This window comes from Rhamphochromis longiceps, linkage group LG9 (assembly GCF_057381845.1).
Source record: "Rhamphochromis longiceps isolate RC_006_pf linkage group LG9, R_longiceps_female_GT1.1, whole genome shotgun sequence".
In the NCBI taxonomy this organism is placed as follows: Eukaryota; Metazoa; Chordata; class Actinopteri; order Cichliformes; family Cichlidae; genus Rhamphochromis; species Rhamphochromis longiceps.
Genome location: NC_140565.1, coordinates 17,337,009 through 17,911,051, shown reverse-complemented (window position 1 = coordinate 17,911,051; position 574,043 = coordinate 17,337,009). Strand labels below are relative to the sequence as shown.

The following is a 574,043-nucleotide window of genomic DNA, read 5'->3' as shown; positions in this document are numbered from 1 at the left end:
GTAAACAAGATGTTACCAGATGAAGCACAAGGAAATAGTATACTTTAAAGCGTGCGGGTCTAATCTGTTTTCTTGGTTATATCCCAGCATCACATCCTATTTAGTAGGGGGGAAGTAGTATCAGGTAAATGTTAAGCGGTAGGAACGTTTCTGCTGGGTTGTTGTGGGGGGGGGATGAAAAATAATAAAGGACACTCATTGGAGTAATGGCGCGTCTCGTGTATCTGTGAGTTATGCCTCCAGTCAAATAACATCCATAACCTCAAATAACGGAACAGAAGCAAGCCATTTTTTCTCCTGTTTTTTCTGTGCTTTTGTGTGTTTGATACTTTTGCCATGTTTATGGGAACAGCCAGCATCATATATGCGATCGACCCTTAAAGTCTTCTTCTGGCACAGATATAATATTTGTGCGTGTACTGGAATATTGCCAAAGTATTATTCTGCATTATGCAACAGGGCACAGAGGATCATTATGCACTAATTGCAAGCATAAAAATCTCTGAATTATTTCATTGCCTTTATAGCGGGTCTTAAATCATTGATTCTTCATTAAAACCCACAGGTCAGCTTTCACCCGTTTTGTTTGTTCGGAGGCAGGAGATAGATATTTATAAGTTCAGCTGCGTTGCCCCCTCCATGACCAAAGCCCGGCTGAAATTTAAATTAGATCACTAAATAGGCCACCGGGGTGTTCCAAGGTTCAGGTGTTTGAGTGAAAGGTATTTTATTTGGCTATCACTGCGTATCTGCCCTCCCATCTCATCTTCTTCATTGCTCAAAGGAGTACATAATTTGCTGCCTCTGATCTGCATGCTATATGATACGAGAGCAACTCACACAGGATGAGATTTGGTCTATCAGTTCAGGCCAGGTCGGACCCCAAGGTAACTACTAATACCACAGAACTGCCCCTCGGTGCTACACGGCAAGCCGGAAAATCTGCGTAGTATTTTACCCAACTTCTCCTCCTGATGCTTCACTTCTTCACTTATCCTGTTAGGCTGTAACTTAACTGGTAAGTCAGTGCAAAAATATCCCATATACCCACTCTCTTTAATGTATGCTTCACTTTTTTTTATATTTCCATGTTGCTATTTAACTGTGTTCCATCCCTGCTAGTAGAAACTAAGAAAATCTCTCATGATAAACATGGCAGAGACGTGGGGGGTGTTTGTCAGCAGCAGGAAAGCAGATCAAACCTCCAGGTGCGCAGCAAGTCACATGAAGAAATGAGACATACTGCTGGTTCATGGCACGCAGAGTCAGGTGGAGCAATTTTCCTTGCCGCCTTGCCACTAACATACCTTTATAACAAGTATCTTCAAAAGTTTGCTTTGACAGATAGATCTTAAAGTGATTGATGAGCGCCTGCAACTTTTTACACGATTCTGCTGCTTAAAGAAGCAGGTGAAGCAGGGAAAGACGATGCCAAAATCTGGGCTCCATATGAGGATCATAGATTATTTAGCTGTGCACAGAGGGCCCCTAAACTGTCGCAATTCGGAGTGCTCGAAATATCAGCAAAACCAAGAAAAAGAAAACGGGCTTTTCTCTTGCACTGCATGCAACAAAGCACAAGCCTCCTCTCTCTCCTCAGAGTTTGCACTGTTAGACGCAACAACAATTGCATTATATGATCCCACTGGGACAAAACGACAACCTGAGGGACGCTCTGTCAGCACTGAGGAGGACAGGCTCGATGTTCACTCCAATTAAATCAGAAACAAAGAGAGAGTAAAGGCCTTGATAAGGACAGTCACTGTCTTCACAACGTATTGTTTTAAAAGAAGCGCTTTGCATTTTTATACGATGACTTGAAGGTGGTAGGTTTCGCAGATCTCCCAAACTGCTTTGCAAAGTATGCATAGTGATGCTGTGCCATCTCTAGAACTCTGGTATTCAGTCTGAATAATAAAACATACAATTTTGGCAGCTTTTCTTTTCTTTTTTTTGACCTTTTGAGATTTCATTGTGGCAAGATATTATGCTTTTACTATCTAACTGCATCCTTTTCACGACAATTCACTGCACAACTGGTGTCATATTCAGCTTTTTGCCTCCAGCTTTCCTATCCAGCTTCCTCTGAGGTTTGCAGGAAATATTGCCAGCCCTCAAACATCTAATTCACTCGCCCCTTTCTTAGAAGAAGGTTCATGTGCTTGCATGCACGCGAGAGATATCTGTCAAAGAGGGTGATTTATCACAGAACCAACACCGGTCTGCAGATAAACAGCAAAATTTAGGCTTCAGCAGTTGTCTGAAGGTTTTGTGTGTGTGTGTGTGTGTGTGTGTGTGTGTGTGTGTGTGTGTGTGTGTGTGTGTGTGTGTGTGTGTGTGTGTGTGTGTGAGAAAGAGAGAGAGCTCATAGCATGCAAACATGCATACATAAGCATGTGGCTTAGCTCTCGAGGGAAATATATTGCAGACTCATAGAGCAGATGACTTTTCATTATTGCGATTACATTTTTTAAGGACGGTAGGAAGACCAGCCTTTTCAATTTATTAGTTTTGATGAAATACTCCACAGCGAAGACAAACTGGAGCATTGACCTTGGCTTCGCAGTCCTCACAGCCCACATTATTCAGGCTATCTGATTATGGACCGAGTTACACCTGCAAACCCAGGTGATTGTAATTAACTGCAATTAACTAGCTGGCAGAACGGGAAAATCAGCAGCGCTCTGGGTGAGCGACCATGAATTAAAACCAGTGGATTGGACAGAACAAGTAATAACTGCAATAAACCGAAGCAGCAATGTGTGATGATACCATGTTGCAAGTGCAAGAACCCAACAGAAACAAGTGGGCTGAGAGCAAAGCCACAGCAAGTGATCTGTTTGTGCGGAGACATTGTTGCTGCTAAGAAGTAGTCGCTTCCGGCCATACCGACTTGTGAAATCAGTCATTTTGATAGGGTGGATATTGCAACTCTCACATGGATGCATTCAAGTTTGACCCAAATGTATCATCACTATGCTGCTTGTTGTGCTATGCCAGAACAACCTATACCTCTATGATTCTTTTTACAGCAGACTTTTTGACTTCTTGTAGGAGGAGAAGCGAAGAAGTGTTTCTTAGAAATGTAAAGTAGCCATGTAATGAAACGTAACATTACGCTTTTATACAAATAAGTTAAAAGTACAGGTTTTTGGTACAACTTGGTCAACTTCATACTTTTCAAGAAAAAGGAAAATAGTTTTAAGCAGTGAAACCTACACCCAGGACTTCCACCTTCCTATCCACCTTTCGTGTCCCAGACCAGCATTTGCTCAGTGATAAATGCACATAATTGGGCAAAGAGATAAAGAGATCAACTCTAGAGTCCATGGACCAAATCCCATGGCTAAGGAGGAAAATTACTTAGTTATTTCAGGTATACAAGTAAATACAGTTGTCTGTACTAATTTGCTGATAAATGATTAATCTTGAACACAATAATAGCCTATTTTTAATATGAAAAATCAACCCCAGCCTTTTTACTCATCCAAGAATTCAAAAGAATCATCTTGTAGACGTGTTGATCTTGTAACACAGGCTCAATAATCTTAAAAACACACTTTGCTATTGACATAACTCATCTAAGTTTATTGCCAGTAAAACAACAAATGTGGCCTTAGAACAAGACCCATAGGTGATTGGTGTGTGTATCAAGTATCACTAAAATCTGACCATTACTACAGGAAGGGGAGACAGCTGACACCTCACCATGGCATGAGCTCACTGGCCCTTCAGCCAGATGACCTAAAACTGAAAAGAAAGCAGTATTTGGACTTGAGACTGTCACTGCAACATTATTCTTTCTTTTTGGCAAGGAAATTAATCAACAACTTGTATAAAATATCTACAAAATATCTACAACTAAGGAACATAATAAGGACTGGTGGATATTATTTGAAAGGCTGATTGTTCTCCAAAGGAATAAAATAATTTTCTTTCTCTATTTCTGCACTTGAGTTTTCTTTACAAGCTTTTATTTGCACTTGACCTAAACAACGACCACATGGTAGATCCACTGATTCTTGAATTCAAAGACTAGCAGACACACAGACACACACAGACACACACACACACACACACACACACACACACATTCAAGACTTTGTCCTTCATTGATATTAAAGAAACCACATTTTGCATATCAGTATTTACGTCATCATTATAAGTTTGCACAAAAACATACTACATTACCACATTAATGACCTACGACAAGTAAAATAGACACATTTTAGGGAAAATCCACTTTTGTACAATCTTAACTTGCCCTTAATTTCACATTTCCAGTTTATGGACCAAACACTGACTCATATCCTGTGTTGGACACTGCACTTGACTTTTCTGGGGCAACAACTGGCTTGAAGCCACGGGTTGGTCATGTGACGCAGGGTACAAGTCCAAATAGTTGATCTGACAATAATGTTCTCTCTGTGTCCAAAAACAGCCACTGCAATTTGGATCTGTTTTTACACCACAGCAAATCTAACTACAAAAATTACAATTTCTTTAAACATAACGATGGATTTCAGTCATTAATGTTGAATGCGTCTCTGAGATGTTGGGTGATAATGGAGTACAGTTTCTAGCGTTATTCACAGCACTCGGTTAAGGTTAAAGAAAGATTGTGGACATTTGTTGTTATTATGACACTATGAGAAAAAAATTACATTAAGGTATAATCAAGCCAACAATTTAATTGCACTTAAACATAACTGGGAAAGCAATTTAGCCGGTTAGAAACTTCATTTCAACAAGAAGGCGTTGAATTAAACAAGAATAACAACAGTAAGGACTCTGTTGCTTTTGTGTGTGTGTGTGCACTGTGGAAAAGCTCATACAAAAAAACAACAACAAAAAAGAAAGACAAAAGTTGCCTTGGAGCTTTAACCTCAGCAGAGGGCAAATGAGCCAAAATCTCTGTGAGCATGCACCAAACCTTTTTCAGGGCACACATTTTGTCTTGACATGAGAGGAAAAGTGCAGGTGAAACAAATTCAGTTCAGTTCTATTAAGTGTTCCAGTACTAACAACAAGCCAGCATGCCCCATACCAGGACCTGGCTCATCTAAATGGAGCCATTCTAACTAATAGACATTTTGTAGCTATGAAATGCCAAAACATCTGCTGTGCAACACTCGTCTAATTATCTGGACAATGTAAGCAACTTTATTAGCAGTTCAAAGCTTGTGCGAGTTAATCGGATCAATACTTTATCATCACGACGTTCTTGCGTTAATTGGATGTTTTTACCAAACCACCACCTCCACATAAAAAAATCCTTTGTTTCTCACTAAAACTCAACATTCAAATCATTAAGGGGAAAGACTGCTTCATTTGAAAAGAGCGCGACAAACTGTTAAATTCTTTTTGTGAAAACTATCTCGGCAGTATCATTATTGATCACCTCTGTGAAACACAATAGGCTTAATCCAGACCCATTCTAGTGCAGACAAAGAGTGATTACATGTGGCTGCAGATCAAACACATTAATCTGTCGCCTGTCGACAGTTACTGATAACCTCATTTCCCCGAAGAAGACACAAATGAAATATAAAAAACAGAATCCACGGAGCTAAATATGAAGTCTTTTTCTAGTTATAAAGATTTCTCCCCCCTTTTTTAGAGGGGGAGCTTTGGAAGACGTTTTCCATTTCACAGAAATACAAATTATGCTCGGACTCCTTTTAGCTGCCTTTATTTTGGATTCCTGGTATTGCGGATTGCAGCTCACGGCTTACTGGGGCACCATCAAAAACAAGAAAAGAAAGTGTGTGTGGGGGGGAGCTAAAAAGAAGAACATGGTCAATAAAGTACCAGAAAAATGATGGCCAAAGATGGCAAAGAGGTATGTTTTATCTCTGATTGGTCTAAAGTTTGTAGCTACATCGGTTAAAACTGCATTTGTACTAGTTTGTTTGCTTTTTTTCTGATCAACAACTTCATCATTAATACCAGTGTTTGAATGGCACGAACAGAGCGGTGTTAATAGATTTATTAGCTCTGATTTTGTGGTGCGTTTTCTATACTTCAGACTGTTACATTTTGGAGCAGCTGTTTTTAACAATTAAACATTGCTGAATATGTAGTGAAAATGAATTATGTTCAAATGTTTTTCACCGCATCACATAAAAAGGAATCAAAGCTTTTCGCAAGCTGGCAAAAGGACGCGATCAAATCGTTAGATCATCACCGCAACCGGATGAGCGTGTCTTCTGTATTGTCCTATAGTTCATCTGTTTTATTTATCTGCTGTAATGAAAACTTTACTCCGGAGCTACAAGCGTAACTTAATGTGGAGTGCTTGCGGGGAAGGCCCTTCCTGTCCTCCTTCATCGTTACTGTCATCGAAACAACGTGAGAGTTGTGTCGTTGCCACTACTTTAAAAGGAAGATGTGTTGACTGCCAGAAATAAAGCCTTCTCTATTATTAGTGCAAAAATGAAAAGATCAGTTGCTGTAGCAGTTACTTAGCAACAGCCGCGGCAGTGCATTGTAGTACCATCACAGCTCCCAAAGAAAAGTGTCGCGTTTAAGCTGTTTTTAATCACTGGCTCTGGATCAAACTCCAGTTTAATGGTTTTTGGAAGAACTTCGACCCTTCGCTGAATGTGTGTCTCAGCTCAATTGTTTGTAGCCCTTTGATATAATGCATTCTGTAATATGTCTGCATGAAAGTTTCTCCAGTAGTGCTTCAATAAGAAGCTCGCATGAACAGTTTAAGTTTCATCATCTGCACATTTAGTGCGCTTTTATATATTTTGTGTTCTTAAACTCCTTCTGATAACCAGTAGATTGGATTAAGATTACATTTAAACTGCACCAAAAACAGTTTCTTGCATTAAAAAATGACTAAAATAACAAATTCACAATGAAGGAGGCAGATGGGGAGGCGACAGACAGGGCGGAGAAAGGAAAAGTTAATAAAAAATAACCCAAAAGAAAACAAACAAAGAAGCTTTCATTGTGCCTTAATTGTTTAAAGAAGCTTATCTATTTTGGTGGGTTAAGATTATATTAAAGCTGCACTGACATAATGGTTTTTTATCAGTATTTCAGTAAGGAATGAGTTATTTCGAAACTTTCAAACTAAAGAAGACAGAGGCAGTCAAGAAAAAAAATTAAATACACTTTAACAAGAAGCTGAATAAAACTTACATGAGTCTAAGTAAACACAAAATCCAAGGACGCAGTTTCAGCAAAGGTAGTGCTTAATCAGAAAGCTGAAGAAAGTCAAGGAACATGGGGAAAAACATTAGTAATGCATACAAGAAAGCAAAAAGATGGACTCACAAACAACACAGGAGAAGTAAAGAGTTGCCAACATGTAGAGAAATTACAAATACAAGCATTGAAATCAATAGAAACACAAGAGCTTGTTGTATTTTAAGAATAAAATATTAACAACAACTGTCAGCTACCCCCTGAGCCTCCAAGTAGACACACCTATGATATTACATTAAGCAAGTTATCACATTCTCAAGATTTTCAGAAAACTTGAACTCTAACTTTGACCTTGAGGTCAGCACAGGGTAAAAACTCAAACACTTTAAAACACATACTAACAACAGTCTTGTGTAATAGAATAGAACAGCCCTTTATTATCACAACGAAAAGGAGCAGCACAGTGGAGGATCACCTGATTGTCACAGTATAGCACAGTGAAAGGTTGCCCTGTCGGAGGACCTGCCAGTGCTGGTGTTCTCTGGAAAAAGCCAATCAAGCTGCACAGCACTGGTCTGTGAGAAGAAGTCTCATTAAACGTCCTTGTTGCCATCCTCACGTAGTCTGTTTCTGACAGTCTGGTAAAAAAAACATGCACATATTTTTCTGGGTTGTCTTGTCACCGGTGCACCTGTTGTCACTTTAATTTGCAGCAAACACATGCACTTTCATTCGCTGGAGGTCACTCTGTCGTGGTCTGGCAGTGCTCATCCTGTTCTTCCTCGTACAAAGGAGCAGATACTGGTCCTGCTGCTGGGTTGATGCCCTCCCGTGGCCCTGTCCAGCTCTCCTCACATAACAGCCTGTCTCCCGGTATCTCCTCCTCACTGTTGAAACTGTGCCGGGAGACACAGCAAACCTTCTCGTGACGGCACCTATGGATGTGCCATCCTGAAGGAGCTGGACTACCTGTGCAACCTGAATGTGCAGGTGCTGTCTCACGGTATCAGCGGTGACGGGAACAAAAGTAGCAGAAAAATCAGCCGGGAGATATAAAGAGAAATAGCGATGGCCTGTGGTTACCACCTGCATAACCATTTCCTTTTCCTGGGCTGTCTTGTTGCCTCTCCAGTGCACCTGTTGATACTTTCATTTGCACCAAAGCAGGTGAAAAAAAAACAAAGGTTTCTGTTTCCTAGCTGGACCGATATCCCTGAGGTTTAACTGACTTTGTGTTATACAATAATGGTCAAGTGTTCCCTTCTTCTTTTAGAGCAGTGCATTTATGTTAAGTATATTCATTCTATCCTTGTGTTTTACAACCCTGGATTTATTGTTTTGAATTACTCTCACTGCCCCTGTTAAGCTCTCCCCACAGTGAAAAGCTCCAAATATCAGACAAATTCAGCAGCTTAGTGTTGAGCACAGTGGAACATTTAGCAGCTAAGAATTTGGTAATTTATCCCCAGGGTTGGTGGAGACCCAAACAGAGGTAAAAGTGTCCAATACTATGTTCAAAGGCCACAAGTGGTTATTCAAGTGTGTTTACTTCCATTCCATTTAATCTACATAGTGCCAAATCACAACAACAGTCATCTCAACAATCAAACAATGCCCTACGAGAATGCATTTGGAGACTTTGGGAAGAAAAAACTCCCTTTTAATAGGAAGAAACCTCCCGCAGAACCATTTAAAAAACAAACAAACAAACATACTTTTATACCTCTATATTAGCCTAAAGCTGGAAGAATGAAAGCTTGTATCACCAGAAGTTTCTTTGCTAAAATACTACATGCTGTTTTATTAAAAAAGAAAGGTAAAATAATGGAGTTGCCCATACTAGCCATATGGTTAAAAACTTTTATCCTTTAAATGCACTTAAAGTCTGTTTTTGAAAATTACTTTTTCCTTCCAGTAGTTTGTTTACCCTGTTTTTAATCTCCATTCTTAATACGTGTGCATATCTTCGCATATCAAATCCATTTAATGCCCAATCTCTCAAATGGGCAGAAAACATTATTCCTGCACTGATGCATGATTTGCCTTGAACACTGATAAACTGCACTACAAACAGTTTATGTTGTAACCTTCGTAATTGCTCTTCCGTATGTACAGATTTTTCAATAAAACCGTAATTACGCAGCAAAATCCCAGACGTCCCATTACATGCACACAGGCTGTCACTTTGTGGGACGATGATTAATCACACAAGTAGTTGCCCGTTTTTAAATGCATCCTTAATGCTTTCTTTTGCCTCGGGGGCTATATTTCACTTCTTTTCCACGTTATGAGTTTTGATGAAGGTATAAACTTTTTACGTGGCTCTTGGACCCTGGATACGAGGACAGCCAGTTTGTGGTGTATTATTTATTAATGTGCTAAAGTGTGCGTGTGTGTTTGTGCTGTGGGATGACTCTGTGCCCATCTCTACAGGAGTCAAACCCAAAAAAAAGGTTCAGGTGTTGTTGTAACTCAACCTGCTTCCCCTCCCACTGCACAGAAAGCACACTAATAGATTCAGGATCAGGCACCTCTAACATTTTCCCGTCGCACTTCTACCTGTTGTCCATTTTATCTTCACCATCTTTATCTGCCCATCCTTATCCTCTCAGAGGAAAATTGATTTTGAATGCCTCTCTCGGTCTCCGCTCTCTTTCTATAGTTTAGCCCAATTTCCAGGCTTTTATGGTTAGTCTTTCCCTCTTAACTGTGTCATTCTACTTTCAGCCTCACTTTGTTCATCCCTTTCACAGCACGGTGCGGGGAGTACAGCTGGGCATTAATCTGCCACTGATGAGCCCCACTCACCAGACAGCTCATGCCTGCTTATCAGGCGTTGGGTGATATTAGGACAGTTGCCAGTGCCACAGTAGAATAGCAAAAGTACAAGGCGAAGGCTTTGGATAAAAACATTGTCACTGCAGAGAAGCTTTTTAAAACTGCACACAAAAACTGATATGACAGTGTTTTGAATTCAGAGTGGACACGTTAGCTAAACTAGTCTGAAAACAGCAGTACATTACAATTTCCTGTTTGAGAGCTGAGAGGACATGAACAGGTTTGAGGGGGAAGAGCATCAAAAGTGGTTAAAGAATAAAAATGGATAGGAAATAATGACAAAAATGGTGAAAGCAAAACATGCAAGAGCCAAAAAAGTGAAAAGTATGCATAAGTAAATTAATTATTTACCTTTTTATCCTATAAGACAGTTAATGTAGCTAGCTAAAATTCCAAATACCGGTAAGTAGTTATTGTTAGCTAAAACTAGGGCAGCCGCTGAAATTATTAGCTAACAGTATGGATTAACAGTTATGGATAAACTACTGAGCGCGCTAACTAAACAGTGGATAGCTATCAGAGGTTTTAATGGCAAAAGTAGCGATCGATTGGTACAAATAGTAAGCTAACAATTATCCCTGAAGCTAGATACAAGTCTCACAACTTAGAGAGTATAGGTATGCATGTTGTTCAAGATTTACCTGCCATGTTGGATGTAATACAATCACTGCTTGCTTTGGGGAAATGTATATTCTCCAATTAGTTGGCAGTGGAGGTTGTTGGCTTTCGTCAGGGAAAACTGTCTACAAAGATGTTGCACCAAAAACCTCCTAGTGACTGCTTTGGTTGCAAGCAGATTGCCAGTGTTACCTGTTCTTTTTATCTGCAAGTACTTGCTAACTACTAGCCGAGCAGCAGCAAAAGTGCAGAAGGTTCACCTTCAAAGTAAAAGTTGTGCCTCTGTGCTGCAGCCAACATGTTTCAACAGGTGTAACTTTTACTTTGAAGTAAAACTCACACCTGTTGCACTTTTGACAGTTTCCCTAAAACTCTGAGAGTAGCAAGATAATGTTCATAGCCACTTCTGTCACTTCTATTCAAATGACAACCACAGCAATCTGCCAGGTTTTGTCAACCAGCTGGGAAATATACAAGAAACAGGTGGGTTGCTAGAGAAAAATGGGGGTCGCTGACTGGTCTGTAGTATGTGTGTGACTGGGACTTCAGCAATCATTTACCCAGTGACTGCAATCAACCTCCAGCAAACACTTGCACCCAGTCAGGGAATAGATCATTTTCCCCTTCTGACCAGTGGCTGCTGCTCTTAAACCATGTCTAACTGGGGCCGTATTCACTTGATCCGGCATCGCCATCATGACGCGTCCAAAATGGCCTGGAAGTTAACGTGATCATAGTTAGTTAGTCTGCAAATCTCAATAAAAGATGGATGTAGCTACCTTGACATCATCTTTTCTTTTGTGAAGTCCCTCTAGTCCCTCTTGCTCGTTGAGCAATATCTAATGAGCATTCACCAGATAAGCCTCTCTCTTTGTGACACATAGAATCCCCCAAATTTAGAAAATTGTCTTATTTTATTTTGAATGACCCGAAATCAGTGACTGAGATTATAAACTAATCAGCGTTTACAGAGACAGAGCCACAGCTGTCTCTTTAGTTCCTACTGGGCTAACTGACTTCAACACAAAAAGTTTATCTCAAGGACAGAGAGCTGGTGGTTGTTATAGTCAGACATGTTCAGTTTACCATGCAACCAATTAGTCAAAATGTAATTTATAGAAAAAAAATGTAAAAATGTGTTAATAGCCACATGCTAATCAGATTAGCTGCTGACATGTGAGACACGTGAATCTAATTGCCTCACTGCAATAATCTCATCTATACTTCTCACTTTGTTAGAATTGTATTCTACATGGAAACACTGACAGCATCTTATGATTCATTTTTTTTTTTTTTTTGCAGTTGTGCCATGATCCGTTTTGACCAGGGACATGACTTCAGGGCTTCAGCTACATTTCCAGGTTTTTTGAAGCCATGCAGGTTTAAGAATCTTCCCTGTCTGCTTTACTTTACAGACCAGGATGTCCAGCTATCATGCTTTCTGTTGTAATATTTAAAAAACACTTACCTAAATTAATGGGGAGAGAGCTAGTCAGTGGTCCCAGAAGAAGTGCTTAAAAAGTTTGCCTTCACTTCGGACATTTACATTTACAGAAAGTTATCCTTCTGCTAGATGTGTGCAAAGTTAACACTGAGCTTTATTAACTAAGAGCAGTGAACAAAATGTCATGTAAATTTATGCTACAGGTACAGTAAGCCAAGGCTAACAATACATAGGCTCCAGGCTCCAGCTGAAAGTGTAGTGAAGCTCTACTGTGTACAACAGCACAATTGGTTCCTGTAATTCCCAGCTCAGCTTTTGATTGGCTCTTTGGGACAGAATTTCTCCTATAGATTTATGACCAGACTTCTTTTGGGTGCAGTGAGTCCCTTTTAAACTGTCTCCACTACAACTGAAAAATGCCATTCATCCATCTGGGTCGCAGAGGTCTAAGCAGTCCCTCACCTCCTCCATCTCCCTGCCACCCCCTTCAGCTCTTCTGGGCTAAGCCAGTCAAAAGATGTAACCTCTCCAGCTTTTCCTGGGTTTGGCCCGGGGCCTCCTCCCAGCATAACATACCCAGAACATCGAACCTCAACTCCTTTCAGGCTCCATGTAATTGCTAAAGTGGTCCATATCTAGTTTGAAATGAGTTTAAATAAGAGGTGGTGTTGCTGAAGGGGTTTTGAGTCTATCTGACAGGGTTGTGGGGGTCAGATCCCAACCATCTGGCTGTCTAAACTCTTAAAACTTTATTATCGTCTTTTAGTCACAGAGCAAATATATCACTGTGAGATCAAGCTAAACATGAAGTGGCACTTTTCACCCACGGTATCTGTTAGATTTTTCAATTCATTTAATCAAGTGCATTTTTAGATATCTCCAGACGTTAATTGCGCTACATAGCAACACAAGCTCGCCGTATCCCGCTTGACAAATAAAGACGTCTGTTGGGCAAATGTCAAGCGGTCACAGTTTACCCTTCCATCTGCATTTTCCTCCACCTTTCCATCCATCCTGGGTGGTACGTGCATGTTTTTGCTGAACTGCCTCATCTCAGCACTTAACCTCCAATTTGCATAAGTCATTATGGCTGTCAGGACAGAGGAGACCATAAATTCTGCTAAGTGTTCATCTGTCGTTGTAAGTTTAAAAATGCCCAACCAATTTTTACATTTCTTTGACTAATGGAGACAGAAAGCACATCCATCGCTGAAACATCATTAATACATTTGATGAGCCAAGCACTTTCTGCTTAATTCATTTGGACACACAGTACCTGAGTGGTATGGAAAAATGCTTCCCACACAGGTCACATGTAAATGTCCGCGAGTATATGTTTTAAATTTATTCTGACGCTTCTCACAGAGCGCTCGCTGTAGCTATTTGAATCCATTCCAGTAGGAGAACAATACTTTCTTATTGAGCACTTCCTCCTCCTGCCAGTATCAATTACAGCAAATGTTTGTTCTGCCAAATCAGAAGCAGGGGTATCTCTCGCGGTGCATCAATAAACAGAGACCAGAACAACACTGGTATCTCACAGTGAAAACAGGAAACTCAATAGAAGCGCTGCAGCCTCTTCAGGAAAACATAGATTTTTCTCCAGCAATGACAGATGCTGACGTTAAAGTGTGTGTGCGCAAGCTGGGATGCAGCTGGGATGCTGAAGCGCAGGCTGACTCATACATGCGTGTGTGTTCACAGGGCTGCCATCGATGCCACGTGACAGGAATGACTTTACATTCCTGAGTCACTGATGGCAGACAGAGCTGATGGCTAAACACAATTAAGGACAAGTTATTGGAACTTTAAGGAGACATATTTTCTCTGCTTGTGTCAGTGGAAGGATTCTCACTAGCTTTCAGCCTAAATCAAGGCCTCAACCTTCACAGAAAATACACCATGTGCACAAGTATTATGCACATGAGTGTTTTTGACCATATTTTCATCTTTATGCACATTTTCCAACTCCACTCTATAAAGTTGAAAGCTTATTGGATTTAAGAATAAGTGCATAATTATTAGGCAATTGCTGCTGTTGTTGTCCAGGTAAAATGGGCCAAAAAAGATGTTTAACTGACTGGGGAAAAGTGAAAATGGAATGCAATATTCTTGAAATTGCTAAGATGTTGGGCTGTAATCACAGACCCACCAAAAAAACTCTAAAAAGGGGGGGGGGGGGGGGGGGGGGATGCAAATTAACTGCAGAAGGTTTGAGAAGAATCAAGTGTAAAGCTTGCAGCTCCAATGCTGTCATATTTAAGAACATGACCACTACTGAACAAGACACATAAGTCAAAATGTCAACACTACGCCAAGAAATATCTGGATCAGTAACGGAAATAGAGCTCCACTTCTAATGATGCCAGCAAGGTGGAGTTGGGGTCCTGGTGTTATTAACGATGAGCTAGTTGGACCTTTTCAGGTTGAAAATGAACTCAAAATGAACTCAGAAATCTACCGCCTGCTTTTAGAAAACACTTTATTCACGCAGTGATGCAAGAAGGTTATAACAATGCTCCATCGCATCCACTAGCCAGCAAAGACCTTAATTTTTTACCCCTTGAAAGTCTACTGGGAGTAACCCTTGAAGCTCTTTTCTGAACTGAGTTTGTGTCATATTTCAGGCCTGCTTACAGATTCCTGCCCTCAGAAAAACTCAAAAACTATTCTAAAGGTTGCAAAACCAGGTCTTTATTGATACCTACTGAGTTATCAGAACTCATCATTTCGGGTGCAGGAGATCATCTTTATGGGGCAAAGAGTTCAACAAATGAAAATAATCCAGGTAGTGAAATTGTTTGTCATGTAGTCGCATCATAATTCTGCACTCTTAATTTTGCACACACAGACGTTCTCCTACAAAAGCCTAAACCTCAATTTTACTGTTATTAAATAGTCAGCTTTGACTTAAATTTACATTTTGGATTGACCAAACGCACTTTAAAAAAATTGAGCCATTCAGGGCAACTATCAGTTTTAGCTAAAGCAAACACACACTACCCATTTCCTGCATGCACACGCACACACACACACACACTGCATCTGAAAACGAAATCTTCCATAGGGTCAAAACTTGCGGTTTACTTTCAAAACTCCCACCGTTGTTTGAGCGTTAGTCATATTGTCTGAGGACCTTTGCCAAATGAATTGGACATACTGTCACTTGCCTAATTAAGGAGCCATCCTAGCAGACCTCAGGGAGGGAGCGTGTGGGAGGTCCAGTGACTCTCCCCCTCATCATCATCATCGCTACTTGTACTTTCTGCACCGAGGAGTCGAATGTTAAGCAGGTCTTCTCAAAAATTCTCAGAGCTCATTGACATAAAGTGCATCTCCCCACTTGGCTCACTCAACACTTCCATAATAAGAGTCATTATCTTCAGCACACATCTTTCTGCTTCATTTAAGCCATTCTTAACAAGGAGCATCGATCACGGAGGTGCTACTGTTCTGCGGTCGCGCTGACCTCCAGCACTCTGATTTATTCCTGACCGTCTCCTCGGCTCCGTCTTTCACTCGCGCTGCAGGACAAAACTGCCACTGTGAGCCTTTTTAATTATCAACACATAATTTAATACTTCATCAGTCGTAGGTGGTCGCTGGACAGGGTGACATAAGCAGCCGTCAGGCTCTACGCTGGGATCATTTTTTATAAATGGAGATGAGGGCATGTTAATAGAGCAGGTAAATAAGGGCAGAGCGATTACAGTCACGTCACTTTGATTAAACTTTGTTTCTTGTTGCAATTTGTGTACCGGCATTTAATCTCTGCAGCATCAGATTGCAGCTTTGAACTCGACAGAGGCCACGCACCACGCGCGTGTGTGTATGCATATGAGTGCGAGATGAGATTGGTGACGCCGTTAGATTTAACACAGGATCATTATTTTGATTTCGTCCTCCTCTGCTTCGGTGACTTGGTGAAGCAGCGGGACGGTGAGAGATGAGAGTGAGGAGGTGCAGCCAGCTGCGCCTGGACAAACACAAGGACAGCTCCACCTTTGATGACACTGTATTAAACCAATTATTCACTATCAGGGATTGTTTCCTGCCAAAGTAAATGTTGTGTTTTGTGGTTGGAAAAAAAAAAAAGAAAATTTAAAAAAAAAAAAGTAGCGAATAAGTTGTCATCTAAAGCTCAGGCAGTGGTGAAGATTGTAAACATGTTTTTCTTCCCCCCCCCCCTCCTACAAGAGGATAAATAAAGAAGACCGCTGTTAGAAGATTTAATTCTGAGAAGCCTCTCTCTGGGGTTCTGCGCTGCACTAAGAAGCCTATTGTGAAAAGTCTTCAATTAGCAGAGCAAGCCTTCATCTTCTGACCAAAGTCACCTTGAACAATCAAATTATCTTTAAATTTAAATAAAACAATCGCTCCCAATCAATCGGAGTTCATTAGCGCCATATAATTCCCATTGCCTCTCAAACGCCCCTCCTTTTCATGCACTTCAAACGTACGCGTGTAAGGTCATCTACAAACACACCTGTGGGTGCGCAGCAGAGAGAAACGCGAGACAACAAAGGTTTACTGTGAAATGTCTTTTATTTCCCGATCACACAAAGCACAGATGTGTTTGTTTTACCCACAGTTTGAGAGGTTTTAGTCGGTTTTTCGGGACTTAGAAAAGTTTGCAGTTCGCTGCCTCCAAAGCTGGCACTCTGCTGGGTGTGTGGGGGCAGACAGGCACAAACAAAGTCAGTTAGATAAATTGCTCTAGTCGGGCCTTTGCATTATCATTGAGAATCACGCCCTCTGTGCTTGAGTCTTGACACGCGGTAATGATAAATGACTGAAAATCCTCCCTCATCTCCATGGAGTTAAATTATACAGCTGTCAATCAGCCCTTTTTTAGGATCGCATACATTAAAACCTGCATTTGAAATTTGAGACTTAAGGTAAAATGAAGAAGGCGTAGTAGTTTTGCAAAGAGCAGCCGAACTTTTATACCTGAATGATCATAAACCATTTCCCGTGTGTGTTTTGTTTAACAGCTACAGATTGCTGAGTTGTTTCCATCTACGCAGGAGCGATATCCCGCTCTCGACCCCATCGAAATCACTCCATCACAGCCAACGGAAGTAAATGCCTCTTTTTTTTCCCCAGGCAAGGACAAACGGAGGAGGCTTGTCTACACTAAAAGCATTTCCACACTGCAGGACTAATCTGCAGCACCACTGCCCTGACCAAGGTCATTTCTGTTCAAAAAGCAAAGCCAAAGATGGTGTAGTGAACCGATATCCCCGGGTCAGTGTGGTGCATTCCTTCTTGGCAGCACTGAATTGTGTAAACTATCTCCAGGCTTCAGCACGACAATTTTATGGTTCTCTGGGTCACAGCTGAGGATGCTGGTTTTTTTTTTTTTAAAGAAGGTTTAAGAAAGCCCCGTGAATCCTGCAAAGTGCCCTTATCTAATCATCAACTGTCAGCCCCAGATGTCCTGTAAGTAGCGCTTCTCTTCTCTAAGCCCTGCCAGTCTTTTCATGGCGTCCAGTTGGTCCACCTGCAGCTCCGTTTTAATTATTTCCACCAAGGTCTCATTCACGTCTTTAGCCATGTTTTTAGCATCCCTGCAGAAAGGAGAAAAAAAACAACAGTCATTTTAGGCAAAAGAGCAATATAATCAAGCGACAGGATTTTTATACGTCTATACGCTGCGGCAAGCAATCTTTTAGAAAACCACTGAGCACAGCCGATGCTGGAGTCTATCCTGGAAGGAAATAACTGAAATATCCATCTTGCTGTAGCAGTCGTATTGGGGGAGATTCATCATCCAACTGAGATATTTTCTGACTCTAAAAAATTCCCACACGCCTGACGTTTCAAAAGTCATCTACTCCAAGGTGGGGAAGGGTGAAACATGAGAAAAGGAATGTGGTATGTAGCTACATCATGCATTTATGAGTTGGCATGTTGGTTTTGCGCATGCAATATAAATGATAACATAATGCTCCATTTGAGTGAAGGCAACTGTTGCAAAGATGTCAGAAAAATGATTTTATGTTCTGTTTAAACAAAAAGAAAAAAGAAGACAGACAGTTATCTTTCTTATTAACAAGCCACGTCTATCACTCAGAAAAAAACCTCGTTGTACTTTCATGTCAAAGCAATTCAAAACTAAATTATTAGATTTTCTTGTAGGGTGCTTTATTTGATCCATCGGTGAGCTCATGATGAAGCACCCAAACATTACAGTCGCACTCAAAAGAAATATCTTCAAAGTTAAGAGGAGTAAGAAGTCCTGCGACAGATGGTATTGCTCCCTCAGCGCCCTGATCTCACCATCATCAACCGAGTTTGGGATTACACGAAGAGACAACATGAAACAACTGAAACCTCTTCACAGAGCATGTTCAAGATGGGAATATTGCACCTTTATTTTGCCTGCAGCTTTCTGCATAAAAGGTACAAAGGCAGAATGGGAAGGCTTTCTTGTTGCTCCTTCAAGCCAGCAGCAGAGGCAAGTGATTGAGCCGAATCGTAGCCTGTGTAAAAGTCAGAGCCGCCGTAGCGGGAAGCCGCCGCCGCCGTGTTAGATGTAACGCCTCTCTGATTCCACAACGTTGCCATACCTTGTAGAAATCACACGTCGGGGTGGTGTGGTTTAGTCTAAACAAGCCAACGTGTCATAAACAGGGGTCTTCTTAAACGCATTAAGGCAGAATTGGTTTAAAAAGAGCTCCTGATTGTAAACTCACATTAGAATCGTGGCAAATTCTCCAGCAGGAGTGAAACAACGTACCTGCCAAACACCTGCGAGTGTTTGCCGTTTACAAGCCAAAAGGTGGTCATATAAAATACAAAGCTTCATTACTTTTTAGTGTGTACATTTTTCTAGATCACTGCATGCTGAGTGGATAAACAAAAAGGACGATTCATATGTGCTTTATGGATTTTATGCTCATTCGCTGCACACTTGCTATCGACCACTCTGAAAGCACCAGATCGAGCTGGATTGTCTTCAGTGACTCAGGAGTCCTTGGCAAAACTGACGAGAAGCCTGCATGCTAACTCAGAAAGCCTGACTCAAATCTTCTGCCTTGTGTTCTGTGTGCGCTGGCACATAGTCAGCCTAACAGAGTTACAGCCTAGATCCCAAATGTTGCCCATATTTCAAAGTTACCCAAAAATTCATTCTGCGAGAAATGATGAACTTGATTATGGTGTTATACGCCACAGTAACTACAGGAACTTTATTTGGAAGCACTGGCTTTATACACAATAAACCACATTCAGAATATATTTCACCACGACTACAACTAAAATGTAACTTATAGTTTCACAAATGTGTCGGTCTGCGCACACATTTCCTTTTGGACAGAGAGGGCTTCTCACCAAATATCCCAGCTGCACATCGCTGGAAGCGGATGACATATACATCTGCTGATTGCTGATTGGACAACAAGTGGGCCGGAATAAGTGAGGGATCGACAGCACCACAAACCACAAAAAAACCATCAAAGATCAAAAACACTGCACGAAAAGCGCAGAGTGTGGCGTCACATTCTTTGTTACACTTTTTCACTTCAGCTCTCTGTATGTTATAACTGGCTGAAGGACTGACAACAGCAAAAGCCTTGTATTTTGTACAATGCTTGAACACTGCCTCCATCTGACAACAGTTCTCTGCAGGTAGACGGGACACCCCCGAACTGGCAGACTGTGAACCCTCGCTCTCTCCTGAACCACCCAAACAGTCTAGCTCTCATCGAGCTTTCTCTTACATTAAAAAGTTGAAGTTTCATATGTGCAATTATCCAGTGAGCCAAAAGTTTGGCTTCACAGGATTCACACCTCCGGCTGTGAGCACAGCAGCCTCAGTGACCTTCTTACCAACCTTCTGTTTGTGTGGGTCAGCTTATCAGGAGAAAGCCAGCTTAATGGGAAAGGAGCAGAAATGTCTTGTTTCAGACACTGGCTGCACAAAGGCCTAAAATACAATATTTAAGAAACATTTTGAACTGGAAATAAGCTACTCTAAAATAAAAATACAAAACTGGAAATGTGAAATTTATGAACATCAAACGTGAGCATTGAAAGGAATCTATACTGCAAGGCAAAGCAATGTGACAAAACCAGGCCTAAGTGTTAGAAAGAGGAGCTGTGAGTGAGATGCAGGCTGTGATAAACTTAATAGAAGCGCAGCCGTAACATGATAAAGCCGAACAAGGTGGACGTCAAACAAAACAAAAAACAAAGAAAAGAAAAGAACAACCATCACTCAACACGAATTAAGGGTGAAATAAGATCCAGTGTGCCACTCTTACCCGCAGACATAGAGGTAACCGTTTTGTTTGAGCAGGACGTCAGTCATGTGCTGGCTGTTAAGCAGCAGATTGTGTTGGACATATCTGGGACGTGCGGCTGAGGTGGCGGCGTCCTCGTGCTCCCCGTGGTCCCTGGAGAAACACACCATGAGGTGGCTCAGGATACCTCTGGACACAAAGCCCTCGAGTTCCTCTCTGGGACAAGACAAATTGCAAGCAGAGGTTATTAAAGTTATTCCTGTAATCTTGGACAGTCTGTTCCTCATTTTGTGATGATTAGACTTGTCAAAAGCAGTCGGGAGGCCTCAGTTTTAGCTGCTGGTGCAGAGCGAAGATCAGGCGATACGTGAATGGGAGCAACTGTGAGAGACAGCACTTTTATGTGCTTTTTACAAGAAAAAAAAACCCCAATTTAATTTAACATTTTTTCATTGGCTGTTTATTCTTTCACATCCAACACTCCCGTGGGATATTTAGCAATGGTTCGCACCATCTCACAAGATCGGAACTACAAACATTTCCTATGAACCAAAAAAAATAAAAATAAAAATACTGTCAAGCTCAACACCGAACACTGATGGACAAAAGGTCTGAGCAAAAATGTGCCAGACAACCACTTTGTCTTCTTTAACAAGAGAAGTTTGAAAAAAAAAAATGGATTTCATAAGCAAGGTCGAGTCACTGTTATAAGCATCTTTTTACAATCAATCCTCCCAGTCTGGCAGTGGGGTGTAACCTTGCTCTCTATCTGTGTTTTGCTTGCCAACTACTTCTTCTTCTGCCTCAGTGTTTTTACAGGGCCTGGGGTGCTATTGGAAGGGAAGGCAGGAGGAAGGTGGTGAGGGAGTAAGGTTTATTGTGGCTCAGAGCATCTTGTTTAAAGTTAAGCAGTCGGAATGAGCAGAAACACACACGCAGACACACGCACACAGTCATAACAGCCCCAGCTCCGAGATCAGGGGTGAAGGTCATTGCCTCGGGGGGGGTCTGTGTTTTGCAGTAACCCCTAGACTAAAATAAGGCATTTTTTGATAACACAGAGACGCTGTGGTGTGAATACTAAAGGGAGAGGCGAGCGCTGTTGCCCTTTGTTCTATTTGAAATGTCCAGAATTGTTAGTTCTTCTGCAGCGTGTTTACCATCTAACCTTCATTTAGAGATATCATTAAATTAAAAAGAAAAAAAAATTCCTTCGAGGAAAAAATCTTTTGACCAAGATATGTGATTACAAAGTCTGTTTGAACACAGGAGCGACCAGATGAATAACAAGGAGAAGGATTGCCGAGTTTGTTTGTTTGACGTCTGAATATAAATCATCACAGATTGATAACCGTGCGAGCAGAAACCGGCAGATGATAAATGACAGTTGACTTCTTAGAAACACACAACAACCCGGGGTTTTATGAGAGCCAAAACCTGCCAGATTCCTCTGTGTGCTTCGACACGTAACAGCCTGTGGCAATTTCCCGGACCCTGACGTGAACCCAGCGGGCCTTCCAGTCGTGTTTTCCCTACAGCGTGAAATCACACGCCATAAAGAGGCTGAGGCGTCGCAGGGAGGGCGGGGGGAGAGGATAAGTGCGGCAGAGGCGAAAGGGGAGGACAGGTTTGATGTGGCATGCAGGCAGATGAGCATGAATCTCTCGCAGGGATGTTAAGTGCTGCGGCTGATTGAGGCGTGTCACGAGCCTCGTTTGTCTTCTGCATTCAGAGCACGACCGGAGGGGTTGGTCACATCCTACCTTTACATTCTTCTTAATATTTATAAGCATTAAAAGCAGTATATGCTTCAGTTTAAATTTAGACCTGTGATTCTGACAGAGGCAGCTGAACTTTTCTTTTAAAATCTGGGACATTATACAAAAAAAGGAAAAACATTACATTACATACTATGCTAAGAAGGTTTTTGCATTCCAGGGCAATGCCAGACATCAAATTGCACTTAATTGAAGAGAAATCCAGCAGGGATGAATGCAGGCAGTCAATTCAACTGCAGGCATGTTGTTCTCATTCTGTTAACCTATTTAAATTAAGTACAACGCTTCATGGGTGGCTCATAAAACACAGACTAATCATATTGGTCAACACTGTGGGGGTATTCATCAGAGAAGCCCACACTGTGAGCAAACACTGCCTTCTACCTGGCTGCGAGTTCATATTTAACTATGAGATAGAGGAAACAAAAGCGAACAAACAACATCCTCTGTGATCTATCCTTGTTTGAGTAAGGATGCTAATCCTTTCATGCTTTTTAATCCTGCAAAAGAACTCGATCAGCGCACCGGTGTTGAGCACACGCTCACTGCTGGTACTACCAAGAGCTGATCAATTAGTATGGAGTCAGGAGAGAGAAAAGCCAAAACAAACTAATCAGAGCAAAGATCTCCTCTGAGGCTGATGTCAGCTCAGAAATCAAGAGCGGTGGTTTAATATTTAGTACAGTTTAAATGGATCAAACTTAAGGTAACTTAAGATTGGCGTTAAAATACAACCTAGTGCCTGTGTTGAGATGTTCTCAGTGTTTCTACTACCAGTGCCTTCTGGGACCTCCCCTCCTCCAAGGGACTGCTCTCTTCCCACCCAAAAGAAAAAGAAGGTAAAAAGAAACTGAAGGCTTTTTATGTGAAACTGTTTGATTTCAGCACTGTGTCAGAGTCTGTTCTGTCATTTACAGTTGAGCTAGTAACACTCGCCTCCTCTGCTCCCTGTTACCGTGTGTGTGTCCATTTCATTGTTTGCTCCAGTCCAACTCTCCTCACACAACCAAGATAATGTTACTTGAGATGAACAAAGCTCATTACAGGGAGCGGGGGGGCGGTCCTTCAGATCTTAATTTTTTTTAAAGAAAATAAAGGGCGAGAGAGAAGGGGGGGAGGGGGGGGGACACAAAAAACAACCCCTTCTTCAGTTAAAAAAACAAAAACAAAAACAGAGCCGGGCTGTGATTGAGTAGAACCATTCATTGAGTCTAAATCCATTAGCAAATATTGAATCTGTTTAGGTTTGGCTGTCGACATTTAAAGCCGCTATGGCTAACATAACTGTTGCATTTGGAGGTCTGGGCAGCAGACAAATTAAAGTCTAATACATTTACTTTATTTATCTATTTTTAGCTGTGAATCCTGCACCGTATTTGTTGTGGAAAATATTTAGTATTAAGCTATTAAATGCTTTACCACCACCACATGCTAACTTGCTAACTACATGCTTTTTAAAGCTTTTTACAGCTTTTAAGGCTGTTGAATATAAAAGTGAACCAAAACAGTCAGAATTAGATTTATAGGCTAAAACAATGAATTAAGAGAAGCTAAAAGTGATCCTAATGCTACAGACCCCCTGAGGGAAAACAGTGGATGTTGCCTTTGAAATGGCATTGGAGGGGGAGGGGGGGGGGGGGGGGGGGGGGGGGGCAAATTGGCAATAACCTGGAGTCTTCCACTAAAGGTTGGATTTCAGTGTAACATGACATTGGTTGTATTTATAACCAGAATACAACCAGTTGAGTGAGTTCTGAGTAGACTTGCTGGGACTGACTGTGTTCACAATCCATTTGCGTTCATAAATTAAATGGTAATTATCCCTAAAACCAACATTAACCACACTATAGATCCCATGTTTTTATAAAATATACCTTTAGTGGAGCTTTAATATTACATATTTTAATGCTTTAATTTTTAAAATATTATTTGGATATTCTAGGAATTTCCAGATAACAGCTATATAAACCAAACCATGTTAAAAGGTCAGAGGATCTTGCAACATTAAGTAAAGTATCTGCTTATGCATGTTAGTTTTCTTCCCAAACACCCTAGAACATACCCTGAGCATTTAATATACAGATATAGATATATAGAAGTGAATAATAAAACTCACACATTGTACATTCAGACTGCAGTCTTCATTATGCAGGTCACAGATTTTAATACATGGAGAAGTGCAGCAGCAAGGTAAAGAGGGTTATGGAGAGGACTAAATCTTAATCACAAAAGGTATGTGGGTCTGAATGACGACTGAACTGAAAGGAAAAATACACTTTACCGAAACAGGTAGTCTCGGTCTCTGTGGCGGCATCCAAAGAACAGCCAGGTCTCTCCAAATATGGCCTCGGGGTTCGTCTGTCTCTCCTCCTCTCTGAAAGTCAAACAACAGATGTTAGTGGTCAATCAATACAAACAGACACAGGCCCGATGGAGGAGAGTCCTTAGTCACAGCAAAAGGCTAAAGAAGAGATGTGACGCTGTTGAGCACTGTCTGTAATGACAGGAGTGGCACGTGCACAGAGACGACCTGTGTGTTTAAGGAAGGACATTATATGCATTATTAAATTCCACCCGAGCACAGGTTCCATCACAATAAGCAGCTGCTGAAAATGAAACTAGGGCTCAGTGTGTGAGTGTGTACAAGTTTTACTCCTACATTTATGTGTGTCTGTTATTCGGTGCAACAACATAAAAAAAAAACCTGCTCCTGAAAAAGTGATTTCTCTTGTGGCTTTGGAGTTTGGCAAATCTCCCAGAGTCCTTTGCAGGCAACAGCAATGCAGAAACACAAAGCGGCTCTGAGGATGCCGTTATCTGTGCCACACACCTGCCGCAAAGGTGACAGCTCTCTCCCAGATAACAGTTGACCTCCAACCTTTCATGATGCCATCAGTCAGTTGACTGTCTAAAGAGACCGGCATTATCTGTTACCCTAGCTGTGGGTGGGTGATTTGGGGAGGGGCTAGCTGAAGTGACCAACCATGACAAGGGGCTGAGAAATACCACAGAGAGACACTGAGACTGGGCTCTTTGTGCTGCACCGCTGCGCTCCGAGGATACGGTGCCTGTTTCCCTAAATCCCATCCTTTGCTGTTCACAGACAGACTGAATCCTGCTGTGTTTTCCAGCTATCACAAAATGAAAATAGCAGCCAGCTCCTGAGACTAATGGAGGGATATTGTGCTTAAAGAGGTGATAATACTTTTAAATCTGTGCTAATAAGTAATCTAATAAGTATTTCAGCACAAAAAATAAATGACTAACCTCAAAATTAAGACAAAATGAACTACATTTATTGAAATATTTTTAAATGATCTGAATGTTTTGCAAATTTTCACCTACTGGAGACAGTCTGAGTCATCTCACATCTACATCTAAAACTGCAAGATGAGCAGAGACGAAGACTCAGGATGTGGATAAGAAAATCTCCAGGCAAAAGATATTTTTGCATGGAGTTGGAGGCAGTTTTGTGGGCAAGACCTCCATTGAAGGCACAGGTTAGAACTGGACTGGACTGGATATGTTTCATGAGGGAACAATAAATAATCTAGATTGCTTTTGCACAACAACAGCTAATAAGACTCAGGTAACCAAGACGGTTCAAACAGCATGATTCAAACAGCACGATGCAGATGACATAAACAAGGTGGAAACATCTTTGATTGGAAAGGCGAGATGAAATATTCGATATCCACTGCACAAAAACAAAGGTTTAAGTCAAAGCCAGGAAGAATCTAAATTTAGCAGAAGACTGACTGGATTTTATTGTCACTATGCTATTGGATGACAGGTCGCTGAATTGGTTTAAAAAGGTAGAGGACACTTGTATCTGTTTTTTAAAAGATTTGTACTGTTTTAATATAAATTTGAACTCGGCAACACAAAGAAGTCACTTTGGCCTGTAGACCACAAAGAACTCTTAATTACAGTGTTTCCAAACAACACTATGTAAACTGTACATAAAGGTCAGAATCTATGAGTTGCAGGTCTATTAGCCCTCATATTTAATTACAGATTGCATAAAGACAACATAGTGAACACTGAAACTCTGACGTTTTGTTTTTCCTTTTAGAAAACATGCTCATTTTGAATGTGATGCCAGTAATAAATCTCATTAAAAACTCTATTTAGTTATGTTTACCACATTGCAGAAAAGTAACTAAATTTAACACTCTCCAACTGTTTTTTTTACTAAGAAGGCACGCTGCTGAAAAAACATGAAAACCATGGTTCAGCACTTGCTTTGTTAAAATAATTAAAGTATTCCCGAAAAAGTAAAGTGTCTGGATGACAGCATATGCTGCTCCAAAACTTAACTTAGCATTAATGGCGCGCTCACAGATGTGCAAGTTTATAAAGCCATGTGCAATAATGCCCTCCCCCCATACAATCAAAGATGCTCGCATTGAACTGAGTGCCATTAACAAGCCAGATGGTTCGTCTGCTCTTTAGCCTGAAGGACGTGGCGTCCACGATTACCAAAAACAATTTAAGATATTGACTGGCGAGACCACAGGACACTTTTCCACTTCCCCTCAGTCTGTCTTAAATTGACTTGGGTCAATTTCGAAATCTTGTTTATGTATGGATTTCCCTTGGAAGGCACAGATCTAACTTGCAATCCTGGATTCCGTGATAAACTGACACTGAAAAAAGTCTTGTTGGGCCCACGTGGTGATTTTCACAACAGAGATGTGTCTTCAAAGCTGTTCCTGAAGAACAGAAAAATCATGACTGATTGCTCCCTGTATACTGTGATTTTACTGATATGATGTACCACAGATGATGGAGTTCCCAGATTCTACATAACAATACATTTTTTTATCCTGAAATTGCTGAATTATTTGCCCACAAAGTCTTCCAAAGAGCAGTCATACCCTCCTTCTCTTTACTTTGGGAAAAGCAAAATCAATAAATAAACATCTCCATAGGAGTTTCTATTCATTGCCACTCATTTAACTAAAGTGTTGCCAGTTTCTCATTGAGGAATGAAATGTTTATGAAGTGTCTATTTAGGATAACACATCTCTGAATTTCATTTCCTCCATCTCATGTTTTGAAGCATGTTGCTGGCATCTGTGCAGTCTCTGCAGTACACTGAACCAAATAAAGGTTTAAATGACTTGCAAATCATTGCTTTCTGTTTTTATTTACATTTAACACAGCATCCCAGGTTATTCTGGAAATGAGGTTGTATTTTCTGACATTTTCTGACTGGATTACCAGATTCATTACATTTTTTTTTTTAAAATAATGAAGAGAGTAATCAACTGTTTTGTTGTAGCGCTACAGTAATTAGCAATAGGCAAAAACAAATCAATGCGCAAGTGTGACTGCGAATACTAAAAACAAAGCTTAGCTCTCATTAATTAAATGTAAAGTTGACCAGTAAGTAAGAAAGATTCAGGGAATACATTTGTTTGAACTTTGCGACTGAGACTGGGTAACAGAGCTGTCTGGCTGACTTCATCTGAACGCTCAGATCCCGTCCATTAGCATCCTGGACGAGATTCTTCTGATCTGCAAACAGCCTCAAGTAAACTCATTTTAGTGGGCTCATCTCTCCTCTCGCCGCCTGCCCTAAAGGGATCAATACCAATATGAAAAACCTGGATTCCATTCTGAGTAGACCACACCGGCGCCTTTCCTTGAATACAAATCACATCACACCACATACCCACACTATAACAGCCTGCAATAAAATCCCAGGGGAATGCAGCATCTACAGAGCACTCCATTTGGGGTCGAAATCAGAGGCGGTTGCCTTTCAGCGCCATTCAGTTGATCAGCAGGAGGGGAAACTGCAAGGGAAGCTGAGGTTAAGGTCTGGTAAACATCACAATTATCTCATATCTTTCATTTTCATCTTTGCAGCTCAATGCGAGTGGCATTGAGTGCATTTTTACATTCTAAAAATACAAAAGAGCCAAAAAAACAACAACAGCTTGAGACTTAATCACTGACATTGCATTGCAGAATTACAATATACATCCAAAGTGATGAATTCAAAATGTTTTCATAATACGGAAGCAAGATGCTTAAGCTGCCTAATTGTAGTCAGCTTTCTGTTTGAACTGATAAATGGAAGCTAAATATTTGCTCACACAAAAACACAAACTTTAATACAAATTGTTGTATTGAATGTACCAAATATGCCTACTGGTGCACCTAAAACTGAGGAAAAAAGATTCTTTTTTTTCCACTCCAAAAGAAAAACTTGTTATGTTATGGCTTCTAAGAGGATTAAGGCAAACCACTCACTTAAAATACAATATTTGTTTAACTGTCACTGCTCCCAGCTAAACTGAAAGACGCTGAAAATCACATTCTCCATAAAATCCTTCCACGAACACAACAGCAATCAATACCAGACTACTGGAGGCCCTTATTAAAATCTCCTGGTACCACCAAGTGAGCCTCTGACCTTTAGAGACTCTTCTTCTACTTGTTACCAGTGCTACAAACCCGTACAAAGTACTTTTGAAAACAGCCATCGATTAACAGTGGGGGCGAACGAGGGGAGAGGTAGGAAGATCGAAGTGTCCCCGTGTTGTTTTGTTGCTAACAGGGCCCTTCTCGGGCCTCGAGGCAGATACGGCGTCCCGTTGACAAACTGGTGATTGTTATCTCCTATCAGAGTGCAGCGTCAGCCGCCGAGGCTTTGTTTGGAATCTCAAGATAGGTTGTGCACAATGCCGCGCACCGCGACAGGTTTTTACAATCCTCGAGCAGAATACGCAGCTGGCAGGGGAGAAGATGAGAGACGCAGACGAGGAGAAGCGACTGTCGAGACAGCTGGGATGAATTGATTCACGTGGGCTTATGCTGGAACAGTCAAGAGCTGCGTGATATAAAAAAAAGAAAAGAAAAAAAACAAAAAAAAAAAAACAAACAAGTCTTTAAACTGAACTTTAAGGACATATTTGATTAGGAGGCTGAGCGTTATGAACACGCAGCCTTGTAAAAATCAATCAAAATCCTCGTCCGCTGCTGTAATAAAACACTCGAATGTGCTTTTTTTAGAGATTTACATTTTGGAGAGCAATATTTGGCCTCTGCTGTAAGGATGAAAGTAAGACTAATATGTTCATATCAGTGCCTTACATCAGAGCACTGTCCCTCTGGCTGAGCCTTTATCATTAAGAAGAAGAGCCTGCCTGTGAGTGCTGCGACCAGGTCAGTCAGAAAATGTGCTATCTTCATCGCTCCATCCCACAGGCACTAGCAAAGCATCACCCGAGATGACCACTCAAGTTTCCCCGAATCTTTGCGGCAGACAATCCACCGCTGCCATCACTTCAGCCGGTCACCTCTCAGAGCAATCACACGCGGACACCACCCGCCACTACAGAGCAGACATCTGGGGGATTTAGAGACAATTGGAGTTGACTGGGGCACAACCTCATTTACACAAAGCCACCCAAGAGTTAGACATGTCAGTCTGACTAAAAAGGCTTACTGCGCTTTCTGACAATTCATGGTGGCTATAAGCCTGGTTCAACACACAGCCATCAGCCCGGATCACATTAAATCCTTCTGACAGGTCATCTTCTCGCAATCTCGATTTAGCCATCAATTCAGACAATTAAACAAAATGTCACGTCTTCCTCTAATTGAGAGCACTCTTCAATCACAGACGTACAACGCAGCGATGGTTTAACTAGCTGGAGAGAACTACTGCCTACTAAGCTAACAGTCAATATCCTCCAATCACCTCTTTGGCAATTACAAGCAATGATTTGCTCCAACATGACCACCACCTACTGGAGAATTTACTTTGAAATCAATATCACTCCACGTGCTGCTTTAACTCTTGGCCCTTTATTACAGAAGTCATAAATTTGTGCATCAGAGAAAGTGTAATTTATTCCTGGAGAGATAAGTAAAGCACCTGACATAATCCCTGACGTGATCGCAGCCCTCGCTGCGAGATTTATTATGGCTTATGTGATGTACATGACGTGGTCTTTTTACCGGCTTTGAGAAGGGTCTCATTTAATTGTCTCTGCAGATTACTAGAAAATATGCACAGATGATGAGCACTTAACATCACTTCAACATTGTGAATATTCATTAAAGGCTGCGTAATTTCAGCTGGAAATGTGTGTGCGACACTTCGCACAAATCAGCACATAACCCGATGCTTGACACGGACATTTCGCTGACCCGCTTCAGCTGCGATTTTTGGCGCCGATTCAAGTGCATTATTACATGTACTTGAATCCTCTTGACGGAAACATTTCCAAAATGGGAGATCTCAAAATATGCAATGAGCCTCTTATTTGGGGAAAAAAGTCACTTGTGTTGCAAGCTGATATTCTATTGTGCGCTTAAAAAAAACACATAAGCGTACCTTTGCTGGAGGAAGCCGATGAATGGAGCGACTCCGGTGCCTGGGCCAACCATGATGAAGGGCACTGATGGATCAGGGGGAAGCCGAAAAGACGCGTTGGGTTTCAAACTCACATGGATCTAGCATCAAAGGACATTAGAGCGCATTTACAATAATTAGAGTAATTACAACAATGCCAAGGAGCCGCTGTGGGCTTGCCAATCGATTCATTGATGTACTTCTTACTCTAAGATATACTAATGAGAAAACTCATGAGCTGCAATTGAAATCCATAGGGTATGTGGTAGGGAAGACTGCTTCCTCTAAGTTAAACTACTTTACTTTAATTAACCACACACAACTGGCTCAAAGCTCACTCTCTTTACATGTCTGAGCTAGTAAAGCCGAGTTTTCAGAGGGACATAAAACACGTAGTGGAAGCTGTCTGAATCCCTAACGCCCAGCACAGCACAATTTCAAGCCGTTTCAACTCTTGCTTCCCACCCCTTCTAGTACCTCTTGAACTGTAATACTAGAAGGAGAATGGGGCAGTCAACCTCTTTTGCTATTTTACTGGAAAAATCGAAACAAAGACAAAGTAAGGCCCAGTAAAGTGTAGCAAGATTTCAACCTAGCCAGAAGGGTACATCTATTTTTTCTCACCCTATGAGCGTTTTCTTGCAACTCCTACAGCGCTTGTACCAGCAAATATGAGCACTTAGAAATTTATCAGCCAAGACCACAAATGTGCACAATCTACTTTCAGCTTTTTTTACCCCAGTCTACTCATTACCTTTGGCAGTGCTGGGCTGCTGGACGAATCAGCCTTCCCAGGGAAAACTAGGCCAGGATTGATGAGGTCAAACAGCCAGCCAGTACACAAGCCTCGCCTCCCCGCGGGCCGGCCGGAGCATGCTGGGATCTCTACCACGTTGAAGACAAAATGAAGCTTTCCTGGGTGTCTAAGACGAGAGCTACAGAGATGGCACCACAGATGGTTTGAGATGGAAAAAGGCAGAGACAGGGGGGAAACATCAGCATGTGAGAGTGTGTGTGCAAGGCATACAGACAGTGACAAGCAGGGAGGAAGTGAAAACAGAGTGAAACACAGAGCGGCACAGGGAGAGCAGAAAATTGGGAAAGATTATTTTAGGCCAATTACTTCAGCATGGCCGTTACTTACAGCTACCCATTTCGAACAATTTCAGCTGTTTAGTGATATCTCAGGCACAACAAGTGGTAAAATGACTCAGTTTGGAGGAAGCCTCACAGAGCTTTCACCCACTGTATCTAGTAGTGTTTTTTTGGATCCTACGCTTGAGATTGACATCATACTGTGTATTAGCCTCCTAATAAACACGTATGTGTACATATTTTCTTAAAATCAAACCAGAATGTGATTTCTGCTTCTCGAAGAATAAAAGCTTCTGTCTTATTTGCCTCGATAAAGATGCCTCTCTATTCACTGTCGGCTAGAGCACTCTCGCACACTCTTATCCTTCGCTCTCTGGTTCCTGTGGGCCACTGGAGACCTCTATTGACCACAGCATCAATAATGCAGGTCTCTAATGTCTCTGCACCATCTGATAAACTACAGCCACTCTCTCCTGTCCATTTCCCATCTCTCTTCGCGCGTGCACACACACACACACACAAGCAGCTAAGGGAGAGACTAATGAGAGGAGCGGAGACGTTTTGACATTGCGTTAGATGTTGCTGTTCAACATGAGTCTCAAAGCAAACCTAATGGGCACTAGCTTAAAAGGGAGCGCAAATCAATGACTAGCTAAGTGAGGAAAAAAGAAGGAACACTTGGCCTATTTAAACTAAGCACAGCTAGCTAAAGTCTATGCAATATTTAAAGTCCGTTCATTTATGCAGTTTCTTCCTATCAATGAAATCTACAAACAGCCATTCAAACGAATGTATACCACATAATGTGCACGTCTGGCAAAAGGAGTCCAAAACAAGCTTCACACAGATACGAAAAACTTACATAAAGTGTCTTACTAAAGTGTCACGCTGCCAATTGCCACCAGAAGAGCTTCGCTGTGCCATGGCACGAATTCTCTGAAACTCTACTGGAGAGATGAAACACACTTCTTCCAAAGATACTCCCACATTTGGTGATGGAGACTGCATCTAACACGCTGAACCCAAAATCTTCCAAAAGGTGTATATCTGGCTTGAAATATTGCAGCTACAAAGGCCACACCATATGATTCATATAATTTTCATGCTCTATGTCCCCTTGTGCCCCAAGGAGGAGAGACTGTCATGCTGCAAGAAACAACCCATACCAGGTAAGAAATATTTCTTCACTAGAGGTGGTCACTCATAGCCAACACAATGCCCTGCACACAACATAGCACGCCCCTGGACGCCCTTGCTGTAGGTATAAATGTTCAGGTTTTTCCTTTAATTTGTCACCCTACACAATTCAAATGACTATTACTTTTTAAAGTTCTTTCTAAGTACCTCAACAAATCTGATTTTATATTAATGCCAGATTTTATTAAGTTAACAGAGCTTCTCTCTCATGTTATTAACTCCCACTCCCTCTCCTTAACGCTCTTAATGTCCGATAATTTGAAAGCTCAATCCACCCCGTGAAGGGATTGGCAAAATAGCAGATTTCCAGTGGATGCTGTTGCATTTCCCAGCTGCCAACAGAGCAAAATCAATATTTTATCATGCAAACCCAAACTCTCTTGTCCAGCGGTGCCTAATAAACAAACCTGGGCATTCAGTGATATATCATGATGCATGCGTAGGAATAAAACAGCAACAAGACTTTCAAAACAAAGTTAGGCAGCTATGAGACCAAACAACACACACACACAAATGGATTTCTATTATACTTGTGTAACGCAGTATTCATGCACAGCCATGTAAAATGTATATGAAATCACGATACCATATTTACTTGACGCACCACCACCACCACACACACCCCACCCCCCAACGAAACTGTTCAGCATTAATCCAGCCCCAAACCAAACAGGATAGTTCTGTTGTGCAGAAAGAAAACACCAGCTAGCGTTTAAAGATTTAGTCTTCCAAGACCACTGAGAATAAAACAGACATACTTGGGTGATAAAGCACACTTGTGCAGCTCTACAGTACAAAGCGTATTCTTCAGTGTAATTTTCTGTCACCTTACCTGGCTGCTGAATAAGGCCGGGGTTGCAGTTTTGGCAAATGCTCTGAAAGGCAAGCACAAATGTCAATCACCGCGCTGTCTTGCTAAGATTTGGTTACGCAGTCAATCACCACAGAGAGGAGACGAATTATGTGAAAGTCATTTCGGTCCATTGAAACGTCCTACCTACCAATCTATCCTCAGTAACCCCCCACCCAGGTTACAGTCTTGTTTCTAGGACACACTTCTATATTTATGAAATTACAAACTCAGGGTTATAGAATCCCAAGTGTCCAGATGTGGCGCCAGTAGGAAACAGATTGCTTATGCAGACCTTATTTCAATGCCAGCCATGAAGGTGCCCTCTTTTGGGTAATATGTCGCACACATTGTATATGCGAGGAGGTGTCAGTTACATCGAGAAAACTTTTTTTTAAGAGTTTGAGATAACTTTTTTACCTGACAGCAACAAGATATGCCATTCTCTATCCAGTGCCCAGCACCACTGATTAGACGCTGGCAAAGAGAGAGATTGAGAGTTGTGCGACGTGCTTGCTGTGCACTCGCTACATTTTATTTGTATCTCGGTGATAGATGAAGCCGGACAAGTAAAGCACCACCATATGTACCAGCTGAGGCTGTACAATAACACATTTTTCTGCTAAATTGCCAGAGAAACAAACAGCTGGTCTAAATCTGCTCTCTCCTCTCTTTCTGGATTTCTCTGACATCTAAACAGCTCAGAGGTTTCAGAGAGACAGCTCCGCACTTTGACGTCCATTTCATCTCTTTGCGCTGAGATATTTTAAACAAACGCAAAGGCTTTGCTGAAACAGCAGTTAGCTACTAATAATTTATCCACATACCCTCAGACACTGAAAAGACCAACAAAACTGAAAAATAAAAACAGGGCCAGGGGCTAACATCAGTTTTAGACAGTAAAGAACAGTCGGCTAATAAAATAAACTAAATAAAAGCAATGCACATGTTTTTTAATACATTTCCTAAGAAAATAAAGATATTTAATGCTTGGTTGCGATTGGGTTTTTAACCACTTTAAGTACAGTGAGTACAGTGAAGTCGTTGTCATGTTTGGGAGCCCAGTTTGGGATGATTTGAGTTTGTAACATTGTGTTATCCTGCTGGAGCAACAATAAGAAGATGGGTACACTGTGTTCATAAAGGGACAGACATGTTCAGCAACAATACTCAGGTAGGCTGTGCTGTTCAAACAATGCTCAGTTGGTGCTTAGGGGTCCAAAGTGTGCCAAGAAAATATCCCCCACACCACTACAACACCTCCAGTAGGGTAACCAGCACCCCAAAGGCAAGATGGATCTATACTTTCATGTCGTTTACACTAAATTAAATCCGAATGCTGCAGCAGAAATTAAGATTCATCAAACCAGGCAATGTTTTTTCAATTTTCATTGCCCAATTTTGGGGAGCCTGAAAACCGCACCCTCAGTTTCTTGTTCTTAGCTCCCAGAAGTGGCAGCCAGTGTGGTCTTCTGCCGCTATAGCCCATCTGTATTGTAACTGTTTCATGACCTGCCATCTTAGTGAAGCATTGAATTATTTCCACTATCACAGAAAATCAGATGTGTAAAGAAAACCTGGAAGATTAGGTTAAAAAGAGTATTTTATGGGGAAAACATATTCTTTTCTTTGATGTAAATTTAACTGAAAGGGCAGTTTTGCATGTCAGTATTTGAAAAGCTGCATAAATATACTCAATAAAGAGATTCCTTGTTATATATTTGAAGTCGGAGAAATAGCAGTGTCTTGTATTTCTCTTTGAGATGCCTCCAATATCCAGCACGACTCATAATATTAAAACTAGCCGGAGCAAAGAGGACTTATATTCTGAAAGAAGTCCAAATGTTTCAGACTTAGAGGCTTAAAATGTATTAACGTATCACAAGGTGAGCCAAGATTACAGGACGGCCTTGTTTAGTTGTAATCAATGTGCATGTACTGGAGATACAACCCACAGTGAATCATCTGTAAATAAATCTTTAGAGATAATTAGAGTAGCTCTAATTATTTATTATTTATTTATTTATTCAGCGTAGCGCTGCACCAGAATGGATAAATAAATCGTTCCTGTTTTTAAAGTTTCTCAAAAACCAACAGTGAGTTGCTGCTTAATGGGACAAATCCTCACATACAAAATATCTGAAGATCCTTTCAGTCGGTGCAAGTGTACACCTCTCCATCAGAGGGTGTATCGTGTATGTTAGCGCTATCCTCCACAGCTGTGCAGAGCTTGAGTTGCTGCCTTTCTATCACAGAGTGACAGCACATGTCTGAATCAGAGGACAATCAATCCATCATCTCGCATCACTGCGCTGCAATGATACTGGTGGTAGATACAGAGGATGGATCACTTTTAAAACCCTCTGAATGCAAAGCTTTTTTGTCGCAGTCAGTGGCTTGAAGATACATTTTTAAATATGTAATCCAAAAAAGGCTTAAGAAAAGAAAAAAAAAAAAGCACAGTCCCAAGATCCCCACTATGTTTTCAGCGGTATCATCGATCATAGTGCACAACAATATAATCTATTTCATCTCAAAAGTCTCTGTGCTGCAATTTATATGCAGAGGTACCATTTTAGTAGAATAAATGAGATAGAAATGTGGTTGCACATAAAAGTATATACTTCTCGAGATTTATGGAGAGTTTCTTTGGCTGTGCATGGAATTAGAGAAGTTGTTAGCATTAAGGCGTTAAGTGAAATTCTCCTCAGGAAGGTTTTTGCAGCTTTTAATAGCCTGCAAATGCTAATTTCAAGTTATTTCTGAACGAAGGACCTGCTAGCTCATGGTTTTCCGAAACCATTTAAACATTTTCTGTGGCGTTTTTATTGCGACTTAAGTGAATAAAGTGGGAATAGAAGTGATAAGCAATCAGTTCTCTGTGGCCAAGAAATTTCATTTTAAATTTAATGCTTTTCCTCAAAACAGAAGGGCCAATAACCTCTTGGGATACAGACATATTCCCTTTACTTTACTTTAGTGAGGATTATTTTGTTCTGCAAGTTTAAGTCCAGCAAAAAAGTAAAAGAATAGAAAAGAAAACTGCACCTTGGTACGATTTCATTTGAGGTCTGCTGTAAAGTAATTGAAAAAGATGCTCATGGACAGCATTCAGTTCCCAGGGGCTTTGACCCCAAAGTTTTTATCTAACACTCTGTACGAATCAATGAACTATCAACACGACATCTGGCTCTGAAAAGTGGGCATCTTTCTCAATTTAGACCCAGCATCTACTTTTGTAACCAGCCTGCACTTGGCCAAAGACATGTGGGTCCAGAGACATCTCTCCTCATTATTTACACTTAGTGTAAATCAGCCTAAACCCTAATCAGCAAATGCCTCCCCTTCAGTTGAGGTAATGAACCAAGAACTCTGCAAAAATACAGCAGTGTACTTTAACAGCGACACCCTGAGTCAGAGTTTACCATTAACCTATGATCCAAACTGACCCTGTGCATTCGTGTCCTTGCAAAGCTCAGTGGTTTACCAGTATACCAAATAACAGCTGCTGCCCTGAGGGGTCTGCAACGCCGCATTCTTCACGAGGGCACGGTTGTCCCCGTTGCCAATTTCTGCATCAGTTCACCAGAGTAAAAGGTGCTGTGGTTGGCAAGTAGGCCTAAAATAGCTGACATTGGGGTAGGCCAGGAGCTGTGACACAGCTGTTTTAGAGGACAGCTCAACTTGTATATGAAGCTGTAGCCAACTAATTTCACTGTCTGCTAAGTTTCAGTCAAAGCTTATTAGATCTATACTGAATGAATGACCAGCCAACTATCTTAATGAGCTGAAAGGAAAATGTTAGTTTCTTACCAACAGTTCACACCAAGGGTCAAAAAAAAGGAGACGATAGGTGGCAGACAGCAGGGGAAAAAAAATCATCAATATTATTAGCACAATGCGAGATCATGGATAAACTTCAAAATATATATCTTGACTTGATATATATCGTTATATTTACAAAAAACTGGAAACAAAACAATATTGGAGCTGCAGATTTTAAAATGAGACGAGGAAGTGAGCGTTGACCCTTTGGGGAGCCTCTTGATGCCCTCTCTCTGACTGTTAGGTATAATTAAATGCTCTGACCAAATCAACCATGAGCCTGTGCTCACAGAACAGGGCTTTACTAAGGCTACAGTGACCCCTACTGGATGAAAATGATCCAGTCAGACAAACTGAATCACAAAAGACAGAAGGCAGGCGCGACAATAACACGAGGTGTTATTAAAAGTGAAATAAATAGTTCTCAAACAAATAATTCCACTGACACTTAGTGCGGGTGCAGTCAAAATCCCACTCTCACGTCAATCACTGTAATTCTCCTTCTCTTTAAAGCAAATTGAAAACTTGTTTTAATTAAACATGCAAGTTTGAAAAAAAATGCAATGATTTTTTTGAAGACACTGGAAAAATCCAAAACATAAAATACACTTATCTATGATAATAGGTCAAAATTATGACTAAAACTGATTTTTATCACACTGTGTATTTTAGAGAGACTTTCAGAATCCCCATTAAAACCTGGAAAAGATCACTTTATCAATGATGATTATACGCTCTGTTAGTCGGTGGAAAAAAACAGAAATTTTCTGTCTGAATGAGCTAAGAGGTGGGAGTCTGACCTATAAGGAGGCTGAGAGGAGGTGAGCAGGATGGGAAGGCTGTAAGAAGCTCCAAAACGCTGAGGCTCGGGTCTCTCACATACAGGTTGTAGTCTGCAGCACCTTGTTTACTGCAGAGCTCCTGCAGTCTCCTCCTCTGCACGCTGTCCCCTGTATGCTCCACCAGAGCTCGCAGAAACGCCTGACAGAGACACAGAAATCAGATGCGCTGTCACCCGAAGCTGTTCTGCACCTCCGTCAGCCACAATTGTCGTGACTTTTACAAAAAGGAGAGCCAGCCACACTGTACACAAAGTCTGAAATCTAAACAGGTAGACCCTGACTCCAACCCCATTATGTAGTACAGCTATTTTAATATGCACAAAGCCATTTCTTCCACTACAAAATTATAATTTTCTTTTTTATATAAAAAAGAGAAAAAAAGGCCTTTAAGACGACTGAGAAACTAGCAGAGGCGAAGAAGCAATCTTTTAATTCTCAAACAAAGTCCTAAAAATCGATTAATGCAATCAATTACCCAGTTACATTTGCAGAGGACATGCTGCGGTTTAATCGGCATTTCATTCGTTTCATTAGCAACTGCTTGTTATTTTTATTGTAGGCAGCAATTAAAATAAAAAGATTAAAGGGATCACAAAGAAACATTAAAACGCTTCTGCTTAAAATTTAGTCTGCAACTAGAGCAGGGCGATATGGCCAAAAATATTTATCACGATATATATTTGAAAATTTGCAATAACGATATAACCGACGATATAATTGATGCGAGACAAAATACAACTCCACAACATTACTAGCGCAAAAAGACAACCTTCCATTTATTTTCCCTTAAACAAGAAGCTGGTTTTTATGTACATTAAAGCTTTATAAAAATGTAACAGTGCAAATGCAAATTCCTTGCTGAAAGTTTAACCAAAAGGCATTTCCAGTAGAAATGGGCTGACATATCCTGAGCATAACCATGTATAATATCCACTGAAGTTAAAAAGAGGTGCTTTGCAACATTAAACTGCAGTGTGCAGTACGCATTTTTCGGACCATAAGGTGCACAGGATTATAAGGCACATTAAGCGAAACAAAGCAGTCAGATAAATCAAACTTGATTAAACTCATTCTTCTTGCTTCCTCCACTTCTGTACCATTGATTCATTAATGTTGAATTCTCTGGCAGCTGCTCTATTCCCATGTTGCAGTATATTAATGACTAACCTCGTATTGTGGATGGATTATCTCAGTTGTTCTCCTGACTGAAGTTTGGTCCGTTTACAGCATCCTGCCATGCGATTGCATTTGTCTCTAACCATGAAGAACCTTAACGTTAACTTTTATAAGTGGAAAAGTGTTAGTGTTCGTCCTCCAGCTTCACTGTTTATGTTATGCTAACATAGCTGTGTCGCTAGCGATCACGTAGCACATCATTATATACCAGCTAGCCCAACTTCAGTAACCCTACAAACGTCACTGCTGTTTAGTTTCCTGTCTTCATTTATGTTGGAAGTGATAGCAGAGCTGTACGTTTGATTTTTTTCAGAAATCTCTCAGTCAGAACATGCAATATCATGCTTAGGTAACTAGCAAAACTAGCGAGCTAACTTCCGCTAGCTTCCTGCTAACTTCTAACTCCGTTAAATGTAATAACTTTTGTTTTCATGGATGCCTGGAAGTTAAACTTTATAGTTACACCTGGTAAAGCAGCAATGCTGATTGTGCTGCCCCTTTAAGGCAGGCATGATCATTTGGGTGTGTGTTTTTTGTACCAGCAGACTTGCCGTAGTACCTCACCAGTGAAAAACAGTCCTTTAGACAAACTGTCGTCTATTCCACTTTTTGTTCACTTTTTCTTGCTGAGCCTGAGAGAGCACATGCCTGTAAGTAGTTGCTATCTGTTTTGTAAGCTTTCCCGCGATAGTTTTGTGTAGCAGTTTAGAGGTTTGTGTGGAAAACTTTCTTTTGTGAGGAAAAACGGCCGCGATGCTAACACGTTAGCCTGTCTATGAGATTTCCCATGTAATGTTAGCATTAAGCTAATCGCTAAATGCGTGAGCCTGATAACCAGTGAAAGGGTTTGGATAAGTTTGTGTTTATGTGTTATATACATCGTAGTGCATGGCTTAATGTTTGATGTTGTAAAGAAAATACAATTACAGCAGAAATGTAATATTTTATTTTTGTTTCTGTACCAGTTTTACAGTGCTTCAACAGTAAACATCTAAAACGTATCCGCTGACTCCTGGATGTTTATTGTGGACCTGTTAGCTATCTGCCAAGCTAGAAACCAGCTTTACACCCTAGTGAGGGCAGAATAGTAAAAAGGCATCGTCCCAACACGGCTACCTACAGAAAAGTGGATCTGCGTGGAACACAGTTTCTTCTGTTTCTTCTAAGCTACAATGGATAGTAACGACGACACGCTTGAGACGCGGTCAATATGCTCCAACACCTCACGTGCCAGTCAGCGCTCTTCAGCCAGTGCCATTGCAGCCAGAGCACGGGCAAAAGCAGAGGCTGCACGTGCTCAAGCACTATTTGCACAAAAAGAGGCAGATATGTTAAAAGCACAAGCATATATTGAGGAAGATCAACAAAAAGCAGCAGCTGAGGCTGCTAGGAAGAAAGCAGAGCTGCAAGCCAGTTTGCATACCTTGAGGCTTGAGAGCGCGGCTGCAGCTGCCATTGCTGAAGCGAATGTTCTTGAAGCAGCCGTTGAAAACGAATTTGGGGAGTTAGATCGGGTTAGCCTAAAAAATGAATACGTTGAGCGTAATCCAAGTCCTGAACCTCACCAAAACTCACAGCTACCAGAACTCATACCAACTCTGATGCACCAACTACCAGTCGACAGTGATGAGATCAGCAAATACGACTTGCCTGTTCAGAGAACATCCAAATTGAGTCAAGATGCCACTCCCTTTTACCCTCGTACTCAAAGCCCCTGCAGGACAGCCCCGTTCAAGCAAGAACATTCACACAGCTTAAATCCATCCAGGGATACCTACAGACACCAGACACAGTCACATGATATGAGACAATACAGCAGTAGCTACCAACCGCCTCAGTCTCATACAGGTGCTGCCAGGACTGACGAGCCCACTTCATCATCGACCACAGACTTGGCCAAGTATCTAATACGGCGAGAGATGATAAGCTCTGGGCTGTTAAGGTTCGACGATCAGCCAGAAAATTATTGGGCCTGGAAGCAATCTTTCCATGGTTCTACAGAGGACTTAAAACTGACGTCAAGAGAGGAGCTTGATCTGCTATGTAAATGGCTGGGACCAAAGTCATCAGAGCATGCTAAGAGGATACGAGCAGTCCACATACACGATGCAGCTGCAGGTGTAAGAATGGTATGGCAAAGGTTGGAAGACTGCTATGGATCGCCAGAAGCAATTGAAGAAGCTCTCCTAAAGAAACTGGATGATTTTCCAAGAATCTCAAATCGAGAAAATCAAAAGCTGAGAGAGCTGGGAGACATTCTCTTGGAGCTTGAAGCCGCCAGAGCCAATGGGTTCCTACCAGGCCTCAGTTACCTGGACACATCTCGGGGCATCACTCCAATCATCCAAAAGTTGCCATACTCCCTGCATGACAAGTGGGTCTCTTTAGCATCTCGTTACAAAGAAAATCATCAAGCGTCTTACCCACCGTTCTCCTTCTTCGCAAAGTTTGTTTGTGATCAAGCCAAAACGCTCAATGATCCAAGCTTTGCCCTTCTTACAAGTGGTTGGAGGACGGGGAAGCCAGAACACCCCTTCAAATCAAACATGAAAATACCCATTTCTGTCAAAAAGACAGAAGTCTCCTCAAACTCTAAAAGCATGCAAGCCAGCCCCTCAGGGAAGAGGAGGGCCGAACCAGATGAACAATGCCCACTCCATAACAAACCACACCCCCTCAGAAACTGTCGTGGGTTTAGGAGTAAATCTTTGGATGAAAGGAAAGCTTATCTTAGAGAGAATAATATTTGCTTTAAGTGCTGTGCTTCGTTCACTCATCTAGCGAAAGACTGCCACAAAAACGTTCAGTGCAGAGAGTGCAAGAGTGAGAACCACCCTACTGCGCTACACCCAGGGCCGGCCCCCTGGATATCAGAGACTCCTGTAACCGCAAGAGAGCAAGGCGGGGAGCAAGGAGAAGAAGCTCCTCAAGCTGTCACAGCAAAATGCACAGACATTTGTGGGTCTACCGTCAGAGCAAAGTCATGCTCCAAAATCTGTCTTGTCAGAGTTTATCCAGCTGGCCAGAGGGAGAAAGCTGTTAAGGCGTACGTTGTTCTCGACGAGCAAAGCAATAAGTCTTTGGCAAGAACAGAGTTTTTTTGAGCTTTTTGGAGTTACAGAGGGCGCAGCAGCATACACCTTGAAGACCTGCTCAGGAGTTATGGAAACAACAGGGCGCCGAGCTAACAATTTCATCATGGAGTCATTAGATGGTAAGACTCACATTCCACTCCCCACCTTAATCGAATGTGACATGCTTCCTGACGATAAGTCTGAAATCCCCACACCTGAGATCGCCAGACATTATCCACATTTCAAGCGGGTTGTGGATAAAATCCCGGCTATAGATCCATCAGCAAGCATCCTGATCTTGCTCGGTCGAGATGTACCACAGGCACACAAGGTTCGAGAGCGATGCAATGGGCCCCACGATGCCCCCTACGCCCAGCGTCTCGACTTGGGATGGGTGATTGTGGGAGAGGTTTGTCTCGGAAGAGCTCACAAACCAGAGTTTGTAAACGTCTATCGGTGCAACGTGCTGAGTAACGGTCGTACATCTCTGTTCGACCCTTGCACTAACAGTCTCCACATCAAAGAGAAGCTTGACACTCCAGAGCAGCATCATCAGTTTCTAGGAGCTAACGCATCCGAAATCCTGTTTGATGGGAAAGATGGCCTTGGTGAAGGGGTCTTCCGGCAAACGCCACACGACAACAAACCTGCTATGTCTGTGGAAGACAAACTCTTTCTGGAAATAATGGACAACGAGGTCTTCATAGATGACTCGAATAGTTGGGTGGCACCACTACCCTTCAGGCAACCAAGGCACAAACTCCCTAACAACCGAGCCCAAGCAGTCAAGCATCTTTTGACATTACAGCACATGCTGGAGAAGAAGCCAGATATGAAAGAACACATGATTGCCTTCATGCAGAAGATCTTTGAGGCAGGTCATGCTGAACCAGTACCACCACCCACTGGTGAACAGGAGTGCTGGTATTTACCAATCTTCGGAGTGTATCATCCGCGAAAACCAGGTCAGGTACGGGCAGTGTTCGACTCCAGCGCTAAGCAGGATGGTGTCTCACTGAATGACATCCTGCTGAGTGGCCCTGACTTGAATAATTCACTTTTAGGAGTGCTCATCCGCTTCCGCAAGGAACCTGTAGCGGTGGCAGCAGACATAGAACAAATGTTCTATTGCTTCAAAGTTCGCCACGATCACCGAGACTTCCTACGTTTCCTCTGGTTCGAGGACAATGACCCCACCAAGCGCATCACAGAGTATAGGATGGCCGTGCACGTATTTGGCAACAGCCCCTCTCCTGCTGTTGCCATATACGGCTTGAGAAGAGCAGCTTTGCAAGGACAGGAAGACCAGAGTGCAGAAGCAAAGCAGTTTGTTCTAAAGAACTTCTACGTGGACGATGGTCTTGCTTCCTTCCCCACCGATGACAATGCCATCCGAGTGCTGAAAGAAACCAAGGAGATGTTGGCTGATTCCAACATACGGCTACATAAGATAGCCTCCAACCACGACGTAGTAGTGGAGGCGTTTCCACCTGAGGAACGTGCTAAAGAGCTGAAAGACCTAGAGCTAGGTGTGGATCCGTTACCTATGCAGAGAAGCTTAGGTCTCAACTGGCACCTTCAAACCGACAGCTTTACCTTTCTTGTCTCCCAGGAGGAGAAGCCCTTTACCCGTAGAGGTATTCTCTCCACAGTTAACAGCATATTCGACCCGTTGGGGTTTGCAGGTCCTATAGTAGTCCAGGGCAAGGCTATAGTCAGAGAGTTATGCGCTGAGCATTGCGATTGGGACACCCCGATACCTGCTGAAAAAGTGGCACAGTGGAAGTCTTGGAGAGACTCACTGAAGGCACTCGAGCAACTTCACATACCAAGGCCATACCTACCTGTTTCTCTGCTTTCCACACGGCACAGGGAGTTATGTGTCTTTTGCGACGCGTCCACCATGGCCATCTCTGCAGTTGCCTACCTCAGGGCAGTTGATGATGAAGGACACTGTCTTGTAGGATTCTGCATGGGGAAATCTAAATTAGCACCCCGGCATTCCCATACTGTGCCCCGTCTAGAGCTTTGTGCGGCTGTACTAGCAGTTGAGCTGGCTGATATCTTGAGGGATGAGCTAGATGTCGAAATCCACACAGTGAGGTTTTACACCGACTCCAGAGTTGTGCTGGGCTACATCTACAACGCCAACCGGAGGTTTTATGTGTATGTTGCTAACAGAGTAGCACGCATCCGGAAGTCTTCACAGCCTGAACAGTGGCACTTTGTCAGTTCAGAACACAATCCTGCTGACCATGGTACCAGACCAGTTCCAGCTGCACTGTTGAGAGATACAAACTGGTTTTCTGGGCCATCATTTCTTGAAAACGACGAGCGAGTTGCACTTACCCCACCAGAGTTCTTTGAGCTCGTTGAACCAGACGGGGATGCAGATGTGCGTCCACTGATAGCAACCTTTGCTACAGGAGCTTCTGAAAGACAGCTTGGTTCACACAGGTTCGAGCGCTTTTCCAGCTGGAAGACACTTGTATGTGGGATAGCAAAGCTCATCCGGAAAGTCAGATCCTGTGCTAAGATCCTGGAGGGAGATTTGACAAAGGTAGATGAGCGTACACAGGCAAGAACAGTAATTGTACAGATTGTACAGCACGAGGCCTTCAAAGAAGAACTCAAGAGCCTGTTCAAAGGAGAACTTGTCTCAAAACGCAGTCCTCTCAGGAAACTTGACCCTTTCTTGGATTCAGATGGTGTACTGAGAGTTGGTGGCCGCACGTCATTATCCGCAATCTCATGGGAAGAGAAACATCCCATAATCATTCCCAAAAGCAACCACATTGCTACCTTGTTGGTGCGGTATTATCATGAGCAAGTAGTACACCAAGGTAGGCACTTCACGGAAGGGGCCATCAGATCCGCTGGACTGTGGATTCTGGGAGGAAAAAGACTTGTATCAAGTATCATACACAAGTGTGTCATCTGTAGGCGGTTGAGAGGAAGTCTGGAAAAACAAAAAATGTCCAACTTACCTGCTGATCGGTTGACCCAATCTCCTCCTTTCACCCAAGTTGGATTAGATGTTTTTGGACCATGGACGGTTTGTGCCCGTCGCACGAGGGGAGGCCTTGCAGAGAGTAAGCGCTGGGCTGTTATGTTTACTTGTTTAGTAACAAGGGCAGTTCACCTGGAGGTGATAGAATCTCTGTCTACGTCAAGCTTCATAAATGCGCTTAGGCGATTCACTGCCATCAGAGGTCCAGCAAAGCTCTTTCGTTCAGACCGAGGCACAAACTTTGTCGGTGCATGTAAAGAACTTGGTATAACCCCAGAAGATGCAACACTTCATTCTTACCTCAGAGACCAAGGCTGCACGTGGGACTTCAATCTTCCACACTCCTCCCACATGGGGGGAGCATGGGAAAGAATGATAGGGATGGCTCGCCGCATTTTGGATAGCATCTTACTCAAGATGCATTCCCCTAGTCTTTCACACGAAGTGCTCACCACGTTGATGGCAGAGGTCGCAGCCATCATGAATGCCCGGCCAATAGTCCCTGTGTCGTCAGATCCAGACATGCCGACCATACTCACCCCTGCTATGCTTTTAACACAAAAGGTGGACTCCGTGTCTGCTCCCTTGGAAGACATCGACCTCAAGGATCTTTACCGAAGTCAGTGGAAGCAAGTTCAAAGTCTTGCGGATTCATTCTGGAAAAGATGGCGTCAAGAGTACCTAACGACACTCCAGCCAAGAAGGAAATGGCAAGCAGAACAAGCCAACCTGCAAGTTGGAGATGTTGTGCTCCTAAAGGACAAGGAGACTAAACGAAATCAATGGCCCACAGGACTTGTGGTAAATACCTTTCCGGGTCAAGACAGCAGGGTCCGGAAAGTGGAGGTGAGAGTTGTTCAAGGAGGCACCCCCAGGGTGTATTCGAGACCCGCCACTGAAGTTGTGTTGTTACTCAGAGGGACATAGTGGTATAGTACTCTATACCAGGCGGGGAGTGTGCTGCCCCTTTAAGGCAGGCATGATCATTTGGGTGTGTGTTTTTTGTACCAGCAGACTTGCCGTAGTACCTCACCAGTGAAAAACAGTCCTTTAGACAAACTGTCGTCTATTCCACTTTTTGTTCACTTTTTCTTGCTGAGCCTGAGAGAGCACATGCCTGTAAGTAGTTGCTATCTGTTTTGTAAGCTTTCCCGCGATAGTTTTGTGTAGCAGTTTAGAGGTTTGTGTGGAAAACTTTCTTTTGTGAGGAAAAACGGCCGCGATGCTAACACGTTAGCCTGTCTATGGGATTTCCCATGTAATGTTAGCATTAAGCTAATCGCTAAATGCGTGAGCCTGATAACCAGTGAAAGGGTTTGGATAAGTTTGTGTTTATGTGTTATATACATCGTAGTGCATGGCTTAATGTTTGATGTTGTAAAGAAAATACAATTACAGCAGAAATGTAATATTTTATTTTTGTTTCTGTACCAGTTTTACAGTGCTTCAACAGTAAACATCTAAAACGTATCCGCTGACTCCTGGATGTTTATTGTGGACCTGTTAGCTATCTGCCAAGCTAGAAACCAGCTTTACACCCTAGTGAGGGCAGAATACTGATCGTTTTATTAAAGATGAAAGAATTTAGACAGTTTTTAACGCTCAGTGATGCTGCAGTGTTGTTTGACCTGAAGCATACGGAGTTTAGGACCCAGATTACTCCCAGATTTAAGAGCATCTTAGTCCGACAAATACGACAATAACGACGGCCGCTTGCATGTTCTGCAAAAAAATGTGCTTTGTCGTGTATCTGACGGACAAACACCAAATAAGTTCCACATCACTGAAGTTGCACCATTTTTACAAACCAATTCTGGTTCATCTGTTTCACTCAACAATCGGCCATGTGCGTATGAAAACAAAGGCACTGCGCATGCGCGTTTTACTCCCATTCTATCGCGATATTTCATTTTCCTATCGTTGCCTAACATTATACCGGTATTACCGTGAACGGTATAATATGGCCCAGCCCTATCTGCAACCATGAATCAATCAGATGCTGTAATCTGAACTTTAGGTATTTGTCAAGAAGTGCTCTGTATAATCTCAGTGATTCATTACAGCTTTGACTGCATGTATGCAAAGATTTGTGGCACGTTCTTCACTGCACTGGATCGAGTGTAACATTTTTCTCAGCAGAATTGGAGAATCGGGATGTACAGCTATATCTCCCTGTGTTTGATGCTGCTACACATAAGACTGGGAAGTCTCATTGCCAAAGAACCAGAGGTTATTATCTTTCCCGATCCTAAAAAAAAAAGTGAAGCTTAAAAATTGCTGGCTTTAGTGAAACAGCTGAAGTGCATTACACAGGCAGGTGTTGTAAAATAAAACATTTACTGTCTTGTAAGTCTTTAAACAACACAGTGGCAGGGGAAAAAAATCTATTTCTGTGCAGGAATTTAATAGAGGAAGCTGTGAACAAAACGTCTATAAAGACTTCTGAGGGAACTGAACTGAGTGAAGCCGTTAACGTTTAGATGTTCTACATCTTTCTGACACTTTATCAATTTTTTGGGTGCAGTTCAAAAAGAGTCTTTAAATAAAATCCAAGCAGAATTCAATATATAATGGCTCGCTAACTTAATTCATGATTATGACAAAGCAACTTTTTATTGCACAGGGTTTTATAAGCGTGTCAGATATTTTGAAATGCTTAACGAGAAAAAGGAACCCATCCATCTTTTTTCTTCCACTTATCCTATTCTGGGTTGCAAGATGGAGCAGTGGAGCCTATGCCAGATATCAAAAGGAAGAGGCGGGGCTGCTAGTTGCCAGTCTGTTGCAGGGCTAACACATAACACCTACAGTCAGTTTAGAATCATCAGATAACCTAAAATCTCTTTAGATGCCTTTAGACTGTGGGAGGAAGCTGGAGTACCTGGAGAGCGAGCATGCAAACTCAGACCCAAGACCTTCTTGCTGTGAGGTGACAATACCAACCACTGCTACTCCCAGAAAATGTAACCTTTTTAAATAAATGCAAACCTGTAGTGTGCGTGTATCATTAAATATAAATTGTGTTTTAAATGTTGTGCGATTTAAGGGTTTCAAAGGGAATCGAGCACTGGATTCAGACCAGTATTTACAATGACGTGCTTATCAGAGCTTTAGGGTTATTACCATATACTGTCATGTTTTCTGCAAGTGTGTAGTGAAGAGTAAATAACTGATACAGCTCATGCCAGATGGAATTTTCTTTTCACTTTTTCTCTTTGTTTTTCATTAAATAATCACTTAAGCTCTCTAATTAAAAAAACAACAAAAAACAATCAAAATAACAAGATGATGTGAAAATAATAACTTCACCATTAACAGTTTCTAATGAATCACATCTAAGGAATCAGAGGAAACTACCGCAGGCCACATCGCCAGCCAAAGCTCACAAACTGACGAAAGCTCAACACTTGGGCAATTTGACATTTTCACGCACCAAATGTGAACTTAATTTTAACGTTTCAACAGAGGGATCACGGAGGTTAAATGATTATTTCAGCTTTGGACCAGGACTTAGTAAATCCAGCCTTGCCTGAGCGTATTAAACCAAACTATACAAACACCTGCAAATCTTCTGGGTCCAGACCCGCTGCTGACTCACACTACTCGACACATTTTTCTCCCAGCTTTGACACAACAAATAAAAACAACGTGCAGGTAGCGGTGTCAGAAAGACACATTCCCTTTATTATGCTAAGACAGTAAAATAACAAGCAGATTGTCACATGAAAAAGTGACTTTGTTTATGCAGCAAGTAGCTGCAAAGCAATATAGGGAAAATGGTACCTTCTTAGGAACACTTCTGATCTCCAGACACCATGTGAGCAAAAACAGGAGAGAAACATTCTGTGGGATGTAGGGTGGCACCTGGGCACCTTTAAGAGGGGAAGAAGGAAAATTAAAAGGATGAGCTTAATGGGGTCCATATTGTGTGTTATTTTCAAGAATGTACCAGTTGTAGTATTACCTTTTTTCTTAGTGTCTTTTTGCAGAGAAATATTGACATGGTGGTTCCTTTGGCTGTGAAGGCCCAGCCTGTGGAGCATGTGGTCCACGTCTGCGGCCCTGTTTGGGCAGAACACATCAAAGGAATCCCCTGGTTGATAAGCCAACACTGGGTAAGCCTGAGAATGGAAAAAAAGAAACTTACAACACTGAACTTGCAATCTAAATCTTTACTGGGGATTAATTAAAGCTTCATTTAAATGAGCATCTTTTCTCATGCTTACAGAGATCTCCAGTTCCAGGAGAAGTGCTGTCTTGACTGCATCTCCACTGGTCAGTTGAACTGCCTTGGATATAGGCACCTGATGAAGAGCCTCTTTGTTTAATGGCCCCACAATCTAAAAATATATATAAATAAAAAATTAGTGGCCAGTGAAGGAGGAAACATGGGCTAAATCCAAGTTCTAGCAGCAAGAACATCCATCACCTCTTCCATAGTGTCCGCCTCCTGAAGAGAAACATCTAGATAGGTAGGAGGCAGAGCAGGAACATTGAGCGAGGACTCAGACAGGGGTGGCATGGAGCATGACAGTGAATGTGCCAGTGCAACGTGGGGAACTCCAGTTTCCTCTGTGTGTGTTTTTGATGCTGATGTGGAAACACTGGCAGCGTCACCAGACTGGGATGCCAACCCAGGGCTCCCCGCAGGAGAAGCTGGCTTGAGATCAGAAGCGGCAGAAACTGAAGATGAAGCAACAGATGCAAATTTGGAGTCCGCGGGTACAGATGCTCTGACTGACTCGCAGTTCTGCTGGTCAGCGATGCTTAAGAGGTTCAGTTGGACATCTGGAACTGATGAATCTGGAGTTTCTTTGGTTGAATCCTCTGGGCTCTCTTTCAAGTGAGCTGTCCCAACAGAAGCCATTTTTGATAAGGATTCTTTGATAGCTTTCCACAGTCCCCCAAGCCAGGGATCCACAACCAACTCCAGCCTAGAGAGAACAAAGTTCACAAATGACAGCAGCATAAACAAAAGAAAACAAATATGGGTTTAATGTGTCTGCATGTGCTCTTAAAGATGGATGTTTACATTTTCTTTCTCTGCAAAACTTACCCTATACCATCATCTGCATAACCCGTAGCATAGAATTGCTTGGCTCCGAGTTCTTGTAGACGGCGCTCAATGGTCTTGCCACAGTTGCAGAAATTTGCATAATTTGTGTCTCCTAAAGCTGGAGCAGACAGAGGGAAACAGATTGAGACTCTCCAGCAACTGTTCAGAAAGTAAACAGCGCAATGCTCTGCATCGTGATGATATATACAAACATGTTTTTCAAATTAAACTCCCATACGGACAGATGAGCTACAAGGAGCGCTACCACAGACCCTTATAAAAGAATTTACCTAAAAGTGCATAAGAAAGGTGCTTATAGTGGTCAGTGGAGAGGGTCTTCCTCTTGATGCGCTTTACAAATTTTAAGGCATTATCCGGCGGTTCCCCATCTCCAGTAGTAGAAACAACAAAGACCACTGGGGCACTCTCCTTCTCCAAATTGTACTGGAACCAGTTATGTGAATGACGAGAGAAACACAACCATCAGTCAGCATCATATTTATTAAAATGTTGTTGATGTGTTGTTTGGTATCATTTTTCTTATATTAAACTTTTTTAAACTATCGCTGAACTGAGGGCGACTTGGTAAATATTTTACTTTATACAGATATGTACTTCACCTAAAGTGATTGTATTTGTTTTATTGACATATTTATGTTGTTAATTGTTGTTGATATTTATGCTTTTATGGTGTTAGAGCCTTCATGTGTTAATCTTTTTCTACCATTCCCAAACTGGTGCCTTTATGGTAAAAACTCCCTTTATACAGATGCTAATAAAGCAAAGAAGAAAGGGACAATATCTTCATTATTTGGGAAAAGTACATCACAACACACGACTAAGATCGCTACATAAATGAAAACTAGAATGTACCTTCTCGTTTTCATTCAAGCAACTGAGATCAGCAACCAGCCCGTGCTCCTCCGCCTCCTCGGCTATCCCTTCTGCTATGGACTGGGCTTGGCCCTTCTGAGACCCATACAGGACCACAAACCGAGGCTTCACTTCACAGGGCATGCTAGAAAATCCATACAGAAACGAGGTCATTTGTGCAGTGTGTTTATAACTACATGACATTTTATAATTAACAATTTTCACAGTAGACCATGGCTGCTCTGATCGTGTGTCTCAGCAAGGACTTAGTGCACACAACCAGGAGGCTAATGCTGATTCATTTTTATGTTTACAAACTTGCTATGTCCACTCGGGTGTGAAGGGTTGTCAGCGCAAGCATGATGCCAAAATTATGTAAAACAAAGATCAAGCAACAGATGCAAATATATCATTACTCATACCTAGTACTAAGAAGTCGATTTGCTACCTATGCTTACCTATGTTACCACAGCGTACAAAGGAAATCAAAGGAAGTGTTTGTAGACCGGCTCTAACTGCATATCTAGCGTATTAATGTAGTTCTGATCACAAACATTTGTGCTTGTAATCTGTGGTAAACATACAGAGGCGCATACAGTAATTTCAAAGATACATCAACACATAGATGGACTTAGTGGACATGACAGTGACCGTAATATTTTATTTTTTCTAAAGGTAAGGAAAGAAAAACAGGTCGTCTTTACAGGTGTTTTGGCTTACCAACATCCGTGAACATTTGACAGGTGACAGACAGACTGCCACAGAACAACCTTCGTAGCTTTCGCAGCCCTGGACACCACCATCAAGTAACCGGACGTTACGTCATTTCTTGACGTTTAGAGAAGTTACCATAATAGTGCACGTGGGTATTAGCGTGCTGTTTCATACGTTTCATGCATTTCCGTGAAAAGCAGCGGATTTACATTGATAGCAAAGTTACAAGTTTCGCTAAAAGTTAGTTAGAGGCGACAGCTAACAACTTAATTCTGACACATCGCATTTAGGTCACGTTGTCAAAGTATAAGTCCCGTCTTTAAAACACGAATCTTTGTGAAATATGCTTATATGGAATTAAAATCAGATATATCTAGTGTATTCAGTTCTCTGTGGGTGTTTACCTTTACAAAAGTGCGGTGAAAATCATACAGTAATATGTCCTGCCCTTCCCATGGAATTTTATAATATTGTCACTGCAATTCACGCGAGACCAGGTCACAGACTGAGATTGAACGAGATCGGGCGAAACCATATTGTAAAAAAGTGTCTTTTTACTTTAATTCTTACAATATTCTAAGTGCGATGAGGCGATAATTTTTTTTTAGAATATGTATAAACTTTTTAAATTTCTTAATGCTATCTTATAAAGAAAGAGATTACAACTATGTTATAGGATACACTGAGCAGTACTTGGTTCCGCCCTCTCCGCCCGCGGAGCCTTCCAGAAGTCGCCGGCGGACCCGTGCGGCTCACAGCTTAGTCACACTCCAGATTTCTATTATTAAAACTCATTATTTCATTCTTTATATACTTAATACGTGACCCAATCCCTCCGTCAACATGTCCACTTTGGGGACACTGGCTTTCGATGAGTATGGAAGGCCTTTTATCATCATTAAAGACCAGGATAAGAAGACACGGTTAACGGGAATTGACGCATTGAAGGTACAATGGGCTAGCAAGCGCTACACAGCTTTTCGTTAGAAAGCTGCTGTTTTACAGTTAATTTAATGAGTTGGGTACACAGATCTCGTATGACAGGTGGATTGCGATTACTAAGCACAGGTTCATCATGTAATCTTAAGTTGTTTGTGCAAGAGCATCTCTATAGCATTAGCCAAATAACTAGCCAGTCATGCTAATGGTGGGGCCCATGTGCTTTCTGTAATGCGTTTAGCTGGTAGGAGCTGCTGACAGGGCTGTGCCCACTTCTCTCATCGGTGATGCACAGAATTTTAGGTTTGGGGTTTTTCAGGCACAGGGAAGTTATACCTATCTTTGGAATAAAATAAAGACGTGTGCATGACTCGGAAATGTTTCTATTTTGCAGTCTCATATTATGGCAGCCAAGGCAGTCGCGTCAACGCTTAAAACGTCTTTGGGACCAAATGGTAAGTCTGAACCAGTGTAGTGTTGTCATACCAAACTGTCCAAACGGTTTGTTATTTTGAAAGTGAAGCATTTGTGTTTGAAACTATATGTCATTATTGCTTTTCGTGAATTAGAGTTGGCCGTTAGAATACCGATTTTTAACACTTATTTCTCCTGTGCCTTTTTTTTTTCTTTTTACTTTTTCCATGCAGGTCTTGATAAAATGATGGTTGACAGAGATGGAGAGGTAACTGTCACCAACGATGGCGCCACCATTCTCAGCATGATGGATGTGGACCACCAGATTGCCAAGCTTATGGTGGAGCTGTCAAAGTCCCAAGATGATGAGATTGGTGATGGAACCACTGGAGTTGTAGGTATGGAAAAGGAAGATGAGGATGTTTTTGTTTTTTTTTTAATAAAAAAAGAAATACAGACTTGGGACTACTTGGGAGAAGTTCTGATGCTCTCAATATAGACTGTTCCATCGTATGAGGGAACTTTTATCTAAACTATGGTTGTAGATTAATTAGCTTTTGCATTTGCATCTTCTCTGTTGCCCTCAGTTCTGGCCGGAGCTCTGCTGGAACAGGCTGAGCAGCTGCTGGACCGTGGAATCCATCCCATCAGGATCTCTGACGGTTACGACCAGGCCGCACGTATCGCCACCGAGCAGTTGGACAAAATTGCTGAAACCTTCCCCTACGATCCCAACAATACAGAACCTCTCGTTCAAACAGCCATGACAACACTGGGATCCAAAGTGTAAGTCCCCCATACAAAATATTGTTGGGTTATTTCTTTTTGTTTATTAGTGTTATTTTTACTATTATGTTATAAGTAATACAATTAACAGTAATTATTTTTGGACTAGTTTCCTCTGCTTGTCTACATTTCCAAATGCTCTTTTGACCTAGCTGGCACGTCTTTTTCTACATTGTCATAGAGCAGATAATAACAACTGTCAGTAGAGAAATTTCCTGATTATTATTCTGTTTTTGAGTTAAGGAAGGGAAAAGATGTTTCAATACATTTTGTTTAACAAAATCTCTAAAGTTCTTCCAGCATGGATGCAGAAATATTTTTGTTCATTTTAAATGAACCTGCACTTGTGTTTCTGTCAGAACTGACACAGACTTATCATCATGCAACAAATGCAAAACCTTTTTTCAGTGATTTTGCAATAGCATTGTTACCACGCTTTATCTAAAGTTCTGTTTGTCTTTCAGCATCAACCGGTGCCACAGACAGATGGCAGAGATTGCAGTGAATGCCATCCTCACTGTGGCTGATATGGAGAGGAAGGATGTCGACTTCGAGCTCATCAAGATGGAAGGCAAGGTCGGAGGAAAGCTGGAGGACACACAGCTCATCAAGGGAGTCATAGTCGACAAAGAGTTCAGCCACCCCCAGATGCCCAAGGTATGATCGATGGGAATTTGTAACACGATGTCATTGGCTGTCTGGTGTTTGATCAAAAAGAATCAAATCAGTTGAAAGTTTCTGGGGCAAAATAAATGTTTCTGTTCTGACCTCCATCTGTAAAATTTGATTAACAGCTTGTCCTTTGTTATTTCACAGGTTCTGAAAGATGTTAAAATTGCCATTCTTACCTGCCCGTTTGAGCCTCCTAAGCCCAAGACCAAGCATAAGCTGGATGTGACTTCTGTGGAAGACTACAAAGCTCTCCAGAAATATGAAAAAGAGAAATTTGAGGAGATGATCCAACAGGTTGGTACCCTCAGAGTCTGTTAACAACTGATGTTTAACCATTTCATTTATTGACTGATTAACATAGAAATCGCAGCCGCAAATAAGTATACACATATCGGCACACATGCTTATGGACACGTTTATTTTAGGTCAAAAGTAATGGGGCTAACTTGGCCATCTGCCAGTGGGGCTTTGATGATGAAGCCAACCATCTTCTGCTGCAAAATGACCTGCCTGCTGTGCGTTGGGTTGGAGGGCCTGAGATTGAGGTAAGACGAGATGCAAAATTACTCTTTAATCAAACACTTTTTTTGTCCTTTGTCACTTTGATCAGTCAGGTATTTGCAACTTTTTGCCATATGTTACATCAAGTACAAAATATAAAGTGGAGTTTATGTTGAAGTGTCGATATCAATTGTTTGTCTGCAGTTGATAGCAATAGCTACAGGAGGCCGCATTGTCCCGAGGTTCTGTGAGCTGACACCGGAGAAGCTCGGCACAGCTGGTTTGGTGAAGGAGATCTCCTTCGGCACTACCAAGGATCACATGTTGGTTATCATGGAGTGCAAAAACACCAGAGCTGTGACCATTTTCATCCGTGGAGGCAACAAGATGGTGAGCCCAAAAGCAAATTCATAATTACATGTTTTTTGTTTTGTTTTTTTCCAATTATTATTCCAGTTTTGATTAAGTGTCATCTTTCTTGATAGATCATCGAGGAGGCTAAGCGTGCTCTCCATGATGCTCTGTGCGTAATCCGCAATTTGGTCAAGGACAACAGAGTCGTGTACGGAGGTGGTGCTTCAGAGATCGCATGTGCCCTAGCTGTCAACCAGGCTGCAGACAAAGTAAGAGAAATTGCATCAGAGACTTTCTGACCTTAGCATTTACGATAAACATGATTGTGTTCCTGCTCGACTCTCATTGACATCTGTCAATTTCCTTTTCAGTGCCCGTCATTGGAACAGTATGCCATGAGGGCTTTTGCTGATGCTTTAGAGGTAATCCCAATGGCCCTGGCTGAGAACAGCGGGCTGAACCCCATCCAGACCATGACAGAGGTCAGAGCCAAACAAGTCAGAGAGAACAACCCATTCCTGGGCATTGACTGTTTACACAAAAACACCAATGGTAAGCAACCACCTGCTCTGCACATAATACACTGCAGTAGATACTGAACTAAACATGGCTTCAGTCTGGATTACCACCTTTGGAGATGACATCACTGCACTTCAATGTTAAAGCACAATGATTTATTGAATTCTTTTTTTTTTTTCCCTCCCTTCTTTCCCCCTGTAGACATGAAGCAACAGCATGTGATCGAGACCCTGATTGGCAAGAAGCAGCAGATCCTGCTCGCTACTCAGGTAGTCAAGATGATCCTGAAGATAGACGACATCCGAAGCCCCGGGGAGACCGAGGACTGAAGCCCTCCTGAACACGAGAAAGGCTCGGGCGCCCTCTTAAACAAATGCCGTTCTAGAGGTTTTCAGCACTTCCCCGAGCATCGTGTCCAAGCTGCACCACGAATCGCTATTTATAGTTGGATACAACATGTTCAAGCTGTTGTAGTACCAGAGTCACCATTAAAATGTTGGTCTGTTGAAATTTCCACACTTTTGCTTTCAAGTTCTTTCTTTCTTTTTTTATTCAAGAAGATATAATTATGTAATGAATCCATGCACTCTTGAAATAGTTCATATTTATTGTTTATGATCTGAGATTAACAAAACAGTATACATATAGTTTTGATATAAATTCTTATTTCACTAACAATAATATCATAATTTCCTAAACCCCTAAGATAACATGGAAGCTTTTTTCTGCTATGGCTTGGGGGAGGGGGGCTTTTTGCCTATATAAGTCAAAATTTTGGTTCAATATATCAAAATTTTTAGTTAATACCTTTGAAGGTCTTTATTGTCAATATGGAGTTAGTAAGTTTCAAACCAAATTTGCAGTCAGATATACAATAACCTGAAATTTTGATTTACGGATGGCAAAAAACAGTTGCTGATACAAGCTTCCATAAGACACAGGCATCAATATTCAGACAAAACCAACAGAAAGACTCATTACGAGCACCTCTTACAGATCGTCTTATAATGTTCTGATTAATTATTGTGGATATGATTATATAAAGCAGAGTTTTAAGGTGTTTCCTGGCATTCATATTTACATGTACGTGTTGAGCCAGTTGAGCAGGTCTTTTCTGGCCTCCTGGATGTAGGGTTTGTCAGCGGGGTTGATGTCCTCTCGCTTGCGGTGGACAAATCCGTGAGTCTGACCAGGAAATATCTTCACCTGGTAGTCCACTTTGCATTTCTCCTTCAAGTTGGCTTCAAGAGCACTCACCTGATGGGCAAAAATGATGTCAGCGCACATGTCATGGCAGAAATTCTGAGATTTTTAAGTTAACATTGTCTGCATACAAAAGTTGCTGCTAAAACTAATCGGTCCACAACTCACACTAACCTGGTCCAAAGGGATAACGCTGTCATTCTCTGCAAAGACGAACAGTGTTGGACTCTTCAGCTCATACCTGTCCTCTCTCTCTCTAACTATTCCTGCACAGGATCACATAAAACCATAACAAAAACATTTTCCGTATACCATGCCTCGTGTTCTGCTGTAACAATGGCATACCATAAACAGACACTCCAGCTTTAATCTCTGGATACAGTAAGGCCAGGTAATGTGTGGCAACCCCTCCCCAGCAAAAGCCTACTACTCCGATATGTTTGGCTCCGCATTGATTCTTCAGGAACTTCAGCACTGCATCCACCTCTCTGAGAAGGAAAAGTTCAATGAGTGTGCGCTATCACACAAGGTCAGAAAGCTATCAAAGCTATGAGTAGCTGCTGCATTACGTAGTTCACGCGTTTGTTTACTTGTTAATAGCTGTCGGCTTCTTGTCCTGAAGCCACTCTTGAAAGTTGGACCAGTCTTTTGTTGGACTCCAAGGTTCCTTTCCAACAAAGAAGTCTGGACAAATGGCTCTGCTCACAATAAAACAACAGAAAAAGGAGGAATCAAAATCTCACAAAATCACTGATTCTAGAAATCCTACATTCGCCTCAGGAATCTCAATCCAGTCTATCAATGAGTCAGTCACATAAACGCACATGTATCCATTAGCAGCAAGCATGTCAGCCATGTATCTGGTGTTGGGAAGCTGCCAACCGAATATGTCTTGAATGACAACAATAGCTTTGTCGGATGCAGTGGATGGTTTTACTACATAAGCTTTAAAGTGCTCCATCTGGACCTCCTGGCCGAGCGCTCCATACTCCATGCGATCACCAATATCGCAGGGACACGGCTTGGCTTCGTTTGCCATCTGCTGGCAGAGATGAAAACAGAAGCACAGAAAGTATTGGTAAAAAAAGGAGACAGCAAAACTGGGATGTATTAAAATTAAAAAAAAGAATAATGTCCCGTGTGCACACCTGGACTCACTTGTGACATTTGCGCAACAAAGCATGACAAAGCAAAATACTTCGACATGCTTTGCTGCACAACTCTTTTCAGTTAAACGATTCCACCCCTTCTATATTTTTTCCATGTAAACTAATGAAATCCAACACTGGACAGAAAAATCCGTTTGCAAAGACGACGTGAGAAACATACCTTGCTGGTTTGCGAGTTTCTGCGTAGCTGCCTGGCTGAAAGTCAAAATCTTGATCTGCGTATAAAGAGGGGAGAGAGCTAGCAGTTGGACAAAGTTGAAATTCCTTTCCACTCCCACTTTCAAAATTAAAGTGATAACACTTTTATGACTTTCTCCATCCTTTCTTTCTTTCTTTCTTTCTTTCTTTCTTTCTTTCTTTCTTTCTTTCTTTCTTTCTTTCTTTCTTTCTTTCTTTCTTTCTTTCTTTCTTTCATGCATGGTTACAGGGAATATTTTTATGCTGCAAACTGTACGCGTCCTATTTTTGAATGAAATCAGTTGAATTTAAACTGTATTTAATCTTTAAACAGGTGAGAAGTGACTATCTGAGGACAAACCTGGTATTGTTTTCATAGTATGTGTGTCTGTAACTGCAAGTCATGCTGACTGATATTTTTTCTTTCCTATCTCTGGCTTGCTTAAATGGGATAGGGTTTTGTTGTTTAGTGTTATTAATTGATAACGTATGTATGCAGGGAGTGTCAAACATAAGAATAGCATAGAATGGCATAGGATAGAAACATGAGCCCAGAATAACCCCGGAAACGACTCCAATCGGGCTGGTTTTGCATAGATTTGGGACTTTTTTCCTTGTTTTTTTGTTTGGGGTTTTTTTGTTGTTGTTTTTTAACAAGAGACCCACATTAACACAAAAATAAATGAACGAATGAATTTTTTTGATGTAAAATGATGAAAATGTTCACTTTTGTAATATGAGTTAATGATCTACTCTAACGTCTGTATTTTTACAGATTTATTTATTAATTCTGGAAAATTTCTTTCATTTCATTATTTTTAGCAGCAGGATGTGCTCATCACATTGAAAAACATAGACATATTGATCTTTATCTTATGTTAATAAGATTAAACGTGTAGTAGTTCGGCCGTTTAAGATTAAAGTGGACCAAGAAGTCAAATTAATTTGACGACCCTTTGCAAAAAGGCACCGCTGGGATTCGAACCCAGGATCTCCTGTTTACTAGACAGGCGCTTTAACCAACTAAGCCACGGCGCCGGTGCGTGGCAGAGCGCGTATTGCTGTAGTGGCTCATTGACTGGTGTCGAGACTTAACATTTTAATTTTGTTATTGTTATTCTTGCTCTTTATTTGATACGTGTACTTTTCTAATACAGAATATTGGTTTATAAGTACAGAAACATATAAAGAGAGCGAAATAAAGTTCCAAGATAAATGCTGAAGCTCATTTTTGAGTGTACAAGTATCAGTGTACAAGTATTGTGATGACAAGTTTGACCACATATTTATACTTAAGTACAGCTCTTATCTGTTCGGAAAAACCTCCCAATAAAAATGTTTGTTCCTGTTGTTCCTGCAGAATTTAATATTTAATAGTGACGTCTACTTGACACTTTTAGTTCTTATTTTCGAAATATTGCAGGTGCTCTTTCTCTCTCATTGTATGTAACTTTAAATTTTGCGTCTATCTTTTTTTTATTTCATTGCATTTTTATTATTTAGTTTTATTTGAGTAAAATATTACACGAAATACAATCACGTGACGGTTGTTATGGTCGTTTCCCTGCCGTAAAACTCGAACCTCTGTAGGGAAGTAAAACTGTTATGACAGGAGCCAGAAGTGTCGTTGGCGCATGCGTTAGCAGGTTAAGCTAGCCATTTGTCTCCCAGGTTTAAACTGTCGTATGATCAACACCCTGAGATGTAGCGTTCCCCCCTGGTTTCTTGTGTTACATTAGACATACACAGTGAATTAGAAACCTTTGTGTACTGGCGAACATATACTGGACGCGAGAAAACACAGCGGAGCGAAGATTTACGTTTTAATCTGTGGGGAAACCATTTTATGATTGTCAATGCAATTGACCCATAAGGATATTGTCGTCTCGCTAGCTTAACTGAGCTAGCTAAACGATACTGTCCGTGTCGTGGATGGGTTCACGGTACAAATTAGTCGAATAACAGACGGTGACCGGTGCTTAGCGAGCAACATGGATACTGCTGAAGAAGGTAAATAAAAAAAAATGCCTCTAGTAGCTTCTTTCTCATCAATAGCTAGCATTAGCTTCACAAGTGCATCGCCTCGCCGACCGCTGAGCTGGCCTGCTAATGGTTAAACTTAGCTGGCTGGATGTAGCCAGCTAAGACGGGAGAAAACGGTGTTTTAAAGCACACGATGTTAGCATGTGGGGATAGTGCAATAAGTAGCGGGGAGCGTAGAAAGGACCAGAATTTACCAGTGATGTCATCAGTTTCCTGCTGTGTGCTCTGTTTACATAAGCCACGCTGCTGGTGCAAATATTTTTCTAAATGTTGCTTTTAACTAAATATCCTCTATTACTGTGCATATATTTGTATATATGACACCACATACACACCCTGTGACACTTGCTCTCGCGTCTGTTTTGCTAACCCTTTGCGAAGAGGATCAGACATTCATTGAAATTGTTGTGTGTTTTTGTTTGTGTGTAGCGGATATTTGTCGCGTGTGCCGCTCTGAGGGGACCCCAGACAAACCCCTGTACCACCCTTGTGTCTGCACTGGCAGTATCAAGTTCATCCACCAGGAATGGTAAGTGTGTTAGGCTGTCTCTTCCTCTTTCTGTCAGCTTTCATTGTGACCTTGTGAAGAAGTAGTTCTCAGATCCTCCCAAGGAAAACTTTCTCTTTTTTATGTTAAACATTTAAAAGAAAAAAAAAATCATACAAACAGCACGGTAACCATGGTGTAACTAATTAGATTCAGAATGTTCACAGATGCTGCCTTAGTTACTGCAAGACAGTCATTTATTCTTACTTTTCCCATAACTTCCCTAGCCAAGGATGTCAAACATAAGGCCCGGGCCCCAGAATTGACCTGGCAAAGACTCTAATCCGGCCCACTAAAAGGCTTTGGAAACTGTGATTGAGTGCATAACTAGGAATTACTGTTGGATTGCCCTTCTTTTCTTCATATAAAGACTTCTCAGGGTTTGAACGTGTACCTAAATATTTCACATTAATAGAAAGGGGAGTTTCGCTGGTCTGGCCCACTTAAGATTAAAGTGCACTGTATGTGGCCCATGGTGTAAAATGATTTTGACATCTTGGTTTTAAGCTAGGAAGTCTGCTGACTCACAACGTAAACAAGCGGTTGTGAAAGCTTCATTCAACCCAGTGTTGCTAAATCAATGTATTGCACATGATATAGCATTGTTCTTTCATCATTTTGTTCTTGTGTCAATATTAAATAGTTTTCAAAAGGCAGTTTTGTAATCAGATCATTCCAATATGGTGCGCACATTTGCCCTTGATTTGAAAATCAAAGTAATCTAGAAAATGAAATTTCCTTCCTTAGTTTAGGTTGTGTTTCTTGAGAACTTCCTGAAGCACAGGTTAGGCCCTCTCTGTAGTGGTAACAATATTGTATGGCAGTATACCATATTACAGGTCTTAGGTGAGAAATTTGCATTGTGAAAATTAAAGATGAAGGTATTTTGAAGTTTGTGAGTGTGTAGAAGAGCAAAGCAAAGACCAGACCTGGATTGTTTTGCGTTTTTTGAAAGGTTTGCTTAGATAATGTTATTCTTAATGTTGTTGTACTGTAGGAATCGACTGATGGTAACTCCCTTTCATGACCCATATGCATATTAATAATAATGCTACATTTCAGTGTCCCACTAAGCTGGAATGGTGTTATTATAGACAACATACTATACTATACAAACACAGATTGTTGTTAATTAGTGTGGATTTTACAATGAAATATTTTTATTACCCCACAGCTGTAAAAGACTGATATTGTCAGTCTGATACTGAAGTATATTAATACTGGGTATTGTTACTGTAAAAGCGCTTGAAATTGATACCTTGGATTTATTTACTAAAAAAAATGGAAGATTTCAGCCACAAGGTCTAATAGGGCTGTGCGAAATGACCAAAATCTCATATCCCGATATAAGACATCTATCGCCCCGATAACGATATAAATCACAAAAATTTACCATTTTCTCTAAATTCTGTGAATTTCGGGGAGCTCCACAGCTCGAAGTGTTTCCAGCTGGGCGTCGTGTATCTGGAGTCGAGTGTTTTAACCGATGCATGAAACTATACATTTGTAGACATAAGTTGTAACGGTCGCCGTTTTCTTTGTGAGTATTTATTACACGACGTGCTGCGGGGAAAAGCCTGTTCTAACGTTTGAGTCTTAAGGTTTATTTTTTAGCACCTGGCGGCTCTTTGTTGCTTTTCATCCGTAAATACTCTGCATACTCTTTCACGTGATTCAGTTTATTTTGAAAAGTCTCAACGGGATCTTGAGCTTTATTGTAAAACGTTTATATGGAAAATAAACAAGCGGACACATTGATGTTTTACTGTCGTTGTTGCTAACGACAACGCATAAAAACAGTCGCTTGTCCGTCCATCGTGTGGTTATATTAAATATAAGAGAAAGAGAGAGCTTTAAGACATTAATATAGCCACTACAGTGACCATCAAAACGATGAAAAAATATTGCCGTAAACAGTTTATTTTACGACACCACGAAACAAACGATAGCGTAAAATGAAACGATAGATGGTTTTATATCGTCATCCGATATATATCATTATGTCGAACAGCCCTAAAGTCTAAGGTCAAATTTTTCTGAAAATCTTGTGAATGCAATAACTCAAGAACAAAGTGACATTCAAAGTGATTTTATATTTGCATCTACTAAAAATCCTGGTTGAGTTTAAATCTAGTTGACCATGATCTCAAGCTGAGAGTAAGTTTTCTGAAAATCTTGTGCATGTCATAACTTGAGACCAAAGCAATGTAGGGTTTTGAAATTTATACCAGGTGTGTCTATAAGGAGTCTGAGAGGTAGCAAGTCTCACAGTGACGGATTCAGTAGTCCCAGCTGCGCTTACATTTTCATTGCATCATATTGGTGGCAGTGTTACTACTATTGTAGCCATGGCAGTGGTATCATGAAAAGGTTATGTTGGGTCAACACTTCAGACCTTTGGAAGTGTCTGGACTTGGACTGTTCTTTAAATCTGCACCGTTGCAATCCTTTCTATTGGCAATTGAATTTATCTAACTTAATCCAAATATCTCAAACTGACCAAATCTGAAGACACCAATTAAAAAAATGATTTTTTTTAATGGATTATTTCAGGCTTAAAATGTCTTAAATGGGATTTGAAAGGACTTCCTAAAAAATCATGCCACTTTTTGGAACCAAAAATTGGCATGATTTACACTAGGCATTTCAGGCCCTGAAGGTTAAATAATACACATTTTCACAGTGGGAAAAATGTCTTATATTGGGACACACATAATACATTGGATGTAACACATGAATATGTGTATGAAGCTGTTTTTCAATCCAGTCATTATTCATGTGCTCAAAATGTGAAAATAGAGCACAAATATTACATAGTTTTCATCAGTTTTCTTCATTCTTTAAATGTCATTTTACAGTTTGGTCCAGTGGCTGAAGCACAGCAGGAAGGAGTACTGTGAATTATGCAAGCACAGATTTGCTTTCACACCAAGTAAGTCCTTGTGACATTAACAGATAATCCATTAAAATGCATTTTGTAGCCGCAAGCCTCCAATTTAGCCTTACGGAGGGGGCCATATAAATTGTTTGTTTGTTTTTCTGCATGTGATTATTCATTAGTTGGTGCTGTTTTCATTTAGTGTTACAGAATAATCTAAATAGCTGCTATCAGCGAAAAAAAGAAAATGACCAAGCACAAAAGATAATTTGACTCTGGTTCACTCTTTCCCATCTGTCCTCTTCAGTCTACTCCCCAGACATGCCCTCACGTCTGCCCATCCAGGACATTTGTGCCGGCCTTCTTACCAGTGTGGGCACTGCCATTCGCTACTGGTTCCATTACACACTGGTGGCCTTTGCATGGCTTGGTGTTGTTCCTCTCACTGCATGTAAGTATCCACAGACATGAATACAAGGAGAAATTATCTTTAAAACCCCTTTAAAAAGAAAAAAATTGTCTAACATGTATAAGTTATTTATGAAATCATATTTTTGTTTTAGCTTTTAGAAGTACTGTTATTTTAGTGTTGATGACCAACTTATTTAATAGATTTGGGAGCAAATATTCTTTATAGGGTGACCCTCTAAATGTTTTTCCTCATCTGCTGTATGTGGAAATGTCTGTGCACTTACACGCATTTACAAATTTCCCCTTTCTGGGGTGTTAAATACAGTCAAAGTAACATATAAGGTGTTCATGTTAGCTAATGTTAAAGAGCATTATAGGTTTAGTGTCACTACATACATAACAAGAAAGTGTGTTCTTTGTTCCAAAACATGTAAATCCCTCTCAGTACTTAATGTAAAAATGTAAGCCTGAACTATACAAATTTTCATACAATAGAAACGGGTAGATTTTAAATATGTTTTTTTTCCCCAGGTCGCATCTATAAGTGTCTTTTTACCGGCTCTGTGAGCTCTCTTTTGACACTGCCGCTGGACATGCTCTCTACGTGAGTGATAATGCTTTTTTTATCATCAACTGTAGCACAAAATATGCAAAACCTGATAGAGATCAAGATTGTTAGCTTGTTTATTTTCTTTACTGGACAGCAGATGAGTAACAGAGGATCATTTTTATTGAATATGTGCTATTGTTTTTATTCCTACAGGGAGAACCTGCTTGCAGATTGTCTACAGGGTTGCTTTGTGGTTACCTGCACCCTATGTGCATTTATTAGTCTGGTATGGCTCAGAGAACAGATAGTCCACGGTGGAGCCCCCCAGTGGTTAGAACAGCACCAGCCACCACAGCCCAATGCTGCCGGACAAGCCAATGAGGTACTTTGCTGGACTGATTACTAAATTAGATTCTTAACTGGATGGTATAATTGTGTTTCATTGAGGTTTAAAATGACACAGTAAAAAAATCTGATTTATGTAATTCACTTAACTGCAAATTAAAAACATGAGCTATTTAAATGCTAACCAGAATAACATGCTGCATGCACCTTACACATTTATGACAATGTGTGTAATTACCATACCACATCCTGCTGTAGCAACTGAATCTTCTGCTAATTATCCAACTCATAATCAACTTAAATTATAGTGGTGGGACAGTTCATTGAAAGTAAATAGAAGCAAATGAGTAAATGTTTTTACTGTGTTTGGATGGGTTTTTTTAAACCCCCAGCTGTAAAAGGTTGATGGGATATTGTCGTCACCCTGTTGTCACATGTGGGTGAGTGTTTTGGAAACCCAAGTTTGTGATTACAATAAGTTGAGTACTAGATGACATAGGATTTGGAAATTCATATCATAAGTGCAGCTACTAAAAATCTCAACCTCAACATCAGGGGTCAAGTTTTAAAAAACATTTGTGAATCCAATAACTGGACAAGAAAGTGAACTAGCATTTTCAAATACCCTATCTTAGATGCATCCACTAAAAACCTCAGGATGAATTTGACTCCTGGGCCCTATTTCAGGAAGCCGGTTTAGTGCAAACTCTGAGTAAGTATACCCTGAGTTAACGAAAACTCTGGGTTTTCGGTTTCACAAAGCGAGTTTAGATTAATTCTGAGTGAGTTACTATGACGACACACTCCGTGACGCTAACCTGCCCCCTAGCAGGTTTACTTCAACTAACCCTGACCTTCTCCGCCTCTTTGTCGTAAACCTGACTGTAGGAAGTGTCAGACATGGCGTGCTCCTTCCTTGAAGAGCCAGTAGATCGTGAAGCCCAAATTCTCCGCAGAGCTCTCCGCTGGGAGAGAGTGATTAGAGCGCGTTCGGACATTTTATCATTTCCTGATGATTTCCTGTGTGAACGTTACCGTTTTTCAGCACAATCTATAATTTATTTGAATAACATCCTCAGGCCTAATATTGCTCATGTGACACATCGCGGACATTCTCTCAGTTCTGTACATATTATTTGTATTGCACTTCGGTTTTTTGCAAACGGGAGCTTTCTGTATAATATTGGTGACGCTGAGCACGTTTCCAAGGCTACCGTCTGTCGGGCAGTCAGGAATGTTACAGTTGCACTGAAACGTCTCCTGTACTCGTTTGTGGTGTTCCCCGGTCACAGACCCACAAGATTTATCAAAGAGGGATGCCACAAAATTGCAGGTATCAGGATGAACGAAACTTAATTCATGATGTGGTGATACTTGAACTACTACTTAAATTTTACATTTATTTTCACGGTTCCCAGGCGTGATTGGCTGTATAGATGGTACTCACATTCCAATCATTGCTCCTTCAGTAAATGAAGGAGACCATGTGAACAGGAAGTCTTTCCACAGCATTAATGTACAGGTACATAGTTCCCTGTAGCATTTCAAACTAACAAATTATTTCATTATAGTAATGGATGCTAATTTGTGTTCTCTGCACTGTGAAGATCATATGTGATGCTGCCAACATTATCACAAATGTGGAAGCCAAGTGGCCAGGCTCTGTGAGTGGTGGTGGTGGAGGACCTCCACCTGTTTTTCAGGCCTCCGCTTTTTTTTCTGTTGGCTATAACGGGCCACATTTGAGCATACAGAGTAAGCAAATATGTACTTGTATTGTGCTCAGATAATTTCAATAAGTGCTTACAGAAAGAAAATTAATGTAGCCTCTAACTGCAATTGATTTACATCGGACAAACAGACCGAGCACTATGGCTCATAATACAATTACACCTTACCTGTTTGGACTATATTTTTATATTTCATTTTTACTTGCTGCCAGGAACGTTTGGGGCCTGTTGGGTTGCACCTGCGCTCACATCACAAAATAAAATGTATAAAATACAAAATAAAATAAAATATAATAAAATAACGTGTTAAATGGGTGGAAATCCCTAGATCAATGTTTAAATTAACACTCACGCATTGACTCTGTCGGCTATGTTTTGCCATGCATGCTCCCTTTCTTTTGCAGCTGAGGCTGTGTTACTTTTTTCCCGCAGAATCTGCATGTTATCGGCATATGCTGCCATCAGAATTTCGGCCTCAAGCGCTGTAAAATACATTGACCGCGCCTTCTTTCCCTCCGTCTCCATGGTGACTCGCTTAATCTGTGCTCCACTAATCAGGGCTTTATGTATCCTCGTGCGCACGCTTCACTTGGGGTTAAAGCAACTCCGCGTTGACTGAACTAATTGTTATCAGCCTTTCTGAAACCGAATATTCCGAGTTGGACAGTTCGGGGTTACTCAACCCTGAGTATCGTTTTTAACTCTGAGTTTTCTAAACCGGCTTCCTGAAATAGGGCCCAGGTGTCAAGGTCAAGTTATCTGAATATCCTGGTAATGCAGCAGGTTGAGAACAAGGAGACGTAGGATTTTGAAATTCAAACCATAGGTGCAAATATCAACATCTCAAAAAAAGTTCAAGTCCGGTGACCTTGAACTCAAGGTCAGAGGTTGAGAATCACCTAGAATTGTCAAATTTATATGATGGGTACATTTACTAGTAGGTGGAGGGGTGGCACTGGCAGCTGCTAGTATTTTTATTTTCCTTCAGTTACACACATTGTGGTTGATTGTGTTATAGATAATTAATATACTAGACAACATATCGTGATTTCATTACATGATAAGTTACTCTGTTTTTTGAAGTTATGCCCCTTGTTCCCTCTCCCCCAGGCACAAGCTGCAGGTCAGGCAGCAGCTGGTGATCCCCCTGCGGCCCAGCCAGCACCTGCTGATCCTCTAGCCCAGAATGAGGCAGAGCCCGAGCCTCCTGACGTCCCCCAAGAGCAAGGCGATGATCCAGAGCTGGAAGAGGAGGCAGCAGCTGCTGAAGATGCAGACCCCAACAATGGTGCACAAGGTGGGACTTTATTATTTCTTTACTTAACTTAAGATGTATGCATTTTTTTCAGCTAATTAAAATTATATATTGCAAAAAGTGATTCTTTGTTAAGGTAGATTTCACTGTCAGATACATCAGTTCTTAAGTTGTAAAGTTTCATGAATGCAAAATACAAATAATTTCAAAAATGAAAATAGAAATCCTCTCCGACAGCCCGACAACCAAAAGCATGTTTAGTAATGGAGTAAGAGGTTTTTGCATTTTTCAAACAGCAGGTTTATGGAAATGCCACGAAACAAACCCAAGAGCAGGAGCACTGCCATTACAGCATACAAATGGGTCCCAAAGTGGCCTCATTTGTTTGCCGGTTTGCCAAAGCATCACAGTTGATTTGGGAACAATATAACACTATGTCAAATTTTTGCCCCATAGCCTTGAAATCACACTCATTTGTTCAGCTTTGTTAATGGACTGATTTTTGCATCAAGCTAAGAAGAAATGCTGAAAATAAATTGCTATTGTATTATACATTACTCTAGCTGTTGGCTGTCACTACAGCTAAATAAATTGCACAGAAAAAGCCTGACAGTTGCACAATGTTCATGTCAAACTAACAGATTTTCCCAGAGCAACATCAATAATGTAACAATAACTGTTTCAGCAGAGCGGGGAAAACATTGCTTTTCGTTTACTATTTGCAACAAAAGCAGGACAACAAGAAAAAATGTACCACCGCAGAATGATTTGCCTGAGTTAACACATGATTTTGTTATTCTGTGACTATGTCTGACATGTAGGGAGATAAACTGATTGTTTTTATATCGATTATGTTTCAAGTTGGTGACTGTTTTTTATTAGTCTACAAGGCGTTTTTTGTCTTTATCTGTCTGTGTAGATGACATGAATTGGAATGCTTTGGAGTGGGACAGAGCAGCAGAGGAGCTCACCTGGGAAAGGGTAACTGCTGCATAACATTCACAATCTCCAGGCACCTATTTATTAGTATGTAGCTGTTGTCTTCTCTCTTTTCATATTTATACACAAACTATTTCAATTTTCCAAACAGATGCTTGGCCTGGATGGTTCACTGGTATTTTTGGTAAGTCCTAATCTAAATAGATTTCTCTAAATAAATCTTACCTTCTGAAACTCAAGTAAAGATCGGTGTCTTTGTCTTGTAGGAGCACGTGTTTTGGGTGGTGTCTCTCAACACACTGTTCATCCTGGTCTTTGGTGAGTAAACTGAAACAATGATGCAGCATAACCATGATCATAATAGTCCTTTTTCTGACATCAAAATGAATCCACCGTATAACTAATACAGTAATAAAGATGTCTTCTTTTTTCCCTTTCATTTAGCATTTTGTCCGTATCACATCGGCCACTTCTCTGTTGTTGGTCTTGGCTTCGAAGAATATGTGAGAAAATGCTTCAGTCACTTTATAATACAATTGCATGTCCCTTGATAATATCTTTAATTTTCTGATTACAACTTTGTTTTGGGGGTTTTTTTTAGGTCCAGGCTTCTCATTTTGAGGGCTTAATCACAACAATCGTTGGCTACATACTGCTAGCAATGACTCTCATCCTGTGTCATGTATCCTTCCATCGAAGTTCATTAAAAGCCCTGATGATGCCTAATCCAAACCTAATCTATCAGTCTGGTGCATGCAGGCTGTAAAATAAAATAAAAATAAAAGTATGAGAAAGGGAACATGAGGTAATTCAGGTCTGTGCAAATAAGAATATATGTGCAGTATTGATCCTTAATGGCCGTTTTAGGGACTGGCTGCTCTGGTCAGTTTCCAGCGCTCCCGGCGTCTCCTTGGAGTCTGCTACATTGTTGTCAAGGTAACATTGACTGCATTTTTTTTTTCTTTGTGTTAGTCATGTTGATACTGGCGTTTTCACTCTCTTATTATCTAAGATTTTGTTTGCAATCATACAATAAAGATAGCTCTAGCCATTGAATAGGTCCCTGGATTGTTATAATATACAAGTACAGAACTTCTGTGTTAAGTATTTCATGTATCACTACTTGTCACAGAGGTTTTTAGTCTTTTTTGTGTTTACATTTAATGTTAACTGATACTGACAGCAGCCTTTTCTATCCTCACAGGTCTCTCTGCTGGTTGTTGTGGAGATAGGTGTTTTTCCATTGATCTGCGGATGGTGGCTTGACATCTGCTCTTTAGTAAGAGACAAATTCTTTTCATCACGTTTTCACTACATCTCTGTTGCTCTTGGACTTTTTGTTTTAATTAAACTGATTGAGTATTTTAGCCTGGGGGTCCATACTCTAATTAACGTACTTGGCAGATGTGATCGTTAAGTCTGATGTTTTATAGGGATAAATGCGTAAGTTTTCTTCTATCTAAAAGCGTTTTCCGAGCACCAGTGACTGAATATCTCTTGTTCCCTGTGAAATTTCAGTGAATACTCCTATTTTATTCCATTTTCATACATTTTGCCAAATGAGAGGGATGGCTAATACCCCGCAGAGGCTCTGTCACAACACCTTTAAAGTGGCTTTCAGCAGGCCTGCTCAGCACACAGACAAAGCCAGATGCTTTAGCTCACCCAGTTCATACATTCATCAGTGCACACAAAAACAGAGAACAGACTGGTTTGGAGGACTGGGGAGTGAGAGAGTACCAAACGCCTCTATGCTGTGGCTGTCACTCTCTTTGTTTGTCAGAGAGTTTGTTTGTGCTAACACTTACTAGAACAAAGTCTCTCTCTACCACAACATTGGCTTGCATAGTACTTATCCAAATCATAACACGGCAGTTAATATATATATATATATTTTTTTTCCTGATCCTGTTTTCCAAAGCCAAACAACCTTCCTCACAACAGGTGGTGCAGCTTACACAGCAGAAGGGAACCGTGTCTCATCTGCTCTGCAGCTGTTCGCCTGTGAAACAAATTAATTAACCCTGAAAATGGCCAGTGTGGTGTAAGCAGCTCTTATTGCTTTGCAGTCAAAAGAAAGTTTCACATTTTGTATTTACAAGCAAATTTGGTTTCCGTTTCAATGCAGTTTATCTGCAGTGTATATATCTACATCTAAACTATTTGTCCTATGTTAGCCTAAAACGTAAACATTATGGTTCAGTGCAAACATGCAAAAAAATCTTTCTTAGCTTTATATAGCAGAGGGTGAATCCTTTAAAGTATTTACATTTAGAAAAACATGAAGTTTAGAGCAGCTTTTGAGCAAAAACAGGTGATCAAAGCATCATCTTAGACCCTGCTTTTATTTGATTCATCCTGCAGGAGATGTTTGATGCCTCGCTGAAAGACAGAGAAATGAGCTTCAAATCAGCACCTGGTACTACCATGTTCCTGCACTGGCTGGTGGGAATGGTCTATGTCTTCTACTTTGCATCTTTCATCCTCCTGCTGAGAGAGGTAAGAAAAACAGACTCTCAAATGCATTCAGTTAGGGAAACAAGGACTGTGAGTGCTTCAGGTTAATTTTTCAGATGATAGTAAAGAGGAAAAAAGTCTTCGGCGCTCTAAATCATTCCACCTTCTGCCTCCATTAGGTGCTGAGACCTGGAGTGCTCTGGTTTCTGAGGAACCTCAATGATCCAGATTTTAACCCAGTGCAGGAGATGATTCACTTGCCCATCTACAGACACCTGCGGCGGTTCATCCTGTCTGTGGTTGTGTTCGGCTCAATTGTCTTGCTCATGCTGTGGCTTCCCATCAAGCTCATTAAACTATTGCTGCCCACCTTCCTTCCCTACAATGTCATGCTCTATAGGTAAGCAGCGTACATAACAAAGATATAGTTTACTTATTAATAAACTGTGTGAAACCTGCTGGCCTGAAATGATCTGAGAAACCACTTCCTGTTCATACCAAAGTGGAAGTATCACCACATGTGAAAAAGCAAGATTTGCAGTTACAAATCCACTTGAGTTTATGCTGTTTGACACTTAAAGTAATAGAAAATGTTTAGTCTGGTGTTTGTTAGATAAATGTCTGTGTCTTTGTCACTTCTTTCCTCTCAGTGACGCTCCTGTCAGTGAGCTGTCTTTGGAGCTGTTACTGCTTCAGGTTGTGCTTCCAGCTCTACTGGAGCAGGGACACACTCGCCAGTGGCTCAAAGGCCTGGTCAGAGCCTGGACAGTCAGCGCAGGATATTTACTGTAAGCCAAGTTTGAATACACACCCAAGGCAATGATATTTCCTGACCGTCTGTAACTGTGTCACCACTTTGTGTTGTCTCCAGAGACCTCCACTCCTACCTCCTTGGCGAACAAGAGGACAATGAAGCCAACCAGCCCGTGAACAACAACAACAATAACAACCCTCCGCATGTTCATCACAACAACAATAACAACCCGGCACCAGCTGTTGGTGAAGGGTTACATGCAGCCCATCAGGCCATCCTGCAGCAAGGGGGACCAGTGGGTTTCCAGCCCTACCACCGACCTCTTCGCTTCCCTTTAAGGGTGAGAAAGGCTTTTTTCATATATGTCTTTAAGGAGTGCACTTTACAGATAGATGTGTAGGGAAGACCAGGATACTGTGGTTCTGAAACTAAACAGCTTTTAGAGATATGAATGGACAGCCATCTTTGACCATGTCTTTGAGTGTAGTCTGTAGTGCTCTAGCATGTCTTTTAGTTTCACTGACAAAGTTGACTGACGTCCAGGTTTCTTCTCATGCATGAATGTGATATAATAATTGAAGGGCTCTTTGTGACTTTCCAGTGGGTCCCCCCCCCCCCCCCCCCCCCCAGATTTCTGATGTTTGCGCCGTTTTAGTGACCACAATAATGCAGAACTATTGCCAGCTGCCAAAGCATCTGTGTTTTTTTCCCTTGCTCTTATTTGTATCGCACACACAGACATGTTCATTTGAAATAAAGAAAAAAGGTTGTCTTTAACACTGGAACCCTGAGAGGTTGTTAGTTTTTATTCAAATTGCAAGTAAGATTTGACAAAGCAAACCCCTAAACATGCAAGATGTAGTTTTACATATGATTTATATTATTTAATTAAGGGTCATAGTCCTCCACGCTTTAGAACAAAGATAGAGGCTGTTTTTACAGATAAAACAAGTCTTAAAATAAAGATGTGTCTCCTGTAATTTGCGGTTTCTGAGTCAAATTTTGAAATCAGCCAACGCCCTAGCAACCATTTACTGCCCATCTGAGCCTGCACAACTCTGTCATTATGATCTTCATCTTTCATGTTAAACACCCTAATCTCTGAGATCCTGTTTATACTAGCCTTAGCTTATGCAACCGGAGTCTGTAAAATAGAGCTTTGACTTTGCAGCATGTCCCATCTTGTAGCTTTTAAACTGAAATGTGTCCCCTTTTCCCCCAGATTGTGCTGCTTATAGCTTTCATGTGCATCACTCTGCTGGTGGCTAGTTTGGTGTGCTTAACCCTACCAGGTGAGATGTGGTACTTTTCATATACACAAACACATCATTTAAAAAGTACAGTTCTTTTTACGGGCAAACATAAGAGTTGCTGTGGTCAACTTTGTTTCCTCACAGTTTTGTTTTGTTTGTTTTTTTACAGTATTCACTGGCCGCTGGCTGATGTCTTTCTGGACAGGAAATTCCAAAATCCACGAGCTGTACACAGCAGCATGTGGTCTGTATGTCTGCTGGCTTTCTATCCGCGGGGTCACTGTTCTGCTGGCGTGGATGCCACAGGGACGCACTGTTATTGTACACAAAGTCCAGGAGTGGACACTCATGGTGAGCATCAGTGAGCTGACTGGGTTGTTGGCAAACTTCGAAGTTGGGCAGCAGAGGGTTGTGCTAATTGGTTGCTCCCTTTCCAGCTTTGACACTGTGTTTTTGTTAAATGGATGTAACTGAGAATGAGCTCTCATTAGCTGTTATCCTAAATTACCAACTTGTTCATTGAAGTAGCATTCCCAGCAGATTAACCTTTATAGTGCCGTATATGTTTCCTTATCTGCAAGTGGCATCTCCTAATGATTTTTTTTTTTCAATACCCTAATTTGCTTCTGTAGATCCTGAAGACCCTTGTTGTGGCTCTGCTGGTCGCTGGAGTCATTCCTTTGCTACTGGGCCTGCTGTTTGAATTAGTCATCGTGGCTCCGCTCAGGGTACCCTTAGACCAAACACCCCTTTTCTATCCCTGGCAGGTAAGGATTGTATGCATTTGTGTTTCTTTTCCCTAATGGGATCTTGGAGGTTACTAAATAGAGCTTAAGGAGTTCTCACACTTATGTTCATCCATTGAACTTGTCTGCAGGATTGGGCTCTCGGGGTTCTTCATGCCAAAATTATTGCTGCCATCACTCTCATGGGCCCTCAGTGGTGGCTGAAGACTGTTATTGAGCAGGTTGGTACTGGACACACCAAATATCCAACTGATACACTGTAAACATTTTTACAAACTATCAGACTCTTGACTACATAACTTTGAAAGGGTTTTATTCTGTTGACTCACAGTGTGTAGTTTGCTAGTCTGTCTTCCCTATCTCTGTCATGTCTGTTTCTTGGAGATGAATTAAATTAACTGTTTAGTACATTATAAAGTGTAAACTCTTTCTCTAGGTTTATGCAAATGGAATTCGCAACATTGATCTCCAGTTCATCATCCGTAAACTGGCAGCTCCTGTCATTTCAGTCCTGCTGTTGTCTTTATGTGTGCCATATGTGATTGCTGCCGGGGTGGTACCGGCTGTAGGTGAGTATCTCTCTGCATATGGATCTTAAGGCGTCACTTGAAGAGTTTCCTAACCAAAGTAGGACTTTCTCATTGACAATATACAACACATTGCAGTCTTAGTGGCAAAAGAAATGGAAATTACTAACGGTTTCCTCTAGATTTAAGCTTTTTGTGAGTTCAGCAATAAACCAGAGGGGGAAAAATGTTTTAAAGGATGAAATTATAACCTCCGCACTCTGTCTCACTTCCCATTATTTTCTAAAATCACAATATTTCGGTCCAACCGACCATCATCAGTTACAAAAAACGATGTGTACAGTCGTGGCCAAAAGGTTTTGTCAATGACACAAATATTAGTTTTTGCAAAGTTTGCTGCTTCAGTGTTTTTGTGACGTATTGAAGTATAATTGCAAGCACTTCATAAGTTTCAAAGGCTTTTATTGACAATTACATCACGTTTATGCAAAGAGTCAATATTTGTAGTATTGGCCCTTCTTTTTCAAGACCTCTGCAATTTGTCCTGGCGTGTTGTCAATCAACTTCTGGGCCAAGGCCGACGATGGAAACCCATTCTTTCATAATCAATGCTTGGAGTTCGTTTGTCCACCCGCCTCTTGAGGATTGACCACAAATTCTCAATTGGATTAAGGTCTGGGGAGTTTCCTGGCAATGGACCCAAAATTTCAGTGTTTTGTTCCCAGCACCATTTAGTTATCACTTTGGCCTCACTTTGTTCTTCACCAAACTGTCCTTGGATAGTTGGAAGAAATTGCTGTCGGAGGATGTTTTGGTTTGGCGAAATTGTGAGTGACCCCACTCTCTTGAATGAGAAGCAGCCCCACAGATGAATGGTCTCAGGACATGGTAGCCTCACTTTTTTCTTCTCCAGGCTTTTTTGCAGAATATCAGTCTGTCCCCCATTAGGGACAGACTGAAGCCTTAATAGCAACAACATCCTTGCCTGTGAAGCCCTTTATATGCAACACAATGATGGCTGCATGGGTTTTTTTGTTTTGTTTCTGTTTTCTTTTTTGCAGGTAACCAAGGTTAACAGGAAGAACAATGATTTCAAGCATCACCCTCCTCTTAACACATCCAGTCTGCTATTCTAACTTAATAGTCAAGACATAAAGATCTCAAGTTCTGTGCTCATCAACATTCTCACCTGAGTTAACTAGAAGATTGAAATGATCTCTGCAGGGCCTTTTATGGTAGCAATGAAATGCAGTGGAAATGTTTTTGGGGGTTAAGTTTGTTTTCATGGCAAAGAAGAACTTTTCATAACATTCAGAGTATATGGAAACTGCTGTCATAAAAACGGAAGGAGCAAACTTTGTGAAACCCATTACTTGTGTCATTCTCAAAACGTATGGCCACGACTGTACACAATCACTCACACACAATAATATGTTCTCTCCCATTCATCAAGTAGAATTCAATCATCCAATCAGGGAACACTTTACACATTTTTACACATGGATGCTATTAATTAGATAATGAAACTAATAAATACACTGCTTTTGTAATAAAAGCCTCCCCCAAAAAAGTGGCAGATTGTGACCTACCTTCTGATTTGTTTGGGCACTGAACTGGTGATAAATCTGCCACTTGGACTTGTTATTGGAGATGTACCGTCACTAGGTAATAATTCTAATATAGTTATCACCTAATTTAACATAACTGGTGTCCCCAAAATATCACATTTCTTCTCATCTTGATGGAGTTAATGATAGGAATAATGGGAACTCTTGAAAAATCATATAACTGAGTACAATTATGCTTTGTTTTTGCAGGCGTTACCCCAGAGATGGAGATTCTAATGCAGAGGAGAATCTACCCCTTCCTCTTGATGGTCGTCTCACTTATCGGCATCCTCTCCTTTCAGATCCGACAGTTTAAACGTCTTTATGAACACATCAAGAACGACAAGTACGAAACTTTCAGCACTCATCAGTCTGGAGAAAGCAGCATGTTTTTTTTGTTTTGTTTGTTTGTTTTTTTTTAATTAAGTTTGTCTTATATTGACAACCTCCCCCCCCCCCCCCCCCCCCCCCCCCCCCCCTTTTTCTTATGTATCATTCGGTGCATCATTATAAAAACAAACTGCAGCTTTAATATAGAAGGTTAAACACATTGTTCAGACTTTTTGCTCTAGTTGGATATTTTTGGATTATTGTTTCATACTGTGTGTGTAGCCTTCAGTTAAGTGCATAAAAATGAATAGTAATAATGCTGTAATAATCTGTCTTTGCAGGTACCTGGTCGGCCAGAGGCTTGTCAACTACGAACGCAAAGCTGGCAGAGGAAGCTCAATCCCACCCTCCAACCCTGTCGTAGAATAAATATTTGTGTCACATGATGCCATGTTTGTTTTTTTTGAACCCATGACCCTGCGCACATCTCGTCCAGCCCATGGCCTGTCTATTTTTTTTGTTTTTTGTTTTTTTGGGGGGGTGGGGGGTTCAGCTCAACCCTCAGACTGTAATCCTTGAAATCACCTGTGATTATTGCTGGACTTTATGGGTGTTATTCAAATTCATTTCATCAAAGTCAGGATGGGAAAACTTAGTGTAATAACTGGACAGCTGAGTAATCCCCTCAAACAAACAGAATAGGCAGGAGCATTAAAGTTTTCATTTGAAGCCCAACATCTGTATTGAAATTCATGCCTTGCTTTATAAAGTGCTGCCTGATTTAAATGTACATGTGTAAATACTTTGGAAGGGGACTTTGTCTTAAAGGACCGATGTGGATTAATGCAATGACCATTGTACATCTTAAAAGTGTATGTATAATTTATTAAATCAGAATGACAGTTTATTTTCTGTTGCATCTTTTCTCACGGCAGATCAGTGTCTGCGATTGATTAACAAGTACATCTGGGTTTTAACAGAGGTAGAGACTTTTCTAACTTAAAGGTTAAAATAATGTATAAATTGCTTTGCTCAGACCTCAGTGATTAGATGGATTTAAAAACAAAAGCCATTGGCCCTAATCTTAAGAGTATTCATACATTTTGTTGTTATGGAGCCATAAGAGGTATGAATTTATCCCATATAACTGTGCGTATGTTTAATATGTGATTAGAGGTGGTGTGATTTTCTCATCCTTTGCTATGAGCGTGGAATTAAGTGCAATTCCAAATTTTTCCTTTAGAACACCAGGAATCTCTTCATCTTTAAGTTCTGTGATGGTTTCCACCACATGCCTGTTCTCTTCTGTTGGGAATGTGGTGGTGATCAATCTGTGGCCTATATAGGTGAGCCTCCCGCCAGGTCTCAGAACAGTGCAGAGGGACTTGCAGAAGAAGATGGAGCTGGGGGAGGTCTGGTGGTATTGGCACATCTCAGTGAAGTCCTCCTTACTCCGACGTTTAAGGGTGAACTTGTAGATCTCCTTCCAGTCTCCATCTACTCCTCTGTTTTCTTCCTCTTGCCACTCCACAAAGTGCATCTCCAGGTCCTTCCTGATCCGGTACACTCGGTGGCTCTGCTCCTGGGGGTCTTCAGTGTCCAGTGACAGCGGGACACTGAAACCGGGAACCCCGAACCCGACGTCACACAGCCATCGCCGGCCCTCAAGTTCAACCAGTAGGATGAAATGGTCGAAAGGTGGCCCGTAGCAACCCGTGAACCTGTTCTTCACCTGGCCTGAGAGTATAGTCACCTGGAAGCCCAGTTCGGTCAGCAGCCAGCGAAAGAGGCTGTTGTTCTCATAGCAGAAGCCTCCTCGGCGATGGTTCACGATCTTGTCGTACAGAAGGGGGAGGTCGAGCTGGACTCGACCCCCGCTGTGCACCGTGAGGTCCTCAAACGGCACCGACAGGAGGTGGCAGGTGTGCAACGTCCGCATCACCTCCAGGCTGGGCTCCGCGGGGCCCGTAAACCCGATGCGAGCTAAATATTTCCCCAAGTCCATTTCCACGGAAGTCATTTTCGCTTCTGGTTATGGCGTTTCTATATACTTAAAGCAGGTTTATTCCCGTGTTTCACTTTGTGTTTCTGTCCGGCTGTGAGCAATATGGCGTATTCAAGGAAGTTCAAAGAACAATGCCTACTTTAAAAAAAAAAAAAAAACTTACGAAAAACTTAGTAAAATCCAACCTAAATAAAACTCACTGCTTTTTATTTCAAAATGCATTTGAAAAAAAAAAAACCCACACCAATGGATCAGAAATGTGTTAGTGTTATGAAGCAAAGTGCGATTAAACGATTAAAAGATTTAATGTTTTTTTAAAAGTATGTCGAGTATTTAGTTTTTTTTTTTTAAGAATTACGGGTAAATAAATAGTATAATTACAATTAAACCGATTTATTATTGCCAACATATTCATCTTAAGGTTTATTTTTCTATATTATTTAAAATCCATAATTCTTTATACAGAGATACATTTGGACACGTAGACAGCAGGAAATATATCAATTTAGTCTACATTACTAGGGTTTGCCGTGCTACATGTTATACAACTGTGATAACCTAGCTGGGCTTGGTGCCTTTGTTGTATTTTATGTTTTATACTGAAGCACTATACTTGGTTTCCTGGTCGTATATCATCGCTCGGCTCACCTCCCTGTTTCACATTTTTTATTATCGTGACGTCACCCGTCGACACTCCCTTCTCCACAGTAGAGGGGGAAAGATGGCGCCCACACACGTACTGAGATGCTGTCAACGGGGCTTAGCATGGATACCTGTGATTTTTATCGCGCTCGTCGTCTGCTGGTCGTACTACGCTTACGTGGTGGAGCTTTGTATATGTAAGTAGAGACCTCGCCGTCGTCTGTCGCTTCTTTCAAGGCCTTTAAAAGCCGGTGCTAACCATATTTCCTGACAACACACACAAACACAGCGGCGGCTGCTGGCCAGCAGGAAGTAAATGAACTGCAGCCCAACAAAGGTGTTGGCAAACCCGTCCAAATCTAGATCCAGCTAATTTTCTGTTGGTTGCCATCGCCTGGGTTGCCATATATTCAAAAGAGGACGGTTTTAGTCAAAGAAAAACTAGCACTGTGCTGTCTTTTTTATGTTAAAGCTACCCGTCTCGTCTCTGTGGTTTTATGTGAAATTAAATGAGTGTGGATGGAGAAATAAACGGTATTTGACTGGCTGACATATAAATACCACACAACATGTCTCTTTTAGTTAAACTGGCTTAAGGCAATAGTTGCGGATTGTCTCCCCCCCCCCCAAAAAAAATAAATACATAAATTCATGTAAGGTTATGTCTAAGTGCTGTAATTCAGCTGTGAAAAATTCAACATGTGTATTTTTATTAGTCAGCTCCTAATACTTAATCTTTGTTAACTATTTGGAAGTGGAAAAAAGGTACACTTAACAACAGCAAGGTGGACTAATTAAATTGTCTTGACATTGTGTAGGAGATTAATGGGGCAATAGAAAAGATTGCATGGCTGCTGTGCTCCTGAGGTGTGACTATGTATTTATTTATTTTTCTTCCCGCCCCATTTTTAGGCTTTATTTATTTATTATTAGATAAACCACTAGGTGAAAGTTTCTACTGGTTTTCTTTTGGTTTTTATCAGATATGTTGGCGTAAATATGGGAACTGGTTACATGCATAGGGGAAAACTTTTTTTCTTAATTAAGGGGGCAGGGGGCTGTAGTTAATTAATTTCTGATATGGATAACTGTAAAACATGCCAACCCTTTAATTAATTCGTTACTCATGTACAGTATCAGTATTTTGAAAATTTTTGTAGAAGTGAATACAGTGTGGATAAATGATATGGTTGTTTCCACCATAATGTATAAAAGTTTATCAGTATATATAATATCTGACATATATTGTCTATGTTTTCTCTTTGCAGTCACCATCCCCAGCATAGGAGAGCAGAGTAAGTGTCCCAGGACATCAAACAATGTTTGTTTAATAAATCGTAAATGGAATTTTACTGAGCTAAGAGTTTTTTATTGGCATAATCTTACTTAAGTTTCTGGAAAAGTACTCTGTAGACTTGGCTTTTTAAAGAAAAGGCTGGCACAGAAATTGTGTTTCCTCTCAAAGTGCTGAGGTTGGCCTGCTTATAGCCCAGCAGCTCCTCCTCATCCAGCATAAACTATTAGCTTTCCTCTCTAATTAATTAACAGCGTAGGTTTTTTTTTTTTGCTCTTAGGCCATGTTTTGCGTTACAGTGGCATTTCCTTATATAACCCACATATCAGTGCGTATGTCCTTGATCCTGATGCTCAGTTTCCCCCCTCCAGTTGTCTACCTGATCTTCTTCCACCTCTCATTCGTCATGTTTGTGTGGTCTTACTGGAAGACCATCTTCACCAAGCCTGCTAACCCTTCCAAAGAGGTATAACACTAATCCAATCCTCCAAAACAAAACAAGCCTGCTCTGTCTGCCTGTGTGTAATCCCCTGCTGCAGTAAATGGCAGCTTAAAAAAGGTATTTTGCTCCCTTCCCTCCAGTTTTGCCTCCCCAAGGCTGAAAAGGAACGCTATGAGAAGGAGGAGAGGCCAGAGTCCCAGCAAGAGATCCTGTGGAGAGCTGCCAGCAGCCTCCCTCTGTACACCCGCACAGGCGCTGGCGGTACGTCTGTGTCACTGAATGTAAATGAGAATGAATCTGTTCTGTTTGGAATTGAGTTATCATGATGATTGTTGTGCTAATTTATTGCAGCGATCCGCTACTGTGACCGCTGTCAAGTTATCAAGCCAGACAGATGTCATCACTGCTCAGCATGTGACATGTAAGGGAATTTTCTTCTTTCCTTAAAATTTTTCTCTTACTCTTCAGTTTTTTAAAGTTAATCTTTTGTTTTTATTATTATTTTTTGGCAGGTGTGTGCTAAAGATGGATCATCACTGTCCCTGGTATGTAAGAGCCACATCCTGTTGGTGCATTGAGTTAGTTAACCAAGAATAAAGTGCTTTCTAGACAGAAGTTCATTTTACTTTGTTCTCACGCTTTATAACTAACATACCTTAAATTACGACACGTTGCTACACCTTTTCAGAAACTGCTTGATAATGCCATTTGTTTGGTGCTACCTCACCAGTAGCCTCCACCTTTTGCAAACTTTGATAAGGTTTCTGCACTGGAAAAGAAACTGCATCCAAATGTGGTGTTTGTGTGTCTGCAGGGTGAACAACTGTGTGGGATTCTCCAACTACAAGTTTTTCATCCTCTTCCTGGCCTACTCGCTGGTGTACTGTTTGTTCATTGCAGCCACTGTCCTGCAGTATTTCATTAAATTCTGGACAGTGAGTAACGACGCACCGACACGCTATGCCCACTCGCCCCACAGCATGGAGTGAATGTGTGACACAGATGCAGAATCGGGTGGCACGTCGTAGCCAGGATGAGCATCTCTTGAGTTGGCTGTGCATGGCGCTGACCTCTCCTGTGCTCCGCTGTGCCGCTCCTCTGTTTTCTCTGTCCTCTCTCACCCTTCACCCTCTGACCGGCCCCCGCCCTACCCCTCTGTTTCCCCTTTCTTTTATCCCCAGTTCTCGCACACTGGCTCATTGTTCTCGGATCTTTTCTCTTTTTCTGCCTCCCTTTCCACTATCGGAGCCATCAGTCACACCACTCATGTGCCCGCAAACACCTCCTTTCTCTCTCTCTCGTAGCTGTTTCACTTCAATTTTCTCTCATCTCTTCCTCTTTTATCCCTTTGTTTCTTGCCAGTCCGGGCACAGTTTTCTTTCAACCCACTCTCTTTCATTCACCTCCCCCGCAGCTCCCCACTTTTCCACCCAACTTGGCCTTGACTTCTATTTGCCTCCTGATTTCTAAGTGCTCCCCCCTCCCGTCTGTTCTCTCCTGGTGTTGCTAACCACTCTTGTTTCTGTTTGTACTAAAGCTTTGCCGCAGGAAATCGGCAGAAAACTGCCCAAAGGTAACACAGCCATCCTCCGATGCCTCCCCCCTCCCCCACCGTCCTCACCGTTGTTGTTTTCGTGATGTGCATGCAAGTGAAGTGGCTCACATGAGACTTTTTTAAAAGTCATTTCTCTGCCTTTTTTTTTTCTTTTTGTTTATATCAGCTCTCTGTCATTGCTCTTGCATTTCCAGAAATATCTCCGATGTGAATTTGTTATTGATGGCTGCCTGACTCTCCTCTTCTCCCGTCTCTCCCCCTAGAATGAGCTGACAGACACGCCTGCCAAATTCCACGTCTTGTTTCTTTTTTTTGTGGCCGCCATGTTCTGCATCAGTATTTTGTCCCTCTTCAGCTACCACCTTTGGCTTGTAGGGAAGAACAGGTCGACAATAGGTATCGTTTTCCTTGTATTTAATATCTAGCAGTGATTTCAAATATTCTAACAGTTTGTCAAGTTGAATGTCATTTTTTTGTCATCATTATCACTGGAATAACTTTGTTGCTAGGGACGGAGTTTTGTTCCCCTCCTTTAGTGTTTGTCTAACAGTTCTCTTTCCCTTCTGTCTGCCTCTTCTCTTTTCATTTTCCTCTTACCCTGCAGAGGCATTCAGAGCACCAGTCTTTAGGACAGGCTCTGATAAAAATGGTTTCTCTCTGGGTTTCCGAAAGAATATTGCTCAGGTCTTTGGTGACCAGAAGAAGTACTGGCTGCTGCCCGTCTTCACAAGGTAAAAAAAAAAAAAAGAGAGAGAGAAAAACTTTCACAGAGAGAGAGAGACAGACATTAAAGGGAGTGTTGTGGTTTGCCGTACACAGAAAAGATTCCCGGGAGGAGACAAAACCCAAGCCTCTGAAGGTAACAAGCTAGTGGATTCCTAGCGCAGATCCCAAGCCCAGATAAATGAGTTGCATCAGAAAGGGTATCCAGTGTAAAGTGTGTGCCAAATCATGTGTACTTCCATCTGCCGTGCCGACCGCTTGAGAAATAAGGGAAATATCCAGGAGTACCTTTCAGACAGAGGAGATCTAAAGCCCCTTTTCCATTAGTACTTAATCAGATCGACTCACCACAGTGTGCCCCGATTTTCAGAGTTTTCCATTAGGTCATAGTACCAGGTACTAAAATAGTACCTGCTCAGCCGAGGTTCTAAACAAAAAGAGCAGGTACTAAAATGTGACGTTGTCAGACTGGATGCCACCGATTGGCTGGTCAATGGCGTCAAAAGATGAGTCATGAGTGTATTGTTACCAAAAACTGAAACCGACATTTTTGAAACCTGGCAAAGTTGTTGCATACTAATTAAGTCACAGGACCCTTGGCCACGTTGCTATGACAACAACCACACACATTTAGTGGTACTTGATTGTAATGGAAAAACCAGTCTGAGTCGTGGTGAGTCGATCTGAGTAGGTACTAACGGAAAAGATGCACAACCGAACCAGGAAGACCAGGATTTCTGTGTTAAATAAACAAAACCTGAAGAATCTGGTATAATTGTTTAAATACTGAAGTAAAAGCTAAAGCTGTGATGTTATTCTTTTAAATATAAGCCTAACTTTGTTGCAGCATAGACTATATGGGTTCGAAAAGTGAATCTAGAGTGTCTTAAACCTGCATTCTTTGTAATGGGCAGCAAGGGGCAGCAACTCAAGTTGCTTGTTGTTGTTTTTTTTGTTTTTTAATAGAAGTCTGTAACAAAATGTCTAAGTGTTTTCCAGATTAAATTATGGCTACACGTGCTAATTTCAAGCCATATTTAATATAAAATAATGCTTTTTTGTATTAAATACTTTCACATTAGAGTACGAAAATAAAATAAAGCAGGCTCCACCTATCACTTGTTGCATCGGGTTTATAAAGTACAAGTGCCAGATGCTAAAGTCGAGCCTTTAAAACAGCAGTCTGCAGAACAGTTTGTAACATTATGGTGTGTCCATCTTTTATATACAGTCTGTGGCTGCAGCAGCTCCTGAGGAAGTTCAGCTTCACGGTTTTTGGGGGTTTTTCTAATCAGTTGACAGCTCTTAATCTTTAGATTCTCTGCTTGCTTACTGCAGCCAGGGAGATGGTCTGACGTTCCCCACCCGACTGGTCAACACCGACGTGGAGCAGGCCACAGTGACACTGCAGTCAGAGCCCAGTAAAAGGTGCTAAATCCCGGTGCAATAGTAGAAGCTTCTGATAGGGCTTTTATTTTGAGAAAAATGGTGCTAATGGCAGCTAATTTTTCCAGCGCTGCTGACATCACCGTGAGTCCACTCAGCGAGTCTCAGAATCGCCTCCTGAGCAACGAGCAGCATGCTAATAACATCGGAGACCATCTGGCAAATGACACCCTCAAATCAGGTGAGTCCCAGCAGGGGTGTTATTATTACATAGAAAGGCTGAGCTGTTGATGTAAATTCTATCACGTATTCTGTTCTGCTTGTCTTCACAGCTGAAAGCGAAACCATTACAATCTCAATGGAGAGCGAGTCCTAACCAGGTAATTGCAGTCAGCCACCTCTCAGCGAGTCTGTAGCTCTGGCTTAATGGTCAGTCTGACTTTTCCAGATAGAACTGCTTTGTGTAAGTAATAAATATATGTATGTATATATAATTCTTTTTCTTTTTGTTCTTTCCTGCCACAGGAGAAGCACCTCAGTCATCTACTTCGATGCCTTAAGCAAAGCTAGAGTTCAGTTTCTCAGCAGTCTGCCAGCAGATGCCCATTTAAATCCATTCACAGTAACTATGGAAATGCAGTCATTATCACAGTCATGTATTCCGTGGCATTAGCATTTCCACATGCAGTGTCATGAACGCATCTCACACCTCTCTTCGTAAGACATGAGACAAGGTTGTTTGCAGTTATGCGCATAAACATACACACACATACTAACAGTATACTGTATTCATATTTCTGTTGCTTTTTTTTTTTTAACCTCTCACAATTGAAGTATTTATTGACGAGGACCGCATTAAAGTGAATCAGTGCTACTGCTGAAAGCCTCCCAGGTCCACCAAGACTTGGAGATACAAAGCTGCAGTGAGGAGAGCCTGGAACAGCTTTTTTTGGTTTGTTTTTGGTTTTTTAGAGAGGCAGTACACGATGTGGAGATGCATCGATTTACCCTTGAGTCTCATGTTGTCTCATTTTTTTAACGAGTATACGCGTAACAATGATCGACACCTCTTGAGATGGATGCTTCCCAACAAACCTGGACTATCTTACAGAAGACTCCACCACACGGTGAATCCGTGCACAAGGAAACTCTAACCAGGTTTTGGGTAGACTTTTTGGTTTTTTTTTTTTTTTTTTTTTTTTTAATCCATCAGAGCACAAGATGGCGCATTTGCACTTTGTAGATTATCCATCAAAGAAAAAAGTGCTGCTTTTTTTTATTTTATTTTTTTTAATTTAAACAAAAAAAAGTTTTAAAAAAAAGGTGTTATGGATGTTGCTCGATCATTTAATTTTTTTTCTCCTTTTTTTTTATATAATGTATTGTGTGTGTGTGTCCGTGTGAGAAAGAGAGAGATTGTGTGTAACAGTTGAAGTGGCAGTAAGTTTTCTTCTTTCCTACTAACAGACTAAAAGAATCAGCTTTATATGTGTTTTTTTATGGCCCACTTGTGTCAAAGGAAAAAAAACAAAACCTGCTGCTTCGACTGGACGGTTTAACTTTGGAGATGAAGCTTGCTCACTATTTGTTCTTTAAGAGGCTGATCCATGATTTTTAGCCCGCAATGTGCACAGCCTGTTTTTCTACAACTCAGTGCTTCAACCTTTACAAAGAACACCAACACTCTGCCAAATAAGGGCTGGCCTGTCAGGAGCTCTGACCTCCGAACCTGAAGTGTTTACAGCATATTAGCTTTATCCTAACCTCACTGGTCAATCTCATCATAACCAAATTGAATTCAACAGTAGTCGTGGCGCAATATTTTGTACATTTGTCGCTCCGACCTGCTGAGGGTCATGATGTCCGTGCAATACCAGTGCTGGCCAGCAGGTGGAGACAAGAGTCCTGTTTGTCCACTCATTCAGCTAAATGTCTTTTCTTTTGTGTGTGTGTGTGTCTTTGTCTTTTTGATATCACTACATCACTTCCTCGGGGCTCACTTCACTTTCAGGTTAAATCGCTTTCTTAATATCCTTTAATATGCATTAAATTCCTGTAATAACTCATCTGGATTTAATTTGAAAGTGAATTGAACCCCCTCTGATAGAGCTACAGCCTCTGCTCACCTTGTTGCTGTAGACATGTGTGGATGTCTGTATTTTGGAATCGGCTCATTGTTGTGATCTTGAGCGTGAGCTTGTTTAATTCCTGTGCCGTGTCAGTGTGTAACATCTGGGAATTTACTCACGGGGTCTGCGGAAATCTGTAAGGAAAGTGTATTTAATACCCAGAAGACAGTGTTGCTCACATTTGTCAGCATGACCAAATAACAATTGTTCAGGAGTGAGTTCCTTTTCCAAGAAATGTTATTGTTTAAGTGCAGCATTGTAAGGCGATGCAGCAAATTCCTGATGTCTGCCATTCCTCACATCCCGGAGTGTTGCTGGAAAAGCCTCCTGCTGAATATATCCAACCAGACACTGGTGGTGTACAAGTTTACAGCTGTTTCTATCATGTACAGCGTGTTAGTGTTATCGTAACATGTGCTGAATGTATCACAGACGGGACAGTAAAGGTATGAGTGTTTTAAAAAAAACAACAAAACAGCCTGATCTTTAAACTTCTTGTTTACTTCTTGAATCCTCCAATCATCTTTGACCTTTTGAGCCCAAGTATATTTATAATAACTTTTTGCAGAGCAGTTATTGGAGAATATTCACTATTGTATAATGACACTGTGGTTGAATCAAAACAAACAAAAAAAGGTAGCAGGTTAAATTAATTTCTAAGATCATGATCCAAGCCAAGGTTATGTTCTGATTATATGTAGATCTTTTCTAAAAATTGCACTCAAAAATTTCAAGAAATTAAACTTTAGAAATAAGAAGACATTTTTGTATCGTGTATAAGGAGCTCTGCTAATTCCACTTATCATTTACAGCCACTGATTCTAAAAGTGTGGACTTGTCCTATTGTTTTAAAAATGCCTGTATTCTCTCTGGGCTGTTTGTCCTTGAGACTAAAGTGCGCCTGTGTGTGTGTGTTTTGTAATGCTTAAGTGAGTGTTCTTTTGTAATATTGTGGTCTCGGACAGAAGCTTCTGTGCAGCGATGAGATGATACCTGATTAATGCTCAAAAGCATGGCGCCTAACTTCTGTAAAGATGTTTTACCATGATAACGGGGTTTATGGTGTTATAAAAGTCACTGTTTTTGTTTGTTTTTTAACTATAGCTAGCTGTGTCATTTCAACTCTATAAATAAAGCCATAAAAACTCCTTTGACAATGAAAGAAGGATCTGAAAACCTCAGTCTAATATCAGCTTTTCTTTTCTTTTTTGTTTTTAGACTGACAACACGTTACATCTGTGTTCATGGTGCAGTGCAGATGTAGCCATCATAACTTGCTTTTTGCTACATTCTGGATTCTTTTTTGTTACAATGTCCTATTTTACAATGTATGTATATATATATATATATTGATAATGTAAGAAAACAGAAGACAGCATATATTTTTCTTGTCTGATTAATTTTACTGTTCCTATTTTGTGAATGAAGTACATGCCTCTACACAATTAACGTGAAAATAACAATAAATGTTTTTCTAAAAAGCTCAAAGCATTATACTTTTTTTTTTCTGAGAACTTAAAGCACTTTTTACTACGTGGTTCATTCACCCAGTCATGCCCACATCACTGCAATCTAACACTCGTTCACACACTCACACTCTGATGGATGCATTGGGAGCAACTCTGGACTCAGTAGCTTGCCCACAGACCTTCCGATTGGTAGATGACAAGTTCTACGTTGAAGTTTCCCATCAATGTAGGATTGAAAATCCTGGAAATCTGTTCAGCATAATCAGGAATGCTGGAAGTCACCTCCTCACGTCTGCTTGGGTGTTAAAAGGAAAGCTGCAGAGTTCCAGGGAATTCGCATCATACTAAGCCTGTGTTTCGTTTTCCAACATAAGGTCTCAAGTGATATCACTTGAAAAGAATTTATTACTTTGTGCATCTGTTTTTCATTTTTCATATGGAGCATGTTTATGTAGGTTCTCAGTCATCCAGGTCATGGTCGTCTTATGAGCTTGAGTTGAAGGCAGATAGACTTCTATATTTGATTCTTAAAGATGTTCAGCCTCTGATCTAAAATGGAATCCCAGGTGTGAAACATCTAGTGGGGTTGTCACCTTGTTGGGGGGTCCTGAGTTGTTGACCCACCCTATCAGCACATGACTTGCAAGGGTCACATGGTCCCAAGCTTGGCTTATTTGTGAGGTAAGTAGGTAATTTATTGATCCTACGAGGGAAATTATTTGTGTTACACTACACTATCATCATAGTTGAAATAAAAATGCCACAGGCTCTTAGTGATGGCATTATACTGTGCAAGATATAAATATATAATCAACAGTGATAAAAAAAAAATTAAGTTAAAGAAGAGTAAAAACAAAACAGATTGTGCAAGAGACGGGTGCAAATCGGATTAATACATTTTAAATGCGCATTCAATCTAGGAACCAGCTGCAAGATGGTTTAATAACAGACCGTGCGTGTGGAATCTAATGCCTCACAGGGGTGCTCGTGCGAGTTATTGTACAGTTTGATAGAGACAGGTATGATTCATTTCCTGAATAACTTCCTCACTCCCCCTGCTGTACAAACTGAGGCCACTCTGACAGATAGTCAGCAATCCAGGAGACATTGGAAATAGTGACAACCAATGCTGCAGGACTCTAAGACTAATGCGATCGGGTCCTGCAGCCTTGCTTTGGTGTTGCTGTTCAAGTGTTTCACTCGTCTCCTCAGCTGGCCACTGGATACTCCTCACTGGACTGTGCAGCATTGCTTAGCTCATGTTTGGGTCTTTTGTCCCTGAGATTATCCAATTTTTCTGATGTTGTTGCTGGGTCTAAAGTGCATCAGGATATTATGGTTGGAGAAAAGTCTCTTCAATGTCATAGGTTCCTTTCTATTCTATTTTATTCACTGACTTAACGAAGTTTGGATAGTAGATAGCCACATTTTAAAGGCTTTCATTGTGTGTGTGTGTGTGTGTGTGTGTGTGTGTGTGTGTGTGTGTGTGTGTGTGTGTGTGTGTGTGTGTGTGCGCGCGCGCGCGCGTTTAGGAGGGAACCTTCTATGCCTAGTGGTGTAAGGCCCTGATAACGTTATTTGTGTTTCAGTAAGTAGGGGAGTCAAAGAAGAGGCGTGTCTGTGTAGGCCAGGAAAGGTATACTCCATGGAGAGCAAGATGTTTCTGTGCACTGAGATGATGTGTTTGATGAAACCCTGTGCTTCTTAGGTTTTAAATTTCACTGTGTTGTCATTGACATACCTGCACTTCCAAATTAGTGATCACAACTAACTGTTGTTCCCTCGCATTTGTTGGGTTGACAGAAACTCTGAACAATGCGATAGTCCAAAAATAATAGATCTTAGTGAAGAAACACGCTGGGAAGATCTCTTAGAGCCTTTTCCAAAAAACTGCAGATTCCAATATTATCAAACAATTCCATGTAATTACAAGTTATTCTGATGTGTCACCACTTTGCCATGGTCAGGAAGAAGACCCAAACTGTTACCCTCAGATGAGAGGAAATTGGTAAGGATGTTCAGAAACCACAAAGGCTCAAGCCTGCCATGAACTGGAAACTCCTGGAATGCCAGCGTCACAGTTCATAGCGACGAGACTTTTACATCACCTTGGAGAGGGTGAGAGGGTGCTAACCAAAAAAGATGCCCCTGCTCCAAAATCAACTCCTTCAAGCTCGACTGAAATTTGCAGCTGCCCACATGGACAAGCCGAATGTCTTCTTGACAAAAGTTTCTAAATTCTTCTAAATTCCTTAGCTTTGACTCAAATCAACAGCTACGCAGATGAAACTTTGAGTTGGGCAGGACAATGATCCCAAACACTCATCAAAACTGGAATGGGTAATGCTGGCTAACATTAAGCTCCTAGAATGGTCTCCCCAATGCCCTGACCTCAACCCTGTTGAAAAAGTTAAGATATGAGTCTGTATGCATACAACTGACCCCCGTTGGAGAAAATCCAAAATAAATTCAAACTCTTGCACACAGTCTATAGAGATGTGTGCTGTAAAACCATCCCACCCTGGAAAAAGGTCAGTTCAAAGAAAGCATTAAGAGCACAAAATTAGCATGACATCAATGCCCATAACAAGTGCATGTATGCATTAGGGGTGCAACGATACACAAAATTCACAGTTCGGTTCGGTTCGATACTTTGGTGTCACGGTTCGATATTTTTTCAATACAAAAAAATGTTCATGCTTTTTTAATTTGTCATTTATTAAAATTATAAATATATATTTTAACTCAAAAGTACAGTTTTTAAATTGAATGTTGCTGAAACAACAAAGTAATAAAAAAATAAATCTATCTGATTGAGAAATCACTCATCTTTGGAAAAGAGAGTTTATTACAGAGAAATGGCTCTTTCCAAAATAAAAGCTATACTGTCAAAATCAAGACACAAGAAGTGGAATCCTTCACTGCACACATTAACTCTGTGGATAAAAACATCAAGTTCACCAGGGAAGACACAAAGGACAACTGTTTGCCTTTCCTGGACTGCGCTGTGCACATTGAAGAGAACGGCAACCTCAACATCGAAGTTTACCGGAAGCCCACACACACGGACCAGTACCTCCTGTTCGACTCCCATCACCCTCTGGAACACAAACTTGGAGTAATTAGGACCCTACACCACCGGGCAGAACATGTTCCCTCTAAGCCTGAAGGAAAAAAGAAGGAACACACACATGTAAAGGAAGCACTCAAAACGTGTATCAGAAAAACTCAGGAGAGTTTTCTCCAAGCATGACATCCCAGTGTATTTCAGACCCAGCAACACGCTCAGACAAAAACTGGTTCACCCCAAAGACAAAACGCCAAAACACAGACTTAACAACGTGGTGTATGCTGTACAGTGCAGCGAGGAATGCCCAGACCTCTACATTGGAGAGACCAAACAGCCACTTCACAAGCGCATGGCACAACACAGAAGAGCCACCTCCACAGGACAAGACTCAGCAGTCCATCTGTATCTTAAGGATAAAGGACACTCTTTCGAGGATGCCAATGTTCACATTTTGGACAGAGAGGACAGATGGTTTGAAAGAGGAGTGAAAGAAGCCATCTATGTCCACTGTGAGCGACCATCTTTGAACAGAGGCGGGGGTTTACGACACCAACTCTCTGCCATCTATAATCCAGTTTTGAGATCCCTTCCCAGATGCCTTAACGCCCACTCACATCCTGGGCCATCTGATCTCAGGAATTCGCATGATAAGGTGGGGCCAGGTTTCACAATGAACACACCCGAAACTCTGGCTTATTGGGACCCACACCCAGTTTCACACCTTGGCTCAGGCGATTAGAGGATCGTCGGACCCCCTGATGATCCTCTAATCGCCTGTCCCTCTGTGGGGGGTTACTCCCACTAGGTTTATATCTGGGACTCTCCACCATTTGACCTTATCTGAAGAAGCTTCTCGGATGAGAGGTGAAACGTCTTCAAGTAACTTAAAGAAGTCCAGACGCTTTTCTTTGCAAGCTCCTTTGACTACGATGACCTGGATGACTGAGAACCTTCACAGGCTATACTATACGCTTCTTCTGGGCTATATTCTCAGCAGCATATTAAACATATCAGGTCCCCATAAGGAGAATCATGTGCTAACGGCTGTCTAAATGACTCGGCTAAAGTTTGTAGCATGCATGCTTGTTGTTTTTGTCTGCTTCCACTTGTCTCTGCACTAGGATGATGTCGGCGTAAATGTGCAGTCATATTCATTTTGTTCCCACTAGTGCTGTCAGCGTTAATCTGAAATGACGTTAACGCCACAACACGGCAAATCTCCGTTAACGAGCTACCGCGGATCGCCCGTGCGTGGGGCTGGACAGCCAACACGTTAACGAGCAAACTGTGCTAACGCACTAGTTCCCACCCATGTAATTGAGCATTGCGTGGCACATCCGACATATTGTTTTACTTTTGTCCATGACGCGCTTACCTTCAGGGTCCTACTTCACATGAAGACCAAAATAGTTCCAAAGGCCAGATCTGAATGAGGGTGGGGGAGGTTCAATTTGCCATGTTGCAAGGAGCTTAGCTTCTGTCTTGCTAGCTTGAACTGCGCTCAGTGGATCTGCGCTCGACAGTGCAGCCTAGGCGGAGTAGTCGAACGCAGATCCACTGAGCGCTCAACACAGACAGCATCGTCAGAAGAAAAGTTGATAAAATAAATTAAAAATTTTGTATTGTTCATACATATGCGTACCGAACCGAAAGCACTGTATCGAACGGTTCAATATCGATCGTTGTACCCCTAGTAAACATCTGACCGCAAGTGTATGCACTAGTGTGTAAAACCCAGCAGAGTTGCCCTTTAACAAATTCAAATGAGGAGATTATTAAACGTGACATTTTTATTTGCAGTGTTACTCAAAATGGGCCGGACTCCAAACAGCAGCTTTAGCTTTAGATTACAAAAGAATGCTGCATTAGAACCACTGGAACTGATCTCCAGTGAAGCTAAAGCAAAACAGGTATTCAGGTACAACATACAAACACAGGCAGACTGGCGTAAAGCACATAGACGATAAAGCAAACATAGATGTTACAGTTTCTATACTCAGTATCATCTCCTCATAGTAGTTTTGACACTTTGATGGTGAAAATTAGTTGTGAAATCGAATGTCTTGTCGCACCAGCTGTGATCATCAGGTAAGCAGTGCTTGCAAAACATCTTTTCTGGAAACACACTCCAGCATCTGCAAAGAATCAGAATCAGAATCAGAATGGGGTTTATTGCCAAATGTTGAGCAGGTTTACAACATTAGGAAATTGCTGCGGTGCTTCAGTGCAAACATAGTGTCATAAATAGCACTTAAATAGACATGGAAAAAAATAAAAGTAGGGATAAGAATTAAAAGTGCTACGTGGAAAGATATGTGCATGAGATATACATGAGATATATACATGAGAATAAGAATTAAGAGTGCTACGTTGAAAGATATATACATGAGTGCAGGTGGTGATCAGTGCCAAACATGGAATGATGCAGTGACACAGCGTAGGGTCATGTGTTAGTGGTGGGAACAGTCATATGGTTATTGTTCATGTGTCCAACAGCAGAGGGGAAGAAACTGTTCTTATGGCGAGAGGTTCTGGTGCGAATGGACCGGAGCCTCCTGCCTGAGGGGAGCAGGTCAAACAGACTGTGTCCAGGGTGAGAAGGGTCAGCTGAGATCCGAGCTGCACGCCGCAATGTCCTGGAGGTGTACAGGTCCTGCAGAGATGGGAGTCTGCAGCCAATCACCTTCTCAGCAGAGCGCACAACACGCTGCAGTCTCTGTTTGTCCCTGATAGTGGCTCCAGCGTACCACACGGTGATGGAGGAGGTGAGGATGGACTCGATGATTGCAGTGTAGAACTGCATCATCGTCCGTGTTGGCAGGTTGAATTTCTTCAGCTGCCTCAGGAAGTACATCCTCTGCTGGGCTTTCTTGATGACGGAGGTGATGGTGGGCTCCCACTTCAGGTCCTGGGTGATGGTGATACCCAGGAAGCGGAATGAGTCCACAGAGGTGATGGGGGTGTCAGTCAGGATGATGGGAGGGAGTGGGGCCGTGTGCTTCCTGAAGTCCACAATAATCTCCACTGTCTTCTGGGCATTCAGCACCAGGTTGTTGTGGCTGCACCAGGACACCAGACGTTCAACCTCCCTCCTGTAGGCAGACTCATCCCCGTCAGAGATTAGCCCAATAACGGTGGTGTCATCTGCAAACTTGATTAGCTTGACAGACTGGTGGGTGGAGGTGCAGCAGTTGGTGTACAGGGAGAAGAGCAGAGGAGAAAGAACACAGCCCTGAGGGGAGCCGGTGCTGATGGTCCGGGAGTCCGAGACATTCTTTCCCAGCCTCACATGCTGCTTCCTGTCCGTCAGGAAGTCAGTGATCCACCGGCAGATGGGATCAGGCACATTCATCTGGGAAAGCTTGTCTCGGAGATGGTCTGGAAGGATGGTGTTGAAGGCAGAGCTGAAGTCCACAAACAGGATCCTGGCGTAGGTTCCTGGGGAGTCCAGATGCTGCAGGATGAAGTGTAGGGCCATGTTGATGGCGTCGTCTACAGACCTGTTGGCTCTATATGCAAACTGCAGGGGGTCCAGGAGGGGGGCCGTGAGGGTCCTGAGATGGGAGAGAACTAGGCGCTCAAAAGACTTCATGACCACAGATGTCAGAGCCACGGGTCTGTAGTCATTTAGTCCAGTGATCCTAGGTTTCTTGGGGACAGGGATTATGGTGGAGGACTTGAAGCAGGCAGGCACATGACATGCCTGCAGTGAGGAGTTGAAAATGCCAGAAAACACTGGGGCTGGCTCGTTTGCACAGTGTCTGAGGGTGGCAGGAGACACGCCGTCTGGGCCGGGAGCTTTTCGAGCATTCAGGTTCTTAAACTGCTTCCTCACATCTGCTTCATGAATATGAAGAGTTGTGGTGGGAGGAGGTGGTGTGAAATCCTCTTTTGTGTGGGGTGAGGAGGGGGTGTTGTAGGTGAACGGTTTGAAGGTGGTGATGGCTCTATGGAGGGGGGAGAGGTGGGGGAATTAGTGTCCAAAGTGTCTCTATTGTTGGGGCCGTTGGAGGTGTGAAGGCTGCCTGATGGCTCGTCAAAACGGCAGTAGAAGTCGTTAAGGGTGTTGGCTAAGAGCAAGTCATCAGTGGAGTGGGGGGTTTTAGGCTTGTAGTTTGTGATATTCCTAAAACCTTTCCACACAGAGGCCGAGTCATTCTCTGAGATCTGCTGCTGCATCTTCTCAGAGTGCTGATGTTTAGCAATGTCCACTTCTTTAGTGAACCTGTACTTGGCCTCTCTGTAGCAGTCCCTGTCTCCGCTTCTGAACGCCTTTCTCTTTTCCAGCCACAGCTTTTTGAGTTTAGGAGTAAACCAGGGTTTGTCATTGTTATAACTCACCCTGGTGCGTGATGGCACAATGCTGTCCTCACAGAAGTGGATATAGGAGGTGACAGTGTCCGTAAACTCGTCCAAGCTGTTAGAAGCAGCCTTCAATGTGTCCCAGTCTGTGGTCTCCAAACACGTGCGAAGCTCCTCCACAGCCTCGTTGCTCCACAGTTTTTTAGTCCTCACGACAGGTTTGGAGAGCTTCAGCCTCTGTCTGTACGCGGGGATTAGGTGGATCATGACGTGGTCAGAAAGTCCGAGTGAAGCGCGGGGCACCGCACGATAGGCCCCGCTGATCGTGCTGTAACAGTGGTCTAATGTCCTCTCCTCTCTGGTCGGGCATTTAATATACTGCTTATATATTAAACATGCACTATGCATGTATATAGTGTTGTACTTATGTTGCTTTTCCTCTGTGTATATTGATTTCTGTACTTTTGCACTTTTGTGGTCTTGCTAATATCGCTGTGCAAGCAACTGTACAATGACAAAAAAAGTTCTAAGTTTTTCTATCAAAGCTACAGTGTGCACATTGAATGGGTATCTGTGTTTAGCCATGTGCTGTCAGAAGTGATTAGAAAGAGTAAACACTCGTTGTGGACTTAGATTCAGGAACCCTGTTGAGCATTGACCTTTGCTATCTCTGTGACACCCAGGCCCTTCACCTCTGGTGATGAGGTTGTTGTTTGCTCATTCTCGTGTCTTTCACGGACACTTTCTCTGTAAAATTGCTTGCTGCGCTTGTCCGCAAATCAAAGCGTTGGCACACGAAGACAGAAGAGCGTGTGTCTATTTCACGGGTCAGTTTAAGCAGCTACTGGAGCAAAATGTAGTAAAAAAGAAAAAAACGTAAACAAAATCCAAACAGTTCAAAAAAGAGGAAAAGAAAGAATTTCAACACAATAAAAACAGAAGAACTTTTGGTTTTCGCCCGTTTTCTACTCTCATCTGTAATGTGAGTGTTTGAGCTAATGTTGAGCCACCTAAGATAATAAAGTCTGAGTCACTTTTCCAGGGAAAGAAAACAGTATTTGCTTGTAAAAGAGGGGGAAAAAAGTATGAAAAGCAAAGGCAGCCACAGTTTCACTAAAGACCACTGTGTGGCTTATCCATTCAAGGGAAAGGCATTAAACAGTGATGGTGTTGACTGGATGGTGACATCAGGCTCTACAAACAAAGCCAGCCAGCAGGAAATTAGATGCAACCAATTGACAGTTTTATTTGAAATTTATCAGCTAAATTTAAGGTTGAACCCAAATGAACTTTAACCTAAATTTCTGGCTTCTAGATGCGAAATTGCTCAAATCAGTGATTTTTCGCCTATTTTGTGAATCACTGGCTGTAACAAGATTGCAGGTGTGAAGAGAAATCTGTTCAAACCTGTAAAACTGTGTCAGGGTTGAAGGCTGTAGAGTGTTGACATTTTCGATCAATTACCCAAATGCAGGCTAGTCAGGGCAAATCAGTTCTAAAGAGTCAGTCTGTAGCAAACAAGGTGAGCCTTGAGAGCCAAGAGAGTTGCACAGGCTTGGTTAAAATGACTCAGTGTTAACTCATTCACTGCCAGCCATTGGCAGTGAATGAGTTAAACCCATTAACTCATTCACTGCCATTGACGGCTATAGACGTCAATGGCAGTGAATGAGTTAATATGAGGTCAGAAAATGATGTGTTATATCATCCTTTTTTTGTACAGTGAAAGATGTGTACTTGTGTAAATCATCTGATGTGAGATGTGTCCCTGTTTTTGTGCCCCTCAGCCATCTCTGTTAATCATTCCTGTGACGGGTCTGTACATGAAACTCAAGGATAAAGGGGTTTAGTCTTGGTGTAAACAAAAAGAAAGGATCCAACCTCGCGAAAAGACAAGGTTTACCTGAACCAAAAAACAAACAAACCAGATATCCAGTGAGGCGTCCTATCATTGTAGTTGTATTTGGTGCTGTTCAGATGCTGTAAACCCACCTGGGTGGTCTCAAATATTTAACAGCCTTTTGAGTGCTGCTCAAAAGTATTGCAAAAAAAGTGAAAGCAGAAAGATGTGTGTGCTTTGTAGGCGCCTCAGTCCAAAGAAATCCCAAAGAAATCCACCACCGACACCACATACACATGCAGCCCTGATGTTGTCAAACTGCCCCTCCTCCTCCGTCCTAAACTCTACTGCCTTGGTACTGTTTTGTAGTAAATTATAAAAGATGTTCCCACTTAGCTCAAATCCTCATCTGTGAAGAGTTGACAGTAACAGTGAAGTGAGTATAGCTAACCCTCTATCAGATTCCACCTTATATATGTGAGTGTGTCATAATGAACAGGAGAGGAGAACGGCTGCTTTTGCGTTCAACGACGCAGGACAAGTTTAAAGTGAGCAGCATTTACAAAAGGGGTCACAAACTACCACTATCCAAATCAGAATATGTTAACCAGATTGCCACCTGATTCTAACGAGTGGCACTAACAGGAATCACATATCAGCTCAGTGTTATCTAAACGGTGAGCAAATCAATATTGCACCAATTCAAAGGAAGCAAGAGTCTCTTAATGAGGGACTACTTTAAAGTCATCCTTTGTGCGTAAGTTCCCCGTCAGATGCAGACAGCTCACCCTTGTCGGTTATTCAAAGGAGGCGGGGTCCAGTTGCACTGACTGAGTGTTGCAGGGTATCTGAGAAGCAGATATGCCCTTTTAAAAAGTTTGAGGAGACTCTCAGGAGAAGCCACTTCGGACTTTTACGCATCGAGCGTCCATGGATGGAAAGGGGACCGAGAAGGCACCGACAGGAGCCAACATGAGCAATAGATCCTTCCCTATCTCTGACCCGATATGTCAAACGGAGGACGCTCCTTTCGCCATGGATGTCATCCGCAGTGAGTAAAGCGGGTTCCGCACGGCAGATTTGCCCGTTTTCACGGTTCCCCCCCAAGAGCTCCCTACGAGCAGCAAGAGTAGATCCACGGGAATTTTAATTGGTGGGAGGGTTTTTGTGCACCACTGGGTCGCAGTGCCCTGGCAACGGTGGCGGAGCAGAGAAACTAAACTGCTGGTTGTACTTCATTAGGACTTAATGGGATTCCTGGAAGTCTTTGAACCACACTGGGGAACGAAAGACTGAAGTTGTGCTATGTTGCTGCCCCTTTGCAGCACGATGGTCACTACTTTGAAGTGAGGATTTTTCAGACATATGAAATAAAACAAAATATAATATAATATAATATAATATAATATAATATAATATAATATAATATAATATAATATAATATAATATATAGATTTGGCGAGAATTACATATTAATACTGTGTTGGAATACACAGACGATAACATATACGTGTTTTATGGTATCTTGCTCGTGCCCCCCTCCCAGCAAACTATTTAAGCTCAGTTTGACGCTGTCTCAGAGCCAGGCGTGTGCCAACATCTGCTCGGTTTTTTCCCTACCACTGAAGTGTACAGCAAGTGATCTTTTAGTACAGTTACAGACTCCCCCTCATTCGCTTTACATTACTGTAACCCATCTGCGAACAATTAGACAAACCGCACAGCAAAGGTAAACTGTATTCCCCCTAAAACTTTCTACAGATGTGGAGTTAATATTGTTATTGTAATAACAATATCCCAATAATAAGAGCGTGAAAGTGTGAGCCATGTTTACACTTTCAGTTTTATTCTGTGGATGGCTTCCATTTGGCCCGAGGGCGTTTTTTTTCTTTTCTTTTCTTTTTCTTGATTTTTAAAAAAAAAATTTCTTTTTTGAAAAACGTGTTTATTATTTTAATGTGTTTAATGTCTGTTTTGGATCATGCGCACTGCTACACATGATCAGCAACGAGACACACTAAAATAAACAATATTTTGCCCAAATTTCTGACTTTAACTAAATATTTACGTGTAAATCTTCTTTGTGGTTTGCTTACATAAGAACAGTGTTAACTATTACATTTAATGGGATCTAGTTACATTTAAATTTACCTGATATATATTCAGTTTATACTAAGCGCATTTTCCTTAATTATTTTTATGAATTAACCTTCGATTCTACGCTAAATTATTGCTGCATCCTTTTTGTTGAAACTTCAAATTTTTATTTTTTGTAGCGCTGAGATAAATGTCCTTCAGACTGCATGTCTCAGTCAGCAAATGTGCTACAAAGATGTGTAATATTACGTTAGAAAATGAAACCAGATGATTGGCCAGTGGGTAATGTTGTTGTTGTTGTTGTTGTTGTTGTTGTTGTTGTTGTTGTTGTTGTTGTTGTTGTTGTTGTTGTTGTTGTTGTTGTTTAACCCTTGTGTTGTCCATGGGTCATTTTTGTCCTCTAAAGAAATCTTTTGCTATCAAAAATGTATTTGTTATTCATCAAATGGGCTGAAAATAACAGAAGTTATTCATTACTATACTATGAATGATTGGAATAAGTTTCAAGTAATTTGATTTATTTATGTGGTTTTTATTGAATTTTATAACGTTGTTGGCAGGGGCGGAGCGGGGGGGTGGCTTACGGGGCTTAAGCCCGGGTTGTTTTGTCAGAAGCCCGGGGTATTTTGGAGTGTAATTTTTTCATAGTTAGATGCCTGGCTGACAACTGTATAAAACAAAAAGTACACACAATATTCGAAGCACATAGTGCACACTGTGGGAATTTACGACTGTGCGTGAATCCCCCCCTGATATTGGTATGATCCAAGCTCAGGCACTAAGCGACTGAGCGAGGGGGCGGGGGGAGCTGCTCCCCGTGAGTGCGCTGTTGGAGAGATGGAGCCAGCCATACTAAGGAGAGCTTAAGTTTGAGCAGGTACCAAAGCAAATCATTCGTACCGTACAAATAATGTAAATATGACGGTGCATCACGAAAGATTGATATGAAACTGATCACTTGACCAATATTATTTTACTTGCTCTTCAAGTGAATCAACAAATGGCGAAATGAAAAGCCGAACAAATGCTATTTTTTAGAGAGTCTTAGCTTACGCGTGTTTATTTCATATTTTCAGTTCTTACCCTCCCCGACTAATTCGGTTTCAGTTATGTACTGAAATATAAGAATGGACATTAGAGGCTTCTTTCAAAGAAAAAACTCAGGTAAATGTTATTTTATATATTATGCTTTGTATGTTGTTCAGTATATTTCTATGCAAAACAAGAGGGATTTCAGTACACAGCAGGATATTCACATTTGTAACCAGATATTTACATACACTTTAGGGAGAAAACATAAAACATTTTTACTGTACAACATCAATTTAGAGTAAACTTTTGTTTTAGATAAATATTGAAATATATTTTGAATTAGTTAAATGTCAGAATAAAGAGAGACAGAGCTGTCTATTTTTTATCACTTTCATTAAATTTAGGAGTACATGTACATTAAGTTTATTGTTAATTAATAAGAAAACTCCAGACGATTCCATTCTGAGCTGAAGAAGCTTCTGATAGGTTAGTAGAGTCCATGTGAGTAAATTGGTGGCACAGCTGTGGATGCATATAAGGCAAAACACAGAGCCTGTTTCTTTGACATGGGAAAATCAAGAGATGTCAACCAAAACACCAGGAAAAGAATCGTGGAGCTCCATAAGTGTGGCTCAGTTTGAATACAATTTGGTGCCATTTGCAATTAAAAAACACAGACAGTTTCTCTCTTTACTCTTAAAGTTAACAAATATGTTTTTATATTTATCAATCTAAAAAAATAAACATTTAGTCTGATTTGATGTTACAATTAAAAAAGTGTTTGTGTTTTGATCTGAAGAGTTTGTAAATATCTGGTTTCAACTGTATATTTGATGATTGTCAGCACAAAGAGGGAGAGAGAGGAGCAGAGATTGAGATGGAGAATGAGGACAGAACAGAGATGAACAAGAGCAGGTGAGACACACATGTTAGTCAAATGGTTGCTTACTAAAAGTATCACTGTATCATAGGTACTCATGTATCTCGTACCTAGTGTTTCTTTTTAGGTTTGCTATTTTTCAAATTCTATATTTATTAAGTTCTGCAGGCTTGTTTGCACAACAAGGCTAAATAATTATGTAAACTTTTCTCAATCTAAATATTGTACTTTGGTAGAATTAAATAAGTGTAGTGCAGGTCTATGATGATTTTTAGTGCTACTATAATCTAGTTCTGATTGTGGTTATGTCTTGGTTAAGTCCTCAGTAGTCCTGCTTTTGAACTGTTGTAGTCCTGTTTTAATTCTGGATCAGTTCTGCGTCTGGTTGAATTGGGGTTTAGTCCCTGTGTCTTGATACAGCCCCGACTTCGTTCTGTCTTGCTGCTCAATTAAAAAACTAGTTTAAGGTGTCCTGCATGTGTGATATATACATTTCCCTATATGAAGTCATTCTTTTTTGAACAAAACTCAAAACAGAGCCTATTAATCTTTCAGTCATTTCTACACCCCCCCCTCAAAAAAAAAAAAAAATCCCACATGCATACTACCCTTTAGGGCTAAGCCCCGGGTGTTTCAAATGTCTGGCTCCTCCTCTGGTTGTTGGTCCTCGTGGACAAAAATGACCCCAAAGTACAAAGTGTTGCAAAGAGCCGTATTTTCACACCATACTGTTTTCAAACATCTTTGATCTTGGATCACTGATGTGTGGGGTCAAGCACTGGTCATAACAACCACAACAGGCAGCACAATGAGGAGGCAGGTGCTCTATATTCAATGAAATTTTATTTATACAGCGCCAAATCACAACAACAGCCGCATCAAAGTGTTTCGTATTGTAAGGTAGACTCTACAATAATACATACACAGAAAGTATCCTCAAAAGCCTCCATTGCACTGGAGATTTGCATACTTTGATGAGCATACTTTTTTTTACCATGTTGTGCAAAGCAATGACCAGTAGGACAAAGCACATATTGTCCTCTAGTATAATGAGGAGGGAGAATCAATGTTCAGGAAGATCCAGGGTTAGAAGATATAGAAAATATTGTCAATATTTAGAGCACATGCTACCCTTTCTCTGAAAAAGCACATCAGCCACCTGCAGAAGTGGAAGAAGGCTATGAAGTGAAGAAAAGTGATGAAGAATCTGAACTATGTTCAAGTAGGTTCTCAGGCATCCAGGACATGGTAGTCTGAGGAGCTTGGAGAGAAAGTGACTGGGCTTCTTGAAGTTTCTTGAATTTTCAGAATGTGAAACTGAAATAGATGTGTCAGAGGACTACACATCATCCATTTCAATTATGATGAAGACAAAGAATCAAGCAGGAAAGAGGAATCAGCTGAGACAGAGGAATATTTGCAGTAACGTGAGGAAACACTGATCTGGTCTTCTAACCTTCCCAGTGACAGACGATGCATGACTCTCTCATGTGCCTCAGAGAAAGATGATCTACCACAGTCCAAGCACATGTGCCAGGTCCCATACTCCTTCAGTGGCTTTTCTACTCGAGTACTGAAAGCATTATACACAGTGTATTCTGCTTGTATTCTGCTTTTTAACGTTCACATGCCAATGGATGCATCAGAGACCAAGTTGGGGTTCAGTAACTTGCCCAAGGACACCTTGGTAAGAACTCCAGACTAGAGCACACAGAGATTGAACCAACAACCATCCAATTAGCAGATGACCTGCTCTACAGCCAACTCAATGATGAACAAGGAGGGACAACAAGAGAGGAAGAAAAATGGACCGAATGCAGCTGTAGGCATATGTGGGTGTGTTGATTCTTACTGCCGTGCATCCAGTAGAGTCGCTACGGCCAGTTTATGACATCCTGAGTCTGGTAGAGAAGTTTTCATGCTGACACAAGATTAATCATAGAAGCACAAAAAGGACATAATTTCTTGATAAAGACACAATAGATGATCGTCGTTCATGACACAAACGTGCTCCCATTTGAGGTGTATGATGTGTGTTGATGTTGACTTGACTTGAAACACAAGTGGGTGTTCCTCCTGCTGTGATGTAAGATCCTGGTACTGATGTGACTGTATGAGCACCAAGTCCCCTTCAGAGGACTCTGTCCCCTCCAACAGAACATCCAAGTAAACCAGGGAACTTTGAGACAAAAACATGGGCAGCATGTGATGCAGGTCCAGCTGTACATGGAACATGCTCGTGTGCGATGGCAAACCGTCTGTCCTGCAGTCAGGACACGAGTTGTCCCTAACATTGCAGGTTTCCAAAAGAAAACAATCACCTGTAACAGCTTGTTTACTGTATATGCCCCTTGGCCTGCAACTGCAGAAAGAATGCTGTCCATGATGGGACCAGTGCAGAGGAATAAACCTGAGCTTCCTCCTGCACTTGGGTCAAATATGGACACGCCTTTGTCCTCATGAAAGTTTGCCTTCACTCAGACTCATGCCCTCCTACCATGCCAAAATATAGAAAACTGTCAGGCAATGAGTTGGAATAAAGTTGAATAAAACCTTGAAACACAGAGATGGATGATATTTTATACTTGTTGCTTCAAAGCAAACGGGGTCATTTTTGAGCCCTGAGGACCACAGGTGTGATTATGTGCTGCCATTTAAAATTTATAAATGGTTCAAAAAAAGAATTCTCACTAAAGTTCAACATACAGCACTCTGTATGTTGAACTTTAGTGAGAATTTAAAAAAAATTTTTTTTTTTTAAATATTTAATTTAATTAAATATTTAATTTTCTTGTTTTATTTTCGCTAAAAAACAGGGTTTATTTTTTGTAAAGAAGGTCTGGTGGCCCTAAAATGTAAAATGTTGAGTAAATTTTGTTTTAATGTGTTGGTCTTAAGTAAAACTAAGGTGTAACACTGAATTGATTGACAATTTATACTTTTTACTTTAAAAAACAGTCAAATGAAGTGGGGACATTTTTGACCCCTGAGGACCACCAGTGTGATTATTTGCTGCCATTAAAAATTTATAAACGCTTGAAAAAAAAAATTCTCACTAAAGTTCAACATACAGCACTCTCTAGTTATTCAGATAGTCAAAATTATCTAAACAATTAAATATTTAATTTTCTCAATTTGTTTTCGCTAAAAAAACAGGGTTTATTTTTTGTAAAGAAGGTCTGGTGGCCCTAAAATGTAAAATGTTGAGTAAATTTTGTGTTAATGTGTTGGTCTTAAGTAAAACTAAGGTGTAACACTGAATTGATTGACAATTTATACTTTATACTTTAAAAAACAGTCAAATGAAGTGGGGACACTTTTGACCCCTGATGGCTCACATTGTATGCAAATCGGGAGGACATCACAAGGGTTAAATTAATTCTCAAAAATCAGCCCCAAAAATCAAGGATTGATTATCCACTGCAGGAGAGCGTAAAACCGTGTGGCCTCGTCACCACTTTGCTGAATTACCCAGACGGTGCCACATGCATATCTGGCTCATCGTATGGTAGCTTGAGTGGTCAAAGAGAACACTTAAAATACCGCTAGAATTTGTGATTTATAGGCTCCAGATTTCAGTCACTGTCTGCCTCATCGCAAACAAATAAACGAACGAATGTCTCTTGTCTATCCTGTGCGCTCAAAACCATGAACAGAGAAGAAATGACACATATTACGAGAATCGTCTTAATTATATCAGCATGCCGGAACTTTTACTCAGCCCTTCCTCCCATTCTTGTTCAGACACAAACCGGATTGCAGATTTCTTATCACACACTGTTCTTTCTGTGAAAAAACAGTTTGAACAATTCAGCCGTAATTACACTTTCTAGCTGCTGGTTTCCAGCTGCTGTGGATGTTTCTGCAACTTACACTTTGCCCCGCATTGCTACTTTCCACTGTGCGTAATCCTGCCCACATGCATGGCACCTTGTTTCAGAATCATTAACCAACTTACAAGAAGCTTACCTACTGCTGTTTCATTTTACGTCTGTGATGGCACTTATGTTTATTGACTACAAAGTAAGTTCTGCTAGCACAAAGATGAATATCAACAGCCTAACAGTGGGCAAAGCCACAGGAGCTTGGTTTGGTCTGGCAGTATTTGGCTTTAGTTTATTTGAATGGTTGTTGAATCATTTTAACAGAAGCCCACAAATATATTAACCTAGTAATACACTCCCCCATTAAACCCCCCATTGCCAGGATTTAACTAAGCAAACAGATAAGAGCCTTCCACTGGACAGTTACTGCAGCAATGATTCACCTCACAACAGCTGAATTCAGCACTGAGTTCTCATTTCTTCAACATCTGTGTCAGTAGGCATATCCTGTGGTCGCGGTAAAAGATGTTTATCATTTTCAGAAGAGTCAAAATGTTGGCCTGTGTCAAGCAAAGAAAACGCCCAAGATTGCTGAAACTACTAAAACTGGGTTAACTCTCTGACACACTATTAAAACTAGGAAAGATAGCGGTGACCAAACATCTAGAAATCAACTGTAGAGCTCACATTTGAGCTCACATTTATGAAAATGAGAGCATTTCAATATACAATATGAAGAAAACTCAACAAACTGGGATTAAACAGCTGTGAGCCTTAAGAAAAGTACTTATCAGTGAGGCTTGAAAAAAAAAGCCTTACTGAGCATAAAGGTTGGCATCTGGAGTGATGTGAGAAGATCATGTAGTCTGATAAAGATTAAAGTGATGGGAGCATCAGTGTCAGAGGAGAGCTGATGAAGCAATACTCAGCTGTCATGCCTGGTGTCTACCGAACAAGCCTGAGCAGTGCAGTGGGTGATGCTGTGATCTGGGGCTGCGTCAGCTGGTCGGGTCTTGGTTCATCGGTGTAATAAGGCCAAAAAACTGAGCTCAGTTGACAATATGAATATACTGAATCAAACAGGCACAGGCATATTTAGATTCAGACAAAGCCAGAGTTCACTGGGCTCAAATTGTGCAAGAGTGATTCAGGGAACATGAAATATCACGTTTCTCTTCGGCCCACTGAGAACCTTTGGGACATCCTGGAGGAGACTTTGGGCAGCAGTCACACTTGACTGATCTCTTTGACATCAGAGGGCTCTTGTGGTTTACAGGATCAAACCTAATTGGACTTTTTCCTCTAAACAGCATGCGAGCACTTAGCTTCTCATGTTGCCATATCAGGGTAACACTTTGCTGGCTCTGCACTTTGACATAACATTTTCAGCTGCAGGTAGTATTTTGAGCAAATGGTAAAAATATATCAGCAACAATACCCATGAGGAGAATCAAGTTTACATTTTATTCGCCACATGCAGTGACAGGTTGCCCTGCAGTGGAACGAACCCGTCCCCCGACCTTACGCACACAACACAGACATCACACGGGGATATAAGTGAGTGCTTATCAGTGTGTGCGTGTCCATAGTTCAGCTGACGAAGATCACATCGACCATCTCAGATTTAATGAAAGCAAATTTATTTTCCTTTTCCTTTGTTAATTTCAGGGTTTGGTCTCTTTGACTACATCCTGTATGGCATCTTGACCTTCATGGCAACAGTTTCTTTGCTGGTCTTCTTAGAGGAATGTATCTACATCTATAGGAAAGTACCTGCCAATAAGAAGAGTCTCATCATCTGGGTGAATGGAGCAGCACCGGTGAGAACAGTTTGCAGAAAAGAAACAGATGACACAAACGTATACCTGGATCTTTAATTGACGCTTGTCTCATTTTTTCAGGCGATTGGCACCATGTCATGTCTGGGGATGTGGTTCCCCAGAGCTACCCTGTTTACTGATATGTTCTCTGGCTGGTGGGTTTTTATTTCTTTTCCCCACTCGTCCCTTCTCTTTTACTCACCCTCCGTTTCCCACTGTGCTGTGTGTCTCTCTGACCAGCAGAGTCCTGCTGTGAAAGATAATAGTGAAACCTGAACCTCAGAACCTACAGAAAAACTGAAAACAGGAGTGCTGTTAAGTACTGTGTGACGTGTCATTTACTTTTCTACTACTCTTCCTGAGCCCTCCTCCAAAAACCTCTTTCTCTTATTCTTCCTACATTCCTAGATTTCATTCCCATGTTCCTTGTTTCCATTTACCTGCCTCTCTTTCACCGTAGTTACTTTGCCATCGTGGTGTTCAAGTTCCTGATCCTGATGGTGGAAGAGTTGGGTGGCGACGAGGCGTTTCTGAAGCGTGCAGGAAAATATAAACTGAAGATCAGCACGGGGCCTTGTTGCTGTTGCTGCTGTTGCCTGCCAGAGGTGGCCATCACACGGTAAATCCACAAGTGACACCGTCACTTTTCTGCTTTAGTTTTCTGTCGTGTAAGCTGAAAGCAAATCTACTTGTTTTTTAAAACGCAAATGACTAACTTCTGGAGAGCACTCAGCAGATGCATATCTTCAGAATAGTCACTAAAGCTGATGATGATGATGATGATGGACGTCTTCCGATCTTGGTTTTTTGTTATTCTTGGCAAAAGAGCCTTTTTCTTTGGTAGATTTTTTTCCTCCTTGGTAGGTAGGGGCGGAGGGGGCTTTAAGGCTATAAACACCAGATTAAATAAACTAGATTAAACCTCATGGCTAAGTTTGGCTTTTAAAGGAGCATGTCAACATCCGCAAAAGTTCTCTGAAAGCAGTCAGAGAGATCTGAAAGCAATTTTGCCAGTGCAATCAAGCATGAGCTCTCGTGTTTGCTTGTAGTCCAGGCTTATTTTATTGAAGTTTTACGTATAAGGAAGAATAGCCTTGAAATGGCGCGTTCACCTGCGCCGTAGTTTCTATTTATTTACTGTCCACATTTAATAGTTCCAGCGAAGGGTGGTCAGTTTCCAAATATGTTTCCACCGATGCTTTGATATTGGGCAATTGCTCGAGAACAGGCAGATGGCAACAACCTGGAATGCTAATGAAGCACAGACCATGGCGGGTGGCTTTGAAGTAGTTTGCACCCCCGTTCAAACATTACACAAACACAGAGCCTCTTTGCATAGAGCATTGAATTCACACTAGAGCTTCAGTCTGGTTCTCAGAATCCAGGTTGCACTACTGGTCATTCAACTTGTTCGGGGTGGGGCAGCATTTACAGAACAGACATATCACCCCCCTGTTTTGCAGAAAAAAGCCAAGTGGCACCATGTGTTGCAATGGACTTTCTGATTTGGCCATTTTAATCAGATACAGGAGTCGCACACTGGTTTGTCTGTCTGTCTGCAGAATGCATTATCTGAACAGAGCTGACCTGGCGTCCCAGTTCAGTTTCATCCCTTAGAGAAGTGCCGATCTATGAACGCATTACTTTTGAAGCCTAAAGATGATGACCAGACAGAACAGCCGCTGCAATTAAAGTTCACAGTTAATGGCGATAGAAATGTTCGCTCCCAGTTCTGCTAATATGAACTTGATTGTAGTTTCAGTGTATAGAAAGGATAGATTCCAGGCCAAAGATCAAAAAGACCAAGGGGTCTAAACAAATAAGAAAAAGGGTGAACATGCCACATATTTGGCCACACAAGCATTATCTTCTTCCCACGTAGTTTCTTGGAATGAGGCCACACTGTTGCCAGGCAGTGACAGGCAAATGTGCAAAGTTAACAAAAAATCCTTTTAAAGCCTTCATTCTGCATTGCAAGATGATGACAATCAAGCCAGGACATGCTCAGCTACTTATACTGTGCCCCGTTTTTATGTTTAAAAACCCCCCACTAATGCACCTCAGAAGCACAATGTTGTTTTGGTTGCGTAACCGCAGTCAAATCTTGACATGCCAGCAGCACACAGAGATGTGTCCAGATCCACTCTTTATTGCTCCAGACATCCTGAAGTAATGTTCGAGGGCAGGTACAGTGGAACTGCACAATGAACTTTTTGTGTTTTTTACTGTAAATCAGAGGTTAGATTATTCCGGGTCATCAGCAGATAATGAAATGGTTTCCTCTGTTTCGTCTCCAGACGCTCTCTCTTCCTGCTCAAACTTGGCTCCATCCAGTTTGCCGTCCTGAAGACTGCCTTCACCATCTTTTCCATTGTTCTCTACACCAACGACAACTACCATGTGAAGGATGTGAGTTGAAAGCACAGAAATGTAAACAACTATCTCTCCAAATACAAACCCAATTCTGAAACAGTTGGGGTGCTGTGTAAAGATTTTAAAATCTCACAAACAAATTTAATATTCACAATAGAATATTTTTAAAAGACATCAAATTTCTTAACCGTACCATTTTAGAAAAAAAAAATCATCTCATTTTGAATGTGGTGGCAGCAACACGTCTCCAACAATTTGGGACAGAGGCAACAAAAGGCTGGAAAATTCAAGTGGTTTTTTTTGGGGGGGGAAATATAGACGCCACATTCTCTGGACTAAAGAGGAGAGGAACCATCCAGCTTGTTATCAGTGTTCAGTTCAAATTCCTTCATCCCTGATAGGATGGGGTTACATTAGTGCCTGTAGAATTGGCAACTTGCACATCTGGTAAGGCGCCAGCAGTGCTGAAAAACATATAAAGGTTTTAAAGACACATATACTCTCATCCAGATGTATTTTTCAGGGAAGGCTTTGAATATTTCAGCAAGATACTGCATACTGCAGCTATTACAACAGATGGCTTTATAATAAAAAAGTCCAGGTGTTGAACTGGCCTGTCTGCAGGCCCAAACCTTTCACTAACGGAAAACATCTGGCACATCATGAAATAGAAAATACAGGAAAGAAAGACTGTTGGGCAACTAGAATCCTATATGGTGTAGAGCAGGGCTGCGTTAACGGTTCATTAAAATTTGGCGTCTGAAACAGAAATAGAAGCAATCAAATTATTACCCCATCAGGGACATAATTCAAAGACACCATTAAAAAAATTATGCATCAGATTTCCCACAAATTTTAAAGCAACAACTTAATATGGTACTCAGTTGTCTGAATGGCCCCCACGAGTTTGTATACATGCCTGAACATCTAGTTTAGATTTTTGGATTTTTGTTTTAATTGGGGCATGCTCCTAATGAGATGAAAGATGGTGCTCTGGAGAATCTACTTCCTAAATCTGGACCAGAGTATCACTGAGCTCCTGCACAGCTTCAGCTGGGACCTGGAGGCGTCGTTTAGACCGAAACATAATGTACTATTGCTACATAAGGCCAGGCATTGTCGTACACCAGGAGGAATCCAGGACCCACTGCACCAGCTTAGGGTCTGACAGTGGGTCCAAGGATTTCACTCCGATAATGGACGTTAGGGGGCCGTTGTCTAACCTGTAGAGATCTGTGCGTCCCTCCATGGATATGCTTTTGCAGACCATCACTGACCCACTGCCAAACCGATCATGCTGAACGATGTTACAGGCACCATAACGTTCTCCATAACTTCTCCAAACTCTTTCACATCTGTCACATGTGCTCAGGGTAACCCTGCTCTCATCTGTGAAAAGCACAGGGCAACAGAGATGGACCTGCCAATTCTCTTATTCTATTGCAAACTCAATCAGGCTCAATGGCGCTGGGCAGTGAGCACAGGGCCCAAAGGACATCCTGTCCACGGGCCACCCTCATGAAGTCTGCTACTGATTTTTTGGTCATAGACAATTACGACAATGGCCTGACGGAGGTCATCTTGTAGGGCTCTGGCAGTGCTCATCTTGCTCCTCTTTGCAGAAAGGAGCACATACCAGTCCTGCTGATGGGACTTTCTTTGACCCTGCAAAATTACTTTAGGAGAGATGTACATGTAAATTCCAGGAGCACGCTGTTGAAACATAGCAAACCTTCTGCTACATGCTGATGTGCTCTCCTGGAGGACTTGGACTACCTGTGCAACCTATGCAGTGTCCAGGTATACCCTCATACTGACCCTAGCCAAATGCAAAATCTAGTGAAAATCTTTCAGTGGTCGCCATCTGTAAAAGTAGTCCTGTCTTGGTGGTTGTCTCATTGTTTCATCTCTTGTGCACCTGCTGTTACTGTCATTTCATGAACACCAAAGCAGCCAAAACTGCTACATAAACGATCAGATCAGTGTCCCAGTATTTTAACTGACTTAATGCTATCCTCTGATTAAAAATAGTTCATTTAATTCTTTTAAGCCGTGTGTAAACTCAAGTTACTCATGTCCATTTATACTCATGCACAGCCCTCAACACGCTCCTGGAAACATTCCTGTGAGATTTTTGCCCATATCCACATGATTCTATCACAGTTAGCATCTGCAGATTTGTTGGCTGCACGTCCATGATATCAATCTACCGTTCCACTGCATCTCAAAGATGCTCTGTTGCATTAAGATCTGGTGATTGTGGAGGGTGTTTGAGGACAGCAAACTCATTGTTGTGTCCAAAAAAGCAGTTTCAGATGATTTGAGCTTTGTGGCATGGTGTGTTATCTTGCTGAAAGCAGCCGTTACAGGATGGGTACACTGGTCATAAAGGGATGGACACAGTCAGCAACAATACTCAGATAGGCTGTGGTGTTTAAACAATACTCAATTTAGTAGAATTTAGTACAAAGAGGCCCAAAGACAGCCATGAAAACATCTCCCACACCATTACACCAGCAGCCTGAACTGGGTGAATCCAGTCTTTCATACCAAATTCTGACCCTACTGTCCAAATCTCAGAGCAGAATTGAGACTTATCAGACCAAAGAGCATATTTCCAATCTTCTATTGTCCAATTTTGGTGAGCCTGTGTGAATTACAAAAGTATCACTTTTGAATTACTGATGCCTTTCTTTCCATTCAAAGCAATTCACTACCAAACCTAGGCATCAACCAGGCATTTTAACCCAGGGAACAGACAAGATATTATTCTTTATAAACCCTAGTGTGAGAAAATCCCAGAAGATCAGCAGTTTCAGATCAGGGCGTCTGGCACCAACAACCATGCCACATTCAAAGTTATGCAAATCGTCTTTTTTCCTCACTCTGATGCTCGAACTTCAGTAGGTCATCTGGTCCATGTCTACATGCCTAGGTGCAATAGCAGTTGAGTTGCTGCGATGTAATTGGCCAATTAAACATTTGTGTTTAGGAACATCCCCATAATTATTATTAGTCCTTATACACCTCATCCCCCATCACACTGAACACTGGTGCTCCACAGGGGTGTGTACTGAGCCCTCTCCTGTACTCACTCTACACCTACGACTGCACAGCCACTAACAGCTCCAACATCATTGTGAAGTTTGCGGACGACACTACAGTGGTGGGTCTTATCACCAACGGTGATGAGACGGCTTACAGGGAGGAGGTCAGCGCCCTGACCCACTGGTGTCAAGACAACCATCTCACCCTCAACGTCGCAAGGACAAAGGAGTTGATAGTGGACTTCCGGAGGTGCAGAGAAGTACACACCCCCATCACCATCAACGGCGCTGCTGTGGAGAGAGTGAGCAGCTTCCGGTTCCTTGGCGTACACCTGGCTGAGGATCTTACGTGGTCAGTACACACAAACAAAACAGTGAAGAAGGCGCAGCAGCGCCTCTTCTTTCTCAGGAGACTGAAAAGATTCGGCATGAGCCCCCGCATCCTCAGGACCTTCTATCGCTGTGCCATTGAGAGCATCCTCACTGGATGCATCACCACCTGGTATGGCAACAGCACCGCCTACAACTGCAAAGCTCTCCAGCGAGTAGTGCGGTGCTCTGAACGGATAATTGGAGGTGAGCTTCCCTCCCTCCAAGACATCTACAGGAAGCGCTACCTGAGGAAAGCGGGGAGGATCATCAAGGACTCCAGTCACCCCAGCCATAAACTGTTCAGACTGCTTCCATCAGGAAGGAGGTTCTGCAGCATCCGGTCCCGTACCAGCAGACTGAGAGACAGCTTCTTCCATCAGGCCATCAGACTGCTGAACACTTCATAGACACCTCAGCTTCACTACTGGAACTTCAACATTATGCACTCCACACTGTATATAAATGCCACTTGTTTTGCACATATTCAACTCTGTATATTTTATATATTTTATTATTATTATTATTATTATTATTATTTTATTTTATTTTTTTACTATTTAATTTGTAAAAATGTGTATACACACACACACACACACACACACACACACACACACACACACACACACACGTAGGAAAATATTTAGTATACACATCCAGAAATGCATACACTATTATATATTGTACATATATTTATTAGTGTCAGGTTGGCCATTCTTGTATTTTGCTCGTTTGTGTTGTTGTGTTTGCACATCTCTGTTGCTTGTGGGGCTCGCACACAAGAATTTCACTCGCATGTGCTGTGCCAGTGTGCCTGCACATGTGATGTGACAATAAAAAGTGATTTGATTTGATTTGATTTACAATATAATATGTATATTATAGCTCATTATGGCTGTAGCTCAGGTGGCAGAGCAGGTCAGCCACTAATCAGAAGATCGGTGGTTCGATCCCAGGCTGCCTCCTCGCTGCATGCCAAATATCCTTGGGCAAGATACTAACCCCATGTTTGCCTACTGGTGGTGGTCAGAGGGCCCGGTGGCCTCGCCTCTGTCAGTGCGCCCCAGGGCAGCTGTGGCTACAACGTAGCTTGCCATCACCAGTGTGTGAATGTTTGTGTGAATGGGTGAATGACTGAATGTAGTGTAAAGCGCTTTGGGGTCCTTAGGGACTGAGTAAAGTGCTATACAAATGCAGACCATTTACCATAATATCCTGTACAGACATGTGAAAAATATACAATAACAAATGAAGTAAGAGCGACATTAAAAACAATCACACTAACTAAAAGAATTATTCTCTCGTTCCATTAAGATGGATTTAAACTCTCCCAACGTAACCAGTTGAACTGGTATTCCTAATAAAGTGCCCAGTGACAGTAAAATGTAATTGAAACTACCCTGAAATCCTGATAAAGCCGTTTTCATTTCTGTATTTTTTTTGTTAGTTTCTATTAAACCCTGATTCTTTTGTCCCCATGATAGAACAGAGAAAACCGATTCATAGTGTGTTAAAACATTTATATTTCTTTTTATTCAATCATCTTCCGGAAGAGAGAGACCCCTGCGCAGCCCAAACGCCAGTTGCAGGATCTCTCACATTAGAATCATAAACTGTGTCTCATATAGGTATTATTATGGTACTTTACACTTCACAGTTTCAATACAACCATTGCTTATATGGCAAAGTTCCTCTTTTCTGTCTGGTTTCCTGTATTTATTAATATACTGTACAGCTCTACACTTCCTGTTTTCAGTCTGGCTGAGCACTTAGTTTATGAGTCAAAAGTGGTCTTGCTCTACAAACTTTCATTATTAAAGTACATAAAACAATATAATAAGAAAATAAGGATACTAAGGATATATTAATTACATGACATTTCTCATGTCAGCTGACAAAGCTCTGCTTATAGTACTGTTAAACCAATATTATAACTCCAATTTTGTATGAAAAAGATAAATCACCATATTCATATGTTAAAGACAATGGCCAAGCTCTGTTTTGACCATTTTTATATAAAATGTGTGTGTGTGTGTGTGTGTGTGTGTGTGTGTGTGTGTGTGTGTGTGTGTGTGTGTGTGTGTGTGTGTGTGTGTGTGTTGTTGTTGCAGGTAAGTGCTACAGGAGATGCAATATGGATCAACTGTTTTGTAGGCGTCTTGACAATCACAGGTTTGTGGCCTGTTGGCATCACGTTTATACACCTGAAGAACACCCTGCGAACAATAAAGATCGTCCCGAAATACGCCATGTATCAGGTAAGACACTGATCAAGCACATGTGCACACTTTTTGGATAAAGACTAATAACAGATTTGAAAGACTGTTTTACCAGGATAACACAAGCTGCAACTACAATTAGTCCTTATATGTTTTCATTTGTGTCGTTAGCTGCTCCTGATTCTTACCCAGCTGCAGACAGCTATTATCAACATCTTGGGCAGGAATGGCATCATCGCCTGCTCTCCACCTTTCCCCTCATCTATCAGAGGATACAGTGAGTTTACATCCATCTATCCAGTCAGACCAATCATCCACATATTTACAGTTCCATATATATTTGGACACTGACACAAGTTTTATTTTTGTATGTGTTTACTGAAACACATTTTGATCATAGTTAAATAATATACTTGGACATAATGTGTAAACTCCTTTCATTTGCGGGTATCCACATTCAAACTGGAGGTAGGGTTTAGGTATTCCAGCTCCTTAGCATATGCCATCTTCTTTTTAAAGCGACCAAATGTAATTGGACTATTAATTCAAAGGCTATTTATTGGGGCAGGTGTGGGCAATTCTTGAATATGTCATTATCAGTTAAGCAGATAAAAGAACTTGAGTTGATTTAAGGTGTGGTTCTTGCATTTGAAAGATTTTGCTGTGAACAGACAAAATGTGGTCAAAGGAGCTCTCCATGCAGGTGAAATAAGCCATCCTTAAGCTGCAAAAACAGAAGAAAAAAAACATCTGAGAAATTGCTGCAATATTTGGAGTTGCAAAATGTACATACAGTTTGGTGCATCCTGAGAAAGAAAGAACGCACTGGTGAACTCAACAATGTAAAAAGACCTGGACGTCCAAAGAAGACAACAGTGGTGGATGATCAGAGTCATTTCCACGGTGAAGAGAAATCTCTTCACAACAGCCAACCAAGTAAACAACACTCTCCAGGATGTAGGCGCATCGATATCCAAGTGTACTATAAAGAGAAGACTGCATGAAAGTAAATACAGAGGGTTCACTGCGAGCTGCAAGCCACTCATAAGCCTCAAGAATAGAAAGGCTAGATTTGGGTTTTGCTAAAAAATAAAATTAAATTAAAAAAACATCTCAAAAAGCCAGCACAGTTCTGGAAAAACATTCTTTAGACAGATGAAACCACAATCAACCTCTACCAGAATGATGGCAAGAAAAAAGCAAGGAGAAGCGTAAAACGCCTCATGTCTCTGAATCCAAAGCAAACAATATCTATAACACACGGCGGAGGCAAGTGTGATGGCTTGGTCGTGCATGGCTGCCAGTGGCACTGAGACACTAGTGTTTATTGATGACGTGACACAGGACAGAAGCAGCATAAGTTCTGAAGTGTTCAGAGGCATACTGTCTGCTCAAATCCAGCTCAATGCAGTAAAATTGATTGGGCGGCATTTCAAAATACAGATGGAGAATAACCCAAAACTCGCCAAAGGAACTCAGGAGTTTTATTAAAGCAAATAAGTAGAGTATTCTTGAATGGCCAAGTCAGTCAGCTGATCTTAACTCGGTTGAGCATCCATTTCACTTGTCGAAGACTAAACTTTGGACAGAAAGGCTCACAAACACACAGCAACTGAAAGCCACTGCAGTAAAGGCCTAGTAGAGCATAAAAAGGAGGAAATCTGGTGATGTCCATGAGCTCAAGACTTCAGGCTGTCATTGTCAGCAAAACCATTAAAAATAAACATTTTATTTTCACTTATTTAATTTGTACAATTACTTTAGAGCCCCTGGTATGAAGGTATTGTGTTAAAAAATACTCTAGTTGCTCACATTTTTAGGCAATCTTTTTGTTCCCCCACTGAATTAAAGCTGAAATTCTGCACCTCAACTGCATCTGAGTTGTTTCATCTAAAGTCACTGTGGGTAATTTACAGAACCAAAATAAGAGAAAAAAAGCAGTCCCAATCTAACTGTATCATATTTAGCATGCATCAGTATCCTTATTTTTTACCAGTAACCCTGTGACAGCTGAGCTTCGTTGTGCCCCTTATTCTGCTTTCGCAGTGATGAGCCAGCAGCTGCTGATCATGGAGATGTTCATCATGACGATGGTGACACGGCTGCTCTATAGACGACAGTACGATCCTTTACCTGAAGAGCAGGATGCGAATGAAAACACCAGGATGACTGACTTAACACAGTCTCCATGAGAGCTAAATTGTGTTAATGTGTGTGTGTGTGTGTGTGTGTGTGTGTGTGTGTGTGTGTGTGTGTGTGTGTGTGTGTGTGTGTGTGTGTGTGTGTGTGTGTTTGATTCATATTTTCTTTCTAGTATTTGATTAAGACATTGCATATATTCAAAATAACAAATATGAATTATATGTAAATGGGTCGTGTAGCTACTCACTAAGGTTACCGGGCTGCGAGTCCGCTACAAAGTGTTGATTGACAGGATACTCAGGTCATGTACAGGCATGTAAAATTAATAAGAACATCCCGTGGAAATGGACTGACTCTCTTTGAAAACCTGCATTTTTTTTTCATACACAGTAAGTGGGACTAAAAAACAAAACAGTTGAAAGAACATTTTGCAGAGTATCTGGTTATCTGGCAACAGATCAGCAAAATTACTGCAAATAAAAAGAGCATCTTAGAGAGGCAGAGTTTCTCAGAAGTAAAAAATTGGCAGAGGTTCACCAATCTGCAAAAAAATCAAAAATCAGAATGATGTTCCTCAATGTAAAATTGCAAAGACTTTGACTATCTCAGCATCTACGGTGCCTGATGTCATCCAACGATTCAGAGAACCTGGAGAAATCTCCGTGCACAAGTGACAAGACCAAAAATCGATATGGATGCATGCGATATTCAGGTTGTAAAACGACACTGCATTAAAAACAGGTGTCATTCTATCATGGAAATATCTGCACAGGCTCAGGAACACTTCCAGAAATCACTGTCTGTGAATACAGTTCACTGTACTGTACACAAAAACAGGTACAGGCAATAGCTTGAAGAGTTCAAATACAGCTTTACTAAAGACTCCGACATTGGACTTGTTTTGTCCTAGAGCTCTTAGTGCTACATTTGACACCACATTCTCACATTTTCGAGGTCATTTTTTGTGTAATAACACTTGTATACACCCTTTCCCCCCCCAGAAGAACCCTTTAGTTTTCCTCCAAAACATAATCTGCATTGAGACACAGAACCACATCTGACTGCCAGAAAACATGTTCTTAATTAAGTGGTATCAGGGGGGTTGTTTTAGGAGATGTTTTATTTTACAAATATGGGATTTCCCCATAATTTACCAGAGATGTTGCTGAAAGAAATATGTAGGCTAATTTGATACCATTTGAGTAATGGCTTGTAAAGTACACAAGTGAAAGAAAGCCTTTGTCTGTGGAGATTTCAATGCATGATTTCCTTACGCTTGCGAAACAGATAAAGGAAAAAAGCTGGAACAGCATCATAAATCCTCACTGATGGATGCTGGTTCTCATCTACTTGAGGTCATTGCAATGGTGCTCAGTTACAAGAAGACAACACTACAGAAAAATAAAGCAAAGCAAATGTTTTAAAAAATCACCAAAGTTCAGATGAGTGAAGTATCAAGTACTGTGCAAAAGTCTTGAGTTAGCCTCACTAACTCAAGACATGAAGCAATATTCGATCTACACATAACAAACTTAAAAAGAGGCTTTTGTTACTAGCAGACAGTTCCCAAAACATATCATTTGTTTGCATTTCTTTAGGTGATTCGATAAAAAATGTTAAACTTAAAGTGTGACAGGCATAAAACGGTATTTTCTTCCTCCACTTGTCTAGTTTTCTCTATTTTTAGGACACACTGCCCTTAGATACGCCAAGTCTTCGACTATGTACAGCAAATGAACAGTATTTAAAAGTCGTGTTCTTAAGAAACAGGAAGAAAAAAATCAAAGACCTGACACGTGCATCTTCTGAGCCATCTGCTGTTGACAGAAATGGTCTCAGTGGATGTTTGGCTCTGAAAAAGCTGTACTTAAATATTTCAGATTATCAAAAATGGACTTAAAATTAGTGATGGCAGGTTTTATGACAGTAAATAAATGTAATATTTTTTTCTTGAATCGTCGTCAATAAATGTGGAAGAAGTCTGGCGAGATGGTCAACATTGAATGTCTTCAGCTATCTCTGTCATGATTTGGAGATGCGGTGTTGCGGATCTTCTCAAAACGGACGGATTACACGTGCATAAAAGGTCATATTTTGATTCATTATACCACAACCGTGAGTACCATGATTGGCAATAACTTTCTTTTTCAGCATGACAATGATCCCAAACACTCTGCCACTGGCACCAAGTTTACAATGAGCTTTAAATGCTATTTGAGAGAACTGAAGACTGCTTTAAAAGTAATGACAAGAAAGCTTGGCTAACGGAATTTAAGCTGTATTGAAGAATATAGGTGGTCATACCAAGCACTAACAGTAAAGCTTGTTACAGCTGTACTTCCAGTACATTTGCTTATATTTCAGTGTACACGTTGAACCTATTAATCACTTTAGTAACAAAATACAAAGAAATGAGGAGTGGCTTTAGACGTTTGTGCAGTACTGTATTTTAATATTCATTTATTATTAAAAAAAATTTGTCCATTACATGCTGACATTTTACAGTTTAACATCAGCGTACCTGCAATCCTCCGACTCCCTGGGTTACAAAGAGAATTGGAAATAACTAGCAGGCCAATTTTAAAGTCTTTCTAAAAAGTTGAATTAGCATTAAATTTAAAAAAGGTGATTGTTTTTTGTTTTGTTTTGGGTTTTTTTTGGAAAACTATAGGTGCCCAAATAGAGTATTATTAAATGCATATAATGCACATATGTATGCATGAATGTATGATATGTTGGCCTACTTTAACTATTCACATGTGGTTATTTTAAACAGGTAATGTTCTAACAGTTCTCCGCTGTGGTGTTTGCTCTCTGGTCCAATACAGTCATTGCTCTGGCCACTGTAGATTTTTAAAATATTGCCTCGCTAGGGGGCAGTAAAAACAACAAAAACAGTAAGGGCCTTGTTTTTCGTTTCAAAAGAACCACAATCTGTTTACATCGTGTTAAAAATGGTGCCCAAGCCTGTTCTTCACCCACAATCTAACGTTCTGTACCCCCCAATTCTAACATCCACTGCCCGCTGACTGCGCATGAACAGATAAACAGGTATGTAGACGTTAATGACGTTGACTGACAAGCCTCTGACCAATAACATTGTCGAATTTGTCGCTCCTCTCTTGGAGCCAATCGCGGCTGTGAATCCACAAGCCTGCACCAAGTGCGGTTGAGTCGACGTTTTCGAAGGTACGTGCTGTCCACAAACGTCAATGGAAATCAATTGCACCGGATGTTTATAGATCAGCTCTTCAAATTAAAAGCTTTTGCCTCTACGCAGGGATACATTTAACTACACCTAAAAGTATTTCATTTATGAATTGGTTTACGGTGTTATTATTTATTTTTAATGCGAAAACACAAAAAGGAAACCTGTTGCAAGACAAAAAAATAATAATTTTACCTAAAAAAAAATAATAATTTTTTTAATACGAACTTCATACAACCTTCAACAAGGATATGTCCAAAGACATTTGCTTTGGGTTTACATTTATAATGTCATTGTAATTTTAAACGAGTGATAAGTGACCCTTATAGACCACGTATACACCAGTAATTAAGTAAATTCCTTTTTTAAAAAGCATGGTGTTTCTGTTAAGCGACAGAATTTGTGTATAAATGCAAGTCATGGGTCGGGAGGGAGACTTTAAATAATAATCCCAAGTATAAGAACATAATGTTTTATCCGTTAAAATGAATAAACCATTTAAGTTTAACTCTTTATTGTCCTTGCACGGTCATACTTTGCACAACAGTACACCAAAATTGTTGTATTGACCCACATCAGTGCTAAAGAAATACATGCAAAACACAATAGATAAATAAGTACCATATATACAGAATTAAATATATACAGTATGTGCAGAAAATGAAATATGCAATATGCTAATTGATTTAATAAATATTAATCATTTTATTTGATTATATAAAACTAATAAATGTTGTTGCCAGGTTTTCCAATTTACACCTCCTTGCAGCTTGCAGTGTTGCCCTATAGATGGTATAAAATATTACGAAATATACTGCGCATTCTTTCTTTACTTTGAAAAGTATGGCATGAAGTCGTCACGTCACTGCGAGGGGATTTGCAGAGCTGAGCGTGCAGCAATGTAGATCCAGGAAGCCGTTCCTGTCGCTTGTATCCTATCCTGTAACCTTATGGAGCTGGCTCTGTCGCGTCGCATCGTCTCCTCCGCCGTGGCTGGTGGAAATGTGGCCGCCCCTGGGAGAAACGCACCGTCCGAGCATCTGTCCGCCTTCTCCTAATTTCTTCTCTCTCACATCATCGCTAAAACTTTCAATATGAGGATCTTCTGGTCTTTGCTGAAAAACAGCAACCCCAAAATCGAGTATTACTCCAGATTTTCACCGTCCCCGCTCTCCATCAAGCAGTTTTTGGATTTCGGTGAGTAAAGGCATCGCCTGGCACCTTTAGAGGACTTTAATGACTTGTAGAGGGTGGAGGATTTGGTGGAAGGCCCTTTTGTGTGTTTTTGTCATCTCATCAGTCGCAGCTGTGGACCTGAAGAGTCACACGCAAGCCCCGGCTCGTTATTAATAGAAGGGAACATTAGACTTTCTTACGGTCAGGTGTGTTAAACGTAGAGATCGCCTGCAGTGAAGCAGCCACATATAAACAGAGGACGGTCCTCTGTCCTGTGCGGATTTGTTTACGTTGTAAACAAGTATTGACAGGCACCCTAACGCATGCAGGTATTCTCAGTCAGACTGGCACAGCAGCACGTATGCAGTGGAGGGGCCAGCAGCCCTGCTCCTGTTGCCAAGATGCTCAGGAAGCCTTTAGTCATTTTATTTATTTTCACTTGTGTCTTAGTGAGGTCGCTCTAGAGCATGAGTCATTGCAGATTGATGTTTTTTTAAACGTATTTCTGGTTAATACCCCCCGATTTCAGTTCCCCTCTATTGCACCAAGACATGTAGAAATCACACCAGTCGCAATGTGTGCCACAAGACGACGGTTATTAATGATGCAGAAGCACTCAAGGCTTTCCTTAATCCGCCTCTTGATTAAACGCTGGCATGTCTGTTGCGTAATTTGTTCTCGCAGCTGTGGATGTAGAATGGTTACTGTGTGCAAACAAGTGTGCCGCACTTGTTTGCTTTAAGGAGAACCCCTGCTTGGCACCAAGAGAGCCAAAACATATCGGTGTCTGTGTTTCACTCTGGAGCACGTTAGACGTCATCCAGGGATAGTCGCCACGGGCTTCCGTGTTCTCACGCACAAGCTTCCTCATTCTGCATTTCACAAGATTTCCCCCTTTAAACTGCTGAGTCTGGCCCAGCTTTTCCCTCGTTTCCTCTTGCGTGATCATCCCAAGTTCTAACACTGGACGTCATGATCGTCTCTTCTGTGTTGAGAGTTTTGAGGTCGTCCCCAGGGCAGCACTGTCCACACTCTAGAAGGCTCTACTTTATGTTAAGTTCCCCCACAACAGATCTAAAACGCCAGTCCCTCTAATGTCTCCCTGACCACCCGTCCCTCTTTCCAGGCAAATTTTCCTGCGTGAACTTTTCGAGCTAATGTTGGCACGCACGTGGATACAGCTGCAGTCAAATGGCAAAGTTTAAGATATCAGGTTAAAGGTTGGATATTGAAACCGAGTGCTCTTCTTAGATGAGTTCAGCACACTTGCTTTTTAAGCAGCTTCTTATATGAAGCTTTGTCTTTCATTTGACCTTGATCCCAGTGAGCCGGGAGCCTCTCTGATTGCCAAAGCAAGCAAAGAACTCTAATCACGGTATTTTATTGATGGCAATAAACAGGATTGTGAAAGTGTAAGAAAGCTGATATTTATTAGCAAGAGAAAACTAAACTGGAAGATGCACATATGCGGTTAAGTTTATAAGTATTTGGACAAAGACACCATTTTTTATTATCTTTGCCTTTTTTACACCACCACAATGGATCAAGCAGTTAATATGGTTCAAGTCTAGGCTGTCAGCTACAATTCAAAGGGTTCTAACTGAAGTTCTGCATTAACCACGAGGTGCAAACCACAGGTTAAGAACAGAAGGGTCAGATTAAACTTTACTGGAGTATAATCTAGTTACTGGAGACCAAGCTGAGGGCAGAAAGACTCAAGAAGAAGCAGCAACTGAAGCATCTTGAGGGAGGAAACGCAGCCTTAGGTGATCTCCAGGGGTTCTAGACTTCAGGCAGTCACTGACTGCAAAGGATTTTAATCTTAGTATTTAAAACAGTCCTTATATTTCATTTTGATATTGACTTGCTTAGATGTGGTAAAGTAGTTTTCCATAACCGTGGAAATAATTTTGCGATCGTCCACTTTAGTTGACTTCTGTGGTCTTTCAGGTTTTTCAGTGTTGCTGAATGCTTGCAGTGCATTTGTTCTTTTTAAGGTGGCCCAAATTATTAATTTGGTCATTGATTGATTGCTAAAGTTATTCCTATCTAAAAGGTTTATTTTGGTTTGGTGGTTTATTCATAAGAAAACCCGCAAAACCTGTTATTCATAAATGGCTAATGCAAAACTTTGACTAAATTAAAGCTGAAACTCTGTATTTCAGTCTCATATGGATTGTTCGATTTAAAAAAATCTGCTGTCAGCGTTCAAATATTCCTGGCTTTATCTGTGCCTCTCACTTCTGCTTCCCTCAGGCCGGGACAATGCATGTGAGAAAACGTCCTTCATGTTCCTGCGTAAGGAGCTGCCCGTACGGCTGGCCAACACCATGAGAGAGGTCAACCTTCTCCCCGATAAACTGCTTAGCCAGCCCTCTGTCAAACTCGTGCAAAAATGGTAAGACACTCCCTCCAGAAATGTTCTTTGTGCGCCTGCCAAAGGGCAGCCTTTATGGCAGCAGGACTTGTTTTAAGGTTTATTGCCATATTGTTAGTAAGCATGTGTAAAAGTTGCCTTTTGACCTCTGTCTGTTTGATCAGGTACATGCAGAGCTTTGTGGAGCTGCTCGATTACGAGAACAGAAAGCCAGAGGACCCTCATACTCTGAACGAGTGAGTGGATGTTAGCTGTATGAAAAATTAATAAGCACGCTGTATGTACAGTAAATAAAGCTTTACAACACCCAGCTGTTCTATACTTATGTCATTAAGATTAGAGTCCCTCTAACACTGCTAATCCTCTTAGTGCACATAGATCTCTGCTGACTGCTCAGGTAACACTGTATTTATACAAAAACAATGCCCGTCTGTTAAACAGCCATGTGTCACTGATAAACGCAGACAGGAATGTGCTTGGGTCTTTCTGTTTAGAGAACATGTTTCCAACAATTGTTCAGGGAGAATGAAATAACAATGCAGATCCTCATTCTTGTGCTGCGTTGTGCAGAGAAATCATGGTCACATTTAAAGTTCTGGCTTGTTCTTTGTGCACATATAAAATATGTTTCTTCTTTCATGTGATTTTTATTTTGGTTTGTTTTTTGTTTTTTAGTTTCCTGGAGCTTTTGATTGAGATCCGCAACCGCCACAACGATGTAGTTCCCACCATGGCTCAGGGGGTCATCGAGTACAAGGAGAAGTTCGGCTTTGACCCGTTCATCAGCAGCAACGTCCAGTATTTCCTGGACCGCTTTTACACCAACCGCATCTCGTTCCGCATGCTCATCAACCAGCACAGTGAGTCGCCGAAAATCCCCCAAAACATTTATGTCGTTTAGCCGTTGGGATCCGTCTGTGCAGCTGAAGTTTATATATCCACACGTCTGTGTTTCAGCACTCCTTTTTGGTAACGATACCAACCCAGCACATCCCAAACACATAGGCAGCATTGATCCGAACTGCAACGTAGCAGAAGTCGTCAATGGTAAGTTTGGGAGTTATTTAACATGACCGATTTAACCTGGTTTACTAAAAAGACAAATATTCTTCACCCTCAATAAACATGAAGCAATAATTTTGAGTAAAATGCAGCTGAAATATATAAAATTCAAGGTTTATTTGGTGAGATCCTGAGTCGTTATTAAGGAAAACTTGGTATGAACTGATTGTATACCAGTCCAGTAAAGTTTGTTAGGCCAGATTTCATAAAATGTTATATTTTGCACTGTAATTATGTAACAAAATGACACCGAAGCTTTACATGTAATCAAATTAGAGGCAGCATTTTGGGCATACAATTTGTTTTGTGTCTTCATCCTCCTAATGCTGTAATTCCTCATGATCATGCTCACTCAAGTCAGAGGGAATATTTTTCTATCTATGTTTGACTTATTTTGTTATACTGAGCAAATGTATTCATTCTTCTCACAGGAAGCGGGGATTAGCTATGTTTTATATCACATCGGCCGCTCTCTGCAGTGACACAAATCAAACAAAAGAGTATCAATCTTTGCTGAGCGGGGTGTTTACATAATGATAGTTTTAAAGGAATTCAGCAGCGTGGGTCTGGCGCTGCACTTTCAGTGACTCAGGAAGGGACAGAAGATGCATTAGTGACCTGTGAGCAGAAATGTGTGCCGTTCTGTGGTCTGACTTATGTTGTTTTGCCTCTTCCATCAGATGCTTACGACACCGCCAAGATGCTGTGCGAGAAGTACTACTCGGCCGCTCCCGAGCTCAAGATTGAGGAGTTTAACAGTAAGAATGCTTTGTGCTTTTGTGCATTTATGCAGTTTAAGCAATCTCCTCTGCAATTAGTCACAGCACTGCAAAAACTACAACCATGTTACCCGGTCTTTTTAGAGCTTGTGGGCACAGATTGGGGCCAGATTTAGTCCTGTATTGATCCACCACCTCATTTACTTCAAAAGAAGCTGCTTTTTAGTGTGTGTTTAGTTTTCATGCTCCTTTTCTTTGCAGTGAAGGCTCCCAAAAGGCCCATCCAAGTGGTGTATGTGCCCTCTCATCTATTCCACATGTTATTTGAGCTCTTTAAGGTAGGCAGGCCAGTGTCAGTGCTCCTAACCTAACTGGCCCGGGTCTAATTAAATGCAATTAATCCGTAACAGGACTATAATTCTGTAAGGGCTGCTGCTGAGCTGAGTTAATAAACTCTTGGGGTGTTTGCAGAACTCCATGAGAGCCACAGTGGAGCTTCATGAGAACAGTAAAGAGGGATTACCACCAGTAAAGACAAAAGTCACTCTGGGTAAAGAGGATCTCTCGATAAAGGTAAATTTGACACACATTTGCATCATTAAAGTATTATTTAGAGGTGTTTTAGCTTTTATTGTCTTTAAGCTGTTCCATTTGTCCATTGTCCTTATCCTTTTGGTGTCTAGATCAGCGACAGAGGAGGAGGAGTCCCTCTCAGGAAGATAGACCGTCTTTTCAACTATATGTACTCCACTGCCCCGACACCGAGCCTGGAGCCAGGAGCTGTCCCACTGGTACCTGCAACCATATAATCGCATCAATATCGACCCTTGTGATCAAAAGCATCTTTTGGCTCCTGCGGGGTTTTTTTGGGTTTTTTTTATATGGTATGACTTTACATTAATTTTCTTTTTACTTTACAGGCTGGTTTTGGCTACGGTTTACCAATTTCCAGGCTGTATGCCCGATATTTCCAAGGGGATTTGAAGCTGTACTCTATGGAAGGAGTTGGCACGGATGCAGTCATCTATCTGAAGGTGAGCTATTCAAATTTGAGTGTTGCAAAGATCTGTAAGGCATGACACAGATTGGTGATGAATTAAAGGGAAAAAATGAACCCTTGACCTCTACAATGCCTCAGTTGTGCTGGTTGGGATTGAGTTGGCACAGTTTGGGATTATTTCCGCCCCTCCTGCTGTTCAAACTTTCCTATTCCAGGATTTTTCCCTACTATTATTTCATGCATCACTTGTGTGATCATCTTATGGTTATTTGAACGGCACCTGAGATAGATTACTGGGGAAAAATGATACTCGGTGTTGTGTGCCGCATTTTGGTGTCTTGGGTTGTAACCTGCCATCAGTAAGAGCTGACAGCAAAGAGATGGAACTGGTTATGGTAAAAATAGGCGAAGCAAAAGTGAAATTAGAGTTGATGTCAGTCAGTGCCAGTAAGAGTTCTTTCTCTTATTTTTTTGGGACTGGGTTCATTAATCAGGCATGAAGCTGTCAAAAGAGTATGCAGAGACTTATAGGCTGGGATTTTAGCTTGAAGTTCAAGTCACGGGCTTTGCATCCAGGCAGCCATATACACAGCCAATCAGGTCATCACGAGTTCTACTAAATCTGTCAGGAGAATTGTAATTTCGATTGTGGATTCTGCCACAAAAGGTGATGTTCTGGGCAGATGGCCGAACTGTACTGTGGGGTTTTTGTGTGAGATGATTTCTTTGATGACTTTTAAATCGATACCATAGAAAAAGTCTTGAATGAGTTTACTGCAGCCAACTGCAGTCTCTGGCTTCAGTTTAGTCTTTAATAACTGACCGTTATGCTGTGCTGGGTTGAGGTCAGGTGTCTGACTTGGCTATTAAAGAATAGCTCACTTTTTTTGCCTTGAGAAACTCTTGGGTTGCTTTTGCAGTTTGCTTTGATTCATTTACTCCATGAAACGAAGCTCCGTCAGCATTGAGCTGAATCTGAGCAGAGTATAGCCCCGTACACTTCACAGGTCATCCCAACACTCGTACCAGCAGTCACATTGTCAATAAACACCAGTGGCTGGCCCTGAACTACGGTGAGCCTCATGAACTTTTTCTTTTCTTCTTCCTTTTCTCTTCCCATCATTCTGGTACAAGCTTTTCTTGATTTCATCTGTCCAAAGATTTGTTGTTTCCAGATCTGTGCAGGTTGTTTAACCCAGCCCTCCTGTTCTTGAGTGCAGAGGTTTACATTTAGTTGCAACAACCTCTGTATTCAAGGCGCCTGTTGATTGTAGACTGTGATAATGATACGTCTACCTCCTCGAGTGCTCTTGACTTGGTTAGATGTTGCAAAGTTGTTTTTCTTACTCATGGAAATAATTCTGTTGTCATCCATGTCAGCTGTCTTCTGTGGTCTTTCAGGCCTTTTGATGATGACCAATGAATTTCTTCTGTTTAAGAATGTATCAGATTGTTGTACAACTGATTGTGGATGTTTGTCATGGAGTAACAAGAGAACAGGCTTCACCTGAAAACTACCTGCCTGTCAAATGTCCAGTTATTTTTAAGACTGAAAATTTGGTGCTGTGGTTCCTCATCAGTAAATGCAATACTTTGGTTAAATCCATTGAACTAAAGCTGAAAGTCTTCATTTCAATCAGTCAAATACTGTAAAAATATCTGGTATATAGCTTGATACCTATGAACTAGGGGTGCAACGATTCATTCACGGTTCGGTTCGATACTTTGGTGTCACGGTTCGATATTTTTTCGATGCAAAAAATGTTCATGCCTTTTTAATTTGTCATTTATTAAAATTATAAATGTATATTTTAACTCAAAAGTACGGTTTTTAAATGTAATGTTGCTGAAACAACAAAATAAAAAATCTATCTGATCGAGAAATCACTCATCTTTGGAAAAGAGAGTTTATTACAGAGAAATGGTTCTTTCCAAAATAAATGCTTGTTGTTTTTGTCTGCTTCCACTTGTCTTTGCACTAGGATGATGTCGGTGTAAATGTGCAGTGATATTCGTTGTGTTCCCACTAGTGCTGTCAGCGTTAATTTCGTTAAAATGACGTTAACGCCATAACGCAGCAAATCGCCGTTAATGAGTGTTGGACGGCCTCAACACGTTAACAAGCTAACTGCGCTAATGCACTAGTTCCCACCAATTGAGCGTTGCGTGGCACATCCGACATACTGTTTTACTTTTGTCCATGACGAGCTTACCATCAGGGTCATGCTTCACATGAAGATCAAAATAGTTCCAAAGGCCAGATCTGAATGAGGGTGGGGGAGGCTCAATTTGCCATGTTGCAACGAGCTTAGCTTCTGTCTTGCTAGCTTGCGCTGCGCTCAGTGGATTTGCACTCGAAAGTGCAGCCTAGGCGGAGTAGTCGAACGCAGATTCACTGAGCGCTCAACACAGACAGCATCGTCAGAAGAAAAGTTGATAAAATAAATAAAAAATGTTGTATTGGTCGATACATATGCGTACCAAACCGAAAGCACTGTATCGAACGGTTCAATATCGATACGAGCATTGTTGCACCCCTACTATGAACATCAAGGTGCTAATGAAAAAATCAACCTAGTAGTTCACGTTTCAGTATACTCGCTGGCCTATGCTGGTACTGCAAGCTGGTATTTGACTGTGATGGAGTAAATGTGGTGTTAATTGCGAGCGGTGTGTTAACTGTGGACAGATTGAGGCTGACTTGACCGATTTTAACTACATGCTGTATGTATGTATGTAGGCTGATGTTCTGCAAAATATGTGTATCTGTAACCTAGGCACCCCCCCCAAATAAAAAGTGTGATGATTAAGCCAGAAGATGAGTAGCTTAGTTAAGCATAAAACTTTAAGCAGTGTAAACACCTTGCATATCACTTTTCAAATATTAAGATTTCTTAGACTCATCACTTTATTACCTACAAAACTGTATAGAAGCTGGAAGCCACCAGAAACAGTGTTCAAAGTCTTCATGCTGAGCTAAGCTAATCATCTCCAGCTTCACGGTTATTTAGACCCATCCAACTCTTGGCAAGTAATAAAAACAATGATAATAACTCCTCTAATAAAGATAAGTCAAAGTTGCTTTTCCTTGACTTGGATGTCTTGTTTCTTTATTTAAAGGCTCTGTCCAGTGAGTCCTTTGAGCGTCTGCCTGTCTTCAACAAGTCGGCGTGGAGGCATTATAAGACGAGCCCCGAGGCGGACGATTGGAGCAACCCCAGCAAAGAGCCACGTGATGCCAGCAAGTCCAAATACAAAGCCAACAGATAACTCTGCCCAGCTCGCTAGCAAAGCCTTCCCCAGGGAGCCAAAATGCCGGCACTCTGCATAGAGCATGCACGATGAAATGTTGCCCTTGGGTAAAACGCCTGGGTTAGGATTAGACCTGCTTTCACATTCCAGTCGCTAAAGGTTCTGAAAGGATGGATGTCCTCCACTCATATCGGTACCCAATGGCAATGGCCTTCATCAGCGTAGCTTTCACTGTCGTGGCTTCACCACTGGCTGTAAGACGAGGTTTAAAAGACCCCCAGTGTCCGACCCCTTTAAAAATATCTGGTTACTCTCGTGAACCTTTACAAAGATGAACTTCATTTCTTCAAGTTTACTTTCTAGCAGTACTGCCATCTCTTCCTGTGTCTCACTCACATTGGCCTGCTGCTGACTAGGCTACTGCTCTGTGCAGCTGAATAAGCTCCCCTCCCCCTGCTGATTGAGTGTCTTTCTCAGTAAACGCTCGTGTTCTGTTTCTTTCTCGCCACACACAGGCAGAGTCAGGAGAAAGGGGTTAGTTTGAGTGCAAGTTAGAATAGGAGGAGGTTTTACTTCCTTCCTTTCGGATACACTCTTCACTGAACGCACAATTAGGTCGGTGTGCCCTTGGCATAGAGACTTGTTTTGGCTGCCCTGCGTTTTTAGCTTGGGAAATAGGAACCAATGGATGAAGCATACACTTTATTCTTAAAGCTTCTAAAAGTCATGTTTTTATTTAATGAAAAAGACAGCGAGCCTTACTTCTGGTAACGTATGGCATATTTATTGTTTTTAAAAAGCCCGCCTTTGAAGGCTGGAACTTGAAGAGCATTTAAAAGGGACGATGTTAGAAGTGAAAAGTTGAGTGTTTTTTTACTCAACTTTGTTTAGCTTTACGCTTAGAGGATAACCAGCCACCTGCAGACCATTAACAAATGGTACTAACCCTCATCAAATATATTTGCTCTTTGTCCTGATTTAACAACTACTAACAGACAAATGGAGCATCTCTCGGATGCTTAGGAAATGAGTTGTGTATTCACTGTGATTCAAATGATAGTAGCATCATCATTATTACTTTTTTATCTTTTCCAATGATCATAAGAGACTTTGCTTGAGTAGCCACGATGCACTCGCATAATCTGAATTGCTCATCAATAAATCGTAATTAAGTTTTTTGGGGTTTTTTTTAGTCAGTTTGTCCTCTCAGCAAAACACCGGATGGAGGAAAACGCAGGGTTGCAGTAGGAGTACTGCAGTCGTGTCATTTTTCAGCCACACCAGCACCATGTATTGCTTAGAAAAAAAAACCCTTGCTAAATGCGATGGATCTGCTGGGATCACACTTGGACTATTTAAAAAAAAAAAAAAAAAAAAAAAAAAAAGTGGGATTACAGCTTTTATTTCGACACTTCCTATTTCGTCCTGCCAGCACGCCACGGTGGATAAGCAACTTGCTCGCATCTTTGCCCTTTTTTATTCCTAACAATGCTTCATCGGGTCAGCGTGTATCTATTTTGTGGTACTACTAATCCTCATAGTCTTCTGAGTTTGAACAAAGTTTTGCTTTTTTTATGTGCTTTTGCTTTTTTTAACTTTAGTGAAAATAACTGAATTAGAAGCTAAATGTAAGAGAAGATACTTGACAGGCTTTTAGTTTATTTGTACAATTGTGCACAATTTCCCTTGGCTTTTTTTTGTCTTTTGGCACTGACACGTGATTGCTTTTAATTCATCTTTTAGTGATTTGTAAGTTTTTAACTTGATTTTCTTTCCTTATTTATACAATAGGAAGTCATGTGGCACACACAGTTGAGGGTTTGGATAAGTCGGCAGAGGAAAATGTGGTCAAAGAAGCAGAGTCTCCAGGTCACTGAAAGTTGTGCATCAATCCATCCACTTTTTTTTTTCTCTTTTTTTGGCACATGGATCATATTCAGGAACCTGTTTTTGTGCACTTTACTAATCCTAAGTCTATTTTTTTAACCTCGTGTAGTTTTCATGCAATCACCCCAGACCTCTATGAAGGAGCTAATTAAATCGGATTGGATCCCAGGTCAGGATTTACTAATAGTGATGCAATTTTTTTTTTTTTTTTTTTTTTTTTTTTTTGAGGCTGCTGAAAAAGACCAAAACTTAAATGAGTCATGGCTCAAACCTGGATTTATTTAAAGCAAATGTTGGGAGATTTTCGCAAATACGAAGAGACTTATTTTTCTCATGTCATTTAGCTTCACCTGACGTGTAAAGAGAGAAACTCGGTGTGGAAACCGACATATTAACCATCAGATTTCATCACTGCCAATTCCTTTGTGACCTGCAAGTGTGGCTGATACCCTGTGAATAACCTACCTTAGAGGATGAGCTGCATTATAGGTTAGTGGTTGATGTGTAGGCCAGTGTGGTCCTGTTGTTGACCAGTCACCTAAAAACCACATCTTGATCAAAGTTATACTTCCAGTTTCCATCATTTATTGAAATGAAGATCTTCTACTTGTAGTAGTTTACTGTTTAAAGACCTTCTATGTGGTAAGAGTATTTTAGAAAATCATAAGCATGTATGTATGCATGCATGTATATACTGTACATGCAGCCAGTGTGGAGTGATGAGTGTATTTTCCAGCCTACTGTACATCCAGCTTAAATACTGCATTTGGAGTCTCCTGGATAAGAGGTGGCCGTGCAACATCAACTTGAGTACACCAAAAAAAAAAGTTTTACAATGGTCTTATAATGTGATTCAGCATGAGATGAACTTCCAATACCAACTGTCAAACATTACAATAAAAGAGATTTGCTGTTGTGTGTAATCGCTGTGTTCAGTTTTTATCCACGCTGTGACCAGATCGGGGGTTTTTTCCACAGTGTTGAAACATTCTGGTCCACACCACATACGGCGCAATTATGCATGATTACATTAAACAGTTCATATCCTGCAACAGTATTTCAATCAGTTTGTGATCTGGACTTTGACTTATTCTTTTCGTTTTCAGCCATTCTGTTGTAGAATTGCTGCTGTGCTTGAGATTGTTATCCTGTAGCATGACCCAGTTAGAGTCCAGCTTTAACTGACTGAAAGTTGACCTCACATTTGACTCTATAATAGTTTGGTTTACAGATGAATTCATGGTCTGCTTAGTGACTGGAAGGTGTCCTGGTCCTGTGGCTGTAAAATAAGCCCTAATCATTACCGCACCACCACCGTGCTGACAGCTGTGTTTGGGTTTCTCTGCTTATTATGGGAAAAATCCAGAGGTCTTGTGGTTTGTTCAAATGCAGCTTTGCAAGCCTGAGCTGTGCGGTGTTCTTTATATAGAGAAAACCCCTCCAGACCAAAAAAACTGCTGAAACCTCTGCTTTCACACTTACTTATCCTTCTAATTGTTGTGGAAGGTGGAAATAATGATACAGTCTAATAGGTTGTATCTTGTTTCACATACGTAATTTTTTAAAACAGCTAAGGATTGGATTATTTTTATGTCCTGATATTTGAAAAAGTAGAAGTGAAAGACTCCATACCTTCTTTTTCACATGACCACTACCTACACCAGTTTCCATATATGTGTGCTATTGGGGTTTTATATTGTTTTTAATATCAAACTAAAGTGTAACAGTGTAGGAAATACCACACAGACCGTCACTGGAGTTTAACAGTGTTCTTTGCACATTTCCCACTAATTCAACTCTTTATTTGCACAAAGTTGAGTCAGCTATTGAACTAAAGTCATTCCCCCCCCAGTCTCTATTGACCTTTAACTTTTTAGCGTCAATTAAAAAGTCTAAAAGTCTGCTTCATATTCTGTTATACATTTTTTTTCTTTTATTCACATTTTGATTCATTTGAACATTAAAATAAATAATAAAAAAAAGACACACATTCCCAAATTTTGTTCATATAGTGCAGATTAACATGTAGTGCGTACAGGACATTAAGATCTCTACGTTGCATTATAGGGTACTTACTGTGTTGTTGGGGTGGAAGAGAGGTCTGCTCAGATGTGAGCAACGTACATTTCTAATCATCGCAGCGAGAACAGCGCTATGTTCAAGCCTGACGATTCACCCGCTGAGCTTTAATATTTTTGAGATATTTCAAGTATCGTCAGAGTTTGTCAGGTTTTTGTGGACGGCTGACATCAGATCCCAAAGAGCCAAAGAAATCTCTGCTAAACATGAAAAAAGACTTAAAAAATGACATGGCTTTTTTTTTTAATGGTGAAAATCCACAAGTGCTTCCTTTAACAGGTGAGACGCAACCTTTTATATGGCTAGATGTGAGAGTGATAACATTACCTCTTTGTGGAGTCTAAAAAATGCAATTTACATTCAAGAGGTTAATAAACAAAGGCTCTATTTTTTCTATTTCATCAAACTATTTGTTGCATGAAGCCTCAAGGATTGGATTTTGTGTCTCTTTTACAATCAGCAAAAAAAAAACCAAAAATGTGATCTTTAAAAGTTGTGTTTATGTCTTTTTTTCTGTATCTTGATGGGTTTTGCTTAGGATTTTTTGCACATATCATCTGCATTTCAGAAACTTGACAATATACGTTCTTCTTCTGGGCTCCTGCAGAGAATTTCATATGAATATCTTAGAAGTAACTTGTGATTAGTGAATTTCAATGTGATCGCTTTTGTGAACACGGTCTAAAACAGCAAAGGCCGTGCGTTATCCAAGCATCGCCTCAGCTACTCTTAGGGTTCGCAGGGGTCTGTCGTTTAAATTCTGTTTAACTAGCACAAAATTACACAAAATGAATGAAACCAGTTTCAGTGTAGACGATATGTAGAACTGAATGTAAGACGAGGTGTTTCTGTAAGTCTGTGCCTACTCACGCATAGCTATCACACCGGTTACAAGAAAACTAGGCATCGTGAAGAGAAAATGATAATCTCACATAATAAGACAAAAAAACAAAACTGATGATATTATAAGCAAGCTGTTTGACAGTCTCTATCAGTGCTGGACAGTCAAAGATGCTGCACGGGATTTCTGTCCTTACAAAATCTGACACTGTGTCCTCATCTTCTTCCTTCCTCTTCCTCCTGTCTGCTTGGTTGCCCAGAAACAACAGAGACAGTGATGGCTTCTTAGCTCTGCAGCTCAGATTCCCCATGATCACCGTCTGCATTGCATATTTGCAACATCCTTGAGGGTAACTGTTTTTCAGTTTGTCAGCCAGTGTTTGGAGGAGTGTGTGCATGTGTTTGTGAGTGAGGTGTGCTTGCGTGTGAGTGTGCGCGTGCGCGGGTTGGTGTGACCGTCTACTTCTCGTCTTCATCCCCTTCGCTCATGCTGCTTAGAGAGGCAGACGCTCCTTTTGGGGAGGTGGGGGGCGAGGGCCGCGCGTTGTGCCAGCGGGCGGGGGGAGACGGGGGAGAGGGTGAGCGCAGGGGGGAAAGTTCGCGGGGAGGGCTATTGCTGGGCGACTCTCTGGGAGACAGAGCGTAGGAGAGCATTCGACCACTGCGCTCCTGAAACACTTGTTTCTGCACAGAGAGGGGAAAGAAGATTGAAATGTTAGGAAATCAGATCACCTGAGAAAACTGAATGTGACGGGGCGCGCTCTGTGGCGCCGCTGCGGGGAGGCTGACACACCAGAGCTGCATCGGCTCATCACGCCTCCCCTGCAGCGGCGCCACAGACTGGGCCCAACCACACTGGACTTGTTATCACATCAAAGTACAAGCGACAGGGAATAAAACTTGAAAATGTGTCAAAGACATTCCAGTGACCAAACGATATTAAGTATTTTAAAGTTTTTTCTATATTTAGTAAGCGTTGACATTGCATTGCATAGTTACTTACCCATGTCCCATCAGGTCCAAATAATTCTAGGAAGTTTCCGATGAATTCTCTGGATTTTTCTTCCCATTTCTGAATCAGGTCGTGACTCTTCTCCTCCACGCGGTAAACAAAATGCTTGCTCTTTTCCTCAACTGTGCGAACTTTCTCCTTCATCCGATCCACTTGGTTCTGTAGCCGGTACTTCTTCTCCTGAAGGCACAAAATATTGCGGATAATTGCCACGTTTTTGGAGAACCAGAACCTAAATCAAAAATTGTGAATGTTGTAAATAGGAAGCATATGTCTGAGGTCAGTTTTCAACACCGCAGCTTTGTAGTCACATCGCAAATTAAGCTCCATACAACTGTGATGCACAATATCCAAAGACCTGTTACTTTCTCAAAAGAAGAAAATCAGCTTTTTTTTCACATTAATCTGTGCTAAGCTGATGTTTAGAAATACAACACAGTGCAGTAAAATGTTCTCACATTGATGTAGCTGACATTAAGCTCCTTGGCCGTGTAGCCACGTTGAAGGTTGCGTCGGGCGTAGACGTCATAGTCTCTGACAATTCTCGTAATCAGGTCAGAGGTGGAGATTCCTTCTGTGCGTTGCGTGGGTACAAACATCCCTAATATACACACACACACAGCAGGTATGTTTTATGGTGGAAAACACAGTTATTTTATGTCCTTTTAATCATCAGACACTGACCTGCCTCCTTGATGTGTTTGTAAACGTCCTCACTTCCTGCTGAGGAGTATGGAATATCATCATGAGCCACAAAATCGATCTGAGGAACAATCAAAGGACACGCACTGTTGGCACACACAAAAGTGAACGTGCAGCAGAGGTCTTTCAAGGGCAAAATATGCATGCTTAAAGTTAGACATGGCATGGTTATGAACACATCATTGCACACAGAATTTCAGGGTGATAGTCACAAGCGTTTCATCATTAGAGGTCTCCTAAATAGTAAAGAAAATTTCCTTACAGCATAGCATCCTCCTCAAATACTTTACTCACTAGCTACAGGTATTAGGTCACAGGTGACAGGTTTGTATAAGTGGATGTGTGCAATACATATAGTAAATTTACTAATACTTCTACTCGAAGCACTCGAGCTTCATTCACCCGTTTACACACATTCACATAGCGCGTTTGTTCTCTTCCTCTAAGCATTTCATTCGTACACTCTGACAGATGCACTGATGGGGAGTTGGGGTTCAGTATTTGCTCCCTGGGGATCAAACTACTGATCTTCTGATAAGTGAATGACCAGCTCTACCTGTATATCAAAGCACAGCAGCATTAAAGGAGCTAAACTAGATTAGACTAGATCTGAGTGAAATATAATTGAATTTAATAGCAAAACTAAACTAAAATAAACTTAATTGCTAACACTGCCTGCACCATTGACTGAATGTGAGCAGGTAAGTTTCTTTCAGGTAACTTCACCCTGAAACCACAAACTTTAAAGCCCAAGGAACTGTCAAGATCCTAATTTTGAGCAACAAGTGTCTCAAAACTTAGCCGATTAGTGAACAAAATATTTCATCCAGTTTAAAGCTTATATAGTTCAAACCCCCGCCTCCCACACACACACACACACACACACACCTTGTGTTTCTCAAGGAACTCAGGCGTGAGAGTCCAGGGTGCATCTCTCAAGACCTCATCGACATAGCGGCAGTGTCTCAGCGCCTCGTAACGTTCGTGCTCCGTCATGACCGTGAAGCCCTTGTACTTGTGGGTTAGTTCATCACTGCACACTGTTTTAAGAGCACAGCAGCGACATACATAAAACTCGTGTGAGGTGTGGTGATTAAATAACAAATCTGGACAGGTGAAACCGTACCAGTGTGGTCTGTCTTACCTCCTACTATGAGGTAGGTGTTTGGAAAGAGATTCTTGGCCTGCATGAGAGCACGAGCGTGTCCAGAGTGGAATAGGTCAAAGATGCCATCTGCGTAGACTCTGACTGGCCGGTCCACTGAAAATACAGAAACACAAAAACAGTACAACATCACGGGAACAGGTAAGCATAAGTGAAGTGGTGTGCTGTTAGAGTAACAGTGGATATAGCCTCGAGTCAAACACAGAAACAGAGAATACTTACAGTACTTTTGCACAGCTTCATCTGGAGCCACAGAGACTCATTTAAACATTTTTAAATGTTTCCGAGCATGATCAAATTGGCAGTGCTTTTGGAGTCAAAGGATTTTTTTCCTCTTTATCGTTTTCTGACTGTTTTTCACCAGCTTTGGATTCGACTAGGGTCAGCATCACTGCTGGTAGCATGAGCCAACACCTGGACCCAACAGCGGTTGCACAGGTTGTCCAACTCCTCCAGGATTGCACATCAGTGGGTGCCATTGTCAGAAGGTTTGGTGTCTCCCAGCACGGCCTCAATAGCACGCAGGAGATACCAGGAGACAGACAGTTATTCTAGAAGAGCTGGACAGGGCTCGGTATCTGCTCCTTAGTGCAGAAGGAACAGGATGAGCACTGACCCAAAGAAATGACCTCCAGCAGGCCACTGGTGTGAGTACAAGCTACTGAGTACCATAGTGAGTTGGTGCAATTAAACTTCAGCAAAATTGACTAGCCTCCTGCTTTCATTCCTAAACCATTACACAGTCCACATCAATGTAGATATCCAGCATGATTTTTTCTAATGTGTTTTCAAAGCGTTACAATAATTTGTTTGAGCAGTTTATAGCCATACCTTTTTAAATAACATGCTAACAGACAGAAAGACAAAGACAAAAGAAAGAAAGAGACTCTTTTGTGGAAGTAATGAGTGTAGTTGAACTGCCAGCAAGTTACTGCAATATGTAGTTAAACCCCTACATTAATTACAAGTTCAGTCGTCCCCAGCAGTGGTGGTGACATGAAAAGGACCAGTAATGACTTGCCCATTTCAGTCCAATTATCTTGTAAAAACACATGCTATTATCTCACATACTATAATTAATGTAGCAGTGCAAGTACAAGAATACATGGGAAGTGGCAGCTGTAAAAATGGCAACAGCAGACAACAACACATTTAGTGGAAGGAGTTAGCACAGAACTAGTGGTGGTAATGACATCAGGGGTAAGAGTGTAGTAGCTGCTCTGAGAGTTCATAGTACAAACACTTGGAACAGAACCATTAGTTGCAAGAGCAATAGGAGCTGTAGCAGTGGTGGTAGTAGTAGTAGAAAAAGAAGTGATTGTGATAGAGTAGTGCAGTAGGAGATGTTGCAGATGAATGCTGTAAATGGAAAACATCAAAGCTGGGAGAAGACTGTGCGCAAGACAGGAGGATACCAAACAGCAGGAGGTCTACCTGGGGTGCCTTTGCAGGCCTGAGCAATGGTGAGCTTCTCATGAGGCGCGCGACAGTCACAGCTGGTCTCATTGGCAAAGATGGCAGGCTCCGTGAGAGTCTGGGACAGAGAGTGACCAGGTTAAACAGAGAATGAACGAGGGAGACTGATGATAGTTACTTCAGCATCCAAAAGCATTGCAGAGAAACACACTCATCTATCACTTCAGCTATGCACAGCATGCCTCCTTTTTCACGCCCTTCCCCACTTACTGTAACCTCCATTAAGTTATTGATCATAGCTGATGTCTGCGCTCTATTGGGACAGCAGCGCATGAAACAGACAGCGCTGCACTCAGTGTTATCGATCAGTCAGTGTGTGCGGGCAGACATTTACCTTTTCGCAAACCTGTGTGTGCATTGACATGACGGCACAGATAGATAAAGAGTAGAGCTACTGATTCAAAAACCTCCCAGGAAAAATGCAAAACAAGAAGAGCACTTGTGCAGCAAACTCAACAAGGTGAGGAGAGTTATCACTAGGAAAGGAAGCACAGGTGAGATATGGGTGCCTGTTAGCGTGTGTCAAAGCTACATCAAGGTTAAAGTGTTGCAGCACGCCTGAAAATGTGTCTTTTCGTGCCATCTGTTAACTGCAGGAGAAACGCTGAATCTCATTCACACAGATAAAAGGGACCTGGAGTCAGCACAGAACAGAAAGCCGTGGGAGTGTGAGAGGAGGAAGAAAGGATGGAGACAGATTCAGCCTCTTTGGAATAAACAGGCACCTGACGTCAACATGTATCCTCCAGGAGCAGCAACCGGCCTGGCATGGAGACAAACCAGTAAACGTGACACAGAGAAGGTGAGTCGGAGGGGGTTTTAAAAAGGTAAATAGATTTTTAAAAAAAAGAAAACACAGAGCTAGAGGGCAGATTCTATTTGCATATATGTATGCATCAGTAGTCCATTATAATGAAGGGAAAAATGATGCCAAATATTTTATATTGACCTTAAAACAGTACCTCACTGCCATAAATCAAAAAAGAAACATGCCGCTATTGTTTACTGAATTTTTATTACCAACCTCGAATTTGAGTAACAAATCAAGACCCACCTCGGTATCCTTATGAACCTTTCTCACTATACCCTTTAACAGACAGCTTATAAACTCTTGTGCCACTTAATGCATTGGTCAAAATTTCCAGTTAGGTATCTCAAAACTTTGATTGCTTAGAAGTCAGTAAGTTGACATTTTGAGACACCTGACTCAAAATGTCAACATTTATCCCTGCTGACTGATAGTGACCAGAAAGGTGGAACCAAAGACAGAATGCAGGAGAGAGTTCATGAACTGCAAAAGCAAGCTTTAGTGGCAGCTATCCAAGTTCAAAACACAAGAAACTAAAATAAGCAAACAGATGATGTGATAAAAGATGAAAGAAAGACAGAAAACTGACAAATAATGAGAAACAGGGGGAGAGGCACACAGGGGAACACAGTCAGCAACAGGTAAAAATCATTAGGGAAGGCAGACAGGAAGCAAAACAAAAGAAAACAATTTTCAAAGTAAAAGCCGGTAATGATTTAAAGAGGCTGAGAGATACCAACAGTAACACTTAGCAAGATGACAGAGAGAAGGGAGCGGAGAGGGACCAAGGCATAAACACAGAAATGCAACAGAGAGAAGCACAAAAAGAAACACCAGAAATGTGCTAATAAACCAATAATAGAACCAAAACAACTTCTATTAAAAACTCTAAGACAGGGGTAAGCAACTCCAGGCCTCGAGTGCCGGTGTCCTGCAGGTTTTAGATGTATCCTTGATTCAACACAACTGATTTAATGGCTAAATTACCTCCTCAACATGTCTTGAAGTTCTCCAAAGGCCTGGTAATGAACTAAGCATTTGATTCAGGTGAGTTGCCTACCCCTGCTCTAAGATGATAAAATAAAATAAAACAGCTACACACTTAACACCACCACAACTAAGACTTGTAATATCCTAGAATTATAAAAGAAACAAACAGAACCTCGAACTTAAACACATTAAGTAAAGAACTCAAAACAAGTATCGAAGGCAAACAGTAGACAGTTAGATCCTGACTGGTCCTGTCTCAGTATTAGAGATAAGTAAGTAATTTTGCCACCTTTGTGCCACATGAATGCATGCTTGTACTTCTCTAACTTTGGAAATGCACATGGCTGGATCATAGATGAATATTTGTTTTCCCAAAAAGGAGTTCAAATTGCACATGTATAAGCTGCACATTGTAGCCTGCCTATGTGCAACAGCTGTGCTTTGTGGTCATTTCTTTTGTCCTGTCTTCCTCCCCTCAGAGGTTTCTTCCTGTTAAATATACGTTTTTCCTTCCCACTGCCACCAAGTGCTTCCTCATAGAGGGTCATCTGATTGTTGGGTTTTCTCTGTATTATTGTAGGCTCTTTACATTACAATATAAAGCATCTTGAGGCGACTGTTGTTGTGATTTGGTGCTATACAAATAAAACTGAGCTGAATTGAATTTCTGTATTATGTGAGCTTCATCAAATGATTACATTGAGTTTAAGGAAAGAAGGAAAGGTTTCCAATACATACTGTGTCAACAAAAACTAAAGTTTTCCTTGGACATTTTGGCACAATATGAATGAATTTACGCAGGTAATACATTAAATCACAGTGTGGACTAGCCCCTCAAAGTACTTTTTCCATCCTTTATCATCCCTTCACTCATAAGTACCTTTCCATCTCTATCCTTGAGCTTCCTAACCTGCTGCACATCCTTTCCAGCTTGATCTCTCTGCTTAGCCAATCAATACAAGTCCTTTTCCTTCCTTAGTGTCCAGCCTCACATAGAACTCACTACAAGCCTTTTCCTTTGCCTCTTCTATTATCTACACATAGCCTCCCAGTAGTCCTGCCTACTGTCTTCATCAATCTGACAATCTAACTTTTGCTTTGCTAACCTCTTCCTTTAAATGCTTTCCTATACTTCCTCATTCCACTGCACTTACAGACAACACTACAGCCAGGAGGTGTTGGTTAAAAGTGTTTATTAGAGCTTAAAAGTGAATACATGCATAACTCCTAATATGCACTATGATCCAGAAAGCATTAAGTTTAAAAGGTTTATCACAATGTGCTCTTTCTGTACTAGATTGCAATTTTTTTTAAGATAAAGCAAAAGAGGACCAACCTGCATGCACAATCTTACCCTAATGAACATTTTGCTGTTCGTCATGTTAAACAATCCTACCTGTCATAAACTGACCCACCAATTTCCAATTCAAGGACATTAGAGTTAAATCAGGGCTGCAACAGAACTGGAGGAGCAACCTCATCACCTGTGATTCACCTATGGCCCAGGAAGAACAGAGCTCCACCATCTGAACACAGCAGATGGTAAAGACTGAAAACCAAGTGACCAGAGGTACAGGCACCTGACCTATCAGAGCAGGCGCTCAGTAATGCCCACTCTGGCACAAGCAAAGAACATCTGGCATAAGAAGGATTAAGGCTGGGGGGAAAGAGAGAGCCACAGGGACATGGGACATGAGACTAACAATGAGATTGGCTCTCAAGAAGAAAAAATGGCTTGATGGAGTGGAGACAGAGGTGAGGAAAAGGCAAAATGGAGAGTTTTTAGGAGCATTAAAGCCAGAAATCACACCAGGGTGAGCAATCATCAAAAAGATAGAAGAGATAAGAAAGAGTATCCTAAAATAGGAGGCTCTGTAATCCTCGCTGCAGCATTTTCGCCCTCAGCAGGACGTTCATGCTATGTTGGCTACCGTACGGACCCCTTCCCTCCTTTGGCAACACACTCAGAAACACCCACACACACACTGTCCACTCAGCACTCTAAGCATATCCCACAGCCACATGCTGAGGGGATCTGTTTCATAACAGGACCCTTTGTCTCCCTCTCTGTCACACACACTCTGTGCGCAATGGAAGACGAGAAAACGCACACAGGCGCGGATGCCCTACCGTTCGGGGATGAGGGCAGGTGTGTTCAAGCTCCTCCATTATTCCCAAAGACTCATGGGATGCAGCTGTGGTCCCTCTGATATGTGACTCAGCATCAGTGAAACGATGCCTTATCCTCACCACTCTGTCTCCTTCCTCTGTTCCCCCGCCCACTCTCCGCTCTGCCTCTCTGTCTGTCCTCTCCTCCTCATCTGATCCTCTCTGCTGCAGAGACGCAGACTCATGGCAGAGGCCTCACTCTGACTATTTTTTGGAATAAAAAAATCTGCCTTCCGCGTTTTAATAGCAATTTAAAAAGCGCCAAGCGCCGTCTGTTAAAACACAGTTATATTCCCGTTAGTCTTGCGCCATATTAAAGCTTTAACATAAAACACTTCTCCGAGTTAAAAGGCTTTTAACCCTGTCTGCTCAGGGGTGCCCCTTTAGGGTATACGGGGAAACACCAGAGCACTCTTCTTTTGATTGCTTGACTCTATGTTGAAATCCTCACATGGGAAAACATATTTGGCACGACCTGTCTGTTTATTACTGTGTACTAACAAATGAGCACAGATTCAACCCAAAACAGTGAGGAGATGAATTAAGAGATCACACTGGCATCTTTTCACGAGCCGCGAGTGAATCTGTGTCTGCGTAAACGATCTCTGCGCGCTGAGGAGCTTTCTCCATGGCGACGGAAAAGAGGAGAGAGAGCTCCATGAGGTAGCCAATGAGAGAGGACCGCCAGTATACCCGGTGAGGATTGGTTGAGCAGGCCATAGCACCATCAGTGAAAAATGGCACTGAGTGGCACCGTTATCCGCCAAACACTGATTTAAATAGATGTATGTGGGTTTTCACGTGTCTAGTGTATGTGCTTATCTTTGTGTGAGATTTGTAAACAAACACGATTGTGGGAAAGAAGAAGCTAAATAAAACTGTGCTGACTAGTTTAGTATCCCTCATTGCATAACTTAAGGTAGACCAAGCACCTATAAAGTACAGCAGTGCATTTCACTGTAATATGACCGTCGTATTTTAATATTTGGAGCATTTTCTTTAGGGTTAGATTCCGACCACTCACAAAAGTTTACCCTCCAAGCTAACGGGCAAAACTTACCCCCGCAAATCCTCACCAAAAAGAAGAAGAAAAAAAGTCAACAAATGGAATAGGCATATAAATTGCGCATAAAGGAACAATTATTTTAATGTCTATATAGGGATGTCTTACCTTTAGAGATCCTCTTCTGCGACAAAAAGGCGCGACAGGTGCGCAAGAGGAATGCGCTCTGACGCGTCGTTGTTTCACCATGGCGGAACAAACAAAATATCACAATCAGACTCACTTTTTCTCTGCTTTGCTCTTTATAAAGTGAGTGAGCTGCGCAGCGGCAAAAGTGCAGCAGAGCAACAGCAAGCTGTTTGTCTACTCTGACCAAAGGACGCATCAGCTGCTCAGCGCTGATGAGCAGCGACAACTGTGGGCCATAGTCGATATAGCAGAGCTTACGGTAGACTTCCTCAGATTTGTACCTCAGCAAACGGCCTAATTCATGCAATCTGCAACTTCTTACCCTAATGAGAACAAGTGGAAAAAGCGTAATGTTGTAAAGACAAAAATAAGATGAATACTACAAAGAGCGTTTCTAACCTGGAGTGTACTGTGCAGTCCTCCGGAACCTGGCGGAGTAATCACTGTCTTTTAATGTATAGAAAGCCAAAATAAGCTGTGTGAATGAAGGACAAAACACGCTTTGTGTTCTCATTATTGGACGCACTGTGTCTCTGTGGCCCCAATCTGGGACAGGAATCTATTGTCCTCTCCATGGACCGGTTTGGTTGCTGTGGAAACCAGCTTCACTGGGGTAGCCAGGCTTTGAAAAACAGGGCAAAATAATGGCCCCAGTTCTAAAAATCCCCGGATTTATAGAATGGTTTAAAAGTTTTTTGTTTTATAAATTTATATTGTTCTTGTTTTGTTTCTTTTAGTCAAATTGCGATGCAATTTTATTAAATAAAAAGAAATAAAAAGTCACTATAAACTCGTTTGAACCTCATACAATATTTAGGCTAATATCATATAAATTGACTTTTTGAGACCACTTTTGACAAATTTTTTGCTCAGAAACTTTCTCTGATTTGCATTTTAAACTTCTTTAAGTTACATAAACGTGGTTTCTGTGTAAATTCTGAAAACGGTCGAAATTGTGAATATATTTTCAGCGCATGCTCTGTTTGCCACATCGCGCCAGACCTCAGTAATCACACACACTTACCTGCCAGATAAATGTAATCAGGTAAAAAGGGGAGAAGATAGGGCGCAGCCCGTAGGGATTGTACAACACTGCCACCTTGCGGACAGAGGTGAGATAGCGTGCCAGTTTATTGGTTGGGCGCTCTGTCGTCACTTCCGACATATGACTTTCCCCGGGAAGACGATTTGGCGCGAGCTGTTCTGTTGTTGTGTTGACCTGCCATAACCGTACGAATAAATAAGACAAAACCCCCACTTCTCCCCATGGCTCCAGTGTCAAACCCTGAGAAAGACATGGACGCTCCGGACGGCGGTGAGTTTTGGACCTCGCACTTCTGTTTTTGTTGACTTTTGGCGACATTGCGGTGGCAAAGCGAAGAAGCTAGCTGACACGTTAGCTAGTTCAGATTATGTTAATACGCCTGCTATCAGGCTTCGCTCATTAACACCCAAAGTGCCCACCGTTGTCTGCTTGCCAGCGTTTTCCACTGTAAAAGGAGTATTATTAAGGTTCAAGCAGGAGGACATGAAGGTAGCTACCAGAAGAGCGTTGATCCAAAGGTCTGTTAACTTCTGTGGCGCTTCGAGAACGACAAAAATCTATATAATGACCACCAGTAAGTCTGCAGACGTTTAAATTGAATGGTAAAAGAAACAGGGGTCAGGTCGATCTGGCATGTGTGTATTATATGTTTGAAGAAACGAGTCAAATGGCCCTTCCTCATACTGCGTTGTCTTGACCCTCTCCTCAGACGATGGAAGTGAAGCCTGTGGTTTGGCGAAGACTCGCTCCAGACGGGAGAAACGGGAGAAGGTGGGGAGGAAGTCCGCACTGGAACAGCTCAAAAAGGCTAAGATGGGAGAGAAGATCAAGTATGAGGTATGAAAGGCAGCCATATCACTGGTTCCTGGTTTAAGGTGTGTGAAGAATGTGTTAAATTGCATCAAACACCTGTTTTAACTGTGGCTTAATAAACAAAGCTGGTTAAGTCTCTCCATACTTCCTTTTACAGCATCTGTTTTTCACTCATTAAAATGATTCATGCTTTTCTCTATCCTAGGATGCTGTATGCAGGTGTCATTTCACAGTAGTACACCTGTGTTTTAACCAGTGTTGTGTTTTTCAGGTGAAGGAGTTCAGCAGTGTGTATGAGGAGGTGGACGAGGATGAGTACTCAAAGATGGTACGAGAGAGGCAAGAGGATGACTGGATTATTGATGATGGTTAGTGTCAGTTACCTCAGCCTGCTGTAGGAATATTTATACTGTGCCAACGTCACAATTGTTTTATTACCTCTCCTTTTTTTTTCTTTTTCTTTTTTTGCCAGATGGAACAGGATACGTGGAGGATGGACGAGAAATCTTTGACGATGATTTGGATGATGATGTAGTGGAAGACAAAAGGGGTAAACACAAGGAGTTGATTACATTTTCTGGAGTAAGTTGTCCAGATCAGGTGCATGAATAGGTTTTGTTTGTTTTATCAGGAAAAGGAGGCGCCAAAGGAGCTGACTCAAGGAAGAATGTGAAGAAATCTGTCGTAGCCAAACCCAACAGCATTAAGAGCCTATTCATGAACAGCAACGTCAAGAGGCCTGCTGAGGTATGTGTTTGTTAGCATCTTTGATTTGCTTCTGTGAAAAATGCCCCGTGCAGTCTACATGTAATGATTTCTGTGCCTGCATGGTGCTTTGGATATTCCAGTCAATGTAAAGCTTAACAACATCCAGCTTTTTTATTTTTATTTTTTATTTTTATTTTTTGTCGTTATGCATTTGTCAGATGTTTTTGTACTTTTGTCTCTTACAGAAAGATGTGGATCTGTCCAAAGATGACCTGTTAGGGGATATCTTACAGGACCTGCACTCTGAGGTTGGTAATTCTTCATTTAAACATGTGACAGTAGTCTGTAGCAAGGCGTTTTCATCTATTAACCACACTTGTGATTACACATACTATTCTAAAATCTGCAATGTTTTATTATGTTTCTTTTCTCACCATTTTTTTACTTTTCTCCTGTTTGGGCATGATGACATATTCCCTTCTACTTTTTTTTTCTTTTAAAGGCTGTAATTTCTTTCTTTTGGTGTCTTAGCCTTTGTTAATATGGCTTTAAAATATGCTCCGTCTTTCCAGAAACCAGCTCTTCTGACCCCGCCACCTGTGGTGACTCTAAAGAAAAAGAAATCTGTGGGATCACCCATGAATCCCTTCTCTATCAAACCTCAGTTGCCAAAGGTAACTCACTCCACCCTCCTAATCAAAGCATATTGATTAGCTCTTTAGACATGTTTATAAAGTGGCTTACCTGAAATTATAACGAATCATCATCCCTTTGATAGCAGGACTCACCCTCAGCTGCTGGGGTAAAGGCAAAAGTGATTCGAACGCCACCATCACACTCTGCCCCCAGGTCATCAGTCCGTCCTCCTTCGTCCACATCTGCTTCTCTTGTGGCAAAGCAGAAGGTAAAAGTGGAAGAGCTGAATGAAGAAGACAAGAACGAAGAAGAAGGTAATGAAGATAGTTTCTAATCTCTTGCCTTTTTTTTTTTTTTTTTTTTTGCTTTGTGAAAAGTTTATGCACTAACTTTACATTTTAACATGTTCCTCAGTGAATGATGCCATGGCATTTGATGAGATGGACTTTGATGAACCGATGGAGGTTGGCCTTGAGGAGGAGGCCCCTGTAGTGAAAGACGATGCGGAGTCTAAACATGAAGTAGCAGCAGTGACTGCAGTCAAAGTTGAGGCCAAAGCTGAACCTCAGGATCCAGTCCTCATGTGAGTTTTTCATGCCTTTAGTTCAGCCTCATTTTATTTCCCATAGTTGTAGTTCTATGGGTTGTGCTAAAATTGCTGTCTTTCAGTCCCGAGGAAACGAAGCAAGGACAAGGAAAATATAAAATGCATATAGCAAAATTAACCCGGTGCTTATGTGAGTCAATTTAAATGCCATTTAAACAGGTGTTTACTCCTGTGGCATCTGTTCCTCCCGTGTTTTACCTGCACATGCCGGTGTTTCTAAAGGAATTCGAAAAGCTAAATGCGATGGCTGATTATTGCATTGGGCTATTATGAAAATGACTGCAATTCAGTTCACTTCAGTGGTTCACAAATGTATCTGGGTCAAACAGCAGGGCTCCATACATTAAAGAAGAAGACAAAACATGTCACTCTTCTGTGTCACACCTGCAGTCAATCCCCCACAAAACATTGCTGGACTCATTAAGGTCTGAAATGATTGTAGCTTTGAGTAACTCCAGATTAAAAATAAAGATCTAAGCCGTCTTGTTGTGTTGTTAACTTGCAGGAAGTCAAAAATGAATTCCCCAGCAAGTGAGCAGCATTTAAAGTTGTTCACACTTTCTTTTAAAAACGTGGGAGTCTTGTGTTGCCTGATTATATATTGACTGCGTTGTGCAGTCAGTTTGATGATTGCAGGTGCAGTTAGCATGACCCACAGAACTAATTATGTTCTTAAACTGGAATAGTTCACATATGAGCAGATGGGTTTTTAGCAGTTTCTTTGCTGTGTTCCTTGTCAAGGTCCAGCAGAATTGGAAGCTCTTGGGGACAAGAGGAGGAGGGCGGAGGTAACGACGCTCCGGCCGAGGTGCAGGTCGATTCCAGCCAACTTCCTCTGGTGGAGGGCCCGGACGGGGAGCAGGTTTTCCGCTTTTATTGGTTGGATGCTTTCGAAGACCCATACAACCAACCAGGTGGGTCCCATTTTCACCCACTGTGAGGATAAAATACAATGCGGTTACGTTTACTGTTTTTTAAAAAATCATGAATTGTGAATTTAAATGAAAGGTGTGGTGTACCTGTTTGGAAAAGTGTGGATTGAGTCTGCAAAGTCTCATGTCAGCTGCTGTGTTAGCATCAAGAACATTGAGCGGACCATGTACCTCCTACCTCGCGAATATGTAAGTTTCATCTGTCGAAAAATGAATTACCTGTGAAAGTAGAAAGCTATGTGATTGTGTTGTTTAACTATGATTGAGTTAAGTAGTATTTATATTTGTTTTCCACTACACAATATTAGCAATTGAATATATGGAACTATATTTGTTGGAATCTAAAAAGTGAGATGTAAGTTTTATACAGAAATATCTACTGATTAAAAGTCTAATTAGTGTTTGTATTGCATTTAACAGAAGACAAACCCCAGGACCGGGGAGGTGTCCAACACTCCAGTAGGGATGATGGATGTGTACCAAGAGTTCAACGAGCTCTCTGAGAAGTTTAAGATCATGAAGTTCAAGTCCAAGGTCTGATTAGACTGTAAAGTGTGAATGTAGTCATGTTTTTAGCTTGTTTGATTTCTTTTTCTTGTCCTACAGAAAGTGGAGAAGAACTATGCGTTTGAAATTCCTGACGTGCCCACTCAGTGCGAGTACCTGGAAGTCAGATATTCTGTGAGCAGACTTGTATATATGCTATTCCCTCATTGTCCTCGCTTTATCCAGCTCTTTATGTTTAGATAAGCTTTAATCCTTTGGGAAATATTGTTTCGCAGGCTGAGTTCCCCTCGCTGCCTTCTGACCTCAAGGGGGCGACCTTTTCCCACATTTTTGGAACCAACACATCCAGTCTGGAGCACTTTCTCCTCAGCAGGAAGATTAAAGGCCCTTGCTGGTTGGATATCAAGTCACCACGTGAGTAGGAGATGTAGACTTTTACTAAGTTTAACTTTATCTGTTGGAATTTTGCAAAAAAATTCAGATGACATGTTAAACTTAGTCTCTAAACTTCACTGTGTCAATGTTAGAGCTAATGAACCAGCCGGTCAGCTGGTGTAAGGTGGAGGCGCTCTCTCTGAGGAGTGATTTAATCACAGTCGTCAAAGATCTCCCACCTCCACCACTCACTGTCATGTCCATCAGTCTCAAGACTGTCCAGAACCCTAAAACTCACCAAAATGAGGTCAGAACACACACGATCAAATATCCTGCCGGATACTGCGATTTTATGCTTTTTGCAAACAGACTGAAATACTAAAGAAGTGAGGACTCAATGCAGTCATTTTCCCCTGCAGATTGTGTCTCTAGCTGCGCTTATACACTATCGCTTCCACATGGATAAATCTCCTCCTCAGCCTCCGTACCAGACTCATTTCTGCGGTGAGTTTTTTCATGGCGTCGCACATGAGAATGTAGTCTTTGTATGCATAGTTATTTATTGCTGTTTATTTTAACAATCCCCAGCCTTAACGTGTAAAACAAAATGTCATTTAAGAAGTAAAACCAAAGACTAAATGAGTGGGCTTGTCATTTTATTATTTGTCTTCTCAGTTATCAGTAGACCAGCTGACTGCATCTTTCCTTATGATTTCAACGAGGCTGTGAGAAAGAAGGTGAGCGCGTATCCAGATGTAAACCTCAGCGTGTTGGCACTCATTCATAAACTGCAGCTTTAAACATGCATACTAACGTTTAGTGCACAAATCTGGGATTCATCATCTTCTGGATGTTGTCCGTACTCTGCCTGTGGGACATTCCTGTCTATTTTTCCTCTGTTAATATACAGTACAGGTCACTTCGGACGAATATTTGCACAACTGGGTGCAACATGCTTCTTTTTTGTCCAGCATGTTAACAGTTTTCCTTTTGTTAATCACCATGTTCATTGGACACTTACGGATGTCTTAGTTGATTTTGACAATTCATATTAGCAAGCATTGGAGTTCCTCTTGTTTTTGCTCCATTCATCATACTGGACTTTACTAGAACAAGCTTCACCTTCTGCTGTGCCAGTTATTTGTTTTAATTTTTTATTTTTCTATCGATGGTCTGTTATCAGTAGCGCATCGCTGCTATTGAGCGCGTTTAGGAAATTTCATTCTGCACAATGCAGGGAACAGCTGTGACTGGCAAACACAAGCGTATCCGTGGTTATTTAGGGAGCGCTTGATTTGCTTTTTGTTTTATTTGTGTAGCACGCATTTCCAGTATCACTCATTGAAGTCTGGGAAGCCAAAATAGTGAATGTGATTAAAATTCAGTTAATTTTGCTGCTTTACATGGAACTTGAATAGAAGAAGCAGGGTGCTGTATTTTAGTGAAGACACTGACGGTGTGACTCTCTCTGTTAGAATGGGAAGGTGGAGATCGCTTCTACAGAGAGGACTCTGCTCGGCTTCTTCCTGGCCAAGATGCACAAGATTGACCCTGATGTGCTGGTGGTGAGTAGGAGACGTTGAGATTATGATAATGATTTTTAATTGGGTTTAAAGTTATTGTTTTGTCTCTGGCTAAAAACACTGTACATGTTTGTTTTCTGTAGGGTCATGACATCTTTGGATTTGACTTGGAAGTTCTTCTCCAGCGCATCAATGTGTGTAAGGTTCCCCATTGGTCAAAAATTGGACGCCTCAGGAGGTCCAATATGCCCAAATTAGGGGTAAGGAAACAAATTTGCTGAGAATGTTTTCTTCAAATGTACTAGAAAGAAAGAAAAAAGAAAAAAAGAAGCTTTATGTTCTGTCGTGCTGGTGCTTTTGAATCCGCAGGGTCGTAGTGCCTTTGCAGAGAAGAACGCCACCTGTGGCCGTCTGGTTTGTGACGTGGAGATCTCAGCCAAAGAGCTGATTCGCTGTAAAAGTTATCATCTGACTGAACTCACTGCTCAGGTGCTGAAGACGGAAAGAATCACAGTCCCACAAGAAGACATTAAAAACCTCTACAGGTAAATACATGTAAAGGGTAATTTCACCAAAAACACAGGATAAGAAGTACAAGTCATTTCTTTTGTATTATTCATCTATAAAGTTTCTACATGTTATTTCTTCGCTCACAAATCAATGTGGGAAATAATATGTGTACATTAATATATATATATATATATATGAATATGTGTGTCAGTGACTCTCCTCACCTCCTGTACCTGTTGGAGTTGACATGGACAGACGCCAAGTTGATCCTCCTGATCATGTGTGAGCTCAACGTGCTGCCACTCGCCCTGCAGATCACCAGTATTGCTGGAAACGTCATGGTAATGCCGACAATGCTGCTCTTTCTTTAACATAATTTAACATGCACAATGATCTTATAGTTTGGCTGAGCCACAAAACTCAAATTGACAGTTTGCAGCATACCAGAGTATTAACAGTCAATTAGTCACATACTTATAATTATTTATTTATTATTTTATTTATTCATATAGCACAGGGGTGGCCAACCAGTCAGAGACCAAGAGCCACTTTTTTTTTACTGTGTTACCGCAAAGAGCCACATCATACGCATGGGCACACATGAACATCACCCATCCTTTCCTCCCTCTCTCTCTCTCTCTCTCTCTCACACACACACACACACACACACACACACACACACACACACACACACACACATCTCTGCTCAGCCAGATTTATTGTAAATGTCACACACCAACATGATAATGACAGAAATGGACTCCTACAGTACTAAAACCACAGGCCAGTCATTTTCAACAATGAACATTGTGTGCACTGTCTCACACACACAAACTCTCAGTTCAACCAAGTCCACAAACAAGAATATAATAATCTACAATAGCATTTACTTTTGCTTTCGTGCAAGTTTTCAATCAGCGTTGCATATCTGGCTCTTTGCTTACTCAGGGCAGCACTGGCGACTTGCCCGCTGGCTTTTAGCAGAGTGGGAAAATGCGTTAAATCTCCCTTTTGAATATGTGTCTTGAACAGCTTCAGTTTGTTGACAAACGCAAACACACTTTGCACTAGGTCAGGGAGCATTTTTAACTTACCCTGCAGGGTCAGGTTCAGTCTGTCCAGTGGAAATTCCAAAAGTCAGGAATAGTTTGGTCAGCTTTGCACAGCCCCACAAGCCCGTTCACAGATCCCATCATGGCTGGTGCTCCATCCGTGGCTATTGCAGTTAATTTCGTTATGGGCAGATTTGCTTTTTCAAATGCAGCCATCATGGTTTCTTTCACATCTATGCCACGGGTTCTGTCTTTTAATGGCACAATATCCAGGAGTTCTTCTTTGATCACACAATCGTTTGAAACAGACCGTGCAAATATTGCCAACTGAGGCTTGTCTTGTATATCACAACTCTCATCCAATGCGACACTAAAATACTCACATGCTTGAAGGTCAGAGTGCAACTGTGATTCAATAGCCGTGTTAATGTCCGATATTCTGTGTTCAACAGTGTGGCGGGACAGTTGGACGTCTGATACCATGCGTTTTAATTTGTCGTTTTCAGGAGACAAGATTTCAACAACATCACTGAGGCATTTTTTAACGAACTCCCCTTCATTGTATGGCTTTTTAGCCCGTGCAATGTTCCAAGCCAGCTGATAGGATGCGAGCGTTATGGTCTCTGACCGCTTCGTAAATTTTTGGAAAAACTGTATCTGCTTTTCTGCCTGACTTTTCAAAGTGGCCAACTCGTGCTTGCGAAGTTCAGTCCCTTTTGGAAATTCCTGGTCGATGTTAGCATGGAGTGAGCTGAAGTGGCGCTGAAGATTTGAAGCTTTGAAATGCGCTAATGACGTCTGACATATAAGGCAGAATGGCTTACCATTGCGTTCAACAAAAAAATATAAACTCTCCCACTCTGTTAAAAACGTCCTGTGTTCATCTTCATATTTTCTTTTTGCTGTGCATTTTTTTCCTGCCATTTTAAGGGCGAACTTGCTCCTACTGGGAAACTTTGCGGTATTTTCATCTCACACACATGCGCATTTGATGAAAATACCGTATTGAACTCAAGCGAAGCGAACGCGCACATTTTAAAACAACAACATAAAAAAAAATCAAAACACAAACATATACTTTGATATGAACGTAAGAGCCGCATGAAACCAGGCAAAGAGCCGCGGGTTGGCCACCCCTGATATAGCACATTTAATTATAACAGGAACATTGACCAAAGTGCTGTACAAGAATACAAAATACCTATTAAAATAACCTATAATATTGATACCAAACATCAAATATGAATTAACAAATAACTCTCATGCTGTATTAAAAGCCAGTAAATAAAAAAGTTTTTTAAGATAAGATTGAAAAAGATTGACAGCAGGAGCCTGTCTGATGTGTAGGGGTAAATTAATCCACAGCTTAGGCGCTACGATTGCAAATGCTCGATCGCCTCTGTGAACCAGCCTCGACCTCGGTATGGCTAAAAGCAAAAGACCCCTTGATCTAAGAGACCTAAAGGGTGCATAAGGCTGCAAGAGGTCAGACAAATACCTGGGAGCCTGTCCATTCAGGGCTTTGTAAGTCAACAATAAATTTTTTTTAAAGTAATTCTGAAGTGGTGAGGGAGCCAATGAAGAGAGGCAAGCACCAGGGAAATATGTTCACATCTTTTAGTACGTGTCAGAAGATGAGCTGCAGCATTCTGGACCAACTGCAGTCTTGTCAGGCAGGTCTGGCTAACTCCAGCGGAGTTGCATTAGTGCAGCTGGGATGTAATAAAAGCATGAATCGCCAAAAAATGATCTCACCTTAGATAACAGCCTCAGTTTGAAGAAAGACCACTGTACAACTGAGCTAATCTGTTTTTCAAAGGTGAAATTGCTGTCAAATATAACCCCAATATTTTTGGCATGCAATTTAATAAAAGGCTAAAGACTGTGCAGGTTAAAATGGGAGGTGCTGGGATTGCCACTTGGTCCAAAAATTATCACTTCGGTTTTGTTCTCATTGAAGTTAAGGAAGTTTGAGGCCAACCGGGATTTAACTTCACCGAGACGCTGAAGTAAGGGTTCTAGTAATGCAGTCTCTCTCAGCTGATCAAGAAAAGCATAACAAGTCTAAGCCACAATAGCAATATCATCATCTGACATTTTGGTTTTAGGTTTCTCACACACGTTTCCACACTTATTGTTTATTCCTTGGACTCCATATTTTTAAAAGTGATGCAATTCAGCCAATTTCCAAAAAGATGATTCTGTTCATCTTCAGTTTCAGCTGACTGCAGGTTTCTCCAACCTTATAAACAATGCATTTGCATAATGAATGAACCCAGCACCACTGATAGAAGACCTCAAGACTGATCTGTAGAAGTCACTTGGATGAGTGTCGAAGCGTTTCTCCCACTGAAAACACAGTCAAGATAAACAATCAACTTTTTTGAGATTTCCTTACCTACAGTATATGATTGAGTGTGCATCAAGACAAATGCAGATAATTATTTAGTAAGCAGGCTGAAGGTGACGCTGGCTTTATGGACAAAAAACACCAAAATTAGATAAGCTACTGAAGTGGGTCATGTCAGTAGCACTGTATGGGAACAGCCACAGTCATTTAAGCTGTATCGTTATGAGTCTGCATGGCGTTAATGTCAGGGCTGTGTGCTGTGGGTCTGGGTAAGATGTTGATATTTTTATGCTGGATTGTCATGTGCTTTCTGTATCTTGGTATTTTCTGCAAAGGCAACAGGTGAGATGTTGAAAGCAGCTTTATTCAAACAGAGTACTCATTTCAAAAAGCATAAAATTTAATTGTAGGGTCGTATTTTAAAGCAGTTGGTTTCAGGAGCTACAGTTTTACATATTTGTGTTGGAAATGATAACTGTTTCACTGAGTTTTCAATTAATTCATTTTTTACGAGTTTCTTGATATCATAAATTTAGCATTTAGTACCAATAACAGAATTACATGACCTTTGGTATCCAGCTTGATTCAGCTAAAATAGCAAACATGTATTTCAGGGCGATCACACCGTAGTCTTTCTGCCTTTCTGATTATTGAGTTGAGGCAGATTTACAGTGACTATAGACCAACTGATATCCAATATTTTAGCTTTTTTTTAAGAGCGATTAAAAATATGACATTCGAATTTATCGGCTAATATATAATTTTTTTTTTCCTTTTGTCTTTTGGACACACAATACAGTAAACAGACTTCCCACTCCCAACGTTTGTTATTTTTACTTGTTTATTTACTCATTTCCGTTTTACTCAGCTCTGCTTGGATCAGCTCTTCGGTCCAAATGTGTGTGTTTCCAACAGGGAAGTTGCAGTGTGCCCTCTGGTGGGCAGATTATACAATGTCAGCACTCGTAACATGGGTTGACGGGTTTTTCTCCAATCTTTTATCTACTTTTTAAAATTTTTATAATGCTGATATCAGTAAAAACAACTAAAAATGCTGTCACAATCCACTCACACTTGTCTGACAAAGACATCAGTTTTACTTCACAAAACTATTATTCTTTCAAACTTCTGCCTTCATTCATTCGTGTTTTTAACCGACTTGTTTCAAGTCCAAACCAACATGTTTTCCCATTTTCTTTGAGGCAAAAAAAAATAAATCCTTTTTTCACATCTTGTTCTGGAAGCTCTAATCGCCGTATGTGACAGAAAATGTCCTGGAAAATGAGTTTTTCTCCCTGCTTTGTCTCTGCAGTCTCGTACTCTGATGGGAGGCCGCTCTGAGAGGAACGAGTTCCTGCTGCTTCATGCCTTCCACGAGAAAGACTACATCGTCCCTGACAAACCTTCTTTCAAAAAAGCACAGCTCGAGACGGTGAAGATGCAGCCAAATAACACACGCAGCTGAATTTTTGTTTTTTCCAAATTAGTTAATTGAAATAAAGCTCCTTCTATTTTTTTCTTTTTTTTTCCAGGCTGAAGGCGAAGATGATGTGGATGCAGGCAAAGGCAAGAGGAAGAAGAAGGCAGCCTATGCTGGAGGTTTGGTGCTGGATCCTAAAGTTGGTAAGCACTGGGCATGTCTAAAAAAATGTATTTACTCACCTTGTTTTTTCATGTTTACGCAATTATTTTAACTCTCTTCTTCTCATTTTTAGGTTTCTATGATAAGTTTGTGCTGCTGCTTGACTTCAACAGTCTGTATCCTTCAATCATCCAAGAGTTCAACATCTGCTTCACCACCGTGCAGAGGGAGGCTCAGAACTCCCAGAAGAAGAAAGAGGTAGTGTTCAAAAACTGGTCACAAGTTGTGTTTATAGGTTGAGCCTGTTGTCCAGCTACGTTAATGCTAAATGCTTCGGATTCGAGATTCAATTCATTTACACACTTTTGACTTGTGTTTTCATGGGAACAGGTGGATGACCCAGAGGAAATTCCCGAGATTCCAGATCCTAACCTAGAAATGGGAATCCTGCCCAAGGAAATCAGGAAGCTGGTTGAACGGCGTAAGCAGGTCAAAGGGCTCATGAAACAGCAAGACATCAACCCAGATCTCTACCTGCAGGTACACACGTGAACACACACTAGCGGTAGGGGTGGTATTTGTGAGCTGGTGTCAGAATAGAACAGAGAAGCTTTATTGTTATTGCATGTGACGTCTTTCGTGAATGAAAAGTCTTTTTTCCATTGGTACCTACTCGGATTGACTCACCACGGTTTTCCATTAGGTCATAGTACCTGGTACCCCCTGCTCTGACAAGGGCTCCAAAGCGATCCGAGCAGGTAGGGCTGCTCAATTAATCGAATTTTAATCACGATTACGATCTGGGCTTTCAACGATCATTAAAAATGACTGAGCCGATTATTAGCCCCTCCCTCATTTATCCGCGACACCTTAAAGGCCGGTCCGTGAAAACCGGTCCGTGGCGCAAAAAAGGTTGGAGACCGCTGATTAAGAAGACCCGAGGGAAGCTCGGAAAGCTAAGCAGAAGTTATTTGGAGAGTGACTGCCGTTGGTTGAAAAGAGAGTTTAAAAAAAAAAAAAAAAAAAACTTCAGTGGTGTTGCACACCATTTTATATTATTTTTTTAAAGTCATTGTTAACCTTTTAAAGCCGGTCAGAGCAGCACGCTCCGTTTTGCGTAACTATTTTTAAATCCCTGTAGAACCTGAACCGTGTAAGCTAGCGCAATAATTTGTTTTGCATATGAAACCGGAGGAGTTGTACTTACATCTTATGCCATCAGCTTGTCCTCGGTCACGGTTTCCTTCCACATATAGCTTTGCAAAAATTGCATAAAAAGCGCTTGCAGGAACAAAAACATAATATTCCAGAAACACGCTTTGCCGTTCCTATCAGCTGTTCGTAACACTTCCCACAGTGAAATGAGGCACATGCTGTTTTCTTTGCAAATTTGCATCATAGGATTGTTTTTTGTTTTTCCTGCAGTATATAAAAATTGGTGTATCTCCAAAATAAAACTATGAAGACACTCAAAATAAATTTCCTGTGGTGGGAAACTATTTTTTGCAACTTTATTGTATTTAAAGTTTTGAGGGATAAACCTCTTAAATTTCTCCAAGTAGAAATATATGTAAACAAAACAAAAGCGATTTTCAATTTTTTTTGTAGTTTATTGCACTTTTTTGCAATTTATGTAATTACTATGGACTTAATGCATACATATTATTAAAATATGGGCTATAACAGTTGTATTGATGTATAGCAACTTGAAATGCTCCCACAAATGGCACTACAGCATGTAAAAAAAAAAAAAAAAAAATATAAGCTCTGGTGGACTTGGTTCCATAGTAGGTCTTAAAGGGTTAAATAAATATCGTCAAATAATCGTGATCTCAATTTCAGTGAAAATAATCGTGATTATCATTTTTGCCATAATCGAGCAGCCCTACGAGCAGGTACTGAAATGTGACGTCATCAGACTTGTAAACAAGACGCCACTGATCAGCCAATCAGTGGCGTCTTGTTTACGAAATTCAAAACCACCCCAGCAACGAGGGAAATGGCTACAAGAAACAACGCCGTGGTCCCCAAGTCGGACGAAAAGTCACAGACGGAGCAGCAGGTTTATCGTCGCCTCGATGTCCACCTTTGTTATAGCGTTCGTGTCGCATACTAATTACGTCACGGGATGCTCAGACGTGTTGCTATAACAACAACCAAGCACATTGGGTGGTATTCAATTGTTATGCAAAACCAGACTATCCGAGTCAAGCCCTGGCAAGTCGATCCGAGTAGGTACTAATGGAAAGACGGCTAAAGTTGCACACATACTCAATAAATGAAAAACAATATGTAATAATATATAAAAATCAGTGCAGTGTATAAAACAGTGTACCTAAGAAATGGCAGAAACTTAGATGAGACTGATGGAAAGCGCCACACCATATCATATCGGATTAATTAAATCTGTTGTTGAATATTTTGCTGCGCTGCACTCATTTTAGCCGGTTTTCCCATTGGAATATTTTTGTCCCTCAGTACGACATCCGTCAGAAGGCTCTGAAGCTGACTGCTAACAGTATGTACGGTTGCCTGGGATTCAGCTACAGCCGCTTTTACGCCAAGCCACTTGCTGCCCTGGTTACACACAAGGGTAGGGAGGTGAGTACACAAACACACTGCTGACTTTAAAGGCTATGTGGACCTCGAGCGTTTTAGCTGTAAAGCTTTGTTTTTAGAGCAGTATCTGGATCTATAAAAGGCACCAAATACACTGAGACTGATTAAATACAAGTTTATCCTACTTTCTTTTGAAAAGTGTAAAGAACAGTCCAACGTTCATCCACAAGAGGGCACAGCTACATTATATTCAGCACTGTGCAACACTCCTTACTCTGGCCTATTTTCTTTGACTTGTCATTTGTTTTCTGCTTTATCCTGACTCACATTTGTTTCTACAAATGTCTTTGTTTCTCCCACACCCTGTGCCCTTTTCTGTCTCCCAAATATGATTACATCTTCAATTTCATTTAGTCAGAATAAGAGACTTTCCTTATTTTCGGTGATATCAGTGACACTATGCAAGTATTTTCCAATAACAGAATGCCACGGGCACTCTTGAATCTAACCCTCTCCATTTAAAGTCTCATTGTGTAAGCACTTCTTTCAACACACAAATGGAATGACAGTGGCATGCACGCTCAATAAATTGGTGCAAAGATGCATGTGTACTGCATGACATAAACAGCTAAAGCTGGTATTGTAACTGAACACCCCACACACACACGAGCACACACACACTCACACTCTCCCACTATGTCAGTGGTAGTACTCATGTTCATTTAATGAGCTCTAACAGTACAAGTCCTCAGCAGAGGCATCAGGCTTTGCCTCAGGGGAGTCCTTCATTAAGATCCCCTTACACACTCATTGTGCTCCCTAATAGAGGGCAGGGCAGTAACTCACTGTGCGTGTTTGTTATTTTGTCAGTCCGTTTGGGCCTCCAGTCATGCTTGTTGTTCAGCTGACAGAGCTACATTGTTAAAGTTGTGTATTGGATTTGCTGCTGCAGGTGGGAGTTTCTGTCCCTCAACACTTCACCGCTTATATCTTGTAGTTCGTATTTATCAACAGCCTGAGGTAGATGGGTTCATTTACATTTGTACCTCCTGCTTGCTTTACATAATCCGGGAAGCATCACCATTCTCGTGTAAGGAGTAGACTAGATTTCCATTATTCGAAGGCTTTGCTCTTGCCCGTGTTGCTAGATTTAGAAGCCCTAATTTAATCATGTGGAATAGACTTACAGCTAGCAGCTATTTTCACAACCTTTCTTGTTGATTTATTTGTTGTATAAAAACTGAAACCTCAAAGTTATTTATCACAGGAGGGCCAGAAATCCAAATTTAGTTGGAGAAAATGCTGACACAGATGTCACCATTAGTGAGTCACATTAAGATAGTTATATGCTACACCTTCAAGCTGATCACTCTGCTGGTGCCTGGAAGTAAGAAGGTTTCACTAGAACAGATTCGATTGGGTACATTGAGAATACAGATACTGATGTCCAATGTCCCTGAAGCAAAAGGGAGTTCGCATCATACATAATGGGATTATACATATCTAACCAAGGCTGTATTAAAAACCTGTGAAGCATAAGTGGTGTAACAGTAAAATGATGCAGCTGGAGCTCTTTTGTAATGGTGGGACTGGAAGGATGTGAAATTGTCCTTGCTTTTGAAAAAGTCTAACAACAACTGATGTGTATATAAAAGATGTTTTGTTTTTGTTTTTTGTGCTTCATGAACAAAACATTTTCATCATGTCCGCACAGAAATGGAGCATTTTTGTTGCCCATTATCCATAGCATGCTAACAGGATTACCATTAAGAGCTGAGCAGACATCATCCCAATCTATATCTGAATCTGGGACTCCTTTGCCCCCATATGGAGCTCACACTGACGGTGGCGAGTCCTTGTTACGGTCAGTATAAAAGATGGAGGTAGCTACAGCGATTGGTTTCTGAAGCCTTGAAGAGTGTTTTCATTTCAAATGCAGGTTTATTTTTATTTTTGTTTTTTATCCTGAAGCTATGCCCATATTTAATACTGTTTGTGGTACTTTGTGTAGATGGCTGTATCCTCAGTGTTGAGAAGAGGGCAGGGTGTAGATTAGGTTTGGTCGACTGACCCGTTTGCCACGGAATATCGAACAGTCCTCGAGGCCTGGTGCGAGTCATGCGCGTCTGCCCCAGGCTTCTTCCACCCGTCCTATCAAAATAAAGCATAAAAACATAAATTACTGTTATTGAAGAGTCGCTTGGTTACCTGATTTTTACCTGATTATCTGTTGCAGTTACTCCTCAATGAAATGATTATTCCTTAATTAGTATTATTAATAATTATTACTCTAATTAGTATGTTCAGCGGTAAATGGGCTTGTTCTTATGTAGCGCTTTTCTACTCTACTCAAAGCGTTTTATACAACACGCCTCAGTCACCCCAGCACTTTTTTCTTCCTAAGTGGTGCTTTCTAACATTCACATTTTCATGAACGCATCAGAGGAGCAACTTGAGGTTCTGTATCTTACTTAGACATGCAGATGGGAGCAGCCAGGCATTGAACGGCCCACCTTTCAGTTAGTAAAGTCCCTACATCCTGAGCTACAGCCACCCAAGTATGAAGTCAACCTCCAAGCATCACAATGTGACACAAATACATTTGCCAGGATCAAATACCTTACTACTCTACAGTTATCCTTACACAGTTGCTGAACATTATAAGCCTTTATACAGAAGGTTATACTGGTGGTATGTCTCATTAGACTGCATTGGGTTTATCAAGGTGTACTTAATAATGTGTCAGCTGAGTGTTTATACTAATAGTGATTCAGATGCTTTGCAGGTTTGTTGGAAACTAAAATTTCCTCCAAAGTTTTCTAAAACTTCTCAAGTTGTCCTGTGTGGCGAGGAGGCTGTAAGCAAATTGGATGTAGGACTTCAGTACACTACAGAGAGACGTGCGTCAAAAAGGTCATCAGTCAGTGTGCGGTGTACACACACGTACCTCGGCTTGCTGATGAAGCAGGAGATCCCACTTCACACAATCTTAGTGTTTTGTTTACTTTGTATCTATGATCCTACCACAACTCTATTTATATAGCAGCTTGTGTGTTTGGAGAGCGCGTGGCTTCAGCACCAGCCTGCTGATAATAAGGCAACATGCTGTGGAAGATATTCTTTGAAATTTACTTTTTGTCAGTTTTACTTGTATATAAGTGTGTGTGTGTGTGTGTGTGTGTGTGTGTGTGTGTGTGTGTGTGTGTGTGTGTGTATAAATCTTATAGCATCTAAAATAGGATTTTTGTAGGACAGTTTTTCCAGCACTTGAGCATCGTATGCTCGTCAAGGAAAAGCAGCAGATCAGCAGTAGTACGAACCAAATGTGTCTGTTTTACTGAATTGTACAGAGTCCTAAAGTTAACAGGAGGCAAGCCGAGTAGTTCTCGGTAGTTTCCGACTGCAGCGAGCCAGAAAAGCCAGCTGGCATTTATAACTGGGTTTCTAGTGTATTTGTGGGCATTGCCATTTGCACTCCCACCCCCATTTTAATCGTCACATTTGCACTCCACTTTCATCTCATGATTTAGGAGGCTTTTTATTTTTGTAATTGTAACATGTACACTGATCACCACTCTGTCCACAGTGTAAATCCACCCTCCTCTCGCGCCCCTGCGTTCCCTTCATCTGTTTGGATGAGTGTCCAGAGTGAATGTTCATGTGTTCTCTGTATTTATTGATTGGCCCGGCTCTCATCTTTCTCTCGCTCTCGTTTTAAAATGAGGCCTAACCCCCCAGTGTGGCCGGATGGCTCAGGCTGCAGGCCACGGCAGTGTCTCAGCCCTGGGCTTAGATGGGGGTTGACAGACCCTTGGCTGTGGACCTTCTGATCAAATTTGCCAACTTAGGAGGGGAAAGCCCCCCACTTACATCTCCTCCTGATTCTTGTGCGTCTTCCTTGGGTATGTCTTCTATCGTGTGTGTGTGTGTGTGTGTGTGTGTGTGTGTGTGTGTGTGTGTGTGTGTGTGTGTGTGTGTGTGTGTGTGTGTGCTACTACTACCCATCTGTGTGTGCGTGCACAAGTGCTACTGGCCGAACTCTGCCCTTTGTCGGGACCATTTGTTGTGGCCCTGTTCTGTCCTGGTATGTGTGGGTATTAAAGGGGGGGATGATGGGTATTAAGAGGAAGGTGAAGGTTTAGGATTACACAGTCAAGGGTCCTCCACAGATTGATGTCCCCCTCACTCCCTCAGCGTTATTTTGGGTTCTTTTGTATGTTCGCCAGAGAGCATTTGGGTGCAGAGAAATGGTTGTATGACACAGACAGACAGCTTGCACACATGTGATTATTTCGTTTTTAATTTTATTTATTTTTTGTTAATGGGTTGATAAATGCATCTGTCACACCAGAAAGATCTTTTTTTGGCCACAGGCTGCTGGATCTCCGAATTCATCCACTAAATGAGGAGATTTTAATTTGGGGGGGAAAGGTTTCCGCAAACCTGCTTAGGGATGACGAATCAGCTGCAGGTTTAGAACAACTACATGATTTTTCCTTTGTTGACCTGTGTTATTGTTAATGTTTCTAGTCACTTGAAATGGCAAAGAGTCTGTACTTGAATTTAATTTGTGTTTATGAAATCAGAAGCTCGCTTTTTAAAATTCTCAATTGTTTAGTTTGGCCTGCTTCTCTTGCATGATGGTGTGTTTACGTCGTCCTAATCGAGTGATGTTCACAGCGCAGGCCGAGGGAAGCTGCTTATTGTTGCGGATCGCAGATTGGTTTGACCTTTGACCCTTTTGCCTGCAAATCTGACAACCATTAGCAGGTGTGTGTCTCTCCGGATGGAGGGTGACTCCTAAAAGCCATTCTGCTGTAATTGAGTCTCTGTCCTTGTGTTTAAAAACAGCCTGACAGGAGCTCGTAGTTGACATTATTGGCTGGCATGCAGAGTGAAGATAGAAGCTGGCTTCTGTAACGGAGCTGAGGGTGCAGAGAGGTCAGAGTTTGGTTTAGGTTAAACCCTCTCCCGTACGTACGTGTGTGCAAGGGTGCATGTGCTCGTAATGAAGTCTAAGTAAATATTGTTGCCCCTGGTGTCCCTTGTTCTGCTTCTGTATCATCTCTCTTGTCTCAAGAATCACAAATCAGTTCCCAGAATTAGACACAGAAATACCTGAACCAACCTATCACGTCTCATTTGTGGTCGCATCTGTCAGACTGCATGCTCTGATGTCATGTGAGTAAATACTGTTGCCCTCATTTCTTTCATTGAGGGTTTCAGAATCACAGTGGTCATTTTTACATTTCCCTGAATTAGACATAAGAATACATAAGCCTGCCTACTCCGCCGGTGCGTTTGGGGAAATGAGGGCTGCGATGTTTCCATGATCCTGTAGTCCTTTTAAAGAGTGGGCTTTTCTCTTGATAGGAGTGGACTTAACAAATAGTCACATGGGAGCAGCGCTGCTATTCTGGCATCAATAGCGTGTCTGTGAGGGCGGACGGTGGACCGCGCAGGGGCTCAGAGTTTAAACGGCGACTTCGTAACACCTGCTAATGAGGCCATGTGAGAATGAGCTTATGGCAGAGATTATAATTGATAATGGATTCATCTGGCGTGCATTTGAATTTATTTGTTTACTTTATAACTTTATTTTGAAAAGTTCTATATAAATACTAATAAACTAAATAAGGGTTTGTTTTCCCTCAGAATTATTTATTCTATGGATTTTGTTCCCACATAAACATGTTTTATGAGTGAGCAGCTATTTAAATTTTACATAAAGAAGAACCACATTTTGAGTCTTTTCAAACGCAGCTTTTAACATTTTAAAAAAGATTAACTTCAGTAGCACAAGTTTTTAAAATTCATTTTAGTGACTTTGTTCTAAATCAATGGCAGCCATACTGAGTAATAATTAGTATTAATAATAGTAGTAAATAATTCATAATAACAATACTAAATCATCAATAATTATAGTGACTGACCCCCAAAAAGAGCATTACTATTTACCCTGTGGAGTGAGTTGAATTTATTTATAGTGTTAGCTTTTAGTTAGGGGTGCAATGATATCTGTATCGATATTGAACCGTTCGATACAGTGCTTTCGGTTCGGTACGCATATGTATCGAACAATACAACATTTGTAATTTATTTTATCAATTTTCCTTCTGACGATGCTGTCTGTGTTGAGCGCTCAGTGAATCTGTGTTCGACTACTCCGCCTAGGCTGCACTGTCCAGCGCAGATCCACTGAGCGCTCAACACAGACAGCATAGTCAGAAGGAAGAGCGCAGGGCAAGCTAGCAAGACAGAAGTTAAGCTCTACTTGCAACAAGCAAATTGAACCTCATTCAGATCTGGCGTTTGGAATTATTTTGGTTTTCATGTGACGTATGACCCTGAAGGTAAGCGAGTCATGGACTAAAGTAAAACAGTATGTTGGATGTGCCGTGCAATGCTCAATTACATTGGTGTGAACTAGTGTGTTAGCGCAGTTAGCTCGTTAACGTGTTGGCCGTCTAGCCCCATGCACGGAGCGATCGGCGGTAGCTCGTTAACGGAGATTTGCCGTGTTGTGGCGTTAAGGTCATTTCAACGAGATTAACCTGAAAGCACTAGTGGGAACACAACGAATATGACTGCACATTTACGCCGACATCATCCTAGTGCAAAGACAAAAACAACAAGCATGCATGCTACAAACTTTAGCCGAGTCATTTAGACAGCTGTTAGCACATGATTCTCCTTATGCTGCTGAGAATATAGCCCAGAAGAAGCGGATAGTATAGCTTTTATTTTGGAAAGAGCCATTTCTCTGTAATAAACTCTCTTTTCCAAAGATGAGTGATTCCTCAATCAGATACAGGGCTTGCAATATCGCTAGCCCGACGTCCCGAAGCTAGCGATTTTTTCAGTCGGGCTACCAAAATCTATCTCTTCCCTGCCCGTCGGGCTATTGTAGGAAGGAAAAATATATGTCAATGCTTTTGCATTCTTTCAGAAATGTAGCTGGGTAATTATGTCATTGGCATCGGTGAGCCACTGTCAATATGTGACATATTGAAATCGCGTTTGAATTTGCGCTTGTTTTTTTGCTTTCACTTTGCAATCGTGCGAACTGTGTATAGAGAGCGACAGTACTGATCTGTGAGTGATGATAATTTGTGCACCAATTACTCTGACATCGTCTTATTAATCGTTAGCTTACTATGCAAACATGACAAGTGAAATCTCCTGCAGCAAGCTTAAACATGTGAGAGGTTGATCACGCAGAGAATCGCTGAGCTTATGTGAGTGCGTGTGTAAAAGCATTTCAGTTCTGCTGAGCCAAATAAGACAGGTCAGGGTGAAGAAGTGACAGCCAAAGAAAAGCTTACCACAAAACGGAGAAGTTATGACAAATCAGACTATAAGGCAAAAAGAAAGTGCAGCTTTATGGTTTCATGGACAAAAGAATTTCTGTGGCTGCAATATGACAAGCTAAATAACCAGGGCTGCACATAAGTGGTCCGCAGGTGCGCATTCGCTGTCAAAATAAAAAAACACGCACAAGGGTTAGGGTTAAATTTAAAAACTGTACTTTTGAGTTAAAATATATATTTATAATTTTAATAAATGACAAATTAAAAATGCATGAACATTTTTTTGTATCGAAAAAATATCGAACCGTGACACCAAAGTATCGAACCGAACCGAACCGTGAATTTTGTGTATCGTTGCACCCCTACTTTTAGTGATTAGTAAAACCAGATATTTGAGATTAAATCATCATTATTCCACATTTTGTTGCATGCCAGTGCTTTTTTTTCCTTTGCTTTGCTTTTTGGGAACCATTTCTTTCTCAAATTCACTCCCCACCAACCAGTGGCATATTTAGTTGAGTACTTCGACGGTCTAGCATCTTTCAAAAGTTAGTAAGTCCCTCTGACTGTTGCTTTATTCCCCAGGCGCTCACTCTATTCGATAGAGCCATAGATTTGATTTGGTGTAGATTTCAAAAGCATGAATAATCATTTAAATTCATGATAATCATGATTTAATTATTGGCCACAATAATTTTCACTGCTTTTTTTTTTTTTTGTCTTCATGACAGCTGTATTGCACCCCCATTTAAAAAATATAAATAAAATAAATAAAAGTAATAAAAAGTCTGGCTTCACTGCTGCTCTTGTGTATCTGCCATTATATTGCTTATTTACTTGACAATGTATTAAAAACTTGGCTGAGAAAATGCAGTGACATACCAGGATGCGCCTTTTCCTGCTATTAAAGTACAGTATTATAATTGAGCGGACAGCAGGAGGATTGTTGTCATTGTTGAGTTATTTTCAATCAGTGTCGGCGTTTGTGATCTTGGCCGGTTGTATTAAATCAGTCACAGCTTTACAACAGATTGACCTTCCCGATGGCAGACATGAGAACACAGCTATGGCATCTGCCAGGACAGGTGTGTGTGTGTGTGTGTGTGTGTGTGTGTGTGTTGTGCTCTGTGCTCTGTGCTCGTGAATTCTTGCGTGCAAGTGAAATCATTTTAGTGAAAGAAGGACTTTCGGTCTCTGTGGGTGTGTACGGAGGTGTGTGCAGATATAACTTCACGGTAGCAGAAGAGAGCCTGTAAATCTTTTATGCATCTTTGCGTGTGCGAGGCTGTGTTCGTGAAAGAGTTTTGCAAACTTGTGTGTGTGTGTGCTCAAGTGCCTTGTGGACATGTTGTGTGTATGTCACCCCGCCACCCCCCAGCTCTGACAGTGGTGTGTTCCTCCACAGGTGCTATTTCAGTCGACCGACTGTCATCCCAAAATGCTTTTCAGCTGAGTGCTTTTCAAAACAATCGTCACTGGTGCCCCAGACTCTTTTTACAAGGGCCCTCTGCTACACAGAGGTTTAACATGCCGCTTCTGATCTGCTGATCAGTAGAAGGATGTATGTGGTGTGTATGTGTGTGTGCCAGAGTTCAAGATGTAATGATAATGGGGGGGGGGGTGGGGGGGCTCGCGCATTTATCTTTTGTCTTTACTGCTGCCTTTCAGTCTGCAAACCACTCATCACTCAACCAAGCAGGTCAGTTAAGAGTAATATTCTTATTAAAATGACAGCCTGGCAAAAGACAAAAGATATTTTGATGAGAAGTGTATGAGGGTTGGGGGGGTAGTGGATTCAAATAAAGAATACACGAGATTGACGTGACAACAAGACATGTAAGGCCTTAATAGATGAGGCCAACAAAAAGCTGAGCAACAGCTGGGAAAAGGAGGATATCACAACAAGGCTGAACCACTCATCAATTAGCATGACAGGGTGCAATAACGCACAGCTAATGGGTACAGCTCGTGTGCAGGCACACAGGTGCACATGCAAAGACATGAGGCGCTGTTAAAAGCACTAAATGAAAAGCTGTGAAAAGTCAAGTCAAAGATGGCGGGAAAATGCAGCTTTTAAAGTGAGATATTAGGACGGGTATTGAAAAGTGTCGATGGGTTTGTGTTAAGCGGCTTTGTAACAATATTCAGTCTGAAATCCATTGCTCCCTTTTAAACTTTGATTTAAAGTCTGAGTTGTATTCAGCTGGACAGGAGGTGTTATTTCCCTTAGACTTTGCCTCCTGTAGTTGTTACTCCTGGTCACTTTTTTCTTTTCTGTTTTTTTTTTTTTTTTTTTTTTTTTTTTTTTTTTTTTTTTTGGCATCTTTGAATGTTGCAAACTAGTGGTAGTACCACTTAACCAAAGTACATCTTCTGGAGCCCTGAAGTCTGTGTGTTCGAGGCACAAGGCAGATTTGTTGGGTACATTAGGTTTTAAAAATGAGTAGTGCAAAGGAAAAATGCCACATGGAAGCTGCATGTCAGTGTAAAACTCGTGCAGGAATACCGCACTAATGCTTTAACTGCTGAATCTAAACTTGGAGCGTCTGAAAATGCTGCTGCTGCTGCCAACTGCAGTGTCTTGACTCTGCTGCAAGTCACAGGTTTATGTTTATTGCAGGGTTTGCATTCAAGTAGGGCACACTGGTTGGATAGCAAAGCGTTGCAGATGTGTTCTTGATGGCCAGGTGAAAAATGTTGAGTTTGTTAAATAAATCTTTTGCAGTGATCACAAAAGCTATTTGTTTACATGATTAATTAAACTGTGGGTTGTGGAGCGTTCACCTCTTTCAGATACTAAAGTAGGACATGGTAGAAAACATTTGAGAACCATTGATGTAGGTCAGTGCAGATCTCGCGATACCATATGTGACTATGTGATATTCAGTATGACCATATTAATGTGAACTAAACATCTGCAGTAGCTATGTGATTATTTCTTTCAAATCAAATGAACCAAAGCTAGGCACTCTAGGGTCGAAGACTGTGGCACATAATCTCAGTGCTTTTGAAATGGCTGGTTTGAAGGCGGGGCTAGGACTTTGACCACTCAGAGCAGCGGCTGATGTTGCTGCATACGCACAGAATAGAATATATTCTACTTATTGCAAGGTATGTCCTTTTATTTGGTGTTTCAGTCCAAGGAATGCAACCTGACATGTGAGCCCTCACATGCAATGTGGCATCAAAAGGAAGGATGAGGTGAAACTGTGATTACAAACGTGAGAAATTCAGTCTCATGTGTTCTGTCCTGATCCTTCACTTTGCAGGAGCACTTGTCAGCGAGCTGCTCAATTACTGTCCGGTCTATTTACACTGTATTAACACCAAGGAGCCGGAAAGGATGAGAGGCAGGAATGTTAGAAAATTGGTTTTATAGTGTGAGGGAAAAAGAGCGACTCTGTAATTGGAAGATTTTGAATAGATTATCTAAATTCACTTTGTAGAAAATGGTTAAACTAAGGGAAGCAGCTTCACTGGTTGCAGGTATTAAGATGGCAAAACTCAGAAGTAATGATTGTAAAAATTGAAAGAACAACTCTTATTTCGTAGCTGGAGCGAAAATGCGATCGGCGCAAAAAGCCGAGCGAGGGTACAGACTGATCTGATCAATTTGATTGATGTTAGCAGGTTAACATTAAGCACTGTGAGCCCCTCTGCTGAGTTTTTTCAGATGTTTGGCCCAGAATGAGCGTCATTCACGGTGCTGACGAGTGCAGTCATCACGGTGAAGACATACATGCACTCTTTTTACCCCCTGGGGATGTGTGTTTGCATTGGTTCGTATAGTATGTGTATGCCGGTATGCGTTTAAAGATGAGCGCACGTGCACACACACTGTCAGTTGCACACATTCCAGCGTCATGGTCAAACGACTTGTCTTTCACACAGTTCATTCCTTAAAAGCAGTCTGTCCTGCTGGAACTGACAGCATATGGAAAACCTGTCTAAATGAGTCCACACATCAATTACATCAACGCATTCTCACCTCCTCGCTTGTCTGTCTTTCCCACATCTCCCCATTCATCACGTCTCTGCACTTTTTATTCAGTCCGTTCCATCATTTCAGCTTCGTCTCCTGGCTCTTTCTCCTTTCAATGCTTTTATTTTGCTGTTTTGTTATTATAAAAAAAAAAGTATTACTGGAGATTTCAAGATGGAGTACAAAAGCAGAGTTTTAGCCGAGTTTTGTTGATGTGATGATTGACACTGTGAGGATAATGAGCATGGCTAAGTTTCTCTAAGATGGTTCTCGTTTACTGTCTGCATCAGCAGGCCTGCATTAAAACATTGTCCTGGGCTCTGTTGGTGGGCGTGTGTTGTGCCAAGTAGCAATAAGCAATGAAATACAATCCATGGTGTCTATTTGATGACTGCATTTGTGAATTTTAAGATCTATCATACCCGGACTCTGTGGGTTTTTTCAAATTATTTTCCCCTTATCTTTATTCTCCTACATGTTTTGGCTGTTAGCTGGAGAACTTGAACTTCATCTTGTGATGTTTGCACTTGCTTTCTTTCGAATGGGACATTATGATGACTTATTTAATTTTTGCATTTAAGGAGTGGGAAGGTGACGTTTAAGGCTTTATATGCTGGCTTTATAGACAGCTAAGGTGAATGATTGTGGTTGAGGGTTAGATTAATCAACAAAGGTTATATTTTTGTTATGTCTGTAGAAAATACAAATAAATAAATAATATTAATGCTTTCTGTCACATTCATCTGTAAGTTAATTTGTCCTTTTTGGCAAATGAGGTCAACTCAGACTGTAAGTGTGTAGAGAATCAAAAACATACAAAAAGAACAGTTACACAACTAATTGTGATTTTTGGCTGATGTGGTGATGTGGACATTTCATTCTTATAAATGCTCTTTATTGTGATGCCTGTGCCTGCATTTTGTCCTGCAGTGGTGTCTGAACACCATCAGGATACGTTGGGTTTTGTTTAGAAATGTTCAAGTCAACAAACGAGGGATCTAATTATCAAATTAGCATTCCCATTGGGGTAGTTTATCTTTAGTTGCATTTGAATTTCCATGAGTTTTACTATGTCATGATTTATATCCTGCTGATTTTATAGTGTATTTTTTACTTTTTTGTCATTTTCCAACTTGGCCGGGGTCTTTCTGTGTGGAGTTTGCATGTTCTCCCCGTGTTTGCGTGGGTTCTCTCCGGGTACTCCGGCTTCCTCCCACTGTCCAAAGACATGCAGCTTGTGGGGATAGGTTAATTGGATAATCCAAATTGCCACTAGATGTGAATGTGCGAGTGAATGTGAGTGCGAATGGTTGTCTGTCCCTATGTGTTAGCCCTGCGACAGACTGGCGACCTGTCCAGGGTGTACCCTGCCTTTCGCCCCATGACAGCTGGGATAGGTTCCAGCACCCCCCACGACCCTGAAAAGGATAAGCGGAAGCGAATGGATGGATGGATGGATGGATGAATTTTAGCGTCTGATGCAAATAATTTGGCTTGAAACGGCTCCTTTGTCTGATTATGTGACACTCGCATTGTTATCTTTATTTCTGATAATCCTCTGCTTCGTAAAATCATATTACCCAAGGAAAAAAAAAATGTGTTGCTTCAAGTTTTACTTTTAATGATTCAAATATGGGAGGAATCTTTGCTGCAATTTCACACGCCTGTTTTGGTGCTTTTTTTTTTTTTTTTTTTTTTTTTTTTTAATTAAACAAATGGACTGTTCAGCTCAGGCACAGCTGAGTTTTTCTTACTCAAGAGCTGCTGCTCAGTGGCAGCTGTTAACAGAGGAAAATGTGTCTCGTATACAAGGTCTGATTTTCCTTCCAAGACAGATACTTTGTTATTTGTGCGAACTTTGGTTGCCCTTAGATAACATTGTAACATTGCAAGTGTACAAAACGGCTTAGTCACATGCACATGTGCACACACCAGTGCAAGGTGCTGGCCTAGTGTCTAACCAAGGACTGCTTAGCAGATGAGCCTGAACCATCACAGCTGCTTGTTGTGGTGTTTGTGTTTAGTAGCTGGCTGTATTTGAAACATCAACCTTCAGTTATAGTGTTTGGTATAGTTAAATGTCAAAATTATTTTCAAATGCATGGAATTTAAAAAAAGGAATAAATAAATGTGACCTTTAGTCTGACAGACTGAGCACATTTGGTGTCATCTTTACATTTTATTTTATACCTCTGAAAGATCATTTCCTCGGGCTCGTTTTCTGTCGTAAATAAACTACTCTACACTCGCTGCAGGCAGCTGTCATTCACATTTTAAACCACGAATTTACTTTTGCTTTTGCAGTGTTAAAAATGTCTCAAATTAGATTTGTATTCATGAATTATTGGAGTGGAGCACCTGTGCACTCAGTCTGAAGATTTATAAAGAGTTCTTTCATCTTCCTCTTTTCCAACCTTTCTTCTTCTGCTAAACAGGCAGGGGTCATTTTGTCTACAGCGAAATCCACTGCATAAGTGCAGAGGTGAAAAACTGTGTGTGTGTTTGTGGTAAGACCTTGACCTTGACTGCAGTCCCTAATGGAGAGGCTGTTCCCCTGAATGACTCAAACTCCCCCCGCCGTACAGCGGTATGTAGCAGCCCATAAAGCTTGCTTATGGCCCACTCTGGTTTCAGGGAGTGGAAGCCCGACCCCGCCCCTTCCTCACACTCTGAAATAGCCGCGTCCTTGTCCCCACACGGAGCACAGTGCGAGTCGGGGTGTATATATGCGGCTGTGGTTGATTGAGGAGCAGATTGCTGGTGACAGGTCACACTGCGTTCCGTCCCTCAGACCCCCCCAGATTAGCGACCTGAGGTCCCCACACTGCCCTCCCTTCCTCTGGGCCCCCACCTGTTAGGATCCCTCTGCTGCTCAGAGCTTTCCTCACGCACACACAGTGGTCAATCTGCATTTACAGAATTCTCTTATTTCTCCGTCAGTCAACCAGAAGGTTATAAAGGCCATTACAAGTCATTATGGTGTGTGTGTGTGTTGCCTGACTGTGAATTTGTGTGGGTTGAAAAGACGCCTGTCACAGCATGCTCTCATAATTGCCCTCTTAGCCAATTATCCCCCATTTAAAGCAAATCACCTGCTCTGCTCCCATGTCCACACAAATGTGTATATACACACACACACACACACACACACACACACACACACACACACACACACACACACACACACACACACACAATTAATAACGCGGAAACTTAATATTTAATCATTTCATCTTCCTGAGTGACGTGTTTGTTTACTGTGCTTGTGTTGTGTTGTTTTTGTTGTTGGCATCGTTCAGAGTGTTGTCTCCTCTTTTCTCCAGATTTTGATGCACACGAAAGACATGGTTCAGAAGGTCAGTCATTACCAAGTTGTTCCTGTTTAATATCCCTAATATGATATGTAATTATGTGCAGAATAACGTAAAATGTACACGACAAATAATCCTTTTAATAATGACTTCTTCACTGGATCAGGACGCCTGGATTCTTGCATCTGTATTAAGCAGCTAAATGATAAACTTTGGGTTAAATATCATTTAATGAGTCAAATCTAACATTAGATTGTTTTAGAAATTGTGCAGTTTGATGTGTGTAATATTCACTTTATTATCCCAGTTTTAACTGTATGGATTCTTTCTTTCTCTCTCCCCCCCTTTTGTGTGACTCAGATGAATCTGGAAGTCATCTATGGAGATACTGACTCTATCATGATCAACACAAACAGCAAGTGTCTGGATGAAGTTTTTAAGCTTGGCAATAAGGTGTGTGCTTTGGGTGTTTTATCACTTTTTACATGCGCACCATGCAGTGGAGATTATAACCAGATGTTGACACTGAATCCGTGTGTTTGCACTTTGATCCCAGGTGAAGGCAGAAGTAAACAAGCTGTACAAACTATTGGAGATCGACATTGATGGTGTGTTCAAGTCTCTTTTGCTGCTGAAGAAGAAGAAGTATGCCGCCCTTGTGGTGGAACAACACGGAGAAGGACGTTTTAGCGTCAAGCAAGAGCTCAAAGGGTTGGACATCGTCCGTAGGGATTGGTGTGACCTGGCTAAGGAATGCGGCAAGTACGTCATGGGACATGGGAAACAGTTAGCGCGTCAGTATATGGAGCGCTGGAAGCACCTTACAAAAGATTTTCATTTGTAAGGAAAAATTCATTGTGTTTATTTATTTTTCTAGCTACGTGATTGGGCAGATCCTGTCTGATCAGAGTCGTGATGTCATTGTGGAGAACATCCAGAAACACCTGGTGGAGTTGGGAGAGAAGGTGGCTAGTGGAGACATACCACTGAACCAGTATGAGATCCACAAGGTGAGGGAATCACTGTTTGTGTTTACTTTTCATTTGATTAAAATGAGGCTTAAGACTCTGGACATGCTGGGTTTTTCTTTTGTGTTTTGCCATTCCCATTCTCATCTATTACTGCTGTCTTGTCTTGACTTCACCAGGCACTGACAAAGGATCCTCAGGACTACCCTGATAAGAAAAGTCTCCCTCATGTCCATGTTGCTCTGTGGATTAACTCTCAGGGTGGTCGTCGGGTCAAAGCTGGAGATACCATCTCCTACCTCATCTGTAAAGTGTGTATCTATTAGAGAAACGGGAATATCTCATTTCTTTGTGTGTTTCAGTGATATTTCAGTACAAATACATTGGAAATTCATCTTCTTTGTCCACTAGGATGGCTCCAACCTGCCAGCCAGTCAGAGAGCCTATGCTCTAGAGCAGCTCCAGAAACAGGAGAATCTCACTCTGGACACACAGTACTACCTGGCCCAGCAGGTCCACCCTGTGGTGTCTCGCATCTGCGACCCTATTGAGGGTATTGATGGTGTACTCATAGCCTCGTGGTTGGGTAAGTGAATTACAAGTTATTGCCGTCCCCAGAAGTGAGTAATGTTATGCCTTATGGAAAATAATTACAAAAAAGTTTAAAGGAGCCGTGTTACTTAGAAATAAAATGACCAAATTGCTCGAGGAAGTTCCTACAGATGCAAATACTGCTTTTGAAAAACTGTTCGGAGTCTCGGTCGTTGTGTCCTTGGGCAAGACACTTCACCCGTTGCCTACCGGTGGTGGTCAGAGGGCCCGGTGGCGCCAGTGTCCGGCAGCCTCGCCTCTGTCAGTGCGCCCCAGGGTGGCTGTGGCTACGATGTAGCTTGCCATCACCAGTGTGTGAATGTGTGTGTGAATGGGTGGATGACTGGATATGTAAAGCGCTTTGGGGTCCTTAGGGACTAGTAAAGCACTATATAAATACAGGCCATTTACCATGTTCTATGGATTAAATCATTACTTGGGTTCACATTTTATGCACGTTTCCTCTCTTGTCGCAGAAGACATAATACCTACTTAATAATCTTGTCAAGTGCTGCAAATTATTTCCAGTTTCACTACAATACATTTCCCGTAAACACTCAAATGAAGTGTCTGTGGGTCACAGTTAAATTTTTTTAGAATAATAATAACATCTGTCGACAACCGAACAGCTAAATACAGAATGCTTAATTGCAGCATGACCACCTTTCATTGGTGTTTATCAGGCATGAAATATTTTGCCTTCAGCCGTGTTTCTGAATAAACATTTGCTCTGCTGTAAACCTTAAAAAACAAGTCTTTGATTTCCATGTCAGGTCTGGACCCGAGTCAGTTCAGAGCTCAGCAGCAGTTCCAGAGGGAGGAGGAAGCCGACGGCTTGCTGGGTGTTCCCGTCCAGCTGACTGATGAGGAGCGCTATAAAGACTGTGAGAGGTTTACTTTCACCTGTCCTCAGTGTGGCACTGACAACGTCTACGACAGCGTCTTTGAAGGAGCTGTGAGTAGATGAACACACCGCTGTCCATCATAAAACTCCTCTGTATTGCTTTCTCTGTTTGTGCAGGACCAGATAATCTTTCTTAGAGTTGTATTTGAAGTTGTATTAAACCCTTGGCAGTTTAGACTTCAGCTGAAGAAATGTGCTGTCTGTTCTCGGGGCACACACACAAAGTGCCACACAGATATGGCCCAAGATTGAAAGGGAAAAAAGGAGATGGCTTTTATCAGTAATGGTGTGTTTCACTGGTCTAATGGATTAATCAGTAGAGACACAAATAAAGAGCGGGAGAATAATGTTTCAGAAGGCATTTCAGTAAAACTTCCTGTGAAGGATTCATGCGTTAGTCATCCTCCATATTGTGTCTCTGTCTGTATTTTAAGACAGCTGCCTGGCTCCAGTACGGACTCTGTTTTCATTGGCATAGTTTGGACTCCACAACTTGAAAAGCCTTTCCTTAACCCCTGTGGCTCTATGGAGACACACACACTCACACACACACACACACACACACTGATCTCCTACCATTTGTCAGGCCAAGGTTTTGTGTGTGCGTGTGTGTTATCAGCTTCTAATGAGGAGCAGGACACACAGCTTTTTCTTGTCTAGAAGACACTAATAAAACTGACAAGCCTTTGGCCTCGAGTGGTGGAGAGAACTTGTAATAATTAAAACAGGAGTATTAAACACACTCTCCATAAAAGGATAATATCATTACACACTTGAACAGATATGCTGGTGTGTTGTTGCACAAGAAAAAGCAGAATAATCTCGCCCGAGTGATCGTGCTTGTACTAAACGGCCTGCGTCCTGCTATTAAGAGTACAATGCATGAACTTGAAATGTCAGAATAAAATATAGCATTAGTCTAAACGAACCAGGAATCATCTGATTACTGATGTTAATTCTCCTCTCTGTTGCCGGAGGCCGGTATGCACGCACACACAGTGATACGGATAAGACGGTAAGTTAATTAAGGTGGTGAGCATGGTCTAACAGCTCAGAGAGAGAGGGGAGGACAGATGGGCCTTGACTCCTCCGCTGACACAGAGCCAGAGATGGTAGGAGGAGGCGGTGATGTATGATGGAGGACAGACAGAGGAGGAAAGTTGTTTGATGGAGGTAGCGGGAGAGGAGGATGAAAAGATTAAGTGCAGAGAAGGGAAAAAAATGTGGATAAGGCGGCAGGGGAATACCCTCAGTTCAGTTTTAATAGAGCGTTAGGTATCCCACGCAGGCAGTTAAATCAGCACGCTGTGAAAGCTGCACAAACCAAGACGTTGACAAAATGGCCCGCTTAGGCAGTTGGCATGGCAAACCTTTTTAAAATTGTTTTTCAAAAGCCTATTTAATGTGCGGACATGAGGCGGTCCAGATAACGGCCGGGGTTTGTAGCCAGACATTGAGGAGAACTGGGAGTGTTAGAAGATATCATCCCTTTCTCATAAGTCTCGCACAGTCACAAGACGGTACTTTGAGTGTTTCATATTTTCATTTAATTGCCCGGCGATAAAATGACTAACAAGAAAGTGTTGTAGTAGATACAACTTGTTTTGAAAGGAGAGTGTGCTCTTGAAAGTGAACTTTTGAAAGAAACACGTGAGAGATACAGGGAGTGCAGAATTATTAGGCAAATGAGTATTTTTTCCACATAATCCTCTTCATGCATGTTGTCTTACTCCAAGCTGTATAGGCTCGAAAGCCTCAATTAAGCATATTAGTGATGTGCATCTCTGTAATGAGAAGGGGTGTGGTCTAATGACATCAACACCCTATATCAGGTGTGCATAATTATTAGGCAACGTCCTTTCCTTTGGCAAAATGGGTCAAAAGAAGGACTTGACAGGCTCAGAAAAGTCAAAAATAGTGAGATATCTTGCAGAGGGATGCAGCAGTCTCAAAATTGCAAAGCTTCTGAAGCGTGATCATCGAACAATCAAGCGTTTCATTCAAAATAGTCAACAGGGTCGCAAGAAGCGTGTGGAAAAACCAAGGCGCAAAATAACTGCCCATGAACTGAGAAAAGTCAAGCGTGCAGCTGCCAAGATGCCACTTGCCACCAGTTTGGCCATATTTCAGAGCTGCAACATCACTGGAGTGCCCAAAAGCACAAGGTGTGCAATACTCAGAGACATGGCCAAGGTAAGAAAGGCTGAAAGACGACCACCACTGAACAAGACACACAAGCTGAAACGTCAAGACTGGGCCAAGAAATATCTCAAGACTGGTTTTTCTAAGGTTTTATGGACTGATGAAATGAGAGTGAGTCTTGATGGGCCAGATGGATGGGCCCGTGGCTGGATTGGTAAAGGGCAGAGAGCTCCAGTCCGACTCAGACGCCAGCAAGGTGGAGGTGGAGTACTGGTTTGGGCTGGTATCATCAAAGATGAGCTTGTGGGGCCTTTTCGGGTTGAGGATGGAGTCAAGCTCAACTCCCAGTCCTACTGCCAGTTTCTGGAAGACACCTTCTTCAAGCAGGGGTACAGGAAGAAGTCTGCATCCTTCAAGAAAAACATGATTTTCATGCAGGACAATGCTCCATCACACGCGTCCAAGTACTCCACAGCGTGGCTGGCAAGAAAGGGTATAAAAGAAGGAAAACTAATGACATGGCCTCCTTGTTCACCTGATCTGAACCCTATTGAGAACCTGTGGTCCATCATCAAATGTGAGATTTACAAGGAGGGAAAACAGTACACCTCTCTGAACAGTGTCTGGGAGGCTGTGGTTGCTGCTGCACGCAATGTTGATGGTGAACAGATCAAAACACTGACAGAATCCATGGATGGCAGGCTTTTGAGTGTCCTTGCAAAGAAAGGTGGCTATATCGGTCGCTGATTTGTTTTTGTTTTGTTTTTGAATGTCAGAAATGTATATTTGTGAATGTGGAGATGTTATATTGGTTTCACTGGTAAAAATAAATAATTGAAATGGGTATATATTTGTTTTTTGTTAAGTTGCCTAATAATTATGCACAGTAATAGTCACCTGCACACACAGATATCCCCCTAAAATAGCTAAAACTAAAAACAAACTAAAAACTACTTCCACAAACATTCAGCTTTGATATTAATGAGTTTTTTGGGTTCATTGAGAACATGGTTGTTGTTCAATAATAACATTATTCCTCAGAAATACAACTTGCCTAATAATTCTGCACTCCCTGTAAAGAAGACGAGGGGAGGAGATTAGACAGACTAAAATGAGAGTAAGGCTAAGATGTGCGTACGTGTGTGTGTTCTTGGTGTGGCTGGCTATTAGAGAAATCAAATGAGTTGATTGACTCCAACTGGTAGAAAACGGTTAGTTATGTCTATAACTTCTGTTCCCTGAAGGAGAGGAACGAGGTACAACACATAAGTATGGGATATCACGCCCTCGCGTGTCCTGGCTGAAGAAACCTTTATTCACGCCTTTACGGCAGATGACGTGTGATGACACGCGCAAGGCCCCGCCCGCACATATAGCCGCTGCCATCACCGTCATCCCTCAGTTCGATAGCCGCTCTTCACCGAGCCAACTGCTCAGTGGGGCCACCCTGTGTTGTACCTCGTTCCTCTCCTTCAGGGAACAGAAGTTATAGACATAACTAACCGTTCCCTTTCAGTCGATTCACTCGGTACAACACATAAGTATGGGACCTATATACACGCCCCGCAGAGCAGCCACCGAACCGGAACGGGACCACCACATCCTTAGTGAGTGGTAGACCCAGCAGAAAGGACAGCATGAGCCACCGAAGGGGCTGTAACGTCCAACCGATAAAACCGCACAAAAGTGTGCGGCGACGCCCAATTAGCCGCTGCACAAATATCAGCCACAGGCACCCCTCTAAAAAGAGCCCATGAGGTCGCCATCCCCCTGGTGGAATGAGCTCCCACCCCGTGGGGCAACGCAAAACCTCCGGTGCTGTATGCCAGCGAGATAGCTTCTACAATCCAGTGGGACAGCCTCTGTCTGGACAGAGCTCTACCTCTATTCGGATTAGCGAAGCAGACAAACAACTGGTCACACAAACGCACATCCCGAGTGCGCTCAATGTAGGTGCGTAGCGCACGCACCGGACAAAGAGAATGCACCCTCCTCTGCTCCTCAGATTCAAAAGGAGGGGAGCAAAAGCTCAGCAACTCAAACTCCATTGAACTATAAGATGCAGGCATGACCTTGGGAAGATAGGCGGCATTCGGACGGAATACGACCTTGCGGCCATCAGGAGAAAACTGCGTGCAGGCAGGATGCACAGACAGCGCATGAAGGTCCCCCACTCGCTTCGCCGAGGCCAAAGCGAGAAGTAATGCGGTCTTATACGAAAGAAGTTTCATATCCACCGACTCAACGGGTTCAAACGGAGGGCCACAAAGGGCCTCCAGCACCAAAGACAAGTCCCAAGCCGGGACACTGGACTTAAGCACGGGCCTCAGCCGGCGAACCCCTTTCAGAAAACGCACGGCGAGGGGATGCGCACCTGGTGTCACCCCGTCAAAACCGATATGACAAGCAGATATAGCCGCTAAATAAACCTTGATCGTCGAAAACGAAAGGCCTTTATCCAACAGCTCCTGCAGGAATGTCAAAACATCCACAATAGAGCACTGAAATGGGAGAGTGTGGCGGTCCTGGCACCATCGCTCGAAGGCTCGCCATTTGTAAGCGTACAAGCCTCTAGTAGACGAGGCCCTGGCGCTCTGAATCGTCGCTACCACACTAGGTGGCAGACCCTTAGCAACCAAGTTTAACCTCTCAGCAGGTAAGCATGAAGGTGCCACAGATCCGGGCGCGGATGAAACACTTCCCCCCCCGCCTGAGAGAGGAGATCCCTGCGGAGAGGAAGCTGCCAAGGACTTGCTGCAAGCAGGCTGATTATTTCTGCATACCACGACTTCGCGGGCCACCAAGGGGCCACCAGGATCAGAGAGAGGGAATGCCGACGCACCCTCTCCAGAATTGGAGATATCATTTCCACTGGGGGAAATGCATACAGGAGCACGTCTGGCCATTGGTGCGCTAGCGCGTCCAAGCCCAAGGGTGCATCGTGGTCGATTATGGAGAAGTACAGGGGGCAGTGAGCATTCACCCTGGAAGCAAAAAGATCTATTTGCGCCTCGCCAAATAGATCCCAAATCTGAGCCACTATTGAAGGGTGTAACCTCCATTCTCTCACCAGAGGACCCCCCCCTGGAGAGAAGGTCCGGCCCCAGGTTCAGGTGGCCCGGGACATGGGTGGCTCTTAGAGTCAGAAAATGAACACTGCACCATAACAGCAGAGAGCGAGACAGCTGCAACAGGGGAAGAGAGCGTGTTCCTCCCTGCCTGTTTATATAAGACACCACTGTTGAATTGTCCGTCCTGACTAAGACATGCTGGCCCTGCAGGACTGGACGGAAACGCTTTAGAGCTAAGAACACTGCTAACAGCTCTAAGTGGTTGATGTGCAGCTGGCGCTGAGCCGCGGACCAGATCCCTCTCACTGACGCACCCTCGCACAGCGCTCCCCACCCACTTAGGGAAGCATCTGTGGACACCACCTTGCGAAACAACACCCTCCCAATCCGAGAGCCCTGGTGCAGTAGCCCGGGCTCCCTCCAAGGACGGAGAGCTAGCATGCAAGACGCAGTTACCGGCAGCCTCCTCCGGAGGTGACGCGAAGCACACAAACGGTGAGAGAGAGTCCAGCGTTGAAACGCTCTCATTTTCAACAGCCCAAGCGGCACTACGGCGATCATAGATGCCATCATGCCCAACAAGCGCAATATCGTCTGGAAACGCAGTCTGCGTCCCAGCTGAAATTGAGCGAGGCAGCGATGAAACGCGGCCACTCTGTGCTCTGACAACCGTGCGCGGCTGGAAAGAGAGCATATTTCCAGACCGAGAAAAGCGATCTGTTGACCTGGGATTAGCGAGCTCTTCTGAAAGTTCACAGAGAACCCCAGTGTCTGAATGTGTGACAGAACCCGCGACAGCTGCGTCTCCGCCTGTTCTCTGGAGCAAGCCACGAGAGCCCAGTCGTCCAGGTAGGCCAAGATGCGGATGCCCCTCTTCCTGAGGGGCGCTAGCGCTGCCTCGGCACATTTCGTAAAGGTGCGGGGAGCGAGCGACAGCCCGAACGGCAGCACTAGGTATTCGTAGGCTACGCCCTCGAATGCAAACCTCAGAAACTGCCTGTGTTTCGGGTGTATAGCGACATGAAAATAAGCATCTGTTAGATCGATTGTCGCAAACCAATCTCCCGGGCCGACTGCACTCAGGAGCTGTCTGAGTGTTAGCATCTTGAACCTGTACGTTCGCAGGTACGTGTTCAAGACTCGCAGGTCGAGGATGGGACGAAGCCCTCCCCCTTTCTTCGGAATGACAAAATAACGGCTGTACCAACCTTTGTCCGTCTCCGAAGCGGGGACCACCCGTATTGCTCTCTTCTGTAATAGCGCCTGTATTTCCTCTCTGAGTACCAAGGCTGCCTCGGGGTTGACAATCGTGTTCACGACTCTTTGGAAACGAGGCGGCTTGACCCGGAACTGCAACCGGTAACCCATGGCAACGGTTTGCAGCACCCACGGAGAGGGGGCGCAAGCGCGCCACTGAGGGAAGTGAGCAGCCAGCCGGCTGGCCTGCAGCACTGACGGCGGGGCGCCGTCGCCCCCCAGTGTGTCTGCAGGGGACTGCATCCCCTGCCTGACCTGGCTCATTTCGCCTGCAGGTTGAGCATTTGAGATTGTTTGAGAGTAAACAACACTCTTTATTGATTGCAACATGGGAACATGTACATTTATACATTTTGTTGGGTGCACCTTTTTCGGGGCATAACAATGAAAAACAGCGGGAACACTCGATGTGGTCGCTTGAACATTCAACACATCTGAACCGTGTGCAGGGGTTATGTGCTTGGGAGACCGCGATAGGGAAGTGCAGCGCCTTCTGGGGCTGACAACCTGAACAGAACTTAAGCGGCACCTCTTGTGCGGCAACAGAGGGGTAAGAGCAGCGTCTCCCTGCTGCCGGATCCCTTCCCCACTCGCAATCACAGCTAGGAGGGCTGAGGCTTCTTCCTCCTGGGCGTCGGGTCCCGTCGGGGGCCCGGGGGAGGGCCTTTGCCCCAGGCCGACTGGCGTGGAGCTCGGGCCGGAGTACGTGCTCTCGCCGGCGGCCCTCCCACTCCAGCAGTGGGCGCCGGTCTCTTGCCAGCTGTCAGAGGAGCGGCGGGCCTGTGAGAGCTAGCAGTGGGCTTGGGCTGGGGCTGGCGTCTGGGGATGATGTCGCGCAGAGCTTCCGTCTGCTTCTTCCTCAGATCGAATCTAGCCTGAATGGCTTCAAGTGAATGTCCGAATAACCCAGCCGCAGACACTGGTGCGTCCAGATACACAGCTCTGTCTCTATCAGGGACGTCGGAGAGGGTCAGCCACAGGTGCCTCTGCGCCACCACTGTCGAAGCCATCCCTCTGCCCAGGGAGAGCGCTGCACAGCGAGACGCACGGAGGATGTAATCCGTGGTGACTCTAACCTCGTTAAGAAGAGGTGACAGCGGGCTGTCCTCCGGAACCAGCGATCCAAGCTCCGCCAGGCACATTGCTTGGTACGTCTGGAGCATGGTGACGGAGCTCATGGCTCGAGCGGTGCCGGCCTGAGCCCGATAAATCTTCTCCAGCTGCGAGGCCGAGAATCTGCAGTGCTTGGACGGCAGAGTTGCGGGGCCACCGACACCATGGTTATGGGACGGGGCCAGATAAGCAGCCAGAGACGGCTCCATAGGGGGTGGGTTAGCTAAACCAGCTCCCTCGGCGCCGTCCAATTCCATGTACTGTCCATAGCCGGGCACAGTGACGCGGGTAGACAGAGGTTTGTCCCATGACGCTGTTAGCTCGCAGAGAAAGTCTGGGAACATGGGGAGGCAGTTTTTGGCCGTTGCGGGCTCCGGTGGAAGGAAAAAACCCGCAAACCGCGACGGCTTCCGAGCTGGTGGAGGAGAGGGCCAGTCCACCTGCAGCTTCTCAGCGGCACGGCGAAACAGGGAGAAAAGAGAGGTGTCATCGTGGCCGACCGGCGCAGCAGCGGCGGCATATTGGGTCGACAATGAGCTCTCCTGCTCATCCTCCGACAAACCATGGATATCCAGGCCGATGTCCAGCACGTCATCGTCTTCCTGGGGAGCGCTGGCGGGCTTCAACCCAGGCTGAAGCCCGTCAGCGCTCCTGCATGGTTCCGGTCCGTCATCGGCTAACCCGTCAACGTATTCCATGTGGTCAGCCCAGCTAATCGCGGGGACATCGACCTGAAAATTTTCGTCTTCGGACTCGGACGAAGCCGGGGCTCCAGACTCGGAAAGAAGAGGGTCATGCCGTGCGACAGCCGAGCGTCCCAGCACTCTTTCCACAAACGTCACCCGTCTTTCCAGGGTCGAGCGTCGGAGCTGGCGACAAAACGCACAAGCTTCGGGCTCCGTCAACGCTCTCCTAGCGTGGACGATCCCCAGGCAGACAGGGCAGGCATCGTGCTGGTCGCTGTCGTGCAAAGAGAAACCACATCCCTGAGGACAGGGGCGAACAGAAGATTTCTGCTTTGCTCGCTTCGGTTTGGAGTCCATTCCCAAAACGCAAAGCGAAACGCTGCACAAGAAAAACTTGAAAATAGCGCTCCGCGGGCAGCCTACGCACCAGCTGGGCGGTGGAGGCTAACACCAACAGGGGCAGTTAAGCTAGGTTCAAGTTGGCAGACAACGGAGCTAACTAGCAGTAGCTAGCTAGCCCAACTCAGCAGAGGTGTTCTCAGCGAGGTGAAGAGCGTAAGAACTGAGGGATGACGGTGATGGCAGCGGCTATATGTGCGGGCGGGGCCTTGCGCGTGTCATCACACGTCATCTGCCGTAAAGGCGTGAATAAAGGTTTCTTCAGCCAGGACACGCGAGGGCGTGATATCCCATACTTATGTGTTGTACCGAGTGAATCGACTGAAAGGGAACTGTGTGTTTCTTTTTTTCACTCCTAAAGAAGTGATGTAGGCAAACAAAAAGCCAGTGTGTGGCTGGGTGGGGGGTGTCACATGCATTCTTTTATGTCACAGACTTCCCTGCAGAAACCTTTTTTTGCGGCTGTCAGTGCGACAGGTAAATGGAGTTGAGGTTTAAAGGAGCAAGTGTTTAAAGGCGTTATATTTAGTGTAATTGGTATGTAGTGCGTCTACTTTTTTCATTGCATTAACTATAAAGCTCGCTGTCAAGTGGACAATTCAGGGGAACCGGGGTCATGTTGACCTGTTTTCTTCTGCCTACAATAACGTTAAAATCTACTGGACCCAGGGTTTCTTTAAGCTCCTCTGTGTTTGACATGGTCTTTGTTAAGGTTTAAAGGTAATGGTTGTGTTTGTGTGTTGCAAAACTAATTACAGGGTTAAATATGGAGCTGTGATGAATTCATATAGTATGCATATAAGGCAGTTAGACTATAGTTGATGTTTGCCCTTAGAGGCTATTGTATCTGCTGAAGCATTTTAGTGTATGTGCATGCAAACTGTAGGAGGAATTTTAAATGTCTCCTGATTTGTGGTTCCCTTTTCTTTTTGTTACCATCAATAAAATAAAGCTACTTTGCTTCATTACAGGATCATGCAAGCTTAGTGTACGTGGTTACATGCGGTTTCTTTTCAGGAATGTAATACACACTCTCTTTGTCAGGGTTCAAAGGTTGAGCCTAGTTTGATGCGCTGCTGTCACATCCCTTGTGGAGGTTCTCCAGCTGACTACGTCGTCAACATCCGCAACAAACTTGTGCTTGACATCCGTCGCCACATCAAAAGATACTACGCGGTGAGTATTTCTTTGTATTCCCGTCTGCCTCTGATAGTCACATTTTGATGTGCAGCTGATTCCAGATAACTGTTTTTCTGCTGTTTTTTATTTTAGTTTTCTTTAACCCTTGTACACTAATGCCAGGTGGTTATTCATTGTTTTGCTTTGAAGCCTTAATAGGTTGATCTCTTATTCAGTACTTCAATTTGACATGTGTTTTTGTGCATTAATATATTTCATTGGCTAAAATATGCCCAATATTAAATATAGTATTACAAAACTGCACATCAAGGTTCTAGGGTTAATTAGTTTGACTGCTTTCCTTATTTAATTATTTAAAAATTTTCTCTGTAGTAATACAAATTTGTTCATTCAATCCAAAATGTTCCTTTCTGAATGTTAAATAACAAAACAAAAAAATAAACAAGTGTGTCTTGCGTCCACAACGCTGCATTTATGCTTGTTACCTACGACTGCAGCACGTTACTAAAGTATTAAATAAAGGATTTGGCTGACAAAATACAAGCTCAAGCGGTCACAGAACATGAGCTGTGTGTAATGAAATCGTCAAAACTCGCTAAAATTGGCCTTCCACAAAGTGTCTGTGAAAGGGTTGGACTGTATTTAACACAATGGGGGATGCAACAGATGCAGTCATGTTAAGAGAAGCTATCAAAAGGATGTTGGGCAAAAGATGAAGAAAACCTCAGCAGGGCACTGTGCTGACATTTTCAACCAAAGAGCACACTGAGCATGGAAAATGGAAAAGAGCTCCAGAAGGATATGTCGGCGCATGATCATGGAAATAGTTAAATGGCCATTTGTACTCTGAATACCAAGTTTAAAATGCACACACAGTTTTAGATGATAAGGTGAAATTTAAATGATAGATGTGGGAAACAGGGTCATTAAGGTATGAGCAAAAACTTAAATTACTTTAAATCAAACATAATGGACTTTAAAGATCAAGCAGATTTGTCTCAATACAAGACACCCACGTACTTGAAAGACTATTTACAATTTTTATTTGCTGTATGTTTTTCTAGCGTAAATCATTTTTGCAGGTTGTATTTAAGCATTTATGGAAGGCGTGAAAGTGTGAATCATCATCTCTCGCTGGTACCTATTCATATTTTCAGCTGTGCATTGAAAGATGATGACATGTGTTACACCCCGGCCTAGGCAACCGGCGTGCAACACAGGAAAAATAAAAAATAAGGAAAACAAAACAAAAACAAAAAAACTACTACGGTTCGCCACCAAAATCCCAAAACGAAAGTATCAACAACTATTTACATCAAAGCAAAATAGAACATTTATTTACACCAAAACACGGACCCTCCAGCGGAGGCGGATGAAGGCTGGAGCGGTCCCACGGACCCTCCAGCAGACGACGAAGGCTGGAGCGGTCCCTCGGACCCCCCAGCGAAGGCGGATGAATGCTGGAGCGGTCCCTCGGACCCTCCAGCGAAGACGACGCACAGCTCACTAGCTGCAAACACCACGCACAGCTCACTAGCTGCAAACACCACGCACAGCTCACTAGCTGCAAAGGCTGGAGCGGTCCCACGGACCCTCCAGCAGACGACGAAGGCTGGGGCGGTCCCTCGGACCCCCCAGCGAAGGCGGATGAAGGCTGGAGCAGTCCCTCGGACGCTCCAGCGAAGGCGGATGGCTGAAGCGAAGGCAGACGAAGCTGATGAAGGCTGGAGCGGCCCCACCGACCCTCCAGCAGACGACGAAGGCTGGAGCGGTCCCACGGACCCTCCAGCGGAGGCGGATGAAGGCTGGAGCGGTCCCACGGACCCTCCAGCAGACGACAAAGGCTGGGGCGGTCCGGGGACCGCCCCAGCCTTTGTCGTCTAAGAAAAAAACACCAGTTGACAGTTTTATCAGTGCTATGTCATCAGAAAACGACAGCCATTAGAAAATGAACGAAGAAAAGAAGGAACAAGGCGCAGAAGAAGACGGGCAGTGTGTTGGTTGGACACTATTATGACAACAAGAAGAAGATTAGTCTTCCTACAAAATGTTTATCCACCGTGTCTCTATGGTTTGGAAATGAACAGATGGCCTTGACTAACTAAATATTTTGTCAAGTTGGGAAAGCAATGTTTCCTTTTACATAGAAATGTTTCTCTATTCCTTACGGTGAGAAGTGCAGTTTATTAATTACAGTTCTCGGTATCGACAGATGCCTTAAGCTGAGGATCAGCATGCTCCTAATGACCAATCACAAGTTAAAGTGGCTCAGAGTGGTCGGGTAGATCCTGGATTAATGCCATAGTCCTGAAGATGGTGATGCTGTCAGCACTGCCTAAGTGTTAAACGATTTACCCACAACAGTCCTATGCAACAATGTTTCAAACCAGAACTACTTTGACATCTTATGACCCAAAAAAGGTTAAAGCAGTCATTACAGTGCAACTTAGTTTCATGCATGTTGTGCATGACCGTTGTGGCAGTGTGGGACATTGAAGACGTTTGCTACATCAATATAGACCCCGAGAAGATGATTTGTAGTGCCTTTGCAAAAGACTTTGATTTATTTCTGTCGTTTTCAAAAGTCTGTCATGGCGTGGCACTCTGATTTATGGCAGTAAAGTATGTGAACACTGATATGCAGATTCCTCTTGGACAGAGTAGATCGAGAGGCTGTGACACATGTCGGTGTAAAGGACGGTGTAGTCAGTTTGCAGCCTGGGAGTGAATTAAACAGGATGCCTGCGTTGTCTTCGTAGGGGACTCTATCTCCTCATGGCTTCCAACACCTTGTTCTTGAGTGAGTGGAATGGTGTGTGTGTGTATGTGTGTGTGTGTGTGTGTGTGGGGGGGGGGGGGGGGGGCAGGGTAACTCTCCCACAGTGCTGAACAGAAATCAATTAGCGTGGTGAATGTGTGGGTAGTGAGTCCCCCTCAGCCCCTTTGTCACGATGTGTGAAACAGCTGCTACCACTGAATACTTACACGTCACACAGTAACACACATTTATACACATGCGCACATACACACACACACACACACACACCGAGGGCTGAACAGCAGTGGACACAGCACACACAGCAGGGCAATGAAGAGGGGTAATATTGTGTAATTAAGGATTCCTTTCAGGCCGAGGGAGAGTTCAAATAGAGCTGTTTGTCTGGGCAGATAGAGTGAAAGCTCTGTACGTACGTGTGTGTGTGTGTGTGTGTGTGTGTGTGTGTGTGTGTGTGTGTGTGTGTGTGTGTGCGTGTGCGCGCGGATATACGTATATATGTGTTGGTGTCTTTAGCTCCAACCACAGAGACATTAATCATTAGTGAAATTACCTTCTGCTCCCCACCTCACCCCCACCATTATCAATAAACCAGCACCCTGAGAATGGGCAAACACTTGCTCACTACCTCTCTCACACACACACACACGCAGCCATCATTCCCTCTTCTCATCCCCGCTGTCTTTGGCAAAATGAGAGATTCGCTTGTTTCCTGAACCACCCAATTCTTCTTCTTTTTTTTTTTTCTTTTTTTTTTTAAAGCCCCTCCCATCTAACAACCGTTACCATGGCATTTAACAAATTATTGCAATTACCCTCGTCATGCGGGTCGCCCCTGGAAACAGGCTGAGGGGCAAGAGAAGAAAGGGGGAGGGAGAGAGAGAAAGGGTGAATGAAGACCAGAGAAGGTGATAATCCTGTTTTGAACAAAAGGTCAAATTGTTGAATAGAGAAGCTTTGATTAAGCGGAGGAGGTACAAAGTGGAACCGTTTGAGCTCTTTTCACTGTGTGTGTGTGTCTGTGTCTGTGTGAGAGAGTGCGTGTCTGTGAAGTAGACCGATTTTTAGGTCTATTCACTTTAGAGCTGGAAGTGTTGACTGCCAAAGCACAAAAAACAGTTAGAGGTCTTTCTGCGTGCGTATGTGTGTGTGGCAGGTGGATTCCTCTGCTGCAGAAGTCACATCAGAGAGGCTTCTCCACTTATACAGTACAACAATGGAGCTCAAATTGTCTCATTAATCAATTATTTGATTTACAAAACATCAATTATCAATAGTTTTGTTTTGTTTTTTTGGTTTTTAGATGTGAATGTTTGCTCTCTGAGAGTAAAATAGGAACAGCGCTGGAAAAACAACTTTAAACTGTCGTTTTTTTTTTACTCTTTACATCACTGTAAGGTAAACTGCAGTTTTAAGAGAAATGATCAAACGGGAAATGTATACAGGATTCGAAAGTGTAATGGTTTAGAGAGAAGTATAGAAATGGCACCTAATTGAGTTTATTGGACCTTGTTGTTCCTGGAAGAGTGCCGTAACATCAGATTGACTGATAATCTATCAACTTCTCTGAACATATAACCAGTGCAGGTTTATCCATAATGATGGTGCTGTGTAAGCCCTGAGCAGCACACAGCCTTACATGTGGTCTGCAGTGTGGTGGATTCCTCACTAACACATTGCCATGGTGAGCCATCAGAGCAGAGGATCGAGACTAAAAAAGGGGCGTGGCTTATCAGCAGGAGTCTACAGTATAGAAGTAATGTAAGAAACAAATCTAATTTTATTGTCAGTTTTAGCCACGACTGAATTAATTGAATCAAAATCGTCAAACCTCTACTTTAATTACCATTTAAATTGGCTCAGTAGCAGCACTTTAAAGGGTTATCTGAGACTTGCAGGGCACTCGATCAGTCATTTATGGAACATTATCAGTGGATTATTCAGGCTGAACATTGTTTATAGGATTGCTTACTGAAATAAATAAACATGGAGATGACGAGGGAAGGTTTATGAACTACAGCGTCAAGAGTGATGTTGAATTCTCAGAGCCTAAATTATGAGATTGTAACAAAGCGGAGGGTTTCGGATGAGATAAATGTGTTTTAAAAATAAAAAAACAAACAAAGAAGAAGCTGTAGAGGAAGGGTACACTTCGTGGTGGGCCCTGTCGTGGCCTGGTCTTGCCTCTATTTGGTTAAATTATGTGGAACTCATTTGACATCTGCATTCAGTGTGTCAGGTATCCACTGCTGTAATTATGCAATTATGAGTCTTTATTCTCGCGTCCGACTGTACACCCCCACCCACCCCCATCCCCGCTCTTGCAATATGCCTCAATTAGACTTTTTTTTTTTTTTTTTTATCCTTCTTTGGTCCTGATGTGCTTCTTGTTTTCAGTCCTTTCTATGTGGCTCGCAGGTCTGCCGCACTTGATCCTAACTTAATTTTTTATTTCTTTCGGTATGTGGCTTGTGTGTGGACGGGTTTTTGGGGTCACAGCGGCAGAGCAGAAGGGCATTGTGGGTTCCTCCTTTGAACCTCCTCAGTCTTTGATGTGTGCCTTGTTAATTCATTTTAATTCATGTGAATGGGCGCCAATGAATATGTTTGTACGCACACTGAATGTTTGTGTGCCAGTGAATCAGGCCCATGGGAACAGCAGTGTGTGCCAAGGCTTGTGTCATAAGAAGTACACAAAAAAGACTGCGCTACAGCCTCCCACTCTCATACTCCTTATCTCCCACCTCCATGAACTATTGTCCTGCATGTGTCTTTATCAGACACGGTGAAGCAGTCTCATTTCCCATGATGCCTAGCTCTTTGCACAAGAACAGCAGAGGTGTTTGGATAATTAGTCCTGGCGCTGGGTATTGTGGGTAAAGCTGTGAACTCTGTGACTTTCTAATTGATTTGGGACATATGTGTGTGTTTGGTTTTCATTTAAAAGAGATTGGCCGAATTTCTCTCTGTTTGTGTGTTTGTGTGTGTGTAGCCTGTTTGTGTAGACGACATGTCTACGCCTTCATCTCCTGTTTGGGGGAGAAAAAAACTGCAATTTTTTTCTTTAATAAAATGCATATTTTTCTAGTATTCATGTTGAACGCAATAAATAAATTTGCAGATTTTTGATTGATGTGGTGAGGTGTACATGAGGTTACTGGAAATGTGTGCAGTTGCAGAAGGAATACTTGGGTTAGATGTATTTGTCTCTGGTTTGATCTAATTGGTTTGTTAAATTAAATGTATGAGAATGGATGAACCTATGCTCATCAGCCACTTTGTTAGGTGCACTTGTTCAACAGCCCATCGGTACAGATCATGTAACTATACAGTTACATGTCAGGACAGTGCATTTAGGTTTGAAGACATGGTCAAAGTGACCCGCTGAAGTTCAAAGCAGGCATCAGAATAGAGAATAAAGGTGATTTTTAAGTGACTTTGAACATGATATGGTCTGAGTATTTCCGAAACTGCTAATCTACTGGGATTTTCCCGCATAATCATCTCTAGAGTTTAGAGGATGGCCTCAAAAAGAGAAATTATCCAGTGACCGCAGTTCTGTGAGTGAAAATGAATTGAAAAGGTCAGAGGAGAATGGAGCTTTAAATTGACAGAAAGGCAACAGCAACTCCAATAACCACTTGTTACAGCTAAGATATGCAGAGGAGCATCTCTTGTCAGCTAAGAACAGGAAACCGAGGCTACAGCTCAGTGTAATTGGTGAATATTGGAAAAAGTTGACTAATCTGGTGGGTCTTAAGTTTTCCTGTGACATTCAGACGGTCAGGACAGAATTTGCCGTGAACATAAAAGTTGGATCAATCCTTCTTTGTATCAATGGTTCAGCCTATGGGGGATATTTTCTTGGCACGCCATAGTTATCTTATTAACAGCTGACTATCTTTCAAATGCCACAAGCTACCCGAGTATTGTGCTGACCATCTTTTTATGATCAGTGGACCCATCTCCATGGTTCCACAGTCAGCAGATCTCAATTCTGCAGAGCACCTTTGGGATGTGGTGGTACAAGAGAGAAATCATGGATGTGCAGCCACTAAATCTGCAGCAACTCTGATGCTATCATGTCAATATGGAACAAAATCTCTGAGAGATGTTTCCAGCATCTTGTTGAATCAATGCCATGAAGAATTCGGATTGTTCTGAAGGCAGAAACCTGGTTTTAGGTACTAACAAGGTGTAACTAATAAAGTGGCCACTGAGGATGGCTCTATAGCAGTCCAACTGCTAAACTGACCTGCCACTAAAAATATTTAGTACATTATGAAAATTAAAATGGGACAAATTTTGCAATTAGTGATCCACAATGTGATGCTTTTTGGTCAGAAATTGCTGACATGAAATACTAGTCTCATATAAATCTCATAGCATCACAACGTCATTGGAACCCGGTGAAGCCCAAATTGCATAAAGAAACAGTGGCTGAACTGAAGTGCTGTTCATTTGTACTGGGTGGCTCAGTGGGGTGGAGTGGGTGGTCTGCCAGGCACATGGTTGGCAGTGTGATCCACAGCTCCTCCAGCCTGCATGCCTGGGTAACATACTAAACCCCAAAGTGCTCCACTGGTGGAAGAGTGTGTGATTGGAAGTAGGGCTGCCATGAGTAGTCGACTAGTCACGATTACGTCGACTATCAAAATCGTCGACGACTGATTTAATAGTCGACGCGTCGTTTGAAGCTTTGTAAGATCACAAAAGATGCAGGAATAAGTAGTAGGATTTAAGAGTGTAATAACGGACTGAAACAGAAGATGGCAGCACTGCATGTACAAGGATGCCAGCTGCCGTTAAACCCCGAAGAAGAAGAAGTAGCTCTGTCCCAGAATTCATAGCGCAGCCCAGCTAAGTTTCCAACGATGGCGGCAGCTAGTTAGTTTTAATATTACTCTTATTATTCTTTCTGGGTCACAAAATAAACGTTTAACATATGTTCAGGCGAGAATGTAGCTGTGTAAACCTCAAATATCTGCTCAGTTTATCAAGACACCACATATTTTTAAAAGCGCTCCGACATTTTCGGCGACATCTGTTACCCACTAGCTCGATAGCTAGCCGGGGGCAAGGCTCACTAGAGCCTGTAAGAACACCGGACTCCTGGCAAATCGTTTTCAAACCCACCGCCATCTTTCGCTACTCAGGTTAAACATATGTAAGTCATTTAGATAACTTAAAAATGTTATTGTTTGGCTTTTTTTAGTATTTTATTTGTTCCAGAGTAAATCGGTTTGGCTGAGATTAAAGTTATAGTTTTTACACATAGTTACATAGTTTTTGAATAAATGTCAAGCAGACAACTGAAGTGGGAGATGCTGGAGAAAATACTCCGGTGTCCTGTTATATTTTAGATAGCAAGGAGTTTATTAAACTCCACCGAAACAATCTGCAAATTTCATTAAAATTTAATAAACGATCATCTTGTCTTTATTTTTAGTTAGCACATACCTTAAACACTTAAAGCTGTAAGCTAATGATAGTTATATAAGAGCAGATGCATGCTGGTTCAATAAGTTGTACGTTTTACGTCCAATGGATGCATGATCTGATTAGTCGACTAATCGCAAAATTAATTGGTGACTAGTCGACTATCAAAATAATCGTTTGTGGCAGCCCTAATAGGAAGTGTATGTGTGGGTGTAAATGGGTAAATGTGAAGTAATAACTGGATTAACTGCTCAGTTAGAGTAGAAAAGCTTTATGTAAGTACCAGTCCATTTACCATTACAGTATTGTTCACTGATGGTTTACTATAGAAACATCGTAAAGATTTTGCAGGAGAAATGCATCCTTAAAATCAAACATGCTTTTTACAATAACCTTAAAAAAATCTGACAGATTATTAAAAGGACCAATACAGGGGAAAAAGTTGTTCATATAGGGTTAAATCAGCTGTAAAGAAAATAATCCTCACCATTTCTTTTGGTTGCTGCTTTTCAAAACTGATTAGAAGACAAAGGCGGACCTAAAAATCAATCAGAGCTACCGTGTGTGTGTGTGTGTGTGTGTGTGTGTGTGTGTGTGTGTGTGTGGTGGGTGAAGGGGGGTGGTATTGATAGGCAGACAGGTGCAGCAGTTTTGAAGGGGTTTATTTTGACTGAATGGGGAGAACGAAGGCTAGCTGGATGTAGGAAAGGAGCAAAGGCGTTGATGGCGGTGGGTCTTATGCTCTGTCATTAGTTGGGCATTAACCCCCTCCCCTTTAAACCGTCTTTTAGTAATGACAGGGCATAAGAAGCAGAAAGGGGAGGAGTGATCTGGAAGAATATGGGGAGATTGAGAGGGTTAGCCCACAGCACCTGCCCAGGGTCACTACCTCACTCCAGGAGGTCCTAACTACTGCCGTTTTGGCTGTCTGCTGCTCTGCCTGTATGACAGAGCAGGACCCTGACACACAGCAGCTGAAGATACATCAAAATGTAAAGAAAAGGAAACATGAAAAGGCAGTATGCGAAGTCAGTAAACTTCTTTTTATTTCATGCAGTTTTTTTGTTGCATTTTACAAATCCTATTTGCAGTGCGTTTCTTGTCAGATTGTTGTGCAAAATTAGAGCAGCAAAATGGAAACAACAATTTTCAGCAAAATTTCCTCATTACCAGAAACAGTTTTTAAAAGCACCACAAGACAACAAGTTTTTTTCTTCTCCCCAATTTTTTAAGAACACCTTTAGCAACAAAGTGGTAAATCAACACGTTTTATAAACGAGTAATGACATTGGATGCTTTGAATGTGTTTTCTGTGTTCATCTGTTTGATGGAAATGTACATTAATTCATGTGTTTTCATCAAGAATCCTTTAAACATGATTTCTAATCACTGTTGCAGTAGCAGAACTTCAGAGTATAATAAATGCCTTAAAAATTGAATGAAGTATTTTAAAACTTTAAAAAAATGTTGGTTTTGTTTTGTTTTTCCTTTGTGTTTTTCTCTGTCAAAGCAGCAAGTTGAGATTTTCATCCAAAAACCTCACAAAAAATTTAACTAACAAGCAACAAATCGCAACATTTGGAAAACTTTGTGTGTTTGCAGCTGTTTCACAGCTGGCCGAACTAAGCCAGTTTCATGTGTCATAGGGCTGGTTGGTGTGCGAGGACCAGGCCTGTCAGAACAGGACCAGACGTTTGCCCATCGCCTTCTCCCGGCATGGACCCATCTGCCCCGCCTGCAGCAGGGCGACACTTAGACCCGAGGTAACGCACCCGCAAACATCAGAGTTCACACTGGCACACACGTGGCTTCGCATTCCCATTGGCTTAAAAGAAATATACCCCAGGCTGAGTTAAATCTCCACAGCAGCATGGGTTGTTGCATTCTGTGGGTCTTTTCCAGTTGATGGTGCTATGGAGCTGCAATATCCGCTCTCATATGTGCTGTGCATTTCTGCTCATTAGCGTCACATTTCCTCAAATAAACACTCTGATAAAACCAATCTTTGTCGTGTGTGTGTGAGCGACTGTGTGTCAGCGCACATGTGTGCCACTCTGTCTGTGTTTGGAAGGCACTAAGAGCTTGGATGGTAGTTTAGCCATTAAAAGCATCTGTCTGTCCAGCTCTGGTAGCCGCCTTATGAACACTTTGTTAGTTTGACCACTGGATTTAAAAGAAACACTCTCCCTTTCAATTTGAGCGTGACAGTTCAATCTGCTTTTTGTCTTTTCTGCCTCTGTCCCATTCTTACCATTCCTGTCTCAAGCCTTTGCTTTAACTCTCTCCTGTCAATTCTTTTTCTTTCTTTCTTTTTTTTAACCATGCGTGTTCTGCCCCTTCTGTCCCCCCACTCCACACCCCCCCACTCCACCCCCCCACCGGCTGCTTTGCTGTGTCTGGCTCTGTGGCGACAGGTTGTAAACCAGAAGGCCAATTTCTGCTGTCACTGTAGCCACTTAGGCAGCCATTGCTGTGCCTGAGGGCCGTGGCACTTTAAACTGTGGGCTGAATAAAACATTTAACTCTCTGTGCTCGTTCATGCACCCTTTCTCTACTTTAAAAACTGCAGCCTGTCTTCATTTTACTTCACGGTTTGACTCCACAGACTTGGCCTTTTTATCTAAATCCATGGGTTGCTGATGATGAAGACAGATGTAAGCAGTTTTGTGTAAAAGTCAGGATGAATACTCAGAGGATATTATTGATACCAGTGCAAGACCACCGGGTCTGTGAGGATTTTCTGTGTGAGGAAGAACATCAGGTTTTCAGCATCAGTGCAAGTGTTTCATCGCGCAGTAATATTTGCATGTGACTCAGATGTTCAAAAATCTTTGTTTGGCAGTGTGCAACTGTCAGGAAAAGATGCCAGCATTGCTAAAAGGAACTTATAAGCCTGGAGCCATACGCTTCCAATGAACCGGACAATTTGGAACAGGTTTTCATCTGGAGCTTGTTCTTAATTCCCCATCCCTGCTTGCAAGGTGCTTTGCATACATTTAAAAACGTTGAACGAAATTTTATTTTTGTTTCAAATTCAAACATTGGGTAAGACAACATCTGTGGAGATCAGGCTTGGCATTTTATTTTAAGAACAAGGAGTAAAAGTGGTCTTTAGGAATAGTTCTCCAGATTTCCTGATTATTTTTCCTCTGTAAATTGGCTGGTTTTTGCACATATTTTGAGTCCTGTCCTTGTGCAGTACATCCATCCATCCATCCTTTCTCTTCCCCTTATTTCCCCTTATTCAGGGTCATGGGTGGGTGCACTGTTGCAGTCACACCTATGGACAATTTAGAATCACCACTTAACCAGTTAGTTTGGACTGTGGGAGGAAGCTGGGGTATCCCAGAGAGATCATGAACGGTCCCAACGATGGTAGATGGTGGATTTTAACCCAGGAGCTTCTTGCTGCAAGGCAACAGTGCTAATCACTACATGTCTGTGCTGCCCAAGAAACTTTTTTTTTCTTTATAAAGCCTAAGGAAACATTATGAATCATTAGTAGTTGTTTTTAAGCCCTTAATTACAAGCAACGTGTTGCACAAACACCTAACTTGTTCCCATTTCTTTACTTAAACCCATGAACAAAGATATTTACACCAATAATGTGATTCTCAAAGTGCCATTAGCTGAAAATGTGGCAAATCTGATGCAGAAAATAAACAGTATTTTAAAGTTTTGTGCTGGAAATAGGAATTAATCATGGAAAGACCTGACAGATGTATCTGGCCCTTTAGTTGATCCATCTGTTGTATTCTTAAGGAAGGGAAAGGCTGAGATATTCTATTTTGCACTATTGCTGAACTGAAAATCAGTGGCAACAGGTCTTATGGAGTGATGAACCCACATTTGAAATTTGTAATCAATCCATATGAAGAAGGTCAGGAGAGGAATACAACAGTGTCTACAACCATCTGTATAAGGTGGAGGCTTTGTGGTTTGGGGGAATTATGAATATAGAAAAGTACCATCAGACTTGGATCCACCATGTGGAAAACATCTGATTGGCAACAGCTTCGTTTTCCAGCATCTAAGTGACCCCAAACGCTCTACCAATGCCATAAAAAGCATAGCTGGATAGAAAAATCACTCAAGACTTTCCAACAGCACTGCATTTCTTTCCTCTGACTGTAACGTGCAAAGACCCATCCCTGCTTTGACTCTGATTGGCCTTTCTAACCAGCCATGTAATTTGAAGGCTAACTAAGCAACAAACCGCAAATCAGAAGCAGGATATGGGCAGATTACATTGTTGTGTTAATGAAATAAAAGACAGTAGACGTTTCCACACATTGCAGGTGAATAACAAACAAATAATTTTGGACACTGACATGAAACTGATCTATTGTTTTAGTTGTCTGTTGAGGGATTTGAACCTAGATGGAGGCGCTGTGTGCAAAATGCTGGCTTTTACTCTTTCTGTGGCTCACGTCTGTGTCACTACCGACTGCCGCTACAGTGTGAGGCTGGAATAAACAGACGTGACACAGGGGGTAGACATGATGTAGCAAGTATTAGAGCAGTAATTGTTTTACAGTGTAGTTGTTTCTGTGATGTTCAGATTTTGGCACCTTTTCTGTGGTGTCCTGGTTTTCCCACTCACAAACATTTTAGACAAGTGGAGGTGTGACAGAAATATGCCACGTCTGGTCGAAATATAACACATGGGAATAAACTTGACTGTTTTCATGATGTTGAAGCACTTTTTAAAGATGGCTTTGCTGCAAAGTTTAAAGTCTGTTTTTCTCCGTGAGTGTAAGTAAACAGATTCATTAGACTAATATTAAAAATACTTTTTATTATGTTATGAATTCATCTCGGAATCCCTTCGCAAGTACATCACTGAGTCTTTATTGGCCTTTAGTGTGCTAGCTTCAACATTACAGCTCTTTAAATACCTTGTGAGCACAAAGGGCTGCCACTTAGCAATATAGCAAAGGCTGTATTTGAGCAATACATTTAATTTTGAATTATTGCTGCTGATTTCCTTTGTTTTTTCCTGCAATAGTATAAGTCATGATTCGTAGTAGGCTAATTTTGACTTTTCAGCACTGTTGTCTGAATCGAGCCAGTGCACAGAGATTAACAGTCCAGCAGCTTACGTTTTTAATTGCTGCTAATTATGCAAAGTATTCAAGAGACCATTCATGGCAGTCTGAGCTGGTGTGGACCGCTCACGCTAGCAATGAAGAAGACGAGAAATTAGCCAATTTCCACTGAGAGGTGGTCTCCTTTTTTCTTTTTTAAATGCATTAAAGTTCTGATTCTTTTTGAAACGTCCATCAGATTCATGTGCGTCCTGCCTGCTTTATCACTCTGGACACATTCCCTTCTTGCTTTTCGTCTGCCAGCATCATCATAGTTTATCGGTCTCAAATATGCAACAGCCACATAGACGATTAGTGGTTCTGCTTTTGTGTACGCTGCACCAAAGGCAGTTTTTGTGTGTGTCAGAGCTTCTGTAAACGGAGTATCTTGTTTGTGACTCCTTGTTCCCGCGTCTGTCTCTCTCTGCATCATGGTACGTTTACTGTCACTGTGGGGCTGCCTCTTCTCCTTCCTCCATCTCTCTCTCACTCTGCCTCTTCCTTCTTCTCCCTCCTTCTCTCACTCCCTCTCCCCCTCTCTCTGGACACAGATTCAGAGCGTGATCTGATCTCCATGTAATGGGAGAGTAATAGGCACTCTGCCTTGATTGGTTGGTAATTTGGGGGAGTTATGCACAGGTGCAATTTGTAATATTTTCAGTAAATTAAATTTCTTTCTCTTCCTCTCTCCTCTCGCTCCCTCTGCAGTGCTTAACTCAAATAGGCTATTTTTTTTCTCACCCTGTCTCAAATCTGTCCTGACTTTTCCTTCCCCCTCCTCCCCCCACCTCTTTATTCACTGCTTTCTTTCCCCGTTCCTTTCTTTTCATTTTCTTTCCCTCCCCTCCCTCCCTCCTTAGCTCCTACACTTATTCTCTCTTCTCTTGGCTCGCTCTCTTTCTCTCCTCCTCTCGCCCTCCCTTTCTGTCTCTCTCTCCCTCTCTCTCTCTTTTTCTCCCCTCGTTTTATTGATGTACGCTCAGGCGCCCATTAGAGCTCCCTTTTTCCCTCTAGTGGAAATTGCAGCATGTTAATTTTCACACAAATTACGGCAATAGCAGGTATCTCTATTTGATACATTATAGCGGGAGCAATCAGAGATAATTGAGTGCCTTTCAGAGGGAGACGGCTGCATTCACTGCCGGCTCAAAGCTGCCCCATTATCGCCTAATCGCTCTTTAAACACTGAATTTTGCCGAACAAAAATTCTTGTCATAATTTTGCTTAAGTGTATTTGGAAATCACAGTCCTTTGAGCGAGGATAATTGAAATCAAATCCCTTTCACTGGAGCTGACATTTCTACATTTCCCCCCAATTGAAATTAATTTCAAAAATTGAGCATGAATATCTTCAAATAGCAGGCAATTATGCCTTTCAATGGGGAGAAATTACCGGTGCTGAATCGTTGGAGGCTTGCGGGCGAGAGCACCAGTTAAATGCCTTTGTTTCCCGCCGTGTTTGCCTAGTAAAGATTTACATATATTGACTCATTATGGTGTCTTGTGAAGCTGATCGGCGTGACTACCACAACCGGCAATAACGCTCATCGCATCTAAAAAGCTCAAGAGTTTTAAAGCCTTGTGGCCTCACAGCTGAGGGAAAAATGTATGTTTGTTTCTCTCCATCTCCCTCCCTTTCTCACTCCCTCTCTCTTTCTGCAGCTGCAGTAGCACGAGTGCTTGTAGACTCAGTATTTACAATGCATGTTTGCAGCAAAGCCAGAAAGAAGCATGCAAAGCCGAGGCCCTTGTCCGTGTCACCGGTGCTGGGATGTTTTCTGCCATGTCAAAGCCACTGGATGCTTGTAGTTTCACAGCAGTTCACACATGTTACAGCCTCTGTAACCCAAAAAAGCGGGGGGAAAACTGGCTTTGTTTTTGTTTGGCCTGCTCTCTCCCTCGCATGCTCGCAGAATATTGTCTGTCTGACTACCTTTCATTAACTGCTTCACTGGTGTACCTGAGCGACAGTGTAGTGCGCAAAAGTTCTCTGGAGGTTAGATATGTGCGCGCACCTGTGTCACGTAAAAGATAGAGGCAGGTGTTTTTAAGACTGAGGAAGTCTTGAGTGCTTGTTTTATTGCGTGAAGCCATTTTAGACTGTTGCTCTGTGATTTGGATCAATTTGTATGATTTAGCCTCTTTTCTTATTTCTTACTTTTACCTTTTATTGTATACATCCTCTCCCTCACTTTATCGTCCTCCTGACACATCTTCCTTATGGCGTAACTGTGTTTTGTAGCTGGGTCGGGGTTGTGTGCATCTGTGGGGAGGCAAGGGAAGGGGGTGGGGGGGGTAGTCAGTCAGGGATGAGGGAGGCAAAGGAGCAAGGGGTACGAGGTGGGGGCTGGGGGGTCCAACACTCCCGGGAGAGAGGCAATTTCACAGCTGGTTTGCTCCTTAGGCAGTCAGGCTGAAAATGCTGCAGATTTGTGGAGCAAATTGAAATGGTGTCAGTGCAGGAACAAAGCGCCGAGCTGAATGACGAGGTAGGTGTGTGTGTGTGAGTGTGGGAGAGTGAGGTGGGGTTGAGGGGCTCTAAATTCAATAACAATCCTGTAACATTTTAGCCACGCCTTTCTGACACCTGTCAGTCAGTCAGTGCGGCACGACTGGCCCGCCCACAATCAGCATTATATTGTTCAAATGTGTGTGTGTGCATTTTTTTTTTCTTTCCCTAAGAGGAAGAAGCGACGCGCTGTTTGTGCCGACCGAGCTTGTTCAACCTTGGCAACCGTAACCGAGGCTCCATTATGGGATGCGCATGGTTTGGTTGTTGACTAGGCAAGTGCATCAGCGGTCAACAGCTGTGCGTGCCATGTGGGCAAGCCATAGAAAGCCATTAAACACACACTCGCTTTCACACATCACACAGTTTGCGTATAGCTGCATTAGATACTCTTGCCACTTGATTATGCCACAGCAGTAAAAACTGAAATTACAATTACGCACATTCCCGATTGGCAGGTATAATGGGCGCACACATACTCGCTACACACACACACACACACACACACACACACACACACACACACACACACACACACACACACACACACACAGAGACACACGGATACTGACACACAGGGATTGTCGGGGGATTCTTCCTGGTGGTAATAATAAAGCACTCGGCGCACACCTGATGGCAGTGTGGGGTCGGGGCTTAGCGTGCCCTCTGCAGCGTAGCAGGGAAATGACGAGCCAATAACTGCAATTAAACATGCAGTATAATGGCTAATCAAATTGACAGCCTCGGCTGTTCACATGCCTCTCTCACAATGGCTTATCACAACAAACTATTATGAGGGAGGGTATTTCAGGCCTGATCCCCTCTTTTCGTTCTCTCTCACCATCTCTCACTTCTTTCCGAGTCTTGCTTTCTTTTGCTCTGTTTTTCTTCTTTTTTTTCTCTCCCCTCCCTCCCTCCCACCGCTGTCTTGCTCATCCTCTCCGTCTCTTTCCCCTCTCTCCCTCTGGCAGGCTGTCGTGTGGCTCCATTTAATTGCAGTGGAGATTAACAAAGCAAGCAAATTTGTTTTCTCGCTTTACTGTGTCACACAGAGGAAGGGAGATGTTTTCAGGGAAGTATAGTCATTTGAGCTAGGTGCACCCTCTTAGAATTATGTTTAATGTGCCTGTTTTTCAAACTGGTAAACCACTTTTATTATTCTGTTGTTGATGGGTTTTTTCCCCTCCTGTCATGATCTTGACTCCGCTCTCGGCGGAGTGAATAATGGTGATTAATCACTTATTAATGCAGAAATGGAGCAGTAGTGTTGTTGGTGAGGTGGCTGGATAAGACTAGTAGTGACAGGGATATTCCACACATGCAAGAAAAATATACACGAGGCTCCTCATCCGCTTCCAAACAACACTTTTGCCTTAATCCATATCGGGTGGGGTTTTCTTGATGAAGTAAATCTTTTTGTGTGTGTCTGTGTTCTCTCTGCAGTACTCGGAGAAGGCCCTATACAACCAGCTGTGCTTCTACAGGTTCATCTTTGACTGGGAATACGCAATCACAAAAGTACTAAATACTGACGAAAAAAGTAAGATAACACACACCCAGCATACTTGTTGCAATAAATCGAATTCATTGTTTTTCACGTGGCCTGTAGGTGGTTTTGGTTTGAGCTGCACAGTTAGAGAGCTCTTGTGTAGAAATGTCTGCCTTTACTAGAATATAACTAGTTACATGATGCAGAAACCTTGTTGTGAACAATTTCATGCAGGAACTATTGTCTTTATACTGTTTACATCCACCAGCTGAGGGGGAGTGGCATTAATGTTTACGTCCTGTCACAGTGTTAAAAGTGCTAAACCTTTTATAATGGGTGTACAGATGTTTTAATCTTCAGTGACACAGATGTTGAATGTAGACAGTAGAAAGAAAATGCTCACGATATGATGCTTGGACTTTGGTTTTTTGTGAGTAAGGTAAGTGCCATCCACTTCCATTATATTCAAAAGAAGGCTGATCTGTCCCAAACGGGCCAGCTTTTACACCAAAACAATCTACAGTTGATGATTGAACCCCACTACGGGACAAATGAAAAATTAAGGCCAAATTAATACATCAACCAATATTGATTGATGATTGATTTCTTTGTGATAAAGAATAAGGTTTGGGGCGAGTTGTCCTCCAAAGTTTTACTTTGTGTTTGTTTTGAAACTGGCTCTGCTTTTGTAAATTTAGTCATATTTTATTCATTTTTCTTCCTTCTCTGCTATACAGCCACTGAAAGTGAAATCAAGTTAGTAGAGCCACTGCTGAACTTTGAATTTTAATGTCCTAACAAAGCTTCCTCACAAATACATGTACAACATAGCATTAGCAATCAATGTCTTAACATAAACCTTTTACCCAGGCTGCACTTAAAATATTCACCAGTGATGTGACACACACATGTACGCTCACACACACACACACACACACACACACACACACAAAAGTAGCGGAGCCTGGGCATTGGATATGGGAAGGGGGGTTAAGGACATTCAGCTCCTCGACTCGACAGCCCTAATTTAGGAGTCGGATTCAATCACACACACATACAGAATGCAAAACGCTCCAATCACTAGAAGAAAGAAGGAGAGAGCCCTCCATCGCTCTGCCTCTACCCCTACCCTCACTGTCCATCTCTACTGCTTTTTCTCCCTTGCTCTCTCTCTTTTTGCTCGCTCTCTCTCCCCCTCTCTTGGACAGGCACTCGTTTGGCTGTGTTGATTGAAAACAGGTTTTAGATTTGGGGAAATGATAGGGGGAGTAATGGGCGCGCTGACGAAAGGATAGCCCTTCTCATATAATGGGACATGGAGCGTATATTTCCCCCCTTGGACTCAAATAGACGCTACTCCAGTGATCTGGGCGCACTCAATAGGCGTCAGCCGCAAGGCCTCTTTACCCATAGTTCTCCCTGATTGATGTCACTTGATTAGAAAGGGCCGCTGGGCCGAGTGATTTATTTATTTGATTAAATTTTGTATGTATGTATGTTATTTATGTATGTATGCTTGAATGCTGCGGGTGTGCACACTGGGACCTGAGTAAGGCAGGGAAAGAGTGAGACAGCAGAGTTAAATATAACGTGTAATCAACAGATGACCACTCAGAAGATGGAGGGAGCTAAAATGGAGGGATTGGACCATTGTGGAGGAGTGGGGGGAGACTAACATGATTATAGCCTACATTTTTTTGCTTTTATTTCCGTCTTCGCCCAAATGCAAGAAATCGTCGCCAATCAATCCTCGACTCTTTCTTTATGCTCCTGTGCTTTGCACTGTTTTTGATCTCTTTGAACTTTCTCGTCCACAGTTTCTCATTTTTGTGTTTCACGGCGCAATACTGTAGAGTATATCCACTATAAGGGTACAGAGTTTACTATACAGTGTTCAGTAAACAGCAAATGGTTGGATGGTTGTGGGTTTGTTTAACATCTGAACTTATGATTCTTGAAAGCTTTTTGATTTGAGATATTTATCTGTTCAGTTAAGTATCAGAGGGGCTGTTAATCTGCTTCAGCTGCTTTGGAGTTTATGACTATGAGACAACTCCTAACACGGCAATGTATTTACAGACCACTGACACATTTTCCTCCATATTTTCTGGGTGAATATTACTAATGATAATATGAGGAGATACATGGACCTGGCAGAGGTTCCAAAGGTAGTCCACCTCCTCCAGGATGGCACATCAATATGTGGCATTGCCAAAAGGTTTCCTGTGTCTCACAGCATAGTCTCAGCAGCATTTAGATTCCAGACACTTAGTCTAGCAGAGTTAGACAGGGCAGTAGAAGATCCTTAATCCAACAGCAAACCTGGTATCTGCTCCTTTGCCCAAGGAGGAACAGGAAGAGCACTGCCAGAGCTACAAAATTAACTCCAGCAGGCCACAGGTGTGAATGTCTCTGACCAAATAATCAGAAACAGACTTCATTAGGGTGGCTTAGTGGGCCCTGGGCTCACTGCACTGTACAACCTGATTGGCATTTGCCTTTGAATACCAGCACTGGCAGGTCACCCTCTGGCACCCTGTGCTTTTCACAAATGAGAGCAGGTTCACACTGAGCACATATGACAGATGTGAAAGGGTCTGGAGAAGTCGTGAAGCCTATAACATCGGTAAGCATGACCAGTTTGGTGGTGGATCAGTGATGGTCTGTGGATGTATATCCTGGTAGGGACACAGACTTCTACAGGCACCCTGACTACCATTAGCTACCAGGATCAAATCGTTGGACCTGCTGTCAAGACCCAGGTGCACTGGATCCTGGGTTCCTCCTGGTGCACAATGTCTGGCCTCATGTGGTGATCTATGCAGGCATTTCCTGGATGACAAAGGGATTGATACCACTGACTGGTCCCCAATCTCACCTGACTAAAATCCAATTTAAAAAACAAAAACTGGGACGTTATGTTTCAGCCCATCCAACACCAGCAGGTTGTATCTCAGGCTCAGTGATGCGATGTTCCAATTAAGTGCAGAGATCCACTTAGAGCAAAAACTAAAACTCTGCTTATTAATTCATCCTGATTATTTGTGTCGATATCAGCTTGTTGTCAATTCTCAGCTGGGAAACTACTGTTAGCTCCCTTTTAGAGCAACACTGAGTAAGGTGTAGTGCACACACTGTTCTCATCTCATGGCCAGAAATTTTATTCCTGCCAATATGACAAGAGCTCATTGTCAGTATAAAAAAAGAAATGTAGCAGACGTTACACATCACACTAATAATTGCCGTGTTTCTTCAGGTTAAACATGAGCATGTTGCAGATGTAGAGTACAAAGAGTAGCTACAAGTGTGGAGAGAAGTGGTCCAGTTTCCTCTTGACATGGTAGAAAACGTGCCTCAGTGAAGGGTCACAGATCAGTGGATACACAAATCAGAAGGGTCCTGGAGGGATGTGATGAGCCACCAGACGGTGGTCTTAACTGCAAGTGGAAGTCATGTTAACTTGTTACTCTACTCACTCACCAGACCGCAGCACAATCCGCTGTTCTTCACCACACTTGGATGGTTTACTTTCATAAATCACATCTCCACTGTTCCATTTTCTCTTTTCATGCTTCTTCCCCTAAAACCTGTTTGAGAGACAGAATGTGTGACTGTACGCTGTCTGTCACACCCAGTGTTGTTCTGCACTGCCCAGCACTCTGCAAAGTTAACACTGACATGACAGATGCAGTGATAGCTGCGATTCTGGGGATTCGCCTATTAATTGTTGGGCAGCTCCTGCATGGTCAAACTTCTCTTGCTGCTCTAATGCCCTGATGCTAGAAACCATCAAGGTGACAGCTCTCAAACAGCTATGTTAGGAATACTGATCTAAATTAAAAAGTGAAAATAACAATGACATTGAGGCCACATTTATCAAAGCTCTGTCAATAATTCAACATGTCATGTTTCAGTCATCACACATACATCACTGTGTTAACAGTGTTTTGCTTTGTGTGTCTGTATCCATTAATCCTGTCTAGAAATACTAACAAACCAAATGTGTCCACTGCAGTTCTGTGCAAAAGTCTTGAGCCACCCTTCATTTCTTTTCATTTACATTCAAGGATCCAGACTTTCTTTTAACCTTTTAAAGTGGTCTTGAGAAAAAGTTCTCCAGGTTTTCTGAAGATCTTTCAAAGTTTTTCTTTGTACACTGGTTGCTTTTTCACTTATTTTCAGTCCAGTCCATGCACCCGACCATTTTCAGTGACACTGGATGCTGGCCTATGAGTCATTCAAGCATAAAAAAGGCACCTATATTTAGAGCGGGGCCATATGACCAAAAATATTTTTCATGATATACATTTGAAAATTTGCAGTAACGATATAACTGACGATATAATTGACACTAGAAAAAATACTTTACAACTCCACAACTTTAATAGTGCAAAAAAAAACATAAATGTATTTTCACTTAAACAAGCAGCTGTTTTTTATGTGCATTAAAGTTATATAAAAATTTAACAGTGCAAATGCAAATTCCTTGCTGACAGTTTAACCAAAAGGCATTTCCAGTGGAAACTGGCCAACATATCCTCAGCATAACCATGTATAATATCCACAAAACTTAAAAAGAGGTTATACACAAACAATACGGTAATATTATGTTGAAGCACAGTACGTATCACTCCGTGAGGCTCCTGCCTACAATACCCGTAATTCTCCGACAATCCATCAAGCGGTGCGGCTTCGTAGCTTAGCAAAGTCGTGTTAAAACATTTGCTGAGCACCATGTACCACATAAAATCGTTTCAAGGTCAGTAAACACAACCAGAATTCATACATAAGGCACACGGGATTATAAGGGGCACTGTCGATTTTCAGAAAAATCAAAGGACTGATTTTAAGTGTGCCATATTTTACAAAAATACACGGTAATAACGACGGCCCGCTAGCATGCTCTACCAAAAGTAGTGCTTTGTTGTGTATCTGACGGACCAAAGCTAAACCAGTTCCACACCACTGAAGTTGCACCAGTTCTGGTTCATCCGCTTCATTCAACGATCCGCTTTCGCTCTTCTCATTCTCAGTTGGCGCCATGTGCGTATGAAAACAAAGGCACTGCACATGCGCGTTTTACCCATATTCTATCGCCATATTTCATTTTCTTATCGTTGCCCAACATTATACTGGTATTACCGTGAACGGTACGATATGGCCCAGCCCTACCTATATTAAGTGTTGTGTACACATGACAGATGACTTAGCAAACAACCAGTTTGTATCTTAAGGCACTTTATTATCAGCCTGTCACAAACATGCAAATATAAATATATAAGTGGACAAGTATACAACTATATAGCTTCCTTAAGAAAAATGGGGGGGTGGAGAGATCCAGTAAAGACCTGAGAGATCAGGTTGACCCAGTTGATCCTCCTGCAGTTTCCTGAAGCCTTATCAGAAATGGTCTCAGTGGAAGGGTGGCTGTCAAGATGCCATTTTTAAAGGCTGAGGCATCTCTAATTACACAACAACTCAACTGAACAACTGGACTGAAAATCAGTGGTAGCAGGCTTTATGGAGTGAGGAGTCCAAGTTAGAATTTTTTTAGTTAAAATCAGGGTGTATGGAGGCAATCAGGAGAGGGATGCAACATAAGGTGTCCACAGCCATCTGTGCGAAGGTTTGGGCTTTCATTTCAGCTAATGGTTTTGGCGACCTTGTCAAAAATGATGGAAATATTAATACAAAAAAAAGTATTGTCAGATTAGCAAAATCTTCATTTTTCAGCATGACTGTGATCCCAAACACACTGCCAAAGCAGTAAAGGATACCTGGATAGAAAAATAAAACACCACTAGCCCTTTTCCACTAAAATCTGCTTGGAATTAATCGGCTGACTCTGTTTTTAGGGTTTTCATTTAGGTGGTAGTACCTGGTACTAGGTACTTTTTTTTTTTAAGTACCTACTCAAGACTTTTGCACAGCACTGCAAATTACTAATATACAACACACGCAACTCATTTCCTCAAAGTCAGCAAAATATAGACATGCGCACGCTCACGCTGCTATAAAATATAGGTTTACGGTGTTATCCCTCAGTCCTGGGGCAGTAATAACCCATATTACTGCATTACACACCCAGGGGCCAGCACTGCTCAGATTACAGGGAGCAGACATATGATCCTATACTCTATACTGTGTCACTGTATACCAGCACTGATTTATGAGCATTGTTTTTCCACAAACACCATCTAGGCTTTATTAATATAATTTTTTCTGGGTGGTGAGCGGAGACAGAGTGCTGCTACTAAAAAGAGCTGGTCTGGCTCTGTTTGGGCTCAAGTTTTTGTTTTCGACTCTTGAAGGAAATCAAGATTTTAGAATGAAACGTTACTCAAACTGAGTCATCTTTTGGCAGCTGGGCCCATTAAGGATCAAAGTGCTGCCGATTTGCTAGGCAGTCACCTTAAAACACCTGTGGGAGCTTGTTGTGAAGCGTCATCTAATTAAATGCATAGAATCACCAGTCGAATCTGTTTTGTTTGTTTTTTAAATATTTTTTTTATGCTGTTTTTTTCTTCCAATGTTTTTGAAGTTGCAGAAGTCGCAGGTTTAAGTTCAGGATTCCTCTTGTTATGTCTGAGAAATCAAAAACCATCTATTTTTATACTATTTAGGTATTATCGCCTTATCAATGTCTATCATCCAGCACTGTAACTCTACCAGCCTTACTGTAGCACTGCCTGACTTCTTCTTTCAGCTTCTCCTCCCGTCCTCTGCTTCTACCTCTGTCTTGCCAGCCACCTGCATCTCCTCTCTCGCCACATCTCTTTGGCCTCTCTCTTTTCCTCTTGCCTGGCAGCTCCATCTCGCATGTTCTTCTCCCAGTACACACGCTCTGCACATCCAAACCAATTCAGTCTGGCATGTCTCACTTTGTCCCTGAGCTGTCCATCTGATACACACATTTCTAATCGTGTCCATCTCCGTCACAGCCAACACAAAACTCAGCATCTTTAACTCACCTGCCTCCAGCTCCGCCTCCCGTCTCCAACCGATATAACGTACATCATCTCTCTACCATCGTGTAAAATATTCCTTTCACACTTTCGGTGGTAAATCACTCCCGACATGCTTCTCCATCCACTCCACCCTGCCTGCACTCAGCTTGCAAAGCATGAAATGTTTCTTTATTGCTATAAACATATATTCATGTCATTTTGCTATTCTGCACACCTGCTGATAAAAATACTTACCAGCCTACGAAATGTGCATTCGTCTGTAGGGCTGCTCAATTAATCGAATTTTAATCACGATTACGATCTGGGCTTTCAACGATCATTAAAAATGACTGAGCCGATTATTAGCCCCTCCCTCATTTATCCGCGACACCTTAAAGGCCGTCTGTGAAAATATTGTCGGCCATAAACCGGTCCGTGGCGCAAAAAAGGTTGGAGACCGCTGATTTAAGAGCAGAAGTTATTTGGAGAGGAGAGTGACTGCTGTTGGTTGAAAAGAGAGGTAAAAAAAAAAAAAAAGCTTCAGTGGTGTTGCACACTATTTTATATTATATTTTAAAGTCATTATTCAATACATTGTTATTGTTAACCCTTTAAAGCCGGTCAGAGCAGCACGCTCCGTTTTGTGTAACTATTTTTAAATCCCTGTAGAACCTGAACCGTGTAAGCTAGCGCAATAAACCGGAGGAGTTGTACTTACATCTTATGCCATCAGCTTGTCCTCGGTCACGGTTTCCTTCCACATATAGCTTTGCAAAAACTGCATAAAAAGCTCTTGCAGGAACAAAAACATAATATTCCAGAAACACGCTTTGCCGATCCGATCAGCTGTTCGTAACACTTCCCACAGTGAAACAGACGTCAGCGCGAACTATCGCATGTCCGCCAGTTCCTGCCCGAAACCGGAAGTGACGTCATCTTCGCGGAAAATGTAGTTTTTTACTTGTAGGCCTTAAAAACCTCTACTGGTCATGTTTGACTTTTCTGAATAGTTTCTGTGATGCTTAGAACTCGAATTGCACAGCTGGAAATAGTTTATTTTGATGCACCTGCTGTTTTCTTTGCAAATTTGCATCATAGGATTGTTTTTTCGTTTTTCCTGCAGTATATAAAAATTGGTGTATCTCCAAAATAAAACTATGAAGACACTCAAAATAAATTTCCTGTGGTGGGAAACTATTTTTTGCAACTTTTTTGTATTTAAAGTTTTGAGGGATAAACCTCTTAAATTTCTCCAAGTAGAAGTATATGTAAAAAAAAAAAAAAAAAAACGATTTTCAATTTTTTTTTTGTAGTTTATTGCACTTTTTTGCAATTAATGTAGTTACTATGGACTTAATGCATACATATTATTAAAATATGGGCTATAGCAGTTGTATAGCAACTTGAAATGCTCCCACAAATGGCACTACAACATGTAAAAACATAATATAAGCTCTGGTGGACTTGGTTCTATGGTAGGTCTTAAAAGGTTAAATAAATATCGTCAAATAATCGTGATCTCAATTTCAGTGAAAATAATCGTGATTATCATTTTTGCCATAATCGAGCAGCCCTATTCATCTGTAGCTGATGAAACTCTGTATACTCTGTTGTTTAGAACAAGGTTGCTTTGGGGGGTTTTATGTTTGGTTCTCAACTTCACAGAATTCCAGGTTTCGTTTAATTGCACTGCTAGTTGAACTTTAGCACGGGCGAATAGTGACTGAACAGAGGATACAGGAAAATACACCAAGAAGCCCGTGATACTGATTAACACTGGAAACCAGTAGCTGCAGTACTAGAGGTAGTATTTCTACTACTGCTACTCTCAGCAGGCTGCTCTCAGTCTTTCATGCTCCGTACTGTCAGCACTCCTGATAGCTGTGTTTATATGTTAGAGAGATTGACTAACAAGATGTTGGTTTTGGTCTTTTGAAGGGAACTTATTGAAAAAGCGCGATAAGACGCCAGCGGCTTCATCCTTTTGTGTTTGCATTTCCCGTTGTTTACTAAAAGTACACATGCATCGTGATATGCTGCCCGTTGTGTCACATACTTTTGATTGTATCTGGGTATTTATGCATTGTCCAACCATTGTAAACGCTGAATGTTTACCATTATGCTGAACATATATAATAAAGCCCATTAAAAGAAAATAGCTTTATATAAGAGCTCTGATTCAAAGCAGAATGTAATTTGATCAGCTCGCGTGTGTGCGTGTGCTTTTGTGTGTGTTGTGTGTTATGTGTTTGTCCTCTGCGGTGCTTCAGTATGTTTGTGAGTGTGCGCACATTTGCAAGCGTGCTCCTGTCTTATCTACATGTACATTGCATTTTTGTGCCTGATTGCTGCGACTGAGTAAAACATGGAGGTAATTTCATCCGCTGCAGGAGATCTCTAATAGATTGGGCACACACACGCGCCCGCTCACACTCACACACACTCACGCGCCGAGTCACACACCGCTATGATAAAAAAAAAACCATGCTGTCCATTCCTTAGCTGGGAACATCCCGTATCAATGACTTTCAAATCATTTCATGTCACTTTTCTTCTCTGTCTCCCCCCCGCTCTCCCTTTTTATCTCCCTCCCCCCTTGTTTCCTCTGTCTGTTGCTTTTCTCTTCCTTCCATCCGCCCCCCACCCCACCCTCCGTAGGTCTCAATCTTGAGTGTGGGCAGTATGATTGCGTGTGTGAGCAATAATGTAATTTTGCCGCATTGATAAAATATAAATTGTCCTTGAGCTGCGCTTTTCTAATGATCCATTTACCGGCAGCTTCCCTGCCACCTCTCAGTGCTCTGCATTTGGTCCTCTTCTACCCTCCCACTCGTCGTCTTTTTTTCTCTCTTTTCCCTCACTCTTGTCTTCTTTCTCCTCCTTTCCCTCTCTTTCCTCTCCATTTTCTTCCCTCACTCTCCTCATCTTCCCCGCCTCCCCTCCCTTTCTCCGGCGATACAAAGCGGGGTGGCAAAATCCGCGGGTGCGATTGTCAAATCAATTATTCATTCTGTGCAATTACACTCACACAAAGAAGTTTCCCTGTGCTCCGAGTGGTGATTAAATTAACTGCTATTCCAGCTGCCCGTCGCCACCAGCCTAATAGAATATTCATGGAGGCGGCCGACGGAATGGCCGATCTCCATTAACTTCATCATGCTCACTTAATTACAGGCTTGTTATTGTATTTACACCTAGTTAGAGCGTGCAGAGCCCCGATCTACTCGTGCCCAGCACCGCCAGCGTGTGCGCGAGTGTGTGACAACACCTAGTTAGAGCAGAGATAACCCCTGATACACTCGATGTGCTCGTGCGCGCATGAGAGACCATGTGCACGCGTGTGTGTGTGGGTGTCATGGAGACAAAGATGGTGTCCTGATTGACAAATTTCCATTCAGGTTCATCAATTTGACAAACTTTTCAGGATGCGTGTGCGTTCTGTTCTCATATCTTTGTTCCTCTTTTCATTCTTTCTTTTGCTATTTTTGCCCCTTTTTTCCCTTCACATCTAGGCCTTCCAATATCACCATCTCCCCTCCCCTCGCTTCTCCTCACACCTCCACCTCACGCTCACTCTTTAGGGGGAATCTATTTATTTGAACCGCACTCCCCACTGTGCCCCGACTTGCAGCAAGGTGTCTCCTTCTTTCTTTTCCTCTCCGTGACTTTTAAATCATTCTTTTATCCGTTCGCCACGCAGTGATTGAGGTGGAAAGGAGTGAGGAGGGGGGGGGAATTATTTTCTCCTACCTTTCAGAAATGATGACATGATTGCTTTCGCTTGATCATGCATCATCACCCCCCCCTTCTATTCCCCAGATAAATAGACTAGTCTGCCTCTGCCTGCCTCTCTTCTCCCTCCATCCCTGTCCATCCTTAGCTAACGTGAGGATTATCTGGTAATAGTGGCTGCTGGTGTTAAAGTCAACCACACCATCTTCTATATGTGTGCGTGGTGTGTGTGCACATGCATGTGTGATTGCTGTTTCTGTCACATAGATGTCTTTAGTGACTGAGTTATTGTGCTTTTTAAGTGTTTAACTACCTTCGTTGTCATGTATTTTGTGTGTGCGCGCGCGCCTCACTGTTGATCTCTGTGTATTTAACCTTTGTTCCCTTGGGCAGTCGGTGGGCTGGTATTTATCCAGCAGCCACTAATGCAGCAGGCAGGAAGGACGAGACAGGAGATAGGGCTGTGGAGATGGCGAGGACATGACAGTCGGCCATATGGAGGACTTTGTGTGTGATTTAGATAAACACAGACACACTTTGTTTAATTAATCACATCGATGTCCGTTTAATCATTTAGTCATTTAAAAAGATGAAGCCTTTAGTATTTAATGGAATTATACCACCTAAACCAGCAATGTGAACTCATCACTTTGGGCTGAGGGTAGCAGTGACATAAGCAGTTTTCACACATGCACTGCAGCCCTTCATTCTTAAAGACATCACCCACCAGACGTGATTGCAAGAGCGTAAATGTCCGATGTAGTCCACTTGGACGTTAGCCGGCTCCCACCCTGCTTTGGCACCAAGTCTTTGTTGTTGTCTGGTGCATTCACTGCTAGCAAGTGAATCTCATGTTTGTATTTCCAGTCCTGAGAATGAGTTTGGCTGCACATGTAGCACCCGGACCCCTGCTGGGTGCTACAATTGGGGGAAAATATCCGTGCCCGATCTTCTGAAATCGTCCAAAGTTAAACATCTGAAGACGGCCACAGTCCCAGCTGCAGCCAGCTTGTTTTTTTTTTTTCTTTTTAATCAGTTAATATGCAAATTATTTACTCAATTTATCATTTGTTTTATAAAGTGTCAGGAAATAATAGTTTAAAAAAAATGCCCCATGCAATTTTCCACAGCCTCACTGCTCATTGACTTTAATTTGCTGCTGACACCCTCTGATTGTTGTTGTTTACAAATAAGTGGTGCTGGTGCCTAAATGATTTTTATTCGAAGCTCCGAGGACCAAGTTGCAAGTAAAGTGAATAAAAGTGATGACTGCGGCTTGTGAGGGTTTTTTTTTTCTTTCTCCCCTATAATTGAAAATGAAAAGATTAAAAACACAGTGCCCATTTTCCTGCTTCTTCACCTGTATCAGCTCGCTGTTATACCTGATGTCGCATGCTGCACTCATTGGTTTGACGCTGTGTTATTACTTGGTAGATGATACTTCATCTACACTTGACGCTTGGTATAATACTGTAAAGATTTGGTTGTAGTGGCCGCCCTGCCCGCTCAGTCTTCTCTCTGGCCTTATTGCGGCCCACCTGGAGAGATAACGGGGGCAAAATATTGACTTGATGCTCTCGTTGGGGTTTTCTATCGATCGTGTGTGTGTGTGTGTGTGTGTGTGTGTGTGTGTGTGTGTGTGTGTGTGTGTGTGTGTGTGTGTGTGTGTGTGTGTGTGTGCGCGCGCGCCATCGACCCATCGACCCATCGACCCATCAGTCCAATTCTGTGTGGTCTCCCTCCTAGCCCTCAAACTTGATAGCATTACTTGCAGATAGCATTGGATCTGTTAGCTCTCTCCACTTAAGGTTAAAACACTCTTTAAGTTTTTATGAGTAGAAACAAAGTCATTGTGCTCTCTGTTACTCTACAGTAGGACTCTGCACAGCTTAATCCCACGGATGGAGGGCAGCTGAAGTCATCCAAGAGTGAATAGTTAGGTTGAAATGCATGCATGATCCTTCTACAGAGCTCTAACAATATCAAATCTTCTTTCTGTCCTCCTTCAGAACCTTTTAACAAGATGAATGAAGAAAAAGACGTCTATCGGAAGCTAAAGGATGTACCAGACAAAGCCTTGGCATCCAGCGGGTACTCGGAGATTAACCTGGCCAAACTCTTCCAGGCTTTCTCCTCCCTCAAGTAAAACAACATAAACCTCCATGAAGACGTCACCACCAAGAGGCTCCAGTTTCTGACTCAAAAAGCTGGACATATGCTCACACAACCACATCTGTTTTCTTTGTTTGCAGTTTCCACATATAGACCTCAGCCTCCTAACCCTTATGTCATCTACCCTGTAGCTAATGGTCTTGTAATATAGCTTAAAACCCAATCACAGCTTCCCCATCCGCACACACACTCTCTCATTATTTGACCCCGTCACCCTGGCTCTGTATGGTAAAGGGGAGCAGCAATCATACCTAAATGACAGCCTATTGTGCGTGCAGAGGCTAGCTGTGCCCAGATGTGTGTGTGTGTGTAAGTGTGAGAGTGTAAAAATGACTTATCCTCAGAGCAGCCAGTATAGTCCAAAAGCAGCTAATTACCCAATGATAGTGACCCCAGCCTCTAAGACCACTGGATGCCTGCAGCGATCGGACACTTGTTCTGATTACTACCATTCATCCTGTGTGTGTGTCTGTGTGCGTGTGTGAGTCAGATCAGTGGATGAAAGAAAAGAGTAAAGGAGGATGCAGGGAGAGACGGGGTGAGGCAGGCCACACGCGCTGCTCCCTCGCTCTTTTGTCCCAGTATCGAACAGCTGATCTTCTCCTCCACTGCGTCTGTTTTAACTGATGTCATTTCATCTCTTTCACCTCCCCCCCCCCTCTCTCTCTCTCTCTCTCCTCCTTCCTCCTCTGTGCAAATTGTTTTTAAAGCATTTAATGTTCTGTGTAACAGAGTTGTATCTCTCGGTAGGATTTTTGTCCTGTTTCTTTGTAATGATCAGAATATTTTGATATTGAACAATTTAATGTTTTTCATACTGAAACCTCAATAAAAGGCTAAATGGATAAGAAGTTAGTCCTGTGTTGTTTGGGGAGTGGGTGGGGGAGACGACAAACTGGGTGGGTGGAGATCCTGGTTTGCCACTGTAATGGCACTGTGATGGCACTGTGATAAAAGTCAGATTTATTAAATTGGGGGAAAGAATGTTCACAACATTGGGACATCTGGGTAGCTAAATAGAGCGTCATTCAGCATCATTTGCTCACAGGACCACTGAAAGCAACAATGAATCAATCATACTACCCAGTAATCTGTGTCCAGAGCCTGATGTAGCTCGTCATTTTCCTCCACATCTTCAGGATCATATAGATTAGAATCTGCTGCAGCAGGTTATATGTAGTGTTAATAATATAGCTCCTGCATCAAACTGTTGCTAATAAAGTCTATAATGAGTACTAAATGAAATAAATGTCCTAATATTATATACATTAATTTTTTAATCTTATTTTCACATAAAGACCAACACAGAAAAGTCATGTCCCAGAAATAAGTCTAATCAGGAGCTGAGAGAAGACTTAAAGCCTTCTATTAGGACATTTTATAAGCCTGTATATTGACATGTTAGTTTGTTCTAAAAAAATTCATGATGTGATATTATAGTATATAGTATATCAGAAATCTGTTCACTATTTTTATTACAAATTATATCAGTAAGGAAGCTGACTAAATATTCACTGATAATTTATGGGACAGGGGTGGGATTAAATAAGTGTATACTTCTTCCCACTCCCTTTCAACATGTAAATTAATCAGAATGTTTTTTTGTATGTAATTTGTATAGTATATTTTTTTTCTCTCATTTCTTTTCTAAATGTACTTGTATATTGTTCACATGTTGAAATAAATTACCAATCAATCAATCAATCTAGGTAATCATTTGAGGGTAGAGTATTTTACCCAGTTAAATCCCAGTGCACGAAGCATTCCTGCTCACTGATTGCTCCCAGTGCAAGCACACCGTTAAAGGGATTAAACTATAACGTTTGCCCAAATGCATGTTAATCTATAGTAATGCCAGCCTGTGCGTACTAAATGCTGGCTGTATTTACTCAGCTCTACTTAAAGTTCAACATGTAACCCGCTGCTTGAGTGTTTCTCGCGTTTTTCCTCCCAAGAATTCTCCTTTGTGTTAATACAGTCGAGGGATTTTTTTTACTCCATCCTGCCGTGTGCATTTCCATAAACACTGTACGCCTCACAAATCACTTCAAACCACTGTGACTTGTGAAGGCAACCTTAAGTGGGCCGAACACTTAAACCGTGATTCACTATGCAATGGATAGAACATGCTGAGTGTGTGTGAGAGAAAGCGTCTGCATGCATTTACAGACATAACTTTACATATTTATTAAAGCATATTAGTTCCACTACTTCTCCCTCACTAACTTATTTTTTTCCTTCTTTACTTTCCCCACCATTTAATCACCCTCAGCTCACAGTAGCTGTGCTCAGGGCTCCTGTTCCCTCTATCAGACTGCGGGGTTTTTTGAGTATGGGCCCTCGTTTTGTCCTCCCGCTTTGCAGTAAACCAGTCAAATGAAGTCCCCTGCATTAATTTGACCCTGCTAAGCTAATAAGGTCGAACAAGTCTCTTTGTATTGTCGTGTTAAGCTTTATTGCTTGTCGTTTTGACCAGCGATGGACAAGGTAGGCTTTGATGAGGGAATTAGTCCCCTATTCTGTCGCTGTTATTCATAGCGCGGTGGAACATACAAGCACCAGAGAGGGTGTCAAAAGGAGAGCTGGTCCTATTGCAAAGTGTCTCCCTTGTTGGAGCTGAAAGGGCGGTTATGAGACGATAAACCGCTTAATACACTGAGCTAATTGGATGAGAGCAAGAGAGACGGGGGAATTAAGGGGCGATCCGAGAGGGGAGCGGAGAGCCATGGCCCTGCTATTCAGGTCTTTCATCGGGCCTGGTTCTCCGCCTGGGGGGAAAGGAGGGGGAGCCGTTCATCAAAGCGCCTTTTAGAGCTCCTCTCCCGGGGACTGAGTGAGGACTGATCCGGCTGAGGCTGTGGAGTGATTGGACCTATTCTCTCTGGCAGGGACGTGGTGGGGGAGACGAGGCCCGGGAGAATCCAAAATCACGGACCAAATCAAGTCCAGCAGCTCGGGGAAGGAGAAGGAGAATGATGAAAATGGGCAGACAAGTCAGTGGGGGGAGATTTTCTGGACGTTTGGATTTACCTGCGAGAGGCGGGCAGTAGCATTAAGACCCGCTGCACTGACGCAATCCAGCAAATAATGCAGATTTGGCGTCTTTTTTTTTCCCTTTCTTTTTTTTTCTTGCAGCCAGTTTGCAAGAAAACAGCTCGCGATTGGACAGCCGGCCCCATTTTTATATCAACATTCATTATCATGGTCATTCATGCAATAAGGAGCCTCCTGGCCTAATCCCAAGTGCAGGCGCTGTCTTGAATGGAACAAGTGTGACTTTATAAATCCAGAGCCATTGGCCTTCGACAGCATTTCAATTTTCTCGCCTTTTTGCGCTGCAAAGAAAGTTTAAGCCTCGCTCCCAGCGGGTCACCCGCCTCCTGGCATTCCCCAGATATTAGGGACAAATTGGTTTGCCATTCATTAGTTATATTCACAATAAGATTAAAACTTCCCGGACAATCTCATCAAAACCCTATACAGGAAAAAAACACACACGCTCCACCGAGCTTGAGCAAAAGAATGGGGGAAATTTTAAAAAACATGGAGCTCTCACACATCGTGGATGGTGGTTTGGGCACATAGGAGAAAATTGGTTTTTATCTCTTTTTTTTTCGGCATTATGCTCCAAGGGGCGGCTGGATGACTTTGTCAGAAGCTGCATTGGGATAAATTCAGATACATCTTTCCATCAGTCTACTGCCGGATCTAATTCCTGCATGTTTGGAGTAAAATGGCTGATTAACAGGTATAAGATCATAAAGCAAAGAGCACTGAAGGGACAAGAACAGGTTTTCTTCTTCTTCCATAGATGCACACAATAAAAACATGGGCTACATTAATCCGCAGGGTAATTTCACGCGATTTGGTCGGGCACCGAGGAGAGTAACCATTGATTGCTGTAATAGTCCTGCATCAGTATAGCGAGATCCAATGGAGAGAGAGAGAGAGAGAGAGAGGAGGGGAAGAGGGGGGGATTGAGGGGAATTAACTCTACGAGGTTGTGTGTGTGAAAGCAGTTTGATGAAGTGGTTTGTTACTTCATTAATGACAAAGGGGACTCGCTTCCATCGAGACGGCATTACAGATGTTAAGACCAATTTAGCGCCTTTAAAGGGTTTTAAAGGAAGTTTTGTGACGGGCCCCCCAAGATAAAGTGGGCGATCTAATTGAAAACCCCTCTCCTTTGTCGCGCGTTTCACATGTTGGGGATTAAGCTCATGAATATATGGTCAGTATTTTGTCAACTCCACTGAAGAGGATAGACGCACGCAGCGCACCGGATTAAACACCTCGTGGATTTTGGCTTTCTGCAGGTGGAGCTGCATCTCGATAGATTCCTCTTCTTTGTTTCAGCTGGCCTGCAGGCATGAGTGAACACCAGGCAACCTGTGAGTGAAGCTGGCTGGATATTTATTTTACATTCCAGCATTGCTCTCTAATGGCACCGGTGGCATACATTTAAAATAAATAAATAAATAAATATTCAATTTAAGACAGAAAGCGTATTTTTTTTCCATAACACTTTTTATTAATAGTTCTATAATATTCTATTTCGCATTATTTAATTTTCCTGGTTTTAGGCCTATGTGAGTCCTAAAGGAATCTGAAATAATAAACGATAACAAATTTTACCAATGTAATTTATTCAAATTAGTTATATTAAACCAGGAAACGTACAATCACTTAATAATTATAAGAAAAACAAAAACAAAAAGCGTCCTTCACTCATTTCCTTAAGGGGGGTAGGGAGGGTGACATAAATAATTATCTAAAAACCTAATAATTGATAAACACGGGTGGAATTCTACACAGGGCGACATTCATTACACACTACACCGAGTGCAAAGGATCAAAACACGGTCTCTTGAAATATACACGACCTTGTTTTGATTTTTTTTTTTTTTTTTACTCCCCCCCCCTTTTTTTTTATTTTTTAAACGCAGTATGTACAGTTTTCTCTCACACAGTCAGGTCATTAAAGAAACACCAGATCTCTACGCTGCTCGCGTGCCCTGCAGTCACACTCAGCGGAAATGCCACCGCTGCGATAATCAGACAGGGAGGAGAAAAATTGCAGTAAATTTACAGAAATCTCGTGCTGACGTGGACTCAAACCACCTTAAACCACACTGAACTGATACAGGGATTTAAAAATATAGGCCTATATATATTTATATATATATATATACGTATATATGACGGCTGAGTGTGACGGTCGGGTAGGCGAGCAGTGGAGAGGAGTCAGGCTTGTAGAAGAGAAGGCTATGGAAGGTCTATGGACAGTTTTCCTTTGGTTCAGGGTGGACCTCCTCCAACACGCCTTTGTCATAGATGCAGACCTGCTCAGCCCACATCAGTGCATACAGATTAAGCAGTGTTAATGTCGAGCACTCGCCGTTGTCCACATTTGAAGTAGCACAAGATTTCTTTCTAGAAGTCTGGGTTCCCCTGCGGTTCTTCAGCTCTCACAGCGCGCGCGCGCGTGTGTGTGTGTGTGTGTGTGTGTGTGTGGAAGATGACAGACTCTTAAGTAAAAACAGCCTGAAGATGGTCGGTTAAAAAAAAGAAAAAGGTGTTTTTAAAATAATTGAATGCAGAGAAAGAATTAGAAAAATGCACAGAAACTGTGGATTAAAAACGGCCTTTTGGTGTCACCCACATTTATTAAAAACAATTAGGTTAAAATGGATTACAATAAGTGGACACAGTTTTAATCTAGTTAAATTGTATTTAATATTTAAATAACGTAAAGGCCTTTGGAATGTCGCAAAAGTGAAGTAGAAATACTCAAAATATTTGTACTTAAGTACATTATTTTAGTAAATATACTTCCACCTTCCTCCAATGGTGATTTATTTATTTTATTTATTAATTTAATTGTATTTTTTTTTTTAATCTATTTGGTAGTTAGACTGTGTAAGTCACGTTCATGTATACTATAAAAGAATCAAGAAATATTTAAAAGTCTTCTGTTAGACTGTGTCTTAAAATAACCAAATGTGGAAACATTTTAAAAAGTTAAATATGTAATTTAGTGGACTGTCTGTCAGGGAAGTGTGTGTATGGAGTGTAAAGCAATGTAATAATAACTGCAATTACCACGCACACACACACACACACACACACACACACACACACACACACACACACACACACACACACACACACACACACACACACACACACACACACACACACACACACACACACACACCTTTATAAAACCAGTGCTCCTTTAAATTTGGTCGTGCTATTTTTGGGGGTGGGGAAACATGAGGTAACAGGGATGGCTAAACATGGAGGGGGGGGGGGGGGGGGGGGGGGGGGGGGGCAAACAGGACTTCAGCTTCCAGAGGTACAAATGGGGTATTTGGAGAAGTTTTGGGTGGGTGGGGTGTCGTGGGATGGGACATAAGCCCAGGACGGGGAGGTCTAGAGCTGGTGTTGAGTGTTCAGCACACCTCCTTCCCTGTGGCTCCGGTGGGCAGGATGTTTAGCTGGGTGAGCTGAGCTGAGTGTTCCTTGGCCTTGAGGCGCAGCGCGGCGATACTCGAGGCTCTGCGGTCCGCTGCGGCTGAAGAAGTAGTAGTGGAGGAAGATGAGGAAGGGTCAGGGAGGACGGGCCCCGTGTGGGAGGGGTTCTCTACAGGAGGTGCGGGCTGACGGAGGAGAGCTGCAGCGGTGGAAGCACTGGTCAGAGGACCCATACTGGAGAAGAGCCTGAAAGAAGAACAAAATGCAGAACTCTATATATATTATTTGAAATTAAAACCATATTCAAGTTTAATTTATGCATTTCACTCTCTTTGCTTCCTACATCAGAGTGCAGGATGACCCAAAATCCTGTCAGTGTGATGGCGTACGAAGAGGAACAGTATTGCCTGCTCATTAGAATTCTCAAACCTCCTCCTTGGAAAGATTTATGTCATGTATTCCATGCTGACTTCTTTTATATTAAAGCTAAATAGAAAGCATAATGGTGTATAATGGAGAAGGTAACTGTGGCATATGGAGAGTATCGTGTCACCCCTCCTCACAGCTTGTCTTGCACAATCACACGTTCTGTTAATTTATTAAGGTGTTTGACAGAGTGATTACATGCCACTGTGAATGGTTAACAGTATAACATATTTGTAATCAGACACTGAGATAAACAGTGAGGGAGTGTGACTGAGGATTAGTGTAAACATCACTCATTAGAGTTGCTGGCAGTTTATTTTAAGCTCTAATGCTGCTCTGCATTTTCTGTCTGTGTCTGCCTCTAAAATTGTTGTCATTTACTGTAAAACACAGGAATAAACATGAAGGTCAATTTTTTATTGGAGGAACAAAGTCCAACGGGAGATGCGTTGTCCAAAGAATTATCATTCATTAGATCCAAGGGAAGTCTGTCGATCGGTGCAGCTTACCTGCCAAAAGTGGGTCCAATAAAGGCAGGGTGGCGAAACATGGCAGCCGTGCCCAGGAAGGTGCCCAGGCCGAGTGGGGCAGCCAAGGGTGGGCCAGAGCCGTTGTGAGGTGGTGGAGCCAAGCCTGGGAAGGCTGCAGCTGCAGCTGCTGCAGCCGTCCATGCAGACTCCAGAGCTGGATGTGGGTGAGGAGGGAAGGGTCCTCCCTCTAGGTAGTGGCTGAGAGGATGGCCCGCTGCAAGAGGGCCTGGAAATGGCAGGCCTGACGGGTGGCCCTGCACCCCGGCCTTCTCGCGTTTCCTCCACTTGGCCCTTCGGTTTTGAAACCACACCTGAGGGCAGAAAAAGATGAGAAACACATTAGTATTAGGAGCAAGATGGCAGATACAACACAAAAAGATATTACTTTTACACTAATAAGTGATAAAGGAGAAAAGAAAGAGCAAATTTCCTACATAGAGGCAAAAGAGGCGTCTGCTCAAAGCTAGTTGTAACCCAGGTTAAAATTAGATCTATAACTCTCTATCCTGCTTACTTCACAGCAATGTCGCACTCTAATTAACATAATCTCTATTGAATGTTGTGTCAGTGTAGTCTAATAGTTGTCTAGTTCAGGTGGTGGCCAACAGGCGGAAAGTCACCGGTAATTACATGCAAGGTAAACCCCGCCGCTCACGGTCCCTTAAATCTACTTTCTGTCTAATTAAACCCTCCTCCCTGTAGACGGGCTTCGGGTGGGGAGAGATAATTAAGAGCGGTGTTAACAAAAGATCCAGAAAATTACCGCTGAACTGGCTCCAATAACAATTAATGCGCTTTAAATTAAATTCTTAAGAGACGTCGAACGAGTGACTTCCATCCAAGAGACTATTTAACTTTCCCACGCATCCACTGTTGCCCAGTTTGCACTGCAGAAGCACGGGACTCTCACAATGAGCAAAATGTCAACATGTGGAAAGTGACTGAACAGAGCAGGGGCTTGAGCGACAGGCACTGTGCGCGTGCACACACACACACACACACACACACACACACACACAATTCCCAGAGGGCTGTTTAGCATTACACAGCCCCTCGGGAATTTATGAGTTTTTATCACCTCCTGATGGCGCCCGTTAAGTGATTTGTTCACCTACGGCCCCTAAAGAGACATCTGTTGTTTTACCTTCGGCCATAACATCTCGGAGCTTCCACCGTGTTTATGAGCCCGGGCTTTCGACATGCAAGCCACGCTTTCAGTGCAAAGCGAAGGAGAGAGGGAGGGAGAGAGGAGGGGGGGCATGGACGGATGGATGGATGGAGAGAGAGTGGGATTGGGGGGTTGTTGGTGGTGGAGGGGTGAGGGGGAGCAAACACCTTTAATGGTCTCTCATTCGCTCCCAAGTGCAGAGCATCGGATCAATGCAGGTCTATTGCAATCACATAATGGGAAATCAAATAGCATTATCCCTCCCCTTTCTCTCCCTCCCCTCCCTCCACCTCCTCTCTCTTTCATTCTTTTTTTTTTTTGCACACGCACACACACACACACCTCGGCCTCGCCGCCTATCTGTGCCCTCTGATGGGAATTCAAACACCATCTCATCCCGGGAATACAGACAGTGTTTGCTCCTGCACTAAGTATGCTTTTTATGAATCGCCGGCCTCGGCTTAATAGCCACTAAAACGTCCCCAGTTTGCGTGTAATAACATTCAATAACAGGAAGGACCTTCCCCGCGCAGCGACTGGGGCCATTTAACACATTTTACTGTAATAAATTATTGCCTCAAATTGGCCCGTAATCGTTGATCCTCAATCAGTGACGCATATCACCGGTTATTATCCAGCGCTGCATATCGGAGACATTTTATAGAGGACAGATAAAACATTAGAGGATGCTGCTTTTCCTTTTCTCCCCTCCACCCCCTCCCTTATATTTGATTTACAAGTCAAGCTTCTCTTTTTTTCAGATAAAAGAAACACGGAGCCACTTACTTGAACGCGGGCCTCGGTGAGATCCAGGCGCATTGCGAGCTCTTCTCTAAAAAAAATGAAATAAAAAAGAATAACAAAGACAGAAAGAGGAAGGGAGAAAAAGCAGAGAGACAGTAAGAAAAGATTCAAGGTTACAGGCCACCATTTGGAAGCAACGCAGAATTGCTGTTTTGTCCCCTCCTGTTGTTCACTGTCAACAATAGACGACCAAAAATAGGCTGGATTTTCCCCCTCTCTTCCCCGACATGAACTGCAGAAAGACGCCATAGCCATATTCTATTTTCCCTGTCACGGATGGAAAGAAATAGGCCTAGTGATTGTTAGATTTTCCTTAGCCAAGGCCTGTCACCGTAACAACATAATGGTTGAAATAATGACATCTAAACTAGCCTGCCACAAAGCAATTGACGCTCCCTTCAGCTATACACAAGATGAGCTCGCGGTTCAAATTAGACCCACGAGTCGCCTTAAAGTAGATCGACTGAAAAATAAAATAAAAAATATATATGAATAATCCCCAATAGGAAAATTGGAAAAATTAATTTTGCGTAATGTTTCAGAAGAAAAGTCAGAAGTGTCAATTTAACAGAAAATGAATGAGATTGATTATTATTATTTGGTTATTTTATTTGGTTTTGGTTCAAACTACTAAAAAAAAAATAAAAATAAAAATCCTGGATAACATAATTTTAACAAAATGTATAAAATATCAGCTTGTAAAGCTCTGGATTTCTTTCAGTGTGTGTGTGTGTATGTGTAGGAACAACGCGTTTGTACACCTGCCCTTGGGCTTGAGGTTAGGCCCTGACTTTGAGCTCGCAGTATCATGTCCAACAGGTAACCTGAGCTGCTCCACTTAATTATTCCTCCACGCAGGAACACCGCTGCCATATGTAGAAGCAGGCACTGGGTTTCTTTCCTTCTTTTTTTAATAAGGGGGGTCTCCCCGTTAGCACTTACAGGCCCATTGTGCTCAGTTATTTAAAGCACGGATTTAGTGTGGGGGATTTTATGAGCTGTGATCGGCGCAGTGTCCTGTTACACACGCGTGGAATTACTGGGACTGTTTCTGAAAAATTTTTATGGGCTAGGGGAAGTGTTTATTTAAAAATAAATGCAATTAATTATCGCCTTCAGTTATGGAAGTATGAAGGAACATATGGCTCGTTTAAGGTTTAAGCGTGTTCATTTAACTCTTAGCTATAATAATAATAATAATAATAATAATAATAATAATAATAATAATGTAGGGCAACGCAGTTATATATATGTTTTACATGGACATTAAAATTCAATTTAATAGGCCTACAACCGTCCCTTTTAAATTCGTTAAGGAGTGATGCAGAATAACTGAAAATAAACTGTATTTAATCAAGTTAAAATTTTACAATAAAAAAAACAACATTTTTTCCAAACACTTCCTGTTTTGTTTTGTTTTTTCTTTTCTTTTCTCTTTTCTCTCACCTGGTGAAGACATCGGGGTAGTGAGTCTTCTGGAAAGCTCTCTCCAGCTCCTCCAGCTGGTAACTGGTGAAGGTAGTCCTGTATCTTCTCTGCTTCCGTTTCAGCATCCCTTCCTCCGAGTCACTGCCCGCCGACAGACACACGCTGTCTTCCCCGTCCCTCACGTCCCCATCCCCGGCGTTCAAACTCTCCCTCTCCTCGTCCTTCGGGGATAGCGCCACCGCGTCCCCGCAGCCCTCTTCTTCCTTCCCTGCGTCCTCCTCGAACTTCAGCGGACCGAGCTCCACCAGTCCCATGCTGCCGTCCTCCGAGGCCTCTCCGGGGCTCTGGTCACCCTCTCCCCGGCTCAGCGACGCGTTCTCTCGGTAGGACTTGCTACGGCTGATGCTCACCTGTGGCGCCTGGCTGATTTTGAGGCTTTCGCTAGCTTGCTCCAGCAGGAGCCTTTCCCTCTCCAGCTTCTCTGCGTGCTCATGGAGATACTTCCCCCCAGGTCCGTACAGCCGGCGGAGCTTTGGAGGCAGGTGCATGTCAGCGCTGAGAGAGATTGGCTCTTTAGTTGGCCCTGAGAGAGAAGCGTGAGAAGGATGTCAAAAATAATGAACAGGCACTTCAATTTTCTTCAAAGCTAAAATAAAATGTAATATTTTCACCGGCCTTTAAAATGACCTGCTTAGTCGTGGAAACACTTTAATTAATCAAAGAGATTCTTGGGGCTATAATGGGCTCACCTACAAGCTTCATTAGAGCAACTCCTGCAGAAGCGTTACTCACATACTTTAGGGCTAAATTAGTTTGCTTTGTTACCAATTCACCCCTCCTTACAAAACTGCCAACCGATGTAAACTATCATTCCAATTTTCCCTTTAAAATAAACTCACCGTCGGCGGTCCTGTCGAGCTCCACTCTGCCGGGCAGACCCGTCAAACTTTGAGCCCCTATCAGTCTGACCTTACAGGGACTCCTGCGGCCCAGAATGCTGTCTATGCAGTAAGAGGAGAGCAGTGTCGGGGATTTACTGCTCTTCCTCTCGCCCCGGTCGTGGATATCTTCCTCAAACTGACCGCTCATGTCGACGCTTCGGTTTGTCTTTCGGTAACGCCTGTCAGTCTCCCTCTCTCTACCTCTCTGCCCTTCCTCTCTCTCGGGGTCTTCTTCTTCTTCTTTTTTTCTTCGGCTCCTCTCAGGCCGGCTCGTCTGTTTACCGGGACCGCTCACTCCTCCCTCCTTCTCCTTCTCCTCTCTCCCCTCTGTCACTCCTGTGTCACACTCTCAGCTAATGACAGACAGCGGTTTGGCTGCCTCGCGTTGTGCTCCGGGTCTGCCAGGCGTTTCTCCGCTCCGCGCGCTCGCTCAGCATAGGCTACGTGTGGGCTGTTGCTGCGCTCTTGATTGGCTGGTGTGTGTATGTGGGGAGAGAGACAGCGCGCAGCTGCTTTATATATTTTACATTAAAGTTAATTTGAGGGAGAGGCGACAAAACCCGACATGGACTTCGCATTCCTCCGCGGAACGGACTCAAGCGGATGGAGCAGCAAAATCCAAAGAAACTAAAAAAAAACAACAAAAAAATAACGACTTCTCCAGCTCGTTGGTGTAAAATGTCTCTAACACCTTTACTTACTCTAATTTATTAGCGATATAGCCTCATAAAGCAATGGGGTGCTGACAGGCTAACAATGTCATTAGCACAATGACTTTGGAGGAAAGTACCACACATAAGGCTACAAAGCACAATTTCACAGCTTTTTTTCCTTCCCCAGGTAACACGCCATTTCATTTCAAAATAAAAGCACACGCGTAAACGATAAAAATAATAATAGCTGACTTTTAAGTTGATGTTGCTGGCTTACTGGTGCTAGCTAACCGGGTATGTGCATAAAAGAGAGTTGGGGCCTATCAGCTTTTTTGGGGTAAAGGCCCACTAACAGCTAGCCTACCTGCCAAGTACATTGTATATATAAAATATGGTATTAGCAGTATAATTTATAATACTACTCGGGACTAGTAATGCCCATAATGACGAGGATATTTAGATTTTTTTATTAGTAATTTTATAACATAACGATAACATTAAAAAAATACTATACTAATATAATAATAATAATAATAATAATAATAATAATAATAATAATAATAATAATAAGGAATAGGCTTTTGTCTTCTTTGATCATTTCCATGGTCTTTATTATTACTTTTCTACTATAATGATAACTATAACATTTTAGGCTATGAGTTTAGTTTTAAACTCATGGCTAATCCTTGTGCCAACATGCAAAAAAAAGAAAACAAAAATCTGGCGCGGAGTTTGTGTTTAACCACTGCACCTGCGTGAGCCATGTCACAGACTGAGTCACATAGAAATATAAAAGATCAACACAGAGATCAGAATTTTGTAGCTTTTAAAAACAAAAGTTTATTTTGACAGGAGTATAAGCATTAATGCATGCATCTAATTAGTCTATCTATCTATCTATCTATCTATCTATCTATCTATCTATCTATCTATCTATCTATCTATCTATCTATCTATCTATCTATCTATGTCTTACTTTCTGTCTCTCTTCAATTGCCTGCTCTCTGCTGGAGTTGGGGATTGACTTAAAAAGTGAGGGTGGCGCGCGGTGATGAGACGCCGCACGGGGAGTCGCAGGGACTCCGCTGTGGAGAGGGGGAGAGATGGAGAGATGGATCGAGAATGTAATTTTAAATGAAAGTCTATTTAACCCGCTGTGAATGGCATGACCCCTATCCTCGCCTCAGAGCCCATCACTGTTAAAAGGATCATTTTCAGAATTCAATCCAAAAACTTCAGCAAGCTGCAATTTACTCTCTCCCACTCTCTCTCCTCTTCCCCTCAGTATATATCTGCCCAGCTAGAGCTTCACAGCAGACGAAAAATAACAATAAAATATATGTCCAAGATTGCACAAGCTGCCCCCCCCCCCTTCTCTTCTCTTTTATCTATTTTTAAGTCAGAGCTTTACGGCCCCTTTTGTGATTGGAATTGGAATAAGAGCGCAATTGATCTCAGCAAAGTTAAGTTAAGGTGCAGGTCGCTTAGTATTAGAAGAAGGTAAACCCACCTAACTCGGTTTCATCTCCTTTTTTTCTTTTCATTTAAGAGCCTTACAAAAAGTTAACATAGCTGCTTTTATAGAAGTATCGGCGGGAGTGTAATATGAGAGGAAAAGTAATGCTTTTTTGATAGCATTAACCTTTCGTGGCGCACATTTCCTCAGAGGCCTGTGAAATCTGCGACACGAGACGGCACAAAGACAACAGCCAATGTCGTCTCGTCATCCGCGTTCACGATAAAACACACAGTCCTGCATGCTGTCACCTCACTGATGGTGTCACATTTAATCTATCTGCAACTTTTTATTATCATTATTATTATTTTTCTTTTATTTTGTGGTGTCACAAACTTCCGAGCTTGTTTATTTTGCACGCAAATCAATGTAATGAGTGTAATAACAATATAAAATGTTATGCCTTTTCCCTGCGCGGTCACAAACAGACGTGCGTAATACAGACGGGTATTTAGAGTCGCTCTGTAATTTGGGGGCCACAATTTGATTCATTTATCCGCACACTGTTATTAACCCTGTGGAAAAAGAGATGTCAGCCGCCATTTCAGCCAGCAGGACATCCGCGCTTTGTTTAAATGCACTAATTACGCGCATACATTAGAGGGGGACGGAATAGCCTGAGCGTAATTTTCACATTTTTCAGTTTCCCGTCTGTTTGACGTGCAGGTGAAGAGATGGCGGAAAGAGGCCGCCTTCAGTTGCAGCGCCACCTCCCCACCCCCTCCCCACCCTGTATTTTCATAACATCCTAACTTGATAATATCCAAGGGGAAACACCGGCTTGTGCGCTTTTCTGTTCGCTTAACGCTCGCATACTGTGGCAGTGCAGCTGTGAACTAGACCCTAGAAGTCCAGAGGCCTCTCAACACATTCACGCCAGTAGGAAACTAATGACGCATTTAGTAGTGCATGCGTGCATTTTAATGGCGTGCCTCGGCCTTTTTTTTTTTTTAATCTGTAACGCATGCCTCGTCCTCTCTGAAGGCCATGGAAGTGATACTCATGAAGTCCATCTAGGGCCAGCAGGTTGCGGTGGACCTATAGCAGGTCATTCAGCTGGCGCCATCTTCTGGACGGAATAGCAAATTGCTCGCACAGGTGAGCATATTGCACCATTCATGTGTAACCGCGCTTTCCTGCTCCATCCTCACCACTGCCTGTATTGCCAGTTCATATGGGTGGATTAAATGTAATCAAAGCGGAAACCTCCACCCACCTTTAGGAGACAGGTCTGCATGTGAGGCATTTCATATTATTATATTATTATTGTAATAATTTTTTTAAACTACTAATTTGCCGTTGCGTTTTCCGCTGCCCCCTCAAGTTTGCCTCCGCTTTGCATCGCCATGTTGCACCAACTGTCCTTGGTGACGACGGCACATCCTCCATCCATCCCCGCGCTCTGACATAATTGGACACTTGCTCTGCTTGAGAGGCCAAGCAGGAAAAAGAAGGAGAGAGAAAGCGAGTGTGTGTTGGGAGGGGAGGGAGGCTTTTAAGGCGCGCGTAAGCAAAGTTAATTAGCGGTTATTAACAGCCCGCATAATGAGAGCGAGAGGGAGTCAATTTAATGACTTTGTTAGCGCGAGTTCAGAGCGACAGGCGATGATCGAAACAACAAAGACGAGCGCGCACGCAGCCATCATGCGTAATTTCCAGCGGTAATGCGGTCTGATCAGAAACAAAGGGTTCTAATTTCGTTCAACTGACTCGATAATTTGTCCTTATGTAAGGAAAATAATTAATGACTTAATGCTTCAACAGAAGTAGCTTTCCTTGTGAGAGGGTTTTTTTGGAGGCCTAGTTTGCTGGAGAAGGTGGTAAGGAAATCAATTTCCAGACCCATAATTATTTACATCATGAATTTAAAACGTGGACGTGTGCCTCTGCTCCCAGTTAGTGCGCAGACGAGGGAGAGTCTATTAGGAGAGGAGAGAAGGAGTTTCGCAGTCTCCTTCTCTCAAGCAAATTGTGTGTGGCAACAAATGGGCCACTTGTTATAATGTAGGATAATAGATTTAGATATTAGAACAAACAGCAAACCGCGAAGGATATGGACCGGATGTAGTTTGGCAAACCGTTAAATGTAATAATAAATGCAATATTTAATGCAGTTCATCAGTGCAGATCTGAAGGGTTTGGTGGCAGATGATTCCTGGTTATACTCTGGAGTCCAGCCTCATTCACGGCTGTATCCCCCCCCCCATGTGCAGGTCACTGTGGCTACCGCCTCGCAAATCATCCAAGCGCCTGCATGCGCGTCTTTACGCATGATTTCATCATTCCACAGATGGGTTGAGTCGGAGGAAAGATGTGAGCGCCATTATCGATTGAGGGAGCATGAGACGCCTGCGGGCCACTCTTGGATTCATGGCAGGTGGATAGGTCACCCACACGAGAGCGGCAATTTCACGGCCCTCATTGTCTCCACTGATTACTGCTTTGATCACAGGAATCAAGAGCCCGAGACTCTCGTAAACCTCCAGCGTGGTCCAGGGAGCTCGCGAACTGAAGAGGTCATCATGCTTCATCATCACCATAACCATCGACATCATCATCCTCATCATCACCATCCTCATCATCACCGCTAGTTGACCATACCAACCTGGGGCGCTGTGTGTTTTCACAGGCGCGTTGCCCTTTTATTGATTGCGTGCCTTAATTTTAATTCGATTGCGCGAGTGTCAAAAATTCCGCAAGAATCATCCTAGTAATGAGATAATCAAAGTAATATATGCAAATCAGTTATGTTGCCAGCTTATCAAAACCGGAGTGCCCCCCCTTGAGTCTGAAGAAGTCCATTTATTCAGTTAGTGGCAATACCTTGCGCAAATGGCGCGATGCAAATGACAGTTGATTAGACTAAATTAAGAACCTCGTTTCTCCCTGACCTTGTCTGAGTTTTATGTAAATTCTTTTTTTCCCTTTTTTTTTTTTGCTTTAATGTGATAAAAGTGCATTTTTAAAACCTCGGCCTTTGTAGATCCGAACAATATTTTCCACGAGAAAAACAATGGCCAACCTCAAAACATAACTCAGTGTGTCAGTAGCTTGGATGATCCCCTGACTGGCTCTTTTGTGTCTGTCTTGCTGTCTGTCACAAATCTCAGTATACCTTGACCCTGGTGCAACACCCACAGTGACAGAAAGTGTACCGTGATAACTTCCTTGCTGTGGGGGAGTGTGCCTGGAAGATGGACTAGGTGTGGGCGCCTCTGGGTGTGGGTCTCCTTGTGTGTGCCTGTGTGTGTTTACACAATTATGTGTACTCATGTGTGTACCATAACATATTGTCTAAGGAGACAGAGAGAGTGCAGTTCAGACTTCCTCTCTGTGGGGTGTGCGGGGCCTGTAGATGGGAAAGGAATAAATCCAATATAGATTGCAGGGCTGCGCTGCCTCCCGCTGGGGACCCTCAGACTTGCAGGCCAGGATCGAAGTGCTTTTCTCCACCTAAATTGGCCCGAGAGGCCGCAGGAGCAGCCGAGCTACACCCCCAGCACTGGGACTGCCTACGACCTAATGATGGTGCTGGGGACAGACGCAGATATACTCATGCGTACACACAGACGGAGATGCACGCGTTTTATACGTACACACCCGAAACTCACACGCAATCATGCCCAGATTGATATAACATCAGTCACACTCTTGCACCAGTCAAACACACACTTTGAGAAGAAAACCACACAGATATAAACACACCCTCCTCGTTCTCTGATGTTGAACACACTCATTCCTTGTCCAAAGACCATTCACCTCAAGCCTTCCTCTTCACATCTTAGGCCACCCCTCAAACCTACCTCAGCTAAACTACAGATTTAGAGGAGGCATCCTCACTACCTGTTCGCACACTCCAGAGAGGGAGGAGTGAATAGCATAACTGGCACCACACCAAGTGTCTGGACTGATATGCACTGCTACCATTTGGTTCCCCTGCAAGGAAAACACCACCAGCTCCCCAATGCCATTACGCTTCCTGCCAAACGTCCCGGCACTGTCATTTTGGTTCTGTCCAGGGAGCTAATTCTATTTGTGATGATGTGCCGCTGGGAAGGGTCCAGAAACAGTGTGACAAAATATCCTATAGATGGACATTTGTGGCTCAGTGAGTCTCGGTACCCGCTCGCAGGGCATTAAATGAACTACATAGCTCATCTCTAGAGTGTAGAGCTGGAAGATGTCATGAAAGACCGTGTGCCTTTTGCAGATACAGTTACATTTCTGCATTTTATAAACCATTTTAAATCACTTTTCTTTTCATGGGAAGATTTACGTCATCTTTCTAAACAGATTATTCTATAATGCAGATCGTAGCGCGATCTCACCAGCTCGCACGTCACAGTCTTGCTGGCTGTCTTCTCTGTTGCAGGGAACTCACTTATTACAAAATGAGTGTGGTTAAAAAGAGGATTCAGTGTTTTTAAACTGTTTCGTGGTTACTGCAAAGTGTAAGAGTTTATAGATATGCTATACCGTTTGCTTTGTAAGGCAGGACAGAGCTTTCCCATCCTGTAATAACACTGCTATAGAGCCACTGATATCCTGCTTTTTTGTGTTTGCACTACCATCTTGTATCTTTTCTCTCCTTCGTTTTGTCTTCTCTACTATTTTCCACTTTGTATTTTCTCCCTTTCAGCTCGCTCACGCCTCTCTTGTCTCTTGATACTGACACATCTTTTACCCTGTTGTCTTCAATAGTCCACTTGTGTCTTTGCTATGGAGCAATTCATTCAGTTGTCCCTGGCTACACCCGGCTGTTTTTTTGCTTGCAATTTTCACGTATCGCCTTTTATTTATTTATTTTTAAAATTTAATAACTCATCTATGCCCTTGGGGAAAGCACATTTTGAGTTTATGCGTGTGTGTTTGTGTGCGGCGCAGACACAGAGGATGCATACTAAATATCCTGAATGCAAAGATAAGTACGTGCAGTACACAAACATAGGCCAGAAACACATACACGACAAAATCCTTTTGACATCAATAATTGGTAAATCCTCTGATTAACTTGTAAGAATTGTCCTTAGAGTGCTTAAGTAATTGTGTTTGTGTGTGTCCTTTTTTATTGCATGCACCCCCTCTCTGTAAAGCACATCTTTATAACCAAGCAATTCCAAAGCAATTTTCTCTGTGGGAGGAGAGTGTAATTTTCTATTCTGTGACACTGTGATGTGTAAGAAACTGGGAGCTGGCGCTAAAAGGTGTCTGTAGTGTGTGTCTTGGTGTGGGTGTGAGCCACTTTAATGGCCAACGCGGGGCGGGTGGCGGTGGTGGTGAGCGGGTGCATGTCAGGAAGGCCATCATTTAATGACTCCCAAATAGTGCCCTCCTCGTTAGAGCTATCGTCCTGGAAACGCGGGGCTGTGAACCACGAGAGCGCCACACGCTGCAACAGTCTTTTATCTTCATATTAAACCATTTGCATAACATTACCACGATAGATAAGATTCAGGAGATACTCAACCTACTCAGGGAGCGACAGAGAGAGAGTAGACACAGGAGACACAGAGAGGGTATACTACATGTCCTTGCAAATCTAATCAGCGTTAAATGGAGCTGTCAAATGTGTGTGTGTGTTGTGTGAGTGTGCATTTGCTACTGGAAGGCTCATGTCAGGAGTCATTTAACATTAAAGCGCAACAGTATATAACAGGGCTGTAATTACAAAATGCAAGAATCCAGATGTGACATCTAAATACAGCAGTCATTTATCGGTGATACACAAAATAACACCAAATGGCGTGTGTACTTATATGTCCTTCACAAAGTTGAGTTTTAATGTTTTCTTTTTCTTAACGTGTCGCACAAATTGTATTTGTGGCAGCAGCTCTACAGAATACAAAGAAGTAGCTAATTAGAACAAATTACATTACTAGCATTTTCAAAATTGCAGACATTATTTGCATTGACGGCAGCATTTTGTGCAGCATCAGCAGACTAACAAAAGGCTGAAATTCGTGTTTTTTATAGGCACACCGAGCTATGCTGTTTAAAGTGGTTTGCTCTGTTCTGAGGACTGTCGGATCTGCAGCTGCTCTTCCCTGCTCAAAGAAGAAAAGACTTATTCCAACAGAAAGAGCAGGAAAATGTGCAAGCACACGCTAATTAGTTGTTGCTACTTGCCACTACCCGATTAGCACAGTCAAGAGTCCTGTTGATCTGTACAGTATATTGCGATTAGTATGGATATAGTGTATGCCACTCTGCCACGTCTAAGCCACTCACAGGTGGAGTGAATAGCATCGACCATCTCATTACAAGTCTCTGTTCTTCGCAATCATGTGGATTAGTAACACTCCCCGATGGCACCAGCCTCCAGCTGGACAATGTGCCTCGCCCCCACCAGTGGCTCTGGTTATTAAAATCCTGTATTGAGCCTGAAGCTGAGCATTTCTTTGTCGCTATCTTGGCATTTTGAAACTATATGTGATAAGTGACGGATACTTCAGTTTACAGAAGGTAAGGCTAAGCCCACCCTGCTTTATCGTCCTTTTGGACACAAATAGGGAAGATAAGAAATGAAACTAGAGACCGAGAGCGTGAACTGACCAGGAAAGTACTTTCTGCAGTCATACTTCAAGAAGCAGAGGGCTGTTTTCCTATTAATTTCTATACATCTATAATTTTTTTTGTAGCCAGATCCCTGTTCTTCATTAGGAATTAAGATTTTAGGCAATTCATCTTAAGCTTTACTATGTTGATACTTTACTTAATACTCCATAAGAGCTACTTAGGAACTGCTCACAAAGAGCCCAAAGTGCTGAACTGTTCTCAAACCTCCACAGATCCCAAACCGGTCGAGCATCTGGAAGCTGTATCGGAATCAAACCTTCACCACTGCAGCCCCCTAGTTCCTGTGTCCAAACCGAGATAGATTTGAGCTGTTTTGATGACATGAAGAGGACTTGCACAATATTTGTAACAAGGTTTTAATGTTGTGGCTATAAACACACTGGATTACAATTCCCTGCTCAGACTCTGGTAGAAGTTTAAGTGTAGTTTAAGGGTATAAATAGTATATTTTAAAAGTATTATGACAAAGCTTCAGGTGAATGCTTCAGGCCCTGACACTGACTCGATAAGAGAAAATACCATTGTGCTGTTCAGCTATGGTTTTATGTATGTGTGGGTAGATGATCACTGATCGACAGCTTCCTGACTCTGCTTGCTTGAAAATACCCAGTGGAACAGGACAACATATAATTTTTATGTGTATTACCACGCATTGTCCCTAGCATACATCTGATCAGTTTGTGAAAAACAAACAAACAACAAATAAATAACAACTGTGAGCCATACAGGACACTTAAAGAACTAATTCAACCGAATAACATACCAGAAAATCGTTTTTTAAAAGGTTAATCTCTCTTTGATATTTTTAACAATACTTTACCTGAATAATGTTTTTGTTTCTCAAAGCAGAAAAAAGGTTTTGTCCTTAATGCCTGTCACAATAAAAGACTGTACACAGAAAGGTCTGGGCACAGATTGAAAGATACGCTGTGTCCTGGATCGGGTGGTATATCACGGAGGATTTGACACTATGTTTTCTTTCTGTGTGTATTTTGAGTGAACTGAACCTTTAATGGTAAGACTAAGGCTAAGGGGGCAAAAATGAGTGTAGGCTACTTGCGTGTGATATGAAAGGCTACAGATGCCATCACAAAACAGAATACTTACTCTATGTGTGTGTGTGTGTGTGTGTGTGTGTGTGTGTGTGTGTGTGTGTGTGTGTGTGTGTGTGTGTGTGTGCGATAGAGAAAGAGAGAGATTGCTTGTTTATGCACACTGGGATAGACTGTGCCAGGTGAGTGTACCGTTTACCATCAAACCATTGAATTCAGCAGGCATCTAATAACAAAGCATTTATGGCCCACTTACGCATGCATAGATATAACTGTCAGTAGGAAACAACAGTCCCTTTTCTCCGTCTCCAGCTATTTCTTCTTCTCTTAAAACACACAGGCACCATCCGGATTGGACCCAGATACTCTAGAATTCTATCATCAGACTCGGGGATGAAATTAAAATCGCTCATTTTCTTTCTCCATACAAGGAGCAGATCAATTTCCGGAGACTGGGACGTGATATTTTCCTGCCATTGGGCTTTCTCGTCTTTGGCACAGCACCCTGACTGGCTGCCAGCGGGAGGCCCGGGCCTGACTGCACGCCTCGCCGGAGAACAGTTACTTCTGCCGCGGTGAGTTTATTTGCGCCTCGCTATGAGAATTGCCATCATTTACCCTTCCCCAGCGCCCCCCTCCAGAAAGAGAAAAGAAATAGACAAGCAGGGAGAAGCGAGGCAAGAATGAGAAAGGCGAAATTGATTCTTTTTGATACATGCTGCCAGGGGGACATTAGGCACACCTCGTTTGACCACCTATTTCAAGAAATGAACTGAATAAATTTTGCGTGAAGTAATGTATAGGCCTTTTAGAGGCCTCGCGCTGTTGTTTTCGCTTTATGAGGAACGACGGGCTCGCTGCAGCGCGCAGAGGTCATCTGAACAGACGCGAATCCTGGTTTTAGGGAAACGAAATTAATTGTAGCTGTACAAGAATGATAACCCACTTTACATGAAACAAGAAGTGAGATTGTGTTGAGCATGGCGAATGTGCTGAAAACACTGAAATCTGCAGGACTGGCGGGCCCCGGGGGTCAATGGCATATTAAACAATTCACGCAGATTGAGCAATGCCGCTAAATATTGGGCTACACTGCAAATATGGGGCCTTAAGCCATTGAACAAACTCTTGTTGCCCAGATGTTCGCTTTGCAGGACGTGGGGATGTGCATGGCGCCCGTGTTTGCACAAGTAGTGCGCATGAGGTCACCACTTCAGCAGAATGAGAACTCTGGCATAATATGTTCTGCGTATGATGCAAGCTTCTGACCGCCTACCCGTTGTTACGCCCCACTTAAAAACGAAGTGTTGTCAATACATTTTTCTCTGTATGCGCTGTCAGTGATAGGATCGCTGTGCCATTTAAAACCATGACTTGTACTTTAATCCCTCAGTGTTCCTTACCTGCATCACAAATTTCTTTTTAGTCGGTCCTTGTTTGTCCTGGCAGGGACACCGGCCCTTGTTTGTGCACACTTTGACCATCCGACCCGTCCTTTCCCTTTTACGTGTCCCCCAGCTGTTACGTCACAGAGCCAGTCAAGGCCTAATTAAACCCAGATTGGGAAAGCGTATAAATCCCAGCCCCTTTTCCCCAGTCTGTCCAAACAGCAACATGCAGACACCCCGAAGTGGATTTTAGTCGAAGGGAATACATTAAGAAGAAAACTGCAAGTCGATCCGTAACCACTGTGAAACGCTCAACAGCTGCTACAGAAAAAGTTCTGACACATAGCAAAATGGCTGGACTCAAGGTAAGACAATTCCTCGAAGCAAAACTGTTGCTAAATGTGTAAATATTCAATTATTATCGCTTATGAGCTGCGTCTGTGTCGACTATCAGACTGTGCATGCATGTGGAGTTAGGGTGCAGAACTATATCATCATTGTAATACAGAAGAAAAGTTTGTATTTTTTATTTATTTGTTTTGCACCAGAATGTGTGAAATTCATGCGCCTTAAAGCCACCACAGCTCCTGTGGCCGCAGACTGAAGGGAGGCGTTTCCTCCAACCAATCAGAGCGCTGCATTTTGCAGCTGCCCAGATGTGGTTTGAAGTGCCTAAATCTTTTTTAATTTCATTGGGAACGCTTCAATTTAATTGCAAAAACATGATTTTAAACCCCAGTTTTCCAATTTATTGCCATTGCTGCAGAATTATGGTGATGGGCTGCATTAAGTAGGCATTTGCTTAGATTACTTTTTTTTTTTTATATAGAACCTTTAATATTTGACTGAAGGTTTCAAAGTCATGACACCTACTCAAATGCAAAGCTTTGTCTATAGTGGAATAGTTAACAAACTATCCAAGGACTGCTGGGATCATTGCCAAGTCTAGCTTTGCTGCTCTAGCTCTAATAAACTTTTAAGAGGACAGAAAACTGACTTTGTAAAGCATTCCTTCAACTTGGGACACTCTGGAGCTTCCAACAAGCACTTTGGCACATGATCACGCACACATGGAAACCATCTGTGTCTGTGAGTGTGCTTTCTTGCAAACTCACAATGACTCAGCAAGATGCGTGTACACTGTGACAAGTTTGATCCTCCTGTGGCAGAAGAGACGCGATCAGTAGAGGTGCAGGTGAGATGCAGAACAACACTCTTATCCTAGATGGAACATTGATCAAAACATGCTGCAGAGGATGTAAGTGTAATTAGGCTGTTTCTGTGGCACAATAACACAAAATAATGGATGACTGCAAGGGGGGAAATTTGGCATAACTGCAGTTTGTTTTATCATAGATCTAATGTGAATCAATATGACAACAATTAACAAAAAGACAAGCCTTAATGACAAGCCTTCAAGTTTAATTATAACCAGCATGAACACATTTATCCTGCATTACAATGAAGCTGCATGATGTATTTTTTTATTTTTCACTTCAACTTGTCTCCATTTGTGTGTTGGATGTGTGTTTGTCTCTTTCAGTACATGAGCGGTTTCGGGAACGAGTTCTCATCTGAAGACCCTCGCTGTCCTGGATCCTTACCCGAGGGACAGGTAAAAACCCACACTGGGCTCCTTTTGTTATTTATTCATCATTATTTTCTAATTGTTGAAAATGAGGGTAATTGAACACCATATATAGTGTACATATACACACATTACAGCATTTTTTTATGTTCCATGTGCTTGCAGAATAATCCCCAGGTCAGCCCATATGGCCTTTATGCCGAGCAGCTCTCCGGCTCTGCCTTCACCTGCCCGCGTCCAGCCAATAAGAGGAGGTGTCCTTTTCTGTTTGAAACCTAAATCAGACTTTATAGTGACTCCAAATGGATCCCAGACAATATGGATAACTAAACATTTCCCTTCCTCTTCTTTCTCTAGCTGGTTGTACCGCATCCTTCCATCTGTTAAACACAAGCCATTCACCTCGGTTCCCTGTGGAGATCTAACAGAGAACTGGAACGAAGTGGAGCCTGATCCTAACCAGGTATATCAACACAAGGAGTCCCTGCTCATTTTGGGCTTAGTTACAAATCTTTCATCGCTTTTACATCTGTGTGGTTAATGTTCAGCCGAAGCCATAACAAAGTTTAGCATAGCATAACCAAATCTATGCACTGTCTTCTCTAAACCTCACATTAATGCGGTTTAATTGTGGTAAATGACACTGTTTGGGGGCCAGCAGATTCCCTTCATTTTCAGTATTGTGCCTTTAGCTTCACATTTACCACACAGCCTCCAAAGCTATACCGATGTTTTCGACAAGGAAACAATTTCAAGCTCTTCACACTGTTAAAAGTAACAGTGTTGTTTCAATCCATTAAAAATGCTGGCGACATAAGAGCACATAAAGCCACAAATTTCAAATCTGTGATTGGTGGCGACATGCTGTACGTGACACCATCATCATCAAGTTTGTCTGTTTCAGACAAGTTTACGAAAAGCAATGATGAAGCAGTGTGTGAATGTGAGAGTGAATGAATAGTGGAATTGTAAAGCGCTTTGAGGTTCTCGAAAAGCGCTATATAAATGCAATCCATTATTATTATTATTATTAATAATAAACAGTAGATATATTTATATATAGTAACTTATTTAGAAAATATTTTCCATAGATTGATTTCTTTAAATACACTGAAGGTGCACAATAGGTACACTACAACGAACCGCTTCAAGTAAAAGTTAGTATTTTGCAAAGCAATCTACTGCTACTCATAAATAGAGGTAAATACTGTAAATACTAATAGCTGGGAAATAAATATAAACAGCAAGCTAGTAAGTAACAAAAACAAACATATTTAAAGAAGCTGTAAAGCAGGCCCACGGTGAAATAATGGTGGTTCTTATAATTTTACAGTAAAAATTTGTTACAGTGCAGATTCTGACTCTGAAGTTTCTTTCACAGCTTCGATGGCTGCCATTTACCATCCCCAAAGCTACAGAGAAGAAAGTGGACTTTGTGGCTGTAAGTCAAGCTAATTATTTCTCTTATTTTGAATTTTTATGAAAATTTCCATCTGATTTTATTTGCGTCCTTCTCCACATTTCAGGGTTTGCATACTGTCTGCGGTGCTGGAGATGCCAAATCTCGTAATGGCATTGGCGTCCACGTGTACACCTGTAACACCTCCATGGTCGACAGGTGAGAATGTATAAATTATGTGACGAAAGGATATATTTTTATTGATGAAAAACATTTCCAGCCTTCCTTTGATCTTATTTTATTCTTGTTCCAGGTGCTTCAACAACTCAGACGGAGACTTTCTGATTGGTGAGGAAAGGAGCGCTGTTGTTGTTTTCGCTGTCATCTATCATAAGAACAATGATAGCTCAAACATCAGCCTGCCTTCTTGTTCAAATTTTCTTTTCTCTGTGTCTCTCTTTGTCTGTTTGTGTGCGCAGTCCCTCAGCAGGGAGAGATCTTGATCACCACAGAGTTTGGGAAGATGATGGTCGAGCCGAACGAGATCTGTGTCATCCAGGTGGGCTGTATGTTTTCCATTTCCCCTGTTTTCAAAGAAATCTGCCGTTGTGTCTGCCCCAACATCCCACTTACCATATTTAGAAAGGCATTGTTTGGTGCTTTTTGAAAGTGACCTCAAAAATAAGCGACGGTGGAAAAGAGGTTTTAAGCTACCGAAAGCCTGACCACCTGGACAGCAGCACGTGTGCTTTTCAAAGTCCGTTCAGAACTGAAACAACACACAGTTGATACTTAATAGGACAAAATTTCCTCTCACTGCCACTTTTCACATTTTTTTTTTTTTTTTAGCAAGGGATGCGCTTCAGTGTGGATGTGTTTGGGGAAACCAGAGGCTACATACTCGAGGTGTATGGTGCCCATTTTGAACTGCCTGACCTTGGCCCAATAGGTTTGTATGATATTTGTGAGTCTATATAAGTGCAGCATACGTCTTTGTCTTCACTTTTCCTTGAAACGTGCTCACCAAGCTCCTTTACATCTATGTCTTGGAACAGAATGTCCATGTCTAAAACTGTTCACACTTTTCTCTGCGTAACTCACTCTGTGCTCAGAGGATAAATCTTGCTTAGAAATTTTATTAAGGAGATTAACATCTGCTGTTTTGTTTATAGAGTACATATAAAAAGCAACAACAACACAAAATCCTTCTTTGAGCAGCATATTGCTGTTAGATATTTAGGAAACTAGTGACTAGCTTGTGATTTCTGTGTCTTCCTACATATAACAAAAATATTTCTTGCACCCACCAAAGATGTTTTGGCTTTCCGACAAAGCATCATGGCTCTAAAAATAATGTTTTATCATTAAATGTATTCGCACCTACAATTGTTTTAATCTTTATTTTACCTTTATTCACTAGCTGGGCCCACGTCCTCACTTTAGGTTGGACAGCGTTTTAGTAGGTAAAGCTGAATGCTTTGACATGGCTTGAGGGAAGGCCTCGAAGGGGAGTGGTGATGGCTCCCTGCCCTGGCAGACCCCCATGCACCAAATAGAAATGAACAAGTTAAAGAATTGAAAACAAGGAGGCAGGGAGGGTGGGGGAGGTAAACGAGAATGAACAGCTTGCAGAACTGGGTGAACCTATATAGACGACAGCGTGTTTGGAGGCGTGGTCCTGCTCCTGAAATTCCAATACATAATCTCCAAATAGTTAAAATATCAAAAAAATGCACAGCTAAATTGCTAAATAAGCTAACACCTTAACTACATGAAACCACCTGTGATTACATGATCTGTCACCCCCAATTGTTTCCTATTTTTTTTTATTGTTATCATTGTCATCATGGTTATGCCTACACTGCCTTTACTTTGACACTTTGCGTGTGTTTTGCAGGAGCCAATGGTCTGGCTAACCCGAGAGACTTCCTGTGTCCGGTTGCATGGTATGAAGATCGCAAAGTGCCCACTGGTTACACCGTCATCAATAAATACCAGGGGAAGCTGTTTGCATGCCAACAGGTGGCTATTGTTGCACACAACTTTATCTGTATCACTGTACTTCCACGTGTACCTGTGGTCTGACAGGGACACACACACACACACATACACACATGGCTTACTTGCCCTATTACCCTATTTAGTTTTGTGTCTGCTTCAGTGAACGCCATCGAACTGCCGCAGTGACTAACAGGAAACTGTCCAAGTGAAGCATATGATCCATTAGCTGCTCCTGCTGACTGAATTGCCATCCCTGATGATTTAATATCGAAGCATTAGCTGTTATCCATTCAGCAGGTTTCCGCCTCGACTCCCTTATGAGTCTTAATCACTCATAATTAGTTAAGGCATTCTGGAGCTGCAGACAGTGTACCTGTGAAGCTTTTGCTTTGTAGGAAAAAACCTTTTTCAAGTTAAGCATTAATTTCAACATATTTCAGCCGGGGAATGATCCTCCCACTCCCGAAATGTCCTGTTGGGCGCATAATTGGATCGACACATAATGTCTGACAGGAGGTTTTTTACTGAGGCAGGGAGGAGGTGGGAGGAGAGGTTTGTCAGGGGTGGGGGTTGGGGGGGTTGTAACCGTGGAAACCATGTCAAACCACACTGTTATTATTCATCATAGGAAGTACACTAGGGCAAGATACTGTCTTTTCTTTTTTTGAAGCAAAACAGACCTCTTCCCATCTTCCTCTCTGCTTCTGCTTGAGTATCTGCCACCAGTTATATGCTCTTCCCAGAGAGTGGACCAGAGAGGTTGCAGGGGTAAGAAAATAAGATGGGGCGGTGGAGGCCTCGTATAAGGGAAGATGCTGCCGCTCCTGCCTGGTCCTGCTGTTTTGTTCCCCCGCAGAGTGCCGAAATTGCTCAAATTAACTTATTATTTGCTTGACTGGACCAATATGTTTGTGTTTTGTGTGCGTGTGCGCGCAAGTGCTCGCTCGCCTCCATTTTCCTCCCTTCATTTTAATCGAATGTAGTGGAGTTATCACAGATGAATGTCCAAGAAATTACCTGCACTGGATTTCCCGAAGGCCTCTTTGTACATCGACTACTGTCAGTTGAGTGTGTGTTAAGTTGTTTTCGGCGTTCATTAGTCACGAATGTTTGCGTGTGTGAATGCATCTGTGTATGTATATGTATTTGCCAGTATTCGTCGTTGGTGTGTATTAGCTGTTCGTGTGTGGAAAAGCTTGTGTGTAAAGGAGCAGGGAGGTCAGTATGGAGGCAGCTTGAGTTGTAATGAACTATATTGATTTTAGAGTTGCTGTTGAATGTCTTTTTTCGCAGTGACATTATCAGAACAGAGAAACTATATAAAATTGCTGTGGTTTTAACAATCAAGATAAAGAAATATCTCTGCACCCACTGCTCCCCTCTCCCCATAACTGCGCTGCTGCGAGCGTCAAAATGCTCAAAGTTTGGGAAAGTTTGATTGTGAAGCCAATTACCCCATAATACCTGGAGCCTCGTATCACAAAGAAAAGGGGGGAATGAAAGAGAAGAAAGGATGAAAGAAGCACACCCTCTTTCACAATCAACCCTTTTCATTATGACCAGTTTTTTTTCTCTTTATGTGAAGAAGTACTCTCTCTGGGAATTTAAGATTACAAAGACATTATTCATTGTTCCGTTTTCCCTGTGAAAAGCTCAATTTAAAGCCTTTTGTGTTTGTTGCTTGGGTAGACTCCTCTTATTTGTTTTGTTCTGTGCTCTGCACGTAGGATTTCTCGCCATTCAATGTGGTCGCCTGGCACGGTAACTACACGCCTTACAAATACAACCTGAAGAACTTCATGGTTATCAACTGTGTGGCCTTCGACCATGCGGTGAGAGTTGAGTTTAGGGACACGCCAATAGCACTTTTGAATGCAAAAAGCCGTGCTCCTCACCCGCATGTTTATGATCTCTCTATATAGGATCCATCTATCTTTACTGTGCTTACTGCCAAATCCACTAGACCAGGGGTTGCCATTGCTGACTTTGTCATCTTCCCCCCACGGTGGGGTGTGGCTGACCACACCTTCCGTCCACCATACTATCACCGTAAGACACACGCACACACACATCCATTTACCCAGCCTGTGTCAAGGCAGTAGGTGAGAACAAACCACCTGCTGTATGACTCACTTCAATGGAGACCCCACAATAGTCTCCTTTTGTCCGATTTCATTGCAGACCTATAAGGCCATCTAGCGGAAATCAGTGTTACAAGGGGGACATTCAACAGCAAACTAGACACATGACGCTGCTGTGTTACAGCTCCTCCTGCTTGTCACTGTAGGTAACTGCATGAGTGAATTCATGGGTCTGATCAAAGGCCATTATGAGGCCAAAGAGGAGGGTTTCCAGCCAGGAGGGGCCAGTCTCCACAGCATAATGACCCCGCATGGCCCGGACGTGGACTGCTTTGAGAAGAACAGCACTGCTGAACTCAAACCTGAGAGGGTGGCTGAGGGAACCATGGTAAACAAACAAAATATATATATGGTTAACACATGACCAAGTCGGTATCGTTTATCACAGCGTGCTTTTTCCTATCACCAGGCTTTTATGTTTGAGTCGTCCTTCAGCATGGCGGTGACAAAGTGGGGTCTTCATACATGCCAGAAGCTTGACAAGAACTACTACCAATGTTGGGAACCTCTACGCAGCCACTTTAACCCCAACTGGAAGCCCGGCAAACAGTAGAAACCCAGTGATTCAGAATGCATTAAGAGCAAACAAATCAAAAATAAATATATCAAAATAAAAATTTCACTTCTCGCAATCCAATGATTTATTTGTGTTCCCCGAGTAGATCTGTTGACAGAATAAACAGGAAGAATAAAGTAATTTCCTTCTCACAGAAGTATAAAACCAAATTGTCGTCACATGTGTATTTTTATTTTTAAGAAACATAACTGCAAAATTTAAGGAACAATAAGAGGCAACCTTAGACCAGCATTCTGTTTTACTGAGAGGTGTTTGGTAGGACCACTAATGACCCTGTCTTTACCCCTCATGCCACTGTTGTACCAATATTGCCATTATCCTTTAATATCTAAATGACACTGCAGTGCTTCTTTATTTGACTATATATATAGTCTTGCTTTATGTGAAACGGGGATCATTGATATCAGCATGTCTTGCATTTTCTTTTCCTGTGCCAATCTGAACTTATGTGAGAGGGGGGAATCGAGTCCTTCAGTCTGCAAGTAGATCCTCCTTGCCTCTGTGTATAACTGCAGACATGCAAATGGTACTTTCACACATGAAAGCCACGTAACTCTGGTTTGACAATATAATTTTATTCGGTTAATAATAATTACACACATGGACATCATCTCTAGAACACACAGGACGAGGGTCTTTCTACACCCGGGCTCAAGATGACAAACTGAACTTGCGCTCGAGGGTACCGGCCTTAATTTGCTCCTCCTTCCTATCCTGTAAAACAGATGACAAACAGATGATAGGTTAGTGCGGTTTCCATAGAAACAAAGTCATATCGCCCTCACCCTCATCACCTTCCAGACGTTTTCTCAAACTCCATGTTTTATGAGTGAGCTTTTTATGATTTTCAAGCAGCTTTTCCCCCCCCTTCCCAGCACCAAAAAAGGGGGGTTGGGACAAATATGATAGCCCAGCAGTGTGACAATTGGACCAAATTCTCCCTGGAATCTCAATTGGCGAGGACTTTGACAGTGAATCTCCATGACAATGGGGTAGAAAATGAAAGCAGGCAGCATTTTGGATGAAGCATTCATTTCTAACATGAGCGGGTCTGTGTCAAAAGAAAGAAAACCAGATCAACGGTGCACCTACATGGGAATGAGTCCCAATCTTCAACTAAATAGCTTTTCAGGTTTCTATGACAGCATTTGTCACCAAATCACATTTTATGAATACCCAGATCAAATACTCTAAATGGTCAAATTATTACAGTGGCTGAAAAATGACCACTATTGTAACAGTGTAAAGTAACCATGTAATCAATACTGAATTGTTTTGTTTCCTGCAATAAATGCACTGATATTTTTTTAACCTCCAACAATACTTGGCAATTTACTCCTAGTTTCTAGTCTCACACGTGCCTTTAGACAGCCTAAAGAGGGCCAGTGGGGCTTAAATTGTGGTTCAAGAGCTCGCTACAAACTTTTGTGATGAGAAAACACAGCTGAGCCGATTAAACTACCCATTAAGATCAAGCAGACAGCGAGTGAGAAGGCTACAGTGTTTCTTGTCTCATACCCTGTCTGTCTTGAAGATGTAGTAGAGGGCAAAGAGAGGTACAACTCCAAACATTGCACCCAGCAGAGAGGTCTTGTTTGTAGGCCTGAAGTGTGCGTAGGGATTGCCTCGTGCGTACACCCAGCGTGTCAAGGCAGGGTCTTCCTGTACAGACAGAAGTAAGCAATGACATTTATCACCATATGTAAATGTAGAATTCACAGCGGAAAAATAGACTCCAATATTTACAACAAATCAACCAAAATTTAAAAGTCTCATAGTGACGTTAAAATTATTAATATCTGTTATACTTAAACCTTTTATATTAGGTGGGGAAAACTCAGGAAACAGCAGAAAAGAGGGGGGGGGGGGGGGGGGGGGGGGGCATTTTTCAAGGACAGGACATTTTTCCAGAAAAATCCTGGTGTACATATTTTACATTACACAGTTTACATTTACTTTACTGGTACATTTAATTTACTGGTATTGTGCTTGCTGGTCAATTTCATGAACTTAAGAGAACAAAGCCATTATAAAATGTAACAGTAAAAGTAACATAGCAAAATGTCTGCCTTTAAAACAATCACAGCACACAGTATAGATGGAAAAATGAGGTAATCCAACTACACCACTGAGTACCATAAAGACGTTATGGAAGAACTGAAGTATATCCAGCCAGATGACAAACTAAGTCAGCATGAAGAGCTGCTACAGCTACTTTGGTTGGACATCTGCTATGACTTTAAGTTTCAGTGCAGAACCTGCACTGTAGCGATTCAAGTCATTAGATATTATACATGATATTCGGTTATACTGTGTTTTGATGATTGTGGTTGACCTGTATAACAGGCCAGCATGCTGTATAACATGCTGGCCCACCATCTCTCATAAGTGTCGAGCTGGGTTGGGGTCCGGTGACAGCAAAGGCCATGGCATATGATTCAAACTATTTTATATAACGATGAAATCATTCAATGAACCGGGTGCCTAACGGATGGGGGCTACTCCAAGCTGTAAAGACATGTTTCATTACAGGATACAATGACCCCTCACACTAAAGACTGAAGTGGACCCAAACCATGTCAGCGAAATGCTCCCTAGGAGCATAACAGAATCACGAGACCCCCTAATTTAAAACACTGCAGGGGTCGGGTTTTTTCTGTCACCAGTCAGTTTTCAGAGCACACCAGGAAGAAAGCAATCTGTACTGCAGCGCACGGTTCCCAAGACGTAAACGATCTTCGTAATGCAGTAGTGACTAGCATGGAGTGGAAGGTCTCGTTTATAATCTTATCTAAAATTTAGACTAGATAAATACATAGTCACCGCTGTGCCCCGCTAATGCTACCCGTTAGCATTCTGGCCAATAACTTGAGCCCTTTTCAAGGGTGACATTGCTAACTAGCAAGTAGCCACTCACAATGAGCTCTTTTCTGTGCGGGTTATTGAGTTGCAGCTGATATTGGCGCTTCAGATTTGCTCGCAGTGCACCCCTGGCTTCTTCGGCACGCCTCTGCTCCGGCGAAAGGTTGAAATATTCGTTTGGATCCAATGTTTTTGGCCGAGTGGCCAAGGGCGCCTCTCGGTAGTCCGCCATGATTGTTTAATGACTGCTGGAACGGTGGAAACGCGAGCTTGTGAAATCTCGCGTTGAGTGAGCGCCGTATTACCATAGCAACGTCAAACTCTGGCTGAACGAAGCAATGGATGCAGCGCAGGAAAGTGAAGAGAAAGTGGCTGACGACACATCGCCTGACAGTAATGATGACTTTAAATGTGAAGACATTTCTGCAGAAGACGAATTGAGTTTAAAAGAAGGTGAAGAAGACTTGGAAGCGACGGTGAAAGCCATCCAAGACCGGGCAAAAGCCAGTGCAAGGCCCAGTTCAACCAACAGAACATCCAAACCACCAGCCGTAGTTGACTTTTTACGGAACTTTCTCTTCCAAATGGGCATGACAGAAACCCTCGATTGTTTTCAAACCGAGTGGAACGAGGTGGTGCAGAAAGGACTGCTGGAGGAAGAGGGTCTCATGGTGACCCCATTCGTTCACATTGAAAACCAGCGTCTGGAAAATGAGCTGAAAACCGCTCTGAAGGAGATGGAGGAGTACAGGCGTACAGTCTCTGCAGCAGCCGGGACTCTGGTGAGGGTGCAAAAAAACAGAGACTTTCACCGGATGCAACATAAGCGTGTTGTCCAGGAGAAAAACCTACTCATCGAGGAGATGAGGAAAGTCAAGATGCAGTGCAACAGCTACGAACCTGCGGTGAAGCGGATGAACGAGAAATATGAGGTCGTTTTAAAGCAGGTCATGCTGGCGGCTTTGGAGAGGGACAAAGCCTTCAGGGAGGTGAACTCTTCGTCAATTCAACACGACACCCTCTGTGGAGGGGAGGAACGGGGAGGAGAGGCGGGCGTAGAGAAATACCCTTCAGTGACACAGCCGAGACCTCCGGCCCCTGCGCACTCAAAAAAATAAATTGGGTTGTTGTTACATTTACAAGAGTCTAAATATTAATTTGAACAAAATAATTTAATGTTTCTATGGTGAACGTAATTAAATAATGTATGATCTGCATGGAATTCAACAAATTAATTTATTCTTGGTGAGATGACACAATGATACAATCTAGTAAGAGTGGCTAGTTGCCTGGACTCGCGAATTGCACGAGATCACACGAGATTCCAAACCACAGGAAAATCACTGGGGTTATAAGAGGCAGAAAAGCATACACACACTATGCTATATGCACTGTTACCTCACAACAAGAATGTCCTGAGTTTAAATCCAAAGACACGCAGCTAGTGGGGTTAGATTAATTGGTGATTCTACCCATATGTATGAATGCTTGTCTGTCTCTCTGTGTTAGCCCTGTGATGGACTGGTGACCACCTATCCAGGGATGACCCTGCCACTGACTGGCCCCTAATTTAAGTTATTTAAATTAAGTTGGACTCAGTTGCACTAAATGCGTACATTAAGTAGGAATAACAGAATCTCATAATGTTAAAATAACATTTAATAGCGTGGAAATCCTTTCCATTGTTCTTTTCATGTTCATTCAAACAGTTTTTTAAAAAAAATTTTTGTTCTTTTTTATTAAAAAAAAATAAATCATTGTTGTCTGAAGGTGCTGACATGACCAACAAATTAAAAACACACAATACAAGCCCAACATTTAGTTTATAAATGAGGGCTGGGGATTAATGTTTGGTCAAGCACGCCAGCAGATTAGAGACCTGACGAGAGAAAACAAGAAAAAGTGTGCTCAATTAAAACAAGTGTCCGATGAAAGGGGACGAGTTTAAAGCTACTGGTATGGACATACATCATAGTCTCAGAGAAACTGAGATAAAGAATTACAAGCTTTAACTAAAACTTTAACTAAAACAGGAAAAAAATTAAGAGTTTCTTCAAGAGAAGAAGCAACTGGAGTGCAAACTCCAATACATGGACAAAAACCACCAAGTGCTTCAAATAATGCTTGATGAAGCACTGCATAAAAATGCAAAAAAAAAGTGCAACAGGAAGAAATACAGAAAGAAAGGCAACCTGTTCTCCAAGACTAAGAGAAAAAAATCTAGAACTGCAAGAATGTTATAACAAAATGAAGGACAAAAGATGCAGTGGAGCTTCAATGAAATGCAGAAGAGAATGCAGGAGTTAGAAGACATGTACAACAAAGCGTTGTACAACGAAGTACAAAGCTAATACAGGAGGTGAAATCTAAAAAACTGAAAGAAAAGCTTGAAGAAAAAAAGAAGAAGCAACATTTAAGAACTGGAGAAAAGACTCAAGAAACTTGAGAAGCAAAATGCAGAAACAATCGATGACATAAAAAATCTCATCCTTCAGATAAAAGAGCTCCAGGAACAGTGCCTGAGAAAGAAGAAAAAACGCTTCCACTTTTTCAGGAAGAGGAACCCTCCTGCTTCCTCCTCCACCTCTCCTCTCCCCCTTTCTCTCCTATCACCTCTCTTTGTCCACCCCTTCCTCTTCATCCCATTTCTTTCTTTTTCACCCTCACCCCCCAACTAGTCCAGGCAGTTGACTGTCCCTTCCTCAGCCTGGTTCTTTTGGAGTTTTTTTTCCTGTTTAAAAGGAGTTTTTCCTCCCCACTGTTGCCTAGTGCTTGCTCAGAAGGAATTGTTGGGGTTTTCTCTCCTCTGCCTCTTTCCACCTTTCTATCCCTTTGTTTTTCCACCCTCTTCTTTCACCCTCTTTTCCAACCTCTTCCTTTCATCTCTCATCTCCCTGTGTTCACTTTTGAGAACAGAGAGATAGGAGGAAACAATAAAGACAGTCAATCATATTTTTACATGCATCAAATCATTGTCTTTATTCATGAATAATCTAAGGAAACAGTGGAAAAAATAACACCTCTCCAAGTCTTAAAGATAATCCTAAACTAAACAGAAACAGCTCTGCACTGGCATGCAAGCCCTGTAGGGCACCTGACAATAAGCCACTATGGCTAGTCTCCATCTTCACCTAGCACACACTAGTCCTTGAGAGCACTAGCAACTGCTGACTAAATAGCCAGTGGCTCCCCCCAGCCTCTGAAATAACAATTCAATATCAAGTAAGGATTAAATAAGTTAAAGCAATGCTTAATCTTTCATTCAAATATAATGATAAGTTAACAGTGGGGACATTAGCACAAGTATAGAAAATGTCCCAATTCTGTGAATGTTTAAAATAGATTATTTAAGTCTCCAGTACACTTGGCACATTCCCTCCTTGCCTATAAAAGGAGGCCAAAAAGACCCAGACTGGTTTGACAGTTCCTGGGTGTTGGCGGATGGAGGCCAGGTGGAGTCTGGAGGAGAGGTTAGAAACAGATCAGAAACAAATCTTAAAACGTTGGGCAGCTCTCTTCATGAGAGTTCTCTTAAAAGTAGTGTGGCAACAATATACACAACAGTTAGATGAAAGCCGCTGCAATGTGCTTAGAAGTCTGCCCCTGTCCTTTCTGTAAGTGTGTGTGTGTTGTGTGTCTGTTGTGTTTCAGAGTAGGAGTTTTGCCCTTGTCTCCACCCTGACTACTTCACACCCACACACATGTATAAAGCCAATAAAGATGATTCATTCATTTATTAATTCATTCATAATGTCCATGGCAATTGCTGGAGTCACTCAATGGTTCAGACATTATAGAAATTAACCACAAGAGGGCACTCTTTAGCAAGCTGTGGTTACTCTACTGTGACTGTAGCACACATTAACCGCAGTCTCAGAGAACAGTCTCTAGTAACATGTAAAAACAAAACAAAGAGAATCTGCTGAACAGCATTGAGAGATAAAATATTAAAGTATCAGTAAAAACCCTGCATACCCGAGTCTTTATTTTTCCACTCAGGTAAGAGTTCCTTTTGTAAGGAAATGAGCCACTAAACCGACTATGGGAAGCTACGTTATACTGTGGATGACATTCACAGCCATAATTTTTTCCTCCAGGTGGGTCAAACAAGAATCCCCGGTATTGACTTGATTGCAGAAATGTTTGAGCGTGTAGATTTTCAACCATCAGGGACAATCTGATAGTTCCGTGTGATTTTTTTTAAATCCACAAAGATGATTAAATTCAAGTAAGGCTGAGCTGTTATACACCTTGTCATTGATATGTCTGTGGTATGACAATTGGATTATGCAACACTTATAGGAATGTAAGTCCTCACAGAGCTCTCTCTCTCATCTTGAACTTCATACTTGAGTAGCAGAGTGGTACAGAGATGCTGAGAGAGCTGTTTGATCCAGAGAGGGCCGGTGTAGCTACGGAACGTGTGACCAAATGATTTATTGTCCTCTCAGGACCTTTAAAGTGCAAGCCGCTCTGCAGCTTTGAAACATCTATTTACGACTTCAAAATTCAGAGTGAGACCACACGGTTCAAAGAGACATTTAGGCTGGAATAAAATATTAAATATGTTTCTGGCCTGGCTGCCACCAGTCCCCCTGTGCTGAACTTTGAGAAGTTTTTGAAAGTATTTTTCTCGTCTTGTCAGCTCCCAGAGAGCATTTGGCATTTTATTCCTTATCAGCGATGGTACGGGATGTTTACTTTTTGATGCACTTATTCTGCAAACGCTGACAGATACCAAAGATAATAATGTGATACAGAAGCAGCTACAGACTGAGAGATAGTGGAATGAAAAGGCGTGGATGATTTCTATCAGCAGCCTGCGCTATACCTTGCAAAGCTGTAATCATTCCCAGTAATCAGAAGTCATTTTGCGCTGGTTTGGTCTTTTAAAAAAGACGTCTACGCACGAGACTTGGCTTGAAAATTGGAAGCAGGTTTCTTTTTCCGACCACAAGCCAAAATTACTTTTCTTCTTATTCATCACCGAAGGCCCCTGAAGCGGTTTGTAGACGTAGAGACAGTGACCTAATGTGTTATGCTGCTCTCTCACGGCGCTTATTCATAATATTTCCCAGCCCAGAGACTCCATTACTCTGTTGCTCATGAGGAATGTAAGTGAGGAATGTAATGTTCTTTTCCACCCTTGTTTTCACTTACAGGAACATCATTCTGCCACTTTAAGACCTCTGTAATTTCCACGAATGGCTTCAAAGCTAATGAAGTGCTGGCTGGAAGCAAGAGTCAAGTGGTATGTTATTTCCTGCCTCCCCAGCCCTTATTATCACTCGCTTTGACCGTCCATCCCTCCGCACTGATGCTTTGAGTTTGCGTAGACACAATTGCCTTTCATAGTTTTTCCTAAGAACTTATCAGCACGTAACTTCAAAGATGGCTCGGGCTGATTGGAATTCCTCCCCTGCCTGTCCCCTCAGCTCCCGTCTCCGCTGACAGCCCTGTCCACCTCACAGCCTGCGATGACCTTTAATGTCACGAAGAGGAAAGAGAATGAGAGGAACTTAACTTCCACTGTGCTTTGCTCAGGCTGAGCTGAACCCACCCGACATGCTTTCATCTCGCTGTCTCTGTGCCCATTTCTCCCATTTTACGCCCTGTTTCTGGAGCTGAATCATAACCAAGCTTGGATTTAAGCGAAGTTTTGCTCCATATCCTCTAAAATGTATTACAAAAAAATTCTCCTCTCCCAATTTATCATCACTTCTCTCTGCTGTCCAATTTAATCTGTATCTATGAAATTGGTCCACGCTGTCTGCGAATATTCCCTTCTTAATAAATCAGCTTTCCACGGATCTATATGGTGGGCATTGGGTAAAACTTACCAATATTTTCTGCTTTAATGTGCTGTGCAGGGCAGAGATTTGGGCCATGACAGTGACTCAGCAGGCATCCATCACCTTCAAGGAGAGCCACACAGATGAATAGCCTTGGGATGGAATAGACAAAATCCTGCATTTTTTTCTTTTAGCCCTCCATCACCATCCACCACAGCGTTTAGAAAATCGTCACTGACATGAAAACAGGCTGTAAAACCTGTTTTGGTGATGTGATGCTCTCAGAGATCAACTCTGTTTTTCTCCCTGTGTTTTTCCAGTCATTATGTGCTCTACAAACCAAATTTCACTAAGGTGTGTGTAACTCTTGCTGGGAGTTAGGTGATCTCTCAATACTTTTTCAAGCTAAAAAAAAAAAAGGTTAACTTGGCTGAAAAAATAGAGGACTCTGCCTGTATCTATTAAATGATCACGGCGCCTAGGTCTTGGATCCAGGATTTTTTTAGTTTTTGTGGGTTCATGATTTGTTTTTGTTTTGAGAAAGAGTTTAGATTCCAGCTTTATAGCTTTTCCAGCTTCCTGTGTGCTTAAGAGGTCATTTGTGCCTCTACTTCCTTGCTTTGGTTTTGTTTATTGGTTTGTTAGTTTCCTTTTGTGCTCCCTTTGTTCATCCAGTCTTGTTTCTGTGTTAAGCTGGTTTGTTTGGGTCTCTGTCTAAGTGTTAGTGATAGTTCCTCTTTTATTTTGACAGTCATTTCCCCTCATGTTTTATATTTAGTTCTTTTTCCCTTGTCTGGTCCTTTGTGATTAGTGTCAGCTGTGCTCCCACCTGTTTTTCCCTCAACACTGTGCTCTCCCCTTGTTCTGTGGTTTCCCTTTGATGAGTTTAGCATTTTTGGCCCCAATCCTACCTTGTTTCTGTATTTTGGAAGATACATAAGCATTAAAGGTGCATTTTGAGTTAATTTCTTGTCTACTGAGTCCTTCATTTGGGTCCAAATCCTGCCTGTCACACAGCTGTTTCATGACATAAATCCAAAATCTTTCAGCACCTCTAAAACAAAGTCATGTTTCATTGTTTAATATCCCTAAAAAACAAACAAACAAAAAACCAAACAGCTTTCTAAGGTAGTGACTTCCTCAATTCTAGCTCTTTGTAAGACCATGTTATCGTGAACAGATGGAAATGGTCAGCAACAATACTCATGAAGGCTGTGCTGTTTAAACACTGATCAGCTGGTACTAAGGGGAATGGATCTGGTTCTGAGAGCAGGAGCCCCACTCACCTGTTGTTCAAACTTTCTGTTTCCAAGGAGCAGCCAATCAGAAGACGGCTAGCTAAATGAGAGAAGAGCTCGTTTTAGAGATTGGATGAACTGAGAGTCTGCTCCAAGTCTTAGTATAAGATAAATAAGGGTTATTTTAAAACATGCGTCATGCAAAGATACTCTAGAGGAGTACAAGAATATGAATAAACAGCTGGAAAAAAAGAGCATAATATGATGTCTTTTTTTTGATCATGGTCTTTTTATTGAACAAAGAATTGCTTCCAACAACAATTATGGCAAAATTAACAAACAGTTGTGCCCCCACCCCCCCACCCACCCAGAACAGTGTAACTAAAACCCAGCCAGAGAGGAAAGGAGAGATAAAATAACATAAAATAAAATTACAGATACAAAGTAAATAATAAAATAAATGAACAACAGCAAGAGAAGAAAAAACAAAAAAACAAAACAAAAACACTCACGCACATTAAGCAATAGTATCCGGACTTAATCTTTCAAAGTAAGTAAGAAAAGGTTGCCATGTGTCATAGAACCTCCGAACCGAACCTTTTACAGTGTAGCGGATCTTTTCCAGCTGAGTATAGTACATGACATCCTTAACCCATTGCCCATATACAGGTGGAAGTGGCTCTTTCCATTTCAATAATATCATTCTACGGGCCAAAAGAGTGCAGAAGGCCAGAAGATCAGAGTGTGATTTGGAAAGACTGGCATCACAAGGCGTCACTCCAAAAATAGCTATAAACGGGCAGGGTGCAATTGGAACACCAAATATGTTGGATATGGTTTCAAATATGCTTTTCCAAAAGCTACCCAGTTTTGGACACGCCCAGAACATGTGAAATAGGGAAGCAGGCTCTCGTTTGCACCGATCACATGTGGGGTCAAACCCATCCTTGATTTTGCTCAGTCTAGTTTTAGACCAATGGAGACGGTGAACAACTTTGAACTGAATCACCACATGTTTAAGGCAAATAGATGACGAAGAAATTCTATTGATTATCTTATCCCAAGTCTCATCTGCAATCCGTTGGCCAAGATCACTTCCCCATCGTTCCCTAAGTGATTGCAATGTGGACAGCCTAAAATTACTTAACAGCTCATAAACATCACTTATAACCCGCTTAGCATTTGGTTTAAAATCAAAAATATCATCCAAAAGGGATGGAGGTGGACAGGACGGAAAGCAGTCAGTATTAGAAGCAACAAAATTCCTGAGTTGTAGATACCTGAAAAAGTGTGACTGAGGGATCTTGAACTTGTTCACCAGCTGTTCAAATGAGGAAAAGATATTGTCCGTGAAAAGAGCAGTCATTGACGTTATTCCAAGCTTTGTCCATATGTTAAATGCCTCGTCCGACAAGGATGGGGAGAACATGCAATGTCTATGTGGTGGTGCATTAAGAGAGAGTTCAGTCTGTTTAAAGTGCCGTCTGAGCTGATACCATAACTTCAGTGAGTGGACAACAAGAGGATTCGTGGTGAAGCTGGAGATCGGTCCCGCCAGAGGTAATCTGGCACACAGCAAAGACACCAGGGAGGATTGACTCACCGACAGCCGCTGCAGTGTTACCCATGATGATGATAAATTATCATGGTCTTTTATCCAGTACAATAACGCTCTTATATTAGCTGCCCAGTAATAAAACAGAAAATTTGGGAGTGCTAAGCCTCCTGCGCTCCGCGGTCTTTGTAATACACTCTGTTTCAGCCTAGGTGGTTTTTTGTTCCAAATGAAGGAGGAGATTTGACTATTTAGATTATTAAAAAAAGACTTGGTTAAAAAAATTGGAAGACACTGAAAAAGATATAGAAATTTAGGAAATATAGTCATCTTAATGATATTTAATCTACCACCCAGCGAAAGAGGCAAGGACTCCCACTTTCCAAAATCCTCCTTTAGTTTAGACAATAAAGGAAGATAATTAGTTTTATACAAGTTTTTATGGTTCTGCGTAATCCAAATGCCCAAGTATTTGAACTTGTTATAGCTGAGCTTGAAAGGTGCTAAAATAGACGAAAGTTCCCCGGTTATTGTACCTAAAGGCATTGCCTCACTTTTCCCGAAATTCACCTTATATCCGGAAATTGTCCCGAATTCCTTAAGTACATCTAAAAGTTTAGGGAGGCTATTTGAAGGGTTGGAAATAAACAAGAGCATGCCGTCGGCATAAAGAGAGACTTTATGCTCGATATCCCCACGACGTATTCCCTCAACCTCAACACAGTGTCTTAGAGCAATAGCTAGCGGTTCAATTGCGATGGCAAAAAGGAGAGGTGACAAAGGGCACCCCTGTCGTGTGCCACGCTGAAGCTGAAAAAAGGGGGACAGACTATTGTTGGTCCGAATGGCCGCTACAGGGTCACAGTACAATACTTTTATCCAGGATACAAAATTACTCCCGAGGCCAAATTTTTCAAGCGTATGGAAAAGAAAGTCCCATCTCACCCGATCAAACGCTTTCTCAGCATCAAGTGAAATAACAGTTTCCAATACAGTACCTTTGACATGGCTATAGATTATATTTAATAAACGTCTAATATTAAAAAACGAGTACCTGTTTTTGATAAAGCCTGTCTGATCAGGTGAGATAATGGAGGGCAGATGTTTCTCTAAACGGCGGGCCAACACTTTAGCAAGGATTTTGGTGTCCGTGTTCAGCAAAGATATTGGACGGTATGAGCCACAATCTAAATGATCCTTATCCTTTTTTAGAATTAGGGAGATCACTGCTTGACGCATTGTTGGAGGCAAGGATTGTGAGAGGAAAGATTCTTCAAAAGTCGATTTTAACAATGGATTCAATTGGTTAGAAAACTTCTTAAAAAAATCGGAAGGATACCCGTCGGGGCCAGGTGATTTTCCAGACTGCATACTCCGTATGGCCATTTCAATTTCAGCATCAGAAATGGGCTCCTCCAAACTGGTGGCCGCATCTTCTCCTAAGGAAGGGATATCAAGTTTCTGAAAGAAATTTTCTAGAGCCAGGTCATCCTTAGCTGGGGGGGAGCTGTATAAAGTCTGATAGTATCTAAAAAAACTATTATTTATACCTTGGTTATCCGTGCATCTTATTCCCTGGTCATTCCGGATCTCAGGGATAGCTTGATTAGCTGTTCTTTGTCGTAGCTGATGAGCTAGCAGCTTGCCTGTTTTTTCTCCATGTTCATACGAGTAGCTACGCAACTTCGAAATTAGATACTCAGCCTGTTTTGTAGATAGAAGATTATATTCAGTTTGTAATTTCAGCCTACGTTTATATAATACCGGATCAGGGGAATGGCTATATACAGCGTCTAGTTTAGTAATTTCGTCAGCCAATAGAGAGAGTTGCTCAGTATCCCTCTTCCTTTTGTTCGCACAGAATGAGATTATCTGGCCTCTCAGATATGCTTTTAGGGATTCCCAAACAGTTGATGGTGACATCTCTGGAGTTTGATTGATAGCAAGAAAGAAATCTATTTGAGACCTAATATAATTAACAAACTCTTCGTCTGCTAACAATACTGGGTTGAACCTCCATGGCCGATAATTGGAGTAGGCATTGGGGATACGCAGTGAAAGAACAACAGGTGAATGATCTGAAATCACCATGGCCTTGTAATCACAGTCTGTTACCAAAGGGAGGAGTTTTTTGTCCAGAAAGAAATAATCTATACGAGTATATGTTCTATGGACATTAGAAAAAAAAGAATATTGACTTGAAGTTGGGTTACGAAATCTCCATACATCAGCTAGGCGTGCATCTGTGCGAGCTGCGGTCCATAGCAGATAATGAGCAATTTAGGTCCCCACCAAGAATAATATTATGTGTTGCCATGTTGGGAAGCCGTGCAAAGACGTTAGTGAAAAAACTATGATCGTCCCAGTTAGGGGCATAGACATTCGCTAAAATCAAGGGGAAACCATATAAATGTCCTACAACTACAACAAAACGGCCTGCAGGGTCTTCATCTACAGTTGTGGCTATAAATGGTAAAGTTTTGCTTATCAATATTGCTGTCCCCCGAGCTTTAGAATTAAATTTAGAGTGATATATCTGGCCTACCCATCCAGACTTGATTCGAAGATGATCAGAGGTACACAGATGCGTTTCCTGGAGAAATGCTATATCCGTTCTAAGTCGTTGTAAATGAGTAATAACCTTTTTCCGCTTGACTGGATGGTTGAGTGATTTTACATTCCAGCTTACATCACTAAATGATCGCGCTGTACTCATCCCTGCTCAAATAGTAAAATATGAAAGCTCCAGATGCACAACAGGCATAGGAGAAGAGAAAAGAGAGGGGAAGAAGAGAAAAAAAAGAAAGAAAGGGAAAAACAAAAAACACAGTGATAAGTAAAATAAACATATCTGGCTGAAGCTCAAACCAAGAACACAATGAGCAGTTACACCAGATCGAACATGGTGACTGCCAAACCCCCTGCAAACAGATCCACACATATAGCCTAGTGCTTGTATGGGTTACTATAAGCCAGACTCTTAGGCTCCCGCTGGCCGCTTGACATAACATATCCTACAAAAAAAAAGAAAAAAGAAAAATACATACATACATATATATATATATATATATACATACACATACATATATATATATATACATACATATACATATACATACACATACATACATACATACATACATACAAACATACATACATGCATGCACACATATATCGACATCCAAACAAAGTATAGAACTTTTCTAAACCCAATGGTATTGCCATGAAATAAAATGAACCAAAATGTGTTTATGAAATAAGTTTAAATGTCTGAACAAGAAGTGTCTCTTCAAGCTTTTCATCACCGTGCGAACGCTACAACAAACAGTCATGTACACTCAGCCGTAACTGAGACAACCAACCGTAGCACTGGCGCTCCCACATAGAGCAACAGGCGCAGCCTCCTCAGACGTTGATAATATGTTCTTTAACATATTCCATTGCCTTCGCCGCATCCAGAAATTCTTTCTCCTCCCCGTTGTGCGTGATACAAAGTCGCGCTGGGAACCTGATCCCAAAACGGATACCTTCCTGCTCACGGAGAAGTTTCCGGACTTCTGTAAAAGCAGCCCGAACTCGGGCCACCGAGGTCGTAAAATCCGGGAATATTGCAATCGGTTGTCCATTGAACCTCAGCGGAGCTTGGGTCCTGGCACGGCGTAGAATTTCCACACAATCCTGGTAGTAATGAAGCTTGGCTATGATGGCCCGCGGGTTGTCACCCGGCTTTCTCGGGGCCAGACTCCTGTGTGAGCGGTCGACAATAACATCTTTATCCATACCCAGCGCTTCACGTAGTAGCGCGGATACGGCCGTGGTGGAGCTCGAGTCCGGGCCCTCCGGGACCCCTATGATACGGATATTGGATCTCCGCATCCTGCCTTCCATGTCACCACATTTATCTTTCAGGTCAGATAGCTCCTTCCTCAAAGTCTTCACCGTAGATTGCAAGGTGACCACCTCATCGCTCCACATTGACAGCCCGTCCTCTACTTCTTTCACCGTGGCCTTAACTCCATCCATTTCAGCGCGCGCTGCCGCCGTATTGTTAGCAATCTCATTTCTCACTTCTTGCACGTCAGCCCTAATGTTATCAAAATCTTCTTTCAGTGCATTCCTGAGTTCTTTTAACACCACGCTGATATCATCTTTAATGGATTGAAGAAGCTCCAATTTCAGGGCATCAGTGTCCACAAAGCGCCCATCGCTCTGCTGAGCCCGTTCCTCAGTGGTCGCTGAGCCGGGCGCCGCCCTTGGGCCACCATTGGTATTCTCGCCCGAGGATGCGCCGGGCCTAGCCGCAGTTCCTCCGGTGTACTTGTATTTCCTTAGGTTAGATGCCATTTTGTCTCGAATGAAGCTTTAATATAGTATATAAAACTGTTAGCTTCCCCTGTGACATAAAATGAGACTTTGTAGGTTGAAAAAAAAACTATTTCTGAAACTCTGTTAGCGGGAGCCTTCAGAAACACGTCCTACTCCATTGCTGGCTCGCTAGCGCCCCCATAATATGATGTCTTAAACAACATTTTTCGCTGTTAAGCTAAGCTAATCTATGCTAATCATCAAGTTTGACCTTTATGTTTATACGGTGGCCCCTAGAGACAAAGCACGTACAAACTCCAAAACACATGCAAATTCCAAAACACATGCAAACTCCAAAACACTTGCAAACTAAAGAACACACGCAAACTCCAAAACACGTACAAACTCCAAAACACTTGCAAAATCCAAAACACTTGCAAAACCCAAAACACGTACAAACTCCAAAACACTTGCAAAACCCAAAACACTTGCAAACTAAAAAACACATGCAAATTCCAAAACACGTACAAATTCCAAAACACTTGCAAAATCCAAAACACTTGCAAACTAAAAAACACATGCAAATTCCAAAACACGTACAAATTCCAAAACACTTGCAAACTAAAAAACACATGCAAATTCCAAAACACTTGCAAACTAAAAAACACATGCAAATTCCAAAACACGTACAAAATCCAAAACACTTGCAAACTAAAAAACACATGCAAATTCCAAAACACGTACAAACTCCAAAACACGTACAAACTCCAAAACACGTACAAACTCCAAAACACTTGCAAAACCCAAAACACGTACAAACTCCAAAACACATGCAAAATCCAAAACACGTACAAATTCCAAAACACGTACAAATTCCAAAACACGTACAAATTCCAAAACACTTGCAAACTCAAAACACGTACAAACTCCAAAACACTTGCAAAATCCAAAACACGTACAAATTCCAAAACACGTACAAATTCCAAAACACTTGCAAACTCAAAAACACATGCAAATTCCAAAACACAACGGAAGTGCTCCAGGACGCTAGGGGCAGTGTTGAGCTCGATTTGCAAAATAAACGGCAAGTTTGTCTGTATGGGACGGTCTAGTCTCCGTCGCGCTTCCCAGGTTGCCTAGCAACCGTGATACTAACCGCTGGAAACGTGTCATACAACTTGGTTTGACAGAAATGAGGGAGAACATATTTTGTTCATTTGCTTGTTTGTTTCTACAAGAGCTTTGTGTGATTTGATAAGTATCTGAGGCTGAGACCACAGGACAGTAAAACATGATTTTTGGGCTTCATTTCTGTACTGAACAGTCATTTCAAGATTAATTAGTAAATAAGAATTAGCTGATGTTGTTCATGAGACTAAAGTCATATCACTTTGGTAATGTAAATATAATATGGCCAATATTCTAGTTATTATATTAATCATTATTAGCTATTACAGCAGTGAACATGAACTCTGTGTCAAATACTGAGCTTCAGTACAGATTCAAGTTGCAGTTATTTATATGTCTTATCACCTTAAATCTTCACTCAAAGACAAGTATCTTTGACAGTGCATATATAGGTGTATCATATATAAGAGACAAATGTTGTTCCTTCATGCTGGCATTACTAAATTTGGCTCATTGCTTACATATATTTATAAAAAGAAAATGTACAAGCTGTGATAACTGTTTCTGATAAAATGAAGAGTAGACTGATATATGAAATATTCCTTTATTGGCTGAGAAAATCAGACCATGTCATAACTGCTTTAAGTCATACAGAATAGATATCAGAGCCTTAAACAGGCTGGCTTCTGCTAAATGGGTCAAACTGGGCAGAAAGTAAACAAACACATAACATCCTTACAGAATATGATGTAACACTATAGATCAACTTAGCTCAGAATATATAAAGCATATAAACAATTACAGCAATATGATGCAACAAACACAGCAGTGCTACTGATCCAAAATACTCAAAGCTTCATAGAACTGAAACAAACATTTGTTTTTAGCTCCATTCTGCTGCTGATACATACTTTAGGTTTCTGAATATTACACTTGTTGCTGCCTTTCATAGTGTGTAACTTGAAGGCCCTGAGTACTTTCTCCCACACTGAAAACACTGGAATGATAAAATTATTTGAACATTACCTAATAAGACTGATTCAGGACAGACAATTAGTTATTTTAAACTTTTCTAGCAGTCCTTCACAAACAGGGAACAGTCTGTCTATTCTCTCCATCTGTCAGCTGCTGCTGGCTCTTCCTCCTCCTCTTCCTCACACACTGTTGAGTTTGTCCTGGTGGATCATCAGGGGTGCAAAGCCTCACAGATGATGTGCAGCAGTGGGTCCCTCAGTCTGTCCTCACTCTGGACACTTGCAGTCGTCACACATGGAAATCAAATGTGTGATAAGCTGCAGGATTCAAACACAAGTGTGACTTATAAACACATGTTCATATTTTTATTACACAATCAGAGAGAAAGAAACAGAGAGAGTGCAGGACAGACAGACAGACAGGTGACAGTCTCAGGTGTATACACTGCTACAAAACAGCACAAAAGAAGGAGGATTTAGTGTTTGTGTTATTACGAAACAAGAGGAGTTCCCAGATGGTACAGTGGACACACATGTGTGACTCCTGTGATTAAAGCATCTTTCTTTCAGCTTAACGAGTGAACCTTCAGCTCGTTCAAACACACGTTAAAGTCCGTTTGGCTCGACACCACCGAACAGAGGCAGCAATATAACACAGCTAACATTAACAGTGCAGTGAATCCTGCTTGTGCTGTGATATTCAGGACTGCAAACCGAGCAGCATCACTGACTTTCAGCTTGTTGTGTTTGTGGATATATGACTGACTTTAATTATCCACAAAATCATCACAATCTCTGTAAGATTAAGGTCGACTATATATATTTTTTTAAAGTAAAGGCTTTAAAACCAAGTTAATTCTGAAAGTACAGACATGACTAATGTCACATAACTTTCCCGACATGTGGCCAACAATAATGGTTTAATGTTCTTCATTAAAAAAATATTTGCGCATAAATAAGTGACATAATATTCAGTACTTACTTCTGAAAGTTTACACTTCCTCCGCTCCGCTTCCACCGTTTTTTTTCGGCAAAATTATCCACACCACCACCGCACTATGAAGTCTGGGATATGTTGGGCCATGAAGGCTACACCGACCCATCCTTAAAATTCAGGGAAATTATGGACGCATTTGAGGGCCGCATTTCGAGCAGCCTTTGAATTGGGAAAGCCTTCTCTTGTCGCTGTGATGTAATCGGCCTTAAAATGCGGCCTTTAAGGCTGCAAACCCCAAATCCGGTCATTGGTACTTCCTGGCTTGTGTAGTTACTAGGTAACAAAAGCTCAACACTGCCCCTAGCGTCCTGGAGCACTTCCGTTGTGTTTTGGAATTTGCATGTGTTTTTGAGTTTGCAAGTGTTTTGGAATTTGTACGTGTTTTGGATTTTGCAAGTGTTTTGGAATTTGTACGTGTTTTGGATTTTGCAAGTGTTTTGGAATTTGTACGTGTTTTGGATTTTGCAAGTGTTTTGGAATTTGTACGTGTTTTGGATTTTGCAAGTGTTTTGGAATTTGTACGTGTTTTGGAATTTGCATGTGTTTTGGAATTTGCATGTGTTTTGGAGTTTGTACGTGCTTTGTCTCTAGGGGCCACCGTATGTTTAGCATACAAACTTGTAATAAAATGTTAAAATGCAGTTTTAGTCAATTTTTGTCATTGTAGGCTTATCACTAATGCACTGATCAAATGATTAGTTACAGTTATTAGTTGCAAATGATTAGCAGCATCAGCGGTTTAAGTGTTAGGATTATACTCCACTAGTAATATAGCCTTGTTGCTTCAAGGCTCTCTTCAATATTCTATCATAACATTTTGTATTATTGTAATTTGTATGAGAAATTTGAATTAAAAGTCATATTTCAGGCGGTGTTAGAGACTGTACATTACCTTTCCAGGACTACACGCAGGGATTGCAGACAGGGTACTCCCTCTGGATGTGCATATGAAGGCTTTGTTTGTTATCAGCTGACAGGGCCTTAAAAATTCAATGAATTCTGTGTTGGACCATAAATAGCCTAGCTCTTGTGCTGCAAAATATGTTTAAAGGGCAGAAGGGAGATATATTGAACTAACATTACACAATGATACTGAGGTTTAGCAAATCTCAAACATACATCTGTTTTTCTCCGTCTCTCTCTGCCTTTTCTTCATTAGGGTCAGAGTGATGTGACAGGGCTGGGCCAATGTGACAGCAGTTAGAGGAAGTTTTGACAGATAGAGTTAGAGAAGCTGCTCAAGGGAGGTGATGTCAGTCCACAGAAGAGAGACAGAAGAGGTGCGGGAAGACAGCCAACGCCCTGAATCTGATCTGATCTGATGGGAAGTGACAGGAGATGAAGAGAAGGAGTCAAATTCAGCCCGAGTGTGGCGGCAGTCTAAGGTCAGCGGGACCAGAGGAGAGATGAGAATCACCCCAGGAATACTGAGTGGGGAGTACCTTGTCTTGACCGTCAGCCTACACTGAAATTGCACATTACAGAGGGTCTGCAGCATTTTTTTGCCACTTTTAAGAAATGTTTAATCAACATTGCCATAATTTGTATTAGCTGAATTTCCAAAGTCTGAAAATCAGTAGAGTTCAAACAGCTGGCCTATGTGATAAACACAAGCTGTCATACACTAATTTAGTCACTTTGTGAGAAGATGAGACCTAATTTCAATGTTTGTATCATGTATCATTGAATTTTCACTGCAGATGGAAACTGTTTGAATGACTTTAGCAAGTTCAGAAAGTAACTAAGTAACCTTTCTTTTTAGAGTGATTATTTGGGTAACTTGCACCATCTTATGGGTGTATGTTACTGCCACGTGCTGCCTGCAGTAATGCAAAACATTTTTCAACACTTAGGAACCTTCCAGAGATGATGAGGATTTTATAACTGAACATATGGTTTGAAGGTGTTTATTGTAAAAGACAAAGTTGTAATAACTGCCAGGCAGGCTTCGTAGGTCAGTGCAAAGCTGGCAGGGGGTGAAGTAGGACAAAGGTTGTATAGAGAGGGTAGTGGTTGTGAGTGGTGTTGACAGTTTAGTGTGTGCGTGTCTTTTTCTTCTGGTTGGCATGAGTCACATGTGTCTAGGAAGATCTGGAGTACAGAGAAAACAATCAGGTAAGCACCAAAAGCCCTGGCTAATCAAGCTAAGTTCACTTGAGTCATTTTCCACATGGACACTATGGTGACTGTGTGGTTAGCAGTGTTGCCTCACAAATAGAGGGTAGAGTTTGCATGCTTTCTCATTCCAGGCTAAAGAGAGCACTGGAAAAAAAGGGGGAAAAAAAGAAAACTCAAGGAATGACCTGGCTTTGAGTGGGTGAGCAAGAAAGGGTAGATGTGCCAAAGCAAGAGCGGGAAGAAAACAACAGACAAACACAGACAAACATAAAAGAGTGCGAAAAAAAAAGTGGCAAAAAAGCCCATCTGATGTCTGTGGAACCTAATTACATTAAACAGATATTGTCTTTGCAGTTGAAGTCTGTGCTGTCATCATGCCAAAAAAGAGCTCTCTGAGGAGTGCTACTGATATGTCTATTCATCATTCTGGGATGCTCCTGCTTAGATGTAATAGATTTTTTTTCTCTAATTGGTGGAAATATGAGCGCAACAACAGCAGGCATATCTGAATTGCTTCTGGTGTCTTATTATCTAAATTTGTTGTTCTTTCACTCCCAGATTTGGGATTATAAGTTTGTTATTACCAAAATGTATACACTATACTGTCAGAAGTATTCACTCACCCATACCAGTCATTGAATTCAGCTGTTCCAATCATCCCCATGGCCACAGGTGTATAAAATCAAGTACCAATGCATGCAGACAGCTTCTACAAACATTTGTAAAGAAATGGATTGCTCTTAGGAGCTCAGTGAAGTCCAGCTTGGTACCATGATAGGATGCCACCTGTGCAACAAGCCCAGTCATGAAATTTCCACTCTATTGCATGTTCCACTGTCAGCTGTTAATGGTATTATAACAAAGTGGAAGCAACTGTAAGTAAGCCAAGAAGTGATAGCCCACGTAAAATCGGGGTCAGCAAACGTTAGCCAACTTTCTCCAGAGCCAATCGCTACAGATCTTCAAATTTTATGTGGCCCTCAGATTGTCACGATCCTGGGTCTTTTGACCCAGCGTTTTCAGTATTTATGTATGTATGTATGTATGTATGTATATATATATATATATATATATATATATATATATATATATATATATATATATAAATTAAAAAAAACACCCAGCACGCCCCTGCGGGCGGTTTATCCTTCAAGCTCGGGTCCTCTACCAGAGGCCTGGGAGCTTGAGGGTCCTGCGCAGTATCTTAGCTGTTCCCAGGACTGCGCTCTTCTGGACAGAGATCTCCGATGTTGTTCCCGGGATCTGCTGGAGCCACTCGCCTAGCTTGGGAGTCACCGCACCTAGTGCTCCGATTACCACGGGGACCACCGTTACCTTCACCCTCCACATCCTCTCGAGCTCTTCTCTGAGCCCTTGGTATTTCTCCAGCTTCTCGTGTTCCTTCTTCCTGATATTGCTGTCATTCGGAACCGCTACATCGATCACTACGGCCGTCTTCTTCTGTTTGTCTACCACCACTATGTCCGGTTGGTTCGCCACCACCATTTTGTCCGTCTGTATCTGGAAGTCCCACAGGATCTTAGCTCGGTCATTCTCCACCACCCTTGGGGGCATCTCCCATTTTGACCTCGGGACTTCCAGGTTATACTCGGCACAGATGTTCCTGTACACTATGCCGGCCACTTGGTTATGGCGTTCCATGTATGCCTTGCCTGCTAGCATCTTGCACCCTGCTGTTATGTGCTGGATTGTCTCTGGGGCATCTTTACACAGCCTGCACCTGGGGTCTTGCCTGGTGTGATAGACCCCAGCCTCTATGGATCTTGTGCTCAGAGCTTGTTCTTGTGCTGCCATGATTAGTGCCTCTGTGCTGTCTTTCAGTCCAGCTTTGTCCAGCCACTGGTAGGATTTCTGGATATCAGCCACCTCCTCTATCTGCCGGTGGTACATACCGTGCAGGGGCCTGTCCTTCCATGATGGTTCCTCGTCTCCCTCCTCTTTCTTGGGTTTCTGCTGCCTGAGGTATTCACTGAGCACTCGGTCAGTTGGGGCCATCTTCCCAATGTATTCTTGGATGTTCGTTGTCTCATCCTGGACTGTGGTGCTGACACTCACCAGTCCCCGGCCCCCTTCCTTCCGCTTAGCGTACAGCCTCAGGGTGCTGGACTTGGGGTGAAACCCTCCATGCATGGTAAGGAGCTTTCTTGTCTTTATGTCAGTGGCTTCTATCTCCTCCTTTGGCCAGCCTATTACCCCAGCAGGGTACCTGATCACGGGCAGGGCGTACGTGTTGATGGCCCGGATCTTGTTCTTACCATTCAGCTGACTCCTCAGGACTTGCCTGACCCTCTGCAGGTACTTGGTGGTTGCAGCTTTTCTAGCGGCCTCTTCATGGTTCCCATTTGCCTGCGGGATCCCCAGGTACTTGTAACTGTCCTCTATGTCTGCAATGTTGCCTTCTGGTAGTTCAATCCCCTCAGTTCTGACTACCTTCCCTCTCTTTGTTACCATCTGACTACACTTCTCCAGTCCGAACGACATTCCAATGTCATTGCTGTATAGCCTGGTAGTGTGGATCAGTGAATCGATGTCTCGTTCACTCTTGGCATACAGCTTGATGTCATCCATGTACAGGAGGTGGCTGACAACTGCTCCGTTGTCAGCCACCTATATATATATATATATATATATATATATATATATATATATATCGTGGTTGTAGGTATTGCCCGTAGTGCTGCATTAACATCATCTAGCAGACCTTCTGAGGGTACTTCACGTAATCTTGGTAACCGGCTACGGGGGATCCAGGTTTCAAGCTTGGCCATGATCCTATTTTTCAGGTCAGTTCCTCTCGCACTCAACGATCCTTCTCCTATCGCACTTGGGGCTATGTACCCAATCTCGGGTGGGGGTGATGATATCTCCCCCCTGACCTGGCGTCCTGACTCCTCCTTGCCGTAGCATTTGTGTTGTACCTCGTCAATCTCTAGCTGTGAGAGCAGTCCCTTCTTTCGAATGTTGGAACACTGAGCTACTAGTTGTTTCGCCGTCATTGTGGATGTTGGGTATCGAAGAATCCATAGGTCCCTCATCCTATTCATGTAGCCCCTTCCGCCGGGGTTACTTGCGTAGTAGCATTCCAACAACGCCCTGTTTTCGTCCCTTGCCCACCGATGCCTTCTTGTTCTTCTTGTTCCAGTAGCCCACTTTTCGTCAGGGTGCCCTGGTTCCTCAACACCTGACGCGGACCTTGTTGATCCGGGCGACGTCCGAGCCGGCATGCCTTCATATTTATCTGTCTCGCTCATGTCTGCGGTAGGCTTGCTTAGCATAGGGGGTCTAGCCTTAGGACCCTTACTGGATACAGACGCCCCAGGCAGGAATCGAACTTGCGATCCTCTGTTCCAAAGGCGTGTAGTTTAACCACTACGCTATCCAGCTGGACAGGCCCCTGCACGGTATGTACCACCGGCAGATAGAGGAGGTGGCTGATATCCAGAAATCCTACCAGTGGCTGGACAAAGCTGGACTGAAAGACAGCACAGAGGCACTAATCATGGCAGCACAAGAACAAGCTCTGAGTACAAGATCCATAGAGGCTGGGGTCTATCACACCAGGCAAGACCCCAGGTGCAGGCTGTGTAAAGATGCCCCAGAGACAATCCAGCACATAACAGCAGGGTGCAAGATGCTAGCAGGCAAGGCATACATGGAACGCCATAACCAAGTGGCCGGCATAGTGTACAGGAACATCTGTGCCGAGTATAACCTAGAAGTCCCGAGGTCAAAATGGGAGATGCCCCCAAGGGTGGTGGAGAATGACCGAGCTAAGATCCTGTGGGACTTCCAGATACAGACGGACAAAATGGTGGTGGCTAACCAACCGGACATAGTGGTGGTAGACAAACAGAAGAAGACGGCCGTAGTGATCGATGTAGCGGTTCCGAATGACAGCAATATCAGGAAGAAGGAACACGAGAAGCTGGAGAAATACCAAGGGCTCAGAGAAGAGCTCGAGAGGATGTGGAGGGTGAAGGTAACGGTGGTCCCCGTGGTAATCGGAGCACTAGGTGCGGTGACTCCCAAGCTAGGCGAGTGGCTCCAGCAGATCCCGGGAATAACATCGGAGATCTCTGTCCAGAAGAGCGCAGTCCTGGGAACAGCTAAGATACTGCGCAGGACCCTCAAGCTCCCAGGCCTCTGGTAGAGGACCCGAGCTTGAAGGATAAACCGCCCGCAGGGGCGTGCTGGGTGTTTTTATATATATATATATATATATATATATACATACTCAAAACGCTGGGTCTGGGTCTTGATATATATATATATAATCCATATATAATCCACATCTTGTCTTAATGCTTCAACATACCAGGACATTTTGGATCATTTCCTGCTCCCAACTTTGTGGGAACAATTCGGGGATGGCCTCTTCCTGTTCCAACATGATTGTGCTCCAGTGCACAAAGCGAGGTTGATAGAGACATGGATACACAAATTTGGTGGGGAACACCTTGACTGGCCTTCACAGGGTCCCAACCTCAACCTTATAGAACACCTTGGGATGAATTAGAGTGGAGACTGTGAGCAAGGCCTTCTCATTCATCATCAGTGTCTGACCTCACAGATGCACTTCTGGAAGAACTGTCAAAAATTCCCATGAACTCACTTCTAAATCTGTGGAAAGCTTTCCAAGAGGAGTTGAACCGTAAGGATTAAGAATGGGATGTTACTCACATTTATATTTGTGTGAAGGCAGATGAGCAAATACTTTCGTCAATATAGTGTATGATTGAAAATGAAAACTATCCTAATTCTTTAAATAAAACAAAACAGAAGTTGATACTGTTATGAAAATCAGCCTAACTTTCTTAAGGACAGACTCTCACAGAACTTGCTTTTGACTGTGTTTGCCCCATTGCATGTTGTTTGGGAAGAGATGCACTCATCAACAAGAAACTAATACTTACGTAGTGGTTTCCAGAAATTGAAGATGTTGACTGCAAGCCACAAACTACATGCATGAACATGACTGAGCTTTTATGGGAAAATCTCGCATGTGGCTCTGCTTTCTCACCACAGTTCTATAGATTCAGTGCTTCTGTGTAACTTTTTTAGCCGTGATTAACATTAGCTTTGTTCTCAAAGGGATGACTGCAGCCAAAGCAGAGTGGAAACAACACCGCACACATCAGTGTCACCACCGCAACGAATGACTAAAACACATCTACGAGGATCTCTTTGTGTTGGCCACACACGATGACGCATAGTGTGTGGACTCACCCTCAAACTAACATTTATATCATTAAGACAAAATGACTTTATAAAGCTGAAATCTATTTTCAAAGCATCCGTGTCTGGTGATAGTGAGAACACTTTTTTCCCCCTTGTTCTATCAGGTCATCAATAAGGAGTTCCCAGGATGCATTAGCTCAAGGGTACAGTCTGTCAAATGATATCCTGCTGGCAGCTGTCACAGAAATCTATGTGCTTGTGTGTTTACAGAGGAGTCGGCTCGGGCTGTGTCTGTCTTGTTGCTCTGAAATGGGATTAATCAGATATTGGTCTTAATTTGCATCAGTGTTTCGGAGAAATCAGGATGCCATGCTGCTGTGGGTTGTGACGAAAACGACACAGAGGCCCCTCACAACCAGCTAATTCAGGTTATCCAGTGACTGAACGACCGGCTCCAGGCCTTATGCGTGTCTATATTTTGCCAGAGCGAGCTGCTGAAGCATTTCTAGTGCCGTTTATGTGCTTTGGGGAAAATTCCAAGTGAATAAATAGCATTTTTTTTGTTGTTTGCCTCTGTATGGGTCTATAAAACCATAAAAAAAGAGTGTAAGCACCGTGTATCTACGTCATGAGCTGTGGGCTTTGATCAGTAAACGAGAGGAGGATGAGTCACTCTATTCACTTAGATTGCATGGCTTGTTTTCTCCATCAGATTTCCTCCTAGTTGGGATTTTCTCTGTACATATTTCATTTTTATTTCTTTGATTTTCAGCCCCTCATTCATCGATTAAGTCATTCCCGTATAGTTTTCCTCACTGTAGTGACGCAGGTGTTTGTTAAATCTGATCTACCAAAATACGGAGCAGCCCACAAAAGATGTGAATTTGTGCATATTTTTACGTCAGCGTCCTGCAGAAACACTCAAACTGAATTTATGGTTTAGACCATAATGTGTTTCCATTCATGGCCAAATGAATTAAAAATGACACAAGATATTAAAATAGAAAAAAAAGTCTGACTCCTGAAACAGATGGCGTGGACTACATTTGGATTTTTTTTCTTACTCTCTCTCTCTCTCACATTTGCCCTTGGTTGCTGTAATGCTAATGGAGTCTCTCAGGTTCCTGTTGGTCTATCCTGCTGCTTTTCATGGCCAGCAATGTACTATACCTGTAACACTTGCCATCTGTAATTGAAGGTTTAGTGGCATTTCAGCTTACCTGATACTCCCCTTTTAATAATCCTTCATATTTGAATAGAAACATAACAAGTCATTCTGGGGGGACAAAAGGGCAATGTGTGCAATCCTCCAGTGGAGCATGAAGTGCTTAAACATTAAAAAACCTCCACTCCATACGTCTGTTCTTAACTTTTATTGAAACCTGATACAACAACACAGGAGAGGAGATTTCTGCAAAAATATAACCCCAATCTTCATAAGGATTCTGTGATTAAATAGGTTACAACAAAATGGCAAAGAAGAATATTAATATAGGATCTTTTTGTGATGAAAAAAAAACAACAACATGCAGGAATATATTAGAAATTAAAAACTATATATAAAAGTATCCATGTAAATGTAGACCAGCTGATAAATGTAAGCTAGCTTACAGTTAGAACAAGAAGAACAGAACAGAGGTTTTTCTACTGGGAATGTTGTCCATGTCAGCGATCGGTTTCTCCACACGTTTTGGGGTTACATCTGGACACATTTCTACTGAGCGCAGGCCCTTGTTAGGTTTTGCAAGAATGACAAGAAACTTTTTTCTTTGTGTGTTCTCCAGTTCTTGTCCTTTATGTGCTCCATTCGGCTCTGTCGCTCTGTCCATCGGTCTGAGGATCCCCCTGGAGAGCACAGGGACACGTCGTTTAAACACAGCACGCCAGAGTTTTATTTTTAAAGCAGCGTGCAGGATAATAAACACTGTAAATGACTCACGAGGACAGAGAAAGCTCCAGAGCGACCCGATTTCCCCCTCTTGGCTGGATCGAGCTTCACTTGTCTCCTCACTCTGGTCAACTGAAAAAGCGATCCCAGACAAATCGGTGTTACAGTGCATTTTACAATTTGTCATTTCTGCATCTTCATGCATATATTATAACTTCACACTCAAAAAACTGAAACGCCGCCGTCTGAATGATTGCCCGATATGAAAAAAAAAAAGCAATTTCGGACAGATTATACAGGTGAGCACACCAATCTGAGTCAATAAAACCATATAAGGTGGCCTTATGACTGCTTGCACATCCGGCCTCAGCTGTTTCTCTGCACAGAGGTTGCCATGGAGACTCACCTGTACGGGGGTGGTTTTCTCGTTGATGATGAGAGAGAAGGAGCCAGGGCGGAGTTTGTTACGCTTAGTCTTTTTCTTGCTTGCAGCTGTAACCAAGTGTCGCCGGGACCTATCAGCCTAAGAAACCCCGGACACAGGGATTAGTACATACATGCACACATCCATTTCTTCTGCTGTGACCATCTCACAGCTGTCACCTCTTCAGTGAAGCACTGGTCTAACACAAATGCTTTCATTTTTACTTTTACTGAGTTGGTAAGAAATGTGGTTTCTTTTCTTCTTTTCCCCCCAGCATATACATATGATCCACTATGACTAAAGCTTCTCTGGACCATGCGGCAGCTGCCACCGCCACTAAGAACCAGTCACCACCTCCCCCGCATTAGGCTTTTTCTCCCTCTGACTCCCTTGTGAGTAACAAGAATGATTTACCTGGATGAGAGTTTTAGGGAAGCCTTTGACAGAGACGGCCCCGGGCAGGCTGGAGTGACTCAGGTGGGTGTGATCTCTCCGCTCCAACTGTCTCTTACGTCTGAAGAAAACCTACAACGATGAGACAGTCACAACCACAACCACAGAGGGAAACAACTCCTGTTACTCTGTGTGATAACGTGCGTCAAGTCTTGTGTGCAGTGGATAGTTTGTGAGCCTGGCCCTTTCTCCTTATCCTGCTCCTGGTCACATCCAGCCTCTGTTCTTTGAGAAGGCTTAAAGTCAAGCGGCAACATTGAAAGGAGGAAACTGCAACATTATTATTGTTACTGGTCCAACCACTTCCTGCATCAATCTGCTGAAAATAAAGTCTGCCATTAAGCTTCTCAAATTCCAAATAAATGGATTGGCACTTTGAGAAACAACAGGTTTCTGTTTGCCATTTGGGACTTTGGGGAATAAACGGCACAGGCTCGTGGAGTCATCGCCCTGCAGCACAGTCTGCAGCACAGTTACAAATTTACCACAAAGTTACACAAGTGTGGAAATAACTAGATCATTTCCAGCATAATACTTCCTCCTCTTTTTCCATTTCGCTGAACACAAAGATGACTATGTTAGCTGCAAAATATTTGTCTCGCAATCATTCGCGATGCCATTTAAAGTACTTACAGTGATTGCTGTTGACCTACATTTTGTTGATTGCCTCTGTTTTCAGCATTGTGGGATGGAATATTTTACAATTGGCTGTGGCACAACAGCTGTACACTTCAGAGCTGAAGGTTAATTGCAATATGCATACATTATTGTTTGTTTCTATATCTGAAGCTGCAGGGATGCACATGCTGCAATGCTCTTGTGAGCTCGCAGGTTCACTGCCTGATGTCTCTGTGACAGTTACATCATATTACCATTTCTATCAGTAACCCAATCATCTAGTCGTGCAGTTTGCATTGATTAACACAGTTATGTGTTGCCTTCTAAAATAAGATCTGCAACTTGTGGACTGACAGTAATATCCATATCTGTCCAAACTCGTGTTTCAATTCAGTTCTATTTTATTTATACGGTGCCAATTCATAACTGCAGTTGCCTCAAGGTGGTTTATATTGTAAGGTAAAAACCCTACAATATTAGAAAGAAAACCCTACTATCATGAGCAAGCAGTTGGTGACAGTGGGAAGGAAAAACTCCCTTTTAACAGGAAGATAAATGTAGTAAGGCTTTTGACGTAGTTTAATAGATGGACATGAAAGATTACTGTTAAAATAAAGTTCTCAATCTTTTTAGTTATAAAATCCTATCACTTTATACATTATTCTATTAGATTTTGTGCAAGATTTTGTCTTATGATTTCTTATGGCCAAAAATGTCCTTTGTAAGGTGTTTTATTCTTGCCTGTATGTGCCAAACTTAGATACATTCCCTCAGCATGTTCAAAAATACCACTTTTCCCTAGAATGGGTCAGTCACACAAAAACATAGTGACTAATTCTGGCGTAGAGACATGAAAAATGAGCCTGTCACAGCCACCCCTTTCCACACCATTTAATTCCCCTCTATAAGTCTTGGTCTTCTCTTTCTCAGTTTCTTATACCACTATGTGTTTTTCATTATCTTGTTTCAGCAGTGGACTTCCTGTGACCATAAAGCAGTTTCCCTGTGTTTAGACCTCCTCCGAGAAGGTTTCCTTCAAAAGCAAACTAAAGAATTCGATATAAGATGTGAAAGTAAAGAGGAAGTGGCACATACCAGTCCTTCAGGTAAGGGCAGCCCCCTCTGCTGCGTCTGATCATCTGACTGGGGACAAAAAAGAAAGTCAACACTCATGCTTTATTTTTCATTTTCCAGTACAGTTCAATTACTGTGGCTTCTGGGAAAAGTTGTTCTCTCCACTGATGACAATGACTGCGTGATTATTTGTGAATGAGATTAGATTTTCAGTCACTTTCACAGTGTGTAAATACTCTCCTATCCCAGAAGAACCAGGCCACACTGCCCCATCTAACAATACATCATAATTTATGTTATAACTCATCAAAACAAGTCATTTTTCAGCACTCCAATCACCAAACAAGACAGCACGTCTGAGCAGAATAAAGCTGCAGCTGTTATCTGTTGGCTCTTGATGACCTCATAAAGTAAAGTGCTATGTTTTTTAAGTGTGTATGTTTAGGATATTCATCAGACCCTGCCACAATCCATCCAGTTTTCTGCTGCTGCGCACATTATGAGCTGACGAGTCCCATAAATTACACATTTAGTGTATACCACTCCATTACAAACACAAGTGCCTTTTGGTGAGAAAAGGGAAACGCAAGTAAACTAAACCAAATGCAGCAAATATATCCTGAAAAGGATGCTGTTGCTGGTATTAGTTAGCTCCCACCACATATGAAGCCTGTAATTGCGTGTGCTGTAATTACATTACAAATAATTGCTGCAGAAGAGCACATATGTGGCGCAAACTAAATCACACGGAACAGAATTCCCCACTCAGACTCTTTCATGTGTGGGTGAGAATCCCTCTCTCTCCTCCTGATGTCAAATGCATTGTCCAGATGAGGGTGATTACTTTGGACAGAACATGAGGACTGTCCCCAGCAAAACGCTAACCACGAAGTTAAAGTTTAACAGGCAGCAGCCACATGAAAAGCCAAAAAAAGGGGAGCTGAAGAATTTTGTTCCACAGAAGGGTATATTTTTGGTGGAGTGTCATTATGGCTGTAAAAACCATTACAATGAGAGTTTGTTTCTGTAAGAAGAAAAAAAATTATATGTCTCCACAGGTCAGGGTCAGACTGTACACGTCTCCATCCATTCGAAACACATTTGGCCACTATAATCGCCACAGCAGCCTTTTTTTTTCTAAAGGAGCCAGACTGGACATACTTACATTCCAGCAAACTTACTGGTTTCCTTTGGCCAAACTATTATATAAACACTAATCATGCTGTGTCTGAGCAGAAACAAATGAAACAAGTATGGAACTTGTACTTAAAGTGCAAACTTTTAAAAACATTTATTCCATTTATGAGATCATCTAAAGCTTCTTCATATTTAATAAGAGAAAATGCTGGTGAACAGTAACAGATGTGCTACACATATCTTAAAAGCTTTCAGTGAGTGGAGATATGGGTTATTTCTACAAAAGAGACTACAAACAGCTACTTTGTATTATTAGTTTGTACTTTAACTCAAATTTATAGTAAAAATTGGAATCAAATCTACCTCAACGCAACATTAGAGACGTATCACCAACTTTTAAAGCACGCTTACTTTACACGAGCCTAATAATTTTAGTTCTTTTCAGTTTCATTTGCGTTAAAAGTTGGTTATTATGTCGCTTAACAGCAAGCAAACAGCATTTAATGGGCTCAAACAGGCTGTACTTACCCCGGTCGTGTCACGGCAGCAGAGATGATGACTGATACATAATGAATGCCCTTGTCTTCTGCTAACTATCACATCCATTAGAAGTGCGTCTCTTACCTGTCCGTCTGCGGTCTGTCCGCTGACACACAGCTCTCCCCGGCTTGCTCCTGAGCAGTCGAAGGCGTGTGACAGCAGGCTCGCCTGCAGGCACAGCACGCACAGCCAGACAGTAAACCCCATGATCCAGGCAGGAACTAGACTGTCCTCAGCTCCTGTCAGCTCCCTGCTTTATACTCTCGGCTCTGCTAATGGGGAACAGATGCAGGGGAACAGGAGGCTATGCCAGCTTCACACAGACAAACAGCCCACCACAAGCCTTTGCTGTGCGCCAACCAGTGGCCTGTGGTCCTGCAGAAACATGTCAGACATCTTGAGGGGCCTTGGTTTGAAAAAAGAAAGAAAAAGAAAAAAAGAAAGAAAGAAAACACCCACCCTGCCCAGCTACCCCGACCCAAGTGGGAGTATGAAGGCCATTTTCCACTTAAAGCTGCAGTGTAAAAGCTTCCAAAGTGTGTGTGTTAAAAAACACCAACGCAGAGAGGAAACTTGTGTTGTCAGACTTCTGTACATAACTCATAAAAAAGTGGTAGTTTGAAGAAATCCTGCATCATGAAGCAAATTTGTCTCCCGGCTCTGTAGACATCTCTCTCTCGTTGCGCTTTCGGGACATATATGTCCTGTGACTGTTTATAAAGTTCCTTAACGGATCCAAACACTTCAGTGAGCCATTAAGGAATTACAGTAATTACTCTTCAGCAGACTTTTCAGTGAAATATGCAGGAGCCACAGACACCGTTAATTCATCTTTCAGCCTCCAGACTAGTGTTGACTAAACACTGGCAAACCAGATTTAATCACAACTGTCTGATGTGGATAAAAAAAAACCATGATACCTTTTTTTTTCCTGGTTTTGGGAGGAGTTCTTATTTTTTTGAGTGTTTGAGACAGAGACAGGAACTTGTTTTTAATTTAAAAGTATGTTTTAAATGAACTGGCAATCATTTTTAAGGGTTTGGCAGTTCTCTGCAGGAATTTATTTGCCGGTAAAACGCTGGAAGACATAAAGACTGCATCTCATGATGGGACAAGCTGTACACGAGTGGATACAGTCTGTCAAGGTGTGTAACAGGATGGGAAAAAGAAACGAGAGGGGGCGAGAGAATGAATCTACTTTAAATTCGTCAAGCCTTGGGCGCTCGCTCACAGAGGAAATGCCTCCCAGTAGGACATGCACTGCTGGGAAAATTATGGAAATCAAATAAATTTTATTCCCAGTCCGAGTCAAGCCCACATGCCACTCATACTACTTTGCGTATCCGGGAAAGATTTAGCTTTTCACTCAGACAACTTGAAAAAGATTGTGAGAGCATTTCTGAGTGAGCCACGGTTTAAGTGGCGAGAATGAAACATGGTTATTTATTTTCATCCCCCAGCTCTGAATTCCAGCTCCCTTTCCTATATTTCCTGAGATACGCTGCCTAAGACATGTTGTTGCGAACCTTTTCCCAGGAGGTTCAGCGAGACCACTGGCTAGACAGCTGCGAGCTAATGATGTGAATCGATGAAGGCGATGTTTAGTCAGGAAGAAAAGGGGAAGAGATGGGTAGAAAAGTAACCGGCGCTGCTTCGACAGTCAATCCTCACAAGTCTGCTGGCGGACAAACATGCCAGTCATGTTGCTCGACAAGCTGGGTAATTAATTCTGCTGTCATTCCTAATGGGAATCAGACTTTGTGCTTTAATTTAAAACAGCAGGTGATTTTGTGTATGAAAACATGTTGAGAAAATTACAAGTTTAAATCAAACAGACCTCAATGTGGCCAAAGACATTAGGCGAGAGTCATTTAAGTCTACACGATCTTTTACTCATTCTGCGCTTTCAGCTTTAAAGTAACTATTTTTAAAGCATCTCAGAAAGTTAAGTATGTAAAACTGCTATGCAGAACCACTTCTATTTCTCCCCCCTCCCTGCTCCCCTACAGGGAGTGTCATTCATCGGTATCTCTGCTTTCAGCTGCTGTCACTGTGTCTGGTGATGATGCTCTATGGGGAGCAGCCTTTGACCTTGTAGGAAAAAAACAAACACTCATTTTGTACACAAAGTGTCCCCGTGTCTTTAACCATGGATTTGACGACAGGTAATTTGTGATATAAATACTTGCAGAAATGTGTTTTCGTGCGAGTGACGGTAGGAAACCAAACTGACTGGCAGCAGCATGACAGATGAGTGAAAACAGAAAATGTGACTTAGGTAACAACATCTGGATTAAGAGAAGTGACTCATAAGGTAATGGATGCTTTGCAAGGTCGACTCTTACAGCTTTATTTGTGAAAAGTGCTGTAAAACATTTTCCTTTAAATCCATCCAAGTGACTTTATTGTCCAGGTTTTGATATTCAGAAAATTGGCCTTTATAGTTTTGTTATGGTGTTCAGCACTGCATTGTAATGATGTCAACAGCAGCAGGACTTGGCTGTGAACTGTTATTAGAATGAGTGTTCCTTCTGCTGAAATGCAAAGATTATTGACATAATGGGGCTAACGGTAAACCAAGTTAAAGTTATTTTACTGTAATGAGGGATTTTGTACTATGACAGCTATAAGATTTCTTTATATAGTATTTCTGGGATGTATATTTCCTTGCTTTGTTCCCCAAAACAAAGTTAACTTTGTAAAGGAAAGGCAGAGGAGGGATAGTGGATAGAGGAAGAGGACAGAAAAGATTCATGGATGTAGTGAGGATTGGTGTGACACAGGAGGATGCTGGAGACAGGGTCAGATGGAGGAAGGTCATTCGCTGTGGTGACCCCTAAAGGGAAAGTCTGGAGGAAGAAGATGTTTCTAAGATTTACATGAATTTGCACCTATTTCAGGAGGCAGTTAGCTGAGCAGAGCATAAAGAGTGCCCACCTTGCTTATAAAGCTCAGCATTTAACATGATAAATGTGGTCTGTATAATCTGTATAAAAACAGTATTTAAAAGCAAGACGTGGTTTTAGGGGTCACGGGGTTATGTGGCAAACATTCTTAGCCATTGGCAGGGACTGCCTGAGTTTGTTGCCTTTGAAGGAGGTATTTCCTCCTGTTTTCAGTATTTATTCTAAGCTAAGCTAACCCTTTGTGGGCTTCAGCTAAATATTTTGCATCCGTGCAAGAAAATGAATGTGTAAGTGTTTTCCCCCAGTGTTTCAGGTCTCACTGAAACAGGAAAACCAAAGCTAACTCTCCATATGGGGAGACTGGAGCATATCCCAGCTGACAGTGGGTGGGATTACACCCTGGGCAGGTCGCCAGGCCGTCACAGGGCTAACACAAAAACAAACACCCGCTCACATCCACACTTACAGTCAATTTAGAATCAACAGTTAGCCCACCATGCAGGGGCTCAGGAGACTGGAGCACCTGGTGAAAACCCACACACACGCCACACAGAAACAACCCAGACCTCCTCATGCTTTCTGCACCGCCATGAAGTGCATACAAGGTCTTCATGTTTCTGCCAGAGCTAAAGGAAAATCAGCAGGTAACAGCTTTTTAAAACCAAATATGAGTAAAATAACAGAGATTTCTGTCACATAAGGTACCACTGACTTGACTTGGTGTGTTGTCTTGTCAACTTCCAAACGCCCATTCTGAACTAGCAAATGCTTTCAGATGATATGAAGCTCTAACACAATAATAAATTAGCCTCTTTCTTCACCAGGATGAAGCTTGTTTGTTTCATGCTGCCATTTAGCCTCCATTTAGGCATGCACCAGAAAGCAGCGTGTCTCTGCTGCTTTGTGCAGATACGTCGCTCATGAAGAGATCTCCCACGTGTAGCACGCTAATGAATGGACTCCGTGTGTGTATAATTAGTGCAGGGCCGTGTAACTATAACCTCTGCTGAGAAATGAGAGACTGCAACTCATATTCCATCCATCACCTCTCTGTACAAGCGAACAACCTTAAGGTCTGTTTGCGAATCAATACTCCTCTACAGCACATTGTCGTCTTTTTTTTTTTTCCCCCCTCTCTGTGTGCTGCTGCTTTGGTAACAGCTATGTGAAAGGTGTGAGGGAGAGAATAGCAGTGAGGCTTTCAGTGCTATCATGTGGAAAGTGCAGAGGAAGCCAAAGATGAGGCTCAGGAAAAACAACACAGCTGTGCTGCAATTTGTGTGTTTGTCATTGAACAAAGACTGATTACAGTCTGGATTTTCCTTTTATCCCAACTCTTTGAGTTAATCTTAAATGCACTATCATTAGTTAGCAAGAGTTTTTGCCCTTAGTCTCACACCTGTACCATCTCTGTGTGGTTCTGTTCACAGGAACAGAAAATATTAATTGTGTAGATAGTCTGTTAAATGGTATGTCATCGGGGCTGTGGAAACATGACGTCCCAAATGTTTTAACACATATACATACATGTATTGTGTGGCTTTAAAATTGTAGAAAAGTATTTGATATTAGCCCATAAAATCAGGAAAATATCCCATTTGCATTTTGAAACAGAATACAAATAAAAGGATGCTGAAAAGCACTTTCTGATTATTTTAAAGGGGATTCTTTTAAGTTTTAGTATAAGCAAGTAAATGTGTGCACTGACATTTTCAGGATAAGCACCCTCCCACTTTCTTTTTCTTCCCTGACAGGCAGGCTGAAGGAGAAATTTACTCTTTTAGCTATGGATGCCACATTATAATTAGTTGTCATTTTCAAAAAGTCAGAAAATATAAGACATGATTTTTTAAGAGTTTTAAGAGGAAGGATTTCATAACCTTTGTGAAACAGGAGGGAGATGCTTTTTAAATCCACAGAAGTCATATTTTTGATTCATGACACAGCTCATGCCAACCTCTAAGTGTGTGACACACACGAGAGGGCCTCTTTTGCTTGTTTTCAATAACTGAAAAAATAAGATCCACCTTAGGATCTGACTTTTTCATTCAAACTTTCTGGACTAATAAAAACAACTGACACAGATGATTCAAATAAATTAAAAACAAAAAAACAAAACAAAAAACTCCACATTGAATAAAATAATAGGCTTGTTTTCAGCCTACATGGCTTTTAGTGAAATATTTAAGACAGCAATGCCTGAAAAATAATTTTCATGAAGGGCAAATTAACTGTCACAGTTTTCCTGAGATTTACTTTTTGATTTCTTGTATTTACAGTGATCCGAGTCTCTGGGTTTACATTCTGTTTAACAATTATTCCCTGGTTACCTTCCTTATGGTTGTAGCTTTAGGTTTGTCATTAGGTTTTCTTAGTTTTTTTTTTTCTGAACATAGATATGTTGTAGAGTTTATTCAGTTCAATTTTATTAACATAGCACCAAAATCACAGGAGCAGTCAGCTCACGGAGCTTCACATTATGAAGTAAAGACCCTGCAATAAAAGAGAATACCTCAACAATCAAATGACCCCTCTTTGAGCAAGCACTCGGCAACAGCAGGAAGGAAAAACTCCATTTTAACAGGACTAAACCTTCAGCAGAACCAGGCTCAGGGAGGGGCAGCCATATGCTGTCACTGGTTAGGGATGGGATGAGGATAAGAGTTAAATTCTTGTTTTCCTGGTGTGCCCCGTAATTCTTTGTCCAGTCTTCGTCCCTGTGCGAAGTGTTTCTTGTTCTAGTTATGTTATATTAGTCTTTTGTTCCTTGTATTTTGTAGCACCTTATCTCAGATTCTTCCACCTGTGCACCAAGCTGTTACCTCCCCCGTAGTTAGGCCTTTGCTTCTTTATTAACTTCAGTTTCCTTTTATCTTTGTCACAATGTGTTTGTCTCCTATGTGTTCCCCTCCATCCCTGTATTTGAATTCTGTTACATATTCTGTTTCTCTGGATTTTGGTCTGTTGTTTTTTTCACCATTAAAGGTGAACTTTATGTTAAACCCACCTGCCTATAGAGTCTGCTTTTGGTTCCAAATTTCTGCAAACTACAACAAAAAAATCCCCACAAACCCAGTGCGAGTTTAACTCAGTCAAAAGACTCTGATTCAGTCGCTTCACACAGAAATGAGAATTCTTTGTGCTCATCTTGAATTCCTACATCATTCTTTGCTTGCACTCAAAGACTCAGCAACGCTTGCTCCAAACAAATGTGGCAAAAGACAAACATCTACAATTATATCTATCTTACTTTTGCTGTTACTTGCACTTTGCTCTTCATTCGTTTTGATTGTTTGATAATGTAATAATGCAGAGACACAGAAATGAACTAATCCTGCCCATCATGCAAAAGCATGCAAGAAAATCCGTGGAATCAGCTCAGATATGATTTATGAAAGTAAAATTCAAACAATTTGCTGCAACATAATTCTGCACAATTAGCATCGTGTAAAAGAGACCGAGGACGGATCATAAGATTCATGAAAACACGGTCATACTATAATCAGTGTTGTATCTTATTAAAACAATGAAGTAAGTAGGAAGGTGATAATTAAGTCCAAATTGTCCAGTTATTACTGTAGCAGAGTGAGCACTGCTCATTCAGCCGGAATACTAAACACAGCATCATGGGAGACTGTGTGATGTTCAGGTCATGGCCTCTCACTTTCTCTCATTTATATCCAATCCTCTCTCTGCTCTGGTTACCATGGCGGCAAGAAGTTGGATTCACACAAATGCCGCTGAGGGCTGAAGCCTTTGAGGAGAGGAGAGAGCAGACAAGGCAAGGTGTGGATGGGCTTCGGTTTCACATGCACACCACTCCACTAGCCTCTCCAGCTGCACACTCATACACAGAGCACTACAGACACTAGGCTACCTATTATAATCGGAGAGCAATTAGTGTCACAGTGCATCTTTATTACATAAATATGGATCCATAAAGAACAGGTTTTTTTCTGGATGTGATGTTAGAAGCTTAACAGTCTTTAGACATATAAGACCTGATATGGTGACAACCAGATAAAGAGTGACAACCGGACTGGCTCCCCACAGGTTCCAGCAGACCTTTAACCTACCTGGAAACTAGCTTTTTAGGTAGTAAACACAGTGATGGCATTGGAAAGGGGCCCCTCCCATTGTGTTTTCGGTCACAAGTCACACGCGTGTATGATTTCTGTTGTTGTTATTATGACACTGGATTAGCAATGCCCTTTGTTTTTGGTTAATGTGGTATCCTTAACTGTTATTCCTCGGCAGGTTCAGGCCAGTGCTGTGTAATATTCCCATAATATCGTTGCACAACACATTCAGTAAAGCTGGAGTCTGTACCTGGTCAATGCTTCAACCAAGCCTGTCACAGAAGGTAAAACAAAGTCAAGTTTAGCCACCTGTTGCTTGTAATTGGACCGCAATAGTATAATCTTTCATTTTGTTACACAGAGGATCTCAGTACTGCCATCAAGAAGAATCCTGCCACGTCCCCTCAAACTCCTGCGATTTCTACATTTTATAATGTGCCACGGTTCACTCATACCACCTATTCCTCCTCTATTCTCCTGAGAATAGAGGAGAATACCCCTGAAACTGAAAATAAAAAATGTGACACATGCACAAAGTCAATAGTGTTACTCAGAGAGCACTTCATGATATAGCTGGTCTGTAAAAGATTCATTGATCTGAGTGGTGAGAGCAAACTGAGACGTTAAAGCTGTGGAATCCAAAACCACTAAAGTGGGCTAAAAAATGCCGAAATAAAAGCCAGAAAAAATAAAAATAAAAGATATCAGTGTCTTTTCAGTTTGTTTTTGCATAACAAAGCTTGGATTTGTGGAAAACTTTGTATGTCTGGGCTAAAACACAAAATGAGATGAAGTTGCATAATTGATTCATTTACATTTCATCGTTGCTACGGGTGCACGACTGCTGAAAATAATCATGAGCCATGTCTGTGTTACATGTACTGTGTGCATTAATAAGTGCTACTAACCTATGATCCAAGGCCGACTGGCTGTAGCAACAGAAACACCTTCTTTGTAAACAGCTGTGGCTCAACTTGGCTGGAGAAAACTGCTGGCAAGCAAACTGGGAAGTGGAGTGGCTGGCAAATTTACTCTCACTCATGCACATTTGTGAAATAAACACAGGAAAGGAGGGGAGTTAGCAGGCTTCTGTGCTGTGTGACTAATAGAGTCTGTGAGCAGACTGACCAGACTGTCAATATGTTGTCGTTTCTAAACAGTAGAAGGAAAAAGAATTAGTCTGGGGTTAGTGGAGGCTAAAGGGGGCGTCTTAAAGTATGAGTTTGAATCTAAATCATTTTGCCATGTGAATCATAAAACCTCCAAAAAAATGTTACTTTCCACAACCTTCTGAGCTCAGTTCTGTTGCATTTCTGCTAACCTGTCTTCAAAATCAGCCTCATTGAGTATCTCTTCTGAAGGTATTTTACTGCTAACTTGCTAACTGGTTGAGTTGTACATAGTGTAACCAGAAGGGAAGGCTGTTGTTTTCCATTATAAAAGTGATTTACCTCAGCTCCTGCTCATAACTCACGTCCCAACCCAGAGGGCAATTAGTGCTTTATTAGCTGTAACAGGGGAAATGACTCCCTTCCGTCACTCCGGGGAATTCTAACAAAAAAGAAAAAGTATTCATCAACCACAAAAATGCCAAATCCATTTATCTGTTTATCAGCTGTAAAGATATCAAACGTTAAAAAAGCTCACATTTTGTCTGTACTTTACAAGATTAAATACATTTTCTTCCATTTAATCCACACAGTGCATAACCACAATGCACAGAGTGACTCACAGTGTTTGTTTGCTGTTTGCGATGCTTTGTTTCCAGCACTGAAATGGCCACTTATGGGCAATTAGTCATGCTGAGTAGGCAGAGGCTTCACCTCCACCTCGTCACTGACTAACGCAAGACACTATATGTTGGAAAGGAAGTAAAGTGAGCGAAAGCATCGAGAGGAGGCAAATATTTTGTTCCTTTTAGACTGCAGAGGGTTTAACACACAAATATAATGGGGATTAAACAGGAGCTTTGATCCAATACTCTGAGGTTTGTAGCATTTTAGGCCTTTAACAGTTATGTAGATACATGAGGCAATTACAGCTCCTAAATGCTTTGAATAATTATATTCCTGAGATCGAGAAGCATCTTACTTGCTGGTTTGCAACATCTTGCTGATCTCCTACTCAAGAGATATTCTCCTGCAAAGTCATGCTCTCTATTTTTATGCAAACATAAAGTGCACATTCATTCAACATTGCTTTGCAAAGGTCCTGCTCTTGAGTGAGCAGCCAGATTAAAGCACACTTACTGATATTCTGATCTTCCAGAACAGTTACATTGGAGGAAAGTGGATTATTTAAGCAATCTCCCATCAAAGTAATTATGAGGCTGCCTTTCTGTTCAGCTTCTAAATGACCTCTGAAATGTCTCGTGGAAGAAGAAACCACCATGTTTGGTGGCAAGCATCGAGAGTAATTTACTGTACGAGTGGTCCCAAATGGAAAAGCTTCCCCAGGTAAAACTAATTCATAGAGTAAAGTCAACAGGAGCAGGATATTTCCTCTGTTACCCGGAGGACACAGAGACAGGCTTGGGTCAATATATGGATCACTGAGGATATCCTGACTGGTGATTGTCGCAGGTCCAAAAGCAGTTTCCTCTTATGTAAGTACATCTCACGCACCTGCTGCCTTCCTGGATGCACAGTCACGGCGTTTTTTACCGAGTACATGTGAAATTGTGCAGACTGTAAAATACTACATTGCAGATCTAAATTCGGACATTCTCCATAAAGGCTTTTCATCTATGAAATAAACTTCCAACAGAAATGAAATTGATTCCTTCTTTTACGTCTATTAAATCTTTTTAAATAGAGGTCAAAGGTTGGTTTAAATGTAAAGTAAAGCTGGAGTCATTTTGATAAATTTTATTAAATATTTCAGTTATTCATCATTTTGGAGGTAATTGTGTGCATATCTTTATTGAGCTAATGCCTGTGTGTTTATTGTAGTTTTGTATTTATATTGTATTGTGGTTTTCTGCAGTTGAATGATGTAACTCTTGTTTGTGCATCACTGGGTATAAAAGCCCAACAGCAGACAGATAAATCAAATAAAGACATGAATTTATAAATCATATTCTTTTTACTGCTGTTATTACTTACACTTATCTAAATGGATAAGCAGTAAAAATAATAATGTTTGGATGAGAATCACAGAAGATGCTAATCTTAGGGATTTGTGTAGTGCCACTAAATCACTCATGGGGTTGTTGTTTCGAAAACATCACCACCTCTGAAACTGTGAAGCTTTTGTATGTGAAAAACATGTTTTTTTTTAAATGACCTGTTTAAAAAAACATAGTGGTTTGTGTCTTCATAAACTATGCTATTATATTATTATCGTAATAACTTGAGTGAGGTTACATTTTGAAGGCCCCCTGGTGGCTGACGTTGGTTAACACCCTGTCATTTTTTCCCTAGTGGGTAGGATTCACAATGGTAAGTGTTTTGTGCCTGTAAACTTCCACTTATAGTACAAATTGTTGTGTTTTCCACCCCCAAAACAGTTACGAGTTTCCCTGACAAAACAGTCATGGATCAACTCATTCTGCCTGCTAAAAATGGGATTGTGATTCACAGACCATTTATATGGTTTTGAAGGGTGACATTTGCCAACGGACGAGATCATATACAGTGCAGCGAAGCCCTCAGAGGACAATAACCTGAAATGCCATCGCTGAGAGTGTGGAGCTATAATCTGCTTCCAAACACATAAAGACAATGACTGTCACAGCAAATAATACCCCCACACAGCTGCGTTTGTGCACACATGAACGCTGTAACTTCAGCATGTGACATGGATAGAAGGGGGGTGTGCTTTGCCGTCCCCGTTGCTCCACTTCAGCCATAACTCCTCAGCAGGCTTTACCTGTTTGACTGCACGTTCACACAACTCCTGTAGAAGATGACTGCACGAACATTCCCACAGTTCCCACTTGTGAACATGATGAGCTTATGGCAGCTCTCAATAGGACATTTTAACAACCTAAAACACCCCAGGCTCACCGACTTTGCTCACCTCAGATTTGAGGTAAATGCGGGGTCATATAGAGAGTGATTCAGCAGCAAAACATGAAGCATGCACGTTAGAATTAAGTGTAAAGCTTTTAATAAGCTTTTTACATGCGCTTACGACCAGAGGATTTTGCACGTGAAACCTTAGAATGACCCTCAGCTTCACACTGGAGCTCCATACTAAGTGACCCACAATACCAGACTGGAATAGTACTGGGAGTCTTGATGCTTCATCCTCCTTGACTGCTTTCAGTTTAGTTTAATCCCTGTGATATGCATACTAACTGACTCTTGCATCCCCATTACAAGATAATTGCAGTTTATGTTATGCAGAGAATTGGCCATCCTGCTGAACTTCTACACACGGTCAATTTAGCACCCCCTACCTCGCCTTTGTTATAATAGTCCACAGGTAGAACGTTTCAATATATTTGTTAGACATGTTTGCTTCCCATGGTCTAATTAAAGCTTGCAGACAAAGCAAGTAAAACCACAGTTTAACAAGCCAGACAAGTTATTTAAAGCAATCTCCAAGCAATAAGCACTGAACCATAACAAGCACGCTTGGTTTAAAGTGAACCGCTGAATATCAGGCATGCAGTCATATTCACTCTAGTTAAAGAAGCAAAATGAATAATCCCCAACCGTGACCATCTAGAAATAATTGCTAAGTCCATTTATTTATACGCCGGGGTCTTGCAGTGATGCACTTTATATGGTTTAATGATGTATTGTTTACTATAATTTTATCTGCGGTATTATCTATTTCAAAACAGAAGGTAAGTAATAAGTTTGAAGGTAACAAAAGAATAACTGACATTAATGATATTTCCAGTTTATGGTCAGAAGTAATTTAATGCCAACAACCCATTTCAAAAAAGCTGCGGCATGTCTCTATTTTACTCTTTTTTTAAGCATCATCTGTGAGCATTTGTGAGCTGAGGTGAGGAGAACAGTAGCTGCTGTTATAAAAATAATACGTTTTCACATTCTTGCTTTAAATTGGGTCTCAGCTCCTCAACAGTTCTGGTCTCAACGTGCCAAAAGACTTTGTCTGCAAAAGACATTATCTGTACAACATCTGTATATAGTGTTTAGCGTTAATTAAGCTTTTGCAGATGCCATGTGGACTAATGCATCGCCATACTATCGCAGCCTTAGAGCTGGGACGTCTGGCTTATTTTTAGCCTGGAAATTATCTTTTAAAAATCATTGAGGTTCTAATTAGAATAATTAATTACACACATTTCCAGTTTGCGTCTTTGGGTCCAGTTTACGTCTTTAGTTGCATTTGAATATGCAAAAAACATAACACTTTGACATTCACAACCCATTTTAAAGTCTGAATAAGTATAATTAAAGAGAGACTTGCCACTGCAGCAAGTCTTGAGGAATAGTTCTCCAGGATTTCTCAAGGTCTTTCCAGTCCTTTTTTGGACATTGGCTGCTTTTTCACTCATGCTCAGTCGAGCTCTTGTACCTCACCATTCTCACCAGTTTTTGTTTTTGCTTGTTAAGCCACTTAACACTGACCTATGAATCATTCAAGCATCAACAATGCACCTAACACAAGGACTGAACCAGTGTTGTCTCTACATGTAACTAGTAGCCGGTTGCTACTAAAAACACATAATTTTCTCCCAATTCTTTGGTTACATCAAATTCCGATGTTAACACAATCTGACAGGGATAATTTTTCGTGCCAACAAGGCCATGCCCAAAAACCTTGACAAAAACTTAGCTTGTCAGAATTGCACAATTCCTAAAAAACAAACAAACAACAACTTATATTGTGTATTTCCATCAATAATTGCACATGTTTTAATAAATGACTACCTCTATTTCCCCTTTTCCTGCAAAATATGAAGAAGGGTGGCTCAAAACTTTTGAACAGTACTCTATGCCTGCAGATCAACGGTGGGGCCTCCATTTTTCCAGTACATAATCTATCTAATAAGTGAAAACAGGGTTTAGTATGTGCGATAAAATATGACTTTGAAAAATTGCCCTGGCAACATCTGCTGCAAATCCAGCATCTTTAATTACACTTAGAATAAAGTAAGCATCAGCACGGCTTGATTTATAATACAGGCGAAGTAGCCCGTAATTGCAAAGTTAGGTGAGCTCTTTATTTTGCAAAAAAGCATGTAGGGCAACAGCCCAGAAATTGTTTTTGTGAGGCACTAGTGTCAGCATTTCCTAAGACAGAGCACTAATACAGGGAACAAGCAGCCAGGTTTTAGTGCTGTGGTGCTTTGGCAGAGCACAAGGCAGGACTAATAATGGATATGCAGGAATTGGAATGATTTTCTAAAGTCCATCTGTTTATGAAAAACAATTTATATTCAAATCTTTTCTTGAAATGGGTTTTAAAAGTAATTAATTAGTGCATTACGTAACTTATGTGAAAGTTAATTAAGCCAGACCATTGCAAGAGTGAAGTCATCTAACGATTTGATCCATCTGACAGAGACTTGGGACGAGCTGCCTCACCCTCTCTTTGGTTAATTGCACAGTGAATGGCTTTGTGAATGAAGCAGTCAGCCAACACAGCGCCTCCTCCCCCAACTCTCCCCATGCATGAGCATCAGTGCCAACACTGGAGCTCGGGATGCCCAGGTGCCTGCAGAAAAATGAAATGTGATATTGCGTCAGCAAAGCGCGGAAACAGCCCCAACTAGTTTCTCTCCAACCTCGAAAATTTCATCCCTAAATATGAGTTCACGCTGTGCGCCACCAGGGAAGAATCAAGGTTTGGGTGCCAATCCCTGACCTCCCTCGCAGTGCGTCCTCCCCTCCCTCCTCCTTCTTCCTCCGTGTAATACAAACCTCGTGATCGCCCATTCAGCGGTTCCTACGTCCGCTGCTTTGGGGGTGGTGGTGGTGATGGGGGGTGGAAACACAATAAGCTGACTAACCGAGGGGCAGGAGAGGAAAAGTATCTGGGAGACGGACAGGTGTCGCGGAAGTTTACACTTGCAGAGGCGCATCCCCTCCGCGTCTTTCTCTCATTATCTGGAATAACGTGAAAGAGACTGTGACTGGCGGTCATTCGGCTCCCACTGATCCTGTGTAAGTGATTCTCCACACCGGCTCACCGAATAGGCGAAGAGGTGAACGTTAGCCCGTTATAATGAACAGGCGTAAGAGGCAGGAGCCTCGGTCAGGTGGCTGATTTTGAGATGCACGATTTAACGGCTCGGCGATTCTTGCATACCTCAGTATGAAAATGCTGCCAGCCCAGCTGCTCGTGCAAGAGCTACAGGAGATCTTTGTTGCACAGATGTCATCATGCGATCGCAGCTAACGTGGCAGCCCGAGTGAGATGAGTATAGGTGCTGGTTTTAAATGAGGGGAAAAAATGCGGTATTTTTAGCCTGCGAGGTGCAGGTGAATTTGCATCATCACAAGTGCTGGAAACTAAAAGCACGTCCAGGCAACGCACGGCGTGACTCATCTCTTTAAATTGAGAAACTAAGACTCTTCGGATTAATCAGAGTAAGCCATCAAAAAACAACTAAAGTCACATTTTTGAGTCTGAGCCACTGCAAGAAGGAAAAAAACTTTAATCCCCAGGAATGTAAGCTGGAAAAATCCTTACTTGGCTGCTACTCTGAGTTTGGTGTGCAGGTACAGGGAGCTGTTTCTCAGTGCAGCTGTTTGTGTTGCTTTGTTGTTGTTGTTGTTGTGGTGCCGATCGTCACCTGTTGAAAGTAACACTTGGGGACACCTGGGTCACTTGGGCGACACTCCCCCAAATATTTAATGAATGAGTGTGCTATTCTGAGGCGTTCATTCAAAGAAAAATGAAGATCACCCAGCAAAAAATCACACTTAGTGCTCATGTTACAGTAGTGCTCAACACTTAGTCACATCCACAATTACCCAGGCAGATTTAATCAGCACCTGTTTTTATTTTAACACTTCACGGTTAATGCCTTGTGTTGTGTGTCTTCACGGTCTGGTCTCCGCAGCCTCTTGTCTTGCTCTGCATAAAGTGGTAATTGGCCTGTTAGTGATAGATGTGACACAGCAGGTAGATGTCAAACAGGGACGAGTGATCGTGAGCTCAGTGGGGATTTTAATGCTCCCACGGTCTTGATGTTAGAATATTCTTTGGCAGAGTTAACATTTGGTGCCATATTGACCATGGATGGCTGCTTTGGACCAGCTGAGCCGTGGGAAAACAGGCCATGCTTTTTAAGCCTTCTCTTTCCTTTTATTTTGGTTGATTATGTTCATAGAAAGTAGAAACAAGATGTTTTTTTAAGCAGCAGTAAAATCACAGAAGTTACCAGTAAAATAAAATTCAAATATTCCCGTGACAGTGAGCCAGCATGTGTTGTACCAGGACCGGGGGCCTGAAGCAGGTTAATTGAATTTACACAGCTTTAATTTTCCTAGTTTATCTTCTTTGACATAGATAGAGTTTATAAATGGCAACAATGGAAATAGTAGAAAAATGATAGAATGGTCAAATATGATGTAGTTAATATTGCTTTTTGTCAGTGTTGCTGCATTCGCTGCTCCCAAAGTGGCATTTAGTGTTAATGTGGGGTGAGTCGTTGCTGAACCAGCTAACGTCCTTAATCTTAATTACCCTCTTGTCTGTGGTTTATATTGCATGTCTTTTGTGTCAAATTATTGCATTTATGCCATCCTATCATTATATCACAGATAATCTCTCCCCAAAGGAGGTTTGTGTTGTTTGTGAAGAGTCATGTTTTAATATAAAAAGTGATGGCATTTTATTGGCATTGAAGATTGATACTATACCCAGTTGTGTAATGCAACTTTGTTAGTTTTTACAACATTACGTTAATGATTTACTTCACGAAGAAAGCAGTTCCTGTCCCATTACTTTTGTGTTACTCTGCAACATTGTCTCACAATTACCAGTTAACAATAAAAGGCTGAGGCTATATGCCCACACACAGACACAAATCCCTATCCAAATGAGGACACGTACACTCTTTTAAATGTACGGGTTCTGACTACAGCGTTGGTGATGCTATTGTAGAAACTGAGGCTACAGTACTACAAGCCTGACTGTTTATCATGGTTGCCTCTCTGGGTTTGGCATTGCATTGCAAGTTCTTCACTAGTAGCTTTGTGTTAAAGTTCCCTTGCAGATGATTGCAAAGAGTCAATGTTCCCTTTTAGTGCAGTAAAAATGGAAGCAGTTTTTATCGTTCCACTCCTCAAAAGTTGTAGACTGCCCTACTATTTTTATCTTCCCTGCAAATTAACTGAAATCAGCTGATTGTAGCACAAGGGCTCAGGAAAAGTGCACATTTGATGATTTCTTTCTTTTCCCCCATCATTCAGATAGTTGAAGAACTCATGCAACACAAGTAACAACTTAATTGTTTGAATTTAGCACCATAATGGCTCATATGTACTGAGTTATATGCATTTTGTTTCTCCAAGCGTTTCTAATACCAATTCTGCCGTTGCCTTATACGCTTCTCTTTCCATTGTAGATTTTAGGTTGAATCGATATTCTCACAAATTCATCTCTAATGACAGATCTGGTCATGTAGAGCTGTTTAAAATGTTGTTTTGACATGCAGGATTCACTGTATCTGTCCTAAACTAAATCTGGTGCCACAGTTTTTATTGCTTCTCTTTTCTCTCTCTTGGCAACTCTTGATGTCATCTTGACGGATAGTGGTCATATCCCAGGTAGCAAAAACACCTTGAACACGTCTGTTTCTGCTCGCACGTGGCTGTAAGAAGACAAATGACCAAAGTTATACACTGAGAAAACAGTGAGCTGTCACTCTAAAGTTTCAAGCACAGTGTAAGACAATTTCCAGCTCATATTCCCATTCAAAGCTGCATCACACACACAAACTGACTGATCTGCAAAGTCAGTCCGCTGTATTTATCTTCTGTCCAAAAAGTAATTTCAATGAAGTCATCCTCAATGCACTTACCTCAAGCTGTCACAAAAAGCTGATGCAATGGAGAGTGTCTAAAACAAGCAGTTCATTTAGCGCTTGGCTGCACCTGCCCTTTTAGCGCTCCAGCAGGGCCTTGTCCTCAGCTCGCCCCTCCTCTGCTGACTCTCCGAGGTGACAGACAGCAGCAGCAGAGCCAAGTGCTTTGCAGCACGGTGCAGGATGAGTCGTTTTTCTGCATGCTCCTGTTTATTTAGGATGATCTAGCATCTGCATGTCTGCAGTTTTCTTAAAGAAATGATTGATGCAGATGGTGTGTCTTGGCGAAAATGCAGGAAAATGGAGGGGTTGTATTCTGTTCTCCTGAGAGATGCATCAGTGTGACCTATTTTCTGTCTGAAGTGATTCTCTGTGCTCTCAGAGTGTCAGCCTGAACACGTTTGCTCTAGTAATCTGACAATATTACACTGGTGCACCCCATTGTTGTGTCAGTCAAAATGTGACACTAGTAACAAATCCTGTATTTTTGTGACTTTGAACAGAAAGAGAAGCCTCAGAGTGGATGCAGTTATGGTATAACATCAATATTCAATATTTTTATAATAAAGTTTTACAATGTCTCTAATGGTTTCAAACACAGAAAGATGCTATCATTCATAAATTACCTTTACTAAACGATGTATTTTTTCTAGTCACCTGACTGTCTGTTGTGTATTAGGTAATTGTATTATTTTGGCTCAAATTATGTATTTTACAGATAAAATGTATATGTTTCTCAATCAAATAACACACCCAGGTTTCTAACAGCGGATTTTACCTGGACGGATAAGGGACCAAGGGGAAACTTAATGTTTGGATGCAGCTTGTCTGAATTCATGATAAGAGTTTCTGTTTTATCTGACTTTAATTTGATAAATCCACACATCAGTGTCATACTATCAGGCAGACAGACTGTGAGGTTGAGAAGAGGTTAGTGAATTTAACTGGGAGGTAGAGCTGTGCCTCATCGGCATAGCAGTGTAACAAAATATTATTTCTCTGTGTAATGTGTAAAGCAAGGATGTTTTCAGTGCTGCAGCGTTAGTCACCTATTTCTGACTAATTTCCGCCATCAACATCAACCAACCACATGCAACTACTCACTAATCAGCTGGGGAATATACATTTTTTCCAAGCAACTGGCAGTTAGCATGGAATAACCACCAGTCGCTCGGGACTGCCAGTAGGCCCGTGTGACTATAGCTTAAAGGATTGGCTGAAGCCTGTGTTGAGCTACCTTAAACCTGTGTTTCATGTGAAGTCAGCAGGGCTTGGCGGCTTTGGTTGCAAAAACAAATTAAACTGGAGGAAAGGAATAAAAGAAAATTGCCTTACTTTTATCCTAGTAATTGCAATTTTTTTGCAAGTTTTTAGTATTATTTGATACAATATGGTATTTGCTGGTGTAACTAATAAAGGTATCCTATCTTAAGAAGTAAAAACATGCAGATCATGTTTATTCAGTTCAGTATCCCATCTTCACTGAGAACACTGAACGGATTGTGGACCTTTGAACCACTAAGACAGTTTTGTGTTGGTGAATGCAGGTTTTTCGTTTTGTCTTTTCATCTGTGTGCACCACACCTGTGGTATTGACTTTGGTTTGTTAGTGATGCTGCAGATTAGTGACTCTACTCCGTGTGGGAAGCTTAAATTTGAGACATAATATGCACGTGTTTGTGTGCATGCATGAATTGCATGTTGTTGGAAATTATCAGTGAAAGTAATAATGAACTGAATGTGTGTTTGCAGCCATCAAGTATATGCGTCACTAAGCTTCAAATGCAGACACTCTCATGCATAAATGCTGCTTCATCCCTGTCCTTGACACCACTCACTATAAAAAGAAGGCCTAATAATTGCCTTCCTTTGTGGCTATACACTAATGGCCATATAATCATAGTGTATTCATCTTCTCTATACATCAAAAGTAACATGGATGCAAGAAAAATAACTTGTCCTAATAAGCCACTGCTGCTGTAATTTGTTCCATAGATTATAGATTGATATTCCAGCTGCTAATTTAAGCAGTAAACATGGTTTAATGCAGAATTGAGATCAGCATGATTAGTTTTCAGGTGAGAAAGTGTGTTTTTCCCGAATTTATCAACTAGATGTGAAGAAATGCAAAGTTAGTAAGACACTTGGCACAGCAGTAACCTCATTATTGGGAAATATGCTATGTTTTTTGTTGAAACAGTGTTTCAGTATTTGTTACTGCTCCGATCAAGTAGTAAAGTCAAGCAGGGTAAGAACTGTGTGTGTGTGTGTGTATATATCATTTTATTGTGACATCACTCAGTGGTGATTTTTCTCTTCTGTAACAATCATTATCTTGTACTGAAGACTATTTCAAAGTTATTGAGACCACAAATTCATGTGGAGAAAAATGCAGAAGCGGGAATTAAGTCAATAGAAAAGCAGTGTCATTTTTCTGATAGACTTCAGTGCAGTCTGTTTTTTTTCTTTTTAGCAGCCAAGCAGTCACCCCCTGCTGGTGATTAGAAAGATTGCAGGTTTAAGGTGGTTCAGACTGGGTTTTACTTTTCCATCTTTCATATACAGTCTGTGGTTAAAGTTTTAAAATCAGAGAAAGAAGACAATGCAGGTAAAAAAAACAACAACCCAAAACATCCTTTCTAGAGATTTTTTTTGTTTTGTTTCACCTCCCAGAAAAACAAAAGTGAATGCCAGCCATATGATGAGTACCATTCATACTTTTAGGCACCTGCTGGCATGTGTAACTCTAAGTGTGACTATTTTAATATCTTGAGTGGAAAAAGAAGTGTGATTCTGATAGACTGGAAAGCCTTTACAGAGGTCTTTCTTCACAGTGGCTGAATGAAAAGCAGTGGTAATGTGACAGTGTGCTTACTCTGTGTGATAATAGAATTTTGAGACAGGGGTTTATTTATTTTTTGGGCCACCGTGCTGATAATGTGAAACTTCAATTTGTCAATTGTGTATGTTCACATTTGTCTTTTGGGATCAGGTAGATTACAATTAAACATTACAAACCTATTAACAAACTTAAACTGAGACTATTACATAAACCAAGTATGACTGGCTCAGTTTTATTTTCAGAAAGTTTAACAGTGTGTTGGGGTGAGCCAGGTCCTGAAGTGACTGGAGGAATGAGTAAGAAGCAGGACTGAAAGGGAGATGCGCTGTCAATAAAGCTATTGGTCCAATAATAGAATGGACATAATTGTCTGGTCTTCTGAGTCATAGCTCTCTTCACTGGCAGTGCTCACCCATCTTGTTTAGGCTCTGTTGTTAATGTTCTCCTCCTGTCCATCTCCTCATCTGTCTTTGCTTCTCTTTCTGTGCTGTCATTACTGTTTTGGTCTTGTTTTTTTGTTGTTGTTTTTTAAAGGCAACCCCTCTATATCTCCGAGGTTCTATTTTTACTTCACCATATGTACTAATATGCTAGTTCATGCACCATTCGTAGAAATAAAATCGTTGCAAGACATTTTATTTTTCAGATAATGACATAAAAAAATACTTCAGATGGTCAAGAGGGCCAGTTCAGTGACTACAATCAACCGAGGCGAAACTTAACAGATGGCTGTCGACTACAGCCGCCTGTTCTGGCATCCGCCTGTCAGTCAAAGGGGCACCCGCTTCTAAAAATGATAACTTTAATCCTTAATGCTGTTTAAATGTGTGAATTCTACATTTTATTTGTAAATATAAAATATTATATATTATCATAATATAAAATATTATGGTATGAAAGGAAAAATTAGCTAGAGTGAGCAGATTTCTTTTAAGCATGGTTACTTCAGCTCTGAAAATGGGCAGTTTAACATGGGAATCTGTGAAAGCCTCAAGTGGAGAGAAGAGGAACTGCAGTTTTGCAGCTTCCAAGGAAGATGCTTGGCTTATCAATAGTCTTAGCCAACATAGACTTCTATATTTCTATTTATGTTTAACCAAAAGGGTATAATCAATTCCACAGCTACTGTATTAGACAGGATTCTTGGATGGCAGTATAGCACATCACATTGTTTCATAGTCTAGAAATATCCAGGAACTATACAAATGTTTTTAGAAGATTTTGAATACATTTGCTTGACATTAAATGTTCCCATAAGTTCAAAAATATATATTTTTTGCTTCCAGTGCTAGTTTATGTAACAGTATTCTGAATGGTCCCAGAATGTGTGAAGAGGATGCTTTCAAGGCACTCGATATTCACTTTTCAGCCGAGGTTCATCCTGCAGGCAAAGCAACCTGTGACTCAAAAGTTATCCACAAGTCATACAAGGAAAGTTACACAGTCATTTTCACTGTGAGATGAGCATCATTCGGTGTTAAATTACTAAAATCCACTCGGACATACTCACACAGCATATAAAAGTGAATTTAATTAAAAAACGCACAATCCATTTTTATTTTTCTATCCGTTTGTCTTGTTCCAGGGTTGTCCCAGCCTCGGCCCCCAGAGCAGCGGTTCCTGTGCCTCTCCACCTCTTTGACTAGCAGCAGCAGCAGCTCAGTGTGGCGAGGGCAGGAACAATGGGCCGAAAGCTGGACCTGTCAGGCCTGACGGACGGCGAGGCTGAGCACGTCTTGAAGGTGGTCCAGCGGGACATGAAACTGCGAAAAAAGGAGGAGGACAGGCTGAGGTGAGATTGGAATTTTATATTCAGTGCCTATTTTTTATTTTGAGTATTTTTAGCACATTTGACAAGTACAGGGTGATGTGACAGGAACTGATGCAAGGCAATGTCATTCGCGTCTACAGCTGGCTCTTACCAAATCTCCTTTCTGCAACCTGCTTCTTTACTAGTATATTTCTTGTGCAATAAAATTTTTACAAAGTATATAAAAATTACATTTACTGTCTGCAAAACTAAATCTCTGAATGGTGCAATAACAGCTTGGCAACAGTGACTAGGCACAGCAGGTACATACGCCTGACTCTCAAGGACATTCAGGAGACTCGACAACAAAGACGCCCACATATGTTGAATATGTATTACATAGTTCTAATGTCTACTCCTTAAAAGGGTGTCTTTGTACACATTCTTCACGTCTACAGTTTGTCAGCGTCTGTACAGCTCATTTACTCTAGGAAGGGTTTATATATATGTTATCCATTTCACCAGAAAGGAAAGGAAAGAGGCTCTTTAGGCCTTGGATTAATGTGCGACTTTAGACACTTTATCAAATCGAGATGCTTATCTGATTTAGACAGAAAACCTTTTACCACATAAAGTTTACAATACTCTGCAAGCTAAAATGAGGTACATAGAAAGTTATGCCTACATGTTGCGGACTGTGACGATGTACAGCCTAAATAATGAGACCAGTGATTAAAAACTGCTGATCTGGGTGAAATTAAGATTTTTGCATTGAAATGAATGACCTGCTGTCCTTTTCTGGGTAAAGACCTAATGTTTCAAAAATGAATGCATGTACCAATTACTGAACGGGCCACTGTAGTGACTGTGAATTGAACTGGGTGCTATTCTACAATGGAAAGCCTCTTCGGCATGGCTTTTGTAAAGTAAAGCAGTCAAATAAAGCAGCAGTAAAATAGCTCTTCTTCCACACAAAACGATCCCTGTGAGCGTCACCCAACCCAATCAGAGATTTCATCAGATGATGGACCAGGTTATGTGTTCAGTATAAGTTACAACAGTGATTTTAAAAAGTACTGTTTTCATGACACAGAAAATTCCAACTGTAAATTCAACATAGTTCTCAAATGCCAATCATCTTGCTTCCTAGTACACCTGTCACATGTGACTTTAGGCCGTGCAAAGCATGGAGCAAAACTGCAACTACACTTGGTTTTTTCCCAGTAAAACAATGACGAATGTCATGTTTTACCACATTAAATCTAGCTTAGTTGTGGCATCTGAAGCCTTGTTTCTATCAGGTGTTTTCCATCATGCTTATCCTCCACCATTAGATCCATATCATACAGTGTGGCTTTTTTTTGCCAATGTTGTAACAGCAACAGCAGTTTCTGTGAGTTTATAAATGAAGTAAAGTAGCAAAGTAGTTTTTGTAACTGAGTTTTCAGTCCTGCTCCTCCTTTCGTGTTTTCTGCTTACAGGCTGTCAGGTCTGATAGGGTCATTATTTTGGCCCTCTGGTCTTTCTCTCATGTCACATCTTCTTAATTAACAAATGCTAGACTGCTTCCATCCCTTCAGCTCCTTTCCTTCACTCCCTCAGGGAGGAGTAAGAGCGGATTCAGTTTGGCTGTGACAGACATTAATAGGAGGCCGGCCATCAAACATATGCTCGGTTCAGTGTTGTTGTTTCATCGTGACTACAGGAGGAGGTTTGCCAGTGTATCTAATGCCACCACAAAATCCAGAAAGTTGTTTTTAGCTGTTTTTCAGCTGGAATTTAGGTGAACCCTATAATTTTTGAAACGCAAATATTCTCCTTTGACTGCCTCAGCTATTTTGTTGTGGAAATTTGATGTCTTTCTTCAGACTTGAACAGTGAGCCTCAGTGGTTTATTGTTCTTGAGTGAATGCCACAAGTGATTAGGCTCCTTTACTCGGAGCGCTAAACATCTTAGCTGTACTCAGAGGAGCAAAACAAAGTTGCTTCACAAACCAGAATGCAGCCGTCGGTTTGCGCTGCTCGAAACTCTACTTAGTTTCCCAGAATTAGTTTTAGAGCAATGATGCTGCATTCCCAAATTACTAGGCTGTAAAATATTCCCCCATCAGTCTGTCATGAATGAGCTGAAATAAATTATGACTCTCAGGCTGTTATTACTGCTGTTTACAGCAAGGAGATGAGCAGAATATTGATGATGTAATGACAGGGGAATATTTATTAGGCAACAATTCTTTAAAAAAAGCAAAGCAGATATAAAAAAAAAAAAACAACAATTTTTTTTTTTCCAGAGGACGCAAAGTCACAGTTGATCTAAATTTGTCCCCCATGATAAACCTAGATTTAAGGGGTATTTCAGCCCAATTCAAATGAATTGTAGCCTGTAGTGCTATTTGTACATTAAGGTTGTTTTGATTTGTCATTTTTTTGAGTTGTGGAGACTGCTGCCGTCGGGGAGTGTTCTTTTTTTGCTTAAGTTGGTGATGTGTGACACAGCAAATCATTGGTTTCTAATGCGATGATGAATGTGATTCACTTCACCTGCCAGTAGTTTGTGTATAAAAATTGAGAGCTGTAGTTCTTAAATCTAAAGGAGTGTTTTAGTAAAGTCGACATTTAATCCAGTGACACAGATCTGCAAAAAAGAAAAATTTGTATGTTTTCAGCTGTCAAAATGGTCATCCATGTAATTAAATACAGAGGTACCCCCCTACCCCATTGAGCTTATATTTATAACTGCATTTTAGGCAAAATCTTACTGGAGTAGTAAACAGCAAAGCTCCAAAACAAATGTTTTCTTTCAATAGACCTTCCCACATCTTAAAAACTTGTCTGTTCCAAGCCTGTTCACAGCGTCTCATCTCTTATGAATTTTTAGTATCCGAGTCCAAACCAAGATGAGCCTCGTGGCCTCACGGGGCAAAGTCGACCATCTCATTATAATGCAAAAATGCTACAACTGTCCTTTAATTTTTTAGGCTGAATACCACTGCTTACATTACCCCTAACATCATCAAGCTTCATCAGCCTGCACAGTCAAATGCTTTAGACTCTCTTAATACTGCCCATGGCTAAATACTGAACAAGGACGTGTTCTTGGTCCATCTCTCTCTTGGGAACTGTGTTTTGCTTTTTCTTTCTGCCTTCATCTAATAAATAAAAAATATTTGTGTGGTGGTCCTTGCATAGTTTGACTTTATACAGTTCCAAAAAAAGAGAAATCCAAACAAAAGAAAACAATCTGCATCCTGACCACTACCACGGCCAGTCAAGTTACGGAAGGAAGAAAAAGAAAGAAACCCCAAATCCTCTCATTTGCACTGGAAAATTTTCCGCAGTTTACGAATAGGAATATAAATCTCTCTCCATTTATATATCATTCACAGCAGGCTCCCTCTGCGGTTTGCATGGCTAACTCTTTTACGATTGATTTATGGTAATTATTTATTTATTTGTGAAGGAAGGCAGCCCTGCAGAGCTTCAAATTAGGCTGGTAAACTTTCGTAGGACAGTTTAAGGCTCAGCTGGCTCATTTAATGCTGAATTTAATTTTCCCTCATGGTGAATAGGGCTGTGCAATATGACCAAAATCTCATATCCCGATATAAGAATTATATCGTCTGATAACGATATAAATCACAAAAATGTAACATTTTCTGTAAATTCTGTGAATCTCGGGCAGCTCGACTTGCGTGAAGTGTTTCCAGCTGGGCGTCGTGTAGCTGGAGTCGAGTGTTTTAACCGATGCATGAAACGATATATTTTTAGACATAAGTTGTAAATTAACTGTAAACTTTTTTGCTTCTCATCCGTAGATACTCTGCATACTCTTTCACGTGATTCAGTTTATTTTGAAAAGTCTCAACAGGATTTTGAGCTTTATGGTAAATGGCCTGTATTTATATAGCGCTTTACTAGTCCCTAAGGACCCCAAAGCGCTTTACATATCCAGTCATCCACCCATTCACACACACATTCACACACTGGTGATGGCAAGCTATTGTAGCCACAGCCACCCTGGGGCGCACTGACAGAGGCGAGGCTGCCGGACACTGGCGCCACCGGGCCCTCTGACCACCACCAGTAGGCAACGGGTGAATTGTCTTGCCCAAGGACACAACGACCGAAGATTGTCCAAGCCGGGGCTCGAACCGGCAACCTTCCGATTACAAGGCGATCTCCCAACTCTTGAGCCACGATCGCCCCCCCCCCGATTTTCTATTTTATGTAGAAAATAAAGAAGCGGTCGCGGTGGTTTTACCGTCTTTGTTGCTAACGACAACGCATAAAAGCAGGCGCTTGTCCGTCCGTAGTGTGGTTATATTAAATATAAGAGAAAGAGAGAACTTTAAGAAATTAATATAGCCACTACAGTGACCAACAAAAAGATGAAAAAATGCTGTAAACGTTTATTTTGCGACATCACGAGACAAACGATAGCGTAAAATGAAAGGATAGATGTTTTTATATCGTCATCCGATATATATCGTTATATCGAACAGCCCTAATGGTGAATAATAAGAAATATTTGAAACACCTGACTGACTTTACCTGCTGTCTTATACACACTCAGATAAAATAAATTCATTAAAGAAATGGCACAGATAGCTATAAGTTTAGTTAGAGACAAGTGGTGCTGTTCTTTAAATTATTTAAAGTTTTAATGTTGGAAACTGCAGGTAGTCTATGATGTCTCCCGGCTTTACTGCTTTAATATTTTTAAATGAGTGTTTAAAACTATGTTTATTATTAATGTATAACACAATTCAATTTGTTTAGATAGTTACTATTCTGTTGCTGCTGAGGTCTGTTTAAGGTATACCTACATATGCTCAATTTCAGTAGTGTGATGACATGTATTTGTCATATTCAACACCTGGATGGAATTTCATTACATCTGTAACAGCTGTTCATTTGGGCTCGGCAATCAACAATTCAAAATCTGGTGGTCAAAGGGCACTGTGAACTCATGAAAGTCATTTGACCAGAACTCAAGAATTCTTACGCTAATGATGACAAGATTTCGCATTAATGTCTCAAAGAGAAAAAGTGATTTAACTTCAGGTTCTTACAATATACATATGCTCATGATGTATCTGCATTTTATATTTTGTCATTACTCTAATACAGCTTTAGATACACTTACTAAAGTTAGACACACTTAATATCTTTTATTGAATTTGCTGAAAGAATTCAGTGCACACGTTTGTTATGAATATGTGCAGACATGGACTTTAACTGTAAGTTGACTGGCTGGGTTATAACAGTGGGGTGCTAATCCTAGTTTCAAATGAAGTTTAAAGACATCTGAGGCCTTCATTAGTAACCCATAAACCAGCCATGCAGCTGTGATCTTTAATCTGAAAAATCAAACAAGAACTTAAATGTCATATTTGATTCTGTCTTGTGTGTGAGCTAGCACTGCTGGTGCTTGACTGACACTTCCTCCCAACTGCTCTTGTTAAACTTTGCTGGTTTTTATAGTGCAAAGCACTTTTTTGAATTACAGTAGGAAAAGAAAAGCTGAACTTCATGAAAATTGGGATGGCTAACTTAAATTTAAATGGCTTACTGGGAAACTTAAATAGAACAAAGCTATTGAAAATGTCATTACTAATACTTGTGCTTATCCTGCAGTGCTGTCACAGTTTAATATTGTCACAATTTTTAATATTAGATAAAGCTGCAGGGCAGCAGGGTGGTGCAGTGGTTTGCACAGCAAGAAGATCGTGAGTTCAATTCCACCATCAGCAGATAGGATCTATAATCAGGTCTGGTTGTACAGTGGGGCAAAAAAGTATTTAGTCAGCCACCGATTGTGCAAGTTCCCCCACTTAAAATGATGACAGAGGTCAGTAATTTGCACCAGAGGTACACTTCAACTGTGAGAGACAGAATGTGAAAAAAAAAAATCCATGAATCCACATGGTAGGATTTGTAAAGGATTTATTCGTAAATCAGGGTGGAAAATAAGTATTTGGTCACCTCAAACAAGGAAGATCTCTGGCTCTCACAGACCTGTAACGTCTTCTGTAAGAAGCTTTTCTGTCCCCCACTCGTTACCTGTATGAATGGCACCTGTTTGAACTCATCATCTGTATAAAAGACACCTGTCCACAGCCTCAAACAGTCAGACTCCAAACTCCGCCATGGCCAAGACCAAAGAGCTAATTTACGAATAAATCCTTTACAAATCCTACCATGTGGATTCATGGATTTTTTTTTCACATTCTGTCTCTCACAGTTGAAGTGTACCTCTGGTGCAAATTACTGACCTCTGTCATCATTTTAAGTGGGGGAACTTGCACAATCGGTGGCTGACTAAATACTTTTTTGCCCCACTGTAGCTGGTGAAATTGAAGTCAACTTTCCACAAAATGTAGTTTATAACAGTTAATTTATGATTTAACAAACAATCTATGATTATGAAATCATCTAAAAACTGTAAATGTGTTATCTTTGTGAAATATAAAAATGTAATATAAGTTACATGTAAGTAAAAAATAAGAAATTGGGAATGGGGCAAATACTTTGTCAGCTACCAGCTTTAACTGAGTTCCACACTACAGAGCTGAAATGATATGAAAATAAATCTGTAATAGCTCCTGTTTGCAACCTCACTGGACTGCATCTGAGGGGTGAGGGTGTGCTTCTGTGTGATTCAATTAGAGGGGGTGAGCTGCTCAACCCCTGGCCTCCACCGACTCAGTGGTCATCCAGCTGGAGAGGCTCATTATGTAGCAGCAGGCAGCTCAGGGGAGCATGGGCTTGGATCTACTTAACAAACAGCACAAGCACACCCAAGGGAGACAGACTGGGAAATTATTATAGATAGCAATCCACCACTGTTGCTTTGTCAACAGCGAGGCAATGGCTGGAGTTTCAGCCGCTGGTGACTCTTACAGGTAATTTTCTCTCGGTGTTGGGAAGGATCCACTTCATTAAAGTGTCTGGCAAGTCCTTGCATGGATAGGGCAATTACTGTACCTCCAAGACTCATTTCAAATGCAGCTGTGGCAAGTCTGTCCCACCAGTTGAAAGGCTCTCCTTTATCCCAGCTCCTTTGTGTGCGTTGACCAAAGCAAATGGTGCTCTTTGGGTAAGTCTTAATTATATGTGAAGTTGTTGTCCTTTTTAGTCTTGGTGTAATTGCTGGCTGAATAGCAGAGAGTGATACTTTGCATCACCAGCTTTAATTAGTCAGTAAAATTGTGAATGGTTAAGTAATGAAGTTGTGTTCAGAGAAGTGAGCAGTAACTACTGACGTCTTTTTATTAGAGATCTTGTGATTGTTTGAAGCTTTATTCAAACCATGTGCTCCTGTTTTATTGTGCAGCTGTTATTATTGCGCATTAAACACATTGAGCTTCTGTGTAAGAGGGAATTTTTATTTTGTTTCTTATTTTTTTGGCATTTCCAACCATTAGGTCAAATGCTATGTGCCATACAAGCAAAGGCTTTGGCATCTTTCTTCTCATTTCTTAGTCAGTGGTTTCTTTTTAGCTCCGGTTGATGTGGTTGACAGGTAGGGACAGGTTCACAGGAGTCACACTGGGAGGCTGTCGCTCTGTCGGGGACAGAATGACCTCTATTTCATCCTCCTGGCTGCCTGTGTGGAGAGAGGCAAGAGGATAAAGATGAGCTTTGTAGATATATAAAAGGACAGCTTCAAAATGTATTATTTTTGAGCCAAGATGAAAGACAGCCAGGTTTGTTTGGTCCAAGTGGCTCCTTATTCACGAGGATCAATAAATTGGTGTAATTGGATTTTAGAGCGCATGCAGTAAGAGAGGATATTGCCCTCTGTTGCAGGACAGTCCCTCTGGGCTGCACTGCCATCTCCTCTATTAAAGCTGCACTAGAACTGGGGGGGCAGATGAGCCTTCTGACATCGACTTTAAGGCCTGAGGTCTTTTCCTTTCACAGCTTCGACTCGGATTTAAGTTTACACCCACATCTATTACACTGTCGTCCTCTAAATGCAGCAGAGTGTTGTTTTATTAATGTTTCTCTAATGAAGCAGGTTTCCCCAGACTGAACTAATGACCCCGACTTGTGTCTGCTGAGGAAAAATCCAGAAATTGCGTAACTGGTCGAACGCAGCTTTGAGGTTTTTGGGCGGCTGAATGGTTCCATTGTGTTTAACAGACATGCCTTATTTTTTTCTTCTCAGTGTCTAAGGTGTTTTTTCTGTGCCATAATCCACTTTTAGGCCCCGCTTTAAAATTATTTTTAACACTTACAGTATATAACCTGTGCAGCAGCCAGTAAAGTAGGTCTTTGCGTAGTTTAATTTCAGCCTAGCTGTTGTTGTGGCAGTTGTGTTTTCTTGGCTGCGGTTCCTCTTTGGTGGGTATTAGCTGTGTTGTGTTACTGGTGTGGGTTATTTGTCTGACTCACATTGATGTGGATTGTTTTTGATGTGAAAGTGCTTTGTGTGTGTGTGTGTGTGTGTGTGTGTGTGTGTGTGTGTGTGCTGGTCTCGTCAGCAGCGTGTTGTACTTTATGTGTTTGTGTGCAGCAAGCAGGAAGGACAAATCCTTCTGACCCCATGTTTTTTTTCTGAAGCCACATTAGCCGGTGTTACATCAGCATCATTTTGTGATTATTTCACATTTCACGATCTGCCAGGGTGACATTACACTGCTCTGGTTATTGTAATTTATTTCGTTTAACTTTGTTTTAGACTTCAGAAAAGAAAAGCACCTGAATATGTTTTCTGCATAGATTTTTCACCCTGGCTACATCAGGAGCACTATAGCATTTAATGTTTCTTTAGTTGATCAGAGCTGCTAATTGCTGTGACCTCACTGTTGTGCGGTAACTGTTTTAATAATGCCACCCACTTCTGTGTGACAGGTCAGAGTGTTCTGTCTTTTAATCATATAAAAATAAATAAATAAATAAAATGCCATTGACTCATATCTCAAATAGCAAAGCAAGCTTCCCATTGTTTGAATGGCACAGTCTGCGTGCTGACTTCAGATCAGTACCTACTTAATTTGCTTACCTGTGTTCAGGGGCTGTACAGGTGCCACAGACTCTAATTTCTAATTAGATTTTAATATGGCTCTAAGTACACGACATTAATATAATTGAACTTAATTAGCAGAAGGAAATATAAGCCCCCTGACCACAGCAATTATACATGGGCGTGCTTATGCATACACTGTCTTGCTCTCTGTGTACAGACACATTTTTCTGATATATGGCTCATCTTATGCTCTTATAGAAAATAGCATCTTACCTGCAACTTCACCAATGTTTTTATTTACAACATTTAATCAGTTGGTGCTTGTTTAATTTTTTCCTTTACTGGTTGTAATTTTTGGATGGATTGCAGGTCTTTTTTAAGTGTTAGAAATGGGGCTGCACAATACTGTGTTTGTTTAATCGGCATCATTTAGTTGCACCATGGTAGCCAATCATGTCTATGATCTGTTAACTTAAAAATAAAACACACTAGAAATCAGAAAATTAGAAAACTGAAATGTCTAATGAAATTTGCTGTGCATCAGCCGAGTCCCTGGAGAACAAGCATCTCTAACAGATGCCAGTTTACGGCGTCTTTTTGGAGGTAGGTTCTGATTTCCCCCGAGTGTGACAAATCAGCCGCTGTTCATCCCCTTGGAGCTGCTGAGCCAACAGGATTGGCTGATGAGATGGTGAAAAACAAATCCATCCTAGCTACTTGTGGCACATTTCCTTTCATAGCTCTTACGCCCCTTTAGCGTTTCCGGCTGACTGAGTAGATAGGTGTCACCTTGCCTGCAAGTAACCTGGCGTGTGTGTGTGTCTGAGAGAGAGAGCGCCAGCATGTGGTGTCTGAGCTTCAGCTAGCCAAGGTTCAAATGGAGGTGAACGGACCACTGCTTATCTTTGTCTTTCTCTGGATAAACCTGCTCATTTTCCCACCAAGATAAACTCGCGGGTTATCTGCAAGAAGACTAAGACTGATTCAGAGCAATAACTTGAATATTTCTCCTGCGGTCTGCTATGATTGCTTCTGCTGCTGGCAAAATGTCAAGTGCTGTTTTGAGTCAGAGCAAAATAGTTGGTTCCAACAGAATGATGGTCTTATCTCGCTTCTTGGTTCCTATCTCTCCCTTTTTGAGATTGGCTCATCTATTCAGTGTCAGTGTCTGATTCAGTCCCATTTTCCATTCAGTAGTATATCCTCTATGCAGCTATCTGTGGATGTTTTGCTACCTCAGTAGATACTTAGCAAGGTCCTTTATGTGTTTTAGATGGGCTGAATAATTCACAATCTGTTATCACCCCAGTCCAACTCTTCTTTACACCAAGGCTAAGAGACACCAGACTCATTTATCTTCTATCACAGGTCTACTCAGTGGTTTGTGCTGTTTGCAGGGTTACTAAGCAGCAAATACCCAGTTAGTTACCACATCTTCAGAGAAAATGGATCTTTTTTTGGGAGGTAAGGATTTAAGAAAGCGAGAAGTCCTTTGTGGGATTACATCTTTTTCTCGTGAGGATGGTGCAAGGACAGAGCAGCTGAAACTGCCAAATGGAAAAAATGCATGCTTAAACAGCATCAGCCTTATGCATGTGTTACGGGTCCCAGATGTGAAGACCACAATAACAAAAAGAATACAAATCTGTAAAAATAAAGGTAGAGTCTCAGAGAAAGAATCACAGGAGCACTCGTGTCTTTTCCCGAATTGCATCTCTTATTTCAGATCAACAAATATAATTTACATCCAGTGCTTTCACTTGTCAGATATGCTCAATAACTGTAAAAGGTAAATAAAAGGCATTTGGCAAATATATGCATCTATGGTCATTACATTTCTCCAGTCTACACTGTTAACCACACTATTCCTTCACTCATTTAAATCAGCAGTGCAGAGAGCATATAATGCCTTAAACGTCTTATTGCTCTTTCTCACATATAGGGCAAACTCAAAATAGCTTATCCACAAATCTGATATAAGTGCATAAATCTTACTAGATTAGACAAAACACACCTGAATGTATTACTTTGCAATGTAACAACATAAATGTACATTCATTCTTAGCTTATTCTTAACATTTCCACATCACTTGAACCATAAAGTATATATAAGATATTTTAATCTCGAATAATCTGATGTCAGGGCCTTTACAGTTAAATTGGAGCACCACACACACATATTTGCTTGTTAAATGGAGTTTACCAAGTTTAAATACATCCCGCGGGCTGGCGAACTCTCGCGATAACTCGCGGTAACTCTTGCGAGACCTGGGGCTGCGCGGCTCGGCTTTACCACCGCTGCGGTGCCGCGCTTCAGTACTTTTCAACTAAACCCCACTTAAGGTTACATCGGCGGTGTCAACATAACTCTCAGTAAACACCGAAGTAGAACAAGGCACAAAACCCTCATACACTGTATTTTTAAGACGATACTGACCTGTAAAAATAAAGGTAGAGTCTCAGAGAAAGAATCACAGGAGCACTCGTGTCTTTTCCCGAATTGCATCTGAGAGGACAGGAAGTTGGTCCGCTCTAGGCAACCGCGGGCGAACGACTACAGTGTCAACAGTTCCGCTTATTATTTCTCACTTTTACTCTCCTCAATTGTTATGGACTACACGTAATGAATGTAAAATAATAATTGTCTTAATTGCTGACATATGTTTTTCTTAAAAATAATAAAATTTACCAAAATGTGGTAGCACATTTGTGTTCACCACACGCTCCCCAACAGCAAAAGTGGCTCCTAACACTTAACTTGAATTATAAAAAAAACCTTTAAACTAACAAAGTCTCTTTACGGGGCGACCGTGGCTCAAGGGGTTGGGAATCGCATTTGTAACCGGAAGGTCGCCGGTTCGATCCCTGGGCTCTCTGTCCTGGTCGTTGTGTCCTTGGGCAAGACACTTTACCCTACTTGCCTACTGGTGTTGGCCAGAGGGGCCGATGGCGCGATATGGCAGCCTCGCTTCTGTCAGTCTGCCCCAGGGCAGCTGTGGCTACAACCGTAGCTTGCCTCCACCAGTGTGTGAATGTGAGAGTGAATGAATAGTGGCATTGTAAAGCGCTTTGGGTGCCTTGAAAAGCGCTATATAAATCCAATCCATTATTATTATTATTTACAGAAGTCCCTGGAATATTCCTCTTGCCCAGGTGTCCTTAGACTTCAGGCATTCTTCTTCCTGAGATTTCTGTTCGATTCAATAGCAAGGAACAACATATGAAACAGGTAAGTAAGGGCTAAGGGTGAGGGGAGAGGGGTAGGGGGGTTGGGAGTAGAGAAGAGGGTAGTAGAGGGAAGGATATGGCGAAGGCTGGACGTTGATGGTGTTCACCGCAGGATGAGCCTGATAGGCTGGTTGACCCAAGGATGGGTAGGTGAAGAATGTGGTGGGACGTCTCTGCCTGCTGGACTGCCTAGGATGAGATGGTGGCTCTGGATGGATGTCATCCCCTGGCTCCACCCTGGGTTCCGGCTCTGGGTCAGGAACCTCTACTGGATCAGGACTGGACTCAGTGACGTCAACTTCTTCTTGAACCTGAGGCATCTCCTGATTGTCACTTAGTTGAGGTAGGTCTGGGTCTCTTAACACAATTAGATCCTCTTCCGGAACCATGGCACTTTTTTTTCTAGGTTGGACACGAGCCCTTAAGACTTGTCCTAGTTCACTTGGACCGGAGCTCCGTTGCGCTCCACTTGGAACTGGTGTGACTGGAGAATGGCCCCCTCGAGGGTATCTGGGTACACCAAGCCAGTACAATGGCTCACCCTCTTCCGAGTCAGTTGTGTCAGGGTTCGGCTCTGGTGTCATTGGTCTTCCGGTGGACTTCTTGTTTCTCTTGTGTGGTCTTGTAGCCTGACTTTGGATAATGTCCACTGGCAAGTCATTTACTTGTAACAACAAGTTCCTGTGCAAGGTGCGAACAGGACGGCCTCCCGCCTCTGGACTCACTTTGTAGACGGGGTTGTCGCCCACTTGCTCCCTCACAATGTAGACCGTTTGCTCCCAGTAGGGTCTCAGTTTGCCAGGGCCCCCCCTTTCACTCAGGTTTCGTACCAGTACTCTGTCTCCTGCCTGTAGCATTACTCCTTTGCATCTTTTGTCATAGTTTGCTTTGCCTTTGGAACTTGACTGTTGACTGTTTGCATTTGCAATGCGGTATGCTTCTGTCATCTTCCCTTTCCATCTTTCTGCATACCCATGTGGTGTCTCAGTGTTGTTTTCTGCCATGAGACCAAAGAGAAGGTCTACTGGAAGACGAGGGTGTCGACCATACAAGAGGTAGTACGGAGAGAAGCCAGTCGATTCATGCTTGGTACAATTGTAAGCATGGATAACATGGGGTAGATGTTCCTTCCAATTTTGTTTCTCCTTTTCTCCCAGTGTACGCAGCATCTGTAACAGGGTGCGATTCAGTCTTTCAGTAGGGTTGCATTGGGGATGGTAGGGGGATGTCCTTGAGTGACCAACGCCTGCGAGTTCTCTTAGGGACTTGAATAACTTATTCTCGAACTCGCGACCCTGGTCGTGGTGGAGCTTGGAGGGGTAGCCAAATTTGGGAATGTAGTCATTGAAGAGGCGGTCTGCCGCGGTCTTATTCTTGGTGGGATACGCTTGTGCGAACCTGGTAAAATGGTCTACAACAACCAGTATATATTCAAACCCACCTTTACAAGACTCTAAGTGCAGGAAGTCAATGCAAACAAGCTCAAGAGGGGAGCTGGATGTTATGCTACCCATGGGTGCTCTCTCGTGTGTCGTTGGCTTCTTCTGCTTGATGCACTGACACTTCCTTGTGACGTACTCTTCAATTTCTCTCTTCATGAAAGGCCAATAGAACCGCTCTCGAGCCAGGTTCAAGGCTTTCTCCACGCCGACATGGCCCATGTTGTTGTGGAGGTGTGTGAGAGCTACCTGTCTGTAGAGAGTAGGTAGGACCAGCTGCTTGCGTCCTGTAGTCTTTCTATAGAGAAGGTCATTCTCCATGTGCAGCCGACTCCACTCTCTCAACAGTCTCTTTGTGTTAGTGTCAGCCTTGTCATCTTCTGTTGGTCTTATGTCCTTCTCTACCATGTCAATGACTTTTCTGATTGCTGGATCTGCTCTCTGCGATTGTACAAGTTGGTCATGACTGATTGACTGTAGGGGTTCTTTGATGGGTAGGTTTGGTGCAGTGAGGTTAAGGGCTGCAATCCATGCTACATCTCCTTGCTTCGCTCTTCTGCTCCCTTCCCAAACCGCACATACGGCTTCCTCCGACAGTTCCTCTGAGCACTCTCCCATGAACCTCTCAATGTCAAGTGGGCAACGTGACAGCACATCTGCATCAATGTTTACTTTTCCCGGCCGGTATTTGATGTCGAAGTGGAAATCTGCCAATTGTCCGACCCAACGGTGTCCAACTGCGTTGAGTTTTGCTGTGCTGAGGACATATGTCAAGGGATTGTTATCTGTAAAAATGGTGAAATGTGGAGCATAGTAGAGGTAATCCTTAAACTTGTCACAAACTGCCCACTTGAGGGCGAGAAACTCTAGTTTTCCGCTGTGCAAGTGGTAGTTTTGTTCAGCAGGTGTGAGCGTGCGAGACCCATACCCAATCACTCTCATCTTGCCTTGTTGGTTCTGATATAGGACGGCACCAAGGCCCCTCTGGGATGCGTCCGTGTGCAATATAAAAGGGCGGGTGAAATCAGGGTACGCTAACACTGGTGGCTGAGTGAGCATGTCGATCAAGCGCTCAAGGATCTCTTGGTGTTCTTTGTTCCACTGTATCAGGGCTCGAGAAGGCTGCTGAGTGTGTTTTGCTCTGCCTCTAGTTGGCTTTGGTGGCAGTGTGTTGGACGGGACTTGGAGCAAGTCATACAACGGTTTGGCTATGCGGGAGAAGTCCTGCACATACGTCCGATAGTAGCTTAGGAATCCCAAAAGCTGCCTGACTTCTCCGACGGTCTGTGGCCTTTTGTGTTTGAGTGCCTGTACTGCCTCGGTATCTTTGGGGTCCACCTTTACTCCATCTGCAGATACCAATCGGCCGACATAGCGAACCTCTTTACGGAACAGCTCACACTTCTCGGGTTTTAGCTTTACACCATGCCGTTGTAGGGCTTGGAGGACTTTCTGTAGCACTTGGACATGTTCGTCAAACGACTTGGAAAAACAAAGCACGTCGTCAAGGTAAGGGATACAGCACTCGTCTCTGAGGGTGTCAAGCATTTCTTCCATGCTCCGTTGGAAGGCTGCTGGGGCATTAGACAGTCCAAAGGGTATCCTCACCCATTCATAGAGGCCCCACGGGGTAGTGAATGCCGTCAGGTACCTTGAGCCTTCTGCGATGAAACCTTGATGATAAGCTTTACCCTGATCCAGGATCGAGAACCAGCTGTAACCACCTAGCGAGTCTGTGAGATCCTGGATCCGGGGGAGTGGGTGTCTGTCTGGCACAGTCTTGTTGTTTAAGAGACGATAATCGATGCACAAACGTAAAGACCCATCCTTCTTCCTTACGCAAATGACTGGAGCAGCATACGGCGACTGTGACTTCACTACCCATCCCTTGACAATCAGCTCTTGAATATACTCCTTCACTTCCCTGTAAAGGGGTTTAGGGATAGAAGCATAGGCCCTCTGGACTGGTGTATCATCTTTGAGCCTGATTTCCATTTGTAGTGAAGGGATACAGCCTATGTCTGTGCTGCTACGAGAGAACGCCTCACACTCTTCCCTTACACTTACATCACCACAGACTGCCATTTGGCTTTTTCTACCTTTAAAACCCGGAGAGCAGCCAAATGGCTTTTAGCTAAGCTTTAGCTTCAGCCAAGTGGAAGCTAAATTGGCTAGTCATTCATATGTATATTAGGTTGTTAGCTGGGAATTCTGGAGGGAGGGGAGTGGGGGTGTGTGGATGAGGGGGTGGGGGAGCTGCTAAAAGCTGTGAACTTCCCACTCCCCTCCCTCCAGAATTCCCAGCTAACAACCTAATTTACATATGAATGACTAGCCAATTTAGCTTCCACTTGGCTGAAGCTAAAGCCTAGCTAAAAGCCTACCAGCCATTTGGCTGGTGGTGGGTTTTAAAGGTAGAAAGGTAGAAGCCTGGGACACCTTTTCAACTGACTTCTGTTGGTCCGGACTCAGGTGGCTAAGATCAACTGGGGGTAGCCATGACTCAGTGGACAGTTCAGAAACAGGAGTGGCTGCGCTCACCTCAGCTATGGTGATGGGGCTCTGTGTGGGTTGAGTCAGCTCTGATGTGTTTGTGGGTCGGTCTGCCTCAATAACTTTAGCGACATGTTGAATAGTACCCAGGGCTGTTCTCTTCGGTAGAATTATTTCGTGTTTGGAGTGGTTAGAGATGGGGACCTTAACAAATGGCCTTTGAGGGTTGTTGATCTCAAGGAGCCCTTCCCCAACACTCAGGTGTCTCAAGGCAGTGTTCTCGTCGGGTTCGTACAGCACCAGGGGGTCACAAATGTCAAAACTTTGGGGTACTCTGCACCACACTTGGACTGCTTTTCCAGCAGGAATGGTCACATTGCTCTTCCCAATTCTCACTGTGGCTGGGTCACATTCTGCTCTTTGTGGTACTTGTATGAAGTTTACCATAGCCATCACTTGCTCTTCGTCTGTACCAAAAGCTTTGCGTAGGAGACTATATAATAAAGCACTGGCCTCTCGGTCTGACTCTTGTGTTTGGATAATGGCGCCAAGCACGTTCGCTCCCAGGAGGGGCTGAGGGAGTGACAGCTTACTGACAAGGAAAGGGGCTTGCACAGTAAGATTGGGATCTTCGTGACCAGCAAGAGTGACTGTAAGTTCAACCCACCCATCATAAGGAACTGCTTGTCCGTTAACCGCATAAACTTCAAGTCCATCATTTAACAGCTCTTGGAGGGGTCTCACCTGATAGTTAGGAATAAACCACTGAACCCACTGTCTATCCACTAAACTCACTTGTGAGCCAGAATCAAATAACACTGTCACTGGATAGCCACCAATCAAACACTTGAGGAGGCTTTTCTTTCCAACTAGGGGGACTTTACAGCTGTTTGGTGTTAAACTTTGGCAAGAGGTTACCTGTTGCTTTCTCTGGTCTCGCTTTGGCTGCCTTCTTTTTAGCTTACTGCGACGTCTTGCACACTCAGTAGTAAGCTGTGCAGAGGAAGACCTTACTGGCTGGGACTGTGACTCTGCGCCGGCCTCTGGCTGTCCCTCGACAGAGACCGATTCCAGTTTCCCTGAGTTTTGGTCCGCTTTAAACATCCCACCGCTCGGTGTCCTGACTCGCAGCATACAAAGCAATGACTACAGTCCTGCAAGTTCTGTTCAGTACACTTTGGACAAAGGAACGCTTTCTTTTGAGGAGGTCTGTTGGGGTTGGCTGGGGTTTGGAAAAGTGGGTTGGGAGGTGGTTGTGGGGACAGCTGGAAAGGCTTTGCCTCGTGTTGTTTAATTAGGCTGGCGACCATGTTAGTTAGAGTCTCTACTTGGGCGGCAAGTTGTTTGATTGTTGGTGAGGATTGCTCTTTGGCTATCTTGTCGTTTGCTTCGACCCCAGCACTTTGGGCTTGTGCACTCTTTTGGCGGGCGACTTGGCCTAACCTTCGCTGGTGTTCATTTTCATCACTGATAATCTTTGTGACCTCACTAAGAATCTCTTCGTCAGTGACATTGTTGTTTGAGGTGAGAGGTCTTAGTCTTTGTCGCAAGTCTGCGTACTTAGCCCCCAGGCCTTGATAGATTGTGTGGAGGAAAACTTCCTGGACGGTTCTTGGGTCATAGGAGATCTCAGTGTTGGCCTGCTTCGACTGAAAAATAAGCTTCTGTTTAAGTCCAATCATGCGATACAGAAACTGCTGGGGCGTCTCTTGTTCACTTTGTCTAGCACACATTAACTCCTGGAGCATTTCAGTTGTCGCTTTTTCTCCGAGATGAGACCTCAGAAAGCCCTGAAGTTCATGGAGAGACAGGTCATCTTTGAGCATTAACATGTCCCGGAAAGTGCCAGGCTTCACAATTCTCAACACACCTCGAACAATTTCAGCCTCCACAAATCCTTCTTTAACTCCTTCATTAATCTGCTTGGTGAGACTGTTGTAGCTGATTTCGGAACTGTTGTCTCCAATCTGTCCTCCAAACACTTTGAATTCTCTGCGTGGCAAGTACAAAAGTCTCTTACAGTGACTGGCTGCTTAGGGCTAATCTGTATGATTGGTTGTGGTTGCAAATTGCTCTGCTGGCGTGCTAAAGCAGGTGACTGGGCCCTTACAGTTCCACATAGTCTTAGCCTCTCACCCAGTGTCTCATACGCTTTCCTCAACTCCTCTAACTGTTGTATTTCTGCGTTTGCATAGGGGTTTGGTGATATATCTGGTGGATCTTCCGGCGGTTGTGGGTCTAGCACGGTATTGGATGGTTGTGGACTGGGCATGGCATGTACTTCATTCTCACCAGCTGTTTGCAGGATTACTTCCCTGGATGACTAGATTAATCAAATCATTCAGCGTCAACAAATGACTCATGCCCTCATCTTCAAGTTGCAATAGTGTATTTGACTGCATGTAGGAGGTGATATAGTCCATACAACCTTCTTTATCCTCCTGACTGAGCTGTGTAGTGTCTTTGTTTTCTGATGCGAGGCTCTTAGCGAGTTCGAAGAGGTCTTGACCTTGGAGTGAAAACAAGCGTCTCCTGATATTCCAGGCGAGTTCCTTTCTCTCGGTCGACATGTTGTATGTATTTCTGATTATCCTTCAGCTCGATAGTGACTAGGATGCGTCACACTCCCCTCACTGCAGTACGGTTCCACGTCGAGGCAAAGGTCCCCTTTTCACCTCACTACCTGGACACCTACTCGCTGGCTTGGCTGGAGTAACGGCCTTGTCACGATTGTGTCGTGGTTCTGGTATCACTGGATCTGCCCTCGACGACTGTAAAAATAAAGGTAGAGTCTCAGAGAAAGAATCACAGGAGCACTCGTGTCTTTTCCCAAATTGCATCTGAGAGGACAGGAAGTTGGTCCGCTCTAGGCAACCGCGGGCGAACGACTACAGTGTCAACAGTTCCGCTTATTATTTCTCACTTTTACTCTCCTCAATTGTTATGGACTACACGTAATGAATGTAAAATAATAATTGTCTTAATTGCTGACATATGTTTTTCTTAAAAATAATAAAATTTACCAAAATGTGGTAGCACATTTGTGTTCACCACACATGTCAAACTGTGTGCCACTTGTGGAGGTGTAACATTTCTGCATCACCGCACTCTCACTCTCTCTCTTTTTTTTTTCTTCATGGTGCATTTAAAGATCCTTCATGTTGGGAAGGATTTCATGGTCTCGGAATGCAAAATGACACAAGGAAGCATAAGTTAGCATAATGAAAAGCACCCGGTCCATGAGGTGAAGAGGGAGACAGACAGTGTGTTTTATACAAGGTGCAAAACAACAGAAACTGAATCCTCTTTTCCTTTTGAAGCAGTCTTGCGTACTTGAAACTCCTCTGTATGCAGGTGATCTTCTGTCTCTGTTCTGGTTGTCTTATTTTTCTTTTGAGGTGTTTTTTTCTTTTCTTTTTTGTGCCATCATTCAGAGTAAGCATTTAAATGTCATTTAACACTGAATCTTTGATGTGGTCATCTTAGCCTCTGAGGAACTTAATGTGTTTCATAACTCAAAATTCTCAAATTAATGAGCAGATTGATAATCAAAATAGCATGCCATTGTAGCTGTAGACTTAATAAATGCTGTGTGCTTTAATGAGGCTTTCAGGAGGTGTTTTAAAAAAAAAAAACAAAAAAAACAAAAGCTGATGGGAAAAATTGAAGGCCGCAGGGCCACCTTGGGTACAACTCTGACAAAATCTGACAACTCCCATCCAGTATGACATCCTCTTCACCCTTTTCATCTAAAAAGTATTATAGGGAAGAAAACACACAAGACAGAGCAGGGACACGAGGAGGTCTATGCAGACATACTGACAAATAATACTTCTAACACACAGAGAACCCACTGAGGAAAAAAACCTAAGGAGAATCCTTCTCAAAGTAACGTGGACCTTCTGCTTAAACGTCTCTGATTTGTTTAAAAAAATTTTTGTTATAATATGTATATAATATGTTAATAACCTGGATGGTATCCAAATAGCTTTTTAAAAGTCTTATAGATCCCTTTACTCCCCCAAAGCACAGGCCACCAAACACACAATTGTTGACTTTTTAAACTCTTTAGACTTGCCCTCACTCAGTAGGGTATTTCATAAGTATAGGTAAGGCCATTTCTAGACTGAACGCCAATAAGTCTCATGACGTAGACGGGCTGCCACCGGAATGGTACAAATCTAAGGGGAAACATTACTGTTTATTTTAGAAAATTGTTTTAATTATATTTTGTTAGGAGGAACTGCCCCCACCCACCATCCCAGTCCTGGAAGGAAGCTTTTGTATCAGTTATACCAAAAGAAGGGAAGAATAGACTTGAATGTAAATCATATAGACCCATCAGTGTCCTGAACGTAGATTATAAATTATACACCTCCATTGTAGCAAAAAGAATGGACAGTATAATAACTTCCTGGATCATGGCTTTATATAAAAATGGACAAGCCCACTACGATAAAAAAGAACACTACATATTATTGAACAAAGTTCAGTTCCTTCACCTTATACCAGGGATGTGCTGTTGGCAAGGCTGTCCACTCAGCCCAAATCTTTTTAAGTTATTTATTAAACAACTAGCCCAACCAGTACGCCAGGAAGGTACACTAAACTGTATTTATATTGTAGTAAATGATTAAAAGGTCAGTTTATATGCAGATGATGTTTTGGTCACACTACCTGACCCAGACTCAAGTTAACCTGTTGTGATGGGATTTTTGGAAACCTATGGCAAGGTGGAGCTTGCTCCCTCTGGACTTTGGCAGCTGAATCAGATCAGTTTAAATGAACATTCTCCCCAAATTATTATATCTTTTCTCAACATCACCTACAGAAATACCCAAAGAACAATGTTGAGACTGGGATAAAAACATCTCATGATTCATTTGGAATAATAAGAAACCAAAGGTGAAATTCTCTACCTTTCAGCTGCCTGAGGGGGACGGGGGTAGGGCCCTTCCTTTATTTAATTGATTATTACTCATCTGCACAATTACAGCCACTTGTATGTTGGTGCGATCGACTTTATGAAACCAGGCGGAACAACATTGAACTTTCTACAGCAGTTAAACCATTACAAATGGTGTATGTGGCTGTATTGATAAGGAAACAAAGGCACCTGGTCAGTGGGTAGATCTCCCCCTTAAAATGTGGAGAGACTGTGAAAAATTACAGGATATGGTAAAAATGCTCTGGCCAGCATATGATCCCGACTTTGCACCAGCAGTGCAAGATGGTAGGTTCCAGCAATGGATTTCTTTAGGTATTACCTCGATATGTAAATGTGTGGTATGGCAGATTTCTTTCATTTACTGCACCAGCATTTTTTCTATCGTGTAGAAAAACAACAAAATCTTATAATTGCACTTCTTTTTCTTATATAAAGATATTTGTAGGATTAAATGTGAAGTGAAACTTTACTGTGATAGAAAGGGGAGTTTCACTTGAATGTGGGTGGGCTATACTTGGCCCGTGACGTAAGATAAGTTTGACATCCCCGCACTAGAGAATCCCACATCCAAACATAAGAGACACATGCTGCACAGCTTAAAGGAAAACAGGAAGTAATGAAGAAGAGGAACAATAAAGAATATGATCTTCCTCCTATATTTGAAATGTATTGCATGTAAGTGTGCTGCAGCTTCAATTTGCAGGCTCGAGTCTTGTGTTAAAGATTTCTTGGGTTTATTTGAGATGGCCATTGATTCTCATTTTCTCCTCCACTGGTTCCAGTGTATGTTTGTTTTTGTTTTTCAGTTGGAGCTTAGCTCTCAGTTTGAGGAAATGGACAGAACCGAATCGATATCTCCCTCGGGACTGTTTCTGTATTTCATATGAGACACTCTTTGAATCTTCTCTTATTTGTCTTTTTTAAAATTTCCTTTTCTGTTTCCATCTGTTTTTCTCTGACACTTATTGCTCGCAAAGTGGAAAAGTGTATCATTTCTTTGTTTCACTCAGTATCGTCATGGCAGCGTGTGTGTGTGTGTGTGTGTGTGTGTGTGTGTGTGTGTGTGTGTGTGTGTGTATACAGTATTTACACTGTATTTAAAATCCACCACCCCGTCCCTCTGCACCCACAAGCTGAGGTGATTCCCTTTGTAGCTGATATATAATTACCTTTCCATAAAACCCAGTTTTAAAGAAGTCACATAAAACATGCTTAATTAAAGCCGGGCTACTTGATTCTGTGCTCTTTTCTCACCCTCGTAAAGATTATGAACTAAACTTAAATCGGCTCTTAAAACACTATAAACTTGGAGCTGCTTTTCTGTAAAGATACCGATTCTGATCTTTGCCACTTTAATTTCTTCTTTTATTTGTCTGAGAATGGTTATTTATGTTTTTATTATTGCTCATTTTCGATTACTTGTACTGTTTTGAATTAGAAGAATTCGATTTAATCACCTGACAGAAATAGTAGAAGTGGTCCACTCTGACACTGTTAAATTACAGTAAAATCCTGTCACATGACCTGTTGCCAGTTAGATATATTGCATTATTCTCTGTTAGAGACTGTGCTTTGCTGCCTTTCCAGTAAGTGGTGCAGAGCGTGGTCAGGATTATCCATGATGGGTAACAGTTTGTTCTCCACCACAGCTTTGAAAGTGTCCAGCTTACAGCCATCACAGAGCCAGCCTTACTAATCAGTTTATTCAGTCTGTTGGTGTCACCAGCACCGATGCTGCTTTCCCAGCAGACCACAGCAAAGTGCTCTGCACTTGCCAGAACTGAGTGATAGAAAATCTCCATCGATTTTCTTCACAGGTTACCTTAAAAGCAGAGCCCTGTGCTTTAAGTTGAGCTTCAACTTCACTATTGAGCCATTTTTTTCTGATTATGAAACAATTCTAATGTCTTTGTTGTAGTGACATTCACAGCACAAAGGTTTGTATAAGAGAGGTCTGCTGAAGTATTTTCCTCCAGATCTGCACCCTCAGCACATTTACTCTATTCTGCGACATTGAAGCAGTCCTGCAGTGCTGAGATGATTCCCTTAGCGAATACCTGAACTGTTTTCATAGATGGCTTGTGTCTGCAGATACTGGGGTAAAAGGCATGAGACTTTCAGATTGGTAAGAAAGTTGAAATGTGCATTGGGGCAGCTTTGTAGGCACCTGAAAAGTTTGTGTAGATCTGGTGTAGTATGTTCTTTTTGCCTGGTGGGGAAGTTATATTGTTTAGGGTAAACTCCTTAAAGTTAAAAGGTCTGCAGTTCAACATTAGATACTTTATATCTGGTGAACAGCGCATGTCGATGACTCTTGTGTCGGTGTACCAGCTGGTGTTGACATAAAAGTAGACTCCTCCACCTCTCCTCTTACGAGATGTCTGCCTCCTCTTTTATGAAATTCTTGCACTCGTCAAACTCTGGTTTCACAAACTGTGATGTTTGATAATTTGACAGAACTCAGAAAATGTAATTAGTCTCTTGGTATTTGTGTGTTTGTGTATGCGCGGTGTAAATGAGTCCTGTGGAACCAGACTCTGTGAAAACTAAACAAGTCTTCCTACACTCCTCATGACCTTCAGCCACAATCAGAGTAAATACAGAGACGGTCTTTACCAAATCATTGCTACCTCCAGTTTATCCAAATTAAAGATGTCTTCAGTGTTATTGTTAGAAACTTCACCAACCACCATCTCGCCCTCTAATCAAAATAAAATTCCTTAGAGTTCTCAAAATGTCATCTCAAATATGCAGAAATGTAGATTTAAAGTAAATTTCTTTCTACATAAAGGCATATGGTGCATTCGGTGACATTCTGTAAATCAGAAATCCATTGTTGACATCCAGTAAACAACATATATTTTCACTTTGATTGGCTAGACATACATGAAGACATCTCTCTGACTTGTAATCAAAACAACCCAGTAATGACAGTATAAGCTCCTCCAAAGAATCTGCATCACCGCACTTAAACTTTACTGTGGTCTGAGGTGAGAGGAGCAGACGCCGACCTCTCTGGCTTAAAAGACACCTGTCAGTCAATTTGTCTTGCTAATGAGGACAAATTTAAAATGCAAGGTTGATGTTTTTTTCCAGTCTACTTCAATCTTCACTTGTACCTGTACCTGCATGCCACTGTTTTCCATATACCTGTGCTTTTTCTGCACATGCTCACCAAATTGAAATAAATTAAATAAGACTCCCTCACCCTTTTGTTTTCATTTGGGGGTGCCACTCCACCACCCGTGGCTATTTCTTCCAAGTGGCTTGTGTTTCTCTTGAAGCCGTCATTGGTTGAGTGACTGGTTTCGGGAGATTATGAGTCACAGCTGGCGCAGCAGTTGGCTCTCCCTTCTCTGTTTAATCACTGCAGGAGTTGCATGGTCTGATAAAGCGGCTGCTTTCATTATTAGTAAGTGAAACACTCAAACGCAGGTCCTCATTTTTTAAAATGTTTACCACTGGTGGATTGCTTAGATGCATTTAAGTGCTTATTGTACCACATTTCACCCTCAACCCATGTTACCTTCTGTGATCTATGTGCAGAATAATAGCTGTTTCAGAGTTAAACTTTCATAGTTAGAAAGTTGAATCAGTTTATGGGGAACCTTGGAGGGTTTTACAGTATAATACAAACTGGTTCCAGGACAGTTTGCTTTGTTGATTTAAACATAGACTGCATATCAGAGATGGCTACAAGTCTCAATGACAACAAACAGTGGTTTGTTGACTAGCGTTTTGAAGCCTCAACTGTGGGATTTCAGGGGTTCAGGGTGTCATTTCTTTTCTTTTTGTCTCACCATGTTTGTTTTATAGGGAGAGCTGGGGTGTTATCATCTAATACTAGTGCTTGGCAGCTAGCTTATGTAGCTAGCTTGGTTAGTGAGGTGCATCTGTTATTATATGTGAGTTTTGGCAAATTAAAAACATAATCCTCTTACCAAAGAAACTGAACCGCTGAGTTACTATCCTATTTTCAAATCACGATAAAGTGCAATTTGAAGCAGTTTTTATTGTCATGAACAGAAGCTTTTGAAACCAAAAATCTCAAAATGTGTTGGAACTTTTTTCAGTGCCGTAGTCAGAAAATGTGCATAAGCTGTAATTAATCAGGAGCTGATGGAGGCAGCATACGGCAACAAGTGTTCTAATCTATCCTTACATGGTTGAGAAGAAGAAGGGTGGTTGTGAGCACAGCAAAACTGCACATTGAAGGTAGCGACTAGTGAAGCAGCAGCTGCAATAGTGCTGCCCTGATTCTTTAATTTTAGTGATATTGGTACTGACTACATTTCTTTTAGCAAACCCATTGTCTCACGAGTCCTTATCAAATTGTAATATCATACTATAGGCATAGGGCACAATGCATACTTGTGCCCTGACTGGAGCACAAGTATGCATTTTTTATTAGCTGCTTGCATGCTATATTATACAGTGGACTGTGTACAGTTGGTCATCCATCCATGTTTTTTTTACATTTTCTTTAGTTTCGTGTAGAGATTAGAATATATATTTCTTTATAATTCATGATAACACTCAATTACAACTGACAGTGCTTCATCTAGCCAAAACTCCTCACACTTTAATACGGTTCCTTCTTGAAGCCTATCGCAATCAGCTGCCCTTTTTCACTTCCTCATGTGTTTGAGTTGTTTGAGTCCCTATTGGAAAGGACATAAGCTGCAGTTGAAACGTGAGTCTCATATGTGTTTTATTTTTTAGGTGAAGGTGGGCAGGAGGAGGAGCAGTTGGATAAGATTCAACTGTGTGAGAAATGGAGAGTAAGGCAGAAAGAGGAGGGAAGATAAACAGTTGGAGTTTTTTTTTAATGTGTCCTTGATGAAACACAGGAGATGCAGATGCGTCAAGCTCTGTCCTATTAGCTGAGGCTGCTGCTGGCTGTTATAGCAGCTGCCTTGCATTTATGTGTGTTGTGAGTTCTTGATCAAATTTGTTTGTGTGTTTGTTTGTGTGTGTATAAGCATGTGTGTAGTTGCATGTACCGGGGCTCGGGAGGAGAGTCACGAATTTATGCTCACTTTAGTGCCAAAAGGAAGACTTAATCTATAGTTGGATGATTAAATGCACTGAAGGCCTGTGCTTAAAGAGCACTGCATCACATGTCTTCTGATATTTTGTAAAACATATTTTGTGTCAGCATACTGCTGCTGATGGGCTGTGACTATACATCTGCTATGTCCTTCTGAGCAATGAGACATATCCCATGAGGTAAAAACCCACAATGAGAAGGCATGCAATGCAGAAACAAAGTCCCGTAATTTGAGCCACTTGTCCAGGTGGAAAGCTCCTTGTTGCGTTGGAGCTTTCCTCCAGTCACTCGCTAAGTCAAAGAAAGCTGATTAGAAAACCGAAGCCCATTCAGCCTGCTTTACTAATGATTCCACACAAAGGAAATCTAAAGCGTGCTGCTTGCTTTTGGTTTCATCACCTGGTTCAACTTTTTCTCCACTCTTTCTCTGTGAGCATCTCTCTCTAAATATTCTTTTCTTCCACTTTCCTTTGCTCCCTTTGATGCTTGTGGTTTTGTCAGGACTGTTAATACCTTCCTCTGACATATATTCTGTTTCCACAAGCTGAGCGCTATCTGCTGAAGCCAGTCCAGTATTCCTGTGTTCACCTCTTTTAATGTTCGGCCATCATAAACACTTAATTTTTTGGTCAGTACAGTACATCATGGTGTAGGTGGATTAAGCCTGGCGGAGGCGAAGGCGGGGGCACTGCTCCTCTGCCAGTACATATTAGTTCAGGCTCTGGATTTTGGCCAGCTGTACATCTGCAATTAGATTTGTGGTCAGGTGAAGGAAAGCAGCGGTAGACTCGAGGACATCTGGAGACATGCGGAACACATATCCAGACTTCTCTTTGTCATTTCGGGAAACCCAACATTCATCTTTAATTGCAATTAAGTATATAGTAAGCCTGGGTTACATCCTGCCCGCTATGTTTAGCAACCAAACTGGGGAGGACAAATTTCTAATCCGCTAAAATGTAAAAATATAATGGTTCGGCGATGTTGCAGCACCACCTGCTCTTCTCATTTTGAGATTTTTTTTCTCCCCCTGGTGCACAGGAGTCAGACTAATTCTGTCAATTCCCCGTGTTTTATAGGAGGCTGTGTTTTATGACTGTGTCGTCTGTATTGATGGTTTTGCACAGCTGCACTGCCTGGCTGCCAGGCTGTCAGATGTTAACCCAAATATGCTGATGGAGTAGTGCCACAGCTCATTGAGTTGCCAGTCGCAACCACGAGCTGGATTGTGGAAATAAAATAAAACGGGTTTGTGATCTTCCAGACAAAAAAATCAGCTTTAATAACACAGAGCACAGTGTGCTGGTATTTGTTTCGTCAAGTAGGTGCGATTCCAACTTTCAGCATTATTTTCAACTTTATTTTACATACCCTGACCAATTAACTGCAAAAAAATGATAGCCCTTTTTGTATATGCTGTACAAACTGAAAGCGCGCCTTATTTTGGCCTCGATATATAGATGTGAACACCACCAGACACCCTTAAAACATAATGTCAGCACTTTAAACCCATTGTTTTGAAATCCAGCATGCTGGAGTGCAGCCAAAACAATGAAAAACATTTCACTCTGCTAATACTTTCAGACTGCAGATTGCACTGCTGGCAGTGTGCTTCTAAAGCAAAAAATAAAAAAATGGCCCTATTTCTCTCCACCACAACAACCTTTCCCCCTCATTTAAAAAAAAGTTTCTATGGTTAAACTATGCTGACCAGGAAAGTAACATGCCTCTAAGCCATTAAAATGCAGTCCTGGTTTCCAAACGCTCCTGTCTGGGAGCAGCCTTGGAAAATGACCTTCTCCATTGGGCCCATAGGGAGCACTGTTGTCCGTCTTGTCAGGACCAAGCTAGACTGTACACACATGGCTGCGCTTTCCTCATCCCGGTGGCTGACCACAGGCTCCAGACCAGACTGAGTGACCCACAGGGCTCCTGTCAAAATTATATTCAGGTCTAATTCAGTGTCAGTCTGTCGAGCTTTAGTGTGGGTAAGGGTGGGCGGGGGGAGAGAATACTACCTAGATTTTCTGCCAAAGCTTTATTTATGTTGGAAGGAAAAACAGCTGATACGAGTTTTAAATCAAATCTTTTTATTCTGCATTTTTTCCTCTAGTTTTTGTTCCTTCTTTATACTGCAGTAAATCACATATACAGAGTATTTAACAGCTGTATTCATTGCTTTTAGTGCCCTCCTCTGGTTCCAGATTTAATTGCAGATTTTAATCCTAACAAGCGCTCTCTTGTATGTCTGAGATGTCACTTTGAAATATAAAATAAATCTCTCTGTAATGACTGTTTGGAGTGTGAAAACTGCACCTCTTGGTCAATATCGTCTCCCCCAATCCCTGCTTTCATTTCCTGCGAGCAAACAGATGTATAAACATGGAAGCAAGACGTTTTCTGGGGTTAATTTCTAAAATCAAATAGACTCTGGGTTTTGCGTGGTTGCTTATCTGCAGCATCCTCATGCTTTGTGAAAGGAGGCATCAAAAAGATTTGTAAATCAGTGAAGAATCTCTGATTTTTATTTATCTATTTTTTTTTTATTGTTGAAAAGATGATCTTCCAAGGCGAACGTTTCAAATCGTTTCAGTCCATTTTCTGTGCAAAGACAAATTCCAGCAGGCGTCCACTCAGACCTCACCACGTTTTCACTGGCAGCACGCACTCCCAGCAAAGACAGGCTGTGTGATTCGCACTAACGCAAATAGGCAACGAATTGTGTCTTCGGGCTGTACGGAATGATCGTAATAATTAACAGGCCAAAAGAGGACACTCGTATAACGCAGCTCTAGCTGACAGTATATAGCTTTAAATAGCCGACCATTGCCTGACTAGGCTACTTGAGCAGGCAGCACACCGTGGAAAGAGTTGACAGGGGAAGGGAGCGCAGAGGATGTGGGGTGAGGTGGAGTGGTTAAAGAGTTAGGGGGAGGGCAATAATTAGCTGAGCTTGTCATTCTAGTGATTAAACACTGATTTAGAAGAGTGCTCAGTGGGTACATGGAGTTAAATTGGCTGTTCTGCTGTTAGTGCAGACGTGACACACGAGGACTGGGTCACTGCACTGCAATGCAGCAGCACATAAGTGCAGTTCACCTCCCTGCTTGTAGGTCTGAACAGTGTTTGCTTATGGGCCAGAAGTAATGCGAACATACTGGCTGACTTTGCTCCTGAACAGTGATCCCTTTTGGTACCTGTTACTTCCTGCATTGTTCTCACAAAGCACATACTTGATAAATAGGCATCATTATTGCTGCTGAAAGAGCTTGCTGCTATCTTCAAAAATAAAGACGAATTTGCTGTACCCCTCTAATAAGTGCATGTTAGTTCGCAGGTTAAAAGCTCCAGTAAGTAATGTGTATTGGTGGTTATTAATATAAGCCTTTTCTGCCTTGTCTCATAATAAAAATGCTGGTACCCCTCACTCATAATGTTCGCATCAAATACTTCAGGCACTCCTCTTTTTCTTTTCTCTCTATACTCCCTTCTTGACTAAACAAGAACCTTCATTCTGCCAGGCACAGCTGCTTGATAAATATTACACGAGGCAATAAATCAACTTTTCTCCCCTGTTTTCCTCTTGCGGGGCTCTTTAATTCCCCGTGAATACTGAGAATATTCTACCTTTATTTTCTACATTGTTACTAGACATATTCTTCCTTGGGCAAAACGCAGCACTGGTTTCTAGTTTAGATTCACGTTCCAAGCACACATCGCCCTGTCACCCTGCTGCATGCAGGGAGCATAAACTGTTTGCTAAACAGAAGACTCAGGCTTATAGCGAGAGTGCAAATAAAATAGTTATATGACTCTGCTTACACACAGATGCTTGTTCTTGCACATGTTGGTATAATCAATGGGGTATTTAAATGTTGTATGAGAAATCGAGTGAGTTTGGTTACCTCGTTAGTTGATTTACACATTCAAAAATAAATTGTTAGAAAGTCCATAAGCATGGATTTTGAAAGGAGAAGATGGGGTTTTGGGTAATTGCTCTTGTTTTAAACGTCATGAGTCAGTAGTTCGTATTTAAAAGGACTGTAGGGGGTTTAATCATGATAAACCAGCTCACTGTTATTGCTCTAATCAGATGTGTTTTGTTATCATAGACACACAGTAAATGGACATAGCTTCCAGGTTGGAAAAATAAAGCAAATGCAGGAGAGCCTTAAACCTGCGTTCTATCTGAACGCCACCAGATGGCGATAGCTGTGGTTGCTAACAGATTACAGCTCCTATTGAAGTCTATGGGAAAAGAGATCTCTGATTCTCTGTAAACATTTTCCTTTTTGGGCTCAGTTTCTCAGTTTGGGTCATATTAAATGAAAAAAAAAGATAGTGCAGGCTCATTGGTTAAGGACCTGTCAATCATAAGTCGGTAACTAATGAACGTACAGTTATGTCTTTACAACCAAGATGGCACCAGCGACAATGTTTGTCTGTAGGCTTCGAAACGGGACTCAAGAAATCAGCGGGTGGTGTCAAATTATGTACATCCATTTCTTAACCAGGCTATGTTTCTCTGGTTTCATCTTAAATTCAAATTACCACAGTGTGTTCAATAACACCATCTTTTCTATGCTTTCACGTCTAATATTCCAATGCAACGTCTATTAATATTGACTTCATCATATGGCTTAATAGCAGTAACCTTTTCAGCGGTATAAGTAGCTCGTCGGTTGGATTGGACCGCACAGGCCAGCCTTCGTGCATCAGCCAGCCTTAACCCTGTCGCTGGTTCACCAGCAACTGTTCGTTCCTTGGACCATTTTTGATAGATAATGAACATTACAGACCAGGAACAACCTACAGGAGCAGCAGTTTTTAGATGCTCTGATCCAGTCATCTAGCTTTTTGTCAAACTTGCTTAAATCCCTACGCCTGCTCCTTTTCCCTGCTTCTAACCCATCAGCTTCGAGGACAAAATGTTCACTTTCTCCCTAACATATCCCACCTACTAACAGGTGCCGTGATAAAGAGACAATAAGTGTTACTCATGTCACCTTTCAGTGGTCATAATTAGGGATGGGAATTGATAAGATTTTCACGATTCCGATTCCATTTTCGATTCTGTTTAACGATTCAATTCTTTTTTTTTTTTTTAAAAGGAGAACACTAATATCGATTAGCTTAGAACTTTGTTTTATATCTTCTCTTTGAACAAGATAGAAATTTAGGAGTAACATGGCCTTACAAACCCAACAGTGAGATCTTAAGAGATCCACAGCCTACGGCTCTTCAATGGGGTGTCACAGGGTCCCCAGGAAAAAAAATTGTAAATGTAAAATAATAAAATAAATATTCTTCTGTAGCAATAACAAAGTATAACATAAATTATTCTGTAGCAATTACACAAGAATATCCAGTAATGTCCCTGCCTACAATTACACACATTCACTTACCAAAAATCGGGGGCATCTGCTGTGGCAAATGGGTGCAAGCCTTTTACCACAAACTTAGTCACTGCTCGGTGACATTCGTCTATCCTGGCCTGAAAGGAGACGCTACCGGTAGACTGCAGCAACAACTGCCAGCATCTGAGCCAGACTCTGTCTGTCTCTCTCATCATGGTTATCTAAATGCACAGTAATGGCAGGTTTTGTAATAAGGCAGATCGCGCTAACATAATATGCACTGTTAGTTGATTATTTACCTGCCGCATTAACGGGAGAGGACGTGCAAACGTTACCGCTGCTGCTGGGTTGAGATTCACGAGTCCGGAGCGGAATTAAAAACACGACATTCATTTAAGGTTATCACGTGTTTTGTGAGCAAATGCTTTTGCATAGTCGTAGTGTTTCCTCCCTTAAATGAAATATCTACTTTGCAAGTATTGCAAGTTGCCCTGTTGTCATCTGTTCTCGTAAAGTATAACCAAAGCGTTTGAGCCGCTTAGGCGCCGTGTTTCCTGCCAGGTAAATGACGCTCCGCAACGTGGTGACTTCATTCGGGGCAACTGGAATCGATAAGGGAATCGTTTGCAAAAATGGCAAACAATTCCAAGGAATTGAAACAGTGGGAACCAGTTCTCAACAAGAACCGGGTTTCGATACCCATCCCTAGTCATAATGTAGTAAGACCTGATGAGTTTATGTAAAAGATGGACGTAGCCACCAAGACATTGTCCACTACTTCAGGTGACTGTTTTATAATCTCAAGTTTGGCATTTTGGCCATCATCACCTTGGATGTTTTTGAAACCAAAGAAGACCATATTTTGATGACAGGGCAGACCATGGAAGTTATATGGAAGTTGGGCTTTTTGACATGTAAGTATGTGGGGATTGACTGGATTTTGGTGCCAAGTAGCCATTCAAGGAATATTTGGCACAATTGTTTTGGCCCTGGATTTTGCAGCTTGATGGAGATACATGTTTCATTACATTTAAACAAACCCCAAACACATTTCAAACCCAACCAAAGACAGCTTAGTAGTTTCAAACAGAGCTTTTTTTGTTGTATGCATCTACCAAGATCTTCTCTACTTCAGATCAGATCATAAATGTGATTTTGCCTCTGAAGAGGTCAACAAATTGGTTGCATATAAAGGTAATTTCCGGAACACCAAATTGCATTCACCACAATAATTTCCTAATATTTCAATATGTTATTACTGAGTTGTTCTCATTTCCACCGGAGCTGTAAAAACTGTTATTGCCTCTGCGAGGTAGAAATTGGCTTCCTTTTTAACACTACTGTCCTGAAGATGCCATAGAGATGGATTAAAGTGTGTCTTCAAAGATTTGAATCAACAAGGCATAAGAGTTTCAGTGTGGGGACGCAGCAGCTTCATGGAAGAGTAATTGGTAATGTTTTGTACAAACAGCTTTCGATACACAGACAGTTTTCCCTTGAAATTCTGGTATAGAAAGACCCAGTCAGATAGAAAGGTTGTAGCGACTCTGTGTTTCTCAGACAACGATTGTGTCTTGCAGACTGCTTTGTGCAGTAAGCCATCAGATTGTGGCTGCATTACTGACACTTATTCTCCACTGCTTGCACAAGACCTTTCACCATTACTTTGCTTTTACGCCTCTAAAAAACGGATGGAGAAATAATGATGCTTCACCTTATCTGTAGAACTTCTTCTTTTGCCATTAAACTAAACAACATCATCTGACAATGCAGGTTTAAATACCAAATAGACTCAAATGTGTAAGCATGAAATTATGCAAAATCTGTTAGAAGTGTTTTTTCACCATAAGGCACTGGCATTATTTATTAAATTGTGAATCATCATTGAATCAGGACTAAAGTTGAAATTTGATCAAGCCAGTTCCCAAGGCAACACTGAGCAAAGTGTCTCCACCTGAAGGAGATCTTGCTGTGAGGCTTGTTGGCCTGCACTGTAATTTATAGCCCCATTTTGTATTAGCCACACTTTATCATCCACTGCACACTCTGCATGGTGTTGTGTCAGCAATAATTATTCTCACTTCTCTCACAGTTCAAGCTGGATATATTTATGATGTGATTTTAATAAGGTAAGTGATTTTCAGAATGCCAAAGGTGTTTACAGCACAGTCAAGGACACAACGGGTTATTTATGTAACTCCTTGGTGTTCAGATATTAAGTAAAGATTAAAAACTGTCTTCTTTATATCACCCAAATTCTTTCTTGCATGAGTCCCCTTTCTCTTCACCTCTCTCCTTCTCTTTCCTGGAACCTGTTGGTGTTTGTGCTGCCCTCCTAAACCACCTTCCTGTCCTACTGTCATATTTTATGAATGCTGTTTAGGCTATTTGCTGATACTTTATAGATTTGTGCTCGCTGGTAGCAGTACTGGCACAATTTATATTTACATCTTTATAGATGTTATAACATTTATTACAGACTGGGGATATAGAATGGAGCCAGTGCAGTGTAATGCTACAGCTATATTGATGAACAATAGGTGCAGGTGTGATGTGATCCATGAAATATGCATATATATACTTGATGTCTGTTTGTTTTGTTTTTCTTGTCAGTGTTAAAGTAACAGTTTGGATTTTTGGAAACGTGTTTATTCTGTCTTTTGCCAAAGGTTAGAGAAGAGAATTACTGCCGCTCTTGTTTTTGCACATTAAAGAAGAAGCAACTGTTCAGCCAGCAGCTGACAGTCTCAGCTTAACAGAGAGACTGCAAATAAGGGGAACACACCTGGCTCTGTCCTAGGGCAACAACACCTCTTAACAGGACCTTTATAATTCACTAATTAACATGTGGTTTGTTTAGAGTGGCACTCACAATTTTACACTCCACAATAATTTGCTACTCACTAGAGGAATTGCAGACCACGGCCACATGCCTAATTCAACTTATGCCATCCTTGTGCTGACAAAACACTTTAGATTTGTCAGGTATGGACACAGGGCCACATGTGAACATTCAGGTGTGGGTTAACTGGTGGAACCTTAGTGATTGTGGATTGGGCTTGTTCCAGTACATCCCATGGATGCTCTGAGTGGTTTGGGAAGCTTCCTTTGCTTAGGAATGTCAGCCAGCCTTCCACTGAGACCATGTTTGCTTTGTTTTTGGCAAACAGTTAATTGATCAGTTGAAAGTACAGATGCAAAAGTCAGGTCCTGTGACAGGTTTTTGTTGGACACCACTATTTCTGAAGGAAGTTACTTTAAGATACCGTTCATCTGTTGTAGGTAGTGTTTTTTGGGGGGGGGGACTGCAATGTCCTGCCACTTTGTTCTTAAGAAAATTTGAGCAAACTGTACGCATTTTAAAAACTAGTTGAGTTGTGTTAGGTGCCCTTTTAATGCTTGAATGAATCATCGGTCATTTTTAATTGGCTTAACAAACAAGTAACAACAAACCAAAACTAAGAAAACAGTTCTCTGAAAATGGTCAGGTACAAGGACTGGACTAATAATGAATGAAAAAACAATTAAACAGCTAATATCAAAAGAGAAAACTTCAGCCAGAAGAACTATAGTTTGAAATACAGTAACTGTTAAACAATATAAAAAAGGCTGGCTCCTTGGAAGCAAAGTATAGAGAAATGAGGGATAGCTCAAGACTTTTGCACAGCACTGTACACAGATAAATGGGTTGATCCTATCGTCTCCAGCTCAACTAGACAGTGAACGCATGTGTATCCCAAAATGCCAATCTATCCATGTTAACCCACTATTTGCCCTTTAGCAGTGATGCTTGTGGCTTCTGTAAATTTGGATCTCACAGCTTGGTGTAGAGGTGTGAGGGCTGTTAGGGCTCAGAGGTGACAGCAGTGAGGGTTACGGGGGCTATTAGGCCTGTAGCTGTGTGTGAATCAAACTGTGTGGGACACAAGTGCAGCTACAGAAGCAGCAGGATGCAGCAGTGATTCACAGAGTAATACAGCCCACCACTGTGGAGTTTGAAGTGTACAGAACGCTTGTATGTAGGACTGTGTGTGTGGGGAAAAGACGTGAGACGGAATGAACGTGATATTTCGGGAGGCAAATGGGAAACGGGCAATGTGGGAAAAACCCAAATACACTGGGTCAAGAAATGAGCTTGTATATGTAGGCTTTAAAGATCTCCAGCTCTTACTTATGCCAAGTTGTCAGTCATTTCCCGTTGCCATAACGACAGTTGCACCTCCTAATGAGATTGGCTTCTTTTTCATTTGTCAGGAGATTAAGGATTAAGATCATCAGCATGTCTGACACGTATGAATGCATCACCATGCCGACATGATGAACTGCTTTTGCCCATTACAGCATTATCTGTCCAAATAAATATTCTCTGTCGTCTGTTCCATTCACCGCATTTACAGATTTGATTACCACGTGCTATCCTTCAGTTATAGGATGTAGACATTTTGCAGATGTCTCGTACAGCAATAAAATTAAAATAAAAATTTCTTGTCAGACTAAAAAGTGTACCCGACATGCTCATACCCAGCAAGGTATCATTGCATATCAGCTAAGTCTGTCTTAACATGGGGATTAATGCCTAGATAGGGATTTGTCTGGTGTTAAGCCATAGTGCATGAATGCTCTTCTCTGCCTGTTATACCAGCTAAACAGATGTACATGGATGAAAATCTGCACTTTGGCTCATTTCAAATGCAGCTCACTGGAGTCAGGAGTTGTACATGTACAGTACATCAGTTATAGCAAAAATATTACTGCCTGTTTAAAGATGCAGTTGAGAATCCGAAGAGCCAAAAATGCTGCACAAACCCAGTTTTTATGTCTGACTAGAAATCAGCGAGATTCCAGCTATGACTCATCCATGTGTGTGTTGTACACACACTGACACACAGTCTTTCCAAATGATAATCCGTTTTCCTTCACTGCTCTCTGAAAATCCCTGTTTGTTTGCTGCAATCCACTGTTCCTCCTCCTCTGTTTTCCCTTTATATAATTCACTGTTTCTCCTCCTCTGTACTCTCTGTGTGCTGTCTTTCACTTTCCCTAACACTCATTGTCTCTCGTATATTGTCCCATGCCATCAGTGTCTGTCAGTGGGTCTCTGGCTTGGAGCAACAATGTTCTCCTCAGATCACCCGTCATCAAGCGGGTGCTCTAAGGACACAAGCACCCTGTTTTACCTCATACAGTATGTTCACATCAGTGCAGCGAAGTAGGTTATAGGTCATAAATAAAGGAGCAGTTTGACAGCTGGGAAGATAAATATTTTGTTCAGACAGGAACACTTTTGTCTGGTTAAAAACAAGGCTACAGCCAGGAAGTAATTAACTGAGAAAATATATAAGTATTTAAGTCTTATTTTTGCTTTGGACAGAACTTTCCTTACTCATTTCTCCTGCCTCCAATCTTAATGGTATGCTAGGCTAATTGCCTTTGGGTTCTAGCTTTATACCTTAGAGTAGTGTAAAAGTAACTACAATAACCACTTTTTACAGCAAAGATACAGAAGAGCATCTCTGAGTGTACAGATTTGAACCTTGAAGCAGAAGACCACACTCTGTACCACTCCTATCCGAAAAGAATAGAAAACTGAAGCTACGGTTTTCATAAGCTCACCAAAACTGGACTAAAGAAGGTTGGAAAAAGGTTGTCTGGCCTGATGAGTCTTGATTTCTACTGTGATTTGCATTTGGTAGAGTCAGAATTTGGTGTAAACAGCATGATGTTTACAATTTGGATGCTTTGGGAACCTTAGTACCGTCTGAGCACCATTTAAGCACCACAACCTATCTGAATACTATTGCTGTCTGTCAGTTCAATTTTAACCACAGTATACCCATTCTCTGATGCCAAGTCACAAACCTTAAATCAAACTGAACATCACAATTTGGACACTGTACTCTTTTGGCGTCTACAGTCACCAGGTCTCCAATAGAGCACCTTTGTGATGTGGTGGAACAAGAGAGTTGTGTCATAAATGTGCATCCAACAAATCTGCCATAACCATGTGAGGCTATCGTGTCAATATGGACTAAAATCTCTGGGAAATGTTTCCATCACTTTGTTTAGTCTGTGCAACAAATAATTAAAGCATTTCTGAAGTCAAAAGGGTATCCAAGGTTTACTTAATAAGGTGCCTTGTGTGTGTATTTTAGAAAATGTCAATATTCATTTCACAGATTTCTATTTCCTAAGCCAAGCAAATGTTAAGATTAGAAGGAAGTCCAAAGTTCAAAAATACATCCTTCAGCATAGCGCACGGATTAAAACATGTTCTAGTCATATCTATTGCTTTGAATTTGAACAGAGCTAGCTTAGCTGCTACTCTCTACCAGTATTTATGCTAAGCTAAGCACCTTCTACTCTGGTTTCTTATTTAGCAGTAGATATGCGCTGATATTTACATGCAAGTCTGGAGAATCCACAAATAATTGTATCTCCCAAAATGCCAAGCAGTTCCTGTTAAAGCAAGTAGTTAGCAAAATTTCAGATTTTATGAAGAAGTGTGTTACAGCAAAAAATAACTCGTTGATCGTCCTTGGTAAGTAGTTATCTATATTCTGAACGGCTGGTACGAGCTTGAATTATTTGTAGTTATGCTTCAAGAGGCAAGTCAATTTTTAAGGCCTTTTCAGGAGACATGCTAAATCAGCTTGTGATCTATAAACTGCATCTGAGCTCATTTTGGACTTGCCTGTGGTGAAGGCCCATAATTCTCTCAGCCTATGGATATACCAGCCAGGTTACTACTCATATAAGAGACTTAGGGGAACCATTTGTCATGTATGTGTGGTGACTGTCAGGGGGAAAATATACACACTTTTAGTCTACTGCAGTGCATTTAAGTATTTATCAGTGCAAATTGGGAGCTGCTTCATAGTGAGAAGCTCTGAGATAAAACAGCAGAGAGATTTAGTCTTTGACTGTTTTTTGAAAAAGAACAGTAGGGGATGCAAAGCTGGTGAACATAAGCAGTCATTTGTTCCTACTTTCAGAAAAGACTCATTAGTTTATGGATAGTCCACTGCCCCACCATAAGAACTCTGAATGGGATGAATTTTTTATAATACCTCTTCGAAGTGTGGGCGTGGTCGCATTGGTGTCCTGACAGGCAGCAGGAGCTGAACATTGTCTACTAATCATTAAAGTGGACCTCTTCTGTGTGTGTATGTGAGCTGTTGGAGCCTTGAGAAGTGTTTTAGTGTACTGTATAGTGCAGACCATACATATTACATATATGTTAACCAGGCTAACTTCTGGCTTTAAAAGAACACCGACATGGGATTGGGCGATATGCTAATGTTTAAGCTTCCAAATTAAAAGTCTGAAACAAATGGGTGACGTCACGTTGGCCAGACCCTTGTCTGTGGTGACAACACCACAGCATGCTCAATGCAATTATCCACCAATTTGATTATACTTTAAGTAATTTGGTTTTTAAATTGCTGTTTGAAAAAATATGTTCACTTCGCACTCCTTCTAGCTCAGAAGTGCCCGAACTTTCTGTGAATATGGAACTGACTTATTGTTCCTCTGGAGAATAATTAAGCTGTAACACACAATAGTTTTTAATGAACTCGTTGTTTTTAATGATGTCTGTAAATGCAGCTAGAAGATGAATAGACCGACTGTCTGTTTACAAGCTGTGTTGTCTTCTGCAGCTCGTCTCCTCTGGAGGCAGGATCTTAATGAATGGTGAAAGGCTCTGTTGGCACTTTGGAAGGTCATTTTCAGACACAGCTGAATTATTACAAGCTAGGATCAATACTCACTGTTTGAAGTCAACAACGGCTTTTCAAGCGTATATGGGCTTTTCCCCCCCTCTCTAATAAAAGATGTTGTCTGATATTTAGCTTTGTTTGCTATCTTTTTTGCACCAGCAGATTCTTGTCGAATCTAAGTGTCGGCTTGTTATGCGATTTATTATGTATAAAGTGAGACTTTGTGATAATGACCATGCTGAAGGTGAAATGCTCATGTTAAACTCAGATAGGAAGCCAATTATAACTGGCTTGTTTGAGCTTCTTTGTTGGAAAGCATTGATTGGGGAGAAAATATAATATTTATATGTATTTTTTAAATTCTTTTTCTAGTTACATGATGTTAACCACAGCATTGCATAAAATCAGCATTTGTAATATTATAAAATGCATTTTTCTGACCGCATCTGTATGTGACTTACAGAGATTGATGGTTTAGGTCTTTACTATAAGAAAATTTGCCTTTTATAAACATGCTGCTGTTTTTTTTTTATTTTTATTTTTTATCACCTATAGAAGGATTTAAAAGCTGTATATGGTGCAGTTTGCAATCAGTCAGTGGTATTTTGCCCTTTTCGGAGGCCATCCCATTCCTTGGCAGTGGGAGAGAGCTGACTGCAATCAGATGGGGAGATAAATGGCTGCCATCAAGGCTGTCTGTTCAGTTGATAGTTGGGGTTGTGAAGGTTGACACTCGCTCATGGTGAAGTAAACACACAGTGTGCCCTTACATGCAGGCTAGAGTAGACTGCCTGCCAAGTCTCTGATCTGCCAATATTGGATCTCTTGAGTGTTTAAGGAATGCACCAAATGGCTGTAACTGGAGTTTGTGTGAGAGAAAAATTACATTAATTATTCTTAGAAGAGAATGGTTTAAAAAATACAACCTAATAAAGCATTATTACATTAACATTATACGTTTTTATTTATAAAATACACCTGCTATGTATGGTGTCAGCTCCCTCAATAATATGTCGCATTGGTATATGGCTGTTTCTTTCATGTTATGATGCAGGTGCAAGCATCGCGGACTGCTAACTCTCTCATCTACCATTCTGCACACTCACACACGGCCCACCTACCTGTGCACAAGGAGCTGTCTTTCTGCTCTGTGAGGCAATAAGCTACAGTGTGACCTGCATGTCAGAGTCAGGTTCCCAGTGAAGGGGAATGGATGGAGTGTCAGCTCTTGTCATTGCGGTCACTGGGGTCTGTTACTTCATTAAACGGAGTTATTGAAGAATAGCCGGGGAACCAGATGAATCTGAGAGCTCATATTTCATTCGCTCCGGCAAAATGTGCCCGTTTAGACAGATTTTCAGCCTTGTCCATTACAAACCAGTCATAACCAGTTATCTAATCTGGGACAGGTTTAATAAAGTGGCTACATGCTGTAGTCTGTTTGCATTTTTCCATCATTGTCATTAGTTGTAGATCCCTGCAGTTGCGCCTGGAGGCATTTTGCTTTGTGCCGGGTTATAACTCCTTTCAGATATTTAGAGTGAAATATGAAGATTAATTTGTAAAAGTAGTTTGTTTTTGTCCACTGAAACATTTCTCATACACAAGCCGGTCTACTGCTTGTGCCATTCCTAACTTGGCATAGATGAGGAATAGTTGTGTCAGGAAGGGGAAACATCTTTTCCAAATCATCAAGAAGGAGATTTCCGTACTGGATTGGTCAGGGCCTGGGTTAACAATGACAGACTCCGGTGACTGTGGAAACTGTGCTAGTGTTGGTCGAAGGTAGATGAGGAGATGGGGAAGGTTTGAGAAACTGCTTCCTGCCTGGTTTTACCATCCCTTAATGGATAAGCCAGTTTAGCCTCAAGCTAAATCATTGTTATTCGATGTTGCCTGCACCTCCAGTGTGCAAACTATATAAAGTCCATGCTCAGATTCAAGAGTGCACTGAGGTGTGCCTCGGCATATTAATTTAAGTGCTCTATGTCCTTCTGATGTTGCTGACCTGTGTTGGCAAATTAGTGAGTGAAGGGTAGCAGACGTTGGAGCAAAACGCATTCAGGTTTCCTTTAATATAGTAGTAATCTCTTAGGCCCAGTCATTCACCCTCTGCCTCAGCTACACCTGTCCAGCTGTGATAAACCCTTTCCCCCTCTCTCTCTCTTCCCCCCTAAGTCAGCTGCTAAAAACAACCCCAAGGTGACCAATGCAAGGACGTCATCTGCCTGTAAAAATGTCCGTCCTTCACTTTCTCCCTCTCAATCTAAATCCCAGAAGGTGGAATTAGACATTATTATTGTCTGATTATTTTCTTGGAGGTATTTTGCATGCGCACGAGGATATACTTTGGTTTATTTGAACACAAGTGCCTTCATGTACTCTTATGTGTAACTGCAAGATTACACAGTACCTTCTATCCGCACGCTTCCATCAAAGATGAAAAATTCCCTTTTATCGCCGATAGAGCCTCAGGAAATAATAACCACTCTGGAAATGAATGTGTGCGGCTTGAAAGCGCCACAGTATGGTCTGAGCTCCCTGTGGTGTAAGCTGTCCAGATATCATAAATACAGTATATGTGTGTGTCTGTGTGTGCGCTTTTGTGTTGCGGCTGAGGTAAATGTATTTCTTTCGGGCTATCTGAGGACGCTTCAGAACTTTGGAGAGTTACCTGCAGTTACCTCACAGCAGCCTTTATAGGAAAACTTTACTACAAGGTTAAAGCCATCTCAGTAGAATGCAAACTGACTGTATGATGAGAAAATGCAATAGTGTGCACAAGTTCAGACACCCATAACACTCAGTGTTGTTATAATCTGATTTAGTGGGATTCCAAATAAAATCTGCCCGTCAACGAAGACCATCCCCTGTCAGCCTCCTTCATGTTATTGTTCTCTAGCGTTATAGCTGGCAAGATGAGCGCGTTAAAAGATTTAACAGATTTAACAGACAGGAATAAGCGACTGCAGATTTTGTTTTCAGATTGATTTTTGCTTCTGTGCTTATTCCAGGTGTAAGTGGTCTGTTGCCTGACATATGTCGCACGAGGCACAGTACGTGTGGTTGGCTCTATTGATTTGCCGTGCTGCATTATCATAAATTCAGTATGCATGTCTGCTTGCCACGGGAAGTGCATTAAGACTGTTTGTTATCAGTGCTAATCCGCTCGCAAGCAAGGCTGCACAAACAGCCATTAGCATTTTGTTTGCTCCTTTCCCCCCCTTTTTCTTTATTTCTCTCTTAAATCTGTCCGCTGCGTCACAACGTCTCTTTCATTAGATCGTCTTTATAAATCACTCAGTTGCGAGTATATTATTTTTGGATTTGGGGTTGAATTGAGAAATACGTGCAAAATGCACTCAACACTGATAAAATGCGCTTCTTCCCCGCACTTTGTCATTAGTCAAATCAAGTGCGCTGTGCAGCCACAAATGCCCTCCTTTCTCAGGCTGCAATCAATAGCTTGTCTTCTGCATTCAATACTGTATTCTGCCTTTTCTTTCCTCAAATTACCACCGACAAAAGCTGCTCTCTCTGGACTTGGAAATGGTGGCGGGTGGTGCACAACCCTGTGTGTATGACTTTGTGTCTATACTGTATGTGTATGTGGAGTCATCATGAGTCCCCCTGCTGTTGCCAGATTGCTGAGGCCGTGCGTAACAGATTGATTTGATGTATGTGTGTGAGTCTGTGCGTGTGTGTGTCTGCATCATTGTATGTTGTGGTGTAATATGACAGGGTATCTAATTTGTCACCTAGACTACACATTGTCTTAACAACACAGACACAAGCTTGATTTGTTCCCCCTCAAGTATTGCACATCCCCCACAATGTGATTGTGTATGTCCCCACAACATGAGCAATAAGGGTACATGCATGAATGCTAAGCCTCTAAGGTGCAGCAGGCTGGCTGCGGCTGCCAGTCAGCCTATTGCAGAAATAAATAGAGATCTGGAGTTCCTTGGTCATTTCAAGAATTGGGGGGAGCGGTTATTATGTCACAGGCACAGCCAAATCCCTCTTGCCTGTAATTGAACTGGCATCTCCCAAAAATAACTCCCTCCTGTCTTCTGCCTGGCTCAGCGCTAATTATTCCTCTCTGTCTGTCTTTTTCTTGTTCGTTCCTCCTTTTTTTTTTTTCCAGTTCCTGCATGCGGCTCTTCTCTCATCACAGGGGAATTGAGTGAACGATGCTCCTCTGTAGCTCTGCATCTATGTTGCCACAGAAATAGCCACTCATTCCCTGGCGGCTAACCCAGACCACCTCGTAATATACAGCAGAACATCCTCGCACACCCAGCATTCGTAGACCACGGCTAAAGCATCACCGCACAGCATAAAGTGCGACTGTAGCTAAAGTGATCCCCTGACTATGGCAGATTTTTAAAGCATCATAAACTGGTGATATAGAATGAAATTTTTTAGCGTTTTAGGAGATAAATTATCTGATTATTTTTCTTGAAGAAAGGCAAAATAAAGGGGATAAACAGATAAACGTGATTAAAAGTGATCTGATTTTCCTGTCCTGTTGTTGTTTTGGATCATCATGATATTGTTGGGCCAGGATCAGAAGTGCAGCTGACTATTGACAACGCCTGAGGAGTCAGTTAGCATTGGCCAAGAAGTTACCTTATGTTTATACCATCAAACCGACATGAGTAACCTAAACTTGGCTAACAGCAAACTTAACTTGATAATACTTTTATTTCTATTGTATAAATGAATAGAGAAAACACTTGAAATGCTGACTATTTGTTCCACAAGAGAGTTTTATATGAACAAATGCATTTTTTCTTTTTCCCCCAACATTTCAAAGATATGACATCACACAATGTGATGAGTAAGTTGCAGTGTTGATCCTGGACCAACATTAGTATAATGATGGAGGAACACCAACACAGGGATTTCGGATGCAAAATATATGAAACGTCTAGTGTATATACACTATTATTATTACTTCTACGCTGGACTACTGTAATTCATTATTATCAGGATGTCCTAAAAACCCACTGAAAACCTTCAGTTGATCCAAAATCCTGCAGATAGAGTACTGATGGGGACTAGAAAAAAATAACATATTTTTCTTATGTTGGCTTCTCCCCTTCATTGGCTCTCTGTTAAATCAAGAACCAAATTTAAAATCCTGCTCCCCACATACAAGATCTTGAATAATCAGGCTCCATCTTACCTTAATGACCTCATAGTAACGAGGATTTCGCTCTCAGACTGCAGGCTTACTTGTTGTTCCCAGAGTATTTAAAAGTAGAATGGGAGGCAGAGCCCTCAGCTTTCAGGCCCCTCTTCTGTGGAACCAGCTTCCAGTTTGGATTTGGGATATAGACACCATCTCTACTTTTAAGATTAGGCTTAAAACTTTCCTTTTTGATAAAGCATATAGTTATGGTTGGATCAGCTGCTGGGGGATACCCATGATGCATTGAGTGTTTCTTCTTCAGTCACCTTTTTCACTCTTGATTCGTTTTTTTTATTCTTCAATTATTAGTTAATAAGAATAATAATATTGCTGCCCTCCCAGAGCCTGATTCTGCTGAAGGTCTTCCTGTTAAAAGGGAGTTTTTCCTTCAACTGATGTTGTGATTTTGACACTATATAAATAGAATAGAATGAAATTGAACTGAATATTAAAATAACACATAAGTAGGCTGCAGCATAATGCAGGCATTGACTATTCTTTGAACAACTGAATGATTCTCACATTTAACGCAAATAGTCTTTTCATGCTGATTGAGAACCTTATGTTGGATGTAAGGTGGATTTCTTACATTAAAAAATTGAAAGATTATTAAAAGTTGTAAATTAGCCTCTGAAACCTATTTGATATATCTAGCTCTTGGCATTTCTTTCTCTCAACAGACCAAATCTGCATTGGTTCGGCTTCAGTTCTTCAGTTCTCTCCGATAAAGGAGAAGGGACAGTCAAGTTAAACAGCAATAGGTTTTCTTCAGTTTAATCTCTCAGCATTGAGCTACTAAAGAGTCTAAACAACAATAACAGAAGGCAAAACTGAAATCCCTCGCTTCCAAATTATCTCTGCACCTCGCTGTGCCTGCGTCACCGTGGAAGTAGGAGTAGAAAACACTGCGCAGTCGCTTGCTCTTTATCTCGGTCTCATTTTCTCGCAGAGCTGCCATGCAGGCAAACCACTGATTGGAAACCTTATCAGAGTAGCACACATTTGACTTGGATTGTTTCCCAAAGTGAGGGCTCATTATTGCCCTGTTGTATAATTGTCGACAGCCAAAGTTGTTTCAAAGAGAAGTCTCCCCATAGCCCAGAGGCTTCATTTTAGCCATGGGTTCACAGAGAGGGAGAGAAAATGAGGGATACAGAGGCTGAAGACTGCTGATGTGTGGAAGTTTGTGGAAACTAAGCCACTGTTGGAGAGTGTAAAGCAGACACTTAAAGGCTTGGGATGATGGTGTCAAACTATATAAGGTATACTACTGTAAGGTTCTCGGGGAAGGAAGACTGAAGAGAGATGCGGTAAGTTTAATCAACACTGGAAATCATAGACGGGCAAAGAAAAGAAGTATGGAACTGAAAGGAAAGAGTTAATTGTGAGTGTGACATTATCTTAAACCACTGGCAGCTTTATAATCTGCCTGGAAGCTGTGTGTAATTGATTCTCCCCCTGCATACAGTCTTTAATAATTGCTCTTACTTTGTTGTAATGGGTAAACTCCACATTAAAATGCATTTGTCATGTCAATACAAACTCCCTCGGCATACGTATATGCTTTAATAACCCTATTGTTGTATGAATGCATTAGCTCTGAGAGTCAAAAGTGAGAATGGGTGCCACCTTTTCAAATCAAAAATCAGATCATACTAATGCAGGTAATTATGGCTGTAAGCACTGCAATAATCTCCACAGATCACGAGTTTACCCTGTGTTAAGGAGTCTGCAAAGATAATGTTCCCTCACACAGGTAATTGCTTTAATAAAGGAATGGGAATGACATAGATGATTGCAGCTATGGTATACCTGCTGAACAGATTTGATTGGCACATTAAACCATCTCATGAACGTTGTGTGCTTTACAGCTTTGGTTTCTCCTGACATGCAGTGTTTAAATGAACTGTGTCTCAGTGTCTCTGTATGTTCCCATGACTTTTATATGGATTCATACCCCGTTCCATCCATTTTGCCACATATGTCTGCGTACATGTTTTTTTTTTTTTTTTTTTTCCTCATAGTGTTTTGCAACATGCCTCTTACCTCAGTGAGCTGGAAAGAAAACACTATGAAATGATGTATTTGAAGAAATGAAGCTTGTCTTTATGTGTGCTTGCTGATGCTTCAAGAATAAGTCCCTGTGGAAAACTAACCAAGAGCATAGTAAAGGAGGGGGGGGGGGGGGGTTTCCATTCTGAGGAGCATTTAGGAGGAAAAAAGTTTTTATGAAACATCAAGTTAATTCGTTTTTATGTATTTTTTTAAATTAAATTTGATTGGTGACTCTATTTAGGGTTTGTTTTTTTGCTTTTCTTTGAATTTGGTAATGCTTAAAAAACAGTGTATTTGTATGGGTAAAAATACATTATATAGACATATGTAGACATTAACCCTACAGTAATGTGCTGATGTTAATGCCTGAGTTGTCGTAGTTTCCATGCACTTTCACTTTGCAACAATATCACTAACTGCTGACTGAAGAACAACCAAGAAGAAAGAAATTTCATGAACTTGTTGAAATGGTGGCATCCTATTACAGTAACAAGCTTGAATTCAGTGAGCTCTTTAGCACGACCTGTGCTTTCTCAAAGGTTTTCTAAAAGCAGACTGCATGGGTAGGTGCTTTATTTTATACACCTGTGGCAATGGGAGTGTATTTCCCATTTGATTATAAATTCTTGTTATGCACATTCCTTGTTATCTGCTCACCACATTGCTGCTTAGAAATCTTTGTCTAGATGGTATAGGAACAAATGAATTTCCCTACAAATTTTTAAGATACCAAAATACAGAGCAAAGTAAGGAATGTTGTCTTTAATCATGTCACCCACACAATCTTGAATGAGACAACTGTCTCTCCTGGTTTGATGTTTGGGATTATAGGATACTGGATTTTTATCTATGGTGTGACAGTATGGAAGCTTTCTGTATGGGTTTGTGTGTACATGCGTGCATTTGTGGGTGTCTTTCCAGACTATCATAGTTCATTTCAAGTGGAAAAAAAAACAGTTGGGGAAAGCAACAGCAGCAGCTTCACTTCATCCTGGCTGTGGTCACCTTGAGCTTCTAATATGCTACCCTGCAGAGTGACAGGCAAGCATGAAAGGAAAAGGGGGCTTATTGTGCATTAAAAGCTACCAGTACGGCACCTATTCAGCACAAAGTGAAGATGAGAGACACGGAGAGAAAAGACAGCAAGTATGTGGCTCTTCTTTATTTCTTGGAAGTGGATGAGTAAACCACACCAAGGCAACCACAGAAAAATGAACATGATTACTAATGCATGTTGTGTGAATTATCCAAATTCAACCACAGAATGCAAAGAAGTTTGAGAATGTGTGTTTAAAAGTTTCTGTTCCAGTGAAATATATGCATAATGTTTCAAGACTGCAAAGTAGAAAGTGGTAATAATCACTTTTAGTCATGTCCATCTACCACTCCTGAACTAGTGCCACTCAAAAAAATGTGCAAAAAGGTTTTATTTGCAATTAAATTTAAAAAGTTTTCTTTCATGAACGTCTTTTTTTTTTTCTTTTTTCTTTTTTTTTTCTTGTGAAATGTCCACTCCTGCAAAGTGTGGTCGTTTGTGCACTCCTTTGTTGGGACTCCTTTATCACGAATGACTACGTCACGGTTTCCAGTGGCTTGATCACCTTGAGGCACTGCTGAGATGTATTGAAGCCCACATTGCTTCGATCAGCTTTATAATCATCTCTGTACTTTTTGGGTCAAGTGTTTTTCATCTTCCTCTTGACAATACTTCACAGACTCTTTGTGGGGCTGAGGTCAGATGAGTTGGATGGCCAATCAAGCACAGTAATAACATGGTCAGCAAACCACTTGGCAGTAGTTTTGGCTCTGTGGGCAGGTGCTAACTCCTGCTCCAAAAGGAATCAGCATCTCCATAAAGCTTATCAGCAGAAAAGAGCATGACGTGCTCTAAAATCTCTTGTATAATGCTGCATTGACTTTCGACTTAGAGAGGAACAGCCACCGCCACAGACTTCACGCTGGACTTCAGAGAATTCCTCAGTTCTTCCTCCCAACTATAAGACATTTATTCTCTAAGGAAATGCAAAATTTACTTCCATTTTCCAACAGGACTTTGTACCACTGAGCAACAGGCCAGTTCTTTTTTTCTCTTTAACCCAGGTAAGACGCTTCTGATGTCGTCTTCGTCTTCAAAATTTGAATTGATTTTTCCTCACAGTCCTCTTAAGGCTCCCTGTTCCTTGCGGACCATTTCTTACCACAGTACTAATCTTTCATTAACATGCTTCAGTACAGCACTATGTGTACAGCCAGCCTTTTAAGCAATGACCTTCTGTGGCTTACCCTCCTTATGCAGGGCGTTGATGATTGCCACCTGAACAGTTGTCTAGTCGCCAGTCACGATTGTAGTTGTGTTTGCTGAACAAAACAAAGAAATAAACACTATTTATACGTTCTGAATAGTAATTTAAAACTGGAAATTAAATATTATAAAACTTGATTTTCATGAGAATATAACCTATAGTCATCAAAATCAAGATGAAAAGGCCTAAAATATTTTACTTTCGATGTAATAAATGTAAAATACATGAAAGTTTACATTTTAAACAATGCTGAATACTTTCAGATGCAACAGTATGACTCTAGTTACCAGTGTTGGGGAGTAATGGAATACATGTACGGTGTTACATATTAGGGCAGCACGGTGGCACGGTGGTTAGCACTGTTGCCGCACAGCAAGAAGGTCCTGAGTTCAATTCCAACATCAGGCCGGGGTCTTTCTGTGTGGAGTTTGCATGTTCTCCCCGTGTCTGCGTGGGTTCCCTCCGGGTACTCCGGCTTCCTCCCACCGTCCAAAGACATGCGGCTTGTGGGGATAGGTTAATTGGATAACCCAAATTGTCACTAGGTGTGAATGTGCAAATGAATGTGAGTGCGAATGGTTGTTTGTCCCTGTGTGTTAGCCTTGCGACAGACTGGCGACCTGTCCAGGGTGTACCCCGCCTCTCGCCCTATGACAGCTGGGATAGGCTCCAGGGCCCCCCGCGACCCTGAAAAGGATAAGCGGAAGTGAATGGATGGATGGGTGTTACGTATTTAAAATACAGAATATGAGTAGCCCGACACGGAACCCGACGTATTAGTCAGGGCCCTTTACTACGGTTAGGAGCCGCGGACCTGTTTTATATAGGCGCGGAATAGTTTTCTATACGAGATTGCTGCAAAAAGTGCAGCCTTACCTAATGTCCACCCTACTGTTACTCATTATATTAAGATTTAAACATCTAGTTGGTATTGGTATGGCGAGTAGCCTTCAGTAATAGTAATAAATCACACAGCAATAGTGCATTCATGTAGTTGTAAAAACGTTTGATTCTGTAGTGGAATATGTAGCGGGAGACTACTGTACCCATAAGGCTGTGTGTGGGGGGGGGGATCTTCTGGTAACAAAGTAAAGTTGGGAAACTTCACCCGAACGTGCTGAGTCCAGTGTCCTCCTTGTACATGGTGTCAGAAGTGCAAACGGTGGGTCTCCACGGTATTTTCGAGTACAGTACAGTGCAGTTAATTTGCGAGAGAAGTCTTCGCATTGGTGACCTGAAATAGACCGGCATGCAGGTGAAGTGTGGCCGAGGCGGTTAACAGTGCTAGCAACAAGATGCGCGCGCTCAGTCGAGTACGAGCCCTTACATGTTGGAGGAAGGAGACGGGGTCGGCGCACCGGAAAGCTTGGATTCTGAACGCGAGGGATCCACACATCACGATGGCGACCACAGTACAAATAACTCCCCCAGAAACATTTGACTTTTCTCATCCTGCCGATTGGCCAAAGTGGATCAGAAGGTTCGAAAGATTTCACATTGCAACCGCTCTCGACAATAAATCAGATGAGTATCAGGTTAACGCACTCCTGTACGCTGTGGGAGATGCTGCTGATGACGTTTTGGCAGTTTTAGCACTGAGCGATGTAGATAAAAAGAAATATGCAACTGTCAAAGAGGCATTTGACAAACATTATGTAGGAAAACATAACATAATTTTTGAAAGAGCACAGTTTAACTCCAGACGGCAACAGGATGGTGAAAGTACAGAGTCGTTCATCACTGCGTGCACAAACTTGCAGAAAATTGTGCATTTGGAGCACTCAATGACGAACTCATAAGGGACAGAATTGTAGTTGGCATAAAAGACAAAAGACTGTCCGAGCAGCTGCAAATGGACTCAGAGTTGACTCTTGCTAAAGCCATTGAGAGAGTTAGGCAGAGCGAAACAGTAAAGAACAACAACAATCAATACTTCACAGTAGCGCGGCAGCGGAGAAAACACTGAACATGGACACAATACGGACAAATACAAAACGTGGGAAAACGCAGACGTGGCAGAAGAAAGAACAAAAGCCAATCAAGCAAAGTGAAAAGGAATGTGGCTGCTGTGGTCGCAAGAACAAACGCTCATGGAAAGAATGTCCAGCCAAAGAGGTACAGGGTTGAAAATGTCAGAAGAAAGGACACTTTGCTGTGGTCTGTCGCAGTAGCACAGTAATGGAATCGGTGACAGATTTCAGGGCAGCATACCCAGATGATTTTAAAGGTTTAGGCGTGCCGAAGGAGCCTTACCACATTGAGATAGAGCAAGGAGCTGTACCAATAGCCCTATCCGCCTCAAGACGTGTTCCTCTTCCCCTCAGAGATGCCGTGAGAAACGAGCTGCACAGAATGGAAGAAATGGGAGTTATCTCCAAAGTCACTGAGCCTACAGAGTGATGTTCAGGCATGGTAGTGATCCCCAGACCAGCAGAAAAGCCCCCCAGAATATGTGTGGACCTCACACCCCTGAACACATCCTCCCAGCAGTAGATCAAACACTGCAATGATGAAAGATGCTAAAGTGTTCACGAAGCTCGACGCCAGGTCTGGATTCTGGCAAATTCCGCTCACGCCAGAGTCGAGGCCACTCACCACCTTCATCACGCCTTTTGGGAGGTTTCAGTTCAACCGCCTTCCTTTTGGCATAGCATCGGCACCGGAACATTTCCAAAGGAGAATGTCACAGATGCTGGAAGATTTTGAAGGGGTGATTTGTCACGCCGATGATGTGCTTGTATATGGCAGAGACAGGCAGGAGCACCACCAGAGGTTGCACTGTGTGCTCCAAAAGTTTCAGAAGGAAGGTCTCACTCTGAATGAGAAGTATGAGTTTGCTAAAAGTCAAATAATCTTTGTGGGACACAAAGTGTCAGCAAACGGCATTGCGGCTGATCCCAACAAGGTAACAGCAATCCAGCAGCTGCCACAGCCTCAGAGTGTGGAAGATGTGCGCCGTCTCATGGGCATGGCCAACTATCTTGCCAAGTTCATGCCACAACTAGCCACACTCACCATACCGTTAAAGGAACTGCTAAAAGACAGAAACGAGTGGATATGGGCGGAGCCACAGGAAACAGTGTTTCAAAGACTAAAATGGATACTAAGCTTTCCAGAAGTGCTCGCTCAGTAGTCCAACCCAGCAGATACACGAGTCGCTGCAGATGCATCGCCATACGGTATTGGAGCTGTTCTCACTCAGAAACAGTCTGACAACTCCTGGCGACCAGTCACATAAATCTCAAGAGGTCTCACAGACATGGAGAGATGCTATGTGCAAATAGAAAAGGAGGCGGTCGCTGTAACGTGGGCGTGTGAAAGACTGTCATCTTACCTCATGGGATTACAGTTCACTCTAATCACGGATCACAAACCCCTGGTCCCTCTCCTGAGCACAAGAGGTCTGGACGACCTACCTCCACGCATTTTGAGATTCCGCCTCAGGCTGCTGCGCTTTTCTTTCACCATGGTCCATGTTCCAGGGAAGAACCTCGTCACCGCTGATGCCCTCTCACGAGCACCGCTGGCGGGCCTCCCTCTGCTGGGGATCTTCAGCTGGAAAAAGAGGTGGAGGTTTTCGTGGACTGTGTAATCTCCCATCTCCCAGCCACAGATAAAAGGCTGGAGGAGATTAAGTTGGCGCAGGAAATGGATGACCTGTGTAGAAGGGTGGTGAATCAATGTGTGACAGGCTGGCCAGAAAAAGGTAAACTAGATCCAGAGTTAAGGGGGTACTGGCAATACAGAATGGACTTCAATGTGGTTCATGGTCTTCTTATGAAAGGGGAGAGATTTGTCATACCACCTCAAATGAGAGCAGAGGTTTTGTCACGTTTGCATGAAGGCCACCAGGGCGTTTCAAAATGCAGGGCCAGAGCAAAAGAGTCCGTGTGGTGGCCGGGCATCTCTACCCAAATAGGTCAGATGGTAGACAGGTGCGAAACATGTCAAAAACACAGGTTACAGTGCCGTGAACCAATGCTGGCAACGCCTGTTCCCGACCGCCCATGGAAAAAAGTAGGCATGGATCTGTTCGAGTGGTCAAAGAAACATTTCCTGCTGATTGATTTTTTCTCAAGGTACATTGAGATAGCTGAACTGAGACACACATCAGCAGAGGTCACTATTAATGCTATAAAAGAGGCCTTTGCAAGACATGGAGTTGCCAAAACTGTGATATCGGACAACAGGCCGCAATTTTCATCAGAACAGTTCAAACACTTTGCTAAAGAGTAGCAGTTCACACATGAAATGAGCAGCCCCAGGTCCCCAAGCCAACGGGGAGGCAGAGCGCACTGTTCGTACCATCAATGTGGTACCTGTGGAAAAAGTATTGTGACTACAACAGAGCACTGCTAGCGTACAGGGCCACCCCACTGGAACATGGGTTCTCACCGGTACAGTTGCTCATGGGGAGACCATTGCCACAAGCAGCGGCAAAGCGGGTGCCAAAGTGGCCCGACTTACAGGCTTTTTGCATTAAAGATGAGGAGGGGAGGCGTGAGCAGGCAAAACACTACAACCGCAGACATAGAGTCAGACCGCTTCTGGATCTATCGTCAGTACAGAAAGTGTGGATTACTACTGAAGGAACCACTGGAGCAGTAGTTAGACCTGCCAATACCCCCAGATCTTATGTGGTAGAGACAGACAGGGGTTTTCTGAGGAGAAATAGGAGCCACCTTAGACCAACAGGGACTGTTACCAGATCTGGTCGAGAGGTGAGACCTCCTGAAAGATTGGATGTGTAATTATCTGTAGTTATCCATGCATGCCCTATTCAAAGCTGGGTTAGGCTGTTAGAGATGCTTACAATACTGTGTTCCGTTCAAATGTAAGTGAACAAATGAGGGATGTGTATAATCTTCACGTTTGATGATGCTCCGCATTTCTGTTCTTGTGAACTGTTTGAGTCGTTACGAAGTATGTCTTTAGCTAAAAGGAGGAGGTGTAGCGGAAGACTACTGTACCCATAAGGCTGTGTAGGGGGGATCTTCCGGTAACGAAGTAAAGTTGGGAAACTTCACCCGAATGTGCTGAGTCCAGTGTCCTCCTTATACCGAATACATTTTAAAAGTAACCTTCCCAACACTGTTAGTTACTGGATGGTTCGTGTAGTGCCACTATGAGGTTAACATTTGTACTCTGATATGGACTAATGTACTGAGTTTTGGTACATTGTGAAAGGGTTTGTAACTCTGATTTTTATTCAGTAACAGTTAGACTTTGGAGCTTACTCCATCTTCTGTAGCCTGAAGTTCTAGGGCTGCATGTGTTATTTTTTTTTTTTTTCAGTGGATTATTCATTTGACACTTTAATATTTTAACTTGCACATGATAGGGATCCCTGCCATCTGCCTGCAAGCTATATGATTTCATCTCAGCTCACCAGCCTCTTCACACCTGCACATCAATCAGCAGCTTGCCAGCAACCCAACAGCTGAATGTCACAACTCCTCTACCTTGATTTGTATTACCCATGTGCCAGTCTGCTACTGCATTGCAGAGGAGAATAAGAGTTGAGATTATGGTACTCGCTGCTGTTTCTTGGAACCGGCATTGAAGTTAGATGAACTGTGTAAATCAGCTTTATCCTGCCGGGGTCCAAAGGAAAGTTTTTTTTCTCTTCATTCGAGCCAAAATTTGCTTCAGGTGTTCATGCTCAAAGTCAGAAATGTGTGTGCATGCGCAAGAATTTAGTGTGTAGATAAGTCACTTCAGGCTGAATAACATCAGGAGGGGATGTCAAGCTGAGATCCTGACTCAAGCCTGAGTCCATACAGGCAGCCAGTCGCACTTTCATTAGTTGAAAGGACATCACATTGATTACATTCATTTCCTGAAGACTGACCTAAACCATCAATTCTTAAACCTTGCCCTCATTTTCACCTTCCGCTAAATTTAATCAATTGTTCAGTCGAACACTCTATGATTTGCAGTGAGAAGCGTTTCTTTTTGACCACAGAAGGGACACAGGTCCCACTGTGTGAGTTTTGTAAACATCCAAACACAAGTCAAAGTACTTCTTCACATTTTGTATTTTCCACTTTGAAGTGAAGGCAGCTTAAGTGCTCAGAAAAGTCTCGAGTTCAGTTATCAAAGCGTTTAGCTGCTGTACACTTGAAAATACTCTGATCAATAAATACAGACACACACGCACACACACAGTTTCGCTACACTAATACTATCCTGTCACCCCAGTCTTTGCTCACATCCCTCTGCTCCCAGGCTGTGTGAGTCACTGGGATTCTGGTGAAGTGCAGATACTGGTTTTGCAGGTTTCTGCTGCAGCAGGCAGATCAAACATTTGATAAAAGTCTCTGTGGTATATTTTACGCTCATTTTCTCTGCGGCGCTTTGCTCAGCAATACCAACATGAACTTAACAGTATCACTACTAGAGATGGACCGATCCGATATTACGTATCGGTATCGGTCCGATACTGACCTAAATTACTGGATCGGATATCGGAGAAAAATAAAAAATGTAATCCGATCCATTAAATATCACGAAAGCACCTCACAAAACTTGCAACACGCCGTAACTCACCTCAGAACGTTAGCACGTCGGAGCAGTATGCATCACGTGATAGAGCGGCTGTGGCATGCGGGACCTGTCGGTGCTCTGGATAGCATGTGGAGCTTCGCTAGCAACCCGGCATTTCATCTCCGACAAAGTTATCCCCGAGAGAAGTAAAGCAAGTGTGTAAGTCCATCTCTGAATGTTTGTAAAGCATTCCTGCGTTAAGCTTAACAAGCAATATATGGAGCGACTGCCTCTTCTTGCTGCTACTTCAATCATGAAACTGCTTAATGATCAGCTGATCGGCTTTTCTGTCGCGAGTCCGTCTCTCTTGTTTGTTTTTGGCCCACTTTGCACCAGAAAGAGGAAACCAGCGGCTGAACAACAGCAGCACGTTTAAGCTTGATCAGCTGCTGTTAGAATTTATTTAATATTACTTTCTACTCGAGGATCTTTTTCTACGTAGCTGACGCTGGTAACTGTGCAGGGGCGGATCTAGCAAAGTTTAGCCAGGGGGGCCGATAGGGCATTAACAGGGAAAAGGGGGCACAAAGACATACTTTTCTTTCTTATTCTCATTTAAAATGTCTCGCTTTTAATAAATAATTATCCGAATCTTACACCCAAAGTTTTAATTTGATGTAAAATGAATAGAAGTCAATTACTGTATATAGTGACTATTAAGTCTAATATATATACCCTAGTAAGCTATAGTACTTTTTCCTTTGGGAAGGTACCATCTGTGCAGTCTGCAGTTCTGTTGAAGAAAGATGTTGAATCTATTTAATATTTCTTGAAAAATAATTGATTTCTGTGCATTTTTTTTCACACTGCATCAAATTAAGGTTGATTACGTTGATTAAGCATCATGAGGTGGAGTGTGAGGGGTGGTTCCCTATTTTTTATTTATTTATTTTTTTTGTTGCTGGGAGTTGGAACCCTATTAGTTAGGTTGCTTAATATTTACGCTAAGTACTCTTTAAAATACCAGAATAGGGAGGATGGTGTAGGTTTAAGTTTATTAGATTGATCAGTATTGCTGAACTATGAAATATTTTTTTTGCATGCAGGTATAACAGAATAGCTTTAGTGTAGTTGTTGTTTTAAACTTGAGTATGAACTTATACAAAATGCAGCAAGATATTTAAAAAAAAAACAGTTTTGTTGATTAAAAAACACTATATCGGATTCATATCGGTATCGGCAGATATCCAAATTTATGATATCGGTATCGGTATCGGACATAAAAAAGTGGTATCGTGCCATCTCTAATCACTACATGTGACCCCCACCTTCCTATGACATGCTACCGCCACATTTTTCCCTATTGTATTAAAGTTGTGCCATTTATCCAAAATCACACTGCGCATGCCAGTTTTTTTTTTTTTTACCGTGTGTTATATCAAATATTTATGTACTCTTATGTGCTTGTATTTTGTTTTTAGCTGAGTGCGCATCTCTATAGTGATGAATTAACTTTAAAAACACCCTGCATGGTCTTTAAGCAGGCTTCGATTTATGCCATTTCAGATTTCACTAGTCCCTCCATATTTGCTCAGAAATGAAATCCCATTCCTTATTCAGAGATGGTGAGTCTCTCTGGCCTTCGTATAGAAATGCAGCAACCTGAAGTTTAGAATGAAGAGGGATTTTTAAGTTCTTAGTAATATGTTTTACTGTCATGATAGTTATTCTGATGCTACTTACTCATTACCTTTGGATTTAGCTAATTGTGTGCCTGTTCAGCATGCAGTCATGTGAAACAGAAGCTTTACACAGGACTCCATGCTATCTATAGAAAATCTAACTACACTGACCCATCGTTCAGCAGCAATAACTTGAATTTATACTTTTCTCTATGAATTCATTAATCTCTCACATCGTTGGAGAGGAATTTTGTTGCTTCGGTGTTGAGGTCAGGACTTTGGACTGGACCATTGCAATGCATTGATTCTTTTTCTTTTTTTTTTTTTTCAGCCATTCTGTTGTAGATTTGCTGCTGTGCTTGAGATCCTTGTCTTGCTGCATGACCCAGTTTTGGCTAAGCTTTTAAAGAGGTGGTCACACTTGATCATAATCCAGGTCATTTGATTAGCAGGACTTTGCTGCTACTTACCCTCTTAATTCCTATAGAAGCAATAAAGGTGGACTCAGTTTTTCAGAGGGCTGCATAGAGTCCTACCAAACCTGACTTTTTCACATGACTATAGTTATAACACAGTTGCTGACGCTGACAGACGTGTTTCCATATCTGTATCTAATGAAAGTGATTCGACTCGAATAGATTGATGAGATATAGATATATGATATATATCGATGGATAGATAGATATTTGCGTAGGTTCACTCCGGGTATTCTGGCTTCCTCCCACAGCCGATCTGATATCCTCGTGTTGGTGTTGTTCCCACATCATCAGATGAACACGAGGATATCAGATTGTGCGTCCAAAGACATGCAGTTAGTGGGGATAGGTTAATTGGTAACACTAAATTGCCCATATGTCTGAATGTGAGTGCGAATTGTTGTCTGCCTCTCACCCTACAGCTGGGATAAGCTCCAGCTCCCCCCCCCACTCTGCGACCCTAAAAAGGTAAGCGGAAGAGGATGGATGGACAGTAGTGATTCTTTACAGTGATTCTTCACAGCTAATCCACCTTATTAATCACAGTGACTTTCACTTGTGTGCTAGTCATTAGCCCTTGGATTCCTGGCCAGTTTGAAAACTGGTATTTTATCTGCCCTGGACAAAACCTTCCTGGATGTCCACTCAGCCTTGTGCTGGTTCTTGGTCTCTTTAATTGCATCCAGAGCTATTTTGGCTGCTACCTGCTGACGATGCCCCTTGGAAATCAAAGCTGGTTTCAGAGTAATTCACATTTGGGCATTTGTGATGCCAGGCTTAGGTCATCAGTGCAACTGTTTTGAGAGCTATAACTCTTGAGCTCTGCACTGAGCAAGAGAACAGCTGCTGAGAGGGCGATACATCATTTAGAAAGAAACCGCAATTGTTTTTGTTTTCCAGCCAGACTGCAAAATGCCATTATCTAGATTACAAATCTGATCATAACATGATTCAACATCACCCAGAAACTTAAGCCTAAGCCAGCCTGTTTGTCATCTGGGAGACTGTGTCATCTGACAGAAAGAGAGAGAGAGGAATGGACATTACGGAGAGGTGGAAACGGAGGGAAAATTACTACGTTAATGGATGGCTGACAGACACTAGGAGTGTGAGTGAGAAGGGGATGCAGGGCAGACTTGATGGAAAAGGAGAAAGAGATGAAAAAGACTCGAGTTAATAGATCTTCAGCACAAACAATATTTGCTGGGAGTGACAGATTTTCAGAAATAGCCTGAACATCATTAGGTCCACATATCATCCCAACTCTTCTGTATTGGATTACAAAACAAATTAGTATTCAGCAGGTGTGCTCTCTCCCCCCTCTTAAACCCATGGCACCGTCAACATGTGCACTGCAGCGACTTATTTGCATAATCAATCGTTTTTAATTTAACAGTTTGGCATCCTTAAACTTTCAGCACCTGTAGAACTTTGCAGAGCTGCTACAGTTAATCATGTTGACATTAAGGAAGGCTTCAGTAATTAATTATATTATACGCATTTCAAATGCAGCGAGGAAACCCAGAGATGGTGTGAATACAGTGCTAGTGGTTAACCTGCTCTACCTGGCAGTCTTAACACCGAGAAGACCAAGGAGCTCATCGTGGACTACAGGAGGAATGCTGACCCACATCCACCCATCCACATTAAGGGGACGGCTGTGGAGCGTGTGAGCAGCTTCAAGTTCCTGGGAGTCCACATCTCCGAGGATCTCACCTGGACGACCAACTGCTCCAAGCTGGTCAAGAAGGCTCACCAGCGCCTCTTCTTCTTGAGGACTCTGAGGAAGAACCACCTGTCCTCAGACATCCTGGTGAACTTCTATCGCTGCACCATCGAGAGCATCCTGACCAACTGTATAACATTCTGGTACGGGAACTGCTCTGCCTCGGACCGGAAGGCGTTGCAGAGGGTCGTGAAAACTGCCCAGCGCATCGCCGGAGCACCACTTCCTGCCATAAAAGACATCTACAGGAAGCGGTGTCTGAAAAGGGCTGGGAAAATCATCAGAGACCCCAGTCACCCATCACATGGACTCTTCACCCTCCTGCCCTCTGGGAGGCGCTACAGGAGCCTCCGGACTAAGACCACCAGGTACCGGAACAGCTTCTTCCCCACAGCTGTCAGACTCCTGAACTCTGCCTCCTGACATCTGACCCACGTTAACTCATGGACTGAACATACACACACACACACACACAATGGACAACTGTACCCTCAAACACACAATAATAACATGGAGTGAACCACCACTCACAACCACTAGCACTTTATATAGCCTCTGTAGAAATTATCCACACCCTCACTTACCTTAACTGCACTACTGTGTAGCCCTGTGTAAACAATCATTCTGTACATACGATAATTTTTAACCCTACAACTGTTTACAACTTGCATAGTTCCCATTCTGTATAGCTGTATATCCCAGATTCTGTAAAGTTATTTATTTCATATTCTGTATAGTTTTTCATATTTATATCCTGTTCATATCCTGTACATAGCTTGTACTCACTACAGCCTGTACATACTTATAGTTATAGAATATTCACAACATACTTCATACCGTGTACATTATAACATAATAGACCCATTTCTGTAATATACTTACATATCTATATTATTGCTAATATATATTGTAATATATCTATATCACTAAGCACTTCTGGATGGATGCAAACTGCATTTCGTTGCCCTGTACCTGTGCATGTGCAATGACAATAAAGTTGAATTCTATTCTATTCTATTCTAAAATAAACTGAGCCGAGATGAAGTAAAATTGATAAATGTGACGGTTAATCAACAGTTTGGCTCTGTAACTATATAAATATTGTTTTTAAATTCATTTAATGGTTACTGTCATTTCCCAAACATTCTCAGCCCATTCTGTTATAGTAGTGCAATACACATATTGATTGACAAAATACGATTAATTTTAATGAGTGACTGACCTTATTTAATAAATAAAAATGTAGTATTTTATCCTCCTTTAAAGATAAAAGAGTGAATTTTAAACAGTTCACCCTCATTATTGAATTATTTATGGAGCTTTTTGTAAGCACAACACTCTTATTAAACCAAAGATCTCTGTGTGAATCAATTAAAGATCAACAAGAATGTCTCAGACTGCGATATAGGAGATAAATCTCTTTGCATAGCGCAAGAGAAGATGTATAAAAGCAATGTACTCTGAGTTGGGTTAAAAGAAAATGTCAGTGTTACCACAAAGTCCAGTTATTAACTATTTCGCACATTTGTGTGTTGTTTTTTTTAAAGGGAGCAACTGGAAGAAGACAACGACATTGGACCAAAAAGATGAAGCAGAAATTTAAACAAAATATTTGTGTTGTAGCTTAGTAAACTTAGTACAGTAGGAAAAACAGTGATTCAAAACAAGCAAAATTACTGTGCAATGAACCTGCGACCTTGTTGCCTTTGAAATGGTTCCTTTGAAGACTGGGATCAGGTCTCCGTTCAGTCGTAGTCAGTAGTCAGCTTCCACGCGACGTTGGTGCATTGAAACACTGTTAAGATGAGGTCAGTTTGCTATGAGTTTGACTGAATGGGGTCCAGTTGACCATTATATGCAATCTGTTTGTGATAATATGGCAATTAATTATGATAAACCTGTGAAAATTGCAAATTTGTTATCATCGTCCTTCACATTAACTCCATACATTCAGAGTTCAGTCAGAAACCCAAAGATCTGAAACAGAAATCCTTTATATAGGATAATCTTTTATATAGGCATATATACCGAATAACAAATACTAATAAACCAGTCTGCAGCCAGAGTGTCCTATTTGAAAGGGACTCGTTTCAGACAAGTTGCTCTCAGTGCTGCAGACTGACTAAGACTGACTGCAACATGTTGTGTCATGTGTTTATATAGTAGATGGCGGTTATTTGCAAACTTTCGCCAGTCTGTCTGAGAGTGATCCTCTGAGGTGGACCATGACTGTTTGGAGACGGGTTGCCAACCACCCTGTGATCAAAAATGAGCTGGTAATTAAATGCAAGCACAAGGCAATGGCAGATGTTCCTCTTTTCTTTCACAAGGAGCTTGCAGTTCTATTTTTTTACTCTAGCATGCCTGAGCTATCAACCGTTAGCAGGAATTTTGGAGCATTCTTTAAAATGTAATGCTATAATATTTCCAGCACATTATTATTATATTATAAGCTGTATGCCAAACACCTGTTAAAAATCAGTAACTCAAAACACTGCTTTGTGAATAGAGAGCGCCTTGTGTTATTTCTCACTGAGACCAATTGTGCCTTGCTAATACCTGGATGACCCACATGTATCTACACCGATTACTCTGCACTGAGCACAGGTTTTCATGTCTCATTAACAGGGAAATGAGGTAATGTGAAGCGATAGCAGGCATGATGAGCACTCTTTGTCTTTGGATATGTGTACATTTGCCCGATCATTTAATTAAATGGCTATAGCTAGCTGCAGTCTAACTGGGCTGCTCATTAAACCCATAACACGAAAGCAGAAAGGCAAAATGGATCCTGATCATAATCAGGATTGAGGGAAATGATTTCCAGGCAATTGCCTCTTTAGCTTATTGAGATATTAATGTTCTCTGCATATATTTCTACGGTGGCTGGGAAGTGCAAATCGCAACAAATTAAAAAACCGCAACAAATAAAAAACAAACCACAACAAAATACAAAAAGCCCACAACAAATTACAAAAAGCCCACAACAAAATACAAAAAGCCCACAACAAATTACAAAAAGCCCACAACAAAATACAAAAAGCCCACAACAAATTACAAAAAGCCCACAACAAAATACAAAAAGCCCACAACAAAATACAAAAAGCCCACAACAAATTACAAAAAGCCCACAACAAAATACAAAAAGCCCACAACAAATTAAAAATCCTTGACGGAAAGGGATTGTCTGAAATACCGGAAGTGACACAAGCGTGATGTCATGAGAGGGGGCGTGGTCAGGGTTTTTGGTTGAGGCGCCACATTTCTGGGCCGAACAAAGCGCTAGCGAAAGAGCGAAAGTACACGGATAACACCAGCTATGGTTCTTACTTGCTGTGCGGTCGGTTGTAAAGTTAGATCGCACGACCGGCAAGGGAATAAGGTTGAAAATGGTTTATCTTTTCATTCTTTCCCCACCTGGAAGCAACATGAGGCAGCTCATGTATCGGATGTTACCAAACGAAGGCGTCTAGCCTGGATAGCAGCTGTGAGACGAGCTGATATCCAGTTCTCTTCCATCTCCAAATATCTGTTGGTGCTCCAGACATTTTCATTCCGGTAAGTTCTAAATATGTTCATATCTTTATAGCCTATTAGTTTTATTTTCGATGCACTCTGAGGTCATAGAAAATTAGAAAAAAACATCCTACTGAGTGATTTTGCAGAACTACCTTCTATTTATAGAGTTACTAATTATTTGGCATTATTGCAGCAAACCAGCCCATGAAATGGATGAAACATCGTGACTGAGTTCCAGCGCTACACAAGGGACCTGCTTCAAACATACCACCATGCCAATCAGATTACTTCTTCCATGTGAGGGTGAAGAGGTGACCCTTCTGGATAAGATGGTGAAGGTTTGCTGCCGTTTTGGTGAACAGTGTGGTAGTAAAACCAGGGGAAAATGAAACTTGCTCCTGTTAAATATTCTTTAGTCTTGTGCTGTATAAATAGCGGTAATTTTTCAGAACATAAATTGAAGTAATTGATAGTAAATAAAGTAACGTTAGTAGTGGGTGATATCGTGTAAATGCTGTCATGATTTTGTGTAAACATTTTGTCCTTTATAAACTATGACATGGATTCTACATTGTAACTGATGTGATGTTCTGTAAGGTGGTTTTAATAAAAAAAAAAAAAGAGCAAAACTTAGTTTGTTTCTTTATTCAACTTTTGAACAGTGGTACTCAGTCAGTACATATTCAGTAAATGCAAATTATTTACACGGCAGTGCACTTCAGGCATAAATCTAGACCCTTATATAAAACATTATGGGTCATTCCCACAACCCACAGCTTTACTGTGTTCCAGCAAAGATTCCAATAGCAGTGACAACTCCTCCACAGTAGCAGGTGGGATTTTTCTTTTTTGAGGACGGCTCCTTTTACCTGTCACTACAGATGGTCTGTTTATGTTTTGATTGAGAGCAGTTTTTGGTCAGCTGAAGAGGAGAAGTCCATCTTATGGCCAACCTCTGGCTGTATCTTGGTCATATTACCCAGAAAACCCCAGTATGCAGGTTCATCTGTAACAGTCCTTGTGCCACAGATCTGCACTGTTGCTTCTACATTAAACAGAAGAGCAGCGCCATGGATGCAGGTCTCCAGGACTCCGGCCATACAGGTGCAGTGGGCGGCTTCAACCTTCCCTGTGATGCTCACAATGACCCAATGCTGGTTCATTCAGTCTTTGAGAGTGCAGTACCTGAAACATACAAAGTTAATTTAAAGACAAGGACTCTAATGAGCCAAGGCCGACATAAATTTGTTTTATCTACTTTCAAATCCATTTTATCATAAATGTAACAAAGTATTTAGAAAGTTAGCACATACATGTAATTTTCCATTTTTTTATGTATCCATCTATAGAACGCTGCATGTTATATTCCAAATCTGCCTGTTCTCTTTCAGAAACCTGCCTTCAGAAAATGAACCTAAAGTATGTAATGCAAGGATGTCATCACTTTCAAGATGGAGAAAGCATAAAGTTTGACTTTAGGTGACAATTATGGACACGTAATATGATAAGGAGATTCTGCAGGTCATTAATCAATGTATTATAGTAAAAAATTTATTTTTTGTGACACAGGACACAAACATGGAAGCAAGATATATAATTAGGATTATTTATAATAAATATGAATAAATAATTGCAATTTCTTTAACCATTGAGAATAACTAAATCCTTCAGGACAATGTCACATCAATGCACTGAACTCACTATGGCTACGTTCACACTGCAGGTCTTAATGCTCAATTCCGATTTTTTTTATTTTTTATTTAAATCTGATTTTGTGTCTGCAGTCCTTTGTGAACCCTCAAAGTGGCCCGCATGCGCAAAAGAAGACGTCACACACAACGCGCTCTGTTTAGACCAATGGCCCTTAATATAAAGACTTGTTTCAGACTTTACGTTGTCCAATTTTGCTTTAAGTTATTTTGTTATTTACATATGGCCTAATAATGATCCTTATTGTTGTTTTAGAGAGGAGCGGTGCTTCAAAGGATAGTTGCAGATTTATGTCAGAATCTGCAGATTATACAGTACAAATAAAATGTTCACGTTATCTTCCCAACAGTTTCACTAACATCTGCACGGGATGCACACGAAGCGCTCATGTGTTCTCAATGTCTTCTCCAGCGCTGATAATTGGCATATGTTTTGTGTCAGTGAAATAAAAGACGGATTTAATGCGTCATGACCATTCAAACAGCAGTTGCTTCCTAAAACATCAGATATGTATCGGATTAAGTACCACATACGAAAGTGACCCAGATCGGATTTGAAAATATCGGATTTGTGCTGTTTTTACACCGTCATACCATGATTGGATATGGGTCGCATAAGGTCAAAAAAGTCGGATTTGATGCGTTTTCGCGTGCAGTGTGAACGTAGCCAGAGCCTCCACGTGTTCTCACTCTAATTTGCACCTCATGAATGAATTTATGATTGCACTAATTTGAATGTTCGGGAGGAAATCAAACGCATTTTACTCACAGTGCCCTACAAACGTCACTGCTGTTTAGTTTTCTGTCTTCATTTATGTTGGAAGTGATAGCAGAGTTGTACGTTTGAATTTGTTTCCAAAATCCCTCATTTAGATGGAAGCTAGCGAGCTAACTTCCTGCTAATTTCTAACTCTGTTAAATGTCATATATTCCGTTTCGTTTTCATGGATGCCTGGATGTTAAACTCAATTGTTACACATGGTAGAGCAGAACGCTGATAATTTTATTACAGATGAAAGACTTTAGACAGTTTTTCAACTCTCAGTAATGCCACAGTGATCCTGTGATTTATGGACCTGCAGCAGCGTTTGAGCCCATGCTAGTGACGTCAGACTTAAAGACCGGATAAAGAGTGATATGAACATATCTATAACTTACGGGAATGAAAATGTCTGGAGCACCAACAGATATTTGGAGATGGAAGAGAACTGGATATCAGCTCGTCTCACAGCTGCTATCCAGGCTAGACGCCTTCGTTTGGTAACATCCGATACATGAGCTGCCTCATGTTGCTTCCAGGTGGGGAAAGAATGAAAAGATAAACCATTTTCAACCTTATTCCCTTGCCGGCCGTGCGATCTAACTTTACAACCGACCGCACAGCAAGTACGAACCATAGCTGGTGTTATCCGTGTACTTTCGCTCTTTCGCTAGCGCTTTGTTCGGCCCAGAAATGTGGCGCCTCAACCAAAAACCCTGACCACGCCCCCTCTCATGACATCACGCTTGTGTCACTTCCGGTATTTCAGACAATCCCTTTCCGTCAAGGATTTTTAATTTGTTGTGGGCTTTTTGTAATTTGTTGTGGGCTTTTTGTAATTTGTTGTGGGCTTTTTGTATTTTGTTGTGGGCTTTTTGTAATTTGTTGTGGGCTTTTTGTATTTTGTTGTGGTTTGTTTTTTATTTGTTGCGGTTTTTTAATTTGTTGCGATTTGCACTTCCCAGCCACCGTATATTTCCCTTGCTTTTCTTTGCGCACATAAATGTGTTTTGAATATTTTCATTTATCATTTAATTTGAGTGCAACCAATATTTGCCAGCTGCAAAACTATGAAAGCCTTCTTTTGAATACGTTTTTTGTATATAATTGTTTACGTCCGTGTCCATATGCAACGCCCACGCTCGTCACCCCAAACCTACCTCTTTCTCACATGGTGCTGTATATGAAATGGTTGGTTCGTCTTGTTATTATGCTACGTCTAATGATGCATAGGAAAAGCAATCAGCGAGGCGGCAGAGGAGATCTGCTCGAGGAGCAGCGTTAATAACTTAGGGAAGCAGGAGAGTGCAGGTTCCCCGCTGGTTCGACACAACATGTACACAAAATACACACAGGAAATTTGCAATATGCTGCATTCACCACACTTTTTGCTCCCTACTTAATTTTTCATGTATGACTTAGTGGTTTGGTTAGGATTGACTCTGTGGTGTAAAGAATACTTCTAACGCCTGTGGTATGCACATATAAGCCCCATCTGCCATGCACATGTGTGCATCTGTGAGATCACACAGTAGGCCGTGACCTGGTTGAGGGTAGGGTAGAGGCTTTAAATAATTTACCCGCTGCCCATTCAAGCTGAACTCACTTTCACACCTCGCCAGCAGCAACATCTCGATCTCTGCATCTCAGCTGCCGCTCGTGCCTAATGACAAGTGATGGCTGATGATGTAAACATGGATAAATGTGTTCTTACTCGAGCTCTCCTTCTCACTGAGGGTCATTTTAAATATAGCTGACACAAGTGCAACATCGAATGATGATGATGATGATGATGATGATGATGATGTGTTTATGATACAAATGCGAACCATTACATAATTTATTGTAGCCTCTGCTGATTTTGCATTTTGCCCAGTAAGCACAAATCCTGCAGAGGTAAACCCATGTGCATAGTTAATGTGAACACTTGAGGCTTCGGATAGGAAAGATGCTTTGCTGGTTAAAACACTGATTAACAGTCCGTATTATACTGTCTCTCTCATAAGCTTAATACCCAGCTACAGGTGAAGGATATAAATTTAGTCTCACTTAATTTTTGGAAGCTGTAGGATTGTCAGAGTCAGCTGAGACTGTGAATTATTGTTTGTTTTTTTCACTTGGTTTTGTTCAACTTTTTAGCCTAATTCCTAATTGCTGATCAGTGGAAACAGTTCTCTGATGTGATCAGCGAGTCTTTGTTCATCACTTATGTGATTTTAAACCTTAGTTTGAGTAACTCATCAGAGGCTTTCTATTTATGCTCCTTTTTTCCCAGTCAGGCTAATTTGTGTGTATTGACCTTCAACTTAACTGCGATTTAAGCCAGTTTATTGTAATTATTCCAAACCTCATAATATCTTGATTAACAAACTACAATTCAGTTTCATCTGATGCTTTGGATGCGCATGACATGCTGTCCTCAGCGGAGTTCCGACTGAAGTGCAAAAAAAAAAGGCATGACAGGTCCTCGCAAATTGAAATGTCAGCCATCACGTTAATTCCACAAAATCGGCGTAAGGGAAAGAGAAGGCGTTTGAGGCAGAAACATGGAGCAGCAGAGTGTTTTCACCAAACCCTTGACCCCTTCTGCCCTTCCCTTGTTCACCCCCCACCGCCCAATTTTTCATTTGCCACAGTTTTTTCATTCACTCTGCATCGCGGCGTCCTCCGCCGTTTTCACGTCCTACCTCTCAACCAGGCGCTCACATCCCCCCTCTCTCTCTCTCTCTCCCTCCCTCCCCTCATCCTATCTCTCTCTCTCTCTTTCTCTCTCTTTCGCTTTCTCTCCCTCTCGCTCTCCCGGTTTCAGCGAGATGAAGCAGGAGCTGGCGGAGGAAGGCAGCAGATGCTCCATCCTCTCCAAGCAGCACCGCTTCAACGAGCACTGCTGCATCCGCTGCTGCGCGCCCTTCACCTTCCTGCTCAACCCCAAGCGCCAGTGCCCGGACTGCCAGTACAACGTCTGCAAGACCTGCTGCACCTACAGCAAGAGGGACAAAGCGTGGCTCTGCTCAGCGTGCCAGAAGGGCAGGTTAGTGTTTCCACGCAGACACGTTCACATACACACCCTGGGCAGAGGCAGAGGCAGGGGAGATTAGGTCAGTGGAATGAATGAGGGTGAGAGATATGAGAGAAGCTATGAATTGGCTGGCTGGAGGAGACTGAAGGAAGAGGAAAATTGATGGGGGGGTAAACGGGAGGGAATTTATGAAAGAAGAAAAGAAAATTAAGTGAGGAAGAGGGCTGTAGGAATACTGACTCTGAAGGAGACAGATGGGGAAAAGTGAATGAACGAGAGGGAAAGGTGGACTTTGATGGTGACAGTGCCTTAAGGATGGGTGTGTTTTGAGTCTTTTTCTGATTTTTGTTTTGCTGCTTTTTTAAACATCATACTGTCCAATCCTTTCTTACTGAAACATCCCTGTTTCCATTTGCATTTTTCTGCATGTTTAATATGGTGATGAAGGGGAAAAGTGCAGGGCAGTTAATGAAAAGGTGGAGAAAAGTTATAAAATAAATGTTACGATTGTTGATATGAACTGTTGGTAATAGAGATACAACAAGGCAGTGGTGATGAAAATTGGCACGTGTCCATTTTTCTCCAGCAGATTTCACATTTACATAAAAAGACCCAATTTCTACAGTAAAATAAATGATTTCTTTCTGCTTTTCTCCCAAACAAAAAGTCAGGGTTTTAAAGGAATCAATGCATGTTTGTGATTTGAAGGACAAAAAAACCAAAACAATCAGGAGCGTGTGATGCAGGGGAACGTGCCGGAGCCAATTGCATTTGCAAATGACTGCTGTGTGTGCATATGTATGTGTCTGTGTCTGTTTTGGGCTGTTTATGCATGCAGTTTTGTCCAAAGCCTTGGGAGTTATTCGTGTGTCCCGACTTGCCATTAGATGAATATTAAACTCTCTGTGTCTGAGCAGGTTGTTGAAAATACAACGCCAAAGTGTGAGTCCATTTGTGGTGGATTCAGTGGGGTTTGGGATATGATATATATGTGTGTGTTTAGGCTCTAAGTATCAGCTTGTAAAAGCTTCTTTTGTATGGGGTGATGTCTTCAAAGGTGTAATTTTTTTGTTGTAATATTAGCAACACTCCAGAAAAAACAGCAGGCATGTGTATATGTGCTGCATTTAGCATTTTCTGAGTGTGTGTGTGTGTGTGTGTGTGTGTGTGTGTGTGTGTGTGTGTGTGTGTTTAGGGTTAGGGTAATAGGAGTGGACAGGATTTAAAAGCGCAACAAAGCCGCCGAAAAAAAAAATTACGCCGCCCCTCGCCTTATTTCATCCCCTCAGTCGCCTAGCTCTGTCTCTTTCTGTCTGTCATTGATTTTTGCTGCATGGTGTATTGAGTTAGATCCGCTGCCCTCGGTCCTGGTGTGTGAGACAGGAGGGAGAAGGAGGAGTGGGAGCAGGAGAGGCAGCGAAGAAGAGGAGGAGAAGGAGGGAAAGAGGTGATGGTAGTCAAAGGAGGTGACAAGATTTGCATCGATCATCTCTCCCCCTCATCTTCTTCTTCTTTCTGTCTGTCTTCCTTTTGAATGCGCGTGTGTGTGTGTGTGTGTGTGTGTGTGTGTGTGTGTGTGTGTGTGTGTGTGTGTGTGTGTGTGTGTGTGTGTGTGTGTGTGTGTGTGTGTGTGTGTGTGTACCTCTGCTGGGGGCTCTGTAATGTTCTCATTACAGCTTTAGACTGAGTCACAGATGGACCTGATGTCACAGCATTGCCGTCTATCAGCTACATATAAATACAGCACTTTTCATTAGCGCATTAAACAAGCTTAAATCTGGTTTTAGCATGAATTACTCTCTCTGGGTGGAGTCATGTCGTTTGGAACAGCTTTCACTGGGAAGAGAAGGCTGGAATTTGATTTTCAGAAATAGCTATTAGTTACGATTGCAAGAAATGCACCGGTTCGATGCAACTTACCTCCTCATCAACACTATTTTCATTAGAGAAAACATCGAATGAAATACAGTGTTAGTCAAACTCACGAGTTGAAAAAACTTCATGGGTTTTGTCTCTTTTTGAACCATTTCTGGTTAAATGCAAAATCTGTTCGCAAAGGAAACAAACCGCCAAATGCTCTCACTCGCATTCACCGGCTGTCCATCAACATTCACAGTGGCGTGGCCACGCTGCCCACAAGTGTGATCCAACTACGGAAAGCAGATTTGTAATCATTGCACACATGGACGCACTCAGAGGCTAAAGTCACCCACTCACACATGGATGCCTATTAGAATGTATGCATGTATATCCAGGCAGACTTATGCTCGCATGCAAGCAGACATGAGGACGTGCATCGGTTATGTTTGTTAATCAAGTGTGAGCAGGACTGGTTGACATAGATGTTGTAATGGGGTAATGGGTTGCATAAATGTTTCAGGGCAACCACAGAAATGGTTGCGTGTCGATGGCAGATGGTATCTGTAGAGAAGACTCAGTGATTCGGCAGCTTTGTAATAACACCTTTCTAGCCTTGTGAAACACGCATATACTCACACACATACACATATATATATATATGTATACACACACGCACCAAACGCATCTGTCCCCTCCTGAACGGATGGGACAGGCATGACCATTTTGCAGCCTGGTTAAATTAACGGCATCCTCGGCCCATGGTCTTCAAACACACACAACCGCTCACACATAGTATAATCACACTTGCCACACACCAGTGGTTTTTATCGGAGAAGTCAAAACATTTTAGCGGGAACTGAAAAGTAATTTTTTTTTCTCCTTTCGGCTCTACACCCAAGCACTGGTGAGAATGTTAAAGGGGCAGAGAGGGAGTAAGTAAGGTCAAGAGAGAGGAAGAAGAAGGGAGGGCAGAAGGATGAAAAAGGAATGACAGAAGAGGAAATGACCTGTCCCAGTTATTCAAGAGTGGAAATGCAAGTAAATTCTCCTTTTGCTGTGTCTCACAAATCGCTTTGTTGCTTTCTCTTTGTCTCTGCCTTTGGAAAAAATACTTGCTACTCTGCTACCCCCAGCCTTCTCTTGCTTTTAGTTTAGTATTCTCTTTTCATCCATCTTTTCCACATTTACATTAGAGCTACTGCAACTCCCTGCATTTAAACTTTAGGGGCTCCTCTGTGCATCTCTATATAGAGTTGTCAGGCAGTGTATGCACAGAGGGCTGGTCTGCACAGAAATTGCAAAAAAACAAAACAAAAAAACCGAACAGACAAAATGTTTGTACTGTTTTCGTAATCTCATCCTAAAGCATGACTTTGAGGAGATTATGGCATCTGCTACGCTGTACAGTACATGTACGCAAACACTCATGCAAACAGGCGAGGCTTACACACAAGCACATGCATGAGGAATTCACAGAGAAGCAGAAAGCCATGCTGAAACTTACATTAATTGGTTTTTTTGCCATTAATTTTAATGTTTTAATCAGATCACGCATGGATGCACATCATTTTACTGTGCAACTTATAGATTAGCAAGAACAAGCGCAAACAGATCCCTGCACATATACCTCAGAGTCCTCTTGAACAGACATTTCCATGTGCGCTGCTGCAGTTACGATGTGACGTTAGCTGTGCATCGTACATCGTAAAGAGCATGTAGTCGCTACTGGTAACATGCAACCTCACACATCCACATATATGTTACATCCACTCACTGCTACAAATAGCACTCCCTGTTCAGTCCTAGAAGCTGTTTGTGAATCCGGGAGGTCCTTCTGTTTGTTTTCATGTCTAACGAGAACCATATTGATGGTTCACACCACATCTGAATGATTCAGATTTGTGATTGACAGAGGTTGTCAGCAACATGTGAATACTTTGTTCATGGCATAAAAATGCATTTGCATAGAAATCTAACTGCATCAGTAGCATGTTTAGATCCTTTTAAAATCGTGACATTTGACAAATTCTCTAGTCTGTTTCTGCCATTTGATTCCACCTGCCCATTCTTCCATTGTGTATTGTAGACTATTTATTGATTGCCTAAATCTCCTTGTGCTGACACGCTGCCGTGCTGTTCTCACCACAAAGCCCCATATTGAAATCATTTCAGCTTTTAAGGCAAATCAATCTTGTAACTGTTTAATTGATTTTCTTAAACAGCCCCTCTACACCGTAGCTCATTAATGCTACAGACACACTAGGGGAAGCAGTAGTTGGAGAGGCAGCATGACCAAAATTACAGAAGCTGTAATCTTGTTGCCTTTGACATGGTTGTTTCAAAGACGGGGGTCTCCAACCACTTGCAGTCAGTCTTCAAAGAGACTTTTGGTCTCGATAAAACTGCAGTAAGATGGAACGGTCTCCTTTCAGTTTGTGTTGCAATCTGGTCAAGTTGGCAATGACATGCAATCGGTTTGTAATAATAGTGTAATTAACTGTTCCAGACTGGTGAAAATCGCGAATCTGTCACCTTCAGCATACACAGAAATTCACATAGATTAACTCATAACTGCATAGATTTGAAATTGAAATTCCTCCACAAATAGTGATACAGCTGCTGCAGGATGGCAATTTAATTGCAAACTGATGCTCAACCTTATAGGAAAGTAATCAGAAAACAACCAATTGGCAACCAGCTGTTTCGAGTCCCTTGCAGGAAAGAGACATCACAAAAAATTTATTCTCACTCACGTAGACTGGTTCAGATTGATTGCAACGTGTTGGGCATCTGTGGTCGCAAATTTTGAAGCCATCTTGATAACCTTCTCCCACCCACGATGTGGAGATCCAACCTCTTTAGATCCAATTAAAATCAAGACACTCAAAAAGATGCTCTGGAAAAGAGTAGAATTCTTGGAACAGAGTTTAATACACTGAATCATACGAACAGCAGGAAAAATACATACAGACATTTAGCAAGAAAATTACATAGCAGAAAGCAAGCAAAGCAAAACCCCGGGTGTACAGCCTTAAGCACAGACAGCAGAGCAACACAGAGACGGACAGAGAGTAACAGCAGAGGGGGAAAAGTGCTGGGGGTGTCCTCTGGTCCTCTAATATACTGGGACCAGTATCCCCGCCCCCTGCTGCTGAGTAACTTTCCCACTCGCCCAAACACAGCTGCAGAGGTCAGGTACAGGCCAGGGTACGGGCAGGGCTCTAGCTGAGTGCCCTGGCCAAAGGGACACCCTTAGGTTAACCCTTTGCTTTGCCCTCTGACAATAGGTCACAACATGGTCAAAGGTCACACATTAATCCTAATTATTAATATATAATCTTATAACTACATAGGTTCTTAAAACACTTCAGTGTAGTTCAAAGTGTGTGTGTGTGTGTGTGTGTGTGTGTGTGTGTGTGTGTGTGTGTGTGTGTGTGTGTGTGTGTGTGTGTGTGTGTGATTATATCGTATGATATTTTATCGTGATGTGTTTACTGTTTTGGTTGTGCTGCATGAAAGACGTTGAGTGTGTATTAGGGAAGGTTAGTTAGCTGGAGAGTGAGTTATGCAGCAGAACTCTCAGCAGCATTAACTGCCCTGTTACTGCACCACCTTAATAAACCTCGGTGAAGCAAAATGTCTTGTGCTTAAGACTCTACATGAAAGTTAAAATATATATGTTCAGTGCACATAGATATATAGTGTATATAGTTACATAGTTATACATATCAAACAAAAATCCACCACACATCTGTTTGCATTTATAAATTAGACAGCAATTATTTAGAAACCTTCGCCAATCTGAGAGTGACTGCAGTCGGTCTGAGCTGAAACAGTTGTTTCAAGATAGGTGCAAGCACTTTGTGATCACAAGTGGTTGCTCAAAGGTAGCTTCTGGGCAACTAGTTGGCCACCACAACCACTTGCAATGGAAAAATTCAGTCAAGTTACCAGGCAGCCACCGGTTTTTCAGGGTTACAAGAAGATTGTTGTCTTGTTTGACAGAGCCAGACAAACAGGTGGTTTTGTACAGCTGTATATTTTTTTCTTTTACAGTTTTATTAGAGTGCATGAATTCAAATATGCAGCTTTTATGTTGACTGTGCAGTTTCTCTGACTTTTCACCTGCCTGTCTCCAAACCCATTAATCTTCCCCCTTATCAACACCTCCACACAAATACAAAATGTAAGCATGAGATTTAATTTTCTTTCTTTTTTTTACTGCATTCACATTTTTTGCTCATGAATATTTATGTTAGCGTCTCCAAATCATCCCAAAACAATAGCGTGTGTGTTTACTAAGACACCGGTGCAAAAATTCAGTGAACTCTCACGCTGCTGCCAGACAAGCACCTGCGGCTAGCAGAGGAAGCAAGTCACAGTGTGATCTTTTTCTGTCCTCCTTGCGGGGGTATTTTTATCAGTGTGGGTGAGCAAGACTATAGTCTTAGACGGGGAGGGTGTGCCCTACAGCGCCAGGCTGCAGATGAAATGTGTCTCATTTTTAATAAGACATTTGCATGTCTGTCTTGCTTTGTTTCTTGCTGCTTGTTTACTCCATGTTTCTGCCAGGTTTCTAGCAGCTGGGTGCACCGTGCATTGCAGGACAGGTTCCTTGCTGTTTTCCAATAAAGAGCCTAAATAGAAAGTTGCAAGCCTCAGTGGGTGAACAATGAAAGTCCCGACCCCCTCTTTCATTCATCACAGTGCAGCACTATCAGTTTCTAGGTTGGAATGTTTATCACACAACACAGTTAACCGTAATGCAAATTAATGTGGGTGTAATCATATTTTGCACTGCTGGGAAATATAATTCCATGTAAACTTGCTCAGGTTTATTAAAATCAGCATCCAAAATTGACACTAAACTGGGACTCTGAACATTCCCATACTTCCGGGAAGCTTTTTTATCAGAAACAAGAGTGCAGCTGAACCAGCTCACAAACCCTGCATCTCTCTGAGCTGCAGGCACAGGAGAGAGAGCCACTAATCACCCTCTCTGCTTCCTTCTCCTCCTCCTCCTCTCTCCCTCCTTCACAGCCTTGTCTCGTGTCCAGCGCAGCTGACACAGTAGCCACCAGTCGATCATAACTCCTGCCTGTAATTTGCATTTCAGAGTCACCCGGGACAGTAGGCACGCGCACGGCCTCTCACAAGATGCACACACAAACGCACTTACGGCACCCAGTGTACATCCACATTAATATGTTTTAGTTTTAGCATGCACACTAATCTAAAACTGGGACTTTTAAGAATCTCTGCTGACCCAGTTGTGGTTTGAAAACACCGGGATTGTGCTTGAGCCTGGATGTGCCGAAACTTTTAGATGGGTGATGTCAGTCGCCCATATGAAACTGGAACAGTAGTAGTAGCAGACTCTCATGCCTTTTCCTATTTCTTCATCCTTTTGTGGATACTTGTTTCTCATTTGTTGTGACTTTGTCTGCCAATGGGAAATGCTCCAATGTGAGTGTGTTTGCTTTGCAGCAACAATTCAGTAACTGTTTACTTAATCCTTACAGATTAAGCTAAAACCTTTGGGTCTCGCTTCTCTAGATATCGACTAATAAAGTTTAAACGTTTATTAAAACCGAATAATTTCTCCTTCTCGTTGTCTGAGTTTTCTTTTTATCTTCCCTAACTTTCAGTCTAGACGGTTTGATCGCCTCTCTTTTTCTTTTTTTCAAGCGATCCGAGTGTTCTCGCAGGAAAATTGAATGTCGAGTTTTATCGCAGACTCCGTGAAGAACAACCATTCAGCAGGCCATCTTGCCCAAAAGTAGCCGAATTGCCCCAGTAAGTCAATTTTATGCAAGCTACAGGTCCATCTCCTGAGTCTAGGATCATACCCACTCTACCTAAATGATATAGCTGTATTTACAGTTAATATAAATGGGAATTATAAATGTGCTGTAAACTGATATAGTTTTCATTAAAGCAGAGTTTTGCAAGGAAAATGGTTTAGCTTAGATGTAGCCTTAGGTTCAAAGAAACTCCTTGCCTTTTCATTTCAGTTCCACTTAAGTTTTATTCAGGTATATTTCTCACGTTAATTGAAGTGTACTTGCTTGAATTTTACTAATGCAATTTGTGTGTGTTACTCTCAAACTAATTACTATAGAGTTTGGTAAGCCTTGAAGCACTCTCTGTGTGTCTGTCCAGTAAGGATTTATGTGTGTGTGTGTGTTCATGTGAGTGTGAATGCTTGTATTGCAGTGCTTCTTATCGTGTGGCTCCTTGTGTAGCATAAAAGCCTTTTCTCTGTAGGGGATGAGGTCTTGTTGAAAGCAATAAATCACTATTATTCAGGTAAACATGCGAGCGCACACATGCACAAAAAGAACCTTGGACGTTCCCTCTTGCGGGTGTGCTAATTCCTGTCAGTTGTGCTATTACCAGTGTGTTATTTTGCAGCTATGGCTCTGAGTTATTAATGTCTCTCTGATGTCACTAGTCAGGCTCCACATCCCAGGCCTCCTCCGTATGTGTGTGTGTGTGTGTGTGTGTGTGTGTAGGTGGGTGAGACTGAATCAGTTACACCTCTGAACTGAGCACCTCTCCAGGTCCAGTTGTGGAGCGAGCTACACTGAAGCAGCACAATCCGCAGTGCCTGTGATCTGATGTGTACCAGCAGGTAAAATCCTGTAATTTCTCGACCGGGGAAACTGGCTGCCATGTTGTAACGCTCCATGTGAAGCCAGTGATTTACAGCTTTCAGTGCTCACACAGCAAGCCTGCAGAACCGAGGTGATTGGAAATAAATAAATAAAGCAGTTTGTGCAGTAAGTTGGCTAGTGGTTTATAACACAAGCTATAAAACTCATCTTTTCATTGTGGGTTAGTGGAAATGGAGACAGAAAAGTACCTACTAATGCTGCTTTATAGTCGAGTCTATCTTTTGTGTGTTCGATTGGAAACCTTTATTGGAAATTTTTTCCACTCAACCTCTACATTTGAGTAAATCTTTAGTCCTGACAGTGTCTGGTTGGGGTGCGGTACGATACTGCACAAAAGTCTTGATTTCTTTACATTTTGTTAGGAAAATGGCAAATGGGTCCATTAATTAAAACGTGTGCAAAAATGCGTGGAAATACCGTGTATACGGCAGAAGCAGAGTTTCTACAATTCTAATGAAATAATTGCTATGATCACCTTTAGTCTTCAGTGTAACTTGAACTCTCTTATGTCTCATTTCTTTAACACTCAAAGCTGTTCTTTAGATGTTGGCTCCCTTTTGTTCCATCATGGACCCCCAACTCCATAGCAGCTTAGCATCTAGACCCTCCTCTTACATTAGCTGCAAAATTATTATAGCTAATATTCCCTTCCACTAAAAAAAAGAAAATGAGTCATTTTTAGTTTATTATTGATTTGGTAAATCAAGCAAACTGTATCCTCCAGTATGGTTTAAACAGACTTCACATATTTGTGGCTATTAGTGCAGTGCTGCTGGAGAATCTGTGTGTTTTACTCGTGTCATTTGAGGTCAGCACTTTTAATCCATCTACTAACATTTACAAAGTAAAGACCTTGTAGCTCAGTAACTACTGCACATTGTCTTACTCAAATAGAAATTTTAATATGCACATTCTCCCTTTGAGCCCTCTCCTCCCTCACTGACTCACTCTGTTTCACAATGACTGCTTTTGCAGATGTGATCTATCAATAACATCTTCAGCAGGGGAGATACCCCACAGTACAGCCATTCATGTCTGATATCCTGATGGACTGGCAGGGGAAGATGTGAACTCAATGATTGGCAGATCAGTGGAATCAATCTCTGGTTTTTGGTTATGAATTAGGTTTAGTGGCTTTCACAACACACTGAGATCACAATTTATTCCTTTTCCTGTAAATCTTCAAGAATTTGGCATGAAATGAAAAATATTGCATGAATAGTAATAGTTTTTTTTCTCATCCTAACTTCACCTCTCACTTTTTCTCTTCCTCTTCTGCACCCTCATCCTTCCCTCAGGCAGATCATCCTGTCTGATCTCCTGTCACAGTGAACCCTCTGCAGTGTAACAGAAGTTATTATTGCTGCGGGATTTTCATACTCATTGCACATTCCTTGGTTTGAACCCAAGAGTCCCTTTAATGAAAGTTAGGTTTTTTTAACCCAATTTTCCAGTATTTTTATACATTCTGTCAATGTTGGGTTAGATTTCACAAGGATTTAAGAAGCATATATCCTGCAAAATGACTACTGAGAAGGATCTGCAAGGAGCAAGAACTGTAACATAAATCCTTTGACTGATTAAATAAATACACTGATCCATTAATCATGGCTTAATTGAACTAACAATTACTTTAAAAGTAAAGCTTCAGTTTCCCTCTAGAAATGACTGAACAGCACAAAATCTCTGAAATACAGTTTTGGTGCACCTGTTGACTAAAAGAGAGTTTAATTGAGTGTGAACATGGACATGAGCATGGTTATTGGTGTCAGACAGGTTGGTGAAACACACTGAACAGGACTCTAGTTTCTAGAGGGTACGTCACTGATAGATAAGCAGGGATGTCAAACTCAGAGTACATCATGCGCCATATACAGCCCACTCTAATATTAAGTGGGGCATTGTTTGTTTTTTCAGTAATATAACGTAGAAGATCGGCAGAAAAGTGATCGAACTAATTGAATCATTCTGAAAAACAAAATGTGCTTGAAATGGCACTAAGCTATAAAAAACAGGCTAATACTTTGAGTGTATGTAGGTCACTACTCCCCTGCACTACATGCTGCAGTTACATTTACTGCGACCTTTTTTTTTTTTTTTGTAAATAAAGCCAAATATTTTTGGCTGATAATAAAAGACAAGCTGACTCCGCTAAATATCTATTTACAGTCTACCAGATCTGTGATTCAAATTATATTTGACATGAGCTGACCTTGTTCCAAACACCCGAGTTTGCCAGATGTGGTTCAGCTGAGTGAGTCATGAGGTGTTTAATCAAAGTATAATATGTCATGAAAATTAGAAACAAGTCTTTGAATGACTTTAATAGACTGGCAACATGTCCAGGGTGTACCCTTCCTCTCTCACTGTGACCCCTGAGATTGGCTTCAGCTCCCAATTAGCCTGAATTAGTTAAGCACAAGAGGATGGATGGACGAGTTTTGAAGTAAAGAGGAGTGTGTTCAAATAAAATTAGGAACATAAACTCTTAAAGGTTTTCATAGTTACACATAAATGCAGTAAATATTTTATGTATCAACATAAAGTATAAATACATAACTGATGGAGTAGCAGTTCACCAAAACACATAAAAGTATCAGTTAAGTTTTTAATAGCTGATCAAAGCTATTGCTATATTTTCCACTTAAGGGAAAGCACAGGTGTAGTAATGATGGCTGCATTCCACTTTGATGATGTCACGCTTTTGCGTGTGTTGGCTCATTGTGATGGTGTGCTGAAAAACTTGTGTGTAAGTGAGTCATTATTAATTCACCCTGTGCTTCCTCCAAAGAGAGGAAGCGTCTGTGCAACACAGCATAAATTACCATAAACATGTAGAAGGTTTTATTTAATTAACCAGGTTCATTTTAAAACAGTGTTTCTGATTATGTGACTTTATTGCTGCTCGCGTTTTCTTTGACAAGACTTCAGAGGGCTGCCTGATATCCGTCAGTTGTCCTTGCAGCATATGCTCGGGCATGCTGAGAAATATAATGCACACATCTGACATGTGGACTTAATGCACTGGGAAATGGAGCCAGTGTAAATGAATAACAATTAGACGAATATGCTAATTTCACCACCCCACTTTCCCTGTGCTGTTGCCGTTCCGAAGGACTCCAAGTGGTGTGTATGTACACATCCTTATTGCGCTCTCTGCTGCATATCAATAGCTGTACAGTGCTCCAGGCCTCCTGTCTCATTGCACCTCCTCTTCCATTTTTCAGCGCTTTAAATGAGGCTTTGTCTGTGCATCACTGCGGCGCTTAGAGCACTCCGTTCACCTTGTTTAGTCATGATTTCCCACCTGAGCGAGGAGTGCTGTTTGATCTCATTTGTTGAAAAATCACATGATGTTATCAAGTCTGTACCTCCTGCTGTTTCTGGGGCTGGTGGATTGGTGCTGGATACCTCCCTGCCTGCATTGTCAGTTTTGAAACAGCCGTGTGAAGTTTTCCACCTTCTTTATTGTTAATCATTTTATCTACTAACGTCACCAAGAAAATGGAGGGATAGGATTCCCATTTAAGCATTTACCATAATTTCAGAGTCTCTGTATTAAGAAGTGCGATTCTTATGTTCTGTACCAGAGGGCATGCGTTTCACCTCCTTGTTGTATTGTCATATATTAAAATCAAGTACAAGTTCTCTGTCAGTTTTCTAAAAAACAAACTGGTTTCAGGGATTCTTTGCTCTGGATGTTCTACTGGAAGAGTTATAGATTTATACTTTCACTTTCTTTTAGTATGTTCCCAAAACACAAGCAATGCCGTATCAAATCTAAATATGGACAGATCTATTTTTTTTTATTAATCTGTTGGCAAAAAAGCCACAGAACATCTTTCAGGAGATAGCTCCTCTGAACATGGAATGACCGCTGATCCATAGCAACTAATGCAATTGGAAAACAATAGGAATCCCCCTCCTTTTCTGTCTCTGTGTGCCTTTCAGGCTGTGTGTTTAGAGCAGCAGCAAAGGAACCCGGGTGATGTTGTCTGATTCAATGGGATCAAAGCAGCTGTTCATATCGGAGCTGCCAATGTGAAAGATATCAAAGCAGCAAGCAGACACACTTGTGCAGCGATCTAGTTCACAAACACACACACGCACGTATGCAAACGCAAAGTGAGGTACTTTGTGCACATTTCTTGGCATAAGAGCTCGCAAATAAGAGTGCAATGCACAAATGTACTCTGCGCTGCTATTGAGACTTGTGGCAGCTTTTTATAACAAATAGGGGGCCATGTTGCAGAAATATGTCGCATATGTGTCGGTTTTCGTTGTCTTATTTGCAATGTGTCTTTATTGTGTGAGTCAACGTGACTATTAATTTATGTGTTATGTGCATTAAGTGCCCTGAGTATCGAGTGCTTTTACCTGCAGAGGTTTCTTTGTGGAAGCCTTGCAGGTTCTTTCGTGATTACCTGACTTGTAGATTCATGCATTTTGAATGAAGGCTTTCTCCACAGTTGTGGAGCCTCTCTCTCTCGCTCTCCCCCACTTTCTGCGTCACCACTCTCTTGCTTTCTGTCACTCTCTTGTTCTGTATCCCAGCCTCTCTCTCTATCTGAAGCATGAAACCATCCTCACTCGCCCTCGGCTAGGATCATTTTTCACCCCAGCAAACGGCCGCAGGATTCACACATCCACGCTGTTTCTGTTTACTTCAGCATACACATCTTGAGGGGGGAGGTATGTGAAGAATACGTAAGTGAGTTTGAAATCCCCTAAACCTGGACCCATCTCCTGTTGACGGTATGAAAAAAGATCGCCTCTCTACCTGCAGAGGACACACACGGACCTAACAGATAAACATGAATCTCTAGTGTTTACTAGAGATGGACCGATCCGATATTACGTATCGGTATCGGTCCGATACTGACCTAAATTACTGGATCGGATATCGGAGAAAAATAAAAAATGTAATCCAATTCATTAAATATCACGAAAGCACCTCACAAAACTTGCAACACGCCATAACTCACCTCAGAACGTTAGCACGTCGGAGCAGTATGCATCACGTGATAGAGCGGCTGTGGCATGCGGGACCTGTCGGTGGTCTGGATAGCATGTGGAGCTTCGCTAGCAACCCGGCATTTCATCTCCGACAAAGTTATCCCGAGAGAAGTAAAGCAAGTGTGTAAGTCCATCTCTGAATGTATGTAAAGCATTCCTGCGTTAAGCTTACCAAACGATATATGGAGCAACTGCCTCTTCTGGCTGCTACTTCAATCATGAAACTGCTTAATGATCAGCTGATCGGCTTTTCTGTCGTGAGTCCGTGTCTCTGGTTTGTTTTTGGCCCACTTTGCACCAGAAAGAGGAAACCAGCGGCTGAACAACAGCAGCACGTTTAAGCTTGATCAGCTGTTGTTAGAATTTATTTAATATTACTTTCTACTCGAGGATCTTTTTCTACGTAGCTGACACTGGTAACTGTGCAGGGGCGGATCTAGCAAAGTTTAGCCAGGGGGGCCGATAGGGCATTAACAGGGAAAAGGGGGCACAAAGACATACTTTTCTTTCTTATTCTCATTTAAAATGTCTAGCTTTTAATAAATAATTATCCGAATCTTACACCCAAAGTTTTAATTTGATGTAAAATGAATAGAAGTCAATTACTGTATATAGTGACTATTAAGTCTAATATATATACCCTAGTAAGCTATAGTACTTTTTCCTTTGGGAAGGTACCATCTGTGCAGTCTGCAATTTTGTTGAAGAAAGATGTTGAATCTATTTAATATTTCTTGAAAAATAATTGATTTCTGTGCATTTATTTTTTCACACTGCATCAAATTAAGGTTGATTACGTCGATTAAGCATCATGAGGTGGAGCGTGAGGGGTGGTTCCCTATTTTTTATTTATTTATTTTTGTTGTTGCTGGGAGTTGGAACCCTATTAGTTAGGTTGCTTAATATTTACGCTAAGTACTCTTTAAAATACCAGAATAGGGAGGATGGTGTAGGTTTAAGTTTATTAGATTGATCAGTATTGCTGAACTATGAAATTTTTTTTTTTTTGCATATAGGTATAACAGAATAGCTTTAGTGTAGTTGTTGTTTTAAACTTGAGTATGAACTTATACAAAATGCAGCAAGATATTTAAAAAAAAAAACAGTTTTGATTAAAAAACACTATATCGGATTCATATCGGTATCGGTATCAGACATAAAAAAGTGGTATCGTGCCATCTCTAGTGTTTACAAGCAGACAGACTAATGCACACTTCGGGGATACAGGACAAAGTATCATCTGGAAGAAATATATATATTTTACCACGAACACACTCAGAAATCTTGGTACAAACATAGACTGCGAAAAACTCAAAGATGGACAAAGATAAAAGGACAAGGAAGAAATATGGATAGAAGAAATGAGGTGAAGAAGAGGTTAAACACATCTTTGGGTTAGATCATGCTTGCTAATCCCTTTCCTTACCACCTCCACACACACACACACACCAAAACACTTCCCTACATTCTGACATTGCATTGGAGAAGATTGTTTGGGTGCATAGGTCAAGTGTAATTCATTAGTTTATCTCACCACTTACCATGTTTGCAGCCTCTTAGTGGCTCTGGTTTATACAGAGAATGCTCACTCCTCCACTGTGCCTGTCACTTGAACACAGCATACCCTACAATCAACTTTCCAGCATCAGATTTTAATTCTACACGTCCAGTTGACATTTTCATCTAGTCAGATATGTAGCTTTAAATAAAAATACCTCAAGCAGAACACATTACTTTTTCAGCTTGTTCTTTATTCAGTTTTGTGACTCATAGTTCCTCATATATAAAAAAATAAATAACCAACGGAATTTTTTTTACTACCCAGAGGCTTCAGATTCAGATTGGGCCCAACTGCACACAGTAGAGGAGAAGGGTGCATGTAGTGTGTGTGTAATGGTAAACACAAGCCATAGTTATTCCCTGCCCTAAACAAGGGATTTTTGTGCTTTAACCAAACCAAACAGAAACTCAAAGTAAAAAGGCAAAATCACTAAAACATATGGGCTACCTACCTCAATCTCTGGGGTTAAAGTTCAGCAAATGACTCACGCCATCACCTACTTCACCTCTGTTGAATAAAGACTTGCCACGATTGTTTCAGCAAACACCCATATGTGTTATATATACCACCACCACCACCACTTAATGTTGTAAGCCTATTGAACCAGCTACAAGGAGGGGGAGAGCCCATACAAGCTAAATCTGTGTGAGTGATAACAGTCATTTAGCCTAATATTTAGCCTAATGGGCTGATAACATTTAAAGCAGGTGCATGAAAAAGAATGGCAAGAGAATCCTTTATCTTGTGAAGGCAACGTTATGAGTCACAGCTGAAGTCTGAGTGATCGGCCACATTAGCTCTTTACAACACTTCCAACACAGCAGTATGAAGCTGAATTAGATTCCATGAAAAATCTCAACAACAAATGTTGAGAGTGCAACTGCAGGTATCTATTAAATAAGAACAAAGATAAAAATAGGATGTGCAACATATTTTTAAAAGGTTTAAATAGGTTTCTTAACAAAATGTGGAATTTTCTGTAACAAACTTTGCATGATGTGTATAGTACAACATGAATTAGACACACTTAAATTTTACAATATTCATTCATTCAGACCTCAGATGTTTTATTAACACTTTCCCGAAAACATCTGAGTATCTCTTTCATAGTGATAAATATTGTCTTCGTTCCCTCACCCCCAGCCAGTCATTGTGGATGGCTGCCCCTCTATGGGCTTGATTCTGCTGGAGGTCTCTTCCTGTTAAAAGGGAGTTTTCCCTTCCCACCATAACCAAGTGCTTCCTCATAGAGGTTCATCCTATTGTAGGAGTTTTCTTCCATTACTGTGGGCCTTTACAATATAACGTACTTCAGGGCAACTGTTATTCTGACACTGTGTGTGTGGCGCTATCTAAATAAAATACAATTGAACAGGACTTGGATACTTTATTCCAAATGTCAAAAATGATTATTTTAAAATAAATTTGGGAGAACTGAGTATCCCATATTTATGAAGGGTTTTTCCTGTATTTGCAGCAGCATACACTGCAGCTGTATGTCTGTCCATACACTGACCGCCACAACCTCTTTCAATATTGACTTTGCCATCAGATGCAGAATATCACCTTGATGTCTGCACTGATCGCACCTAGAGGTCACTGATTATGATCAAAACAATTCCTACTTGGAGGCAGTGAGAGAAGGTGTCTATGCACTCGCACTTTGCACCCTCCACCTCTTCCTGGCTTCAATTACTCAGTGTGACAGCATTAGTGTGAATAATGCAGCGCTTCCCTGCCCTGGCCTGGAGTATGGTGCACGTCTGCATGTGCACACTGACATGAAAGAGGAAGGGCAAAGGTTCTTCTGAGTGATCAAAGCCAAAAACTCGCAAAAAGATGCTTAAACAGCAGTGTGTTAATGCACCAGTCATCCAAATGAGCTTAATCTTTGAACTGGTACATTTTCCTTCATATGTTGCCAAGACCTGGGGCTTCCATACAGCACCTGCATGTGGATCAATAGCTTCCTCTCGGGCCGTAGACAGAGAGTCAGAGTTGGCCATCACACATCCTCAGCCCTGAGTCTCAGCACTGGCTCACCCCAGGGCTGTGTGCTCAGTCCACTGCTCTACTCTCTCTACACACACGACTGCACTCCTCGCCACCACAGCAACATCTTTGTGAAATTTGCAGATGACACCACAGTGGTGGGGCTCATTTCCAAGGGAGACGAGTCTACGTACAGAGACGAGGTGGAGCAGCTGACGTCATGGTGTAAGGCCAATAACCTCCTCCTCAACACTTCAAAAACCAAAGAACTCATAATAGACTTCAGAAGGAAAAAGGCAGAGATCCAACCACTATTCATAAATGGGGACTATGTAGAAAGGGTGGCAAGCTTCCGCTTCCTGGGAGTCAATATAGAGGAGAACCTTTCCTGGAGTGTGAACACCTCCGAGCTGCTGAAAAAGGCCCAACAGAGACTGTACTTCCTGAGAATTCTCAGGAGGAATAACATCACACAGAGACTGCTGGTGTCCTTCTACAGAGCCACCATTGAGAGTGTTCTAACTTACTGCATATGCATCTGGTACACTAGCTGCACAGGGGCTCAGAGGAAAGCACTCCAAGGGATCATTAACACCGCCCAAAAGATCACTGGCTGCCCTCTCCCCACACTGGAAGTTCTACACAACGCCCACTGTTTTAAAAAGGCCCAAAACATCATAAAAGACACCTCACATCCTGGCCACTCCCTGTTCGAACTGTTGCCCTCAGGCAGACGGTACAGGGCAATCAGAGCAAGGACTAATAGACTCAAACACAGCTGTTATCCAACTGCAATAACACATCTGAATACTACAAAAAAATGTCCATCACGCCACTCTTGTGTTAATCTATGCACGGTCTGAAGCATGTGTGTGGGAATGTATGTGAATGTTTTACTGTTATATCTTAGAAGTATTCTGCTTCTGTTCTATGGGAAGCAGGGAAAGCTGTGATGAGAGGTAAAATAATTTCTTTCTCATCACACAAAAAGAAAGAAGAAAACAAAAATATTCAAGAATTAGAAAAAAACATCAAATCACTAGAAGAAGCCTACGCGTCCCACCAAGATCAGGAAACATTGAACAAAATATGCAAAACAAAACTAGAATTAAATGAAACTATTAATAAAAAAACACAATTCCTTATACAAAGACTTTGCTTGCAGAATTTTGAACACAGTAACAAATCAGGTCGATTTCTAGCTAACCAGCTAAAAATAAATAAAGAAAAAACAACTATATGTGCTGCTAAAGATTTATCGGGGAACACAATATATGATCCTGGAAGAATAAACAACATTTTTAGGGATTTCTATGAAACTTTATACTCACCACAAATAAACCCATCTAAAAATGAAATTGATCTGTTTCTTGACAACGTAACTCTTCCAAAATTACTAGACAGTCAAGCAATGGAACTGGATTCGCCACTGACGCCAAGTGAACTCCAGGAAGCCCTGATAAGTATGCCCAATAATAAGGCTCCAGGTCCAGACGGCTTCCCTGCAGAATTCTACAAAGAATTCTGGACAATTTTGGCACCAGTATTCCACAGCATGTTGCAGGAAATCGAGGAAAAGGGCAGACTACCACCAAATATAAATTCTGCCAACATTAGTCTCCTGCTAAAACCAGGCAAAGATCCTTTATTTCCCTCAAGCTATCGTCCAATTTCTCTTTTAAATGTAGACCTTAAAATAATCTGCAAAGCTCTCTCAAAGAGATTAGAGAAAATGACCCCCCTCTTAATTCATCCTGACCAAACTGGTTTCATAAAAGGTCGGCACTCCTCAACAAACACTCGTAGATTACTTAATTTAATAGACTACTCATACGATAAAAACATCGAAGCCATAATATTATCTCTAGATGCAGAAAAAGCATTTGACAGAGTTAATTGGAAATTTTTATTCGCAACTTTACACAAATTTGGTTTTGGAAACTCTTTCATAAACTGGATAAGAATATTATACAATTCCCCAACGGCTCGTATCAGAACAAATGACCAGACATCCTCCAGCTTCTGTCTCCTGAGGGGCACCAGACAGGGATGCCCACTCTCCCCCTCACTTTTTGCAATTTTTATCGAACCTCTAGCAGCAGCATTTAGACAGGCTACAACAATTAAGGGCATAAAATGTAAGAACATAGAACATAAAATCAGTCTCTATGCGGATGATGTGTTGCTTTTTCTGCAAAACACACAAACCAACCTCTCTGAGGTAATTACTTTAATAAACTGGTTTTCAAGAGTTTCAGATTATTCAATTAACTGGCCAAAATCTACAGTTCTCCCCATTAACTGCTCCTTCCATAATTCTTCCTCTGCCCCACTGCAATCCGGAAATATTAAATATTTAGGTATTAATATCTCTCCTAAGCTTTCAGACTTAACTAAACTAAACCACATCCCACTTCTAAAGAAAGTAGAAGGCGATCTGACTAGATGGAAATCTTTACCCATATCACTCATGGGAAGGGTCGCCACTATAAAAATGATGATCTTGCCAAAAATAAATTACTTATTTTTGATGATCCCTAACAAACCATCACAAGATTGGTTCAGATCTCTGGATTCATATATTTCCAAATTCCTTTGGAAAGATAAACCCCCGCGTATTAGCTTAAAAACGCTACAAAGAACCAAGGATAGAGGAGGATTAGATCTGCCTAATTTTCACCAATACTTCTTAGCCAACAGGCTTCAGTTCATCTCAGAATGGTTAAAACATACCTTCTTAGTTGAGCCCTGGCTAGATGTTGAACAGGCACTATGCAAGGATCTAGAGATTTCAGACCTACCATTTATTAGCTCAAACATCAAAAGACATGAATGCTTTAAAAGTATCAACATCAGCTTTTCTCTAACAGCATGGTGGGAGTTTCTAAAAATAACGGAGTCTTCATTAATCCCATGCAAACGTACACCTATCTGGAATAACCCTGACATATTACAAAACAATAATATGATTAATTTCCCAGAATGGAGTTGTAAAGGAATTAAATACTTAGAACATATATTAGAGGGAACAGAATTTATTCCATTTGACAGACTAGTTGAACAATATGGGATCAACAAGACAAGGTTTTTAGAATATCAACAAATTAAATCCATAGTAAAAAAGAAATTTAACCTCAGTCAAGTTGAATTACAAACACCACTAAGTGCGGCACATTTTCTTACTCTTAAATCCCCCAAATTATTATCTAAAATATACAGAACACTTTCTAAATTAGATGAATCAATATCCCTTCCTACTGCAAAGTGGGAAGCAGATTTATCAGTCAACCTAGACCAAAACTTCTGGTCTCAGATTTGCTTAAAAACTTTTAAATTAATTAAAAATCCCAGTCTGCAATTAATACAATACAAAATACTTCATAGAGTGCACTATACAGGTCATCGGATGTTCAAGATGGGCTTTACATCTTCCAACAACTGCTCACACTGTCAAGGCAATACACCAGACAATTACATCCACGCTCTTTGGTTCTGTCCACCAGTGCAAAAGTTTTGGCGCGAGATATGTGAAGACTTATCAAAATGTCTGAAATGTAACATTCCAACCTCCCCCTTAGTGTGTTTGTTGGGCAGCTTAGATAATGTCACTTCAGAAAAGAATATAGCCCATATGATCTTCACTGCCCTATGCATAGCCAAGAAAACAGTCCTCATGAACTGGAAAAATAAAAATAATCTTAATTCTAACCAATATAGAAATTATCTATTAGATTACATTAGTCTTGACACAGCCTCTGCCACCACATTAGATCAATTGCTCTGGGCCCCTTTTATCAGCTCCATCACCTAGTGGGGGTGGGGGGTCATAGTTTGGTCCCGCCTTCACTGTTGTGATTGGTGAGGGGGTAGGGACAGGCTTAGGGCGTCGGGGGGTTCCCCGGAGGCATCTTCCTTGGGGGGCTCAACCCGGGGTAGCGGTCACGTCCGGTTGAGGGCTCTGTTGGCTCTCAGGTGACTGTTTCCTCGCGGCTGCGTGCAGCGGGGCTAGGGGAGGGTCTGTGCTGACGGACGTGGGTTACTGACCTGGCAACCTGGCTGCCCCTGGGTGGGTCCGGGATGGGCGTGAGGTTTTGGGGGCGCTCCGTCTCTGGGCTGGGGCCCGGGCCGGGCCTCGGGGGCTCGGGTCCTGGTTGGTGTGTTGCCGGGGTTGTGGGCGGGTGGGTGCATGGGGGCCCGGCCCTGGAGCAGGGTGCCGCCGGTGCATCGAGCCGCCTGGGGGGCTCTTCAACTGGTGGGGGGGATGGTCACATCTTGCAGGAGCTTTCTTCTCTCAGGAACTCTCTGCAGGAGGGGGAGATACAGGAGAGGTGGAGGAAGATCTCAGCCTGGGCGTTTACCGTCTTATGTAGTCTGGAAGATGTGTGGTTGGTGGGGTGGGTGCAGTTTTCTCTGTGGTGGGGTTGGGTGGACTGTCCAGGGCTCTGTGGAGCCGGGGGGCGCTACTGCACTGGGCCCCGGTCTGATGGGCCTGGGCCCCCCTTCCCTGGCGGGTCGCGGAGGGTGGGAGTGCCTACTGGGGTCAGCGGGGGAGCTGGCCCCAGGGAGGGGTTACCTGCCCCTCCCTTCCTTCCCTCCCCATCTCCAGCTGCCTCCCTCTTCCCGCTCCTCCACAATCACCCACACATGCAGGGCCTTGGAGTGGGGGTATGTCACCAGGGTGCAGAGGAGGCTACCCCCCCCCCCCCCCCCCCCCGTCCCCTTCTGGCTGCCTCTGCCTCAATTTTATCCCACAACTTAGACATTCACATTATTCACACTCTCATTACACATACATATAGGATCTTGGGGGTGGGCACAATCACGGAGTCCAAATCACCATCAGGGTGTATACCTCACCCCTGACGTCGTTGCCCACCTCTCAATTTTAAATACACTTAGTCATTGAGGGTTAGCAGGAGGGACTATGCGCTTACCTGCTGCTCCTTGGCAGGTAGCTCCATGCCCTCCTGGGTTTTAATTGCACCTTAGAACACATATGCATCAACACTACAATGAGCGGGTGGAGGGAGGTTTGGAGTCTTCTCCCACCCCCATTCTCTGCGGCCTGCTGGAGCGGGAGGGCTAGTAGGAGGAGTTGGCCGTCCGACTGCGGTCTGGGGTGTGGGGCCTCCCTGCTGCTGCGGAGTCGGGGTGGTCTGCCTCTCCCCACCGCAGGGAAAAGGGTAACACCACCTGGGTCTGGGTGCAATTCCCCCCTCCAGGGGCAAGGGTACCTAGACCCGGTTTGTAGAGTACGCTTGGGGAGTGTGATTGTGTGTACAGCGTCTCTTTATGTCTGTCTCCACGTTGGTTGAGTGTGGAGTGAGTGCATATGAGAGCATGAGGGTGGGAATGGATGTTTGTGTCTGTGTGTGCCTGTATGTCTGTGTCTATATGTCAGGTTGGGTATCAGACGCCACCTCTCTGGGGACACCTCAGGCCCTCCAAGGTTTGGAGGCCTATCTCCACCCACCACCACTTCCCCTGCCGGTGGCGGACTCCCTCAGGTGTCGGTGTGTTGGTGGTTCTTTGTGTCTGGGGGTGGGCGTCCGGGTGCACACCGGCTCACTCCTTGGCGGCCGCTTGTCGGGGCCTGGGGCCTGGGGCTCGCTCGGGCCCCTTTGGAGGTGGGGTGCCCCCGGCCTCTCGGCCTAGGGCTCGGTCACTCAGGCGCAGCTGGGGGCCGGCGGAGCTCACGGGCGCGTCACTGCAACTCCCCCTGACTTCTGCTCCGCGGCTGCTGGGCGAGCCCTCATCTGGGACTCTCCTCAGCTCTTACTGGGACAGTGGCGCGGCTGCCCCTCTGTTGGTCTTCCATGGTCTCTTGTGTTCTGGGGGCCTCTGGATGTCTGGAGTTTTGATCTCCTCCATACCCGCTTCACACCCTGGAGGACGGGGCTGTGGCCCCCCCCACACTCCCTAGCAGATCATTACATGGAGAAACCTTTGGAATGCAAGCATGCTGATCCACACAGGTATGCACACATGGGTATTCACAGACGCGGACTAAAGCTTTCTTGGCTGCTGCCTCAAAGCACACTGTGCGCTGTCTATCTTGCGTGCTGCACAATATCGTTTATTACTTAGTAAATACTGATATCTATGACTAGCTAGTTTATTGTGATGGTGCTTTGTTTTCTCTATTATTATGTTGCTCTTTGTTGTTTGCTGTCTCCTCTGTTTGTTTTTGTTTGTTTGTTTTTTTTTTTTTGTTTTTTTTCTCCATACAGGTGACCCAGGAGTTTTTTTTTTTGTTTTTTTCTCTCTCTTCCCCCCCCTTCTCACCGTCTCTTCTCCCCTTTGGTTTTCTTTCTTTCTCTCCCCCTCTCTCTCTCATTCATTCCCCCTGTCCTATTTATTAAAAAAAAAAAAAAAAAAAAAAAAAAATGGCAAAGGATGAACTGAAGCTCTGCCATCACGTAATGTCGCATACTGCTGTTTCTGATGTCATTTAAAAAAAAAAAAAAAAAAAAAAAAAAATGGCAAAGGATGAACTGAAGCTCTGCCATCACGTAATGTCGCATACTGCTGTTTCTGATGTCATTTAAAAAAAAAAAAAAAAAAAAAAAAAAAAAAAGTATTTTAAGTATTCTATCTATTTTATTTATTGAATTTTATTGTTTTATTTATATTTTGATATTGCTAGGGATGATGCAATGATCGGGGACCATTCTTAATTTCGTTGTTCTCATGACAATGACAATAAAGTTTCTGATGATCTGATGATCTGATATGATTTTGCTTTTCTGATGTAGTTTTGGAAGGTTTTATCCTCATGAAGCTTACATTGGTAATTAAAAGACGAGAAAAAATATAGGCTGAAAAGATTATGATCTGACCTAATGGTGAAATAGTTTGAAGGTGAGGTTATATCCTCTCACGCTGCGGTAAAGCCCTCTTAGCTTAGTATGTGTTTGGTTAGTCATATAGGGTAGACTGTCACAGAGGCCACTGGTTGATGGATGGCACTCTGTTTCATCTACACTGCATCCATCTTTGCAGCCTGCTATCCTCTCATCCACTTCACACTAACATCATATCTCCAATATACAGTCCCTCACAAGCCTGATCACACTGAAGCTATTGGTGCATGATGATATGTCACAGTCTGACATGTACCTTTTTGAATATTGTTTCCACAATTGTAAGACACTCCAAGTTGATCTATATATGTATCTGTTGAACTCAAACTCTTTCATGGCATGCATTTTTAATTTCTCTCTGTTATTTGGGCTGATTGGGATGTGATGAATGTTTTTCTGAGAAAAATGAGATCCACATATGAGGACATTCGTTTTAAATTTTGATAGAGCAGTGGCAGTATAATGTCCCCGTAAGTGGATAACAGGCCCTTGTAGAGCAAAATTTAGTATTTTGGACTAGACAACCCAAAATGTGATGTCCACATATGTGGACGCCAGGTCCTAGGAGGTTAAGAAACTCTTTTAATATTGTTACCCTGTTTTAATTTACCCAGATTTCTTTATGAAAAATATACAGAGAAATGAATGAAGAGACCAACTTGAAAACAATAATATGTTGACAAAAAAAGCAAAAGGGGGAATGAAGGGGGAATGGTGCAAAAGGCATAAAGAATATGATGATGATGATGATAACTCCTTTTCAGCTCATAGTAAAAGACAATGAGGGATTTCTCCTCTTCAGTTGGTGAGCCATTCCCCTCTCAACCCTCCCATCTGTCTCAGTCACCACAAAATCAGCGATGGCGCAGAGAAAACACCATGCTGTAAATGGGGAAGGATGGATGAGTAAGAGAGAAGAGATAAATTAGTGTGTGTGTGTGTGTGTGTACTTGTTTTACTACATTTGTGGGGTCTGATAACCAGGAGCCCACTATATTTGTAGGATACAACAGCTTTTGGGGACCCCACATGTTTCAAATTTCAGGTAGACAGCCAAGGTTTGGTTTTAGAGCATTGGGCTAGGAAATGCAATGAAGGGTCACCATAAAGAGAAGTGTACAAGGATGTCTATGTGTGTGTGATTGAGCGTGTATGCACACTGCATGCATTTCTGTGCCTAACATTAATGATTCATTGTCATCCGTCTCCCACGCCCTGTCTACCAGACTGAGCCGGGTAGAGTTATTAGCTTTGTACCATGTCTGTGTGAGTGCTCAAGATAATGTTATATTTATCTTTATAGTTACCTGAAAGTGTTCGACTTAGCACAAACAGGGTAAACTGAGGTAATTAAGAAATATTAAGCACGACGATTATAAACTGTAAACAGTTCCTATTGTAGTGGGCTTGTTATAGTAATTACTTTAATGTCGTCTTCATCACAAGAATAATTAGCCTTCGTTTTTACGTCCTAAATTCCTTTTTTTGGTCCTGATGCAAATGAGGAGCTTTGACCTTCTAGCTGTAGCTCTGAAACATAAATCTGACTTTTTAGTTGCAAAAAATAGATTTTTTTTTTATCTTTATTTTGAACATGTTGAAAAAGTACAACAAAATAGAATTAAAAGAGACAAATGAACAAAGCAAAACAAAAGGAAAACGAGCAACCACAACTCCAAATAACATTCATGTTCAAAAAGGAGCAGGAAGAAGCATAAGCTTATTTAATCCCACCCCTTTTCCACTATCTAGTATCAATAGACTACAGAAATACCTCCTTGCAATTAGATTGCTACATAGCAGTTGTCTTTAACCTCTCTTTGTAACCTTTGTCACTAGCACGTGTACATTACTTTCACGGTCTGGCTAAGCATGTCCAATATTCTTTAAAAAATGCTAATATTCAGATAAATGTTGCTAGTTGATATCATTATGTTTTGGGGCAATAAACCACTAAACAATCCAGTGCTGTCCCTGTTCTGCTAACAACACCTCAGCAGTGGGACCATCCTCTGCCTCATTTCCTTTCTTTTCAGATTAAACATACATGTGTAATTTTTCATGAATGAGTTAAGTTAAGGGAAGCATTTCAAGAGAAACAAAGAGAGTCAGATATGCAGTGATACTGAAAACAAAACAGGCTGAACCAAAAAAATACAAAAAAAACCCAGGAGGCTTCTGCTGTCCCAGTGATTTTTGTGTTTTGGGTGGTGGCGTGTGACTAACTTAATGGGAACTGTTTCCAGTATGAGGGCAGCCAGAGGCTCATTTGGGAAGCAGGCCCTTTGTTGGTTTCCTAATTGGTGGGAATGCAGTGAAATGGCCAGCTTTATCGTCTGGTTGGCTGAATTTTTTGAAATACATTTAAAAAGTGAAGAATGTGGCCCTAAGGTCACAGCTACACAGGAATCATTTCAATAGAAAAAAGCATGTATATTCAGACCCACACACACGGGGAGGGAAAAAAACTCACTTGAGTGTAATAGGAGGTGGTTTATAACGTCTTCACCGGAGAAAAGAAATGGTCTCCTGTGGCAGTGCAATTCAAAATATTCAGAAATGCCCTTGTGAGATAGAGACAGGCATCCGGGTCTACTGACCAGATTTGTGGGTTTGGCTTTTAAAGCCATGTGCCGCCTTTAGTGTCCATTTGCATATAGATTTCAGACTGGAAGCACTGCAGGGTATTTAGTCTTTAATGGGCATCAGTCTGCTCTAAAAACTTCTACAAATAATCACCGTTAATCTGATTTCTCTTCAGCTGCATGTGACCTCTGTGGTGTGTAGAACAATAAAGCTGTGCTTATGCTATAAATGACACTAGTGCATTAATGGGATGTGTCTTTCAAGCCAAGGACAAGCACTTCATCCGCACCAGAAACGAAACCCGAAACCTTTTTCATCTTTCTTTCATGCAAGCGGAAAGCGAGGTGAACTTTTCCATACAGACCGTTGCTTTAGGCGACCTGATTCAAAATGTCAAACTTTAATGTCTGGAGCTGTTCTGTAACCTTCTCTGAAACACTTTCCATACAATATGTTCCTCTTATGTGGGGAAAAAAACCTCTTTCATAGTTTCCTGGCTTATCAAGCACACACACACACACATAAATTCAAAGTCATCTTAAAAGGCCAACTGCAACTAAAGACATCTTCGCTTCCCCCAATTTTCCACTGAAGATCGATTCACATGGATTATAGGATGGTGGTGTGCTTTCAAGAAGACTTCTAAAAATAGACCACGCAGAGCAAATGCCCCGTGTGCCTGGCATCCATGACGCCCATCGACGCAATGACCTTTCTTCTTAACATGACCATCGTTGCCTTCGTTTCCTATCCTGCTCTGCCCTCTCATTCCCCTCCGTTGCTCCTCTCTCCTGCCTCTGACTGGTGGCAGTGTATCCTGATATCTGTCCGGTGTTGTCAGGCTCGGTCCTCCTGCTCTCTAACAGGCTGTTAAAAATGACACATTGAGCTCTGGCAGCTTCAGCATTCAGGATTACCACTTTTTCTCCTGTTTGTCCTTGTGTCAAAGTAACTCGCAGAGAATGTCTGAGGTTTGAATCAGGTTAATGACCTCTATTCAGCTCACCCTTCCCTCATTTCCCACTGACTGATTTTTTTCTTTTATACAGCGTACGTGCATAGCTGACATTATTATTCAGCTAAGTTTGCAATTACTGAGCATATACGGGGGTCAATAGGGAAAGGGCATGTCTGCAAGATAATTGTTGACGGAAACGTTTGCAATTAGGACTGATCTTCTCATTACAGGATAATCTCAATAATAACTTCGCTACATTAAAGTATTTCTTCCACCTTTGATGCTGTAATATTGGGGATATAAAAAAAACATATTTCCTGGTTTTTTTTGTTTTTTTTTCTATTCAGTTATTGTGTAATCTCTAAAATCCTTTTTATTTGACTGCATTTTCATTTCCTTGCTGAGGTGTTTGATGACATTAAGAGGATAAAATCAGGGCTCCCACAGTGACCTAGGAAAAAAAAAATCAAAACACCAGCGATGCCATCTTATTGACGTTTAATTACAACCACAAGCTTTGTAGTTCTCTCACACGACATTTAGTTAATTCATTTTGTTTACATGCTTTCACCTCATTCAGCCTCTAATCATATTGACTGTCCATGATTTTTGGCTTCAGATAGCTGCTCAGATAAAGGCTGCAGGGAGCTGCAGTTTTCATTATCAACACAGAATAGCCAGATGGAGGAGGACTTGTGTGGTGGAAAGCGTAACTGCGGTCTATTCTGTGACAAAATTCCCCACATTGCTGGGCTGCTGCAGCGTTCTGCCTCTCCGCATGCTCCGCTTAAAATCCCATGTGGTGCTCTAGCTGTGCAGGAGGAGGACTCTGAGAGCAGATTATCTCCTTTTCCTATATGCTCTATACAGTCACATCAAATAGTATGTAAATGCACCACAGCTGGTGTTAAAAAACCTTCTTTGTAGCTTTCTCATTTCTCCAGATGGCCATGTAGCTTGTGTATGGAGTGGCTTAAAGTAAATATGTCTGACATCACTTTTAACAGACCTACATGTGCAACTGAACAGCAACACACGACGACACATCTGGCCAGCTGTTACAGGAGCCAAATTGTGGTCAGTGCCCTTACTTAATTCTCAAATGCTCAATTACTCCACTGTGTACGCGCCTTAATTTTGGTTCACTTTTGCTAATTTCTCCAAATGTTAATCATATTCTATTTCATACTGTATGACAAGCAGTAAAAGCATTACTGTCATGTGAAGGCTGTGTGCAGGCAGGAATGGTGGACCCAAAATGCAGACCTTTGGGTCCACCAGCTTTTAATGCTGAACTCAAAAGGGTAACAAAACTAGGAATACAAAATAGGCTTCCGCAGACAGAACACACAGCAAGATGTAGGTAGATCATGACACCGACAAACTGAAACACAGGGCTTAAATACACAGAGGGAGCAATCAGGGAATGGGCAACAGGAGGGAAACACAGCTGGGGCAAATCAGGCCTAACGAGACAAAGGAAGCAAAACCAGACATGAGGCACGGACTTTCAAAATAAAACAGGAAACATAACACAGACACAGACTCGCAGGCAGGCACTACAACAGAGGGAACAGAGACGTGGGACCAGGGCAGACACAGACACTGACTGGACACGGGGATATAGCAGACAGGGGCGACTGCAAGGATTACACAGAGACATAAACCATAAGACAGAACTCTAACAAAGAAACCAAAGACTAGAAATGATAAATAATATAATAAACTCAAAACCCTGGGTCGACGACCCAGGCATCCTAACAATTACAGGCTGTTTTTTCCCCATTATTTCAAACTGTAAACACAGGAAGAGAGAGATTAATGAAGAGCCCAAATTGCTTGAGCTTATAGCTCCAGGTAAGTTTACTCCAGGTCATGAAGCATGGGATAGTTTCTGGTTTTCCTAAATTTTATCCACATGCCATTTTTGTGTATTTGGATCAAGCTGTAACTTCAAAAAAAGAATTGTGACGTACAGACATGCCAAAACTACAGTCCATCCAGTAGAAAATTGCACTGTAGAAAAAACCTCAATGGAAAAACAAATGCTTCTGGTCAAGACTTGTCACTTTAAACCAAAGGGGGTGACCCACAGGGTCAAACAATGTAAAATATCTTACAGGTCAAGAAAACAACCACACATCTACAATCAACACAAACTCTTTCTTAATTTATTCCTAAACTTTTGCAATTAAAAAACACAAATATCTACACTGTGTAGATATTTGGGGGCTCAACTTCGCCTGAGTTTCGTATGTTCTTGAGCAGCATATTTGAGCCTCTTTTTGTTCAAATAAAGTATTCTTCAAGACGTGCCTGTGCTGTGACAATGTGTGAATGACAAGGTAGGTAATCCATGCCAAAATTGCACCATGAGGGGTGAATTTCGAGCTCCAATTGAAACTCAAACCCTCATGACTGATAAACTTTCAGTCTGTCCAAAGACTTCAAATGCTGTATTACATTTATCTGTACAGTAGAGCAAATGCTGTTTGCAATACCCTGTATTCTGCTAGTTATTAGATAATATATGGTTCTAAATAAGATATCTTACAGTTTTAACATTTCACAAACTAAACTTGTAAACATTCTGCATCAACCTCAAGGAGAATATTAAATGTCTCTCATGAGTAAACACTGATTGATCTAGGCGTCACTTCATTCAGAAAGAAATTAATTAAGCTCAGTGTCTAATCCTCCATCGATTAACTGATTTTTAAGAAAGCCCTTTTGGCAGTGCATAAGTAGCATAGTAATTTCCATACCGTGCCCTGGTCTCTTTCAGCTGCCAGCACTGAAAGGTGAAGGTCTAAAGAGAGAGCTGAATGATAAAAAGTAGGATGGACACACATGAGGCAGAGAGATAGGGAGAGAGAAGGATGATAGCTTTATGCCATGAAAGAAAGCTAGCAGAAAGAAGCAATGGAAGAGTAAATTTTCTGCCCATTGCTTAAAGCTGTCTGTGCTTACGTTTGTATACTTTTTAAAGATACAGATAAGTGAAATGAATGTGCCAAAGCACCTTACTTTGAACCTGAAGCAACTATCCAAGTTAAATCCTGTGTATATTTAAATACATGCAGCATGAAAATGCTCCGGTCATAGTGCCCTGTTCATTAAGTGACCTCCTGCTCTTCCTGTGATATATAGACTGTATCCTAGAAACAGATGCTCGGTGTTCTCTACAGACCCTGATCATATGGTCAGCGCTCTCGGACTTCTAAATGAGTAGCATGCAATGTGTTGTTTGGGTTGTTATTCTACCCGTATTTGAACATCATATCTGGCATTTTATATAATATATTTCCAGCTGAGGTGTGCTTTTAAATGAGCACATTATTTATTCCAGCAGGAACAGAAAGCATGCAAGAGAAAGGATGCAGAAATAATAATAAAAAGCACACACGCACTCACTAAATTAGAAAAGGAGAAATGGTGCATGAAATACAAATACGCCTCTTACCGCCTTATTAAATAATGTATTCTTTTTATTTTCCTCTTCCTGCCTATCTAAATGTCAATCACAGAGGAACAGGCAGTTGATCAATATTCATGCTGCTTCCTGGAAAGGTTATGTACAGGACTACTGCTGTGTGAGCGCTGTTTTCCTGCCTCCTGCAAGCCACATGCTGTTTTAAATCATACCGACAGGTTAGTACGGTTCTGCCCAGGTTTGCAGAAAATCTCATGGGCATTGCAGTTGACCCACGACCTTGTCCTATTCTGCCAATGCCTATATTTTAGTAGCATGTCTTTAGTGCTGTGATATAGTGAAACAGACAGCATTGCTATTAACACCAAGCTGAAAACGGTGCCAATTATTTTACAATGCATTGCATATATACAAAGTATAATGTAAAATAATCAGCATTTTTCTCAGCTTTGTGTCATAAAACCTGTGCGCATGACCGGCTATATTCCTTAAAACACAGATAAAAAGTACAGGGACCTGAATACTAAAATAGATTTAGGTTTCAACTATTATGATTCTTTCCAGTTCCATATATTATTAATTATTAATGTTCTTAATCTTTCACTTTAGTGAGCGGTAATAAATACTGGCACTGCTGCCCCTCATTTCATTTACTTTAAAGCCACCCTCCCTCTAAGCCACCTTTCTTCTAATTGGCTGCCCCTAACAAAGAGAAGGTTTTGAAAAGGAGGTGGGCCTGAGTGTCTGAGATGATATTCAAGACATCCTATATTACTGACATTATGTAAAGAGCATGAAGTAAACTGCTAAATGAATGACTATTCTTGCCAGTATATTTTGTGTGTTTATTATTAATAAACACACAAAGAAATTAAATCATATATTAAATCATATGGTATATATTTCCCTCTTGTCCTGGTTTTATTTCCACAGTTTACAGTGTGCATGTTAAATCAATCTCTCATTCCCACTTCTTCCTCCTGGACAAATCTAATCTGCACAAGCACACCACTGTAGAAGCAGCAAAAGATGCAGATGAAACACATTCATTCTTGTTGGGACCGTTTTCTCCTGGTGCTCATATCATAAATTACAGTTAAATTCTCTCCCTAATCAAGCTTTGATTCTTCACCATAGCTTGCAATATCCAAAAATGTCACTGAGCTAAATGTTGTATCTTGACAGCCTCTAGGGTTGCTGTTGGGGCCCTTGGGTGACCTAACATTCCTTTGGAGAGGGCACAAGTAATACACTGACAAATGTCAATCGAGGTCTGGGCTTCTATGCTTAGGCTGCTGCCTATGCAACTAGAGAATGGAAAACTTAGTGTAGACTACTTCAAAATTTTATGAGGCAAAAAAATGAGTTATTGAGTTTGTGGAACGAAAACAGGATTGTACTGTATGGAATAAGTCATTGAGCTTTTGTCTCAGACCTCACAACCTGGGAGCTTTAACCTCCCCTGCATCAGACACTTTGATCTAAACCTGGAGCTGAATACAATCTCATTTTTCATCTTTTCGTCTTACATTAACAAGATCAATCACGCCGCGTGCCTTCAGAAGGGAATGTGGTTTGTTTGATGTGCTGCAATAGTCAACCCCCACCTTCCCTTCTCCTTCCGTTGCCTCTACAGTGACTTCAACAGAAGCTGAACCAACTAATTAGAAGGCACAGAAAGTCAATTATGATAATAGTTTCCCTTTTCTGGGGGAGGTGGGAAGTCAGCAAATCCAGCTACTCTTATTGCACTTCTTTGACGTACTGTTATATATATTTTATTTAGGATTCACTTAGATGTGCAAATTGGTTTCTGAAGTACAGAGGGCAAACGGGGTAGAGAAGAAGCCCTTTTAAGAAATGAAGCGCTGGTTCCAAAGCTTCGGCAGGGAGTTGAGCAAAGTGATGATGACGGAAGGGTAAACCTAGCGTCAGGAGACCACAGGAATCCCTCTTATTCATGCAGCAGCTGAGCTTCAGGGAATCTCTTAGCCTCATTATTAAAGTGCGTATGAGTATTTGCAGAAGCTCACACAACAGTGGAGCTCTTGCTTGAAAGCCTCTGCTTATCCACTCTACTCTGCTCCCTTCTTCATCTTCTTTTTAGATCAGATCACTCCAGGGAAGCAATGTCATGCTTCATTCATCAAGACGCCTCTCCCTCTGTCCTTAATCCATCTGTCTTTTTTTAAAGGGAGCGCTTGACTATAAAAAGTTTGTGTCACTGGTATGGAACGAAGCAGATGTCTAAGCTGGGGATTGCATTTACTGGTCATCTGTTTTTTGTGCCAGTGAGACTGGCAAACCAAGGAGTGAAAGCTCTGGGCCACTGTGAGGCAATATATATGTATATATAACATACAACCCCAATTCTAAATAAGTTAGGATGCTGTCTACAATGTAAACCAATAACTTATAAATCTCATAAAGCCACATTTAACCCCAACTCTCACAACAGACCATAGAAAACATATAAAATGTTTAAATTGAGAACATTTGAAATTTCAAGAAAAATCTAATTTTGAATTTGATGGCAGCTACACGTCAAACCGGGCAAGTTTAGCACTGCATAGCATTCAGAATCTTGCACACAGAGATTTGCTATAAATGATGAGATATTCTTTGCTATTTCACATTGTGAGACAAATGCTGTTTTTTCCAGAGTAGTGAACCCATTTTTATTTCAGACAGTCTTTGCCTCTCTAAGATGCACTTTTTTATATCCAATCATGTTCTCAAAAGGTTGATTCTGCTCATCTGGACGTAGCGTTTTCAGTGGGAGAAACGTTTCTCGCTACGTCCAGATGAACAGAATCAACCTTTGGAGATTTGCTTACCTGGATGATTGAGAATGCATCAAGACCTCCAGTTATGTTGCTGACCTGTTGCTGAATTAATTGAATTAGTTGCAAAATGTTCCTCCAGCTGTTTTCTTTTTAGTACCACTTACTTAACCTACTTCCAAACATTTTTGAGATGTGTTGCTCATATAAAATGTTAAATTAGCATATATTTTTTAATGAAATAGTAACATTTATGAGTTTAAACATTTAATATGACATCGGCACTGGATCCTTTGGGTCTCAGTCCATGGATGGGATTTTCATAGACTTATTGCAGTGCTTGGTTGGATTAAAGTCTGGGTCAAAGATTTGGACTCTTTGAATGGATCAACAATGCAACAAAGTGTTGCCAAGGAGTTCTATTGTTGTTGGTCTGCAACAAAGTTTATGTGGATTTTATGTGTCCAAGTAATATCTACAATTGACAGCATCAACGTTCTCCCAGAGAATAATTTCACTCTGAGATGATCAGTGTTAGTCTTATTGGTCTGGTGTCAATATCCTTGGTGCACTTTCGGTATGCCTTTTTGAAGATGTTTTGAAAGGGGACAGATTTTTTTTAAAGAAAGCCAGAGGCAGCATAGTCTAATTAACCACAAGTTTAACTGACTATGGTGGAAACTATTAGTGTGTTAAACAGTCATAATTTCAGAAAGAAAATCCACATTTCCAGGTAGTTTTAAGAAAGTAGGGCATAGCAGTAGTGACAAATTCCAAATGGCCATGGGGTTTAGCAGACAGGCAGTGATACTTATTTTCATTTTGCTCTATACATAGATGCTACTCAGGCATACAACTTCATTTCACCATTGCTTTGCAGCACTTTCATTTCCTTCAGTATTTCCTTCACTTTAAAGATTGCCCCCGATGCACCAGCTCATTTCAGAAATGGACCCTATTTGTAGTGCTCCCTCATATGACGCCAGCTCATAACTGCGTTGCACTCGCAGATTCATGTTTGTACCGCCTTCCCCGAGCCCATATGGAGATGAAAAAGAGCCAGGCCTTTTTACTTGAGCTCGGTAGCCACCGTTAAATTGACTGGGTTGACCCCGTGGCATGAAATTAAGGAGCTGAGGCCCATTGAGCAGCCCAGCTGATAGAGGCAGAGGATAATAAATCCAGCGGAGGGAGGTTAAAAAGGAGGGAGGAGGGGATGGATGTGGCAGACCATGTAGCCTCAGGGACACACCACATCCCTTTATTAGAATAGCTATTTTCGCCCTCCCTTTTCCCAACCAGTCCACTCATTGAGCAGAAGCACCAACATGCGCGCGCATTAAAGAACTCTGTCATGTCTGTTTGAGCTCTCTCACTTTGCTCTTTCATAATATGGGAAATAGAGCCAACGATATGTGCAGCATGGTGTCATATTTGCACAGAGAACTGTGTGCCCGCAGACCTGAAGCCTGTTCATTCATATTAAAGATAAAAAAGCAGACTATTGAACTTTTGTTGGGGGATATTTTCCACTGCTGATTTGGTGTTGTCAAAGCATAATTAATCAATTATTATGTACCACAGGCTTTTAATGTATCTGTTTTTTGTGCACAAAATGTTGTAACACACACACACACAAATGAAATTGAGTTGAGACAAATTACAAAGGAAATGTTCGTCATTTATGATGATTTGTTTTGTGAAGACTGTTCCAAAGGCAGAAACATACAAGCCCTAACTGTGTACTATGATGTATACAGTGCGTTTATGTGGCTTTCTTTGCTTGAACAGTGAATATGTCTTTGTTTGTCCTCCCATGTGAGTGACAGTGGCATGGAAAAGCACGAGGAGAGCAGGAGGGACTGCAAGATAAACCACAAAGTTGGCAGAGTTTCATGCAATCCAATGCAACGCTGGCACAAAGGGAGCGCGTTTTCTGAGGGATTTTCATAACCCTCGCCGTTATGAATTACTGCTTATGTAATCATCTGCTCTCTGCTAAGGTCTGCCTGGCTGCCCTTCAAGCATCCACACTGGTCCGTGCATCAAGAAATAAGAAAAATGATGTGACGACAGATCTGAAAACCGCAAGCATCCACTGCTGTCAAACACACAAGATGCTGCTAAGATGCTGCATGACAGTGCTGCTCAAACGGTTTTGTAGCTTCTATACAGCCCACACATAACGAGAGGAAGAAGCCCTTGAAAAGCCAATTTGCTTTAAATTAAAACACATGAAAAGTCCACAAAAACAGAGATCCACAGTCCTGTGTGCGTCACTCTTTAGTGGGTAATACATCCATTCATTTCTTAATTGATCTATAAGGTCTGGTTGCCTGCCTATCTCTGTAATTATTAGAAGATACTCATCTTATGCAGATTTAATTGTTTTGGCTTAAGCTCAAAGTTATAATCCTGCTGTGATTATAGTGAAATTTAACCCTACCACTTTTATTGCCATCTGTTCATTTTGACTCAATGTCGTGTTTCCTTTCGCTCCTACAGGATTTTGAAGACGCAGTCGCTCGAATGGTATTACAATAATGTGAAGAGTCGCTTCAAGAGGTTCGGCAGCGCCAAGGTTTTGAAGACTCTGTACAGAAAGCACATCATCGAGAGAGGAACGTTCTCTGATCTCCCAGGTAAGTACATTCCTGCATATTATGATGATTTTTTTTTATTGCCATATATCTTTTTTAACCCTGTGATTATTCCCTTTGGCATAATTTTGATTTCAGATACAATCTTTCTTTGGCAGCGTCTGCATCTCACTGTGATTAAAGCAGTTTGCTGGAAAGATGATCAAAAAAATTGAGATTCTTGGTTTTGGCCAGACATTAAGAGTAAACGCAGCCAAGCTCACTTGATTGCTCATTAGTCCGCGTTGTTAAATGGTCACTCGCTTTGTTTCACGCGTTTTTGCCGTCTCGTGTAATGAGTTGCCTAATTGTTTTGTCATCGGTAACAAAGGTTTTGTCACACACATGCACGTCTTCAGCTCAAGCGAAACTCGCCGCTGCGCATCCTTTGACTCTTCTTTTGTTGTTTTGAGAAATCTAGTCTCTCAAATGACTCTCTTGGTTTTGTTGAAAATACTTCTGCACCTATGAACTGGCCTTTCGTGCAAGTGGGTGAGTCACTGCTGCTGCTGCTGCTGGTGCTCACGAGTGTTGGAGTTGGTAATGGTCATGGTTAAGATACCCTCCGGAAAAGTCCTGCCACTTAATCTCAGGCTCAGGTCACTTTGCTTCTTGTATATACCAAAACATTTTTATTTTTTTTCTCCCAGCCTTCCTCTGCTTCACGTAACATTGTTTTGACCAGGCTGCACCATGATCGGGCTGCACCCTGTGGCTGACAACAAGGCATTATTTCATATCCTGGTACATGGGATTAAATGGAGGAAAAGAACACAGAGGGGATAAATCAGGTCAGAGTTGAGGCACGATTAGATGAGCTGAGATGTTTAGGGAATACATCAAGTTTATTTTGTCTGGAATTTCTAAAGTGATTTGCGAGGCACAATGAATATCACAGCCAGAAGGAATTATAACTGCAACTATGTAACGCACAGAGTAGAGGACTTTAGCTATGGTACTACAGCCTGCAATGCAACTTACATTAATTATTACTGTGGCGTTATTGTTGTTTCCTTTTAATGGGATTGGCCAAATTCTGCATGACAAAGATCTAAAAGTATGAAGTCCAGAGCAACGATTGCATGTCTAATGTCTATATGTCTAATAACATGGTGACAATTCAGTTTAGCAACTATATGGTGTTATTAAAAGCAATAAAATGCTGGTTTTTAAAGCTTGATCGCACAGCTTTGATGGGACTGTTTTGTTTTTACATCCGCACTCTGTGCATCAATCTTATTCTTAAAAAAAACAAAACTAAGTATGCAGTTACTCAGTGGCTTCCACGCATGTTTGACATTTTGCAGTTCATTTCTATCATTTTCACAGTAGGGTGTCCTTCTGGGAGAAGTACAAAGCTTTCATGGTTTTTATTTTTTTGGTTGTTGTGACTGTAGCTTTTATTTTGGTATGTGAGTGGACAAAATGATCATCCTTGTAAAGCTCTAGTTGTTTGATTTCCTCTCCACTTCTCTCCCCTGTAATCATCGATCCTCCTCCCCATTCTGCTTGCACTGGGTCCTCTCCTCTCCTCCATCTGGGGAGGAGGAGGAGGGATTATGTGACTCTGCTCATGGTCTTCCAGCTTGCCTGAACCAACCAGTAGATTACACCGCTTCCAATTCTCAAATACCCACTCACACCCACTCCCAGTAACTGGCTAACGGACTGCCCATATGATATGGATATGCTGTGACGTGTGCAGGCCATTCAGGTTCTGTGTGTGTGTCTGGATATTAGTGGCTTGTACAGGAGAGCTGTGGATGTCCTCACTGTCAGAGGTTATATTTCATTTTTGTGTTTGTATTAAATACATTATCTTGTGTTCTGTCAAACTAACTCAAAAGATATTTTAAAAAATGATCAAAAGACAGAGCTAAAGCTGAGAAAAGTAAGGGCTTTGACTTTAAGAAAATTGCTCCTAAAACCTCCTTTTTGGCTGCTAATGTCAAGTGTTTTGACAAGTTTATAAGGGAAACAGATTAACACGATTTACATCAGAACTGCTGAGCTTCAACAGAATAATAAGATCAGCAAGTAAATCAGCAATAGATTGCGGTGGGTGGTGGTGGGGGGATCAATTATAAAGATGTTGCTCATTAACAAGCCGATGTTGCACCATCTCATTTGGTCTGTTTTGCTTCGAGAAAAATAAGTTTTTGTTATGTAGCCCACCACCAGAATGTTAATAATCTCTTTTCTTCATGCATACAGAAAAGCGGCTTCATAAACCATCCCCGGCTATATGTGAAATATAGTCTGCTTTCATAGAAAAGAATGTTAAATATTTCATCACCGAGGGGCCACTGAAAGTGAAATCAGTTCCACACGAGTGTGAAATGTCAGCTGCCATGACGGCCGGCGGGAGTGATGTGACTGTTCTACATCTATCGTGTTTCCAAAGAGAGAGTGCGACCTTCTCTTTGAGGACAAAGAGAAGGTCACGCAAGGAACAGAACATGCTCTTTGTGCTTTCACGTCCATGTTTTCCTGTTGAAGGCAGCGATGCTCCTTTGTGGCAATAGTCTGTGTGTGCACGGAAGGATACGAGTGCTGCTCTGCGTGATCAATCTGGCGCCTGGGGACTTTTTCGCATTAAGAATGGATGAAGTGTTGGTGACCACGTTCTCTGAAGACGTGCAAATCGCATATCAGTGACGACAGATAGAAGACTTAAAGGGAATCATCCATCCATCTATTCTCTTTGCTTTTCTCAGAACTGATCCAAGTGTCTGATTAAGTGGATCGGCAGATGCAAAGCACTAATCTGGATGTGTGTTAAATTAGTAATTAATGCTTTTGATGGGGAATATAGCATCAAATAAAAGGAAATGTGTGCAGCGCTTGTTTTTAATTGTGCATTAGTCTCTCTTAAACATTTTAGTATTAAACTCTTGCAGCGAATAAGAGCCTACATGTCAACAAACTGAGGCTATTAGATGTGACAGAAAATAGCAGAGATATGGTATAGTGTCATGGCAAGAGGCAAGAGGGGAAAGCACTTCTTTCTCTTATGCACACAGAGCACATGACAGAGTATGAATCCATTTAAATTTTAATACTGATATGAAATATCAAGAATCAGTTCCAAGCTGGCATCAACGCAGGAGTACAAAACTGCTGACGCCAAGGTTGGAAACACTAACAACAGTGTGGGAGGGGGCCCACAGATTCTGTCTTCGGTCATTTTCTTCCCACTGAAATGACCTGAACTGCAGTGCTACGTAATCATTGATTCTCAAACCTGTCGAAACAACACTGGCCACTTCCATGATGGGATAAGAGGATTCCTGTGTTCTGGATCTATCTGGCTGGGGCCTTTCTGTCTGCACAGGCACCTTCATCAATTCAGTTAAGTTCAATTCGGTTTTATTTATGTAGTACCAGCAGGAATAGCCACTTCAAGGTGCTTGATATTGTAAGGTAAAGACCCTACAGTAATACAGAGAAAACATTTAACATTTAGAGCCAACATTTAAACAATGCCCTTTGAGCAATCACTTGGTGACAGTGGGAAGGAAAAGGAAGGAAGGAAATCTCCGATAGGCTCAGGGAGGGGCCTATCAGGGTCTGCTGTAACTGGCTGGTGGTGATGTGAGGACGTCAGGACAAAAGACACACTGCAGAAGACAGTCAAAGATGAATAATAAGTAAAGATTAAATGGAGAGTAGTGTGTGAAGAGCAAATGACCATCATCAGTCCCTGACATCATTGTCCAGCGGCACAACCCTGATGTGATGTTATTGAGCTTTACGTGCTGGTAATCAACTTTTTTGTAGCTGGAGCACGGCTAGGTGTTTGGTTATACATAATAAAGGTGTCTGTCATCTAAATTGTGGCATCTTGCTAGTACCTTGTCAAACATAGTTATTCAAACTTCGAAATTAGTTTAGTGTAAGCCACTTGTCTGCTTTGCAGCTTAGGAAATTAAAACGCTTGTATCTGATGGTGTCAGTAGGTTCTTGCTGTCGAGTTGCTGTTGAGCAGTCGAACAGGTGTGCTTAAAAAAGTGGCTGCCTACTTTAAATAAATATTGTTCCATGTTCATGTCTTTTGCAAAAGCTGTGCTTCTTTCTAAAATCTATTTCTGTTCCACTGTGGTAAACTGGTTTAAGTGCAGTAGCCAATGTTGGATATTGGCCATTGGCAATTTTTTTTATGACAGATTAGCTTTGGATTAAATATCTCCATCACAATGTAATGTTTATAGATATCTCCCTGCCTCTCCAGTCTCATTTTATGGTATAACATCATAAAATTCGCCATGAAACGCAGCACGGTGAGTTGGTTATAAAAGATCAAGAGCAGGAATGGTGAATTTTTTTTCTGACACTTAAATCTCATTCATTTCAAATGGAGGATTACTGATGTCCTACTTTTCTCCTGCCTTTTGTGTTTGCTGTCACATCCCTTCAATTGCTCGGGAGGCTTACCTATCGAGGAAGGTGACAGTGACTTGAGAAATCCTCCGGCATCGTATCACCTTCAGTTCTCAGTAGTGAGAAAGTTGAGGGAGAGAGGAGCAGGCGTGTGAGTAAACCTGATGTAACTCCAAATGTTTGATGTGTAGCTGCAAACATTTGTGCAAATCTTTCTCTTCTGAGTCTCTTTTCTTTTTCTCATTCTTTTGAATGTGATGCATATTGCAAAACTGGATTCACACAATTCACATGTGGTGATAAAAAGCTTCAGCACAGCTACAATAATACAGAATGTGTTTCCATGCAAACAGCAGATTGCTTTCAAATACAATGCTTTACATTGGCTCAGCTTTTATTTTATGTGCTCATGAGGCAACTTCTTTTAAATGCTGCTGAACGAGGTCTGGTCTGATCCTTTTCTGTCCACTGACTGATTTAAAGTCTCAACCTTCAGCACTGAACTGCTATGCAGTAGGTTACATGTAGCTTATCTAGTGAGTCACTGACAGGACAATGTGAACAGTGACCTTGAGTCTGTCTTCGTGCTGTTCTGCTAAAATAGTGCAGAAGAAGAGAAATGTAGTAACAAAACCCAAGGGTCTCCTGGATCATTTTTATGTATATTTTTTTTATTTTTAGGAGATTTGTCCTCATTTGAGACCTTCTTTTGCACCTTTTACGATAAAGCTATTCCACCAGACAGTCATGGAAATCATTTATTGGCATTTGTGGGATCTTTTCTTTTGATTGGCTGGGCTCTTTGAGCTGAAAGCTTGGTGACTCTTAGTACAGTGCTCTGTATGTGTGCTAAGATGAGGGCAAAATGTTAACCGGGAGCCTAGAGCTACTGACGTTTAAAGCAAACAACTACAAGGCTTGGACTTTTAGTGGTGTCAACAAGTCAACTGTATCTGCTGGCATTCATTTAGATACAGTATGTGTGTGTGTTGATGCACTGAAAGGTCTGATCTTTAGCCCCTGGATTTAATACCACCTTGTATTATTTCTAGTAGTTTTTCTACATCCCACTCCTCTTTTCAACTACTCCTACACTAATGTCTAACCTCTTAAGATTTTCTGCCATAATGTCTGTTTTTATCTTTTTCTTTCATGCACTGCTTTGTGTGGGATTAATGTTTTCTTCTTCTCCCAAATGAGCATTTTCGCTGACTCGGGGCTGCATTCTTGAGTCATTAAACAGCATTGTTCGTGACCTGTTTCCTGCATTAGAAAGATTAGTCCAATCGGCTGCTTGCTTCAAGTCATCAAGTCAGTCCTTTTAAGTAATTGCGGTCTGCAGGTGGCTTTGGTTGCTTTTCAGAAGTGGGGAAAAAAAATTGAAAGCTGCAGTTAATTAGTGGAAACATTTTTCTCCTTCATTTTACTGCTCGCCGCCATCATTTGAACTTTAAAGGCTGTGTTTGCCCCAATACTAATTAATTTCTCATCACGCATGAACCCACACGCTTCCCGGTGCTAGAAGCCCCACCTGGATGAAGTTATTTCATCAAACACCCTACATCGTGTGTCTTACATTTCATGATAGATCTAAATGACTTTGACATAATCTCAAATAAGGAAATAAGTAAAATGCCAAATTCTCACAGATAAATAAACGTTACTTTTCTTCACTACCTAGGCTTTCATGATGTGAACAGACACTCTGTCAGTTAAGCCATTGTTCTGAGGACTTTGTTTATGAGACTGTATGTGCTGCCAGATGCTGCATAGTAATTGAAAGGAAACGGCCCAGACTCTCCTCCTCCTGCTGCCGCTGCTGCTGGCACTTCAGGAATGCTCTAAGTGGAGCTTTATTGGCTCATTTATTCATGCACCCTGACTCTCTTTTGTTTCCTCTGTCTTTCCACATAGTCTGTTTTATGACACTCTATTTATTTCAATCAACATAACCCAAATTGTTTATGAGAGCATGCAGTTCTTCTTGCTTTTGTATTCAATATTTTTATTCCAACACAGCAAAGAATTTGGATTTCTGCTGCACGCAGTGGCCTATTAAACCATATTATTCAATATCCATACACGGTTTTATTCTTGTAAGACAATGCATGAACTAGATTAAGTTCTTCATCTAATTGTAATGCCTTAAAATTTAATAAAATCTGACTCTACACTGCTTCTGTCGTATATATGGAGCATTAAAGAGGTTGAAGATTGAAGCACTCTAGAAGGACAAGGAGGTTCTTGAGCAATATGCTAGCTACATCCATCAGCTTGTTAAGGTTGTAGGCATAGACGTTCTTTGGGCGAAATCCAGAAATCAGTGTGTTCACAGTGGTGTATGCCTTAGCAAATATATTATTTACTATTTTTGCAATCTTACTTTAGTGCGTTTGCTCATAAATCAGTCATAAATCGCTATCAGCGTTGTAGCACGGTAACATTTTCAGTCAGCAGTCTCCGGGGGCAACATACTTTGCATATTTAAACGTCATCAGCATGGTTGCCAACTCACACTGTTCACATGGGACTCTTGCTCTGAGCCTCTGGCTTATTCTCACACTGCCATTGACAACACTCAGCAAATGTTGCCTCATTTGGTTGTATTAATTCAGCCTTTGGAGCTGAAGATGTATGATGCACACTGCAGCCTCTCAGACAGTGTTTCTGTGTATCCTCCTTCATGTGTCAACATCTGTTTCCACAAACACACCAAAGCTATTAATTATACAGTAAACTGCTCTCAACTGGTCAGTTAGAAAAGTCAATAACGTTGCTAGTTCTGTCTGTGCAGCTGTAATTTGAAGCGCCTGTGTAGTTAACTGGTTACACATACTGTGGAGTTATACTACTACATACTAGCCTATGTAGTGTATTGTATTTATCCATTATACACTATATGGACAAAAGCATTGGAACACACCTCTTAATCTTTGCATTTCAGTCCCTAGCTGTTTAGTGTGCCTTCACAAACATGTATAAAAGAATTAGCAGAAAATAACAGCCTGGATGCAGGACTCAGCAGAAAGAGGTGAACTTAACTTTGTTGCTGGCAAAAGACCATGAAAACAAGAAACTATCATTTTCATTTATAACTATAATAGGGCGATGTAGGAACTTATTGACAGACTGACAACAAGCTGAACTGACTGACAGACTGAACATCACAAACACAAGACAAGGGACTATCAAAATAAAACAGGAAGTAACACACATACTGAGAACCAGACTATGACACGCGCACTTGGCAAAACAGGGATATTGACAGCCAGAGAGACATGGGAACACGAATGGGGAGACAGGAAAGGTTCACAAAAGGAAAATGAACTAGAATGTAGACAGGCTACAAACAGAGGATGTAATACATGACCAAGGAATTCTACTACGACAGTAAGGAACCAAATTCAAAGAAAAAACCTTCCGGTCTAAAAGTCAGATAACATAATAACCAATACAGAAGCATAAAGACAGATATAAGATACAAAACAAATATACAGACATACTGTATGATCATTATAGTATGATGATGATGATGATGATAATAGTGCATCTGACTCCTAATCTGCATCCCTTTTTTTTTTTTTTTTTTGGTATTGTGCTCTCCAGTTCAGCTAAATTGGGTGAAAAATTTTACACTTCTTCCATATGGAAAGGTTACTTGGGGAAATACCTTACACCACATGACTCATTTTTCAGCAGTGCCCACACCTGCTTATTCATACTTATTATGCAGGTATGTAGAGATTTGTGAATGAGTGAACAAAACAGTGATTTCAGACGTAGCCCATATTTTAGTGTCTCATAGCACAAAATGAGAATAAAACACCTCCAAGGATTTAAAAAGGATTTTAAGTGACAAATGTGCATCGTTGTTTTTCATTATGTCAGAGGTCAGCACACTGATTTACATCCATTTCCTGGAGATTTACTCCAACCCTAAAAATAACTACTAGTAAAGCTAACCTTAGCCTAAATCTCAGCTTTCCCCAAACATTTAAACAACCTTCAAATATAAAGATTTTCAGTATGGGGTTGATTTGTCCCCTTAAGGAAACGTAATGATGGATATCAGTGTCATTCTGAGCAAACTAATGACTCTGTTGTGTCCTATTACCCAGTAGCCACAAAGCTGCTTTGGACATGTAACTCATTGATGAGCGGAAGAATGGAAAATAAAACAATGGTGTGGTAAACCCTCTTTGGCAGTCACTGTCATCATACAAATGCTGCAAAGCTTAGTGATATGAATAATTTCACAACATCTAATTATTTTTGGCATCAAAAATATCAGAAGCAATGATGTTCTTTATTAAAAACGGACATCCAGGTATATATTTTATTTAGAAATTGTCCAGCTAATTGTGCCTTTCATTTAAAAAATTTTGTTTTGTTTTCACGGCTGTTTTCGACCTAATTCCAAGCCGCAGCAGGCGACTCTGTCCGTGAAATGAGCTTTGAAAAATTAATGTAGGTTAAAAATCAAGCATTCACTACCCAGCCAATCACCGTTTGCTGAAAACATTCCCAACTTTGCTGGTGAGCAGAGTAGAGCATTACAAATGGAGTAAGACAGATATATTGTTCAACGGTTGGTGAGGGGAATGTTAAATAAGCAACTGTTTGCCAACACATTTGCCGTATTCACTTTATTATGCGATAAGTCAATTTTGTGTTTGCAGCTCGTCGCGAGCGGAGGCACTTTTTGTTAAATTTGTAAAGTGCTCGTCGGTGATGAATATACGCTGAATAAACGACAGCGTGCTCCAGGCTGCTTCCATTAAGGTTAAGAAAGATTTTCATCCTCTGTGTCGACGTGCAGTTCCACCCACTTTCCTACCAGTCGGTGTGTGTCTGTGTGATTCTTGTGAGGCGTGTCACTTTCTGTGACAGCGGTCTTTTCTGTGTCTACATTGTCCTGAGCAGCTGCAGGTAATTTCCCCCACCTATTGTCCCCTTCCACACTGTCAGAAACTATAATTCAGCTCTAACCAAGCGAGAACAGTACCACTCTGTTGGACTCCGTGTGAGTCAAGGTGAGACAACTTTGGAGGAGGAAAGGAGGTGTGGAGCGTGTAATAGTTTGGGGACTTGTTATACCTTACTGCAACTGGGAGAACTGGGCTTACAAGTGGACATGCACGAGGCAGCGCAAAATCTATGACAACTCCTCAAAGTAGAGTGAGGCCAATGCGACTTTAAAGCCGTGCGTAGAGGCACGTTCAACATTGTTTTTTCTGGGGGTCAGAAAGGAGTAATATAGCAGTTTAGAGGCTTTCGGGCTCTGCACTATAATGTTGCAGAGCTTTGACAAACAGTAGTTCATCTTGCTGTAGAGTTGGACTAGTACAGCACGGCTGACAGCTGGCTCTGTTACTGCTGCTCTCATGGGGGAATGGAGAAAATGCTGTTTCTGTAATTTTGATGGATTTGTTTTTTTTGTTTACTTGGCTTCCTTTTTTCATCCGTAGGACCCATTAAACCCAGGCTGAAAGCCTTTTATAAGACTTATTGCTGCTCCTTGCAAAATGTACATATTCAGGGGAGAAATCCACCTTTCATCCAATAGAAACACTGGAGTGTGAAAGAGTGATGGCTCTGTAATGGTTTTGCCTGTTTTCTTGACAGTGTTGCAGTTAGCTGTGGCAGAGATCAGTGGCAGACTTGCACCAAACCATCGGGCACATTCTGCTGCTTCTGTGTATTTAGTCAGTGACAGCAGCCCGTCCAACAGGAGCAGCATCGGGGCTAGATTAACGGCAGAAGCTATAGGAGACGGGCCAAGAGTGGGAATCATGGAATTTAGTCTTGCTTGTGGGTTTTGTTAGCAGCAGGGGCTGAAATGTTGGGACAAAGCCTAGGCTTTGAGTAGAAGTTTGGTTTTTGTTTTGGCTCCGAGTGCTAAGTGGAAACAAGCTGAAGTGAAAACCAAAGACGGAAAAAGAGCAAGGATTCATGTTTGAGAAGGACTTATATCAGAGGCTAAGTTGGAAATTCACCCAGAGAGCTCTCTGGTGTCATCTGACAGTTTGTCTTCTTAAAATCTGCATGTCCACGTGCTCCCTTTTCATTTTTTTAACAGCTAGATTGATGTGAAAGGCCACAATAAATGGGAACCACAGGGGAGATATCTAACAGGAGTTAATGGGCCACTAAGGGAATATTTGGTTTTGAAGGCGGGCACATAGTAACTACTACTCCTTCTCTGGGGTTTCACAGCTCTTTAAGTAGACCTGTCAAATTTCCATCTTGAGTTAAAGGAACGTCCCTTTTGTTGTAACTCTAGATTTTAGAAATTTGCTCAAAAAAAGATAACTGCACAAATATAGCACAGACTCACAAGAGATTTGGCCTGAATTAGACATAAAACACACACCGGAAAAACAACACACCACTGCACTGTGATGCCTAAGAGAAAATGTCCTTGGTGAGCAAAAACATGTCATTTGTTTGAAAGGCAAAGGGAATTATCAGATGAATTGTCATTTTCTTTCAACTGTCATCTTATTTTTGTTTATTTCTTTTTCTTTTTCTTTTAAACATCACAATTGGGAAATGGCGCCGAGTCGAAGAAGCGAAACAATACAAATTGACAAGATGACAAAAGTGCAGTTGGAAATCCAGTTGACGAGAGTAGAAAAAGAGGTCTTGGTGACATTGGCAGTGTAACCTACTTTTAACGTGGTGACAGAACAAAAAAAAAAAAAAGCATGCGGCGATTCTATTTTCTGGAATGATACACGCAGGATATTTGAAGTTCTATGACAGGCTGTGTTTGAAAGCTTTTATCTGAAGGCTTCGTTTCACGACCTCTGTGTTTCAGAAAGCAGCGTTCACGAGGGAAGCAACGACAACGATGGCAGCGTCTGCGGCAGTGACTCCGCCTTCTACAAGCAGAGCGAAGGTGAGGGATGCGGTGATGGGAGGGCGGCGTTTTGTGGCACTGCAGATGAGTAATTCCAGCCACAGGTAGAATCAGCATGCTTGTGCTTTTCTATATCTCCGGGATGCAAATGCAAATAAACCTCCTTTCATGCAAAAGTGCACATAAATAAAATTCCCGCCCTGTGCTCACCACAGACAGCAGATTTTCTTGTGGATGCTTATTATATTTACACGTACGCTTTCATAAATGGATAAATATGCTAACAAGATATGCGGCTGACAATAAACAAACCCAATTTTGTTTGTTTACTGGTAATTATCTGCTGTGTGCAGTGATCAAGATCTGCCATTTAGCTAATGTCAACTTCTAAAAGGCCCATGCAGAAAAAAATACCATATGCTTAATGTGTGTATGTGTGTATTTGTGTTTATAGGTGTGTCAGAAATGCCAACAAAACTGCGCTCTTTTATGATGATTTACAGCAAGGGTAAAATAATCGTAGTATGAGTCAAACTGAGGGTCGTTGTACACATTAAATAAAATCGTTTGAATTTCAGCATCCTAGCAACATCAGCACTAAGCAGGCACTAAATAGGAACTAGAAGGAGAAAGAGCGTATTTCTCCCATATTACCTTGCCTTCAATGGATCCCTGTTAAATCTAGCATTTTGAATAATATTTTGAATAATCAGTCCCCATCTTATCTTTTAGACCTCATAGTATCATATCACCACAATAGAGCACTTGATTCTCAGACTGCTAGTTTACTTGTGGCTCCTGGGGTATTTAAATGTAGAATGGGAGGCAGAGTCGACAGCTTTCAGGACTCTCTTCTGTGGAACCAGCTCCCAGTTTGGATTTGGGAGACAGACTGTTTAAGATTAAGCTTAAAACTTCCTTTTTGATAAAGGAGATGGAACTAGATCAGGTGACCCTGAAAACCTACCTTAATTATGCACCAATGGTCTCAGGCTGCTCCCATTAAACACTTAGCATTTCTTCTTCACTCACTCTTTTTCACTGTGTTTCTACACCACTGTGTTTAACCATTAGCTATTATAATTACATTCAGGACAGAAGGCACCCTTCCACAGTCCCTTCCCTTGTGCCCAACAGGTCACAGCAGATGGCGCCAGTTTCTTCTTGTTAAAAGGAGTTTTTCCTTCCCACTGTTACCAACCAATTAGTCGTAGAGGGTTGTCCGATTGCTGGGGTTTTCTCTGTATTAATGCAGGGTCTTTACCTTACAATAGAAAGCACCTGTCTAATTTCAATGGCATGACTGCTGCAATAGTTAGAAACTAAAATTTGTGCAAAAAGCTCAAATAAGGTAATTTAGGGCTCTAGGAAACTATGAATGTCTGTAGGAAATTTCAGGAAATAGTCATTTAAATGCGCCAAATGGACCAAAATATTAGGCCACTCCTCTAAATCTTTGCATTCAGGTCTTTTCAGTCCCATTGCCGCTGATTTATAAAATCAAGCACTAGCCATGCAGTGCGCCTTTACAAACGTTTGAAAAATTTGGCCGTTTAAAGACTGAATTTGAGAGTGGTTTGTGTAAAGTTAATTAAGCGGTGTCTGTGTCTCTCTGTGCAGAGTGCTGATGGACTTAATAAAAGTCTCTGACGCTTTGCTTACTCAATAACAGCATAGAACCGAATCTCCATTGGCATTAACATCAGCACAAAAGCTGTGCACCGGGAGCTTTGTGGCATGGGTTTCAAGTCGATACTGTAGGTGTATGTGGCCCATTACTTTTCTCTATGTAATCTAGTTCATTCTGGAGCGAAGCAGTGGATCACTATCACCATCCACAGGGGAGGGAAGGTTAAGGGAACTCTGTATGCATGCATTTATTTTTGTGTGCGCTGTGTTGTGTTATCAGGGCACAGTATGGCAGAGACACTCACAGTCGCCCTGCGTGTTGCTGAGGAGGCTATAGAGGAGGCCATTGCTAAGGCAGAGGAGTTCAGTGACAGCTTGGTAAGACATCCCTCTCTTCCCCTTCTTCCTCTCCCTCTCTTGTCCTCTGCCTCTCCTTTTCTTCCCCCCACTTTTCAGAGCTTTCGTATTGCCTTCCTGCTCTCCATCCCCATATTTTCAATCCCCTATATCACTGTCATGGCTTCTTACTTCTCCTCTACTCTTGCCTCCCTCTTGGTCTCAGTATCAGCGGGATACAGTCATGGTTTTTTGGCAAAGACCTTTGCACAGACTCTCTCTTGGTAATTCACATTCACTTTGAACTGAATATGCTGCGTGTGTGTGTGTGTGTGTGTGTGTGTGTGTGTGTGTGTGTGTGTGTGTGTGTGTGTGTGTGTGTGTGTGTGTGTGTGTAGGAGAAACAGAATGAGGCTCGGTATCTGCGGGACCACAAAGAGGAGCTCATAGAAGAACTCGCCACAACCATTGTACAAAAAGTAGGTATTACTTTACTGCAGGTTTATTCGTCTCTTTTATGTGGAAGCATTAATTGCAGCTAAAATCTTTCAAAATAAAAAAAAATGTAGCACTTCAGGCTATGCCTTTCCTCTCCACCCTTTACAAATGGATTGACAAATAATTACGCTTTTACTCTATAATTTCAAACAGAAGTCATTGCACTTATATAACGTTTTAGTGAAATATGGCACAGGAAATAATTTTCAAGCAAGAAAAGAGCAGAAGGTCTTCGAAAATGATAATTTAGAGTGTCAAAATCTGCATAAATTACTTTAAAATTCAAGTGACAACTGCTTTAATTTTACACATGGCATTTAATTTGCATGCAGATAGTGAGTGGAGCCAGGATCTGCAGTTGTTTGATTGCCTTTGAGTTTAAAGTCAAACGTGTTGGAAATCAGTTCACTGGAAATGAAATACTTTGAAGATTTCAGCACATAATGTTACAATAAAATTTAAATGAAAATTAAATCATCGCTTTAAAAATTATTAATGGCTAAACATAAAATTCTGTTGTACGAGCGCATTTCTGCTTTCCATTGTGCATTTATTATTCTAGTTCATCCTTTTAAAAAGCTTGTTGTGTACGCCTCATAGCTTGTATGCACAGTCTCTGTCATGTTCTCTCTCCTCATCGCCTTCTTCACTTCCTTTTTTTCTTTTTCTTTTCCCTCAGATCATCCAGAGAAGGAAGCGTTCAGAGATGCAGACAGAGTTTGACTTTGTCTGGCCTCAGTCTCAGTCTCTGATCCAGCCCAGTGAACTGCCCTCTCCTTCTCAGCCTCACACTTCATCACAAGGACCACAAGACCCGCTCAAAACCTCCTACTCTCTCTATGTGAGTCCCTGTGTCAGTCTAAACTGTTGGGACATATGGAGCATGTCATGCTGCCGTATTCAGCCATCTCTATTTAAGTCAAAAACAAACATGCAGAATAAATACAGATAAAGCATAACCGGTATATTAAAGAAGGACATAGCCAATGAGACACTTCTAAGAGGCACTACAGTGTGTGATTTCTTAGTAGCATGGATCACATACTGCTCTGTACGTGACCCACCGATGACAGGTTCTCTTTTTTGACTAATTGTGAATGCAGTCACTTGAAATTAGGTAGTACGATTAGATTTCCTAATATAAGCTGTATTTTTTTCCTCAGACTCTTTTTTTTTAATACTAATTTTTCTTAATGATGTGTTGGAGAATTCTGGAAGAGTTTACTTACTGTTGAGGGTTTGAGGGAAAGGTCCTTTTTTTTGAAAAAAGATAATACAATATGCCAACTACAGCAAGTCCTCACACAGGAACACATAGGCAAATCAATAGTACACAAACCTGGCACGGGTTCATACTACAAGTCACCAAGGACTCCTGGAGATTTGTCATCGTCCTGTGTGTGTGCAGAGCATCAAGGCTGCTCTCCCCGGGGCTCTGCCTTCAGTTTCCTGCTGTTTCACTCAGTGAAGATCAAAGTCTTGTGAAATACGCAGGGATCCTCCTCGACTGCTCTGCCTGCCATGGGATAAGCTGTGTTTATCAGCTCTCTACAAAACCACTCACTGACAGACAAAGCATGCAGATTTACACTCACATGCGTACTTACGCGGTGTAACACTAAACCTTAATGTTGTACCCCACCCTTTTTAAAGAGGAATTTTTGTGTGTTTAATTCTGCAATTAATTTCTCAAATTTGGGAGAAGAATAAAGTGTAGCTTAGCTTAGCTTATTTTTCGAATTGACGCCAGAGTACAGATCAGACACTATTCCTAAAAGCTGTCAAATGTAAAATGCACCAAAAAGCTCTCATGAATGTAAATTATGTTGTTCCACAGATACACAAATATTACACAAAAATACACAATACACAAAAATTAAGTAATAAATGACTAGTGATTTAGTATATTAAAATCTTGAGCTAATGTAAATGTATAACTTTTATTTGTTTCACACAGAAAGAATCACAGGAACTGCTTAGTAGATATTTGCTCAGTGTTATAGCTCCACCTGCTGGTGAGAATGGTAAATTACAGCCGGCATAGTAGTGACGTTTTAGGGGTTTTTTTATTGCTGGACAGGAAGTGAATTGTCCAGATGGACCAAATGCTCTTATGTGTATTACTTAATTACTATATATGGATATTATATTTTCTGGCCAAGTGCCAGTTATCTCTGTTTCTCAGCTAAAAATCTGTCTGAACTTCCTGTCAACAAAAAACTAAAAAAAAAAGAAAGAACCTGTCAACAGAGTTGTGTACCATTCTTTGGATCTGTGTCATATTTCTCTGTATTTACCTGTGTGTGTGTCAATGTTTGTTCTTGCAGCGGTTGCGGTCAGCGTTCTCTCTCACCAGTGACGACTCCCCAGAGAAGGGTCCAGAGGAGGAGGTAGCTGAGGCCGGTGGCGGCAACGACGGCTTGCAGGAATACGCTTCTCTGAAAAGGGAGCCAAAGGCGGCCACATCTTTACCCACCTGGAAGAGCATGGATCGCCTGGATAACTCGAGTAAAAGTCACACTCACAGACTCTTTTTGGTTGAGCAGCTTTCCATTTCGCTTTTATCAGTTTAAATATAACTTTGTGTAGATGCATAACTGAATAGATTTAAAGATTTTTAGACAAAGGCCATAGATTTACTTTTACATGTCGTAAAGATGCACATACATACAAAGACATACAAATTATTTGTAGAAATTTACCCCATGCATTGCTCTATATTAGCCTCATATAATTTTATTGAGAGTATGGATATTGAATTTATTTAGTACTCTCTGAATCCCTGCAGTTGACTCCGTTCTTCTATACTTCCTGCTGCTGCTTGTGATTTTCATCCAGGTGCCTCTTCAGTGCTCCAGAGTCCAGACGGCAACTGGATTGCCCTGCACAGTTCCCAGCTGTCTCGGCCCAGCCTGCTCACCAAGAGGAAGAGCCTGTTGTTCAGCGTGCTGGAAAAGGAGTCTGGCGTTGTCTCCGCTTACGACGAGATGGGATCTGACTCAGAGGAGGATGATGAAGGTGGCTGGGGTGCAGCGCTGAGGCAGTTTCGCCGCAAACTGTCAGATGAGACTTACTACACGGACTCCCAGCACGACCCCGAGTGGATTTACACTCAGCATCTCCCGGTCACCTCACCATCCTCGGGGCAGTACACCAACACAGAGACTCTCAACTCAGACTCCGAGGCCTCGTCAGTGCTTTCTGCGTGTCCCCGTAAACCACCCCACAATCTGATGAGGAAGAAAGGACCACCGGATACACACCTTCACCCTCATCACCAGCCGCTGCATCACCAACACCTTCAGCAGAACTTTTCTCCATACCCAGTCCAATCAGAGTCATTGGATGTGAACTTTAACCCTAAGGTGATGTCTTTGAATTATCCTGTTCTACAAAGTCAGATGTAAATATTGTCCTTTGTAGTGAGAATTTTAGAGCCATACCAAGTAGTTGGTGGACTAATATCTGCAAATATTATAATTATAATATCTGCAAACACCTTTCAACCATATTATCAGTGTTGATGTTGTCCACCAGAGGGCACTCTGCAACTTGCCTGTTGGAAATGCATGTATAGATCATCACAAGCACAACAACCTGCTGATCAACAGCAGAGCAGGAGAGAGCATAACTGAAGAATCACACATGAGAAATTTTAGGGAGATTCTAAAAGGAAGAAAGAAAGAATATTGACTGATATATCAGAGTATTGGCTTTACCAAATATCGGTATTGCTATCAGTCTTAAAGTCCTATATCAATTAATTACTCAACAGCTCTTTATTTGCTGATTAAAAGGTCATGACTGCTTTTGTAGAACTGGGGATGCTCCCTGTTACACTTTTTTGTACTCTGAAAAGAGACTCCGTGTTCCTTAAGTGAAAAGTACCCACCCCCCAGTTAGCTCTTTTTTTTAGTAGAGACAACAATAGAGAACAAAAGATACGTGAGTTTTTACTTGCAGTCCTTGGTGCAGAGGCCTCAAATGAGCCGACAAAGATACAGAAATAATAGTTGCGTTCAATTAAAACCTGATAACAAAAGACAGTCCTAGAAAGAAAAGCATGTTATCATGTGAAAGCTTTAATCTGATATGTAACGGTGGCACATGTACCTGTTTACTTCCTGTCACTGTTCCCAGGTGATGGGAGACAGTAGCGAGGCAGAGGAGAGGCAAAGTGATCCCGTCAGAAGGTCACGGCGACGCAGGAAGAGTAAGAGGGAGTCATCATCAGAGCAAAACAGGACTGGAGGCCAGAGCCATCCACAGTCCGTCTACCCCTTAGCGCAGGTAAAATTTAGTGATTCCTTATTGGTTGTTAAGAGGAACTCACTTTAAAATCCATCTGTGCATCTATTTATTGGGGCTGTTCGGCTTGGTTGTAAAGCATTGTTTCACCATTAGAAGGAACCAAATGAAGGTCTCTAGTTCAGGCTGCTTTTCTCTTTAGGGTTAGGCTTTAGTCTTTAAAATCTGCAAATATAGGTTACCTGCTCGATTTTTTACAATTATCTTTTGATTTTACATGTCGACCTTTAAGGAAAACAGTGGTATTCTACTCCACGCCCTGCTGAAGAGGGGATTAAGTGAGGAACAGCCAAAATCTGACACTATACCAGTGGCCACAGCTGCACCAGACGCCTTCAAATTAGATGCTATGACAACTGAGCCAGAGGACCTGGACACACTGGCGCCAAATTCACCGGTCCCCAGCCCTTCTCAGCCCCCCTCCTTGACCCTGGGGCGAGAGCTCTCATCCAGTAGCTCAGGGCCTGGATCCACAACCAGAGATCCTCTAGAAGGGGAGCTGCAGTCTAGACTTGGTCAGCTGGTCATCAGTGCCAACAGCAAAGTCAGCAGCTCATCTGAGGAAGAGTGCACAAACTGGCCTGCAGACAGGCAGACGGATAAAGAAAGTGACAGACAGAGAGAGAAATTGAAGCCAAAGGAAAGAGAGCGAGAGAGGCAGCGAGTGAGTGACAAATCAAGAGAGAGAGCAAGCGAAGCAGTAGAACAAGTGAACGGACAAGAGATTAAAAGAAGCGAGAAGCTAATAAAGAGTCCCTCGGTGAGAGAAGACGGCAGAAGTCGGGAGAGGAGGTTTGAGAAGGCATGCGAGAGTTTAGATATGAAAGTGGAAGACCAGGAACAAAAGAGAGGAGACAAAAGAGAACCCAACAGGCAGAGTAAGAGACAACATAAACGAGATGCGGAGAAGGAAGCGGGACCGAAAGGGGGAGCGAGGAGCGGATCCAGTGCAAGTTCGCCTGCTGTTACCCCTTCTTCCCACGAGGGGGCGCTGTCAAACAACCAGGTGGGGAGATGTACACAAGATTTGATTTTCATCTGCAGAGCGTCTTCTGCATGTACTTGCATTGCAGTCTGTTTGTTGCCTGTTTGTAAGCTTTTAAATTCTTTTTTTTGTGCCTTCAAAATCTATTTCCTATCACAACCTCCTGTGTTATTTACCTGACAATCAGTGCTGTCATTATCTGTCCCTCATCCCATGTTTTCTCTGGTTTGCTGTGTTGTTTTTGAGTTTTTTGTCTGGTCTGTGTGTTCCTGGTAAACGTGTGTGTGCTTTCTGTATGTGCATATGTGTCAGGTGGGACAGAATGACTTGGAGCAACTTCAGAGGCTTCAGTTGCTCTCCTCTGTCTTACAGCAGGTGAGATATAAGGGCTAGAAAGAGGATGTAGTTGGAAGTCATGCACAAGGATACACAAACCTGCAGCCATCCCATTTCATTTATGACCTTAATATCTTATTTACATGCACTGTAGTAAATTGCATTATGATTGCATACATATGATTAAAATGGTCAAATTTTTGGACTCTTTATCAGTCCATACAGTGCTGTGCAAACCCCTCATATCCCTTCATTTTGCTTCCAAGGGGCGAGACTGTGTGTTGAGCAGTAGGTTTCCAGGCTTTCTGAAGGTTATTCGTTTCTTCACTTTTCTGTTTAAGACTGTAAATTACTTTGATTTCTTGTGCACTACAAAAGTATGCGTATTATCAGAAATCTTTATTGTTTAATGTATGACTTTTGACATATATTGGGCAGGTAAAATAAACTTTAAATAACTAGACGTCAAAACTACAATCTGTTATGTCAAAAGTATTGTTCCAGCTTATATTTAAAGTTGCTTTTTTTTTTTTTGCATTTATAATCAACTCAGCACTGAGAAATCAATAACTACACAAAGTCAGATAGATGGGACACACATACACACTTGGACAATACATCTGAGGCATGAGGGTCGATGCTGATCATTAAGCAGACTCATTCTAAGGGCTTCTATGAGTAATGCTTGCCTCTTCCAGCTTGTATGACACATGTACTGGTGTGATCTATTTCTGATGGCTTTCACAGCTCCCTTTACAAATCCGCCAGGACGCCTCAGTGCGATGTGAATAGAGGAAAACGTGTGACCATAGCCGTGATATTTGCGCCTTTTTGAAGCGATATCTAGTGTTTTGCCTTTATTAAATGAATCCGAATGAAAACTGAGTAGCTCACTGCTGTCGTACTAATTCACAGCATTTTCAGCGTACGTGATCTTCAGCAGGTAAGGGTCTGGATGGTGTACAGAAATAGACATAAAGCAAAGAATATTGAATAAATAATCCCAGATTCACAAAATATCAACCACCTGTGTTCATTACTTTTCATGCCCTTATGAGCTCATCCCCACTAGAACCACTGCTGTGGACACAGGTGGTGTCATTTGAGGCTTTGAGGCTTTAGAGATTAGCCCTCAGGGTGGAGAAGGTAATTGGGCCGTGTGTATGCACAGAGGGAACGATACAGGAAAAAAAGTTGAACAACAACTTTTTATTCCTGTACGCCAATCTGACTTCCTTATTTATTTATCTTCCCTGTGTGTGACATATTCCTATATTCAAAAGGCATCAAACTAGTTTCTTTGTTTTTTATGTACTAGGATCAACTTTCCTCATTGATAGGAGTGAGATATCAGTGTCTGTGATGACTGTTTGATCAGACGGGTGATGGCCTACTTCTTTGAAGTGGATCAGCACATCTCCACTCCTCCTTTGACCAACCCAAATCGATACCTCACTGTGTCCATCTCTGCATCTCATTCTTTTTTAAGATCGATCGATAGTGATTTAAAAAGGAAAAAAAGATAACCAGCATCTCGTCTCTTTTTCATCACTTACCTTCTCCGGCTAAAATCCGGCTTTTCGGACTGTCACACTGTGCCCGAGAGGGATCGATGTGCTTCCGATCCCACTGATCAAAGCTTCAGCAAATTATTCATTCATTATGGAATAACATCTTTCTCTCTTTACTGCTATTTCTTATTCTTGCTCAGTGTTTACATGAGCTCAAGAGGATGAAACGGCAACTTTCTTCACTCACCGTCTTTACTTTTGAATCATTATTTGTCACATTATTTGACATGAATTTGGAGGCAGGCTGCTTGGGTTTGGCTGAAATGAGAGATCTCCACAGCTGACTTAAGTCATTTCCATTTCCTGATTAGCCGAGGCATCAATCGACAATCTTATCTCCTCTACTGGCAGATGTTAGATTATTTTGAGTAATGATCCAATCCTCAGCTTCACATCCAAACTGCAATTGCTTTCCTGAAGCTCAGTGACCAGAGATGATGTGTCCACAGTGCCATCATTTTCCAATTCAAAGCCTAAGAAAAAAAACAACAAATACTGAAGATGACTCACTTCTCTGGCTTTGTCTTGAGACCTCATTACCCCATTTCTCACATCCCTGTTCTGCACCCTCTGACTGCTTATCCAGGTCAAGCATGTGTAGATGTGGGTCCTCACAAAACATTAATTAGGCGACCAGAGTGACAAATATATGTGCACTTGTCACCTGCAAAATGTTCTTTTTTATTCACGTATTATTATTTTTAAGGCTTTACAGTGTGAAAACCAAAGGGGGCTAATGCAGCTGATTAAAACATGATGCCGCATTATCTTTATTGGCTCACATTCATTTTTGAAATGGGGATGTTTTTACAGCGCTAATGATTGCATAATGTTCCAAAATTGAATAGTTGCATAATTGCCTTTTGTCACATCCCCTTGCTCTCGAAATGAAATATATTTTTCATTATCATTTCACGTGTATTACACTACATTAAGCCCTTGCCCTTAAGGTGATGTTTACAGATTAGATGTACTTGCTTGACATTTTCTGCTTTTCTCACACATTAAGTCTCTTTAACAGTGTGAGTAATAAGGTTTTCTCTCTGACTCCAGTGTTTCTGGACATTTCACTTGAATTCATTTTAATCTCACTTGAATTCAAACGGTCTGTTTATTCTATTTGTTCTTTGACTGGAGCAGAAGTGCTCAGCGGCTTCGCTCTGCAGCATCACCACGGAGGTGCTAAAGGTTTTGAATGCTACTGAGGACCTGATTGGTGAGGCGGGAGGCGAGAGCTACACCCCTTCTGAGTCTATGAGTGCTTCTCCCATATCCAGCAGCTCTGAGACCCGCAGGTTGGACCAGAGGCTTACCAAAATGGAGGAGAATGTAAGCTAGAGAGCACCTCCACCCAGTAGTTTTGCCTCCTGAATCAGTGGTGCTTATGGGAACTAAATGTTTTGCTCTTTTCTGTGCAGGTTTATCTTGCTGCTGGTGCAGTGTATGGCCTCGAGGGAGCACTGGGAGACCTAGAGCACTGCGCCCGCAGTATTAGCAGTGGGACAACAGACCAAGAGCTGGCCTTCCTGGAAGATCAAGTGGCTACCGCGGCTGCTCAAGTCCAGCAGTCTGAACTGCAGGTACTTCAGAGGATCGATGACTGTTTGCACACATCTTTATACTGCTAATCATATGTTATAGTCTTACTAAACCCTGAACAAAGATAAGAAGAACTATTACCTGAGACATCCTCCTTAAATTCTCTTGAAAAAAATCATCTTTTTGCTTTAAGATATCAAACATTGAGGCAAGAATATCAGCTCTGAAAACGGCTGGGCTGAACGTGACTGTCTGCAATCGCTTCTCCAAGCTCAAGCCAAAGTCTAAGGTACTCACTGGCCTTCCTGCACGCTTAATCTTTTGCAATTTGTTTTGTACTTTCAGGCCATACGTAATGTCTTTAAAGAGTATTGGTGTAACTGATGAACTTGTCTGTGCTTATATAGTAATGAATGGTTATTGGAATAAAGAAATGGTCAGATATGGTTGGTTTGTTGATTTTAATGAACTATAATAGATGAGCGATGGTAATATTCTCATTACAGCCTCAAACCCTGGACTCATCACGCCATCAGAGGAGGAAGCTTCCAGCGCCTCCACTAAAAGGTACCAAACGTGCCAATTTTGCTCACTTAGGAGAAATCTATTATGTTGAGACAAAGAAAAATGTGTTTATGCATTTTTTTTTTTTTAAAAAGATAAGATAAGATAAGATAAGATAGAACTTTATTAATCCCTCGGGTGGGTTCCTCTGGGAAATTCGACTTCCAAAAAGCACAGCAACGACCGAAGTTACAGTTACAGAATTGTTATATATATATATATATATATATACACGCACACACACACATATATATAAATACAGAGACAAATATAAATAAAATATACAAAGGGGATAAATAGAATAAATAGGAATAAAAAATAAAAATACAAGTGAATTGCACATTTCAAGTATTGAGTCTATTGCACTGTTGACTATTTACAAAAAGTATTGCACAAGGTATTGTACAGTGAGGTGAAGAGGCACTACAGCTGAACTGAAACTAAACTGAACTAAACTGCGGACATATGCAGGGTACAGCCTTGTATATACAAAGTGTGAACGTGTATGCTTATGTACGCGTGTGAAACCGAGACACCTAGAGATGGGAACTGAGACAGAGGGGAGGGACATTTTTATTCGGCCTTAGTTAACATCTCACATTTTATGCTTTGTCCTAAAAGAAGAGAGAGGCCATTGAATGGATGTAAAAGTGAATACATTTGCTAAAAAGAGACTAAGTAACTGAAAAGCTCCATTAGATGTAAAGCAGCCAAATGGAAACACACACACAGTCCAGGGGGATAAGGCTGTTTTATCAACCAACTGTAAGTCTGTTCCTTTTCATATTCGTGAAAAGCCTCTTTCTGCTGCAGCTTTCTTTATTTTCTTTTTTGTCTCTCTTTTTTTCTTCACCGTCATCTACACAATGACTTTGATTCAGGGTGGCTTTTTAGCAAAGCTCCAAAGAGAGACAGCAGAAAGGACAATGGGTCAAACTCAGTGACCAAGACATTGATTCAGTAATTCCACCTTAGTGTGTTCCTTCTATCAGTCCATACAACGTGCTCCACATTTGTAGTGAAAATATACTGACATTTAGCTATACACCACCAAACCTTCTTGTTGCTTTGAAATGATCGTGAGGAAAAGCACTTTTTGATCCAATACAACATTATGGAATAAATATAAATGACTTGTTTAAACCAAGGTTGTGATGAAGCCTTTGCAACTGTGTGTACTACCCCCATCACGAACTATCAAAATCTGTCTTTTACCACTACCATGTCATAAATCTGCCAGTTTAGGACACTGAATTGTCTAATTACTCTAATGTGTACTGGAGACCCCACTCCTATTCAGGTTAGAGCCAGTTTGCAGAGCTCTGTGAAAGGAGTATACACGTTGTTTTATGAAACCTTCATTTTATCTGGTAGTTTCCAGAAACATGATTTATTGCTTAAAACAACAGTAGTTGAGAGTTTCATGGGAAAACACTGTGACATTCCGAAACCAGATGCTAGATGTAATTTCTCCAGCATGTCCTGCCCAGGGCCTCCAAGACATGCCCAAAACACCTCATGTAGAAAGTGCCGAGGAGACATCCTAGTCAGATTCCTGAACCACCTCAGTTGGTTCCTTTTGATGTGGAGGTGTAGCAGCTGTACAGTGAGTACCGCCTCAATGACTGCGCTCCGCACCTAATCTTACCTAAAGGAGAACCAAGACACCCTAAGGAGGATGCCCATTTCCTCTGCTTGTACTCACTATCTCACTTTTTCAGATCTAGGCTCAGGCTACCTCAACCTATCATGGCCGTCTGTCATGATAGGTTGGGGGTGAAGGATGGAGACAGGACAAAGGACATAAATACACATATATGTGATTTTTCCCAAAAAGTTGATTCTGTTCATCTGGATGTAGCACCATCGGGAAAACGATATATCCAGATGAACAGAATCAACTTTTTGGGGATTTCCTTACCTGGATGATTGAGCATGAATCAAGACACACGTGCTTTTCTTAAAATAAAAATGTGGCATTTATTCTCATTTCAGAGAAGTTGGAGCCAGAGCAGCAGGTTAAAGTATTTCGGCCATAGTGACAGTCAACAGTACAATGAGTCCCTCAGGGCTATTTTCAAGCCCCAGGGACAGGGGCTCTTCACATCCAGTGCCTTGACCCAGCATCTGCCTCTAGCTCCAGGCCAAGCAGGGGCCACCACCTGCCCTGTGTAACCCAACTCAGCACTCATTCCTCACACAAGCTCAGTACCCATCAGTTAAAGAGATCAAAGAAGACATCGCTGGATCTTTCTCTTTTAACAAGATCTATTTCATGCTGTTTTTCCTCCTTACTGCACACACATAGACTCACACACACACACACAGAAATATGTTATTTAACAGTCGGTTTCTCTGCCTTAAGATCTGCAAACACTCCTCATAAACCGACTTAAAAGAATATATATGTACAGATAAAGAAAAACTCAGTTTTCTATCTGTTTGCAAGAGTGTTGTGAATTAATGTGCAATGAAGCTGTGGAAAATCATAAGAAAATTTGTGTGATTCAGTGTCCTGAAAAGAGGCTGAGCCATGTTTTATACTGCATCGTCTTTGTCACCATGAACCAAGAAATGTTACGGGGGATTTATTCAAACTGTTTTGTTTTTTTGATGATTGTCAATATCCACCCGCATATAGCTATCAGATGGTAATCACCAAATGGGGATGATTGTAACCTTCAATATTTTACTGATTTATACAAATCACAAGCAGACCAGAAAAGAGTTGGAAAAAAGAGCTGTTTAGATGTTCAAAGTATCACGTCACCAGTGTTTTGGTTTTGTTTGGGGGAGGTTTTGTCCGTTGCACCATGTGCTTGATGACTATAAAGGAATAGCACATTGAGAAACTGTAGCTGAGAAGAAATTAAGCTAGTTAAAAGACCAGGTCAACATGTTGGAAATATAATCATTTAATTTCTTGCTGTGACCTAAGTAACTTAGTCCAGCCACTGTCAAGGCAAACTGTCAAACTTGTATCAAGAAAAAAGGAGAGGTCAAATTGAGAAATGGGCAGCTAATGATAATCCGAAACCGAAGGGAGCTGGACAGAACCAAGCTCACCGCTTCCTCCTTTTTTAGTCTCTCAGCTAAGCTAAGCATCCATTTGCCATGCTGACATTTCACTGGTGAGGAGTGTGTAAATTTATTTAGGAAAGAAAAAGCTGATTTGTAGATACATTCACATATTGGAAATTGTGGGTTACAACATTTAAATAGATCAAAATTAAAAAAATAGTTTGCATGGAGCATCCATCCAGCTTATCCGGGGGAACACCTGGATAAGCTGGTGGAGGTGGCTGGGGCGAGGGAGGTCTGGGCCTCTCTGCTTAGGCTGCTGCCCCCGCGACCCGGCCTTGGATAAAGCAGATGAAGATGGCATCCATCTGACATTCAAGTTGGGTCTGAAAATCCTCCTCCGTGACATATGTAGTTTCTCCAACGCAAAGCCATTCTTCCTCCTCCCTGTCACTTTCTTTGTTTACTTTTAAACGTTGTGGCCTTTTATTTAAGGAGAAAGAAAAGAGTATTTTCATGTTTTCCCTTTACCGGGGTCACGTCTGATCTTTTGTGTTGCATTCAAAGATTCTTGTAAAGATTTTTACATAAGAAAGTCTGACGGGCTATATAACAAATGCCATGAAACCATGATTTTGTTACGAGCAATTTATTTTTGTACTGAACGTTTTTATGCAATACCACTGAAATAAGTACTATTGCAAATTAAAGGCTTTATTCTCTCCTCAAAGGAACCCACCTCAGTCAGTCCTACCAGACTCTCTTATGTGTGATGACTCAAATTGCTTTCAGTGTAAGCTTGCATTTACCATTCGATGTTCTGCCAGTAATGACGATGGTAAATGCTTTGAAAACACAGGTGATGAGAGGCACACTTGTACTCCTTAAACACGAGAATACTGCCTTTCAGTTTTGGGAGATTTTAAGTTAGCCATGCATACAGTTATCAGAGTTCTTGCTTTGGCTCCAGCTTAATAAGAGCATGTTTGGATTCTCTGATAGTGTTTGAAAGGTGTGATGATCTTCTGTATGAATGCTCTGCCCCTTCTATTAGTGACCTTTTCATCCCCAGCCTTTCGCATCTTGGGTTTGCACATTGATCTTGTATTTTTTGTCAATCTTGTTCTCCAGAGGTGTTGATGTAAAAAAGAGCATGTTTCTGGCTTTATCAAACTGATGAAAAATGTCTCTCTAAGAAGCACAGCCACAAGGGTCCAATCATCAGTGTCCTGTATTTTTCTAATGTGAAAAAAATAATAAAAAAAGTAACAATATCTCATTGCAGAATTTGTTAATATACTATATGTGTGAAAAACATGGATATGATATGATAATGTGTTTATTGCCCAATCATAGTTGACAAATCGTTCAGTGTTGTGCAAGAGACTGTGTATAATTGTCATGACTTGTGAGGCTGGATTTGCACAGGACGTCTCGTTGGTTGTTGGAACAGTGTCGCGGATACTGAGAAGTGATGAGATTCTCCCAGAGCTAAAAACAAATGTTGCTTTTGTTCCTGTTTAAATCCAGTGTGAACGACTATGAAGAGGTTCACTGTGCACAGCTCCACAGGCGGGCCATTCACTTTTATGTGCAATTGTTTGTTGCAATCCATACGATATGTTGGGGAAATTATTAACAAGCAAAAAAAGAAAAAAAATGCAGATTCTCTATGTGCCACAGTACTCTGAGAAAAAAATGTATTATGAAATAAATAAAATTCGCAAACTTAAAATTGTGTTTTGTTTGCTTGTTTTTTCAAAGAAAATGTTTGCCTTCACACTCACGAAAGTTACAAGCAAGGTTGTCAACAGATATAATCATGACATCCTGATTTATTAATCAATGTAGAGTGCATTTTTATGTACAGACATGGGTGAGGCTCATAACAGACACAAGAGAAATATAATTATGAAGACGTGTATATAGTGTCGATTTTTAAAAAATGACAAACGAAAAATAAAACGGAGTTTTTGGATGTGGGGAGGAGAGCACATCACGGTAGCCAATCACCGTCCTCCCCGTCGAGCACTTTTCCAAGGTTCTCCTTGTTTCTCAGGCTGCTGAGCAGCAGCTCCAACGTCCTGACGACGGGCATCCCATCGCTGCCCAGAGCCTCCAGACTGCTGTGCCTCTTCCCAAAGCGCCCAATGGGTCTCACCCCACGCCCCACATACCAGAATGGATCTATCTCTGGACCTGGAAACCAAGCAGAGACAAGTTTATCAGTGCCACATAAAGCAAGGGATCCATACAAGATGTTAACAGCTATGTTTGAAAACAGAATAAATATTTAGGAAAGTGGTGGTTAAATATTCTGTTAGTGGACGGACTGTGAGGACAAATACTACTATTACAGCCACAAAACGGCATGATTTTGCCTTTTCCCCCCTCCCTTTTTTAAAAAAAATTGTCTTTTAGTGGCTATCCTTCAGACCTAAAACAATGGTATTCTGATATATTATCATGTAAAGTCTGAAAGCCTTTCAAATTAACTGCCAAATATGTTTTCAGTCTTTAAACAACTCCTGAAACGCATGAATGCTCACATCTGTTCAGAACGTTTAGTGTGCAACAACACAGAAGGCCGATCAACAGTATTAATAAATTAACAAATGCGTTTCTATCAAAACATTTAATTCAGTAACAAAATATCCAGCGTGGGGAGCCAGTATTAGTACTCCAATAATGACACAACCACATACTGAATTTACATTTGATGGCTGGTGGAAGGTGAAACCCGGTTAGCATTTCCTCACTCTGAATTAAACAGTGTGTAATTAACCAAATCAGTTTAAAGTCTAATAACAGAAAGTCTCCTGGTTACACTGACAGACAGCATATCTTTAAACTTAATAACTGGAAATAAAGATTTCAATGGATATAATAGGATTATTAAGAAATAATTACATTAGATCTATTGAATTCCATACACTCAGACACACACTTTATTAAATTGTGGTTGATTTAATAAAGTGTAATAGCCTATTTAGCTTTCTTTTCTTCTTCTTCTTTTTTTTCTTTTTGAGCGCGTAAATCCCATCTGATCCTTATCGGGAAAGTCAAATCGGAATGATTTAAAGAAAACGGGTCTTACTTCTGTTGTCTACATTATGAACAATGTGGAAGTCGTGCTCCACTGTGGTGCTGTGAGCGCGGCTGAAGCTGGAGGAGAGAAGGAGGAGAAGCGCCAGAGCTGCGGGCAGCCAGCGGCTCGTCAGGACGCAGTGCCGGACATCAGCCGCTCTCACGGGCAGCATGCTGCGGTGTCGCTCAAGGCACTAAAGACAGGACGCAGTTATAAGTAACTTATCACTTTTGAGAAGACACTGAAAACAGGAGCTATTCGCAAAACCAAGAAAAGACAGAGCTTGATAAAACTGTTGTGCCTTTTTTGCGCCCAATAGTAAAACTTAACGAAAGACCGTTTCAAGTAGGATTAAGTCTTTTAAACCTCGGGACTAATCACTGAAACTGTAATCTGAAAACTTGAATTTCATAATTCTTAATGATGATAGAAACTTTGTGATGGTTATAAATCAGAGATCCTTTGGGATTATGTGCAGGTTGAAATAGTATAATTAGCCGCAATTAGCACAACTGTAGTTATTAAAAGCAAAGTAAAAATATTTGCATTTTGCGTTAGACATGCAAAATGCAAACCCCAAATGGTAAATACTTACCCTGAACTTTGGTAACAGGCTGAGGTCAGTTGGTGGACGTCTTGAGTCTTTATTGTTGGCAGGTGTGCCCCAGCTTATATATATCTCCATGCTGCCCATGAGGCTGTTGGATGATGAATCAAGAACGTCAGTCAGCCACAGTGATCCCAGACTACTGGATGCATCACCCTTCCTCTGCTCCTCCCACTCTTTAAACCCCCACTCATCCTTTTGAGAATGGAGGTTTGCTTTCAGAGTTTCCCTGACGTCTGTCACGCAGCAGAGCAGTCCATCAGCAAGTCAATGACATGCAGACACCTTTAAATTCATGAACATGGGGAGACCCACCAGCCCAAGTAGGTCTGTGAGACAATGAACCGGAGCTTTGGTGGGCGTTTTATGATTAGCCTTTCATCAATCAGCTTGATAGGGACTGGGTAGCACACCATCGGCTTCTGCAAAATGCTTCTTGGTTAAGATGTCTTCTCACAAGCTTTTGGAACTTCAGTGATTCATGACGGGCGCTGAAAAGTCACATACACTCACAGTGCTACACATGAGGAAGAAGTAAGTGGAAATATGCTATATTTGCCACTGGTAGGTACTGAAAGGTGACAGTGAATCACAAGTGAGATGCTATGCATGGTGAGGAGAGATTTTCAAATGTATTGAGGTGTAAAGCTGCCTTGGGGCCCAAACCAGCATCTGTACAAGTCAAGAAACTGTAACACAAACTGCTTTGAAGGTGTGCCTAACAAGCAGGTGTACTTTATTCAAACCAAAAAAATACATCTGTAATTTTTGTCAGTTATGTTACAGTATGCATCCATTCAAATGCACATCAAATAATTATTCAACTCCATCTAAAACTACACAGACTATCACTGATAGCACGTGTTTATGTTCATGTACACAACTCCACCCTGCGGCAGCACTTTTGTGCCCCTCCTACCGATTAGAGCAGCCATAATTGCGTCATGGCTGAGATCAGATTGTATGTTGCAGAGTGTGGCTGCAGTAATGAGAAGATAACAACCTGAGGATGTGCAATTGCAACACAACGTGGAAAAATCCATAAATAATGAAGCAAATTAGATTTATGACAGGGAACCCTTATTTGCTGGTGTCACCCTTGGATGCATTTTGCAGACGAATACATTTAAAAAAGGGCACAGAAAAATGTTCTCAGTTCCTTGTGTGCAATGTTTTATCTCACTGCTGTGATGGGTGTTAGCATTGTTTTCTCCTGCCCAGATAATTCCAGCTGCACATTTTCCTGCCTGAAAGCAAAAACACACGACATTGCAGTATCTTTCATTTTAAACTTTTCTCTCGTGACTGTGGGGTCATAGGTCCCCGAATAATCGCTGATTAGCTTTCTTTGTGTTATAGAAGTATTGATCAAGTCACAGCACCAGGTAACCAGCAGGGCTTCCTTCTCCATGACATGCTATGAATAATATAGCTGAAAGATCAAGATATGTTAATTATTTATAAATGGCAGCCAAGTGGAGCCAGTGGCCTAGTGGCCTAATGGACAAGGCACCAGACTCCGGAGCTGGGGATTGTGGGTTCAAGTCCCACCTGGGTCAAGAATACATGGGGATCAATAGGGTTAGTAATTTAAAGCAGGTTGGCACAGGCTCCTAACCCTACTGATAAAGTCCTCCCTGTTGTGATTCATGCTACACTTAAGTAAGTTTTCTTTAATGTAGTTAAACATCTTTACACTGGCAAAAACGGGAGTTTGTCCCACTTGAGATCAAAGAGGGTTGAATGTGGCATACCATGTTGGGTTCGATCTCCCTGATCAAAAGCATTTCTCTTCTTTCCTACATTGCTGACACACTATCCATGATCTAAAGCGTGTGAGGATGAGACAACAGGAGGTATTTGCCTTGCATCTTGAATTCAGAACAAAGGCCATTTATATAGACAAACATTCTACATCCACAAACCTTACACACAGACAGCTCAGGGGGCGAAAAGGACATTAAAAAAAGGACACAAAATTTTTATTTTTGTGAGGACATGAATATTTTAAAAGTAAACCTTTTACGAAAGGTCACTGTTGAATAGATGGCTGGTAAATGTTTTCTGTTGAATGTCACAAAAGCCATTTTCAGGCCATCAGATGAGAGCAATGGACCAGAGAGGCCCAGAGGCCTAATGGACAAGGCACCATCCTCTGGAGCTGGTGGTTGTGGGTTTAAGTCTCACCTGGGTCGAGACTACTAAAAAGGACACTTAACAAAGTCTCAAAAAGTGAGAACTAAAACGAATGCAGACTGAAAAAAAACTCCTTTGCTTACACGGAGTCACTGTTGATCTTGAAAATCTTATATAAATACTATATATATTTCCACAGACATGAATTATTTAGAAGATACCGGGAACATGCATCCACCGTTTTTGTAAACTGAATGCTTTGCTGCCTCTCTGTGGTCAAATGCGCACATAGACTTTTTTACTGGACTACATCGCAAACAAATATATGTGTGCAATATATAAATATACAGTGTGTTAAGAGACAAGAAAGAAGTGAATCTTCGGTGCAGCTAAAAAAAGAAACAGCGTTCACATGATTCATAAATATTACAGCGGCATACGTCACCCAACGAGGAACGCATGCGCAATGTGAAATGAAAGCAAACAGCAACATATCGATACCAGTCTCAAACTACTACCATAACCTTGGAGTCAGGACGGTATTTATGGGACTACAGGCAAAGGAACTTTACTTAGAAGCCAAAATAAGACACACCGAATCTGCCTGAAACGGAGCTTTCTCTAAAAAAAGAAGAGAGAAGTGAAACATCGCTCGCGTTTGACTTTTTGGAAGTGGCTCTAAAATAGTTCTCCGACTCTGCGCACTTGCTTCCTGTTGACACTGACTCTGTCAAATAACCAGTCAAACGACTCACTGACAGAAATGTAAAAGAAAGGAAAGCCGAGACCAGGTAAGAACGCGGGACAGGAGGTAAACAGACAGGCAGACGGGACTCCGCTGGAACTATTTTCTACATGAGTCTTCGGGCAGGATGTCGCTGAGTTCAGGCGGTTGGGCTCACTCCTCCCCCGATCACACACCGGACCACTCCGCCGCGTTCCCCAGCCACTATGGGGCCTCGCAGTCTCAACTTGGCTGCCACACCGTCCTCATGTCGGTTCGGGTGTCAGTGTGCCATTCTGGGATTCGGCCGCTGTGTCTTCCGGGAGCAGGTGATGAGTCACTGAGACTGCAGCTCAGCATGGACCCGGGGAAATCCGGGGAATTCCGGCTGTCGCTCCTGGAGAACGGCGGGACTGGCCGGAGTGTGGTGAGTTCACAGCAGTGCGGGGGTTGGCTTGTTGTGGTATGTGTGTTTAAACGTTGTTAACAGGCTGTGAAAAGATAATAGGAAAGAGATGTATTCTAGATGTACCTCCACATCAATGCAAGGCTTTATGTTGTCCAGGTTTATTTTTAATGAGCACTACCTCAAGCAGTGCAGTGATTTACAGTTTTCTGGCTTTACACCAAAGCCATCCTGGTCTAGGAAATCCCCGCAGACCCTCCAGGGTCTTAAGTTTCTTATGTAAATTGCCTTATGCAAAGGCCATACCCTTGACAACTTGAGGTAGTGATTCTAAATCATTAAATATTAAAATGTTTTTTGGCAAGGCAGGTTCTTTTTTTTTTAATAGATATTACCATTTTTACCACTCTTTTGTGAAGGAAATTAATGTCTGTCCATATCCTCTTTGCACAGGTTGTTTGGGTGTTTTTAAAGGGCACCCATGACCAAGGGGGACAGATTCAGGCCACTTTGCTTGGAAGCAAATGTTATGTTTTATACACATGTCTATTTTATCTAACTACATTTTTTTTACAATATAGTGGGAAATTAAAGTTTAGACAAATCCATCACACAGTGACAAAAACGACAGCCTTTGATTTCCTCTGACTGTCGCTCGCTCTTTATTATTTCAGACCATCGCCGAGTTTGATTTGAGGAGCGTGAACTACGAGGTGAAGTCGCCAAAGTGCCACGAGCTGAGTTTGGCCGTTCCTCCCAATGATCGCATCAGCTTCAACTTTCGCTGCGAGCAGGAAGCCCAGGAGTGGGCTACTGTGGTGATGTCGTCACTAAGAGAAGCACACAGAGGTCAGTCACCCAGGAGAGCAAATACTTGTAGATGACAAACAGATATTTGGCCTTGGAGCAAAGTCCATCTAGCCTTTTTATTCTGCTTATCCAGTTGACCCAGAAAAACAACCATTAACACATGACAAATTTAAAATAACCAAATAATTTAACCCCGCTAACTGCATGTCTTTGCACTGTGGGAGAAGCCAGAGTAACCAGAGAGAGCCCACTCAGACACGCTGAGAACATGCAAACTCCACACATAAAGGCTAGTGCCGGATGGTAGAGTCAAACCCAGGAACTTCTTGATGTGAGGCAATAGCTTTAATTGGCTTTAAATTGTTAAATCCTCCCAATTCTTTCGATCTTTGGGCTGAAGGAAGGACAATACTCGGTGTATAAATGCTCAATCAACAATTACTTTATTACATACTGTAACGTTCACAAGAACCAGACGGTTGGGGTCTCAGTTTGTCCGTTTATTTGGCACATAAGCCAGTGGGTTGTTAACTCAGGGGGAAGCGCTTTCGAACTCCACCTCTCTTCAGCCTGGCACACACACAGAACAACCAGGTCCCACCCACCCCTTCCTGTACACCACAACCAAACATGAATCTTAAAGGAACAACAACAGTGTGCAGAGATCACCAACATGTCACTGTACAATAACACTTAACCATCGTTACACTGCCCCCCCAGCAATAAGTTCCTCGTCCCCGAGGGAACGACACAGTCTCTGAGGCGGGGTGGTAGCCTACGTTCCCTCCTTGACCTCCTGAGCCCCTGAGGTGGACGCGGAGCTTCGGGGCTTTGGGGTGGAGAGTCCGAGGGAGGGGAACGCAGCCCCGGTTGGGGGTCCCTCTGAGCAGGGTCACGGACGCTCTGTACACGTCCCTCTGGAAAGGAGGGGAGGGACTGCCCTCTGTAGGGGGCCATCCGGTCTCTGTGCAGCGCTACTATCCTCCCCCTAGGAGGCAACTGCACCCTGTAAACAACCTCCCCTACTCGCTCTAGGACGCTGCAAGGCCCCACCCAGCTGCTATCCAGTTTAGGACACCGTCCCTTCTTCCTCTTTGGGCTGTAGACCCACACCAGCTCCCCAGCATGGAAGTGCCTCCCCTTAGTGGTGATGTCGTAATTCCTCTTTTGGCGCAGGCCTGCCTTCGCCAGCTGCTCTCGGGCGTAGGAATGTGCAGAATCCAGCCGGTCCTGCAGCTTCCTTGCGTAGTCCCGGCCCGGTGGTGCCTCTGGCGCGTCCGGGGGCTTCCCAAAAGCCAACTCTGCAGGAGTTCTCAGCTCTCTCCCTAACATGAGCAGGGCAGGCGTACATTGGGTGGAGTCCTGTACTGCCGACCTGTAGGCCATGAGGGTAAGGGGAAGATGGTAATCCCAGTCCCGTTGGTGTTCTGAGGTAAGGATGGCTAGCTGCTGGGCCAGCGTCCTGTTAAACCTTTCCACCAGCCCATCGCTTTGGGGGTGAAGTGGGGTGGTGCGGGTTTTCTTAGTCCCAAGGCGTTCACACATGGCAGCAAATACCTTGGACTCAAAGTTACGCCCCTGGTCACTGTGGAGGGTCTCTGCTGTTCCAAAGCGGCTGAACATCCCCTCCACTAATACATCAGCGACCGTCTCAGCCTCCTGATCTGGGATGGCGTATGCTTCCGGCCACTTGGTAAAATAGTCCATGGCCACAAGAACATAGCGGTTTCCTCTGTCTGTGCGAGGAAATGGGCCCATGACGTCCACAGCTACTCGCTCCATTGGGGCTCCTGCTGGTTGCTGCTGAAGCTGAGCCCGGGACTGGTCCTGTGGCCCTTTGTGTGAGGAACATGCATCACAGCTGCGGCAAAAGTCCTCCACGTCCCTCCGCTGTTGACCCCAGTAATAGCCCTGGCGGAGGCGGCGGAGAGTCTTGGAGACCCCAAAGTGGCCGGAGCCAGTGCTCCCATGGCAGGCTTCCAGCACAGCTGACCTCAGCGACCTTGGCACCACAACCTGCCACCTCTCCTCCCCCGTGGCAGGATCCTTCCAGGCACGCTCCAACACCCCCTCCTTCAGCCTGAGAGCTGCAAACTTGGCCCATAGCCCCCTGGTACAGATGGAAAACCCAGTGACCTCATCCCAAAGGGGTTGCTCCCCCTTCTCCAGCCACTGCAGGACCGGCAGCAGGTCCGTGTCTTGTTCCTGCCGTGCCCTCCACTCCGCTGCATCCACCATCAGAAGAGCCCTGCAGGCGAGCTGTGCTGCTCCGTCTATTGTCGTGAGTTCCCGCTCTATTTCCTCTCGCTTCTCACAGTAACGGCAGCCAGCTGCAGCACATGGGCGACGAGAGAGGGCGTCTGCGTTAGAATGGTGCGTCCCTGCTCTGTGCTCCACAGTGAAATTGAAGGCTTGGAGCTCCTCCAGCCAGCGAGCCACCTGTCCCTCTGGCTCCCTGAAAGACATCAGCCACTGAAGGGCAGCATGATCAGTTCTGATAACAAATGCTGTGCCGCACAGGTAGTACTTAAAGTGTCTCACCCCCGCCACCACAGCCAACAGCTCTCGTCGTGTGACACAGTAGCGCCGCTCACTCCTGTTCAGGACCCGGCTGAAGTACGCCACCACCTTCTCCCCTTCCGGCCCAACCTGCGACAACACCGCTCCCAGCCCCACATTACTTGCGTCAGTGTCCAGGACAAAAGGCAGGGCGGGGTCAGGGGGGCAAGGACTGGAGACTCTGTCAGCGATCTGCGGAGGGTGTCGAACGCCTGCTGACAGTCCCGGGTCCAGATGAAGTCACGGTCCTTCTGCAGCAGGTGGAAGAGTGGTGCGGCTATGGAGGAAAAGCCCTTCACAAACCTCCTGTAATAAGACGCCAGTCCTAGGAAGCTTTTGAGCTGTTTCTGGTCTGCTGGTGTGGGCCACTCGGTAATGGTGTGAATTTTTTCCTCCAACGTGCTGATGCCCTCACGACCCAGCTTGTGGCCCAGAAACTCCACCTCCCTCCTCATGAAGTGGCACTTGTCGGGGTGCAGCTTCAGGCCTGCAGCTGCCACCCTCTCCAACACTTGTCTCAGGGCATCCAGGGCAGCATCAAAGGAGCTCCCGTGCACTAGAAGGTCATCCAGGTAAACCAGACACCGTTGCCGTGGGACGCCAGCCAGCACACTGTCCATAAGCCTCTCGAAGGTCGCAGGAGCATTGCAAAGACCAAAGCTCAGGACTTTGAACTGCCATAGTCCCCTGTTAGTGCAGAAGGCTGTCTTCGGTCTGGATTCCGGGGACAGTGGCACCTGCCAGTAGCCACTCCGCAGGTCCAGGGTGGAGAACCAGGAGGACCCGGCTACTAAGTCGAGAGACTCATCAATCCTGGGAAGGGGGTAAGAGTCCTTCTTCGTCACTTTGTTGAGTGGTCTGTAGTCCACACAGAAACGCATCCTAGGACTTTTTTTCTTAGGCACCATCACCACCGCGGAGGCCCACGGGCTATCAGATGGCTCTATGATGCCCGCCTTCATCATTTCACACAACTCTCTGTCCGCAGCCTCCTGATGAGCCAGGGGCAGGCGGCGTGGGCGCACTTTAATAGGCTGGGCATCCCCGGTCTCAATGACGTGCTCTACCAAGTGTGTCAAGCCAACATCACTTTCTTTCAGGGCAAAAATGTCACTAAACTCTTTTAGTACCTGCCATAGACTCTCTTGCTGCTGTGGAGTCAGCCCCTCACAGTTCTTTGACCAGATACTCCTCACTGCTAAGAGCCTCTCCTCCTCCTCCTCCGCTCGCTGTTCTGCTGGCGGGTCTGCAGCGGTCTCTGCGGTGGAGGTGGACGCCGCGGCAGATGCTGTGCAGACCGGGGGAGGAATAAGCGGCACCTTCTTCCCATCAGGGGTTACGAGGAAGCCTTTGCCTAAGTCCAGTACACCGCCAATGGCTCGTAAAAAATCCAGCCCAAGGATGCAGGCGTCCTGCACGTCAGCCACCCAGGCAGCATAAGACACACCGAGGTCCCCCACCTTGAACTGGAACACTCCCCTCCCTCTCATTGGGGCCAGATCACCGGTCACAGTCTTAAGTTGCACATTAGTCGGTTGCACAGCAGCTCCGGTTGGGACAATATCGGGTCGGACCAGCGTTGCATTGGACCCCGTGTCCAGCAGGGCCGTACAGGACACCCCCGCGATCGTCACTGGAACATGGCAAAAGCCGCCAACCTGGGTCCAGCCCACAGCGATGGCCGCACCGGGTGGAGGTGGCGGTGGTGTGGGGATGTCGTTCTCCCAGGCCCGTGTACTCCCGCCTACACGGGCCCGTGGGCGTTTCCCTGAACCGCTGCAAGCTTGGGGCACTGCCTGATGAGGTGTCCGGGTTGTCCACATCCCCAGCAGCTCTGTGGTCGGCGGTGTGGGCCAGTCCGAGGGGAAGGCGACTGCAGCGAAGCCGCCTGCACCAAACTGCACAAGCCCGCTGGCGTCTCGAGTGCCCTTGCACTGATGGTGGCATGCTGTCATACGCCCTCCGGCAAAGGCACTCGATTTCATGGGCCAAAATGCGGAGGGGCTCGCCTGGCAATCTGCGTCTGTTGTGGAACTCCGACCTCAGCAGCACTGGTTGGTTATACTGCCCGAAGCGCCTCTGAAGTGCTCCGACCAGAGCATTATAATCTCCCCTCTGCTCCTCGGTCAGCAGCAGCAGGCATGCAGCTGCATCCTCACACAGACACAAAGCCAGTTGGAGAGCTTTATGTTCCTCAGACCAGCCAGCTGCGACAGCTAACAGCTCGAACTGTGCGATAAACACTTCCCATGGCGTCTTGCCGCTGAACTTAGGCGTTTTTATATTCGCTGCAGCTTGCTGGGCGCCGCCATGTTTGTTTACATCACGTGACGGCGCGCCAAGCGAGGTCGACTCCTTCCCGCCGGAATCGCGGCCGCTGTGCGAACAGTTCCCGAGCCTAGTGAAACCTGGAGAAAATCCAGCCTCGGCAGACAGCCGCAGCGCCGTTTCCCTCACTCCATGGGCGGGCGAGCGCGGACGAACCTCCCTCTCCTCCGTCTCCTTCTTAATCTTGCCCGGCAACATCCTCGTCTCGTAACGGCAAGCGTCGCCAGCAACAGGGTGTCGGGCGTTCTGGGGTTCTTTTTTCTTTATCCCACTTCTGACACCAATGTAACGTTCACAAGAACCAGACGGTTGGGGTCTCAGTTTGTCCGTTTATTTGGCACATAAGCCAGCGGGTTGTTAACTCAGGGGGAAGCGCTCTCGAACTCCACCTCTCTTCAGCCTGGCACACACACAGAACAACCAGGTCCCACCCACCCCTTCCTGTACACCACAACCAAACATGAATCTTAAAGGAACAACAACAGTGTGCAGAGATCACCAACATGTCACTGTACAATAACACTTAACCATCGTTACACTACAATTCAACACTTTTGAGCATCAACCATCCGGATGGGGAGACATGCATGCAGAGGGTCACAGCAAATCTCCAACTGGTGGAGGGTTACTCAAACTCTTATAGCATTTAGTGGCCCCCACCTAGTCGTAAAAACCTAAACATTCATTCTTTCTAACTCCTAGCGAGCCTGACTTATGGCCTTGGCTCCCTATTTTGTCTGCCTTTAACAACGGCGGCAACGGTGGGGGTGAAGCTCCCGTGGAATGTGCTCTCTGTCTCCTCTACTATCAGAAAAAGCAAAGTCCTGACTCTCCGAAAACAGTATTTCTTATAACTCAGCAGTATAATGCATCATGAACAATATCATTCATTCACACTGAATCAGCAGTCTAATGTAATACAAATCAGTTTAATAACTGTAATAGTTATCACCTTCTTCTAATTCAGGAGAATACTACAAACTAAAACTACATAATACTTTCACAATCATTAATCAGGGGTATAACATGGCATAAGATAATATTATAACCCCACACCACCATGGTGCAAATGCATTCAAATTTGCAAAATATTGTAGGATGCTTTTGTTATGCTGATCCACCCTGTAGGGAACTTGTGTTTGTGCAAATTAAGGTATAAAATTGACTGTGTTCAGTGGTTGGTAGCAACACCACCATGAACCTCACCATTCCAAGCTTCATCAGAGTATAGGGTTTATACTCTGATGAACGATAAACCTCAGATTGTCTCAGTAGGCTAATAATGACATCATTGTGATGTTCGTAAAGCTATAAAGTGTCGTTTTAAGTAAAGTGAGCATCGTTTAAATCATGCCCTGAGCATTTTTCCTTATTTTTTAACATACAATACAGAGAACAAACCTGCGTCACTTCGGTGTTTGTTGTGACCTACCCTTCCCTTAACTTCTCCGGTATATGTGTTACTGCCCATGCTGACTGAAGGATGCTGAGGCCTGTGTGAGCTGAGAGCTCTTTGTTCTCATCATGGCTAAAAATAGTTGTTCGTGCCGCTGGCTGTATGTTTGAAGTTTCACAAAATCCAATCAATTAAAATTTATTTAAGCATGTTTTTAGCTAAGCAAACGCAACAACAGTGCTGTACAAATTATCGGACAGGCAACATGAGTAATATATGCAAAACGTAAGTTCGTACATGTTAAACCGTATAAGATAAACGTGACATACACATTGATTTATTAAAATAAAATCGAGAGCGATTACTTGGACCTGCATGAAGCACTGCGCGTCTTTCCTGGTCTGCACGGCTGCTCGACAGCGTTGCACTCAAACAATGGGGACCTCTCTTTTTTGAAAAAGTGCAGCGTTGTGTGCGTGACTGGGATACAAACTGTGGAAGTGATGGTCTGATATTCAAATTAGCCCTGTGGAACCAAGCACAGCACTGTCAACTGATTCCACTTTCATAGTGGAAACCGAGTGGCAGACGTTAGCTGTTACTCTTCATATTTCCATACGTTGCCTTGCTTCCCCCTCAGGGCTCAATTCACACAAACTTGCGAAATGATAAAATCACAGAATGATTGAGTTTCTTCTGGAGCTTAATGTGTTTTCTTTATCTCTTTCTTGTCTTTGAAATCTGTTTAGTTAAAATCTTTTTCCCCCCTCTGGGTTTCAAATTTATATATTGGCAGCCTTCTCTCACCATAATGAGCCACAGCAGCCCCCTGACGGTCCCCATCATCAGAACACCTTAGCTTTGCAGCAAACAGGTGAGTGTGACACCTCTGTTTCTGTTTTCATTCATTTATTTGTTGTTAGCGCCCTTCTGATCTCTGCATGTCTCTCTGTGTTTCATCATGCGTGCATTTGTTTCATCTGCAGAGGACACTTGTATAGAGCTGACCAAGGCGATAGAGGCAGGTGACATGCAGTCTGCTTCTGCCTTTGCTGCTACGCTCGCCCATCAGCGTGCTGCACTTAGGATCCAGCCCTCCACCAGAGACCACGAATACAATGAAGTCAAGTAGGAACACGATTACTCGTTATGATTTCGATACTTCGCGGCACGATCTATAATCAGTAGTTTTATGTTTCGATAATTTGATGTAATCTTAGTTGTTTGCACGGGTTTCATCTTGTCTCGCAGTTTGGCTGTCGTAGTGGAGGATTCGTCCTCATCCTGTTGTGTCACTGTGAAAGTTTTCCCACTCATGACTACTGCGTCGCTGAAACAGCAGGTTAATTTGAGCTACACATATATATGTTTATCATATTCCTTTCACAGCATGGTTTCGATTCTGCCCCACTGTTAATGTTTCTCTCTCATTCATCGTCATTCTCTTTGTTTTTTTTCTAGATGTTTCTCGAATACGGCTTCCACCCACGAGTGCAGCGCTGGGTGATCGGCCAGTGCTTGTGCTTCGACAACCGATCCCTCGCGTCGTACGGTGTTCGTCAGCACGGTGACACGGCCTTCTTGTACCTCTTGTCAGCCCGCCACGCTCGCTTGACCCCGCAGGCCCTCCAGCAGGATCAGGAGAGCATCCTCCTCTTCAGCCCTTCATCTCAGTCTTCTCCAAACCCGCCACTCCCTGCTACCTCTGCAAATGGCCCCTCATCTCAGGACTGGAGGCCTTACACCACACTTCCTTCTAGACTCCGTACCAATACTAACACTGGTAAGATGTGGTCTCTTCACAGTGGTTTATGTGAAATCTGAGCTATTTAAATCACAATTACACATGTGTATTTGTTGCTTTACTAACAAAGGGCCTTTGAACACCTTATCACTAAAACCCTTGTGATCATTGCTTTGAAAAATACACCATGGTATGTCACTTTCTTATCTTCTATATGTTATTCTAATACGAGATGAGTCTTCCCACAAAAAAGCAAAAACTTGGCGTGATTTAAAATTGAAAGGTCTCCTCTTTAAGGTTGTGTTCTTGTGCACCTCCACATTGCTTCCAGGGCTCCTGCTATTCTAGATCAGTTCCTAAAAGTCCTGTTCTGCCAGTTTGCAAGTGTTCATCTGTCTATGATTCTGTGAATCATAAGACCACCCGTGATTAGTGGTGCAACGGATCACAGTTGATCTGAAATCCGAACCGATCCCACTCCACGGTTCGGTACGCACGTGATCCAAAGATTCGAAAAAGAGAAAAAAGTATGTGTATGGTGCGCGAGGTCAGTCTGTCAGCCGGTAGTTATGGCCAGCGCTAGCGGTCCAAGTGGCAGAGCAGAGGAGTTTGCGGCATTTAAGCAGCCCTTTGCCGACCAATCCGACCGGGCTAAAGTTATTACAAAAGCTACTGGGGTGTTTAGTTGCAGACAGGAGGCCGTATTCCGTTGTGCAAAACAAGGGGTTTAAACTGTGATGAACGTGCTTGAGCCACGCTATGCTATCTCGTTGCGCGTCCACTTCAGTGTGACAAGATCGTTCCAAGCATGTATGAGCAGGAGAAGTTTAAAGTTATGGCTGAACTGTCCCAGGCATCTTCTGTTGCTCAAACTACAAATGGGTGGACCTCCAGGGCAAAGGAAAGCCACGTGACCATGACCGCTCGTTATATCACAGCGGAGTGGCCCTGTACTGCCCTATAGATCACATTAGATTAGATGAAACTTTATCCCTCGGGTGGGTTCCTCCGGGAAATTCAGTTTCCAGTAGCACAGCACCCACAGAAGTTGCAGAATGTGAGCAGAAATATACCATATATATAAACACAGAGAATACAAAAGGGATAAAAAGAATAAATAGGAATAAGAATACAAGGGAACGGCACATTTCAAGTATTGTGAGTCTATTACACCGTTGGTTATTAACAAAAACTATTGCACAGTGAAAAGGCACTACAGCTTACTTGTTCGCCCCTCCTTTGTCCCCGTTTCCCCTCCCTCTCCCCTCCAGCGAGGAGTTAAACAGTTTGTTGGCGTGTGGGACAAAGGACTTTTTAAGTCTGCTGGTCCTTGACTTTGGGAGAAGCAACCTGTCACTGAACAGACTCCTCTGGTTGTTTATGGCCGTGTGCAGAGGATGCAGAGGATGCCCAGCATGGTCCATAATGTCCATATTGCACCTTAATTTGTTTTTATATAAGTGTGTGGAATGAGTCTTCAGTTGAATGTTTTTTAATAGGCAAAAAATACTTAAATAAGTAAATGGCGAGTCGAATTTTTGTCTTTTTTTTCTATTTTTGCTGATCCGAAAATTGATCCAATCCGTGACTTAAAACCGATCTGATCCGAACCGTGAGATTTTTGATCTGTTGCACCGCTACCCACGATACAGTATTATTGCAATTTTTAGCATTTTGCAATAAGCTCACAATAACATATACTACAATTTATCACAATGGAATCAGTCTGTGACTGAATGAGGACAAATTGGTAATTATACACTCTGTCAAGCTGAGTGTGTCCAGTGTTGGCTGTTTTTTCGGGTGAGCTGATTTATTGTAAGATTGCTCAGCTAAAATTATCTCAGGATCGCCGTGCAGGAGATGAACACTGTTGCTATTAGAGGGCTCGTCTCATGTTAGCAGAGCAGCGTTCCCATTTATTTACATATCTTTATTTATTTCATAAAATATCGATATTTGGTGCCCCTGTATCGATACAAAATAGCCATGTAAAATATTGCAATACAGTGCAGTATCGATATATTTTTTTGAGTATGAAGACAGAGAGTAGGGCTCATGAGTGTGATGGTGTGATGAAAAAGCTTCTGCCTGCTCAGTTCAGCGCGTGTTGAACTCTCAGGCACCTTGAGACGTTACAGTAGTGGCCTGCATTGACAGCCTAATGCTGGGGGAATGAACGTTTCACACGGTGGGATGAATGTCGAAGGGAAAAGAGTGACAAGCATGCTCCTGACCTGTCTGACAAAGAACTTAATATTTTGTCACACAAAGTAGGTCACAGCACAGTTTCTGAGACATGATCTAGAAGCAGAAGTGTTTGAAGTTGTTGCACACTGCCCAAGAAGACCAAAAATAGTGACTACATTTAAATTAAGTATGGCTTTTTTTTTTTCAGTGACAGATTCAAAGACTTTATTGATCTCACCTTGTATGACTGTTTAACACCTTATTTCTATTGTTAGATAAAAATAAATAAATAAATAATGTAAAGTGAGCAATCCCCTACTAAACATAGTTTGTCTGTGACTTTGTATGGTCTGTGCCCACATAATGAAAATGTAACTCAGCAGAATACCAAGGAAAAGAAATAATTACTCAATTTAAATCTATATGCATACACCATAAAGGTGCCATAAAGTCTTTCACACACTGGCATATTGAGCAAACATGTTTGCACGCAGATTTGATGTTGGCTGCTCAGTCTCTTTTTTTTCTCCTTAAATGCCTCAGGCGGTTTAGAGAGGCAAAACATCAGAGAGATCAGAGATCTCATCAACCTAGAGATGCCTCAGCTTGATAAAGCCCTGAGCCCGAAAACATCGCCTACCCAGGTAATGTAATTTTTGTCAACCTATCGAAAACATATACTTAAAGGACACACAGTTAATTCAGTAAGGTAAAAAGAATGTAGAGAATAACGGCGCTAAACAAATTTTCAGGGTTGGTCATGTCCTTCGTGCACCTACATTAACAAACCAACACGGCCGGGCTGTGAGATCTGCAGTACGGACCGACCTGAGAACTACGTTGTCCCGGGGGGATATCGACCTGATACACTGGAGCTCAGAAGAATTCAGAAGGAGAAAGAAGCTATCCGACAATACCAGCAGGTATTTAAAAAAAGAATACATTCCGGGTAGTATGGTTTTACGTGCACATACTTAATATGATTTCTGGAATATAACATGATGGTGGGCACACAAAGCTCAGTTAAAAATTCAGGGAGGGGAGCACCACTTAGTGACACACAGTTTGGCCAAATTTGACAAAATGCTCAAAGTGAAACCGATGAAAGGGAGAGGGTGATATGTATTTATTTAGAAAAAAATTAATAACCGTGGTATTTGAATTGAAACTTTCAGGCTCTCTCAGGTTGACTCTCTTCTCTTCTGTCTCTGTTTTTTGAAGGAGAAAGGGAGAAGAGAGGGGCTGAAGAGTGCTGGGCTTCAAAACACCTCACTCCTGTTTAACCTGGACCAGAACTACTGAACACACAGACACAGGCAGACATACACCTTATGTTCATTTCTATCCTTGAAGCACCATCTCCACTGCCCATGACTATATTCATGTATATCCACATTTATGCAATAAAACTGTCGAATTTTACCCCTGAAGTCATTTTAAGCTGCCTTCATGCATCGGTTGCATCCCATATTTGCAGATTCATAAGATCGTGCAGTTTACAGGCTGTGTGAGAACATGTTACTTTTTTTTTTTTTTGCACATTTTCTGAAAAATGTGGAAAACGTGCTCTGAATGAGCAGTAATGCTGACAAGGACGGGCAGGTTTTTAAAAAAAACCTGTGAGATTTCTTTTTACATTTTGACCCTGGCTCCAAAAGACGTTACTCATATTGAACATCCAGTGACAGTCGTAATCACTGCAGCCTTTCAGCAAATCAAATGAAGTGGCTTTTTAATGAACTCTTTAGGAGCAATAGTTGCCACCGAGTTGAATGTATGAGTCATTTATTTTGCACTGCGATACTGTATATACTCTGAATGGATAAAAATAAAAGGTTTTGACTCTGTGTGCTTGTCTGTGTTTGTGTAAATGAGGATTTTGAGCATTTTCGAGTTTAAAATGCACATTATAAGAAAAAGCTGGAAGAGCGCAGTTTACAGAACTTGCCTTTAACCCTCACTTCCCTCCTCCAACAACACCGCTCCTTCTTCCAGGCGAGGGAGGAGGAGCGAAGGCAGAACTTTGCCCGGCTGGTGATGATGGATGGTCAGGACCTGGTGCCTAACCCTGAATCTGTGGAGTGTAGGATCTGCTATGCAGGCTTACAGCCGGGAGATGGCATCCTCCTGAGGGAGTGTCTGCACTGTTTTTGCAGGTAAAATTTAAGGGGTGGCGGTTTTTTGATTTGTTTTGTTTTTCTTGTACACCTTGGGTGACTTTTCTGTGTTTGTGTGCACGCCTGCTTAGAGAGTGCTTGCGCTCTGTCATTATGCTGAGCGAGGAGCCCGAGGTGTCCTGTCCCTACAGAGATGACACATACTCCTGTTCCTGCTTCCTGCAGGAGAGGGAGATCAGAGCTGTGAGTGAGACCAACTAACAGCTTCTGACACATTTTTTTTGTTTTGTTTTGTTTTTAAAGCTACAGTTTTATCTTTTAGTGTTAGCACACATTCACCATCTTCCTCCTGTTTCCTGGTGACAGTTGGTTCCTGCAGAGGAGTATGAACGCTGGCTGCAGAGGGGCCTTTCAGTTGCAGAGTCTCGGTGTGAGGGCAGCTATCACTGTGCTACTCCTGACTGTCTGGGCTGGTGTGTGTATGAGGATACTGTCAATGTCTTCCACTGCCCTGTCTGCAAGAAACACAACTGCCTAATCTGCAAGGTAGAAATCATACACAGTATATACTGGTATAAAATGAAATTTAATAATTTATTCCTGTCTTTTGTTCCTATATTGGTTGCTTGAACTCATGTGATGCATTAGATTTGCACATATACTATGTAGAGATGCAGACTGAACTTTGAACTAATTAATTAGTCCAAGCTCATTTAGAATAAGTTTATTTGAGTGGCTTCTGCCAGGAACAGTTCATTTTAATTGCACATTATGCTGTTAAAAATGAAAAATACTTTGTAAAAATGAATACCGTACATAAATGAAAAAATGTCCAAGTATTGACATGGTTTTAACTGGTTTGGTTGCCTCATGCTAACTGCAAATTGAATAAGAAATGTTTATTTCTGCAAAGAATGCCTGTTTTGCTCATTCCTAGCTACATTTTTATTGAATTTATCCAATTGTCCTAGAGTGATTTACATAAATTACAGTTTTTAAAAGATCCTTATTTGTTCCTCTTTCTATTTTCTCCTCAGTCTATCCATGAGGGTATGAATTGTAAGCAGTACCAGGACGATCTTGCAGCGCGTGCTATCAATGACTCTGCTGCTCGAAGGACAACACATCTACTAAATGTGAGCTACAACAGACATGGAGTTGTGGTCAGAAGTTTTCATACATTCCTTGTGGCATGAATATCACGGTAATTTGGGGTTTTTAGTTATTTCTTTGAACGGCAGGATACATTTTTATTACTTTGAAAAACAAGAATTGGGTGCACGAGTTTCTAATCCATACAGGCTCAGATCTATACATACAACCCCACTAACATTTGGTTAAATATCTCATAGCAAGTTGTACTATGAGCAGATGTTTTGGTAGCCATCAACAAGCTTCTGCTATAATTCTGTCTGTGATATTTAACCACTCTTCTTGGCAGAATTGGTAGAGTTCTTTAAATTAGTTGGTCTCTTGGCACAGACCCGCTTTTAATCCACAAGTCTTCAGTAGGTTTGAAGTTTGTACATTGGGAAGACCATTGCAGAAGCTTAATGTTAGCCTGCTTTATCCAATCCAAAACCAGTTCATGTGTGTATTTGGAATCATTGTCCTGTCTCAACACCAACTGAATCAAAGTTTCAACCATCCAGCTGTTGATTTACGGTGAAGCTGAAGAATTTGGAGGTAGTCCTTCTTCATTATTCTATCCATTCTGTGTATTGTACCAGTACCACTGGCAGCAAAACAATCCTAGAACACGATGCTACCACCACCATGCTTCACAGTTTTACTTTGTTTTTAAGTTTGAAAGCCACACCCTTACTCCTCCAAACATGTGTCTTGCAATTGTGGCCAAATAGCTCAATCTGACCATAAAACACATTTGGCTTGTCCATGGGGGCAGCTGCAAATTTCAGTTGAACTAGATGGTGTTGATTTTGGAGCAGGGGCATCTTTCATGATCAGCACACAAATCCCTTTTATGCAGCAAATAAAAACAAAAAGTTGTAGTCAATCACAATTACTAACAAGACGTAAGCGTGCCTTGGCTTTGTCAAGTTAAAAGACATTGTAGAACCATCCATCCATCCATTCGCTTCCGCTTATCCTTTTCAGGGTCGCGGGGGGCGCTGGAGCCTATCCCAGCTGTCATAGGGCGAAAGGCGGGGTACACCCTGGACAGGTCGCCAGTCTGTCACAGGGCCAACACATAGGGACAGACAACCATTCACACTCACATTCACACCTAGTGGCAATTTGGATTATCCAATTAACCTATCCCCACAAGCTGCATGTCTTTGGACGGTGGGAGGAAGCCGGAGTACCCGGAGAGAACCCACGCAAACACGGGGAGAACATGCAAACTCCACACAGAAAGACCCCGGCCTGATGGTGGAATTGAACTCAGGACCTTCTTGCTGTGCGGCAACAGTGCTAACCACCGTGCCACCACACATTGTAGAACCTTCATCACTAATTATTAAAACATTTAAGTGAGTGTATGTATATATTTGTGCCTGTGTGTATACCTTTAAATCTGTGTAGATTAGCGAATATCTCAAATAAATTCAAACCTGTGCAAGAAATTCTTGGTTTTAAAGTAACAAAGTAACAAAAGATGTATGCTGAACAGTGCCACCCTGGAAAAAGAACCGTCCAAAGAAATCATTAAAATCCCCAAATTACCATGACAGCCAATGATGAGTGTATGTGAACTTCTAACCACAACATCTGTACTGTATGTGGGATGTGCGACATGACAGAGAGTTCTTTTGAGTTGTACACTGTTTTAAGGCTATTTGTAATGCACAGAGATAGAAGGGACAGTGTTGCAGATCCATTTTTACCTCTACTCGTAAGCAGTGAATGGCTTTGTGGTCTAATGCTTACAGACAAACTGATATATACTGGTAATGCTTTCCATATCCTCGGGTCTCATATTCTTTCTTCTTTTTCTTGTTCTCATTTTATCTCTCACAAACAGACTCTTGTGCAGTCAGGGGAGGCCATGCGCTGTCCACAGTGTGGCATCATTGTACAGAAGAGAGATGGATGTGACTGGCTGCGCTGTACAGTCTGTCACACTGAGATCTGCTGGGTAACCAGAGGGCCACGCTGGGGGCCAAGGGTATGAAATCTGTCCTTTCTACCTTAACTTTAACGATTTATCTATTTTTGCTTTATTTAGTAACCTTGGTCAGATAGACTCAAAAACTGTTTATGTCCACCTAAAAAGACTGCAAAGCCTTGTTTTCCATCAAAGCATGTTCCTCATTCTGTTGCTTTTAAAGGGTCCAGGAGACACCAGTGGAGGATGTCGTTGCAACGTGAACAACCGAAAGTGTCACCCTAAATGCCAAAACTGCCACTGAGAGGGTCAATATGGGTCAGATTGCCCCGAATGAATGAATGACTGAACTTGGGGAAAAAAGCTGCTCTCTCAATAGCATGGAAAGAAAGACTGAGATTTCTATTTAAGCTATATTTAATACAAAACTGTGCAGAATTTATACATTAAATACATACTGAGATCTTTAATCAACAAATCTCTAACAGTCACTTATTTTCACTGGTTTTTCCACTGGAATCCGAATGAAAGAAATAATATTTTTACATGTCGCTGCATCTCACTAATAAGAATGTGGTTAGTTATGTAACGAAGATGAGCGTGGTCAGAATTATGCGGTATAAAAAACAGGAGTATTTACTTTGAATGCATGTGGTGCCTTTTCAGAATGTTTGCACAGCTGATGTAGCAGTACGGGTGCGTTACTTTCTGTTTAAGCAGTTACGAGCCTGGATGCATTACAGAAAACTGAAGTGGCCTTGTTTCTCGTGCACAAAAATCAGTAGCAGGGTGTTTCTGAATGAAACAAAATGTGACAATTTTTTCTCATTGTGATAGATGAATGTGATAAATAGATGAAGCAAGAGTCCAGAGTTACATATAGAAGCATTTCTGAATGTGTGTATGTGTGTGTTTGTACGTCTGCGTGATGCCGTGTAATGACTGCATGGGTGCCTTGTTACCAAAGAGGTTTGAACCGAAACAAGTGTGTGTCTGATTATTCCTTCGATTGGGATCCGTTGGTCTGATGGCTGAGAGAAACCAGACTGTTTTCACAGAGTCGTGTTTTATTACCCACGACTCTGTGTTCCCCCAGAAACTGCTCACATTTGAGTATTGTGTGATGACATCACCAATAAATGTCAACGTGTTAATTAAAAGGCAGGTATTGGTTGTTAAGTTTATATTTCCTGTATGGGGAGGCACATGTAAACACCTTTTGTCAATAAGCTTTTATTCCTGTAGAAGACCTCGGATACAATAAAGTAATTCATAACAGTGTAAATACTTGGAACATGTTTTTATCCATGTACGCATCAATGCCCTCTCTCTTCACTGGAAAAGGGGGGGATGCCTAACTTCAAATTCCTGAGTTTTCCCTCGACTACACTACTGCCCAGAACTGACAGGCCAAGAAAAGATCCTCACTCCTTTCTGTGTGTAAAAGTCAGCACTGTGCTGCTGACTTTCTGTTGTGCCTTAACAATAAATAAACACCATTCAAACTCGCACGTGTGTTTGTGAGTGATTTAACGTAGAACTGAGTGAATGAGCAGCTTTAAAGCTGTCATCGTGCTTTCTAATCCTTTAGTAGGGTAAATTTTTCACAGCTTGTAAATATTCAAAGGCTATTTGTAGCGTCCAAAGAGAAGACTTGGTGACTTCTGCATGTCTTCTTAAATGCACAAAAACATTATCCCTTTCTTTCAACTGCTCCCTTTAGGGGATTATTTCCCCATCTCTCCACCTAACTCTAGCATGCTGCTCCTCCATCAACCTTCTGCATCTCCTCCTTCACTACATCCATGACCCTTCCAAACTGCGCTTCACTCCCAATGACAATCTTCAAATCTTTAACTCTGACACTTCAGGTGAAGCTGGTTCGCCTCCTGTCTTTCTGTCAGTGCCACCATCTCCAAACCATACGTCATAGCAGTCGTTTCCACCTGCTCCACCCACTCTGCACTCTCTACTTCACCTGTCTTCTGCACTGTGTTGCCTCGGATGCTTGATCCCGGGTATTTAACCTCATCCGCCTTCACAACATCTACATCTAGTATTTTATTACATCTACATCACATTTTATTAATGTTACAATTTGCGTATTTAATCAGATGGGACCACACTTCAGAACAACAAACTCTCTCAGCAAAAACCCTTTAATCACCTTTCGGTTTCAAGGTTATTCCTCCAGTTCGCCATTCCTGCAGTGGACTTCCTGCGCGCCTTTTATCGCCGTTGTCACATTTTATAGTGCTTTATTGTTGTTGCTGTTTAGCATTAAAAAACAAAACAAGCACTTATTTTCGAGTGCACATGATGTTCGTTTAAGCGCAAAGTCAGTCCCACTTTCCACACCCCCTTCTTCTTTGCGAGCACTTTCACCCAGGAACTCGATATGCTCAAATTATAGACCTCGAGCTCCCTTCAAGAGTTGGGGGAGGCGGAGTTAAGACCGGACAGCGGCACCGAGGAGCTACTTCGTCGTTGTTTCTCTTGGAAAAGGAGGCAGAGCGGGGTTATGGGAGGAGGATTTGACCGACGTCGGATTATCAGAGATTAGCAGACTAGCAGTGCAGCAGCAGTGCCCGGCGCACAGGTGAGTATGTCGGTGCTGTTACTAGCTGCTTTGCTTCGTGTCCGGCATGCTTCACGCTGTGAGCTGCATGCAATGGAGCTCAGTTCGCATCGGTTTAAGATGTGCATATATCTCAGGTGCAGAAAAACTTCACTCTTGAAGGATTCGGGCAGAGTTTGTAAGGATTTCTGTCTCTTAATGCTGGCTGACCTGTCTGTGATATTCCTGCATGCTTCCTCTGGAATATGCATGCTACTGTCCTACTTAGTGCAGTTTGATCACGTCTGTTCGCTTCATTTTGAAGTAATAGCATCAGATCACCTCTTCCTTTTTTCTGTAAAGACCTAGTGGAGTCTAGATTTGTATAAATGATCACCACATTTGTTTAAACTTACATTTCTGGGACTTTACCGCGCGTAAAGCGTCACCTTGCACAGTAGTGTGGACAAAGTTCAAGTGGATATCAAGGTTAGCGTAGTTATTAATCGTAGACTTTAAAAAAGTTAGTTAACTGAAATTATTTTGTGAATTTTTACAACTAAGAAAACTATAATTTAGAAAAATAGAGAGATAATATGCATAGTTTTAGTTAGTTTGGTCAAAGTTTTGTTACACCTTTGCTGATGTGGACATTGATGGACATATTTCTAGAGACTGGGTGTCTATAAGACAGCTGCCTTAAAAAAATAAGACGTTTGTGTTTGTTGTAATACCTGTACTGATTTTCATAAGTCTTTACTCAGACATACAATAATAATTAAAAAGAGTAAAACTAATAAAAACTAAACCGAAACAAGGAAATCCACTCTGGAAACTAAACTGTTTTAAAAGCAAAAAGTCAAAAATGAGATAAATACTAATTAGAAAATGTGAAACTATAGTAACTTTGGTAGCCATGCATGAACTTTGCAGATGCATTAGCGGTGCACTATGAGAGAGGAATGCATGTGTTGTCTCTGCAGTCTGGAGTCATATAAACAAAGAAAAACCTGGAGGTCTAGCAGAGAGAGGAAAATGAGTGAAGGAGTGAGCATGGTGGCAGGCTGCTGGCTTAAAAATAAGAAGGTGGTGTTTTTTAAACGAGAAATGTTCCTTCTCCTTCAAATTAAAGGTTCCTTAGTTGCTCCTGTATCATCACAGTGTTGAATGAATAATTTTAACTTCCACGTTCTCCTGTTCTTTTCTTATTATAGACTTGGGAGTGGCACTTTACTTTCTTCACTATGGCTGAGACTAAGGGGAAATTTGACTTTGCCATCGACCGGGGTGGCACCTTCACCGATGTGTTCGCCCGGCTGCCCGATGGTTGTGAGAGAGTCCTTAAGCTGCTGTCCCGAGACCCCCAGAACTACAAAGATGCTCCCACTGAGGGGATCCGCAGAATCTTGGAGGAGGTAATGTTGTGCTGTCCACCTTCAGCCAAGGAAATATCAGGTTAATTGCTGTCATACTGGCTGTCATTTCACTGTTTTTATAGATTATTAATAAGCATGTATCAAAAAAAGCAGAATAGGCGGCTCAATGTGGAAACGATATGTAATATTGAGCAACACTACATTCATATCCATACATTATCTCTAGGGATAGCTGTATATGATGCTGATGTTTGCATTTCTTGACAGGAAACAGGGAAGGCGTATCCCCGCGATCAGCCTGTAGACACTTCTCTGATTGGCTGGATCAGAATGGGCACTACGGTAGCAACCAACGCGCTGCTGGAGAGGGAGGGAGAAAGGACGGCGCTCCTGGTCACAAAGGGATTCAAGGACCTGCTGCACATTGGCACTCAGGCCAGGCCAAAGCTGTTTGACTTGGTCTGTTTTTTCAGCCTGTACCAGTGATTGTACTGCATGTGGTGCTCATTAGTAGTGTGAGGCACGGCTTGTGTCTCTGCAAGGTTTAGTTATTATCTCGTTGTGCTCAGGCTTGTGGCAAGTACTGGAGTTTGCCCTGAGCTAGCTGTAGAGTTAACACATTAAGTGGTCGCTTATCTGTAAAGCTCAGGTTACGGATCAGTAAACTGTGGCTTACTGTGCTGTACATAGATTTTTTTTTTCTTTAACCTTTAAGGTCAGCAAAACACACCAACTAAACCTGATAAGCTTTTGCACCATAACACTCTGAAGCCTTAGCTGGTAAAAGCAGTTACTGTTATTGTTTATCACTTTCTGGCTCTTCCCAGTACATGCGCTTTGAGCTGGTATACCTTGTGTTTGCACGTGCGTAACAGGAGGTCGCGGTGCCTGACGTCCTGTACGAGGAGGTGATCGAGGTGGACGAGCGAGTCGTCCTCAGGCAAGATGGTTGTCAGCTGCCCAGAAAAGATCCCGAACGGATTGTCACAGGTGCGAGGGGCAGTTGTGCGCTCCCTTTACTGCTAATTTCTTCTGCCGTGTTAGCAGTATGTGGCTTCAGGTTTTTAGTCCATCCAGAATTGCCTAATATTATACCTTTTAAACATTAGCAGGTTATCAGTATCAGTGTGAGCCTTTAGCTAAAGCATTGTTGTTACTCCCAAAGATCTAATTTCCACATCTGAAAAGTGAACTGATGACTTCATGGGCTCAGTCACTGGTTTCATGCTATATTGTAAATTACTGGAGTCAGAAAGGAGAATCCTTCAGGTATATGCTCATGTCCCATTTCAGTACGCTTCATAAACTGCACTGCCAGTGGGAACGTGGAACAGTGGGTACGCCCATCTTTCACACTGACTGTGCCACTCCACAAAGCGTCGTGTGGTGCCTGTACAAACTGTGGAATCTTGTCAATCTAAACAGACTGAAAAATCATGAGGTTAATTAAACCAGTAATTCAGCTACCTCGACTTCCTTGAAAAACTGACAGCTATAACAAGCTAACAAGCACTAAATAGCCCATTATTTATACAATAATAATGCATTTGCCCAACAAGCAAAACAATGGTTCAAGTGCAAAATGCAGCTTTGCATTTTTAATGCAAAATGCAAAGCATGGCAACACATCTAATCTGTGGAAACACCTGGATGAAGCACAATGATTTTCTTTGGCATTGTGTGTAAATATTTTAAATATATAACAAAATATTTCAGGTGAGAGTTATGTTTTGAATTTATTTTTTCAGAGTGAGGAAAGTAATGAAAATAAGTTCTGTTGGCTATTGGTTCAAACATGGAAGCCTTAACTGACATAATTTCACTTAATCCCACTAATCCCTTTGTGTGTCTTTCCCAGGCAGTACTGGGGATTCCCTTGAGGTGTGGAAGGAGTTAGACTTGGAGCAAGTAGAAAAGGACCTGAGAGGAGTTTTGGCCCGTGGTATCACCAGTCTGGCTGTCCTTCTTCTGCACTCGTACACGTCAGTATTACAGCTTCTTTAATATTTACTCACGATCCTAGTCTGTTCTCTTGTCCTCTCCCAGTAACTTGCTTCCATTCTATAAATAAGACCTCGGTCTACCGACGTCATACCTCAGCAGCCTTATCTCTTATCTCGGTACCCAATAGTTCTCATTTTATGCTTTTTGTCACATGTCACACTGAAAGCCCAGACTTGGTGTTCTTTGCTTTAAGAAAAAGGTGATCAATGGACACTGAAGTGATAAGACAAACACATTATACTGCAGAACAAATTACGTAAGAGTTTAATGTTTCACTTGCTTTCTAGGATTACGTCTCTTTCTCTCTGTGCTTCAGATGGTCCGAGCATGAGAAAGCAGTGGGCTCTCTGGCTCGTCGCTTGGGCTTCAGCCAGGTGTCTCTTTCCAGTGAGGTCATGCCGATGGTGCGGGCGGTGCCTCGAGGATATACAGTCTGCGCCGATGCCTACCTCACACCCAAAATTCACCAGTATCTAAAAGGTTTCACCTCGGGCTTCAAGGATGGCCTGAAGGTTTGTTTTTCTCGCGCATCAGTCGATATGTTTCAGGGGTTGACAATTTTCAGAACTCTATTGTATGCATAAGTACTTTTCCTCTCAGTTAGACACTCTCCCACCACCCCTTTAAGTACCACCAGAGACAAACAGCAGCTCTCAACCATACAGCCCACATATAAATATGTACTTAACCACACCTTTAAACTAGTCTGAAAACATAAACCTCTCATGTCTGTGTGTCTTCAGGATGTAGATGTGTTGTTCATGCAGTCAGATGGAGGCTTGACTCCCATGGAGCAGTTCTGCGGTTCACGGGCTATTCTATCCGGCCCGGCGGGAGGTGTGGTGGGATACGCCATCACCTCTTACAGCCAGATGGAGAAAAAGCCTGTGATTGGCTTTGACATGGGCGGTGAGTGTATGTGGGAGCAAAGGAGACAACTGAGCATCTTCTGGATATTGTCTTGAAGTCTTTTTGTGTGATCTTCATACAGTTTGTTGTCTTCCATGTGCCACATCCAGGATTTGATATTTCTGATCCTATGGAGTAAAGTTACGCTTCTCTTTTGGGCAATGTTTTTAACTTTGGTTTTTATCTTTAGCTTTTCGTGCCTACATGCTCTCGTTTGTTGTTGTCTGCAGGAACGTCCACAGATGTGAGTCGGTATGCAGGCCAGTATGAGCATGTGTTTGAGGCTACCACAGCTGGAGTCACCCTGCAAGCACCTCAGCTGGACATCAACACTGTGGCTGCAGGCGGAGGATCGCGACTGTTTTTCAGGCAAGTTTGCACAAATTGTGTAACGGACGGTGGGACTAGCTCCATATTTGCAAGCAATCTTCTATAATACCAGTATAATGTGATGATGTGGTAATTGTGATATTACCCATTTTGACTTTGATTGTTTTATATTTTATTTATTTTCTTATTTAATGACTACTCTCTGTATTTATCTTCTTTCTAACCCTACCAGATCAGGGATGTTTGTAGTTGGACCAGAGTCTGCAGGAGCACATCCAGGACCAGCCTGCTACAGAAAAGGTAACAGCTTTTCCGTTATTCATGTTCTACTGTTGCCAGCTTTTCTTTCTTTCTTTCTTTCTTTCTTTCTTTCTTTCTTTCTTTCTTTCTTTCTTTCTTTCTTTCTTTCTTTCTTTCTTTCTCTCTCTCTTTCTTTCTTTCTTTCTTTCTTTCTTTCTTTCTCTCTCTCTTTCTTTCTTTCTCTCTTTCTCTCTTTCTCTATCTAGTGAACCATTAATTGTGCAGTTTCAGCTCTTTTTTTCCCCTTTTTCTCTTTTTTAAATCATTATACTGAGTCCAGCACCCACTGGCACGGAGCTTGTTCTCCTGTCCTGTTCCCGAGGTTAATCATCCGATTTATGCGTCAGAAGGCTGGAAATTGGCACGTCCAAAGTTGAGATGATATAACACAAACTTGCCTCATAGTTCTCAGTCAGAACTGTAAAGTGTGTTAACAAAAAGAAATCGGAGTCTTCTTTGTTGACGTTCCCTGTAGATTCATTGGTTAGCCTTAAGCTTCATTTCAGATACCACCATCCTCGGTGCCAAGTAAAGCACTGAACGCTAACGCTGACTCAAAACTCAGAACAATGGGGTTATTGAAAAACAGACCGAGACCTGATTCCCTGTCGGGTGCTGTGGTATTTTCCCAGGTGGACCTCTGACTGTGACAGATGCTAACTTAGCCCTGGGTCGTCTCATCCCTTCCTTCTTCCCAAAGATCTTCGGGCCCAAAGAGAATGAGCCTTTGTCCCTGGAAGAGACCACGAAGCATTTCCGTCAACTCACTGAAGAGATCAACGTCTTCCTGTCTTCAAACCAATCACAGGCACTGATATGTACTGGACTACTTTGTGGAGTAAGTTCAAATATTTATGATGATATTAGGTTTAAATACTCTTCGTGCTTTCATTTGAAGGCTGATGCTAATGGGGCCAACCACTCACACAGCAGACAATCAGAGATGAGCATGGAAGCGGTTGCCATGGGATTCATTCGTGTCGCCAATGAGGCAATGTGCCGGCCAATCAGAGCTCTCACACAGGTATGTTTGGTATTAAACTGTGTTTTCTACATTTCAGCATAAAAAATCATCTTGTTGTTCTCTCTCCCACTCATTTCCCACCTGCTCCACTCTTGCAGGCCAAAGGCCACGATACATCTCAGCATGTGTTGGCGTGTTTCGGGGGGGCAGGCGGTCAACATGCTTGTGCGATTGCCCGCTCTCTTGGGATGAAGACTGTCTTTATACATAAGTAAGGCTTCTAGATTCTGTTTCACTAGAGGTGAAAGACAGCTGAGAGCCACGGAGTGAGCAGTTGCCCGTGTTTATGATTTGCAGGTACAGCGGCGTGCTGTCAGCGTACGGTCTGGCTCTAGCAGATGTGGTGGAGGAGGTGCAGGAGCCGTGCTCTCTGCAGTACAAGCCGGCGTCCTTCAGTGAGCTTGATCAAAGGGTTGAGCAGCTATCCAAACGCTGCCACGATACACTCCGTGCACGAGGCTTCACCAGGTTAGAAACCACAAAACAATACATGGGCTGGGGTCAAGCACATCTGTAAGACTCCAGGCATGCTAGTCAACTTTCAAAGCTAAACCGCATACTGCAGCTTTTACAGCAGCATGGCTTTATAGCAGAAGAGTCTGGATGTTAAACTGGTGTGCCTGCAGTCCAGTATCTGCTTTCTTCCGGTCCCAGATGTTTACACACTATTGTTAAAAGAAGAGGAGGTGCTACTCAGTAGTAAACATGGCTGTGTCCCACCTCTTTTGAGACGTGTAGCTGTTATAAAAATCAGAATTTGCTGATATTTTTGTAAAAATGGTTCATTTTCTCAATTTCTCGCTTTAAAAATTTGATATGTGATATGTTCTATTTTGAATAAAATATGAGCTTATGAGATTTGCAAATCTTTGCATTCTGTTTTTAGCTTTATTCTGCACAGGGTCCCAACGTTTTTGGAATCGGGGGTTGTATATAAAATTCTTAAATCCACAGAATAAAGTGAAGTATGAATATGTGTGAAACAAGTAGAGGTGACTATAAAAGTTTCTGTCCATTCAATTCGGATATGCATAATTTAAAGGATGAATGTTAAGGAGGCACCAACTCATTTAAAGATTTAAAAGCAAATAATAAAATGAAAAAGGGACTTTGTGGCCTTGCTTACATTTTGTTAAAGTGAAAAAAGCAAAGACGTGAATGTTAAGAAGTCATGATGTTTGTTGAACAATCGTAGCCGCTAGACTAAACTAGTCTTGTTTGTCGTCCGCTTCAGCGGTCAGATAACCACCGAGGTTTTCCTCCACATGCGTTACGAGGGCACGGACTGCGCTCTCATGGTTACCGCTGCCGGATACCCCAGCAACGCCCGGTCCTGTAGAGCCGGAGACTTTCGTAGTGCCTTCACCAAACGGTTTGCTCCTCTTCTCTTTACCCATTCATGTCCTGAGCTTCTGGCTGCTACATGTTTTCGCTTTCAGAGGGCTAAATCACTGCTGCGTACACTTTGTTTATATTTTTGGCTGTTGTTGTTCATCTTCTTTTATCTTTAGGAGAAAATATTACATGACATTTGTACACAGGACCCTTGATTTCTTACTCCTCCTCTTAACTCTTTTTTTTCCTTCTTCTTATTACAGTTATCTGAAGGAGTTCGGGTTCACCATCCCAGACAGACCCATCATGGTGGATGACATCAGAGTGAGGGGTTGTGGGCAATCTGGTATTACATCAGTTTACAAAGCAGAAATGGGACACAGACAGGCCAAACCAGCCACGGTAAATGGAGTCACTTACCGGGTACCACATATATCACTTATCAGACATGATCACACGCAGGCAGTCTCACCAAGGCCTGAAGGAAAAACGATCAAACCTGGGCCGCTGCATGGTCACCGGCTCAAGCTGTGACCACGTCTGAGTTTTTAGAAGCTGAAAAAAAAGAGCCTTTAATAAAACAAAGGTGGTTACCAGCAGGTGAACATAAAAAAGCAGCATGGGAGAAGTGGGAGATGTTCACAGACAAATGTTCTGTTCCATCATTGTAATATTGATGTTTTACCTAAACTTGTGGGCACATTTATTTCATGTCACTCTGTTTCTGCTCTTCTGTGTAGATAACCAAGTGTTACTTCGAGGGCGGTTACGTCGACACCAGTGTGTATCTATGGGAGGAGCTGCCGTGTGGTCACAGCATCCAGGGACCAGCCATCATCATTGACAAAAACAGGCAGGCATTTGCTTTTTGCTGACAACTACCAAATTAAACATATCTAAATAATGTTTTATATTCTTTATGCTCTCCTTTTTGCATTTTTTGAACTCAGGACATTAAAATCTATTTAAATTAAGCAAATTAAACCTCTGCGTTATCAGTTGAGGTCCTTGTTTCAGCAGTTTTTACTTCTGTGGATGTGATTTTTAATTTCCTGTGCTGATTTTGAAATGTATTGTACTTTGTACATGATTTGCTCCGGTTTCCTCCATCAGCACCATCCTGGTGGAGCCCTGTTGTGAGGCTCGTCTGACAGAAGGTGGTGACGTTTGCATGACGGTAGGCTCAGACCCTCACTGCGCCCTCGGCACTGAGCTCAACACAGTGCAGCTCTCCATCTTCTCCCATCGCTTCATGAGCATCGCGGGTATGCCAGCATGCAAAATCAGATGAGGAAGAAGGTTGTTGAAGAGTATGAACTTCCTGTTTACCTCTTCTGTCTTCCCCTACAGAGCAGATGGGCAGAGTTCTGCAAAGAACCTCCATCTCCACGAACATCAAGGAGCGACTTGACTTCTCCTGTGCTGTGTTTGGACAGGATGGAGGTCTGGTGTCCAACGCACCTCACATCCCCGTCCACCTGGGAGCCATGCAGGAGACTGTCCAGTACCAGGTGAGGCACGAACAGTCCAGCCATGTGTGAGTGAGTTTTTCTTAGTGTGGCCATACACGTTGAATGACAAAAGGATGTTGTTTTTTTTCTTCTGTGAGCAGCTCAGATCACTTGGGAATAAGCTCAAAGAAGGGGATGTGATTTTGAGTAACCACCCATCTGCTGGGGGCAGCCATCTCCCAGACCTCACAGTGATCACACCGGTCAGTCCACCACGCTTTTCAACACTATTTCTTCCCTCAAATTCTTCTTCTATTCTTTCCTCATTGCCTTTTTTCTCTCTTGTTCAGGTGTTTAGAAAAGGAGTGAGCGGCCCTGTGTTCTTTGTGGCCAGCAGGGGGCACCACGCCGACATAGGTGGCATCACTCCAGGCTCCATGCCACCCCATTCCACTTCCCTTCAGCAGGAGGGCGCTGTCTTCACTTCCTTTAAGCTTGTCACGGGTGGGGTCTTCCAGGAAGAAGGTAAGTGAGGAGGAGACGAGTCAGGACCTGAATGTGACACACTTCTGAAAGGAGAGAGCATAGAAAATCAAGAGATGACACTTAACTTAAGATAAAGAGTCATTCTTTGGCACTTAAAGGACTCTTTGTTTTTAAAATTACTAGTAAATAATAGTTGTTGTTTTTTTTATTGCTCTGTTGACAATTTTATTTTATTTTTTTAGCATTCATTTTGTTTTCTAGACCCCTTACTTCCTCTCCCATCTCTCTGTATCAGCTGTAACTGAAGCTCTGATAGCTCCAGCCCAATACCCAGGCTGCTCTGGGACTCGAAATCTCCATGACAACCTGTCAGACCTGCGGGCTCAGGTGGCGGCCAATCAGAGAGGGAGCCAGCTGGTGGGAGAGCTGATTGACAGTTATGGACTTGCTGTGGTTCAGGCCTACATGGGATACATCCAGGTAAACTGTTGCTACAAGCAAAAATTTAAAGAAGAAAAATTTGATTTTTTGCCCCTCAAAAGGTTGATGATTTCAAATCTCAGTGACCTTGACCTGAAGCACAGAGGTCAAGATTTCTGAAAATCTTGTGAATGCAATAACTTGAGAACAAGGCGATGAGGGGTAGCACTGGTGGCCGCAAGTATTCTTATTTCTGAAAAGTATGGGCTATGAGGGTGTTGTAAAGCCTCTGTGCATTTTAGAGCAACGCAGAACTGGCGGTGAGGGACATGCTGAGAGACTTTGCACGGCGGCGGCGGCAGGAGACGGGCTCCTTGGAGGTGGAGTCAGAGGATTTCATGGACGACGGAACACCAATCAGACTGCGGGTTCAGATTAATGAAGAAGAGGTGAGGAGGAATCGTAACACAGCATATTTATTAGTTTGCAAAGCTGGGATAGAAACCGCTCTTCAAGAAGGACTGTGATTGGTTAAATGTGTGAACCTCCTTCTTTACAGGGCAGTGCGGTGTTTGACTTCACAGGGACAGGAACAGAGGTGTGGGGGAACTGCAACGCTCCACGGGCCATCACCCTGTCTGCACTTATCTACTGCCTGCGCTGCATGGTTGGACAGGACATCCCCCTCAATCAGGTAAAAATCCAGTTCTAGGAGCTCTTGGCTCACTTTGAATAACTCGTGGTTTGAATGTTGGTTGTAATTTTTGGGGCGGGGGGCTATCGTGATTCATCTGGGCTGCTTTTTTGACCACCTTTCTTTTCCCATGTTTAGGGTTGCCTCGCACCCATCAATGTCATCATCCCTCCTGGGTCCATCCTCCAGCCTTCCCAGAATGCAGCTGTGGTTGGAGGAAACGTGCTCACATCCCAGAGAGTGGTTGATGTGATTTTTAAGGCGTTTGAGGTGTGCGCGGCCTCACAGGTAAATGATATTCCAAAATATGTTTGCAAAAATGCATGTTTCTACTGTGAAGCTTGACTGATGAAGCATACATTTGATAGCTATGTACCGCTTTTCGACTGTTGTATGTTTTCCACCTGTAGAGTAAACAACTTGTTGACATGGTGTGAAACACAATGCGTTGGCATTCAACTGACTAGTTAATGGCGTTTTGTTTATTTCGCTCCTTCCATTAGGGCTGTATGAACAACATTTCATTTGGAAGTGAGAAAATTGGTTATTATGAGACAGTTGCTGGAGGAGCTGGGGCAGGGCCGGGCTGGAACGGGCGGAGTGGAGTTCATACTCACATGACAAACACCCGCATCACTGACCCAGAGATTCTGGAGAAGAGGTGGGATATAAGTTGACGATTTGTGTCGTGTGATGATATCATTTCTGTTATTCATCTGAATGCCGTCTGTGTCCTTCTGATGTTCAGGTATCCAGTGGTTTTAGAGCAGTTCTCTCTACGGCCCGGCTCAGGGGGTGCAGGGAAATACTGCGGTGGAGACGGTGTGATTCGTAAACTTCTGTTCAGGAACAAGGTTGTTCTGTCCGTACTGACAGAGAGGCGATCCACTCGCCCCTATGGCCTCCGGGGTAAATTTTCAATATCAAAGCCTGATGACAGTCCCAATGTCCTCTACAATTTTAAAAAAAAAGTCTAAATGCTCACATTTTCCTTACTTAATCTTAAAAAATGTAATCTTTTGTTGGCGGTCAGGGGGAGATGATGGTGTAGCAGGGCTGAACCTCCTCCACAGAGCTGAAGGCAGAGTCCTCAACCTGGGAGCCAAGACCAGTGTCAGCCTTGACCCCGGGGTAAGGCTGTGCACGTGTGAAGCACCGTCGTGCTTTAGTGTACTTATAATGACACTACACAGAAAAAATGCCAGCCCAGAATAACTATATACAAGATGGCCGTAGCATCCAAGTCTGAAAACAACAGAAAGTTGAAGCCAGCGGCCATCAGTGGGCTCTGGTTGCAAAAAGCAATCTAAATCTATATCTGAGGTGTCTTGAATTATTGATTTCTATAGGAAAATGAGCTTACTTCTTGTTTACTGTAAACTCATGAAAAATACATTTGTCTCTTGTTACAATTTTTATTTTTATTAGTTTTTAGATTATTTTGGGGTCATTTTGCCTTCATTAGATACTGAAGCAAGGAAGATAGACAGACAAGAAAGAAGGGGGAAGTCACTGAGCAATTTAGATAAAAGTGGCAGAACTGAAACGGGTTAAACTTAAGGACATGGCTTTATTGTGGTTGAAAAACCATCAATTATTATCATGGAGGCAACATCAATTGTTTTGGTGGTTTTTAAGCCTTGTGTTTAGCAGGGTTGGCCACTTCCAAGTTAAAGGAAGTAGGACAGGAACACCCAGAGTCCAGTTTCCTCTTGGAAGTGGAAATGAAGCAGGTGGAGGGCTCGGATGGAGATCGGGAGGAAGTGGGTCATATGAATGGGAGCCTGAAAGGCAGAATGACAGAAGAAGCTACTCGGTTCACAAAAGGCTGGAAAGAAATGACAACATGAGAAAGCAGTGCAGGCAGATTAGTGATGCATTTAAAGCCAGAACTGCGCAGCTATCTTAAATTATAATTCACTTTGATATTAAATAACAAGCTAACGTTGGTGAATCAAAAATGTGCTGATAAACAAATTGTATGCACCAGAGAAACTGAACATCTGTCCAGTCAGAGCAGAGATGTCAAACCTATATTACATCATGGGTCACGTACAGCCCACTTTAGTGTTAAGTGGTCCAGACCAGTGAACATTCCCTATTTGTCACTGCACAGAAGCAACTGCACATTGAATCCTGGAGATATCTTAACATAAGAAAAACAACTGCAGTTACAACAGTATGTCGTTTTTCTACACTATGGAGACTCCTGACTTAAAAATACAGTTTAAACTCCAGAATTTATGCCCTTCGCATTTTTTCCAAAGCAGTCCAGTGGGCTGGATTGGAGTCTTTGTAAGGCATATTCTGACACCCCTATCTTAGAAAGCCTTTGTTTCCAACTGTAGGCTGAAGAACAAAATAATTGCGCCCACCTGTTACACCCCTAATAATGCATTACTTTACTTTAACATGAAATGGCACACTGGCCATGAAGACCAAAATCATTGCTTGGGTTGGGTATAAACATGGAAACCAAGCCTTAAGTAACACCTAGAGGAGCTTCGTTTTGTGGTACTTCTGTTGCTTCATCATAGCTTTTGTGTTTGTGTGTGTCCCCAAACAGGACATGTTCTGCCTCTACACCCCTGGAGGAGGTGGATATGGAAAAGAAGAGGAAGCAAACAATAGGCCTCAGACCAAGCGAAGGCGCTTGAATGAGACATTCTCCGAGAGGGGTAGCATCTTTGAATACAGAATGGCACAAGAGGGAGTGTGAAAAGACGTGAGAAAAGGAGGAAGAGTTAAGACAGTTTTGTCATTGTACTGCAAAATATTTGCGAGACACATACTGAGTAAAAAGGATTTCAAGCCTACATGCAGGCTGTCAGAATTTCAGATTTTTACTTGAACACCATTAAAAGATTTTTTTTTTTTGCAGTGTCCGTGTTTAAAAGATGCAGCACATGTGGCGTGTTACACAGACAGACTGTGCTTACATTTGCAGGGAAGTTGGCTAAATACTAATAACTCAGGCTGGGTCTGTCCTCACCAGACTAAATATGCCATCAAAGGACCTTTGTAACGGACATACAGTTGTTATATGTCGCATATCCATCGCTCTGTTCTTATACTGAATCTACTCAGTAGTTTTAATGTTTAGTTCCATTTGATGCTTTTTCAAAAAGCATTAATTTAGACCTCAAAGAGTCTTTTTTTTGTCTAATATCGATTTCAAGATGTTTTTCTTGTCCTAACAAATCAGACAAATAAACTCTATTTCTACTAAAAAGATTTTTTTTGCACCATAGCAGTCACACACACACACACAGATTTACTCAAAATTTCAAATGACACGACATTGTGTCGCACAAACTTCACTCATGAGGACAGTTTAAGCTTCGAATGCATTGAAACTAAACTGAATTGTGATCCAGGCACGTGCAGGCTCAAATTATTTGACCTGGATCGTGGATAGTTAATGAAAATAGTTCGATTAGGATAACTTCTGACATGCCACAAAAAAAATCCCAGGATTGTTGAATGTGTTGGTGCGGGGTGGGGGCTTGTCCCTGTTTAAAGTGTTGTCCCCTCCTCCCATCTCTGGGTCAGGAATGATCGTGGAGCAGAGCAGGAAGGATAGTGAGGGAGTGCAGGCATGCGTATGCAGCAGATAAAGAGATAGTGGTCACTGCAGGGGAGGCAGCAGGAGGCTGACGGCTGCTGGACGATTGATGCAAATCAGCTCTGTGTGTGTGTGTGTGTGTGTGTGTGTGTGTGTGTGTGTGTGTGTGTGTGTGTGTGTGTGGATATAGCTGTGCTAGAAACTCCCATTATGGAGGCCGTGGACTGTGGATCAAAGAAAGCTTCCTTGTTTCTGGATTACAATTCCTGTGATAAAACAATCTCTCTGCTGCTGCTGCTTGGCCCACTCTGTCTTTTCACCTTATCCACTGGCTTATTATCAGTATTAACTTTAGGAAAGTACTAAAGATAAAAAGAAATGAGAGAAGCTAGATTCACAAAATACAAAGAAAAGGGGGGGGGGGGGGGAGAGTATTTAAAGACACATAAATGTTACACTCACACTCCGTCACACCAGTCAAAGCAGTCAGATGTGTTGGCATCACTAGAACAGCTTAAAAAAAAGTCTGTCACCAAAAATACCCACAAAAAAACTGTTTGCATAAAAAAGATTGGAGAAGCTCAAAGACACACGCTAGAAAAAAATATTTCATTGCAAATCCCCAAAAGCTGATTGATTGCAAATATTTAAGTGCATTGCCATTTAGTTTTTCAATTGATACATTTGTTTCTCATATAGTAAATAAAGTAATAATAATGACAAATTAATTTCTTGGCAGTTTCAAAACAGTCAAGGACAGCTTATAGCACAAAAATAACAAAAACAATATAAAAAGATTTTAAATCACGAGGCTGAGCGTGAGGTACTTAAGTGTTTTTTCTTTTTCTTTTACTCCCATGCAATTTCAAGTAGGAATTTCAAGTTAATTTATTTAAATATTTCAATAATGTCATTTTTACAACCTTCACTTACATAACAATACATTCAAACAAGCCTCATCCATCAGTCATATGGTATTCGCATATGTAAATTCAGTGTAATTTGTGATGATGTAACACTCAGAAGACATTCTGCTGTTCTTTTTATTTTGAGGTGACACAAAATACCTGAGGTTAAATAGGTTGGCTTGTAGCAGACCAGCTACACCGCTGCTTTATATATAAAGGGCATCAGAAGATTTATTCACAAAATAATCATGAAAAAAAATAGCTTGTTATTTTCACGTGACTAGCCTAAGCTTTATATTTAAAAATTTTGATTCTCAAAATACAAAAGTTCTGAATTTTTTTTTTTAAAGTAACAGAAACCATCATCTAAAACCAGTGATCCTGCATATAAAGAAAACATGCTTACCAGCCACTTCATTAGGTACACCTATTGAACTTTTCATTAATACAAATCTGCTAATCAGACAGCAGCAACTCAGTTTATTTATTTATATAGACATGGTCAAAATGACCTGCAGAAGTTAGAAAGATTAGACTTAATTGACTAATTTAATTGACTTTGATCACTCCACGGTTGGTCCCAGACTGGCTTGTCTGAGTATTTTAGAAACTGCCGATCCACTGGGATTTTCCCACACAACCATCTCTAGGGTTTGCACAGTAGTCCAAAAACAGGGGAAATATCAAGTCAGTGGCAGGAAAGGGGGAAAAAAACAGTTACTGAATAACTACTCATTACATCCAGGGTATGCAGAAGAGCATCTCTGGGTACAAAAACTGCTGATCCTTAAAGCAGATGAGAAACGGCAGAGGAGTACCACACCAGGTGCCACTCCTGTCAGGTAAGAACGGGAAATTGAGGATACAATTTGCAAAGGATCACCAAAATTGTACAATAGAAGATTGTAAGAATGTTTGATTTGATGAGGCTTGATTTCTGCTGCAACATTTGGATGTCAGAGTTGGAATCTTGGATTAAAATAAAACAAAACTTAAAAGCATGGATCCATCCTGTCTTGTATCAACAGTTCAGGCTGGTGCTGGTCATCTAATAATGTGGATGATATTTCTTTTAGTCACCCAGATATGAACGGAGAATTGTTTAAATGCCACAGCCTACCCAATGTCCTCAGATGACCTGGACAGTAACTAGATCTCAGTCAAACAGAGCATATTTGGGATGTAGTGGAATAGGAGATTTGCATCATGGATGTGCAGCTGACAAATCTACAACTGTGTGATTAGCTTCATGTCAATATGGATAAAAATCTCTGGAGAAATGTTTCCAGTTCCTTATTGAATTGAAGGAAACTCAAAACACAACGTGGGGTCCCACCCACTGCTAATAAGGTGTACCTAATAAAGTGGCTGCAGAGTGTAAATAAACATAAATAGTGCAACCACAATACGGCATATTCATGTAAAGTTAGCAGGATTTTGCACTTAACAGCGTAATTGTTATACAGCCTCACAAAACACTGAACAGCACTGTTAATATAAACATTTTATTTACATACCCTGTTAAACTCCAGAACATTCTTTGGATACCCAAAACTTTTGAGCTGACCTACTCAGTACTGTAAAAAAAGAAATCACAGTAAAATGTCAGAAAACTAACAAAACATTCACTTGTCAAGGTAAGGAGACTTTTAAAAGCAGCTTCCTATAAAAGATGATTGTAATGGCATTTAAAATAGTGCAAAATAACCAGCAGTGCAAATTCTGCAGGAAATGATTCAGTTTGAGGTACGTTTTGGCTGTCAGGATGTGAAAAATAGTCTCCAGTGTCATGACAAGCTGTCAGATTCTCAGATTATATCACTTGAACTGAGTTCAGACTAAAACAAAGATATTACAAAAATTACACTGTCTCCAGAAATCTTTTGTTTTCTTCCCAGTACAGATTTCCTTTCCCCTTACACACAATGACAGAAAAAAAGAGTAAACAAGGCCAATGCCACCATCAATAGAAGCATCACAGACGTACATGAACAAATGGTATCTCTTGGTATCTATCATAATTTAGATGTAGGCACTGATCTGTGCACTGTCGCACCATAAAGACAAAGATGCAATGTCTTCATTTACTAACTCTACAGTGTCAGTCTTTAGCTCATATTTACTGCATAGGCCTTGTAGTCCAGTTCTTTGTGGCTTTGTATGTGTAATACATTCAGTAGTCACAATAGGTAGAAAACATTAAAAAAATGATAATAAAGGTTAAAAAAAGAAGCTTGTATATGCAAATAAAGAAACAGTGCAAACTATAGGTGCAGTGCAATGACTTTACACAGTTTCACTGAAAGACTGAGGTAGATACTCGTTTTGTTGTACAGTTATAAAAGGTTTTCTTTCAGTGAAGCCATGTAATACTCCATACACTTTCTTTTTTTTTTTTTAATTGCAACATAAAAACACTTTCATCTCCTGATAAAACTCTGAGTCAATTGATAACATTGTCTACAGCTCAGCGAGTTTTGTTTTTTACATTTATTGTAGTATTTCTTGAGTTTGTGGAAGTGGCAAACAAAATATAGTTCCTTTATGGATCTTGGTGTGCATCCAGTTGTTTGTCATTGTGGTTTTGTATCCTGTTTGAGTGACAGTAATACTCAGTATTGATGGTACCGGTTGAGAGGAGCCCCGTTCTGCAAAGAGTACTGACCGGGCTGCTGATAGTGTGGGTGAGAGTTTTGACTGGCTGGTACCAGCACATCAAACACGCTCTTATTTGGAGGTACAGATTGCAACATGTTGTCCAGGTCCATGAGTAAAGGAGGGGCTCTCACTGAAACTTGTCTAGTGGGGAGGATGGGCCAGTATGTATGGCCCAAGAAGTGACTTTGTGTCATGGGAGAGCTACCATAGCCGTAGATGGGTAGCCCACTGTGCAGGGGCATGAGAGGACCCCCGTTGAAACGCATGCTAGGTGGGGCAACGACATTAGGGGGTGCATATTTAGCGTAGGAGGTGGGGAGCTCCCATGGAGGTGGTACAGTTTCCCGTCTGGCTGATTTTTGCAGTGGTGGCCTACAAATATCTCCCCCTGCTTCCACATCAGGAGGAACACGCTTCCCAGTTACTCCTTTCCACTCTTCATCAGATGAAGACGAGGAAGAGGAGGACGTGGAGGCTGGGCTTGCAGAGCTGGCAGAGGCACTCCGAGCAGAGGAGGTGTAACGATGTTGCGGAGCCGGTGAAGGCCGAGCCCGAGTCACCTCACCCCAGCAGTCCCCTGAAGCCATATCTAAATCCCCAGAGGCACTGATTGGCCTCAGGCTGTGTAGCAGGGAGTCGATCGCGAAGGACGAATCCAGCTTAGGTCTGTACAAGTCATCCTGCGGTGGGAAAGAGTTTCCAGAAGATGTGGGAGGGAGCGAGGTCACAGGTTCAGGGGGCGCCTCAGACTCAGGCTTGTGTCCCTGCATGATGTAAGGAGCCAGATCCTGAGCAAAGATGGTTTCATCCTGGCGGGACACGGCCGTGTTCTGCCTCTTGAGAAGCTCCAGAGGAATGCGGCTCAGCTCCACTGCCCAGAAATTGCCTTTGCCCTGTGGCTTACCTGGGTCTTTCAATACCTACAAGGTGGAGGAAGGATGGACAGAAATATTAGTGCTTGCCTGGACAACCTAGTCTGACAGGACTGGCAACCTAATAATTATCACAACACAAGTGATTTAAAGTGGGTTCTAGGTTTTAATAGAAAGACTCCAGTGGTGTATTTCTACAGGAGTAGGTTGTTTTTTAGTTTTTTTCTCTGTTTAATGATCATTACATAACATTTTACCATACAAACCTTAACAAAGCAGTCATATGAGGAAAGGTTGTGTCGCACAGAATCTCGCCAGCCTTTGTAGTTTCCTTTGAAAAATGGAAAGAGGGTACTGATCTCCTTGAGGATCTAAAATTTAAACAAATATCAGCATTAAAGTCTGAACCAACACACACACACCAGCATCACAGATTTTCGTTATATGGTCACTATATTAACTGCAATCCATGCTTGCGTAAAAACAGCTCGGTGAAACTACAAATTTCAACGAAGGATTTGGATTTTTATACTCATTGAACTTAAAATTGAAACAAATTGAAAATACGTTTTCCATCTGGTACAAAAAGTGAATGGAGCCCCCATTTGAAGCCTAATATTGGAATGTACTGTATATCTTATCACTGTTTCTGATACAGATCTGCGTCTGGTTCCACTGCAGTCCAGCCTTATCTCAGCAAACCAAGAAGGGAACGGGTAGAAGTCACTCAAGTGTCACGACGATGTGGCTGTTTAGTGTCACTTTAGGAACTGTAAACGATCTTCTCAGACAGATTGTAGAAATTTCGCATAAAACTCTAATGGAGTCTACTCTAAATACACGACGCAGTGATGGATTTGCTTCTGCTGATGAAATAAGTGACGATCATAAGCGGCACCGTGCGTAAAACACCGCGCGCGTCGTCTACTCACAAATGCCAAACTCCGGCAGCATTTACACAGTTAACACATAAAAGCATTAGTTTTATCATTACCTCCGCTAACGTCAGCTTCTTCTCTGGAGACCTCTGGATGACCATAGCGATCATTGCAAGATAGGAATACGGAGGTTTTGGATACCTCTGGTAGTTCTTTTTCTTCCCATTGCCGGCATTTCTTTTCTCCCGTTCACTTTTCCACATGTCCTGCGTTTCATCCTGCTTAAACTGTCCATCTTGATCATTCGGGTTTAAAGATCCAGGCGCTTCCTCTTTATCCATGAATCCCGTGGCGCCGGTGAGGTGTCCGGGGCGCTCCGTTGGTTCCTCCGAGCGCGGCAGCTGCTGGGGAGGCATCGGATCCGTGAGGTAAGGCCAGTATTGGGCCGGTGAGCTCCACGGCGCTACGCCGCTGGGAGAAAAACTCTGCTGCTCATTTCTGTGGAAGTCAAGTTGATGGTCGAGAAGTTCTCCTAGGTGGGATGAAGCGATCGGTGCCAAGAGACTCTGCCCCGGCCAATGCTTTGTCATGCTGATCAGTCAGGGGAGGAATATCGCTCTGCACGTAGAGGGGGAGGAGGTCAAAGAGTCGGTCCTTAACTTCTGGCAGACTGCTGGCTCCAGGCTGACTATTTGAAGAGCAAACAATTAACAGTTTCATGTAAATCCCGCTGCGTAATCGGGGGGATGCGTTATCTGAAAGCAGAATGACTGATCGGCCCTGGGGGCTGGGCTGGGTCTGTGTGCGAAGAGGGGAGAGAAAGACAGGGCAAAACTGTAAACCACCCATACGATACCTTATCAACACGCCGACATGCAACATAGTGATTCCACAACTACTTTAAAATCTCTGTTTACAAGATTCGTGGATGGAGACTTTAAATGTTTGGGGAACACATCTACATTAATACAAGTCTGGCTTTACACAATTACACATTTTAGTCTTATCGTACACTTTTTTAATTATTTGTCTATTTAATTTTAATATCACTAAAGCTTTTACTTGGGCTTAGATGTAAAAGGTGAAACTTGTGGGGGTAGGGTGGGTACAAATATTTTCGATTTAACCTCGGATGCAATCAACAATTATAGATGAGCAATATACACAATAGAGGGCTAATATACAAACACTGACGATGCCCCTTTCAGTACTTCATTTCTTTATTAATTATTAAATAAGCAATTCAGCCTTCACTGCCTACTGAATTCTTTTAGAATGGTTTTTAATTGTGAGAAACTAAAATCAAATTAGCCAAATTGTGTATTTGATTTGGCTTTTAATTCCAGAGGAGAAACTATTCCCATGAAAGCTATTCCTAAAAAGAAAAAGAAAAAAATGAAGAAAAAAGCATAAACTACGCTGATTAGTAGGTGCAGAATATTTGAAGTCATCATTGTTTTGTGTTGTTTGATAACGCGCTGCAGTCGACGGGGGTGTTTTTCCACAGTGGGGTCTCCCTCTGGAGTGTTGAGCATGCCATTCAGCGCTGAAAAGACTATTTTCGGGTATGCGCCTCTTTTGTTCAACTTAACGTAGTGCTAATGTTGAAACTCTTGCTTCCCAGCAAGACAGTGAAAACAAGTTGGATTAGAAGAACCCCCATCGGGAAGCTGGAGACTTTTCCATCCCAAGAAAAAAAGAAGCTGCTTAGCATGTGAGGAAATACGGGGAGCGGGGGGGTTTCAACACCATTTGTGGGGTTTCTGGCGCTTACAAGCTGCTAAGTGTTGTAGTTGGGTCGAACATTCACACCTTAAACAGGGGCAATCACGTACACCCCCAGCTGCTGGAAAATGCCTCAATATCTCCCTCAAGCAGAAGAAAAATATCAACAAGTCAACCAAAGAATCAACTTTAGGATCCATCATGTGACAAAGCGTGAACTTTGACACGGGGTTGTAAGGAGTTTCGCACTAATGCGCAGATTAAAGATGATTTGATCCAACAGTGTGTCACCTGAAAGTTACAGAAGCAGCAGAGCTGGAAACAACTCAGTTTTCCTGCAATTAAAATCCATTCACTTTTAATGGGCGCTACTGGGCGTTTTCACATTGACCCCCACTCACATCACACCACTCCACAAGTTAACCTTAAATGTCCAGGCAACAAAGCTGATGACGCTCTTTTAATCAGGTTGCTGTAAAAATTAGAATAAAAAAGGACGCTCTGCTCGTTTTTGCTTTGTTTCAAATAAATAATTCGCCCGTGTGACAAACTTACCGCACAAATGTGTAATTTCTGCAGTCAAAAATATTTGAATGAGTTTCTTTGTTTGTTTTTCTAGGTCAGATGGCACTCCTAAACACGGTGAACATCAAATCTTCGTCGCACACCTGCTTCAATTTGGGTCAGTATTTTTCTTACACTGTCGGTGACCTTCCCTGGAGGTTTATCCCCACCTAGCGGTTTCACTCAAAAACCACAGAAGTATTAGAAGAATTAAAATTAAGCATAATTACATAAGATTCATAAATATGTAGAATTTAACGGGGTTAAATTCCTCATATCTCTTTCTATTTGAGACATTCGGAGGCAATTAAACAGGTATAAGAATGATTCACAGCCTAAGAGTCTGAAACAAAAAATCAGATTAAAAATGGAAAACCTCTGTAGGTTATACATAAAGAAAATGAATACATGGTATATGTCTGAAAGTTAAGAAACAGCTGAAAGTAATGGATACATTTTCAATCAGGGAATGGCAGATTAATTGTAATGCTACAAAGTAACAGATAATAATAATAACGAAAGTAAAAGAGTTAACTAAATACAGTATTACTTTTAAGAGGTACTGGAAAAACAGTACCGAACACATGCTGAAACCTGACACAAAAAAGGGTGGGAATCACTGGTGTATATGGGGAATTTCCACCTGCATTTGCATAGCATTCTCCAGTGAAGGGCCCAGTGCCAGACGCACTGATTTGAATACAAACTGTCAATTCATCCCTTCCTGTTTGCTGGAATGCCAGTTAATAGGTTTGGTCTGGATTAGAAAGCCACACATAAAGAGAATGGGGTCCTACGTGAATAGGTCAGCATCGGGGACAGGGCTCTTTACATGGGCTGATTAAGTCCAGACAAATCCGTCACCCATCCCGATACTGGGATAGAGGAGGAAGAAAGGCATGCTCTTTGTCACAGAGAAAGTAAGGAAAAGTTTGATTTGAGATGTGTCAGTTAAGACAAGAGTGACTTTTGTATAACTTAAGCAATAAAAAAGCATACCATTGGTTAGTACTAGCATTTAGAAAAACCTTCATCAGGTGTTTCTGACCTTTTGTCTGTAGGCTGGTATCAGGCAGTTTATCTGTCATGCCACATGAAATCTGACTTTTCCGAAGCATTCAAAACCAGAATAATGAAAAACTAAAAGGCCTGAAAATAATATTTTCATTTACGGCGAAGATTTCTTTTCTTTCCTGACACAGAAATGGATAATAAATATTTGTGTAAGCCAAATCTAATTGATTTTAAACATGGGCATCACTGGTTTCACAAGGCTCTTCACATGGGCTGATTGAGTCCAGTCCAATTACTGAGTCACTCTTCTCTTTGTTTGCCATCATTTTTATGAAACTCATTCTATGCATATTCAAAACACTTGAAGAAGCACTGCACTGAATCTTCTCCCGAGGACCAGAGATGGTAACAAAAGCTCCAACGCAGGTTCCTTGTTGTGACTCTGCAGGGTATCACCGCTGTGATAGCTGGGTCACTGCGGGGGTCAGCAGGTCACAGCGTCTTCAGTGTCTATCTCTTTTTTAGGATTTAGTAACTGATTCGGGTGCTCACAGGGACACCTTGTGTATTTCATTGTCCAGCAGTGTTTTTGGTTGAGTGCCTCAAAGTTGATTTTTAATTATGGGAGTGTTAAAGACACACTTGTTTAGGCTTGTGTGTTGCAGCAATTATCATTTAGTTACCAAACACATCTTAACAGTTTACTGTGAAAAGACTGCAGTGAATTCACATTTCTAAGAACGCAGGTGCATAGGCAAACACATCCTTATACATGCAAACACACCCTCAATATTTGACTTAAAAATGAAGGATGGGTTGTTGTTTTTACACTAAGGCAAGTTCAACCTGTTTATTTTTTAATGTTTTTTTAAATTGCTTTTTAGTAGTTTTTTGGCAATACTGTGTATTTACAAGTATCTATTAGTGTTTGTTAGTATTTATTGAATGTCTATCATCAAGGCTGGACTGGTAATTTGGCATACCGCGCATTTGCCTGGTGGGTCAATATAACTGTTCTTTGTTTGTTTGTCTTTGGTCGATATGTTTATACAGGCAACAGGTCGTAGGGCAGCTGTGCACCGGGCCTTCAAACACTTACAGCAGCCCATTGGTGCATTTTCATTATTGACACTGGATTGCCCAATCAAATATCTTAATTTCAAACTGTTCCCGCCCCTGCCAGCGTTCCCTGTGCGCCCGCGCACCTTGTATAAGAGATTTTATTGTGGAAGACGTGGTTGATAAAGACAGCGAAACGAAAGGTGGAGCTGAAAAGCTGAGAGGCAAAAAGAAAGACAAACAAAAATGCAACAAAATGAGTCAAATTAACCGGCATGTTAGCAGCTACACTGTCAACAGCAACAACTAGTAAAAAAAACAAAAAACAAACAAACCCTCGCGTCACAAACAACTGCTGTTCTTAGCACTAGTCTTGGAGAAGTGCAGGAGGAGGGACAGAAATCCCAAAAAGAGAGTGGTAAGAAAATAGATGGAGGGGAAAAGTTAGGAAGGGCAGAGATTCAAGTAAAATGAATGGCTACTTTGACCACAAGCCACCGCTAATAGCTAAAGTACAGCTTTTAAATATAACATGATGCACTACAGTATAACTCATTATTAGTCAGTACATAGTGTCGTGATTGCTTTTGTATCAGTCCTGGCCTGTCTAGCATGTATGTGGAATTCGTTAATGCCCCCCTGGGGATGAATAAAGTATCTATTAATCTATCCACTTAAAATATATTTATAGAGCCATTATGTTTGTTGCCATTTCTGCTGCCCTCTTGGCCAGATCTCATTTTAAAAAATACAATTTTTTATCTCACACCTTTTTTTGTACCTGGATAAATAAATGATGTATAAAATTCACTTTGTCAAAAACTTGATTGCTGCTTACACATTGGGATGTTTTTTTCTTTTGGGGGGGGGTTTGAGTCAGCAAGTCATTTGTAACAGTTTAAATACGGGCATGTTTTTTGGCAGATGATCACCTGTCTCCTGCCGCCCCCTGGTGGAGGCTGTCCGGCGGGAGGAGAGGGCGCAGGTTCGGTTGTTATGGTGAAGCATTTCCCCAGAGGGCTGGCTGAAGCTGGAGCTGCGGCGGACAGCAGCTGATTCAGTTTCACCGCTCGCCCAGGACCTACCGCTGACAGGCAGCGCAACAGGTAAGATGTCGCCACTTTGTTTTTCTATTGTTTTACAATGAATCTGAACGTCCTGCTCGGTTCAAACGATTGTGTATAAGCTGAACTTAGTTGTCGCCGAGACGTTAACGTTAATTATCTGAGGGCAGCGGCTCCGAGTTCAGCGTCGGTGAGCAGCGAGCTAATGCGAAGCTAAGGTAACGTTAGCATAATATGACTTCACCACAGGTAGCCGCACAACAGGTACGCTTGCCAATTTTTCAACTTATAAAGTCAAGCGTGTGGGATACAACTACGTTATGAGAGCTACGAATGAAGCAAGTGGGGAAAGAGAGCCGCTTGCATTACCTGTCAGCAGACAATACACCTGTTGGGCTTGTCTATGAACCGCTAGGTCGGTTAGCTAATCCCGTGACAGGAGCTAAAGCTTCCGCTGCTGTTGCTGTTAAAACTTTCCATTATTGTATTAATGTTGTTTAGCGCTATAGCGATCTCATCAAACTGTGATGAAAAAGTGAAGGTGATTTGGGACTAAGTTTAACTTATTTTTTTAAAAGCTAAATATATCACAGCAGCGTGAAAGGGCGACGTGCCAACTTATACAGTTAATTACCATGACGTAAAAAAATACAACTCATTTATCTTACATGCGGCAGCTCAGAGTTCAGGGTCAAGTAGATCCAATCATTTACTGAAATGGGTTTTGTTGGATTACTTTAACATTAGTTGAATTAATCAACTATTTTGTTAATAATAATAATAATAATAATAATAATAATATAATAATAAAAATAGCAAGCTCAGTCTGGCAAATGATATTACAGGTTGATGACTGAATGAATAATAATGAAAAATTCCGATATCTTATGATAACATCTCTTTTCTCAGCTAAAAGCGAATTGTAAAGAGAATTGATTTGCTTATTGTGAAAATAGGCACACTGCACAGGGGCAGACCCACAAGTCTGAAGGGATTAAGGAAGAAAAGGATTATTATTCACAATCAAGCACGGCCCTTCAGCTATTTGACTTTAACCCTCCATCAATAACTTATTAACCTAAATAAACTCAGGCATTTGTTCTTGTCAGGCCTATGTTTAAAGTGCCTCTTCAACAACATTGACTTGGTATGTAAAGTTAAATATTTGCAGGTTTCACAATATAGACTAAAATTAGTGTGAGGGCTCCTTGATACACGATGTGACAGCCCACACAGTGCTGCGTGCTTTCAGAGACTTAGGAAGAATGGATAAAAAGGCCGGACTGTGATTTTACAGCAAGAGTAGCAATCGCCACTAAACTAATAGATTAATTCTGTAAAGTAATTCTGTCGGGTTTGGGGCTCTCTCTCGTCTTACTGAGGCATTTCTTTATTATCCCATTATGGGATAATAAAGATACATCTCATTCTGTCACCTGGCTCCGTTTAAAGATTCCTGTTTTCTTTTTTGTTTCTTCGCCTCTCCTCCTCCGCTCCAGCATGACATGACCCTACTTCCTACTTACAAGCAGTCGGAGGAGTTAAAGTCAAAGCTAGTCTGGCTGTCTCCTCCCCCTCCTGTCTCCTCCTCATATTCTTCTCTATCTCCTTCACATTCTTTCCTCCACATCCTTTAACCCTCTCTTTCTCTCTCTGTCCACATCCTGTCTTCCAAAAAAAGCAGCGGCTCTTTTGTGTGACGTATCTTCGCCTTCATCATTGTGTTTTTTGTTTCTCATGGTCTCTCCTAACCCTTGGCTGCTTGATAGAATTACTGAGATTTCTGAGTGATTACATGGAGCAACTCAAACCTTAACACATGACAGGGCTTATTGTAGATCCTCCTCCCTCGCTCTCATTTGTAGTGATTATAATTTTGTCCGTCCTTCAAGGGCTGCAGCTACAAACATTTCCTGTATCAGTACCCAAAGTGGAAATTATTTCAAGGTATGTGACATCTTCGTTTGTCTTGCTTTGTCCAAGCATCAGCCCAAAAATACGTTAAATTTAAAACAAGTTTTTCTTTTTTCTTTTTCTTTTTTTTTTTTTTTTTTTTAAACGCAGAGAAGCAGTGTAGATGCTACACTTGGGTAACGCTTGGCTTTTTGATTAGAAATAATGATTCATGATTTGACAAGCCATTCCCAGCTCTATCCCTTCTAACAGTGAGTATTTGTGAGTATGTGGCACACATTTTAGGCTACTTTGGCATTGTTTCAGACTGCAGGCGGGATCATTCCCGAATCATCAAGCTACACTGACTCAGCAATGTTTGTTTCAATGAGTGGGTCGGTAAGGTCCTCTGTTTCTAATCAAATAGCTCACCAGGCTGGAGGCTGTACACAGGAGCCGTCCGGTGCTGTTTTATGATGACAAACCCATGATTGAAGCACAGAGGACCAAGTGTGGCCAGATTTAAGGTTGGGTGTTTAGGCTGTATTTTCTGTTTTGATCAGTCCCACCCACCTGGTGAAGTTTGAGCCCCAGTATATGTATTCATAGTACTCTATTCATTCTAGCTGTTGAGTGAAAGGTTGTATTTGTCAGCAGCTGTAGACAGACCTTCCTGTTAGGTCACTAGGTGGAAAATTTGTCAGAAGACTACAAATGTCACATTGACGAAGGGACGTTTTCCCAAACATAATAAATGTTAGTCATATTTTTCAGTGCGTGTGTGAGTGTGCGCTGTGGTGTCTGCCGTGCTAAAATTTGTCTTTTCCTGTGTAGTTTCCTGTCTCGTCTTTGCCCAACACTGGGAATCACAAGGTTCTTCCACAGTCTTCCCACTAACAAATTCCCCATTCTTTATATAGCAGAAGCAAAACTAACAGACTCATGAGGCTGAGGTCTGTTGTGCATCAAGTGTTTGTAGTGAGTACATCGGTAAGGTAAGATCACAGCATCGCAGAGAAATTGAAGCAAATTTTTAAAGATTATTATTGATTGTTCATTTAGTGTTCAGAGTTTCATTTATAGCTTTCTCCTTATTTCTTTTTGAATAGTTAGCAAAATCCTTCCTTAAGAAAACAAAAGGACGGGGGAGGGGTTGCTCTTTGTTGAACACTTGATCCTAGTGTATACTGTTGAAAATATACAGTGCTGTGCAAAAGCTTACATTTCTTTCCTTTTTTCCCTCTACGAAAATGGGAAGTCGTTGGAGCTCTTTATTGAAATGTGCAAAACTACAAGAGATACAGTATAAAAAAACAAAAACAAATTTTGTGCAATTCTAACACCTTTATTCTTCAGCACAGTCTGATCTCTCTTAGACAAACTGTCCTATAATTTGTTAAGTCCTCGGTGAACAGAAGATTGGTCAACTGAAGGATCAGATGCATCTTAAAGGCCCTGTGTCAGGTCTTTGATTGCCTTTTTTTTCTTATTTCTTAAATATGTGACTTTCCAATAGTGTTCATGTGTTGTAGAGAGTCTTTAAGCCTGCCATTTCTTCTTTTATCCTCTACAAAAAAAGAGCACACATTGCTGAGATATGCACCGTTTTCAGCTAATATCTCTTTGGGAATTGCCTGTTTGGTCCAAACTACTTTTCCTGGATTCAGCTTAAAAAATTGGAACAATTTATTTGCCTTTGTAAAAGACTGCTAGTAACAATGTGCCTTAAGATACAGTTTAAAATTAAAATGTCTGTTATGTGTAGACACAACACTGGTTCCTTGAGTTAGGGTCCTTTTTCAGGCTTGAATGATTCATAGGCCAGTGTTAAGTGGCTTAACAAACAAAACATTCCTGTGAAATGAAATGTGAAAGAAAAACTTTGAAATACCTCCAGAAAGCTTGGAGAACTGCTGACTACGCCCACTTGCAAGAAATTGTGAAGAAAAGAAAAATTACAAGAAAGTCTGACTCCTTGGAAGCAAAATCTAAAGAAATCAGACATGGCTCAAGACTTTTGCACAATACTGTAGCTTCAATATTTATCTTAGAAATATCCTCACATGGTGATGCCTTGTCTACAATTGACTACAACCAAACTATTAATATGTCCAGAGAGGCAACACAGTATTGGGCCACTGACTGTTTATCTTGTAGTTTTTTTTTCTCTAGTTCACTTCTGAGCTGCTGGTCTGTCTGAGTAAGATAGCATTTTCATGTTGTGAGGATACTGAAGACGTGTTTTCTCTTTTTCACAGCAACATGACTTGTAGTTTGTTTGGCTAAAACTGAACTATCGGAGTAATACTCTAAAGGGATAAACTTCCCTACTTTTAGGGACTGGGACTTTTAAAGCAAAGACTGGACTGAAAGGTCATGGTTAAAGTGGAGTCAAAACAAAACTGGACAGTATATGATTTAAAGAGACAAGATCCAGAGTGGAAGTGGCTGATTTTGACACATACTGTTTTTTGCGTCAGTGTGTAGCCACAAGTTAGCGGTGTTCACACTCACAGCAAATACTTTTGTGTACATTGTGATTGAATCAGGTGCTCGCATTGTTTCGTTGATGATGGGCTAACACAGAATTACTTGCGACGTTGAACTTAATTTCTCCTTCAGCCCAATTTTTACCCCTTAACTGTAAAAGACTAATGGGGTATTGTAGTCACCTTGGCAGGCAGTGTGGCTGCCCGTGTTTTTGCATGTGCTAACTCGAGAAGAAGGCAATGTGGGATTTTTTTTTTTTTTTTTAAAAATATACCAAAAGTGCGTTTATAAAAAATCTTGATCAGTTCAAATCTCATTGACCTCAATGTCAAGGCCCCAGAGTTCAGGTTTTCTGAAAATCTGGTGAATGAGGGGTAGCACTGGTAGCTGTGAGAATCCACAGTGTCCTGAGCAGAGTGCAGTTGTCACATAACATTATTTACACTCTCCAAGATCAGCTTGCGTAGTGAAAAACATTTACAAGGATGTTGTGTCTTCCAGAATTGGTCCTTGGCAAGAGAAATTGTCACTGTGTTTCCTGCTGAAAGGATTTAGGAAGTGTTATCATTGCTACACTACTTGGTTTTGAAATGGATACATTTATTATTAATGGTTTCAGGATTAGTTTCTTAGGGAAAAAGATGTGATGGAGGTCAAAAAACCCATTAGGCTTGGGACATTAATGTAAACCTGGAACTCTGGCGCTGTTGGTTAAACAAACAAATAAATGCGCTTCATTAGACCTTAGTATGAGAGGATGTCTTACATGTTTGCTAAACTTAACACTCCACGGCATAACATCAGAATATATTGCTCTGATGCCAGAGTTTGTGTTTATGTGTGTGATCGTACATTTTAATTAGAAATAAATTTCTGACATTATCTATGTTAAGTTTCACAGGCGAGAAAGTTAGCCTGTGTGCAATGTATCATGCCTCCCATCGCTACTCGTGTGTAATTTTGCTGTGTGTTCAAGTCCCATAGTGTACAAAAGATGCATGCACGAGCGTTCACATGGACACAGTTTGTTACTTCTTCCCAAGGTAGTCTAATCACTTTACCTATGTTCTACCTACCTCTCCAAGTCTGCCTGTCTGACTTGCCAACATGGATATCTCTTCTTTCTCTCTTTGACTCCTTTTGTCTCTCTGTTATTTTCAGTTCCGGTTAATAGCATGAGTTACTAAACTGTGGCTCCATATTGGCATGGTTTACTGATTTTCCTAACAGGTGAAAGATCCCTAGTTTGATCCTGGGAGGAGAAATAAATCCCTTCAGTGTTACATCAGAGAGGAAATCTGAAGAAAAACAACAATCTGCCAAGTCAAACATGTGGAGCTATCTGCTGTAATGAAAAAAGAGGGAAGCTAAAAGTAGCTTTTAGTGACCTATTGCTAATCTCCAACATTTTCTTTAGACTGTAATTTGAAAAGGATTCAGGAAGTATTAAGTTTGGTATTAATAGTATAGTTGGGTAACTTTAACAGTGTTCTTGCATTTTCCTCAGTGCATTATCTGCCATTGTGAATCAGTCAACACACCACATATATGACAGTTTTTGGAGGGATGGGTTGTTTTAAGTGACATGTGTTTTTGATGACTGGATTTTATGCGTAAGATATATATGGATTAACCACGCTATGGCTGCATCCATAGGTTCATGGATATTTCTTAAAATTGATTTTTCTGAGTTTGTTTTGAAATTGCATAAAGCATTCTCAGGTGTTGTCAAGAGCACGCTAAGGCAAGAGGTGGTGATATCATCCTGAGAACTATTCAATGCCCACTACAGAGGACATATTGAATAGACTATTGTTCTAATGACCCATTGAGGTTTTGCCGACATGTGACCACTATTAGCATGATGTCAATTTGTCTGCCATTCTGGATGTTTGACATTCATGGTGACCATATAGGTTTAAGTGAATAAGTACGTAAATTACACACAGACATGGAGACCTGTCTGCAGCAATCTGGCAACCTCCTGTTGCGAGGGAAAAGTATGTATTCCTCAACCAGTTGGCAAAAACCTGTTTGTGATTTGGCTGTTATTATATTGCTGTGGTCGTAGAATAAATCTAAGTGATGCACTTGTCTAGAAACATTTTTCAGATATTCTCCGAGCTCTAGAACAAACAGAGAAAAGTCTGATTCAAACTGTAAATGGACACAGTTGGCTCAACCTTTACTTTGAAGATGAAGCATCAGCATTTTCTTTTCTTTCTTTTTTTTTTTTTTTTTTCATTTTTCAAGTTTTGCTTCCACTGGGTTGCCAAGTATTTGCACACAAAACATGAAAAATTGCAGGCAACTGTAACCAAATCAAACACTAGGAGGTTTTTGATGCAGCACCTTCTTTGCAGCGATAACTATATGGTGGAAAACTTGTTAGCAATGTGGTCATGAGTATAAGAAACCACAATAATATAAGAAACCGCAATAATGCTGTCATCCCAGAGTGATACACCATGTAAGATACACACCACAACAGTGGCAGGCCAGCACAGTTCCAGCAGGTCAGGTGAGCCCATATTTTCATGGTGAGGGTTGAAACACAGTAAACCGGTTTTATAGTCACAGGGACAAATGGGGCACACTTTTATTGTCTGCTTAGTCAGTAGGATAACGTTATTCAGAAAGAGCGGTGAGGGCAGCCTTGATTCTCACATTGATCACTTTAGAAATGCAAATCATCAAATTCCATCTCTTTAATGTGCGCTGTTGTGAATCGCATAAAAAAAAAAAAAAAAAAAAAGTTTATCACTCTTTGTTTGTGTAAACTCAGCAAACATGAAATGTTAGTGAAGTAAGAATCAAAGCATCTTTTTTCAGAAGAAATGAACTTCTGATGTGCACAAATCAAGTAGTGGCTGATTTTTGTGAAAGATGTGGACTAAAGGATGTATTTTAATATACAGGTGATATATTATGGCTTTGTTGTTTATGTCTGAGTGTCAACATTTAACATAGGCTTTGAGTATGAAAAGATATCTTTAAAATTCACAGCACAGGATAAAATGTCAAAAACACTAGGTTTGGGAGTCTGACAAAAACAAACAAACAACATATTTAAGATTTTTTTTTTTCCCACTGATCTCTCCGATTGTGTCTGGAATTATCCCACTAATACATCAGTAAAGTTCTTGAAGGGATTTTTCCAGATTTCTCTAATCCTTTTCCCCTTTAAAGCCCCTTAAAATGCCACAAAACTTATTCCCCTTTTCATTAGTTAAGTGCAGTATAACCAAGGCCACTAACTCTAATTGGACTATTCTTTAATAGTCCGTATACTTACTGTTTACTCTTGACTTTTACAGTGCTGATTTTTGGATACTGTGGCTTTCTTCTCTGAGGGAGAAAGTTTAAAAAGCTATATTGTACAATTGTCGGTACATTCTAATTGAAACTAACCTTCATTACACATATCTCTGTCCTGTGCATTCCAAGTCCTTATTAATCTGTGTATTTAAAAGACAGATCTGCGTAGTAGCCTTCAATCCATGGAGAGAGTCAGAGTGTGACCTTCAACTAAGGAAAGCCTTACATTGTAGCTTGTGACAAAGGGTGAAGGGTTAGGTATCCTGAAAATAGTAGGTATACACAGAATATTAATAGTTCTTGCCTGTCCCCAAGGCAAGAACTATTAGTCTTTCAAATGGCAGGGCAAAACCCTATTTAAAAAGCACAATTATAGTTCTTTGTATGCTATATCATATTGCACACAAGGCTTTAAGATATAGGCATCTGCACTTAGTTTGTAACAAAGGACTATTTGTGTTTAATACAACTAAGAATCCAACAGTGTTTTTAATAATGAGGTGAAAGTCCAAGAGGACCACTGTAATTGTTATGTCTAATAATTCTACACTTGATTGCCCTCTAATCTTGCTGATTTATGGACCCGGTGTGTTCTCCCAGCTTTTTTTTTTTTTTTTTTTTTTTTGTCATTGGTACAATGTTGCAGTAGCTGTGTCCTGGGACTACAGTCTTATCAGTCACTCTCTCTATCTCACTGAGTGCCTCTAGTTGACCTTCCTCTCAGCGCTCACTGGCCCAGGCCTAAATAATAAATGAACAGCCTGGAAAGAGCCGAGTGTGTGAGCCGCGTATCTCTACTTGGAAGTGAACGAAAGCCAATGAGAGGGATCTCACTGACCAGGGTTGTCAGGGGTGGGAACTTGCACCATAACAGGTCACATACTTGTTACTTAACTGCATTGCCACAACATCCATCACTCACTCTCACCGTGTGAATACCCTGTAACACATGTAATGTGTGTGCTGGGCTGCAGGGTGTGTCAGTCATTAATGAAAAGCATCCCACCCTCTCAAGTTTCCTTCAGGAGAGGAGTGGGAGAGGAGGGAGTAGGGGAGAGGAGCTCAGGGGTTAAAGATAACAGGATTAAGAGAGCAGTATGTTGTCATTATACTGTAACATAGCCCTGACATTTTGTCTCACTGCAGTTTTTCCTTCTCTCTCCCTGACCCACAGGCTGAAGACAATGTTATTCAAGTTGGTGAAGACTTTATACCTAGATCACATCTTTTGAAGACTTACCAAAAAGTGCACCAACACTATCAACAGGAAGTTGTGAAATGTTGTTATTTGACCACCCAGAAATATTTTAATTCTGTCAAATATTGTTTATTGTCAGTAACTGAAGTAGGACTCCTTTTTTTTTTATTCTCATTGGATGTTTGGTTCTTTCCACCTTGTGGATTTGTTTTTCACTGCTGCCTATGGATTCTCACAAATCCACACCTCCTTTGGACCATATACTGAAGCATGATTGCTATCTGTTTGGATTAGAAGCTAAGATAGACTGACCTTTTATAGTTGTGTTTTGTTTTCTCTGTTTGCCAAGTGGATGATTCGCCAAGTTACCCAAAGTAGAAATGGATTGGAGGACTGACAGCTGGTTGAAACCTACCCTTTGGATTATTGTGTTTTGGACACCTTCCTGCTGCTATTTTACTTTAGCACGATAAGAGTTTTTTAAAGATGGGAAAGAGACAGAAATATCTGTCACCTGATTGCACAACTTAGTTTCTTTCCCATCATATTTTTGAAATTTTTGCTGTTTTTTGTGGTTCAAGTTACTTTTAAAGATGAACTGCAGTATCTTTTTGTGTTCTCCCACCCTGATGTAGGCCTCTTTGGCTTCCCTATAAAAAGGACAGGAGGCATATGATAAATTAAGAAGGCTGAAACCCCCTAAAGGATATCCTCACATAAGTGAAAGAAACAGTACTATAGTAGCTGAGCCGCTGTGGCGGTGCGGTATCATGGCAGCAGATCACGGCGAGCTGCTTGCTGAAATGGCAACCATGGGGCGTCTGAGTGCCACAGAACGGCTCAAGCATGCCAAGAAGCGCCGCGCTCAGCAGCTGAAGGCTTGGGCACAGATGGAAAAGGATGCAGTACGAGGGTCGAGGGCCAAAGCAGATAAGAAGAAGCCACGCACCACCAAAGTGACATTCCCCAGTGCTGTCACCCTGCTTGATGCTGCTTCCCGCAACGACCTGGATGAAGGTGGGTATACACACTGCACAAAAAGTTCATAATCAGAAAACAACAATTTTTTTCAAATGCTTCAGCTTAAACTCAGTGATTTTAGAGCATCAAAGTGCAAATATATACTAATCCAGGGTATTGACACCTGTAGAAGACTGATCCAGATCTCAGAAACATGTGAAGGAAGACCCCAGAAGTATTGGTGTGCCATGAATTGACTGTAATGCCGAGGCTTCTTTGTCCTGTAGCTGTTGGCATTTGCTGAAAGAAGCTCTTGCACTGTAAAAACCAATGACTTACAGGAACTGAAAAAATTGTACTGAATATATTAGAGATTAAAAATAGTGTTAAGAGCTTTATTATAAGTTGTTGGATCTGAGCTAGTTGGTAAGGTGGTAAATCCTTTTACATTTTACATAGAACAATCTTTACAAGATGGTATATGTTCAGGGCAGGTAAATGGCAAGGTTGTTTTTGTTTGTTTGTATTTTTTATGGAAAAGACTCTGCCCTGATGGTCATGCATAATCTGTATATACATGATTGTAAATTTCTTTTTTTTTTCTTTTGTGCTAGTGAGGGAGATGCTTAACAGCGGAATCAACCCCGATCTGGTCAATGAGGATGGACTGACTGCTCTGCATCAGGTACACATGCATTTAGCTCCAGGAGCCGCCACCAGTCAACCACTGTTCACTGTTAACACTGCCAGTTGTACAAACTCAGATGCCTCCTCTCACTTACCTAGTTCTGCCTTTGCACTAATCAAATGCTAAATTGTCATCAACATTACTGAGTTACACACAAAGCAGTTCTGCTTACGCGGCATGATTTTGTTACGGCCGGTAAAACCACATGTTGCACATATACCACTGTCAACATTTAGGCCAGTTCTGTTCTGTGTCTGTGTTTATGTTTGTTTGTGTGTGGTCACAGTTTTGAGCTCACCAAGTGCTAGTTGTGTTTATTATGTCTTAACGTTTTCTTGGTTACTTTACATAAAGTAGTTATTACCCTGATTATAGATGGAAAAGGTGAAAAAGGGTTGTTGTTTTTTTTTTTCTTGCATTCCTATTTCTGGGCAACCTCAGTCACACTTAACCACCACAATATTGCTGTGTTTTGTTAGTTGACACCTTAAATCCTTGCGATTTTCTCACCCCTTTTTAATTTCTCCTTATGTTTACACATACACGCACTACTACACACTCCTGAGAGGACTGTTTGTTAGCACAGAGAACTCTTTACAAGAGCGGTTTGCTTTGCCGTTTCCCTTGGAAAATGTAGTGTTTACACAGAGGGCTGAGTACATGTAAATTATTTTCTTTATCCAGTGCTTTAGTTGACATTAATACTAATGTTTAGATTTTTCTATCTCTGTTTGTACTCGTTTTCTAACATCATATTTTTTCCCTCAAGTTTATTCCATCCGTTTTTAATAAACGGTCGACAATTTTCAGAGGCTTCAAGTTAATTAGAAAATTGACTGACAGGCAGTTTCCATGACACATTAAGCAGAAGAATAGTTCCATTTGGGATTTTCTCACTGGAACTCCTAAAATGATGTTCAAAGAGATGTTGTTGTAAGTGAGGGAGACCATCATTAGGCTGAAAATCCGCACAAACCTACCATAAGTAGAGGAAAAACTTGAGGAGGGTCCAAATCAGGAATCTTGTTAATTCTTAAAAAGAAGGAATGCTCTGGTCATGTCAGCAAAATCAAAAGTCCTTAAAGACCCCAGAAAACAGCTAAGGTGCATTATGACATAATTATTTCTGTGATTGAGAAAAACAATTTCACAACATCTGACTAAGTCAAGAACACACTCAATCGCTCTCAAGGTCTGCAAGTAAGAGACGCCTTTATAAATGTAAATACAGAGGCTTTACCAAAAGGAACAAACCACTGGTTACACTCAAGAACAAGATGATCAGATTAGACTTTGACAGAAAACCTCTAAAAGAGCCTGCACAGTTCTGGAAACAAAAGCTTTGTACAGATGAAACCATTATGAATTTATGCCAGAGTGATGGGAACAGAAAAGTGTGGTAAATGAGAGAAACAACAAGATGAACCAAAGCATACCACACTATCTATCAAACTTGGTAGGAGCAGTGTCATGGTATGGGCATGTATGGGTGCCACAGGCCACTAGTGTTTATTGATGATGCGATTGGTGATAGGATGGCAGGATGAACTGTGAAGTGTACAGGGCTATACTTTCTGCTCACATTCAGTGAAATGCTGCAAACTGATCAGAAACACAGTGTTAATGGATAATGGGTCAAAGGAAACTGCAAAAGCATCCAAAGAGTTTCTCAAGGCAAAGACATGAGACATTCTTCAATCGCCATGTCAGTCAGCTAATCTCAAACCGAGCATGTTTTCAGTTATTAAATACTAAACTGAAGGCACAGAGTCTCACAAACAAGCAGCGACTGAAGCATCTCAGCGGAAGAACAGAATTTGGTGATGTCCTTGGGGTCTAGACTTTAGGGAGTCAGTGACTGCAAACGGTTTATACCAAAGTGTTGAAAACAATCCTTACATTTAAAACATTTACGTTGGTTTGTCCAATTACCTTTTGAGATTTACAAACATGGAATATATAAAATAGCTGTATTTCCTAAATGGTTATTACAGTACTTTGATTACATCCAGTGGATTCAAATGGAAATTTTGCACTTCAATTACATCATGTTTAAAGTTGCACACTATGGGCTCAAAATGTGGTCATAAATATTTTGTACTTGTAAATCGGTTTTGTACTTGTAAAAAAGATTTGTGCGTGTGTAAAAAAGATTTGTGCGTGTGTAAAAAAGATTTGTGTGTGTGTGTGTAAAAAAAGATTTGTGTGTGTGTGTGTGTGTGTGTGTGTGTGTGTGTGTGTGTGTGTGTGTGTGTGTGTGTGTGTGTTTTTTAAAAAAAAAAAAAAAAAAAAAAAAAAAAAAAGTTTTGTGTGGACTTAGCCCAAAGAAAACCCTGCAAGTTACAAATACGAATTTTGACCCTATTTTTCTTCCTTTAAGCTGATTGGTCAATGTCATGTCAATCACAAATTAAACAATCCAATCAGAGAACAGATGGGTTTGGCTGTTGGAGGGGCACTTTTTTGAACTGCAGGTCCTTGAAGGGTATTCTCTATATAAATATCCAATAGCAGTTAGGTCCCCTTACTTTCAGCAGCTGTTGAAAGGATAAAGTTGTGGTATATCACTGGTTAGAAATACCATTATTACTTTAGGATTAGTTTAACACAACATCAGGGCTGACCCGGGACCATTGCTGTGAGTCACAGCGCGCAGCATAAAAGTCCCTTCACATCGGACGCAGGATGTGCTGCTAATGCTAATTGCTAACTAAAAGCAAAGGATCCAGAATTTGTTGCTGGCTGCTGGGCTCTGTGGGTTTTTGCAGCAGCTCTACCTGTACTAGATGCACCTGCTCCTTGTTGTTTTTATCGCTGACTTTATGTGAACTACAAGAGTTTCTGGTTTTTTTGCTAGTTCTTCAAATGTTCAATAAAAACATGTATGCTAATTCATAACGAAGAAAGCTTTGTGATGAAGACTGTCATTTCCAAAACACTGCCCCCCACGTCCGCAGTGCTGTTGAAAAGGCTGTGGAAGTCCCTGTATTAAACACGTAGTCCTGTGACACAAAAATCACCAAACTCTGACGACCACAGACTGTTTTCCTTCGTGGTGATGAAGGAAAACGCTGGGTTGGCACGTAAAAGGGCATTTATTCCCTTCAAAGACCTGCAGTTCAAAAAAAGCGCCCCTCCGACATCCAAACCCATCTGTTCTCTGATTGGATTGTTACATTTGTGATTGACATGACATTCACCAATCAGATAAAAGGAAGAAAAATAGGGTCAAAATTCGTAGTTGTAACTTGCAGGGTTTTTTTGGCTAAGTCCACACACAAATCTTTTTTTACGCACACACAAATCTTTTTTTTACGCACACACAAATCTTTTTTTACGCACGCACAAATCTTTTTTTACAAGTACAAAACTGATTTACAAGTACAAAATATTTATGACCACATTTTGAGCCCATAGCACACAGGCAAAAGCACAGTATTAAAAAAGAATCTGTCATTGTCCAAAAACTTATGGGCCCAATTGTATCTGTTGTCTGTTCTCAGTGCTGCATTGATGATTTTGTGGAGATAGTGCAGTGTCTGCTAGACGCTGGTGCCAATGTGAATGCTTGTGACAGTGAGTTGTGGACCCCTCTGCACGCTGCTGCCACCTGTGGACACACTGGTCTGGTGCAGCTCCTGATTCAGGGGTGAGTGCTGCCTCACATCATAACTTTTCTGTTTCTCTCACAAAATGTTTAAATTTCTAAGCTAATATGTTTTGTTTATAATGTGCTTTTTTTCGTTTCAACCTCAGTGGATGTTATTTGCTAAGCCACAATTGAGACTTAGAGCCTTCTTGGGAAGAGAAAGCAATTTCTGAACCCAATGCAAATGAAAACACTTAGAGTGACACACCCTAATATGCAAAGCTGCTAACTCAGGTCTTTTTGAATATGGATATGTGTGCTTTCAGTGGGGCCGATCTGCTGGCTGTCAATGCGGATGGCAACATGCCTTATGACATCTGTGAGGACGAGGCTACCCTTGAGCTGCTGGAGATGGTTATGGCTGAACAGGGTCAGTGAGAAGTTTGTGCACAGATTCACCTTCCTGCCTTTGACAGGTTGGGGAAAAAGAGGCATGATCAAGCTTAACTTACCTGTCATGTATCACATTTGAAATCAGACGGCCAACATTTATGTGCAGTTCCAAAGTAGGAAGAAAATAAGTCCAAGTGATCTTTTCAATCCTGTCCCTGTGTGTGTTGTTTTGTGAAGGGATAACTCAGGACCGTATAGATGAATGCAGAGGGGCTAAAGAGGCGGCTATGCTGGCTGACATTCGGGCTCTGGCTCAGAGCGGAGCAGATTTAAACGCACAAGATGATAATGGAGCAACTCTGGTGAGACACAAGGACGCATGCACATGAACTGTGTTGTGCACTTAAGATTTGTCAGCTCAGAGTTCAAATCTATATCCAATGCTGTAAAGCTAGATATTTTAAAAACATCTGAATATAAATGCAATAATTCCCTGACTGTTAACAGGTTGCACAGGTTTCCTGCATTCTTTGTAATGTTTTACCAACCATTTCTGTAACATTCAGCCAATGTAATAATAATATAAAGGTTCAGAGAATTGGGAAAATATTTTGTTAATTTTATTTTCTTGTGAAATATTGTTCTTTACTGACGTGCAGTTCATTTTCTTTATTCCTTTAGCTCCATATCGTATCTGCTAACGGCTATATGTCTGTGGCTGAGCTGTTACTAGAGAACAAGGCTCAGGTGGATGTGAAGGACTCTGATGGGTGGACTCCACTGCATGCTGCCTCCTGCTGGGGACAGGTTCATACTGCTGTCATGCCTAAAGCAACTAGTTTTCTGAAATGACTCATTCATAGTGTTTTGTTTTTTGTTTTTTGTTGTTGTATTTTTTGTTCCATAGATGCAGATGGTGGAACTGCTGGTGGCACACGGAGCCAATCTAAATGCAAAGTCCGTCTTAGAGGAGACACCACTAGGTGAAACTAGAGTATTGTTGTTGCTGCTGTTTCTGCCTTTTTTATCAAGCTTATTCATGAGAGACACTTTTGCCTTTCAGATTTATGTGTTGATGAGGAAGTCAGAGCCAAACTGATGGACTTGAAGCACAAACATGATGCCATCATGAAGAGCCAGGACAGGCAGAAAGGCACACTGCAAAGACGAGCATCTAGCACAGGAAGCAGAGGGTGAGCGTGGAGCTCAGTGGAACCAGAGGGGGAAAAGCATACACCGAAGTTGAAATGGATCATTGTTTTACTGCTTCCCCTCCTGTCTCTCATTTCTATGTGCAGTAAAGTGGTGCGTCGCGTCAGTGTGAACGAGCGCTCCAGTCTCTACCGCCGGGAGCACCACAAAGAGGCCATGGTGTGGCAGGAGCGCGGTCGACAGCCCGAGCCGCAGGACGACGATGAGGACAGACAGACCGACAATGAGTTGCACCAGCATGCCACCATGGTGATGGAGGTTTTGTTTGGAAAATGTTTCTCATTACTGTTTTTGTGACCATTACAAACAGTGTAAATGGTTTTTTTGTTTGTCTCCCCCCCCCCCCCCTCGTGTTTTAGGTTGCTACTCGAGGTGCAGCAACATCACATTTGGAAGAACTGGAGGCTGCAGACAGGAAAATTATGCCCAGCCTAGGGAATGGAGAGACCTCTGTTTCTCTGGCATCTTCTGTACCTGGAGAGCAGTGGAGTGGGGGAGGAATCATGGAGCGTAGCGCCTCCTACCAGCTCGGCTCTGCGTCTGGAGTGGGGTCTGCAGAGGGCGAGGGGGCAGACAATATGACTCGGGAGAAATCACACCACACCTTGGCTGACCTGAAACGCCAGCGGGCAGCTGCTAAGCTCAATAAATACCAAGCACCTGCACCACCGCTGCCCTCGCCCGTTGAGGAGGAGCCCTCCGTTGCAGCAGCTGAGGTGACAGCCATTCAGGCTCAGCCAGATCCTGAAATGACGCCTGCCGCCGAGGCAGTCTCCCCCAGTCAGGTGTACTTCACCCCAGCCAGTGGAGATCCTCCACTTCTGAAACTCCGAGCCCCTGAGGAAGAGCAGTCCGACAATAAGGAGCCTTGCTGTGGACTCATGTAGAAAGAATCATGCAATCAGACAAATATGCTGCCTATAAAGTTCAAAAGCTGGTGGCAAAAAGTGGCAAAAAACCCTGTTAAAACAGACATGCTTTAAGTGAATCACTGGAGACTCTTTAGGTTAAGGCTACATGCCAATGATGGATCAATCTGCTTTGCATTTCCAAGTGAACTAAAGTGCAATCTGTGATTATTCCTCCTTTGATTAGCTTTCTCATTTCTGTTGCACATTTCACACCTTTAGCAGGTCCTAGCTTTCCCTCCTGCTTCACCTACAGGAGAACTCCAGATTGTAGTCTTGCAGTTAGAAGCAGACAGCTCCCCCACTCCATTTCTTGGGGCATTACATTACTCATCTCTTAAATACACAATTAGACTGGCTGAAAGCCATAGAATCATGTGAAGTTTTCTAGATAAGGCAGAAGACTGAATTGCAGTTGATTTGTTTTAAATCAATGAGGTTCTTTTTTTTTTCTTTTCTTCTTAATGAGTGCTATGACAGGTACATGATCTACATTAGCGTACATTTATATTGTAAACGAGAGTGAAAGAGGTTTGTTTCTTTATGGGGGATTGATCATGATTGGTTTAATCAATATTCTGAATTTATATTTAATGAAGATGGACCGTTTCCTTGCTTGATTTATTTTTTTCTCTACTTTGGACTGAAAATTTTTTCTCTTGTTGCTTTCAAGTGCACAAAATTTGAAATGGTGCAATTTGCTAATGAACCATTTGTCTCTACTGTGGGGAAATTTAGCTCAGCCTGTCATCATCATCATCATCTATCAGATTCCTATTTTTCTGTCAGTATTTCTATTTTTCTACCCTCAGAATGTAATCATATTATTTATTCTTCCTGATCCGGACACAATTTATAAAAAGAAAATTATGATATGTTTGTTAACCGAACTGTCAGAGTCTGTTTAGTTTTCTTGTCAAACTGAGCAAACGTGTCACGATTGTTTAACAGAGGTTGGTGCCTTCATTAAATGTCTTATTTAAAAAAAGGTTGCAATGCTTGCACGAAGTCCCACGTTTAAATTTTGTGAGCAGTGGGATTATTACATAATCGGTCTGACATGGACTTGATGTACTCTCAATGCACTCTTTTTCTGTATTGCATTTCAGTTTTGTTAGTGATTTTTACTGATCCCTGTTTAGAAAAACAAAACATAAAAACATGTTTTCACAAATGATTTTTGTATATATTTTTTAATATGCAAGAACTCTTAATGAATGTATCTGGATGTTATGACTGGGATGCTTACAGGGAGGGGATCAGATCAGATAATGGGTTTAAAATATTTTATTTTATTCCAACTTACATTTTTAAGTGTGTGATTTGAGGCACAGATTTGATCAGGTTATTGCCTTATAGTTGGTTCAAAAAAAGCTGAACATATCCCCAGTCTGTCTTGTTTGTTTCATGTTGATGACAGCTCCCTCTTGTGGTAAAAATGATCAGCTGAATGTTTTTTACTTGCCCTCATTCCCCCTTTTGTCGTCCTCTTAGCTCAGATCAGTCACTCTCTGACTTTCCGCACATCTCGAATGACACAGTCTGTTCCGAGCCATCTTCCAGAGCAGCAGTTAATACACAATGACAGCTTATTTAGGTGGTTTAACATTGTGGTGCACCAGAATTACCTTCATCCACACACATAAACATATGCGCACAGATCTTTATGTTGTATAAGGCCTCAGTAACAGTTACCCTTATGGGGAGGGAGTGTGTTAAAATTGGAAGCTGCTTATGTTCAGACTTGTTTTGACTGTGAGCCAGCACCACTGAGTTACAAGGACCAAGCCTGTAAGTCTCTCTTATAGTAATTATATAGCTGTTGCACAACATAAGGTATGTGATGTTGATCTGTCATTTAACGTTGAGGTAAAGTTGGAACAGATGATGCACTTACAGTCTGACAAAATGCACATGAAAGTCACCAGGGCATCACATGCTTGTGTGTGTGAACTGTTTTAGTTTGGGATATCAAATGTCTTTCCCAAACTCTTTCCAAGCCATCGGGGGGGTCTCACACTGTCCTACAGATACGCATTCACACACCTCTCTGTCTCTGATTAAAACAAATGACATGCAAAGGAAGGAAATTTCCATGTGAGAAATGAATTTTATTTGACATTGCATTAATTTCCTCTGCATTCTTTGCATTCTAGGTGGTTTTTCTCTGGTACTGTAGTTCCTTTCGCATGAAAAGACAACACAGTGATGTGTCGTGGATGCAAATTATTAACCCATACCTTCGTGCCACAGTCCAATAACATAAACCAAAATACAGTATACAAAGCAAAAGAATGAATATAGTTCTAAGAACTTTGAAAATCAATATTTGATAATGACCACAATTTATTCAACACAGTCTGCGCTCTCTAATGGAAGCTGTCTTGTAGTTTCTTTAAGTAGTCTTCAGGAGTACTTCTCCAGGCTTCTTGAAGGACATTTAAAGCTCTTCTTTGGATGTTGGCTGCCTTTGGTTTCCTGTCAAGATGAGCCCACACTACTTCAACACGGCTCCACCATGTTTTAGAGTCGACTGTAGACACTCACTATTGTCCCTGTGTTTCAAATTTGGATTCATCACTCCATAAAACCTGTTGCTACTGATTTCAGTCTGTGTCTTGTGTAATTTGGCATACCTCAGCCTTTTCTCTATGTTTTCCTTACTCAATAATGGCTTCCTAACAGCAGCTCTTCCACTGACACCATTTCTGATGAGGCTTGAGTGAACAGCAGATGTATCAATTGAAGGGGCAATGCATCTCTCAGGTCCTCCGTCAGGTCTTTGCTGGATTTGTTTCCCCTGTTTCTTAAAGACCTGACTATCAGACGCTCTTCTGCTGTAGTCTTTAGACCTGCACCTTCTTTTGTGTTACTCCATCAGATTTTTTTAAGGGCATGCCACACACCATACTGAAAGATGCCAAGTTTTCAACTAAGAGCTCTTTGAAAATGACCACCTTGGTACAGTTTTATGCCTTTCAAACTGTTATCTTTGGCATTTCATATTTTGATGTAACAAATGATGAGTTTTGTGACAGCTGTTAGTCACAAAGAGCCTAAAGATACAATTTAAAATGGGTTCTTTGTTAAGTTGTGTGATGTGTAGACACAACATTGTTTCATGCCTTGACTTAGGTGCCGTTTTCAGAGTTGAATGATTTGTAGGTCAGTGTTAAGTTGGTCAACAAACAAACACATTCTTCTGAAAATGTGAAGGTACAAGGACTGGACTCAAGATGACTGAAAAAGCAGCCAGTTTCCAGTGTTAAAAAAAAAAAGAGGAAAACTTTCAAAACTCTTGCCCCAAACCCTCTTTAGAAGTCTATTTTTCTATATGTTAGCTGTTGCTATTGCACTTAATGTCCGTCATAATACAGGGCATTATTCATCAACAATCCAATAGAAATGATACTGTTAAAATGACACAGACAGCATTAATCTGACTCTCTCCCTCCGGCAAAGAAGTTTCCATTCTGAGCTGACAACATAATACTTTAATAGTTACTCTGTCGTTACATTCACTGTAGCAGTATACCTGTTTTATGGATTTTTTTTAAGAGCTAGAAACGCTAAGTAATAAAATTAATGAAACCTGCATTTCATTTATCTGCTTGACAATCGGGGTCCTGGTATTGTGTATGCTGACTGTCAACCTGTAATGGCTGTCTGGGACACCTCACTGTAAGAAAAGCCAGGCCTGCTTCACCTGCTATATCAAGTCAAAATCTCTGCTTCAGAGCAGGGCCACTGCACTCTAAGAACTAAAACTGATAATTACTTAAATATTTTGGTGCAACACTTTTACACTCAAAAATAATGAGTAAATGCAAAAACAATCACATCTCTTAAATACACCTTATTAATTGAGTAAATCCAACTAAAATGGAATAAGTTGTTATGAACAATTAAAGATGTTACAGTAACATACAAAATTGAGTAAATACAATTGAAAATCTAAGTTAAAACAACAGTAACCAAAAGTTCAAACTACATAAAATATTAATTAGGAAATGCTGAAATGCTTGGCACATTTAACCTACACCATTACAATTATTTGTTTTTAAATAATGGTGCAATTTACTTAATATTTTTAAGTTAATTTAAGCAAAAACGTTAATTACAATTAAGTGTTTATTTTATTTACACACACACACACACACACACACACACACACACACACACAGGAAAAAAGAACCACGTCAATTCAACATTGTTCACAATGATTTATTTTAAACAGCTTTTTTGTGAATCACACATTTAGCAGATTCCTTCTCTGAACACAGTGAGCTGAAATCTGTTCTACATTCAGTGGATAAAACTTGGATAAAATTTCAGTCACAACAGCCTTATATAATAAAATTGCATCCAAATTGGCATGCTTGATAAAACTCTGTAAAACTGGCATATTGATGCTAACAACAAGAAAAATGTACCTGCCATACAAAGAATAAAAGTGGCTCAAGTGAACGCAGTGCTTTACCTTTTCAGAAAAGGTCAAATGACAAAAATAAAATTAAGATCCCAAAAAGATATAAATCCTGAAAAAAAAACCATTTGCACTGTGACATAGTTTTTGAACATCTTATTTTGATTCCAAAAAATTGGGAAGATTATAACTAAAGAGTGACCAAAAAACATCCATAATGATACTCTCCCATTTACACCTTAATGTGAATCTGGAAAGTTAATACAAAAACACAGTTTATGGTACAAACATTATTTATGAACAGGAATGTCAAAACAATGTAATGTCGCAACTGAACCTTTTGATGAGCATTACATGTCACTTAACAAGTCTAACACTTTAAGAACAGCCCTGTGAAATTTTGTCTACAATGAACAGAGGTCATTTTTCAGTCTTTGAACCTTGACAGAAAGGTTTCCTGGATCCAGCTCCATGAACACTTTTCGAAATGCTTCAAATGTGCATTTGAAATTCTTGGGGTATTTCAGATCCAGAGCATAGCACAGTCCCAAAAGATAGCAACAGGCTTTGCTCAGATTCCCAAGTTTGCCCAGAACAGTAACGCCTTCAATAACAATACCCACATCAGTAGGTTCGCCTGACCTGTCTTGATTCTGCAGCAGGTAAATCTTCATCACCTCCTCAGCCAAAGCCTCTTCAACAAAGACAGCATCAGCACCGTCCTTTAAAAAGAGAAACAACTGTTTTAAGCTCACATATTTCCAAACATTGAAACAAAAAGTTTCATTTGTATGACATCACCGGTACTCATAATATGTAGACACTGTGCTCCAAAATCTTATAGCAATAGCAAATGCTATTCTTTTGTATGCTTTGAAGTGTTTTTTTTTTCTTTAGAACAGTATCTTAAAACTTTTCTATGATCTCACAAGCTAAAATAAACTACCGTAATTGTCGGGCTATAAGCCGCTACTTTTTGCACCAGCTTTGAACCCTGCGGCTTTTAGTCAGGTGCGGCTTTTCTCTGGATTGTCCATGATTTTTGTCATATCGTAAGATTTGTTTTGTTTGTTCCGCTGTTGCCTGGCGGAAGGGCATGTGATCAGACACACAGTATCGGGGTTCAAGAGTGGTATGTTGGTCACATGTCCATCCGCCAGGCAACGTAGTGCCGTACAAGTAGCGCGAAAAACAAACTTCAAAGTAGCGCTACGCGTTCAGCGGGAGGCGTGGATGACGAGCGGTGATAAACTTGCGAAAAGCAAGTTATGCTCAATTCCACCGGTGGATTCTGACAGCGTGGAAAAGTGTGAAAACATCCACGATCACCAACGGATTTGAAGGGCTGGACTGTTGCATGATGGAGAGGAGGACACCGCCACGGCCCTTCTGAGGGTGTTCGACTCTGACACTGACAATGAGGATTTCTTTGGTTTTGAAAGTGACAACGAAGGAGAGAAGCGGAGAGTGGATGACGAAGCCATCCTGAGCCTGTTCGTTTCCGACACTGGAGAAGAGGACTTTGGTGGTTTCAGTGCGCAGGAAGAAGAGAAAGATGGTGGTGAATGACTGACTTTTCTTCTTGTTAAAGCCGTGTCGCTGCACCTGAGCCTAAAAGGTAGTCTGAATCTATTTTTCTGGTGTGCTGCAGGTTATTGTTATGTACTACATTTGTTACTCATTTATGAAGCACAGTACATGTGTCCTACTTGTAATTACCGCTACTTGTACATATACCTAAAAAGTTATGCAAATATGTACCCATAACTTGTTTTTCAAGATATTAATAAAAGGGGTGTGTCTCCAAACAGCCATCTCTTTCCTGACAATTCCCTTTGTGCATATTCTCTTACATATGATAAGTCAACATTGAAACACCTGCGGCTTTTGGTCAGGTGCGGCTAATGTATGTACAAACCAGGATTTTCCCCTGATTTTAGCTTGTGCGGCTAATATTCAGGTGCGCTTTGTAGTCCGGGAAATACGGTACTAATATTCCTAAAACAGATTTATTGCACCAACCTCAAAGGTTTTGATTAAGGCACTTGGATCCTCTCCCAGATGGTCAATGAAACATCTGATGATGACTTCTCGTTTTTTCTCGATGGAATTTCCACTCTGTAAAACAGGAAGTCTCAACTGAGGCAAAATTTGCACATTTAAAACATGACTTACCATTTCTAGCTTAAACATAACTATTTTTTTTCTGTTGTTGACCTGTTTTCACACCCACCATCAAGGTAAGAACACCTGTGGAGCTAAAATATTGAACAGAAACCTAAGAAAAGCCGTTTTTAGTGGAAGGGCCTCTTCAATGCTGTGTTGGAACGTTTTTGTGGTTAGAAAATGCAATCTTCCTTACCTGAAGCAGAAGGTTTAACTGTGCCCTGTGGCGTTGTCCAGCAGCACCTTTCTTGGCTTGAAACAAGGACAGGAGTTTGGATGAATACAAGTCCAACGATGACATGAACTTTGGTTCAAGGTTCAGGGTCGTGATCCTATGAAACGCTGCACTGACCTGGATGGGAGAGGACAAAAAATCTGAAGGCCAAAATTCTGATTCAATCAAAAAAAAAAAAAAAAAAAAAAATCTACCATTTTTTGCAACCTGGACCTTATTTTCTAACATGCAAAAGATTAATTTACACATCCAGACATAAATCCATATAAGTGGAGTTGTTCAGTATGCAGACTAAACCCTCAACATAAAGTATTATCTTCCACTAAGCTTCTAAATTTTATGTTATGAATTGCTTGCACTATTTCCCTGTGAGATTGTATAATCTTAGAGGGAAGAGGCGGAGCCAGGTTGCCCTCTGAACCATCGTCTGCCAGGCAGCGATGCGAAAGGAACACACCGCTGAAGTGGCGCACATATTCAGAATCGTGTCAGCGGCTTTACAGAGAAAGCCTTTCAGCTCCTCTGGCAGCTCTGCTTCCTCCACCTTCCTGGAGATGACAAACGCTAGCAAATCAGTGTTGTTAGTCAATGCAGCTGACTGAACAGTGCATTGATGTGCGCGATCAGTGAACCTTGCTATCAGCTGGTCAAGTTTGGCGGGATGGGCCGGTCGCTGTCCAACGACCTTGGTCATTTTGGTGCCGAAAACTGAAGCGAGGCTCGGCTCCAGAGGGGGAACAGGCGGAAAACTCCGGTCTGTGAAGCCCTCTGTGAAGCCCTAGGTAGAGACCGGCGCTCTAATCTTCGCTGGCTCTGCTGCTGCCTCAGAGAGGTTGGTCATCATCCCTGGGAACTGAGGCCAGATGGGATCTGGGCAACAAGAGTGAGTGGAGCCATACCTTCCCGCCAGATCATGGCCTGTATTTATATAGCGCTTTACTAGTCCCTAAGGACCCCAAAGTGCTTTACATATCCAGTCATCCACCCATTCACACACACATTCACACACTGGTGATGGCAAGCTACATTGTAGCCACAGCCACCCTGGGGCGCACTGACAGAGGCGAGGCTGCCGGACACTGGCGCCACCGGGCCCTCTGACCACCACCAGTAGGCAACGGGTGAAGTGTCTTGCCCAAGGACACAACGACCGAGACTGTCCAAGCCGGGGCTCGAACCGGCAACCTTCCGATTACAAGGCGAACTCCCAACTCTTGAGCCACGATCATCAGATGGGGGTGGAGCAGGCTGAGGGACGGGAAGTTCCTTCTCACCAGCTGCCTCCTGGATGATGCCAGGCAGATCCAGGAGCAGCGCACCAACAACTGGGAGCGGCGTCCTTGCCGACATGTGAAGGCCAGGGGTGGATGAGCGTCGGCTCATCCACCCTTCTGTCACCAGGCTGCCCAGCTGGGAGGCAGTGGAGCTGCCACCACTGCCGTTTTCCTCACGGTGGGTGGAATCATCCAATTCCGGCCCACCATCGAAGAACTCGATGGCTTCTTCCAGCGAGTGCCTCTCTTAGTGGGAACGCCTCCTCAGCATCAGCCTTGAAAAAGGCTGACCTCCGCTGCTTTTCCTCTGGCGGGAGGAGCTAACAGGAGCAGCAATAGGATTAAGGTGTGAGGGCAAGGTCCGCATGGTGAGGACCGAGGCAGCCCATGCAGACGGCATGTCGGTCATACGACATGATGTAGCCGGTCTGGCAGGATGGACACAGACGGATGGTCTCGCTGGACATCTTCTGGCTGGCTGAAGAAAAACGGTAGAGCCGATTTCCTGGTCTCACCGTAACTTATACTAGACCAGGGTGAGGCCCACACAGCAGGTGGGCGTGGACTAAAATACTTCAGTGCTGCGCGCACAAGGGGAATACCCACTTAAAGGGCTGCGCCTATACTCATGGTGACACTGGATGACAGGCCATGAACTCATCAATATATTTACCGAACTGAAAAATTCTCAAAATTTAGATTTGGCATTTGTATGACTAAAATAACCCACCACAAAACCAGTATAAATATTTAGGTGGTATCACCATCCACTACTCAGCTTGTATAAAACAATATCATATCCTTCCAAAATTTAACACATCAACTCTGAGTAAAATTACCTGCTTTACTTTGTAGTTGATGCAGATTTTTTTCCTGGTGGTGAAGATGGTGCTGAAAAAATACAAATCAAAACTTTATCATTACAAAACATGTCACTGAGTAATCTGCCATAACACCAATCTCTTATAAGAAAGTTTAGCTTGGATTGAAATAAACATTTATTTATGTAAATTGGGAGTAACTAGGCAAGGCAAGGCAAATTTATTTGTATAGCACAATTCAACAACAAGGTGATTCAAAGTGCTTTACAGAGAAACAAAAACAAATAAAAAGCATGATTTAAAATTGATTAAAGCAAGCAAACAAACAAACTAACAAACAAAACAGTATATAAAATCAAAACATAAAATCACAACAGTAGATAAAATCAGTAGTTAAATGTAAGTTTTGAAATTTAAGCTTAAAAGTGTGGATTTGGTGCTTTATTCAAATGCAGCAGAGAATAGGTGAGTCTTCAACCTGGATTTAAATAAACTGAGTGTTTCTGGAACTATACTATACTAACTATATACTAACTATACTGGAAATGATGGTACTTTTGGCTTGACCAAAAGGACCAAAGCTTTTTTTTTTCATTATTTTCTGGGATCTGAAAGGAAGTAGGGCCCCCAGTCTAAATTTACTTAAGGCCCCATAGTACTTTGGACCGGCCCTGGATGAGGTAATCTGCTGACCCGGGCGGTCCTGTCAGCGTTCTCTCAAAAACTGGCCCTGTTCGGGACAAAGCTGAAAGCAGCGTCTTATATGCTCTGAAAGACCCCACATAGAACAAGAAAGCTAAGCAGCATGGTTGCTGCTATGAACTGTTCCGCGGGCAGGTCTTCTTAGTTACCAAAGCCATTGATGACGTCTGTTCATCTCCTCCTGAACAACCTGACAGAGTGAGTCAGGCCGCGTGACTACCGCAGCTCCCGCACCGCGACTCAACAGGGCCATTTTCTAGAAATGTCTGAGCACACCTGCTTTCACGTGGTTCCTAAAATGCCCCCAATTAAACGGTCAGGTCGCTGGTACCGGGACATTCCGGTCAAATTACCCGGAACGCAGATAGCGACTCAGAACGTAAAAGGATAAAAGGGCGCGGTTTCCCGCCGCCTTGACTGGAAGACGGGTTGAAAACTTAAATTAACGTGCACAAACACGCTGCGAAAAGTGAGCCACCATGACAAACGCTTTCTTCAGAACATGTTATAAAAGAACGGTGTGGATAAAGACAGCTAATGTAAGAATTGGTCACTTACCTGAAAACGTTACCAAGTCTGCAGTGGATGTGTGTCTGTCTCGTTCAACGTGCAGAAAATCTCCCATGAGGCCATGCTCCTCGCGTGCGGTACATGCCAAAGGTCATTAGTCTTACTCAAAGTTTTAAGTTAGTATTGGGGGACAAAATTATATTGATTTTTGAACCATTAATAATTAAAGTTAAAGACAATGATAAGTATGAATACCAGTGTCTCAGTTATTATGAGTACTTTCTATGAGATATATTGAGTAGATTTAAATAATGCACCCTGTGTTTCAAATACAGAATTTTTTCTTTTAAATAAACTTGAACAAAAGAGCTCAGTTCAACTCAAAAACTGGTGTTGAAAATTTAAGCATTCTTTTCAGTATTTTCAACTCAAGATAACACTTTTGTGATTTTCAAAGATTTAATCAAGGTCATCTAACTTAGAATTATAATGATATTTACTAAGCCCCTGAATAATTTTTTAGGGTGTGTATGGCTGATATTACACTGTTGTCCAGTGGTGAACCCACAGCAAATCACCCAATTAAAACCCACGTTTTTGTTTTCAGCAAGAATTTTCTGAATGAGAGAAATAAAAATAGAAGTTAGATGTTTGATTGTATGATGTGTGATTGACAAGGATCTCTAAAACTAAAAAGTATTTGTATTAATATTATTATTTTTTAAACACAAACCTAAGTACAATAACTTAAAACTGAAACTAGTTATTATATGTTGTTAACAACTATTGTAACTGCAGTTGTAACCACTGACCTACATTATGAACAGATAATTCAAAAAGTTGTTTATTAAATACTGTCTGGTTATTGATTAACTGTACTAAAAATCAGATAGTGGCTTCTTCATGTTGCTCTACTGTTTTGCTCCACATTGATCACAGCAGCGGATACTCAAGAAGGACATTTAATAAATTGGACTAGTCTTGTAAGATTTTACGAAGTACAGATTACGGTATTCGCATGATAACAGAGCCATCGTCGCGATGAAGTCCATGTCCAAGGTAAATAAAGTATTTGTACAGCAGATGCAACACGCCAGAGGCCTATTCCAGGCGAGTTAGTCAGCCAGTTTTGAGAACCTAGCATAAATATGACTTTAAAACAGTTGGGAATTGTGCTTATTGCTTAGCTCTTTTCTAATTATACAGTTCAGTTTTGTTTTGTTTTGTTTTTTTTTAAAAAAGAAAAGAAAACCGCTTTAATGTGGGAACTTTGACCTTGACTTAACCTTTAGTGCTTTTTCTTTCTTTTGAGCTGTGCTGCTTGTCTTCATGAAAAGCCAATAAAACTAGCAAACTAACATCTTCCAAACGCCTTCTTCTACTGGACAAGCCACACTCTCAAGCAGGACAAAGAAAGGAAGAAAAATCTCCTTATTAAAGAACTTGGGCTGTACTTTGTGCACTCTTTCCATTTTTTCGTCACTGTTATTTAGGTGGCCAACATTGGTTCGGACTTGCATAGGCTAACATTGTCTCTTAACGTAAATTAGCCGCTGCTTGCTAACAACGTTAAATGCTACTTACTTATTTATGATTTCATGCTTTAATTTTAAAGAAATACTTCCCGATGCATAACAATTAAGAATAACTGTAAAAACATGGAAGCAAAAGGCAGCTGAAGCTGATGCCAACGCTGGCATCGGTATTGGATTGATACTGACGCAATAGGATCGATATCTTGATGCATGCTGTCATCCAGGTAAGTAAATCTCCAAAAGTTGATTCTGTTCATCTGGAGGTAGCGTTTTGTGGGAGAAACATTTCTCCCACAAAACTGGACCTCCCAGCCCATTGTTCCTTCAGTGGGCTAGTTTCAGTCATTATGCAATGTACCATTTATAAGATTGGGGAAACCTGCAGTCAGCTGAGACTGAAGAAGTCACCTGGATGAGTGATGAAACGTTTCTCCCACAAAACACTATGTCCAGATGAACAGAATCAACTTTTGGAGAATAGGATCGATACTTTGCTTCTATTCTCCAATACAGTATGTTGCCCATTAAATTTTCTTAAATAAATTATTTGTTTAAATGGAAAAATAGAGCTCAAACATGCATTGTGAAACATTTATTAGCCTTTTTGTGCTGACTGTATAGTCTTTAACCTATATACATAGCAAACACTAACCCAAAGCGATTTAGAGTCTCAAAAAATGTCTGTGAAGGTTCTCAGTCATCCAGGTCATCTTAGTCAAATGAGCTTGCAAAGAAAAGGGTCTGGACTTCTTTAAGTTGCTTTCGCATGATATCATAATGATAAGGTGGGGGGCCAGGTTTCACAATGAGCTCAACTGAAAACCTGGCTGATTGGAACCCACACCCATTTTCACACCTTGGCTCATCAGGGGGTCCTTTGTCCCTCTGTGGGGGGTTACTCCCACTAGGTTTAAATCTGGGACTCCCCACCATTTGACCTTAGAACTGAAGAAGCTTCTCGGATGAGAGGTGAAACGTCTTCAAGCAACTTAAAGAAGTCCAGACGCTTTTCTTTGCAAGCTCAGTCTCAAAAAATATTTTTTTAAATAACCAATTTTTGTGGAAAGTGGAAATCACAAAAACTTTGTAATCATTAAAATGTCACTGCCACACAACACACTGTCACTCCCCTACATAAGCTGCCTTTATAGGTTAAAAGTATTGGTATTGGTATCGGCAGGACCTGCACCATATTCACTTGGTATCGGATCGATAACAAAATTTGCAGTATGACACGGCGCCAGTCAGCAGCGTTAGACGCTGACGTCAGTCACGGTTAGGAAAATCCAGCCAATCGCAAACGACAGCGCGCGAAGGCGGGGCAGCACGGGGCGGCCCGGGGGGGGGGGGGGGGGGGGGAATACAAACACCCAGGGTGCAGAGGCTCGTGTGTCAGTTGAAGCTTAAAGGAAAGGGGCTTGAAGGGAAAGCAAACACGGAAACTTTTCTGACAATATCACCGCTGAACAACTGGTAACTGCTGATATACTTTATCTGCTCCCCGTGCAGCTAGGAGCGTCTAATTGCTGAACTTCTTTTCTTTCTTTTTCATCTTTTAGATAACGCTTCAGCTTCAACGGTGCGCTCGTGACATAACAAACATGTCCCAGCAGGCAGTGAACGGGGTCTCGCACCGGGGCAGGGTGCTGACTTTGGACAGCATGAACCCCAACGTTAAGCGGGTGGAGTACGCGGTCCGCGGACCCATCGTCCAGCGGGCGGTGCAGATAGAGAAGGAGCTGAAGGAGGTAAAGTGGAGCCAAAGTTGGACAAAGCAGGAGAAAAGCGCGAACTGAGTTAAGAGTATCGCTGAGGTGGCACTCAGGAGGGAATTGGGTTTCAAAAGAATGGCTTGTTAATTTAAAGCTATGTGCTTTAAAGTGCGGGTTCTAACGTGGTTTTTTTTTAAGTGTTAAATCATATTTCCCGTGTTTTTTTAATTGTTTGTTGTTGTTTTTGTTTGTTTTAGCCAAGGGGAAGACACGGTTATGCAGTTATGTACATACCCAGCTGTTGAAACTATTAAACAGCTGGAATCTAACTCTACACAGTCATAGGTCACACCTGTTGGAAATACCCCCATTATATATAAGCCCAGAAATTATTAAGATTGCCTCATATTAGATTTTGGCACTCAGTAAGTAAAAAGTGTAATTTTTCGACTCTGTTTCCTCCTGATACAGTTACAAAATAATAATTCAGGGCAGGCTTTGTGCATGAGATGCTTGACTTTTGCTGACTGGCTCAGGGAGTGGAAGCAGGACATTCAGGGCAGGTCAGCATTCAAAATGTTTGCATGCGCCACGATGAGCTTGTCGCCCTCTGCTCGTCTTACATTCAACAGGGCAATATTGATTTACTGTGCTCCCCTTAGGAAGTACAGCTAGGCTGAACAAGCTGTCTTTTGAAAGCTGTAACGCAACCCTCGGCTCTGCAGTTATGTCCTCTTCACGAGACACGTGATGAGCCTGCGGGGACGGCTCTGGCCTTCTTTGAGTACACTTTGCTCTCATCTTGCCAGGGGCGGCCAAAGGATCCAAAAGGATGTGTATAATACAAAGGGTTATTACATAAGAGGAGAGGGTGCACTCTCTGTCCTCCTTTGTTTCTTTCTGGGTTTACCCACCTCCCTTCTGCACGCGGGGGAGAGGTTTCATTGAACTGAGCTGCAGCTGTGAGGCCCAGCAGCCTCAGAGGCCTTTCTGTGCAAGGAGCCTTATAACAAGCAGCCCCCCCCCCAGTTCTGGTGAAATGTGGCCTCACTTCTCTGGTTGTCAAATTGTTCTTCTTTGCTTATTGAAGCCAAAGCAAATCCTGCAAAAAAAAACTTTCCCCAGAAGTCATGACAAAGTTGACTCGTCATCTATTGGTGAGCTTCCTGTCAAATCTTTTAACTGGAACACTTACTGACAACTCAGCAGATATTATGCGTGTGTGCGTCTGTGTGATAATGACCCAGACATCTGGCAGAACAGTGCCCACAGTGCTAATTCAAGCATGAACCTAAGCTTCTGGCAGTTCTTCACTTCCTGTCATAATAAAAGGGTGACAATACACCAGTAGAACGGGGGAAAAGAGCCCATCTATTACTGTAAACAGTTCTTTAATTTTCTTTTACTGAAATGAACATAGAGTGCATTTCAGTAAAATTTACTTTGATAAACCACATGATTAAAGCAACAAGGTTATTTTCCACTTTGCCTTAGTTATAGCTTGAATGAACCATGTTCCAGTTACTCTAGCACAGTTAAGCATAGAGAACAAAGAGTCCAAACTACAGCTGTTGTAAGTGAAATAACATTCACGATGACTGTCAGGCCTGTTGTCCCACAGGCTTTCTTGGCCTGGTCTGCAGGTCTGGTCTGCGTAATATTCACCTGGTGCTGACTGAGCAGGAGAAACGGAGCAGCGAGCCGGGGAACCAACTGGCTCCTATTCTACCCGGAGAACAGCAGTTTCTTTGTTGCTCGAGAATGGGGGCTAAAAAGGAAAAGTGCTGCATCCCGTTACTTAGATTCCAATCAAGCTCTTATCTGACAAAATCCTAACTCAAAGGACATTTGAAAGCTTGCTCTTGATATTATTCAAGGACACAAAAATGACTAATAGTGACTTGGTTTCAAGGAAAATACTTTCAGTTGAACTTAGAGGCAGGTTGCTTGCTGTTTTGTCATGTAGAGCACAGTGAATCATGGCAAGAATAATGTAAACAGCAGTTTGTTTGTTGTGTGTATGTAGTTGTTTAACCCAAAGGACAACTTAAACTACAGTAAGGTAAGGTGTATATTACCACAATATAGTCCACTTATTTTGGTGAATGTTAAGAAGTAAATAAGACCCAAAATGAATGTTGGGTTGAGTTTACCAGCAATTTTTGTTTTCTTTCTGTAGCTATTTAGAAATGTAGTGAAACGTAACATTATTTCATCATGATAAAAACAATGCCCAATCATTTTCATAGATTAAAATTATCCTTTTGGTAATTTTGGTTAACAGAAATCTTCTGTTTTGTCTTAATTATCTTATAAATGGTTAATATGTTCAAACCTGAAGCCTTTCACTGGTGAAAGTCCAAAATCTCTTGAGGTAAGGAATTACATATAGGAAAAGCCGTGTAGAACCCATCTGAGGCAGGTTTCAGAATAGACAGTGGCTGCAGTTCTGCAGAAAACAAAACAAGTTCCCAAGATTTTTTGGGAGGTGCAAGAATTGGTGCGAGCCAGTAGAATGAGAACAGCATGTCCTGAATTTCAGAACCACAAAGACAGTTTACATAAACAGGGTGCAGTAAGCTCCGATGTACTTCTGGAACTGCTCTGTGGATTTTTTTCTTTTTATGTTCTTTGTGTTGTTGTTTTTTTTATTGTATTACTAGATAATAAAATGTTGTATCCTTGCCTGAAATGCTAATTAAAGGCCACTTGTGGAAGTGTTTGGTAAAGTTAAATGGCCACACAGCAGTGCACGGATACTGTCGCCTCACGACAAGAACATTCCTGGGCTGAGCCTCCTGGTACGCTGGGGCCTTTTTGTGTACTGCATGTTCACTCTGTGCTTGCATGACTTCCTCCCATAGTCCAAACAAATGCTTCTCAGGTTAAATGGATTTCTAAATTGGCTATAGGCGTCAAATGAGAATGTGTGGTTGTCTCTCTTGATGGTTTGGTGACTGGATGTACCCTGCCTCTTACCCACAGTTATGAAAAAGGATATACCACTTCCCCCTTTGAGTGAAGTGTGGATGTACTATGTAGTTGTGTTTATATCACAATGCAATACAAACTGGGGATTTGCAGTTTTCTAATTGTATTTCAGACAAACCTTCAGTGAAGGCTTAGTACAGTTTTCACTTTAGTTTTATGACTGGCCCAGGCTGTCCAAAGTAACAGAGGACATCTGTTATCACATGTCCTCCTCTAATTAACAGCAAAGGGTGGTGCATGTTGTGATCAGTAAATAGACAAATGGGCTCCAGACCAGCGTGTGCATAATTTGGTTAGGTGAAATAGTTGACGAGGAAGGGTTCAAATAAAATGAAGGTGGACAATGAGGTGGACAGAAGCAGAAAATGGTTTGGATAAATAGAGGAATGAAATGAAGAGGACTCAAGAGTGTCTTATAATTGGATTCAGCCTGCAATTTGTGAGTGAAACCCCAACATCAACAATAGCAAATGACGTTTTTGTGTGTCTGGTAGCCCTGGCAGCAGGACTGTGCCCTTCCAGGCCAGCACTTTTGCGCTGCAGCCCAAACTACAGTCTGTACCAGAGCCTTTGTAAAACAAAAACTTCTAATGGTGAGAAGATCCATGTGAGGTTTATGAGGGGACAAAAAGCTCTATGTGAGATGAATACAAGGACTTCTGATTTGAGAGATTATCTCATCAGGCCTGGGAATGCCTCAGAATCCCCCAGGAGCAAATGGAAAGTGTTGCTAGGGGTAAGGGCCTCTAGAATATCCTTCTTGGTCTGCTGCCACCATGATCTGACTCCCGATAACCTCAAAATTTTCAAAAGAAGAGCAAACCAAATAGGGAAAATGAAAAATACAACACTGCTTAAAAGTTAAAGGCACTGCAGCTAAAACCGTAACCAAAAGCAAACATTGCACATGAAAAAAGAAGATAAGCCTAATAATATCGAAGAACAAGGTGACTGACTTTAACTGCAGTTGTAAATTCCATGACATTAGTGTGTTCATTAATGATTACATGTATTCTTACAGCTCCTGAGACAAGTGTAGCCTGTACATTTGAACCCGTGGCTCTGTTAAACATGCTTGGGTGGAAGTAAACATAAAAAAAACATAATTCATGCTTGGCTTGCTTTCTACTCTTATGGTGTCAGCAAGTACAAGCTTTTATTGCTTTAAAGGATTACATGACAATACCAGTGCTTAAAGGGCAAAGAAATGCTAGCGCTCAGGACTGGTGACTAAGGCTACGTTCACACTGCAGGCGAAAGCGCATCAAATCCGATTTTTTTGACCCATATCCGATCATGGTATGACAGTGTGAATGGCACAAATCCGATATTTTCAAATCCGATCTGGGTCACTTTCGTATGTGGTACTGAATCCGATACATATCTGATGTTTTAGAAAGCGACTGCTGTTTGAACGGTCACGTCACATTAAATCCGTCTTTTACGTCACTGACACAAGACAGACGCCAATTATCAGCGCCGGAGAAGACATCGCGAATGCTTCCTGGCCATCCAGTGTAGATGTCAGTGAAACTGTTGGGAAGACAACGTGAACATTTTATTTGTACTGTATAATCTGCAGATTCTGACAGAAACCTGCAACTATCCTTTGAAGCACAGCTCCTCTCTAAAACAGCAATAAGGATAATTATTAGGTTATTTACATTACTTAAAGCAAAAATTGGGAAACGTAAAGTCCGAAGTCTTTATATTAAGGGCCATCAGTCAAACAATATTGTTTGCTCTGGGTCTAAACAGAGCGCATTGTGTGTGACGTCTTCTTTTGGGCATGTCGGCCGCTTTGAGCGTTCACACTAGGGAGGCATTTTATTTGTAGTGCGAACAAGCAGACAAAAAAATCGGATTTGATCAAAAAAATTGGAATTGAGCATTAAGACCTGCAGTGTGAAGGTAGCCTAAATGTCTGTCATGTATATGCTTGTCAGAAAGAAAACCTTCTCTTGTGATCGTGTTGAAATGGTGATCCCGTTCTCATACAGACTTTATTATTTAGTAGTTTGAGATTTTATGTGTAGTAATCAGTTATATGCTTGTAAGCTATAACCTGAGGTTGCTCAGATTAGGAGCACAGCAAAGGTGATTTGTGATGTACCTCTTGGAGTTACTTTGCAATTCTCAATCCTGCTTCCTATGAGTCTTTGTTTTAATCTCTCCCTACAAAGAGTCTCTTATGCCGGGTATGCTTCTCATCTGCTCTTCTCCAGATGTCAGTTATGATGTAATAACCATAATCATTTTAACCATGATTGATGTTGGATGTCAAAAGAAGGAACGGAGAAAAAGACAGGGAAAACAGTAACGTTTCTGCTTTACCTTTGCTCACTTGTTTCCTCCTCACTTACTCCTTTTTTACACGTCCAAACTTGTTTGGTGAGCATATGTTCCTAGAATTAACATTGCAAACATTTTTTTTTTTCACACTTTGTTCAGTCACTGATATCAGGTACCTTTCTCTGTTTTGTTCCAGGGAGCGAAGAAACCTTTCACAGAAGTCATCAAGGCCAACATAGGTGACGCCCACGCTATGGGTCAGAAACCAATTACATTTTTCAGACAGGTTAGACCACTCTCTTGGTTAAAGCTTACAATCTGTTAATGCTTGTGTTTTTGCTAAGTAGGACGGACTCATAATTACAGAAGGAAACAAAACTGTATGACAGAAAACCCAAAACAACCCTAAAGCCACATATGAAATAATGTTGAAGCAACACATTCCCGCCGAAGAAATATTTAGTGGCCAGCTCCTTGTTAGTCTTGCAATTTAGGTCATATATTATGAAACTGGTGTAGCATGGTGGTGCAGTGGCTAGCACTGTCACCTCACAGCAAGAAGGTTCTCAGTTTAAACCATATGAAGCTTCCATGTTCTTCTTGGGCCTCTGGGTTTCCCCCAGATGCCCAAAAGCCATAGATGTCTATGTCATATACACAGTACTTTCAGCACTAAGATAAAAGTACTCAAATAGAAGCTTAATGGTGGCATTTTAGTGTAACTTTTGATATTGGATTTAAAATTAAAAAACATGAACAATAAATGCTTAACTTTGCAAATAATTACAGATTGAATAAGTCACAGTGGTCACAGTTGTGGGACATGTAGTGATTTTTGTTCTTTTCCTCTCAGGTCTTGGCTCTCTGCTCTTATCCAGCACTGTTGGAAGATAGCAAGTTTCCTGAGGATGCCAAGCAAAGAGCACGGCGCATTCTTGAGGCCTGCGGAGGCCACAGTATAGGTTAGACAACTCCCCCTCACTACACCAACCACATTCTCTGTCCCAGTCTGCTTATCAATCATTAATTTGGACAGTCTGATCTCTGTGTAAACTGGTCAACTAAATATATTACTTGTTAAACAAAGTTCATTGTCATATCATTAGGGGCCTACAGTGCTAGCCAGGGGATCGAGTGCATCCGTCAGGATGTGGCGCGCTACATCGAGAAAAGAGACGGTGGCATCCCCTCCAACCCCGACAACATCTACCTCTCCACTGGGGCCAGCGATGCCATTGTGGTATGTGCTGACTCACTTTGCTGCTGTACAAATGGCAACTGAGGACAGGTGCTTTAGTCAGCTTTTGTTAAATATATACTTATCTGTACTTTGTACATCTCTAATACTACTCCACCCACAGACCTTTGTCTGTCTCACTTTTTTGCAACCCAATCAGGCTGCTGAATGACCTTAAAATACCCTAACTCCTGCACTAAAGATCCTGCAGTATGAAACTTGTTTTTCCCCAATATGTTTCTATGTAGGTGTTAAAGTTTGTCTCCCAACAAAATTGATTGTTTGTACTCTTCTTTTTAATGTACACAATCAACCCAACAGTCCATACATAGTCTCCATAATAACAACACTCCACTCTCCCCCTTTTTCTCTTTACACCTTCCAATCCAAGACCATATTGAAGTTGCTGGTGTGTGGGGAGGGTCGTGACCGAACAGGAGTGATGATCTCCATCCCCCAGTACCCTCTGTACTCAGCTGCCCTGGCAGACCTGGGCGCTGTCCAGATAAATTACTACCTGGACGAAGACAACTGTTGGAGTCTGAACATCACAGAGCTCAGGAGAGCGCTCAGTGCCGCGAGGGAGCACTGCAATCCTCGTGTCCTCTGCATCATCAACCCCGGAAACCCCACTGGTACACCTCTTTGCAGTTTCTCCATGTGACGTTAAGAAGCTGCTGATGTTTTAGAGTCTTGTTGTGTATGTGTGGACCAAAACCAAACCTAGTTAACAATAATATTTGATCTTGGACAGTTAAGACTTCAAAGACATTTAGTTTATTCTCTCTGTCTTCACACACTTCTCCTAATTATCAAACTCTCTGCCCTGTGTGACAGGTCAGGTCCAGAGCAGGCAGTGCATCGAAGATGTGATCCGATTTGCTAAAGAGGAACATCTCTTCCTCATGGCCGATGAAGTACGTATTTCACATTCTGTTTTGTGTCCGAGTGCAAACTTTTACGCTTTAAAGGTTTCTTTCAAACTTACTGCACTGCAGCAGTTGTTTCTTTTACTTTGCTAATATTTTATCATATACACCAAAAGGGTGTGAGAAAAATGTCTTTGATGTTTATAATATAATGAAGTGTTATTAATGTTAATAAAGCCATGTTTATTTTATTTTTTTAGGTCTACCAGGATAATGTATACGCAGAGGGCTGCCAGTTTCACTCTTTTAAGAAAGTTCTGTTTGAGATGGGACCGGAGTACTCAAACACAGTGGAAATGGCTTCGTTCCACTCCACCTCCAAATGTTACATGGGAGAGTGAGTATCTCACACAGATACAGCCACACACATGCACACGCCATAAATATAAAGAAAATAAAGTGAAAGCCAGTAAATATGAGTGGAAGCAGTAAACAAGATTAAAATACACTAAAAAAAAAGAATTTTGTTACATATACACAATGTAAAATTTTACATTTATTAGTATCTAATTAAGTGAAATTGACTTGATTGCTTTTCTGGTTATACAAAGCATATTCTCTTAATGATTCATTGTTTGAATAAATAAACCTTTGATTTTATATATTTCAGCTGCATTTTACTCAACATAATTACTTCACGTTTTCATTGGGGGTTTATGGTTGAGTTTTACAGATGCTTATTGGTAATGCACCTCAACTAAAACCAATAAACAAGCACGAAAACCCCACAGGGCAGCTGAAAATGGTCCTTGGAGTTGTTAATCCTTGTTGACGTGTACATCTCCTTCAGTTAGAGCAAACTTTACCTTTCTTGTCTCTGTTTGTTTTCTAGGTGTGGATTCCGTGGAGGATACATGGAGGTCATCAACTTGGACCCTGAAGTGAAAGCCCAACTCATAAAACTAGTGTCTGTGCGTCTGTGTCCACCAGTCCCCGGACAGGCCCTACTGGATCTCGTGGTGAACCCCCCACAGCCTGATGAGCCCTCTTATGCCACTTTTATGAAGGTCTGAGTGTATGCAAACAGAATTAACTAGTGCAAACATCGCCTCACCTAATCTACACACAAAAGCTGTGTTAGGTTTGATAAAGTTCTCAGGTGGCACTCGGTCAGATCAGGTTTTGAAATTTGAACATACAATCAGAGCTGTTTTGTTTCACATCTTCTGGATTTCTACTCATTGTGGTCTGGTCTTCATTAAGTCTCAATTATAGATGACCACAATCTGACTAAACAAGTATGCAAACTGGTAACTCCCACAGATGTTCTCTTTAGCTGTTTGTGAGACTTAAACAATGATGAGAAAGGTTTTTGAATCATTCCTTAAAAAACACTCCTGCTATTACATCAGTATTTGTGGTGTCCGGATTGAGCTGCCCTGTTCTGATTACTTCGTCTCAGCTGCTCCATCTTTTTCAATTATTTTCCACTGTTGTTGATTTACTTATGTTGGACTTTTGGTTACTGTCTTTATGCATTACATAACCCTTGGATGTGTCATGGACTACTGCCCCGAGAGGCGCCTGTAAAAAATTTTTATTGTTTCATCAGTGAGTCCAAGGGATTCATGTTCTGAGATAGCAAAATGTCCTGTAACCATTCTGCTCCATGCTTCATGATCCAGAGTTAAGATGAACTTTTGGTGTTAGTGTGATGTGTTTGCTGTCTAAAAGTTTTATAGAACATTAATATTATATTTTGAAAACTCATTATTTTTGAAAAGCAGTAGTTTCTTTCATGTTGTCCATTGACATTTTATTTAGTCTGTTGTCTTCTAGCAAGGTGCAGAAATTGCTTCATACCTTTTTTTGAATTACACTTAGTTATGTTTTCGCCCATTTCAAGACTGCGCTCTGTGCTCTTGGCGTGATCTTTCAGTACCCTTTTCTGGGAGATTAGCAGCAGTCTTGAATTACCTTCCTTGTATGCAGTTCGTAAAAATATAAAGTGAACATTACACCCAGGTGTTTGCGAAGGCTTTTGTAACCGTTTTCTAACTTTCGGAGATCTGTAATGCTTTAAACCTTGTTGTAATCAAGGTTCGGTTCACACTGGTCTTTCTTAGGCACAGACTTTCACAACCACACTTTGAGTTGCTTTATTTGCTAGGAAGGCCTCTACTGCAACTCACACTTCCAATCTAATCTCCTTACTTGGTACACCTGACTCCGAGTAGCTTTTAGAGAAGTCAATGTCACAGAGGTTCTCTTAGGTTGGTTTTTCCAGCCTGCTTTGTGAGTAATTAACTCGATGTGTTCAGTGAGGACTTGAAAGACAGCTTGATCATCATTAATGTGCTCATAGCTAGTGCAAACCTTCAGTTGTCTTTGTTGTTGCAGTGTGTAGCTGCGAGTTTTAGCTGTGGGAAAGTCTGATCTTCAATTATTGTGTAGTGAATGGATGGCTACATACAGGTATGCCACCATTGGCCACAATGGGGCTGGTAAACAAACGATTGTTTGTGTTAGATTCAAAGCCTACGTCCTGAATTACACATTGAAACCAGATATACATGTTTTTGTCTACCCAGTATCTTTCCTTACTATTTTATGCAGAATACAAAATAATCATAGTTGGTACTTCACCAAAACCTGGCAAATGAACGCCAAAGTTAAAACAGTACATAGTATCATGTGAACATGGGCTGACATAGTAGCATTGTATTTTATTTTAAACGGCTTTCACTCATATAATGCTGACAGTTTTACCTTTTGTTTTCCCTCCAGGAGCGGACGGCAGTGCTATCAGCTCTGGCCGAGAAGGCCCGGCTAACAGAGCAGATCTTCAACACAGTGCCTGGTATCACCTGTAACCCAGTCCAGGGAGCCATGTACACCTTCCCTCGCATCACTCTACCTCAGAAGGCCATTGACAAAGCCAAGGTCTGCTCGATACACCCACTGCATCCCTTGAGTTACTCTTGTGTGCAGGCAATTTTGCTTATAAATAAGGTGTGTGTGTGTGCAGGAGTTGGGCCTGGTTCCAGACATGTTCTATTGTATGAGGCTGTTAGATGAGGAGGGAATCTGCCTGGTACCAGGAAGTGGCTTTGGTCAGAGAGAGGGAACCTACCACTTCAGGTCAGTATGGCTAAATTCACACGCTGAGTATGTTCAAATAGTTTTTGCTTAGAAAGATTTCAAAGTGAGAGAAGTGACCTGGAAGTATATGGATGGAAGAGCTGTTGGAATTATCTGAGCAAAAGAGCTCCAGTGTTTCCTTTATTATCTTCTGTAGCACAAAATACTGATATATTATGAAAAACACAAGCCTGTTAAACCCACAGTTGAACTACTAAATCTCCTTCTTGTCAGTTTGTTGCCCTGCATAAAAAATGTAGATTTGTGTAAGCTCTTTAAATCTAACTTGTGAGCAATAATAATTAAAGTGTGTCTGTATGATTTACGTTCATTTCTGGGGTGGGGGGGGGGGGTCTTTTGAATGATCATGAATTAATAAAAAAAATATGGGATAAGAGCTAGATGGAGGGAATTTTCAGTCATAGAAATCCTAGAAAAGGAGTTGATGAGGAGTTATTTACACTCTGCAGCAGTAAAACTTAAAAAAATAATAATACACTTTATTTATTTATTTAGATTTATTTCATTGTTTGGCTATGAGGGACATTTACTAAGCGAGGCAAATTAGCTTGATGCCGCAATCACAGGATCATCTACTAACGGTGTACTAATTTACATACACAGCCAGTTCATTTCAATAATAACCAGCATTGTGCCCAGAGCAGAGCAGATTTGTGGCTCAAAAGCCAGCAGACCCAGTGAAGGAGGGAGTCGGACCAAAATAACACAGTGTAAACGCAGGCCTTAAGTATGTGTTTCTTTGTGAAAACAGCAATGTAGTTCAAGCAGAGGCTGAAAAGGAATCAGTGGTTTTCATGAAAGGACAAAGTCTCTGATACAAATTCCCGGGCTCTGTGTGAGGTCCCGTTGGCTGAGACTGAGGTGGTGTTCAGGGTTAATGCAGAGAAGCTCTGCGTTATTGCAAACCTTTCCACTGTATAAACTAGGGGTGAGGGGGGGAAATTGATGCAGCGGTGATATTTTGTGTGGCAATATTGTATCAATACAGGGACACCAGATACTGATATTTTATTAGATAACTTAAAGTACTCTCAGAATACTGACCCTATGTCTTTGTTTTTCTAAAAAATTCCAACCTTTGTAATGAAGTAGTAATTTTCATCAGTTCTCATTTATATGACCTAACTAAATCGGTGGGGTAAAAACGTGTGGATTGGTTTAAACCCCACAGCACCCAGTGTGACGTTAGTCTAGTTTGATTCGGTTGTGTTTTAATGCGGTTTCATTCTCTACGCACTTATCAAATTTCTTATCAATTTTACACCTTTCCTTGACATCATGACATTTTTTCATCAAGGTCAAGGTAAAGTGATTAGGAGGTAATTTTTGTACTAGTCAAACGTAACTACCGCCCCCTGCTGTCCACATTCAGAGTTGAAACTTTTCAGGTGTAAACTAAAACAAAAGGACATTTCACTTTGCATTAATTTTTAAGTCATATTGATATATATTCACCAACAAGAGAGAATGAGACATGAGACCACTTATATCTGTTTATTCTGATGTTGCATTACGTTTCTTTCTGTGCCAGTATTTCCATCTTGTTTGCATATGTGCTCCCACTAACACCCTCTGCTTATCCCCAAATCCAATTCCACTCGATCACAAGTTCTCTTGTGACATGAACAGTTTTCTTTAAATATGAACTTTTCAACTCTCCTACTGCCCTGCACTAACATTATGCTGAATTGTCTGAATCTAAATACACCTAAGTTTGGGTTTTATTACTCCTTTGCCCTGCTGCTCTTCTATTTGTCTCCCTTCCATCCTGAAGTTTGAGAAGTTAAACTTCTCTATCTTACAATATCAAACACACACACTTCATGACTTCAGGAGAGTTTGTGATCCTGTTCACTTTGTGGCTCACTTGTGCGTGCGGTGACACGTGCCTCATAAGCTTATCACTCATCTAACTGTGAATTTCAGTTGTGCTGCACAGAGGCAGCTGGCACTCTGAAACTCAATCCGAATCTGCAGCTAACTAGTCAGTACCTGCTCAGTCAGTTCATAATGTAAACATTTTGATTTAACTATGGAGAAAGTTTTACCTTACTAATTTATGGCTCAGCGGTGACACCTTGTGTCAGTTTACAGTCACACAGGTTTAAGTCTAAGCAAAGTGTGCATTTATATGAAAACAAACTAGTCAAAATAAAATAATGTAGTTTGTAAAACATGTTGAAAAAAAAGCGTAATTCATTGCAGTTTTTACCTCTCAGCTGTATGAAGCTGATGAGGTGTTATCCTCACCCTGCCACACAGGCAGGGCAGGCAGTGTGGACACAAGGTTTCTGAACATGATAACTGAAGATGAACGTGAACTAGGATTTTCAAATGCATACTACACCTGCACCTCTACTAGGAGGCTGAGGGGTAGCACTGGTGGCCAACAGTATTTAACAAATACTCCTTGATCCAAAAACAAAAAGCTGTATTGGATAAAGCCTGATTGTTTGCACCGTCCTTCTATTACGTAAATCTGATTTCCAGTTTTACAGCACCTCTACCGATACCTTTATCATTAATCTGAACCCACCTTTTCTCCGTCCAGAATGACCATCCTGCCGCCAACTGAGAAGCTGAAGGTGGTACTGCAGAAGATCCGGGAGTTCCAGTTGCGCTTCACACAAGAGTTTTCTTAATGGTCCCACATCTCAAGAACCAACTGTTCAGTGCCAGTATCATTAAGTACCTTTACGTGACTGAGGCAGAAGCCCCGTTCATGTTCGTACAGCACATGAAGATGATGTCAATAAGTTTTACTACATGATGCACTTTCTTAAAGTATTGCCCTGCAGGTTTTTAATGTTCAAACTGATGATAGTACTGATTGTCTCTGCAGTTTCTTACTCTGCTGGTGCATCCCTCTCCTGCCAATTCATTTTAAGGGATTACTTGATTAACTAACCGTTGTTTTATGCCCCTGCCACGTTGAGGCGTACTCTCTGGGCTGTTCACATGTCTCAGAATGTAGCCAATTGTATTAGTAATTGTTTTAATTGTTCTTAAATGTAATTAAAACCAAACACTTGTTTTCTGAAACTGCGTGCAGTGCCTGTTCCTATATTTGCAACACATTCTCTGGCATGACTTTTATCCATTAAACAAACACAAAGAGCCACTTCTCAGCGCTGGCCTGCAAATGTGCCAGCATTTTCAGTTTTATTTAAAAAGGATTAATCTTGAACGGTGCTTACATGCTTTCAGAAACAAGAAACCTGAATCTTGGAATGAACACAAACTAAAAGGATGATTGAAAAGAAACCATCGCAGCAAATCAGTAACACCATTTTTGTTTAATTACTGCATTCCCTTCACCTTCCCAGAGGTTTTGTCAGCATCCTCTGAAACTCTGCACAAGCACCGTAAGAGTTCTTTGCTACTTCTCAGAGGAAGTTCAAAGTTCGTCTCTCTTCTGTGATAGCTTTGTGGCATGCTCCTCCAAGAACTTACTGAACCCTTCTACTGTTCTGTCACCACCTTCGAATTTGATGGGGCTCTGCTTCTTGTTGCTCGGGGCGAAATATATCGTGGGGAAGCCTTCCACTTTGTAGCTGTCGTTGGGTACGTCGTTGGCTGTGGCGTCCATCTTGGCAATCACTAGGTTTTTCTCACCCTTGTACTTTTTGCCCAGAGCCAAATAATCAGGCTCTAATTTCTTGCAGTGGCCGCACCAGGGGGCGTAAAACTCGATCAGGACGTCCTTCTGGGTATCCATGACGATATCGTCAAAAGTTTTTCCTACAACCACATTAACAGGTCCTTTGTTGTTCTTTGGCACCGGCTGGGACTTGATGATGGGTTTGAGCTTTCCTGTGGACAAAATTTAGAGTTTTAGTGAAATTTACACATCTGTCAATACAAACTCTAAATGAACAAGTTAAGTCCTTCATGCAAAAACCCCACACAGATTTTTAGCACTTGCCTTTCTTAAAAGCCACGACAAAATCTCTCAGCACTTCCGAGTCAAACTCCTCGGGCTCCATCGCATATTTTTTGCCTCCATCTGCCAGAATTCCCACATTCACTTCCTCTCCGCTCTCACTCAGGCCCAGGCCCTTCAGCTCTTCCGCATAATCCTCCTCATCAGCGATAGCAAATGTATACTCTGGGAAGTCTTTGGCTACATCGAGCACCTTGCCCCTCCAGAACTGCGTAGCTGAAAGTGAAAGGAGACAAGGCGTATGTGTTACAGCACAGAACTCCTCCCACATGAATGTTGCTGCTATTCACAGTAGTTGCAAGTGTAAGCAGATGACTCCTCCACCCTACTCGCCTTTTCTGTAGTCAAAGCTGAAGTCAACGCCATAATACACAACCACCAGGGGTCTTTTCGTGTAGCGTTTAGCATCGTTGCTTGGTTTTCTGTGTCCCACAAGAGGAATTACATGTTTTTTGAAGAACTCTTGCACGTCAGACACCACCGTCGAGTCCTGTGTTATGAAGAAGAACGTGTTGATGTCAAATGTTTTCCCCCCCCCAACGCAGCACTGCTGACATTTGCAGATCACAGTAGTGCAACAATCAAAACGATAGCTGCTGCTAGGCAATGCAGTGCATTTATGCACCAACGGTGACTGAACGAAAGCACAGCCATTTGCAATGCTGATGAGTTTCATACACACTGAAACAAAATTCAAATCAGTCACAACAATCTGTTGGAAGTAAAAGACTCCACCTTGACTGAAAACGTGCGAGACGATGGCTCGTGCTTGGAGCGGAATTTTTCAGGCTGGACAATAACGACGTGACCGGGAGAAACTTTGAGCAGTTTGGCCACTTCGGCACTGAAGGAGTGACGGAAAGTGAAGTCCTCCCTTAGCGAGTTACCTGCAAGCCAAACAGCAGTGAATACAGTTAATACATATGCAAATCCCAAAGAACTCCAGAGAACTGAAGATGAGTGATATCAAAACCCAGAGGAGAGGGGAAAAAAAACAAAAAACTGTACGCTATTTTTATGGAATTACTTACAAGCTTCAACGTAGATGTCATAGGCTGCATCCTGCTCGCTGGAAAACACTCCGACTATGACAGCATCATCGCCATCTTTGATGAGCTCCTGGATCTGTTTCGCTGCCTGTACCTGCTTGGAGGGCGGCCCAGCCTGCTCACTCATATAGTCAACAATCCCTATGGAGAAGGTGGAAGACATGGATCAGCTTTGTTAGAGGATGAAAAGAAGCCAAATGTACATGCTGTGTCAAACCGCAGTATACATACTACACATTTTGTGACCTACCATTTTTTTCTCTGGGTCCGTTGTATTCAAACACCTTGCCCTTCCTGAAGATCTTCAGAGTAGGATAGCCGGTGACCCCGAAGCGTGAGGCGAGCTCGCTTTCCACTGTGGCGTCCACCTTGGCCAGAGGGATGGGAGGAGTGCACTGGCTCAGTTCCTTGGCCGCCTTCTCATACTCTGGAGCCAGACGCTTACAGTGTCCACACCTGGAGGTGATAATTAGTTTATTACTTCCCCCCCTCAGAGACCATCTACAGTTTATGGCATCTAACCAGTACTTCATAACTGACTCACCATGGGGCGTAGAACTCCACCAGGATGATGTCTGCGTTATTTACAGTGTCATCAAAGTTGTCTTTGGTCAGCACCAGTGTGGCTTCAGGAGGGGGCTTCCAATCTGGTTGAGCCACCTCTTTAACACGCTCCACAATGGCTGCAGGAAACTGATAAAATTAGCCATGCCGGTGCTTCATTTGTTTAACAAAATGATGCTCAGACTGGACGAACCACTCTTACCCTTCTCTGTCCGCTCTCCGTCATAGTCCACAGGCTCCCCGTTTTTAAGGATCTTTATGGTGGGATACCCAGACACATCGAACCTGCTCCCCAGACCACTGGCCACTGTCGCATCCACTTTGGCTACAGGTATAGGAGGGTCATTCTCCTTGAGCGTCTGGGCAATTTTTTCATATTCTGGGGCAAACTGCTTGCAGTGACCGCACCTAAAGTATACCAAAAACAAAGGGACAGAGATAATGCAACAGGATGTAGACAGGAAGAGGCACGCTGTAAAGTTTGCATGGCTCATTGGTTACAGTTTGAAAACAATCAGAGCTTCTTCTGTTTCTCCAACTCACTCAGACTCATAAGGATTTCAGTAGTTTGGCACATCCAACTTACCATGGAGCGTAAAACTCCACCAAGACCGTGTCTTTGCCCTCTATGAAGGTGTCGAAGTTGTTGTCGGTGAGCACCAGCACCCCGTTCTCTTCTTTCACCTCTGTATCGTCGTCTTCATCATCCTCTTCATCGTCACTGTCCTCTTCATCAGTCTCCTCTTTGCTTTCTTCAACATCTAAACACCAAATAAGCAAGCAAACAGAGCACACACTGATTTCAGTCCGTGTCAGATCCACTACAGCCTGGATTCATTTCTTGCGTGCATTCAGTGAAGACCCTAAAGTGCATTTATTCAAGTGTGTTGACATTAGCGGTCCTGTTAGCTGGCAAGCTAACACAACTACACTAATTAGCTCGTTAATTTTAACACAATAAACCGACCTTCTTACTTCAATAAATAGTTCAGCTGCAGGGTTGTACAAATGCCCACACTCACCCTCTTCACATCTGCTGACAGTCGCGAAATGTGCAACGCCAAGCAGCACAATTAGCAGCAGAGCAAGCTTCTTCATTGTGTCCACAGATGATACGGCCCCGCGTCAATCGTTGTTGCTGCTCGATCACGAGTAGCCGGCTAATTAACTTAGCTAATAAAAAAGGCTGATGAATGTCATCAAAAACACTGCGGGCTGCACAGACCAGCCGCCCGGATCAATACTGATGTGTGGCCCCACCAACCTTTAGCATACCTTTCATACAAACTAGCCCTTCAGAAAGCACACAGTTCACCACCCCCTCCTCCTCCCCTGTACTGGAACTTGTCTGACTTGCCACGTCGTGATTGGACGCCATCATCGACTGTCCTCCAATCACACGTCGCCACTCAATTCCTGAGGCTGAAACGTTGACAGATACTATTGGATGCTTTTGTTTACTCTTTTCTGGCTCACGGCAAAGTTTTTCAAAGCGTTTGTTTGTTTAGTTTCATAATTTTAAAAGTATTTTTTATGTTTTAAATGAGTGTTAACAGTACCTTAAATATATATGGTACACAAATAATAAATAGTCACTGCACAGGACTATTTTTAGCCTGATGTTTAGAGGATTTAGGGAGGAAATTATTCATTAAACAGGAAGAGATGGCCTGGTGATCTGTCTTTACATGTTTACAGCTTCCTGTGTTGAAGACAACAGAAACCCATAAGGGTCATTTTCATATCTTACTGTTCCAACTCCACTTCTTTTTCTTTCGACAGTTCCCTTTATGGGATGCCACAGCAGTTAATCTACCTCCATGCATCTCACCCTCCCCTGTCACACCAGCCCTCTGCATGGCCTCCTTCCCTACTTCCATAAATGTTCCAAATGTCCATACCAAATATCAACACTGCTGAAATCTGGTATTTATACTGGACTGATATTAAGTCAACAGCATTGATACTTTGTTTCTGTCCTCTGAGTTCAGTATGTAACCCAATGAATTGTTATTGTTGGTTTGTTTTAGTTTTAGAAATGAACAAGTATACCTTAAAGATGCACTATGAAAAATGTCTGAACACTTTTGTGTTACTTGTATCGACAAGCCAGTATCGACATAGGCAATACTGGCCCTGTGTTTACTTGGTATTGGATCGATACCAAAATCTGGAGTATTGAACAGCACTACTCTTTGGTCTTCCCCTTTTCCTCCTGCCTGTCACCTCTATCTTCAGAATCCTTTGGCCTCTGTTCCTTCTCCGTGCATGTCCAAGCTGTCCAAACTGCTCAACCTGATCTGTCCCTCTGATGCCCTCATTTCTAGTCATGTTAATTCTGGTCACTCCCAATGAAAATCTGACCATGTTAAGCTCTGTCACTTCCAGCTTAACCTCCTGTATTTTTGTAAGAAAGCAAAACTTTTATTCGTATAGCACATTTCAAGACAGACATCACAAACATCAAAAAGAGAAAAAAGAAAAGTTAACCAAACACAAATCTAAAAAGATGAGTTTTTAACTGTTTGTAGAAAGAGAGCACTGAGTTTGCAGATCTCAGGCTCAGAGTGAAAAACTTCCAGAGTCTGTGCAGTAAAAAGCTTTGTCACTGCCACTGTCTCCAAATAGATTGATGGATGGATGGGTTACAAACTTTTGTGCTAACAAGTTTTTAAAAAGTTATGCTACTACTGGGTAAAAATAACAAGTTAAATGTACCTTTTTGTAGATAAATTCAACAAAAATATTAATAACAGAGATTATAGATTATAGATATGAGATTATATCTCTCGGCTGGCCTGGGAACGCCTTGGTATTCCCCCAGATAAGCTGGAGGAGGTGGCTGGGGAGAGGGAGGTCTGGGCTTCTCTGCTTAGGCTGCTGCCCCCGCGACCCGGCCCCGGATAAAGCGGATGAAGATGGATGGATATTAATAACAGCAGATTTGTTGCTTCAAACATTTTAATCATGACTTTTACCCACAACCTCGATACCAAGAAGAAAAGAAGTAGAAGGTTTGTTATTAATATATCGTGCTGTCCTATTCCACATGCCTTTACAACAATTAACAAATATAAGAGTGAACAATGAATTCATGATTTGCTATCTCCATGAGGACTCTAGTGTTTATCTGGGACTGCTCTCGCAGGGTCTTCATGGACCAGAACTTTCACCACAACCTCTGGTGGTGAAGTTGTGTAGGCGGTCTGACTTTTGCCGGCTGACTCTGGGCATTTTTTGCCCTTTAAACTATCATCAGATGCCACAACAAAGTTGGAGGAGGGGTTACATCCAGTCTGACCCCTCTGCTGCAGGATGTCCTTGTTAGCCTGGGACCTATAAGTGTTATAGTTAGTCACATGATTACGTTATTCACCTTTAGTACCTGCTTAAAAATAATACCTACAAACTGGGTGAAGCCTTTTCTATTTCTGTTACCTGAACAGGTGAGACATAGTTGGGGTTCCTCCCAGATTTAACAAACATTGGTCATCTGAATGTGTGCCATTCATGATTATCTGTGACCTTGCTGAGCCCTAATAGAATCACACAGAGATTCAAATATGTTGATTTTACTCCTTAAATTTATTTTTTTGTGTATCTTTAAACAATCAAAGTTTATTTGTATGGCACATATATAGACGGATTCACCTGTGAGTCCATGTTGGAGGGCTCTGGTGTGGGGGAGATGACAGGACTCTCCTTCCTGTAGCGATGGGCTTTGAGGTGCAGGCTGTCAGAGAGGGCATTGAGTCTGAACAACAGTTCGTCCACTAAACTTTCACACTCCTCGAGATAGTAGGCCTGAAAAAAGGGAAAAGTCTATTTCTATATTGGAAGGAATCAAAATAATTTAGTCAACTGGCACATTTCTAGGAACAAAACAAGAGCTACTGACCACAATCGGAGTGTTTTTAAATTCAAGCTATATCTACCTACATAAAGCAAGCTAACTGTTCTGCATTTTTTCTTCTTTTTTGAAGCTGTTACTTACCCTCCCCTCTGTATGGTTATCAATTCGTGCTTCTTGATGTTGCCCAGTAGTCAGCTCAGAGACCCTGAGTCTGATGTAGTTTGCCAGTTCTGCAATGGTGATCAAATTCCTCCTGCTGTGAGATCTTCTGGCACTTCTAACCAGTGAGGACATCACACCAATCACCTACAAGAAAGACACAATTCTTACAGAACAATGAGGTGATCTCAGATAGGGTTGCTGTCTATCACAGAAATCAACCTTTTGACAACAAGTTTTACAAGCCCCCCCCCCCCCCCCCCCCCCCCCCCCCCCCCACACACACACACACACACACAAAACAAAACAAAGCAACCAACCACATAAACAAAAAGTAATATTATGGGAAACATGTACCACTGCTGTCCACACCACAGCAGACAGATACAGAACTCCACAGGTGAATACATCGCAGTCAGAGTGGAGGAGGCCTCTGTTATTGCTGGTGGCTCTGAGTCCCCGGTAGAGGACGCAGGGCAGGGTCCTAAGGAGGACGTGAATAGGGCTGACTGCCCAGGAGCTTTGAATGTGCAGCAGATGACCCAAGCAGGACGATGCCATCAGCAGGATCACACCTGAAATCTAGCACAAGAGAAGATGCAACAATTTCTAGTCATTTTGGCAAGAACACTTTGCAAAATATATCAAATATCACCAATGTAGGTGCAATAAATGTCAACTGCTTTATTTTGCAGCAAGTACTATTACAGTGCTTGGAGTGAAGACCTTTCCTAAGAAGAGTTATAAAGTGTTTACCATTGGCCATAAAAGACTTGAGAATAAGCGGGAAAGGAGTTTAGCAGGGGTGGCAAAGGTCCTGTTCACCCTCAGCACAGCCACACACTTGATGGTGAGAAGGAAGAGCATGATGCCACGCAGAGTACGGAGAAACTGTAGAGGAAAACATATCTCTGCATTCTTAAAATGTACTCTAACTACAGTGCAAACAAGCTGCTCATAATGATCGCCTCACAGGGTTTATTCTTTATTTTCCAAGAGAAGGTGCTGTAAATTTCTCTCACTTGTTCCCAGGAAGCCAGGAGGCGAACGTCCACACGGCCTCTGTGGTTGTTTCTCTCCAGCAGCTCTGCAACGCTCATGATAACAGCGGAGTGATAAATGTGACACACATAGTGCACAAGTGTCGCTGTGGGCACACCGACCTGCAAAAGACAGAAAGAGGGAGAAAGCTGCGTTCACTGTGCTTCATGGATAATTTGACCTTCAGATAATATTTCTGTGTGTTTTGCTTGTCAGGGTTGTTAGACAAACAGCCACAGGTTACTTTATTCTTCCAGTGAGGTTATCGTGATCTTGTTTGGATTAGTGTGCGCCTGATGTGTGCGCCTGCTGGTGTGTGCGCCTGCTTTCTAAAGTCTTACAAACATTTATGCTGGAATGATTATTTTGTCTCGGGCAGACTTACTTCCACCCAGCTGCAAGGTGTTGTCCAGTATCCAATCAGCCCTTGCTGTCCCATACTGGACACTTGGCATGAGATTTGTATGAGAGACAAGAAGAGGAAGAGAAGCTGGTCAGAGGGGAGGAAGGAGAAAAAAAATGTATTCAAATGTGTTGTAAACCTTAATCTGTAGCATCTTTTAAGACTCAGTCTAAAAGTTAGTGTAGTGTTTTACCTTGCAGACCATAACAGCATAGTCCCAGGCAGTAGGAGTGTGATGTACTCTGACTGAATGGACTTCCACAGAGGGCAGCAGGACACCGGTGGGGCTGCGCTCAGCAAGCAGCGTCACACTGGTGAACAAGTTCGGTGCGGGGCTGTACAAGGTGAATTGAACCTTCAGGGCCACCGTCCGTCCGTCCAACCAGCCAGCTGAACGCAGAAGTTTCAGTTTTGATGCAGAATCAGACCTGCAGGAGAGGAGGAGAACTGATCATTATTTGGAAGCAAAAAAAAGGTGAGTTAATCAACAGTTTCCATCGTGGATCTCTCACTTTGTGTGCCCTAAGCCAACTGTAGCGCTTGGTCCTGAGTAACAACTAAGGCGACCGCATAGCGTTGTTGAAGTCATAACAGGTACCTGGAAATTGTGAGGCAAGAAACACAACTAAAGTACAGAGACAGAATCTAGAAATCCAGATTTTACAGTGCCATTACAAGTTTAACAAATGTACAGTACAGCATTTTTCTTAACTAATTGTGAGTACTTATAAGTGCAGGAAGTCACGCATTCCTTAATGTAAGAAAATATGAATCTATCCTTCTATCAGTTCATCTTTGGTCACAAACCTCAGTTGGAGAGGTGTCAGATATTTCAATCTTCTGCAGGATTGGCTCTCCAATCACAATATGTGGCTGCTGAATGACATCAGAATGTCACGATGTGGTGCTTTGGTTTGACTTTATGACTAATCTTAATTTTGAAGGATCAAAGAGAGGTGAACACGTAGTCAGAGTTTTCTTCACCAACCTGGAGTTTTAAGTCCCTTTGGAGCTTAAAGTCATAGCTTACCTCTGTTTGGGCTGATGTGTGCTCGTACAGTGACTCTATCAGACCTGTCTGTGACCAGTTCCACCACTCCGTATGCTTTTGTATCAACATAAATGAATGATCACGGTTCCTAATAAAAGATAACATCTGATTTTTCTCTGCTTTAGAAGTAAGTGTGAATGTCAGTGAGATATACAGCAAGAGTGTTCGGGTGCTACCTCACAAAGTGTCTTCTGACAGCTCTGTTGAGCTGGTAATGTTCCCTGAATGAGCTGTCATAGGTTATACACATCATCAGGGAAAGCATGGCGACACTGAGAGACAAATCCCTGCATGAGAAGGAAAAGCACTTAAAAGTCTTACATCAAATGTAGAGGGGTGCGCATGCATTCGCAAAAGCACACCTCAGGGTTTTATGAATAACAGCCTCTCTTCTTTTCCTCCTATGAGTTTTCCTCAGCTCTGCCAGAGTCGGTGGCCGTACAAGACCCAGGTACCGAGCTCGCCGTCGAGCTCGGAGCAGCTGTAAACGATAAATAACCGAGTTCACATTGCAGAAGGAAAAAACCAGAACAACATTAAACTCTACGAGCGTCTGATTATTACCTTTTTAAGGTGTGAGCGTCGTCTGTAGGGAAAAGCAGACTCAGTAAGCTGCTCTTCAGCTCCATTAATGCCTCTATGGCTCCAAAGTTTCATAGCCTCAATATTGAATTCCCTCAATCTGAAAAAAGTATGAAAGTCTGATGTTTTTCTGTGCCAACAGGAAACAGCCAAGGCCACTGCAAGTATCTGTAAAAGAAAAACATCAAGATGATATTTTTATTTAAGGTTTGTGCCATTATTTAGTTGTGTAGCTGATTATAAAAAGCACATATTATGTTACCAAAGCTGGCTGAATGATGAAGATGCAAGACATCAGGGAGATGAAAAGAGAATGGACCCAAAGCAGAACCTTGCCACTGTTAAACCTAACACATCAAAACGCACAGAGAGGCTTCAAAAGCGTGACACTGACACCCGTGATACAATATTATAACAGATAAAACAGCAGACATCACAATGAACATTACTTTCACTACCTCATTCCCAGCACTGCAGAGAGCACCAGGCAGGAGAGGGACAACAGCAGACACAGAGTCCAGGCCAAACAGACACGCCGCTGACATGTTGGTCTTTCTCTCAGTTTGTCGGTGGCATCATAATAGCTTCCTCTCTCAGAGGAAGAGTCTGGTGAACATCGTCCTTGGAGACCTTTCTCTTTTTGACCTTCATCTTTTGCCCTGGACAAACAAGCTCTTTGGGTTTCATGAAACCTGCTGCTGCCAGGAAGGAATTCAGACTTGTTTTTGTGGGGTGCTTCATCCACATTACTGTATGAAACCGACAGGTCTGCGTCCTACAGCAGAAAAAGAAAGGTCAGGCAGTGATGTTAGAAGCTGTGAGAATGACAATGAGGAGAAATGGAAAGGAAGGGAATACAGAAACTATTCTGAGGTGTAACCTGGTATTTCTGCATCCAGGATTCATCCCACTGCTGGAGGCTGCTCCAGGAGAGACGGCGGTCAAACGTGCTGTCGCTTAGTGAGAGGGGGTCTGTGAGGAGATAATAAAATAAAAGGATAATGAACAATTCAAGAAAAGACACAACAAAATTCAAAAAGAGGTCCACAGAAAACCAATTTACCTTCAGAATATTCCTTTTCAGTCTTTCTGCATTTTACACGATGGACTCGTGACCCCGTCGGCTGTACCGCACGCAGTCGAAACAGGAAAGACACCGCTGTTGCTACGGGCAGCACAGCTACCACGCTTACAAGCCCATTTGTTACAGCACCAGCGGACACATCGACAAAGCCCAACGCAAACAGCGGCTGCAAATACAGAATAAGTAGATGCATCATTGAGCTGTAGGTAAGGCATTTCAGAGCTCTTGCTCACCAAATCTTCAACTTTGAGGGCCTACCTGATCATCCGTTTGTGCAACGATTACTGCACCAACACATGCGTACCCCAACAGCAGCAGCAGACACACACTTAGTCTTTGAGTATGTGTGAAGGAGCTGGGAGAGGGGCAGCTGTACACAGATACCCACATATGGAAATCAGCCAAGTAGTCATTAAGCTTGAGACGCAGCATCTGCAATTACACAGAGGGAGACCTGGGGTGACACAGCAGCAAATATTACATTAAGTTTTATGTCTAGTGTAGATTAACTCACTGTGACGATGCCGAAAATAGTTTTTATGTGACCATGAGTGTTGTACCTGAGCAAAGTTTATCCCCTGAGTGCAAACACGCAGCATCCTCTCCACTCGGCCATCGCCTTTGTTCGCAGCCAGCCAGCACTGGGCAGCAAACAGCCAAGAGCATCCCACCACATGCCCTCTGAGCACCTGAATAACAAGTCAAACCACCTTAAAAGTCCACTCATCAATGAAAAGGTGTGTTCACAAACAGTTTTTGTTATAGGATTTTTTTATTACCTCAGATACCTCCACCTGTGTAAGGTACCAATCAGGGGAAGGTCCAGAGTTGTCATGCCAGATGTGAACCCCCCACACTGGGCCCAGGCTTTCTGCTGCACTGTGGGGGAGCAAAGACACAGAGATTATAGCACGTGGTAATGAGATAATGAAAAATTACACTGATTTATCTCCCTTTTTCTTACATATTGAACACAAACACAAAGAAAAAAAACTTGTTTCTAAATCACTGAGGATTTTACCTAAGTATGAAGATGTCTTTAGAGTTCCTCCTGAACAGAGTGCATCCTGGGACATGTAGTTCTTTTGTCTGTGAGAACCCATCTTCACCATACAGTGATATGTACACCTGGTCAATATATAAAGATTAAAAAAAACATTAGTCTGGGAAGAAAAACTTTTAAAAACTTTTTTATGTGATTAATTCTCTTACACTAATCTATAACATGTTCTGAATTAGTGTACGAAAAATATTCAGATAATTTAATAAAGCATGTCAAACGGCATCAGGTGCTACAGAATGAGGAGTGTTACAGTTTATCTGCTTTACCTGCTCTGTATGCAGGGAATAGTATGTGGAAAACAATGGGAAAATGGGAAGAAAGACAACAAAAAATGAAATACACAAATACAGTGGCCATAAGGATCCAGGAGGAGCATATTTTGAGAACAGCTAAATACCAAAGGAGCTGATAAGTTTGAAAGAAACCAAAAACAGCCCTGCCTTTGCACTCATACGGGCTGCAGAGCTGAGACCCGTGTGGGTTGTAACTGCGTAGAGATACGGATCAGATGCAGAGTTGTCAGACAGGTAGTGAACCCTTTGACTTTGCGTTGCAACAACATCAGCTCTTTTACACGCCGCCAACCCCGCGACGTACAGGCACACGAACAGCAACAGCATGCCCAGCACTGTCAGATCAGTGGATGCGCTGAGGTTTCAGAGAAGCAAAGAAAAGGAGAGAGATGCCTTAGAGGATGCGTTAAATATCAACACTAATGTTATATTTCTATTTTTCATCTACGGTACATTTTGTTTGCAAAAGAAACTTACCGGTAGCTTCAACAGGTCAAGAGGTTGATATATTTCAAAATACAAATAAAAGAAAAAAAATCTAGCAATCCGGTTTCATTTTATTACGTTTCAAACCTGATGAGCAAAAAAATCCTACTGTTTCTTTCTTCCCCCCCCCCCCCCTTTTTTTGGTAAAATGCATGTAAAAATATTTGTGCAGATCAGTGTTTTTTGTTATTTTCCAGGTCTCGGTTGGTCACCTTAGGAACGGGTTCACATCTGCTGTGCTGTGGATGCTCTGGATCTGCTGCTGCTTCACGGTCAGCGGTCTCAAACGGTGGCAGCTAGGATTCAGCAAATATAAAGAAGCATGTTAATCACCTCTGCATCCAGATTTGTCCTCTAGTGTTTGTTTGTTTTCTTATATTCTCACACACAGACACACTCACATGCTTTACCTGCAGCTGACAGCTGAATCTGTGTCTGCTAGCTGTGTTCTGCAGCCCTGATGTGTCCAAGCCCCCTGCTGGCCGTCCCAGGACAAACACAGACTGCTGTCCACTGTCAGACTGTAGCTTATCTCTTCAGTCAGGTGATTGGCTCTGGGTGCTTTACCAAAATCAGCATTAAGCAGTGCCAAGTGACCAACACCTGCAGCTGGAAGTTTTGGGAATTTGTTACAATATTTCCCAGCGAACTTACTCAAAGCATGTACATGTTAGAAAGATGACTTGACTGACTCATACTACTCAGCTAAAACATACATGGATCAATTAATTTCTATTAAGTTTAACTGAGATTCTGGGTAGATTTTTCACTCCACAAATAGATGATCAGTCTTAAAAATACTTTGTAAAAGGACAGAGAATTTAACAGAAGGAAAGACCAGGAGGGCAGAAGAGTCAGAAACAGAAAATGGTCTTACCGCTGAGGTAGGATGAGGGCAGAGTGATGCGTGAGGTGTTGCTCTCCCACCTGTAAATCTTGCGCAGATGGTGCATTCTAGGAGTCGGCTTTTCAAACATCCTGATACAGCGGACACTCACGGTTAGATATGTGCCATAGTCTCACCTTTCAGTCAAAACTCATTCAAATTATTCTGTTATTATCTGAGTATGAGTATAACACGGTGCTGTAATAATACCTGAAGAGCACCATGAGGCGAAACGCCTTTTTGGTCGTGGGTCTGAAGAGTAGAGTGAACTGGATGGACTGCAGCAAGTGTTCCTGGGTAATGTTGAAGCTGTGGTAGTTGACCCGGCTGCGCAGGAGGGCGAACTCCCACGAGGAGCTTTTCTGCAGCAGAAATTTAGTCTCGTGTTGTTGGAGTAAAGATACAACACTGCACGTTTTAAGAATTTCTTTTAACAAAATCTTATTATGAAGAACCTCTCATTTTCCACAAACAAAAGAAAAGGACAATCAGCAGCTCACGTTTCTTTGTGTGTGACGAAGCTCGGTGTTGAATGGTTGAATGAGGGAGGAAACGTGGATCCTTCTCCTCGTGTTGCACTTGTAAAGACTTAGGTCAACCACTGGTCCACTCACCTGGAAATCCAAAGAATAAGTAAGAGAGATGTCTCACCTTTAACCCTGTTAAGCTGAACCATGAAATAACTGGTAGAAAATGCATCATTCACAGTTTATGTTAAACAAACAAAACCGATAAAGGGGTTAGAGTTAAAAGTCTCACTGATGGTATAGATGTTAAATCACTGTATGTGCAACTACTGAGCAGGTCTCACCTGTGTAGGATTGGCCCAGGTGTAAGGACTGTGAGCAAGCTCGGTGAGCACAGTGAGGACACACGGTCCATGCTGGAGAAACAGAATCTGGATGAAAGAAGCAGGCATGTAGACCCTGACTGAGCCACTGTTTATGACTGTGGAGGTGTTGTTTTGGGATGCAGCATACAAATTAATGAGGCTGCTGCTAACTCTGTGCTCCTTGGTCTCATGAAACAAAATGTACTTCTGGAAAACAAGAAAAGGAGGATGAATTTCATTAAAAAACTAAAACTGTGGAGAAATAGTTTTAAATGTGTTTTGTCTCACCAGCGTGAGCTCTGATGCAGCCTGCAGAATATCAGCTACGAGCATCACCGCTTGCTTTGCTGGAGGTGAACGTCCTTGTTTGATGTGGCCACTGGTGGATGAGTTCACTGCAGTGCTGTTTGGAGTGTTTTCATCATTTCTTAGGTTTCCATCAGCAGTTGAGTCTTCTTGTGTAATGTCAGGTGTGAAGGTGCAAGTAGTCACCACCTGAAGGCTGTGTGAAAGCAGGGTGAGCGCTGTATTGAGCACCTTCTGGTTTATAATGTAGTGGCGATAAGCACTAGATGCAGAAAACTGCTCGGACATCATCTGAATGTGAGCTGTTACTCGTTTGGCACTTGCTAGTGTCACCTAAAAGGAATAAAGGAAGTATTAGAAACAATCTAGCATCTACAACCCTGCTCCCAGTTTGGTTTTGTGAGTCCATCCACTCACCTGACTTGTAACTCGTAGCAGGTCGTTCAGAATGCAAATATTGTCTGTCATTGACTCCTAGAATGGAAACATAACTGAATGATTAACAGTAAATGGACTGGTTCTTATACAGCACTTTTCTACTTCCACTCCAAGCACTTTATACAACAGGCCTCATTCATAAAAACACTTTCCTTTTTGATAAAGCTTATAGTTAGGACTGGATCAGGTGACCCTGAACCCTCTCTTAGTTATGCTGCAGTACACTAGGACTGCTGGGGGCATCCCATTATGCACTGGGTGTGTCTTCTTCATTCACCTCCACCTGTTTATACACCAGTATTGCATTCAGAGGCTTAAACGAGCATTGATTAGTTGTCTTTTGCTCTCTTCTCTTTCCTTCTCTTTCCCCTCAGAGCCACGTGAGATGCTTGATTTTTCTTTTCTTTGATCAAAACTCGATTTTAATGCTACCGCTCTTCCTCCCAGAGAGCCGGGGCTGTAGAACAGAAAAAGAACATTGTTGTGTTTTATCACTTGTGATGTCAGTGTGTTTACCTGATCGCTGCTCTCAAGCTCACACAAGGTGCGAATGAGCACAGTGCGCATGTGCCTCTGTGCATGTGTGTTGGCCTCTGTTTCCAGGCTGAGTCTGTTCAGGATGCTGGTGAGGAGGCTGATGTAGTTACGAATCTCCATACTGTTCCCAAGCTGCACCAAAGCCGACAGGTTCCTCAGACCGGACTCCGACCTGGAGATGGTGAAAGTAAGGATTTGCATGTTCTATAGAATCTATATTATTGTTGACTTGCTCAGATTGATGCTTTGTAGTTTAACACACACAGTCGTTCTTAACAGCAGCTTTTTGGCTGACAGCATAAAATCCCTGAGCGTGCTCAAGCTCAGTGCTATTTAAATCACCAGCAGGCCCTCTTAAGTAGACAGCACGAGACATCTGCATATCATATCATCATAATATGATCACATGGGGGTTCTTACAGCTCAAGATCAGGATCATGACGGGAAGAGGAAGATGAGGTGTCTCTGAGGAAGCTTGGTTGGACTTGTACTGTCACAGGACAGGGTTTGGTGGCTGACCCATATGTGCTGCTTCTTATTTCTGTGTAAATAGTTACTGCGGTGACAACAGTAATAAGAGCAATAAAAAAATAAGAAAATATTAGAAAAATAATAATTCTGTTAATGCTCCTTAAGCAACAGTGTGTCTTTGTGTGTTTACCTTTATAGTCATCCCTGGGGTCACCTGAAGGAAGGCTGAAGTAGTATTGGAAGTCTCTCCCCTGGTACAGTGTCCTGGGGAGTCGGTCTCCTACACTGAAGCTGTACTCATACACTAAGTCCTTTGGCACACACACACACACACACACACACACACACACACACACACACACACACACACACACACACACACACACACACACACACACACACACACACATTTCTGTGAAGACTGGCATGCCAGGACCAAGGTCAAAAAATTTGGGGTGATCAATTAGTAAAATTATGGGGTCAAGGAGAGCCCTGAAGAGGTTTACTTCAATCATCGGCAGACAGCTCCGAACTTCAAGCACTGAGTGGCAATGTCTTGTAATAAAAATGCACTTTGAAAATCTTTCATCAAAGCAGGAAGAGTGTTAAAAGCATGCGACAGAAAATACCTCCTTCCCTGAGGTGCAGAAGATGCTGAAGTGTGTGTGTAACTCGAGTCCTCTGACAGGCTGCACCTGGCACGCCAAGCCCTCTGGAACAGGATTGGTCTGTAAGAACAGCTGAGTCCGGCCCAGACGCCTGCTCTGAGATTCTCAATTCATCAGACAACAATCGAGAGGATCATTAACAGACGGAGACTGACTTTAAAGGCAATGTGGGCATTTTAATGTTCAAGTTAAAGTACTGCAGTAAATGTAAAAAATAATATATGTCTGTGATTTTGTCCTTTTGTCCCATTATCCTGTTTTATAAATCTCTAATAACTCTCGCCTGGGCTGGTCTATATGTAGCCATCCCAAACTTACTGGCAGTGACCTCCAACATGTATCTGCTCCTGGGCCTCAGACTGAAGGGCTTGATCTTGAGAAAAGAACAGGAGATTCCTGTAGAGATTTTTAAAAGGGAAAAAAAGATGGCTAAATGCTGACACAGTGGCACAGAAGCAGGAATTTTTCTGCATAATGTACCTGTGTAAGTAAAGGACTCAAAGAGGCCTCTGTTCAGAGGATTTCGAGGTAAGTCGAGCAAAGTCGGTGCCTGAATTGCCACAAAAGGCTTAGAATCCACTAGATTACTCCCTTCATCTTTGTGTAATCCCATATCAAACATCGAGACGTCTCCTGCACTGAAGCGCTCACCATCTTCACCTGGGAACGATCGTGAGTGAGTACCAGTAAAAACCATCTCAGATAAGAAATAAACAGTGATTGTAGATATGAACTGTACCTCTGGGTCTCCCTGCTGACATCCCTGGGTCGCCTTCCTCTGCGTTTGGAAAGGGAGCACCATAATCTGGATCTGTAACAGAACCAGCTTTAGTGCAATAATAATAACAGTCAAGCAACATAATATTGCCCCATATAACTGAAAAATATTCTTTATATTTGGAAAAAGTTATTTATTTATGATGGGAACTTTCTTCATGTTGGTTCCAGGTTGGTAAAACTCTTTCACAAACTGTATTTTTATTGTAATTTAATCCGTTTAAATTGTGCTAACAGCATCAAATTATATATAACTTAAATAGACTGAGCTTATATGGCGATTTTAGATTTTCTCACCTAGTCGACCACCCGCATTGCTACTCTCCAGAACACGAAAAGAAAAGTCCCAGTCGGCAGAGGAGTCAGACTCCACTGAAGTTTCACTGCTAATGTCCCCTTGGATCAAGTAGTCGGAATATAGGACACCATCATTGTTGAGAACACGTGGACTAGACTCTGGCAAACCTGCGGGGTGAGGAAAGAAGTCACATTTAGTGACAGAGTGGTACGCTCCAAGTCATGTATATATATTTGTTTATACAGCTAATAACACACCAGCTTTGTCTGATGTGTCTCCACTCCTGGTTGTTGATGCCCCACTATCAGCCAGGTCCACATCACCGTTTCTGGTTTCAAAGGTAGCCACGGTAACGGCTGAAGAAGATGAATAAGGGGTCGTCTGGGTGTTCTGTGACACATTTGTAACAGGAGGGTGTAGAGTAGAGGTGGCAGGACTTTCCATGATGGCAGACATGGTGCTGAGATCTACTGTGTGGCAAAACGGGACTAGAATAGAACACAAGATTTTACTTTTTTAATTTAATTTCCATTTTTAGGGGAATTTTTGGGGGAATTTTCTTGCACAGTGGCACTGAATTTACCTTCTGTGAAAGGCTTGGATGAAGCATTGACCAGGTACAGACTCCAGGTGTACTGGATGTGCCGTGCAGGAATGTGGCAGTCTTCACACACGGTGCCGACAGAGAACGACTGATCCCAGTTCACACGGTCTCCCCGACACTCAGGGCAGTAAATGGACAGCTTCCTGGATCGGATGCATTTAGGCGCATGTTAAACGTCACTTAAGAATTAAAGTGCTGCTTTTAATCAAACACTTCTATTTGATTCTGTTCGGTTATGTGATTCAATTGAGACTTTATGAAGAGGTCACACCCGATGAGGTTTGATGTTACAGTGAGGAAGGTCTCTGATGAAGCTGAACGCTCTCCGCTTTGGACAGTGAGCGTGAACTGGAACTGGTCAAAGTTGGTTTTTAAGAAGCTGGCGGGAAATTTGAGCACCAGCGACGAAGTGGGAATGTGCTGGTTGAAGCAGGAGCTGGTGATGGTGCTCACTGGTTTACATGCCCAACTGTAGCTATACAGAGAAAATCAGAAATTCTGTTAACTTCCAAACACACATTAAATTTCTCAAGGTGAAACAAATACAACTAAAAATGACTAAGATGTAGGAAAATCCACCAAAATATAATATTTACATATTTATTGGCATTTTTTGCCATTTATTTAGTTATAGCTGAGCCCAATGTTGGCGACTTTTGGCAATTACAGCTCAGAAATGCTACTGGCAAATGTTATGTGGGCCAGACGTGCAGCCGAAAAACAAATGAGACTCTAGGCACCCAAACTGCAACACAGAGACGAGAGAGAATAGCTTTCTGTGGACACAGCTCACTAACCAGCTTCAGAAGGAGCGGATCTGGAGAGCGCAGCTAAGCGAGCAGCTGCAGCAACAGGAACACACCCATCATGAACTGCTCAAGGCAGAGGAAAAGCCTCACGCTATAGGACAAACTGAATTTTGATCCAGGAGTTAAATAGTGAGTAAGATACCCTCAGTCAGGAGGAGGACCTAAAAAGCAAAATCTCAGCAAACCTTGAGCTGAACACTAAACTTACAGCAGAGGTAGCGGTGAGAATGGGAACGTGACCACTTCCATAAACATTTAAAACCAGAGGAAAGTGAACATTCTTATCCGTTTTTCCTCATTGAGGCGACAGCTTCTGGCTTGTTGCCTATTAAAGGTGTCAGGGCTCAATTTCTACCTGAGTGGGTTCGTGGGGAAGTCAGGGTCGTAAGATGCCTGCCCATCCAGGGTTACTATGGTGTTCCTGTTGTTAAGGAAGATGTTGGTGCCACCCTGGATGAAAGCCACAGGAGGGCTCGGCATCACCTGAACCTTTACGCTGTAGTTACTGTACACCACACTGCCGACGACCTGAACCTGCAGGAGAAACACAAGCCTCGATCATTCGGAATAATCGTATAGCAACAGAAATAACGACTTGAAATGGAGAGACCGGCCGTTAAATAGTTCTTCTGTATTATTGTATTATTATTACACACCCTGGCTGTAGCCGTATAAGTGTCATACTCCAGGAGATGGCTTTGCACTATGAGGATCTGCCTGTGTGTGTCTGTGAGAGGCAGCGGCACTGCCTGGCCTGCAGAGTCGAATAAAGTCCAGGAGTAGCGCAGGCCTCTTGATACATCACAATCCACTTCCGTTTCGTACGTCACACCCAGATGGACAACCTCATATCTTCGTACCTAGGTGCAAAGAGAAGGTTGTATTGTCTTTTATTAACTATGCTCCGCCATACGTACTTGTGAGGTCTGGACAAAGAGCTACCTGTAGTTTAAGAGGCCCCATGTTTTTGACAGGTGGAGGCTGACAAGGCTGGTCCACAACAAAGATGTGGCTGCTCAGGGAAGCAGAGCTGACCAGGTTAGACGCCGTCACTTCCACTCTGAACTCTCCCGTTCTGAGGAGGAAAAACATGTTTATTAAGCACACTTGTGTTAGGCTACATGTGATTTTCATATTTATCTGAAAGACAGATAGTGAAACATACTAACAAGTTTGTAAAAGGTAAATACAAAATTAGAGAATCTTAATCCTAACTTAATCTAAACTTAAAGTCCGATTTGAGTTTACAAGGAGAATGAAAGCCCAAAGTCTTGTTAAACTCTCTGACTCACCTGTGGAAGATGTGCCGTTCTGTGCTCTGTCCAGACCGGCTTGTTCCATCCCCAAAGCTCCACAGGAAGTTGATGTCGGTCCCCATATTTACCCGGCAACTGAACACCACTGTATGATTCTGCAAAACCGAGGCCCGGTGGACCAGCCTGTTGAGCTTCACTGTTCTCTGGACTACCACCGGGAACATGTCAGAGGTAACGGCCATCTTACCATGTGACATGATTACAGACACATTATACCTATGGTGAGGAAAGGTGGGATTTAAGAGGGGTTAGTTTAATTCACATGGTGTTTGATTTATTTAATCATATTTTATTTAGAAGCTGTTGAGCTATTGTGTTTAAAGACATAATGACACACAAATGCTACCAAAAACATAACCTCCTTGGTGCACGTAATAATGTGGGGATGAAGAACGTTTTTTTAGCGTTAGAAGACTTGAGAAGGACCAACCAACAGAGGCTGGGTGATTCTAGTTGTTTGCCAGTTTCTGTTATGACTGTTAGATTACAAGTTAAAATTTATGCATGTAAACCAACTTCACATGTTTTACCCTTGTGACAGTTTTGTTGACTTTTTTTTTAACTGTCAGGATTTGAAAAACAAAACGTATGTAACCTTGTCCGTGGATGAACACTTTTAAGGCTCTGGCTTATTTAAAAAATCTCCAATTATTTTATTTTAAAAATGTTGCACATGCCTCGCTATTACCTGCCAGGCTTTAGGTATTTTCTAGTGATGATCCTAGAGGTAGTTGTGGCTGATGTGTAGTCTCCAAAGTGCCAGACGAACACTGGATCTGGTACGTCAGTCACAGCTTGGAAGATTATATCTGTATTTGTCGGATATGCTTGCCTTGCTGCAAAAATCCTCACAGCTAAGGATAAGAGACACACATGGTCATTACAGATAAATCACACCAAAGATAATGACACTAATTAAAGATAACAACAACAACAAAAAAAGACAGAAACATTTGGCATCAATGCTGTGACTCCTCGGTGGTTACCGTTTTAGATTTAGTCTCACTTGTGGTGACAGCTTCCTGTTCTTTGTACACGCTCTCACACCTCAAGTAAAACACTTGATTCTCAGCCTGACGCTCAAATGCAACCGTCCTAGTGTGGTTGAAAAGCTAAACCGTGACCACTTCCTGTGCTCCTGTCATGTAGCTGCATTTCCTGTACAGCGGTGATGAGCTCACCAGCAGCGAAGCAGCCACGTTTGACCCCGGTGCACCTCTAAAATAAAACCTAATGCTTTTCTAAACCTAATCCTGGCCTGGCATGACCTCCCATGGATGACTTCTGAATGTACGGATGCATGAACTCCTAGTAGGCCTCGAGACACCACTGATGAATGATGGCAGTGGAGAGGATCGATGCTGTGAGGTGATGCTGTCCTACAGCAGTGGCGATTGAGTGCAAATTGCAGCTGGAGTGGGCGGAGGTGTGAAGGTTATCAAGGTTTGACGTGTGAGGGTACCGCCGTGTCAACAAACAAGATTGTAAGCATATGTGATGTTGCCATGGTCGCTCTCATAGGTGGGGGCTACATTTAGTGTGAGGCTGAGGACAAGCAGGTGTTTCATGGTGGTGAGCAGCTCTCACAGAAACAATCTCACCTGAAGTTAAATGATTCCCACACAAGATCCCTTTAAGGTGAGAGCAGCCGGGAGATAAGACCACCTGCAAGACCACACGACCACATGCAGAAAGCACACACACAAAGACACACACCAATGTGAGATTAAAGGATATCTCCATTCATATTTGATTTTTCTTCTCATCGAAGAAAGAACACAATGAGCATAAATGCTTTTAAAATCTTGTATCTCTTATTTCCCGCGGTTATATAATATCCCAGCTATTGTTTTAAACATACTGAGCCTTTCTAAAAAAAAGAGAACTATAAAATGTTTTAGTTGTTTGCACCTTTAATTTATTAATACTAGCATAATTCATACAAAACCGTTGCATTTTTTAATGACTGAAAGCTGAGAACTCACAACATGTATTGCCTTCTGCTTCCACCCATAGAGGCATGATGCATTCACTGACACTGCGTGAACTCCCTCTGATTCGAAGGTCCACTTCTGAAAATGATGAGAAGCGTTAAGTTTTCAGATTAAAAAACATGACAGTACATTGAAGGATGAGGGATATTTCAGATGATGGAGATTAAAAAATCAGGTCACCTACAGAAAACTGCGTTCCTTCAACAAGAAGAGGAATTCCATGAATTCTTATTTGCAAAGCTGACAGTCCGGCATCAGAAGTATGTATGCCATTCTGGCTCACTAGCGTTACAGCATTTTTTTCAGTCCTTCTGCAGACCCAGCAGATTTATGGTGTTGGCTACTGCTTAAATAATGTTTGAACACTTAACCTTCTACTTTATCTCAGTTTGAACACACCAGTGGCTCTGAATGAACAAACTAAGCTCTGAGGAGCTTTGATGAGCTTTAATGAGCACATCAAGGTTTGCTTATGCTCTTTTCCCTGTCACCGTAGAAGAGTTGTGTAATGACTCACAAATACGTAGTTATGCTAATCAGTAATTTTGAGGATTATGCACATTTTGCACATTCAACCTGAATAAAACTCCCTCAAGAGCTTTTCTCTTTGTTGCAATTTTTCCAAGATTTTTAGTTTATTATTTATACGTTATGATTCTTTTGGAAAAACTCTAGATGCAATTGGTTTTAAAAAAAAGAGTTACTGGATTTACCAGATGAGTATTAATCTAAAGAAAAGGTTTTTTAAAAATACATTAAAAAAAATACATAAAATACATGAAAAACAGGGCAAAAACATCAAAAATTATTTATCATATATGTTGAATGTTCAGTTATTTTATATTTTTTGGTTGTTTCGTTTTTCTTTTTTTTTTAAAGCTAACATTCACAGCTGATAAAATTCTTTGAAAAGCTGACAATTCAAGTGAGCAAAACATCTTTCTTATATATATTTTAGATATATAATATTTTTATATTAATATTTTCCTGCTGGAAAATCACAAACAGGCCAAACTGCATATATGAGCTTAACATAATAAACACATAAATCAATTTCCCATTATAAATCCCCAAATAGCTATTTCCTTTTAAAGCCAAACCTGACAAGTTAATTAATTTAGACTCATTTATAAGTTATTGTTGTGTGATTTACCACTGTGCTGTTCAGACAGTGTGGCTGTGAAAGGGAAGCTGTTTCTTCTTCCCTGTGAGTAAAGCACCAGCAGAACTCAGCTGCTAATCTGTCACTTACAAACGCCTGCAGAGTGACGGGATCGGCCCAATATGCAGCCACACCCTCAGTCACACCGTCAGAGTCCAAGTGAACCGTGGGGATGCAGGAGGGAACATTCAGGGGGCCGTGGAGCAAAGACACCGTTAGGTTCCCTGGAAAGGGTGGCAAAATGTACAAGTGGAGGGTGGAGGAGAGTGTGGAGAGAAGGTTGGAAACGGTGATGTCTAAAAAGAAAACAGAAGACAAAAAATACACACAGAGCAGACAGGATTACTCATACGTGATCCCTTTCTTGATTAATTAACTGATGAAAAAATCACCAGCAAACACATTAAATTTTCTCTGGTGAACTTACTTATTTCGTATTTGCCTGCAACATTCAAAATCCAATCGGATGACACAGTAAAGGAGCCATCATCCATCACGTTGACCTTTAGGGTCATCCCCAGAGACTCCACAGTGACATAGGTCAGGGCCTGGCTGCTAAGACCCAGGATGCCTGGAAATCACACAAATAATCATGTAAAGGATAAAAAAAAGAGCTTTGATATAAAGTGCTTAAAATTCTACAAATCGTGGAAATAATACACAAATATTCAGAGGTTATTAGCATATATTCCAACATACTTAAACTCATTAACAAGCATCAGTGCAGTCCATTAACTTTCTGAATAAAGCATTGTCTAGCAACTATATAGAAAATTTTGGTTTCTCAACAAAAGAAAAACAATCAAAATAATTTAAAAACCTATTTATTTGCAATACATTGTAAGTAATTTTCATTAAAATTCTTCAAATTATATTAAGTTTAAATGTACAATATATATCAAAAATTTAACACATACTAGATACTTGTAATGACTTCACACAATACAACTGTAACAGCAAAAATGTGCCTTATGTTTGATACTGCTTGTTCAGTTTCTGTTGAAATACATTTTGATAAGTATAATTATTTTTAAGGAAACATTTAAATCTAAATTAAAAAATAAAGAATGGAAAAAAGACTGAAAACAACATTTTAAATACTCAGTTTACAGATCCCGTCTGCCTGTGTGAAAACATGAATAATATTACTTGCAATAATTTATATCAAGAAATAATATGATATAATAATAAAAGTCCAATTTATAGAAGCCAAAACTACAGGTTCTACATTATGTGAGACCACAGAAAATACACAGTAGGATAAAAGTAAATTAAATTAAAACAATTTCAGATACAGATACGCAAAGAATACCTGACAGTGTAAACTAATAATTAATGCGTTCATTGAAGCAAACCTTTTCAAATCAGGGAATAACTTAATTAAAGCACGGGGGTGAAGAGTTGCATTTCAAAGAACCTCATTGTTATAAAACACTGCAGCAGCTGACCTGGTGGCTGATTGGAACGTCCAGCGAGGTTTCCTTTCACTTCAATGACAAAAGTCTTCCCAGCCTCCAGTCTTGCTGGAGAAGTAAATACACTAATGTTGTGCAAAAATGGCCCTTCAGTTCTGTAGAGCGCCATGCTTCCATCTTGTGCTTTTCCAAGAGGTAAGTTCAAGGTACTGGAAGAGAAAAGAAGTTATCCAGGACAAAAAGCTTCTTGCTTTAAGCTTTTAAAATGTACTTTAGTGATGACACGACAACACAAGTTTAAATGAGAAGAGAAGCGGCAGCTATAGTTAGACATCAAAAGCAAAAGAAAGCAATCTGCTACCTCACCTTTGTCTTTCACTTCCTCCTTTCACGTCCTTTGTTCCTTCACTGGGAGATGTCTTGAAACACTCTCTAAACACCAAACCACTGAGCTGGTTCCCACAGTAACAGGTCTGTGAAGACAATGCAGCCACTCCATACCTTCCACAATAAACACAGTGAAGGTTAGTGTTTTACATACTGAGAGCACATGTCACATGTCAAATAAGCCTTTGTTGGTATTCTAATATATGATGCTTTAAATTTCTGTTACATCTTCTTGAAAACAGCACTTTTGATATATATACATATATATTCTTTGTTTGTTTGTTTTTTGTATTAGAGATTTGCTATTGGGATTTTTTTTATTCACAAATTTTATTCATAAATTTAAAAATATTTTTGTAATTTCTTAAATTATTTCAGGATGAGAATATATTAAGATTTCTGAGAGTTTGTTTTTAAGTGCTTTTACACACAACAGATGATGCCTCAAATATGCAATAATAAAAGGCTGCTATAAAAATTTGAATATTTCTTTAACCTGTTACTGTCATCACTGTCAAACAATTTCAGACAAGCATCCACATTTCATCTTCATCTGTAATGCCCCCTGACCCGGAAAGCTCTTTTAGCATTTCTCCACCAGCTCACCCCTCATCCAAGCAGTGTGCAGAGCAGGCTACCGGGTCAAGGTCACGGGCACCGACACCCGTGGGTCCGTGAAATCCGAGGGAAGAGCTCGCGCTGACGCATCCGATGAACCAGGGTGAACTCTGCTGACCTGATGAGGAGGCCAACGCGGACAAGGAGTGCAGTGCAAAGAAGACAAAAGCGCGGAGCATGACTGCTCGGACACGGGCCTCGACTATAGAGCGAAACTCGGGATGAACTGCGATTGAGGAGGACGCTTCAAGTGGGAGAGAACGAGAGAACAGGAGAGAGGAGCAGGTGCACCGAGACCTGCAACTGTGCATACAAGGTGTTTGGGAGGCGTGAACAGAGAGGGTAACTGTATGCAAATAATGGGTCAAAGACCACGTGAGGGAGGAGGGAGATCGCGTTAATGATCGGGAATCTAACAGAAAAAAAAATCACGGCCTTTTGTTGCTGTGCAGGAAACGCTATTGTTGTTATTACTAAGTTTAAGGCGCGTGTTACCATTCTAGTTATTTAAAGGTGAAGGCTCAGGTGCCCTGCACCTGCGTGTGTGAAGATGGAGTGATCCCCCACTTGCCTTTGCTAATAATTTGTGCAAAGCTTAAGGACGTTTTTGAATTTAAATACGAGAGCAGCTGCTTCGGAAGCATCAAAATGCCCGTTGCAAAAATAATAATAATAACACTGTTAGATTTTAATGCAGCAACGCATGTCTGCTGCGCTGTAAGGTCACATGTCAGTGACACCCAATGGCTGGGTGTTTTACTGGACTATGAGACTTGCATCAAATAAAGCCTCTGCAGCGATCTGAACTGCTGCTTCGTTTGTGGCCAACAAAGCAGCATCATGCGGCCTTTAAGGCAGAAAACTGAGATACGTTAAATGGAAAGCCGCAGTGAGAGAGAGGAACGGCAGGTGTTTGCTTTGTTTTACTCCAAGGATCCGGCTCCATGATCATAAGAATTCTGCTTGACACTGAATTAAACTGCACTAAGCTCAGGTGGCCTAAAGCGACCTGGTCACATGCTTCACGTACAGGTTATAACATTTACTGAGCCATTAGACACTCAGTGCCTTTCAGTGATTTGATGCCCAGCAGCCCCTTTTTTTCAAGCGAACTGATCCAGAGGATGTCTCCAGACTCGTTTCTCCTCTGTCACCAGAATTCCAAACAAAGGAAAGAATTCCAAAGTAATCACATGTCATTGTTTTATTGTGAGAATGAGACGCTAGTTTATATTCTGAAGGAGCAGCCCTGAATCACCTGCCAGACGGCTTGAAACTGGTCGTTAGACAGACGACGCTCGACGCCAGATTACATTTAAAAACACAAATATTAACCTTATTAAGCATTAGATTCGAAGTCTAATGTGGGCTACACGTGTAACTTTATTTTAAATTACACAAGTAAAATGGAAACACGGGGACAGGTACTACAGAGAACTGTGTGGTGTCTCAGGCTGTCCCCTCTGCTCAGGTTAGGTTCGCCAATTATTTGGTTAACTGAAATAAATTCCAAATGCTTCGCGTTAAACTGGTAAATTTAAATGAAATCTCACCAGCAGTGATAATTTTGTGCTAAGTTTGAGAAATCCAAGGTTGTCAGCTCGGACACGAGACAAAGCGTCCTCTCAGTGGGTTTATTTTATCTGAGCTGTCACGCCGAAAAGGGCAAAACCGCGACGGAACCGGTGTGACTCTTCGGAGTTCAGCTTTGCCCGTGAGCCCTTTTGCTGGAAACCAAGTCTGCTCCGTGTAGCTAACTCCGCCGGTCCACCTTAAAAAGCTCTTCCGGTTTGCTCGACATCCCCTTTAAGAGAAATTCCCAGGGCTTGAAGTTAGCGGCAGGGGGCGCTGTCAGACCGTGCCATCTCTCCATGAGTGGAGGAATCAAACACATTTCTCTCAGAGTATTTTCATACTGAAAACGCGCACTTTGTTCTGCGATTTCGTTTCATCTCGTCACTCAGGGGTCCCCAGAAGTTTTTGCACCGTTAACACATCACGGAGGCATGCACGTGGAACCCTAGAAACCGGAACTAATTTTTGGCTTATCTTATTCCACCCCCCAAAAAACAACAAAACAAAACAAAACCCAACCTGTGGTACTTTATATTAATGAGTGAGTTGTGTGTGATAGTGAAGCAGCTGCGTGGGTGAAGCTTAATTTGGGATCTTCAAATCGAAGTGGGGTTGATTCACGTGAATTAATTAAGCTGCAACGAAAACGTGTTACATGCTTTATGCTTTGGCCACCTCCCCTCCTCCTCCTCGTGCACCTCTGAAGACCCAAGAGTCCCCACTGATCACACACTGAGACACATTTTTCGAACCAAACCCTAAAAATCAGTGGCGGCGACGCTGCGTAATACCCCGCTGTAGACCCGCGTGAATCGGGAACCCTCCCGCCCCCTTTTTTTCATTCGTTATTCACGTGCCTTCCTTTCTCTGCGAAACATTTAACACTTGATCAGAAAACGAAATATTCTCGAGGACCGGCCGTGTAACGGAGAGTCCTCCTGAACGGGCGAAGCGTTATTTAAGCGGCTGCAGCTTTGCGCCCCCACCGAGGAGGACACGGAGCGGAGAAAACAGCACGGCTGACTCCGGGAGACTGGAGCCTCTCGAGGTGGAGCGATGATGAAAATAGATTGTGTCTCAGTGATGTTGGGTTAGGGGTGAGGAGGAGGGATGACAACTCAGTCACTTTTTTCTTTTTTCTTTTAAATTTGCGCACAACTGAGCGCATTCATTTGAAGGCAGTGCGCAAAACTGCATAACAGAGCAGATCACCCCATGATAATGTCAGACTTTCTTTCCGGGTGTTCAAAGCTCATAAAAATAGTATTACGTTATCGTGTGGTGAGAGGAGACAGTCGAAGCACTGCTTCTAGCTCTAAAAGATGTTTCCTGCTTAGTTCTCCCAAATATAGACCTGACAGTGGTTGCCTGGTTCTTTGCGCTTCCTTTTTTGTAGCCATTTTATTTCTCGTTTTAGAGAGGAATATTAACCCTGGACAGCCCATATTTTGGCTAGACTTTCATCAAATTGCATTAAATATTCTAGTTTATAAATCTTTAAGATTCAAAAAGGCCTGCACTCAACAGACTCCAGAGACTTTTGTTATAGCAGATACAATAACTGTGCTTTTTTCTTTTCCTTTTCTTTTTTAATCAATTTAAGTTTGAGAACGCTGCCCTGACTGAGTCAAGGATTTCCCCCCGCCAGTATATTTTCCTGAAATGGAAACCAGACCACAGATCATTCATTAAATTAAGCAATTTGTGAGCCAGCCTGTTGTAGGTTGAAGGGGGCTCAGGTGTGGCCACAGTGCTCCCCAATTCGCCATGTTTGCTTGAGTGAAATATTTCTAAATGTTAGCCACAGTGGCTCACATATACACAGAAAATGACAGAGATTCAAAGGAAAAAAAGAGGAGGAAAAGACGATAATTTGATCCTTATTTATTTATGATGTCAGGCCTGTGACATGTTGTCGGTGAAAACATGCTAAGGTGAGCAGATCAAGCGATGAAGGCAATGATTTTGCGCAAGAGGTAAAGAGACTCGCTCATCAACCAAAAATAATAAATAGACAAATATCAAGAAAAACACAAAAAGTGAGAAAATTCATGACCCCTGTAGCACTGGGGTGTATTTTTACTTCACAGAATTTTTTTTATAACTCTGCTTGTTGACCTCTTTTCTATTAAATACAGGCGAACACAGTGGCGTAAATTGGATGGATCATTCATGATTAAGCGTTTTGTACACACTGACTTTATTCATAAGATCTAATGAAATCCAACGTCATCATATCAATACATGTGATTGTTTTGGTGATGATTAATGAATGAACGAGATACTGGACCTCCGTCTCTTCCCGATCAGCTGATGTTTTGTCTTTATTTTTTCTGCATTTTTTTTCTCTCTGCCCACATCTGTTTATCTGGCGATTCGAAAAGCAGAACACTATTTGATTCTTGTCTTTGCGGGCACAGCACTTTAAACACGTCCACAGTTCAAACGTGGCATATAAAGTCCTGGCAGTGCTGGGAACAAACATGTGAGAGTGAACAGGTGCCTGCAGGAAAGTAACCAACAAGCAAATACATTACAAAAAAATAAATGGTGACACAAATAGAAATGATTTAGGCAATTAAGCAGCAGGAAACCAGAGCCCTGCTTTATTTTAGATCTCAGTGATGTATTCATATTTAATACTTGTTTCCTCTTTTTGAAGCACATATGTTTTGAAGTTAGAAGTTAAACAAGCGTATTAAAAAGCTATTTGACGCGCGCTGTGGGTCTAGTGAGGAAAGATCTCCCCAGGCTCACATTACGTTGTGCAAACAAGCCTCAGTCGGGCCAAATCATAAGCGAGGATCCAGTGTAAGGCACAGATCTTATCAAAGCTGGATTACCAGGAGCGATCCTCGTGTGTTTGAGAAAACAGAAGCAACGTTCAGGAAATTAGCTTTGATAGGATTTACCAAAAAAAAGAAAAGAAAAAAGAAAAAGAAAAAAAGCAACAAAAAGAAAACAGAAACAAGTTGATATTTTGTTTATTATATGCTGTGGGGGAATTAAAGAAAACGCAGTAGAAATTATTAAAATCTTGGCAGAGTCAGGAAAGCTAAAAGAAGAAAAGGCAGTTCAGTTAAAGTCTCTGCTTGTCATAATGAACATAATCAAACAGCATGTGTTAATAAGCAATATAAAATACATTGACTACATATATGTCCGCTTAGTTTGGTTTGTACATTTGGAAAAGCTTCTTACTAACCACAGAAATTATTCCTAACTGAATCCCTCTTTCTTCCCGTGTTGCCTCACATACTCATTGGATATAAAGAACTGGAGAGGGGGGGGGATCTTGAAACCTTACCTGACAAAGGCCCACACTGCCTCCCACACCTCTCCAAAAAACATCCTATTATATTTCTCAACCGCCCAATAAAGAAAAAAATCACTTGACTGGGAGAAGAAAGGAAGCTCATCCAGTCAAATCTGCTTTTGTCACGTTATGTCCTCTGCCTCCTCCGCGCCCTGCAGCACCGAAGAAAAAGCCCGGGCTCTTCATCTGTCTCATGTTTGACAAATAGGCTCCTATTGGCGATGATATCTGTCGACTCAGGCACAGAGAAATGACACTGACGTACTAATAATCGATAGTCAACAAGCAGTGGCCTGAATGCATGCAGGCCACTGGTAGACTTTTTTCTTTTATTTTCCCATCAGTGTTGTGAGCATATTAAAGTGCGTGTGTTTGTTTGTGTTGGTGGCTTTTATCCAGAATGTTGGGTTCCCAACTCGCTGGTATGAAGGGGAGAGGGAGGGAGAGGTCAAAGGTCACTGCTGCATGTGGCCGTGTTCAAATCCTTCTATAGTGTGCAATGTTCTCAGCTGACCCGTCGTGTTATAGAGGGGGCAGTGTCCAGATATTAGCTTTCAGAGCGTGGAACATTTTAATCAGCTGATCTGGGGCTTTAAATCCATTTTGTTCAGGAGCATGGTTTCATGGCAAAATACTACTACTAATAATGATATTAATAAAAAAGAAGAAGAATAATACCCTTAACATGCTCCAACATGACACGTGTTCAATCATTCATGTAATGGAATTAGGCAAGTTTTGACAATGAGCAACTGGAATTCAACTTTCAGACCTTGAATGGTGATTTGTTTGTATACCTGATATCCTTTTTAGCTGAGGGGCACCTTCATTGTTATTTTCAACGAAAAGCAAGAATTTCTGTCACACTGGCTGGAGTTTTTTCTTTTTCTTTGTTTTTTTTCTTTTTCCTTTTAATGTGTGACCATAAACCAAATATTTGCATATTTTTCACGACCAAAATTGTCTCCACAGAAATCAGAAGAAGAAAAGACACTTTAAATTCTTCGCGTAGTTTCGTGAATGATCAGTTAAACCTTAATGAACTATTCATTTAAAAAAACTAACATTAAGAATATGGTGTAAGCAGAGCTATAGGCCAACTAGGGGAGGGAAAACTTGTTAATTGATGAAGTACAACAGGACTGTTTCTGATCAGACTTCCTAACACTCTCGGTCCCATCTTGGTTCATAGCTGTGACTCGAGGTCAGCGCACGTCATTGCTTCGTTGATAACTGATTGGATTGTGCGTTAAAAGTTCAGCACTGGGCTGACTCTGTCTCTCCTGTCCCCAGAAAAGCCCTTACAAATGGAGTTGAGCTCCATGACGGAGCAGAAGCCCTCTGGCGCTGCTTTTCCCCGACCTCCTCTCCATCACCCACCCACCCACCAATCCCCCTGGCCAGGGAAATCCACCAGACTCCAGCTCTTTCGACTGTCCTTGTGTCTTTTCGAAACTTGCTTCCAGCGCTTCAGGCTCGGTCATTAAGTCAGGAGCATTTAAATTTAATTTATACGGCTTATTATAATAATAATAATAATAATAATAATAATAATAATAATAATAATAAAGTTGCAGCAATTTACTTCCCATCTCTTCCCCACACAGGCCGCTGTCTTCTTCTCTGATCCCGGGTCTGTGCAGTGGGATCCCAGGCAAACCCCCGGGAGAGGCAGCGCTGTTTCCTCCTTCGCGTTAAGACACGTTCGCGGTTCAATTGAAAGGAATGGGGGAGATGTTAATGAAGGGGAATATCATGCAGAACACACACACACACACACACACACACACACACACACACACACACACACACACACACACACACACACACACACACACACACACACACACAGTTCAGCTGTCTGAACGCCGAGAAAAGCTGATGAAGTGTTTTTTTGTTTTTTAAACTTATTTTTTTAGTATTAATAATGTAAGAACTTCTGACCTTTGTACTAATTGATTTTAGTTTGTGGGAGTTTTAATTTCTAGCCATACTAATAATTAAGCTGTCGCTAAAAAAGGGAGGGGGATTACCAAGAGTGGTAAACAGAAAGATTGTGGGAGTTGTGCTGAGGTGATACAGTTGTATATAGTTATATATCTAAATAGGAATATCTAAGCATATATGCAAGTAGGGATTTCAAGAAATCCTGGAACATAAGGCTTTCTTTGGTCATCATCCTATTTCAAGTTGCTACAGATACAAGCAGTTGCTTGTATCTGACTTTTACAAATCAAAAGAAAAAAGCTGTGGTGGTCATGGGAAGCCATCTCAAACCACGACTTTTTAGACGGAGAAACTTGGTTTTTACCCATAAAGTAGAAACTTACGCGGGGAGTCCGTGGTAGTAACACGTGGTGCTTCACAACAGTTAACAAATGAAGCATTTATTGTGATATCACAGACCTGAATATTAATAAGAATAATCATTTCTTCCTATTGGCTCTGATTATTGCATTCACTCCCTCTATACTGCGTAACAGTGTGGTTTAAGAGAATACACACACACACACACACACACACACACACACACACACACACACACACACACACACACACACACACACACACACACACACACACACACACAGAGAGAGAGAGAGAGAGAGAGAGACTGTAAAGCCTTCAGTGTTATCAGAAGCCCAAAGCATAGCGCAGACTGTACTGCTATGATAATCTAAACGATGACGCTGTTCAGTGTCTTGCAGCGTGTGTTTAGACTCCGTGTGATATACGGATCTACTGCATCACTGAGCATCAAATGAAAAGTGTTTATCATCCATTTCCTTCCCCCCCCCCCCCCCCCAAAAAAAAAGAAGCACAACTTTTGTCATTTTATTAAAAGTTTTTTTGTTATTGTTTAATCTTCAGGTTTTTCCACTGCTGGAGTTAACAGTGTTTACTTTTTTGCATTAACCGTTTCACCGTTATCCGTGGCAGCAGGTCATCGCCGTGCGCGTGCACCGGCAGCACCAGCAGTTCTCCGGTGCATGGTGCATTTCCAGAAGAGCAAAGAATGCGCTTGCAGTCTCTTGCTTTCACCGAAGTTTGAAGCGGTTCTATCCTGCAGAGCCTTTTCCGAGGGCTCCTTTGCTCCCTGAGACTCTCCCGCTTTCACACAAAACACATGTCACAGATTCATTCACTCACAGAGAGCGAGAAAGGGTGAGAGAGAGAAACTGAGAGAGAGAGAGAGAGAGAGAGAGAGAGAGCTGCTCACAAATCATCTGTGAACTGCAATCCTACAACAAACACTTATTTTCACATTTTCTCCAAGTTTCCACCAAACTTCTAAACTTCAAATCGACTGTTTGTCCTTATTAATATTTCACATCTACACATTTTGCCATTCTTGAGCGACCTTGAACGAGAGGAGTGGCAGGCAAATGTTTTACAGTTGAGAGATTCCACATAAAAACCTCCTGACAGCTTTTAATGTATTTAATTGTCTCAAAGATCAATGCAAAGTGCTGACCCTACAACGCGCCATGTTTCTTTCAACACTACCCATAACTTCGTTTCCCGAACAAGCAGCCAAAGACAAATATAATTTGGAGTGTATTAGTCCAGCTTTGGGGAAACAATTGTTTTCTTTTCCTTCTTCCTTTTTTTTTCCTCTAAAGGAAACACTTATTGTATTGAGGCTGGTTTTGTTCTTTTCATGTATGGTTTCTATTGTTATTCTATAGAAGTTACAGTCTAGTGATTCCCAATCCGCGCAGGAATTTAACCCTGAAATGCCAGCAGCAGCAACAGCATAATGGCCTGTCTCTACTCCCAGTATCGCCCCTCCGGGCTTTGGCGGCAGAAGCCCAACTGGCCGGGCCAGAAAGCCTGCTAGCCCCGGTTCCCCCTAACTTCCTTGCGACTTTGGCCTGGACATTATATCGCAGAGTGCCATTACTCAGGGAAACATCGCGTCAAATACGTCACACTGCACTTAAAAGTTGGAGACTCGGAGTTTTAGCAGGGTTTCTATTTTCATTCCCTTTGGTAACAGCATGGTGTTAAATTGTTAGTTGTTTTATTGGTTTTTCCCCCAGTTATTCTATCACACCCAGGACTCACGAATGTTGTAAGAAATGCAGACTGTCTGCGCTCACAGGAAATTCATGCTACTGCAAACTACTGATGCATATAAACTACAGCAACTACACACACACACACACACACACACACACACATATATATATATATATATATATATATATATATATATATATATATATATATATATATATATATATATATATATATATATATATATTGAACCATCTCACGCGCAGCGGTTGGAAATGCTGCATGCGTAAATGTCTGCGGTTTGCCTCTTGTTGTTATTGCAGACACCGGAGGCCTACCACTTCTCCCGTCCCACATCCCTCTAAAATCCACCGGAAAGGGAATCCCTTACTACTGTAAGAGCTTAACCAAACTAAAGGCACAACATGTGGCCTTCTTTGAAGGAAATTTGCCCTTAGCCATCGCCAGTACTATTACGATGCCCACATTATGGAGATAACGACACTGTAGATCTATTTGGGGTCAATTCCCTTCTAACCTTAAAGTCTTGCCCAAGGAATACCCACCTATTTGTCTTTTTTATCTATTTATTTATTTATTTTTAACTAATGGGAGACTTGGATGAGCAATTTAGAATACACTAAGAGGCTGTGGATATTTTATAACAAGGTCACGTAAAGAAATATTAAAGGTGAAACGGAGCTGCTTTCCATATATAAAATAAGTGGCAATCTTTATGTATTTTAAATACCATTCTTTAATGGCATTTAGAACTCTCTCATCACACACACACACACACACACACACACACACACACACACACACACACACACACACACACACACACACACACACACACACACACACACACACACACACACACACACACCAAAACAAAAAACGATTACCCATCTCAAAAGAAGGAGAAGGAGTCCGACAATTACACTCAGTCCCGTTTAATGAATGCTTTATCATTTAAAAAAGAAGAAAGGGAAAGTGCTTCAGAAATCCACCGTTCAAGTTTCTATTTCGAGTGCAGTTTTCTCATGTATATTCACAAGAAGAATGAAAAAAATCAATCAATATACAGGAAACCCCATAAAATTCACAAAAATAAATATTCAGTTTCATATAAACAACCAGTGACTTCAAATTCCGTGTCAAAAAACCTGACCTCAAGTATTGTATCCAAAGAAAAAAAATTTAAAAGTAAAAATCAAAAAGTAAATGAATGGAGGGCAGTGAAGTGGGTAACAGGAGGAGTATGGAGGGAGAGAGCATGAAGCTTGTAGTTGCTGTGCGATGCAATTGTTTACATTGATAGCGTCACTGTCAGAGAGCTGTTTGTCTTAACGGTGGAAAGGCCCTCCCAACAGGCCATTCTAACCACCTCCGCCCCCCCTCAGCCGTGCACTGTGAGAATAGGCTGGTGCGTCAGGAGAGGGGGGCCTAAAGCCAGCGCAACTCCACGGCGCAGGCGATTCCTCTTCCTCCTATGCCGTGCAACCTATGCTTTTGACATGCGGATTAAAGGTTGAAAGCTTCACTCTTGCAACACAGCTACACCACCCCCCCTCCTCCACCATCGACACCAACATCACCACTACACTCCAAACCCATCGCAACCCCCCCCCCCTTTTACTGCTAGCTTGCACAAACACGAGCTCGTGTTGTGTAGCTTCTAAACTAGCCATTTTTTCTTTTCAGTTTTTTTACAAGCTTGTAGGGGATATGAGTTCAGGTCCGAATTGTCTCTCCCAGCCTCAGACATAAGGCTCACGGTGAGTTCAGTCAGAGTGGCGCTTTAATCACATGGCTAAACATCTACCACATGTATCCACAATGGTGCAGGCAGAGTGAAACGCACTTTTTGTACATTTTTTCTTCTCTCTCTCCTCCCCCCCCCCCACTCTCTCTCTCTCTCTCTATACAATCACGTATTACATAGTTTCTTCAATCCTCTGAATGAATGCGCCCTTTGCTGTGCTTGTGGAGGAGGCTGACATCATTCACGGGGCTTTGGGTTTGTTGTGATCTGGCTCACCCTATAAGCTGGGGCCTCTCTTTGTCGTGGACAGAAAAGCACACCAATTAGCAGAGCGCGTCCTGCAACTGCCATTAAAAACATCCACACATTCACTTAAAATGCCTATACGTGTAGGTGCTTCTCGACCACTTGATTTAAAGGCGTGTAGGCTTGAGTCTGAGTTGGTACTGCTATGGGTGGGGGCTACATTAAACAGGTCTGGGATAGCCTGCTACTACGCCGAGAGCGGCCATATTAAAAAAAAGAGGCTACATTCAGAACGGTGAGATGATGATGATGATGATGATGATGCGTTTAGGAAATAAAAAGGAAGCGAGATTTCAGAGAACCTGATTGCATTTCTGCCTTCCCTATAAGGAAGGCAGCCAATGATAGTAAAGAACTGTGTTTTTCTTTCATCTTTAAGAACAACGAGACTGAGAATGAGGGATGAGAAAATCAGCATTTGGATGGTTCGGCCGCACATGGCTGAATTGTAAATAATAAAATATTTAACCTCAAATCAAACAGTCAATCTTCCGGCAGTGGGGGCTTTCCCTTTTTGCATCAACAGCTCTCGCGCGTAATTTCACGTTTGTTAGAAATCCCTAAAGCTGAAAAACAACCTAAACACATTCAAAATGCAATGCATTTAAGCCCCTCTCATGTGCTTGGTCGCATTGTTTCTTATTAGTGGCTAGAAGGTGTTTTCACGCAGATTTTTTTTTTCGTTTTTCTTTTCTTTCTTGGTGCCTCCCCCTACACTCCCCCTCCCTCCCGTTATCACTAAATCACATCCCATTTTGTCTGCATTTTATATTTTCTTGAATTATTTACATGTTCACCACGCGCACACTCTCCCCGGCACAACTTCTTATTGCGTCCAGAGGAAGCCGAGGCCACATGGACCTAGAGGGACACAAATCTGTCGAGTCTGTCGTGAGACCTCATAAAGGAGGCTTATTCATTCAAAAAAAAATTCTTTCTGTTTTTTTGTTTTTTTTTTGATTGTCTGTATACAAGGCCCGCGTTGTGTTTGGGCCTGCGTATGTGCAGTCACACGCTTGCAAACCAGGAAATAGTCCGCAGAAATAAAAACATGACTGAAAACCAGAATACAACCACCCTTAGAAAAATAATCATTTTAAATAATAACACCAACAACAATAATAATAAAAGAAATCCCACAACCACCGAGAATAAATTTATGTCAAATCTAATAAAGGCTTAACCGTGAGCATATGACCAGACATTAACTGAGCTTTTCTTGTATACATGTCTGAAACTGAATATTTGGGCACATGGATGTTTGTGGCCAAGCTGGTTAGCACGCCAGAGGAAAGACAGCGCTGATATATATAAAATATGCCAAGTGGCACAGAATGGGAAACCCTGATTTTTATATTATTATAATTATTATTATTTTATGATTTGCTCAGTCAAGTTTACTCCTCAATCCTAGCAAGTTTTTTTTTCTTTTTTAAAGTAGCCTCGTCCCAAGGAATGCTGTGATTTTTTTTACCCCCCCTTCCTTCTTTCAGACAAAGCACAAACCACTGAAACCCGGCACTATACAATCCAACAGGTCGAGCAAATTAGAAAAGCGAACAAGAAACATTCGAGTTCACACACACACACACACACACACACACACACACACACACACACACACACACACACACACACACACACACACACACACACACACACCATTGAGAATAGATATTGCTTAGGATAGCTTATTTTAACACAAGTTTTTTTTTAAATCTTATATCCACGAGCGGTGTCTCACAGTCCTGTGGGCGTTTTCAGAGGCTCCGAAAAGGGGGGAATCTTGTGGGTTTTCCTCGATCGAGCTTGAAAACAAAGCGGAATGTAAATCCATTCTCAGGAGAGAAAAGGGGGGACAGAAAAGAAACAACACCGATAAAGTTGCGAGCATTTCGGTGCGCACAGGTTAAGACTCGGGCTACGTTTGGGTTGGAAATGGTGAGGGCTTTTTCAGGGCTTTTTTTTTTGCTTTAAAAAACAGCTCCGCCGTCTATTTCCTAGTTCTGTGAACGTGTGGGGGAGGGAGAATCTGGCCGCCTGGCTGCCACCTCCACACGGGGTGGGACGGAGGGGGAGGCCCGGGGCCCCTCAGCGAGTTCAGGGAGTAAGCGGGGCACAAATCCCCGTCGCTGCCAACAATCAGCGACGGCGGGGATGGGAAATTTGCCATTAGGCTGAAAGGCATTTTTGCCGGCGATGCTACAGTGTTCACGTTGCTGCGTTTGCGTCTGCTCGGTAAATCCTCCGTGGATGCCTCCTCGCGCCCCACGGGACGAGAACAAGAAGAATAAGAAGAAGAGGAGGAGGACGACGACGAAGAAGAAGAGGCAGCCTTGTGGACCCTGGATAGGTTTTGTTTTGTTTGCGTCCTGGAAACTCTGGGTTTCTTACTCCCCTGCACCGGAGCCCTGCAGTTTTTGTGCCTGTGCTCCCCCTCCTCGATACACGGGGCGTCTTGACTACTTCTGCATTCCTGAGGACCACAGGGGGACCTGAGGGCCACATCGGGGCTCTTCTCTGTGGCTTTAATCCCACTGTTGGAAAAATCTCCTTGTTTTATGGCTCCGCTGGGATAGTGGCCATTGTTGCTCTCTGTTTTATCTCCTTTGCATTTAGCTACAGTGGCCTGGCTCTGGTATTCATACTCATCACAGCTATCCTCCACTTTAACTTTCACATTGTGGAGACTGAACGGCGGCGTCCTGGCTGTCCTGTCCGAAGAGGAGGTGGCGGTCACAGAGGGCTCCTCTGACTCGGTCTTTATTTTTTTCAGTGCAGTGGGCAGACTTGGGCTGGCGATCGCTTTCGCATCCCTCCTGTCCACAAATTTCTGGGTCTGCTTGGCCTCTTTACTGTGGTCATACTGAGCCCTCAGTCCCGGGGGGCATTTGATGGGATGCCCCTGTGTCCTGCGTGAAGGGTGAGAGGCCTTATTCCGATTGGGTCCCAGTGAATATGTGATGAGCTCATCCACAGTGTCGGCCTGGTTCAGATTTTCCCTTTTAGACTCGCTGAAAAAGCTCTCCCCCACAGAAGCTGAGTTAAAGTTTTGGGGCTGCGAGGGTCCCGAGTCCTGCTCTGTCTCTCTGCATGTGAATTCACATTTCTGAAGTTTGTCCTGTCTCCTGTCCCGTGATTGCGAAGCAGCAACATGTCCGAGGGTCTTGTGCTCTTTTTCGTGCTGCACTGGGTTGTTGTAGTGAAACGTAGGCTGCAGGACCAAAGGTGCTTTGCTGGTGTTGAGACTTTTGGCAAGCGATCCGACCCGCGCCCGTCTGAATCGGATGCTCTGAACCGAAACACGGCTCGAAACTGAGCTGGAGTCGGACTGAGAGGAGCTCTCTTCCTCCTCCTCCTCCTCTGAGCTGACCTCTGAACTCTCCGACTGAGTGTCATCTTCTTCCTCGCCGTCCTCTTCTTCTTCCGAACTGGCGGAGTTGCTGCTGGTGGAAAAGCCAGAGCCGAGGTCCCAGTCGGGGTAAGCCCGTTCCGAGTAGGTGCTGGACTCGGTGTCGCTGCTGTAACTCTCCGGGAAAGTTGGCTCGTGGTGGTGGTGGTGGTGATGATGATGATGTTGGTGGTGGTGATGGTGGTGGGGTCGGGGGTCGAGATAAAAATCTGGACCGAGGTGAAAAGCACCGAAAGAAGTCCCGTGACTTCCAGACGATTTGGGTTGCACGAGCAGCACCGGCGGTGCGTGGTGGTGCGCGTGCCTGCTTCTGCTCCACGAGTGCCTCGCGCTGTCCCTCCCGCCGCCCCCCTCGCGCCTCCTCTTCCTTTTGTGAAGTAGGTCGCCGGCTGAGCGAGAGAGCCTGGACTGAGCAGCTATGGCGGACTGAAGCACCACCGGCTGCCGGCTCACCGCGCTCCGGAAAAACGAGTGCCTTTGGCTCAAAGTGACGCGGTTCCCTGTTATTTTCGCTGTTTCATAGTTTTTAAAGTGTTTGTAACTGGACTTGGTCGCCGAACGGCAATCCCGTCCGTGCGTTTTGTGATAAAACTGAGGTAGTTTGGAGTCGGTAAGGCAAGGAGTCAGCTCCTTCTTCCTGCCCACTTTGCCGTGGAGTGTGAGAGTCTCCGGGACGCCGTGCTGCAAACTAAACCAAACTTTTTCCCTCCACAGCTCGCCGTCAGCACGGAGGAACCCCGAGGACTCGTCCTCATCCCCGGGGGAGCACGCCGCTTTCGCTTTCCTTTTGTTGGACTTCAACACCCGCTCCGTCTTGCAGGAGAAATACAGAGCCTCCACGTCCTCCCGCGATATGAGAGTGCATTTGGCGGCGTGGAAAGCTATAGAGTTTATTGCTTTGAGCTTCCGTAGCTCTTCCAGGTCGCACTGGTGCTTCTTCACTTTCAGGTAGTCCATGCGCTTGTGCACCGTGGTCCGAGGGATGTTCTTCAGCAGGTCGGTGAAGACCTGGGACAAAGCAAACATTTGCTTGCCTTGGATGAGCAGGTATCCCAGCCTCACTCCTTGCATTTCCTCAAAGCCACACTCCAGGTCTCCCATGATTTGTGTGTATCCACTAGAATCTATTACTCCATGTAGTCAGCCTCAATATACTGTGGATTCACCAGTGAGTGGCATAGGTTAGCGAGCTTAAGGCATCCTGCTCACACCTATAATCCAGCCACACTGCTGCGTAATGAAAATGCAAACTTTGACATGCGGAGTTAAATGGAGCTGCCCCTGTCTAATAGATTGAATGAGCCGACAGCATCCACTCCTTGCTTCTTGCCCCGGGTCCGGCATGGTGGTGGAGGAATGCGACGGATGCGTCCACCAAGCCGGGGCTGCTACCTGCCTCTGCCGACTCCACTCCCCTCTGGTCGGCAGCAGGACGAGGGGTAGGTGTACACCACTGCCTCAGCCAGAGGGATAAAATAGCTAGAAGAGAGAGAGAGGGAGGGAGAGCGACAGAAAGGGAGGGAGAGAGGGTGTTGTGAGGGTGGGGGAAAGCAGAATGAGAGAGAGAGAGAGAGAATCAGATCCAGAGAGAAACAGAAAGAGCTAAAATGCAGCTGCTATTCTGGATGCTGGTTGAGCCACAAATAAAATGACAGGGAGAGAGAGAGAGAGAGAGAGAGGGGGGGGGGGGGGGCTGTCTGGAGACACCTTCATCAATTAATGCCCCTGGAGTCGACGCCCATTGGACGCCGCTGACAGGTGATGCAATAAAAATGGATATTCCATCCCCACCCACCCGCCCACCTACCCCTCCAGCACCCTGCTATTACAATAGTTTACAACTGTGCCCACAGTCTCCGCCGTCTGAGTAAATAATGCTGTTGTGACATTTTTTCCTCGATAGCTAAATAAAGAGCTGCAGAAAATCCAGCCCAGTGCAGAGTTTGTGTAGAGCCGGTGTAAGTAGTCCGAACCGGAAAATAGTCATGACAGGACGGGATGTGTCGTGCTAATTCCCCCCGCGGTCGTCATCAGAATGTATGTAACCGTAGCATGCAATCGATTGCATGTTGGTAAAAATGACTCCAGTCAGCACGTGCTATTTTAGTCGGGCTGATGTGCGTTACGGACGTGCTGCTTAAACAAAGAAATTTGCCTCTTCCCCCCCCCTCACTGCTTTCCCCCCTGACCAGTAAACATCAAACTTAACTGCTTTAGCGTGCTCGAGCCTTTTCTCCTGATTTTTCTTCCCCAAGGTTGTAGGCCTTCTATAGACTGACCTACTTATCAGCTGAGACCACATAGGCTCGCGTCCATCCGCCTGGTGATACCGTAATAAACGAACCGGCGCTCCCAGCGTTTCAGAAGCCATTTAAACCGTCTAAGCTGCGTGTGTGTGAATTTTGCGGAGTCACGCAATTCCTGTGAAATTGTACCGTGTTTAAATGTGAACCGTGATTTTTGAGCGTGATCACAGTGCCAGGTCGGGGCTGCTTTTCCAACATGATTTTCTGCATAAATAAGAATCCTTGTAATATTAACACTGATAATAACTCTTCAAAAACCGGATCCATTTTAATTAGTTTTTCAACAAGGCACATAGAAGCACTTATTAAATATATCATTCTATAAATTGCATAAAATACGCAATAGGCTGTTGCGTCACGAATATGTGCTTTGGTTATGTTTCCATCAACAAGTAGCTTATCTGAGCGGGAGGGCGTGCACCCTGACTTTTGTGAGATTATTCATTAAAAAACGAACACCTTTTGTTTCAAGAGATTTCTTTGTATTTCTTGTAAAATGCACAGTATACACAGTTTGTCTTTACGCACGTCAAAAACGCAAATACGCGCACAAACTCGAACGTTAGAATTCATTAGAATGAACGCGCATGCACGCGCAGAACTACATAAAACACACACACACACACACACACACACACACACACACACACACACACACACACACACACACACACACACACACACGCGGGTTTACCAAATAATGTGACCGTGTAGTACGGACTAATTGTTTGAAATAGCAATGGGCCACAGTTAGCCTGAATGGACTGACTATTATGTTCGCCCCTGAGCCATATTTTTTTCTCCAATAGTCCCCGGGTTATATTTCATCTTTGTGATCTATAAAACACGTGAGTCCCTTGTGACCAGTTCCTCCTGCTCCTGCTGCCGGTGCTGCAGCGCGGTGGGGTCAAACTCAGCACTGGGCATACTCGTTACCATAAATATTAAGCCTATTTGCTTATTTGCTGGCTTGTCACTGCGCGCTGAATAGCATCGATGTTACCAGTGTGTTACATCAAACGGCGTGTCACATGTGTAGGCGTTGTTATTATAGATCTTTAAATATCCGAATGATTAAGAACATCATATCCACAATATCCCTGCAGGACCGGGACTGTGGTGCGTAACCACCAACGTAGTGCTGCTGGACTCAGGAACAAGATCGTGCGTGTTAAAAGATGTTTGCTCCTTTTTCATTTCATAGCTTGCATTACACCGACTGTGCGAAATACAGCCACGGAGATAATCAAAAATATAATACCCTCTGTGTGTGTGTGTGCGTGTGCGCGCACGCGGGGGGGGGGGGGGGGGGGGGGTACATATAAAGTCGGCTATATTTTAGTTTAATAAGTCACAGAAGGCTGTCATTAAATGCACCAATTGCATGTGGATATTAGCTGGTGCGCTGATGAGCAACTCAACGCAACCGTCTTTGTGTGTATACCTTTGTGCAACTATAACTGAAAATGGGTCTTACTGGAAGCCCCCGCGATCTCTTTAGCTCCCTTAAGTCCAGCTCCACTGCACGGGGGTCATTTGACCTGCACCCTTGCGGTTGCTTTAGATGCAACATACGCACGTTGACGTGTTCTTACTTGCTGATTATCTATGACAGCATTAATACATGCAACATGAGGAGCTTCACGGATGTGAAGGGAGGGGTGGGGGTGGGTGGTAGGGGGATAGGAGAGGGCTCGCTGAAGTCCGGGTCCCCGGGGAATAGCTCACATCCCCGAGACACTGTGCACCGTGGCCGGCCTAGGGAGACGCAGGAAAGAATGGATAGTCGAGGCTTGATTCATCAGACATTCTGACATCTGCACGCCTTGTCCTTTGGACAACCCGGGTTTACTTTTATTTGGCACACTAGACCCTTGTAGTTATTTTTTCTACTTCCTCTAATCCCTTATAGCCAAAGGTTCTCACGTAAAACGCAAGCAATTCAAACTTGCGTAAGCTCCATAGCGATCCTCTTTGTTTTGTTGCTTTTCCCTGAATGTGACTGGTCTGCAGCGGAAATCCATCCTGCAGTTACGCACAGAGACTGGTGTGTTAGTTTTTGAGATAACAACCACGCGGATTTTACTCACTTTATTTGTAAAGAGTTGTGGTTTTGTCACAGGCACGTCATCTATATAGTAATGTAAAAATGACACACACACACACACACACACACACACACACACACACACACACACACACACACACACACACACACACACACACACACACACACCTATATCGGTGTATTATTATTATAATTATATATTTTGTTATTATTTATTAAACTGCGAGTATTAAATATGATCAGAAATAATAATTTTTAAATAAATATATAAAAGCACTTTCACACCATCTGTAAAGCCTCGGGATAAATTTGCAGCACCTCTGTCGGTGGATTTTCATCTCCTCATGTCTTAACCGCCCCAAAGTGTCAGTTTGGAGACATCTAACAACAAGTCAACATTCAAATAATTAATGAAACAAATTTAAATGTATTACCGCGTGTGTATAGATCTGCCCCAATCTGAGTATTTCCAATTAAGAGCAGGGGCTCTTTTGTCATGCACAGATGCCACAGGGCACTTATTCCCCCCTCCACTGCGCCTGGATGTCGGCCGGGGACCAGCGGGAGGAAGCAAGACCGAGTGGCCTGGAGAGAGTTCTCAAGTACGGTGAAGGTTTCTATGCAGCAGCCCCTCTGTGTGCTGAGGAGGCGTGGGGAAATGATCGTGATTAAATCTCACAGTTAAGGCTCATGGTTAGCATTGCCATTGTAACTGAGCTGTATGTGGTGAGTTATAATAGGTCTGTAAATTGTAGGACATATTTAAGACATATTGGGAGTGAGCGACCTTGTGATCTAGATTCCAATGATGGCGTAGCTTTTATTTCTTTTCCAAAGTGAAATATAGATAATTTTTAAGACGACGTTTTAAACCTTTTCAGTTGTTAATACTAAATAAGCTTTAAGCAATAATATTTTGCATTTGTCACTTCATCGTGGACGTCCAAGGCTTAACGGGACCGATTATGGGTAAGGACTTTACTCACTTATCAGATATAATCAATAAACACATGTGATGACGTCTGCATCCCGGTGTTTTGCTCTACTTTTCACGTGACTGGTTTATTATTAATTGTGTGTGTGATTTCAATTCAACATATAATTAATGAAAATAAAAATTTACACTTTATGTAATCCGTTTTCTTTCTTCTTCTTCTGCTTTAAAAAAATAACACTCATCAAAGCAACCGCGCCGCCTCCTGCAGCTCCATCTCACTTTCTCTGCATTGAGTTTTACGGAGACATTTGGTCAAGGACGCTTAGGCACTTGTAAGCGCGTAGACCTTTTTTTTAATGACACAAACCCACTGCCCCATGCCAAAACAATGAATTCCTCTCCACCACCCCCAACACCACCACCACTACCACCACTGAGGGAGAATGTGATTTTACATGCAATCCGAGCCTGAAGTATGTGCGGACAGTGATGGGGGGAGGGTTCTCTTCACCTTTCACCCCGCCGTGTTGGAACTGTTTGTATTTTTTTCCTGGGCCCCTGTGCTACTCGCACAAGATAGAGGAGACCTGGGGTACACACCGATGGTTCTGAAAGCGTGCTGCATGTGTTCATGTCACTTTTGGTGTGTATTCACGCTTTTCTCCCCCCCCCAGTCGTGTATATTAACTCAGTAGCAGCCCCAATACCTAATGACTATTCACACAAACAGCCAGTTAGCCTCTGGAGTCCTCTGGAAAAAGATACAGATGGTACATGTGACAGCCCTGCCTTAACCCCACATGCACATTGTCATACACAATATCATTCCAAATATCTATAAAATTGCCATATAGCCCATAATTACTTCCTAAATGACTACGAGGCTCACTTAAATTTAATGATGCATTTATTAGGCCACTACGGGTGAATAACATTAACTAAAGCTCTTTGTAATGATAGTTTGACTGATAGCTGATTGCGCGCAATTTATGAATTCAAGGATGCTCGAATCCAGCGCACGTTTGAGGGGACAGAGAGCACGCGGCGCATGTGCAGCTAAGTCACCGCTTTGTCTTTAAAACAGTTGATACAGGTTAACTTGTCTTTAATATAAAAAATACATAAATAATGGGGCCAAACCTATATCTCCAATTTGACGTAAACACCGTTAGCGCTCGCAGTTAATTGACTCGAAAAAAGGCATCTGGCATGTTTGCGAACGCTATTGTTTCAAAATAAAAGTCCTATTGGTAGTCATTTGTTGAAGCTTATGAGCTCAGTCTGTGAAAACATTCCTGCCAGAGTGCTACACACACACACACACACACACACACACACACACACACACACACACACACACACACACACACACACACACACACACACACACACACACACACACACACACACTTCAATATTTAGGAACAAATTCAGAATTCATTTACATCGTAATGTTTCTTTGCTCATGGGTCTTTTTTCTTTTCTTTTTCTGATAATTAACTTTGGAGTTTGAAAAGATGGAGTTAGGCATGCAATCACCAGGACAACAGTAACTAATAACTGCCAGGCAAGCAGGGAAGTACATCTAACATTTGTGCAGCTATACAATGCATTTACACAAAGATATTGCAGACATGGCCGATAGGTCCCTGGGTGCACGTGTGTGCGTGTGTGGCGGGGGGTGCTTTTTTCCTATGCTTTTTTCGCCCGTGTTGTCATTCTTAATCCCCGCATGTTTTACATGCTCCTCATTCTGAACAAAGAGACGCCAAAACATAACGCAGCCACCATACAAACATAACCAGAACTCAAACACGAAAGTCCTCTGACTTTTAAATCAGTGTCAGCTATCTCACAGTTAACAAGAACAGTGTAAGCGAGGACACCTCACAATCAAAGGACAAAGCAATTACACTATTTTCTACTTCTGTGCCTGGTTCTGTGTTTTATCTTGGCTTTAAATTTTGTTTAAAACTTTTGTTTATTT

General features: G+C 42.0%; 26 protein-coding genes, 3 long non-coding RNA genes and 2 other non-coding genes across 47 annotated transcripts; 17 read left to right on the top strand and 14 right to left on the bottom strand.

Annotated features, from left to right (window-relative positions):
• Positions 1-16,584: 16,584 nt before the first annotated feature.
• mtrr (5-methyltetrahydrofolate-homocysteine methyltransferase reductase) lies at positions 16,585-52,679 on the bottom strand. Of its 2 annotated transcripts, none has more exons than XM_085418586.1 (15): positions 52,573-52,679; positions 51,455-51,599; positions 50,872-51,025; positions 50,582-50,699; positions 49,955-50,459; positions 49,752-49,865; positions 49,490-49,646; positions 49,309-49,397; positions 38,224-38,404; positions 33,581-33,623; positions 31,211-31,391; positions 30,439-30,557; positions 24,364-24,456; positions 20,326-20,520; positions 16,585-17,628 (listed from the first exon to the last, which is right to left on the bottom strand). In XM_085418586.1, exons 2-15 carry the CDS (start codon positions 51,596-51,598, stop codon positions 17,484-17,486), a joined length of 2,238 nt encoding a protein of 745 aa, XP_085274712.1. In that variant the 5' UTR covers position 51,599; positions 52,573-52,679; the 3' UTR covers positions 16,585-17,483. The 2 variants fall into 2 exon arrangements, with proteins under 2 accessions (XP_085274712.1, XP_085274710.1); XM_085418584.1 differs by lacking the exon at positions 52,573-52,679 and adding an exon at positions 52,175-52,542.
• Positions 39,956-42,559, top strand: LOC146662134 (uncharacterized). Its single transcript, XM_085418587.1, has 2 exons — positions 39,956-40,091; positions 40,407-42,559. Exon 2 carries the CDS (start codon positions 40,614-40,616, stop codon positions 42,543-42,545), a length of 1,932 nt encoding a protein of 643 aa, XP_085274713.1. The 5' UTR covers positions 39,956-40,091; positions 40,407-40,613; the 3' UTR covers positions 42,546-42,559.
• LOC146662133 (uncharacterized) lies at positions 46,542-49,891 on the top strand. Of its 4 annotated transcripts, none has more exons than XR_014913312.1 (4): positions 46,542-46,644; positions 48,374-48,454; positions 49,502-49,640; positions 49,754-49,891. It is a non-coding gene; the product is annotated as an uncharacterized LOC146662133 (long non-coding RNA). The 4 variants fall into 4 exon arrangements; XR_014913311.1 differs by lacking the exon at positions 48,374-48,454 and adding an exon at positions 47,665-47,754; XR_014913310.1 differs by lacking the exon at positions 48,374-48,454 and having other exon boundaries at positions 46,549-46,644.
• A 199-nt stretch (positions 52,680-52,878) lies between the features above and the next one.
• On the top strand, positions 52,879-56,867 carry cct5 (chaperonin containing TCP1, subunit 5 (epsilon)). Its single transcript, XM_085418588.1, has 11 exons — positions 52,879-53,116; positions 53,502-53,562; positions 53,755-53,919; positions 54,109-54,307; positions 54,772-54,964; positions 55,124-55,273; positions 55,405-55,524; positions 55,685-55,870; positions 55,966-56,103; positions 56,206-56,386; positions 56,555-56,867. The coding sequence occupies exons 1-11, from the start codon at positions 53,012-53,014 to the stop codon at positions 56,680-56,682; spliced, it is 1,626 nt and encodes a 541-aa protein (XP_085274714.1). The 5' UTR covers positions 52,879-53,011; the 3' UTR covers positions 56,683-56,867.
• A 10-nt stretch (positions 56,868-56,877) lies between these two features.
• cmbl (carboxymethylenebutenolidase homolog (Pseudomonas)) lies at positions 56,878-58,979 on the bottom strand. Of its 3 annotated transcripts, none has more exons than XM_085418592.1 (6): positions 58,705-58,835; positions 58,381-58,595; positions 58,147-58,254; positions 57,902-58,044; positions 57,731-57,822; positions 56,878-57,610 (listed from the first exon to the last, which is right to left on the bottom strand). In XM_085418592.1, the coding sequence occupies exons 2-6, from the start codon at positions 58,593-58,595 to the stop codon at positions 57,431-57,433; spliced, it is 738 nt and encodes a 245-aa protein (XP_085274718.1). In that variant the 5' UTR covers positions 58,705-58,835; the 3' UTR covers positions 56,878-57,430. The 3 variants fall into 3 exon arrangements, with proteins under 3 accessions (XP_085274718.1, XP_085274715.1, XP_085274717.1); XM_085418589.1 differs by lacking the exon at positions 58,705-58,835 and adding an exon at positions 58,886-58,979 and having other exon boundaries at positions 56,879-57,610; XM_085418591.1 differs by lacking the exon at positions 58,705-58,835 and adding an exon at positions 58,886-58,965 and having other exon boundaries at positions 56,879-57,610; positions 58,381-58,598.
• Positions 58,980-59,866: 887 nt separating this feature from the next.
• trnat-agu (transfer RNA threonine (anticodon AGU)) lies at positions 59,867-59,940 on the bottom strand. Its single transcript has one exon. It is a non-coding gene; the product is annotated as a tRNA-Thr (tRNA).
• A 601-nt stretch (positions 59,941-60,541) lies between these two features.
• On the top strand, positions 60,542-78,181 carry LOC146662128 (E3 ubiquitin-protein ligase MARCHF6-like). The gene is made up of 25 exons (XM_085418582.1): positions 60,542-60,912; positions 61,375-61,474; positions 64,351-64,424; positions 64,678-64,821; positions 65,313-65,385; positions 65,545-65,713; positions 68,517-68,703; positions 69,581-69,642; positions 69,752-69,784; positions 69,867-69,918; positions 70,045-70,103; positions 70,202-70,282; positions 70,468-70,536; positions 70,805-70,879; positions 71,965-72,099; positions 72,237-72,457; positions 72,708-72,845; positions 72,929-73,151; positions 74,034-74,103; positions 74,234-74,415; positions 74,697-74,831; positions 74,942-75,031; positions 75,247-75,379; positions 77,155-77,290; positions 77,616-78,181. Exons 1-25 carry the CDS (start codon positions 60,894-60,896, stop codon positions 77,701-77,703), a joined length of 2,748 nt encoding a protein of 915 aa, XP_085274708.1. The 5' UTR covers positions 60,542-60,893; the 3' UTR covers positions 77,704-78,181.
• A 139-nt stretch (positions 78,182-78,320) lies between these two features.
• LOC146662127 (arylamine N-acetyltransferase, pineal gland isozyme NAT-10-like) lies at positions 78,321-79,380 on the bottom strand. The gene has a single exon (XM_085418583.1). It carries the CDS (start codon positions 79,292-79,294, stop codon positions 78,434-78,436), a length of 861 nt encoding a protein of 286 aa, XP_085274709.1. The 5' UTR covers positions 79,295-79,380; the 3' UTR covers positions 78,321-78,433.
• A 643-nt stretch (positions 79,381-80,023) lies between these two features.
• LOC146662126 (palmitoyltransferase ZDHHC20-B-like) lies at positions 80,024-88,927 on the top strand. Its single transcript, XM_085418580.1, is given in 14 exon segments — positions 80,024-80,059; positions 80,061-80,118; positions 81,190-81,216; positions 81,587-81,681; positions 81,798-81,918; positions 82,009-82,078; positions 82,170-82,202; positions 82,472-82,592; positions 83,476-83,608; positions 83,817-83,943; positions 85,274-85,363; positions 85,450-85,562; positions 85,654-85,701; positions 85,847-88,927. Coding segments are annotated over 13 exon segments (1,068 nt in total). The 3' UTR covers positions 85,698-85,701; positions 85,847-88,927.
• Positions 88,928-99,051: 10,124 nt separating this feature from the next.
• slc51a (solute carrier family 51 member A) lies at positions 99,052-118,090 on the top strand. The gene is made up of 8 exons (XM_085418578.1): positions 99,052-99,182; positions 107,633-107,784; positions 107,866-107,939; positions 108,245-108,403; positions 110,082-110,193; positions 115,685-115,831; positions 115,964-116,069; positions 117,839-118,090. Exons 1-8 carry the CDS (start codon positions 99,062-99,064, stop codon positions 117,982-117,984), a joined length of 1,017 nt encoding a protein of 338 aa, XP_085274704.1. The 5' UTR covers positions 99,052-99,061; the 3' UTR covers positions 117,985-118,090.
• Positions 118,091-122,017: 3,927 nt separating this feature from the next.
• Positions 122,018-133,538, top strand: pdk3a (pyruvate dehydrogenase kinase, isozyme 3a). The gene is made up of 12 exons (XM_085418575.1): positions 122,018-122,339; positions 124,575-124,716; positions 124,860-124,931; positions 125,371-125,555; positions 125,653-125,742; positions 126,438-126,515; positions 126,738-126,814; positions 126,948-127,049; positions 127,160-127,267; positions 127,397-127,510; positions 130,597-130,717; positions 132,520-133,538. The coding sequence occupies exons 1-12, from the start codon at positions 122,237-122,239 to the stop codon at positions 132,603-132,605; spliced, it is 1,278 nt and encodes a 425-aa protein (XP_085274701.1). The 5' UTR covers positions 122,018-122,236; the 3' UTR covers positions 132,606-133,538.
• A 1,294-nt stretch (positions 133,539-134,832) lies between these two features.
• pcyt1ba (phosphate cytidylyltransferase 1B, choline a) lies at positions 134,833-145,501 on the bottom strand. Of its 2 annotated transcripts, none has more exons than XM_085418572.1 (8): positions 145,028-145,501; positions 139,848-139,947; positions 138,393-138,509; positions 138,137-138,288; positions 137,231-137,309; positions 137,005-137,147; positions 136,538-136,726; positions 134,833-136,218 (listed from the first exon to the last, which is right to left on the bottom strand). In XM_085418572.1, exons 1-8 carry the CDS (start codon positions 145,106-145,108, stop codon positions 135,994-135,996), a joined length of 1,086 nt encoding a protein of 361 aa, XP_085274698.1. In that variant the 5' UTR covers positions 145,109-145,501; the 3' UTR covers positions 134,833-135,993. The 2 variants fall into 2 exon arrangements, with proteins under 2 accessions (XP_085274698.1, XP_085274699.1); XM_085418573.1 differs by lacking the exon at positions 145,028-145,501 and adding an exon at positions 143,818-143,957.
• A 703-nt stretch (positions 145,502-146,204) lies between these two features.
• On the top strand, positions 146,205-218,118 carry pola1 (polymerase (DNA directed), alpha 1). 2 transcript variants are annotated; one of them, XM_085418571.1, is made up of 37 exons: positions 146,205-146,363; positions 146,803-146,930; positions 147,178-147,274; positions 147,379-147,456; positions 147,538-147,653; positions 147,860-147,922; positions 148,187-148,288; positions 148,396-148,564; positions 148,665-148,833; positions 149,599-149,771; positions 149,866-149,978; positions 150,210-150,323; positions 150,396-150,470; positions 150,572-150,710; positions 150,824-150,978; positions 151,091-151,175; positions 151,347-151,408; positions 152,147-152,236; positions 152,338-152,454; positions 152,564-152,739; positions 152,916-153,045; positions 157,419-157,538; positions 157,639-157,729; positions 157,822-157,946; positions 158,079-158,228; positions 160,167-160,289; positions 174,863-174,895; positions 175,211-175,303; positions 175,407-175,612; positions 175,728-175,860; positions 175,998-176,129; positions 176,230-176,404; positions 177,183-177,364; positions 187,026-187,157; positions 196,983-197,099; positions 204,376-204,472; positions 217,110-218,118. In XM_085418571.1, the coding sequence occupies exons 1-37, from the start codon at positions 146,315-146,317 to the stop codon at positions 217,244-217,246; spliced, it is 4,446 nt and encodes a 1,481-aa protein (XP_085274697.1). In that variant the 5' UTR covers positions 146,205-146,314; the 3' UTR covers positions 217,247-218,118. The 2 variants fall into 2 exon arrangements, with proteins under 2 accessions (XP_085274697.1, XP_085274696.1); XM_085418570.1 differs by having other exon boundaries at positions 148,393-148,564.
• A 4,041-nt stretch (positions 218,119-222,159) lies between these two features.
• On the bottom strand, positions 222,160-229,516 carry arxa (aristaless related homeobox a). The gene is made up of 5 exons (XM_085418569.1): positions 229,005-229,516; positions 228,124-228,688; positions 226,660-226,705; positions 224,685-225,016; positions 222,160-223,995 (listed from the first exon to the last, which is right to left on the bottom strand). The coding sequence occupies exons 1-5, from the start codon at positions 229,192-229,194 to the stop codon at positions 223,728-223,730; spliced, it is 1,401 nt and encodes a 466-aa protein (XP_085274695.1). The 5' UTR covers positions 229,195-229,516; the 3' UTR covers positions 222,160-223,727.
• Positions 229,517-240,395: 10,879 nt separating this feature from the next.
• On the top strand, positions 240,396-248,086 carry hgd (homogentisate 1,2-dioxygenase). The gene is made up of 14 exons (XM_085418566.1): positions 240,396-240,596; positions 241,775-241,846; positions 241,985-242,073; positions 242,177-242,282; positions 243,201-243,260; positions 243,346-243,437; positions 243,532-243,566; positions 243,698-243,777; positions 244,068-244,167; positions 245,116-245,240; positions 246,947-247,051; positions 247,142-247,268; positions 247,507-247,688; positions 247,770-248,086. The coding sequence occupies exons 1-14, from the start codon at positions 240,582-240,584 to the stop codon at positions 247,911-247,913; spliced, it is 1,332 nt and encodes a 443-aa protein (XP_085274692.1). The 5' UTR covers positions 240,396-240,581; the 3' UTR covers positions 247,914-248,086.
• Positions 248,087-248,491: 405 nt separating this feature from the next.
• On the bottom strand, positions 248,492-251,062 carry ndufb4 (NADH:ubiquinone oxidoreductase subunit B4). The gene is made up of 3 exons (XM_085418568.1): positions 250,855-251,062; positions 249,456-249,599; positions 248,492-248,651 (listed from the first exon to the last, which is right to left on the bottom strand). Exons 1-3 carry the CDS (start codon positions 251,029-251,031, stop codon positions 248,589-248,591), a joined length of 384 nt encoding a protein of 127 aa, XP_085274694.1. The 5' UTR covers positions 251,032-251,062; the 3' UTR covers positions 248,492-248,588.
• A 75-nt stretch (positions 251,063-251,137) lies between these two features.
• On the top strand, positions 251,138-253,460 carry LOC146662118 (sperm-associated antigen 16 protein-like). Its single transcript, XM_085418567.1, has one exon. It carries the CDS (start codon positions 251,138-251,140, stop codon positions 251,915-251,917), a length of 780 nt encoding a protein of 259 aa, XP_085274693.1. The 3' UTR covers positions 251,918-253,460.
• A 22,155-nt stretch (positions 253,461-275,615) lies between these two features.
• LOC146662117 (uncharacterized) lies at positions 275,616-280,639 on the bottom strand. Of its 2 annotated transcripts, none has more exons than XM_085417771.1 (6): positions 280,228-280,639; positions 278,584-278,631; positions 276,832-276,942; positions 276,400-276,516; positions 276,045-276,125; positions 275,616-275,950 (listed from the first exon to the last, which is right to left on the bottom strand). In XM_085417771.1, the coding sequence occupies exons 1-6, from the start codon at positions 280,444-280,446 to the stop codon at positions 275,900-275,902; spliced, it is 627 nt and encodes a 208-aa protein (XP_085273897.1). In that variant the 5' UTR covers positions 280,447-280,639; the 3' UTR covers positions 275,616-275,899. The 2 variants fall into 2 exon arrangements, with proteins under 2 accessions (XP_085273897.1, XP_085273898.1); XM_085417772.1 differs by having other exon boundaries at positions 280,324-280,636.
• Positions 280,640-294,109: 13,470 nt separating this feature from the next.
• Positions 294,110-434,045, top strand: myripb (myosin VIIA and Rab interacting protein b). Of its 2 annotated transcripts, XM_085418576.1 has the most exons (18): positions 294,110-294,312; positions 301,610-301,816; positions 369,704-369,925; positions 406,148-406,284; positions 417,482-417,562; positions 419,433-419,530; positions 419,887-419,967; positions 420,666-420,827; positions 422,314-422,494; positions 422,825-423,351; positions 424,127-424,276; positions 424,527-425,300; positions 425,592-425,654; positions 428,327-428,515; positions 428,605-428,766; positions 428,919-429,014; positions 429,232-429,292; positions 431,285-434,045. In XM_085418576.1, the coding sequence occupies exons 2-18, from the start codon at positions 301,707-301,709 to the stop codon at positions 431,326-431,328; spliced, it is 3,138 nt and encodes a 1,045-aa protein (XP_085274702.1). In that variant the 5' UTR covers positions 294,110-294,312; positions 301,610-301,706; the 3' UTR covers positions 431,329-434,045. The 2 variants fall into 2 exon arrangements, with proteins under 2 accessions (XP_085274702.1, XP_085274703.1); XM_085418577.1 differs by lacking the exon at positions 425,592-425,654.
• LOC146662116 (uncharacterized) lies at positions 363,584-365,054 on the top strand. The gene is made up of 2 exons (XR_014913308.1): positions 363,584-364,464; positions 364,619-365,054. It is a non-coding gene; the product is annotated as an uncharacterized LOC146662116 (long non-coding RNA).
• Positions 365,056-367,869, bottom strand: LOC146662115 (uncharacterized). The gene is made up of 2 exons (XR_014913307.1): positions 367,293-367,869; positions 365,056-365,610 (listed from the first exon to the last, which is right to left on the bottom strand). It is a non-coding gene; the product is annotated as an uncharacterized LOC146662115 (long non-coding RNA).
• A 200-nt stretch (positions 434,046-434,245) lies between the features above and the next one.
• prlh2 (prolactin releasing hormone 2) lies at positions 434,246-436,133 on the bottom strand. Its single transcript, XM_085418579.1, has 3 exons — positions 435,994-436,133; positions 435,408-435,591; positions 434,246-434,509 (listed from the first exon to the last, which is right to left on the bottom strand). The coding sequence occupies exons 1-3, from the start codon at positions 436,090-436,092 to the stop codon at positions 434,307-434,309; spliced, it is 486 nt and encodes a 161-aa protein (XP_085274705.1). The 5' UTR covers positions 436,093-436,133; the 3' UTR covers positions 434,246-434,306.
• A 1,358-nt stretch (positions 436,134-437,491) lies between these two features.
• On the top strand, positions 437,492-437,564 carry trnar-ccg (transfer RNA arginine (anticodon CCG)). Its single transcript has one exon. It is a non-coding gene; the product is annotated as a tRNA-Arg (tRNA).
• A 1,032-nt stretch (positions 437,565-438,596) lies between these two features.
• On the top strand, positions 438,597-456,585 carry shrprbck1r (sharpin and rbck1 related). 2 transcript variants are annotated; one of them, XM_085418564.1, is made up of 14 exons: positions 438,597-439,292; positions 439,946-440,120; positions 447,161-447,238; positions 447,351-447,492; positions 447,616-447,706; positions 447,826-448,147; positions 450,842-450,942; positions 451,051-451,221; positions 452,294-452,454; positions 452,547-452,658; positions 452,782-452,961; positions 453,453-453,551; positions 455,402-455,545; positions 455,709-456,585. In XM_085418564.1, the coding sequence occupies exons 1-14, from the start codon at positions 439,014-439,016 to the stop codon at positions 455,787-455,789; spliced, it is 2,136 nt and encodes a 711-aa protein (XP_085274690.1). In that variant the 5' UTR covers positions 438,597-439,013; the 3' UTR covers positions 455,790-456,585. The 2 variants fall into 2 exon arrangements, with proteins under 2 accessions (XP_085274690.1, XP_085274691.1); XM_085418565.1 differs by lacking the exon at positions 455,709-456,585 and having other exon boundaries at positions 453,453-453,619; positions 455,402-455,540.
• A 1,288-nt stretch (positions 456,586-457,873) lies between these two features.
• Positions 457,874-471,731, top strand: oplah (5-oxoprolinase, ATP-hydrolysing). Of its 2 annotated transcripts, XM_085418561.1 has the most exons (28): positions 457,874-458,084; positions 459,257-459,457; positions 459,686-459,877; positions 460,294-460,408; positions 461,277-461,400; positions 461,739-461,934; positions 462,166-462,331; positions 462,562-462,700; positions 462,894-462,961; positions 463,594-463,769; positions 463,860-463,985; positions 464,084-464,196; positions 464,283-464,453; positions 465,220-465,357; positions 465,584-465,722; positions 466,061-466,173; positions 466,434-466,585; positions 466,671-466,831; positions 466,933-467,034; positions 467,122-467,296; positions 467,553-467,737; positions 467,980-468,126; positions 468,237-468,371; positions 468,510-468,659; positions 468,875-469,032; positions 469,120-469,280; positions 469,405-469,502; positions 470,938-471,729. In XM_085418561.1, the coding sequence occupies exons 2-28, from the start codon at positions 459,287-459,289 to the stop codon at positions 471,088-471,090; spliced, it is 3,924 nt and encodes a 1,307-aa protein (XP_085274687.1). In that variant the 5' UTR covers positions 457,874-458,084; positions 459,257-459,286; the 3' UTR covers positions 471,091-471,729. The 2 variants fall into 2 exon arrangements, with proteins under 2 accessions (XP_085274687.1, XP_085274688.1); XM_085418562.1 differs by lacking the exon at positions 457,874-458,084 and having other exon boundaries at positions 459,261-459,457; positions 470,938-471,731.
• A 2,604-nt stretch (positions 471,732-474,335) lies between these two features.
• foxh1 (forkhead box H1) lies at positions 474,336-477,988 on the bottom strand. Its single transcript, XM_085418560.1, has 3 exons — positions 477,369-477,988; positions 476,641-476,745; positions 474,336-476,422 (listed from the first exon to the last, which is right to left on the bottom strand). Exons 1-3 carry the CDS (start codon positions 477,840-477,842, stop codon positions 475,457-475,459), a joined length of 1,545 nt encoding a protein of 514 aa, XP_085274686.1. The 5' UTR covers positions 477,843-477,988; the 3' UTR covers positions 474,336-475,456.
• A 1,537-nt stretch (positions 477,989-479,525) lies between these two features.
• ppp1r16a (protein phosphatase 1, regulatory subunit 16A) lies at positions 479,526-501,322 on the top strand. 5 transcript variants are annotated; one of them, XM_085418558.1, is made up of 13 exons: positions 480,332-480,461; positions 482,539-482,720; positions 484,571-484,625; positions 491,554-492,594; positions 493,152-493,222; positions 496,729-496,874; positions 497,141-497,244; positions 497,445-497,569; positions 497,889-498,014; positions 498,115-498,190; positions 498,271-498,400; positions 498,506-498,668; positions 498,779-501,322. In XM_085418558.1, the coding sequence occupies exons 4-13, from the start codon at positions 492,348-492,350 to the stop codon at positions 499,304-499,306; spliced, it is 1,716 nt and encodes a 571-aa protein (XP_085274684.1). In that variant the 5' UTR covers positions 480,332-480,461; positions 482,539-482,720; positions 484,571-484,625; positions 491,554-492,347; the 3' UTR covers positions 499,307-501,322. The 5 variants fall into 5 exon arrangements, with proteins under 5 accessions (XP_085274682.1, XP_085274684.1, XP_085274681.1 ...); XM_085418556.1 differs by lacking the exons at positions 480,332-480,461; positions 484,571-484,625 and adding an exon at positions 479,526-479,659; XM_085418555.1 differs by lacking the exon at positions 484,571-484,625.
• An 11,028-nt stretch (positions 501,323-512,350) lies between these two features.
• Positions 512,351-526,301, top strand: LOC146662107 (alanine aminotransferase 2-like). Its single transcript, XM_085418553.1, has 12 exons — positions 512,351-512,469; positions 512,556-512,744; positions 518,188-518,277; positions 518,845-518,953; positions 519,098-519,231; positions 519,620-519,863; positions 520,066-520,145; positions 520,358-520,494; positions 520,990-521,164; positions 522,885-523,040; positions 523,126-523,238; positions 525,811-526,301. Exons 2-12 carry the CDS (start codon positions 512,598-512,600, stop codon positions 525,899-525,901), a joined length of 1,476 nt encoding a protein of 491 aa, XP_085274679.1. The 5' UTR covers positions 512,351-512,469; positions 512,556-512,597; the 3' UTR covers positions 525,902-526,301.
• An 80-nt stretch (positions 526,302-526,381) lies between these two features.
• On the bottom strand, positions 526,382-530,148 carry pdia4 (protein disulfide isomerase family A, member 4). The gene is made up of 10 exons (XM_085418552.1): positions 529,838-530,148; positions 529,402-529,576; positions 529,018-529,223; positions 528,796-528,934; positions 528,502-528,707; positions 528,234-528,392; positions 527,938-528,089; positions 527,536-527,692; positions 527,185-527,418; positions 526,382-527,072 (listed from the first exon to the last, which is right to left on the bottom strand). The coding sequence occupies exons 1-10, from the start codon at positions 529,911-529,913 to the stop codon at positions 526,657-526,659; spliced, it is 1,920 nt and encodes a 639-aa protein (XP_085274678.1). The 5' UTR covers positions 529,914-530,148; the 3' UTR covers positions 526,382-526,656.
• Positions 530,149-531,439: 1,291 nt separating this feature from the next.
• Positions 531,440-552,586, bottom strand: pkd1l1 (polycystin 1 like 1, transient receptor potential channel interacting). The gene is made up of 55 exons (XM_085418551.1): positions 552,337-552,586; positions 551,710-551,844; positions 551,377-551,552; positions 550,356-550,499; positions 550,019-550,224; positions 548,758-548,844; positions 548,374-548,437; positions 547,461-547,626; positions 546,749-546,988; positions 546,399-546,531; positions 546,113-546,316; positions 545,812-545,990; positions 544,919-545,122; positions 544,627-544,790; positions 544,301-544,531; positions 544,043-544,210; positions 543,708-543,779; positions 543,449-543,628; positions 543,287-543,364; positions 542,930-543,072; positions 542,491-542,611; positions 542,250-542,385; positions 541,809-542,001; positions 541,272-541,328; positions 540,837-541,187; positions 540,528-540,755; positions 540,217-540,330; positions 539,927-540,078; positions 539,708-539,808; positions 539,241-539,439; positions 539,043-539,126; positions 538,492-538,699; positions 538,010-538,116; positions 537,768-537,867; positions 537,549-537,677; positions 537,247-537,420; positions 536,968-537,154; positions 536,785-536,876; positions 536,363-536,679; positions 536,167-536,251; positions 535,887-536,072; positions 535,685-535,803; positions 535,499-535,609; positions 535,302-535,410; positions 535,079-535,147; positions 534,784-534,869; positions 534,465-534,699; positions 534,254-534,358; positions 533,850-533,990; positions 533,584-533,718; positions 533,185-533,409; positions 532,810-532,974; positions 532,467-532,619; positions 532,254-532,351; positions 531,440-532,151 (listed from the first exon to the last, which is right to left on the bottom strand). Exons 1-55 carry the CDS (start codon positions 552,525-552,527, stop codon positions 531,935-531,937), a joined length of 8,454 nt encoding a protein of 2,817 aa, XP_085274677.1. The 5' UTR covers positions 552,528-552,586; the 3' UTR covers positions 531,440-531,934.
• Positions 552,587-563,055: 10,469 nt separating this feature from the next.
• skida1 (SKI/DACH domain containing 1) lies at positions 563,056-570,327 on the bottom strand. Its single transcript, XM_085418550.1, has one exon. It carries the CDS (start codon positions 567,844-567,846, stop codon positions 565,327-565,329), a length of 2,520 nt encoding a protein of 839 aa, XP_085274676.1. The 5' UTR covers positions 567,847-570,327; the 3' UTR covers positions 563,056-565,326.
• Positions 570,328-574,043: the final 3,716 nt, after the last annotated feature.

Excerpts from the sequence above, each read along its gene's own strand:
- LOC146662134 (XM_085418587.1), top strand. The coding sequence starts at position 40,614 with ATGGATAGTAACGACGACACGCTTGAGACGCGGTCAATATGCTCCAAC.
- mtrr (XM_085418584.1), bottom strand. The coding sequence starts at position 52,257 with ATGGTGGTGTCCAGGGCTGCGAAAGCTACGAAGGTTGTTCTGTGGCAG. Across the intron at positions 49,647-49,751 it reads TCCTGGAACTGGAGATCTCT|GCTTACCCAGTGTTGGCTTA; the intron begins GTAAGCATGAGA and ends TTCCATTCTCAG. Across the intron at positions 20,521-24,363 it reads GACCGAGACTACCTGTTTCG|AGAGGAACTCGAGGGCTTTG; the intron begins GTAAAGTGTATT and ends GTCTTGTCCCAG.
- cct5 (XM_085418588.1), top strand. The coding sequence starts at position 53,012 with ATGTCCACTTTGGGGACACTGGCTTTCGATGAGTATGGAAGGCCTTTT. Across the intron at positions 53,117-53,501 it reads CGGGAATTGACGCATTGAAG|TCTCATATTATGGCAGCCAA; the intron begins GTACAATGGGCT and ends TCTATTTTGCAG. Across the intron at positions 55,274-55,404 it reads TTGAGGAGATGATCCAACAG|GTCAAAAGTAATGGGGCTAA; the intron begins GTTGGTACCCTC and ends CGTTTATTTTAG.
- cmbl (XM_085418589.1), bottom strand. The coding sequence starts at position 58,595 with ATGGCAAACGAAGCCAAGCCGTGTCCCTGCGATATTGGTGATCGCATG. Across the intron at positions 58,255-58,380 it reads CTTGCTGCTAATGGATACAT|AGCCATTTGTCCAGACTTCT; the intron begins GTGCGTTTATGT and ends TATTGTGAGCAG. Across the intron at positions 57,823-57,901 it reads AGCTGGAGTGTCTGTTTATG|GAATAGTTAGAGAGAGAGAG; the intron begins GTATGCCATTGT and ends GATCCTGTGCAG.
- LOC146662128 (XM_085418582.1), top strand. Across the intron at positions 70,880-71,964 it reads GGCTTGACATCTGCTCTTTA|GAGATGTTTGATGCCTCGCT; the intron begins GTAAGAGACAAA and ends TTCATCCTGCAG. Across the intron at positions 75,380-77,154 it reads CGGGGTGGTACCGGCTGTAG|GCGTTACCCCAGAGATGGAG; the intron begins GTGAGTATCTCT and ends TTGTTTTTGCAG.
- LOC146662127 (XM_085418583.1), bottom strand. The coding sequence starts at position 79,294 with ATGACTTCCGTGGAAATGGACTTGGGGAAATATTTAGCTCGCATCGGG.
- slc51a (XM_085418578.1), top strand. The coding sequence starts at position 99,062 with ATGGATGGAAAGGGGACCGAGAAGGCACCGACAGGAGCCAACATGAGC. Across the intron at positions 107,940-108,244 it reads ACTGATATGTTCTCTGGCTG|TTACTTTGCCATCGTGGTGT; the intron begins GTGGGTTTTTAT and ends CTTTCACCGTAG. Across the intron at positions 116,070-117,838 it reads CTCATCTATCAGAGGATACA|TGATGAGCCAGCAGCTGCTG; the intron begins GTGAGTTTACAT and ends CTGCTTTCGCAG.
- pdk3a (XM_085418575.1), top strand. The coding sequence starts at position 122,237 with ATGAGGATCTTCTGGTCTTTGCTGAAAAACAGCAACCCCAAAATCGAG. Across the intron at positions 127,511-130,596 it reads ATGCAGTCATCTATCTGAAG|GCTCTGTCCAGTGAGTCCTT; the intron begins GTGAGCTATTCA and ends CTTTATTTAAAG. Across the intron at positions 130,718-132,519 it reads CAAAGAGCCACGTGATGCCA|GAAGTCATGTGGCACACACA; the intron begins GCAAGTCCAAAT and ends TTTATACAATAG.
- pcyt1ba (XM_085418572.1), bottom strand. The coding sequence starts at position 145,108 with ATGGTGAAACAACGACGCGTCAGAGCGCATTCCTCTTGCGCACCTGTC. Across the intron at positions 139,948-145,027 it reads GCAGAAGAGGATCTCTAAAG|ACTCTCACGGAGCCTGCCAT; the intron begins GTAAGACATCCC and ends TCTCTGTCCCAG. Across the intron at positions 137,148-137,230 it reads CAAACACATCAAGGAGGCAG|GGATGTTTGTACCCACGCAA; the intron begins GTCAGTGTCTGA and ends TGTGTATATTAG.
- pola1 (XM_085418570.1), top strand. The coding sequence starts at position 146,315 with ATGGCTCCAGTGTCAAACCCTGAGAAAGACATGGACGCTCCGGACGGC. Across the intron at positions 177,365-187,025 it reads ACAGCGTCTTTGAAGGAGCT|GGTTCAAAGGTTGAGCCTAG; the intron begins GTGAGTAGATGA and ends TCTCTTTGTCAG. Across the intron at positions 197,100-204,375 it reads GGGCGACACTTAGACCCGAG|TACTCGGAGAAGGCCCTATA; the intron begins GTAACGCACCCG and ends TTCTCTCTGCAG.
- arxa (XM_085418569.1), bottom strand. The coding sequence starts at position 229,194 with ATGAGCGGTCAGTTTGAGGAAGATATCCACGACCGGGGCGAGAGGAAG. Across the intron at positions 226,706-228,123 it reads TACCCCGATGTCTTCACCAG|AGAAGAGCTCGCAATGCGCC; the intron begins GTGAGAGAAAAG and ends CATTTTTTTTAG. Across the intron at positions 223,996-224,684 it reads ATTGGACCCACTTTTGGCAG|GCTCTTCTCCAGTATGGGTC; the intron begins GTAAGCTGCACC and ends TTCTTCTTTCAG.
- hgd (XM_085418566.1), top strand. Across the intron at positions 242,074-242,176 it reads CGTCCAGCCAATAAGAGGAG|CTGGTTGTACCGCATCCTTC; the intron begins GTGTCCTTTTCT and ends TTCTTTCTCTAG. Across the intron at positions 243,438-243,531 it reads AACACCTCCATGGTCGACAG|GTGCTTCAACAACTCAGACG; the intron begins GTGAGAATGTAT and ends TTCTTGTTCCAG.
- ndufb4 (XM_085418568.1), bottom strand. The coding sequence starts at position 251,031 with ATGGCGGACTACCGAGAGGCGCCCTTGGCCACTCGGCCAAAAACATTG. Across the intron at positions 249,600-250,854 it reads CGCACAGAAAAGAGCTCATT|GAAGACCCTGCCTTGACACG; the intron begins GTGAGTGGCTAC and ends CTGTCTGTACAG. Across the intron at positions 248,652-249,455 it reads ACATCTTCAAGACAGACAGG|GATAGGAAGGAGGAGCAAAT; the intron begins GTATGAGACAAG and ends TCTGTTTTACAG.
- LOC146662118 (XM_085418567.1), top strand. The coding sequence starts at position 251,138 with ATGGATGCAGCGCAGGAAAGTGAAGAGAAAGTGGCTGACGACACATCG.
- LOC146662117 (XM_085417771.1), bottom strand. The coding sequence starts at position 280,446 with ATGGGGTTTACTGTCTGGCTGTGCGTGCTGTGCCTGCAGGCGAGCCTG. Across the intron at positions 276,943-278,583 it reads TGCCCTTACCTGAAGGACTG|GTTTTCTTCAGACGTAAGAG; the intron begins GTATGTGCCACT and ends TCATCGTTGTAG. Across the intron at positions 275,951-276,044 it reads CTGGAGCTTTCTCTGTCCTC|GGGGATCCTCAGACCGATGG; the intron begins GTGAGTCATTTA and ends TGTGCTCTCCAG.
- myripb (XM_085418576.1), top strand. The coding sequence starts at position 301,707 with ATGGGCCGAAAGCTGGACCTGTCAGGCCTGACGGACGGCGAGGCTGAG. Across the intron at positions 369,926-406,147 it reads TCAGCGTGCCAGAAGGGCAG|GATTTTGAAGACGCAGTCGC; the intron begins GTTAGTGTTTCC and ends TCGCTCCTACAG. Across the intron at positions 425,655-428,326 it reads TCTCCTCTGTCTTACAGCAG|AAGTGCTCAGCGGCTTCGCT; the intron begins GTGAGATATAAG and ends TGACTGGAGCAG.
- prlh2 (XM_085418579.1), bottom strand. The coding sequence starts at position 436,092 with ATGGGCAGCATGGAGATATATATAAGCTGGGGCACACCTGCCAACAAT. Across the intron at positions 435,592-435,993 it reads GCCTGTTACCAAAGTTCAGG|TGCCTTGAGCGACACCGCAG; the intron begins GTAAGTATTTAC and ends TCCTGTCTTTAG. Across the intron at positions 434,510-435,407 it reads TCATAATGTAGACAACAGAA|GTCCAGAGATAGATCCATTC; the intron begins GTAAGACCCGTT and ends CTTGGTTTCCAG.
- shrprbck1r (XM_085418564.1), top strand. The coding sequence starts at position 439,014 with ATGTCGCTGAGTTCAGGCGGTTGGGCTCACTCCTCCCCCGATCACACA. Across the intron at positions 451,222-452,293 it reads CTATCCGACAATACCAGCAG|GCGAGGGAGGAGGAGCGAAG; the intron begins GTATTTAAAAAA and ends TCCTTCTTCCAG. Across the intron at positions 452,659-452,781 it reads AGGAGAGGGAGATCAGAGCT|TTGGTTCCTGCAGAGGAGTA; the intron begins GTGAGTGAGACC and ends TCCTGGTGACAG.
- oplah (XM_085418562.1), top strand. The coding sequence starts at position 459,287 with ATGGCTGAGACTAAGGGGAAATTTGACTTTGCCATCGACCGGGGTGGC. Across the intron at positions 461,401-461,738 it reads CTTCTTCTGCACTCGTACAC|ATGGTCCGAGCATGAGAAAG; the intron begins GTCAGTATTACA and ends TCTGTGCTTCAG. Across the intron at positions 469,503-470,937 it reads GTGTCAGCCTTGACCCCGGG|GACATGTTCTGCCTCTACAC; the intron begins GTAAGGCTGTGC and ends GTCCCCAAACAG.
- foxh1 (XM_085418560.1), bottom strand. The coding sequence starts at position 477,842 with ATGACAAAGCATTGGCCGGGGCAGAGTCTCTTGGCACCGATCGCTTCA. Across the intron at positions 476,746-477,368 it reads AGAAGCTGACGTTAGCGGAG|ATCCTCAAGGAGATCAGTAC; the intron begins GTAATGATAAAA and ends TTTAAATTTTAG. Across the intron at positions 476,423-476,640 it reads CATATGACTGCTTTGTTAAG|GTATTGAAAGACCCAGGTAA; the intron begins GTTTGTATGGTA and ends TCCACCTTGTAG.
- ppp1r16a (XM_085418556.1), top strand. The coding sequence starts at position 492,348 with ATGGCAGCAGATCACGGCGAGCTGCTTGCTGAAATGGCAACCATGGGG. Across the intron at positions 497,245-497,444 it reads GATGGTTATGGCTGAACAGG|GGATAACTCAGGACCGTATA; the intron begins GTCAGTGAGAAG and ends TGTTTTGTGAAG. Across the intron at positions 498,191-498,270 it reads CTTAGAGGAGACACCACTAG|ATTTATGTGTTGATGAGGAA; the intron begins GTGAAACTAGAG and ends TTTGCCTTTCAG.
- LOC146662107 (XM_085418553.1), top strand. The coding sequence starts at position 512,598 with ATGTCCCAGCAGGCAGTGAACGGGGTCTCGCACCGGGGCAGGGTGCTG. Across the intron at positions 520,146-520,357 it reads TCTTCCTCATGGCCGATGAA|GTCTACCAGGATAATGTATA; the intron begins GTACGTATTTCA and ends TTATTTTTTTAG. Across the intron at positions 523,041-523,125 it reads AGGCCATTGACAAAGCCAAG|GAGTTGGGCCTGGTTCCAGA; the intron begins GTCTGCTCGATA and ends GTGTGTGTGCAG.
- pdia4 (XM_085418552.1), bottom strand. The coding sequence starts at position 529,913 with ATGAAGAAGCTTGCTCTGCTGCTAATTGTGCTGCTTGGCGTTGCACAT. Across the intron at positions 529,224-529,401 it reads GTGGAGTTTTACGCTCCATG|GTGCGGTCACTGCAAGCAGT; the intron begins GTAAGTTGGATG and ends GGTATACTTTAG. Across the intron at positions 528,090-528,233 it reads TGACATCTACGTTGAAGCTT|GTAACTCGCTAAGGGAGGAC; the intron begins GTAAGTAATTCC and ends TTTGGCTTGCAG.
- pkd1l1 (XM_085418551.1), bottom strand. The coding sequence starts at position 552,527 with ATGCTCCGCGCTTTTGTCTTCTTTGCACTGCACTCCTTGTCCGCGTTG. Across the intron at positions 535,804-535,886 it reads GACGCTCACACCTTAAAAAG|CTGCTCCGAGCTCGACGGCG; the intron begins GTAATAATCAGA and ends TATCGTTTACAG. Across the intron at positions 535,610-535,684 it reads GTTATTCATAAAACCCTGAG|GGATTTGTCTCTCAGTGTCG; the intron begins GTGTGCTTTTGC and ends CTTCTCATGCAG.
- skida1 (XM_085418550.1), bottom strand. The coding sequence starts at position 567,846 with ATGGGAGACCTGGAGTGTGGCTTTGAGGAAATGCAAGGAGTGAGGCTG.